General features: G+C 42.1%; 3 protein-coding genes, 1 long non-coding RNA gene and 1 pseudogene across 11 annotated transcripts in view; 3 read left to right on the top strand and 2 right to left on the bottom strand.

Moving 5' to 3' along the window:
• Positions 1 to 38,838, top strand: part of SLC38A6 (solute carrier family 38 member 6) — a 62,485-nt gene extending 23,647 nt beyond the window's left edge. For 5 of the 7 annotated variants that reach the window (XM_074393156.1, XM_074393158.1, XM_074393161.1 and 2 more), the window contains 12 exons: positions 518 to 570; positions 3,803 to 3,842; positions 16,061 to 16,139; positions 23,095 to 23,177; positions 23,662 to 23,720; positions 29,024 to 29,089; positions 29,326 to 29,379; positions 31,200 to 31,279; positions 31,995 to 32,095; positions 36,660 to 36,784; positions 37,890 to 38,240; positions 38,423 to 38,838. In XM_074393156.1, coding sequence (XP_074249257.1) covers positions 518 to 570; positions 3,803 to 3,842; positions 16,061 to 16,139; positions 23,095 to 23,177; positions 23,662 to 23,720; positions 29,024 to 29,089; positions 29,326 to 29,379; positions 31,200 to 31,279; positions 31,995 to 32,095; positions 36,660 to 36,784; positions 37,890 to 38,240; positions 38,423 to 38,503 — 1,172 coding nt within the window. In that variant the 3' untranslated portion in view covers positions 38,504 to 38,838. The remainder of the gene's footprint in view (positions 1 to 517; positions 571 to 3,802; positions 3,843 to 16,060; positions 16,140 to 23,094; positions 23,178 to 23,661; positions 23,721 to 29,023; positions 29,090 to 29,325; positions 29,380 to 31,199; positions 31,280 to 31,994; positions 32,096 to 36,659; positions 36,785 to 37,889; positions 38,241 to 38,422) is intronic. The other 2 variants (XM_074393157.1, XM_003924405.4) reach the window with 2 other exon arrangements.
• Positions 38,839 to 59,636: 20,798 nt separating this feature from the next.
• On the top strand, positions 59,637 to 136,545 carry LOC141583531 (uncharacterized). The gene is made up of 5 exons (XR_012516182.1): positions 59,637 to 66,311; positions 71,529 to 71,628; positions 113,146 to 114,048; positions 119,143 to 119,245; positions 136,206 to 136,545. It is a non-coding gene; the product is annotated as an uncharacterized LOC141583531 (long non-coding RNA).
• A 31,685-nt stretch (positions 136,546 to 168,230) lies between these two features.
• Positions 168,231 to 516,046, top strand: PRKCH (protein kinase C eta). 2 transcript variants are annotated; one of them, XM_074393154.1, is made up of 14 exons: positions 168,231 to 168,250; positions 346,407 to 346,470; positions 399,227 to 399,377; positions 401,859 to 401,893; positions 405,884 to 405,972; positions 407,466 to 407,595; positions 409,863 to 409,990; positions 413,404 to 413,547; positions 413,758 to 413,931; positions 442,266 to 442,420; positions 493,366 to 493,504; positions 494,188 to 494,376; positions 512,870 to 513,013; positions 514,751 to 515,090. In XM_074393154.1, the coding sequence occupies exons 3-14, from the start codon at positions 399,283 to 399,285 to the stop codon at positions 514,895 to 514,897; spliced, it is 1,569 nt and encodes a 522-aa protein (XP_074249255.1). In that variant the 5' UTR covers positions 168,231 to 168,250; positions 346,407 to 346,470; positions 399,227 to 399,282; the 3' UTR covers positions 514,898 to 515,090. The 2 variants fall into 2 exon arrangements, with proteins under 2 accessions (XP_074249255.1, XP_003924456.2); XM_003924407.4 differs by lacking the exon at positions 168,231 to 168,250 and adding an exon at positions 275,768 to 276,677 and having other exon boundaries at positions 514,751 to 516,046.
• On the bottom strand, positions 195,786 to 197,292 carry LOC101043831 (large ribosomal subunit protein uL3-like; annotated as a pseudogene).
• Positions 237,965 to 239,851, bottom strand: TMEM30B (transmembrane protein 30B). The gene has a single exon (XM_003945177.4). It carries the CDS (start codon positions 239,119 to 239,121, stop codon positions 238,060 to 238,062), a length of 1,062 nt encoding a protein of 353 aa, XP_003945226.3. The 5' UTR covers positions 239,122 to 239,851; the 3' UTR covers positions 237,965 to 238,059.
• Positions 516,047 to 576,716: the final 60,670 nt, after the last annotated feature.

Below are 576,716 nucleotides of genomic sequence, written 5' to 3'. Positions count from 1 at the left end.
CCAAAATTACATTAATCTGCATGTTGACATTGGTTACCTTATATCGATTAGAAGCTTTTTCTTAGTAAAAAGGGAAAATTATTAATATGTGCAGCTTAAGAGAGAGAATCTTTCAGAAATGAGATACATTAAAAAAACATAATAAAAGAGTCATTGGTGATTATTTTTTTTAAAAAGTAAAAACCATCACTACTGAGTAAAAAAGACATGTTCTACAGAGACATCTGAAAATTATAGGTATTGTGGTTTATATTTTGGAGTGAAAATTAAAGACTTGATGAAAATTAAGAAGACTTTTACATAAAATAGTCAATTAAGCCCAACCATGCTTTTTACTATTGCCTTTATTTGAGGATGTTAGGGAAAATTTTCTCATTTTGTGTTTAGTCCTGATTGGCCTGGATCATAAGAATTATACTGTACTTAGTTTGTAGTAGTGGAATTAATTTCCTTCTCTTTAAGACTTGATACATAAATCATTTTGTGTAAAAGTGAACATTGTAATTTCTCTTAACAGCTGTAACATCTTACGAAGATCTTGGACTCTTTGCATTCGGATTACCTGGAAAGGTAAATTTTTTTTTCTCCTCATTGTGTCCAAAACCCAAAGTGTCATTTTTCCTTTAGTTTCAAGTTAAAAGAGACAAGTGTATATAAGAGGAAGATAATAGAGGAATGAAAGGAAACTAAAGTGCGAAAAGAGAATGATGGGAGCAGGCAGAGAAAGAGAAGTCTTTGTTCCCTTCCTAAAAATGTATCAATACATTTAAGTGTTTGAATCTTTTAACATTTTTCATTCTAATAAAGGAGCGCAATGACTTGAATGATTTTAAAAGAGTAACAATGACCTAAGTTTTTCTTATTAAGTTTGATTGTGTATTCATAGGAGTAAACCCTCAAAAAGACAAGAGAAAAAAAGCAACATAGAATTCAAATTATAGCATGGCTATTCGCAAAACCAGTCATCAGAAGATATCACTTAAGAGTTGAACAGTGCTAAAAGATTATCTAGCTATCCTCTCATTTATAGGTGAGGAAATTAAGGGCCAGAGAAATTAAGGGCCCTATTTGTCAACTATTACATAAGCCAAGTACCACATCCTAGAGCTCTAGATCTACTGCTTTTCTTACTCAGAATAAGAGAAATAACAGTAGTATTTATTGGGCAGTCATTTACAATAGTTTAAAAGGTGGCAAAAAATAGTCATCTTCCACCAGTAATCAGGAGTTGAACATTGCTGTTAGTGCTATAGTGTAATTTTTAAAAATTTCTGAATACTTCTAAAATTCATATTCATTTTGGCTCCAAACAGGAATTATTTTGTTTGTAATTCTGTTGTTTGTGTTTTTATGTTTTTGACTGACAAATAAAAATTATTTATATTTATCATGGACAACGTGTCATTTTGAAATATGCAAACATTATGAAATGGCTAAATTGACCTAATTAATATTTATATTATTTCACATACTTATCATTTTTTGTTTTATTTTTATTCTAAAAGGATACTCTATTTGGAAGTGACTAACTTCTAAAAGTTAATCTGGAGGAAAAATATAGCTATGCAATGTAGTTACATTCCAATTAACTTTGTTTTTAAAGTACAGAAAGGAATGCTTAAATCATACTATATAACATCATGGCTTGGACCTTAGTAACCTGAAACTTGAACAAAACAGAGTATGTTACGTGAGGGTAGAGGGTTTTGTTAATTTTCCTTAGTAGCAATTTCTCTGTTCTAGAGGATTAGGATTGGTGTTAACAAGGGATAAATTTCTTCCATCTATTTTAAACAAAGAAGAAGAAAATTTTTTTATGAGAAAATTCCCCAATTAATTTAATATAACCTATAAACATAACTCTAAGTAGCATCACTGACATCACTGTCATTTCACGTTCATATTTCTTGCATTCCTTGTATAGCAGCAAAGTTTAAAGAGTAGGGACTGCTGAGTCTCTTTTTCCTAAAACTCTAAAGTAGTTGCATTGTCATTTTAATACATGCACCAAACAAGTTTGTAGTACGTAGGCACACTAGACAAAGCATACTCTGAATGAGGAGTTGTTTGGTTCCTTGTTTAAATTTTCTCCCCACTTCCACAGTTGGGTTGAAACTTAACTATTTCCTTCTATCCAGATATTACATGGATATGATATAGGATAATATTCTGATAAAGAAATTTTTTGAAATGTTTTGAACTTTTTAAGGAAGATTTATTTAAATTGTCTGTAAATTGGTATTATTCGCCAGACAATTATTTATTGCTCAAATACCTTGTACCATGTACTGTGCTGGGCATTAAAAATGTAAGTAGGCAGGCAGGTAGGTAGGTAGGTAGGTAGGTAGGTAGATATTCTGGCTTTCACGATATTAAATGCTTAAATTCAGCCAAAGAATGAAAGACTAATCATCAATAAGTTAATATTACTGTTTTTTGCAATATATTAATTGAAAAGAAAACCAAATTTCTTGTATACCTACTATTGACAGTAGGTATTATTTGTACTGAAGATAGTGTACAGAAGTTCAAAATCATCTTTTCACAAATTGATATTTTGGAACTAATTATTAAATAGGCTGAAATGCATAGTTTTTTCTGGAGAACGGTCAAGTGGCAATCACTTCTTCAAAGACACTTTGCCAAATTTTCATGTCAGTAGCCTCCCTCTGCAAACCTCAAAGTTCCTAGGTCCTAATAACTTAGATCATTTTCAGGATAGGCAAATGCTATACCATTGATAGAATTCCTAGCAAAGATGGGCATGAAGGATGACCAATTCAAGTAGAATTGAATGATGGTAGATCGCTAGTCAGCTCCAAGCATACGTTGGGAGTTCCAATCCATCAAGATCTGAGTGATTGAAAGGTCCAAATGGAAGCACAGTGTTTTAGTGTTTCCTAAATATAAGTATATCTGTTACCTTGAGTTTCCCAGGAATCTCATCAAAGATGATAAGCTGACAAAACCGCAGACCGAATTTAGTCCTCAGGCACATTTTATGTGGCTCAATTTTTTTTTTTAATTTTTAGCAGATTACCAGCTAAGCATCATGAAAGTATGAAAACATTTAATTTCTGGCTTTCTTTGAAAAATCAGAAGATCTGGCTACATTGGATACACATTGTTGCATGTTATCAACCAGCCAGAGCTGAGTAGCACCTGCCCCACTGAAGGGGGAGGAATTCTCCAATATAATACAGTTCTTGCCAACTCCTGTGTCTTATACTCAGCTTAATACACGTTACTGAGTTTGGAACATTTTCCCTTGTATTTTTGGGGTCTGAGAATATTTGGGCTCTAGACTTTCTTAATCCCTGGGACTGAGATGTTCAAAGGCTTGTTGTATGCCAAGCTGATATAATCAGAAAACTTATATTATTTCCTTTTAGGCAATATAGCATTGGCGCAGCACACCCCAGCCTGTCTTTTTCTGCTTATATTTAAGTAGTGTGGTAAAACCAGCGAGAAAGGGAAGGAGATACTATTCCTCACTTTCAGTTTTTATACTTTGATAATCATCGGTTACTAACTTTTAACACTTGTAACTATTTAAAAATCACTGCCAAAAAAAGATTTCAAAAAAATTTTTATAGTAACTATGGAACTATTAAAGACATAATTTTAATGTGATGATTATTAATTTTATGTATTACAAATGACTGGCAAATTTCTTTCCGTCTTCTTTTCACTTATGACTTCTGCATCTGTTTTTAAGTAAGAGTTACTGGATATTAACAAAATACTGATCCTTTAATATTTTTTCCCCTTTTGTCTTCTGAATATATTTGTTCTTTTACAGGTGATGGTAGCAGGCACCATAATAATTCAGAATATTGGAGGTAAGCAATTGAAAGTGCCCTGCTTATGCATAGGTGTGATGGCAATAATGTCCTTCGTTTGAATTGTTGTCTTATCTAGCTGAGAACCTCTGTAGACATAGATTTCTCCAGAAGCCCTGTGTATTGGCCTCATTACTCTGTTTTGTTGGTTTGTTTGTTTTTTGGATCCTTTTTAGCAACACTTGTGACAGCTTCTAAATTCAGTTCTAGCTAAACCTGATTGCAGTTGTGTTATTAGGTCTACAACACACCTCTAAAACATTGGCTTTCTGTGGTTGTGAAGGTAGAGTACAATCTGGGAAAAACTGTCCTGGTGATTTTAAAATATTTACCCTCTACTTTTGTTCTAATCACCCTACTGGCAGATACTGCTTTAGAAGGATTAATATTCCATTGGCTGTGAGTGATCAGGTATGGACAACAATGTCCTCTTATAACCAAGAATTTAAAATTACCAAGTGCTTTAAAACATAAATAAATCTGAGATAAATAAGAAGCATTCTCACATTTATCCTGTGTCTCATTTCTACTAATAACTGATTCTAGAAATGATCTCAATATTGAGAACTATGTAGAAATAAAACTACTGTTAATTATAGACAGTACTGAATAAATGTATTAAACATTTAAATCCAAAATATGGGTATCATGTGTGTCTGTGTTGTAAAGAAATTGCAGAGTGCTTAACAATATCTTAGTTTTCTTTTATCATTGATTGGAGTGCTAAACAAATGCTCTTAAAGGAAAATACACAGAAAAGGTTGACATGCACTTTGGATCTTATACAGGATTGTATAGTCAGAGGACATTCTAATCTTATTTTTTACATGTAATCGTTTAAAATTATTCAAAGGTGACAGTTTTAATAAAGTTCAGCCCTCATACTCAAGAGATCTGAGCTGTATCACTTTAAGTATTGTTCAATCAAATTCTATCTTTAATAGGTTTCTTGGTTAAGGAAAAATTAACATTCCATCAATAAGTTGTGCTGCCATTGTTTTGGAATCTTGAATATTCATGTGTTAATTCTTCGAATTTTCATGAAAACATGAATAAAAAGAATGCTTTCTTGCATGTCATACCACGTAATTTTCTCCTAACACACACTACTTCACACTTCACAGTAGAAGTCAAGAAAACCAGTCTCTTCATTTATGAATTTATTATAGTGTCATTGATTTTAAGATCTATTTTAGGATAATTTATTTAGCAAATAAGTATTACTTAACTGTGCACTGATAATTTTTCTGAATATGATGTATATTTTTGTAGTTTGAATCCCTCTTTATCCTCCGTGTATAGGTTCAAAGAACTATCACATTTTGTGACCCTTGCACAATGCCCACTGTTGTATTCTTCGTCTCTTTCACCTTGATTCCTTCCTTGTTCTCTGATCTTGTTTGTAACTGTTATTGGAGATGACTATACTGTTGCAGTAGCTGTTACTGGATTTATTTTAGCACTTGGGGGAAGTTCAGCAATTCTTAAAGGATTACTCAGCCCTAAACAAATGGATGTACTATGGGAAAAAGATAAGTGTGCCTTTCTGTCTCAGAGAGATTCAGTTTTATTTCAAACATGTTTTTAGCCATGAATTTTCTGTGAATTTCTGACAGTAGATGCTTTCCTAAAAGCTACATGGTCACTTACATATACTGTGGGTTTCTCTTCCTCATCAGTCAACTCTCTTGTTGCTCCAGGAGTACTAACCCAGGTCGCTAGCTTTTCCCTCTTCCCCGCTTATTCCTTTCTTTCTTCCTATTAATGTTCCTAGTAAATGTTATTTACTAAATGCATGCTATGTGCTAAGTACTAAGGATGTAAATAAATGAAGACATTAATTTGATTTATGGAGTATGGAAATATAGGAAATAAACTGGATCTTTGGTGAAAGACACATGAAACAAATATTGATCAAGGGCAATTCATGATCATTTTGCTTTTAAAGGCCTTCTATTTCCATTTCTTTCACTCATTCACCACGGGAATTTTATCTCATGAAAATTGAGAAGTACTTAAATGTTAAAAAGAATAAGAGAGTCAAGAAACATTCAGATATGATTTACTTACCCTGCAAATGATAGATATTTTTTATATATATCGCCCAGGTTGGAGTTCAGTGGTAAGATCTTGACTTGCTGCAACCTCCACCTCCCAGATTTAAATGATTTTCAAGCATCAACTACCTGAGTAGCTGGGACTTACAGGCATGCAACCCCACACCTGGCTAATTTTTTGTATTTTGGTAGAGGCTGGGTTTCACCATGTTTCCCAGGCTGGTCTCAAACTCCTGAGCTCAGGCAGTCCTCCTGCCTTGGCCTTCCAAAGTACTAAGATTGCAGGTGTGAGCCTCCATACCCAGCCTATTTCAATATATTTTTAACCTATTTTTACATAAATGAGATCAACTCTCCCCAATATTTTGAATTTTAAAATGTTTATATAATTCTAAACTAGAAATTATTCTATGATCTCTTTTAAAAATCATTTATATAGTATATTCAATTGTCTGTCTGAGGCAAAATCTTAGGCTTTTAAGCAGAACTTTAAAAACTATCCCATTCATCCAACCAATACTACTTAATGAGTTCCTCCCAGAAACTAGGAAAAGTTAAGAAAACAAATAAATGAAAACATGTAGTGTCTGTCCCCAAGGAGTTCAAAAATCCTCAACATTTAATCTTTTCACAATTTTCAAATATTTACTATATCATAGCAGAAGGAATAAAGGCCAACCGAGCAAGGTTTAAATTCAGGCTTCATTATGGGATAAATGTGAGCAAGCTGCTTATTCCTACTGCACACTGATCTCTTCTCTGTAAAATGACGATAATATCTATATTGAAGAGTTGTTTTAAAGTATCTCATAGAGTGCTTGACCTAAGTAGAATCTATTACATTATTTTTCAGTTTTAAATGACCACTGCAAAACTCAGATAATTTATACTAACAATAAGCATTCTATCTTTATAAAAAATGTTGTCTGAACTACATTATTTGCAGACAGGTACTTAAGTGTAAAATTCAGTCTGGTTTACACTTAATATAATCTTTTAAATATCCAGCGCATTTCCAATTAATAAAATAAAAATCCATTTTAATGAAGTAATATTTAATAAGTCATATTATTATGTAATTTTGTTATTGACTTAATATGATGAAATAGTATATATACTTACTTAATATAATGATAAAGTGTATTAAATATCCTCCCAAATAAGTATGTTGTTTATTCAGAAGAATACACGCACTAGAGGTTCCACAGATTCTGTATATATCAATCAAGAAACTTTTTAAAAGGCTAGGGTTCCTAGACTTTAACCTAAGAGGCTGCTCTAAAGGGTACTCCTAAGAACTGAGGTTTCCTTTTTCTTAGTGACAAAGAATATCATCCATGAATGCTTTTAGGGCAAGAGTTATTGGTTTGTTAAAGATAACCTAAGAAAAGGACAAATCATCTTTTGAACCAAGTATAACCCTCTCATTGAACTTTCCTGTATTAAAATATGTTAATATGCTAAAATAATTAATGTGCCTCCCAATATGCCTAATGTGAATTCAAATTTTGGGGTAAGAAGGGACCCTAAGCTCCCTGCTTCACACTCTACCTCCAGCAATTTAACAAAGAGGGAACTGAAGCCAAGAGAGTGAGTGAGGGATTTCCGCAAGACACATGGCTACCCAATGGCAGAGACTGGAGTAGACAGAATTCAAGGTACCTGACTTTCAATCCAGTGTTCTGCTCACAAGAGCAAGCTTCCAATTCTATTATAATAAAGAAATGATTTATTTACATCTGGCTAAGAAAAAAAGACTGAAAAACTCTGAAAATGTGTATTCAGTTATTACTGATTGGGCAGTTAATACACTTTTAACCAATGTGAAGAAAATCATGAGGACATCATTCTAAAAACTAAGTAAACATTACCAGCTTTTCTGAATTTAAGGGGCATTAAAAACTGCTGTAACTGCTCTAAATTACCTTTTTAAAAAACTTCTACAATAAGCAAGCAAGCAAACCAGCAAACTTAAGAGTTGGGAAAACTCATGATTTATCCACCACCAAAGCAAGAATACTGTATAGAATTCTGGCAATTGACCAAACAGCTCTGTTTGAATGTTTTCAGGGATAAGGAGCATTTTCAAAGGGTTGTAGGCCATCTGCATTATCACACAGCTTAGTTACCAGGTACTCCAAATGAGAAAACCCAAATCAGCTTCTCTGTAGATTTCTTTATATTAGCACCAGTTCTGCGCTCTGGAACAATACTTGAATTAGTCTAGTCTGTGTGTGTGTGTGTGTGTGTGTGTGTGTGTGTGTGTGTGTGTGTGTTCAGTCTTTCAAATATTTGAAGCTAGTGGCCAATCTAGCATTTCCCTTTTCTTGATAAATGTATCTAGAATATTGAAAGTACTTAGAAATAGATCATACCAATTACTTCAGCTGTATTCTGCTCAGGAAAAGTTTATCAATTCCCAGGTGTAATGTAGGTGCTGGGAGTACAAAGAGAAATGAGGCATAATCCTTGAGCCAAAGGAACTTAAAAATCTAACAATCTGGGGTACAGGAGCATATATAGAGAACTTAACAATCTGGGCTACAGGAGCATATAGAGAGAGAACTTAAATCTAGTAACAGCAAGTGCTGTATTATAGTCATCTCCAGTAACAGTTATAAACAAGATTAGAGAACAAGGAAGGAATCAAGGTAAAAGAAACATAGAATACAACAATGGGCATTATGCCAGAGTCACAAATTTGGATCTAAATTGCTGAACTGAACGGTCTTCATAAACTGTTAAACAACAGTTCAGTCTAACCTAAACAAAATATGTCTTTTTTTTCCCCCTAAGGTTAATCAGGCACCAAGTATTAGTCACAAGGCTCTAGTGTGGTCTAACAAATTGATTGGAAAAATCTGTCTTCAAATAAAATCTCTAAATTTTATAATGGAAAAAAATGCAGCACACTAAATTTAACACTCTTATTCTAAGATTATGGAAATCCTTCCTTTGGAAAATTGAGAACCATATAGTAAATTACTACTTAAAACCAATTCCTGATATCCTCCTAATACTAATGAATAAGAGGCTCGAAATTAGCTGGAGCCAGAGGTAACCCTCTGCTGCCATCTCCTCAGGTGCTAGAATAGCATTTGCTGAGAGCCACTGCTGCTGGGACCCAAAGTCCATAAAAGAGGTGTCTAGAAGTTTTAATATTTGATGCTCTTATAGGTGAGACAATTCAGGCTTAGAGAGTTTGAATCTGGTGGCCTAAATAAGGATAAAGGATTAAGAACTGCAGTAGAAAATAAGGCAAAGATATATATCTTTCTAGGGTTATGGGGAGCATTTTCCCCCATATATTTTAATTTTCATTTATGTACGTGTTCTGTAATATTTGAGTACAGATAGAACTTTAGTGGCATTTAGATATTTTGGGGGACCACCAGATTAAGACACATTGAATAGAATAAACCAGTTAGTATTCATGACTAAAAATGGTGTTGGTAAAACTGGCTAGCCATATGCAGAAAACTGAAACTAGACCTCTCCCTTACACCTTATACAAAAATTAACTCAAGATGGATTAAAGACTTAAACATAAGACCTAAAGCCATAAAAACCCTAGAAGAAAATCTAGGCAATATCATTCAGGACATAGGCATGGGCAAAGACTTCATGACCAAAACACCAAAAGCAATGGCAACAAAAGCCAAAATTGACCAATGGGATCTAATAAACTAAAGAGCTTCTGCATAGCAAAAGATACTATCATCAGAGTGAATAGGCAACCTATAGAATGGGAGAAAATTTTTGCAATCTATCCTTCTGACAAAGGGCTAATATCCAGAATCTCCAAAGAACCTAAACAGATTTACAAGAAAAAAAACCCATCAAAAAGTGAGTGAAGGATATCAGCACTTTTCAAAAGAAGACGTTTATGCAGCCAACAAACAGGAAAAAACATTCGTCATCACTAGTCATTAGGGAAATGCAAATCAAAACCACAGTGAGATACCATCTCATGCCAGTTAGAATGACAATCATTAAAAAGTCAGGAAACAATAGATGCTGGGGAGAATGTGGAGAAATAGAAACGCTTTTGCACTGTTGGTGGGAGTGTAAATTTGTTGAACCATTGTGGAAGACGGTGTGATGATTCCTCAAGGATCTAGAACCAGAAATACCATTTGACCCAGCAATCCCATTACTGTGTATATACCCAAAGGATTATAAATCATCCTGCTGTTAAGACACATGCTCACGTATGTTTATTGCAGCACTGTTCACAATAGCAAAGGCTTGGAACCAACCCAGATGCTCATCAGTGATAAACTGGATAAAGAAAATGTGGCCCATATATACCATGGAATACGATGTAGCCATAAGAAAGGATGAGTTCGTGTCCTTTGCAGGGACATAGATGAGGCTGGAAACTGTCATTCTCAGCAAACTGACACAAGAACAGAAAACAAAAGACCACATGTTCTCACCCGTAAGTGGGAGTTGAACAATGAGAGCACATGGACACAGGGAGGGGAACATCACACACCAGGGCCTGTTAGGGGATAGGGGCCTAGGGGAGGGATAGTATTAGGAGAAATACCTAATGTAGATGATAGGCTGATAGGTGCAGCAAACCACCATAGCACATGTATACCTATGTAACAAACCTGCACCTTCTGCACATGTACCCCAGAACTTTAATTTAAAAAAAAAAAAAAGAAAAGAAATATAGGTGGTTTTCACATAGTTCCTGTAACAGTGTTGTATTATGTGATTCTTTTTCTAAAAACTAAGGTAAGTAATTTTGGCATTCGCAACTCCTGAAGTAAACCATTCAATAGGCTAGAATATCACTAGAAATCAAACAGTAAATCCCAATCATCTTCTTAATCAGGCCAGAGAAAGTCCTATTAACTCTTACAAGCACTGATAATGGTGAAGTCAATTTATGTTATTTCTGGTTTCATATCTTGCCCAATTCAAAATGTGGAAAGATGAGTAGCTCCTAGGAGTATGTTATATTGTTTTTTTTTTTTGCTCTTACAGATATGAAGGATCACTATGAATGGCATATGCTTTCCTTGGTTCTTCAAAACTCCGGCTCTTTAAAGGAGATTAAAGATTTAGACACTACTACATATTGTGAAAGGAAAACCATAAGCATTAGTAGTCTTACTGAAACCTCCTGAAATTGCTAGAATGACCCAGATGTTTCAGTTTTTCATAGAATCCACAACCCTCACTCTTGCAGCCTTTATTAACACCTCAGTTTGGTAATCTGTGGACTCAGGTAACCTCATTTCTAAATCTCATAAAGAGAAAGATATAAGTAAGATCATTTTCAGTTGAGATCTGTAGCAATCTCAAATTCTCAATATTTAAAAAATTCACAATATATTATTAAATGCTAGAAACTATTTGGATTTACTTTCTTCCTGTATATTCATTCATGCATTTTATTTATTTACTTTTGGTGGGGTGGTAAAGTACTAAGAGTGTTTCAGAAGTCCAATTTCATATTGCCTCTTGGGAAACTAGGATTGGGCACGCAGATACACCGCCATCTGCTGGTCAATTTATCTGTAGTGAAACTACAGCTTTCTTGAGAGCAGTATTGTCTAGAAATTCTAGAAAGCACTGCCTTAGAATAGGAGAGGTATAGGAAATTTGGAGAGTCTTTTTCGCAAGTATTTCATTTGACAACATTTACTGGTAATGTTTCATGTTTTAAAGTTTTGAAAATAATATTTTAGTAATTTCTATTGAAAATTATAAAATTTTCAGAACAGTAGGTATTTTGGTCATTTTTAGTTGAAATTTAAGATCTTGATAAATGATAATAATGGGACCACCAAATTAATAAGACACATTGAATAGAATAAGAAAGTTAGTATCCATGACTAAAAACATGTTTGAAATAAAACTGTATCTCTCTGAGACAGAAGGGCAAACTTTTTTTCCCATAGTACATCCATTTGTTTAGGGCTGAGTAATCCTTTAAGAATTGCTGAACTTCCCCCAAGTGCTAAAAACCTAATTCTTTTTTAAAAATAGCTCTAAGTAATTCTATCCTCATACATGTATTTTAAGTGTTTAACAAAAAAGATATTTATCTTCATAAACTGTAGTGATTTTTTAGGCCCAAACTCAAATTAAGGATTTTTGTGTTTTTTTCTTTTAAGTTGTTATGCTTAATAACAACTTGAGAAACATTTTCAGAGTGCTGGGAAAAATGGTCCATAAGAATACACAGTTTGGAAGCACAAGCACTGATTTTTACTTTTTAGATTTCAGTGAAGTGTTAATACTTCAAATATGTGAGAATAGGAAACTCTCTCTTCAAAAGTATAATCATAACTGTAAATGCAGTACAGTCATAGCAGCAGATGCAATAGAATCTCATCGTGAAACTCCATGAATTTTGAACTCAACTTCACCAAACCAGCTCCAAAACTGAAATGGAATACATTGAAAATCTATCTCAAGATGATATGAAAATTCTAAGTGTTACTAAAGCTTCTTAATGTTCTGCGTGATAGAGATTCTTTTCCTTTGAAGTCAACTGTTAATCTCAGCATTCAGAAGTAGTTTGTTTAAATACTGATTAAAAAAAGAAAAATAATTCTGGTAGACTTTCTTTATTTGTCTTTGTTTTGGTTGTTTACTCTTTCACTTTGCTCCTGTTCTAGTTAATAGAACGAGTTTCTCAACTCAGACTGGCTGTTTCCACCATCACTAGCTTGGGCAAGTTACTTCTTTGTGCCTCCATATACTCTATGAAATAAGTAATATCTACCTCACAGGTTTGTGTAAAGATTAAGTGAGGAAATAACTTGTGTAGAATACTACCACAAGCATGCAGTAGGCATCTTTTTAACAAAGGTATTAGCTGTTTTCGAAGATCTTCTCCCAGAGCTCCTTCCCCATTTCTCTGTTTCTAACATCTCTCCTCTCAACTTCCCAGGCCCAACTCATGTGTTTCTCTTTATGGTTATATCAACCAATATTAACACCTTGCAACAGCTTGCTATTACCTGATCAGATTTTACCCCATTTTAGTCATTTTTTAATATAACTGTAGATTTTCCATGTTGCTTTTAAAGATTGCTTTCAACTTGTGTGTTTTAAGTTTGCAAATGTTTTATTTTCTTCCCAGAGAAGTTTCTGTTTGTTTGTTTTTTAGAGATGGGGTTTTACCATATTAGTCAGGCTGGTCTCGAACTCCTGACCTCAGGTGGTCCACCTGCCTAGGCCTCCCAAAGTGCTGGGTTTACAAGTGTGAGCCACCGCGCCCAGCTGAAGTTTCTGTTAAATGAGTTCTATTAGTTATATTTAAAATTAAGTAGAAAAGAATACCTATTTAGTTAATGTGGCAAAACTAAGCGATTTATAATGGCTGAATACCTGTCATCAAGTTATATCTTCTAGCACTGATTTTGACATTGGTGGTTTGGGGGCCACTTAACTATATGCATGGTTCTTGTGGATGACCCAGTTGCAGCATGGTGTGTCTTATTTTAGGAATCTGTACTGTGTTGATGTCACCCAAAGTTATTTACAAATTTTTGCTTATGACTGGTCTGTAAGATAAGTGCTTAAACACTTTCTTGTGCCATTTATAGAAGACATCAGACAAAAAGTGTGGCAGCCAGCTATTTGATCTAGTAAGCCGTTTAGTTAAAACAAAGGCTGTCAATCGTCTATCTTTTTGTCCTGTCAGTAGTATATCTTTATCTTTTTGTTTCTTTATCTTTTTGTTTCTTCTCTGTATTATGTATAATATAATATGTTAAAGTGCTAGGCCTTACATGAAAGTTTACTTGTGATTAAGAAAATCATTTTCACAGTGAATAGAATGGTGTTGTTCTTTGTTATACTGGCTTAATCTGTGTGGCTTTTCCCCGATAGTAGGTTCTGTGGTTGTGTAGCTCTTAAAATATATACTAACATGCTCTAGAAAAGAAGCAGGGTTTTTCATGTTTTATTATATTTGTATCTTGTACGTGAGGTCTTCTTTGAGAGAGAAACACATGTTTGGTGAGTTCATATTTCTTAAAATATACATGATTCTTCAGACCGGAATCTAATGAAATAGTACTCCCATTTGAAAACCAAAGAGTTAAGGCAAAACAGAGGATAAAAGTGATCAAATGATTAGCCAGGGGCTAACAGAAATTCTGGAAAGAATGACAGATATTATTATTAGGAAGAAATAGGATCTCATATTCACTGAAGCTTTCTACAGCTACAGGTCCAAAAGAAATATTAGAAAATTACTGAAAGAGATGAATGTCTGAAACTTTAGAAATGCATGTGGTGTTGGATTAATCCAAACAAGAAAGGAAGATGGGCAGATAATAAATTATGGGAAATGGTTTTCAAGGTATTTCTCTCTCTCTCTCTCTCTCTCTCTCTCTCTCTCTCTCTCTCTCTCTCTCTCTCTCCCCCCCTCTCTCCCTCTCCCTCTCCCCCCCCCCACCGTCTCTTTCTCTCTCTCTTTCTCGATATATTTAAGTACGTCTAGGCCAGTTTCAGAAAATTCAATTCATGATTTTCATCATTGCACCGTATGTGTGGAGTTCTTTGGAATCGGTAAAATAATATAAAAACTCCAAATTCTTACGTGGAGGAGGTTAATCTAAACCTTCCTTCTGTTCTGTGCCAAATTGATAACATTTCTCTTTATGAGAATATGGACAGTACAGAACACATTTTCACATACAATCAGTTGTAATACCCTATAATTAAAAGAGTTTGCAGAAATGTCTCAGTGGGTTTTAGTCAACAGCTATACTTCTGCTAGGGAAAAAGAAATCATTGTAAACTGAAAAAATATGTATATGGATATTTTCATCACAGGGAAGTGATTATTTAACTGTTCTAAATTTTACTTTGCTATAAATACATGTCATTTTACTAAAAAACAAATGAGACTATGTGTATGTTTGTGTATATCGTATTCTCTATCTCCATACAAATGTACACACAAACTAGTAGGTATCCTTTTTTTTCCCTGAAGTTAAATGGTTGCATAATGTTACAATCATGAAGTTCAGCTCCTTTCAAATAATGTTGATTGAGAAATACATTCTTCTTAAACTATTTGAGCCTTTTAATTAATTTTTCCTCAGATTTTTGCCATTGAAACTTGGCTTTCATTTTTGTTCTTAGTTTTTTTTGGTAAGTTTTGTAAGGAGAAAGTGAAATGTTTCCTGAAATATAAATAAGTAATAAAATTAATGTGAACACAAAGTACACTCTTTATTCTTCATGGACATTTTCTTTTTGGCCCATACACACGCACACAATCTCTCAGGGGGAAAGAGAATCTTACTCTGTTAAACTAAAGTTCTGACTCCAAATCATCTGAGTTTAGGCTTAAACTCAAGTATTTGCATATGAATTAGTTCTGTATTCTTTAACCGTATTAAAACTTTTTCTAGTATTTGATGGAAGGTTTATAGAATTTGGTTTTCATAGCTACATCACAATTAGGATCATTACTAAAGTCTATAAAAGCTAGTTATTTCTTGGACTCTGTTAGATTAAATGTGAGAAGTAATGCTAGCTTCAGGTTATGATTGCATAATACAGATAAGCCCTGTTAATAAAATGGAATAAAAGTTGAAAGTTTTGTCTTTTTAATGTACTTAATGGTTTCCACTGAACCTTCTGTAATCTTTTTAGAGAATATGTAATTCATTATATATTCTTTTTTGCCCTATAGTTGCATGTGTTCATAATGTGGGGCTGGGTAGTAGAGAGAGGGAAAGAAAGGGTCAAAGGGAATGAGACTTCTCTGTTGTGGTGAGGCATCTTTCTCTAGTAAGAAGGAACAGATAATCAAGTTACTAGCCATACCCATTAAACTTCTGTGTCTATGTCAGTTGTTGCTAGACTAACCTCTAATGCCTTAGATGGGGTGATAACGTGTTAGAGAGTTTTTGTAAAACTTCGTACAAAGTTTCATTTAAAAGTACCCTGTAATCAAGACCCTTTCTCTTACTAAATAGTTTGCTTTGGACTGGAAATGTAAACAGAAGATACTTAATGAACTTAACAATTATTCCTCTCTACAGTTACTTTATGTAAGTTAATCTTTCATATGTTTTCATAACTCTAATGAACATCTGTGTTCCTTGGTGGATTATTCTTTAAACGGTTTAAACTCATAGAATTCTAATAAGAACACTTTTTATTCTTTTGCAGCTATGTCATCTTATCTTTTAATTATTAAAACAGAGCTTCCTGCTGTTATTGCAGAATTTTTGACTGGAGACTCTAATAGGTAAGAAAACATATTTTACATTTTATCCATTCATTTATTAATTCAAAAAAATATTTATTAAGCTTTAGTGGCAAGCAAAATAAATGTAGTCCTTGCCCTCAAGATTCTTAAAAATTAGACGGAAGTGAAGCAGTAATAGAATAGAAACTACTCAGCCAATGTTTATTGATTACCCATATGAAAGCGCTGTTCTGTGAATCACCTGAAGCACTGGATGTCATCCTTGCATTCCTTGTGGGCTAAGGCAGGTCTGAGATTGAGATGCTCTTGAGGAGGAGTAAAGGATAAATTTCTGGGGATATGCAAGACTGGGGTTGGGGATGGGAGAAGGTTGATTATACTAACAGTACAGGTCTTAAACAAAGCGGGGAGTGAATGATATTGCTGTCATTTCTCAGCAAATCATAGTGATAGAAAACTGTGGCAGTTACAGCTATACCTGTGTGAGATTCCTATAATACGGCATGGCAAAAAAATGAATTATTTTAAAGGACTTCATTGTTTCATATCCTGTTTTTGAACAATATTATAAACAATACTAAACCACATTGTATCTCTTTTATTCTTCATTATTTAAAAAATGCATCTTAACACTTGACTCATCTCTTTATAGGGAAAAAACAAAATTAATTGTGCTTTTCTTTTCACTATGTAGAACAGGAACATTTTAGAAAAATGAACTTGAAAAGACAGGATAAATCATTTTAATTGCCATAAACTTATTTCACATAGTTAAGTTTCAAACCACAACACAAAACCTGTCAGACTGTTAGATTTGAATATTCAGTTGTTCTGCTTCAATAATCGAACTTGTTCTGGAATGCAAGGAAAGGTTTCAAAAATTAATTTTTAGCTTTGGCAATTCAGCTTTCATTAAATAATTCTACTTAGACAACTACAATTACATATTTATAAGAAAAGTTTAGATCTTAATAGAAATCATCAAGAAAATGTAGTTGAAAAGAGACAAGTAGAAGTCCGAAATAATTTTTCTTCATCAGAAGATATTGTTCCTTGTGTGATACTTTACAGTTAATGAGGTTTCCACATTCATTATCACATACTCAAAGCTACCTTATCTGCAGCTTATCTAGTCACGTTGTGATTTTATGCTTAGTTTGATAAACAATGCCTATAAGAAATAGCTATGTGAGGCAGGGCGCGGTGGCTCAAGCCTGTAATCCCAGCACTTTGGGAGGCCGAGGCGGGTGGATCACGAGGTCGAGAGATCGAGACCATCCTAGTCAACATGGTGAAACCCCGTCTCTACTAAAAATACAAAAAATTAGCTGGGCATGGTGGCTCGTGCCTGTAATCCCAGCTACTCAGGAGGCTGAGGCAGGAGAATTGCTTGAACCCAGGAGGTGGAGGTTGCGGTGAGCCGAGATCGCACCATTGCACTCCAGCCTGGGTAACAAGAGCAAAACTCCGTCTCCAAAAAAAAGAAAGAAATAGCTATGTGAAATTCATTTTTGTATCTGCTGTAAAAATAACTGAGGGCACCTTCTATTACTCAAATTCTATGTGAGAAATTTATATTTTAGGGTTAAGAACTCAAGACAATATGAAGTAGAATAAAGAGTGCTAGACTAAGAAAAAGGAGATGTGTGTTCTATCATTTCATATTCAGTAATCTCAGGAACTTAATTTAACTTATTTTGACTATGTAACTTACTTTGAGCCTTAGGTTTTTTATGTGGTATAAAGGGGGTGCCAATATTGCTTTCTTAATAAAGTTGCTGGGATGATCAATTAAGATATCTAGACACATAGCATATGTATAAACAAGAATATGTGTACACAAACTTATAGCACAGTATAAATGTGGACGATTAAGAAATTCTAATAATTACATATTAAAGGTGGTGTTTCCCTTTTTGCCCTGACTGCTGGGAAGCTCAGAGTCAAATGGACACATTTGAATTAATATGTCTGTGTTAATTCCAATAGTTGTCACTTGTGTTTTCTTTTTTCTTGGACCTGAATTTGGTGGCTTCTATTTATATTCTTTTATTGTTGTATGTCTGTGGGAAGCGGAGGGATGATAAATACATGTAATATTTTAGAAATAAAGTAGTATGTGGCAGAATTGGTATTGAAACTTAGGTCTTCTTTCTCTAAAAGTGATCTTTTTACCATAGCTTTATTTTAAATGATTAGCAAATAATTTACATTGTTGCATTGATTTTTTTTCTGTTTTTTTAAATAAAAATTAAAATGAACTTCCTTTTCACTCATATTAATAGAAAATTGATTAAAATATTATTTTTCCATGTTAGAAATAGATTTTTACAATCATATACTTCAAAATAATGTGGCCAGTTTGCATCATCTCTGTTACGATGTTTTAAAATTGTACATTTTTTTTAGCCTTATCTTGTTTTAAGTGTAATATATATTCATTTATTTTGGCTAATTATATTAACTGATTTGAATGCTGTTAAATCATTAGTCTTGAAAGCTTGATGCTATAAAGTAACTAAGAAACAAATATTATGATACTTGACTTTTACTATCTATAAAGAACAATTTTTTTTCTAGATAGACTTACATAGCAGTATTTCTTCTATGAGATCAATGTGATATTGATATGCTTTTATTTTAGGGTTTGATTTACAATAAATTTTAGTTAAGATCTTTCAGGTGTGCTAATTTTCTGGGTTATCTGTTAGTTTGATGTACCTTTGAAATATAAACCTTTATAAAGATATCAAAAAAACTGTGCATAATATTCTAATTTCAAAAATACTGTTAGAAGTCAGAAGCTGTAATACTTAATACTGAAGTTTCTTGATATATCTATATTTCATGGAATAACTTAACATTTTAAAAATCTATGGCTGTTAAAGTTGGAAGCTCTCTGTTAACATTTAATGATCTTGTCAGGGGAATATGATTGACACAATTAAGTTGTCTTGCATTTTAGTTACATAATTGATATGGGATGTGAGTAAGATCCTAATTCAGAACATATGATACTCTTGTTCCATTCCTTTCGAGAATGAAATTAAAGCGACGTATAAATAAATCTGGTTTTCATTAAAATTTGGGAAAAAAATCTGCATGCCAAAGCATTTGCAATACAGCTAAGGATTTATACTCTATATTTCATACTTGGAACATTTTTATCATACAGGATTAAATCCACAGATCAAACAAGTTCTCTAGGAAGTATAAAGGTTTTTACTCTAATTCTTTTGGCTTAAAGAGAATGTATATTTAGATCACAGTAGGAAAATAGGAGTTCTGTTCGATAATTCTTTATTCCCCCCTTAGGAAAACATTAAAGTTAGTACATTCTTCTAAAATACTTATTTACAAAAGAAATGTATTTAATATATACTTCTTGAGATTTCTTTTTACTAGTTTGTATTTCTCAGACAGCAGTTTTATTTTGTAAGTTTAATAATTTCTGTTCTTTGGAAAATATCCATTCCCAAACACAATTCATTTGTCTGTGATACACACAGGAAATCTAAACTAATTATACTGTGTATTACGGTATTGCCTTTATTGTTAATGAATGGTAAAGAAAAGCACTGTATTTACAATTGGCTTTATTAAGATGAATTATTAAGGATAAGAAATGCTTAACAATAACCAGTAGCCATGCCAAGGATAGAGAAATTACATTTTACGGTAAAATTCTTTTTATATTAAGAATTTAAAGTTCAGTCCTATGAAACGGAGAATGCAAAGCATGATCTTGAAATAAATGAGGTAGTACCTGAAAGTATTTCCATTCCACTGACACTAAGATCATCATCATCCTTTTGCTGATTTTACAGACATATGAAATGAAGCTCTTGAGTCAAAGGCTTTCTAAGGTCCTTCCAGCTCTAACATTCCATAACTGTGATTCTGAGTTACTGCTGGGAGGAGGTAAAGTTATCTTCAGGCCCACAGTTCAGTGCTTTGGTCAGTTATATGACTTCTATGGACATAAATGACTGTGATCTGAAATAGTATAAAGTAACTGGTGTTCAGAATTTCAAAAAGTGTGTCTTTATTCTTATGCAAGAGTAAAGAGTCCTGGTCCTGGGGATTAAGTGGTCCCTTTTGTACAACTTTAGCTTCATGACATTTTTTTTTCTTTTAAAGAGTGAAATTGGCTTATAATAATTTTTTGTTTTATTTCATTATGGTAAGAACACTTCACATGAAATCTGCACTCTCAACAGATTTTTAAGTGTATAATACAGTATTGTTATCTATGAGGGACAGCAAAACTAACAGATGGAATCTACTTTGGTGCTTCTTTGGGCATTTTTCCTCCTGGCACTGCAACTGTCTGGGTCTAATACTGGGTCCCAGAAGGGAAGACATTTCAGACATAGAACCCTGGGCCTTTTGCTAGCTTCAGAAATTTGGTTGCCAGGTGTTCCTCAATGAAATATCTTTTGAAGTTCCTGTTTTGATTCTTACCCAAGAGTGACTAGAAGATAAACATTTTGAGTATCATTTTTGTATTATTAATATGTGTACTCTTTTAGTACTTCCTACATACCAGGAATTGAGGAGCATATGCAAATGCAGAGAGCAAAGCTTCCCACTAATGCTACAAATACTTATGCATAGGTTATAGTTTCTAGCAGCTTCATTTCCTAATGACACAAATTAGGGTGGGGAAGGGAAAAGTGTCATCATGGTGCTGTTTCTGCTGCTTCTCATTCTCTTGTTTTGTTAAAGAGAAAGTTGCCAGCACCCACTAGTAACAATTTAAAGATGCAATGTCGAGTACTCCCTCATAAACCAGGGTGTAAAAGAACTTAAGTGAATCATAAAGCTTACGTTAGAAGCCATGGATTGAAATCCATGTAAAGGAAGACCTTTGCTTAATTTAACATGGCAGTGGGAGACTGACTATCTGGTAGAGAATGAAAAAGGGTGCATTATTGCAAAGTGGGAATTTTGAGATTATCTACCAAACAATTTGAAAAAGTCCTTGTTGGTCTTTGATGCCCCAAGCTCCCATTTTTGCATAACTTTTACTTTGTTGCTATTGTGCATGTGTATGTATGTATTTTTACACTTCAATGTAAAAATCTGACAGCTACATTAAAGAAAATTTAGAAAAGAAAGCAAAGAAAAATCATGCATAACATCCCTAACCTAGTCACTGTCCTTTTAATTATTTTGAATTTTTCCAAAAAGCTTTGAAAAATATAGTAATCATATTTATATCATCATTTTCCATTTTATTCTATTGTGTTTTTTCTTAAAGCCATGTAACATTCCATTGAGTATGCTGTTCTAAATATTTTCAAATGTTGGATATATAGAATATATATAGTTTTCCTTTAGCTTCTTAATATTATAATAATGTATCCAGCAGCTTCATGTACATAGAATTTTCTCTATTTTTTTTAGAGCAGATTGCCACTACATTTTTATTGCTCTTGCTACATATAATCATTGTTTTTCCAAGAGGTAGTACTAATTGGCAACATCACTAGCAATATATAAAGTCCAGTTGTGTCACATCTTTGAATATTTTTGTTTGCTAATTTTGCTAGATTAATAGCAACAATCTCATTTTTTTAAATTAGCACTGGTGATTGAATTTTCTTCTTGTCTGTTTACTAGTTGTATTTCTTTTCTTTCATGAATTGCTTCTCTTTTACATACAAATCTATTAAGGTCTTGGGGAATTAATTTTAACTTTTGAAAATGTCTCCATATTTATCTCACATTGAAAAATTGAAACCATATATATGCAAACAAGGAGAAAATAAAAATTGCTTATATTGCTATCACATAAAAATATCTACTTTTTGGTACTTTAAATTTATCCTTCTGGCTTCATATGTGTATCCAGTTTTGTTTTTTTCAATGAACAAATACAGAATCACTGTTAGCCTACCTTTTTCTTGTTCTGTATTCTAATGCCTTTATATGAAAATTTTAATATTTTACAATTGGTAATTCATGCCGTTTCCTGAAATTTGGAAAAATGTATATAGAAACTATATACATTTAGTTTCTGAAATGTCTGAAATGTCTTCTATACATATAGAAGAAAAGTGACCCATTATTTTACCACCCAGAGATAATGACTATCAATATATTTTAGTTCCTTTCCATTTTTAATACATCTGTGTTTTTTCTTAAAATTAGCGTTCTATACACACACATATGATGTTTGCTAAATATTCAGTATGTTGTTATTTCAAAATTATCATCGTCTTGGATGTTTGTTTTTAATTTTTATAATTTTAAGTGTTTTCAGTAAACAACTTTTTATAAAAGTCTTTGTTCTTCGAGAACAGAAAACCAAACACCGTATGTTCTCACCTGTAAGTGGGAGTTGAACAATGAGAACACATGGACAGTGGGAGGGGAACATCACACACCAGGGCCTGTTGGGGGATGGGGGGCAACGGGAAGGAGAGCATTAGGACAAATACCTAATACGTGTGGGGCTTAAAACCTAGATCATGGGTGGATAGGTGTGGCAAACCAGCATAGCACATGTATACCTACCTACGTAACAACCTGTACGTTCTGCACATGTACCCCGGAACTTAAAATACATTTTTTAAAACCCTTTATTCTTATTGTGTATTTTTAATAATCTTTTCTAAGTGTTAAAGTATATAATTGTTTGAAAATTCTTTATATCTATTGCCAAATTGCTTTCCAGATAGGTAATCTATATAGTTTGCTTTTTCACCAGCTTTTTGCATACCTCATCACTCCTCACTAATGTTGACTATTGTTTTATTTTTAAATATTTATTAAGTTGGTAGTTGGAAATAGCCTCTCTTTGTTTTTATACATTTCTAAATGTAAATTCATTAATAAGAATAATAGGATCCCACAAGAACATTTTAATGAAAGGAAGTGGACTTTTCCTAATGGCTGGTTGTAGTGGCTATTTGAGTGTGTGTGTGTGTGTGTGTACGTGTACAAACACTGGAGTCTCATGCCTAAAATAGAACATTTTTTCTAATAGATATTGGTGTCTTGATGGACAAACACTACTAATAATCGTATGTGTTGGCATTGTGTTCCCTCTTGCACTTCTTCCCAAAATAGGTAAGTCTTTATAGAAGAGCACATGATTTGTTTAGAAAAAGGAAAGAAGGGAGGGAGGGAAAGAGAGAAATATTAAGGGGCTTTAAAATTTCACAGTACCACATTTTTGGCAGAAGGATGGTGGTTGTGAATAATTTTAAACTTGGCCTTATTTTGTGTTGCTCAGCCTTCAGGCCTGCCTAGTTAACTTATTACTTGGTTTGCAGTAGTATTTTGTCTGCCCCACTAAAATAAAATCTTTACAGCAGAACATTAAAGAGAAGCCTTTCGTTACAGTGTACCATTAGTGGTAAGCCAGTTCCAATTCTGCTGTACAGAGCTGCATAAATGATCTGTGACAGATAGTTGGAATGTTGTTATTCTGAGCCCTAAGCCCCAGATACCAAGCACTGTAATAGGAAACATGCCCAAGATGTATAGCTTTAGTTGTACGTTAAGATCACTTTCCTTATAAATTGCTTTTTATTTTACTGTTATTTTACAGGCTTCCTTGGCTACACAAGTAGTTTATCATTTTTTTTTATGATGTTCTTTGCTCTTGTGGTAAGTTTAAAATATAATGCACTGCATATCTCCTCACTAAAATTGTAGTCATTGTGTTAATGTCTTTTTTACTTTTAGCTGTTTTGTATTGGGAAGGGTATCTCATTTTATTTCATTGTGTTATTAAAAGCACTTTTGTTCCATAAAATTATTTCCTTCATTGTATCTATTTTGAAGAGGCTTAGCTTAGCTAGAACAGCATTTCAAATTCAGTATTTCTGTGGTTAACTAGCAAGAAGAGCATGCCAATTCTGTTAAAATCTTAGATGGTGTGTAATTCTTTGTGTAGGTGTATAAATTTGTTTCTGTACAATATTATATGAAGAATCAGTTTGGCTCTAGTCTGTAAAATCTGTTTGATACTAGTCATCTTAATTTTGAAACTTTGTTCCATTAATGAAAAACACAGCTTCTGGGACTACACTGAGGAGATCTAGTAAGAACTGGGTTGCCTGTATTCCTCTTTTGTCTGGTCTATTCAGTATAGATAAATTCTCATAAAAACACTACTACAAATAAATATTTTTCTTCACATGTAGGCTATATTTCTTATTTTTTAATTAGCTCATTTTTATTATAATGTATAAAAAGTCAGATGGTACATTTAACTTACTTTGATATTTTAAAATAATATAAAGATAAAAGAATTTAAATTTGTTTTCTTCTAATCCTTCTAAAACATCTTAACATTCTAAAGATAGTAGCTTTGTGTTAAATTTTTAAGTCCTTTTTCTTTGTTTAGCAGTTTATTCCATAATCAGTATCTAAATGTCAAACCTTAAGTAGAATTAAGCATTTTTAACTTTTCAAGAATACACATGTCCAAATGAGTTTTTCATAGGCTTGATTCAGCTCTTTCTTGTTATTGAGAATGCACGAAAGAAAATAGCCACGTGTAAGAGCAGGACAGCACATCAGTAGTTAAGCCATATTATAGAGCCAGATTTCAAAGCTGTCAAAACAACCTACGGTGCATTTAACTTAGGCTAAGCTATCTTCTGAGACACAGGGATAAAATAACTTTAAATTATTTAAAAAAAGTGGAAATGACCCTGATTTTAGTATATGTAAGCCTTTGTCCTCTATTGAATGCTCTTAAAACTAAAAAAATTTAAGTGTTTGCATTTGATCATTTGTTCAATTTAACAATATTAAAATCATTCCTCCTCTTCTCTCCCCACTTGTCTGACTTACATCTTACAAATAAGTGAATTGAACATACACTTTATAGGCTCCATATTGAAGAGAAAAAAAAATTTTCATCATAATTTGATTGTTGAGAAGCATGGTTAGAAGTGGTCTACATATGCAAATGAATGTATGGATATTAAAGAGGATCAGTGTAGATAACATATTGAATTTTTCTCTCACAGATAATTGGCAATGCAATCATTGCATAGGTAGGAGTAATTTGGTTTTCATAGCCAATAGCTTAATGCAGGTGAAATGTATTGATGTGATATGTCTGCTGTAGTTTTGTTTCTGTCATGGCAGATACTCTTTAATAAAATGCAGATTTCTACTGTAGCAGTCATATGGAAATAATACCCATATTCTACATTTATTGTAATGCCTTATAAACCATCTGCTCAGATTTTTACCTGTGAGCACAGTTTAAATTTAATCTAAAATGGGGCAATGAAGGACACTTCTGTACACTTTTTTTTAAATGCTCTTTTTAATTGGCATATTTATTTTATTTTTTTATAATTTTATTTTTTGAAACAGTTTCACTTTGTCATCCAGCCTGGAGTGCAGTGACGCAATCTCAGCTCACTGTAACCTCCACCTCCCCACTTCAAGCAATTCTCCTGCCTCTACTTCCAAAGTAGCAGGGATTACAGGTACCAGCTAATGTTTTTGTTTGTTTTTGTATTTTTAGTAGAGATGGGTTTCACCATGTTGGCCAGGCAGGTCTCAAACTCCTGACCTCAAGTGATCCACTCACCTTGGCCTCCCAGAGTGCTGAGCCACTGTGCCCAGCCACCGTATTTATTTTAGATTCTCTGGGTGTTAGGTTTTGAAATACGTAGTGGTTAGGAAAAGGAAATTTATATATATTAACCCAGAATTTTGGAAGAATATCAATTTTTTATTTACTATTTTTGTCAATATGTGTTTGTAATTATTTATAGTATTTATATCACATTTTTTAAAAATCAGGTTAGAAATGATTATTTCCTTATACTCTTTGAAAAGTATAAATTAAAATCTATATTTTATCTGTTCTTCCAGATCTGTATTTTCATTTAAAAAATTTAACCTAAATTTTTGCCCCCTCTTAAATACTTTACAATTTTAAAAATATTTTATCAATGTCTCAGAATGATAGCAAAAAGATGGATTTATCTTTTTTGGTGAATTTACTTCTTCTGGTCCATTTTAGAACACAGATTGCCATTCTTTCTTAAAGTTCTATCATAAGTACAGATAAGTATTCTAAGCAACACTGGAATAAGTTGGTAATCCAATTAGACAACTTTTTTAAGAGACAGAGTCTCACTCTCTCCAGTCACCCAGACTGGAGTGCAGTGGCATGATTATAGCTCACTGCAGCATCAGACTCCTGTACCTAGGTGATTCTCCTACCTCAAGCTTCCTGAGCAGCTGGAACTATAGCCGCATGCCACCACACCTCGCTAATTTTAAAAAATATGTTTGTAGAGACAGAGTCTCATTATGTTGCCCAGGCTAGTGTTGAACTCCTGTATTCAAGTGATCCTCCCACCTTGGTCTCCCAAAGTGCTCGGGATTATAGGCGTGAGTCACTGCGCTGGCCTGAAATAGAGAATTACTTAAATGGATTTTAGTCAGAACCTTTCCTTCTACTCAGCACTACATTAGGCATTATAGCATGTGGGAATTTAACCTGGACACTAGTCTTAAGGATCTGTCAGTCTAGTACGGGAGATAAGTTTGATTTCTTAGCCAGGAGCGGTTGCACGTTCCTGTAATCTCACCTACTCTGGAGGCTGAGGCAGGAGAATCGCTTGAACCTGGAAGGCAGAGGTTGTGGTGAGCCGAGATTGCACCACTGCATTCCAGCTTGGGCGATAGGGTAAGACTCTGTCTCAAAAAAGAAGAGATTAATTTCTTTTCAAACATGGTGAACAATGTGTGCAATATAATTAAGTATTGCTATATTTGCTTCAGAATAAGAGTCTCGAGTTTCGAGGAGAGAAGGCTCACTGAGAGCTAGAGTTTTAAAGGAAATAAAACTTGAGCAAAGGGCTTAGCGCAGAGAGAAGGGAGGCCTTTTGTGCAAGTGAACAAATGTTTTTAATACTTAATCTCCTTTTTCCCTTTGTCTTTCCAACCCCGAGACTTATTTTTTTGCCAGCCTGAGCAAGGACTTTCTGCTAATCTTTCCTTTTTGTTTTTGGGTCTCATTTCACTCCCGTTCTGTACTTCTACTTTGTGAGACATTATCTCTGTCCACCCCATGTCACCATGCAGGCTTGTAGTTGGGATGGATCTTTGCAGAGAAATTAGCTGTAGTAACTGAATTGTCTATTAATATAAAATCAGGCTGCTACTTATTTTTTTCTAATTAATAAAATGATTATATTGCATTTTGGAGCATTGCTTTGAAATATTTTGATTTGAAAGCTTAAGAAGTAACAACTGATAAATGAGGTAGCTCACATGCAGAGTTTATCAGGGTACCTGGTGCACAGCAGTGCTCAGTAAATGGTTGTTTCTGCCAACACTACCACTGTTAATAAGGGGAAAATGTAAGAAACTGAATTTGGGCCGGCACATTGGCTCATGCCTGTAAACCCAGCACTTTGAGAGGGTGAGGCAGGCAGATCACTAGAGCCCAGGAGTTCGAGACCAGCCTGGGCAGCATAGCGAAACCTCGTCTCTACAAAAAACCACAAAAATTAGCTGGATGTGATGCCCACATGCCTGTAGTCCCAGCTACTTGGGAGGCTGAGGTGGAAGGATGGTTTGAGTCTGGGATGTGAAGGCTGCAGTGAGCCGAGATTGTGTTACTGCACTCCAGGCTGGGTGACAGAGTGAGACCCTGTCTAAAAACACAAGAAAAGAAACTGAATTTGGAGCAGTTTTACTGTGGCTGAAGAGAGACCTTATAACAAACTCACTTCTCTAGCTTCTCCCTTACCCCATCCTCATGGATTTTTTTTTTTTAAACCTGTCAAGAAAATGATGGTGAGATTATTGCTTTTGATTTTGTTATTTCCTTTTGGTAAGTTAACCATTTCATTTTATGTCATATTGAAAACTTAAGAAATGTCAAAGCAACTTGTCCAGTTTATATGATAATTTTTTTCTTGGTGAGTTTTTAAATTAAGAGTGATTATTTAGTTCACTCATTAACTTAATCCTAAAAGTATACATTTTCCTTAGATTTGTTTTATCAGTGTAGAAAATTTTGATTAAATTAGTCAAAATCCAAAACAGGTAAATACCAAGTAGTAATAGAAATGGTGTTTATGTATTGGTCTCCTACGAAGGACAAATTCTTTGTTCTTTCTTGCCCCTGCATGCACTGGGACTAAGCCTGGAGCAAACATTCACAGAGTAATTATGTGCCCTGAAACAACAGCAACAATGGTCATATTGACAGTGTCTCAACTATAGGTCTAAGAACAGGATGGCCACAATTAAGAGTAAAAACCTGAAACATTTTCATGGATGAATTGGAAACAGCACCCCTACGATTTCTTTTAATGTTTTTTGTTTAAATTTATTTTTACTGGCTGGAGGTCCCTAGCTATATGCTCTTATTCCAGCCAGCTTTCTCCACATTCGCCAGAAATAATACAAATATGTAAAAGTAAGGAAGGCAGCACTTAATACGTACATCAGAAATCCCTGAGCTCCTGCTGTATATAGCATCTCTACTTATTTCTTCCTGTGGCATTTCCGTAAACTGCTATTAAATGTTTCTCTAGTCACTACTGGTACCTGCTCCACAAATAACCGTATTCCTGTATGACTGTCACCGAAAACAAGGTGTTCCTATTTTGAGTTGCACTTAAAAAAAAAAAAACCTTGATGCTGTTGGAATTTTGAATCTTGACACAGAGTACCCTTAGTCTTTAATGTGGGAGATCTCTTAACACCCTGCGGTCCCCAACCCCATCCCTACCACAGGTGATCATGTTAAATGTTGATCCCATTCTAACTAGGAAAAGTCATAGAAGCAGAGACTCTTCTGTTAGCATCATATTTGATATGGTATTAGATTAATTGAAATGATACTGACCTATTTAAATTTATTTTCTTTTTAATCTTATAAGAAATGATCTGAGTGCTGATTTTGTTTACTTTTTTAGGTAATAATTAAAAAATGGTCCATCCCTTGTCCTCTGACATTAAATTATGTAGAGAAATGCTTCCAGGTAATAGCTTATATTTTCTTTTCAGTTTCTTCCTTTTTATTTCAAACTAAAAAGAAAAGAAAGACTAACAATTCTTTTCAGATTAATGAAAAAGTAATGGCTATGTTGCATTTAGAACTTTGTTTTGAAATATTTTGATTTGAAAGCCTAGTAATAATAAATTCATCATTTTTATTGATATATTTGAAATTTAATGGCTGTTGGTTTCTCTTTTTCCCCTCAATACTCTTAAACAGATTTCAAATGCTACAGATGATTGTAAACCAAAGCTCTTTCATTTCTCCAAAGAGGTGTGTAAGTTATTAACAGATACTTTTAGTTGATTTTTCACATTTCAAGTTTTAAGAGGTTTGTGTAACAGGGTCTCTTAGGTCTTTGTACCTGTAACTAATTAATTTTCATGAAAGTGCTAAGTATAGGATTGCCTACCAGAAGAATACTATTATTTAACACAGGGTGGCCCATTATGAAACAGCCACCTTTTTTTTTTTCCTGGCATGCCTTTAAATGGAGCCTGTTTTAAATGGGCCTCTGCCTAAAAGAACAGATTTACCGAATGTCTGGTCTGGCCAATAAGGTCCTCTGTGGATACAGACTTCCTGTTGCCCTCTGGACTTGTAAAGCTAAATAGCCAATTATATCAAAAACTCTTCCCCTGTGAGTAGAACCTTGGTCTGTAGCTAAACAGCCTCATCATTGGACTAGTGACTGAGCACTGCCAATACTTCTTCTGGCCAACATTCCAAAGTTGAAATTTATAATGCCAGGAGTAGAGACTAGAAGACCAAATCTTTTTGCCTTCTCTGAGTCATAGGATACTGGAAATGCCTGTAAGAGTCCCTGAGCATCAGCAGAGGAGACAAGAACTGTGACCTGGATGATCTCTGCTTTACCCTTCTAGAAGAGCTCAGTCTTCCCTGTTGCTGCAGGTTTCTTCGTCTATACTTTCTGACTCTGCTGAAATGCTATTTTGCATAGGTCCCAGATGATAGAGTCCCCTCTGCTCATGTACAACTCTATTAGTGTAAAATGTTAGTGTGGTTACTCCTCCATGTGGAATTTTCCTTTTTATCTCTAGTTTTTAAATGAGAAATATCTGGCCCCAGAAGGGAGATTACCACATTTTTTACATGGTAAAGACCTCCAGATGCCTTAAAGATCTAGGTAGGATAATTGACAAGCCAGGAAATTGAGCAAAATATGAAATAGAGAATTTGTGAATTAAATTCTTATTCCCCTAATTCAGCCTCAGCAAACACTACAGCTTCCTTTCTCTTAATATCTCTCAGATATATTAAGACTCTAGGCATTATGTCCCAAGACAGGTCTTCATTTCTGGAATTTCTTTTGTTTAAGAGCATAAAAGTTAGTGGAAATTTTTTTAGAGCAGAAAGGAGAAAATAGATCACCGTCATCTGTTTGGTAAAGATATTTTTTACTTAAATGGTAACTTGTTTTGCTTTACTCTGACTTTTAAGTATTCTAATAATAAAAACAAAATAAAACCTTATACTTGTATATTATGTTGGATCTCTTAAGAGTCTGTAGGTCTAGAATAAATGATATTCATTCCCACTGAAAGAGATCCTACTCAGAGATGCTGGCAATATTAAAATATAATTAATATTTTCAGTATTCCCTTGGATTGTGTTTATGAAAGCAGGTTCAAGAGCATTAACTACTAGTGCTGCTTAGGGTAATAAGATATGTATAAATTCTGCATACATTTAAAAGACTGAGAATAAAAAAAGAACATTTCTAAAATGTTATTTTTATCTTATTTGAATATTATTTATCTTTCGTAATTTTAAAAATCTTATCCAGATAATGTAGAAGTAGTGATTGTAGTAAAAGCAGCATGGTATAGGAAGGAAGACAAAAAATATTCTGGCTAGTACAGGCAAGCCAACTATCAAATAAAATATTTGTCGATGATCATAAGTGTTTTTCTCTTTCAGAAATTCTTATTTTAAAAAGAGATGACTCATAAAAGATGAAATAAATTTAATCAAATTGATTTTTTTTAAAGAACTGAGTTTGTTGTCAAATGAAATAATGGTTTCAGTAGAGAAGCATGTAATAATTTTGTCTTTTTGAAATTTTTTTTCAGAGTGCTTATGCCCTACCAACCATGGCTTTTTCATTTCTCTGCCATACCTCAGTATTACCCATATACTGTGAACTTCAAAGGTACTATAGAGTCCAGGAATATTTTAAATATATTGTGTATCTTTTTACCTCTAGGGCTTTCAGGTTGAATGTCATTCTCTTTTACTAATCCCTGTCTCTCATCAGTGGATTCTAAGTGTTAGTTTAAAACAAAACAACCAAGAATTAGTTCTGTTCAAGTTGAGAATGTTTCCTAAAAGTGTAATCTTTGAAGCTGGGCATGGTGGCTCATGCCTATAATCCCAACACTTTGGGAGGCCGAGATGGGTGGATCAGCTGACGCCAGGAGTTCAAGACCAGCCTGGCCAACATGATAAAGCCCCGTCTTTACTAAAAAATACAAAAAAATTGCCGGGTGTGGTATCGGGCGCCTGTAATCCCAGCTACTCATGAGGCTGAAGCAGGAGAATAGCTTGAACTGGGAGGTGGAATTCACAGTGAGCCAAGATCATGCTATTGCACTGCTGCCTGGGTGACAGCAAGACTGTCTCAAGAAGAATAAGGAGAAGAAGAATGAGGAGAAGAAGAAGAGTAATCTTTGTGTACTAATTTCAAATAATGAATTCTAGTATATACTGATGAAGTGGGCTTGAATGATTGAGGAATTCCCTTGACTAGCTTGGGAGATTAGGAATTCTCTTGACTAGTTTGGGAGATTAGGAATTCTCTTGACTAGCTTGCTGCTTTAGATCTCATTCACATCACAAATTCTACCTTTGCCGTTTTTCTCTTTTAGTCCTTCAAAGAAAAGAATGCAGAATGTTACCAATACAGCAATTGCTTTAGGTTTTCTCATTTATTTTATATCTGCACTCTTTGGGTACCTCACTTTTTATGGTAAGTATATTTTAAAATTATAGATGACAAAATAATAGTTATATAGACGGCCTCACACCAATGTATAGACTTTGTTTATACCTTTTATTACTAAGTTAATTCGTTCAGATCGCCAGATTACAATGCAGTACTGTGGTGCCTCTCGAGACCTAAAGAACTGGATTATCTTTCTTTTACGCAGGTAGTTCAGGTTTAAGATTAATAACTTCTTATGAAACTTTTCTTAACCACTTAAGGAAAACTTGAGGCTTAGGGGCATTGATTCTTCCTATAAGAAAAAATGTACAATTTTAATGATTTTGTTTTTCTTAAATTTTGAGTTCAGAATATTAGTCTAATTCAGAAATTTGGGGGTTTGGTGAGTCAGGCATTTTAATTGCAAAAGAGCGAGTTGAGAAAGGAAAGGGTTTTACACTGGACTATAGCCGTATACTTAGATGTCAGATGTCTCTGCCTTCAGACCTAATTATTACAGGATTCAGCAGATGTGCATTCTATGATGCCCCATGACCTTTCTCCTTAATTTTTTTTTTTACAGGTTCTTTCAAATTTATGCAACAAAAATAAAATCGTGTTTTATTTCTTTTGCAAAACTTACCTGCTTTGTATGTTGATTTTCTTTTTCCTCTTCTGATGAGAACCTCAGGAAAAAGTAAAGTTCCATGTACACCATCAGGAAAAGCATTATTTCCAGTGTGAGCATGGTGCCTTGCTAGAGACACTACAAAAAAAAATTAAAACAGATTGTCAAGGTTTTCTGATCATCATTAATAAAACAAAATTACTTAAATATATAAACTTTATTTTTGGATATTCGGTTTGTTAGTTTTAATACAGACTTGAACTCAGTAAGACTTTTCTGTGTGAATAAGATACTATAACAGGGTCTCTTTGGATTCAAAAATATTTTGTATAGCAGACTAGCTCTGTATTTCTTTTTATTAATATTGTCACCTGGCACAAACACTGTTACATTTACAGATCTTCAGCAATGAGAAAAAGTCCAAAAACACTGACCTCCTTCTTCTCCCTATAGATAAATAGAACTTTCTGGAAGAAACATCAGATGGCTTACCAATATCCAGGCTGACTGAGAAATAGTTATGTGAATCACCATTAGGTGCTTAGAAGCTGTATTAAATTGTAGCTGTATTAGATTGAAAAGGGATATGGAGGAGGGATGGAAGCTACTGCATTTATTGAGCTAACATTTAAGAAAGTGTTAGGTATTTTATATATACTGCGTAACTTAATCCTTATAACAACTCTGCAAGCTCAGTGTAGGTTCATTTAGATTGAGTAATTAGACCAGATATTGAAGCCAATTAATAATGGAATTGGGATTTGAATCCAGTTTTGTCTGTCTCCAAAGCCAATGCCTTTATTACTGTGCTGTCTCCTCAGAAATTATGCCATAGAAGCCAGATCCTTTATTCCAAGTTTCTGTTAAGGTGAACTTTTAGAAAAAGGTGACTCACTTCAGCTCTAGGCATCCATCTATGTATGTATCTATGTATAATCTATCTATCTAACATTATTGCTTGAACACAAAGGCTAAAGGTTTTCATCATGTAGATAGCATGTTTCTTAGACAGGGATTTGTCTAGTTATCAGGTAAAGCCATTATGTTGTCTCTGATGTAATCCCTTCTTCACCAATGCAGATTCTTCAGAGTATGCAAATTTTGTATAATGGAGAAATATTCATCTAAGAAAAATCACATGGTAGGTAGATATATGATTGATTGATAGGTAGAGGTAGGCAGGCAGGCAGGCAGGCAGACAGGTGGGTGGGTGGGTGGATGGATGGATGGATGGATGGATGGATGGATAGATGGATTGATGGATGGATTAGATCAGGCATCCCCAGACTTTTTACACAGGGGGCCAGTTCACTGTCCCTCAGACCGTTGGAGGGCTGCCACATACTGTGCTCCTCTCACTGACCACCAATGAAAGAGATGCCCCTTCCTGAAGTGCGGTGGGGGGCCGGATAAATGGCCTCAGGGGGCCGCATGCGGCCCGAGGGCTGTAGTTTGGGGATGCCTGGATTAGATAGATAGATGATTGATTGATTGAGTGACTGAATAAATGATACAAAAGTGAGTTTTCTCCAAAGACAGAAGAGGCAGATAATGATTTGCTATTGAATTGTGAATCATAACAAAGAAAAGCCTTTGATTATATCTTTCTATCAGGGTAACAGGAGCTTTGTGTCATAGGAAGAAATTGCTGATTGAACCTGAGGTCTTATCAAGGGCTAGCCTCAACTTAAGGCTTACAATTCATTTAATAGATGAGCAACTAAAGCCCAGAGAGGCGATGTGACCTGTCACAGAATTAAAGGCAGGTTTCCGGAATACTAATCCAGTGTTCTTTCTGCTACTTTGTGATAATCTTTGTAAACTTAATACCGTGTTTGACAATGTGTATTAAACAAGACAGCCTCCTGACTTCAATGGCATATATAACTTGCAGAGATCACCATTAGGTCCTTTCTGAGATTTGTAGAGATTTGTTTGAATCCAGGGAAGCATGCAGTACTCTATCCCTCACATATGTTATGGCTCAGTTAAGAACACAGAGTGACTGGCTCAGAAGAAGGGTTTTTATCCTGGGAAAGTAGACATATGACATCTATTTTGAATTTATAATAAATCTAGTTATTCAAGATTTAAGAGCTGCTTTGGATCCTTTTATCCACAACTCCCAAAGCTTAGTTACTTTCTAAATTTTGTCAGGTAAAAGGGACCTAGAAGTATGTACCTAGATTAATGATATTTGCTCTGATTACAGATGTGAAAGGAAGAGAAAAAGGTTCCTCTGGTGAGCCAGGCCAATGCCCAAATGTTGCTTAATAACCAGGCCATTTAAAAAGTCTACAAGGTTGTTAAGCCAGAAGTGTTAATAGCTCATTTTATGATTCAGAAAATGGAAATAAAATAGTTTACCATATTTCTCCGAAGACTCACAAGTATCTCACAGATTTGGAAATAGAATCCAGATTTCCTGGCTCTTCTCAGTCTCTTACTTAGTCCACATCCCACATTGTGTAAAGTATGTCTTTGATACTTTAGACAATTCATTTCTCTCTTGTTTCCATTATCACTAGTCTAGTTCAGATTCTCTTTACCTCTTAGTGATTGTAACAGTAGCTGTTAGGCCTGTTTGGGGTCTCTTTTCCTTCCAATCCGTACTCCTGCTTAGTTCAGATCATAACACCCTGTTCTTTGTAAGTCATTATTGCATTTCTGTGGCCTACCAGATTGAGTCCACACCTCATGCAGAACTGTATTATTAGGTCTGAAATGCATTTCCAGCCCTATAACCCACATCCTCTGTAGTACTTACTAGACCACTTATTTTCTCAGATGCACATTCCCTTTGCTTTCGCTTGCGCTGCTTCTTGCTTCCAGAGAATCTCTTCACCCACGTCTTTGAACATCAGTGCACACGCATTGGCTCATGTAATATGTATCTCTGTAGTAAGTCTGTAGGTCATAGTAACTCTATAGTTCAGTGTATTGCCATCTCCATTTTAAAGATGTAGGAACTGAGAGACTCAGAGAAGTTAAGTTGCTATTAACTGGTGGGATTTGAACCTTGTTCTGTGTCATCACAGTTTAGAATCTCCATAGCTCTTGTTTAGAACTCTCTTGCCACTTATATGTGTGTATACACTTTCTATCATATTTGTGTGTATTCATGTTATCGCTTAAGTTCCCCGAGAACAGAGTTATGTTTTCTTTTGTTTTTGATTACCCTCAAAGTATCCTTTCTAAAACATATGCTCCCAAATCAAAAAGCACCATTCTATGTGAAATACAAACTGATATTTTCCCGCAAAACACTGATACGCAGTGTTTCTGAGTCCCCTCACTCTTCTTACCCCTTGTTTGGGTTGAAGTGAGGGAGATGTTGTGAGAATGGAAAAACGCTGTGGAGCGAATCCTGTTGCTGACCGCCACACACTGGCCTACTAAGTAAGACATTTCCCTAACACCTCTTTTTGTTCTAAAACATGAATCCACAGGTAAAATGTAACATGCACCAAACTATGAGATTCTAGAAAACATTGTGGTATTGAGGTAAAGATACTGGCTTTAGCACCAAAAAGTAGTAGATGCATGGCTCTGCCCCTGTGTGTTATGTGATCTTAGGCAAATAATTTAACACTTTTGAACCTACCTACATATTAATGTTGTTATCATAGGGATCAAATTCAACAACACATGTGAAAGCACTTTATAAACAAACAGCAGAAATGTTCAAACTCTTAGATTATGGAAAAGTTCTAAAGAGATATTTCAATGTATGTATTCATTGTCATGTTATAATTTTAGAGGTTCTGCTGCTTCTGGTTTTTATTAAAAGAAAAAAGGTGATAGGTTTCAAGAAAATATTTAATTAATGTGTCTGTTTCATAGGATAGGGGAAAGGCCAGGATTTGGTCATGGGAATCTAAAATCTGTTATCATCCATTAGTGCAAAGGAAAACAATTTTGTTGCTATTGACATCTTAGTACTTTATAATGTGATCCTTCTTCTTCTTATTTTATTTACAGACAAAGTAGAGTCAGAATTACTAAAAGGTTATAGTAAATACTTACCACATGATGTTGTTGTTATGACTGTGAAGTTATGCATATTATTTGCTGTGCTTTTGACAGTCCCTCTAATCCACTTCCCTGTAAGTACTCTTAAATGATTTTTTTGTTGTTGTTGTTGCTTAGTATAGCTGCTTCCTAATAGGGAAACACTAATTCTTTGCAGAATAGAATGTTTAAGTCACACCTAGTCTTGTATATCTTATTCGCTTGTCAAGTAATTGATCAAAGACTTCATACTTGCATATGGCCCCATGAAAGCATAAAAATAACAGTGAGCCACTAAGCTAATTTGTGCTTTTTTAGATTTAGTTTATTTAGATTTACATTCTCCCACAGCATTGTTTCCAATTTAGAAACTATAGTTCTTTTAAAGTTTTTGGTATTTCCCCCCCTTTAATTCTGTTTTCAAAAAAATGTGCATGAAGAGGAAAAGTCAAGTCAACAAAAATAAGCTCCTTCTAGTTTATTGTAAATTTATTTTCACATAGGCATTCTAGTTCAGTCTTGGTCAAAACGTTTTATTTGCTCTAGAATTGTAATTTAAGGGGCAGAACGGATTTCTGAGAAAATGGGAACAAAGACTTTGGGTATAAATGCATCCGTATGGATTTTCTCTAATGCTGAGTTTTGTAAGAACTGGGGCTTCAAGCCTCCTCCCTGTGTGGGCTGCAGTGCCAAGATTACGGCAGGGACTGGATAAATTTTTGTGGGATGTGACTGCCTGCTGTCCCCTTAGCAGTGGGAAGTGTAATGAACTATTTTTTCGTATTTACAGTCTGTGAAACATATAAAATAAAATAGTAAGTGGTGTTTCTTTCCCATGCCATGATTTCTTTTTCTATTATAAATTATTTTTTTATCTGTTGAATTTAATGAAAATGATTCTTTGAGATTTTTTATATTTTTATTGCTGGTAATTTAAAAATTTATGCAACCTAAAAAATTGCATGTGAAAATTTTTTCTAGCATTTAAGCTAAATAATTTTTATGAAGCTTACATGGAAAGGTTTAGTGTATAAACAGTTTTTGTGTATATATACTTTATAATAATAGTTTATGCTGCATTTTTGGAATCTAAATGATGTAGGAGGCAAAAATATTATGGTTATTGTATATGTTTCTCTCAGCAAATATTTTGACTTTGACACTTCCTCTTTGCTAAATGTTTCTTTTTCTGTAATACAGGCCAGAAAAGCTGTAATGATGATGTTTTTCTCCAATTTTCCATTCTCATGGATTTGTCATTTTTTTATCACTCTGGCACTCAATATTATCATCGTTTTGCTTGCAATATATGTTCCTGACATTAGAAATGTATTTGGTATAGTTGGTAAGTTTTCTGTTTCAAAAAGTTCACATAATAAGATTGATAAAATTGTTACCCAGCCTCGTATCTGCATCCAGCAGTATCCTCTCTTTTTTTTTTCTCTCCGATTTGAAGGTGCCAGTACATCAACATGTTTGATTTTTATATTCCCAGGACTATTTTATCTTAAACTTAGCAGAGAGGATTTTCTTTCATGGAAAAAGTTTGGGGTAGGTTGTTTCTGTTTCCTTCTTTAAGACTTCTATTTTTAAGAAATACTTTGTCAGTTTATATTATTTTACCTACATCAAGAAAGTCAATATATTACAAAATATAAAATACATTATTGTGGAGTATAGAAGTTTAACAAATACGCTAATTGTATTGTTTATCTTTTTTCTTATTTCCACAGGCATTTATTTTGCTCATCTCTGGAATTTTGGTTGGGAATTTTAGTTTAGCATTCATCATTTTTGATTGGATTAATAAATAAAAGAAATATTCTCCTACCCCTTACAAAGAATAATATATCTCTATATGCAACAAGGAATTATTCTGGAAGACACCCTGGATGAAAAATAATATTTTAATAAAAATTCTTAACAGAAAAGCAGAACAAAATGGCAGTAGGTATGGGGAAGTAACTACAGCAGTTTTAATCAAAATAAGAAACAAACTCGAAATGCTCTTAAACATATTGGGTCATTTTTTTTTTTTTTCAAATTAATATTTTTAATGGTAGTTTTATGTTTGCAGAAATACTGAACAGAAAGTACAGAGTTCACATATACCTTTTTATGCCCAACATACAGTTTCCCGTATTATTAACTCTTGTGTTTGTGTGGTACTTTTGTTAAATTTTATGAGCCAACATTAGCTATTATTAACTAAAGTTCATAGTTTACCTTAGGGTTCATTCTTAGCAACCACTAGCAACCACTGATTTTTTTCTTTACTTTTATTTTAGGTTTGGGGGTACATGTAGAAGTTTATTACATAGGTAAACTTGTGTCATGGGAGTTTGTTACACAGATTATTTCATCACCCAAGTATTAAGCCCAGTACCCAATAATTATCTTTTCTGCTTCTCTCCCTCCTCCCACCCTCTATCCAGCACCCCAAGTTGTTTTTCCCTTTGTGTTCATAGGTTCTTATTTAGTTCTCACATGTAAGTGAAGACATTTAATATTTGGGTTTCTTTTCCTGTGTTAGTTTGCTAAGGATAATAGCCTCCACCTGTGTCCATGTTCCTGCAAAAGACATGATCTCATTCTTTTTTATGGTTGCATAGTATTCCGTGGTGTGTATGCACCACATTTTCTTTATCCAGTCCATCATTGATGGGCGTATAGGTTGATTCCATGTATTTGCTGTTGTGAGTAGTGCTACAGTGAACATTTGTGTGTATGTGTCTTTATGGTAGAATAATTTATGTTCTTTGGGGTATATACCCAGCAATGGTATTGCTGGGATGAATGGTAGTTTTGCTTTTAGCTCTTTGAAGAATCACCATACTGCTTTCCACAATTGTTGAACTAATTTACACTCCCACCAACAGTGTGTAAATGTTCCCTTTTGTCCACAACCTCACCAGCATCTATTATTTTTTGATTTTTAAATAATGGCTATTCTGACTGGTGTGAGATGATATCTCCTTGCAGTTTTGATTTGCATTTCTCTAATGATCAGTAATACTGAGCTTTTTTTTTTTTTTTATGTGCTTGTTGGGTGGCATGTGTGTCTTTTTTTGAGAAGTGTCTGTTCATGTCCTTTGCCCACTTTTTAATGGAATTGTTTGTTTTCTTCCTTGTAAATTTGTTTAAGTTCCTCATAGATGCTGGATATTAGACCGTTGTCAGATGTATAGTTTGCAGATATTTTTCTCCTATTCTGTAGGCTTTTTACTCTGATGATAGTTTTTTGTTGCTGTTGTTTTTTTGTTTTTGTTTTTTACTGTGCAGAAGCTCTTAAATTTGATTAGATCTCATCTGTCAGTTAATTTTTGCTTTTGTTGTGATTGCTTGGTGTCTTTGTCATGAACTGTTTGCCCATTCCTATATCCAGGATGGTATTGCCTTTGCTTGTCTTCCAGGGTTTTTATAGTTTTGGGTTTTACATTTAAGTCTTTAATCCGTCTTGAATTGATTTTTATATATGGTGTAAGGGAGGGGTCCAGCTTCAATCTTCAGCATACGGCTAGCTAGTTATTTTAGCACCATTTATTGAATAGTGAGTCTTTTCCCATTGCTTGTTTTTATAAGCTTTGTCGAAGATCAGATGGTTATAGGTGTGTGGCCTTATTTCTGGGCTCTTTATTCTGTTCCATTGGTCTATGTGCCTGTTTTTATACCAGTGTCATGCTGTTTTAGTTCTTGTAGTATAGTTTGAAGTGGGTTAATATGATGCCTCCAGCTTTGTTCTTTTTGCTTCAGATTGCCTTGGCTATTCAGGCCCTTTTTTGGTTTCATATGAATTTTGAAATAGTTATATATCGTTCTGTGAAGAATGTCATTGGTATTTTGATAGGAATAGCATTGAATCTGTAAATTGCTTTGGGAAATATGGCCATTTTAATGATATTGATTCTTCCTATCCATGAGCATGGAATGTTTTTCCATTTGTTTGTGTCTTCTCTGATTTCTTTAAGCAAGGTTTTAGCATTCTCATTGTAGAAATCTTTCACCTCCCTGGTTAGCTGTGTTTCCCAGGTATTTTATTCTTTTTGTGGCAGTTGTGAATGGGATTGCCTGATTTGGCTATGAGTTTGGCTATTGGTAGTATATAGGAATGCTAGTAATTTCTGTACATTGATTTTATGTCCTGAAACTTTGCTGAAGTTATCAGCTAAAAGAGCTTTTGGGCAGAGACTATGGGGTTTTCTACATATAAAATCATGTCATCTCCAAACAGATAGTTTGACTTCCTTCCTGTTTGGATGTCCTTTCTTTCTCTTGCCTGACTGCTCTGGCTAGGGCTTCCAGTGTATGTTCAATAGAAGTGGCAAGAGAGAGTATCCTCATCTTTTGCCAGTTTTCAAGCGAAATGCTTCTAGCTTTTGTCCATTCAATATAATGTTGGCCGTGGGTTTGTCATGGATGCCTGTTATGATTCTGAGATAAGTTCCTGCAATACCTAGTTTGTTGAGAGTTTTTAACATGAAGGAATGTTGAATTTTATTGAAAGCCTTTTCTGCATTTATTAAGATAATCGTGTAGTTTTTGTCTTTAGTTCTGTTTATGTGATGAATCACATTTATTGATTTGCATATGTTGAACCAACCTTGTATCCCATATAAACTGTACTTGATCATGGTGGATTAACTTTTAATGTGTTGTTGGATTAACTTTTAATGTGTTGTTGGATTCAGTTGGCATGTATTTTGTTGAGGATTTTTGCATCGATGTTAATCAAGAACATTGATCTGAAGTTTTCTTTTTTCATTGTGTCTCTGCCAGGCTTTGGTAACCAGGTGATGCTGGCCTCATAGAATGAGTTGGGGAGGAGTCCCTCCTCCTCAATGTTTTTGGAGTAGTTTCTGTAGGACTAGTACCCGCTCTTCTTTGTACATCTCCACTGATCATTTTACTGTCTCCATAGTTTTGTCTTTTCTAAAATGTCATATGCTTGCAATCATATAGTATGTATCATTTTCAGACTGGCTTCTTTCATTTAGCAATATGCAATTAAGTTTCTTCTATGTCTTGTTGTGGCTTGATAGCTCCTTAGTATTCCATTGTATGGATGTACCACTGTTTGTTTATCCATTCACCTGCTGAAAGACCTCTTGGTTGCTTCCAAGTTTTTACAGTTACAAATAAAGCTGCTCTAAGCATTCCTGTGCAGGTTTTTGTTTTTCATTTTTTCGTTTTTTTGAAATGGAGTCTCATTCTGTCACCCAAGCTGGAGTGCAGTGGCATGAACTTGGCTCACTACAACCTCCACCTCCCAGGTTCAAACGATTCTTGTGCCTCAGCCTCCAAAGTAGCTGGGATTACAGGTGCCCTCCACTACGACCGGCTAAATTTTATGTTTTTAGTAGAGACGGTATTTCACCATGTTGGCCATGCTGATCCCGAACTCCCACCCTCAGGTGATTTGCCCACCTCAGCCTCCCAAAGTACTGGGATCACAGGCGTGAGCCCTGTGCCTGACCCCTGCGCAGGATTTTATGTAGACATAATGTTTAGCTTATTTGGGTAAATACCATGAGCACAGTGGCTGCATTGCATAGAATATATTTCGTTTTATGAGAAATTGCCAAACTACCTTCCAAAATGGCTGTAACATTTTATATTCCAGACAGCAGTACAGCAGTTTCTGTTGTCTTACATCCTCACCAGCATTTGGTGGTGTCAGTGTTTTAGATTTTCACCATTCTAATTGGCATGCAGTGGTATCTCGTTGTTTTAGTTTGCAGTTCCCTATTATGATATGGGATCTTTTCATATGGATATTTGCCATCTGTTTTTGTTTTTTTTGTTTTTTTTATTTTTTTTTTTCTTTGATGGGGTATCTGTTTAACTTAACTGTCTTTTGCCTTTTTTTTTTTTTTTTTTTTTTTTTTTTTAAGGCAGTTCTTGCTATGTTGCCACAGCTAGATTTCAATTCCTGGGCTCAAGCAATTCTAGTGCCTCAGCATACTGAGTACTACTGAAACTGCGGGCATACACCACCATTTTTTAATTGTTTTCTCATTGTTGACTTTTAAGCATTCTTTGTATATTTTATATTTCTGTTCTTTTTTTTTTTTTGAGATGGAGTCTCACTTTCATCTCCCAGGCTGGAGTGCGGTGGTGTAATCTTGGCTCACTGCAACCTCTGCCTCCCCGGTTCAAGCAATTCTAGTACCTTAGCCTCCCTAGTAGCTGGAATTACAGGCGCATACCACCACGCCCAGCTAATTTTTGTATTTTTATTAGAGACAGGTTTCACCATGTTAGCAAGGCTGATTGCAAACTCCTGACCTCAAGTGATCACCCACCTCAGCCTCCCAAAGTGCTAAGATTACAGGCGTAAGCCACCATGCCTGGCCAATTTCTGTTCTTTGTATGTGTTTTGCAAAGATTTTTTTCCTCCATTTTGTGGCTTGCTGTTTTATTCTTTTAACAGTGTCTTTCAAAGAGCAGAAGTGTTTAAATGTTCTTAAATATATTGGTTCAATCCTTTGTTTATTTTAGGAAATCGGTATATTAAATTTATGTACACAATTGATTCTTAGCTGTGGGTTAATGTTGTCAGCATCAGTCACTAATAAGAGATTGTTCTACTTGGTGTTTTGCTCTGCCTCTAAATCCTATCTAAAAACTTTTATAATTTTCTACTACTGTTCATTATGAAATAGACCTGTGATGACTGGCTGTGTACTTGAAAGTCCTTTCTCTGAGTTTTCTTAGTTGGTCACTAAAACATGCAACATTCTGCTTGGCAAACAGGGACAAAATATTGATCATTTCTATAATATTTTGTTTGGAGTTCATAAATCATTGCAGCTTCTCATTGACATGGCTTATTTCTGGTTAGGAACCAGAAGTGAGGACTCTCCTCCCATGAGTATTCTACATAAAGGGCACATTGTTAGCAGCCTACCAAAGCCAGGGTGTATCAGTAAAAATGTAATCCTACCCCGGTACATATGTAAAGTAGAGAATTCCATGCAAAGTGCAATTTTCATATATGGAAATAAACACTTTTGCAGGTGCCCCTTTGTTTCTCACTTAGGAAATAAGCTGAAAAATTGACAAATGAGCTTCTCTTTTGAGAAGATCAGACATACTGATTTGGCAACTTGAGAACAGCATAGTGTAGTGGTAAAAGACCAAAGCTCTTGGGTTAGAAAGACTTGGATTCAAGTCTCAGTGAAAGGCACACTATGTAACCTCTATAAGCCTCCACTTTCACATCTGTAAAATGGAGTTAATGCCTATTATACAGTCATATTGATAGAATTAAATGTTATGTATAAATTAGGTGCAGACAAAAACAGACTCTTTTGATGGATTAAATGTTTATCCCCTTTGTCCATTCCCTTATCTGGACCAATGAAATAAATTTGCTTTCCACTAAGGACATGGAAACATATCTTGAATTTCTTCATCTTGCATGACAATTATCTTTAGAATCTTTCTCTAACCTTCACTCACAGGGGAACTGGCCCCAAGTGCACATTTTTAGTGCTTTCCCACAGTTTACTCCAGCTGTACTCTCCTACTAATAATGCTTTTCTGAAACTAGGTACTTAGCATGGTCCCAGGGTACAGCCAGACATGTCCTCCCACGTGGCTTCAGGTCAGCCAGAGCCAGTCAATCTGATAGCCTGCTACTTGTACCCTCTTTTTCTGTTTATGAAATTATGGATCCAAATACAGATAGGTATACAGCTGCTTAAATAAGTCTAACTCCAGTAATACCAAAATAACCCTAAATCTGCAACAGATGCAAAGATGCCCCTGGGGCAAATATTAACTGTGATGACAGCTGGGCATCAATTAATACATTTGTCACCTGCTCATGAGATAGGATCATGGGAGGTTTTGCAAAAGGACAGTCTGTTAAACAGTCTGCACAAAACAGTAGCAAGAAAAATTATTTGTTCAGGTATTCATTTTTATTTTCCTTTAATGCTCTGCCTTATCTAGTTGCCTGTTTTGAATCACAACTTTCTCTCTGCATTTAGATGAAGTTAATAAGATGGCTGGTGAGAGCAGTGCCCCCTTCAACCAGGATTACCAAAAAAAACCTTGTTCAAGTGCCCCTCAGAATTTTTCCTGGGAAATATGGGCCTTCTCATTATGGGCTTAATGTTCATAATTTATTAGGTAATAACTATTTAAAATAAAACTAAGTAAAGCAGAAAATATATACTTTTCTAACATTTGGAGACTTGTTTGCTAAATTAAAAGACGAAGTGCCAAGACTATAAATTATTTTCGTATGTTGAGGGTGAATGTTTAAATTGTACTTTTTTTTTTTTTTAAAACAGAATGTTTACTCATGAGCTTAGCATTTAAATGGTTAAAACAAGCCTTTGAAGTTAACACTCCATTAAGATGAATGGTGGTAATTCACACCTCTGCTGGTGCTATATTATTTCAGTCTGGCTGCAGAGAAAACAAGACAGCAGTAGGTTGATTTACTGTGTGAAGGCTCTTTAAACACCCAAGGTCTGGAAATCTTTGGGTGTGTGTGTGTGTGTGTGTGTGTGTGTGTGTGCCATCTAGAAGCAGGATCTGAAATTCAACACAATCTAGGTATAGAGTTGAGGTCTTGAAAGTACCATAGATTCTATATTATCCAGCAGTTCCATATCTGGCGTTTGATGGGTGGCAAGTTACTAGATCCACCCAACCTCTCTAGCTTTGTTTGCTCTTATACTGTAGTGTTTCTTCCTACCACAGCATTTTTGAAACTTCAGCTTAGTATGCTGGTAAATCCATCAGTGGAAAAGCAGAAATGAATCATCCATTTTCTGGTGAACTTTATATATGCCTTTAAATGGGCTATGAGCTAATCATTGGTCTTCATGTGCTCCTTTTTAAAATATGTTCATCTTTGCAAAATCTCCTGTTCTATATTTGCCTACATATAAAGCATCTACTTTGAAGAACTTTACAGTTTTTTTTCTCATATCCCTGGGGTAGTGAAGTAAGCAGAGATCAGTTGAAAAAGGCATTTCTTTCTCAATGTGTCCTTTATATTAGTACTATATTGTGTTTGGAATGTGTATTCCACCCATTGGTAGAAATGTTATAGCCATTTGACCCTGAAAGGATTCATTTTAGGGCCTGGGAATAAAGTTGTCTTAACACAAATGAAATAGCGAATACTGTATAAGATGTTAATGAGTTTGGAAGATCTCTCTTTAAGGTAAACGGATTTTTCTCTTCTCCCTTCTCTGTCCTGCATGTTTGCAGGCTCAGGTTACTGGATAATCTGTGGGTAGCTGGGTGTGGAGAGTATTTCCGCTCTGGCTGTCTGTAGTGCTGACACTGCCAGTACAGTATATACAGAGAGAAAATAGATGCTAGAAACAGAGGGACTCAAACTCAATTAATTTTAACCTGTTTTTCTTTTCGGCATGTGTTAGAATTAGAATTTCTCTGCAGCTGTGTTAGAATTAGCCCTATGTTAAACATACTTTGCTTCCTGCAGATTTTTCTGCCGGGATTTTTGGTGTCATAATTTTTGACCTTAGAACATTTTAGAACCTTTTTATTATATTGAGAAATTTGTGGGGTTTTTAAAATTCAAATACATAATTTATTCTTCTACTGGTAATCCTTCTGTATTTTTTCCATAAAGAGGTAGGAAAAGTAAAGAAAACAAAATTTTGATGGAGGATGAATAAAGATACTGTGAGCACACTTTCTTTATTGCAATCAGAATTCTTTCTGTTTCTCACCCTTCCTAAACAATCTGATAAATATGTTTACTGTCACGATAATCTGTTGTCCTGCTTTGCCAAGCTCTCAGTCAAGACGAGCAATTGAGGAATGGGAGTACTCATCTTGGCTGATGGCCAGGTGCACAGATAGGAATAAGAGATTTATTCACCTGTGGTAGAAAGTAAATGGGTAGAAAAGAAAATTGAGTTGCCAGGGAGAAAAAAAATACACAAAAACAGATGGATGAAAAGACATTGTAATATGGGGTGCTATAAAGAAAAAGACTTGCAGAGAAATGTTTCTCACTCGTTTGAATGTACAGTCATCCCTTGGGGGATTGGTTCCAGGATCTCCCTCATATATAAAAATCCACGCACATTCAAGTCCTGCTGCAGAACCACATATACAAAAAACCAACCCTGTGTATACATGCGCAGGTTTTGCATCCTGAAAATGCTATGTTTTTTATCTATATCTGATCTATGTTGATTTTTTAAAAATCAACTGTTAGTGAACCTGTGCAGTTGAAACCCACGCTGTTCAAAAGTCAAGATGGTATATATTTTATCTAGTTGGCATCAGTGGACAGATACACAAAACAAGCAAAAGGGCTGGCTAAATCATTCAGCAGATTCTCAGCATATACTGTGTCCTAGAGGTTGAACTAGTCCTAAGGTTACGAAGCTATGTAAGACATGCATACATACATCTTGCTTGAAAAAAGTTCACATACAACTTTGACTGAACATTTTCAGAACAACTTGATAAGTAAAACAGCTTAAATGAAAAATTATACATATATTTTTCATATAATTTTTTATATATATTTTTAAAGAAAATTTTGGAATCAAAATTACCTGTGTTCAAATCCCAGCTCTATCCCTTTCTAATTTTAGAAAAGTTACTATTCTCTGAACTTGCTGAAGGCTCAATATTTGAGTTTTCCCTCAACCAGAGGAAGTTCTCCTTCAAGTGAGATTACATGATATTTGGGGAAAACTCAAGTAAGCCGTTAAACGTTGAATATATGTACACTTTTATTACTTTACTGTCCCTCAAATCACATAGCTTCCAACCATACGTCTCTTCTCCCATCTCTGCTTCATTTAGTCAGCAGCCTGACCGGAAAATGGTATTCTAGAAATATCCTGACCAATGCATTTATTTTCACTACTGATGTCTTTTTCCCCAGAAAAGTAGTAAAATTATCCACATATTGTAGTTCTGTAGTAAATATTATCCACATATTTTGACTTTATATTAGCATTTTTAACAATAACATTACACTTTTGGCTTATAAAGTATGTGGTCAGAAAAGCTGCAGGCTTTTTTTAGGTGAATTATTCAGGTTCCTAGAACCCTGTACTTGCTCTATTGATTTACATTTTTAAATATAAGGGAATATATATGCACACACACGTATGAATAGGCACACAAATACATATATATGTATGTGTGTATCTGTTAACTGTATGTTAAATTTCATCCTGTTAGCTTCAGCTCCCCACTCAAGCAGATGAGACCTTTTTTTGAATCTTGATTATCGTGCCTCAGATAATCAATTTATCTGTGAATGGGATGAAAAAAAATAGAATTATCTTGATTCCCTGCTTTTGTGACATCTTTTATTATACTTCCATTTTTTTTATCCCATTCACAGATAAAAATGTTAAATGAGACATGACTAGAGGGCCCTGAAGCCCACCACTGTCAGTATTTCTCCTGAGTTATTATTAATCTACACCAGGTGTCCCCAAACTAAGGCCCCGCGGGCCGCATGCGGCCCCCTGAGGCCATTTATCCGGCCCCCCACCGCACTTCAGGAAGGGGCACCTCTTTCATTGGTGGTCAGTGAGGGGAGCACAGTATGTGGTGGCCCTCCAATGGTCTGAGGGACAGTGAACTGACCCCCTGTGTAAAAAGTTTGGGGACGCCTGATCTACACTTTCGGTGAAGTTGTTAACATTCCTGTAGTGTCTTCTAATCTGCATTTCCTCACTTCCTTAGAAGTGACCCCCAAATCATCGGGTACAGTCTAAACTCTCATCTGTTTTCTGTATTTCTAGTTGCTTCAGAGCATTTCTGCTTGGGGGTTCCACAGTCACTTTAAACTTCACACGTCCAAATCCGTTACTCACTACAGTTTGCTGATATCTGTCAGCAACCCCACTGTTTTCATCCAACATCCCAGCTGGCTTTCTTGCTTCCATTCCTGCTACCTGCAGTCCACTTTCACACTGCAAAGTAGTTGTTTAAAAATTGGAATCAGATTATGTTGCTACCCTGCTTAATTTCCTCCAAGAGCTTTCCATCTCACTTAGAATGAAATCCATGCCATGGCCTACAAGGCTCAATTTTGTCTGTACTTACTTATTTCTCTGATGTCAATCTATCTTTCTCTCATTCTCCAGCAACACTGGCCTTTCTGCCACTTGAACACAACCAAGCTTGCTCCCTCACACTCACTGTTTTCCCTAGTTAGAACATAGTTTTCAAAGACCTTTGCAAGCCTGGCTCCTTATTTAAGCCCAAGGTCAACTGTCACCCCCTCAGAGAGGTCTGCCCTGTCTGTCTTATGGTCATGACCATTTTATGGCCCCCAACACATGGTAGTGCTTTATAACTTTATCCTGTTATACAGGTCACTGCTGGAAATCTTGTTTATGTGTTGTCTATGTCCACTAGACTGGAAGTTTTGTAAGAACTGGGACTTAACTGGCTTATTTATAACCAAATCCTTAGAGCTTAGGACAGTGCCTGATACTTTGGAGTGGCGTAATACTTGTTGAATGAATGCATAAAGGAATCTAACAGACTATGTCCTTTTACTGTTTACCTCCAGTCTGTCACAATGTCATTTCTTCCTTTGAAATGCCTCCTATATTTGTTTTTATCCTGTCCCCAGCCTCCTGCCAGATTCCTGCCTAAATCCCAGGTTTCATCTCTTGTGCCTAAACTATTGCAGTGATTCTCAATTCAGGCTGCTCCTTGGCATCACTTGTGGAACTTGGCAAAAATTACCACATCCAGGTTCCACCCCAACCAATTAAATCCGAATCTCTGAGGGATACAACCAAGGCATTGATATACTTCTTAGAGCTTCTCAGATGACTCTAATGGGCAACTAGTGGATTGCTGTATCTGTCTCCTAGCAAATGTGTGTCTTCTAGTCCATTTTGTCTGTTATTGTTCTCTGGTCTTCTTGGAATCCTGCTTTCATAATATTACTCCCGTGCTTAGGAACCTATAATGGCTCACTACTACTCCCATCAGTCCCAAATAATGGCTCACTACCACCCCCATTAATCCCAAATTCCCTTGCCTCATCCACCAAGTTGTATTTCAGCCTTTTCTTACATATGTTCTACAATACCCTAAAACTACTTTTTCTGTCTGGCACTTGATTTGCCTTTTTTGTTTGCTTGTTTGTTTGTTTGTTTGTTTGGAGACAGAGTTTCACTCTTGTTACCCAGGCTGGAGTGCAATGGCACTATCTCGGCTCACCGCAACCTCCGCCTCCTGGGCTCAGGCAATTCTCCTGCCTCAGCCTCCTGAGTAGCTGGGATTACAGGCATGCGCCACCATGCCCAGCTAATTTTTTGTATTTTTAGTAGAGACGGGGTTTCACCATGTTGACCAGGATGGTCTCGATCTCTCGACCTCGTGATCCACCCGCCTCGGCCTCCCAAAGTGCTGGGATTACAGGCTTGAGCCACCGCGCCCAGCCTGATTTGCCTTTTATTACCCTCTTCTATATTGTTACTTCTCTCCCTACTCCCACTTCCAGGTACACACCCAGAATGTGACTTATTTTCCACCTGTCCAAATGCTTCCCATTCTTCAATATCTAGCTCAAATCCCAGCTCTGTAAAAACTGTATTCTCCACTCCAGCCTACCCCTTATTATCTATATGATTCTTTTAGTATACATTATTAGTACCTTGTAAGATTTTGTTCTATTTTTTTCATAAATTACTTTTGTAACTTTGTATTCAGTTTTTGAGTGGGTGATATGCACATGGTACAGATTTTAAATTTACAAAAATGCCCTCCCATCCAGTTCTGTCCCCGGCATCCTATTTTTCTCCATAGAAGCAACCACTTTTACAGCCTTCTGTATTCTTCCAAGTATATGCTATGCCTTTTTAGAGAGAGAGAAAGAATACACAGGCACAGGGAGAATACAAATGTTGGCATAAAACATGAAATCCTCTGCTCCTTTGACTTCTCTTCACTTAAGATTATGGCCTTTTTTTAGTGGTGCTGAAACAGAAAACACCTAAAATGAAATCTGCCCTCTTAGCAAACTTCCTATAAGTGTATGATATAGTATTGTTAATTATATGCACATTGTACAGCAGATATCTAAAACTTTTTCATCTAGCATGGCTAAAATTCTATGCGCAATTGAACAATGCCCTATTTCCCTGTCCCTGCAGCCCCTAGCAACTACCATTTTACTTTTTGCTGCTGTGAGTTTGGCTACTTTAGCCACCTTGTACCAAGGAATCATGTAGTATTTGTCCTTTTGCGACTGGCTTGTTTCATTTAGCATGTTGTCCTCAAGTGTTATGCATATTGTAGCACATGGAATAATTTTCTTTATTCTTTAAGGCTGAATAATATTCCATTGTATGTGTGTACCACAATTTCTTTGTCCATTAATCTGCCAGTAGACATTTAGGTTGTTTTCACCTCTCGGCTCTTGTGGATAATGCAGTGATGAACATGGGAGTGCAAATACCTCTTCCAAGATTCTGTTTTCAATTATCTTGTATAAATATCCAGAAGTCAGATTGCTGTATCATATGGTAGTTCTATTTAAAATTTTTTGAAGCCTCTCCATACTGGCTTCCCTGATGACTGCGCTATTTTATGTTTCTGTCAACAGTGCACAAGGGTTCCAATTTCTCTGTATCCTTGCCAGCATTTTTTGTTGTTGTTGTTATTTTGATAATGATCATTCTAACAGGTGTGAGACAATATCTCATTGTGGTTTTGTGTTTGCATTTCTGTGATAATTAGTGATGTTGAGCATCTTTTCATATAATGGTTTGTTGTTTGTATGTCTTTGGAGAAATGTCTTTCAGGTCCTTTGCCCTTTTTTTTTTTTTTTTTTTTTTTTTTTGAGACAGAGTTTCGCTCTTGTTACCCAGGCTGGAGTGCAATGGCGCGATCTCGGCTCACCGCAACCTCCGCCTCCTGGGCTCAGGCAATTCTCCTGCCTCAACCTCCTAAGTAGCTGGGATTACAGGCACGCGCCACCATGCCCAGCTAGTTTTTTGTATTTTTAGTAGAGACGGGGTTTCACCATGTTGACCAGGATGGTCTCGATCTCTCGACCTCGTGATCCACCCGCCTCGGCCTCCCAAAGTGCTGGGATTACAGGCTTGAGCCACCGCGCCCGGCCCCTTTGCCCTTTTAAACTTGATTTTTTTTGTTAGTTTGTTACTGAGTTGTAGTAGTTCTTTCTATAGTTTGTATATTAACCCCTTATCAGATATGTGGTTTGCAAATATTTTCTCTCTTCTTAAAGTTTTTACTCTGTTGATTTTTTCTTTTGCTTATGTTGGATGTTGTCCCACGTGTCTATTTTTGATTTAGCATTATGTTTTGGAGATTCTTTTGTTTATTAGTATACACAAAACTCCCTAAATATTTCAATAGCTGCATAGTATTCTGTTAATGCCTAGACCACAATTTAATTAACTAGTTTCCTATCAGTGCCTATTGAGGGATTTTTTTATTTTAAAATGTTGCTATTTTATGTAATGCTTCAAATGTTATCTTTGTATACATATGTCATTTAGCACATATATTAATTATCTATAGGGTATATTTTTATCCATTTAACTGGAATTCTGGCCTAAAGGGCATGTGCATTTCTAATTTTGGTAGGTATCACTACATTAACTTTCATTAAAGATTTTACTAACTGGGCACAGTGGCTCACGCCTGTAAGCACAGTATTTTGGGAGGCTGAGTTGAGTGGATCACTTGAGCCCAGAGGTTCAAGATTAACCTGGGCAACATGGCAAATCCTTGTCTCTACAAAAAATACAAAAATTAGCCAGATGTGGTGGCATGTGGCCGTAGTCCCACCTACTTGGGAGGCTAAGGTGGGAGGATCACCTGATTCCAGGGATGTTGAGGCTGCAGTGAGTTGTAATTGCTCCACTGCAGTCCAGCCTGGGTGACAGAGTGAAACCCTGTCTTAAAAAAAAAAAAAAAAAAAAAAAAAATTAAGATTTACTGATTTACATTCACAACAATAATATAGAAATTGCTCTTTCAGTTTTGTTGTTTAGCTTTTCACATTTAAATACTTTACCTCTCTGACTCAGTTGTAATTAACTCAAAGACAGGAACTATGACATGTACATATTAGCATGTCTCACAGCAATTAGTTCTCAGTAAATATTTGTTAAATCTTACTTCATTGTGTATTTAGGGAGTTTTCTCATGAGTGGTATTTCTGATGAGACCCATGTGAGAATTGTCCCCTTTGCGTGTGTGCTGTTCCCAGGAAACGTTGTGACTGTGTGTGATATTCTTAGGCGAGATGCTTAGTCTATTTTGTGTTACTGGCACCTGGGAAATCCAGTATCAAGATAGTAGTAGGTTCGGTGTCTGGTGAAGGCCCTGTGTCCACTCCCACTATGGCCTTTGAATGTTTCATCCTCTGGAGGGGAGGAATACTGTTCCTCAAATGACAGATAAGCAAAGTGAGAAAGCCCACTTCCAAAAGCACTTTTATTTTAATTATTTTTATTTTTAATTTTTGTGGGTACATAGTAGGTGTATATATTCATGGGGTACATGAGATGTTTTGATACAGACATGCAGTGTGAAACAATCACACCCTGGAGAATGGGGTATTCATTCCTTCAAGCATTTATCCTTTGTGTTACAAACAATCCAGTTATACTCTTTAGTTATTTTAAAATACACAATTAAGTAATTATTGGCTGTAGTCATCCTGTTATGCTATCAAATAGTAGGTCTTACTTATTTTTTCTATGCTTTGTACCCATTTACCATTTTCACCCCTCTCCTAGCCCCCCACTACCCTTGCCTGCCTCTGATCCTTATGCTCTGTATGTCCATGAGTTCAACTGTTTTGATTTTTAGATCCCACAAATAAGTGAGAACACTTGATGTTTGTCTTTCTATGTCTGATTTATTGCACTTAACCTAATGATCTCAAGTTCCATCCACGTTGTTGCAAATGAAAAGATCTCATTCATTTTATGGCTGAATAGCACTCTATTGTGTGTATGTTCCACATTTTGTTTATTCACTCATTTGTTCATGGACACTTAGCTTACTTCCAAATCTTGGTTACTGTCAACAATGCTGCAGCAAACATGGGAGTGCAGATAGCTCTTCACTCAGTATACCAATTCCCTTTCTTTTGGGTATATATCCAGCAGTGGGATTGCTGGACCATATGGTAGCTCTATTTTTATTTTTTTGAGTAGCCTCCAAACTGTTCTCCATAGTGGTTGTACTAATTTACATTCCCACCAACAGTGCACAAAGGTCCCCTTTTCTCCACATTTGTTATTTGCTATTGTCTGTATTTTTGATAAAAGCCATTTTAACTGGGGTGAGATGGTATCTCGCTGCAGTTCTGATCGGCATTCCTCTGGCGATCAGTGATGTCGAGCACCTTTTCACATGCCTGTTAGCCATTTGTTTGTCCTCTTTTGAGAAGTGTCTATTCAAATATTCTGCCCATTTTTTGATTGGATTATTATATTTTTTCCAACGTAATTGTTTAAGTTCCTTATATATTCTAGTTCTTAATCCCTTTTCATATGGGTACTCTGCGGATATTGTCTTCTGAAAGCACTTTTATTAAGATGTTAAACCTACTAATGAAGGTGGAGCCCGTGTGGCCTAATCACCTCTTAAAGGCTCCATCTCCCAATATGTCACATTGGCAATTAAATCTCAATATGAGTTTTGTGGGGAACAAACATTTAGCCCATAGCAGACACCATTCATTGCTATTGTTCTTCCAGGATCCTGTATTATCATTAACCCAGCAAGGCCAACTAATCATTGGATCTATTATCAAGTTTGGTTTGTTTGAATAATTCAGTATAAATTAGCTAAATGAAAAGGCTCTACTCTATAAGTTTTTGCCATCTTTTTATTATGAAAAATTGTAAACATGAATACAAGTTGAAATAATATGCCCACCACTGAAATTTAACATTTATTCATATTTATTTTGTAACTCACATATAAATTATATGTAAATATACAGCTGACTCTAGAACAACATGGGTTTTCTAACTGTGTGGGTCCACTTATATGGGGATTTTTTTCTGCTTCTGCCACCCCTGAGATAGCAAGACCAACCCTTCCCCTTTCTTCTACTTAGCCTCCTCCACATTAAGACAGTGGAATGAAGACCTTTATGATGATCTACTTTCACTTAATAGTAAATATGTTTTCTCTTCCTTATGATTTTTTAAATGACATTTTTGTTTCTCTAGCTTACTTTATTGTTAAAAAAAAATAGTATATAAGCATACAACATGTGTGTTAATCAACTTATTAGTAAGACTTCCAGCAGGCTATTAGCAGTTAAGTTTTGGCTGGGAGTCAAAAGTTGTACACATATTTTCAAGTGTGTCGTGGGTGGGCACCTCTGACCCTCACATTGTTCAGGGGTCAACTGCATATACAAATAAGTATATTTGCTGAATGATTTGCAAAGTAAGTTGCAAGTAAGTTACTGACATTCCATGAAGCAATAAGTGAAGTTGAAAATTATTTTTTGTAAATGTTACTATCTACCTTAGCTCAGGCTACTATAACAAAATGCCATAGATTGGATGGCTTAAACAACAGAAATTTATTTCTCATTGCTCTGGAGGCTGGGAAATCCAAGAGCATGGTGCTGGCTAGAAGTATTTTGGTCCTGATGAGGGCCTCTTCCTGGCTTGTAAATGGCTGCCTTCTTGTGTCCTCACATGGTAGAGAAAGAGTGATCTCTATTCCTCTTCCTATAAAGCCACTAATCCCATTATGAGGGCCCCACCCTTACCACTTAATCTAAGCCTGATTATCTCCCGAAGACTCCATCTTCAAGTACTTATGGGTTAGGGCTTCAATATGAATTGAGGGATTGGAGGAGACACAATTCTGTCCACAGAACTTTCCTGTGAACAAGCCTATTATTTTATTTCTTTCTGTCTTCCTTTCTTTTTTCCTTCCTTCCTTTCTTCCTTCTTTTTCTTTCTTCTTTCACAAACTTTGTTCCTTTCTTCAAACGGATAAGAAGCTGTTTGATGCAGCTGGCACCAGAACTTCTCTTAGTAAGGGAAATATTCTTAATCTCCTTTTTTTTGTTTTTGTTTTTTTTTTTAGGAAAATATATTGATAAGTCATTTTGGTATGAAAGGTGAGGTCTTATATGGTGGCACAGCAATGTGAGTGTATTAAATGCCTGCGAATTGTGTACTTTAAAGAGGTTCATTGTATGTTATGTGAATTTCACCTCAATCAAAAATTGTGACCCTGTGAAAATGGTTGGCAGGAGAAGAGGAAGTGAGAGAGAAAGCTAAACTACTCTGCATAAAAGAGATAATGTGAATTTGGGAACTGGAGAAAAGCAAAGGGAAAGAGGCAGAGAGTGCTAAGCCAGTGGTAGGAGTCTAGAGGAAAAGTGGCTGATGGGCATTTTTAGAACAGAAACTTTTAATATTCAGTTTTAATTTGCCTGTCTCTGTATCCTGAAACCAATAAAATCACGAGACAGAAAAATACTTTGTGTGAACAGAACTGTGTGTGTAAACCCTTTTTTTAGATTCACATGGGACAGAACAAATAAAGCCTTGTGTTATCCAGGTGATCCAGAAACCTCAAAAAGTGAAATTCAAAAGCAGAGATGGCCACCAAAAAAAAAAATATATAAGCCACTTGCTTCCTCCCAGAGTCCATGGGTACATCAGGAGGGTTGCGGGACAATTCTCATATTGAGGGATATGATTGAACCAACTTATCCTGACTCTCAAAGTGTATTGAACTTTCCTTGACATCTCATTGGCAATATGTTGTCATTTCATTGAGTTAAGGGCTCGTTATTGACTAGTCATCAATTGTACTTGTAGGGAAATGCCTCTTTTTAAAGACAAGAGACCAGACCTCTGCAGAGGTAGATCTTGGAGATTGGAGCAGCTCTCAGATGTCTAGCATTTCCCCTTAGGGTCATCTTGCCAGATTCTCTGTAACGGAAGTCTGGTAGTTCCAAAACCAGGCTCCAAGAATGTGCCTTTTTTCTACCTGGGGGGTGTGTGTGTGTGATCTGAGCCACTCAACTTCTACTTGGATGGTGGCATTAGGAATCAAAGGGAGTGGGGCCTCTAGGGAAGGGCACTCCCATGGAAAAAGAGTGGAGACTATCTTTATAATTCCCTGATTTTCTTACCCAGTTCTCCAATCTGCTAAATCTGAGAAAGTTTTGTATTTTAAATGAATGGAAGATCATTAATCTCATAAAATAATATGACACTAATGAGCAGGCACTGCTGCGTATGGACCAGGTTCTATGCCAAGCACATTCTCATATAATCTGAGGTAAGCACAGTTATATCCCCCGTTTAATAGATTAGAAATTAAAGTTTAGAGAGACTGTAAGGTTAAACGACTTGTTCAAGGTTATACATCCTTAAGATGCCATCCTAAGAATAGAAACTTAAGTTTTATTATAAAGGCTAAGTGCTTAATTACAGTTTTAGTAAAATGTATCAAACTGTTGGAGTTTTTTTCTACAAAAAGGTTCTGCTCACGATAGGTACATAGTCAATAGGACTGTGTTGAAGGCTGGTTTATTCATTTAAAATGTGGCACCTAAATCTGTTCTTTTGCAACAGCCAGACCATATTTTGACTGGCCTTGTGTCCTCCTGAGTCATGGTTCATTGCCAAAACAGCGTTTCTCCTTTGTTAAGTATTTCAGAGGAAATTCTGGACAAAGGAAAGGTATAGGGGCTTTTAAGTAGAGCAGGAATGTGTTCAGCTAGACTTTGAGAAAACTTGGAAGTCTTACAAAACAGTGTCAGAAATCCATTTCTGTATTCTGTGACTTTCTGCAAACACAATTTTTAAAAATCCAAATATAGCTTAGACCATCGGTAGTCTAATTCAGCGTTTCCCAGATTTGAGATTTCTTTTGGAACTTTAGAACATCAAATTGAATCTTGGGACATTCATAAAATTGCCAGCTTTTTATTTTACAAATTGATTGAGGACATTAAACTTGCTACCATCAATACAGAAAATTAAGAAAGGTTATAATAAAATACAGTCTTTTAAGTTCAACAAGTTTAGATTTGTGAAAAACTTGCTACATAGTCCTTTTTCTCATTGAAGACCAATGAAAACTTTCTTACAGACCAACACTTGGAAACTACCAGTCTAAATAACCAGTCTATATACAAAATTCAGTAAAGACTTCTTCACTTCTAATGCTCATTGACTTCAATTTTCATATATATGGAAAGAAGTAGACATAAAAACAGATCTTGACTATAGAATACATTCATGACTTAGTTGGCTCTTTCCCCAATCATTACTGATCTTAACCTTTGGGAGGGAAAAATATCTAAATAAGTTCTGGTTTACAAATTTGCAAAATTTTTGTCAATATTTCAGGATTTAGAAAAAAACTGACAGGGCATTTTTTACTATATAACTATCTAAGTTTAAGTGAATCATCAAAAGTCAGTAAGGATTATACCGTAAAATTTACATTGCACAGGGAAGCAAAATACTTGGAGGCTCTCCGTGTCTTTGTCTAAAGACTTGTCATTCATTTGCATTCAAATAAATTCTTTGCTTTCATTCATCCAGAATGGTTCTGAATTTATTAGCTCGCCAGACTACATAAAGAGAGTTGCATTCATGCATTTTAATTTCAATGTAAAATGGCTTTTCTCAATTTTTTTCTTCTTACTCAATTCTCGCAAAACATGTTTAATCACTCCCACACTCCATTGTCTAAACATTTCATAATGTTGTTACTTCTATAGTAAAACAAAAAGTAATTTGCTTTTAATAAATCAGGGAGCGATACGCTTGCAATCTAGAGCTTTATTCTGGTGAGAGAAAATTCTCAAATTCTATTTCCAGCCCCATTTATGAGAAGATGATTTTGCCTGTCACAAAGCATTGTTAGGTGTGTACAGTATTTGTTCTGTAGTTGGTAAACTACTGCAACTTACAGTCCAATGGAGATGACCTCTGTACAACAACTGGAATGGGAATACCCTGAAGGGCAGGCTGTGGCTGTTCCGTGTACCACGTGTACACTAGGCCATCCATGTGTGCTTGTTGAATGACAAATCTTGTTGAGTAATACAAACATTAAGCACTCTGCTGGATAAGCTCATAGAGATGGGGTTCACTGTCTTCTGGGTGAGTGGGGAAGACTTTGTGAAGAAAGCAACAGCTGAAGTAAAATTGAAGGATAACCAAAGTAGAAGTGAGAATGAAAGGAAGATACTCCTGTTTGGAAAGAAAATACTAACAAGATGTACAGGAAGACACACGGTATATTTTGGAGATGACAAGTAAAAATTTTGCCAGGAGCACAGATGTAATAGCAATTTGAGAAGTAAAGCTGAAGGGTAGGATCCTGATGTAGAGAATGCTGGGAGCCAGGCTGAGCTTGGAGTTTACGTCAGGTAGAAGTGGTAGAGAAAGATTAATTGCCTCTCTGCGTTGGATTCGTGCCATCATTATCTTCCAAAAGCTAAAAAGAAGCACTTTAGGCTTTCAAAGGCCAGTTATCTAAAAAACACACTTAATTTGTTCTTAAGTCAGCTCCAGAGCATATGAGGAACTTTTTCTGGAGTTTTGGAAAATTCCTCATGCACTGAGATCCTATTAAGACCTCTGGCATCTTTTTTATTTATTTATTTTTTTTTATTTTAAGACAGGGTCTTACTCTGTTGTCCAGGTTGGAGTGCAGTGGCGCAATCTCGGCTCACTGCAACCTCTGTCTCCTGGACTCAAGCAGTCCTCCCACCTCAGCCTCTGGAATAGCTGGGACTACAGGTGTGCGCCACCATTCCTGGCTAATTTTTTTACTTTGTGTAGAGACAGGGTTTCACCATGTTGCCCAGGCTAGTCTCAAACTTCTGAGCTCAAACTGTCCGCCCACTTCAGGCTCCCAAAGTTCTGGGATTATAGGTGTGAGCTTCCGCGCCGGGTCAAGACCTCTGGCATCTTAAGGGACTTCCTATGAGTTCTTCCCTCCAAACTTTTGCACAAGTTATTCATGTCGTTTTCTCTTTCCCCTCCAAAGTGCTGCTTCTCCCTCACATCTCCTCTGGAAGGACTTACCTGACTATGACTTAATTTAACTCTGCTCCATTACTCAGGAAACCTATACTCAACATTGATGCTACATTTAATTTCTCTAAATGATAAAATATACAAATTCTTGTATATTTGTATGCCTAACCACCTTGTGACAGCCTTTAGGAAAGATTCTACATCTGCCAGCTTTTTTGTATCCTCCATCCAGAACCTGTCTCCCATCCCTACTCCATCCACCCACCTCGGAGACATCATGGTACAGGGCAGTATATTCGGTTAGGACTGATGGTTTAAGAGTGTGCCCTGAACAATAAAGGATTTCTTTGAGGCTGAAATCCTATGGGATCCATGGAATATGGAGTTTCACCTCTCTTTGGCGCCTCCTTTCCCCAGCATGTGTAGAGCTTCTAGAACAGTCCCCAGCAAGAGAGAAGCACTTGGTACACCTCTTTGTTATCCTCACTGTCTCCCATCTCTGTGGGCCTGTTAGTGATGATCAGGATACAGGTTTCAACATGGCCAAGCTGTTAATCACCGGAGAATGGGCTCCATGAACAATAAGCATTAAAAGGCAACAACAACAAAAACCCTCTTAATTTTATGCAGGCTTAATTTTTTAAAGAACTTTTTTTGTAACTCACTTTTACTCCTCTTCATCTACTTTCTCGTATCTATGACTAAGAATGATAAGGACACCCACCCGCTATACACACCTAATTCCATTCCTCCAAATTTGATTTCGTGTTTTCTAGAGCCGGCGTGTAATGTGACCTATTGCTGGGAGAGGCCCAGCTGAGGGACTCTGTGATGCCAAATGGACAAAGGCATACTTTTATCTCCAGGTTCCAGCCTGGTGAAAATCATGGCACCTGAGGATTTGGAGCTGACTCTCTCCTTCGAGAGTTCTGCCTTCCAAAAATATATCTTAGGCTGCCTGTACCTGCATTCGATAGGTTTTGACTCTTACCAACTGCAGCTTCAGGCTGAACTTGAGTTCTACCCTCATGGATGCAAATCAAAACAGAGCTCAGAATCAAGTCTGGGAAGCAAGTAGAAGGGTTTGATTTGCATGGGGAGCTTTTGTCTCTGCGTGAAGGCAGCCAAATTCCCTGGGCTCCCCAGCCCTCCGGAAATATGTTTTACAGGACCCGGGGGCCCAGCCGGGTGGGTGTGATTTGAATGTTCTCTGCTACAGCTGCTGCTCCGGGCCCTGGTCACTGCTGTTGGGTTCGCTCCATTTTACTGCCTCAGAATCCCCCTGTGCATGTTAGTGGTTAATACAGCAGCCAGGAGACGCCAGACAGCTCTCGGCACCTGGTTCAAATTTAAGGCTCATTTACACATGATGTCACACACGCATTGTCAGCGCGAGGGAGGTCAGGATGGTTCATTTTGGGAAGGTTCACATTGTTGAGTCTTTACAACACTCACTGCTATTAATGCCTTAACCATCTGACTTGGATTTAGGTTTTCTGGCATGAGGTAATCCCAGGCACTAGATTTATATGCTGAAGGGGAAGCCAGCAATGGTGGCTAATCATGCTGGTTTGCAGATCCGCACCTCTGGAGCCTTGGGATGGAATTAGAGGGCCACATGGCAAGTAGCAAATCATGGGGGTTTTGAGCAGGAGGGGAATTAGCCAGATCTGGAAGCAGGGGCCATAGACGGGGCGTTGTCTGAGCCAGGAGGTTTGACTGAAGAATGGAAACCAAGGTAAATTGGACAAGGATCTGGGCCCAGAGACCACAGAAATTATTCTAGTTTTGACTAGTGCGTTGGGTCCTTGCTTGGCCTGTCCTCTTGCTCATCACCCGTAGAAATCCCAGGCCCATCTTCCCAGGACCAGTGTAAGTCTCATGTTCCATGAAGCCTTTCCTGACCACCCAGCCCACAGTAATTTCTCTCCTGAATCCCTAAGTACTTCTGTTACTGAGCACTTAATTTGTGCGACTAGCTCATTGTACCCTTACAATTCCATGGGGAAGGTATTATTATCTCCATTTTACAGATGATGTGACAGGTTCAGAGAGGTTAAATAATGTATCAGCATTATACTCTTAAGAGCTTGATGGAATCCTGATTCCAAGCTTAGGTACTGAACCATCGGGGTAGGCAGTCTACATCTGCTGTGGTACGTGGTATCAGTCACATGGGAGAGACAAACTGTGCCTCAGGAAGATGCCACATGGGAATGCACAGCAGTGCTGTAGAACCTTGTGTTTATGTGTCGTCCCTGGTGCCTGGCTGTAAATAACTGCAGGGCAGTGACCGTCACCTCTGCTTTTCTGCATCCCTGCACTTCCTGACACAGTGTCCCCCAAAGTATGCATCAATGGACAGATGAATATTAGCACCTCCCCACCACCCTCACCTAAAACATTGAAAACTTTGAGATCTTTGGATAACAACCCCTATCCCCTTCTGTTGTCTTCTGTCATGTGGCTGAAATAGTAAAACTGGTCTGTCTGTCACAGCTCCAGTGAGTTTCCTTACTCAGTGGAAATTTAGGGAATGTCTTTAATCCTGCTAACTGCTTTGACTTTTTTGCTTTTTAACTTGTACAGATATCTTTAATCCTGCTAACTGCTTTGACTTTTTTGCTTTTTAACTTGTCCCAAGACCTATTGCCATGATGGATCTCTGTAAATGGTCTTTCTTATTCCATGAGTCTCTGTTTTAGTCAAGTGAAAGGCACACTCCTTTTCACTGGCTACCTCTTGCTTAACCTCCAAGAGGAGTACACACTCCCAGAACCCTTTGCTGGGCTCTCATGCCAAGGTTAGGTGTCCCTTCAGTGTGCTTCTTCAGCACTCATTACCCCTTGGTAGTATTGTAGTTTAATTCCTGTTAGCTTGACTGAGCAGAGACTCGCCTGGAGATACCTGTAGGTGCCCTCCACGTTGTTCAGATGAAGAGCATAGAAGGGTGAGGCCCGCCCTCGGTTTCTACCCCTCTCCTCAAGGCCTTTCTAGTCACTATGCCACAGCGTGCTCATGGCTGTAGGGATCATGCCTCTGGGCCTCTGTCCATGCAGCTGCTCTGCCTGCACTCCAGGACAGGGGCCTTCTCTGCTGTCCATTGGAGCCCTGTGGAAGGGACTCCTGACCCTAGCCCTAGGAAAGTCATCTCTGAAGGCTGTTTTCTTATTAAAATGTCTCCTCAGAATGACCCTACAGACACAGTGTTTTTTCAGTGTCCTCTCACCTTTGAACATATCCAGGAATAACTGAAAAACCAGGCAATCAGATGCCCCTCTCATAAATCACAGTCACTTCAGAGCAGAACTTAGAGTTTGGTTTGCAAGCCACACGGAATAGTTTGAGCTTGCCCCTCTACCATTTCCTCCCATTCTGAGCCCGGAGGTTCACCTAGTGGACTGTGGCAATGGATTCCCTTGCCCCTGGCTTCCCATTGGGTTCAGCCAGAGAGCAGCCCCAGTGGGAGCTTAGACGGGGAGGAAAGTAAGGTCAGGGTGTCTGCTTCCCCCTCTCTGTTTGCCGGACCACTGTGGGCAGACTACACCCCAGGTGGCCGTCCCCATGTGTAGCCATGCTCGTGAGTTCTGGGTTCTGGAAACCTCCCCCTCCTCTTGCCCCTTCAGTCATAGGGTGGTAGCCCCCCTCTTTGCTATTAGCTGTTTTGCGTTGAATTGTGTCCAACCCCAAATTCATATGTTGAGACCCTAATCCCTAGGACCTCAGAATGCAACTGTACTTGGAGATAGGGTCTTTAAAGAAGTAACTAAGTTAAAATGAGGCTGTTAAGCTGTTCCCTAAATCAACGCGATTGGGGTTCCTGCAAGAAAAGGAAGAGATAGCAGGAAGACATGCACCCAAGTGAGGCCATGTGAGAACAAAGCAAGCAGGCAGCTGCTTACCAGCCAAGGCAAGAGGCCTCAGGAGAACCAGACCTGTCCACCCTTCGATCCTACTTCCCAACCTCCAGAACTGTGAGTAAATACATGCCTGGTTGTTCAAACCACCCAGTCTGTGGCATTTTGTTGTGGCAGTTATAGCAAACTAATACACTAGCTCAGCGGGTACTTCACTATCCCTTGGGGATTTCCCTAAATGTTACCTATTACAGTGTTTAAGTCCTTTTAGTAAGCTTTCCTTTTGGGATATCACCTGTTTCTTTTTGGGACCCTGATGGATATCCAGGCTCAGATGGCAACAGGAATATTTAGTTACAACAGCAAGAAAATCTGTCAATGGAAGTGGCTCCCTGCTACTGGTGTCCTCGCCCATCACAAGAACCCACCTGGGTACTCTAGTGCTACTCCAGGGTACTTCCTCTCCTTAGAAACTGAGTGACTTTGGACTGATCATTCCCTGTGAGCTTCAGTTTTCCTCTTCGTAAAGCACAGGTAACAAAAGCTGACTTTTTGGGGTACTGTGAGGCAACATGTTGGATGCCGATGTGAATTGACTGAGATAACCCAGCAAGGAAATAAGGTTGCTTTTCTATAGCAATATTTGTAAGCAATTTCACTGATAAATGTACACAAAGCCTTGATATCTGTGAAGGCAAAAGAATGGTGATGTTTACTAGGAAAGGCAGCTCTGAGAGTAGTATGGGAGAGGCTCTGCGATTTGCTCAGCAACTTTCTATGTCCTCCTCCCAAGCCTAGGAATCACTGCAAACTACAGTGCAGCAGAGACAGAGACCCATGAACCAACCTAATCTCAGTCAGGTTTTCATTCACTCTTCATTAAGAACTAGGTCGAGATATTTCAACTTTTACTTCACACTCTTCTGCCATAGAGGTCCCATACATACAACAGGTGAATGGAGCATCTCTTTGCCTTCTTTTTCCCTTTCGTTTGGGACTGAAGTGAAATCAGCTGGAGGCCAGAGCAGCTCAAACACTAAGGTATACAGTGTGCAGTAAGGTGAAATTGTGTCTTTTGGTTCCTAATTTTTATTTCCAATAAATGAAGCTTCTCAATCATGTTACTTTCACCTGCCCAAGCTAAAACACAATCTTCACTGTCCCCAAAGCTGCAAAGAGGGAGATCCTGACATAACATGTGGGGATGCTGCTAGGGTGTTCTTTGCCCTCTCTGTAAGCTAGACTCGCTAGTGGTCCTTCCCAGAGTGGGCCAGGAGACCCAGGCTTCTTCCTCAGTTGGACATCTGGCTTTCCACAAAGTCGAGTCTTCCCCTGGGAGGATGATGCCTCCGGGGTGATAGGAACACTTTTTATTAGCTCATTACTATCTCCATCGAATTCTATGCCAGGAGGCATTCTTGTGAATGTGAAAAGCTGTTGCGGAATAAAATGGCCTTGTGGGCGAGACAGGTGAAAAGAATAAAATCTCAGAATGTAAAGATCTAGGAAGAGTGTCACTTCAACTCTTAAAAAAAAAAAAAACTGCAAGTTTACTATTTATTTGGACCCTCAAAGAGCTGAGGTCACAGGGCCGCCAATTAGCCTGAAAATCTAAGGACCGGTGGGGGCCTATGAAGAAGCACGGGAAACTAGTGCTTGCTTGCCTGGGGCAGGTGTAACCAATAGAAGAACTCAGCAGGAGTAGGTAAAGATCTGGTGGAGAGTAAGTGAGGACTGGTGAGAGTATGGAGCCCCTGGGGAATGCGTATATAGAAGGAGTTTGTGCCTTCTTAGAGATTGTTCTCCGTGGACTCTACCAGGCACTGTATCCCACCAGAAGAGACTGGCCAAAGTCCTGAGAAAGAATCCCTCACAGTGCAGGTATGGGGGAAAGGGGAAATAGCTGCTGCAGAGGAGCACGAGCCCCAGCCTTTCTCCTTTCTAGAACAAAAGCCTTAATCTACAAGAGAAAGGGAAAATACTGTTTCCTTTAGACTACTTCCCTAAGTTTCCCTAGAAACTTAGGGAAGAATGAAAACAAAACAAAACAGAACACCCCTCTATCCTGAGGAAGGGACAGGAATACAGAAACAAAAACTAAGAATGTATTGCCAATAAATATACTCAAGAAGAAATGTTAAAAAAAAATTCATCAGGTGGGAGAAATGAGAAACAAAGCTAGAAATGCAAAACTAAAGATACAAAAATATGAAGAGCACTGGAAATTGATTAAATGAAGGTAAATTAAGATACATTTAAAATGTTTAAATGATCCTGAAAGATGAATGACTGTCAAGAGTAAAAATAGCACTGTATTCTATGTGTATAGGATTCGTAAAAGTAAAATGTATCATAATAATACAAAGGTTGGGAGGGACGAATTGAGAATAAACTATTGTAAGATCCTTACATTATGAATGAAGCAGTGTATTATTTGAACATAGATTCTGATCTTGGGTATTCTCAGCCTTTTTTGGCTGTTTTCTTCCCTTCGTTGTAGATTTATCCATCTGTGGTCTTTATCATTACCGTCTTTGTAATTAGGTTTCTGAGTGGACGTCCAACTTATTGATTCTCAGCGCCGAAATCTGAGCAACCCACTGCACCGACTAAATCAGCGGCGTTAAGACTGATGGTGCTTTTCTGACTTTGCACCAAGAACCGACGCTCGGAGGCGCCGACAAAACCGCCTCGCCGGTCACAAGAGTCGCGGTGGCGACCCGTGGGGCTCCTCCGCTGGGAATCTCCTGGTGCGTGAGCAACAAGAATTCATGTGAAGGTGTGGCGTCCTCTCGTTCTTTGCGTTTTCACTGGGAGCTACAATCCCGAGCTGCTAGTGATCAGCCATCTTGGATCTCTCTCTCTCAAATGTGTCTGTCCTGTTTATTTACTTAAACATATATACTGTCTACATTTTTCCATGTCCATAATGTTTCTCTATTTAGTAATCTATAATGATTGCCTAGCATTAACTTACAGGGATTTATTATAATCTCTTTAGCCAATCTCCCATGCCTGGACATTTAGGTTGCTTCTAACATTTATTAATAATAAACAATACTGCTGTGCATATTTATACATATACATCTTAAAGTTCTGGATGTAGAATCGCTATATCAAAGGGTATGCACATTTTTCAGGTTTTTGATTCATACTGCCAAATTTCTCACCCTCAAAAAAGTTATGCCAATTTATACTACCATCAATCATATGCCTGTATGACAATGTTGATTTCCATGCATACTACCAACATTGATTATTATCTTTGTGAAATTTTTGAATTATTACTCATTTTCAATGACTTTGCAAATATTTATTAGCTGTTTGTAATTCTTGCTTTGTGAGTGACTGCTGTTACCTTTTGTGCATAATTCTTTTGAGGGAAAGGAATATACTTTTCTATTTAATTTATAAAAGCTCCATTTATGTATATATATTTTTGAGATGGAGTCTTGCTCTGTCACCCAGGCTGGAGTGCAGTGGCACAATCTCAGCTCACTACAACCTCTGCTTCCCAGGTTCAAGTGATTCTCCTTTTATATTAAGGTATCTGTCCGTCTAACATCTATGGATCTACACATCATATATATTAAGTTATAACCGCCATGTATATTGCTATTTTCCCTCAATTTTTATTTATGTTTTTCTTTATTTCATTCTGGATTTTTCCCCCATTTGTATATAGTCTATTAACAATCCTTTATAGTTTCTGTCTTTGGCTGATGCTTCAAAATAATTTTCCCATCCCAAAATGGTAACAGTATTTATGTTTTTACTGATACTCTTATGATTTATTTTTGTCGAAAATAATCATATAAAACTAATTTAGATTAAACGTATGAGGTACTAGCTAACATTTTCTTCAAAGTTACTAAATTATTAAATACGTTTGAATTTGTGAACTCCGTATTTCTGAGCTTTTCTTTTCTTTTGAGACAGAGTCTTGCACTGTCACCCAGGCTGGAGTGCAGTGGTGTAATCTTGGCTCACTGCAACCTCTGCCTCCTGGGTTCAAGTAATTCTTCTGCCTCAGCCTCCCAAGTAGCTAAAATTACAGGCACCTGCCACCATGCCTGGCTAATTGTTTTGTATTTTTAGTAGAGACGGGGTTTCATTATGATGATCAGGCTGGTCTCCAACTCCTGACCTCGTCCACCACGCCAGGCCCTTCTGAACTTTTCTTTATGTCTCTTTCATCTATGCTAGGGCTAAATTGTTCAATTAATTAAACAGTTTTAAGAATTCAAAAGTTTTAATGTTTGATGAGAAATCTGCAGCCTTGGGGTAGAATGTTGTTGCTTATTAGTTGGTGCTGAGGGGTGAGGGGTGCACTTGGTCCTAGTGTACTCTCAGGCTTCGGCAGGCCCTGTCTGCCTGGATCTCAAGAGTGAGGCTTTCTCAGAAAGCCTGCCCCTCCTTCTCCTCCTGTGGGCTGTGATTGCAAAACCACCTCCAAGGCCAGCCTGCCTCTAAATCCCACCTGTTTTGTTTTGGTGTCATGAAATTCCAGCATTAGAGTGCAGAGAAATAGTTTTAGGACCTTAGAGGATGAAAACGTATGCAGTTTGTGTTGGAAGGACCAACATAATAACAAATGTGCAACCATCACTCCACTTACAAATTAAGGTCACAGATCTAGACAAAGTATTGTGTGAATTAAGTGAGTGAGTGAGTGAGTAGGGAGAGGGACTCTGTTAGGAACAGGGGAGCTGGAGGGGAAATGGCTGGATCTGGAACTGAGAGCACCTGGGTAGCTGAGAATGAGGACTCTAAATCTTCTGGGGACAAGGGGAGAGGTGCAGAAGCCCCACAGCCACCTCTGTGGTTGCCATGCTTCAATCTGGCAGCCAGAGAAAAGCCCAAACCAGGCCAGATGAGGCTCCACTCAAGGACTAGCTAGATTATGTGCTAGAGGGAAAAAAAGGGAAACTCCTCCAAGAGGAGCCAGTGATGATCACAGCTATTGATGTGTATTCCCACGGCCCTCGCAGCCATGCATCTCTTAAAATCAAGTGAAACAACCATTGATAATTCTGGAAAGAATTTTCTAGTAGGGGAAATAGAGAAAGGAAAAAAAAAAACCTGAAGAAAAAAAAAACAAAACCAAACCCTTCTTGATGTTTTCCACAGACTGCTTTAGAAAGAGAAAGACTGATGCAATCCAAAGACAATGATCCTTGGTTAACCCAGGACATTTCACAGACCCAGAACTCAGAAGGCACAGACACCCACATACAGGCCTCAGTTTTGACTTTTTAAATGCAACAATTTTTTGTAAATTCATATTTAATTTTCAACCAACTCCAGCACCTCATTAAGGAGGGGCCTGTTCTTTGCCAAACTCTTCCAAGGGAACCTGCTGGGTTTGAGTGTAGGTGTCAGCAAACATTTCCCAGTATGTTCTAATGGGGAAATATTTATTTTGTAACACTCCTTCCTAACCAAAAATACAATTATGTGACATGTTTTATATGACCAAGGGGATTTGGGCTAAGATTTTGTATCCATAATGTACCCTAATACTGAGAAACATCGTTTTTAAAGTATTTTTCTTTGGCATGGACAGGGGGCTGCACCCTGGAAAAATAGCACTTCATGGGAATTTCCCTTTAGCCCTGAGAAAGAGTTTGGGAACACATAAGAGTAGAGTATATTTGGTTTGGGATCTTAAATCCTGCAAGGTCTCTGAAAGAGGCAAATGGGTGTGAGAAAGAATTAGTTACTGCAAGTTTATTTCATAATGGCCTATAAAAACTATACATGTTCCATTTCTAAAGCTGCTATGCCCTTACTATAGCTATAGCTACTTTTTAAAACAAGAAAGACTTTCCACAAAGTCATTTCTGCTTTGGGTGGGATAACATTTAGAGCAAGGTATAAAGGACCTTTGCCAGAACAATTACCATTTAAGGCAAAGATCTTCAAGATTTTACTTGGAGCTTAAGGTCTTGGCTCAGCCCTGGCTCTGTGGAACACCACACACATCCAGTGACCATGGGAAAGCTGGCTCCATGCTGGGCTGGGCTGCAGCATTAGTACAAGTCTCATGCCCCAAAGGGTGAAATGTGACTATCTGCTAAGTGAAGGCTCTGTCAGGAGAAGCTGGAGGAATATGGCAACCACTCATTGAACCAAAATCCATGGAGTCCCAATCCTTTTTCATTGTTGCCTTTTTGCATTTAGAACATGTCCCTCTGGCCACCTCCAGGGAATGGGTGCCAGGACTCAGTGTGCCCAGCTCAAGGCTAAAGAGAGTTTATTAGCAGAAGTGTCACTGACATGATTTGGAACCACAGGAGAGGCAGAGATGTGTGATGGCTGAAAGCAGAACGTGGGCTAATGTTTAACAGACAGACTAGCCAGCCTACGGATTAATTAGTGTTCTGCTGGTAGTTCTGTTAGGAGGCATTATCATTCATCACTTAAAATAAGACCTTTTTTTTTTTGAGACAGAGCCTTGCTCTCTTGCCTAGACTGGAGTGCAGTGGTGCAATATTTGAGCTCACTGCAACCTCTGCCTCCTGGGTTCAAGCAATTCTCCTGCTTCTGCCTCCCAAGTAGCTGGGACTACAGGTGCCTGCCATCTTGCCCTGCCAATTTTTGTATTTTTAATAGAAATGGGAGTTTCACCATGTTGGCCAGGCTGGTCTTGAACTCCTGAACTCAGGTGATCGTCCCACCTCGGCTTCTCAAAGTGCTGGGATTACATGCCTGAGCTACCATGCCTGGACAAAATAAGACCTTTTATTGGAAGCCAATTGTTTTTATATGATAGTGACCCTAGGAAACTGGTCAGAGAGAAATAATTTATACATACTAGTGAAAATCAAACTCATCATACTAATGAAAATCAAACTACACAAACACAATAGGAAATATAGAAATGTAAGTTTAAACAAATGTTTATCTATTGACTCATAGTGCATTCAACATAGTCTTTTGTTTCAGGTGTGACTGGTAGAGGCATAATTATCTGCCACAATGCCAGCATCATCAGTTTAGGAAACTACCACCCTCCCCCAACATCCTGTTTTTCTCTTATAATCTCTTATGATTCCTTCATCCACCTATTCCTAAACCAATCATCAACTCCCAGTTATCACTGTGTTGGAGTAGTACTTTTTTTTAGCCTCCTGCCCAGTGTGTAAAAAGTAATATTTCATTTTACTTATCTAAATTTACCAATATCCAAGGTAGAAAGGACAAGTAATTTCACTAGTTTAGAATTTGAAACCAACTCTCCCGGTTAATCTTCTTTGTGTCTTTCACAATTTTACGGCTTTATAGCTTTTTCTTTCCCTTTAATTTTTTTTGTCTTTCCAGGAAAAACAGAAAAAGACCTTTATTTTTTCTTGCCTATATAAAAGCCATTGCATTTTCTTGACCATATGTTGCATTTCTCTGGATGTCCTCCAGCTCCAATTTGCCTTCCTAGCAAAAATATGTTTTTTAAAAAGCAGTTGAATAACATCAACATGGTTTATTATTTTTCCTACTTCATCAAACACCAGTTTGTTGTGCTAACAGCTGTTACTAAAGTCAAAAGTTAGTTAAGTTAATAAATAGTTTCAGAATAGAAGTGTCAAGAGAGACATAAACTACTAATTTGCCAATCCAGGCACACACACACAACTAATTTTGTATACACCCACCCACTCTCAGAATTATCCATAGCAGCCAGTGATCAGTAAATTGGTAAATTATTAGTGTATTGACACATACATGTATATAAATACCCAATAAGACTACCAAGTGTGCAAGTCAGTTATAGGTGTGATGTGGTTTGGCTGTGTCCCCACTCAAATCTCATCTCAAATTGTAATCCCCATGTATCAAGGGAGGGATCTGATGGGAGGTGATGGGATCATGGGGGTGGTTTCCCCCATGCTGCTCTCATGCTAGTGAGTGAGTTCTCATAAGATCTGATGGTTTTTTAAATTTGACACTCCTCTTTCTCTCTGTCTCAGTCTCTCTCCCTCTTTCTCACCTGCTGCCATGTAAGATGTACCTGCTTCCCCTTCTGCCATGATTGTAAGATTCCTGAGGCCTCCCAAGCCATGTGGAACTGTGAGTCAATTAAACCTCTTTTCTTTATAAATTACCCAGTCTTGGATATTGAGCAGTTTGAAAATGGACGAATACAAGGTGCCCACAATACTAGCTCTTTAAGCTAGAGAAAGCTCCCAAATGTCACCTGGACCGACCCGTTTTCCTAAATTTGGCAATACCTGAAATATCCAAATCAAACTGTTGTCTTTCTTGTAAACTCAAAATCCTTTTATTAAGTATCAACTGAGGCCAACATGTGTCACGCATCAGAGGCAGAAAGATCAATGGGACCTCATTCCAGCTATAAATCAGGGAGACACTTGGGTTGCTGAGACACTGGGTTATGGAGAGAATTAACAGGGTAATAACTGTGGCCTGCTTAGAAGAGGGCCAGGCACATAGTGTTGTTGTTATTTCAAAGAGTCTACTTTTTAATTTGCATGTGTTGTAATCAGGAGAAAATAGAGTATTTAGAAATACCTAATGAGAAGCACAACACCAGAGGTATGGATAAAGTACTGTGGGTGCACCCAGGAAGGAACCACTGGGCCTGCCTGTGGGAGTTAGGAGCAGTGTCAGAATGAAGATTAATTTGAGCATCGAAAGATGGAGGAGGTGAGGGAACAGCAAATACTAACTAGACCCATTCTTGCTTCATTTTGAGGCAATTTCTTCTTGTTCAGGATTTTGGAGCTGTAGAAAACCCTGATAAGAGATGCCCTGATAATAACCCATCATTTTTGAAGGACAGTAAATCTCTCATAATAAAACTTCCCTTCTAATTCATAACCTGTCCAGTTCCCTTTCTCTTTCCTTGGGGGATTTATTTTTGTGGATTTTTTTTTTCCTCTTTGCTTGGGGAAGAGGCAGACAGGAGGAGCCTTAGCAAAATGATCCAAATAATCACAATGTATCTTCGCTCAATGCCTCTCACCCCTACTCCCACCTCCAGTGGGTTTAGGTGGGTGGGCTCCTCCAGTGCTCACTGAACCTGGGCTCCCACTTTTCAGTGAAAAAAGAACTTATGAGCTCATCCTCACTGGGCTGTTCCAGGTTTATCATACAGGAGCTGCATCCTAAAATGCAAGCTTTCTGGGAGTGATGTTTTAATGCAGAGGTTTCTAGACCAGTAAAATTTCCCCCAGTTTTGGTAACCTCTGACAAAATGCTAACTTTTTATTTTGCTAAGTGAGAACATGAAAAAGAAAATACATTCCCACCTAATATTACCAATGCTTTAAAAAGAAAGCATATTTAAACAATAATAAAATAGTGGAAAAGGATTTCAGAATACAGTTTTTAAAATTGAATCTAATTGGCATATGAAAAATCTACTACCTTTATTCTGCTGCTGACCTGTGATGGTCATTTGGGAAGTGCTGCATTAACTCAAAGGGATGCATACCTAACAGTGGCAAGTCAGACACCAGCAGGGACAAACTGGGAACAAATCAAGGAAGAAGAAAGAAATTGTCTTGGTTTTCTGTGCATCCTTGGCATGGACGGGGTGCTGCCTCCAGGATCTCTGTGTGCTCTGTAGCTCAGGTTTCTCAGCCTCCAGCGCGTAACCATTGTCAGAACTGGGCCTTGGTCTCCAGGATGGATGGCCCAGATCATCCAAGTCAGGAATTGACCTGTATGAATCTGTTGTCTCCTTAATTTGTCATCCCCATTGTTTCAAAACATGAAGTCAAAACCCATGCCCAAGCCTTAAAGAGCACATTAGCCCTGAGTGCCTATTTAGGTTTAGAAACTTTGAATGCATCAGGTGATGTGCTTCAAATATTAGACTCTCAAGCAAGTGCTTTTCCCAAGGAAACTGTCACCTTTGAGGTACCTGGCATTTCAAGCCAACTTGGGACACATCAAGTGTCAATAAAGTTTGATAAATCATAGCAGCCATCCCAGCCTTCTATGGAAAGGGTCAAAGTGCCGCTAGCATTAGGAAATGAAATATGCAAAACCTGCATTTCTATTTTTGGTCATGGTCTGCAGCGTGGTTCCTAGAATAAATTGCCACTGCACAGCAGGATTCAAGGAAACAGTGCTGACAGCCTCACTCTCCTTGCACTGTGATGCACAGACAGAGATCAGCCGGCTGCTGACTTGTTTCCTGAATGAAAAATGGATTCCAGGTAGAAGAACTGTGGCTCCTGACCATTTCCTGGATCTTGCTCAAGAGAAATGTACACAAGTATTTATTTATAGCTGCTCAACTCCCTTTCAGACACACTCCAAATTTATTATTCCTGAAGTCGAATGAGTTGTAATCACTGAATATGGAAACATTGAGCAATTTCAAGGCAGGCTGGGGAGGAAACCTTTGTCATCAGACTCTCCTGCATTACATCCTGCCTGGCAGCGACTTAACAATTTCATTGTCTGTATTTTCACACTTGTGAAATGGGGAAATAGCACTTGTATTGCAGAATTATTGTGAAGATTGGAAAGAATAACCAATCATTGCAGGATGCAGAGTAGGCCCTCAATCAGTAGTTTTGCTTTTCACTGTTAAGACTTGTTTAGGGAGGGGCAGCGAGCTCCTTTAGCAGTTCAGGGTTTCCCTCCCACTCTGGGACAGGGTGGTAGGGGTGTGAGACTGGAAGCTGCTGAGAGAATATGGTCTCTTTCATTGTGCTTTATTTTCTCCGTTTGGCCTCATGGAGGTGCAGGGACAGGTGTCATCGAAGGGTGACTTGAGGAAGTAGGAGAGCAAATGGCTTCTCCCTGATTCTCAGAAGTCTAGGGTCCTCACCTGGCTCTTATCCACAATGCCTGTGCTATTGGTAATAGTTCACATGCACATGTCTCCTTTCAGTTAGGCTGAAAAAAAATCCTGCAGGCACGTACTCCAATGTGGGCTGCTTTGTATGTCTCCCTGGCAAGGTACACAGCAAATGTTGGTTGTTGCTTCTGGAGGCCAGGCCAGCACAAAGCAAACAGGGCTTGGGTGTGCTCAGGGACAGCTAAAGGGGTTGGATGACTAACTCCCTTCCTGTGACCATCGCTGCTTCTTGTTTACTCCATTGAAAAAGGGCATAGGGAGGTCAGTTGCCGCTGCTCATCTGTATCAAGGTCAAAGGCAGAGCCACCAAAAGTAATCTGCTCCTATTTTTGAAGCTTTCTTCTGTGGCCAGTATTGCACTTTGTAAACACTTGGTACTCAACAAATTCCAGCACACATATGGAAGCAATGGTGTCAACTAGCTGGCTTGAAAGTACTAAATACCCAGTGTTCAGAGCACTGACTCATGGAGAGGAAGAGTTTCCCTCAGCTTCTGACTGTGGGTGTGCAGCACAAGTCCGTGGCCACGCTCACACCCCTACTTAGCACCTGTCAATCTCCCGTCCTCTGTGAAACAGCCTGCGTTTCTCCCTGCTGGGCTCACCACTTCTCTGGGTTTCTTTCGGTGCTGTCTGTCCAAGTCTTTCTGCTGTTGGAAGTGTTTGGCCAGGCCCAGAAACAGTAGGAATGGGAAGTCAGCTCTAGCCATGACTACAAATAATGCACCTTTCCAGCAGCCTGTGGGTTTTCTTCTTACCAGTACAACAGTGAGTCTCATCTCAGAATCTCTGAGGCCTGGCCAGTGAGGCCCCTGTTCTTCCTCCCCTGGCAGAGTCCAGCTCTGATGATATCCCCACCCAAGGGGCAAACACCCATGTGATTTCAGTGGGTCAGAGGAATAGGAATGGAATGGAAGGGTAAGATCTTTTCTGCTGAAGCTCAAAGCACTGTGGATACAGGCCCACATGCGTAGCCTGAATCAGGGCACTGAGTTCACTCTGCTTAGTTTGCTTAAATGTTAGTTCATGGCAGCCATGGTTGCAAATAGGATCAAACTGCAATTTTTAATTCTGTGTAATGCTGCTATGAAAATGGGCTTAACTGCTTTTCAGTGTGGTCATTATGACTCTCTTAACTTCCCTTACTCATGAAACCTAGCATGAGTCATGGCTGGAGAATCTCACTCCACCCCACTGCCCCTACTGTCCCAAGAAGAAGAAAGGCTGGGTTCCTGGAGTTTCTCTTCCTGGCAGTAAACCTTCCTCCTCCCTGCAGGACTGTTATAACTGATCCATAGTTAGAACATCAGGGAGCCCATAACCAGGCAGGATGGGGGGTTCTCCTTACCAGCTTGCTTCCCGTGCAGCAGGGAAGCGGGTGTCTGCTGCAAATTTCCCCATGCAGGGGTGGGGAAGTGGGGATAGGAAGAACAGTGAAGCTGAACAGACATAAAAGGAGCTGTCCTGTGCCCAGACAACCCCAATAACATCTTCAGGCCCAACTAGGATCCTCCCTTCCCAAACTCGAGAGTATTTGTTCCCGGTGTTAGTAGGGCTTTTTTGATCGCAAAGGACAAAAACTCCTCACTTAGGCTGCTATGTTAGTTTGCTAGGGCTGCCTTAACAAAGCCCCACAGACTGGATGGCTCAAATATGGATATCTCACTGTTCTAGAGGCTGGAAGGCCAAGATCAACTTCAGGATTGATTCCTTCTGAGGCCTCTCTCCTCAGCCTGCAGAAGGCCGTCTTCTCTGCGTCTCCATGTGGTCCTCCACCTGCATATATCTAGGTCTTCCTCTTTTTTTTTTTTTTTTTTTGAGACGGAGTTTCGCTCTTGTTACCCAGGCTGGAGTGCAATGGCGCGATCTTGGCTCACCACAACCTCCGCCTCCTGGGCTCAGGCAATTCTCCTGCCTCAGCCTCCTGAGTAGCTGGGATTACAGGCACGTGCCACCATGCCCAGCTAATTTTTTGTATTTTTAGTAGAGACGGGGTTTCACCATGTTGACCAGGATGGTCTCGATCTCTCGACCTCGTGATCCACCTGCCTCAGCCTCCCAAAGTGCTGGGATTACAGGCTTGAGCCACCGCGCCCGACCCAGGTCTTCCTCTTTTTAAAAGTACACTACTCCTGTTGGATTAGGCTCCACCCTCATGACCTCGTTTAACCATAATTACCTCTTTAAAGACCCCGGCTCCACATAAGGTCACATTCTGAGGGACTGGGAGTTAGGACTTCAACATGCCAGTTTTCTGATGGGAGAACACAATTACTTGGTCTCCTAGAGCAAAAGCCTCTATTAAGGATACTGATCACCTGGAGCTGAGAAAGGCCAATTGGGGCAGCCCCAGACAGCTTTTCCTCTTTTCTCTGTCTCCACAGCTTTCCCATTCTCTCTGGATGAAGCCAGGTATTTCTGTTATATGCACTCCTAACACCCCTCTGCCTCCCTTATGGATTTACCACCTCTGTATTTAAATACTGTGTTGTGAAGTTACTTAGTTAATGTCCATCTTCTCAGTTAGATGAAAGCACCAGGACAGCCGGACCCGTCACTGCCTTCCTTGCCACAACCCCAGCACTTGGCCCAGGCTGGGCACATAAAAGATACTGAGTTCGTAGCTGCTGAATTGAAGGTCTCTCACTCTTGGTGCTTCTGCTCCCCTGCCTCCTTGCTGGCCAGTCAACCCCACAGTCACCTCAATCTACTTGGCCCACATTTCAGACAGTCACATCCCATGTGTTTCACTTCATATAGTTTATACCACAGGGGAGATATTTCTTTTTTTTTTTTTTACCCATCACTAGGTTCATGGCCAAAGCCCCTATAGCAAAAGGCAGATTAACAAGAGAAAAGCATACAAATGTATTTAATATAAGTTTTATGTGACACAGGAGCTTTCAGAAATAAAGAGCCAAAGAAGCAGGGCACCCTGTATATTTTTCTGCGTAAGTTTGATGAAGTGGACGGTCATGGAGAAGTGTGACTGGAGGACAAAAGGGTTTGATCAAGGCCTGTTTGTTCATATTCTCTGTGTCCCAGTGTCTGCAGAGATAGGGCATTCCTTTCCTTTGGATAAAAGGAGGACCCCTCTCAAAGTGTGGTCTTATGACCTTCTTCAAGGGAGAAAGGTAGGACAAAGTCCAATAGTGACTTCCGCCTCTGCCGTTTCCTCAAATGCCAAGGTGCCATACTTTAGTGTCGTGTGTCCTGACCCCCATCAGTACTGTAATTGACTTTAACTTAAATAACCGATTTTAGAAGGAAACCTTGTCTCTATTGTGGGTTTGACGTTCTGCTTCTATTTAAAAATTAAAAGTTGTTGAAACAATCACATAGCTATAAAAATACATGCTGGTGTAACCGCTGAAGTTACCTCCTGAGCTGCTTGTGGGCTGCCTGTCTTCAACAGGTCCTGGAGGGAGGCAGTCTACCTGGCTTAGCAAATGGTTTCTCCAGTAGCATTGAATAGAGTGCTCTTGGCTGCAAGTAGTGGGAATCCCACTGATGCCGATTTAAAAAATTAGAACTTTGGGAGGCTGAGGTAGGAGGATCAGTTGTACCCAGGAGTTCAAGAACAGCCTGGACAACATGGCAAAAACCCTATTGCTACCAAAAAAAAGTATATACATATATATATATATATATATATATATATATATATATATATATATTTAAAATATATATTTTATATTTAGTATGTTATATCTAATTATATTAATAGAATTAATTTAATTGATTATAATTTAATATTTAGCCTATTATATGTAATTAGAACATTGATTATCTTATAGAACTGAAATATTAGAATAGTGTGGTTTTGAGGGCTGCTTGTTTTAGAACCTAAATTAGCTTATCAAAGACTGACATTCTTTCTCCCTCTCATTTCTGTGAACCTCAGGGTTGGCTTCATCTTCTGAGTACTAGCAAGATGGCAGCAGTGGCAGTCATAGGCATCACATTGAGACACATTGTTCAAAGGAAGAAGACGGATTGTCATTCTGTTTTTCGAAAAGCACCTAGCAGACTTCTCTATACATTTCTCTCTTTCAAGTATTTATTTATTTATAGAGATGAGGTCTTGCTCCATCACCCAGGCCGGAGTGCAGTAGTGCAATCATAGCACAATGTAGCCTCGAACTCTGGGACACAAGCAGTCCTCCCCACTCTGTCTCCTCAGTAGATAGTTCTATAGGTATGCACCACCACACCTGGCTTATTTATTTTTTTATAGAGATGGGATCTTGCTCTGTTGTCCAGACTGGTCTTAAACTCCTAGCCTCAAGCAATCCTCTTACTTGGCCTCCCAAAATGTTGGGAATACAGGCATGAGCCACTGTACCTGGACTCCCTATAAATTTCTTTGGCCAGAATTGGGTCACACATTCACTCCTGAATTAGAAAGGGAAATGAAGTGAGTATGCAGCTTCTCTGGGGTGAAAACCACACTGGAGTGGAAGCTGCAATGCCCACCATGCACATCAGTGGCCAGCCTATGGGTAGGTTGTGATCAAGACAGGTGCCCTCTGCTGGTGCATTCTGGGGCTACCCCCAGCCCAAACCTGCTGAGGCCAAAGGCAGACGGCTTTGACCTTGCATGGCAGGTGCCAGGACTGACACATCTGTGCTCTCCTCGGGCAACAATTTCTGTGGCCCTCAAGCAATGCCTGGCCTCAGACTGAACCATCAGATTCCAAAATGATGCATTCTTCTCCCTGACCCCCACATGCTCTGGCTCACAGACAAGCAGAGCCAGCACCCCACCCCGGCATTGGCCCCTGAATCAAGGAAGAGAGACTCTGCCTGAGTCTGCTTTTGATGGGGCTTCGCCAGCCCTGGAGGGCTCATTTTCTCTGTCTCCTGCTAAATTCCCTGGCTGCTCCTCCGCTGTCAGTTTGCCAAGCCCCAAGTGTCTCCTGGCTCCGTCTGCAGCAGGAAATGGGCCTGACAATTGTTCTTCCAGAGATGGTGATTTTTCAATATGTATTTGCATGGATCCCACCCACACTTCATCTCCAAAACCCCTGCTTGTGTTGAGCTCTGATTTACTAAGCACGTACTACAAGCCTGGTTCTGTACTCAGCACTGCAGGTGGGGGGAGCAGGGAAGGCACGGGGGAAGCATCTGATGTGCTCTCTGCTTTTGACTTCATACTCCAGCCATAGTTGACGGCCACTCACTTGGAAGTGAGCATCCTAGTCAAGGTAGCTCTGGTGGACTACAGGGCACACATTAAAAAGGGTCCAGATTTTAAAAACTGTACTGTGTGGGTTCAGAGAAGGGCAAGGCTGACACAGGAAGTACATGTGCTGATTATTCTGTCTGTCCCCTACTCATCCCTGTGTCCACTCTTCCCTGCCTTGGGCCCTGGATGAACTGGCTGCAGACTGCAGCGACAGACCCTTTGCCCCAGCTTCCAGTGTCCTTGCTGGTGGAGCGCCTGGCAGCAGGTCTCAGAGCAGAAGGAACATGAGGCCAGAATTTATTTTCCCTGCTTCTCCCCTGTTTTGCTGTGATTCCAGCTTTGGCAAATTCCTCCAGAGCTCCAGCTCCAGCAGGGCATAGGGGAGCTGATGGCTTCCTGCTGTTGCTGGTCCCCGGATTCCCTGTTGGATTTCCTGAGCCTCCCTACTCTGGAAGCAGCCCCTTTTTTTCTTCAGAGTTCTCTTGAGGCTGCTTGGATGCTGACTGGCAGACCACGCTTAGGAAGTATTTCCTGCAGGAGCAGCACCCACAGCTGGGCTCCCAAGATGAGCTGAAGCTGGATAAGCAGAGAAGAGGAAAAAGGGCCTTCTAGGGGCAGCACAGCCCCAGCGATGGCCACTGAGAGATGACGTGAGCACCGGGAGACACTGCCTAGGCAGGGAGGGAAGGTGGAAAACAAGGCAGAGGCTTCCTGTGGAAGCCTCTGACTGCTAGACCAGGAAACTTGGCCTTCGTCCCGTAGGCTCCGGGGAGCTGCTGGAAGAGTTGCCTGGAGATAATAAAGCAAATGTTTAAATATATTTTTTTTGAGATGGAGTCTCACTCTGTCTCCCAGGCTGGAGTGCAGTGGTGCAATCTCAGCTCACTACAACCTCTGCCGCCCGGGTTCAAGTGACATTCCTGCCTCAGCCTCCTGAGTAGCTGGAGTTATAGGCACCTGCCACCACCCCTGGCTAATTTCTGTAGTTTTAGTAGAGATGGGGTTTCACCATCTTGACCAGTCTGGTCTTGATCTCCTGACCTCATGATCCACCAGCCTCAGCCTCCCAAAGTGCTGGGATTACAAGTGTGAGCCACTGTGCCCGGCCTTGACTCTGCTATTAATGGCTTTGTTTTGGTTTTTATTTCTACCTTTCCTTGTTATTGGTTTTATCATCATTAATAACAACAACTATTTATTTAATCCTTACTGTTAAGGGTTGAATTGGGCCTTTTTTCATTCATATGTTGAAGTCCTAACCCCCAGCCCATAAGAATGTGATCTTAACTGGAGATAGGGTCTTTAAAGAGTTAAAATGAGGATGGGCCCTAATCCAGTATGACTGGTGTCCTTGTAAGAAGGGGAAATTAGGACACGGAGACATACATAGAGGGAAAATTTGATGTGAAGGGAGAAGAAGACAGCTGCATCCACAAGTCAAGGAGAGGCCAGGAACAGATCCCGCCCTCCCAGCCCTCAGAAGGAAACAACTCCCCAGCAGCTTGATTTTGGACTCCGATTCTCCAGAACGGTGAGACAAGAAGTGTCTGCTGTTTAAGTCCGTGGCAGTTTCTTATGGCACCCCGAAGAAACTGACGTACTCATGGAGGAACCATCCTGCGCTGCGCAGTGCATCATCAGCTGTGTTCTCGCAGCGGCTGCACCTGTGGGCGATACTTCTGGCCTGTCTTCCTCTCAGCACACTCTCATTCTGGCCTCAGCACCGAGCACTCCGACACGTTCCCCTGGTTATTAACATACTTGTTTTCCGAATACCTGTCATGTGCTAAGCACTATTCTAGGTTCTGGGGAGACAAAACAGACAAACCCTTGTCACCCTGGAGCTGATGTTTGATGATTCTGTATTTGTTTCCTGTATCTGCCTCCACTTAAGGAAGAGTGGCTCGTGAGGGGAGCTGTGTCTGTTGCGCTCACCACAGTGGAACACCTGTAGAATGCCTGCTAAGGAAACCTGAGGTTAAAACCTTGACAGCCCCTGCCCATTTTAGTTGCAATCACATCTGAAGACCCCACTCATTTAAAAGACCCCTGGGCCTGTTGATGTGGGCAGCTGCCTTCCCAAGTGATAGTTGGTTCCAGGTCCTCTGGGCATGGTGTGAGGAACATGGCTTGGTGGCCCGTAAGGATGAAGGCGGCTGGTGTGATGGACTGCTGTCACTACCCTCCCTGCTCTATGTGCAGCCCTGAAATGTGCGCTTTCAACTGCACTCTCTGCTGGAGGCAGAAAAGCAAGGAAAGATGTTACCAGCTTTATGGAGGCCCAAGTTGTAGGACGTAGAAAGCAAGTTCTAGACGCCAAGAGAATCCTTCCACCCCGTTTTCTGGGAATTCTTCTCACAGACATTATTTCCCCATGCCATCCTCTCTCATTCCTCCCAAAGTCCTTAGACCCTTCCTGTCAGCCCCCTCCTCTGCCTCATCTATTCTCTGTGTGCCCTGACAGTGCAGCTCTATTTTCAGGTACCATGCCTTCTTTTGGGCCTTGTGATACTAAGCTTGGTCACCTTGACGGTGTAAATATACCTCAGTTATTCCAAGCCCTGCCAGACATGGGATTTCTCAGCCCACAACAACCAGGAGTGGAGAGAGCCGAAATGCTCACATAAATTAGTGGGGACACCCACCTCAGGGTGATGTGCTCTCTCCCCACACCCACATGCCAGATCCTGAAATTTGGACAGCCGGCCCTGCTGACCAGAGATCAGACACAAGTCCTCAGGATGCTCAAGTCTCTTTCTTTGCCATGAGAAACCATGTCCCAGTCAATAATATGGTCCCATGGGTAACAGTCATGTTCCTTCTGGCAAAGTATGTAAGTTTGTGACTGATTCATATCCTAATTTTTTAAACTAGAGTAGATTCTAGGATGCCCCATAATAATACCTCTCACACTCACTTTTATTCCGATTTGCTTTCGTGGGTGGGAAAGAAAGGGACAGGAGGCAGCTGTAGGTGAGGAATTGTCCGCAAGAGTCCACGGAAGTGTGTCACTCTTGTGACTGTCGTCATTTTGTGTGTTGCAGCAGAAAACACTGGGAACCAAACCTCCTTCAGGTTGTTAAGAGATGGACTTCTGGAAGGTACATTAACATAGTACTTTGGAAACCAGCTTGGAAAATGTGACACGTTGTCACTTTCATCTGCTAAGCAGCTTACAAACATCCTCCGCTCCTTCCCTCCACTCCCTCCAGCTTTGCTTTCAGCCCCACTGTCTGAATTTTCCAAGTGAGATCACAGACCCAGAGTGGGTTGGCTTCAGACTTTAGGAGGAGAGTGTCAAGGGCAGATGTGAGGTTGGGGACAGAAACCATCAGTCATCCAAAAAGTCTCCCATGTCACTTGATCTTTAGCAATACCAAAACCCAGCCCATCGTATGGGAACAAATTCCTCAATTACTCAGAGCTCCAGCATTGTTTGTGGGAGCAATTAGAGTAAGTGGTTCGGGAAAGACTCAGAAGCCTCCTGGCTGGTGGGGACGGGGTCTTTCCCTCCTGCATCTCTAAGAATGTAGGTGAGCTCAGGCCACTTTGCCAGAACAGAATTGGCCCCAGGGCCAGGGACCAGAGCTGCTTCCCTGATGGTTTAGAATGTGCACTCTGACAGGCAAAGCCCAAGTCAGGCTCATTCTCTTTTTTAGGGAGTATCAGCAACCCCTTCTAATTCTCTCTTCGGCAACTTTTGTTGCCATGACAATCTTAGGTTGGCCAACCTCCCCCCAGCAAAGCAGAAACTCTTTGGGAGACACTCTAGGATTTCTTTGCTAAGAACTCCAAATGTGTGGGCTTGGGCCCCCATCCCTGTGCCTGGTAGCTGCAGAGTTCACCGTCCCATTTTTATTTGTGTCTCTGCTGCCTGTCATTCGAGAGGCGTGATGAATGCCCTGGACCTCCCATGGTGGGGACCAGGAAGCGGAGGAGAGGGATGAACTGAGGTGGGAATGAAACGCAGGTTCGCAGGTTCGTAAATAAACAAGGGCAGAGTCAGGAGACCTGGGGCTTTGCTCCTGCCGCGGCTTTCCGGGCTTCTAACGAGGGGAGCTCCCGAGGCTCCCTCTGGAGTTGGCTGGGGGAGGCAGTTATTGTTTTTGGATTTCACTAAGATGAACTCCAGATGATTTTCCAAGGGCTGATTTCACAGCACATTTGCCCCATCTGAGCAATCACTCTCCGCAACAGTTGGATTTCCATTTGGCGTTTACTTCGTGTGCCTGGAATCAGGACTGTCTGCCTCCTTGGGGTCGAATCGTTTTATTTTCTTTGGGGCTTGGCCAAACCCTTTCCGCTGGCCTTGGTTCCATCTAGCCATTTCTATTTGTGTGCAGACAAGACCAGGCCAGGTTCACAGAGGTTTCCAGGATGCAGTGACAGTGCCCACTCCTGGAAGAATATAAAACGTTTCCAGGATGCAGTGACAGTGCCCACTCCTGGAAGAATATAAAACATGGGGAGGGAATCCACCAAACTGTTTTAATTTCACACAGACACTTAGCTACAATGGAGGGTGAAAGCCAGACCCATACTCAACTGGAGAAGCGCCATCTTCTCTGCCAGGGCACTTACCAAGTGGCCCAGCCCGGCCTCCGGTGGGTGTATGACAGCCCTTGTGAGGAGGGGCAGGTTGACAGGCAGTCTTGCACACAGCAGAGAAGTCCTAAGAGTTGCGAGGCGCGTGAGGTTGCAGTGCGGTGGGGATGGGGGCCTCAATGCTGCCCTGTTGAGCTGCTTTGGGGACAGAGTGCCTAAAACAGAATCAGCAGACTTTGCAATCAGAAACTCTGTGTCATTGTCCAGTGAGTTGCACCAGAGTCTCATGGTGTTTTTCTATTTCTGTGTCATAAATTTTTCAATATTTACTTTTGGAGTAGAGAGAAAACCACCCACCCCAGCAGCCTGAACAACATAGTGAGACCCTGTCTCTACGAAAATACAAAAAAAAAAAAAAAAAATTAGCTAGGCATGGTGGTGAGCGCCTGTAGTCCCAGCTACTCTGGAGGCTGAGGTGGGAGGATCGCTTGAGCCCAGGAGGTTGAGGCTGCTGTGAGCTGTGTTTGCGCCAGTGCACTCCACTGCACTGCACTGCTTACTGTTTGAGACAGAGCTTGACCTTGTCTCAAAAAAATTTTTTTAAAGAAACAAAAACCAGCTTGGATGTCACACTGCACACCATTGTATTACTCAAGGACAAAGATCCGTGCCTGGCCTTTGTGCACAGATCACGTTTAACCTCAGTGTCTAAAGTGTTCTTTGAGGTGGACGGCAGTGTGTTGCCTGTGATATGCACTGACCATGCCGTGCCTCGTGTTGCCCTGTCCTGGAGTGACTCCTCAGCCAGGATGTGTGCTCTCCACGGGGCTGCCCCCAACTCCCTGAGCGGGGCCCTGGGAGTCCTCCTGCTTCACACAGCAGAACCCCCAGCTGAGCCCCTTTCTCTGCCCTCATCTGACCTCACTCACATGGCTGAAGGGCCACTTGCTTCTGTTCCTTCGTGCCTTTCTCAGTGATAAGCATGGCGTCAGAGTTGCAGAGGGCAACTGTCATTCACTGGCCGGTTGAACACACTCCTTTATGGCAGCTCATGGTATCCCCTTCCTCTTCCTCCAGCCCCTTTGCAGCCATCTCTGTTGACCTTCCTCTCACTTCTCCAGGGCTATTCAAGACCTGAGGTCGATGCCCCAGCCGGGGGCATCCACCCTTTCAGAAGTATGAGCCCAGGCTCTGGAATTACCTGGATTTCAGGCCTGCCTGCCTCTGCCACTTATTACCTCTGTACCTATAGACATGTTTCTTAACCTCTCTGAACTTCAGTGTCCTCATCTGTAAAAACGAAGACAGAGGCCGGGCGCAGTGGCTCAAACCTGTAATCCCACCACTTTCAGAGGCCTAGGCAGGTGAATCACCTGAGGTCAGGAGTTCAAGACCAGCCTAGCTAACATGGTAAAATCCTGTCTCTACTAAAAATACAAAAACTAGCCAAGTGTTTTGGCATACACCTGTAATCCCAGTTACCTGGGAGGCTGAGGCAGGAGCATTGCTTGACCCTGGGAGGTGGAGGTTTCAGTGAGCTGAGATTGCACCATTGCACTCCAGTCTGGGTGACAAGAGTGAAACTCCATCTCAAAAAAGAAAAAATGAAGACAGCTAGTGGTTCTTTGAATTTTAAGTTGCATATGGAAGAATCCTGTTCTTAAAGTGCCTTGAACTTTTAGAGAAGTCTGAAAGAAGGAGCCCCTCACCACTGGGCTTTGTTTATTTTATAGTCAGCAAGCCTTAGGGACCCCTCACTGAAACTTTTTTCTTAGAGGCCTAGGATTTCATTGAAACCAAGAGGAACCTGCATCCAAACTGGATGCTAGAAGAAAAAGAGAAGTAAAGAAGCTGAAGAGTGTCAGACCCTTGGGGACTGAAGCACTTGAGCAGTTCCATTTGCTGGACTCCTCTGTGTCCCTGGACCATGGGGATTGGTTTTACCTCCTCAGTGAGTAAGCTGGCTGCTCCTGCCCTGACTGTGCACTTCGTTGTGTGTGCGGGAGGTCTCCTTGCTGTGAGGCTGCCTCCTGAGCCTGCGCCTGCTGCCTCCCTGTGTCTTGGCTTTCTTCCTCTACTCAGACCTTTTCATGAACATGGCTTGTTCTTCCCCTAAACTCCACTCCTCTGTTGGCCAGCACTTTTTATTCCAACTCAGTGCTCAAAATCCTAACTGTAAAACCCCAGGGAGATGATCTTAGGCAACTGAGGAAGAATCTTAGTTGACAGACTAACTTCAGGTCTCTCCCCTGCCTACTTCTCAGTATCTCAAGATCCTTAATTGGAAAAAGCAAATCAGGGTCTGCAAAGAGATTATTGCCTCAGAAGACTTGAAGAAAAAACTCGTGATTAGAATAGGTATCTGTGGGGCTGGGCACAAGTGGCTCTTGCCTATAATTCCAGCAGTCTGGGAGGCCGAGGCAGGCAGATCACCTGAGGTCAGGAGTTCCAGACTAGCCTGGTCAACATGGTAAAACCCCATCTCTACTAAAAATACAAAAATTAGCCAGGTGTGGTGGCAGGCGCCAGTAATCCCAGCTATTTGGGAGGCTGAGGCAAGAGAATCGCTTGAACCAGGAGGTGGGGGTTGCAGTGAGCCAAGACTGAGCCACTGCACTCTAGCCTGGGTGACAAGAGCAAAACTCTGCCTCAAAAAAAAAAAAAAAAAAAATAGGTGCGTGTTTTCTGCAAATGTGAGCACCACTACACTTTGGCATCATTTCCAAGCAAAAAGAATCCCTGTTGGAAATGTCCAGGTTGTTGCCTCCCAGGAGAACACAGCTGCTGAGGGATGGTCCAAGGCCAGTGGAAGGGCTCAGCAGGGATTACGAAATCCCAAATGCCAAGATCTTACGTGCAAACCATGCCCAATGCTGTAAACATTACTATGCACTACAAAAGGTTATTTGCTTGCATCCTACTAGGAAACATTAAGCATTACTAAACTTCTTTTAAAGTATTGTTTTACATTATAAAATATAATACAATGTAAAAAGATTTAGATGTTAAAAAATTATAATTAAATAAACTATGCAAAATGAATAAGAAATAATATGCATAAAGTTATATATATAACATTTATAATATTTTTATAAATAAGAGGTTGTCTGTTCCTCTAACATTATTTATTTATCATTCAGTTTTATTTTACTTTTGGAAAGAGGGGACAGATGGAGATGGCTGTGGGGACCTCTGTCAAGCCTGAGTTGGGTCACAGTCAAAAAAACTTTGAGGGCATCATTCAGAAAAATGAGCTTGCAAATAATTTTTCTCAATTTCCTCTCTTTTTCTTGAAAGATGGTTTGAAGATGAATGGCTGAGTAGAAAACATTTTCAGATCCCCACATAGGCAATGGCAGAAAAGCTCCAAGTGTGATATTACGAATGTGTATTGTCAACGAAGACAGAAATATTTGCATTGTCTACCCAAAAGCACAATGAGCACACGGGTCAATTGTACTTTCTTCTCTATGTATTATGTGCAGAATTTCCCTTCAACAAAAGAAGGGAGGAAAGAAAGCTGACCCTGCATCGTAGGCCTCTGCTCTATCATAAGGAGAGGAAAGATACTCAAAGACGAAAACCAGCGTGACATAGCATTTGACTTGCACGCCTTTAAGCGATACGCATAAACAGAGAAGCTCAAAGGAAGGCAGAGAAACCAGGATGCCATGGCTGATTACATCCTTCCAACAACTGCGACTGTTTCTCAGTTTGTAGGGAAATTCGTTCCCCTTCATGGACCCTGTTCTGGGACCTGCAGAATGCTCCAGGCTGCAACCTAGTCAGGAAGGTGTCCGATATGTGTTTGAGTTCCATCTTGGGGATCTCATGTGATCTCGGGTGTGTTAGTGAGTGGGCAGGGCCCCTGGCTCCCAGCACTAGCCTCAGTTACATGAAGAGTCTTGAGTCCATGGTGGGATCCGTGCCCACTGATTTCTCACCAACCCAGAGGCAGAAAGAGACTCCACAAGTGTATTGTATGGAATGGCAGTGTCTTGTATCCACACTGATTAGTTGTTTGAAAATTATAAAATCTGGATGGGTACAGTGGCTCACGGCTGTAATCCTAGTGCTTTGGGAGGCCGAGGTGGGAGGATCCCTTTAGACCAGGAGTTAGAGACCAGCCTCAACAACACGGTGAAACCGTCTCAACATGGCTAAACAAAAAAATTAGCCAGGTGTGGTGGTGCACACCTGTAGTCCCAGCTACTCAGGAGGCTGAGGTGGGAGGATAGCTTAAGCTCAAGAGCCCAAGGTTACCGTGAGCTATGATTGTGTCACTACACTCCAGCCTGGGAGACAGAGTGAGACTTTGACTCTTAAAAAAATTATAAAATCTGTGTTTGTTATATAAGAATTAGAAATTCTAAGCTGTATAAAAAGGAAAATATCACCATAATCCCACTACCAAGGAGTGCCAGGGAGTACTGGCACTGTTCCTCCAGTCCTGAGTCTGTATATGCCTATATGCCATTTTATACCCATGCTGGCTATCAACCAGAATTCCCTAGCCTCACACTGCTGGAGAGGCTCAACCCTGTTCCCTGCCCTCCAGAAAAAGTCTAAAGTCCTCCGCAAGGCTTCTGGAAATTCCATGGGGTCTTCAGCCCTTAGGATCACCCCTGCCCCCATGGATTTCTATAGCTAATTTCCTTTGTTGTTCTGTATTTCATGAACTTAGATAGATGGTACGTCTTTCCCTGGATTTCTACCCTAAATCATCTCCACCCACACAGATCATTTATTGATGAGGTGGACCTCACCGAAAATTTTAGGAGGGAGTGGAGTTGGAGTTGGAGTTAGTCTGAAGCCACAGTAGCAGCCAAAACATCAGGCATCTTTGCGTGCTCCAGGCAGCCACCAGGCAGAGTATCTGTGACTTCTTCACTCTGGGAGGCCTCAGACTCACACCTCCAGGCTTCCCGCTTGGTTCCATGCCCCTCCCCCAACCATCCCCACTACCACCGGCCCCCAAAGCATCTCTTATGTTGCTCTGCATGCCGGTCAACACTCCTCGCCTATGGTCTTCCTCCTAATGCAAGTAAGTGGCTTATAAAGGACTTTGTTTAAATAAGGACTGTTCTTGTAGCAACTGTTACAATAACAACATTCCTGAGATCATACTCTATATACATTCTTTATCCTGCCTTTTTAAATTGAGCATTACGTTTTTAGCACTTTCCCATATCATTAAATATTTAACAGCATTGGATTTCATCAAATAGATGCACCATTATTCATTTCACTGTTCCACTATTTTTAGATATTCTTTTCTTTGGGGAAATTTATAAAACAAATTATTAACCTGAGGAGTATGAATATTTCTAAGGTCCCATACTAATTGCCAAATTGTCCTCCAGAAAGGTTATGTGAATTCGCACACTCCCCAGCTGTAAATGAGAGTGTCAAGTGACTTTATTCTTTAAACAGTTTGCTAATTTGACATTAGCCGTGGAAGAGACTATTTTAGGGCAGTAAAGTATCTGGTCAGAGTCATAGCCACAGACAGCCTGGGGCTGGGAGGGAGCTTTTGGCCTTGGGGGACTCCAGGGCCCTGGGGCAGTCGATAAACCTCCCAGGACCTCTGGTGCTGATCCATATCCTGTCTCCCACTGGCTTCTGTGCTCAAAGCAAATTCTTCTCCCAAGCCCTGTGACTTTTCCTGGGGTAGCTCTCATTCCACCTCTATCACCAGGAAGGGCCCAGGGGCAATTACCCCTAGCTTGTCCTCAGCAGGTCTGGGTGGCTGTGGGCAAACTGGCCTTCTCCCTTGCTCAGTAGGGAACTAAGCTTCTGGACCCACGCAGACTCAATTCTCTCTCATTGTGTCAGAGGTGTTTGAACCAGAACAACTCCATCTTAAATAGGAGCTGAATAAAATAAGGTGAGACCTCTTGGGCTGTATTTCCAGACAGTTAAGACGTTCTAAGTTATAGGATGAGACAGGAGATCGCTACAAGCTACAGCTCATAAAGACCCTGCTGATAACACAGGTTGCAGTAAAGAAGCCAGCTACATCCCACCAAAACCAAGACGGCCGTGAGAGTGACCTCTGGTCGAGCTCACTGCTACACTCCCACCAGTACCATGACAGTTTACAAATGCCATGGCAACATCAGGAAGTTACCCTATATGGTCTAAAAAGGGAAGGCATGAATAATCTACCTCTTACTAGTATATCATCAAGACATAACCATAAAAATGGGCAACCAGCAGTCCTGGGGCTTTTCTGTTTATGGAGTAGCCATTCTTTTGCTTCTTTCTTAGTAAACTTGCTTTCACTTTACAGACTTGCCCTGAAGTCTTTCTTGCATGAGATCCAAGAACCCTCTCTTGGGGTCTGGCTTGGGACCCCTTTCCTGTAACAACTGGAGTTTGGAAGAGAGGAAGAGCCTCCATTTCCCCACCGCTCCATCCCTCCAGCAGAGAATATACGGTCTCCTTTCCACCTTCCTAAAGGCTACAGGAGCTCACACTAGCAGAGCCTCAGAGCACTACCCCTTCTCCTTTTCTGAAATGAGAGATGTCCAGGGAATCAGAGACATCTTTCCCCCTTTTCTCTGTTAGGACGTTGGTGAGTTCTGCTTTTCCTACTTTGTGAGCAAAGCACACATGTGCACAGCCAGCAAGCCAGATGATTTCTAAACAAACTAAAAATACTGCCTTATCTCAGAGGCCTGTGCTGAAGGAACTTGTTTAGGGTATCAGATGGACCTTTACAAATAGAAAATCCTTCCGTGTTACCTGCTCTTATACCCCATGGCTTCCTCCCCTGGAACAGAGCAAAGGACCTAAGGACCTGGGGGTGACTGGAGCAAGGGGCCATCAGAGTTTCATGATACTGTGTCTGATTTGTCCTCTTCTCTAGATTCTGGACAACTCCAGGGCAGATCCTGGAGTCTGAGCCCCAGTCCAGGGCCTGGCACATAGAAGGCGCCCCACAAGTGTTGGTGGTTGGTGAGAACACAGCAAAAGGGGAATTCCTTGGCTGGTACTGTGCAGGGGATTGAAGCCAGCTGCCTCAGGGTTACGATATCCCATTTCCCTGTCTGGGTAGGAGAAACCCAGGCACATGTACACACATGTCCACTCTGTTTTCCTCTCCCTCCCACCCTGAGTCCTTTCACAGTGTCCCTGGACTCGACCCTCCTTGGGACATCTGCTGGGGCACTTTGACTGCGGTAGAATGGAAGAAGATCAAGTGCTCTCCTGTTCCAGGTCAGGCACTTTGGATTTAACCTTGAGGCAGAGGCTCAGCTGCCCTGACAACCCGCAGCTCATTTCTACAGCAACACCTCCTGCAAAGGTAGCCCAGCACGTCCTTGGTCACCAGCTTCCTGCCGTGATAAAAATAGCTGAGGCCCCGCAGCTGCTGAATGATGAATTCTGGAAGGAGATGATTGATTCTCACAGCTGAGTCTCGGGGTCAGCGAGCGTTGTGCAAGTGGAGATGCCGGGGTGAAGGATGGGGGCTCTGCTATAGATAGAGCTGTTGACAGAGTGATCCTGGGCTTCTCCCCACCTGAGGGGAACACAAACTGAGCTAATTAAAAGGAACTGCAAAGGGCTGTTGGAAATCACGCGGACGCGTGCATCCTTTGCTTTCAGGCCATCTTTGACCTTTTTGGAATGTGCAGTCATTTCCCCTCCTTCCTTCTGGCACAAGATTCGAAGTGCGGAGAGAGTGTTCATTTCCAGGGAAGGCAATCAGGTGGTAAAGCGAGAGGAGTGCCCGCTTTCCCCAAAACAATGGTGAGGAACTGTCAGGGCTTATGAAACACCACAGGGACACCAATGTCAGGCAGCAGCTAACAGCCTGGAATTAAAATCTGCTCCCTGCTTGCTTAGGCTGAAGGAGTGCTCCTGCTGGCCTTGCCAGGGGACTAGCCTGTGATCTGCCATGGCTGCTCTATGATTAATCACAGTGATCTAAGGTTAACTGTGCACATGAAACTCCTGACCAGCTCCAGAGTAGCTTGGAAGCCAGTGCCCATGTCACAAAGCCATTGCAGTTGCACTGTGTACAAGTAAACAGCTGGGTCTGTGACATTGCACAGCTGGACTGGATCTGGGCAATTCAGAGATATCGCCATATGCATTTACTTTACAGTACATATTTTCTAGGCAATCTATCCCCCAGTGTTCTATAAAGTAATAAGAATAACGTTTCAGAGAAAGAGAGAGAGAAAAAAAGTCACTGGAGAATGGGGAAATTAAGAGGCAAATGAGAAAGGATATGTTTTCAGATGAGATTATTAAAAAGATGATGAGTTGATGAGGTGACCAAAGAGAAGATAATCCAGAGAACTGTTGCTCCTGAAGAGAAGACTCTGTGTTGTAATCAGAGCAGAGCGAAGCGGGGAAGGAGACCTGCTGCTTTTCCTGAAAGAGACGAAGTGGGGATCCTGCAGGGGAGTCTGGGTAAGGACAAGAGGCTTGAAACAAAGCGGACCCTTCCTTTGTCTTTACTGGAATCCTATGGAAGCCATGCCCTGTATGCCTGCACTCCTGTCTCTCTGTCCTTCGCTCATTATCTGCTCCTCTGAATTACATCTTAGCAGCTCCAAGCCCTTTCCTAAGTAGTTCCCCTCTCTCCCACCCACTAAGGTATCCTGGAGTCGCCTCTGCCTTCATCAGTGGCGTTGGGGATGCAGCATGTGTAACTGACTCCACGTGCACTGGTTATTCCTGACTGTAGATGGAGTTCATACAGCAGCTATCTGTATGCTGCCTCATTATGCAAAATTTAGGGTCAATGCAAAGGAGGGTCACAAGAGATGAAGGGTGTGGAAATGGAGTCAGATCAGGTTGGGTGAGGTAGGGGGCTGATACCATAATTAGTCTGGAAAAGAGAAGATTTCAGATAACCCTACAGGTTGTCTCCACGTCTGTTCCTCATCTTCGTAGGAGACACATGGAGACCGCTTCTCTTCACAACTCCTACTCTGTCCCACTGCAGGCGGTGTTGCACACATGTACGTGTGTGGACAACCGAGGCTGCACACCCAAGCTGCCTCTCCACACCCCATCAGACAACTGCCACTTGGCCACTGCTGGAACCTGGGGAGTGCACATCAGAAATGTGGGTAATCTTTCAGAGGACACACCTGGCAAGAGGCCACAGGCTGGGGTCATTGGACAGGGAACCCCCAGCCTGTTACCTGGAGCAAGTTCTAGAAGGAGCCTTGCTGGGTCCAGGAGGACACGTCTCCACGGCCCCACTCACTTGCCTTGCTCCTGGAGAGTGGTATGACCCAGGAAGGGCTAGAATGCAGCCCCCAAAATGTGGGGCCTGTGGAAGAGACCCCAGCTGCCAGGATCTAAGTCTGGTGCTGAGTATGACCTACTCAAGCCGTCCAAACTGGATGCCAAATCTCCTTCCTCTACATTCTGCCTCGTGAAAGCATCCCTTGTCTCCTGCAGGGGAACCCTGACAGCCTGGCCTCAACCCCTCACTTCTCCTCTTTCTCCACCTCCAACGTAGCATTCAGTCCTGCTGACTCCAATACCTTCAGGCCTCCAGAATCTTCCCTCTCTCTAGGCCCCTGGCTACTGCCCAGTGATAGTTCTTGCTGTGCCAGGACTGATTGCTTGGCCTCCTGAGTTGAACTCTTCTCCTCCTGTCTCCACACCACCAGTCCAGCAATCTCTCCCTGGGGTAAATATGACCTTACCTCCCCCTGTCCTGCCTAAAGCTCTTCAGGGGTTCCCTATGCCAATGGGATCAAGCCCAAGCTCCTGAGCCCAGCACACAAATCCCTTCATAGCCTGACCGCTGCCCCTGGCCTCTGACTCTCGAACCTTGTCAAATATTCTTACAGTTAATGCAACAAACATACCATTTCCCGCTGCTTTGCTCGCACTGCTCCCTCTCCCTGAAGGGCCTTTTCTCTCCTGTCTGCCTGGTTGATGTGAACTCACTTTCTCCCAAATGGAAACCTTCCCAGTGCTCCCTACTCTCCCTTTCCTTCCCAGGTAAAATTGATTATCTGTAAGCTGAACTGAAGTCTACATCATAGCAAATATTAATTGCTCACAAATCTGTGTGTGTGTGTGTGTGTGTGTGTTTTTTTTTTTTTTTTTTTTTTTAAACCAGACCATAGTCTCTCTCTGAGGCAGGGGTCACATTGTTATTGGCAGCCCTGTGCCTGACACAGGATCATGGAAATGGAAAGCGTGTGTCTCATCAATGCTGGTCGCCACAGATCTAATCCTACGTTGATAAGCACATGTCATTTTCTGTTTTTACCAGATGTTGTATGTGGCAGCACTTTCTAAACAATGGGCAGAAACTGATCACGAGTTCCAGGCATCCATGCCAGACAATGGGGGTCCATAAAAAGTGCTTGGCCTCGCTGAGAATCCTGGTGTCACCAGCAGCTGGAAAGGCACCCAGAGCCTGCCGCAGTTCCAGGCCTGTGGGCTTTGTGTCTCAGGTGTTAGGGTCATCTCAGGAGGAAAGGCCAGTTCCTCCAGCCACGTGGCTCTGCATCCCTTTCTCCCACCGGAGGAGCCAGCAGGGACTTCTGGTTCACCTTTGGAAGGGAGAGGGGGCAGAGAGGGCAGACAGGTATGAAACCTCCTCAGGTGTTCAGGGCCCAGTAGGCAGCTCTTCTACTCGTGACTCATCGAATGGGCAAGGATGCCCCAGGGATGCGACACAGCCCTGCTCTGCAAGGGCGCACACTCAGCGCAGAAGCCAGGGCAGTAAACAAATGGGACCAATATGAAAGACCTGCCAAGGGAGAGGCAAACGCCAAAGCGTTGGCACAGCCGGGAGGAGACTTCCGCCCATCTCCTTCCTTGCCTCACACAGGGGTCTCTGTCCCCCTGTTCTCTGCTCTTCTCTCTGCACAAACTGCCCACGCTGTACCGCACAGCGGGTTCCTTTTCATCCTCGGTGTCAGTGAAATGTCCTTTCCTAAGAGGATTCTGTCGCCCCCTCTACAGCAGCTTCTCTACTTTAAGCGGCATTATTTGCTCCCAGCTTCTTGTTTATTTCCTTCAAAACACGAATCAAACGAACCATCTTATTTATGTGTGTTGTGTCTCTAATCCACGGCTCCGTGAGGGCAGAGGCTGTATCCATCTTGTGTTCTCCTGTGTTGGCAGCATCCAGGACATAGCAGGGGCTTAATACTTGTTCAGTAAACACATGAAGGAAAGAAGGGCTCTTGTTGGTTCTCTGGTGGTGAGAGGTAGGGGAGATGTCACGGAAAGTTTCCAGAAGTCAGGACATTCAAGGAGGGCCCAGTAGCATTGTCAAGTGTTTACCAGATGGAAGAGGCATTGCAGGTGGGTGAGCAGGGATGTGATTCTGAGGGTGATGAGGGGTGGGGCTGGGGATACACATAGCCCACCTGGGGATGTAAAAGGGGACAGCTGGGGTCCCGTTTTTGGGGGATGGCCCCCTTCTTTGCTGGCTAGGACAATTAGGTAAATTATTAAAGGTCCACGTGGACACATCTACCCCTGGGGCATGCCCATCCAGGCTAAATAAAATCAGCACAAGCTGAACAATTAGAACTCAGAGAGCTACCTGAGGGACCTGACAAGGACAGCAAAGACATTCAAGTGACCTCAGATGATTCTGAAACCTGGGAAAAGGACTCTGCAAGCCCAGGCCATCTGATCATGAGATGCATCTCCTGACTGCCTCTGGCTGTTCACAAAGAGCTGGCCAAGGACATTCCGGCTATGCCAGGCCACCGGGCTAAGTTCCCAGGGATAGCAATCCACTGCCACTCTCCCCCATCACACCCAAGGGAAGCACACAAAATAGGCCTGCATCCATGGCCTGGCGGACACCTGCCCCTGGCCCTCTGGGACAGGGCACTGTGTCAGCTGCCAGCAAAACAACCAGCACCTTTGCAACGGGCCAGTGGGCAGGGCTGCCACTGGCAGAGCCCCCGTGATTTACGACACCCAGGCTCAGTGCACCATCAGGGAGCTTCCAGGTAGAATCTCCAACCTCACTGGGCAAGGGCTCTCCCCTCCAGTGATTTATGGAGCCAGAGTGAGCCAGTTGTTTTTTTCCCTTCCCCTCCTTCTCCCTCTTTCTCCCAGGACAAACGGGTTTCACATCACTGTGGGCACCCTGGTCTGTAATGACAAAGACAGAGAGGTCCCACTTGTCCCTCTGCCCCCTGCACCTGCTGTCAGGGGATGACGGTTATTGGTCAGCAGCCACATCCATTTCACCGGCACTGTTAGCTCTTCATGTGGTGCCTGGGCCACAGCACTGGCCACAGGGCTCTCTCAATGGCTATTCGGGTTGCCCAGATATATTGCTCACCTAGAATAGATCTGGCTCTAAACTACAAGGTCAAACTTTCCTTTTCTGACCTTCCATCCTTCTGTCCTCCCTCCCTCCTTTGTTCCATCCAAATCATCCATACATCTTGATTTCTTGGCATGAGACTCCAGGGGCTGGGGCTGCCTTCTATAGGAAGAGAACACTCATGAAGCAGCTGGTGCCCTGAGCCTGCTTTGTTTCTGTTGTACGATGAAGGGCCTTGAGCTTTTTCAAAGTCATGTCTTTGCTCCAAGAGGTCACAAATGAAAGAAGATGGCTGTCTGTCTCTCTGTCATTCTCAGGTGCCCTTGCACTGCTCTGGTGCTACATCAGGGCAGTGGTGTCCTCAGGGTGGGGGTCGGGGGGTAGGTAGCAAAGCCACAGCCAAGAGTGGGAGAAAGACTGAGAAACTCCTCCCAGCCTCACCAGCTTTGGGAGTCAGAGGAGGTCCTTGGCAAAGAGCCTTCACTCACTTACACCAGCAAAAAGCATTTGGGAATTTACCAGGAGAGGCTGCCATCTATGGAAAATCACAGACAAAATGCAACAACCAGTCACTCTGTGAACTCCAATCCCCTTTCCTCTGTTCTGCATGGGGAAGGGGGAAAAAGAGTGAGGAGCCAGTCAGGCACCAAGCCCACCCGCCCTCACCCACAGCAGCCCCTCCGCAATCCACTCAAGAGAACTGATGTAAGCCAGGCTGATTGCCTCAGCTCCAAATGCGGCAGCCAGCAGCAGGAGGACATGTCAGGTTTTTGGGATGCCAGGACTGCTTCTCCGAGGTCACCAGGCTGCTGCATGTGGCTTTGTCTTTCTGTTCTCTGGCGGCCTCATGGCCTTCTCTAGCCTGCCTGTGCGCAAAACTGTGCTGGAAACTATGGGATGTGTTGGGGCCCTGTTGGGTGTAGGTGAGGCACCATTTCAGCAGCTCCTGCTCTCAGGGTGATGGCATATTGTGGGTGATTAGTAATATATGCTAGCATTTTGGGGTACTCTCTGCCAGGTACTGTGCTAAGTACTTTACTTACATCATCTCATTGAACCCTCTCAGCAACCTGTCAGGAGCACATTATTGCCTGCTTTTTGCAGATGAGGAAACTGAGCTTTAGGAAGTTTAGATAATTATCCAAGATCACATACTAGTAATAGGGAGAGTCCAAAACTGGACACATGATTTCAATTCTCGTGTGCTTAGTAAGTTGTACAGCCTTCTATGAGAGTTATTGGGAATTCAGATATTTAAGGAGCACAAGGTAAGTCAAAATTCCAAACAACAGTTAAACCCAGGTTGTTTAGATAAAGCATCTTCCAGAATATGGGCTGAGACAAGGCGGAAACACACCAACCCTTTTCAATTCCTTGGATAACTCTAAGGCAGCTACCAGCTGCAAATGGTTTCTTCTGCTTATGAGAGGCTCAGAACACACCTCTTAGCCTCACCTGGATTTAAGTGGCTGGGATGAGGCCTTGTAGGGGGACCGCTATTCTGCCTATCATGCATAGGTTTTCTTGTTAGTCTACATGATAGCCACAAGAGGTATGTATTCTGATATGGCTTGGCCCTGTGTCCCTACCCCAATCTCATGTTGAATTGTAATCCCCACATGTGGAGCCAGAGAGGTAACTGGATCACGAGGGCCGTTTCCCCCATGCTGCTCTTGTGATAGCGAATTCTCTCGAGGTCTGATGCTTTTATAAGTGTTTGTGAGTTCCTCCTTTGCTCTTCTCTCTCCTGCTTCCTTGTGAAGAAGGTGCCTACTTCTCCCACCAAGATTGTAAGTTTTCTGAGGCCTCCCCAGCTGTGTGGAACTGTGAGTCAATTAAACGTCTTTTCTTTATAAATTACCCAGCCTCAGGGAAGTTCTTTACAGCAGTGTGAAAACAGATGAATACATATTCTTATTATTCCCATTTGGCAGATAAGGAAAGTGAGGCTTAGCTACTCGAGGGTGAAGGGGCTTAGATGGGAGGATCACCTGAGCCTGGGAGGTCAAAGCTGCAGTGAGTCATGATTGTGCCACTGCACTTTAGCCTGCATGGCAGAGTGAGACCCCGTCTCAAAGAAAAAAACAGAGAGAGAGAGAGAGAAAAAAAAAAGGAAGGAAGGAAGGAAGAGAGGAAGGGAAAAGATAAAAGAAAAGAAAGAAAAGAAAAAGAAAAGTGGGGCCTTCTGAATTTGCATGAATTGTGTAAGGTCATACAGCTTTTAAGTGTCAGAGCCAGGGTTTAGACACACATGGTTTGACTCTGGCATCCTGTACTGTTTCATTATATTTTCCATAAGATATTTACTACGCAATCCTTCTGTATCTTATTTTTTTAACCTCATAATATATTCCGATCATGTTCCTATGTGAATACACATCTGTCTACATTATCTTAATGGCTGCACAAATAATGGGGTAAGGATACAAAGGGTGAAGTCCAAATCTTTCTGCTTAATACTCACATGATCTTATTGCTTTATGCCTTCGTAAAATAAGGACAATAGGAATAATATGCATCACACATTGTTGAAAGACTTAAATAATGTGCATAAATACAATCTGGAAGTCAAAACAGACCAAAATCAAATCAAAATAGAAACTTCTGTGTACGTCATGGTGGTCACTGTTATCACTAACTAAATATAAATTTCAGGTTCAGGAGACTCCCCACAGATTGGAGTATTGCAGGTAATGGACCCACTGTTATGTGGATATGCTCAGCTTCTAGAAATTAAAGTGTCATTTGTGCCCTTATTTTATATGTTTTACTTTAATGTAGAGTTTGCATTTAAAAACCTGTTTATGGCTCCTCCTTTCCCATGGATTTCAGTATGTACCAGTTTCTGACTCTGGGACTCAGAGCCCTTCACAATTTGACCCACGCTTCCTTCTTAGCCTAAATACCCCAGCCCAACCCCACCAAAAGGTGAGCCATTCTGTTAGCCCATCCTCTACTTCCATGCTTCCATGTCTTCCCCTCCTGCTACTCTTCTCAAGATTACCTTCTCGCTTCTTCTCAGCTCAGCCCCTTCTCTGAGTCCCCTTCTTCCTTATGTTCCCATGCTGGGCCCGACTCATCATAGGCATTCTGCCAACACATACTGCCTGGGTGGGACCTGCCAGGGTCCCAAGGCAAAGCCTGCAGTCTTGGAAGCTCTCCTTCATGGTTTCCTCTTTCACTGAGGACACTGACTTCATAGAGCCTTGCCCTGGGATAGTTCATGTCTGAGCACATTTCTGACCTTATTTGAGAAAAGCCCCACAGCTTGAAATGGAGCCACCACTATTTTTGCCTTCCCTAGAATCCTCTGTGTTTTCTTCTCAGCTAAAGTATAAGTTCCAGCGGGGAGGGGTCACGAGCTGTGTGTGTTTGCATCCACTTCCCACTGACACCCACCATGGGCACACAGGTGGTGTGGATGGAGTCGAGGCTCCACAGATCATGGTACGATGGTTACTGGTTGGGTGGGTTGCAGCATATCACTAAGAAAGATACCACTACCTGCTCTACTCACCATCTCTCTAGGGCTCTTCGGCACTCAAAGAGAAAGACACCTGGCCATTGTTTTCAGTCCTTGAGCCAAAGAAAATAAAGCTACAGGCTATTGCTTAGGCTGCAAGGCTCTGATGCACCAGTGGCTCAGAACTAACTCATCGGAAGCCCTTCTGCTAGGGGATTGAAAGATAATGAAACATGTCAGACCAGGAGTTGTCAGACTTTTTCTGTAAAGGGCCAGATAACAAATATTTCAGGCTTTGTAGGTCATATGATCTCCATCACAACGACTCTGCTGCTATAGTGTGAGGGCAGCCACAAATATGACATAATCAGAGTGTGGCTGTGTTACAATAAAACTTTATTTACGAACACTGAAATTTGAATTTTGCATGATTTTAATATTACAAGATAATCTTCTGACTTTTTTTTTTTTAACTATTCAAAGCTATAAAAACCTTTCTTGGCTAATGTGCTGCAGTTTGCCAACTTCCGGATTAGACCACCAAAGGGGACATTTTATTTCCTTCATGGACGGGCTTCTCAGACAACTTGCCTCAGAGTCTCTGAGAGGTGGGGTCAAGGGCGGGGGAGAATGCCTGCTAAAAGTGCAGGTTCCTGGTTCCAACACCAGAACTATGGAACCAGATTTCCAGAACAGCCCAGGACACTGCCATCTTAGCAGACTCTCCTAGGTGACTGTGATGCCCACTAAGTGTGGAGAATCATTTTAGCTGAAAAGATCAAAAGCTTCTTAGAGAAGCTTTTTATTTTGGTAGAAAAATGTGGCCAGTTGGGCTTGGTGGTGTGTGCCTGTAGTCCCAGCTACTTGGGCAGCTGAGGTCGGAGGATCGCTTGAGCCCAGAAAATCAAGGCTGCAGTGAGCCATCATCGTGCCACTGCACTCCAGCCTGGATGACAGAGCCAAACCCTGTCTCAAAACAGAAACTACAGCAACAAAAATGAAAGAAAGAAAAATGAGGCCAATAACAAGACAGTGCTTCCTACCTGAGCAGGCTCTTTAGGATACTTTTGAGGGCACGTTGGGTTCTCCCATTTGTAAGTTGGCTTCCGTCTTCCTCAATCTCTGAATGCTGTGTTTCCAGAGAGAATGAGCAGAGAGCAACCCAAGCCTTTCTGGGGAGATGCTGTCTCCCCAAGAAAAAAAAAAAGAGTGCTCCCACCAAGAATTCTATTCTTGCTTGACTAAAGCCTCCCCTCCAAGAGAAAAAAGGGGAGACACATTGCTATGAGGATGGGGGAGAGGGAACATCTGATACTGTTCTGGGAGCTGCTTCTAGCAGGGACTCCTCTGCCCTCTGTGCCCGCCCTTTACCAATCACTGGTTGGCATTGGGTGGGGGGAGTCAGCACCTGTAACCTACTTTCCAAGGCCTGATGATTTCTGTCTCCTGTCAAAATGGGCAGAAAGGGTATGTGTGCTTGGAGAGGGGCAAGTGTGTGTATTCTTGTGTGTTAGAAGTGAGGGTCTGCAGAGTGCAATGTCTGTAACTAAGTGGGTATAAAAGCTACATATCCCTTCTCTCAGGCAGGGAACACATCAGGAATGCGGACACCATGGAGATGGGTGTATATGGGAGGCAGGGCTGTGAAGGGCACAGATGCTTTTTTTTTTAAGCCAGATTTTCTCTGTATTTAAAAACAATGCTCAGGAGACTTAAAAGTTCCAAAGACCTGAAGATATCAAGGTTCAATATACAGCTACAACGAGGTGCTGGTGATCAGTGACTGAGTCATGGGAGGCTCTGCAGTGCCTTGGGGACTTCTGTTCTTTCGTCTTGGCCTCATGGCTTTCTGCAGGTTCTTGTTGACTGTAACTTTACACAGGGCTGTCACTCCAGTAGGGGCAACAACAACAAACATACACCTATGGCTATCATTGTTAATCCAGTAGAGAAAACCAGAGTCAGAGGGGTCGTGTACAATGAAAACGATTTCCAGAGTCACAGTCGATAACCCTAAGCAGGTGACAAGCATATATTCAGAGCAAGACAAGCATCAGAACTTCTGTGTTCCTGGTAGTTCCATCCATGGATAAGCTTGGACACGTTGGTACATGATTTTTTTGCTGGCACAGCAGGTAGCTTTTTTGTCAAAAGAAGGTCAGGAATAGTCTCCCCTGTCTATTGCTCATTCTGAATGTCCTTACCATTTTTCTCCCTGGCTAAAAGAACCCCAGTCTTATTATGGCATCTAGCCTTAAGGAAGATGATCTTGTCACAGTGATATGCAGGTAAATGTTTGCCAACTGGCTTTTCAGGAGAAAAAACCTGCTAAGTAGTATTTGCCAATTCCTGTAAATAGTCCGATCATGGCCAATTTCAAGCTACCAACACAATGTCACTAAATGCAAGGCTAGGAGGAGAGGTGCACTATCAGCTTGCACAAGCTGGTGTGAGCTGGTTCCAAACCAACACTGCCCCACTGCCGCTAAGAGACAATAGTCAGTCATGGTGATCCTATCTGTATTAGTCTGTTTTCATGCTGCTGATAAAGATATACCCAACATGGGGCAATTTACAAAGGACAGAGGTTTGTTTAATTGGACTTACAGTTCCACATGACTGGGAAGGCCTCACAATCATGGCTAAAGGCAAGGAAGAGAAAGTCACATCTTACATGGATGGCAGCAGGTGAAGAGAAAGATTGTGCAGGGGAACTCCTCTGTTTAAAACCATCAGATCTCATGAGACTTACGATGACAAAAACAGCATGGGAAAGACTTGTCCCCATGATTCATTTACCTCTCATTGGATCCCTCCTACAACACATGGGAATTCAAGATGAAAGTTGGGTGGGACACACCTGAACCCTATCACCCTCTCACTGCCAGTCATTGGCCTATGAGCAGAAAATATTCTGGACTGGGACCACAACTGACCACATCATGAAGTACAGCACAGAGACAGGGAAAGGACTGGAGGCCTTGGGAATATGCTTGAGCTGCTGAAATAACCAGGTCTCGCAGCACTTTATATTAGGACTTCTGGTAACACGCATTCAGAAACATTCCAGATTGTTCAAGCTGGTGAAGTTGGGGTTTCTGTTACTTGCAGCAGAAAGCGCACTAATCACTCCGAAAGGAAGAAGCAAGCGTGTGTGTTACTGCTCTGCCATTAGTGCCTCACCATGGCCAGGAACAGAGCGGAACTCCAAGGACTCGGAGGCCATGGCCCAACAAGTCAGCCTTCCGTGGCTCATTATCTTCCCCTGCAGACCCTCCAAAGCCCATTTACCCTGTGAAGTGCCTCCGTTTTCTTTGTCACCTGTCTCCAGGGCTGCCAGCACGAGTGATGTAGGGCATTATCAAGGCTTCAGCAACAGCGTGTGTGGCTGGAATTTAAATGAATTTCATCAGCATGATTAAATACTTATTACATGAGTCAAACATACGGGCTTCATTAAGCTAGTGAACTCCCAGAAACCTCCTCTTCTGTTTATACAACCCATCTGGACTCTCAGATTACTTTAAAGAAATGGGATAATGGAGTTCGATATGACAGCCAGGTCATCTTTCAGCGTTCTGCTCTCAGAGGAAACTCATCTTCCATTGCTAACTCTGGCTTCCCTACAATTGGGTGCAGAGGTTTTTTCCATCTGCTTCTGGCTGCCGTGAAAGCCTGACATGATGCTGAAATTGAGACTTTAAAAGTAACTTGCCAGGACATGACAGACATACTTTTCTCATTGAAGCATGGAACATTGTCTAAAGTCATTTGCAAGCACAAACCTTGGGCTTTTACGAGGAGGGCACACCTTGAAAGCAAAATAAAGGGCAAGGTTTAATTAACTTACCGGGCCCTCTGTTAGTCGTTATTAGAAGCTCTTTATCAAATTAAAGGCCTGCTGGGAAGCCAGCTGAGTGCCGAGAAGCAGTGACATGCGTTAAGTGCCAAAGTGGGTTTTAATTGACTGTTTAAATGAAGGAAAGCTCCCTGCAGTGTGACAGACACACATCGTGGGGTGTGTGCCAACATGCACACACACACGCACACACACATGCACACGGAGCCCCGGGCAGTCTGGAAATCACAGGAACCACACTTTTGGAAAGCCGACATCCCCAAACATAACCACAGCCTACCAGGAAGGGAGCCCTGAAGCATGTGACATTCCAGGCTCAATAAATGCCATAGTTATTATTTCTGATATTAATAAGTAACAGAAATGTAGTAGTAAGGCATTTGAGTGCTGCCAAATTTACATTGTACATAGGCCAGCTGAACTGCCAAGTTCTCTTACTCTTGGATTGAGCTTGGGACTTTGTTTTGCCTTTTGTGTCATTAAGCCACTAACATGTAAAATGGGGACGTGAATACAACCCTATGAGAATGTTATAAGAGATTTACACAAAGCTCCTAGCAGTTCCCACCATGTACTGAAGGCCCAAAATGAATGGTAGTTATTTTCACCAAAGCATTTCCACTGTGCTCTTTAAAAAATCATTAGAGATTATTTATTCCTCACAGCTCCAGTTAGGGTGGGAGGCACTGCAGCGTGGTGTCTAAGAGCACAGTCTTTGGAGTCAGATTGATATGGACTTGTGTGCTGGCTCTACCATATCAGGGGGCCTTTCTGAGCCTCAGACTCCTTTTCTATAAAAATGGGATGCATTCTACAAAATGTGATATATCATACCTACTTCATAAAATGATGGAAAAATTATATGACCGTGCCTGAAAAGAACTTAGCACAATGTAGGCACGTAGTAGGTATGACCATCAATATGCCTCCTAGGGGAGTGAGGGAGTGTGTTCCCTGTTGAGAGATGGAGACGTGAAATTACAGAGCGGCTGTGTGACAGGCCCCAAGGACACTATGCCTTTTCTCATAGGTTGTGAGCAAAAGTTCATTGAGTCAGTCATGGGCGTGGGTGATGGGGTGGAATCTTAACAACAGAGGGCAGCAAGGACAGGGTTTTTAGGGATTGGGACACATTCAGGATATACAGAAGAGCTTCGCAGTCCGTCTTCTGTTGGTGATCACCTCTTCAGAAAGTTAGGGCTTCCCCATCATCTAAGTATGAACATATTTGATGCAGAATAACTCCATTATACAGCTAGGACAAGAGGCCAGGCCTCCAGTGTCATCTGTGGCTTATTTTACTGAGAAAGTTTCTTATTAGGGTGAGATTTTCACCTTGATCCTAGCTACACGGGAGGATGAAGCAGGAGAATTACTTGAACCCAGGAGGCAGAGGTTGTTGTGGTGAGCCACGGTCGTGCCATTGCACTCTGGCCTGGACAACAAGAGTGAAATTCTGTCTCAAACAATAAATAAATAAATAAAGTTCCCCTTCTTGTCTAGTACGATTATTTATTTTATTTTTTTTTTATTTTTGAGACGGAGTTTCGCTCTTGTTACCCAGGCTGGAGTGCAATGGCGCGATCTCGGCTCACCGCAACCTCCGCCTCCTGGGCTCAGGCAATTCTCCTGCCTCAGCCTCCTAAGTAGCTGGAATTACAGGCACGCGCCACCACGCCCAGCTAGTTTTTTGTAATTTTAGTAGAGACGGGGTTTCACCATGTTGACCAGGATGGTCTCGATCTCTCGACCTCGTGATCCACCCGCCTCGGCCTCCCAAAGTGCTGGGATTACAGGCTTGAGCCACCGCGCCCAGCCTCCCTTCTTGTCAAAGAATAAATTTGCTAATAACTTTCTGTTGAGCCCTAACCTATGTAGCTATTAGATACGTCTATAGGCATGTTGTATATTCTATGTCCTTGTACTTTAACCAAGATATCTGTGCTGGATGTGCTCACAGGCATGTACCAGCTCACGGCCTATTCCCTTTACGTGTTTTAAAAAGTTTTGAGTTGTTAGCCAATTGGGTTTTAGCTTAGGTTGTGAAGTCTGGCTCCAGCCAATGGAAATCAGACACAGCAGTAAGGACAACTCCAAATGCCTAAGAAATAAATATGTCTGATTTTTCTGTGTTCCTTGTACTCTCTTGGCAAAATGGCTCATGAGAGTACCCTTCCTGCAGTCCAGGAAGTAAAATTTGCTTGCTGACCAAAAAAAAAAAAAAAAAAAAAAAATTCCTGATGAGGAAAAAATTATTCCAAAACCACTGTTTTTTTAATTTCAAAAAGCATGTTTTGGGTTTTTTGTTTGTTTGTTTGTTTTAGAATTGTATTGGTACTCTGAGCTTGTTATTTTAAAAGAAGTTTTCAATTGAAGTTTTTATTATAAGATCAATATCACCCCGGTTTCTTTACAAGGATGATATGCAGCAGCCGCTGTAACTTTTGGCTTCCTGTCAGCATCATAATTTGGCGTAAAGTTATGGGAGGTAACAGAGAGAGAGGAGAAGGAGTCATGTGACAGGAGAGGGTGGTGGGATCTTTTGAAGAAGTTAGAATCCATAAAGAACCTCAGCCTACAGCTGCTGGCGAGGAACTTAAAATACAGGACTGTGGGTCCTTGGAGCCATTTTGAATTGGGGGATGTTTTCATAAAGGCTGCAAAAATAAACCTTCCTGGATGAAAGCATGAGGCTACGTGCATTTAAACCCACGCCCTCTGTTCCAATAACACCGCGAATCTGAGCTATCCCTGATGCACCAACAAGGAAGAGAATAAACTCCTTCATTTCCCGGCATCCTTGCTGGGGGCTTGGAGGGACAGCTCTGTCTCAATTTTCCAGCCTGGCAAGGCTTTGAACATGAAACAGAAGTGTCCCACGGCGCTTACAAAATGAGCCACAGCAGGCTGATGTCAGGGCATGGATTCATGGGCTGCCGGGGGGTTAATATCTCTTGCAATTCCAAGTAAGAAAAAAGCCTGCATTCTTCTTCATTCCTCCCGTTTCACACATCCTTGGCAGCTGGGTTTCCCAATGCTTCATTGAGGCCAACGTGCGTGAAGGAATGGATCAGCAGGAGCGGGCCATCAGGCGGCCATTTTAAGCCCTTGGCCTCCATCCCCACTCCCTGCGCTGGGGCGAGACAGACAGGCCTTTGTGTGCTTGGAGCCGGCTAAGCCAGGATGTGACTGCGAGCTGGAATCTGACCTTTCATGGGCTCCAGCACCTGTCAGAAAAACGAACAAGCTTGGGGTGTTTTTTCCGCTCCGGACTTAAATGCCAGTTTTGTGACTCCCTCACAATGGAACTGTGCCAAGGCAGTTGTGGTCAACTCCAGCTCTTTGGGGAGCAGACCTGAGACATAAGTGATGGACGGCCCTGCATTGCTGAGGCCTCGCCAGCTCTCGGCCCAGGATGAATGCAAGCCCAGGACTTCAGTGCTTGAGTTAGGAAAGTCAGAGCAGATCAAAACGGCCACATTACTCCGGCACCCTGTGGTGCGTGCGTGTGTGTGTGTGTGTGTGTGTGCGCACGTGTGTGCGCGCATTCAGCGGTGGAACAAAGACCCAGTCACGGTGACCCTGACATAGGTGGCTGCCCATCCATCAGGGGTGGGGTTATGGATCAGCCTTGGCACTGCCCCCCGCCACCTGTGACCCCATCTTGGCCTGCTGCGACAGTCTGATTATGAACATACTGTTCAATCTTGGGTTGGACCCTGCCACTTATAATCTGCAAGACCTCAGTCAAGTGACTTAAACTTTCTGAACCTCAACTTTCTCAGCGACGAAATGGGGATTTAAATGCCTTATTCCAATGGTGGTTGTGAATTAAATTAGATAATATATACAAAGCACCAAGCATCTTGTGTAAGCACCTTGGAGACAGTCAATAGCCACTCTTTCCTGGAACCCTGTTGCAGGGCAGGCTTAGGCTGGAGGGGAAATGGTGGTGTCAGTCACTATTGATATTCGACACACTGCTTTGATCATAGAAGGGGGCTAGCTCAGCCCATCATAGTTTCAGCTGTAGGAAGACAACTTTCCTCCTAAGGGTGGTCCCAGAATATGTGTTGTTCGGGGCTCCATAGTGGCCTGGCCTTTGGCCGGGCTTGGCTGTAGCTGCTTGAAGGGGCTGAGGGCCTTGGTGTGGACCTGTGGTTGGTGCAGTTCCCTGCACCCCAGGTAGGTTCAGAACCCTATAGGTGGAAGGATGCTAAAGCACGCCCATGCCTCAGCACAAGGAGCTTGTCCATTTAAGGTGAATATGGCCATGGCCCCTGCGTCCTTGGCCCCGGCGATCCTGCGTCTGCTCCTCATTTCACAGGGTAGTGGTCCAGGGTTAAGAAGTAGCAGCTGAACGGGAAGACAATGTCTACAGTACACAGGTGGCGGGCCCAGAGCTCGGGACACGCAGGAGATGTCAAAGAAAAAAATTACAAATCGAATCCTCATTCTCAAGCCTATTGATAATTTAAAAGATCATAAATACTGATCACATAAAATCTGATTTTAGGATCACATGGAGTATAAACAAACACAATTGTATTTTAGATGTGAAGTTTCTGTTTCTTTGACTTTACCACATCTTGTGAAAATGGCTGGATAGATTTTTACCAATTTTGAGGGGGTGACGAGGGTGACAGAAAATGTAGGCTCTGCCGTAGGAAACAGCTTGAAAGATAAGTAATCATCCACCGGAGGGAGTGAAACTGAAACCTAGTGACAGGTAGCTGTGCCTGGCAGGCAGGGAGGACTGGCCCTCGAACTAAGAGGCTGGGCCAATGTGAAAACAAATCAGGGTGGATGAACCCCACGTTGTAACGCGGTTGTTGATTTGCAACAAGCTGCTTCCGACAGAGCAACTCTGGGTAGTCAGCTGTAAAGTGAGGAAAACAGATTGATTTGTTTAACTGTTCTGAAGAATACAAACTAAACCAGTTAGTACACACAAATAGCCTATAATACTATAATGCCCATTACCTTTATTTAGTTTAATTTTCCTTCCTTCCCTCTCGCCTCCTTCTCCTTCCTCTTTCTTTTCTTCCTTCCTTTCTTTTTCTTTTCTTTCTCTTTCTCTCTTTCTCTTTCTGTTCCTTCTTTCTTTCCTCCTTTTTATTTTCTTTCTTTCTCTTTTTCTTTCTTCCTTCTTTTCTCTTCTTTCTGTAGAGATGGGGGTCTTACTACTCGTTTGGTGCAAAAGTAATTGTGGTTTTTGCCATTACTTTCAATGGCAAAACTGCAATTACTTTTGCACCAACCTAATATTTTACCCAGGCTGCTCTCAAACTCCTGAGCTAAAGTCATCCTCCCAAAGTGCTGTGTTTACAAGTGTGAGCCACTGCAGGCAGCCTAGTTTAATTTTTAAAAGATATTGTTACTTGTCTAGACTATACGTTTTGTAGCCATTTTGTTACTAGTGTCTGAAACACAGAGTCTGTAGTATGCCAGACTCTTCCCTTTTAACCAGGGAAGCTTCTGTTGCCACCATTTCACAGATGAGGCTCAAGGAGGTTGGGTAACTTGTCTAGCATCACCCAGCTAGTAAATGGCAGAGCCAGGGCATAAACCTGGGTCTGTTTATTCCAGAACCCGAATTCTTCACCAAACTGGGATGTTGCCTTTTCCTGCTGTTAATTAAAATGCCATTCATTTACTACAAAGATATTCAGAGGGTCAACATTTGATTTTGTTGACATAGAGTTACTTTAATCAATCAAATTGCACGCTGAAAATATATTACTCTGTAACTATCAAAAAGTCTGGGTTTTGAAAATTCAAATGAAACCTTTTTAAAGCTCTAAATTAGATTTTCACTGGTAAGCATGTTATCTGATCATGTTATTATTTGACGTTTGATAAATACTCACCGCTACTGTTTGGTGCTCAGTTGGGCAGTTAAAAGGTGGCTTGTTTCAGTCTTAATCTGAAATACATTAAGAAGGGTCACCCCAGCCGAGGCAGGCTTTGCTAAAGGTTTTTTGCATTGGTCACAGTTTTGACTTATAGATCAACAATTAGCTGCAGATGTCGACAGTAACAAGGAGTGTAGAAAGGGTCAGGAGAACACTTCATTCCCATTTGAGAGGAATTTAGAACTTAAAAAAATACTCTGCTAATTCTGAGCTGCCAACATATACACATTTATGCATGTATGTAACTCACTGGAAAAACAGTCAAATTTTGGAAAGTAGTAGACCATAGTTCTGTAGACTTTAAAATGCAATTCAATAAAAACTTGTTTTTTAAAAAATAAGCATTAACAAGAAGAATAACAAGAATCATTTTCACATTGCTTCCATCTCTGTAACTCAACAAACATGTAAGTTTCAAAAATTACAATGAATCATATAAAAATATTAACAGTCATAATGAGAAGCACGGCCATGTTCAGAGCAAAGGGCTGCGTGCTCCGTTTGTCTATTTTTGTGTTCATCTTCTCACTCACTCTCTGAGTGAGACTCTGTCATTTGCTCCCCTTAGAGGTAAAGAAAATGGAAGGTCATAGAGGGCAAGGTCAAGACCCAGCCACAGCTTGGGCACCTTACCTTGGCAGGCCATGCTTGGTGTGAGGCATCATGCCTGTCTCTCTGGAGGATCTACATTGGGAAAGACTAGAGCCACTTCTAGGAGGCATGGATTAAGAAAGGGCTGAGAGGCAGATACCACAACTGATGGGAGGAAGGATGCAGGGAAGTCCGAGGAGCCCACTGCAAAGGGACAGGAGGGAAGGGTTGCTTCGGGAGCTTGCCATCCTCCACAGGGCCACGAGCTGTGAGCTGTGGCCCATCATGTGAATCTGGGGCCAAGGCCTGTTTTTCATACGGCCCTCAAGCTGAGAATGTTTCTTTTGTGTTTTTAAAAAGTTTTCTATTTTTAAAATGTTTTAAAGTGTTTTGTATTTTTTAAGAGGCATGTATTTTGGCCAGGCACAGTGGCTCATGACGGTCGTCCCAGCACTTTGGGAGGCTGAGGTGGGAGGATTCCTTGAGGTCAAGAGTTCAAGACCAGATGTAGTGAGACACTGTCTCTAAAAATAAAAAATTGTATTTTCAAAAGGTGGAGGAGAAAGAGGAGGAGGAGGAGAAATGTGACAGAGGCCCACAAAGCCTGAATTATTTACTTTACTTTTTACAGAAAAAGTTTTTCAATCCCTGTTCTAGACCAGTGTTAATAACATTACAATTCTGCTGTACATGTAATTTACAATTTTCTAATACCTACATTAATAAAGTTAAAAATATATACTATTAGTATATTTTATTTAACGAAGAGTATCTAAAATATTATCATCCTAGCATGTAATCAACATAAAAATTACCAATGAAACAATAACATTCCATTTTTCATGCGAAGTCTTTGAAAGCTGATTAGCATTTGACACAACACATGAGTCTGGACAAACTACATTTCAAGTGCTCAACAGCCACATGCAGTAAGTGGCCAGCGTCTTGGACAATGCATACACAAGGTTCCTCAATGAATCAATGAATACACGAGATGTAGAGAGTGGGAAGACAGCCGGGCCTAGTCTCAGTCCTGCTGCCATGCTGGGCCGCATAACTCTTAGTTGTTGGGACCTGGCTTGTGCATTGTATGATGTTTAGCAATAACCCTGGACTCTACCCACCAGATGCTAGTAGCACCCCTACCCCAGCGTAATGACCAAAATGTCTCCAAACATTGCCAAATGTCCCCCGAGAGGCAAGAGCACCCTGTGTTGGGAACGTCTGGCCTACAGCATGAAAAAGCTGTGGGTGGGAGGATACCTGGAACTGCCCAGAAAATGTCCTCTGAGTCACGCAATTTGATGGAAGAAGGATAATTGAAGGAGAGTAATGAAAGCTTTAGTAGGAGAAGCTGAGGCTGAGGCCAGATCTCAGGCTAAAGCATTTGAAATTTATTCCCTAGGCAATGATAGCCATCAAAGAGTTTTGAGCAGGGGAATGAAATTAGCAAAGTTACAAATTAAAAACATTTTTTCTTCCATCTTTGAATAACTGGAGCCTTTCTCTTCTTTTACTGGCACAGATAGATTCTCCCCACCTTAAAGAAAAGCATCACTTAAAGAGCCAATGCCCCCACACCCTGTGTCTGGTGGGTGGTTTTTATTAAATTCCAGTAGAGGGATGGGTTTCCTAAGCAATCAGCCAGCCCCTTGGTGAGCAGGCTCCCTGCCACTTAGCTGACATTCCACCCTGCAGGAGCTGAGGAGAGAGGAAAATCAACATAGAGCAGGCAGAATGACTGTAGCTTATGCTGTTGGAATTTCCAGTGGGGCCACCTGATCACAGACAGGGCACAGGCACCAAAGCACAGAGATGGAGGGAGCCTGACCACAGCCTCAGGGGCTGGCCATTGCTACACTGTTTTATTTGTTAGTCCCTGACATCTAATGGCCAGGTTTCTAATTCCAGTGACAACGACCATAGTCATAAATTGGAATATGTGTAGGTTTTTATAGTTGATCATGTAATTTTGTGTACATTGTTTTGTTTAAGAGGGAGCATCAGCACACAACCTTGAAGGAGGTGCTTGCATTAGAGATGCATATTTGGAGACTTGTTATTGGGGTAGGGGGCTATGGGGCTGTTTGTCCAGCTCTCAGGGACATTCTCCTCTTTTGTCCTTTGAGATTCACTCTTTCTCCACCCTGTTCTGTGCCCCCGAGGCTGACCTCTTCGGGCTGCAGCAGCTGGGCTCTCTTGCCCTCTGGTTTCCTGCTGGGTTCAGCCAAAGGGAGGCACCATAGGAGATGAGAGGGCGGGGTTGAGTGAGGTTGGGGTATTTATTCTCCAACCCCTCCATGCTGGGCGGTGGGTTGGCAGGGGCCGCATCTCTACTGAAGACCACAGCTCCTATGATGACAGGTCTCACCAGATTCCCAAAACCACTTTCTCTTCCTGTGCTTTCAGGCCTGGGGATGGGAAGGCCCCAGTGCTGTCGTTAGCCCCAGGGCACTTCCTCATTTTTCATAGGCTTACCCACACCTCTGTAAATCATCTATTCAAAAACTCTCTTCTGAGTGTGCCATCTGCTCCTGCCAGAACCTGACTGACATTCCTGCTCAGGTTAGCTTCTACTTAGGAGAGGACGTATCTTTCTCAACCATCCCAACAAGCTATCAGGAAACTTTAAGCAAGGCTGAACTGAGTAGCTTGGCCTTTGAAGAGCCAGGAAAAGGTAGGCATGAATATTTTCTGACTTTTCCTGGGTTGCCAAATACGTGGTATATAAAAAACTTCAATCATAAACCCAAGAATCCACAAACCCAATTCTCATTCACGGAGGAATGTATGTAATGCTTAATTCAGTGTTTTTCTTTCTGGAATTTCTAACAATAATAAAGGAAAAAGAACTCAGGGAAAGTGTCAGAGAAAATCACATTGGTGTTTTCCCTTCCTCACGTGTAGATGGTTTCAAGGAATCCGAGTCCCAGCTTGAGCTACAATGTCTGAACCAGACCTGTCAGCTGTCAGCAGGCCAGCCCTGTAATTGAACATCAGCAAAGGGAAATGTGTACTCTCAGCTCCTCTCTGCTCTCAGCTTGGTTCTGCACCACCGGGAATAGGCCTGGAAGTCACATCACCTGCACTTCCTCGTGAAGTCTCACTGATTACAAAAAAGAACAAGCCCCTCTCTGGGTTTTGTCTCAGCCAGTTTAACCAGAGGAAATGATTTTGTGTTTAAACAGTGAGCATCAGGACACAACCTTGAAGGAGGTGCGTACGTTGGAGATGCATATTTGGAGACTTGTTATTGGGGTGGGGGACTATGGGGCTGTTTGTCTAATGCTGATTAGTGGGAAAAGGCGGGGTCTTTCTTAAGACCCTTCCCAGCTATTAATGAGCACACGTTTAGCTCTTGATAAAGCTGATTAAGGGCAGTAACAGCAGAGATGTTACTGGCAGCTACAGTACCTAAAAACTACATCAAAAGAGAAGAAAAGGCCAGGCACAGTGGCTCACGCCTGCAATCCCAGCGCTTTGGGAGGCCGAGGTGGGTGGATAACCTGAGGTTAGGATTTTTGAGACCAGCCTGGCCAACATAGTGAAACCCCATCTCTACTAAAAATACAAAAACTAGCCGGGCATCACAGTGCACCTGTAATCCCAGCTACTTGGGAGGCTGACAGGAGAACTGCTTGAACCTGGGGTTGCAGTGAGCCAAGATCACACAACTATACTCCAGCCTGGGCAACAGAACAAGACTCCATCTCAACAACAACAAAAACAACAACAACAAAGCGAAGAAGGGAGTTCTCAAGTCGTGCTAAGTGGAAGGAACTGAGCAGCCGAGACACTCAGCCTTTCAAGGTATGTAGGGAGTGGGGTATGGGTACATGCAGGATATCAGGCCTCCTATCTTGGCCCACTGGGTGGCTTGGGGCCAATTGCTTCAGTATTACAATCTCAGTTTCCCAGGAAAGGAGATACAAGGATTTTAAACACGATTCAGTTGAATGCTCTTAACTCTGACTCTATAGTAAAAAATCCCTTGGACAGCTTCTGAAAGGGGTACGGGGTAGTGGAGGGGTGAGAGGGAGGTGGGGATGGTTAATGGGTACAAAAAAATAACTAGTTAGAATGAATAAGGCCTAGTATTTGATAGCACAACAGGGTGACCATAGTCAATAATAATTTAATCATACACTTAAAAATAACTAAAAGAGGTCAGGCGTGGTAGCTCATGCCTATAATCCCAGGACTTTGGGAGGCCAAGGTGGGTGGATCACGAGGTCAGGAATTCAAGACCAGCCTGACAAACATAGTGAAACCCTGTCTCTACTAAAAATAAAAAAAAATTAGCCAGGTCTGGTGGTGGGCACCTGTAATCCCAGCTACTTGGGAGGTTGCAGCAGGAGAATCACTTGAACCTGGGAGGTAGAAGTTGCAGTGAGCCAAGATCAGGCCACTGTGCTCCAGCCTGGGCTGCAGTATGAGACTCCAACTCAAAAAAAAAAAAAAAAATTAAAGGAGTATAATTGGATTGTTTGTACACAAAGGATAAATGCTTGAGGGAATGGATACCCCATCTTCCACGATGTGATTATTACACATTGCATGCCTGTATCAAAACATCACATGTACCTTATAAATATATACAACTACTGTGTGCCCACAAAAATAAAAAACTAAAAAGTAAATGAAATTCCAGAAACTAGGCCACTATTAACAAAATGATAATAGCAATAATAATAAAAGAGACATGTGTGCCTTGCTCCATACCAGTTTGATTAGCATCGTGGGTATAAGACCTTGGCGTTGGTTTACACAGCTCTGTTAGCAGATACGGTACCACGCTTAGACTGACAAACAGGCCCCTGCACCGGGCCCCACGCCTCATCCTCGTGCCCCACTCCCCTGCTCTAAGTGCCTTTCTCCAGAAGTCCTTGTTTGGTATCCAGGACCAGACAAGACCAGCAGGATGTTCAAGTGGGGCGCTTGGCCCACATTTCTTCCCTTTTTTTGGGATACCCCGACGCTGTGCCACCCCCCTATTCTGGGTGTTGACAGTCAACCAGATGCTCCAGGGAGCTCCAGCACTTATGTTTATGGGGTTATCCTGGTTGGACTCCAGATTTAAGAGTGTTCCTGGAGCCTGGCAAGGATTTTTTTTTTTCATAGGATTGTTCAACACTGGGCAGCTAGGATGGTGCTGCCCTGCTGATTTGGGGTGACTTAGATATTTCTTATAGACAGAAGTTTTGCAAAAAATTTCTACCTAGTGTCCCACACAACCTGGGGGCAGTCCTAAATGAATATATACCAATCTGTTGACAATGTTCATTTCTGTCTAGGTGAAAGGCTTATGGATGATTTGGGTTTTATTCTTTATAATTTTTAAATTTAATTGGGAGGAGATGAGTTTATATGCTGGTAGAATTTCTTTTATGGATAAAAACTGTGTTAGTCCTCAAAACAATGAGATGAGTCATTTTATGCGTAAAAATTATCGAAACTCCAAACTAGAGGGAGCCGGTATGACAATGGAAGCTAAGATTCTTCACATAGTACAGTGAGAAGCTTGGGTTTGTGAGTGGGAAGTAAGAGATGCAGTTAGTTGAGGAAGGAGCACAGCGAGCCCAGGGCATCTGGAGGCCAGGGCTCTGGGACTGAGAATGCCTTGCTGGGGGCTGGGAGCTAGGGCTGCTGTTGTCTGCTATTCGCCACAAGCTTGTGGTCTGTTGCTGTGTGAATGTGACCCCTCTACTGCCTCAGCCTTCACTAATGTCAGTTCCATACACAGCTTTGGATTGTGGTTCTTTAGAGCAGGAAGAGATGGATATGACCAGATTGAAGGAGATTCCTCATGGAGGACAAGGGCACAGGCAGGCACCATGGATTCAGCTGAAATAGTAACTTGAAGCCTGGCATTACCAAAAGAGTTGGGCAAACCCTGCCATGATTACCTGGAGACCCTGAGAAGGATGGGTTCTCAATTTCCCATGAGTAGGTTGGAGGTACTACTAGCCATTAAATATGTAAGGGCAAAGCAATTCCAGGAAGAGGGATTACTAGGAATTTCAGAGTGTACATTTTTCCCAAAAATGTCTAAAAATAACACATATTGTTTCTAGAAGAAGGAAAAAATTGTAGTAAAAATGCACTTGACAAAAATCCCCAAATTTAAAAACATATTTCTTGGGAAGACTGTAGGGATATCGGAGTGCAAAATGGTACAGCTTCCGTGGAAGGGGCTTTGGCAAGATGTAGCAAAAACATGTCTACATTCCCCTCTTGACCTAGCAGGTCTACTTTCAGGGATCTATCCCAAAATACACTAGAAAATGTATGAAAAATTGTATGCAGAAAGCTATTCGCTGCAACCATCTGTAAAGCAAGGACTGGAACCCCTACACATCCATCAATGGGGAGCGAGTTGAATAAGCTGTGATACAGGCACATGGTGGAGTACTCTGCAACTGAAGCAAATAATGGGGATTCGGGTCTGCTCTCAGGAGGTAAATATTAGTAAATAAAAACAAAAATCAAGGTGGATAAAAAATATATATATTTTAGATAAGATGCCTGCCACTGTTTATCTAAGAATGGGAGTACAGTTGGCCTTCCTTATCTGTGGGTTTTGCATTCCTGCATTCAAACAACCGAGGAACAAAAATATTCAGGAAAAAAAAATGTTTGGTTGCAACTATATGAGACATGTATAGACTTTCTTCCCTTGTTATTCTGTAAACAACACAGTATGACAACTATTCACATAGCATTCACATTGTCTTACATTATAAGTAATCTAGAGATGATCTGAAGTACCTAGGAGGATGTGCATGGGTTACATGCCATTTGATATTGGGGACTTAAGCATCCTCCAATTTTGGTGTCTGGGGGTGGGGGCGGTCCTGGAACCAAACTTTCTCATAGAACCAAACTCCCTACCATAGAACAATCATACTGTATATGTATATATGTAAACACATATACCTACATATACAATGCTCTTATAGTTTTTTTAAAATAAAAAGAGAAACAGTCTTATTTTCTTTTATTTATTTATTTGAGACAAGTCTCACTTTGTCATCTCGGCTGGAGTGCAGTGACGCCATCCTTGCTCACTGCAACCTCCCAGGATCAAGTGATCCTCCCACCTCAGCCTCCCTGGTAGCTGAGACCACAGATGCATGGGAAAATTATCCACACTTGGATAATTTTTTGTACTTTTTTGCAGAAATGGGGTTTCACCATGTTTCCCAGGCTGGTCTCAAGCTCCGGAGCTTAACCAATCCACCTGCCTCAGCCTCCCAAAGGACTGGAATTACAGGCATAAGCCGCTGCACCCAGCCTGAGAATCCATTTTAAAATGTAGTTATTTTTATAAGAAGGATAAGAGTAGGATGGAAGAGACAGGGACAGATGCTAAATTTTTGTACAGTTGACTCTGGAACCATGTGAATATTTTATATAATTATAAAACAAAATCATCTGCATTGAAAATGGTTAAAACTATCACCATCACTTTTCAGCCCCAACTTTCTCATTTACCAAAGTTGCCTGCTGTGGGGAAGTTTTTAAAATTCGCTAGATCCTAATTTCTTTTTCTTTAAGATAATTATCCTACCTCATAGTGTTGATGTGAGGATCAAATTAAATAACATATCTCAGGCAATGAACACGGTAGCCATTATAAAAAGGATTTAATAAAGAGTAGTGGTGGCTTTAGTTAACATACTATTTCATAAGCTTGTATTATGCCAGACACTGTTCTAACCAACTTCCAAATGTTAATTCAGTCCATTCTCAAATGATCCTATGGGGCTGGGGCTAATACTACCCTATCTTACAAATGAGAAATGAGGAATGAGTAGGCATCTTGCCGAAAGCCTCTCAACTGTGCTGGAGTTGCTTGTCAAACCCATAGTTGTTGATCTTACTATTTTCAACCCCATATATTTTCTGAGTGAGGCTGTTCTTGGCCTGAACCTGCTACTCATGTCAGAATGGTCCTAAATTGTGTGGAGATCTGAGGCTCTGGGCTGGCAATGCCCACAAGTAGGTGAAGATGAGGCCCATAAATTCACTTGTCCCAGTGGTAGCCTTGGCATTATAACTTCGGTCTCCTGAGACGGAGTCATAGGAATGTTTGAACGCCACTCCACTGGACAGTTATGAGGCTCTGACAGGCTCCCCGGCAGGCTGGCCAGGCTGGCGGGACTGATTCCCACCACGCAGGTAGCTGCCCCCACACAGGAGACACGCTGCTTACTGAGGTAAGAAGCCCAACATCCGCTCCTTTCACATTTATGCAGGGCTCTGAGGGTTTGCAGATGCAGGGCAGGCATCCTGAACACGTGCATCCCATGGCACACTGTCCAAAGGACATGGTTTTAATGTGGGTCCCAGTCCACCCCCCCCCGAGACCTTACTCAGACCCCACCTCCTCCACTCAGTATCTCCATGTCATCGCAGGCAAACTCTGCTCTGCTCTTGATAAACACACATCTCGTGGTGCCACAGGTTGCTGCAATTGGAGCTCATGCCCTACTCTCTCAATTAGAATGTAAGCCTCTAGAGGGTAGGAGTTTTGCCTTTTAACTCCTGATATTCTCCCCAGCAGCATTTTTCAAATATAGACCCTGACCCAGTAGCAGTTCATGAAATTAGTTTAGTAGGTGTCACCAACATACAATTAAAATAATCAGAATGGAATAGAACAGAGTATCTAGTGTTATGAAATGCATGTATATGTCCCTCACCCACAAATGCATAGTTTGAAGCCCTAACTCCAAATGTAGCTCTTTTTGGAATAAGGAAGCAATTAAGATTAAATGAAGTCATAGGGGTGGGTCTGATAGGATTAGTATCCTTCTAAGAAGAGATACCAGAGAGCATGAGCACGCTCTCTCTCCAGCCCCTCTCGCTCACTCTCTCTCTCTCTCTCTCTCTCATATACAGACATGAAAAGAGTGAGAAGGTGGTTGTCTGCAAGCCACAAGAGAGCCCTCACCAGAAACCTACCCTGCAGGATCTGAATCTTGCACTTCCAGCCTACCGAACTGTAAGATAACACATTTCTCTTTAAGCCACCCACTCTATGATATTTTGTTATGGCAGCCTGAGCAAAATAATGTGCCTAGAGGAGAGTTGTTTAGTGAAATTTGTGTGTGTGTGTGTGTGTGTGTGTGTGTGTGTGAGAGAGAGAGAGAGAGAGAGAGAAAGAGAGAAAGAGAGAGAGAGAGGGAGAGCGAGCTGGGTTTTGAGTTTTGATATAAAAATGTGTTTCTTATTATTGATCATGATTCAGAAAGTTTGAGAGCAACTGTACTACCAGACTTTATGCAGAGTGAGCTCTTGATAAATAAATGTTTAATAACAGGGAGGTGGCCAGGCACAGTGGCTTACTCCTGTAATCCCAGCATTTTGGGAGGCCGAGGCAGGTGAATCATGAGGTCAGGAGTTCGAGACCAGCCTGACCAACATGGTGAAACCCCGTCTCTACTAAAAATACAAAAATTAGCTGGGCGTGGTAGCACTCACCTGTAGTCCCAGCTACTCAGGAGGATGAGGCAGAAAAATCACTTGAACCCAGGAGGCAGAGGTTGCAGTAAGCCGAGATCATGCCACTGCACCTCAGCCTGGGCAACAGAGAGAGACTCCATCCCCACCATGCCCCACCCTCCCCCAAAAAAACAGGGAGGAAAGAAAAAAGAGATTGAGAAAAGAGGAAAAGGAAGAGGCAGGGAGGAATGAGGAACAGAGAAAGGAATGACAGAAGGGCATTTGGACAATTTTCTGTCCTCAATATAAGCAGAAATCATGGGCCCTGCCAGGGATGATTTACATAATTTGGGAAAAATTTAGAAGAAACTGAGAAAGACAGAAGAAGAAAAAAAAAGACAGATAGGGAGTAACCAAAGAGTTCATGAACCAAAATCTCATAAATCAGTCCTGACATTTCATCATCTCATATTTTGACTCATTCTGGTTTCTGAGCCTTGGTATAGGAGTTTGCAATAAATTTTAATTTCCTGTTGGTTTGAGAAAATTCAAGACTGTGATATTTGAAAGTACTTTTAGGCCATCCAGCTCTTTCTTGCCAACTGGATTTCTTTTTGAATAAGTCTGATCTGATGGTGATTCAAGCATTGCTTTGTAGCCTGAGACTGAAATAACCAGGATAACACTGATAAGGGAAAAAGATCTTCCAGAAACCTTCTGGGCTTTTTTTGTTGTTGTTGTTTTTAAATCAGACTATCCATGAACTTAATATATTGATGCACACAGAAGAAATAATAACAGAGACAAATAGAGACATTTCTTAATGAGAGAGGAATAAATTCAGTAGGAAAATATAATAGTCCTAAACATGTATGAACCTCATAAGAGAACCTTAAAAAACATGAATCAAAACCTGATAGAATTGGAGCCAAGCTGAGAAAGCTCCCAATGGTCAAATTTGGAATAGCCTGAGCAACAAAATAAATAATGTGGTATTGGATTATATCATAAAGTATAAAATACATACCCTTAAATCAACATGAATATAAAAATGATAGAATAGATTAAAAAAAAAAGAGCCAAATCTCCTCATAGAAATATCCCAAATAATATATATTTTGGCCTTCCTCTGAGTGCGGCTGTGTTTAGTGACTTGCTTACAAAGAGTGAAGTATGGAAAGGAGAGAAAAAGTAACTTTACAGTGCAGAAACCTGACAAATGCTGCCTTGGCCTAGTAGTCAAGGTTAACTTCATCAGTGATGAGTCAGTGACAGCGTGTACCTTTGATATGATGTGATGAGAATGGCACTTCACCTCTGTGATCTTCCTTCCCCAAACCCATAGCATCAGTCTAGCCATTAGGAAAACATCAGACAAACCCACATTGAGGGACAGTGTACACAATACTGGACCAGAACTCCTCAAAACTGTCAAGGTCATTAAAAACAAGGGAAGTCTGGAGAAACTGTCATAGACAAGAAGAGGCTAAGGAGATTTAATGACTAAATTTTATGTAATATCCTGTTTTAGATCTTGGAACAAAAAAAGGATACCAAGAAAGAAATCATGACATCGAACAAACTGTAGCGTCTGGTTAAAAGCCCTGTTGGTTCCTTTGTGCAACAAATGAACTATAGTAATGTAAGATATTAACAGCAGGGAAACTGGGTTCAGTGCATGTGGCAACTCTATGTACTATCTTTGTAACTTTGCTGTAAACCCAAAACTATTCTAAAAATAAGAATAAAGAATCAGAACTAAAAGGAAAAAGACAAATATAGGAGATTTCAATATTTATCTCTCAATAAATTGGTAGAAGAAGTAGACAAAAATTAGTAAAAATATAGAAGCCTTGCACAACACTGTTAATCAATGGACCTAATGACATTTAGAGAACGTGCTATCCAACAACAGCAAAATACATATTCTTTTCAAGAGAATATTAATATCTACAAAGAAAGACCACATTCTAGGCTGTAAAACATGTCTCAATAAGTTTTAAAAGATTTAAATCATATACTATTATTCTCTGACCACAAAAATTAAGCTCTAAACAAAAAGATATTGGAAAATTCTCAAATATTTGGAAACATAGATGCTCACTTCTGGCCAGGGGCAGTGGCTCATGCCTGTAATACCAGCACTTTGGAAGGCTGAGATGGGAAGATTGCTTGAGCCCAGGAGTTTGAGACAGCTTGGGCAACATAGCAAAAACTCATGTCTACAAAAAATAAATAAAATAAACAAATTTCGTAATGAGCCAGGTGTGGTGGTATATGTCTGTGGTCTCAGCTACTCAGTAGGCTGAGGTGGGGAGATCACTTTAGCCCATAAGGTCGAGGCAACAGTGAGCTATGATCACACCACTGCCATCTAGCTTGGCTGACAGAGTGAGACCCTGTCTCAAAAACAAACAAACAAGAAACAAAACAAAAAACAAAAACTCCTCTCACTTCTGAATATTTCATGGATCCAAGGAGAAATTGTAAGGACAATTAGAAAGTATTTTTAAATGAATGGTAATGAAAACACAACGTATCAAAACTCACAAGTCAACCAGTACAATAATTGAAGAGAAATTTGTAATATTTAATGCATACATTAGAAAAGAGGGAAGATCTCACATCAGTGACCTCAGCTTCCTCCTTATGAAACTAGAAAAAGAAAAGCAAACCAAACCTCTAAAAAATAAAAATGAAGGAAATAATAAAAATGAGAGCATAAATAAGTGAAACAAAACGGAAGGAAAAGACAAATTAAAACTAAGAGCTGGTTCTTTGACAGAATTCATAAAATGGATCTACCTTTAGTGAGACTGATTTTTTAAAATAGAAGACCAAAATCACCAATATCTTGCATGAAAGAGAAAACAGCACTACCGATTCAACAGACGTTAAAGAAATACAAGGGGACTGGATGTAGTGGCTCACACCTGTAATCCCAGCCCTTTGGGAGGCCAAGGTGGGTGGATGGCCTCAGGCCAGGAGTTTGAGACCAGCCTGGCCAACATGGTGAAACCCCGTCTCTACTAAAAAAACAAAAAATTAGCTGGACATGGTGGTGCGTGCCTGTGATCCCAGCTACTCAGGAGGCTGCGGCAGGAGAATCACTTGAACCAGGAGGCGGAGGTTGAAGTGAGTTAAGATAGCTCTGCTGCAGCTACACTACAGTCTGGGCAACAGAGAGTGACCCTGTCTCAAATAAAAAAAAAAAAAAAAAAAAAAGGAAAGGAAAGAAAAGAAATTTAAGGGGAAACACCTCAATAAAAAGAATAGGCAAATGATTTGAACAAACACTTTACCAAAGGTGAGATATGGGTGGTTAAAAACAGAACAGAACAAAACAGAAACAGATCCCCCCTACCCCCCACCAAAAAGAAAAAAAAACAACTTACTACCGTTCATCATTAGGAAAAACAAATTAAAACCCCAATTAGATACAATTACACACCTGTTTAATAGCTTAAAGAGTTCTTTATATATTCTAGCTATAATCTTTTATAATATGTATGTTTTGTAAGTATTTTTCTCCAACTCTGTGGCTTACCTTTTCATTTTCTTAACAGTGATTTTTGAAGAGCTAAAGTTTATAATTTTAAAGAAGTCCAGTTAATTAATTTTTATCTTTCAATGTTTGTAATTTTTTGTATCCTGTATAAAAACATCTTTGTGTTAACCCGGTTCAATTTTTTAAACCATATTTTCTTCTAGAAGCTTTGTAGTTGAGCTCCTTCAGTTAGCTCTATTATCCATTTATGTAAATAAATTGTGTGTAAGGTATGAGATCAGGGTAAAGAATCATTTTATTTTCTTATGGACTTCTAGTGGCTTTTTAAGAAGACTTTCCTTTCCCCGTGGAATTCCATTGGCACCCTCACTGAAAATCAATTGACAATGCATGTGTGGATCTATTTCCAGACCTCCATTTGGTTCTGTGGATCTACCTGTCTATCCAGCACCATACTGCCCTAATTATGTAGCTTTATGGCAAATCTTAAAATCAGGCAGTGTAATTCCTCCAACTTTGTTCTTTTTCAAAATAATTTTGAGAATTTTCGTTCTTTTGCATGTTAATAAAAATGTTTAAATAACTATCAATTTCTACAAAAAATCTGTTAGAATATTGATTTGGATTGCATTGAGTCAATAGATTTGGGAAGAACTGAGATTTTAATATTGAGTTTTCTGACCCATAAATATGGACTATCTCTCTCTTAAGTCTTTCTTTAATTTTGGATGTTGCACACATTTTGTTAAATTTATATCTTAAGTATTTTCACCTTTTTAGATGCCGTTGTAAATGTTATATTTTAAATTCTCAAGTCCTAATTCTTTGTGACTGTTGTGGTTAATACTGAGTGTCAACTTGGATTGAAGGATGCAAAGTATTGTTCTTGGATGTGTCTGTGAAGGTGTTGCCAAAGGAGATTAATATTTGAGTTAGTGGACTGGGAAAGGCACATTCACCCTTAATCTGGGTGGGAACAATCTAATCAGCTGCCAGTATGGCCAGAATAAAAGCAGGCAGAAGGACGTGAAAACACTAGACTGGCTTAGCTTCCCAGCTTACATCTTTCTTTCATGCTGGACGCTTCTTGCCCTTGAACATCGGACTCCAAGTTCTTCAGCTTTGGGACTTGAACTGGCTTTCTTGTTCCTCAGCTTGCAGATGGCCTATTATGGGACCTTGTGATTGTGTTAAGCCAATATTCCTTAGTAAACTCCCCTTTATATATACATCTATTCTATTAGTTCTGTCCCTCTAGAGAAACTTAACACAGTGACTTAAAAGGATACAATTGATCTTTGTTTAATAAACTTGCATTCTTCAACTTTTCTAAGCTCACTTATTCATTCTTATAACTTTTTTGAGAATGCTTTAGGATTTTCCACATAGACAATCATGTTACCTGCAAATGAAGACAGTTTTACTCCCTCTTGTCCACTCACTATGCTTTCTCCACCTCCTGCCTCCACCCTACCCCCACCTCCACCCCATTCCCAGGATCTCCAGTACAGTGATGAATTTAAGTGGTAAGAGTAGTAAGACAGGACATAATCCTAGAGGAAAGCATTCAGTCTTTTACCACTAACTATAATGTTACCTGTAGGTCTTCCATATCTGACTTTTTATCAGAATGAAGAAATTCCCATCTATTCCTAGTTTGCTGAGTTTTATCATGGATGGGTATTGAATTTTGTCAAAAGATTTATGTGCTGCTATTGAGATAATTAGTCAATTTTAGTTTTTCAGTCTGTTAATATGATGAATTACACTAATCTTTTCAGCATATAACCAACCTTACATTCTGAGACAAATACCAACCACTTGGTCATGATATATTAACTTTTTAATATATTATTGGATTTGATTTGTTCAAATCTGTTAAATTTGGGTGGGGGGGGCTATGTCATGAGGGAAGCAGATTTTTGGTTTTCTTTTCCTGTAATGTCTTTGGTTTTAATATCAGGGTAAAGCTGGACTCATAAATGAATTGGGAAGTATTCCCAGTTGAATTGGTAATAGTTATACCTTAATGTTAAGTTCACCACTGAATCCATCAGCTTCGGGGATAAGTACATATCTAATTTCTTTAACTGATAATGAATTACTATCCATTTCTTTTTGAATGAATTTCAAATAACAAATGAGTAACAAATGGGCAAATGATTTGAACTGCCAGTTCACCAAAGAGGATATCCAAATGTTAAGTAAGGACATAAAAAATGCTCAACATCATTCATCATTAGGGAAACAGAAATTAAAGACACAGTGAAGTATCACTACACACATTAGAATGGCTTGAATTAAAAATGTTTATAATACTACACAATGGTGAGGACATGGAGCACCTGGAACTCTCTTACATTACTAATGGGAAATGTGAAATGGTGCAGTTCTTTGAAAAACAGTTTAAAAACTCTTATAAAATTTAATATACACTTATCATATGACCCAATAATTCAATTCTTAAATATTTACATTAGAGAAATAAAAACATGTATTCTCACAAAGCTATGTACATAAATGTTCATAGCAATTTCATCTACAGTAGCTAAAAGCTGAAAACAATTCAGATATCAAATTTGTTTATTAATGTATATACAAATTATAGTATTTCCTTATAATGGAATACTTCTCAATAACAAAAAGAAGTAAACTACTGATACATGCAATAACATGGTGAATCTTAAAGGCATTATACTAAATGAAAAAGAAGCCAAATATGGAAGAGTGTATGCTGTATGTTTCAACTTATATGAAATTCTAGGAAAAGCAAAGCTATAGTAACAAAAACCAGATTAGTCTTTGCCTGAGGCTGGAGATGATGAAATGAGATTAGCTACACAGAGTCATATGAATACATTTTTGAGTTTCAGAAATGTTCTATATCTTGATTGTGGTGGTGATTATACAACTGTATTCAGTCATCAAACTATACATTTTAAAATGGGTGAATTTTATTGTATACAAATTATAATTCAATAAAATTATAAATTTTCATCACTTTTTTTTTAAAGTAGGTTTGGGACTTTATTCCAGAGTGATAAGGCCCTACAAAGTCGCATGACATGATATTTTGTGTGGATGCAGGGAAATATGAAGAATTTGAGTGATTGAGATTAATGGAATTGGCCAGGCTCGGTAGCTGATGCCTGTAATCCCAGCACTTTGGGAGACCAAGGTGGGCAGATCATGAGGTCAGGAGTTCGAGATGAGCCTGCCCAACATGGTGAAACCCCGTCTCTACTAAAACTACAAAAATTAGCCGGGCGTGTTAGTGAGCACCTGTAGTCCTACCTACTTGGGAGGCTGAGGCAGGAGAATTGCTTGAACCTGGGAGGTGGAGGTTGCAGTGAGCTGAGATCCCACTCCAGCCTGGCATCAGAGTGAGAATCTGTCTCAAAAAAAAAAATTTTTTTTTTTTAAATGAAATCAGGTATAAAGGATTTGATGGATTTGATTATAATAGAACTTATCCGTTGTTGGAGCTAAAAAGAACTCCTTCAATAAATAATTTGTTACTTCATATCCACATTTATGTCCCCTTGTGTTCCCACCTTTGGCTGGTACTCTGATTTCATTGCATATTACCTCTTGAACTTAAGTCTAATGTTTTTGTGCTTGGATCTCTTGTAGTGACTAAGAGACTTTAAAAGTCAAGAATTTAAAAGTTTTGGTCATCTGGTCAATCTTTAGTGATCTTTTTTTAAACTCCTGGGTATTTGCAATGCCAGCATTCATATATTATTCTTTCTCAGTAGGAAAGCTGAATGATGAAAGACAAAAAAAAGTTAATAAGCTCTCAGGAAAAGCCATTTACGTATTTTATACACTTTCTCTTTAAATGTAACAAGCCATTCACATGATTACTACAATTTATGGAAAAATAAATTATTGTCATTGCAGACACTGTAGTCAATGAATAAAACCCTTCACTGTATTCCCCTGAGAGCGATATATGCTAGACCTGAGCTCTAGTAATGAGAAGATTGGTCCTGTGCCATAGAATCCCATGAGAAATTGAGATTGGAACCACAACACAGAGACCAGAAACTTTTCATACGTTTAAAGTTTCTTCTCTGGTTTGGTAGGAACAAAGTTTTGTATGCAAATCAAAAATACATTAAAAATATTCTCCTAAAAGCACAACTTCGTGGCCTTCTGTAAATGACAGAATAGGTCTGGTACAGAGGGGAGGGGTTATATTTTGCCAAGTTTAGAATTCATTCAATCTCTTCAGTCTAGGCGAATCCCACCAATAAGAACAGTTTGATGTTTAAATTTGTTAGAACTTCCTTGCTTTTAGTTCTGTAAAGATTTCTTGAAATGAAGTGGCATCTAGATATTGGTTTCATGAGTTGAATGCAAATGAATCAGAAATATATGGATACACCTTCCCTCAAATTTACCCAAAATTTCAATAAGGAAGTACTAGCCAAACATACTTTGAGTTGGGTTTAAATATCTGGCAAACCATTTCAAAACATTTGGGGAGCCGAGGCTGCAGTCCAAATGGAAATTTTTTTTTTTTTTCTGTTGAGTGTTTTGTTTAAATTTTACATGGGAAACAAAACACTTGAATTCATCTCCACAAATGTGAATCTTTTTTCATTATTTATACCTCACCTGTCACACTAACAGGATAGTTTTCAGAATTTTCTCCCCTGGAAATGAAATCAGTTTTCAGAGATGAGAGATTCTGTTGAGAGCTGAGACCAGTCCAAGTCTCCACTGGGCCAGTCTGCAAGTCTTCTTTTGATACCTGGTTCTTCTCTGCCGTCCCCAACCAGACCCTGTGTCCTCTAGCTGAGTTAGGAAACTCTGACATCCTTGTGAATGGATTCCATCTTGAATGTAGCAAATGGTTCCCTTTTCAGCTCCACTTATCCTTCATCTTCAATTTCTGTCCTGTCTCCAGACTCTGCTCCAACCCTGCTCCAGCTCTGGTTCTTTCTACTCTGGACCACCTCAGTAGGATATCTCCACTCTAATTCAGGCTTTTTGGGACAAACTGTTTCTCTCCCCTCATGCAGCTACCTGTGAAGGGAAGCCTCTTTCAGAGTCTGGACTGTTCTGGTCATGGGAGGGGGTGGAGGCCACTGAAGGACCTCAGTGAACTCAGTGAAGAAATCAATGAATGTAAGGCCAAGGTCTTAGGAGGAAAAATTCCTACTGGTTTGTGATGAATGGCTACAGAAACTTCCAGAGGCAGTTGTAAGTGGAAATAGGACAGGGAAAATTTGGTTTGGGGTGCCCTAGTTCAATGACATATCAGTTACTGGGATGAAAATCCCTGTGTGTCCAGCCAAGGGCAGACAGTGAAGGACAGTTACAAGGCAATGAATAGTCAATTAATGGGGTCTTCAAAAATGTTTTCTACTCTTTTCTTCTGATTCTCTTTGTTTTTGTTTGTTTTTTCTTAGACTCCTCTCATATTTATCTACTGGTTCTCTTTGTTTTTGTTTTGTTTTGTTTTTTTTTACTTAGACTCCTCATACTTATCTACTGGTTCTCTTTGTAATTTTGATAATTAGGACCTCAAAGGGGAAAAGTCAAGAAAAGAGATAAAACTCAAACTGATCAGCTATGCTACCTTTTGGGAGTTTAAAAGTTTGAGTTTATGTCTGAATCACTAGGTAAAATGGAAAGATTAATGACTAAGTAAACTGTGCATGTTGGAAGGACTGGTAACCTACCTCTTATCTTTCCTGCCTGACACTTCAATCAGAGGAGGACTACTGAATCAAAGGAATTTTTAAAAGACCAATTATTTGACATGAAAACAGAGGCCCAATTCTGAGACCAAGCCTACTGATTAGGAAACTGCTCATTCCTCACCTTGGATTTAGAGTGGTGGTTTCCAAATCTGGCTGCACATTAGATTCACCTGGGAAGCCTTAAAAAATAACAATGGCGGGTCCCAAACCCAACCCTGGGTGGAGTCCAGGCATCAGCATTTTAAAAAAACAACTCTCTGGGTGATTCGTAGATACAATCAGTTGAGAATCATTGGTTTAGATTGTGTTATTATATTGGTACAATCTGAGAAAATTAATGTTTGTCTTGTGGAGGTGTACTTACTTTAAGAGGTCAGCTAGTACAGAAATTGGGAATGGTGCAAAATAAACTTGAACTCGAGGAAACATATCCACCCTCATCCATGAAATTATAGATAGTCCTTCATGTTCTCATTGTCTCCCAAGCTAAAAGCATCAGTAAACACTCATATTCACCCTGCTAAAGCTTTCAGGGGAGGGATTCATTAACTGCAGCTCTCGGTAAGCATCCCAGGAATAAGATCTCTTCCCATGAGTACAGGTAGGTGTAGAGTTTTCCCAGGGAAAGGGATGTTGTTTTCTCTCTGGGAATGGGTTCTGGACCCATAAAAGGTAAATTTACCTCAGTTTCAGCCTTTGTCCCTCCTGTGCTGTAATTTCTTTCTGAAAGTATACCAACCCACCAGAAAAGAAATCTCTCTTTGCAGTTTGTGTGATGATAGTGTGGGTAAGCGGGTCTGTCTGCCTCCTTCTCTCCTGGAGAAAACGTGGACAGCCCATCTGGAGGATCACAGCTCTACAGAGGACCAGATGATAATCGGCTCCCACAGATAAACCAGCAGCTGAGGAGGCAGACAGTTCCTAGTCTGTGGAGAATCTCTGGAAAAAGATTTGTTCAAGAAGAAACAAATTTTCTGACCCCATCCTACAGTGTGTGCTGAAAAATCTTTTATAAATGGCTTTTAAAAAATTCCTGATTCATAGCCTTGGCCAATTTTCATGGAGTAAATATTCCTACTATTGCCAATTTCAGGCTACCGACCTGTAAGAGGTGTCACTGAAAGAGGAAGTGGGAAGAAATGTGCAAAATCAACTCTGGCAGGCTGCTAGGAGCAGACTCTAGAACATTCTTGTCCCCATGAGTGAAGGGTGCTGGCACCTTCAAGAAGGGAGGGAGGGGCCAGCAAATTAATAGAAGTACTGGCGTATTTTCCATAATTTTGTGGACTTTGTATGTTTTTTCTCTTTTTTTAACACAATCAACCAGCATTCAGCTATGATTCTTTCCAGTATGACCTCATGAACTCAGGCTAAAATAAGTCATTTATCAGAACCGAAATCTGTACTTGGATCCAAATAGGGAGAAAAGGCTGAGGGCTGCACCTTTCATAAAATAAGAACAATGAATTTTTTTTCAGGGTTTTTCCACATTATTCTAGTCACAAACAGGTTGAGATGGTCGATAACAGGTACCACTTACTGAGTACCTACGATGTACCAGGTCCGTGTATTAACTCATTTCATCTTTATAATTCACTTGGGAAGGTACTATTATTAGGAGTACTGTACCTTTTAAACAAATAAGAAGGGATTCACCACATCTATAATAATAACAATGTGAAATGTTAAAATAATTCACCATGGTGAATATTTTGAATGAAACTACACATTATTATAGACTGTTCAAAAGGCAATTGGATATGGTTAAAAATAGCTGACATTCACTGAGTGCTTACTATATACCTCATGTTTTCATGAACTCTCCATTGGATTTTTTATAGTGATCTATGAGTCAGGCGTTACTATGTTTATTTTACAGTTAAGAGAGGACAGAAAGTGACTTCATGACAGTCAGGTGATTTGTTGACGTCAGGGCCGAGAATCAAACCCAGGCAGCCTGGCAGCAAAGCTCACTCTTACATATAGGACTCCACTATTTTTCCAAGCAAGAACATCACTAGGCGATATGTTTTGGCTGTGTCCTCACCCAAATCTCATGTTGAATTGTGATAGTGAGTGTTGCAGGTGGGGCCTGGTGAGAGATGATTTGATCATAGAACTGGTTTCTAATGGTTTAGCACCATCCCTCTAGTGCTCTCTTGTGATAGCGTTCTCATGAGATCTGGTTGTTTGAAAGTGTGTAGCACCTTCTCCTTTGCTCTTTGATGGTCATCTGAATATGTACTTGCTTTTTGTTTACTTCCCCTTCACCTCTACCATGATTGTAAGTTTCCTGAGGTTCCCCAGAAGCATAAGCCTGTAGAGCCTGCAGAATCATGAGCCAATTAAACTTTTTTTTTTTTTTTTTTTTTTTTTTTTTTTTTTATGAATTACCCAGTCTCGGGTAGTTCTTTATAGCAATGCAAGAATGGACTAATACAATAGGCAAATCCCTGTCCTTCATTGCAGATGTCTGGCCTCATTTTAAAAGAATGTACTTCTTCCTTAAATGTATCTCCACAACCACCCTTCCCAACACACACACATAAACAGTGTACTATGGTTGGAATGTGTTATGTGTTGGAAACTTGGTTGCTACCATAGCAGAGTTACGAGGTGAGGCCTTTGATAGACAACTGGCAATGAATGGCTCAATGCCATCGTTGAATAAGTGGGTTAGTTTTCATGGGAGTGGGTTCCCGACAAGGTCAGTCCCCTTCTTCTCTTTGTCTCGTTGTAGGCTCACTTCTGTCTTCTACTCTTCCACCATGGGATGACTACTCTCACTAGATGCTAGCACCATGGTTCTAGATTTTCCAGCCTCCAGAATCATGAGCTGAATAAACTTATTTTCTTGACTCAGTCTGCGGAATTCTGTTACAGCAACAGAAAATGACTAAAACACAGTGTCTTTTCACTTTGGTTTTAGATACTGTTTAGCATTATGTTATTGAGGTCTGTGATTTAGAGCTGAAATATGCAAATGCTATCATGTCAGGAGATAAATTTGGAATAAAGTACAATTCTCCTAATTGCTAATCAAATTCAATGTTATCCCCCTGAAAACCGTTCCTAAGCCATGCACAATTCAGCTGAACTTAAAGGGTTAAAGGATGTCTGTCAGATTTCCGAGAATTCTGTTGATCTCAGCCTTTAGACTCTTTAGTACTAAAACGTTTTGTAAGTTTCTACTTCACTGAGTGACATAATTTACACCTTTCATTCTGGGGTTGTCTTTACTGAGCCACACAGTGGTGTTCTTATGTAGACAAAGCTACTGGAGTTTAGAAACAGGAAGAGCTAGAAACTTGCATTTTAAAGCTTACCCAGTGGGGTATTTCCTTAACTTTCCAAATTCTGACATGTGTTAGGCAGTCAGGAAAGAATAATAAAATTCCCCAGGAAAAGCGTTCCTTAAATGGCAGCCATTAAAATGTGGTTTTCTAGGTAGCTACGGGCCCGATTTCCATCCCATTCTTCTTACCTCATGCAGGGCTGGTTTCTGGTTGCTTTTGCAGACACAGACCTATGGAGTCCTGCAGGAGAGCCAAGCCTTCCCCAACAGCCCAACGATAGCTTAGAGGCTGTCCAGCACACCACTGAGTCTCCTCCTGACAGTGTGTGTCTGTGTCACACAAGAGCTATGCTAGCTTACAATGGCTGCTCTCACCTGAAACAGTGCCAGCTTCAGTGAAGTCCTGTCAGCTCAGTCAGCACCATCTGATGAGGGGAAGCCGGGAGGCACTTGTTCAATGGAAAGCAGACACTCAGAACCACAACAGAGATACAAGGTCTAGCAGGTAGCCTCAGGTAAGAAAGGACAAGATCAATAAAGTTGATGATTAAAAAAAGACAAGGGATTTCTGGAGTGTCCATCAAAAGTAGCTGCACAGGGTAGAGTTGTCAAGAAATTTGATTTGGCCCTGAGGGCCTGTAGGGGTGAAGAGGAGTTTGAGAGGTTCTGGTCCTGGGGCCCAGAGGGGAGTGGCAGATTTAATTTATGGGTTCACACCTGTAGCCTGTGGTCACCAAACCATGGCTGAGGGAGAGACGTGAGGGAAATAAAAGATCCAGATAGTAACATTCTCATATTTTTATATATTGCCTTACAGTACCGTCAGTTCTGCTGTAACATGATAGATGCATTCCTAAAACTCACTGCGTTATGCAAAATTACACAATAATAACCACAGGCCTTAGAGAAAAGAGCAGGTCAGGGGCACAATATCTAAATACTTTGTTGGTAATATAAAAAAGACGGAAACTTAATAAAAATGGTAGCACAGTTTTGTGCATGTTAAATAACAAAAAAATATGTTTGTTTGTTTTTTCAATTTTTTTTTTTTTTCTCAATAGAGACGGGGTTTCTCCATGTTGGCCAGGCTGGTCTCAAAACTCCTGACCTCAGGTGATCCACCCACCTCAGCCTCCCAAAGTGCTGGGATTACAGGCACGAGCCACCACTCCCGGCCCGAAAAAAATATGTTAATACTACAATAAATATGGCACTTTATCTTTAAAAAGACCTGAAATTTGCTATTGGAAGAAGGTGCTGAGAGGGCTGCTGCTTGTGTTATGATGAAGTGGTAGAAGGAAGATTACAAACATTTTTTATTTTTTGTAGCCTTCCATTTGAAGCATGCATTTATAATGAATATCTGTTTCATCAAAACTTTGATGAAGATTTGAAAATGTAGAGTTTTCTTCTTTAGTTAATTTCTGTACTCCTGCTGGAAATTCTTTTGCAGTTTTCTCATCCATACTTGGGGACTTCACCCAATAGCTGAAGTATTTGGAAATTGTGGTGATATTTGAAATCGCCAAATCAGCCCCTCATAGTACAAAAGGTGCCATTTCTGTAGAAGTTGACAATTTCCATTAAGGTCTTTGCATGTAGATAGTGGTTTCTCTTTGTGAAAGACGTTTTTTTTCACTGTTTGGTTTTCAGTTTCAACAATGCTCATCTTTCTGTCTCTTCTATGTCTTCATGCCATATTCTTCTTGATTTCCCAGCACTTGAACTTATTCCATCTACAGATATTTTTTTTTATTTCCATAGTCTGTTGCCTGAGAAATAGAACAAGTTCTCTTGATTCTCTCAAAATGCTTTTTGACTTCAATTTCCCTCTCAATATACAAAGCTTTACTTTCCCATGCCCTGCTTGAGATGCTTAGACATATTTAAAACATTAAATGAATTCTTTTTAATATAAAACAGTTCACAAATGTGAAAGAATAGGAAGACATAACTTCATAGGATAACTCAGTTGGTTGGGGTAAGTAGATTAGTTAGAATAACACATCTGCAAGGTAGTAGGGCAGATGGGTGGTGGCGTGTGTGCATGTGGCGTTTTGTGAATCCTGACAAGGCTCATTTCAGCTGGGTGCAGTCTTCTATGTTAATCTAGTTTTCTCTTGCAGATAAAATTGCTTGTGAGAAACTCAAATTATGTTCACATTGTCCCCTAATACATTAATTCAATCAGAACAAATTCATATTTTAAAAACAAGTGTTATAGCCAACTGTTTATTTACCTCTGTTCATGCATTTTCTCATTTGATCGCGATAATAATTCTAGGAGGTAGATAAGAAAGTTAACATTCCCATTGTACAGACAAAATAACTGAAGCTGAGGAAAATCCCATAGCTTGGAAATGAGTCTGGAAATAAAGAAGTTAAGATAAGCGTTCTGACTACATTTAAGTCCCTGATCCTGCTAGTTCCTAAAGCCAGTTCTACTCACTGTCTTCTGCAAGTTTGGGTTTGTGAGCCAGGGAACTTTCTTCTTTTGCTTAAAGTAGTTTGAGGTGTTTTGTCTGTTTGTTTGTTGTTTGTTTTTTTGAGATGGAGTTTCGCTCTTGTCACCCAGGCTGGAGTACAATGGCACTATCTTGGCTTGCTGCAATCTCTACCTCCCAGGTTCAAGCGATTCTCCTGCCTCAGCCTCCCAAGTTGCTGGGATCACAGGTGCCCACCACCACGCCCAGCTAATTTTTGTATTTTTACTAGATACCTGGTTTTACCATGTTGGCCAGGCTAGTCTTGAACTCCTGACCTCAGGTGATCCATCTGCCTCAGCCTCCCAAAGTGCTGAAATTACAGCCACTGCGTCTAGCTTCCAGGTGGGTTTTTTGAGTAATACAGAGCCTCAGTGGATACAGGGTTACCTGGGTAATGTGCAAATTTTCTACCTTTGACTTTCTGCCATGTTTTGATTTTTAAACCAACTCTCTTCAGGTAGAAGGCACTCTAAATTTCAAGGTTTGCCTTTGAAACAGGAGGATCTGTCTCTTCTGTGCTGTGCTGCAGGCATAGGATGAAGGAAAATTATGGGGTGGGTGGAGGGTGGGTGCTGGCAGAGAAAGTCCCTGGTCAGAGCAGCTGGGAACCTTCTTTTAGAGAGGATCGGCTAGGTTTGCACCCATTTAGACATGGCCTTTTCTGAAGATGGTGACCCTTCACTGTTCCTGTCACTGCCATTGCAATCTGTGTCATTAGCCTTGCTCACCGGCAGAACAGATGCTCTGGGTGTGGTGGATCCTCCTCTTTCCCCTAGACCTATGGTGTCCCGACTGCCCCCAGTCAAACCCAGCCCAGTGACCAGAAGGGATTCCAACACTGGGCTCAAGCATGACTACTCCTGCTGCTGCTATTCAGTGAGCACCCCTCCAGGTCCTGGGCCTCTGAGAAGCACTTCACATACTCATTCATTACTTTCAGCAGCACTTGTTGAGGGCCCATTATGTGCCGGGATGACTCTATTTTGTGTGCTTTATTTCGTTTGCTTCCTACAATTGGAATGCCCAAACAGACTGGCTCCAAGCTTACTCACTTACCCCTGTGAGTACTCACTCACTTACTTCCTGCTTCCTCTCATTCAAGGTTTCTAGATGCCCAGCCTTCCCCAATCCTACTTACTGGAGACCTGAAAAACTTGTATGACTTTCCCATGACCTGGATAACAATTTCTCAACTTGTTACTGCCTGTTATGTGTGGGTACGGATGTAGTTCCCTTCCACTTTGGTAGCATGTATGTGAGCGTCACCTTTGTGTATGTTTTGATGAGCTTTAGGCTCCCTTCCTCCCCCACCCCCTTCCTGTCTTTTTCTTTCTCTTATTTTCAGATTCATGCACTGGGACCTGCTCTACAAACTTGAGAGGAAAAGAGAAAGAACAAAGAAGGCAAAGCAATCTCAATACTGAAAGTTTTCTTTTTTTTTAACTTCATGAATAGGGCCTTTGAACTCACCAGCCAGAGCTCCTTCCTAACCTGTACCTTTCATGTCCTGTTTCCAGCTGGCGTGGAAAATATGAGGTGCCCTGGCCCTCAGCCTGTGCTGAAACCTCGCCATGGGTTGTGTCTCTCAGTTCTCCATCGACAGAGGCAGCCACAGCCACTGGAGCAGAGATGAGCCAGGCACTTCCTGCTGGGTGCCGAAGTCCATTGCAACGGTCACAGAACCGAGCTGGAAAGGGAAACAAGCTTGCATGAGCCTTCACCCAATGTAGCCAAGCACAGCCACAAGAAAGAAGGATGAGGAGAAATTCCTGCAGCCAATGGGCTTGGGGCAGGGGAGGAAGGGAGAGTCTCTGGGTATCGGTTTTGAGACTTTCTGCCTTGACTGTAACCCAGGTTCTCAGCAGAGGGGATGTGATTCATGGCCAAGAAATTCCCCATGGCCTTGGATGACATTTACATTGATTACTTCTGAGTCACATTGCTGGGAGAATATTTTTTTCTCACCAAAGGCAAACTGAAGGGAAAATGGCATGGATAGTGGTTTGGAGACAGCAGAGGAAATGGGGTCACTTGTGTTATTAGTAGGAGAGTTAAAGACATGCAAGAATGGAAAGAAAAACAAGGCAAAAAAGAAAGGATGTTAAGAGGTAGGAATCATCTCCAAGTGGAGTGAGGAGAACTGAGGTCTCAGGATTTGCAGTTTCATAACTCTGGGGATAAAGAGATGGGGGCAGCCCAAACAGACCCTGCCCTTTGTCTCTTTTAATGACAGAAACTTAGAATGTAAGAGTTGGGGCCATCACTCATGCATTTAATTCACAAGTATTTGTTGAGCACCTTCAGTGTACCAGATTCAAGGCACGGGCGATACAGTGGGGAACAACGTGAAGGCCTGCCCTGGTGGCATTTATCTCGGTGGAAGAGAAAGACAGCAAAGGAACGGCCGATCAAATGGTACATGTGAATTCAACCCTTTTGACTTATTAACAGAAATGCATCAGGTCCAGGATCATGGGAACACACACACTTTGCTGTTCCAGAGGGGAGGACATAGGAATGGAACTCGCCAATGGCACTGGACTTCAGCAGCTCAAAGGGGTGTCTTGGAGTGCTGACTCTCCCCTTCCCTGGAAGAAGAGACAGGGGTGTGGGCCTGCTGGGAAGGGGAAAACTCCCCCCTATTATTTGTGTTCTAAGCCTCATTCAAGGTTAGAAGCCTTCTTAATGTAAATGTAGATGTTAGTTAAACCATTAACTCCAGAAGTGTGTCTGAAAACAAGAAAGCAATGTCCCAAGTCCAGTGAGATTTTCATTTTTTTTTTTTTTTTTTCAGACAGGGTCTCACTTTGTTGACCAGGCTGGTCTCAAACTCCTGGCTTCAAACGATCCTCCCACCTTTGTCTCCCAAATTGCTGGGATTACAGGCATGAGCCACTGTGTCCAGCCTTCCAGTAGGATCTTAAACCACCAACGGAAAAACAAAACAAACGGAAAACACTTTTCACCAGATTAGCATCTCTTCTGCTTGACTTGGACTAATGAATTTCAGGCTGTTTCTTACAAAGCACCATTTGTGGCCAGTAGGCAGGAATTTGCGAAGCAAAGGAAAGCAATATTGAGGAGCAGAAAGAGCCAGGCATCGGGAATCAAAGATCTGAGTTCCCATCTGGGCTTGCCACTCAGTGGTCCCCGGAGGGAGTCCTACACGCTGGTTGGAGGGAAAGCAGAACATCAAGAGACCCAGGGAAGGGCTCACCCAGGATGGGAACGGGCACCGCCAGAGAGAGGGTGGGCACCGAGAAGTCGAGATCAACTAGACCAACATCATGAGCTGCAGTGAGCAGCTGGGACCCCAGCATCTCCCCAGACCTCCAAGAACCTAGAGTAAAGGACTGAGATGCTTCCAGAACCTGAGTGACCCGCCGGATTCAGGGACTGCTGGGAGGGTGCAGGGGTGTCCAATCTTTTGGCCTCGGTGGGCCACACTGGAAGAAGAATTGTCTTGGGCCACACATAAAATACACTAAAAATAGCAGATCAGCAAAAAATAAAGCCCTCAAAAAAATTAGAAACAAAAACATCTCATAATGTTTCAAGAAAGTTTGTGAGTTTGTGTCAGGCCGCAGGTTGGACAAGCTTGGTCTAGAGGAAGAGCGGAAGGCTGCCTGGCTACCCTGCTGCTGAGAGGAAGACAGATTTGCCTGACTGGTGCCTGTATTCTCTAAACCTAGGGCAGAACTCCCCATCACCCCTGGGCCACACGCCCTCCCTGGCCATCTGGCTGCTCTCTTGACCCTACCTTCTGGCCTGCCCTCCAAGGCCCTGTCCTCCCAACTGACCTCACAGGGACTGCTGCACAGCAGTTCATCCAGGACAGGCAGCCTCAGAGTGAAGTCTTTATTAAAGCCAGTAACAAAACATTATAAGAACGAGAGAAGGAGGGAGAGATAGAGAGAGAAAAAGAGATAGAAGGGGGGGGGAGAGAGGTGGTAAGGGAGGGAAGGAGGAGAAAAACATGAAAGAGAGAGGCAGCCACGCAAAGGCTTCAGCTAAAGGCTGGCTGAGGCTGAAGCCAGAGGAGCCAGCAGCGGGTGAGAGTGGGTAACACTAACCAAAGACCGAGCGGGAACCAGCCCAGCACTTCCTGATCATCTCAGGGACCACCAAGGTGCAGCTCCACCAGCCTCTCCCCAGCAACTCTCTTCTTAACTGCTATCATCCCCCTTGCTTAGTTTTCAAAGTTCTGCTCTTACTCCTCACATCCAAACCCCACTTCACAGCAGCCAGGAGGGAGCTCAGCTCAGATTCTGCCTCCTGTTCCCACACATTCCCAAGAAGCCTCATCCTGCTGGAGAGGACTCAGCTGCTCCTTCTAAAGTCCTCTTTTTTTTTTTTTTTTTTTTTTTTTTTTTAATTTATTGAGATGGAGTCTCACGCTATTGCCCAGCCTGGAGTGCAGTGGCACCATCTTGGCACACTGCAACCTCTGCCTCCTGGGTTCAAGCAATTCTCCTGCCTCAGCCTCCTGAGTAGCTGGGATTATAGGTGTGTGTCACCACATCCAGCTAATTTTTCTATTTTTAGTAGAGATGGGGTTTTACCATGTTGGCCAGGCTGGTCTTAATCTCCTGACCTCAGGTGATCTGCCTGCTTCAGCCTCTCAAAGTGTTGGGGTTTCAGCATGAGCCACTGCACTCCAACCCTGAGACCTCTTTGTATCCACCTGGCCCCAGGCCACCCACCAAAGCCAATCAAAGAAGTGACCAGATCAAAGCTTTGTCGGCTGCAGAGAATCTGATTTTGACTGTGTGTGTGTGGCGGAGGGAAATGGAGATGCTATACCTATAGCTCCAACAAAGGATTTGCATTTCATAGGTCAGGGGCTAAGAAGGGCCTCTTAGCTTGGTGGCCATCCAACAATATGAATTAAACCAGACCCAGCAGAATCTGTGATTGAGTAAATACCCATAATTCACTTCCGTATATGCCATGTGCTCTACAGTTCCTTACCAGGAAATGAGATAAACTACTATTATTGTTGTTACTGTTATTTTTTCTTGAAAAAGGAGTGGAGAATGTAATGTGCTGTTGGCCCAAATCAGTGAGGGGCGTTATGAGAGACATTCAGGATGAACCTCTGAGCTGATCATGTCTCTGGTTAAAGAAACAGAGAATTTGTATCCTGGCTGGCAGCCTGGTGATTGATGAATGACAGAGGGGAACGCCTAGGATGGAACTATCCTGGCAGAGGTGGTCTAGCCTTACCAGGGAACAGCAAAAGCCTGTTATTAACATGAATTGCATTTCTTTATCACCTTTGAATTAATTCTTTCATTTCAGAAATGATAGTAAAATAACAGAAAGCCAAAACAAAAATATTCCCAATCTCATCCTGAAATCAAATCAATGACAAGTATGCATAATATACATCAAATATAAAATTCTGTCCATGATGTTATTGAGAATACCAAGCATGCATGTGGTCGTGCCCAGACAGGTGACACCAGCAAAGCACTATGGATTTTCTCAGACTCGAACCCACCCATCCTATTCTCTGCCAAGTTTTCAGACACTTATCAAGATGCCGTGGCTTAGGAACCGTGGAGGAAACCCAAAGCTCAGCCAAACTCCATGTATTCTCATTCTTCCTCTCCCGCATGCCAGTCTACCCCTCTGAAACATTTCCAAGGTTCTCCGTGGGAGGTAGAGCTGCTCCATTGTGTCTTAGCCCCTTGAATTGATGGCAGTGAACAAATCAAGTTTATACGTTTGCCACCAAACAAATGGAGCTTCAATTGTGGTTTTTTGTACATGTGTATGCTTTTGCATTTCAATGAGTTCTTCCTTCCCTAACCAATCTGCTAAATGCAACATTTACAACCAGCCTTGCGGGCATTATTTGCCCTCCGACTGGGCCCTGATCACCTCAAATGAAGGCTGCCAGCTTCTCCTGCCAGAAGCAAGAGGCACTGGGAAAAATGGAAATTGGACAATAGTCTTATATACTCTCTGCTCTGCCATGGATGGCCTTCAACAGGAAACCAATCAACGGAATCAAAAGAACAGTTTCCTGTTAACATAGTGCAATGCCAAATCCATCAGACTTTATTGTTTCATGCCCTGTGCCAGTCATTGTCAACTATACTGTAAGTAATAACATATGACTGGAGTTGTGGTTTTAGTGGAAGATTCTTTTGCTTTTGGCACCGTGCACACACCTTCATATGCTTTATTGCCCTTTCCCAAACCTAGGGAGCTTTCTTTTCTTTTGAGATTTCTTTTCCCCTAAAGAACTATTTCCGGCTGTTTTGTTGCATACCAGTTCTTAAAACCCTAGCCAGCCGACTCCAGTTCTCCACAGTCTTTTCTTAAGCAACACTTTATATATATACGTATATATCTAATTATTATTATTATTATTACATCACATGGGACTAAAATAAACCCACTGTGTATTGGCTCTTCCACAATCCTGCTTTTCCTCTGAAAATGGTTTGTTCCCTAAGACTGGCTTTGGGAGAGAAAACCTCTCACATAATATTTTTCTTACTTTCCAGGCTGATCTTGAAGGTGATGATAGGTCATAAGCCGCAGCCTCTGCAAGGATGTTACAACCCCTGGAACAGGCAGAAAGTACATGTGTGCTTGGAATGCAACAAAAGGGAAACGTTTCTAGTGTGGTTTGGACTGGGCCTTGCATTTTTAACCCTTTACCCAAACCTAAAGAAAACACAACTCCGTTAGCGACTCAGGAGTTTTTTCCTAGAGTGACATGATTAAGGTGAGGGTGTGACTAGTTATCTGAGTCACTTTTTCAGACAATTTGGCTTAGTGGTTAAGAGCTTTGGTACCAGATAGAACGGGTTCAAATCCCAGCTCTCTCCCTTAACATCTGTATGACTCTGGGAAAGCTGAAAAACTTTCTGATGCTCACATTCCTCCTCTGTGAAACAGAGAGAACACTTTGTTCCGGGGTTGTCCTCAAGAATGTGAGTAAAGGATTGGGATTTTCCTTTCTGCTCTATTAAGGATGCCTTTAGCAGGCAGTGTACCTGGTGAGTGCTCAGTGAGTGGCATAATGATTGTGAGGCAAGCACTGACCCCTGCTCCAATCCTGCTGGTGTTCAAGGCCTTGACTCAAGTCACTTCTGGTTTTGTATGGTTTGGTCATGTGAACCAATAACCAAGGTGTTAGCAATGCATTTCTCGGTTCTCAGAAGATGGTATTAAGCCTCTGAGGCTAGGGCATTAGGATGTGATCATGTGAAAATGTGGAATTATCAGATACATGGCTACCTGGGAGAGGGAGTGGGGGATGGAGATGGAAAATAAGTGGTGAAAAGATCTTTATTTTTCTCCCCTTCCCTCATGGGCATGCGGGAACAACTGATCAGTGTGTGCGTGTGTCTGTGTGTGTGTGCATATGTGGTCTTTGTATTCCTTTCTCTTGTTGAGCCTAAAAAAACTTTCAGTACAGTGTCCCAGGAAGCCACTACCAATAGATAGAAGTTAACCTTTTATATGAAACTTTCTTTCCATCCCGTGTAAGACTGAGGCTTAGGTTCATTCCCTTTGTGTTTCAATAAAAGGTGTCTGTGCGTTCGTTTCTACTTGAAGCTAAAAGTCTTAAGTGCTTTTGTCTTCTGTACCCAGGTCTGTTGGCAGAAAACCTTGTATGACTTTCCCCAAGTCCATCTAAGAGAGAAGTGCTTGCTTGCCGTATTATCTTGGCTTCCTCCAACTACCAACCCCAGCCCCAAGGGCCATTTCACAAAAGAATTCCTCTCTTTGAGACTTAGTTTCCTTTTGGTGTGTCACAACGTTAGCTTGAGGATGAGAAGAAATCCCTGCAAAATAGAAAAGTTGAAGTCTACAGTCTGATTGGTTTGGATTGAGAGAAAGAGAACAAGTAATTACTTTGGGTATACAAGTTTAACCCAGAGAAGTTGTTGCCTTATTTGGGGTGGTGGAAGTGGTGGTAATGGTAGTACTGGTGACAGTGGAAACGGTGGTGATGATGGAGGTAGTGGTGGTGGTTGTAATAGCAATATTAACGGTAGTGATGTTGCTGGCGGTAGTGGCAGTGGTATTTTTGCTGGTAGTGCTGGTTGTGGTGGTGATGTTGTCGGTAGTGGTTGGTGGTGGTGGTAGTGGTGGTGGTGGTGACATTAAGCATACAGTACAGGGTAGTTTTTCTCACCACATCTTCCAAACCCGAGGCATCATCACCATCAGGTTCTATTGTTTCTGTTGTTTCTCACTGTAATGCACTTCAGCAAAATATGCCTTTAGAATATAAAGAACATGAGATAAAAACCCACACACATAGATTCACTAAATTTTCTCCTGCCCCTTGGTGAAGTAAAAATCACCTACCAAGTTGCCTATCCCTCTCCCTTACTTTCCAGGGGAGCATCTGATAGCTTTTTTTTTTTTTTCTCCTTCTCCTCCCAATTCCTTCTTTGTCACTCTGCTCCTCTTCCTTCCTTTTCCCTGTCTCCAAATTAAACTTAGCAGGGAGTCCTGAAGCAAATCATCATGTTACAAGCCTAAATGTGATAGCTTGTCATCTTTCATAATTTTTGACATAAACAAAACTGTCAGAATTCTCTGAGACCTGTCTTTGGTTCGGGGTGTTCTCTTTGAGGCCAGGGGATGAGAAAAAGGATGAGAAAAAGGACAGTTGCTCCAACATAATGAAAAGAATGTAATGAATGGAAGGTTGGAAATGGATCTCCAATTCCAGACTGGTATGCACTTGTCGACTGTAGCATTCGAATGGGCTATTGATTAAGGCTGTAAAATGTTTGCACAATTGTGGTTTATTTTATAAAGTAGAGATCCAGGGGCACTTCATTACCCAGATTCATTTTTTGTGTATTCCCCTCACCCCACCCCAATGCAATTTCCTTGAATACTTAGATTTGATAAGCAATTAAAAAATAACTGTCTGGCTTATTTCCTGAAGATTGGTGCTTTCCATGGACTGAGTTGCCGAAGACCAGGAGAGTGTGTTTTTATATGGAAGGTCACATCTATTCATCGGAGGCTGTTTATCTTTTTCTGGCCACTCATTTAGAGCAGCCACAGCTTTCTGAAGGAGCCACATGCACCACGCTCCAACAGCAGAGAAAGACTTGGTTCAGTGTGTGTAATGCTAGGGCCATGGTCTTGGTTTAGGGATACTTCAGAACTTTAATATTTTGGTAACCCATGCTCTATAAATCATTGAATTACATCAAGTCTATTTAAAACCCCTCTGGGCAGCTGTTTAAAATGCTGTCACCGCAGTAAGCGATGTCCTTGGAGTCACATGGCAGGTTGGGGCTGAGAAGGGGATGGGTTTTGTCTGTGTTTCTTTAACTCCAGTTAGGTTTACCCTCTGACTCTCCACTTCTGTGAATTGTCCCTCCATTTCCAGTTATTTTAAAGTCAGGATATGAAGGCCGCTTAGTCCATCGGGGTTAAGCCTTCCCATCAGATCAAATTCTTTTTCCTTGCATTCTTCTCTTCAAGCCATTTAGTGAAACAAGCACAAATTGTTAACTTCAGACTAATATGTTTAATAAGTGAAATCTGGACTGTTTCAGGAAGGCAGGCAGGCCAGCAGCCTGGAGGATTGGTTGCAGCTGAGGGCTCCTGTGGGCTTCTCCTGGGTCATCGCTGGGGGCTGAGACCACCTGTGTAGCACCTGTGGGCAAGAAAAGCCTAATTACCCCAGGGATCCCGGCCTTGCTGGCCTTGCTCTCTGGCCTCCAGATCTGCTCTGATTCTGACAGTGCAGGGGGTTTATCAGAGTTTAGGTCCAAGGGAGGGAGTGAGGCTGCCGGCTTTCTCTTCAGAACTCTGCATGCTTATCCGGGTTTCCTGCCTGCCTCTTGCTGCCGCTCCAGGCTCCTCCAAGAGAAGGACGCTGCTTCCGTCTGGTCCAACATCGTATCAGGGTATGAGTTAACTACATGTGTGCTCCAGCGCACAAAAAGAAATATGTAGCATCAGCAACCTTGTTCAGTTTTTCAATCAGAAAATAGAAATTAAGAATGGAATGTGCTACCTTAATTTTAGCAGATGTAAAACTGTAACCTTAACAAAAATCAAATTTTATTTTGAATTCCGAACTGGGTGTGGGGTGGAAAGAGGATATCCTTATCTTTTCAGAGCCTTGCCCCCCCCCCCCCCCCCCGTGGTCTTTATCCTTCTCCAGCAGTAGTGGATACTTAATAAATTTATCCAATCACTTCATGAATACTACAAATTAAAAGCAGGGAAGTCAAGATCTGAGTTACTGTCAGCATCCCACTAACTCGTTTATGACCTTGGACAGATAACGACAACCATTTTGAGTTTCAGGTTAATTTGTTGGGAGGATTAAGTGAGATGGTGCATGTTTTATATGTGTGGTCTCTATTAAGAAGGAATGGTTTAAAAAAAAAAAAGGAATGGTATATATCCTATACATCCAGCATCAAGTATGCTCCTCACTGGATATGCCCCCGGGGCACCCATAGCTGTCCTGTCTTGAGAGAGGGGCGCTGGCTTTTCCTCTGCCTTTGCCGGTTAAGGAAGCAGGGCAGAGGGGAGGGGAGGCGGCCCAGCTTCCCGTGCCTGTCGGGGCAGGGCTGGGCAGCTGCGGGCTACGAGGAAGGTGCAGGCTCAGCTGTCTGCACCCTCCCCCCACCCAGCCTGCAAACCTAGGAAGGCTGGCCCACGGCTCTCGGGCGGTTCCGGCTCCGCCTCGGGCTCCAGCTCCCACCGAGCGGCTCGTGCGGGAGGCCTCGTGGCTCCGCAGCCCAAGCTCTTCCTCCCCGAGCGCCTCCGGGCTCCGGGGCCCTGCTGCTGCTGGGACCTCATCACCTCCAGACGTTGCTGGGTTTTTTGTTTGTTCGTTTGTTTGTTTTGAGACGGAGTTTCGCTCTTGTTGCCCAGGCTGGAGTACAGTGGCACAATCTCGACCCACTGCAACCTCCGCCTCCCAGGTTCAAGCGATTTCTCCCGCCTCAGCCTCCAGAGCAACTGGGATTGCAGGCGCCCGCTCCCACGCCCGGCTAATTTTTGTATTTTTAATGGAGACAGGGTTTCACTATGTTGGTCAGGCTGGTCTCGAACTACCGACCTCAGATGATCCGCCCGCCTCGGCCTTCCAAAGTGCTGAGATTACAGGCGTGAGCCCCCGTGCCCAGTCCGTAGCTGTATTTGAACAGAAAAACCAACAGTACGTGAAACAAAAGGACGGCAGCCGAGGAGAATGGGATCGAAAGACGATCTGCTCCTTCGGAAGAAAACCAGGGGTGCGGCGGCGATTCGCAGGGCTCCCAGCGCCCCCGCGAGGCCCGGGCAGCGTCGGCGCTCCCTGCCTGGGGAGGCCCGCCGGTGTTTGGGAATCCCAGCGGGGTCCCCAGCTAGCCGGTCTCCCGGCACTGAGCTTACTGGGATTTCTCACTAGGTCACTGTTTGTTAAGAAAACAGTAACAGAAAGGAGGCAAAGCCCTTAATTTTCTTTTTGCAAAATTCTCAAGTTTAGGGCAAAGGCAAAGGAGAGGTGGAAGTGTGCCCCGGCTCTGTAAGACGTTCCCCTTCTCGGAGTTTTCTCTAGCCGAGGGCCTTTCCCCTGTTTGCCTGCCTCGAGATGCTTCCTTGATTGCTAAGAGACGACACTGGAAATGTTGCCCCTCTGGAGGGGGTTTCTGTTTCTTCCGGCGAGTGGAGAAGGCGCGTTGTCCTCCCTCCGCCGTCCCTCCCTCCTTCCCTTCCCTTCCTTCCTTCCTCCCTTTCTCTCTACCTTCCTACCTTCCTTTCTTTTTGGTTCAGTGTATGTTACTTGATTTTTTCTTTCTTTCTGATATTAACCACGCTTTTTAATCTGTTGCTTTCTTTTAGGAAGCTTGACTTTTTTCCCTCTCTCTCTCATCACTCGCAGTCAGCCAAAATGTAAAGTAAATGTTCAGAATTAATTTCTGATACGTGGGCAGAGTCCTCCTCCCGAGCCACACCAGTGAAACCACTGATACATTTTTATATAGTCTTTAATGGTACTATCAGTTTTCTACCTGATAGCCGTTGTTTCTTTCTCTCTCCCTTTCATTTTCTCCTTCCTTCTCTTTCTCTCTTTTCTTTTGTCTGGGACAGCACATGGACTTGTTGAAGCTCATCTTCATCAATTGCTAGCTTTGTGACCTTGGATAAATCATTTAGCCATTCTGTGCCTCCATTTCTTTATCTGCAAAACAGAGTTAATTATGTCTAACCTATAGGGTCACTGAGCTGATAAAATATATTGCATATCATAAGGTACTCTCCACATAGAAAACACTCGATGGGGACCATTATAATAATACGTTATGGTGCTGCTCTTCTGAATAAAACAAGTTTTTAAATCCTCACCCCCCTCCTCCACCCCCAACCCTTTAAGAAAAGTTTAGTTACCAGGTTCCAGGCTCTGGGCTCTTAGGTTAGGCAGGTCTTCACAGTCCTTTGACTTAAATATTCGTATCGTTGCCCCCAAAGGGAGTCCAGTAGTTGCTTCCCACCTGAACATGTGTGTCAACCTCCTAGTTTCTCTGCCTCTGCTCTTACCCTACTTTAGTCCATTCTCTAAACAGCAGTCAGTATGGTCTTTTAAAAGCAAAAATTCAAAAGAAAACAAGCAAACAAAAAACCCCCCAGGAATTCCAGATTATATCATTCCCTTTCTGGAAATCCTTCAGTGGTTTCTCCCTTGTACTTAATGTGAAATCTAAACTGTGTTCTCCAAGACGAATGCTTACCTGTGCGAGCCCACCCCAGCCTGTCTCCCACCAGCCTGCCCTTTGCTGTGTTTCTACTCTAGGACCACTTTCTCAGCAACCCCCCCCCCCCCACTCCTTTTTGTTTGTTTGTTTTTGAAATGGAGTCTCACTCTGTCGCCCAGGCTGTGCAGTGACACTGTCTCAGCTCACTGCAACCTCCGCCTCCTAGATTCCAGCAATTCTCCTGTCTCAGCCTCCTGAGTAGCTGAGATTATAGACGTGTACCACCACTTCCGGCTAATTTTTGTATATATATTTTTAGTAGAGACAGGGTTTCACCATATTGGCCAGGCTGTTCTCAAACTCCTGACCTTGTGATTCGCCCTCCTTGGCCTCCCAAAGTGCTGGGATTATAGGCATGAGCCACTGGCCCAGCTTTCCCACCTTTCAATTCTCTTGAAGGCAGGATACTCCCTCCCTTGAGGCTCTGCACTCACTGTTCTGGCCTAAAACTCTCTTCCCCTGACCAATGGACTCCCAGCTCACATGTCACTTCCTCAGAGATGCCATCCCACTACCTGGTCTAAAGTAGCACCCACACCTCACCCCCGGTTACCTGCTATTTACTTCATGTTCTTTCCATAGCACTGAAATTAATTATTCATTTATTGATCAAATGAATGAACCCACAATTTAAGGTGAAAAAAATATGGAAACAATCAGCTCAAACCAAAAGACCACAGAAACAAATGCAATAATAGTTTTCAATGAAAGGAGAGTTACAGGATTAAGTAATTTCTAAAAACAATGAAAAATACTATTATTAATAAGAAGTCGGATTTTGTGGCCTGTGCTCAGGACTTGGGTGAGTATAATTCTGCACAAAAGAGAGAAAATCTGACTTCTCCCAGCCTAAGGAGGTGGACAGATTTTCTTCAGGCAGCTTCAGTGAATGTGAGAGGAGGGAATGGGTTTGTTATTGTAGCTCTAACAACTTACACCGATTAAGTCTATTAAGGTAACCAGATTTTGCTCACCTGTTTTTTTTTCTCAGGCTCTACCTAAAGACCTGTTTTCTTGACTTAAAAGAAATTTTTGGCTTCTGTGGAGAAAATTCTAGGCCGGGTACAGTGGCTAAGGCCAGTAATCCCAGCGTTTTGGGAGGCTGAGGTGGGTGGATCAGTTGAGGCCAGGGGTTCGAGACCAGCCTGGCCAACACAGCAAAATCCCATCTCTACTAAAAATACAGAAGTTAGCTGAGTATGGTGGCACACCCCTGTAATCCCAGCTACTCAGGAGGCTGAGACAGGAGAATTGCTTGAACCTGGGAGCCAGAGGTTGCGGTGAGCTGAGATTGCACCACTGTGCTCCCGCCCTGTCTTTAAAAAAAAAAAAAAAAAAAATTGTAGAAACAACGTATACTAAGCAATTGAGTCAGAATTTTTCATGTCTCAGGTTACTCTTTCTGAATTGCCTGGGTTGTATTGTTTAGAGCCTTTGGCTTTGATGGCTTTGGGAGTTTGTTGAACTATTGCAGATTATGTATGCTTTTTCCTTGAGTAATTTGGTTTTGATCAAATCCCCAAATAAACTTTTTCCTAAGTGTTTTCCCCCTTAGTTTACAAGCTCATATGTATTCCAGAAGAATGTAACCCACATGGTTAGATTCATTTACACTAAGCTCATCCCAGGGTCACTGGCAGGGAGATGGATGTTCAAAGCATATGTAGAATAAGAAATTTTCCCTAAAACATTTTGTGTGTGTGTGTGTGTGTGTGTGTTCCTGAAATCATGACATATTGGCTCAGAACCCTAAGGAGGCAACTCCATTAGTTGGGTATTATTCTGACGTGTGCAATGGGAAGATTTTAAGCAGTAGATAATATAGCAATATATTATTCAAATTTAATTTTTAAAAAGTTATTTCTATTTTCCTGTTGTCTCTGGATTTTCCCTCTCTATTCAATTCCTGAGCAGATACTCTAAGGCTAGATTAAATTTCCTATGTGAAAAGCCAGGTCAGAAATATAAAATAACTGGCCATGTGATTTGGGGCAACTTAACCACTCTGAGCCTAGGTTCCTTCATCTGTTAAATAGAGATAAAGGTGTTCAATCTGAAAAGTTATTGCAAGAATTAGAGATGATGTAGGCAAATCTCCTATAATAACATTTGACCTCTATTAGAATTTTAGCAAGTAGTCAATGGTCTGAACTATGCAGTCTTAGTAACATTTTACAAAGTTTTATGCTATTATCACCAAAGTTGTTTACTGGGTATGTGTGTGTAGAGGAGTGTACAAGAAGGAACGGCTTCAGGGTGGCCAGGTGGTCAGCGTAGTGCCTTTGGTAGGGTGCTTTCAGAAGGGCTTCTTCAGGAGAAGCAGAGCTTTCTGACCTACATGTTCAGGCAACAAGACACTGCTGAGATTAACATCTGTACCACATGGTCAATTGGCCATTTGCCTAAGGCCAACCAAGTGTTGTTAAAGGGTCACAGTGGGTTTAGGGCCACACTTTGGAGGACCTTGTCATAAATAATGTCTGTTGGACTTCATGACTTTTGGGACTTCACCTTCCCTTCCTTTTTAAAATACTGGCTTTCGCAATACAGTTCTGTGATCAGAACAATCACTTCTAAAATTTGAAGAGAGTCTGTTTGTCCCTGCACGCATCTAAAATGTCTGTGCACTGAGCCACCATGAACATGAGGTATTTCTAGGTCCTAGGATCTGCAGACCACAGGTTACGTTTTTTGCTGTTAAGAGAGAGTATTTAGAGGGAATAGTTAAAGGCAAAGGAAGCCATCCTCGGCGATCATGGGAAAGATGGTGTCAGATGGCAGGGCAAACCACTGTGGTAACCTCCAGAAGTAATTATGGACATCTGGATTGATGAAAAAGAACTAAAGGATGGCAGGCATTCTGCATTTGGGACTAGATTTTCCCAAAGGAAGATAAATGGAAAAAACATGTTTGCCTTAACTGCTGACTCATGGTACAAAGTTTTAATTCAGAGACTTTAATTGAAAATGCAGCAAGAATGTAAAAGATTTACATTAAAAATATTTCAGTATATTGGCAAGACATTAATTACAAAACCAGATGGTCATGGTAGAAAAATCAACCAAGAGGCTTTTGTTTTTCTTTTGCTTTCTTAGCATGAAAAATTTTTACTTTGCAAATTTCAATCTTCTGTTAATTATAAACAACATCACCTTTCTATTAAAAGTAATGTAAAGAGCGATTGTTGTTTTAGAATATTTAAAAAAAAAACCCAGAAATCATCATGATCAAAACCTGGAATATGAAAGCATTCTTGTGATAAATGTTTCATGACCAAGACACTGGTTCTTTCTCCCCAGAGACTCGCCTAATGAGACCATATTTCTTGGCTCTTATTGACCATGACCACTGTCTCAGTCAGGGGTCATTTGTTTGCAGCAGAAGGTTGGAACAGAACAGACTGAAATCAGCTCAGAAAGGAAGGTTTATTGTAGGAATACAAGAGACTTTCACTCTCACAGAATCCATATTCAGGGGATATATTGGGCTAGAAAGCTCACCTGATAATACATCCCGTCCTGTTTCTTTAAGGTACAAAGTAGCTTCTTTCTGTCTTCCTCTGCGCATCTGCTGTAGGATAACCACATTGCTTTCCCAGGCTGCCTTTTCTGCTTTTCTGAAATTAGTGCTCTGAACAACTGGCCCACCATGGCTGTCTATTTGGGTTTAGATTTACCACTGTTCTCTTCATTTGCTATTTGACCCATCTGTCTTTTATCCCTCTTCCTCTCCTTTCTTTTCTCTTTTTCTCCTTCTGTCTTTTCTTAAATGAATTTAGTTTTTTCATTTCCTACTCTCTATTTGCTTGGTGATATTCATTCTTTAGTTATTCTTTTGCAGTTAACACAGAGATTATAAATATGCATCCTTGATTTATTGGAGTCTACTGTAAGTTAAGTAGCATTAATACTTCTAGGACAATGAAAGAATCTTCCAGCATTTAAGCCCATTGCTACAGTTTGAATATTTGAATATTTACATCCCCTTGGAAATCATATGTTGAAATCCTAATCTTCAAGGGGATGACATTTGGAGATGGGACCTTTAGGGGGAGATTAGGTCAGGGGGTGTAGCACCCACACAAAACATTATTTATTTATTTATTTATTTATTTATTTATTTAGAGATGGAGTTCTGCTCTTGTTGCCCAGGCTGGAGTACAATGGCATGATCTCGGCTCACTGCAACCTCTGCCTCCCAGGTTCAAGTGATTCTTCTGCTTCAGCCTCCTGAGTAGCTGGAATTACAGGTATGCACCACCGTGCCTGGCTAATTTTTGTATTTTTAGTAGAGATTGGGTTTCAACATGTTGGCCAGGCTGGTTTCGAATTCCTGACCCTCAGATGATCCACCTGCCTTGGCCTCCCAAAGTGCTGGGATGACAGGTGTGAGCCACGGTGCCCAGCCATCATTATCATTTTAAACAGTATATATTCATTATGTTTTACTTGCATATTTATCTTTTCCATTTCTCTACATTCCTCCGGGTATTACCATGTTTCCATTTAGGATCATTTTTCTTTTGCCTAAATAACTTCCTTTAGAATATCTTCTACATAGATATCTGCTATCAACACATTCTGTTCATATCTAAGAGCCTTTGTTTTGAACTCTAATCTGTGGTCTCTCAGTGAGTTTATCTTCTATTCGTGGTACTTTCTGTGCCCAAATTTATGCAAATAAATTGGTTTCCCGCCTTCAAAAATAGATTACTATATTTATGATAAGTTTTTATAGTGTATGGCTTAAAGATGTATCTTTTACCAAAAAAAAGAGGATTCAAAGTGCATTTTATAACTGAAGACCTATCACATGTTAGGTTTTGAAGGCCTACCGTATGTCAGGCAATGTGCACTGGGGCTGTAAAATCATATGAGGTATGTTCTTTGTAGATTTAAATGAACATATACTAGTGGAGAAGACAGACGAGTAAATGGTTACATTGAATGTGATAAGCTCCTTGACAGAATTATGCATAGTATATTTTAGGAACTGAAGGAAGAACATCCAAATTAGAATTAAGAACCAGGACATACATCCCAGGAAGACAACTTGAATTGAATTTTAAAGGAGTAAGAGTTGTTGAACACCTATGTATCAGTTAAGAGTTCGATGAGGACTTGCTTCCTAGCTTGAAGATGGCCACCTTCTTACTATGTTGTCACGTGAACTTTCCTCAGTGGGCATGGAGGAGAAAGAGAGAGAGAGTGAGAGCAGAGAGCATGCTTCTGGTGTCTCTTCTTATAAGGACACCAATCCTATAGGATCAAGGCCCCACCCTTATGACCACATTTAATCTCAATTACTTCTGTTGAAGCACACGGAGCGGGGTGGGGGTTAGGGCTTCAGTATGTAAATGTTGGGGGCATGGAAGCATTTAGTCCTTTATAGATAGATGGGTTTTATGAAAAAGACAGAAAAGCTATTTTTGTGCTGAAGTAGAAGAGGCAGTAAGAAGGGCAATATTAAAGATACGGGAGAGAGAGAACATGAGTTGATGAAATGATGGCCACAAAAAGCCAATGCATTAAATCCTTAAAATGGCCTATTTTAAAAAAGCCAAAGCATAGCCTTGGATCCCAGAGGGAAGGGAAAAGGAATTGGTGCCAGTGGAGACACCTATAGGTGTTCTGGGAGGAAATTCCCAGCCAGTGTTAGGAAGCAAAGCCGTGTGAGAATGTGGTAATGGTCAGGAGTAAGGGCCTTGCGGAGAAAGGTGGAAATGTGATTGCTGAAGAGACAGCTGCATCAAGAGACCATGGATTGAAAACAGCCCAGTTTTCCCCTTTGGATGATGATACCAGTTTAGGTAATTGCTTTACATGTTCTTTAAGGTTGTTAATCTGCTCTGCCATCACTATCATTTTGCAACAGCTCTCATCTGGAGACAGCACATTGAAACTTGAGTTTAAAATCCTACCTTTGAGTCCAGAAGTACAGGATAGTGAACAGTACAGTAGCACAGTACATTAAAACAAAAAGGAATGTTAGTTGACAGGACTATAGAAGTTGGTGCTGCTAAATGTCTTTTTGGCTGCATAAATACAATATATATACCAAAGAAGGTGAAAGCCCCTCTCCAATCTGTGTCTGTCGGGTGAATTCTGACCAGTACACATTGAGAACGCGGATAAACTGTGTTATAATTACACAGAACAACAGGCAGGACTCAGGCTTCTCTATGTGCCATGTGGACATAGACTCAGGGACATTTAAACTGGAGAAAAGAAGATTCAGCAATAATAGTCTATTTATCTTTTCTATTAAGTGCTATCACTTCAAAAGCTCTTTCACACCTGCTGGCTTATTGCATCCCTATGAGTTCTCTCAGACAGAGGGACGTTAGTGCCCAGACTTCACAGGCAGGGAGACTGGGACACCTAGAGGATACATACAGGAGACAGTTTGGGCAACTGACATTCAACTTGCTCCACTGTCTCATTCCCGACTTTCGTGACAAATGTTCTCTTTTCTGTCCTCCTCTCATAGCAGTCCTCCCGTCCTTCAGAGCCCGGCTTAAGTTCCTTCTGCAGAGGCTTCCTCTGCCTCATCATGCCCTCACTGATTTTTGTCTCCTTTGAAATTTGACAATGTTCAAAACAGTATAAATAAAAGAACATCTTTTGCCATGGAATGTAATACTTGCTTATATATTATTTTGTGGTGTTTGCTCTAGTTTCAGATGTGTTGGTCACCTCTCCCTACATATAGTGAGAGTTGGGGTTATATTTTATTCTTTCTTCTTATGTCTGTCCCACAGGGCTTACAGTGCTAAGCACCGAACAGGTATTTGGTATTACACTCTTTGCTCTGTAGGGGTATCTTAAGTCTGTTTTCTGTTGTTTATAATAGAAGAGCTAAATCTGGGTAATTTACAAGAAAAAGGAATTTGTTCCTTACAGTTACGAAGGCTGAGAAGTCCAAGGTTGAGGAGCCATGTCTGGTGAGGGCTTTCTGGCTGGTAAGTACCCTCTGCAGAGTCCGGAGGCAGAGCAGGGCATCACATGGTGAGGGGGCTGAGCGTGCTAACACGTACTCACATCTCTCTTTCTCTTCTTAGAGGGCCACCAGTTCCCCTCCCATGATAACCCATTAATCCATTGGTTCATTAATCCATGAATGGATTACCATTCATGAGAGCAGAGCTCTCATGACCGTATCACCTTCTAAAGGCCCATCTCTCAGTATTAGCATGTTGGGGATTAAGTTTCAACATGAGTTTTGGAGGGGAGAAACACTCAAACCAACACTGCATCTCTTTCCCAAGGCTGTTCACTACACACACTTGCTCGAAAAGGTGATCAGAAACAAAGGCCAGTCAGTGCCTCTACTTGTGAGGTGTGTAGAGATGTGAGAGACCCATTGAGAATTGTCTTCCAACTGTAGCTAATTCTCAAATCTTCTGTGTTAACATTTTAACAACTAATCAGAATTGCCAGTCAAATCCTTGACATTCTTCTGATCAATGGAGTAGGTCATCCAAACTGGAATCCCATCAGGTTTAAAGTAATTGTTTTGTTTGTAAAATGAATCCTGCAAATATTTTTATTTTTGTGAATTGATCCTTGGGAAAAAAAGTTATTCATGACTGGTCTGAAGCATCTATTGTCCATTTTAAGTTTTACTTCTGGACAACTAGTTTCTGAGACCTCATGTATTTAAAGGCAATGCTTTTGATTTTCTCAGCCATCTACTGGCTATTTATTTAACAGCAATCCCATTGAACTGAATACACTGTCCTTCATGATGTAGCCTCAGCCCTCTTCAATCTCATTCACCCATACATGCTCTGCCCCAGCCTAATTACTGGAAGCTCCCCAAACATGACCTGTTCTTCCATCCTCCATGCCTTGTGCGCGCTGTTCCCTCTGTTGGAAAGCCTGACTTGTCAAGCAAATGTCTAGTTGTCCTTCAAAACTAGACTTGCGCTTTACCTCTTCTGTGGAACCTTCCCTATGTCCCCTAAGTGGAATTATTGACCTCTTCCTTTGTGACCTTTGTTTATTTCTATGATAGTACATATTGTATTGTAATTATTTGTTTACATAATGATCTCCCTGTAGTTAGTGTGTGGGCAGAAATCATGTCTCTGTATTCCTAGTGCAAAGCATAGTAGATGTTCAAGAAACTTTTTTCTTTGAATGAATGAGTGCATTAGTCAGAATTCCTAGTTAGGAGTTATTGAAATAAATTCAAATGGTCTCAAGAAAAAGTAAAGGATTTGCTAAGTAGCTACAGGGGACAGATCAAAAGGCTGGAAGGCTGTGTTTAGAAAATGGGCAGGTGCCGGGCGCGGTGGCTCAAGCCTGTAATCCCAGCACTTTGGGAGGCCGAGGCGGGTGGATCACGAGGTCGAGAGATCGAGACCATCCTGGTCAACATGGTGAAACCCCGTCTCTACTAAAAGTGCAAAAAATTAGCTGGGCATGGTGGCACGTGCCTGTAATCCCAGCTACTCAGGAGGCTGAGGCAGGAGAATTGCCTGAGCCCAGGAGGCAGAGGTTGCGGTGAGCCGAGATCGCGCCATTGCACTCCAGCCTGGGCAACAAGAGCGAAACTCCGTCTCAAATAAATAAATAAATAAATAAATAAATAAATAAATAAATAAATAGAAAATGGGCAGGATGCAAAGGGAACTAAAGAGGCCAATCAGCAGAAATAAAGATTTCCATTACCATCTTATATTTGTGCATCATTCCCATGAGATCCTCAGGCTGGGGAGGGTGTTTTATTGACTGAGCCTGTGTCACTCGTGGACAAACTGGGATAAGGTTGACCTATCCCCTTTAACTTGCAAGGCTGAAGGATGGGGTTGGACACTACTTTCCACCAAGACTACACACAATGTGGGAAAAGCAATTATCTGAAAGGAAACTGGGATGTCATCAGTAAGGGAAAGAAATCTGTCTAACTCCAAAAACTGGCCAGTGTCTACTGCTAATAACTGAAACTCTCCAGAAAAAGAGACTATGATTTAAAAATCAATTTAATACTGGATGGTTTGATTACCAGCAAAATCAGCCATGACATTTAGCACCTTGCTTTTTTTTCCTTGATGAACTCAGAACCCTTGCATAGATTTAATAATGTGTTATGTACCCCCTGGGCGTCTGAGTTACTGACTTGAGCTGAATGATTGGACTCAATACAAATAAAAAGAGCTTGCAAACTTCGCCCATGGTTTTCCAGACATCAAGGAACTAAGCTCTTTTGCTCCCTGGAGAAGCTAAAAATTCTAAAATGAAGTGCCCTCTGCTCTGGTTTCTGCTTTTCAGCATTTCTCTTCTGTTTTTACATACTTTTGCTGCTTTAAAATTAAATCTAAGAAACTCATTCCATATTTTTCATCATCTGCTTTTGAGAGTGAATGTTATGGATTTATGGTTTGGGATTCTTTGATGTTAGAGCGGCAAACTATGCTTGCTTCACTTGTTTTGTTTAATTTTTTTTTTTTTTGCATTTATGAGGCTTTGATAATTTGATTTATTAAAATACCACAGTCAATGTAGGGGAACTGACACCATTTGCATTGTTGGAAAGTGTCATGAAACATCAGGCGCTAGTTCCCCATGGAGAGCTTACCTCTATTATTATATGCCCCCCTCCCCTTTGGTCTTCAGGAAAATTTGGCATTAAACTTAAGCTGCACCCAAAGAATATTCATTCCTAGAACATTTCAGTATTTTTAGATTGGATTCCATCCCCCAATGTTGATTTTGTATCTGCCAAGATGTACAGAATGATACATCTAAGCTAGTTATGATACACAAGTGAGTTTTTCTTATCAAGAAACAGAAATGTTCCTTTCTCTTACCCTCTAATAATTATATATCTGGTATATTAAAATCCGAATTTCATATTGTATCCCTTTAAATGTATTAGCGAGTACAGTTTGGAGCTTTACATTATGAATCCCTAAGGATGAGTAATGCCTAAAGGGAAAGATTGACCCTTTCTGCAAGTGGAAGGTATTTTTCTCTTTTCAGTTCTATAGGAGGTGACAGATGTGGACAGAGGGAGAGGAAACAGGATAAGTTTACCTAGAATGAAAATCTGGATAAGAAGAGTACCATAAGAGCTTAAAACCACAGAAAAAAATGTCAAGGTTGGAAAAGTCCCTAGACTCTTCTTTCATTATAAGTCCCTCTACCAGTCCACTGGGTTTCAGGAAAATGGAAACTCTCACATACTACTGTTTTAAGTGTGTGTGTGTGTGTGTGTGTGTGTGTGTGTGTGTGTGTAAGCATGTGTATGTGTGTGCGTGTATGTGTGTGCATGTGCATGCACATATCTGTGTGTTACAGGATATTGTAAGGATAGAGTAGGGAATCTTCCAGGTATCTGAGAAATAGAAAAAAGCCAGGTCACATGGGCATCAGGACTGGAAAGTCAGAAACCAATGGAATTCTATCTCTTTCTATTTGTCAGGGAGTATACAGTCTCTTTCTTCTCCTCAAAATTGACCATTCAGCTCACAGTGAAATATAGCCTTATTACAGTAGTCTCTCCTTGTTCAAGGCTTAATTTTTTTGTGGTTTTAGTTACCCATGATTAACCATGGTCTGAAAATATTATATACAATAAGATATTTTGAGAGAGACTATGTTTATACAACTTATATTACAGTATATTGTTATAATTGTTTTGTTTCATTATTGTTAATTTCTTACTGTGACTAATTTATAAATTAAACTTCATCGTTGGAATGTACATACAGGAAAAAACATAGTAAGTGTAGGATTCAATACTACCAGGGGTTTTGGGTATCCATTGAATGTCTTGAAACATATTTCCCATTTATAAGAGGGGACTAGAGTATGTTTTTTCACTCAACAAGAAAATAGAGAGACAATTAGAAAAGTCAGAAAATACAAAAAATTTCCTTTAAAAATGAAGGAAACTAATCTATGGATTATTTTGAACTGATGAAGTGTCAAGAGAAAGAATCCATTTAACCGTGGTACTTGGAATATTCTCCCAAGCATGATGCAAGTTTTATAACAAGAATTACACCACCTTCCTAATGAATTCATTCACATGACCTAATAATAATAATAATAATAATAATAATGAACTTTTATTGACATTTTATTATGTATCGGGCACGGTGCTAAGTGCTTTATAGATTTTAATCTTGAAACAATTATTTGAGGATAGGTATTATTATCTCTTTTTTTTTCCAGATTAAAAATTGAGGCATAGAGAGATTGAGTACCCCTACCAAGTCACGTGGCCCTTCAGTGGCAGAGCTATTCCAAACCACATGATTTGCCTCTACGATCTATTGCTTCTGGCTAAGCTATGTTATCCAGTCATCAATACTTTATGTTTACACCATCATTATTATAAATGCTTTTTGATTTTTAAAAGAATTATTCTATAAAGCATGTAAGACTTGATTATAATAAGAATACATACGTCAATGTTGATCACATAGAAATAGTAATATAAAGTTAGGGGAAACAGAGGGGAACAAAAGGAGAAGAACACGGACTTCCTCATATTTCCCAGGAAAAGATGTATTATTTAACATTACTCCGCCAAAAGAGCTGTATTTTTAAAGTTATAAAGTAGCCCATAGAACTACAAATAAAAACAGGTTAACAAAAGTTGGAAGGGGGGTTAATATATGTAGGTCAAATTTGTAATTTTTAAAAGCAGCATTCAAGAAATTCTTGAAGTTGATAAGCCAAGAAATAGTAAAACATGTCATTTGAATTATGTAGATGACTACTAGGAAAAAAAAAAAAAACTATAAACAAGTAAAAACCAGTTACCTACAAAAAGTGAGCCTGGGATGCTGATTATGGAGTGAGATTTTTACTCTTTCTTTTATTTCTCTCCATTTAAGTGATTATTTCCATGTGCACACATTACTTTTTATAATAAGAACCATGCCCATACTATTGACTTCAGTAAATCTACATCTAGGTTTCCATCCCAGAGAAATGCACATCACATACATCTAAGTGGCACCAAGTGAGATGAGGGGGTTCTTCCAAAGGCTGGAATCACGCCCCCCCCCCCAAGGGGGCTCTGGGAAAACATCGCCAGCCCCAGTCGTCTTGGGTTCTTTTGTACCTATCTGAATGTCCACCCATCCCAAGATTCAGCCCAGAGATGGGAGAAAACAAGGACACTTCTGAACTTTTCACTCACTCTTCTCTTTTACATAGTCCCAGGTGGGAGTTTTACTTCCTCTTCCGGTCTGTGTCTTACCATTTGAATCTCAGGGCGCAAAAAGCTTCAAGGTTTGGCCTTAATGGTAGATGGGGTACACGAAGGAAAAGTAGCTTACAGAAAAAGGCGCACGATTTTGGGAGGTATTTGAAAGGTATCTCCTTTACACATACAGATGCAGAAAAGAGTCTGTGAGGAGACAGGCTGCTTGAGGAACAGCTGGCACCTCCAGGGAGAGCAGTGGGGGAAGGGAGGGTGTATTCATGTAGGACACAGGGAACTGTGGAGTTTTTTGGTGCTATGGACATTTATTTAGTGCTTTTGTATGTTTTATCCCATTTAATCGTCACAATAACCGAGTGAATTTTTAGTTTTTATCTCCACTTAAAAAAATTAATAGATTATTTGTTGGTAGTTTCAGGCTTACAGAAGATTGTATGGGAAGTACAGAGAGTTCCTGTATACTTACCCTCACACGCTCCTCCCCAGTTTCTCCTGTTATTAACATTTTGCATCAGTGGCACATATTTATGATATTGATGAGCCAAAATACATTATTATGAACCAAAGTTCATGGTTTACACCAGGTTTCACTCTTGGTGCTATACATCCTATGGGTTTTGACAAATGCATAATGTTATGCATCCACCACAACAGTATCGTACAGAATAGTGTCACCACCCTAAGACTCCCTGCGCTCCACCTGTTCATCTCTTCCCCTAATTGATTGTTTAAAAATCTGTGATTGTCATGCTTGCCCTGCATGCATTTCCCTCATGCCCACAAAGTGAAACCTGGTCCACTGCACCTGTTCCTTGAGTTACTGACTCTGCTGCCTGTGATAATAGTAGCATGAGTGGTCTTCAAGCACCTCATATCCTGCCACTACCGCCACTTGTCAGGGGAAAACCCAGACAGGATGAGATCCACATTCCCAGCTGTCCCTGTCTTCCAAGGAAGAGAAACCCTAAACCAGAAGCTGAAGAGTGAAACCAGATATCCCAGGGAAGGGGCGGGGGGCGTCAGCTCCCCAGTGCTCTGTGAGAGAGGTGCCAAGCCAGAAGCCCAAAAGTGCTGGGAAAACCAGCCCAGGGAAGCAGATAATGCCAGGAAACATCTCAGGCATGGTGGAGGGGCTTGGGGGAACTCAGATGACAGGACTGAAGATCTGTGAGGATTTATGAGGCACTCAAAAATTGCAGAGTAATTATGAGCAGTAAGGAGCTCTCCTGCTTCCTGGAAAAAAATCAAAGCCTGACTCCCAAGGTTGGCATTGAGGGGATATCTTGTGGAGACAGCTCAGAGTGAGGTTGGGATATACTTTTCTAGCAACTGTTTTTTAAATATTGTTTTACCGTGACCTATGGTAAGAACATATTTCAGGTTGGGCACGGTGGCTCACATATGTAATCCCAGCACTTTAGGAGGCTGAGGAGGGAGAATCACTTGATCCCAGGAGGTCAAGGCTGCAGTAAACCATGTTTGCACCACTGCACTCCAGCCTCAGTGACAGAGATCCCATGTCAAAATAATAATATACTTCATATTGGCATCTAGTGCACACATGTGGTGCACACACAAATACCCATACACTCTCAGTATTAGCTGGGAGCTTGCTAGCAATGCTGGCAAAAATCAGAATCTGCATTTTAATAAGATTCCCAAGTAATTATGATGCATAGAAAAGTTTAAGAAACTGTTTCAGGGGGCTCCAGGCTAAAGATGAGTACATTATAATGTATTCAACTAATGTTAAATACATTAGTTAATCTCACTCTATGTTTCCTCTCTTGATGACCAGAGACTTTGTAAGTTGTCTAAATACTGTAGGTTAGGATTCTGTTTTCCATGCCTCAAAAAATCTCACCACATAATAACGAAAACTAATGACTTCATTGTATTGTCAAGCTGACCGTGTGCCAAGACCTATTCTAATGCCTCACTTGCATTAACTCTTAATCCTCGTAACAACTTTAGTGAGGTAAATTCCATTATTTTGCATCTTGTGTATGAGGAAATTGAGGCATAGAAAGTTTAAACAACTTTCCCAGGTCACATAACTGATAAGTGGAGAAATAAAAGCATAAAACTACAAAAGGGAAAGAGCAAGAACAGGAAGTGTATGAGGGTTAGAAAACGGTCAGCAGGCCAGGTGCAGTGGCTCATGCCTGTAATCCCAGCACTTTGGGAGGCCAAGACAGGAGGATTCCTTGAGCTCAGGAGTTAGAGATCAGTCTGGGCAACACAGGGAGAACACGACTCTACAAACATAACAAACAAAAATATCAGCCAGGCATGATGGCACATATCTGTGGTCTCAGCTACTCAGAAGGCTGAGATGGTAGAATCATTTGAACACCAAGGTCAAGGCTGCAGTAAGCTATGATCACACCACTGCACTCCAGCCTGGGCAACAGGGTGAGACACTATCTCAAGAAAAAAAAAAAAGAGAGAGAGAGAAAGAAAAGAAATAAATGGGGGTATAGGGCATCCTATCTAGAATTATAGAGGTTTCCAACAAAAGAACAAAAAACAGGTTTAAACGAATTATCTCTAGAGAATGAAACTAAGAAAGTTCTTCGATACTGTTTTATTTGTTAGCATGTGCTTTGTATTATTTTTAGGAAATTTTAATTCTAATTTAAGCTTAATATAGGTATTTTAAAAGTTCTGGGGTCTCCTTGGGACCAGCGCTTTAAAAGATAAGCAACACTCATGACCGACATCACCAACCCTGGGACAACAGTGAAGTCTAAGCACATGATCTTCAAGAGGAAACCAACTTGTCAATGAGCCTGGAGGTCCTCCTGCACCTGGAATAGTGACTTCCATGGCCAACAGTGACAGATGGGCTTTACTGAGTTTAAGGAGCCCGTGGGTTTCCTTATAGAGAACCCAAGGCCTTTGAGAGAGCCCTGGCCCTGCCCCAGTCTGCCAGTCAGGATTCTGACAGGAAACAGAAGTAGCTGAGATTCTGAAGTCAGTTCCACAAAGAGATGAGTTACTGAGGCATGGGTAGGGTAGACAAGCCACAGCGGGTGCTGAGCAACCAGGGACTGGCAACCTTGAAAGCCCCATGTCCACTCCTGGGCTTCCAGGGAGAAGGCAAGAAGCCCAGCGGGAGCTGCGCCTTGAGCGGCAGATGTGGTTGTTGCTTTACCTTGAATTCCTTTAGCCCACATCTGGGCTAGCCCCTGTGAGGTGAACGCTTCCCGCAGTGCTGACAGCTTCCCACCCAGGTGCCTCTCCTCTCTGCTTCCTTACCTGAGAGCTTTCCCTGGTTCCAGGGAGCTGGTTGGGCCCTGGTACTGGACAGAGCTAAAATGCAGGTAAAACGCCCCCAGAGGCAACAAACTAACTGGGAATGGTGGTTGGTGGTGAATACACAACATCCCTTGGTGGGGAGATTCTGAGGGGACTTCTGCACTGTTCCTCAGAGCCCAGTAGGACTGAGCCTCTGATGCCCACAGTGGCAACTGCTCATCAAAGTTCTGTCTTTTGGGTTTTCTTCCTTCTGTCTAATTTCTCCTTGTCCTCACATGCACTTCCTGGCATCACCTCTCCAGTGAATCACCTTCAGGCAAGCACTTTTCTCAGTATCCACTTTTGGGGAAAAGGTACCAAACAAAGACACCATGGAAAGGAGGCTGCCCATTAGAGGCTATAATTGGAGGGAGGGTGGAAGTGTTAAGATAGGAAGATCAAGTTCAGTTTATTGGTTTATTTCTATAGTTAAGATAGTTAGATCAAGTTCAGTTTATTAGTTTATTTCTATACATGCTGTAACAAATTATGACAAACTTGGTAACTTAGCTTAAAGCAACTGAATTTATCTTCTCAGAGTTCTAGAAGCCAGAAGTCTGAAATCAAGGTGTCATCCGGGCTGCAGTTCCTCTGAAGGCTCTAAGGAAGAAGGCTTCCTTGCCTTTTCCTAGCTTCTGGTGGCTGCCAGCAGCTCTTGGCTTGTGGCTGCATCACTCTAATCTCTGCCTCCATCTTCACATTGCCTCTGTGTGCTCTCTCCTCTTCTTACAGGGCACCACTCATTGGATTTAGGGCCCGCCCGAATTCACTATGACTTCTTTTTTTTAGACAGAGTCTAAAAATTGCTTGAACTCCCAGGTTCAAGCAATTCTCCTACCTCAGCCTCCTGAGTAGCTGGGACTACAGGTGTGCACCACCACGCCCAGCTAATTTTTGTATTTTTTAGTAGAGACGGGGTTTCACCATGTTGGCCTTGATGATCTTGATCTCTTGACCTCATGGTCCACCCACCTCAGCCTCCCAAAGTGCTGGGATTACAGGTGTGAGCCACTGCACCCAGCCGATTTCGTCTTAGCTAATTACTTCTGCAAAGACTCTATCTCCAAATAAGGTCACATTCTGAGGTTCTAGGTAGATATGAATTTTAGAGGACACTAATGAACCCACTATAGGAGGGGACATGGGGGAAGATAGGAAAGTACTCAGTCCATCCATCAATCTCTTTCAAGAGAACAAGCCCAATCATAAGCAAGAGAGCAAATGAGATTGGGATATGCAATATGCAGGGCCAGCATCCTGGGGTCCAGAGAAAGATGCAGGTGACCTGGAACCAGGAGGGGAGCAACAGGGAGTAACCTGCCTCTTCTTGCAAAGGCTTTATTTCTCCTGTGACAAAACCCAAAAGATGGTCTGACATACCCTAAAGGCCCATGAGACTCTGCATCTTCCTGGGGTAGCACTACTTGCCCACAATAGAAAGGGTGCTTATATGGCAGAGTGGGAGGGAGCAACAACTGCCCTGGCATCTGACGTCAGACTGGCTTTGCACCTGACCCTGTCCGAGATGAAGCATGCTGCTTTCCACTTCCTGTCTCTGCTCTGGTTTCTCCTTGTTTCCTTGTGCATGTCTGGACTGGCACACCCCAATCCATTCAGGAGACTCAATCCACTGGCACATGAGCTTCTGGACATGAACTCCCCTTTGGTTTCTGCTTTTGATGTTTTCTGCCCCTACCACCCAATTCCCTAGGCCCGGATTCTTAGCTGCACTTTTTAATTTTGCCTAACTCTTGAGTTCTTACAGCAGATAATGTCTTTGATTTACAAGTGATGAACATAAACCTCTTTTAAAATAATAATTACGGATCCACTAAGAGTTACTATTCATTGGGTGACTAATGTCTGCTAAGGGCTATGCTAAGTATTCTTTATCATATTACTTTATTCATGCATCTACATGATCTAATTTAATCCTCACTACACTTGAAAAAGTAGGCATTATCAATACAGAACAGGAAGGTGAGATGAAGCTATTTGTCCCAGGTCAGAGAGCTTGTTTAGTGGCAGAGCCAGAATTCAAACTCAGCAGTGACAGATTCTAAAGACATGCTCTTCCGTCTCATGTTTCTTCTCATGAAACTCTGCCTGGCCCAGCAGCAAGGGCAGCTCCAGCCTTTGATTTCTGTGTTGTCCTCAACCTGGCATGGAAATTAGTCAGGTAGAGAATAAACAAATACCAAATGTATGGCAGTTTGAATGTAAAATGGGGTTTACATTAGAAGCACGGAAACCAAGTGCAAATCAAATTGTGATTATGAAGTGAAAAATGATTTCTTTTGAAATGTCCCTTCTTTGAAATGTCACCTGGAGAGATGAGATGTTTGATTTATTCAGTATTTAATCATGAAGTATTTACTGAATTCTCTTTTTTAAAAGAATTACCTTTAAATACTGTCATCTCTTTCATTTATTTTTAAATTTTAAAACCATTTTTAAGTGCATGGTTCAGTAGTGGCATGTATTTATTATTTGATTCAGTAAATATTGACATTTTTCAGATTTGGGAAAGTTCTATAAGGGACAAAAGATTTGTAAGACAGTCTTCACATTCAGGCAGTTCTCAGTGACTTTGTAATAATTGTTTAATTTTGAAAGTGTGCTTAGCTTTTTGTAAGCAACTAAAAATTATTCAGCAACATGTCTGAGTAAATAAGATGAAAATCCAAGCTGGATATTACCATTTTCTATCAAAGATGAGATATAACCCCCAAGTTATGAGACTGAATTCCTTGACTAGTTATGGATATAATTTCAAATGTGAAAGTCTTAACACTCTCAATGATTCCCAAAGTCATAGAGACCCGAAGAGCACAAGTCTTTATGAGAACCAGGCATTTTCTATAGCTTAAATAAGGTTTCACACACATACGTACCCATATTTTAAAAAACAATGATTATTAAAATAATAATCTTAAAGCACTGTTGACTTTATAGCAGCCTATTGTTCATTAACAATACACAAAATTCAATTACCATTGCTATGGTCTGAATTGTGTCCCTACAGAGTTCATATGTTGAAGACCGAACCACAATATGATGGTGTTTGTATTGTGGCCTTTGGGAGATAATTAGGTCAATAGATGGGATTAGTGACTGCTATGGTTTGAATGTGTCCCCTAAAGTTCATATGTTGGAAACTTAATTCCCAGTGCAGCAGTGTTGAGAGGTGGGATCCTTAAGAGGTGATGAAATCATGTGTGCTCTGCCCTCATGAATGGATTAATGTCATTTTTTTCAAAGGAATGGCTTTGCTATTGAGAGAGTGGGTTTTTTTTATAAAAGCAAGTGTGGCCTCCTCTTGCTCTCTCACGCTCTCTTGCCCTTCCATCTTCTGCTATGGGATAATGTGGCCCAAAGGCCCTCCTCGTCAGATACCAGTGCCATGCTTTTGGACTTCCCAGCCTCAAAAACTGTAAGAAATACATTTCTATTCTTTATAAGTTACCCAGCCTGTGGTATTGTTACAGCAATACAAAACAGACTAAGACAGTACCATTATTTTTTAAAAAAAAAAAAAAAAACTCCCCATCCACCCGGGAAGAAGACCCTCACCAGGAACCTGACTATACTGGCACCAAAATCTTGGATTCCAGCCTCCAGAATAGTGAGAAATAAATGTTGTTGAAGTCACCCAGTCTATGCTATTTGATCGTAGCATCCAGAGCTGACTGAGACAACCTCCAAGAGTAACTGGCATGAAGCAATGAGTAGGAGCAAGCCTCATTTTAGGACACTGTAAGGATCTTCATACAACTTCAAATTACAGAATGTCAGACATAGACTGGACCATGGTGATCATATAATCCAGCAGTTTCCAAACTCAGGGTGCCATAAGCCTTTGTGTAAACTTTTCCTTTTTTCTTTTAGATGCAGGGGATTTGTTACATGGGTATATTGTGTAATGGTGGGGATTGGGCTTATACTGTATCCATCACCCAAATGTTGAACGTTGTACCCAACGGGTTATTTTTGAGCCCTCATCCCTCTCCTTTCCCCACTCCTTTCGGACTCCCTTGTCTGTTATATCCATCTTTATGTTCATGTGCACCCACTGTTTAGCACCCACTTATAAATGAGAACATGCAGTCTTTGATTTTGTGAGTTAGTTCACTGCAAATTTTTTAAATGCCTCTTGGACACAAGGACATACAGCTTGATGAGTAAAGCACATGTTGCATTCCAGCTTCCACCTGCCCCCTTGGTCACCAACTACCCACCAATACCTGTCAGCCTTGCCCCAGCTTTACCTGATGATACGAATTACCTAGGGCCCCAGTGCAAAATAATGATTTGCTGATCACTCACCTGAATATTTTGATTCAGTAGGTCTGAACTGTGACTTTGGGGTTCTGTACCTATCATGATAACCTTTATGATTTCATAACCAGACAAAATGAAAAACACTGATTTAGATCCAGTGCTTATTTTACAGATGAGGTCAAGGGGGATAAAGTGACTTTCCAAGTCCCATAATGAGTCATTAAACATCATTGGGCTGGGTGCGGTGGCTCAAGCCTGTAATCCCAGCACTTTGGGAGGCCGAGGCGGGTGGATCACAAGGTCGAGAGATCGAGACCAACCTGGTCAACATGGTGAAACCCCGTCTCTACTAAAAATACAAAAAAATTAGCTGGGCATGGTGGCGCATGCCTATAATCCCAGCTACTCAGGAGGCTGAGGCAGGAGAATTGCCTGAACCCAGGAGGCAGAGGTTGCGGTGAGCCGAGATCGCGCCATTGCACTCCAGCCTGGGTAACAAGAGCGAAACTCCGTCTCAAAAAAAAAAAAAAAAAAAAAATCATTGGAATAAATGTATAGGAGTTTCAAGTGATCACATTAAATAGGCCAAGTGTTTCTCTCTCTCTCTCTCTCTCTCTCTCTCTCTCTCTCTGTGTGTGTGTGTGTGTGTGTGTGTACTCCATATTGTCTGGTTTGAATTAGAGAAGCAGAGTTACTATGAATGATATGGAAGGAGGCATTGCATATAGGGATGAGACCATATGCAATTGTGGGAGTGAGAGGAGGAATCTAGCATTAACCCAAAAGTCCAAGTAAATGCCATGCTGCTGTCTCTACTGCTTGTGTTGGGGCAGCAGTTGGGAACGAAGGCTGAACATGGAAAAGGGCAAACTGAAACCCATGAGGACAAACTGGAACCCGTCTTTGTCTCTTAGCAGTTCCAGCCTTGATACTGCATTGCCCTGCAGAAGAAGCTGGTGGCCTTTGCCAGACAGTGGCCCTGATACATGGAGGAGCTGAAGGAAGAGCCCGAGGAGCTGTGGGTTGTGGTGATGGCCCCCTGTGTGAGGTAAGCTACAAGAGCACTGATAGCATGCATAGTGCTGCAGCGTTTGGCACCTGCACCAGCCTTCAGAGCCTCAACGTGGACACTCCTTCACTTCCTCAAACTTCTCTCACAACTATCCGTTTCCCGTAATCAAACAGAGAAGGGCGGTCACAGCCTGGCTGAATTAAGACAATACAAAACCACCATGTGTTCTTGCATAGCTTTTACTGGATTGAAAGTGCCAAGAAAGTTCTGTTCATTGTTACAATTCTACACATCTAGTAGGATGCTTTGCATATAGTAGGCACTCCATAAATACATTCCATTTGGATGAAATAATCCTAAATATTAGTCTTGTTGGTTTGCAGTCACACATGAGTAGGCAAGCCAAACACAGCTGTGCAGCCGTCGGAGAGCAGAAGTGATCTCTAATGACTGCAGCCCACTCTTCACTCCTTAATTGCTTCTCCATTGTGGCTCCTAAATTGCCAAGTGCCCGATGCATTTAATATCCCTCCACACTTAAGATTGCTTATGATCTGAAATTGTGTCAAGATTTGAACAAAAGTGGGAAATTAAGATCCACAGTAAAATCCCTTGAAACTGGGAGTGGAAAAAATGACAAAGAAAATAATCTGCCACAGCCCTAGCCAAGAGGGCAGTTATTATAACTGGAGAGGAGGGAGCGGGGCGATTCAGCCCAGGTGAAGAGGCCGCCAGCAGCCCCCATATTCACAGCACCAGAGATTTTTTTCCAAATCCCACTTCAAATCTCATAATCCCTGCGTCCGTAACTGCCGAGATGAAGTCATCCTCTCCTTCGTTTCAGACAGAGGCTTACCACTTCTGCTTGAGGGCACTGCTGTAGTCTAGCAAGCCTATGGCTCTCAGGCTGGCTTAGAAAATCCAATGGTACATGGAAAACACAATATAAAAAATTACGGTCATTTTTCCCTCGTTTATAAACAGATGTCATTAACTTTGGATCTAAGCAAGGGCATACCTGTTCTAGATAGCTTAAGGAATTGCAGAGTGTTTTTCAATATTGTCGAAGGGATGGACTTTCCTGTTGCAGAGAGGTTGTAACTATGGTATCGTTGGAAAGCTGAGAAGTATCGATTTTCAGAGATTTGTCACCCTAAAAAAACCTACAGAAAATGGAACAGAAAGTATAATCAGAGTAATACATAGACATGCTCATATCTGCGTAATGTCGATACTTGCTTATCTAAAATTCTCTGGTTCTCACAGGATTTTCAAGAAATAGGTTTTTCTTTTCTGTATTTCTTTATTCTGTCTTACGTCTGTCTTATATTGATATATGTACTTATCTTTCTGTACCTATGTGGTGATATAGTCATCTGGAAGCCCTGGTTAATGTAGAGGTAGTAAGTCATTCATTCATTAATTAGACATTTTATGAGCAACTACTATTTGGCAGGCACTGCACTAAGTGCTGAGTATACAAGGTACATAGTTGCAACTCCTCCTTGGATCTTACCAGTCTACTGGTGGGAACAGCCTTTTAAACAGATAAATTGCAATATGTGAAGAGCAAAGACAGCATTGAGTACTCCCTGAGCAGAGGAGGGAGCAACTCCCTGCATTGAGATGACGTTTTCCAGTTGTCTCAGAGAATCACGCTCATGCACACATTTCCTGGGCGGTAAAATATCCTTACAGATCACTTTGAGTTCAGTTTTTCAGAGTTGAGCTAATTCAGTGGAATGAGGAGTTGTCTTTCTCTGCAGAGGCCTACCCTTATGACAGGGAGAGACGGGTGGGTAGAGAAGAACACAGGGACAGGAAGGAGGCCTCGTCGCTTTGCCTGCTAAGGAACTAGCACATTTAAATTCCCTGCTTCTGTTAGTGAATTATTAGGTTGTTACAAATGTTGGATGTGTGTGTTTGTCTCCCTTTCCGAAACTCTTTCCTTACCCTCTCTTCTATCTCCCATTTTTAAAACGGGCAGAAGAAATCACAAAGGAGGAATAGTCTTGGTTTTTGTTTTTTTGGTGGATTAACCCATCACATTGTGACATTTGTCTGAGTCATTAGGAAATCCACATTCCAAGGTCTATAAAATCCCACCCATGCCTCAGCAGGGAGAGGAGAATTCAGAGTTGCCAAACTTCACACTCTCCCAATCCGTGCTGAGTCTAAATTTGGACCCAAATGCAAAGAACTGGGGTTCTGTACTCATTTATAGCTGGCAAAAGGCAACTGCCTAGTTTGTGAAAATGGACTTCATGGCCATCAAAAGCTGTTATGGTGTCGTCATGTGGTGATGAATTTAAATGAATCCAGAACATCCGGATCAAATTTCCTTTCAAACAAACAGGGTTATGAAAATTAGTGGGCAAAAATACCTTCTGGCCAAAGGCATTCTGGGTTATTCCTGAACCCCAACTGTCTGCAGCAATGGTTTAAGAAGGGGCCAAGCAGCTGCTCTGCTGCTTCTCCCGGCACCTGGGTCTATGGCAAATGAACCAGGAGCAAAACGGACTGACCATGTAACCCTCATTGTTGGAATTGAAAAACTGGAGAAACATATTCATTTAACAATGGTTTATCGAGCAGCTACTATAGGCCAACTATTATGCTATGATCTGGGGATACTACAGGAAACAAGCCAGACCCAGACCCTGCTCTCTGGGAACTTGTAGTTTAGAGACAACTTAGAGGTACACATTCAACAAGTTAGCATAAAATCCATATAAGCAGGAATTCTAGGAATTGTTTAGGCACACATTAGACAGCATAGAATATGATGGTTGGCATAGGTGCCATGGGAGTTCAAAGCAGCCCACATGAGTCACACTGTGGGCATGTGTACTCAGAGGGTGTTTCTGAGGAAGTGGCCTTTGTGCTGAAAGCTTGAGAATATCTGTTTAACCACTCTATTTCTCATCACCCATCTCAATGCCTTGAACCTGGCAGGCCCTTAAGAAATGTGTGTTAAGTGAATGGCTTTTCCAAACAATGTGGAGAGTTAGATGGGAGGGAGAGAGAGAGTGGAAGAAGTGAGGGGCCCATGCCAAACGTCAGGGTTAAGAGTTTGGTAATTGCTGGATCGTATGACCGTCAAGGTCCAGTCTATGTGTATCATTCTAAAATTTGAAACTGTATGAGGACCTTTTACAATGTCCTGAAATTATTAGGTTTGCCCCTACCTATTTCTTTGTGATAGTTACTCTTGGTGGTTTTCTGTGAGCCCAGAATGATAAAATACCATAGATGGGGTGACTTAAACAGCAGACATTTATTTCTCACCATTCTGGAGGCTGGCATCTAATATCTTGGCGCCAGCATAGTCAGGTTCCTGGTGAGGACCCACTTCCTGGGAGGTAGTTTTCTCCAGCCTCCTCTTCACCTCACCCTTCCCCATCTGACCCCTCTTTCTCTCCTGGTAGTGAGTTTTCTCCTCTATCTCACGTCCCGAGAAGTCATTGAAGTCATTGCAATGAGAGCCCAAGGTCACCTGGGTTTGCTAGATGGCTTCCTCGAATTCCTGCTTTCAATGCCTTTTTGGCCTGTGCAGATTTGTTACTTTCTTTTTGTCCAGCAAGTCATTTAAAAATCGTGGTTTAGCTCATATATGATGTGATGGTTCACTTCATCTGTCAGTTTGGTGAGGCTGTGGTGCCAAGTTCTTTGGTCACACAACAGTCTAGATGTTGTGAAGATTTTTTTTTTTTTTGAGATGTAATAAACGTTTACAGCCAGTAGACTTTAAGTAAAGGAGAGTACTCTTCATCATGTAGGTGGGTCTGAGTCACATCCAACTGACCGAAGGCCTTAGAGCAAAGACTGAGGCTTCCCAAGGAAGGAATTCTGCCTTAAGATTGCATCAGAGAAACCCTGCCTAAGTTTCCAGACTGCTGGCCTGCCCTATGGATTTCAGACTCAAGACTGCAACATCAACTCTTACATGAATTTCTAGTCTGCCAGCCAGCCCTCTAACCTTCACATTTGCCACCCACAGTTATGAGTCAATTCCTTAAAATAAATCTCTCACTTGACATATAAAAATATCCAATTGATCTGTTTCCTTAGAAAACCCTAAATAATACACATGCTTAATAAATATTTATATTTATTTGTTAAATAAACATACTTATGGTCACATAGGTATTTGATAAGTGCTTGCTGTTTACTTGTGTGACTTCCTGAAGCCTCTGTCCTGAGGTCTGCCTCCCTTTCAGAGCTTGCCATTTTTTGATAAAAGAGTACGACCCTGCTTCGGCTGTGTTCCACTTTCTATGTTGCAATAAAGCATTGGCAGATATTTAGACGTATCTGCCAAAGCTTTCTAAATATCTGCCAAAGAATGGGTTCCATTCTTTAACCTGTACTCAATTTTGCATAATATAGAAAACCCTTGTGCCAGTTGCAGAATTGAGACTGCTGCTTAGAACTGGTATGGGTTTTATGACACATCCAGGAGAAGCACCAGGACCTCTGGGATTCCACCATCTACTCTGCCCAAGGTTGCAGCATAAAAATTGTTAGCAAATTTTATACACTCTGCTTGCTGATAAAATGTGTGCGTTGGGGTTTGCAGCATTTCTGGGGCATTTCTCTCTACATTTATTTTATGATCCAGATCCTAGCCACCTTTTGCTATCAGGTTGGTGAAAAGCCTGGGGATAAAAAAATTTAAAACTTGGGGCCAAGCATGGTGGCTCATGCCTGTAATCCCAGCACTTTGGGAGGCCAAGGCGGTGGATCACCTAAGGTCGGGAGTTCAAGTCCAGCCTGGCCAATGTGGTGAAATCCCGCCTCTACTAAAATTACAGAAATTAGCTGGGTGTGGTGGTGCATGCCTGTAATCCCGGGTACTCGGGAGATGGAGGCACGAGAATCGCGTGAACTAGGGAGGCAGAGGTTGTAGTGAGCTGAGATTGGGCCACTGCATTCCAGCCTGGGGAACAGAGCAAGAGTCTGTCTAAAAAAAAAAAAAATTAAAAATGAGGAAAATCAAAGGTTGCCAAAGAAATAAGCAGCGGTAGAGAGAAGGACGGAGATGTTTGCAGAGCTTCTGAAGGATGGGGAGCTCAGCAAATTTCACCTCTACATTTCCAAGCTCACACTTCACGCTTACTTCACTCCCCTGGCAAGCCCTTCACAGCTTTCTAGGCTTAAGAGAAGCTGGCCGGCTGAAGGGCTGTTTCTTGAGGTGTTGTCATGTGGATGGTTTCGACTCAGCTCGAACATGACAGAAAGAGCTTTCAGTTACTTTGTGTAGCCTGGTGTAACAAAATTAAGGTAACTTTAAGAAATCATAATTATTCTAATATGGCGTTTCTTTACGAGACAGACTTGGAGCCAAGTCAGGAGACAACGTTATTCTGGCATTTAAAAATAGAAAACTGTGACCTACTGCGGAATATTATGGTCGGGGCTGTGTCTTTCTGGAACCCTTGATCTATACCTTAATCTGGAGGTAGCTAGATCGGCATATACATTTGTAAAAAGTCATCAAGCTCTACACTTTAGATTTGTACACTTTACTAAAAGCATGCTCTGTTTCAACTTTTAAAAAAGAGACAGACTGAGCATGGTGGCACACATCTGTAATGTTACCACTTTGGGAGACCAAGGCATAAGGATCATTTGAGCCAGGAGTTCAAGACCAGCCTGCGCAAGATGATGAGACTCTCCCATCTCTACAAAAGATTAAAAAATTAGCTTGCTGGGGTGGCACATGCCTGTAGTCCCAGCTACAGGGGAGGCTGAAGCAGGAGGCTCTCTTGGACTGGGGAGGTTGAGGCTGCAGTGGGAGGTTGAGGTTGCAGTGAGCCATGTTTGCACCACTACACACTAGTGTAGGTGATGGAGTGAGACCCTGTCTCAAAAAATAAATACGTAAAATAAAAGATAAAAATAAGAAACGAAAAAAGGAATTCATAGTGTAGAGGGCAGATTAGTGCCGAGTTCTTCTTCCGAGTCTCCACTTGCACTTAGAGGAGCAGCTCCTGCCTCCTTAGTCCAGCCTCCTCTACTTCCTGTTTCCACATCTTCCCAGCCTCTCCATATAATCACCTCAGCCCCAACAGGAACATCATCACTTTCTCCCTCCTCGCTAACTAATGGGAATGCCACCAGAACCTTCCTGATGTGTACCAGAAGCAGTTGGGGCCCAGCCAGGGAGGAAAGTTATTCTGGCATTTGAAAGAATGAAAACATTGTCCTGCGATACACAGATGTGCACTCAGCATCCGCAGGGCTGGCTCAGATGTCAGCCGAGATCTTTGATAAGCAACCTCTGCTCTTTGAAAACCCCTCTTCTACTTTTTAAAAGAACTCCTGTTCTTTTAAACTTCTATCAGGCTAGAACAGATATTGTAAATCTCATGCAAAGGCAAATACGGGGCCTGTCTTAGAACCATATGAAGATTGAGTTTTGATTTTATCTTCTGTTTATTTCTCTGGCAGAGCTGATGTTATGTTCATGGCCAATAGACATGGATGTGGAAATACTCGGACCCGGTGCGTTTCATTTCCCAGCATGCTTACCTTGACTTCGCTTTCATTCTGTTCTCTAGTTCAACCAAATTCATAGACGCATAATCTACTAGAAAATGAAGTTAAAACAAGCTGGATTCTCTCCAAAAAAAGCAAAACTTGAAATATTTCTTAAAGGGAGGGAAAATACATCTGCCCCACTCATTGCAATCTTCATCCCATGCTGTCGGCCTTTCTTCCCCCACCCCCCACCTCTCTCTCTCTCTCTCTCTCTCTCTCTCTCTCTCTCACATCACCTTTCAACCTACACCCTCTTCAACTGTGCTGTGCAGGTAAGCTTCTGGGAAGAAAGCAAACAAGAAACAGGAAGCATGGTTGAGCTACACCCTTTCTCACCTTATAGGTTTAGGTAAAACATCCTCCTTCCTTGTTGGGATAAGAAGCTTTGGTAAGGAAATGAATAAGCTTTGCTAAGTAAATGAACTAGATTTATGGGCACAAACATATGCATTTGTACATTCCACACTGGCCAGACTCACCAAAATAAAATGTTCTCCTGCCCCCCATATTTCAAGGGAAAAAAAGCTTAAGTGTAAGCAAACCATATACAGACAGAGAGTTTGGCAGCTTAAAAAAAGTCTTTAAAATTTTTAGTTGAACCTTGGCTTTTGTCTCTAAGCCCTCAGGGGAAAAATGTGAGCTTGTTTCCTCGTTGAAAAAGTATCATGGCATTTGACAGGCTGAATTCTTTGATCCTCAAATGTTTCGGTGATTTCTCCAGTGCTCCCTGGACGCTCTGTCCCTCTTCACCCCCCACCTAACAGAGGCTTTGTAACCCGATGCTCTATCAAGAGCTTTTCCACAGGAGCATCAAGAGATGTTCTTGCTTGATATTAAACCTGTCCCCTGACTGCCCTCCTTCCAAACACAGTCCCCTCCTGAGGCTTCCACGGCAAGGCTTGGCTGGCAGGAGAAGCTGGCCCAGCTGTTTTGAATTAGGGGCAATGGGAGGCTTCCTTGTAATATATGACTTAATCAGTGTCCCTGAAGTAAACAGTCCGAACTGTGGCTGGAAGTGACCCGACATTGGATTTCATCAACCTCCTTTGGCTCTGGAGCTGAGAATGAATTTGGATCTCTCATAGGTGTGTTACAGGATCTCATTAGCAGATAGATAGCTGTCCTTGGACCTCTGGAGAAATGAAGTATGTCATGTGGTAGTTGTGTATTATTAGGGTTGCCAGATAAAATTCAAGATGCCCAGTTAAATTTGAGTTTCATGTAAATAACAAGCAGTCTTTTAGTATAAATGTTGCAAATATTGAATGGCAACTACGTTGTAATTGATGCTTCAGAAGTGAAGGAGCCATTCCATTCTTTATATTACCTCCTTCCCATTGGGGCAAGGGGCATCGGCTCCTCCAAGTCTCTATCCGTAAGCCTGAGTCATTTTATTTCTATTTGTTCGTGATTTCTCTTTAACATCAGTTTTCTTTCACCTTGACCCTGGTGAGGAGTTAGCCTCATGAGTAAGCAGGGTGACAGCTGCCAGTGTGTGCCATCCTATAAGCCAGAAGCTGAATGCTTAAAATGTTGTCATTATATAGATTACTTTCTTCATATCTTAGAGTTTTATTAATCTACTAGTTGTGTTACCCATCACTAAATAAAAAATAGAAACATATAAAACATATAACATTTGAGTTGTTATAATTTTCCCTAACTGTAATCATTAAGAGCATTATATCAGGTTTTTCAGTTTTATAACAAAGCTTCTTTATAAATCTTATGTGCCATAGTTACTGTATAAGGCCTGCATGGAAAATGGCTCATAAGAAATGAGGTGAAGCTGGCAGAGTGGCTCTGGTATAATATTGAGAAATGAGTCAGAAGGCTCGAGGAAGCTGCAACGTTCAAATGAATTTAGTATGTAAGACTAGAGAAACTGCCACCTGACTACGTTCCTTGGGAGGCCTCTAGTATGTTCTTTTCACTGAGGGAGTAAGGAACGCATTGGTGCAGGGACCCAAGATCTTCCAGCTCAGTGGTTCGTGGTGGGAGATGCTGCCACAGTACTGGAGAAGCCCTGGGAAGGCAGACAGTCCTGAGACCTCAGCATCCCTGCTTTCTCCCAATCCAAACTGCTCCAACAACAAATTCCAATTCCTACCAAATGTACCATATTCCTGAAATGGTGGTGTGAGTGGTGAAGGCTCCTGATCACCTTCATCCAAGGACACTGCCTCTGTCAGGGAGCAGGGGTACACCCAAGAGAGACACTCTTTTGATCCCCTTGGCCAAAGCTGTAGCTATTGGACCAAATGAGAGGGAAAAACAACAGTTAGAAGCTTATTAGATTTGACAAAGGAAAGGAAGCCCCACATCATCCCTCATACTAGTTAGAAAGGACAGGGCATTTGAGGATTAAAGAAATTTCTCACACAACAGGAAATGGGGTGAGGCCTTACAAACAGAGACCAGAAGGATACGCTGGGGCAGTGAAAAACCAGGTAAGATTTGCAAGAGCCAACAAGAAGAAGACCAAGACAAAAAGTCACAGCACTGAACCTAAAGAACAATGAAGAGCTTAGCTAGGAAGGGCCAGGAGGATACGGTAAGAAACGGCAAGAGAGGAAAATGGTTAGCATGGTACAGAAGGCAGTCTGCTCACCTAGAAATTCAGCAGGAAAGAGTAGATCTAGCCACATCATCTACATGGGAGACAGAAGCAGAGTTAGCTAAAAATTAACATGACGATAAGAGAAAACGGGGAAAGGAAAGAGTAAAAGAAAAAGGCAGAAAACAAAACAGGCAAAGATACAGAATTTAAAGTTTAATTTTTATTTATTCCTGTTCTCACATTTTATTGTATTTCCCGGGCAGACAGCCCATGCTCTGGTAAGTCTCGGGGAAGGGGAGGGGTTGGCAGAATAATGTCACTGTAGGGATTTGAATCTTATTACTTGGTGCTGTTAGTGTTGGGCAGACATTTATAAAAATTACATGCTGTGGTGGCAGGTCATTTTAAAAAAAAATGAATCTGGAGCTGAAAATTTAGGACAAAGGTGAGGGTTTCAGATTAGTTTAAAAGAAATGAAAGAAAATGGGACAAGGCATTGAGAAAGCGGGGAGCCCATCAGCAGCGATTGGCTCAGACGGAGCTGGAGAGCCCACAAGTTGCCGAGAATGAGAAGAACCTAGTGTCCAGATCCCTGATGAGCCAGTTTACTTCCGCACCTTGTTTTTGGATGCTAGCTTCTCTAGGGATTTCCTATTAACATTGCGGGTCACAAGCGTAGACAAATCACTGAAATTGTGTTTGGATGGTGGATATATCTATTAGCTCTGCTTTTTCTTCTCTCTCATCTTTATCTCCCTTTTTCTTTCTTGGTGTGCTCTCATCTTCCGCTTGGGAAAATATTGAACATCTCCTTCCCTTCATGTGCCTCCTCCCCATTCTTTTCTCTCCTTTGCTCCTCTTTGTCACGAGAGTGATGGGGGACAGGGGTGTATTAAAGTGACACCTGTCCGAGAACTGCTACTGCCCACATTCTTCCTGCACAGATTCTGTAGCTGGCACTCCACTCCCCAGGGGTAGGACCTGGCTCCTCACTTAGAGAACCTCCCTAGCCCATGCATAGCGGTCTTCATAGCAGCTTCATAGATTCTTTGAAAGGGTGGCATCCCGCACCCAAGTCAGAGCCTCTGGACCCCCCAGCCTCACCCTTGTCTCCTTGGCCTATGGAGCATCTTCCCTTCCTCTTCCTTCCTGCTGCAGCTTTGGCAGATCATTTTCTAAAGCATTTGCCCAATGGGAGAAGGAAGGGCTTCAGGTGCATATTTCCCTAAGTGACTTTTTGCTAAAAGGCAGCCTGGGAGAATATTTATAATCCAAACGATCCACAGAGATTGCCATCCCCTGTGACCCTCATCACCTAAGAGTTCTCTGGAGTCTGAGATGAGGGGAGGTAGAAGGCAGCCCACGGTGCCCCCTCCCACACACTGCCTGGTCTTGCCCTTGTATCCAAAGAGTGCTGACGCCTGCCTTCTGAAAAACAGAGTCTGTAAGGTGATATTTCCCCCTTTCTAATCGCAGAAAAGTTGTCAGACTGGTTCTGAGCCTCCCAGAGGCACTGCTCTTTGTAGCACAATTTGATATGTGTTATTGTGTTTTAATCTTGAAATTAGTGCATCCAGGATCATTGAACATGATTTTCATAAGGAAATCTTTCAAAATGATTCTCGGTTGCTCAGTGTCTTACTTTAGTTCTGTTACCCTTAGTTGATAGTGTGCGTTTTTGTTATTTATTTGGTGTTGTACAGCTCAGAGAAGCATTTTCATTGGTAGTATCCTCATTTGCATCCCTCCATGTTTTTAAGAAAATAAATGGTATTTTACTTCAAAACCCCCTCATACACATGGACTTAGAAAGATACAGACTAGACTCATATTTCCTGTATTTAAAGTATTTTCACAAAAACACTGTTCTCTCTGGCTTATCAAACAAGCTAATGTGTCTCTTGAGAATTGTGTGTTCAGACCTGAACAACTCCATGAATTTTTTTGTATGTGAATCATTTGAGCCTTGAATGGTTCCTCATGGGGAGGTATGATTGCATAAAATATTCGACTTCTACCTGAAATGTATCATGAGGTAGTCTTTCAACAAAGACTGTTAGTTCTACAGTGGAGAACCAGTGTTTGAGAAAATAAACTGTGCATGGACAAAAAGCTTTCAGTTTCTTGCATATATTCTGTCTTCTCAGGAGACCAAAGAGCTCTCATGAACTCATGAAATTTGAACTTCGGAGATTCATCTAATTGATCTATTTCTGTTTCTACATTTTATTCCCAGTGGCCAGTTCCACACCCGTAACATTTAAGAGACTTGGAAAACCTGGGAGATATTTTCAGCCTGTCAGGATGCCCCTTTTTTCCCCTCTTCCTTTGCCTTTTAAAAGGAGCCATTGACTCTCACTCTTTAATTTCTGTACCAAGCAGCCCTTCTCTTAGTCTCTTCAGATCCTCCAAGGGGATTTAAATGATGAAATCCAATTCTCCATTAGCAAAGATATGTCACAGGCTTTTAGAAGTGGAACAGACTTGGAGGTCATTTAGTTTTACCCATTTGAACGGTTTCACCCCAGGAAAGGATCCAGGTAGAAGGAGAAGGAATCCCACAACACTGGGAAAGACTTCACACAGAAAAGATCATTTCCACTTTCAGACCCCAGACATCTTTCACCATCAACTTCATCAAATATCTGCCGTCAAAGGGACAAGAAGCAGGGATGGGACCTAAAGGTTTGACTTTCAGTTTGGGTTTAAAATGAAGTGACAGTGTTTCCCTATAATCAATTCCTTTAGCTTTTAGGCAGACTAAAATGTCTTTCCTTGGAGACCACAGCTGAGATGAGCACAGTTTCCACTGCCTGCAGCCCACAACCTCATCTTTGGCTCCTGCCTTGGCCCAAGGTCAGCTTCTCTCCAACGCGTGCCCTCCTCCCTGGGAGGACTCTGTTGCCAATCTGTGTTTTCTTTTCCCACACTCCATTATATGGCGTGGTATCTGCCTCTGCATTTATTTATTAGGACTCAGATCTGTAATATACAATGGTATCCTTCCTGTCTGATGCTGTATCTATGTAACAGAGAGAACGAGAGGCTCTGCTTGCCATGGAACTGTCATAGAAAGTAAGTACCCAGAGAGGAGGGGCCAGAGGCTTGCAAAAGAGCTAACCCTCAGGAGGCCCCTCAGAGCCAAATGGCTGTCTCAGAACTTTACCCTCACAATCCAGTGGTCCAGACAGCCAGCCATAAACAGCTCCTTGTGGGGGACTACATTTGCAACTGGCAACCTTATACCCATATGTCTGGCCCTCATTTAGTATACTAGCTCTATTTTTTAAAAATTAACATTTTGCCTAATAAGCCTCCTCTCTGTCACTGTTGCTCTCATTCAACATGTCCAAGCAGGCTACAGAGCCAGGGTGTATTTTTCTTTAAGCAGGTAATACAGTCACATGTTTCATAACTCAAAATGACATTTTAACAGTGTGCACTGGGAAGTCTCGCTGCCACCACTGACCCTGGGCACCCATGCCCACTCCCCCGTATGTAAGCACTTTTATACGTTTCTCATCTAGCCTTGCAGTGCGTCTTTTTATTTTTACTTTTCCACCTTTTTAAAAAATAATGTTTTTATTTTAGAATGTTTTTAGATTTACAGAAACATTGTAAAGACAGTAGAGGAAGTTCTCGTATGCCCTTATCCCATTTCCTCTCTTGTTATTGTCGTACATGGTCATGGTGCGTTTGTCATAACTGAGAAGGAAGCATTGACTGGTATGTTCTGTTAACTCCGTGCTAGTTTTACTTCACTAGCTTCCCCATGGCTGTCCTTTTTCTGGTCTAGGACTCCATCTGAGATCATGCATTGGTTGTCTTGTCTTCTTTGGCTCCTCTTGGCTGTGACAGTTTCTCAGACTTTGCTTGGTTTTGAGGACCTTGACAGGCCCGAGGACCGCTGTGTTGGATATTTTGTAGAACGTCCCTCAGTTGGGATTTGTCTGATGTTTTTCTCATGAGGAGACTGGGTTATGGATTTTGTAGGGGAGACCACAGAGGTATATTGCTCTTCCCATCACATCATATCCAGAGGTCCATGTGTCCACGTGACTTGTTATCCTTGATGTGAACCTTGATCACCTGGTCAAGGTAGTGTCTGCCAGCTTTCTCCATCATGAAGCTACTTCCCCCACCCTCTCTTTTCATAGTCCACTCTTAGGAGGCAAGTTTCTGAGGGCAGCTGCACTCAAGGGGGTCTACAGTGTTTCTTCATCTGTGTGTGGTAAATTGGCAGGGCCCAAAGGAATGCCCTGTGCTAAGACTGTTCCTCCAGTGGTACTTTCCTAGCAGAATCTTGCCTCCCAAAAAGACTCACACGTTGTCAGAAGTGGTTTGTGCACTTCCCAGGTTACTGGGCTTTTGCTCTATCGTTTTCATTATGTTTCCTACCTAATCCCTCTGTATCAAAAGCAGCTTTGGCTGGAGTGAGCACCATACCCTCTAGTCTACATTAGGACAATGCTCTTTCCATTAAGTTTCAGTGGCTTTGTGTTGGATTTTGTTTTGATCTGAGTTTTGAAAAAGAGTGTGTGGCTCACAGGCTGGTTATCTGGATACATCCACACAGGCTTACAATTAAACATGTCTGCTTTTTTCTTTCCTTTGCTTTGCTTTGCTTTGAGATGGAGTCTTGCTCTGTCGCCCAGACTAGAGTACAGTGGCTTAATCTCAGCTCACTGCAACCTCTGCTTCCCAAGTTCAAGAAATTCTCCTGCGTCAGCCTCCTGAGTAGCTGGGACGACAGGCATACACCACCATGCCCAGATAATTTTTTTTTATTTTGTAGTAGAGACAGGATTTTGCCATGTTGGCCAGGATGGTCTCCATCTCTTGACCTCATGATCTGCCTGCCTCGGCCTCCCAAAGTGCTGGGATTATAGGTGCAAGCCACCGCACTTGGCCAACATGTCCGTTTTTTAGTTCTAGGTCCGGAACTTTCTTTGGGGAAATAAGAATCTTTTAATCTATTTCTTTGTTACCACGGACTCCTGCGCTGTAGGCTTGGGAAATTCATTTTGCCTCCCAGAGTCTCAGAGTGGCCTTTGGCCAAGTGGAGATGAGCCACTTCTCTTGTGAGGCCCAGCTGCATTTCCTCCTCAGCACTCTATGCTGGACTGGACAGACCCAGGCAGGCAGCTCCTGATGGCAAATGTGGTGCTGTGAAGACACTGAGCGCAGAACTCCCACCCTGTCCTCTGTGAAGGGCTCACAGGCCATGCAGCATGGAGTGCATGGTAATATGCATAAGTTCTCCAAGGTTCTGGGAGAAATAGCTCCACCCACATATGAGCAAGTGTTGTCTGCTCTCTTGCTGCGGCAATAGCGCCAAATTTCTTCCATTTTGAGTCCGTTTATGAAAATAAGAGAGAAAACAACCTATTCTGATGAAAGTGTATAAACCTTCTTGGAAGACGTACTTTTTTTGGAGACAGGGTCTTGCTCTATTGTGCAGGCTGGAGTGCAGTGACATGACCTCAGCTCACTGCAGCCTCTGCCTCCCAGTCTCAAGCGATTCTCCAGCCTCATCCTCTCATATAGCTGGGACTACAGGCATGCTCCACCAACACTTGACTAATTTTTTATTTTTATAGAGCTGGGTTTTTGTCATGTTGCCCACACTAGGAAGTGATAAATATAATCTCAGGAGTGGGAATGTTTTTAATGAGAAGCAAAAATACCTAGGTCAACTGATACGGCTTGTAGAACTGACAAAATGAAAATTCGTTTTACTGAAATCTGGCAGCCCCTTCAAGAGTCTGCTGAAGAGTCACCTCAGTTATAGCACAGTCTTAACTGTAGACGAATCATACCAAGTTAAATTCACAGTACTCACTCATTCTTTCAACCAGTAAGCATTTATTGGCCTCCACTCTGAGCCAGGCACTGTGTTAGTTATTCATCCTAACGAGCATGAAAAATATTGTTGTAAGTGTCAGCACTACTTTCATGACTCATTAAAATCTTTTAAATGCATTTATCCAGAACCAAAATATACATTTTCAAGCCAAAGATTATATTATTCCTTGGCCACACCTTCCAGCAAGTCATCATTTCCCTAACACAGACTACCCTGGTCCCAGAGAAAGTCAGGAGAGGAAAGTATGTGTGGGATGTTGTGGGTCGATCACATGAAAAGAATCTGACAACTTGATGTGGGCTTGTGATATTTCAATTGGTTTATACCAGGCAGGGCTGACAGATAAATTTGTGTGGGGCAACTGTGTCCTACACCTTTTGCTTTCCTTAATCACAAAAATGTGGCAGAAAACTAGATACTGTGAATAGACTGTGGAATTATGTGGTTTCCACAAAGGATTGTATTTGGCAGGGGTTGGCAGACAATGGTCGTCTCTAAAGATGCTGAGTTCTCTTAATCATGAAGGCAAACATTTGAGCATTCAGTCATTCCTAACAAAGGCCTAAACATTATTATATCCAGGGTTTGTCTTGTCCTGTGTGCTGAGTGAGCCATTGGCTGATGACAGAAGAAGCTCCCCTACCCAAAAATGTTCTACCCACCACACTCTTCCACTTCCCATTACCACCATTTTTTGCTTTCCCTTCCCACTAACATATCTCTCTCAGATCTCCTTGGCTGCCACCCCTAGGCTTTTCTCAGTGAAAGTTCTAGTGTACAATACATCTCCTGAGATGGGTAATCCGTTGTCAGCCATTAACCACCTAAATTTGTTTACCAGATTAACTTAACCACTTTGCAAGGCCCTGAGAGAATAAGAACACAAGTGATTTATTGATTTTTGGTGGTGGAGAAGAAAAACCTAGAACAAAAGAATCTAAATAAATTGGCAATATAGAACCATGGTTAATCATGTGGTTCTGAAAGCCAGGCAGCTTTCCTTGCTTCCTCACTGCGTAATTTCCAAGAAGTTTCTTAACTTTTTCCTTCATTGGTACAATAGAAAATGATAATAATAAGAGTGCCTGCCTCATAAGATTGCAGTTGTGAGGGTTAAATGAGAACATTTTTAAGTTAGTACATAGGAATGCCCGGCATATATTAGGTTGGTGCAAAAGTAATCGCAGTTTTTGCCATTACTTTAAAATGGCAAAAACCACAACAATTTTTGCAGCAACCTAATAGTAAGTGCTTGATAAATGACATCTTGGAGAGAGACCTGAGCAGCCAGATGTTAGCATGAGAGCCCTAGGGATCTTAATCATGTGCAGAGGGTAGAGAAACATTCCTGGGTAAAATAGATTTGAAAACAAAGGCTCATAATTGTTTTGCTAGCAATTTGTTTCTACCCTAAGTGTGGCACCCACAAACTTTTCTTCTTAACACTCCCTAAATACCCTCCAGGTTTCCATCAACGATCAACAAAGGGATTGCTGCTCCGATTTCTGCAGGGAGTATCCATTTACATTGTCCCAAAGGAAGGAAGACTCTTAGGTTTTCTGAGTCATGGGTCAAATGTTGTCAAGTTTTTCATTCATTATACAGTAGAGAAGAGGCTAGGATCATGTCCACACTGGGTCACGACAGTAGCTTGGGTGACAAGTAGCTTGGCCATTGAATCCCCAGGAGAGAAGACATGCTGAGTCCAGTCATTTATACGAATACAAGGACAGAAACAAGGTTGAAAGTTGAAGTGTAGAAGACAGAGAGAAAAGCAATGTTTAAAGCCTAGACAGCATATTAACAGCAAGGGCTTAATGTGTTGGACTCTGTTTATAGGCGCTTTTTGCTGACAGCACAGAACCTGAGCCCTCCTCTCTCCTCATAGCAAGTTCCCTTCTGCTGTGTCAATAGAAACCACCTCTTCTCAATCCTTGGAGGATTGGCGATCAGAGCTTGTAATTGGTGTCTACAAAGGGAAACAGAAAAAGGAAGCACATCTTGAGGACTTACAATATTGGATAGAAGGTAAATCTATCACATCAGTCTGGTAGCAGCTCACAGTTGTATTTTAGCCTCCCAAGATTTTTTTTCCTAGTAGCAAATGAAAGGATAGATGAATAAGAGATCATCAAATCGTTTCTATATGTATTTTATTTTCCTAAGGAAAGCAGTTTTGGAAAGAGTTTTTTTCTCTTTTTAATCATTTTTCTAAAGTTATAAAATGTGTCAGTTACCGCGGCTCACGCCTGTAATCCTAGCACTTTGGGAGGCCAAGGCAGGAGGAATGCCCAAGCCCAGTAGTTCAAGACCAGCTGGGCGACATAGTGAGATATCATCTCTTTAAAATTTTTTTTATTTAAAAGATATATAAGTAAAATTATAAAATGACTTTAATTAGAGTATTGGGGCAGTGGCTGATGGGAATATAAATTCATTTCACCTTTCTGGAAAGCAATTTGAGAGTATGTAACAACAAGCCATCAAAATAGGCATATCCTCGACCCCATGGTATAAATTCCTACCAGAAATTCCACTGGTAGGAATTTATACTATGGGGACAGTAACATAAATATTTAAATAAGAGAACATTCTCATAGTAGAATTTATAACAACTCCCCAAATGGACATAATCTAAATACTCCAAAATAGGAGATGGGTTAAATATAATTCAGGGGAATGCCAAGCAGCCACTAAACACCTTCTTTAGAGAAGTTTTTAGTAGCATTTAAATATAAGGCAGCGTTTAAGATTCATTGAGGTTGGTGGGCAGGTGCTAAGTGTACTGTACAATGTGCTGCTGAACCTGGAGATAAATTGCAGGAAGGACTGACCTCTCAGGGTAAAACAGGCAAGAAGGCTTTTAGCTGCCTGAATAAAATTCTGCCAACGAGACCAATGCTAGCTATGGAATCTGCCTGCTATTATTTACCTGAGGCACCTGAATGAATGAGCAGATTTCTCATAATTTGTGTACTGAGCTCTGGTTACATAAGGCACTAGCTGTTTGAGTAAATGGCTGTTTTACCCTTTGCTGAATTGGAAGGAGGCTGTTTGATTAGAACAGTTTATATAACCGAAATCTGAGACTGAAGGGAAGATTTGGCGAGGACCGTTGATTGCATTGGAGGGTGGATTGGAAAGGAAACTTTTCCAGAGTGAGAGGCTCTTATTTTGAGGCACTGATGTGGAACAAATTGTCCCCGACACCCCACCTAACCACATTAACACACAGTGGGATCTAGCCCATGGACAGAAATGGGCTCTATTTCTTCTTCCAGGGGGAGAACAGGTCTGCTTCTTTCCAAGGATCAAGCCAGGTTAACACACATGTGCACAGAAGCCAGTCAGAATGCACCGATGAGGGCACGTGCTCCATCAACATCCCAACCCCCTCTGCTTTTTAAAGCTCAAAAACATTTTCAGAAAGGTTTTTTGGGGTGGGATTTTATTTTTGTAAGAATGGGTGTGTTTGTTGTCTTTTTTCCTCTTTAAAAACTTTCCTTCGCTTTTTCCTTCCTGAATTTTAATGGGCTTGAAAGTAGGAGTCTGCCAGGAATTTAACATTCAAAGAAGAAAGGTACAGGATCTTCCTCTCTCCAAAGCCAGCCTAGGGTGCATTTTTCAGGCCTTTCTCCCACACCCACTCAGCTTAAACCTTGGAGGCTGTGTGGGTGCCGGCCAAAGCCTCCTGCTTCCAACGCATATGCTTCCTGTTTTGTCTTTCACCTCATTTGGACCCTGGGATCGATTCAGTTCTCCTCTTTAGACTCTGTTATTTCAGTTTTTGGTCTCAATGTCACTTAATCAGGAAAATGCTAATTCCTCAGGAAGGAGAATAAAGTCATGACTCTCTTCTTAGCTTTCTATTAAAGTCTCCTAGGAGCCCCTCAGCAAGTAGCTCAACTCCTTACCTTGAATTTTCCATCTGTAAAGGGAAAAACTGTAATGTGTGTTAAGTCCTCAAATGCAGTAATACCTGAAAGCCATTTGGGAGCAACTTAGGTCGTGTCTCATTCTCTCAAAAGCTGTAGAGAATGTATCAGATCATTGAAATCACATGCATCTTAATACATACAAATCAAATGTGTTTCCATCTATATGTAGGAAAGAAGTGTTTATTCACAAACGCACACAAAAAGAGAAGCTGTATGCAAACTCTGACCACTGCTCCCCAGTACATACAGTGGTTTTCTGTGGGATCCCCTCTCACTTCAGCTGCTTGCTAGTCCCTGCCCTCATCAAGAAAGCCATCTTCCAGTTCAGCACTCTGCCCTCAGGAAGAATTTTGTTGTTCAAATATCATACCTGAGGAACTACAGTCTTCTTAAAATAGTCACAAAGGTGTGAGTCATTTAGTATGGTTGATCTTGGAGAGGAGAGGTGCTTATTTCTTCTACTCCAAGATGTCCTCTATTATAAGGTCCACCATCCATTAAATCTAGTAATAGCTTTGCTTTTCCTAGAGGAAGGGAAAACCACCACATTGATTATACTCATTAACAAGGAGATACATTCCAAGTTCAGGGACAGGAAAATGGACACTATCATTTAACTACTATGGTTCAGAAAGTGCAGATTCTGAAACAGATTGCCTGGATGAGATCTCTCCAACACTGAACACTAGCTGTGTGACCTGGGGTAAGTGACAACTTCTCTGTGCCTCATTTCTTCAACCACAAAGTCGGGATAATAGTATTTCTTTTGCAAGGTTATTGCAAGGACTAAATGATTCAATACACACAGGGTTACTGCAAAGACAAAACAGTTCAATACACAAAGTGCTTAGAACAGTGCTTGGTAACCAATCAATACGTATAAGAATTGCTAATCCAGATGAATCTTTATTTTCTTATTCCTGAAACTTGGCAGTGTGTGAAAGATATTTTTTTCTTACTCCAAACAAATCTGATGAAACGTGGACATCTTCTCTCCCCTCCCCACCAAAATTACAACTCTGTTTAGAACCACAAAAATGTTTCATGGGTGTGATGACGTTGAAAAAAAAACAGACTCCCCTTCTTCCTGCTATAGTCTCACCACACAGTCACACCACACTGCTAACACCAGAAGTGTTTCCCCACACACCAAGCAAGTAATCCTCCAGCCACACACCAGCTGGGTGTCTTCTGATTCAATTCAACCTGACACTCTCTACCTGGACACAGCATCAGATCACATAAGTTCAGGATCCCACAGGTTCAGTTCCCAAGACAGCCGCCTCCCCAATTGACCAACTTCAGATGCCAATCACAAGCCTCAGGTTGCTTCACGTGTGCTTCTGACCCCTCTGTTATAAATGAGGATTCCCACAATCTCCTCTTATTGTTGGATTAATTTGTTAGGCTGGCTCACAGAACACAGGGAAACACTTATGTTTATTAGTTTATTATAAAGGATATTTTATTGTATATTTTTGAGACCAAGTCTTGCTCTGTCACCCAGAGCTAGAGTGCAGTAGAATAATCTCAGCTCACTGCAACCTATGCCTCCTGAGTTCAAGCAATTCTTGTGCCTTACCCTCCTGAGTAGCTGGGATTATGGGCTTGCACCTCCACGCCCAGCTAATTGTTTATTTTTGGTAGAGACAGAGTTTCACCATGTTGACCAGGCTGGTCTCAAACTCCTGGGCTCAAGCGATCCACCCGCTTCAGCCTCCCAAAGTGGTGGGATTACAGGCATGACCCACTGTGCTTGGCTAGGATATTTTAAATGATACGAATGCACAGCCATATGGAGAGATACATAGGGTAAGGTCTGGAGGTATCCCTAATGCTGGAGCTTCTTTCCCCTTGCAGTTGGGGAATAAATCCCCAGTATGTCAAAGTATTCTTTTTCCCCTTCCTGGATGCTCCCCCTCCCACAAACCCAGTCCTTTTAGGTTTTTCTGAAAGCTTCATAACATAGACATAATTGAATAGATCATTGGCCATTGGTGATCAACTTAACTTTAAGCCTTCTCCCTTCTCCTGAGGTTAGGGGTGGAAATGAAAGTCCCAACCCTCTAATCATGCCTTGGTCTTCATGTGACCATACCCCACCCTGATACTACCCAGGGGGTGCCGACCATCAGTCTACTCATTAGCACAGAAAAAGACTTTGGCAATTCCAAGGATTTTTAAAGTTATATGCGCCAGGAGACAGAGACCAAATATATATTTCATAGTATCACTGTCCACTCCCACTCTTCAAACTCCGATCCCTTTCATCAAAAGAATATAAAAACTCAAAAGATACTGCCATATTACCAGTATCCCATTCAATTATTAACAGGTTGTCCAGTCCATCATATGGTATGAATATGTCTCCCAGGGTGAGGCCACTCAGGTTTGCAGACTTCTATTTGATCTTATCAGCCTCTAAAAGCCAGAGTGCCAGCCTGGGCAACACAGTGAGACCTTGTCTCTACAAATAATTTAAAAATTAGCTAAGTGTAGTAGTATACACCTGTAGTCCCTGCTACTCAGGAGACTGAGGCAGGAGGACTACTTCAATCCAAAAGGTTGAGCCTGCAATAAGCCATAATCAAGTCACTGTGCTCCACTCCGGGTGATAGAGTGAGAGCCTGTCTCAAAAAAAGGAAAAAGAAAAAAAAAAAAAGCCAGAGTGATCAGAGTGGTCTCAGCAAACATATAATTTTACCTTTTAGGGATCTGATATAATTGAGATAAGAGACAATGTCATCTCTTTCTCTGAGCCTCTCTCAAGGTATTAATACAATATTGGATGATATGATTTGGCTGTGTCTCCAACCAAATCTCATCTTGAATGGTAGTTCCCATAATCCTCACGTGTGGTGAGAGACAATTTAATCATGAGGGCAGTTACCCTCAGGCTGTTCTCATGATAGTGAATTAGTTATCATGAGATCTGCTGGTTTTATAAGGGGTTCGTCCCCCTTTTGCTTGGCACTTCTGCTGCCATGCCATGTGAAGAAGAGCATGTCTGTAAGTTTCATCATGATTATAAGTTTCCTGAGGCCTCCCCAGCCATGCCAAACTGAGTCAATTAAATTACTTGGTCTCAGGTATGTCTTTTTTAGCAGCATGAGAATGGACTAATACACTGGTTTTCCCTTACTCCATAACCCATTTATTTATTATTTTACCCTAGGCTACTATTTCTCTTTCTCTGCATTAACTCAAATGTTCCACCTTTGGAAGGAACATTATGCTGGTCTATACTATAGGCATAATAATAGTCTAGCAAATACCTCTCCCTCAGTCCATTCCTATTCAGAGAAGTTAATATTACTTAGGTGCAGAACTAGTGAGCTATTTTTACCACCAGGCAATACAGCTGTATTCACTGTTAACCCCAATTTTGCCAGATGGGATGAAGGCATAACCCACCCCTATTAGGTCCTTAGGAATTCTGACATAAGGTTTAAAAACATAGGTACCATGTCTTGCTTGGGAATCATCCCTGTTTCCGGTACTTGTTATGACAGCCCTGGTCCTGTGACTACTGACTGCATTAGGTAAGGGGGGAAAATCAAGATGATGTAGGGAAGAGAGAAAAACAAAGTACAGTCATTATACCAGTGTGCTGCTCCCTTGGTAAGAATTGCATAGTCATCCTGGCATCCCTCCTTACCCACTTTTCCCCATCTCCACCAGAAAACAGAGGAAACTCTAGTGGGGACAGTCCTTTAGTCCCACTCATGTTGAGCATGAGCACACACTCATGAAGGCATGCAAGCCAGCCCTGCATGCATTTATCTCTCCTATCTTAGACAACCAATATTTTATTTTCATGTTCCACTTCTCTATTCAACTATTACTCTGAGACAGATAACTCTCTGCCCATTGCTGTACAGTGTGTTCCTTGGTCTAAAGAAATGAAGGTCAGCTGTCCAAATTCATGCAATATCATCTGTTCTGTTTTTTTATAGCACTCTGAGCATTTGCATCTTCCACTCTGTAAGCAAAGCCAAATCCAGAGTCAGTGTCTATTTCTGTCAAGACCCATTCACAGCCCCTCAGGGCCACCAGCATCAGTCTCACTTGCCAGCTATGTTCAGGACCTTCCCACCAGGGATCTGCCACATGGCCATAGGCAGGCTCTGTCTCTTTTGCTGACAAACGGAACAGTCTTTATTGGCATTTTGTGTCCCAGAGGATGCAAGAGGAACATGTCTAGATTAGCTTGTCTCTGCACTGCTGCACAACTCCCATATCCATTCACATTAGGTACCCAAGTGGCCCCGTTAAGTAAGCACATGGGGATATCTACTTATTGATTCCAGACACCTTTAGAACCTGGAAGGAGTTCTTCTGATGAGCATTGAGATACCTACTTTAAGGCACCCATTAAATTTCCATAGTAATTTCCAAAGGACCACGCTCCATATGGGCATCCCTTTAATAGACCGGGTTTCCACTGCCCTCCTCTGCCATCAGGCCTTTGGTCACTGATCGTGAGTCCATAGAAACCCAAACCTAGAGGCTTTTAGCACTGTTCAGTTGTTTCCATTACCACTGGTAAAATGACATGCAAGTCAGCTCACCAAGCTAATTTGTTTTTACCTTCTTCAGTCAGAGAGTGGCATCATTCCCAATGGTGTGTTGTCCGTTCACCATGGAACTGCCACCACAAACCAAGTAGCTCTTTGTCAGTCAGGTGACTGCTGTCTCTATGGCATGTTCAAGCAACAGAGGAGTCCAGCAACTCCTCACACAGTTCCAGAGTCAGACCTAGGGGGAAAGTGGCTCCCTCCTTGTGAGAATCTCCTTGAATTCCTCAGGTAGCATGGCCCTGTGTAAAACTTTCCATTTTATCAGGAACTCTTCTGGGCACTGTTGTCCACATTAGAGTGATTTTCTAACACTCAAGACATCATGGGTATTTTGGGTTTCAGGATCATTTTATATGCTTTAGTCATAAGGGTACCTTACATTAATGTCCCATAGCAAGGCAAATGCCCCTCAAGTGGAAATTCTCTAGACCAAAGTCCTACTAGTTATTGGAAAAAGGTCCCAATCCAGACCCCAAGAGATGGTTCTTGGCGCTCATGCAAGAAAGAATTTGGGGCAAGTCCATAGAGTAAAGTGAAAGCAAGTTTATTAAAGTAAAGGAATAAAGAATGGCTGCTCCACAGGCAGATCAGCAGCATGGCTGCTTGACTGTGTATAGTAATAGCGATTTCTTGATCATATGCTAAACAAGGGGTGGATTATTCATGAGTATTCCTGGAAAGAGGTGGGCAATTCCCGGAACTGAGGGTTCTTCCCCTCAGGGTAACTTCCTGACATTGCCATGGCATTTGTAAATTGTCCTGGCACTGGCAGGAGTGTCTTTTAGCAGGCCAGTGCATTATAATTAAAATATATGTGTAAAATGAGCAGTGAGGATGACCAGAGGTCACTTTCATTGCTGTCTTGGTTGTGGTGGGTTTTGGCCAGCTTCTTTGCTACATCCTGTCTTATCAGAAGGGTCTTTGTGACCCGTATCTTGTGCTGACTTCCTATCTCATCCTATGACTAAGAATGCCTAACGACCTGGGAAGGCAGCCCGGTAGGTCTCAGCCTTATTCTTTACCCAGCCCCTATTCAAGATGGAGTCACTCTGGTTCAAATGCTTCACAGTTGTCACTGGGAGGTGCTTACTTTTGAGCCATAAGCCCTAGTCTATCTTCCATATAAGACTATCAAAGAATTTGCCCCTACTAGCACTTAAGCTTCTAATCTACACTGTGTGGGCTCAGGCAATTTTACTAGTTCCTAATTAACCTGCACAATTAATAGTGATTGAAGGGCAGATTTGCCCTTCTGTTTTACGGTACTAGGTATGGGAAACATTTCCCAGTCAGATACAATGTCCATCTCCAAAATACAGTCAGACAAAAGAGATGCAACCACTTTCCATAAAGCATGTTTAAATATACTAACTCTCCTATAAACTTTTATCTTTGTTAAAAGAAAAGCTTTTGACAAATTAAGTTTAATAAAGTCTAATCGAGCAAACAATGATTCACAAATTGGGCAATCCCAGGATGAGATTAGGTTCCGATGACTTCGGGGCTGACCACATGTGGTCAGATAACATGTATGGACAGAAAAAAGAAAGTGACATATAGCAAACAGGAGTGAGTGTAAACTAAAAATAAAATTCTAAGCACCCCCAGCTAGCTCAATGAATCCTTCTTCTTGGCCAAGGGTATTCCAAAGTTAAGAAGTTCAGACCATGGTAGGAAGTAGGGGTTGGACTTGCCTTGTGATACCCTCCTCTCTTTGGAATTCAGGCATAACTGACCAGCATTAATATTAAAACAGAGATATTAAGACTTTTTGTGGCAATTAGACACCAAATTCTCGTGGCTCATGCCTGTAATCCCAGCACTTTGGGAGGCTGAGGTGGGCGGATCACTTGAGGTCAGGAGTCCGAGACCAACCTGGCCAACATGGTGAAACCCTGTCTCTACTAAAAATACAAAAATTAGCTGGGCGTGGTGTTATCAGAGGCATGTGAATCAGAGCAACTCTATCTTAAATAGGACATAGGCAAAATAAGGTTGAAACCCACTGGGCTGCATTCCCAGACAGTTAAAGCATTCTAAGTCACAGGATGAGCTATGAGGTCGGCACAAGATACAGGTCATAAAAACCTTGCTGATAAAATAGGTTGCCATAAAGAAGCTGACTAAATCCCACCAAAACCAAGATGGCTGTGGGAGTGACCTCTGGTGTCCTTACTACTATATTCCCATTAACGCCATGACAGTTTACAAATGTCATGGCAATGTCAGGAAGTTACCCTGTATAGTCTAAAAAGTGTTGGCATGAATAATCCACTCTTTGTTTAGCATCAAGAAATAGCCATGATAATGGGCAGCCAGCAGCCCTTAGGGCTGCTGTCTATGGTGTAGCCATTCTTTTATTCCTCTACTTTCTTAACAAACTTGCTTTCACTTTACTCTGTGGGCTCGCCCTGACTTCTTTCTTGTGTGAAATCCAAGAACCCTTTTTTGGGGTCTGGATACAGACCCACTTCCTGTAACAGTGGCAAACACCTGTGGTCCCAGCTACTCATGAGGCTAAGGCAAGAGAATCACTTGAACCCAGGAGGTGGAGTTTGCTGTGAGCTAAGATCACGCCACTGCACTCCAGCCTGAGTGACAGAGCAAGATACAGTCTCAAAAAAAAAATTTTTTTTAAAGACACCAAATTCCAGCCTGACTAGTTCCAGCCTGACTAGTATAGCATCACATGACAGATAGCAGGTCCTAAAAGAAATCGAAGTATTTTACCCTAAAATATATATTTTGTAATGGCCTTGCAAAGCTGTCTGCATTCTGTAGAGAATTCCTTTCCCTTTCCAGGTCTTTTCCCTGATGGAGGAGAGAATTAAGTAAGAGTCTGACAGCTTTTTAAGCCTGATAAGAAACATCTACAATCTATTCTCTCTGAATCCTATTACCTGGATGCTTCAACTGCATAATAAAACCTTGGTCTTCACAACCACTCATCTTAACCTAGACACTCCCTTCTATGGATTCTAGGGCTTTAGATAAACTTTCAATCAGTTGCCAATCCGAAAATCTTTGAATCCACCTAGGACCCAGAAACCTGGAACTTTCTCCCCTAATCCCTACTCCCAGTGGTCTCCCCTTCCCTAACCCAACCAATGTACATCTTACATGTGTTGATTGGTGTCTCCCTAAAATGTAGAAAACCAAGCTGTAGCCCAACCATCTTGGGTACTTGGGGTCAGGCCCTCCTGAGGTATGTCCTTAACTGTGGCAAAATAAACTTCTAAACTGACTGAGACTTGTCTCAGATACTTTTTGGTTTACATGAGGTACAGAAGCAACTGTATTGGTTACAGCTTTCATTTGCCTTGTTTAAACAAGGCTTGAAGAGTTGGCTGCCTGTGATCAGCTGAGATTTCAGCAACGTGTTGCAAAGTAATAACAGTCTGTTTATACACTTGGTTAGGTTAGAGTTCACTGTGTATGGAGAAAACTTTATGCCAAACTTAAACCATGTAAGGAGGCAGCTTTAGACTAAATTAATTTAACATCTTAATTCTGTCAACTCTTACTTTCCTAACTATAGCCTCCCTTAGGACTTTACAGACATGCTTTGAAGTCACAGTACATTGGGTTCCTGTGTCAAGGAGCCCTGGAGATTCTCCACCCCTGACCATTTCACTCACTCTTGTGCAAAAGGCCTCTGGGTCCCTGAGGTTGAGCCAAGAGACCCCAGCCCTTTTGTCAATCTTGATCTTAATTAATCTGCCTGACTGTTGCTTTAGGCAATTTTAGATCATTTTTCTCATTATAATCTTTGCCTCCTGACTTTTCATATTTCTCCAAACTAGGGTAAATACAGCAAACTTCTTTGGAGCCCATTAATGTTACAGGGCCAGCTGGGGCTCCTGTTGGTCCATCCAACCTTAAGAGCTTTATTTTGACCCCATACATTTCCATTTTATTCACCTCATTTCTTGATAACCATATAAAGATTTCCACCCTGCTCAGACAAATCCCATGGCTCTCCTCTTTTTCCTCTTAGTTTCACCTTTATCAATGTTTTCTTTATTCACCTTCTTTCTTTTTCTTTTTATTGAGACTCCATCAGCTGCAAAGTTTGTTGCTGGTGTTAAGCTCCTTCTTCCTTTGCAATTTGGTCTTTCTTGAGTGGTCCTATGAATGCTTTCTTGTCCTCCGTAGTCTGGAAGCAGCCATGGCCAAATGTGAAAGCAGTGGCAATGAACTTAAGTCAGTCTTCTCCAGAGCTCGCCGTTTGATGTGCACCAGCAAGGACTTACGGAGGGTGAACCCTTACTTCTTCGTTCCCACCACACAGCCTTTCAGCGTGACAAAATCATTGGTCACTTCACCATAGTGGACAAAGCCACCCAGAGGGTTGCTGCTCTTGTCAGACAGGTCGTAGCTGGTGGAGGCATTGTTCTTGATCAGCTTGCCATCCTTGATAAGGTAGCCCTGGCCAATCGTATAGATCTTCTTGTTGATCTTAGTGAAATGATGGTAGCCTTTCTGCCCAGCACATGTCACAGAGAAGGACACATGGGCAGGGTGCCATGCCCCAATATAGGCCACCTTACTCAGGCTTCAGTGGGTCTTGCGGGGCAGCTTCTTTTTTTTTTTTTGAGACGGAGTTTCGCTCTTGTTACCCAGGCTGGAGTGCAATGGCGCGATCTCGGCTCACCGCAACCTCCGCCTCCTGGGTTCAGGCAATTCTCCTGTCTCAGCCTCCTGAGTAGCTGGGATTACAGGCACACGCCAACATGCCCAGCTAATTTTTTGTATTTTTAGTAGAGACGGGTTTCACTATGTTGACCAGGATGGTCTCGATCTCTCGACCTCGTGATCCACCCACCTCGGCCTCCCAAAGTGCTGGGATTACAGGCTTGAGCCACAGCGCCCGGCCTGCGGGGCAGCTTCTTGATGTGCCAACAACTGGTGACCCCTTTGTAGCCTTTGCTGTGGGTCATCCCAATGATGTTGATCATTTCATCCTGCCCAAACACTTGGTTCACAGGTACCTGCTGCTCCAGCCTCTCACAGGCCCAGTCCAGCTTCTCAGCCATGGTGCCTCCATCGGTTGGGCCACCTTCTGGCGCAGAGGAAGCAGGTGCATCTGAGTGTGGGCAGTGATGCGGATGACTTGGCAGTACTTCACACTGCTGAAGTCCTTCTCCCGCTGCTTCTTTCCATCCTCATCCTGCCATTTCTTGCAGTACTTCGTAAAGGTTTTCCTCTTAGATTTATGCCAATTCTTATAGAAATGCCTCTTGCACTCCTCGCTGACGTGCTCAGTAAAGATGGTCTTGAAGTTCTGGAGGCCTTGAGGGGTTTCCACGTAGCCCACAATGCCCACAACCACCGTGGGTGGCGTCTCCACAGTGGTCACAGCCTCTACCACCTCCTTCTTGTTCACCTTGGATTCTGGCCTGTGGACTTCCCGCATGTGGGATGTGGGTCATGCCAGCCTTGTATCCCAGGAAGGCTGTGAGGTGGACCGACTTGCTTGGAAGGGTCATCCTTAGGGAAGCTGTTCACCTTCCTATGATGCCTGCTGCCGTACCTCCGAGGCGCAAGCCAAGGGACCCGTGTCTGGGAGCGGAGAACTTTCTGTGAGACATCACGCTGTTAAAATTCGCCGGTAGTCACCTTATTTCTTAATAACCATTTAAAAATGTCCACCTTCCTGGAAAGTTCTTTGACTCTCTTCTCTATCTTTTTTATTCTCTTGTTAATTAACCTAATGTTTTCATTAGCATCTGTAAGACCCTTGAGGGAAGCTATGATAGCAAACTGGATAAAGCTTCCTGAACTTGCTTTTGGGTTTGCAAAATAGTAAGGTTCTATGAGGATCTACATTAAAGGAGCCCCCTTAATAACATTTACCATAACTCAGCAGGTGAATTTCCCAGTCATTATAAAGCTGGTCTCACAAGGTTTGCACATGAAGCATATCAGCTGCTGTAACTGGAGTGTTTCACTTAGCATTTCTAGGTGAAGTCAGGCAATCTCTCTCTTCAGAGTATCCAGTTCACCAGGCTGGCTATTCCGTCAGGAATCACCTCTGGCCCATCAGTGTTTCATAGTGAGATACGGATATTGCATCAACCCAGACATATTCTTCCACTCTGCAGCATTTAAAACCAAAGATACTCTCTCAATCTGTTTTAGTAAAGGTTCTTCAGGAAGCTGATGATACCAGTCTATAAAATGAAGCAATCCCTTCACACTATACCCTGTGGTTTCAGTAGCTTCTTTGTTTTGCCTTTTCCACACATTGACTACCTTCTTGGTAAACACAGGTCTTAGAGGTACTTTCTGTAGTCCTGGCATAACTTTTTTCCGGGAGATGGCTCTGAAGCTAAGGACTGAAGTTCTAACTCACTGAAATCTGCACTGGGCATAGCATCAAGGTCTGACACAGCACTGTCTTTTAATTTCATTTTAGCTATTACAGATAGCAATAACCACGGAACTGTATATTTTACTTTTTTGTTGTTTGTTATAAGTTTGCATCTCTTTAAGGATCCAGCAAACCAACTCCCCAGGGGTTGAACGCATCTTTAAATTCCACTGGTAACTTTTACCTTTAGTAATTGAGTGCAACACAGCTACTGCTTCATACCACGGTGATATGGCTCCAATGACTGGAGAAACACCATGGGTCCTTTGTCTCAAGCAATACAATTAACAACACAGACATACGTGGAGTGATTTTAAGGAGTGGAAAGTTTAATAGGCAAGAAAGAAGAAAGAAAGAAGAAAACAGCTCCCCCGCACAGAGGGAGGGAGGCTCCAAACAGAGAAACCCCACATGCCACAGAAAGCAGTTGGTTATATTGGGAGGCTGGAGGAGGTGGTATCTGAGTTGCACAGGGCTTGGGATTGGTTTAACCAGGTATGTCATTCATGTAGCCCTCAGAAAAAACGGACCCTCCCACTCTAGCCTTTTAATATGGAAATGCAGGTCACCACAATATCCCGCACATGTGGTGTTATCTGGAGGTGGCCATGACACCTGCCACAGGTGATGACGAGGAAAAGAGGGCAGGAACTGCCACATTGGATGGACCTGGTTTCTAGCTGCCAGCATTTGCATATCAATGCTTGTCAGTCTAGTTTTTTATGCTGTTTTCTGTTAGAAAGAAAATGGTTAAGGGGTTTCTTTTAATTAAAGGAAAATTCCACTGAGAACCTTCACCCTTTCTAGCTGCCTAAATATTATTTCTTAATAACTCCTGTTTTAATACGTGGCCACATGATCTCCCAAGAATCAAAAGTTTATCACCCTCCACCTGTTTGTCCTTTTTTACCCAAAATCACATGTTCTTGTGAACCAGAGGCCCATCTAGTAAATCCCACTTCTGACACCAAATCTGAGCCTATTAAAGAAAAACAAATTCAGTTTCTCCTACTATCTTCTCACAAGACAGAACATTTTTGTAACTAAATGTGTAAGGGTTTTTCCCCCACACACCAAGCGAGCATCAATTATACAGCTCTATTTCAATTTAATTCTGACACTATGTACCTGGAGGTGGTATTGGATTCCACAGTTTGAGAGCTAAGTCCTAGAAGACTGCCCTCTACTTCAGATGCCAGTTGCCAGTCTGGGTCTCTGGGATAAGTCAGGATTCCCACAACTCCCTCTTTGAATTCAATTAATTTGCTAAAGTGGGTCACAGAACTTAGGAAACAACTTACATTTTCTGGTTTATTATGAAGGATATTACAAAGGGCACAGATAAAGAACTGTCTAGGGTAAGATTATGTGAGGAAGGGGCACAGAACTTCCATGCCCTCTCTGGGTGCACCACCTTCCAGGACCCTCCACATGTCCAGCTATCCAGAAGCCCCCTGAACTCAGTCTTTTGGGAGGTTTTATGGAAGCCTCATTACATAGGTATGATTGATTAAATCATGGTCACTGGTAATAATTAAATTCATCCCCTCTCCACTTCCCAGAGGTTGTGAGATGGGCTGAAAGTCCCAACCCTCTACTCATGCCTTGGACTTCCCTGCAATCGGCCTCCATCTTGAAGCTACCTGGAGACTTCCAACCATTAGCCAACGCATTAGCATACAAAAAGACATTGCTTTGGAGATTTTAGGAGTTACAGGCTAGAAAATGAGATGAAAACCAAATATCTATTTTACTGCAGTGCAGTGGGTTTTCAGGGCTCTTTGAAATCTGCCCATATTCCTGATCTGCTTGCTAAAACCTACAGGGAGCCACTTTAGCAAGTGTGGAATGGGGTTCAGAGTCTAGGTTTTGGACTCAAGCTGACTATAGCTGTATGGCCATGGGCAAGTTCTGTGACCTCTTTAAGCCATGTCTCCTCATGTATAAAATGGGAGTAAGAACAGTATCTACTCTGTGGACTTAGCCCCTTGATAGAAGCATGTTTTATGAAATAAACTGTGTTAGGCACTTGGTACAAGAAAGTCAATCATTATTTGGGAATGGAGGGAGATTAACACATTGTTCCCAGAGCATTTCTAGCCACCCCCACATTACAAAATAATTAGGAATTGGCGATCTAGTACCAAAGTTCTAAAAAGCGTCCCCCATAATATGAATGAGGGGAAAGAAGAACAGCAGCAACAGCAACAAAAGTTAAACAAATGGGCCGAGTGCAGTGGCTCACGCCTGTAATCCCAGCGCTTTGGGAGGCTGAGTGGGGAGATCACGAGGTCAAGAGATGGAGACCATCCTGGCCAACATGGTGAAACCCCGTCTCTACTAAAAATACAAAAATAATTAGCTGGGCGTGGTGGTGTGAGCCTGTAGTCCCTGCTACTCAGGAGGCTGAGGCAGGAGAATCTCTTGAACTTGGGAGACAGAGGTTGCAGTGAGCTGAGATCAAGGCACTACACTCTAGCCTGGCGACTGAGCAAGACTCCATCTTAAAAAAAAAAAAAAAAAAAAAAAAAAAAAGTTAAACAAATGGTGAGGTAACATATTTCTAAATACTTAAAAAATTGTTACTTTACTAAAAGGGTCTAGGTAAATACTCTTAGAGTCACAATGGAGCAGGAAGAGTCCCGAATTTGCTCCTGGGAGCTGGATTTTAATCCAGACTTCCCATGCCTCACCAGCCTTAGAATGGTCATACCTTGGCTCAAAACTCTCCTCAACTGACACCAGTTTGGAACACCCAGAGCCTAGCACATTTTAAGAAAACTCTTCTAAATGGCCACAGGATATGACTTTTAGCAACAATGCTTATTTATACACTGCATATGTTTATTTTTTTTTTAAAGCCACTAAGAAACAACAAAATGTTAATTGTTGTTATCCCTGGGAGATAGGGTTATAGATTTAAATTTTCTTCTTTGTATTTTTCTGTACTTTCAGTACTTTGTTTTATAATAAACATGTATTGTCTAAATAATTCAACAATTAGACATTAGTCTACATGCCAGGCACTTCGCTAGGCATTGAGAATGTAGCATCCACTATTCCTGGTGCTTACAGTCTGGAAGGGAACAGGACATTGAATACATAGATACACAAATAATTAATTGCTTTCTCTACAGAGAAGTCCAGAAGACTATAAAATCAAGAGGGACTTTACCTGGTTCTGGGAAGACTTCTGAAAAAAAATGATTTTAAAGCTGAAATCTGGACAGGTGCAGTTCACTCCTGTCATCCCAGGTTGAGGTAGGTGAATCACTTGAGGCCCAGAATTCAAGACCAGCCTGGCCAATATGGCAAAATCCCATCTCTACTAAAAATACAAAAAAATTCGCCAGGTGTGATGGTGCGCACCTGTAGTCCCAGCTACTCTGGAGGCTGAGGTAGGAGAATCGCTTGAACTTGGGAGGCAGAGTTGCAATGAGTGAATATTGGAGCCACTTCACTCTAGCCTGGGCGACAGAGAAAGACTCTGTCAAAAAACAAAAAAGCTGAAATCTAAAGGAGGAAAGAAAGAGGAAGATATTCTATGAGGCATACGGTATATATAAGAAACCAAGAGCAAGCCAGAGTAGCTACAACTTGGGGAAAGAAGGGTGTTCAGATATGGTAAGACCAGAGCAAGCATGGCCTTATAGAGCTTATTGCTGTTTCTTGCATTTTATTTTAAGAGAAATTGAAAACCAAGTCTTTAAACAGAATATGGTAACAGAAAGTTGTGTCTATTTCATATTTTATTTTTAATTTCAAATCATTTGTTATCTGTAAGGAGTTTTTGCATTTGGATTTTTAAGGCCAATTCAATAGACTCATCCTATATATTGCATAAAAAGTGTTTTATAAAAAGCCTTTTTTCTTAAAACGTGAACTTCCTCTGGCCAGGCACGGTGGCTCCTGCCTATAATCCCAGGACTTTGGGAGGCCAAAGTGGAGGTTTGCCTGAGCCCAGGAGCTTGAGACCAGCCTGAGCAAGATGGCAAGACTTCATCTTGCTTTTTTTTTTTTTTTTTTTTAAAAAATACAGCAACACAAATGACACTTAAGCTTCCTCTATACTGGGATTTTGAAACCTGCACATCACTGCAGCCTGGCTCTCCCATCATCAGTTTGGGGCAACGGAGCATGCTGGAAAAGACAGGAGCACAGAGTAGAAGGCTGAGCAGCAAGACCCTCCCATGTACGCCAGGGAGTTGAGGCATGAGACCACCACATGAGCATTCCGTCATGAAATTTCATGTGCCATGGAAATGCAAAACAATTCGATTCCCAGACCAGCTGCGGTCAAAACACAGCTGGACAAATGACAACATCTAGAACCTGACAAATTGGGAGGGTTTTTTTTCACGGAGGGCAAAGCTGGGTCACTGTCATGCCGATTAACTGTAGTTCAGGCTTAGGGGATGATCTCAGAGACCCCCATCCTGAAATGGTATATGAGTAATCCTCACATGCCGATGTGAAGGTACATTTGTTACAATGCTTTTGAGTTTGCTTTACATTTTTATTTTAAACCTATCCTGCTCTATCGTCTTAGCAAATCACTGTATCAGAAGTAATTAGCCGTGTGGTTGCTAAATAACAGATGAGAGGTTTCCAGCAAATGCTCCTCTCCAGTGTTCCTAAATCTACTGGGCATGTCCTGACCACCAGGTGATTGGAATGGCAGAAGTAACTGCCAGAACATACCCCTGCTCCTGGAGAAGCTCAAGAGGTTTAGTGGGCTCTGGAGCCGCAGTAATGGGCATCTGGTAGTCAACTTTTTCCTGTAATGAGGAGTTATTAAATATTCACATCAGGAATTGAGACTTTAGTCTGCCCTCAACTGGTCTTCCAACCTGTTACCTATTATGCCTCACACTTTATATACCCCGGAATACAACAAGAAGAAACTTGTGAATGTTCTATAAAACCTGCTACTGACATCAGGGTGGGTCTTTGAGGCTTATGGTTATCCTAATAAAATGAAGGAATGTGTAACAGACTGTAGCCAGCAGACCACCAACTACTTTATTGTTTAAACACAAAAGCAAAACTTTGGTAAACCTACTGTACCTGAGCCACAGCGTGTGGCTGTTTCTTAACCCTTGAAGACTCTGTTATGTGCCCAACTTCGGATGACATCTGTATGTTTCTTGTTTCTCTCCATGTGATGAGTTTACTCAGTTACATGCTTAGACAAGAAATTCCTGTCGATGGAGTGGTTATGAATTACAGACTGGAGCTTGCAAATCAATTTGGAATTTTAAGAAAATAAAACTTAAACCAGATCTGAGAGGCCAGCTTCTCCACAGACAGCATAAGTGTGAGGCAAAAGAAGAGCCCGAGCAGACAGGCAGTCAGGTAGCCCTAGGATAGATGGGAAGGAGGTCTTCTGTGACCCCAGAATCCTCCCTCCTGATCTCTTCTTTTCTCTATTGCTACCCTCATGCTCAGGAATTCAGTATCCCACTCTTACGATGCAATTGTAGGGAAGGATCTATATCAGCAGAGGAATGGCAGAAAACTCAAAAGAGTTAAGTGCAGGGAATTAAGTGAAGGAGTTATTTCTTGAGATGTGGGCAGGTAATGGAAACCAATGAGGGACGGAAGAGTGCCCTTGGACTCTCACCAGCAGGGAGCTGTTCCTCCCCACCAAAGGAGCCAAGGGTGAAAGAGCCCTTCTAAGAGTCAAGTAGGCATTTTAATAAAGGAAGCTTGTGGGGCAGCCTGCAGTGCTCAGCCTCCTGGGCACAGAGTAGACCATAGAAAGACAGAGAACCCATCTGAAGGGGCAAACAGAAAATAACCAGCACAGAGTCTGGCATTAGATTATTCAACCTGTTACCATGTTCAGCTAATTAGTATCCAAAACCTAATAGGTGTGAAAGAAAAGTTAGGGATCATGCTAGCATTTTAGTTTTAATCCTTGCACTAAAAAGTTTCCAACCATCAGTGAGGATCTGGGAGTGGGGAAATAATGACCTATTTCTGTATCCCAATCACACCCAAAAGTTACTGCTCACTGGTCTTTTGAATGCTCAGTGATGTGAGCAAGAGCTTCCAGGTGAGACCTGATATAAGACCCTCTTTGGGAGAGTCTTTTGCCCTCCCAAAGTGCTGCTATTTATTGGACAAATATTGAGTCCAATGCAGTGTCCACTTGCAATATTTTGCATGTAAAAGAATTTTCTAGGCCACGTGTGGTGGTTTGTGCCTATAATCCCAGCACTTTGGGAGGCCAAGGTGGGTGGACCATCTGAGGTCAGGAATTCAAGACCAGGCTGACCAACATAGCAAAAACCGCATCTCTACTGAAAAAAAAAAAAAAATTAGCTGGTTGCGGTGGCATGTGCCTATAATGCCAGCTAGTCGGGAGGTTAAGGCAGGAGAATCACTTGAACCTGGGAGGCAGAGGATGCAGTGAGCCAAGATGGAGCCACTGCACTCCAGCCTGGGCGACAGAGTAGTACTTTGTATCAAAGAAAAAAAAACTAATTTTCTTATTGAGCTTGTTTAGTCATCATGAATCCGTGCCCCTCGTTTTGGTCCTGAACTTTTGACAAAGCCTTCCCCAAAATCTCTATTCTTCTGGTATTCCTCCCTTTGAATCACATCTCCCACAGAACCATCAGATTATTCTACCTAGAAAAATAAATCCCTGCTTAAAACGCTCCCCTGGCTCCCATTATCTATAGTGTCAAGTCCAGACCCCAAGAATGGACTCCCAGGTACCTCTGCAGCCTCACTTCTTCGCTACTCTCTGCCTTGCCCTTTAAATAACTACCATGTTGGCACTTTTATTTATGTGTGTATTAATTTTTTATTATCATTTTTAGAGAGGCACAGTCTCCCTATGTTTCACAGATTGGTGCTAAACTCCTAAGCTCAAGCAGTTCTCTCATTTCAGCCTCCCAAAGTGCTGGGATTACAGGTGTGAGCCACTGTACCTGGCCATGTCAGCACTTTTTCTCAGGTCTTTCCAGGACCATGAGACCCTCTTTGGCCCCCATTGTTGGCCTGCCTGTCTCCCAGGGGTTATTTTGAGAAGCAGCTCAGGAGTAACAACCCCAGGCTGCCATGCTGAGATGCTCTCTAGCCCTGACTGTTGTTCAACACAGAATTCTCCACATCACACTGAAATGCCTCATCGCCCACCTTCACTGGGAATACCGTAAAGCAAGAACTGTGTCCTGTTCATTGAATAATCAAGAATCCTCCCCAATACAGCATATGATAAGAGCTGGCATTCAAAAATACATGATGAACTAAACTAAATGATGACTTCCCAAAAAGAAGTGTTCCCTTAGAGCAAAGTTCCTTAGGACATTAGACTTTTTTTTTTTTTTAAACTCTGTAGGTATACAACCTATACAGGTATTTTATTATTGTCACTAGGTTTCTCTATATATTTTTGTTTTATTTTGTTTTGAGATGGAGTCTCACTGTGTTGCCCAGGCTGGAGTGCAGTGGTACAATCTCCGCTCACTGCAATCTCCACCTCCTCAGTTCAGGCGATTCTTCTGCCTCAGCCTCCTGAGTAGCTGGGATTACAGGCATGTGCCACCATGCCCAGCTAACTTTTATATTTTTAGTAGAGATGGGGTTTCATCATGTTGGTCAGGCTGGTCCTGAACTCCTGACCTTGGGCAATCTGCCCACCTCAGCCTCCCAAAGCATTGAGATTACAGGCATGAGCTACCGTGCTCAGCCTGATTTCTCTATGTTCTATGTATACCCCAGCCCTTTAAGAATTGGTTTAAATGAAAATCCAAGATGTTTTGAAAGCTGATTAATTAAATGATGTTTGGTAGAATGAATGAAAGGAATTGAACTGCTGGCTGGGCATGGTGGCTCACACCTGAAATCCCAACATTTTGTGAAGCTGAGGCAGATAGATCACCTGAGGTCAGGAGTTCGAGACCAGCCTGGCCAACATGGTGAAACCCCATCTCCACTAAAAATATGAAAATTAGCCAGCCATGGTGGCCTGTACCTGTAATCTCAGCTACTTAGGAGGCTGAGGCTGGAGAATCATTTGAACCCGGGAGGTAGAAGTTGCAGTGAGCAGAGATTGTGCCACTGCATTCCAGCCTGAGCGACAGAGTGAGACTCCATCTCAAAAAAAAAAAAAAAAGAAAAAGAAAAGAAAAGAAAAGAAGAAAGGAGTTGAACAGAAAAAATAAGCCATAGAGCTTCTGATTTATGGAGGCTTTAAAACACCCTGCAGTAGAAGAGGTAGAGTTACACAGTTACCTGAAGACAACAGCAGAGATCGTCTGGAAATACCAGCATTGATAGGCTGACCTCCATGTCCCTATGGGCCTTATCTTTCTGTAATTCTAAAATGGCTTTCGAATACAGGATACTCCGTCAACTTGGAGACATAATCATTCAGTGTCATTTCACAATTGTGCAGCTATAAGACTTCCTTGTACGGTCTGGGAGTGTGTTTCTAAGAAATGGGAGTGCTAAATGAAATGAGTCAAAAATTCTCATGAACTATATCCTCAGTTCTCATGAACTATATCTTCTAACAACATAATTTGTCACCTAAAATCAATATCCTCTAGACGTCTTTATCTTCTTGGTGTCTTTATCTTCTAGCGCTCCTGTCTGGGTGGGCTGAACCATATCTAGAATGCAACCTCATCCATTCAGCTGGAGCTCACCCACCTGGAGTTACCGGAAAACTTGCGTTTCACATTTGGCGTATTACCTCAGCCATCAAAATAATCTGGAGCTCGTTTATCCTTTGGAAAACTCTTTGCTGCAAGTCAAAAAGTCATTAGTCAGGAAAAGAATGTTAATGACAGAGAAACCAGAGCAGCATAAACAAAGCTGAGATGTTGGCTGCCAAACACTCAACCTGTGGAAGAGCAGATGGAGGGGACGCTCCTTGGCCCTCGGACTTCATACCAGCTTACCAACGCCGTAACGATCAACACCATCTGAGGGGGCCTGAACAAGGAAAGCTCTTGTGGTTAAAAGGGGCAAGGAGATGCTTCAGAAATTCCCACTCCTCTTGAAGAGTGTTCAGCGTGGTGAATGATCGAAATTAACAAAATTATCCCATAAAGCCCTCACTTCACCACTGCAATGCAAATATTTTCTTTTCTTTTTTCCCCTCAGAATGTAAAGTTAAAACCTCCCTGATTCAATGGTTTTATTTATTGGTTTATTTATTTATTTTGAGATAGTGTCCCACTCTGTTGCCCAGGCTGGAGTGCAGTGACTTGATCTCAGCTCACGGCAACCTCTGCCTCCTGGTTTCAAGCAATTCTCCTATCTCAGCCCCACAAGTAACTGGGATTACAGATGTTTACCACCACCCCTGGCTAATTTTTGTATTTTTAGTAGAGTCAGGGCTTTGTCATGTTTACCTGGCTGGTCTGAAACTCTTGACCTCAGGTGATCCACCTGCCTCAGCCTCCCAGAATGCTGGGATTATAGGAATGAGCCACTGTGCCTGGCCTCGATGGTTCAATTTATATGGGAAACTACCAACTGGAAGCCCTGGCATTATAAGTTTTGAGGAACTTCTAAACCATTCTCTATAGTGATTGTACTAATTAACATTCCCACCAACAGTGTATGAGAGTCTTATTTTTAATGTATCTTTTTCGATGCAGCTTCATCCTCACTTACTGAGTATGGTGTGGTCTAATTCTGAAGAAAAAAAAAAACACACACACTTATAAAACACCTATCCCCACTTACGTCTCCAGCTGAAGAAGCTTTAACAGGGACTGCAGCTTCATCTGTATAGTTGCTTCTCTAGCAATTATAGCTGGGATACAGCGCCGTTCTCCAGAAATGAGTGCTAGAGCCAGGGAGCAGGGGAGGACTCAGTCTGTCCAAGCTCAAGTTCTGAATGTAAAAAGGTGTCTGTTTTGTACGTACTCATTTTGGCAGCACATATACTTTAAAAAAAAATTGGAATGATACAGAGATTAGCATGGTTCTTGTACAAATATGACGTGCAAATTTGTAACTCAAGATCCCTCCCCCCAAAAAACTTGAAGTGTTGACATAAGTGTGAAGACCATGATAATCAGATATAGAGATTACCATTTCCTACACAAATGGCAATTTTTTTTTTAGACTGAGTCTCACTCTGTTGCCAGGCTGGAGTACAGTGGCTGGATCTCGGCTCACTAAAACCTCCACCTCCCGGGTTCAAGTGATTCTCCTGCCTCAGCCTCCTGAGTAGCTGAGACTATAGGTGCATGCCACCACACCCAGCTAATTTTTGTGTTTTTAGTAGAGACAGGTTTTTTGTTTTGTTTTGTTTTGTTTTGAGACAGAGTCTTGCTCTGTTGCAAGACGCCAGGCTAGAGTACAGTGGCACAATCTTGGCTCACTGCAATCTCTGCCTCCTGGGTTCAAGCAATTCTCATGCCTCAGCCTCCCTCGTAGCTGGGACTACAGACAGATGCCACCACACCCAGCTAATTTTTGTAGAGATTTTACTATGTTGGCCAGGATAGTCTTGATCTCTTGACATCATAACCCACCAACCTTGGCCTCCCAAAGTGCTGGGATTACAGGCGTGAGTCACTGTTCCCGGCCCACCAATGGCAATTTACCCAAATGTGTTGAAAACTTACGTCCACAAAAAAATTTGTACCTCTGGGTGCAGTGGCTCACACCTGTAATTCCAGCACTTCGGGAGGCTGAGACAGGCAGGTCATTTGAGGTCTGGACTTGGAGACCAGCCTGGCCAACATGGTGAAACCTCATCTCTACTAAAAATAAAAAATAAAAAAATTAGCTGGGCTTGCTGGCGGGTGCCTGTAATCCCAGCTACTGGGGAGACTGAGGCATGAGAATCACTTGAACTTGGGAGGCAGAGGTTGCAGTGAGCCAAACTCCAGCCTGGGCAATAAAGTGAGACTCAGTTTCAAATCAGTCAGTCAATCAATCAATCTGCACATGAATGTTGATAGCAGCTTTATTCGTAATTGCCAGAACTTGGAACAATGAAGATGCTCTTCAGCAGGTGAATAGATAAATAAACCATTGTACATTCAGACAATGGAATATCATCTAGGAATAAAAAGAAATGAGCTATTAAGCCATGAAAAGATGCACAGGAAACTTAAATGCACTTTACTGAGTGAAAGAAACCAATCTGAACAGGCTACATGCTGTATGATTCTAGCTATATGACATTCTGGAAAAGGCAAAACTATGGAGACAGTAAAAAGATCAGTGGTTGACAAAGGTTCGGGGGAGGAGGGGATGGGTAGGTGGACAACACAGGATTTTTAGGGCAGTGAAGCTACTCTGTATGATACTGCAATGGTAGATACATGTCATTATACAATTTGTCCAAACCCATAGAATGTATGACAAGAGTGAAACCTAAAGTAAACTACGGACCTCAGGTACCGACGTGCATTCATTGGTTGTATCAAATGTACCACTCTGGTGGGGGATGTCGATAGTGAGAGAGTCTATGTGCATGTGGGACAGGAGGTATATGGGAACTCTCCATACTTTCTGCTCAGTTTTGCTGTAAACCTAAAACTTCTCTAAAAAATAAAGTCATTTTAAAAAGTCTAGCATATTTTTTAAAAGATAAAAAGGAAGCAGAGTGAAAGTGGATCTTTTAAATATTTAATTTAAATATCAGTGTTCAGCCACTGAGAGGTTTAGAGTAGTCAAAAAGAGTTGTTTTATTTTTTAAATTCTTGTGGGTGCATAATAGGTATATGTATTTTTGTGGGTACATAATAGGTGTATATATTTTTAGGTTACTTGAGATACTTTGATACAGGCATGCAATGCATAATAACCACATCATGGAAAATGGCCATCCATCCTCTCAAGCATTTATCCTTTGTGTTATAAACAATCCAGTTAGACTCTTTTAGTTATTTTTAAATGTACATTAAATTGTTACTGACTATAGTCACTGTGTTGTGCCATCAAGTACTAGGTCTTGTTCATTCTTTCGAATTATTTTTTGTACTCATCACATCCCACTTACCCTCCGCTACCCTTCCCAGCCTCTGGTAACCATCCTCCTACTCTCTATCTCCATGAGTTCAATTGTTTGGATCTTTAGCTCCCACAAATGAGAGAGATCATAGGAAGTTTGTCTTTCTGTGCCTGGTGTATTTCACTTAACATAATGATCTCCAGTTCCATTCATGTTGTTGCAAATGGTAGGAGCTCATTCTTTCTGACGGTTGAACAGTGCTCCCTTGAGTATGTATGCCACGTTTTCTTTATCCTTTCATCTGTTGATGGAAACTTAGTTTGCCTCCAAATTTTGGCTATTGGGAACAGTGTTGCAACAAACATGGGAGTGCAGATATCTCTTTGACATACTGATTTCATTTCTTTCTTTTTTTTAATTGTATTTTAAGTTCTGGGGTACATGTGCAGATCGTGCAGGATCGTTATACTGAGTTCCTTTCTTTTCGGTACATACCCGGCAGTGGGATTGCTGGACCAGATAGTAGCTCTGTTTTTAGTTTTTTGAGGAACTTCTAAACCATTCTCTATAGTGATTGTACTAGTTAACATTCCCACCAACAGTGTATGAGGGTCTTATTTTTAATGTGTGTTTTTTGATGCAGCGTCATCTTCACCAGATTGTCTTCCTCAGTATGGAAAACCCACACTGCCTTCTTTGGTGTTATATCAGAACTTGGCCATGGGGCAGCATGATTCCTCCTTGGTCTGTCCTGTGGCTTCAGGAGGGAGGAAGGAAGACAGTGATTTTTTCCAGCGCACCTTGCCCATGCATTCAGGGATTTGAGATCTGGTCCCAATAGCCCACATGAACTTACTCTGAGTTTCTGACAGAGGAAGCCGCTAAAGTTAAGGACCAAATTCCACCCCTAGTGGACAATCACTTGAGCTGCACCAAGGGTTAGGTTACCATTGCTCTGCCAAGGTCAGAGCACTCACTGAGGCCAAGCTCAACTCTGTGATGAGATATCTGGCTGACAATGGCCTGGACAAATGGAAACAGAGGCAATGTGACTTCCCCTTTCCCTATTTGCCCAGTTTGAAAAATAATGACACACAAAAAGGAGACACATCGTATATGCCAGTTTAACAGCACAAGTAAAACTAATAATTTTGCAATAAGAGGTGACCGATTTATTCAAATTTAAGAAGTTTAAAGTACAGACTTGAAGCCTACTGTCCATACACAGTCATTATTAAAGTATACATTTCTCAAACATTGCAATCCTACCTCCAAAGCCACAGATTCTTCTCTCCTTAGTCCCTCAGGCCTGAAAGTCTTTGTCCTGTTTCTTCATTCTGCAGCCTCATAGTCCCGCCCCTGGTACTGAATGCACACGCACAAGCATATGGTGGGCAAGAGCGACCTCTGCTGGATGAATGATGGCAAACAAGCACTGCTGTGCACTCGCAGGAAAACAGAATACACATTTTTTACAGTGGTGCTTCTGGAAGAGAAGAAAAATTGTTTTTGTTTCAAAATCACCTTTTAAACTCTATGAGATTGAAAACCAACCCCATAAGATATGGTTTTTTAGGTTTCTAGAAACACCGTTTGTGGGCTGTGCCATTTCTACAGCACTTTGATACTTACGTTGAGCAATTTTGTAAGAGCTCCATATGTTCTGCACACAGGTTCTAAGAGCAGCTTCACAACCTAATAGCCAAACTGTTTCTTTTCTATCTAATTTCCTGCCAGCGTTCCACGTTACCTGTGCACAGGCAGGGATATGTGAGACATGATTCTCCTAGACCCGAAATCATAGGATGGACTTCAAGACTGAGTTTTCAGAACTCCTGGGAAAGGACATATGTTTGAGATAGGTCAACAGGGGTCAAAAACATTCAGGGAAAACTTGACACACCTTGCTGAACTTTTCCCCTCGGCTGCATGTTTTCAGAATCTTTAGGTCCTTCATTGCGGTGGGGGCCGGGAAGAGTGAGTACTTTTGAAAAAAGTTCCCTTGCACACAGCCTATACCCTGATGCATTAAAATATGCTCAACTTTGCAGTGTCCTCTGTACACGCTGAGTTTCAGGGCACGGCAAAGGCAGAGCTTGGTTGTTCAACTCTCTGCCTCTCATATAATGCCTAGCTATACTGGTTTCTAATCTGACTCTGCCTAATTAGGCAATGTTCTGCAAGTTTTCCAAATTTCCTAAGCCTCAGTTTCCTCCTCTGTAAAATTAAATTCCTTGTAGTGTCCACTGCAGTGTTACTAGGAGGGTTCAATGAGATCATATATGGCTAGTGCTTAGCATAGTGGTTGCTGGCCTATAGTAAATGCTCAGTGAACACAGGTATCATTATTAAAGAGAGGTAAACATGTACACAAATGTTTCCTTCCTTCCTTCCTTCCTTCTTTCTTTTTTCGACAAATATTTGTAGAGTTTCTTCTATGTCCAAAACTGTATGCAGGACACTGAGGACTTAGAAACTGAAAAACTTATGTTTCTATTCTCAGGATGCTTTCAGTCTCTCTGATGTTTTATCATCTGAATATAGATCAGTGATTCTAAAAGCTGTTTGTTAACATACCAGAATGGTCCTAGAAAAAAATTCTTCAAATCCTCAGGAAAATAAATAACATGCTTTTACCTGAAAAATTAATTTATGCCTTTCAAACCTTAAAAGACAGAAAAAGTCATGATAAAAATCATGCTAGGCTAGGCATAGTGGCTCATGCTTGTAATCTCAGAACTTTGGGAGGTCAAGGTGGGAGGACTGCTTGAGCCCAGGAGTTTGAGACCAGCCTGGGCAACATAGGATGACTTCCATCTCTACAAAAAAAAAAAAAAAAGAAAGAAAAAGTAGCCAGGTGTGGTGGTGTGAGCCTCCAGTCCCAGCTACTTGGGAGGCTGAGACAGGAGAATCACTTGAGCTCAGGAGGTAGAGGCTGCAGTGAGCTGTGATTGCACCACTGCACTCCAGCCTGGGTGACAGCCCTGTTTAGAAAAACAAAAGCAAAGACATACTGAAAGATTGGCAATCATAGATGTCAGTTTTTGAGAAGAAAGTTGTTGGTAGGCAAACCTTTAATTTTGGGCAAGAATAAAAGCAAGTTAATGTTAAGATTTCTCTGGCTGTTTGAACATTTCTTCCAAAGGACATGGTCAGACATCTCCAGGGAATTTCAAACCTCTTTTGTAGGGAGAATCTGGTCCTTTTGGTGTAGACTGGCATTCCCGAACCATCATCGGGGCAACACAGCTTCCTCCTTCATTCCTCCTCCACCAGCTCTGTACTGCTGTCTGCCAGGTGCTAGGAAGGGTGCTGATGCAGGTCCGCGAATAACCAAGACGATGTCCCCTGCCTGAGAGAGCTGCGTGGCTCCATCCTCACCCCAGTCCCACAGTCTCTCAAATGGACTCCTCAAGATTATGGCAGCCCTTCTTGCTGCGCTGATCAGCATTAGGGCTGGAGTTGTGAACCCAGAACAGCAAATTCAATTCCTCTCAAACCAGTTTAGCCCACTGGTTTGACCAAACCAGTTTCTCAACATTGTCCTTTAATCTCTCGGCAGGATTGAGGGAGTTTCTTTCTCTTCGGTAGGCAGGTCGTGGACCTCACTTAAACCAAGCAGCAAAGAGGTTAATTGACCGGGTTTGTGTTGTTATTTATATGCCATGTAAACACCCAGCTGGTCCTGGCCTTTACATTTGGCCATATCTCAGCAGGGATCACAGGATGAATTTGACACGTGTGAGACTCCCCAGAGAGGTGTTGAGATTGGGAACATGTTCTTTTGAAGTGTGTCTTCTGCTTCAATCTATTCTTTAGGCCAAATCCTAATAATCACACCTGTCTTCCTTACAAGGGTCCAAATGTAGATGAGGCAATTTTTCCTTTTTCTGTCCAAAGAAGAGATTATTATCTTCAAAAAAAGGCAGTCTTATAAGAGGCAGGTTCAAATACAGATTAAAATAATAATAATACTTAGCATTTCCACCCACCTTTCATCTACAGAGCTCAAAGTACTTGGCAAACATTAATTAATTCTCAAAACAGCCTTATGAGGTGAGTAGGGGTATTATCTTTATAATAATATATAAATACTGGCTGGTTCATGAAAGCAGCCACTTAAAAGGCACAATGCTGCAGGATTAGTTTCAAAAACAGTCTTCTCACCTGGTCTAGACTTAATAATTTTGGGTAACACATTTGGGAGTGCCAAATTTCCTAATAATATGATATCCTAGAGTGAACGTACATACCCTTTCAAAGTGATGTCTCTAGTGGTTTAAGGCAGTCTTATTTATTTGAAAGGACTTTTTACTGTTAAAAAATTCTAATTGTGGGTTGTTCACTCTAAATGATGTCAGTCTATACATGAAAGGATTCTAAACTGTCCTAGTGCATAAAGGTTAGTGGTGAGAGTCTGGGATTCTGTTTCCAGTGCATTTGCACTTTGAAGGGGTTGTGACAATTTCAAGGTTTTATGTTTTTACTCCTTGATTTAAATTTTGAGCATATCGCAAATCACAGTTCCATTACTTGTCGAAATGGGTACCAGCCGGAATTTCTGCCTCACCACCAGAGACAAAAAATACCAAGACCGAGTAAAAGCTGACCAGGAATGCATTAAATTGGCTCCCAAATGAATCATACAAAAAGATGGTCTATTTCCATTTGGTATCCTTTTCGTCCTTTGTCTCCTGTCATGACCTCCCTTAGCAAGTAGAATAGTGTTCCATTTTCCAGTTGCTAACCTGCATTCCCCAGAGGTGACTTCCGAGCACAGCACCGTCAGTGAAGCCCACCGCATGTGGGCTATGTTCTGCCATAGCTTTGGTGCCATCTGTTCTTGTTCTTCCTGAAGACAATGCTTGTCTATGCAAAATTGGACTGGCTTTTGGATACTGAAAAATTAATTCTTTGGGTTAGTAGAAATTATATTTTTTTCTATCCTTAAACTCGCTCTGCATCAAGAACTACTTTGCATCCAAGAAGACCTCAGTAAACATTAATTCAGGATTGTCTTTGTTTTGTTGAAATGTAAAAATATCCCCAGACTCTGGCTGAAACCATTGTTTATTGCCTTGGCTGGGAAAATCCTCTATTTTAAAATTGTATTTGTGGCTCTGACTTTTTTACTTATTGATCCTAGTATGTGAATTGGTTCACTTGATCATGAAAGAAAACATACCTACCACTTAACCGTGCGGTATTGATCCGCCAGATCTATCCACTTGCCTCTGTCAGTGGCTCCACTTAGCTGCCTCAAGAGAGAAAACCTGGCTTTGGTCTCATAGCTTTGGTTGAGCTGATGGTCTCCAATCTCCAAAATTGGATAAACCAGATTCCTTCACTGTGTTTATCTTGGCCCGCCATGTCTCTTTATGGAGAAAATGGTTCAAATAAAGTGCTTCCTCTGTGTATTTTGACAGGAAACACTACTAATATACTTTCCTTTTGTTGTGTGCCTTGCTCCTTTCTCCCAGTGTTGTTTAAATATTTTCAGTACAATGACATATTTATTAATCCACTATTCTCTGCATGGGGCATGAAATGATTGGTTCTTCTGTAAAGCCCTCTTAGGAAAGGTGGTTTCTCCAGTGAGAGTTAATAATATTACCAGTATTCATGTAAAAAAAATGCTGAATCTCTTAAAAATGGAACACATTTATCTAAAACAGCTGGTAAAGAAAGCACGCAGGCCCAGCCAGAGGCGGCGAGGTCAGAGGTCAGGGTTAACACCGATCTCGGTGGAACTTTGAAGCTGACATTTTATAGATTATATGTGTCTCAGTGCACAGTGGGCATGGCATATAAATTGGACTTAGAGGCCCCTATTTGTTCTCTGCATTTTTATGAGCCCACAGAGCTCTTCTTTGAAGCAGCATACATAGAAAATAAAAACTCATTTTAATGTTGTAGAACTATTTACAATAAATCACATTTACATCCTGCCTTTTCCCAAGTATAAGATCTCTCTCTCTCTCTCCCCCATCTCTCTCTCTCCCTCTCTCTCTCTCTCTCTCTCTCTCTCTCTCTCCCCTGTCTCTTTCTCTCTCTCTCTCTGTCACACACACACACACACACACATATTCACGGAGTCTATTTCCCAACCTGGGAAGCTTATTTTTCACCTTATAGTATTGTAAACCTAGCTTCACTTCTCTCCTTGCCTTGACTTAGGAATCAGATCATAGATGCTGCTACATTTAGTGCCACAAGGACACCTTTCACAAGTCATGTGAGGTGATTCAGCTAGAACAAGCATGCTTCTCTCCCAGAAAAATCCCCTGATACCATAAAATGCTTGCTATAGCTTGGCACTTCAGCACTAGAAGACAGCATCTGATTTCAAAGAGATTGAGTTCCACTCTGGAACTAATTATATCATTCGTTTTATGGATTTTTTTTTCTTTTAAGTTGCTAGGTGTTTTAACTGGAGGAGGCTGGCAACCGAGAGAGAAATGTACTGGCAGAGATTCTGCCATGGGCACTTTAGCCACCTAATTAATTTTCAATAAAAACTCGCAATAGTTAATTTGCTCTAGACCCCAATGTAAATCAAACTGAGACAAATAGGTTAAAATTAGAAATGTGTGATGGAAACCATGTTTATGGTCAAAATTACCTTTCACCCTGGAAATAACACAGATTGACAGGGAAGGAAAATGAGACCACACAGGCTTTTGTTCAAAGAGACTCTTAAGTGAATTATATATTTTATTAAGGGGAAACCTGGACCCAAAACCAAAGTACCCAGGATCTATGAAATCATGTTATTTTAATAAAAAGTATAGTTTTAAAAAAAGAGTTCCCTCAAAAATCACAAAATTAAGACATTACGTTCATTATACAAAGTTGTCTGGTACCCACTTTTACGTCTTTCCCGAGCTTAACGTGCTGTAGGGTGTAATAGTGAAAATACTATAAAGTTAATAAGTTCCTGGGCCTAAATTGGCAGACATACCCAACCAGCACCACATTCCTTCAGCTCCTATGTTTCAAAACACTACTTTCCAACATCAAATAACCATTTTTACTTTTATGAGAACACTGACATCGATTTTTTTATGATTTTATAATTATACTTCAATCCTCCAATTAAAATGCCCAGACAATATAGATATCTTTGGCCCAGTCTATTGGACAAATATTATTATTAAAGTTCCCTCCAGGACTTTAATATTTGCAAAATATTTTGTGGGCTTTAATCATTTTAAATTGCCTTACCACTGCCCATTTTCTCCATGCCTCTCTGGTATTGCTCAGGCAACCATTTCGTTTCAGCCCACAAACTACTCATGTAATGCAAGGTGAAAGAAGCTAATTTTTAATATATTGGAATGTTAGTCTCAGTGACTGTTAGCTCTTTCTTCAACCTTTGCTAAACATGGCAACTTAAACCACCCCTGGATTCTATTTTTATTTTACATTTGCCAAGTTCATGAAGTAAATTCCCTCTTTCCCACTCAATCTGTTTTTTCTTCCTGCCCCAAAGGAACGACGTTGTCACTGTGATGTCTCCTAATGCACTATAAATGCCGTGATGAATTGGAGGCAGGCTGGTTTCTTCTGAGTGGGAGTCCATTATCCTGTCAGAGTGTTCCTTTCCTGTAACTTAATTTTTATTGTAACAAATGACTAAGTACCAAAAAATGAAACAATGTGATGGGCCGATCAAAAGTGGCCTTCCTCTGATGGTGAGTGGAGTGAGTGACAATTGTTTGCAGCTGCTTTCCAGAGGGCTCTCTGATGACATTCACTACCCAAATTGGAGTTATCCAAAGCGTTTTCTGGGTGTTTATGGAAGCTCTTCATTCACATTGACTGACTAACAATACGAATATAAACACAGTGCTTTGCAAAAGAGGTCATGTTAAGCATAAGAGGGGAAGAGACAGATTCTCCAACCTGACTGCGCGTAAGAATCACCTGGAGATCTTGTTAAACTAAAATTCAGGTGCTCAGCTCCCATCAAAGGAGATGTTCATGTAGTCTGCTGAGGTGGGACATAGGAATAAGTATTTTAAACAAGCATCTCTGCTAAATCTGTTAAAGTAGTCATACAGATTACTCTGTGAGAAACACTAGCCCAGGGCTCTGGTCAATTAATCTTTTCAATAAAACTCCACTGCCCACTTGACCTTTTGTTTTATAACACGGCATTTTTTTCCCTGCATGGATTTTTATCTAGTGTAGTTCACTCAAATCCTAGTTCCAATTTGAATATGATCTGTTTACAATTGGTCCATTTTCTCCTCATTTGTTTTGCTGGTTAATAACCAATATACCTGAAAGATGAAAATCATCCCTGTTACAGATAATGTGAGAATATTAATCTGGAATTCACCAATCCCCAGAAATCCAATAAATTTGGTATGTAAGTGACCAGGCCTTTATCTGGACCAGAGGGTTCGCAGATTTCACCATATTCCCAAATGGGTCTGTGACCCAGAAAAATTAAGGACCAGTATCCTGAAAGTGAGTGAATTTGGCCTCATTAATATGAAACTTCCATGTCAAATAAATGGTTGCAATACCTAAATGGCATAACTGATTACATGTCTAAATAATACAACTGATATTAAGGTTCTAGCTTTACAGGTGATTAACGTTTTACAATAAAAGTGGAGCTAATTTCAACCCTTCTGAAATATTGGAATGTTGTTTGATATTTGAAGTTTAATATGCAGTATAGTTGCGTTGTTCCAGAAACACTGAAACTACTCTCCTAAGAAACATTTAGCAACAAAGGACAGAACCACTACATTTTACCTCTGTGGGTTCAAATGGAGTCTATTTTGGAGGCAGAGTGAAACTGAATAAATTCTAGAAGATCATGGAATCTCAGCATCAGTTTATCCATCTATTAAACATTTATTGAGGACCCATCAAGAAGAATAAAAACTATCATATGTTTATTGGAAGCTGAGGCGAGCAGATTTCTGAAATATCCCAGGTTCATCTAAACATATGCACACCTGTTAATTCTCATAGTGGCATTCCGTAGCCATTAAACTTTCAGTTGGAATAATTTCAGTAAATCAATTAACTTTAACAATCCATGTAATCTATAAGGACAAAAGGATGACTTTTTCTTTAAAAAAGATGTGACAGTTTGGAAGTCTGAGGCAGGCGGATCATGAGGTCAAGAGATCAAGACTATCCTGACCAACATGGTGAAACCCTGTCTCTACTAAAAAGTACAAAATTAGCCGGGCGTGGTGGTGCGCGCCTGTAGTCCCAGCTACTCAGGAGGCTGAGGCAGAAGAATCACTTGAACCCAGAGGCAGAGGTTGCAGTGAGCCAAGATTGCGCCACACTTCACTCCAGCCTGGTGTCAGAGCAAGACTCCGTCTCAAAAAAAAAAAGTTTGAACATTACTTAGTTAAAAGGCTGGATGAGGGTGGGAGATGACTGTTGGGGAAAGAAACAAAATAATAGGTTTGTGAGTAAAACCACAAATCCTTTAATCTATTGATTTCTACAGAAATAATGCTAGCTTTTGTGGATAATCATGAAACATGAAATGAAAGACATATCAAAGAAATATCAAATATTCTGGCCGTACCTAAACAACTTCTGGCAGGAAGACAAGATGTGCTTTAAGGGATCTCCAAGTATTTCATTTTAATCACAAACCTTGAGGTGTTAAAGGGGTTCATGAGGTCTCAACTCATTGTCAACTAATTATCTTTAAGTTGTTGTCAGCACATTCTAATTATTATGCTCCTGTCAGCTCCACCACTGGGGGTGCAAAATCCTAATCATTGCCAAAAACACCACCACCAACAACAACAACAACAAAAAACCCAAACAAACCAACAAACCCAGGCATGACTCACCTGGCTGCTGCTTAGTTTGCTAAACTAAACCACTGCCGCCACCAACACACACATGCACATGCAAAAAGCTTTTAGGAACTTTCATCTTTTTAAAAGGGCAAGGGAAAAAATCAATAAAGTGGTGGCCTGGCCAGCAGTAGAGGATAGTTGAAGCAGCATGGGTGGCTGAGCTGTATGAGAAACAGATGTAAGCTCTCTGGGAATTGGGCAGGCATTTCTCTTTACAGCCGAATCAACCAGCCAATGGAAGGCAATTAATGTCCCTACCATCGGTCACCCACCCATTCCCAAAAAGATTATTTGGTATGGCTGTTGAGGCCAAGAGCAGAAAGGGACATCCACTCAGCTGGAGAACATGTGATCTGGGCTCACACTTTACCCAAGTCGTATTCTTAAATGTGATTCATTTCAAGAACTGAATCAGCAGGGAAGGGCTCTCTTGCTGTTCTGACTTGGCACATTCTACTATCAGACAAATCTAAATTCATCTGTTGCCATTTACATCCACATGTTTCTTGGCCTAGGAATCCTTTTAGAATTGGTAAAAGACATGGACCTGACACACCAGGATTCTTGCTGGTGTGGGGTTAGAAGTCACAGAATTAAGGATTTGGAAGGATTCAACCCCTTTGGAAAACTGGCAGTTTCTCATAAAGACAAACAGGCATCTACCCTACAACTTAGTAATTCCAGTCCTAGGCATTACCTGAGAGAAATCAAAAAATACCTCCACAGAAATAATCATTTAAGAATATTCAGGGCAGCATTACTCATAATAGCTCCAAATTGGAAAGAACCCAGACATCCATCCACAGTAGGAAGGAAGGATAACCAAGTTGTATATTCATATAACAGAACACTACTCAGCAATAAGACGGAATGAACTACTGACGCACAACATGGTGGAGAATCTCAAAAGCATTGTGCTGATCAAAGGAAGCTGGATATAAAAGAATACAAGCCGTACGATTCATTTATACAAAGTCTACAAATGGGCAAAATTAATCTACGGTGAGAGATGTCAGAAGTTAGAAAGAAGTGGCCTTTGACAAGTGGATAATTGAGTGGGAAGGGGTGCAAAAAACTTTTTGGGGTGGTGGGAATAGTCTCTATCTTGTTTTGAATTATGGTTATGTTTGTGAATACAGCGGACAAAATGCATGGAGCTGAACACCTAAGATCTGTACATAGCATAGTATGTAAATTATGTCTCAAGATTTTTAAAAATGGAAAAGCTAAGGATTTTTTGAAACCCAGATGATGCAACAGAAAAAAAAATGAGGAAATAGGGAAAATGGGGGAAGTGGAAGATGCTAGGAAAAGCCAGATTAATTAAAGATGAGAATATACATGAATGTACATAGAAATATCTAGCCGTCTACCTAAGATTTTCTTAAGTGCTTACTAAGGGCCGAACATTGTACTAATCACTTTAATGTATATTATCTCATTTAATATTCTTTTTCTTTGACCCTCCAGTACGCAGGATTCACCATATTCCTTGGTTCATGACATGTTCTCATCATTGGTCCATTTGTGGCTAGTTTGCTAGTTTTAATTAGTTGACTAATTACTTTTATTCATTATATGGGTTCACAAGCCCACCGCTCCATCACAAACCAGCACCTTGACTATAACTGGTTATCTCCCTATTTGATCCTCTCTCCCTCCCATTCTCCCTCATGCCCTCTCATTCAAAGTATCATCACTCTGGACCTTGTGTTTATCATTCTTTTTCTTTTTTTGCATATGATTCTATTGCTGCTGTATGAACTCACAAACATATAGCTTTCAATGTTGTTTAGCTTTAACTTTATGAAAAAATGTGCTATATATAATCTTTGGGGATTTATTTTTTTCCTTTAATATTACATTGCTAAGATTCATCTATATTACTGTGTGTTTCTGTGTCATTTAGTCTTTATTACAACCCTGTAAAATTGATATTACTATCCATATTTATGGAATATAAAGTTGAGGCTCAGAGAAGTTGATTAATATACCTAAGGACACACAGCTAGGAAGGGGCAGAGGCAAGATTCAAAGCCGAAGCTCTTAACCAATATTAGACACTGCCTTCTCAACTCTATATTGCCACTTATCTATAGCCCTATCTCTATCCATACCTCTATGTATCTATATCCATTGCTGTCTCCAGGTAATGGAGTACAAAATAATCAGCCAACTTCATCTAATAACTTATGGGTTGTTATGCCTTGACAGAGAAATGTGAACACATGCCTATAACTTCAAGGGTCAAGTCCTCTAAAATTTAGAATATAAAAGCAGAATATAAACTAAGGAAAAGCATCTGAAGGCAGAGTTTGTGTGTGTGTGTGTGTGTGTGTGTGTGCATGCGCACACACATACTTTCTGGAGATTATCTTAGAATAACATCCTTCTTTTATTTAATCTCATATGCTAAAAAGGGCAAATGCACAGGCATTGTTTAACTGAGTCCTTGTTCTGCACCTTATAACTGTATACCAGAGACCATGGAAACTGGATCACCCTCTTAGGATACCATTACAGCCAAGCAGAATCTCATTAAAAATCAATTCCTCGGGTCCATAAAGCCAGTTTATTTTATCTTCCTGGAGTGCCTGCTGCTAGCAGTTACACAGTTCCATTGTGTGGCAGTCTTGTCTGTTAAGAACATTGCACAAAACGGCTATTTAAAGATTTTCCATTTTTATGTTAAACTTTATAATTTTACAGTAGTTTAAGTTTACAGGGTTTGCTTTTCAAGCTTAGGGTATCTTGTTACATGGGTTGGAAGTAGCATTGCCAGTCCTAGGGTCCCACTAATTAAATATTTGCCTTTATAAATTAGATGTTGTCCAATGCAAATGTGCAGATTTAATTGGGCAGCAGGGCTCCAGAGCTAAGAAAGCCTGATTCGGCCAATTTCAGCAATTTCTCATTCATTGCTGCTTTCTGATTGTCAAATTGTGCCTAGGGCCTTCACTACTAGTAACACGAAAATCAGCTAGGGAGTTTGCTCTTTGTAGTAACCTCAATTAAACGATCTCTAAATATCTTAGAAATCAATATCAGCCAAATGTTATAAATGGGGAGTTGAAAGCACATAGAGATTTAGTGACCTGTACAGGTCACCCTGAATGAACAATACAGGCAGAAGAAATTGGAGAGGCTACTCTGGCCCCATCTGGAATCTTTTAACTCTTTTGACCCCCTTCAGCGGGTTTAAGGGCTTGCTGATTTCAAAGATCAGTGACCTTCTTGGGATAGTGCTTGGTAGTGAAACAGAGAGGCTTGAATTCCTTGGATTTTGGCTACTGTGGTCCATGATGCAGTCTGAGTTGGTTTTTTAGAAGCGTCTGTGCTGTTACGAGGAGGGTAAGGAGGAATGGGGAATGGTGCGTTGGGCTGGGACTGAAGTAGGAAGATGTTGAAGATCACTACAAACACCCAGAGTTCCTTCTCTACCCCGCGTTAGGGACTGGCATAAGCATGTCATTAAATGTTTTCTTTAAAGGTTAGAAGTTGACATTGGAAGGAACCAAATCCAAAACAATCCTCAGCATAACCTTTTTCAAATTCTCAGTAAAAAATAACAGAGTTATCCTCTGTTATGAATCCTTGCAATTCTGACAATTGCATTTCTCCTCAAGAAACCATCCCAGGTGGGGGTGGTGGCTCATGTCTGTAATCCCAGCACTTTGGGAAGCCAAGGTGGGCAGATTGTGGAACCCAGGAGTTCAAGATCAGCTTGGACAACATATGGAAACCCTGTTTCTACAAAAAAATACAAAAACTAGCCGTGCATGGTGGTGCACACCTGTAGTCCCAGTTACTTGAGAAGCTGCGGTGGAAGGATCGCTTGAGCCTGGGCGGTGGAAGCTGCAGTGAACCAAGATCATGCCATTGCGCTCCAGCCTGTGTGACAGAGCACAAGTTTGTCTCAAAAAACAAAACCCAAAACTCTCACTTTACAGAGGAAGCACAGAACATTAAATGACTTTTCCAGGTCGCATACTTAGGGTATTGGCAGAAAACGGGCCATCACCCAGGATCACCACCTCCCAAGCCAGTGCTTGTCTCTCACTCCTTTGCCACTAAGGGCACCTTTAGTAAGCCCTATCCCAGATCATCTTTGAACTTAGAGTCATTTTAGTCTGGGCTTGAAAACATAAAACTGAAATGTTGCTACGTTAGTGTATAGTACTAATGTTTATTTGGGGTGAGACTGGGCTAGGAGAATAAGATCTAGAGAGAACTCCAAATAAGAGCCCCTGCCCAGGTACAGTGGCTCATACCTGTAACCTCAGCACTCTGGAAGGATGAGGCAGGAGGATCACTTGAGGTCAGGAGTTTGAGACCAGCCTAGCCAACATAGCAAAACCCCATCTCTACTAAAAATACAAAAATTAGCTGAGCATGGTCCTGTAATCCTAGCTAGTTGGGAGGCTGACGCAGGAGAATCACTTGAACCTGGGAGGTGGAGGTGGCAATGAGCTGAGATCACCCGCAAGAATGTGAGAAGGGATTCTCCAAAAGGGAGAAAGAGACTGCTGAAGCTTTTAGAAAAGATAAAAGGTCCCTGGCCGTGTGCAGTGGCTCATGCCTGTAATCCCGGCAATTTGGGAAGCTGAGGTGGGTGGATCACTTGAGGTCAGGGGTTCGAGACTAGCCTGACCAACATGGTGAAACCCTGTCTCTACTAAAAATATAAAAATTAGCCTTTTGTAGTGGTGCACGCCTATAGTCCCAGCTACTCAGGAGGCTGAGACAGGAGAATCACTTGAACCTGGGAGGCAAAGTTTGCAGTGAGCCGAGATTGTGCCACTGCACTCTAGCCTGGGCAACAGAGTAAGACTCCATCTCCAAAAACAAACAAACAAAAAATTGTAGGTCCAGAAGGTATGCAGTGATGGACAGCCCCTGAAGCTGCAAAAAGCAAGGAAGTAAGAACATTTTTGAAAGCAAGGAACTTCTGAAGGTGCATAAAAAGTAAAGTGCACAGCAGAGAGACAGAGGAAAAGCATTCTTGAGTCTCTGAATCAGTGGCTTGACTCAGCACTGAAACATGGATCTTGAGCAAAGACAGAGGGAAACTTGTTTTATGAAGGATCAGGAGAGGAATTGTCTCATAAGAACGTGTAACTAGAAATTGCTTTATATACTGGTTCATCTATATGCGTGCTATTGCACTTACTTGTGTATATTTTATGCTAATAGAGGCCCTAAAATTCTGTGTAGGCCCTAAGAATCCGTGTACACTAAAAAAAAAAAAAAAAAAAAAAAAAAAAATATGATTCCCTGAGCTTTGCTGAAACAGAGCCCAGGGAGGGAGATGAGAAGATGGGGATGGGCGATGGGGAACAAGAAACACAGTTTTTGAAGGAAAAGCAAAAACTTCATTCCTTGGGTGGGGTGGCAGAGGGTGGGGTTGAAGGGAGTCTTCAGCCACGCCAAGTCTAAATAGACTGGGAGGCTTTTATTTGGAACTCTCCTTTGGCAACGTTTTATCACAGCATGGTTTCCATTCTTGGCAGAGAAAAGGACCCGGGAGCTACAGAACTGGCTCAGTCTTCACTCTGACAATACGTTCACAATCATGGAAGACATCTTTTCCCTATAACTTTGAAAAACATGAAAGCAGATATCGGCTCTGAGTATGTCTGATAGTCTAACTTTATTTCCTGTCAACAGAAATAACTGTGATTTATATACGGTCATCAACCTCGCACGCTCACATGCAATTCAGACTGAGAAAGCACAGCGAGATGTAATTCTCAGAGCCGTGATGTATGCCTATCCAGCAAAGCTTCCCGGTCCAAGGAGACCTCAGGGGCTGAGAAAGAGTCTTTAATATTCTCACTCTTCTGACACTCTATCCCCAAGTGCATCCTTCCAGCGAGGTATATTACATGGGCTTCAGATGAGCTACATGTCGGCTTTGATCTCTGAGCCCCTCACGTACCCTTCTTGTGATCCTGAAGGTTCGCTGGACTGAATCCAGTAATTATAGTGAGATGCTGAAGGCCGAGGAGCTGATCCATGTTGGCATCTGGCACGTTGTTTTATTCTTTTAGTATTCGTTTACATCAGAGGAGTGAGAGCATTTTAAAATTCCATTTTCTTCCCAGAATGGATTGATAGTGCAGGCAGTGGAAGCTGAGTGACTATGACTTTTCAGTTAACGCCATCTTATGTCATCTGGTTTTGAATTCAAAAGCATTTTTTCCACTGTTCTGTTGTTATGCTGTATAATTTATTGAATTTAAAATGTCAACAGTTGTAAGATGCACCATTACTTTATGTACCAGTAAGAAAAAAAAAATGCTGCCAATTAAAATATTACCTAATAATTTTTTACGTTTAATTTTTTGCACTTTATCCTTATTAAAAGGGTTCTTTTATATTTGTTCAGGTAGATTTTTCTCATATCATGCTTCTGAAGAAAAGAAAAGAAAAAGATATTTAAAATAAACTAAGGTTTATTTTGGCGAAGATCTTCCTAAAATTCCTTCATGTTCAGAGTCCAACTCTTCAGAATCCCTTAGAGACAGAATCGTCGGTGCCTATATTATTGCACACAATGCGGTGTTTTGTTCCAAAATATGGTAATACGGCATAATGACAACTACATCCTGGCCATTGCCTGGCTGACAGTGAGTCTGTCTAAGTGCCAGCAATTGTAAAATGTCATGGATTGTGAGAAGGCAAGACTTTGAGATACATCCTGATTTTAGAAATGTTAAAATGTTGGGTGGGGGTGGGGGAGTGCAGCTTAGAGTGGAAGAAATATTTGTTTTGGTATTGAAGCATGGTACCTGATTCATTTACACTATTTATTTTAAAATAGTTTACAAAAATTTGTATTTCTTAGGTTCGATATCAACCTCAGAAAAGTATGAAAAGTTTAAATCATTCCTGCCTAAAGCTTTTTGCTTAGATTAAATGACTGTTTCAGTATAAGCAATTCATAGGATCCTAACTTGGCATACTTAATTTTGCTTCTAGAAAGACTCTGGAGGCTTTCTGCTTCAGAAAGAAGCAACTATGGTGAGTGTATCTGTCAGTCCATTAAGCTGTGAGTCAATTTCATATAGTTCCTGGGAAAGGCATCTGCCGATATTTATCAGTCTTCCACTTACAAAGAAAAATGTAGTTTCAAATATAAAAAGACATATTCTTCCTATTTGGCAAAGCCATTTGGTGGAAAGAAGAAAAGTGGCAGTCTCTTCTGTTTTTTGTGCCTAGGCTTATGACAAAGTCAATGACGTGTACTTTTCCAACATGAGAGCCAAGAATTTTTCTTTATTACATAGTTGTAAAACTAACACATTTATGAAAAAGGTTTTTTAGAGAAAAAAAGGAAATTTATAGTAACCACTAGAATTATATTGAAGAAAATATTATTTGAATAAAAATTAAATATATTTTTATCAGTTAATTGGAATGTATAGAAAGTCACAGAATTATCATAAAATTTATAAACATCCATACTGTGTTCACGCTCAGGAACTTTAATTAATCAATTAATTAATTAATTAATTTTGAGACGGAGTTTCGCTCTTGTTACCCAGGCTGGAGTGCAATGGCGCGATCTCGGCTCACCGCAACCTCCGCCTCCTGGGTTCAGGCAATTCTCCTGCCTCAGCCTCCTGAGTAGCTGGGATTACAGGCACGTGCCACCATGCCCAGCTAATTTTTTGTATTTTTAGTAGAGACGGGGTTTCACCATGTTGACCAGGATGGTCTCGATCTCTCGACCTCGTGATCCACCCGCCTCGGCCTCCCAAAGTGCTGGGATTACAAGCTTGAGCCACCGCGCCCGGCCTATTTTTATTTAACTTTTAAGTTCAGGGGTACTCGTGCAGATTTGTTACATAGGTAAACTTGCATCATGGGGGTTGGCTGTACAGATTATTTCATCCCCGGGTGTTCAGCCTACTATGCATTAGTTATTTTTCCTGACCCTCTCTCTCCTCCCACCCTCCTCCCTCTGGTAGGCCCCAGCATGTGTTGTTGCCCTCTGTGTGTCCATGCGTTCTCATCCTTAAGCTTTCACTTATAAGTAAGATCAAGCAGTATTTGGTTTTCTGAGGAGCTTTAATTTCCTATTTCACATGGACATACACAATCACCTAAGAGCAGATTTTTTTTTTTTCTGCCGTTTGCATTAGGCCCAAAGGTAATTAAATGCTGGTGATTCTGTCTATGTCCAGCGGAGGGCAGTAGTGCACACCTTTAGAAACGGGATTCTCATTACAGATTGGACAGGCATCAACCTGAGAAATGGTTCACTGCGTTCCGTGTTGCTGGAGTCAGGCTCTGGCCACAGGCCTTCGCAGGGGCAGCGAGGCCACGGTGAAATGACTTCAGGGGGCCAGATGGCAGAGTTGAATCCTTTTCTCAGTTCTGTAGAACCTCCTTCCCCAGCCCAGGGATTTCCAGCGCAGGAAAAATGCAAGACTCTTTATGACATGCAAGGGGCTGGCACTTGAGCCCACTGCTTGGCTGCTGAGTTTACCTTTGGTGGTAAATTTAAGGAAGTATGGCTAAAATGCTACTTATTCCCTTCCCAAGGTTTCTGTCTTGGGGTTAATTTTTACTTAGATTGCATGGCCTCCCGCTTTCGGCTCTGATGGGAGACAATGAGGTTGGCTGCAGTGGCTCACACCTGTAATCGCAGCATTTTGGGAAGCCAAGGCAGGAGGATCACTTGAGGGCAGGGGTTCGAGACCAGCTTGGCCAATAAAGTGAGACCCCTGTTTCCACAAAAATTTTTTAAAAAGAAAAAAGAAAGACAATGAGGAGATGTCACAGCTTTGGTGCTATGAGTATCCTGTGATACAAAAGCCATCTCTCCACGCCAGCACTGGCCAGAGTTTTGCTTCCTTGATACAATGTCTAGACTCACCGAAATTCCAAGGGGGCTTACCTGCAGAGGTGCCTGTGTTCTTTTGAACCTCCTATTAAAATGAAGTGCATTGGGCAGTCATCCACCTAATGACATTTTTGTTTTTCAACTTAAAGAAAACAAATTTTAAAATTTTCCAAGTTTCTTAATGAGGTCACAGATTCTTAGGAATGAATTATTCTAACCTTGTGGGTTACTTGAGGCTATAGAAGCACTGATGCGACACAGAAAAAAGTAGACTCTAAAGGCATCGTGATGCGATGGCTCACACCTGTGATTCCAGCACATAGGGTGATTGAGGTGGAAGGACTTCATAAGCCCAGGAGATGGAGGCTAGTGGGGCCCACATAGCAAGACCCTGTCTCTACAAAAAAAACTTAAAAATTAGCTGGGCGTGATGGCATGTGCCTGTAGTTCATGCTGCTCAGGAGGCTGGAGTGGGAGGATCACTTGGGCCCAGGAGGTCAAGGCTGCAGTGAGCTGTGATTGCAGCACTGCACTCCAGCCGGGGTGGCAGAGCAAGACTCTGTCTCAAAAAACAAAAACACAGACAAGTAAAGGTGTCATGAAGGTGTAACCTTAGACTCCCTGCCAACCTTTTCATCAGCACGGAGTAAATTGCCCAGACTGTTAGTAGTTTATCAGTGCTAAAGAGTATATATGATATATGTACAACTTAGGGAATAATAGCAAGATGGACACTGGTGTACCTACCTCCCACAGTATTACCAGTACTTTGATACACCTGTTTGCCCTCCCTGCCGCCATTCACCCCTTCTCTCCCAGGGGTAACCACTCTCCTAAATTGTCTCTATTCTGTTACGTTGGTCTACTTGTCTACCCTACACTAAAATCACCCTGTCCAAGTCACTAAAGCTTTCCAGTAAGTCTCCACTTCTGGCAGGTCAAGTGAAATCCCCCTCCACCTCCTCACACCTTTAACTCCCGTTCTTTTTCAGGACTGTCTTGACTGTTCTTATTCACAGATTTAGTCTTAACATTCATAATTAATTGTTATTTGCATGAAATCTGAAAGAAAATTAGAGGATGAGAAGTTGAGTGCTTTATCGAGCCTCTCAGTCGGCCAACCTGTTTTGAATTCTGGCTCTCCTTGCTACCTGTGCTGCCTTAGGCTAGTTATTGAACCTCTCCGAACTCCGCTTCCTCATCTGTGAAATGCGGTTAATGTTGGCACCTGCTTCATAGGATTGTGGTGAGGAATACAATGTGATAGGCAAAGCACTTAGAACATTGCCTGGAGAGTGGTCAACAAATGGCAGCGATTTGTGTTGTCACTGCTGACTTTGAATAGCCAGAGAGCTTCTGAAGTCACATTGCCCTCAGCTGGAATCCTGGCTGTCCCCAACCAGCTGCATAACATTGGACCAGTTTCTTTCTCTCTCCAAACCTCTGTTTCTGAATTTGCAAAATGAGGATAATATTAGGGTTGTTTAGAGATGACATGAGAAAACCAAGGGAAATCACTCATTGTGATGTCTGGTACACTGTACGTGCTCAACAGGATTTTAAGTAGATTTCTTTTTCTTTTTTTTTCCTTTCTTTCTTTCTTTCTTTTTTTTTTTTTCGAGGCGGAGTCTTTGTCAATCAGGCTAGAGTGCAGTGGCGCAGTCTCAACTCACTGCAACCTCCACTTCATGGGTTCAAGCAATTCTCCTGCCTCAGCCTCCTGAGTAGCTGGGACTACAGGCATGCGCCACCACACCTGGGTAATTTTTGTATTCTTAGTAAAGATGGGGTTTCACCATGTTGGCCAGGCTGGTCTTAATCTCCTGACCTCAGGTGATCTACCCTCCTTGGCCTCCCAAAGTGCTGGGATTATAGGCATGAGCCACCAAGCCCAGCCTGTAGATTTCATGTTTAAAGTGAATTGCACCTTAAGGTTAAAAATGGTTGGTACCATTGCTTTGGAGTATCTACAAAAAAAACTTGCTTGGGAGTCACTGGAAAAGAATGCTGTTAGTAACAAAAGTTTGTAAACTCATCTCTTGTGATCTTGCAACTTTTCTTTGTTTTCAACTATCGGAGGTGCAGGGAGGAGAAACTGTTTCTTACTCAGGGCGGGACTCCCTTTCCTGGGGATTTCATCTGGTTCCATGGCCTGCTTTACTGGCTGAGGGCAGACAATGCAAAGCCATGTCTTAACTTGTTTTCCAGAATCGGAGGAAAGTTTAACATAACAAAATTTTATAGCTCCTGCCCAGTAACATATATTACTTAAAAAAATAAAAATACCTTTCCCTTATCATGCATTATTCTTTTACATGTACATTTTTCCTGACGTATTGAAGTAATATTCCACGGTTTGCTATGACTTGGAGGTTTATGGCCCTTCTGTGGCAGATCAGACTAAACATAATTCATTCATAGCTACTTAGTGCTCAGGGAAATAAACCCCTGAACTTAAATAACTATGGTGTGACCTCTGTAAAATATTATTTACGGCTTTAAAACTGCTATTATGTAGATATCAAGATGTGCCAAATGTTATAAACCAAACACCAGCCAGCAAATGGGACAACTCCTGTTCCATTTATTTTTTCCATCCTTTGTGGATATTTCTCTGCAAATACTACTTTTGTTTAAATGGATTCTGGGGTAATTACCTGGCAGGGGAAAGCGATGTTCATTACATTTTATTATAGACTATTACAGTAAGTAAAAAATTCTCTTTCATAAAGAAGCACCACAAAATGTAAACATTCATTAACATACTGCCGTTTAATAGGAAAGATATTGATTACTTTTGAGCATAAAGTAACTATCCTCACTATCAGTGGACTAATGTAACCCATCTGCTATTCATTTCTGCAAATTAGTTTATGGAGGAAAACCTGATTGTACATTTAAGTTATCCAGATGGAAACTCTACACTGAGCATTTCCATGCTGTCAAGAATACATGTGCATTCTCCGCACTCTAAGGTTTTCAATGTTTAGAGTGCCATCTCTACATCTTACATTATTAGATGCATCTCTGCATCTAATAATTTCTGGAATTATTTCCTATGCATTCAACTATATTGTAGGAAATAAAATGTTCAGTAACAATAAAGTAATGGAGTCACTGGTTTACTAGCTGTCATTCAACACATGTTTGAGGATCCATCATGTGCTGCTTGTGGGACTTGGCACTGGCAATAAGAAAGATGAATGAGAAAAAGATTCTCAGCTCTCATAAAACAAGAAGCCTGAATATGGAGATAGATAAATGAATAATCAGCTTCTAGGCAACATGGCAAATGCTCTGAGAAAGAAATGGAATAAGTACCAAGAGATGAGTAGGCTAAGGACAAGGGATGGAAGAGGCAAAGAAGACTTGGAAGGAACTTCACAGAGGATGAAAACATGGAGTCAAGTCCTCAGGAAGAATGAATGCGCAGATTCTGGTGGTCACATGGAGGAACAAGACCAGCATGAGTAAAGACACAAAGGTTAGGGCCTCTTCAAGTCATTCAATATGGCTGGAATTTGGTGGGGTGTCAGAGGAAAAGTGGATGAAGACTTAGAATGAAGCCAACCATGAAGGCTTGTATGTCCTGCTGAGGACTTTACTTTCTCCTGTAGGCTGTGAGTGGACATGAGTGATTTTGCATTGAGGGGTAACATGATGGGACTTGTGTTTTGTGTAGCTCATTGTGGCTGTGATGTGGGGGATAAACTGGGGCCCAGGTAGGAGGCTCCTCCAACTTTCAGATGAGAAGTGGCAAAGCCCTGGGTCAGGGCGGTGATAAAGAGAGAATTGACTGAAAATGCATTTGGGATATAGAAGTAACAGGATCTGACAACTAGGTGGATGGAAACAGAAAGGGAGAAATCAAGGAGGCAGTTCAGGGGTCCTTGAGGAGATAGAGGAGTCATTTTCAGCATCTGTTGCTGTTCTTAGCAGGGTAGGTTTGGAGGAGTAGCCAGTGAAGTTAGTATGGCCCACACAGAAGTTATGGTACCTAGAGGGAGGGCATTCAGATGTGTTAAAGAGGATTTTGGGAAATGTGAGCTTGGAGAGAAGTTAGGGTTGGAGACAGAGATTATGCCACTTATATATGTGATGTTCAGTAATGTTTTAAAGGTTCATGAAAGTGAATATATGAGCTGATTGGCTCCTCTAAGTAAAACTTAAGACCACAATTGCGTTGTTTGAAAATTACATTGAAATAACAGATAAGTCTTCATCTTCAAGACCTGTAGGAAAAAAATGAAAAGAATAGAAGCAGTTTTACATGTTGTCACTTAGTATGAATAGGAAATGTTTCCGTTCCCATTTTGGATTCTTTAACAAAAATTGGAAATGTCTTTTACTTATTAAAATCATAACAAGAATTAATCAAGTCTTCCTTTGAAAATACTCATGGTCCATTTCAATGATTGTCACTGCCTCATCCAGAATTTATGTTTTCTTTTATTTTAGAACATTACTTAATTTTAAAGAGTTCTGTACAAAACCGAGCAAAATAGAAAGGAATATATTTCGACCTCATTGGTCTTGATTACTTTCTAAAACCTCATGCATTTTTGATGGATAAGATTAATGAGACCACATAGTGTTAAGCACCTTGGACTTTCAGAACAAAGGCCTTTTAGAAGAACAAAGTATCGTTATTAATGACACATCATCTACGGTTTTCATCAGTAATGTAAGGTTCCAGCCACTATAATGGGAACTTAGTTAAGAGCTCAATGTAGAGGGCCAGGCTATTAGCTAAGGTTCTTGACAGTAATACCTTTTGCTCCGAAGGAAAAAGATAAATCACACTCAAATTGATCAAAAAGACAAGCCAAGGGGTTCAAAAGGAGGTGAGCCACCATTCGCTTACCAAATTTCTCAAAGGCCTTGTCATCAGTGGCCCTGGTGGTGAGCGCTGCCCTAGTCATGGGTTTCCTTTGCTGCCAATCCCTTGCCTTCCAGGTATCCTGCTCCTCCAGAAAGATGCCTCATGCTTCAGACCTCATCTTTCCCTTTATTCTCCTCTCCTGTCTTCCAACAACTCCCAAAGTTCATGTTGGGTTTCATTGCCACAGGATTTTTCTCTGTCCTATGTGAACTTGGATAGCAAACTACATTAAATAAAGGAATGCTAGTGTGCTCCGGTAACCTAATTGACATGAGTACCACTAATGACGGCAATCTTAATGCAAGGTGGCAAAGCAGTGGGGAAGCATTTTTACTGAATATGTTTTGTTAGTGTATTCACTAATAACCAAGGAAATAATAGAAGATACCTGTGTACATAGCATTAACACTATTAGGAAAGTTGGCAAATTCCTGACAAACTGCTGCTCTTATGTAAGAATCTGTTTGGGACCTTAATGTACTTCAGGTTCATGAAGACCTTCTTAACAACTCTTTTAAAACTACTCTGTTTTGGTTGGAGGAGACTTAACAGACATTCTCTTGGGGAAAAAAATTAAAGTTAATTGTTTTTTTAATTGCAATTTAAAATCAGCCAGTTCTGTTTTAAGTAGAGAGAAAAAAAAATCTGGAACACAAAGAAATAAAAATAAAAGAAGAGGGAATTTACTTTTTTTTTTTTTTTTAAAGACAGTCTCACTCTGTCGCTCAGGCTGGAGTGCAGTTGTGTGATCTTAGCTTACTGCAACCTCCGCCTTGTGGGTTCAAGCGATTCTCCTGCCTCAGCCTCCCAAGTAGCTGGGACTGCAGGTGCCCACCACCACACCCCGCTATTTGTATTTTTAGTACAGGTGGAGTTTCACCATATTGGCCAGGGTGGTCTTGCTCCTGACCTCAAATGACCCATCTACCTTGCCTCCAAAAGTGCTGGGATTACAGGCATGAGCCACTGCTCCCAGCCAGGAATTTACTTCTTAATTACTTATATGCCCTTGGACTTCTTATATCCAAGGCTTATAGGGAATGAGTTGATGACCTTGCAGCTCTAGCAGCAACTCTGAGAGTTACGCAAGATTGTTGAGATCTCCAATGACAGAAAGAGGATGACAGACTTAAAGTAAGGTAGAAAGGGTTGTGGTTATTTATATATTATGAAGTGATATTTGCTCTAAAGGAAATTCCAGACTCTTAGTCTGTTTATGATTTTTAATAATTACATAGGCCAGGTACGGTGGCTCACACCCGTAATCCCAGCCCTTTGGGATGCCAAGGTTGGCAGATCATTTGAGGTCAGAAGTTCAAGACCAGCCTGACCACCATGGTGAAACCCCATCTCTATTAAAGTATAAAAAATTTAGCGGGTCATGGTGGTGCACACCTGTAATCCCAGCTACTTTGGAGGCTGAGACCCGAGAATCTCTTATACCGGGGAGGTGGAGGTTGCAGTGAGCTGAGGTCACACCACTGCACTTCAGCCTGGCTGGCAGAGTGAGACTCTATCTTAAAAAAAAAAAAAATATATATATATATATATATATATATACATACACACACACACACACACACGCACGCATATATAATAATTTTATAGTGAGCAAAATTGGTTAGTTGATTTGGTTGTGGAGATACCTGGAAAATATTTCTTGTCATATTATTGTTTTAATTTTTTTTTAACCATCTGAGGAAATACAGTGACATATTATTGTTTTAGAAACTCTCACCAACTACTTTACTTTCTCTTTTGTTTGTGCTTTTATTTGACAAAGTTAGGTCAAAGCTCATTTCCAGTCCAGTTGTTGAGGATCACTCTTTGCTATCTCACTTGCAGAAGATATCTCTAGCTAGGGAACATACCTGTAGCTAGGGCACCATGGGAATTCAGGCCAACAAGAAGGCTGAGACACCAGACAAAATGCCACAGCACAGGGATCATTGTAGGAAAATGTTTCACATTTCAGTTTTAAAATTTCTGCTGTTTTAAAGTCCAGAATACCCAGTAAGTAACTGCAATTTATAATTGAAGTAAAATGCAGAAGACTACTATCATCACATTCTTTAATAACTTTTGATACTACAAAAAAAATTAGTTGACATTTATTAAATGCAAAGCATATTTGAGTACTAACTAGTTTACATACATGTTGAGGTTGATAAAGTTCAAATTCTGTTTTCGGAAGTTAACAATGAGTTGAGTTCATTTTAACTGAGTGTTATCATAAAAGATGGTTTTCTTGCTGCAATATAAATCTACGATTAAGAAATTAGCAAAGTGGCTGGTGCTGTTTGTGCCTTTAAGATCATAGTTCAAAGAATTAAGCAAACTTGATAACAAAGGTAAAATAAACATAACCTTTATTCTTTCTCAGAAACCCAGAGAATAGGGCCTGGAGCCATATTCATTAATTTAAACAGAATCAGAATACCTTAACTTTCCTGATCTCATTTAAAATTTTATAGCAATGTATTGATCATTCTAAAAATAACAAAATACATGTTACTCTCAACTACATAGTAAAAAAATGTAGTAAATTCTGTTACCCAAAATAGAGGAGGGCTGGGCTAGTAAGTCGCTCAAACATTTGTAACAAATAAAAATTTCTCTATGTACATATAATGATCATATTTTCATAGCATAAAATCACCATACAAAATCTAATAATAAAATTATGTCGTGTTTAGGAGTTTGGAGGGCAATACATGGAATTAACAAAGTATTTTTTGGTATCTGTAAATAATGGGATAGAATCTCTTAAATTAGGACAGTCCCAGAAATTTTAAGGCAGATGTCAGTAACCTGCACACTGTCCATTGTTCAGAATTTTCAAAGAACTAGAATAAACTATGTAAACAATTCAATACGATTCAATATTACTTAACTGCTAAAAAAAAATACTTCAAGATCTTGCACTGCCTTAAGTGAATGAGTATAATGAAATGAGTAGTAACTGGAAAATGGCTGTAATAGCAGGCACTGAAGAATTCTGACAAATACCAAATAACTGTTTACTTTTAGCAAATAAACTGGTAAGATGATATCACAAAGGGCTTTTAAAAAAGTTCTTTTGCCATACAAGGTTTTTTTTTTTTTTTAAATAAAGCTATTGCTCCTTAGAATAACTTTAAACATATTGACTGATGTTAGTCAATCAACAAAATCAACTGAATGCTTTTAGTTGAGTTTTAATGTCATCTCAGATTCAAATAATCTTGATTCTAGTTTACATATAAGACTATATATGCCTTTTCCTTGATTGAAATATGATTACTAGAAATCAACAGATTTCATTTGAAAACATAAATTCTTTTTCCAGATCCAAGGAAAAAGATTTGAATGAAGCCCTTTCTAATCACACACACACACTCAGACACACACACACACACACACACACACACACACACACACACAATTAAATGACAAAGAAGAATGAGCTAGGAGACACAGATGTGACTTTAGGGAAATTACTTTTCCTCGAAGATCTCTTCCAGCTATCTGATTCTGCGTTAAAGCATTTCCTCTGAACTGTACAAACTGGCCTCACATTTTCGAGTTTCTGCACAGTACCTGGCTTTTATACTGAAATATCAAATGAATAACATAAATCCTGACTTACAAATCTGTATGCCAACTATTTTCCCCAGATAGTGATTTTTAAAAAATTCATTCAAGTCATCAAGAGCTTCCGACATTCAAGGCAGAGTGCCAGACCAAACCTGGAACATCATGGTTGTCACTGCCCCTGGGAACAAATTGCTATCTGAAAAAGTGAACTCAGGCCCAACCTGGTTCAGGGTCCTGAATCCCAAATTTGAGGGAAAATGGGAATCTCCAGAGGAGTTTGTTAAAACACAGCTTCAAGGGTGTCACCCCAGCCTTACTGTGTCTGAATCTCTAGTTGGTGTCTTCTAATCTAGCTGCATATTTAACAGGCATGTTCTCCCTCACGCCTCCACGTCTCTTCAGGTAATGTGTGGGCCTCACTCTTCATTCCAACCCACTCTCCCCCCAAAGAAAAGAACACCACTGTGCTGTAGTGACAAAAGCTCTGGACTCAAGAGTCAGGAGTCATTTGCCAGTTGCCTGATCTCAGTTATTTCACATTGCTAGGTGTCTCAATCTCTTTCTAATAGGGGTTGAACAGGAGTCTCCATAGGGATCCCTTCCACTCTCAGATTGAAGAACCTAACATGGCAACTCGGTGTCGTGAAGGAGGTGGGGAGAATTTGCAAGGATGTTTCACTCTGTAGTCAACATCCCTCCCCACAGCAAGACAGTCTAGCAAGCCCCACAAGGGCAAGGGGGTAATTCCCTTCTCTGGTCCCCTCATTCACAAATGGAGAAAAGCGAGGTGAGGTTGGAATCTGGCGAGGGGCGAGGGACGAGGGGGTGATGCCAAAAGAAGCTCGCAAGAGTTTTGGCAAGAAGCAGGAAGGGTCCCTGGAAAGCTGGAATCACTCCTCGGCGTCGTCGTCGTCGTCCTGGTCCTGGTAGCGAATGTAGACGACCAGCATGACAAAGCCGATGAGGATGCAGAGGGAGCCGACGACCAGGTACGCGATACCCAGGAAGGGGTTCTTGCCGCCCATCCACGAGATGCTGCTGAAGATGAGGAGCTTGTGGCCTTTGAACGCGCGCACCGGGTAGTTGTAGGTGATGTTGACGCGGTAGGCGCCCCGCGGCAGCCCGGCCGAGTAGTTGCCCTGGCGGATGCGCGCGTACAGCCTGCGGAACGTGGGCAGCGCCGCCGTGCGCATCCACACCACGAAGTCCTGGTTGATGAAGCCGGTGTTGTTGGGGTCGGGGCTGAGCTCGTAGACCGGCCGGCGCCAGTTGGGCGGAGGCGCAGTGCCTCGGAAGGCCAGCGCCAGGCTGCCGTTGACCAGCGGCGGGTTGCGGAACTTGACGTGGTAGTCTGTCCACCAGGCGATGCCGGAGCGGTCGAGCGGCACCTCGACGTAGGGCCCGCCGGGCCGGCGCTGGTGCCACAGCGAGAAGGAGTCGTTGAAGAGGCTGTTGGCGATGGCGCCGCAGGGCGCGATGGGCAGGCCGGCCGCGCTGCGCTGGTAGGGGGCGCACTCGTTGGCCGGGTGGCGCAGCGCGCTGGGCATCCCGCTCAGCTGCTCGTCGTCGCGGGACACGCCGTAGCGCCGGTTGTTCTGGTAGAAGTTGGTCAGCTCGTAGTAGAGGTAGACGGGGCCCTGGAAAAGCTCGGGCAGCGAGAAGTACCAGGCGCACGAGCAGGGGGGCGGCGGCGCCCGGCCCTCGCCGGCCGCGGCGCACACCGAGCAGTTGCCGGTGCCCTGGTCGCCGGTGTAGTCGTACTCCAGCTCCTTGATGCCGTTGGAGGAGTAGTAGAGGCCCAGGCCCAGGCCGATGAAGGCCAGGCCCGCGCAGAAGAAGAGCGGCAGCGCGATGCTGGCCGACAGCAGCGGCTGCCAGGCGGGGAGGCGCTGCTGCGTGAAGGCGGTGTTGTCGGGCTGGTGGGCGCCCCGGGCCGTGGCGCTCCAGGTCATGGCGGCCGCGCGGGGACCGAGGCGCGTGCTCACCGAGCGGGGCCCAGCCGCGGGGCGCCGCCCCCTCCGCGGCAAGCTAGCAGGGGCACTGCTCGCGGATCGGGTTTCCCGCCGGCTCAGGTGGGTTTTTGCCCGAGCTCCGCCTCGGCCTCCCGCACAGGTGAGTTTAGTTCCACGTCCCACGGGCAGTGCCCACACCCCCCAGTTCCGCCTCGGCCCAGGTGCGCTCCGCCCCCGCGGATCACCGGGAGCCGCACCTCGCCCGCCCTTTCCGAGGTGAGCTTGTGGGTGTTTTTTTTTTTTTTAACCTTATCTGGTAGACTCAGGCTCGCCTTTCCTCCCCGTCCGGGTCATCGGACTCCAGCTCCTCCTCTCCGAGGTGAGTGCCGGTCCCAGGCTGCCTCTGAGTGGCTCATACCTGGCTCAAGTATCACCTTCCTTTCCGCCTTCCAAGTGACTAGAGTTCCTGGGCCAGTCTTCCTAAATCAAAAGGCGTTCCGGCCTCCAGCAGAAATTTCTGCTGAGGGCTTGCACCGTGGTCCTGGAAGCTTGAGGATTTCAGATTGTTAATCCTGCTTTACTTGGGGGGGAAAGATGGCTCTAGACCATTTTGTCTTTTAGGTTAGCTTCAGAAACTCCTTTCGCTCAGCTTTCAGTCTCAAGTTGGAGTGTCCAGGGAATTACACTATGTTAGATCTGTTTCGAATTCAACGCCTCCGTTCAAATTTTAGCTTTTTTTTTTTTTTTTTTTTTTAAAGGGAAAATGATTTTCTGGCCAGATCACCCAGTCTGGCTTTATAACTAGGAAATGTGGAAAGTTCTCTAAAAATAAAATGATCCTTAAAAAGAATCAAAGACTGGAGAGGTTCAGAGCCTTTAAATAACTCTCTAGCTGGTGGAGAAGCCAAGAAAGGAGAAAAATGTGCTGGACTACATGTGATTTCTTTTTCTTTTCAGAATACTTGCCTGACTAGAGAAAGGTCCAATCCAAGGTCCCAGAAGACCTAGCTGCTATCCACAAAGACATCTGGAGTGTCTGACCTAAGGAAGTGAACTACAAGGGGTTTATAGGATTTATTATAAAAAGAACTCAAATTGGCTCCCTAAGTTGCCTGGGATTCTGGCTTTTTTGTTTGTTTGTTTGTTTTGTTTTGTTTTGTTTTTTTATCTTGGTTGGTATAGCATATACAAGGGAGTACTGGGACATTCTGATTTCTTACTAAGTCTTCTCTAGGTATTGTGTTCTTGCTTCTCTTCCAGCTCGTAAAATGCAAGTAATACAAATGTTTTCTCTATTACACTACATCTAGTATAATATATTGTATTCAGAAGTCATTCAAAACCCATTGAAACTTGGAAAGTTAAAATGCTTATTAAATTGAACAACAGGAATTTTGTTTGCATCTCCCAAGTGTTCAGCCCTATGCTAATTAGACAAAAAAGGATCCTTGACCTCAAGGCATTTGTAGTCTGATAGGGTACATATTAGGAGTAAGAAACAATCAAAATAGCCAATAGTAGTCATTAATCATAGCATGTAATTAAGTATCAAATTGCACTTTATAAGTCACACTAAAATTAAAAAGTAATACTGTTTTAAATAATGGAACATTGATTCCATTTTGTTGAATGAATGAAATGTGGAAACTAGGTATTAGAGAAGACTGAGGGAAATTCAAGTGACTTGAATTTAATTCCCTCACTTCTTATACCCCAAAACAGGAAGTTCCAAAATTCTCAACAAGTGCCCATAGTGTGATCCAGTCTTCCACTGTTTTTTTTTTTTTTTTCAATAAAAGAATAAACAGTTCTTCGTATCATTATGGTTGAGTTCCAACCACCCCTGTATCACTGAATCACTAGTCCACAACACTAGTATCTAGGAAGGAATTCAGTTTTCACAACTTTAGCAGATTTTGTTTGTTTGTTTGTTTGTTTGTTTTGAGAGAGAGGCATCTCCCTCTGTTGTCCAGGCTTGTCTCAAACTCTTGAGCTCAAGAGATCCTTCTGCCTCAGCCTCCCAAATTGTTGGGATTATAGGCATCATGCCAAGCCTATCTGGTAGATCTTATGCCTTTATCTAGCAGATCACCACACCCCTAAAAGTGCAAGCCCCATTCTTGAGCTCAGAGCCTTTCCTCCTTTTCTCCTCTCCTTGGATTATCTAAAGGTACTAGTTTATTCATTCCACTAATCAAGGTAACAGATTTTCAATGTCAAAAGAGAGTAAAGGCACTTTGAGAGGCCGAGGCAGGAGCATCACTTGAGCCCAGCAATTTGACACCAGCCTGGGCTATATAAGCGGAACTTGTCTCTACAAAAAATAAAAATAAATTAGCTGGGTGTGGTGGCATGTGCCTGAGGTCCCAGCTATTTGAGGCTAAGGTGGAAGGATAGCTTTAACCAGGGATGTCAAGGCTGCAGTGAGTTATGATTACACCACTGTACTCCAGACCTGACAACAAACAAGACCCTGTCTCAAAAAAAAAAAAGAAAAAAAAGGAAAAAGAAAAAAAGAGAGAATAAGGTTCTAAAGGAGAAAGATTGTTTTTAGAAATGTGTGGAAAGGGAAGGAGAAGAGAAAGGCAAGTGGTAACTGTCTAGAAGAGCATATATTCTAAAGGAAAGGCTTCTTTTAAAGATGGCAGAGAAGTGTTTATTCTGAGGGAAAAAGAAAATAGTTCAGATGAGGTCAAAGAGAGGGGTGGCAAGCTCACTGATGGTGCAAAGGCAGAAGCAGGCTGGAGATGCTGATCCACCCGTCAGAGCCACTGGTTTCAGAGAACAGATGCAGGATTATCCTACCTCTGAAATGGGAGGGCAGGGTGATAAAAATGCCCTCTGCGGAATGCAACTGGACATAAGGCTCCCACACCTCAGGCTGGGAGAAAGAAATGACTGAATGTGACCAGCATATGGTGGTTTTCAGGGCAGATGAATTAGAAAGGTAAAAATTCAAGATACTGCAGTCCTTGTGGAGGGGGGGTGGCTAAAGTGATGGGCATTAGTAGTTAATCTGAATGGTGAAAAAAATGATACCAAGCCTGTGGATCAAAAGAAAAAGAAAGTACCAGTAGATTGGCAGTCCTAATGATGTTAATTGGCAGGTGCCATGAAAGCTGGAAAGATAAAGTGCTTGTATGAGATGGGGTGTTAAAGATCTTGGAGGTGAAGCTGTACCAAGGTCCATATATACACTGTATTTCCCCTACCAGCTCCTAAGTTCCGAGAGGCAGAAGACTAATATACATTGTCATGTTCCTCAGAGTTTACTCTGTAGGGAGAGTTCAGATCTCATGCCTCACATTTTATTACACAGGTTATGATGTATTAAAGGACACTTGGATCATGTAAACTCTTTAGTAAAATAAGAAACAAGTTCACTCTAAACAATTCTTTTTTGTATCAGTATTATTCAGAGAACTCAAGAAAAGAAAAAAGTAATTTCTAGTCCAAATACTGCTAAAATCACTTCATTTTGGTGAAGTGTTGTGGCTCATGCCTATAATCCCAGCACTTTGGGAGGGCGAGGTGGGCGGATCACGAGGTCAGGAGTTTGAGACCAGCCAGGCCAACATAGTGAAACCCTGTCTCTACTAAAAATACAAAAAAATTAGCCGGGAATGGTGGCGTGCACCTGCAGTCCCAGCTAATCGGGAGGCGGAGGCAGGAGAATCGCTTGAATCCTGGAGGCAGAGGTTGTGGTGAGCCAAGATTGTGCCACTGCACTCCAGCCTGGGCAACAGAGCAAGACTTCATCTCAAAAAAAAAAAAAAAAATCCTTTTTTTTTTTTCATTTTATTTCCTGGATTTTATCCATGTAAATATTTAATTTTTAATTGGTTATAATTAAGATATATACACAATTATTCGAGTAATCAAATTCCTTTTGGAATGAGATGAAGAATGAAATAAAAATTTTCCAGGTTCCTTAATGGTGCCATTATTCATAGGTCTATCATATTTAACGATTGTTGAACATATAGGTTATATCCAGTTTTTCAATATTCCAAAGAATGTGATAATGGCCATCTTTTTTGCATATAACCGTTTTTCAAAACTTCGTGTCTCCTCTTTCCCCAACCTTTTCCTTCAGATTTTTTTCCTTAGGATAAATTTCTAAAAGTAGGAAAGGAAATTAAAGGTCAAACTCTTTAAAAATACTTTCTGCTGGAGTCATATTTACACGGCCACAACAATGTATATACTTTGCCAACAAAACCAAAAGCTAACCGCAGAATATGTTTAATCTATTGCTAATAAACTCTCAGATACTAGGAGAATAGTATAGTATAGGGGAAAGAATGCTGGCCTGAACTTAAGGAAGTTCAGATTCTACCCTAGAAGTTCATTAGGATATAATTATGTGACCTTGGTCAAATTGCTTAACTTTTCTGTTCTCATGATTAATAGCTAACATTTATTGAGTGCCTTCTGTGAGCCAGTGCTTTTAGTCACTGTGTAAGCACATTATATATGTTGTCCTGTCTAATTCATGCACAAATGGGGGCATTCGGTACAATTATCATACTCAATGAACTGATGCAAAACTAAGATTGAAGCCAGTGCAATGGAGGCTGCCCAAGTTCTCACAGTTGTAATGGGGAGATGAGCAATTCAAAGGTCAGCCTCATTCCAGCATCCTGCATCTTCAACCACACTACACTATAAGGCCTTGGCATATTTCCTCCTAAAAAAAACCCTCCAAAAATGTTAACTTTGAACCATTGTTGATTGTTGCAAATCTTCTCTTAACACCCCAAAGATAAGCAAATTGTTTCATTTACACAGTCCCAGGAACAGCTGAGTTGCTTGTATTTTTGTTTTCACAAAAGCTTTTGCTTTTGTTTAGCATGCTCATTTCTCTTGCTAAAATAAAAATAATTTCACTTGTCTGGCTGTTCTCAGTTTTTGCAGTTATTTCATTTAATTCATGACTATCTTATTGTAACAGAACCTGGGTCTTTAATTGGCCTTCCCTTATAGGGGTTTATACTGCTTAAGATTGTTGCCTATTACTCTGCCCATGGGGCAGCTTTTATTTAAAAAGAATCAAATTAAATTGCTTCATAAAATTACAGCATGTGCTCAGAAAAGTTTAAAAAAAAATTCAGTGTGCCTGGACTTCATATTTCATTAAGAACTGCATTCAGCAGACTTCCGGTTTCAAACGTTATGGAGTGGTACCCCCTAGTGGAAGATGCAGAGAAACTTTAGTTAACTAGCACTGGAAGCACCAGGGGCACGAAAGACAGAAGCGAATTGTCTCCACTCCTTCCTGTGGTGTGTTGGTTCTTTGTCACTAACTTACTGCAAAACAGTGGTCAAAGAGAGGGTGAACTATGAGCACAGTTGGGTGGGTTGAGTTGCAGGGGCCAGTATAAAGTGAAAAATGGGACTGAGATAGATAACAGTAGGTCTTCAACAGCAGAGGAATTAGGTGTGGGATGGCCAGATTAAAAGATAGTCGGCAGGGCACAGTGGCTCACACCTGTAATCCCAGCACTTTAGGGGGTCAAGGTGGGTGGATCACTTGAGGTCAGTCTGGCCAGTATGGCAAAACCCTGTCTACTAAAAATACAAAAATTAGCCAAGTGTGGTGGCACGTGCCTGTGATCCTAGCTTCTCAGGAAGTTGAGGCAAGAGAATCTCTTGAACCTGGGAAGCAGAGGTTGCAGTGAGCTGAGATCACACCACTGCACTTCAGCCTGGGCAACAGTGCAAGACTCCATCTAAAAAAAATAAAAAATGGATAGGGTTAGACTTGAATTATGTGGGTAGAGTTTGGCTGTAGAGGTTGTGCTTGGTGAGTTGGCAGGAGAGAGACCCCAGAATAGGCAGAAGACAAGTTAGGTGACAGAATTGAGACAGAGGGCAAGAAAGAGCTCTGTACTGGAAAGAAGAGAGGGGGTTGACTCAAAACTGAATTAGGGCTGTGCCCAGTGGCTCATGCCTGTAATCCCAGCACTTTAGGAGGCCAAAGTAGTCAGCTCACTTGAGGCCAGGAGTTTGAGACCAGCCTTGCCAAAATGGTGAGACTCCATCTGTACTAAAAATACAAAATTAGCCAGGCATAGTAGTGCATGCCTGTAATCCCAGCTACTCAGGAAGCCAAGGCATGAAAATTGCTTGAACCTGAGAGGTGGAGGTTGCAGTGAGCCGAGATCATGCCACTGTGCTCCAGCCTGGGCAGCAGAGTGAGATTCTGTCTCAAGAAAAAAAAAAAAAAACTGAATTGGACTGTCCAGTGTGGCCAGTGTGAGGGGCTTTATACCCAAGGTGAGGACTGGAAGAGGAAGGGGAGCACCATGACAGTGTCTGTGGAGCCAGCCAATCTTTTGAGGCTAGAAGCCACCTCCTCTGCCATCCTCTGTCCCCGATGTAGTGAAACTCATTGGTTTGGGAAAGGCTTCACCCTCCACATAGTGAGTATATCTATTTGAAACTTTAGGAACTTCCTATGTATTGGTAAATAAACATTTCAAAAATTGAAGAAAGTTATCAGATTTTAAAATTGAATAAATATCTGTTGCTACATCAGAGCAAAGCCATATGTTCTAATAGCCATGAACCAGGGAGGGAGGGCTGACATCCTCCAGAAAACCGAGATCCCCAACAAAGACATGCTTAGATGCCCTTCCTTGTGTGATACCAGCAATAAGCCAAATACGCATACTCCTTTTTTTCATTTTCCCTCCCAGAACCACCAGGAAAGAATTGTTTTTTAAAAAAATTAAATATTATTTGTTCGTAGAAGGAGAGTCTAGCTCTGTTGCCCAGGCTGGTCTTGAACTCCCGGGCTCAAGCGATCCTCCTGCCTCAGCCTCTCAAAGTGCTGGGATTACAGGCATGAACTGTGGTGCCCAGCCTGAATTAAACATACTTTCAATTCCATTACCTAGGTCACTGATTCAAATGCAAAAGCACCTTGGCCCAGCACCCTGGGAACCAACATTTGTTATGTGCGCCGATTAATACTGATTTGTTAATATTCAATCTGGAGATTGTATACCCATGGAGAGTTGCAGGAGCCCCTGACTTTTTCTCTGAATAGTAACTCTGAATTTGTAGTGGCTGTGTTTAAATTTTTAGTTTTCTTCCTGTCGGAAAAGTTTCGTGAAGATGGTTGCATGGTGTCAACTTCTAAGCCAAAGTTTGGGAATCTTAATGGAACCGAGACTGTAGATGATACCAGAAAGTTCACCCAGAGCAGGCTCTCACGTGATGATAGGAGCTCTGAGAGCCACTCACCTACTGCAGCTTGATATTCCATCTGGTGATTCTCTTTGACCTTAATCTGAAATTTCTGGGATGCAAGGAACAGAAATTTATTCAAGTCAGCTTTAGTAAAGAGGTTGTCGTTGTTCTGAGGTGAGGTATGTCACAGAAGGAAGAACTGAGGGAAGCAGATCAGATCTGGCTGTCACTGGACTGGAACATCATCAGGCAGCTCCCTTCTCTCTGCATTGTCTCTTGCCTCTGCTTCTCTCTGCAGCTCGGGCAAGCCATTTTCTTCAGCAAGGCTCTTGTTTTTGCACCTCCAAATCTTGGCTTCTATGGCTTTTGGTTGCCACAGCTTTGACGCTGGCACCAGTAATATATCACCTTACAGGTAATACAGGCATAAGCCACCACACTTTGCCCCACTTTTAAAACATGAGTGGATTAGCAAATGCCTTAATAAGAACATCTATAAACCCAAGTCACATGGAGAGGAAGGGGACCAGCATAATTTGGATCGAGATCCAAAGTGGACCAGGCCAGGGAACTAAGCATGTATTGAGGTGAACATAGTAACCATCTTCAGCATTCTTAAAAGACAAGGAGTAAGTTTTTTTCTGCATTACTCCAGAAAATGAACCTAGAATACATGAGAGTCATTACCAAGGAAACTGCCAAGGCCAGGTGTTGTGGCTCACACCTGTAATCCCAGCACTTTGGGAGGCTAAGGCAAAAGGATTGCTTGAGTGCAAAAGTTTGAGACCACCCTGGGCAACATGGCAAAACCCTGTCTCTACAAAAAATGCCAAAATTAGTTAGGCATGGTGGCATGTGCCTATGGTCCCAGCTACTCAGGAGGCTGAGGTGGGAGGATCACTTGGGTCCAGGAGGTGGAGGCTGCAGTGAGCCATGATCGTGCCACTGCACTCCAGCCTGGGTGACAGAAGGAGACCCTATTTCAAAAGTAAAGATTGAGGGTGGCTTTAAACTTCACAATAGAACAACATACAAAAATAAAATACTTCACAGTATAAGGGTGAAGGCAGAGGGACTATATTTTGTAAAACAGTATGGAGCTGAGTGAGAAGCTGGTTTGTGAAGCACCTGTCGTGAAATCCCGTGGCCTGGGTGGAGGTAGTCTGCAGGGCTGCCTCTTAGGTTTCCTAGTGGCCAAGAAGGGAAAGGATAAGCCATTCCATCTATGAGAGAAAAGAAGCCATTAGTTCAGAAGAACTTTAAAGGTTTCTGCCTCAAAGGAAAGAAAAAGTGTGGCTGGGCATGGTGGCTCACGCCTGTAATCCCAGCATTTTGGGAGGCTGAGGCAGGCAGATCACAAGGTCAGGAGTCTGAGACTATCCTAGGCAATATGGCGAAACCCTGTCTCTACTAAAATTACAAAAATTTGCTGGGTGTGGTGGTGTGCACCTGTAGTCCCAGCTACTCGGGAGGCTGAGGCAGGAGAATTGCTTGAACCTGGGAGGCGGAGGTTGCAGTGAGCGGAAATTGCGCCATTGCACTCCAGCCTGGTGACAGAGCAAGACTCTGTCTCAGGGAAAAAAAAAAAAAAAAAGAATAGGAAAAATGTTCTCCTTGGGATTCTCCCGGAGATGTTGTGAAATCAGGGGGGAAAATGACATGTCTAACAACATCCTTACAGTGAATGCCTCACTTAGTTCCTAGGATTGTTTCTTGTAACATCTGCCAGAGTGAGACAGAATGGTACTCCGTCAAGGCACAATTCAGAGGCCCCATGATCCAGTCTGGGTGTGCCATTCTGTGGGTCTCTGCCCTGATGTCTACGGATGGGTTAAAGGACCTAGCAGTGTTTCCAAGATGTCCTCTGAGGGGCAGCTTCCCAACATCCCATGGTCCTGTCCCTGGGCTTCTAAGAAAGACAAGGTTTGAACAAGGATTCTATGGTTTAAAAAGTTTGAAACCTACTGACCTAAAACAAATGAGTGCATTGCTGTCCTGCACATAATTCTCTGCAAATATTGCTCATTTTCCAAAGTTCAGTAATTAAGGAGCAGCAGTGAGTTACAAGATTAAACATCCTTCAGTTAATAGGGTTGCTAAAAAAAAAAAAAAAAAAAAAAAAGATTGCACATCCTGATAAATTCCTGGCACACAGAGCATCCATGTTGCCAATTAAATGCAGAGCCATATGTTTTAATAAGCCAGAAAGCTAGGAAGGGATTGACAACTTCTTATTAAAACTGAGGTACATAGCAAGGACATATGGTAGACAGAAGGCCACCACACCTCAGCTTGGAGGTGCGCTAAGAAAGGACCGTCTGCCTGTGCTCAGATTCTCCTTAAGAAATAATTTAGTGTTTGTTCTAACAAGACAATACACCGAGTATAGCCTCACTGATTTTAGCCTGAAAAAAATTTTAATTTCTTATAACCAAATGTCTATTTTGTGCATAAACAAATCTCAGTAAGTACCTTATGGAATATCTAGCTTTGTATACTGAGAAAAGTATATGCATACATTTAAAAATATATATAAATTAGAAAGTTGGTTTTGGATTTAGAGCAACTGGTCCTTCTTTGTGATAATAATGGCTAAGATCAATGATCTATTTATTAATGCCCTCTGGTTCTTGCACTGATGAAACAGAGAAAGGCCTCTGTATTCCTTGTAATTGGAATAAACACTGTATCTAAACCTCACTGTGGACTGTTACTCTTGACCTTGAAATACAGTGGTATTAAGTGCAGGTTATAAGCTTTTGTGACTGAGGGCGGGAGTGGGGATGGGGAATCAATACTGAGTTTGCGTATCTTGGGCTATAACTGATTTCAGTCCTCTGAGTCAAAGATTATGGAAAGGTCAATAAAAACTGCAAGCACTCTTATGTTTTTCTTATCAGACTGCTTCACAAAATTGATAAAGAATTTAATAATGATCAGTGGTGAAATAGCTGCGCCTCTAGAACCTTGTATAGAACATTGGCCCAAGAGTCCCAGAACTCACATTGTATTAATCAGGGAAGTGGCATGTATTTTGGATGATCCATGTAGTAAATTAGGAGGAGATTTTAAAAATTACCCTTGGGGAAAAATGTGATAGACCAAACTCTGGTCCAATCAATGAGGAAATTTTTCTCATTAAAAATACCACCAAGGGCTAGGCATGGTGGCTCATGCTTGTAATCCCAGCATTTTAGGAGGCTGGGATGGGAAGATCACTTGAGCCCAGGAGTTCAAGACCAGCCTGGGAAACATAAGGAAACCCTGTCTCTACAAAAAAAAAAAAAAAAAAAAAAAAAAAAAAAAAAAAAAAAAATTAATTAGTTGTGTGTGGTGTGCACAACTGTGGTCCTAGCTACTAGGAAGGCTGAGGTGGGAGGATTGCTTGAACGCAGGAGGTCATGGCTGTAGTGAGCTGTGATCCCACCACTGCACTCTAGCCTATGTAGTGAGACCCTGTCTCAAAAAAAGACAAAACAAAACCGCTAAGCTGGGTGCTGTGGCTTGCACCTGTAATCTCAGCTACTAAGGAGGCCGAGGCAGGAGTATCACTTGAGGCCAGGAGTTTGAGACAAGCCTGGGCAATGTTGTAAGACCCCTGTCTCTAAAACACAAATAGAATAATACCACCAAGAAGGGATCTTCCCAGGTGATGATTCAACCTTTGTTTTAAGAGTTCTGTGGGAATAGTGTGTATGCACCAAGGGCCCTATGTAATGTAGTGGCACATGATTAAAGAGTGAAAGTGGTAAGTTATAATATTACTTAAACATAAGCTAACCTTCATTAACCTCCAAAGAGGGCAACAAGAGAGGTCCAGGTGGATGTCAACTGTCTGTCAGGGCAAACCCCTAAAGTGCCTGATTGACTACAACTGCATCGACAGGTGGACCTTCCGTCTTCACAGAGGGGCTGTCAGCTGGTGCCAGAAGCAGCACCTGACTACCAGTAGGCCCTTTAACCTCATCTCAGAAGACCATGGCAGGGGCAACACACTAGAGCTTAGAAGCCAGGTGGGCTAGGCAGCAAGTGTGACAGAAACAAAGAACAGACTTCTGAAGCACTGGTCTTAGGTCTTCCAGAAGCAGAGAAAGAACTTCCCATTGTCCTCCCCCCTGAAGGTCCACACAGCCCACCTCTGGCTGACCCTACGTCCAAGTAGATGCGGAATCTTATCCCAGCACTAAAATGATGGCATTTCCTCTGCCCAGCTTGTACAAACAGAATACTCAACCAGAGACCGAATCACTCAGTTCCCAAAACACCTGAAGATTTTTAAAAAATTGTTAAAAATCAGAGCTCTTTATTAGAAGCAATTGGTGGCTGATAATAAATCTACTCTTAGAGTTTTGTTTATCTAGAGTTTTAAAATGTGCTACATAATGGAAGGTACTGCCAGCACCATCTCTGACCAATCTGCAAACTTAGAGCAGTCAGCTTCTGCTTGCAAACCGAAAAGTTAGTTTCCAAGACAGCACCTGTGGTCTGAACTTCAGTACTTCTCCAAGGAAAATCTTACCAGGAAATCTCTGCCTCAGAATCTGGCTGTTAACAGAGTGGATAGGCCGGGTGCTATGGCTCATGCCTGTAATCCCAGCACTTTGAGAGGCCAAGGCGGGTGGATCACGAGGTCAAGAGGTGAAGACCATCCTGGCCAACATGATGAAACCTCATCTCTACTAAAAATACAAAATAACCGGGCATGGTGGCACCCGCCTGTAGTCCCAGCTACTTGAGAGGCTGAGACAGGAGAATTGCTTGAATCTGGGAGGCAGAGGTTGCAGTGAGTCAAGATCACACCACTGTACTTCAGCTTGGCGACAGAGCAAGACTCCATCTCAGAAAAACAAAACAAACAAACAAAAACCAGAGTGGATAACCAAGCTCTTTAAAGGTAATATGTTTATATTGAGTCTTACACTTTACATGTTCCAGGGTGGCCATTTTCATTGCATATGTCATCCCACTAACCTGGCTACACTGATTTGTTTTTTGATGCCTGATGTTCAGGTCAGTCAAATTGCCTGCCTCTCTCAGGCAGTGTGCACCCCACCTCCAGAGATGTGAGATTTAGCAGAGACTCTAGTTAGACATTGTTTGAAGTTTTAGATTTTTGATTAAATTTTATGTTGATTTAGGATCATAATTCCCATTTATTAATATTGTTTATGTTCCGATTCTTTATATCTAGTATATTAGCCTTGTGTCACCCAAGCATGTGATCAATATATCCCTTCATCCAAGTCATGAATAAAAATCTTAACTTTGATGGTAGATTCATTGATGGAATATAAGATGAGCATTGAATATGTTGTTACAGACCTGTTTATTGTCATGTAAGATATCAATGTACATTGAAGACTGAATAAAAAGTCATTGAATATTATACATTTTAAAAATTCTTTTGCTGTTACAAATGTGTTTGAACATATATAAACATTAAAAAGTCCTGCAAAGAGATGCACCCTGCCCCCCCCCCCCCGGAAATCATATCAGTATGTATCTCTGAGTGGTCAGGCTACCGTAATTATTTGCCTTCTTTTTAATTCCTACACCTATGTTCTTTTGTTGTTGTTGTTGTTGTTGAGATAGTCTTGCTCTGTTGCCCAGGCTGGACTGCAGTGACGCCATCTTGGCTCACTGCAACCTGCCCCTCGCAGGTCCAAGCCATTCTCATGCTTCAGCCTCCTGAGTATCTGGGACATGCACCACCACTCCCAGCTAACTTATTGTAGTTTTAGTAGAGACAGGTTTTGCCATGTTGGCCAGGCTGGTCTCGAACTCTTGGCCTCAAGTGATCTGCCTCCCTCGGCCTCCCAAAGTGCTGCAATTACAGGTGTGAGCCACCATGCTTGTCTCCTGTACCGATCTTCTAAAAAATAATTTAATTGACAGGCAGTTGTTTTATAAACAAAGAACATGAAAAAGGAGTCTGTATTTAAAAAAATTTTTTTCAAAAGAAAAAATATAAAAGAAAGTCCTGTGGTCTCTAAAGAACTTCCAGGTCTGAAAGACTGGTTTCAGACTGCCATGTTGTACACAATTACTGAAAAAGATATTTAAAAACATCTCCCCTGGGGGAGTCACCAGGTGATACTGATGTTGTCAGTCCCTGGCCAGCTAAAGGACAGAGCCACATAACTTAGCTATTGACACACCCAACTCCTCTGCCTCTTACTAAATGTGGGACCTCAGGTTACTTGAATTTAAGAAAAGCATTTTTTTTTTCTCCTGAGCAGCAACAGGGAATATTAACATAAATCCTGAAGGATGGTAGTGAGGCTTAGTGGAGTAATGCCTAATCCACTGCCTGGCACACAGTAAAGCCAAATAAGCGATACGATGGTCTCCATAGCATCTAGCTCACTTCTCCACCTTATCCATAGGTCATTCTATACCACAGGTCTTCCCTCTCCCTTTGCAACATATTCTAGACCAAGAGGAAGTAAAGAAAGCAATGGCTTAGTATGCATGTTACTGCTGCTGCTAATTTGTGAAAATCATTGTTTCTAATGCTCTCCATACGAAGTGATAAACCCCTGATAAATAACTTAAAGTTTCACCCTTTTGTTTAAACCCCTTGCTTCTTTTCTTGTGGCTTTCCCATTATGGTGGAAACCCCCCTTACAATTCAGGTAAGCCTAGAAGTTCATTCAAGAAACATTTGCAGTTGTGCCTGAAGCAATCTGCTAGGGATTGATAGGATATTCATTCCCCAAAGAACTTGCAGCCAAGTGAAAAGACAAATCAGTCAAATACCAGTTTCCACATGGTAACATTTTAGAAGAATTTTTGTTTTTTTGAATATCCCACTTGCTGGGAGAGAGTAAAAGAGTAAAAACTTAATTTTTAAAATTCCTTTTTCAAGTAGAGCATGATATTTAAAAAGCAATTCTTACAGGTGAATTATCAGTTTTGTATAGAATATGGTCCAAACAACTTCAGAAGGGCTGAGACCAAAGAAGCTTAGTCTTGAAGAGGTCACAGAGCTGTGAGGCGTTGTCTGGGAGGCATTGTTCTTGGGGCAGCAAGCTTGGCAGCTCCTCAGGGGGATGGGCTAAGCTGATGCACAGCCCTGCTCCTCCTCTCCCTTCTCCGTGTGTGCTGTACCGCTTCCACACTTATGCCCCAGAGCTGGGTGGCAGTGTGAGCAATGGAAAATTACTTTGACCCCAGAGCTGAGCTGTGAAGTTCGTGCCACTGGGTGCATCTTTCCAAAATAAAACCAATGGATCTCAGCTCAGCTTCACTTTCTTTCTCTAAAGTCCAAGATACATTCAGTAGCCTCATAATCTCCTCAGTCTTGAAGGGCTGCAGGGAAAATGGTTAGAATAATTATTTTCCATGCTGAAGACTGGCCATTTGCTAAACTTGTAGACATCAATGTAATATCCTTGTATATATCTCTCTAACTTACAAGCTGCTTTAAAAAATTATCCTAGTTGAACAAATTATTTCATCTAAGGTATTGCTAATGATTTTGTTTCTGTGGGAATAGTGTATGTGCATGAGGAACGCTGTGTATTATAGTTTTAGATGATTGAAGAGTGAAAGTAGAAAGTTGCAAACTGCATGTAAGTTACGGTTTCGGGTATGTCTTGAATTATTTTAATTTAAAATGTGATCTGTAGTTATCTATGCACTATGATCATTTGTAACTTATATGATTGTACGCACGACAAAGACTAAGGCAAAGATAAAATTTTTATAGGCAAGAGGAGTTAACTATGCAGTTTGGAAGCTTGTAATGTATTAGATTTTACTATTTTTTAAATTATTATTTCAGTTCTGATTATTTCTTCCTCTTTTGGTTTATGGTTTGTGACCATTAGATGGCACTGTGCATCCCAAATATGGAAAGCACTTGAAATTCAAATACTAGGCTATGCAGAAGAAAGTAACATGATTAGTTAATATTTTCATGCTATGGTTTCAAAGAGGATAGAAACATTTTATTTTTCATATAAAATTTGCCAGTGTTATAGTTTATTAGGGAGAAATCTGGAATATAATTCCACAGTTGCTTATGAAACTTACCTTGCATACAGAAACTGTTCCTTTCTGTATGACACAAGAATAATGCCTCTCGAACTTAGACTGGGCTTGGGGCTCCTGAGTCGAATGAGAGAATACAGCTGCTCACCTCCACTTCAGAGCATTGTGCTGCTGATTTTTTAAGAATGTTGGTGAACTTGTATTTGCTGCAGTGGTCACCAATGTTTTGGGCACTAGGAATGGGTTTCATGGAAAACAATTTTTTCATGGAAGGGGTGGGGGATGGCTTCAGGATGAAACTATTCTACTTCAGATAATCAGATATTAAATTCTCGTAAGGAATATGCAACCTAGATCCCTTGAATGCGCATTTCACAATAGGGTTTGTGCTCCTATAAGCATGTAGTGCTGCCACTGATCTGCCGGGAGGTGAGGTTCAGGGGGTAATGCCTGCTCACCCACTGATCACCTCCTGCTGTGCGGCTGGGTTCCTAACACATGGGACTGTTACCTGTCCATGGCCTGGGGGTTGGGGACCCCTGGTCTAGTGTGTTCTCTCATTGGTAGGTCCTTATCACCAAAGCATTTCCTTACAAATAGGATGCAAATTCATTTACAAATTACAAATCATCTGAGGTGCTAGTCTTAGCCCTGGAAAAGAATAAAATTAATTGGCTTTCAATCCCAGGAGCTAGCTTTATTACTCTCATCTTTAATCAGCTAATGGAAGATGATGTTACTGACATTTCATCCCCAGACTTCATCCCCTACAGCACAGCCCTTGACACACCAACAGTCTCCTTGTTCCCCTTAATCTCCAGCCTTCTCTCCGGTTGTACACCCGCTTCACCCAGAGCTCTGCCCGAGGCCTCGTGCCCTCTCCTTCTACAGCTCCCCAGGGAGCAGTCTCACCTGTGCCCAGGACCCCAGTTCCTCGAGGGTGTTAACATTTCCTACTCTGTATCTTCAGTCTATGTAGCCACTTCTTCTGCTTGGATGTCTTCAGGCACTTCTAAACTTAACTCATCCAAAATGGTACTCACTATGCACAAGCTCAAACTTAGTGTTCCCTCTCTTGGGGAATGCCGCCATCATCAGTGACATGCGCCATGCAGAGGTCTGAGAGTCAGGCTCAACCCTCTCTTGCTCTCCTTCCTCATCTTGCCCAGGTATGAGGGGAGGAGCCAGGATTTGGAACCAGGAAATTCAGCTCCACATCAAAATCCCTTATCTACAACATGATAGAGAAAACAAATAGGATACAAATTCATTTACAAATGACAAATTATCTGAGGTGCTAGCCTTAACTCTAGGAATGTAAAACACATTTTCATTATTTTAATTGAGGATACTAGTATCTGTTTAATAAAACTTTGTCGTGTGCCCCTGTTTCAGTATGTAGATATCTGAGAGTAAGAAAGTAGTTTTTTTTTTTTGTTTGTTTGTTTTTTTTGGTTTTGGTTTTTACCAAAACTCTTCCTTCCTGATTTTTACTGTTACCAGTGGTGAATCTTTCTGGGTCTGCAGCACCTCAATTCTTGCTTTCTGGGAAGAAAGAATTTGACAGAGGTGCATAAAGCAGAGAGATAGTCCAAAGCAAGTTTTAGAGGAGGAGTGAAAGTTTTTGAAAAAGCTTTAGAGCAGGAATGAAAGGAAGTACACCTGGAAGATGGAAGAGAGCCAAGTGTGCACGGTTTTACCTGTTGACTTGGGGTTTTATATGTTGGCATGCTTCTGAAGGTCTGGAGTCCCTTCTCCATTGATTCTTCCCTTGAGATTGACTGAGATAAAAGCACTATGTTATGTGCAAAGATCACATAATGTAGGGTGAAGGAGAATAACTATATTTACACCATCAGAACGCAGTGTATAGGTGTTCTAAGGGAGATATATTCTGGGGGACATGGGTACAGGGAGGGGGAATTTAAATCCTCACGGTGGTTCCAGAAAGATTACACTGAAGAAGGGTCTGCTTGCGCAGTGGCCAGCCAGCACCTGGGAGGGGCTGCATGCCCAGTGTGTTTACTGGAGTTGTCAGTAAAATGTCCCTAGAAGGTCATATATACCAGTTAAACTCTGCCATGTTGCTTCTTAATGCATAGGCTTGAGCCCACTAGCACAGCTCCTGAGATCGTATTGGGAAGCTGCAGATCACAACTTTCAGGTTTTTTCTACTGGGAGACTGCCTTCTCCTGGTGCCACTTGTGACCGATGATTATTTTAGAGAAACAGTGTAACAACCACCTGAGCATCACCTGATGGTGGCCTGACATTCCTGGTGGGGCAGGAGGAGCCCTCTGCTGCCCTGCTCATACCTGACTAGCTATTTACTGTAACACTACCACAGCATCCTTGTCTCAGAACCTTGCAGTAAACTTGCAACCCTTTGCCTTTCAGGTTTTCAACTCCACTTTCATCTCCCATGACATTGTTTCTTAAGACAAGCAAACTCAGTTTAGCTTATACATGTTTCGATACACCCCACCTAACGTAAAATCAAACTAGAGTTCTGCAATTAGAACATAGCTACAAAAGTTGACAAACTGTATTGTTATTTGATATAAAAAAATGTGATCATAAACATGTGAATTATTATAAAGCCTATTTTAAAATAAACGTTTCAAAGGACAAGTAACATTTTTCATCAGTTTGGATACCATCTCACCTTTTGGGAGGTAATTAATTGCAAAGATCTTTTTCCCATATATAAGTTTTTCTTTCTCTTATCATCCAAAGCCTGTGAGTATATGTCCAAGGTCTCTTCTCTACTTCACTTTATCTCAGAATAGTTTTCCTTTATTTCTATTTTTCATTCAATGTTGAACTGGAGCATTTTTTGAGCATTTCATTTAATATCTGATATCTAATCTTTTTGTTTTGTTGTGTGTTTTACTTTTTTCTCCGGGGTTTTGGAATACTCCTGTATGTGTAACAGGAAAGGAATCAAATTTAAAGGGAAAATGTTTAAATTATGTTCTCAAGACCAGTAGTATATTTTGGCTGAAAGACTCTCCATATCATTCAACCACTTGATCAAACAGCATTTATTGAGCACCTGCTAAGCCTGGCAATATGACAGGCACTGGGAAAATGAGATAAAACCACAGTCTTATGTTCAAAGATCACATAATGTGGGGTAGAGGAGGATAAGTATATTTAGACCCTCAGAACACAGTATACAGGTGCTATAAGGGACAAGGGAATGGACAGGGAGAATGTAAATCCTCATTGATATAGGAGTTAAAAACAAATTATTTAGGCAGAGAGAGAGGGTAAGGAAGTCCTTGGTAAGGTTTTCCTTTTAATAAAAACCAGCCCCCAAATCATTTCTTTTCTAACAAAAAGTAGCCTGAAAAATCAAGCTGCAGACATAGATAAGTAAGCTGGAAGCTTGCAGGGGTGAATGCTGGCAGCTGTGACAATAGGAAAAGGCTACCTGAGGGCTAGGCATGCTCAGCATGGCAGCTCCATCTTCCCTTTTCTTCTTTTTTTAACTTTAAGTTCTGGGGTACATGTGCAGATCTTGCAAGATTGTTACATATGTATACACATGCCATGGTGGTTTGCTGCCTCCATCCCCCTGTTGCCTACATTAGGTTTTTCTCCTAATATTATCCCTCCCCAATCTCCCTTCCCCCTGCTATCCCTCAACAGACCCCAGTGTGTGATGTTCCCCTCGTGTCCATGTGTTCTCATTGTTCAATATTCACTTATGAGTAAGAATATGTGGTGTTTGATTTTCTGTTCTTGTGTCAGTCTCCTGAGAATGATGGTTTCCAGATTCATCCATGTTCCTGCAAAGGACCTGAACTCATCCTTTTTTATGGCTGCATGGTATTCCATGGTGTATATGTGCCACATTTTCTTTATCCAGTCTATCATTGATGGGTGTTTGAGTTGGTTCCAAGTCTTTGCTATTGTAAACAGTGCTGCATGAACAGACGTGTGCATGTATCTTTATAATAGAACGATTTATAATCCTTTGGGTATATATCCGGTAATGGGATTGCTGGATCAAATGCTATTTCTATTTCTAGATCCTTGAGGAATTGCCACACTGTCTTCCACAGTGGTTGAACTAATTTACACTCCCACCAACAGTGTAAAAGTGTTCCGATTTCTCCACATCCTCTCCAGCATCTGTTGTCTCCAGATTTTTTAATGATCACCATTCTAACTGGTGTGAGATGGTATCTCAGTGTATTTTTGATTTGCATTTCTCTAATGACCAGCGATGATGGGCATTTTTTTCACATGCTTGTTGGTTGCATAAATGTCTTCTTTTTAGAAGTGTCTGTTCATATCCTTTGCCCACTTTTTGATGGGATCGTGTGTTTTTTTCTTGTAAATCTGTTTTAGTTCTTTGTAGATTCTGGATATTAGCCCTTTGTCAGATGGGTAGCTTGCAAAAATTTTTTCCCATTCTGTTGGTTGCTGGTTCACTCTAATGATTGTTTCTTTTGCTGTGCAGGAGCTCTTAAGTTTAATTAGATCTCATTTGTCTATTTTGGCTTTTGTTGCCATTGCTTTTGGTGTTTTAGTCATGAAGTCCTTGCCTATGCCTAGGCCCTGAATGATATTGCCTGGTTTTCTTCCCTTTTCTTTGTCAACCACATAAACTGTGAAGGACAATATGGTGCCAGCTGGGTAGAAAATCCATTTGCATAATAAAAGACTAGGGTGGAGTGGTCAGCTTCTTCTCCTGTTATATAAACGTCACACCTAGTCCAACCAATCTTTGGGCCCTATGTAAATCAGACATCACCTCCTCAAGCCAGTCTATAAAAGTTATGTTCTTCATCACATGACCAGAAGACCCACTTAGGTGCCCCTCTCTCTCTGCAGGAGAGAGATGTTCTTTTCCTTTTCCTGTGCCTGTTAAACCTCCACCCTTAAACCCACTTCTTGTGTGTCCGTGTCCTCAATTTCCTGGCATAAGAGAATGAACCTCAGGTATTTACCCCAGACAATGACTCTACTTCATCATGGTGGTTCCAGAAAGATTACACTGAAGAAGCATCATAAGCTAAATCTGGAAGGATGAATCAGCACAGTCATTAATATCATCACTGAAAAAATATTATTGGGTTTGAACTTTGGAAATTTTATTCAGAAGGAAAAGAAACGTTTTTCAAATAAAGTTATAGGATAATTTTTGCATATGTCTTACCTAAGATATCTCATGGAACTTTTTACTTCAATTATATTTGAGACTTAAAATGTCAGAGTGTTTCACATTTTGTGTTCATGTCATAGTTTTTGGCATGCAGCTTATGCTCAATTAAGGTAAAATGGGCATACAGTGAAATGTACACATCTGTTCAGGCACTGTGACCCATGCCTGTAATCCCAACATTTTGGGAGGCTAAGGTTGGATGATTGTTTGAGCCCAGGAGTTGGAGACGAGCCTGATCAACATGATGAGGCCCTCTCTTTACAAAAAATACAAAAATTAGCTGGGTGGGGGTGGTAGTGTGTGCCTGTAGTCCTAGCTACTGAGGAGACTGAGGTAGGAGTATCACTTGAATCTGGGAGTTCAGGACTGCAGTAAGCTGTGATTGTGCCTTTGTACTTCAGCCTTGGTGACAGAGTGAGATCCTGTCTCAAAAAAAAAAGTACGTCTCTTAAGGGCAAAATTTTGTGGATTTACCAAATGATACACCCTTGTAACTACCACAAAAAGTTTATGATATGGAATTTTTAAAATCATTCCTGAGAGTTCTCTTATGTTCTCTTTCAGTTGACATTCTACATAGGCAACCACTGATCTGGTTTCTATCACCATGGAGTTTTCCCTATTCTATTTCTTTAACAAAGACAGGGCTATTCAGATTTTCTATTTCTTCTTGTGTCAGATTTTTATATGTTATGTTTTTCAAGAAATGTGTCCAATTTATCTAAGTTGTTGAATTTATTGGCATAATGTTAAGCACAAATATTTCCTTATTATTCTATTAATAGATATATGATCTGTGGCATAACATGTAAGCATATACTTACCATAAATCCTGCCTCAAGCAAATTATAGGCTGTGAGGCACATAGCATTCTTGCCTTTCCCAGAGGGGCCCACCTAAGTTGTTTTACATATTCTTTCTGAAGAAGTATACCTATGCTTTCCTTATGGCATATTAGCCCTAGGTCGGTGGGGGAGGTAAAAGTGTGGGGATCCACCATCTTATCTCGTGGCTGCCACCGACATGGCTTCTGTTCATAAGTTCCTATTAAATGTTTCTTTCTGAAAAAAATGTATCAGCCTCTTCCTTCAACATCTCAGCTACCTTAATTTGGGGGGTGGGTAGGTTTGCATAGAGCTGTTCTCTGTGAAACATCTACAAATTTTGATTTTTAAAATTATTATTCAGGTTAAACTATTTCCTAGATTTACTGTGATTTCTTTTTTAACTCATCAGTTATTTAGAACTGTATCGTGTGATTTCCAAATATTTGGGAGTTTTAAGATACCTTATTGTTATTGATTTCTAATTTCATTCTGTTATGTTTAGAGAGCATATTCTGTATTTTTCAATCCTGTGAAATTTATTAAGCCACATTTTATATTTCAGAATGAGACCTATCTTGGTAATCATTCCATGTGCACTTGAAAATTGTGTTTATTCTGCAGATGCCAGGTGAAGTATTCTTTACATATCAATTAGGTTAAGTTGGTTGACAGTGTTCAAATGATTTAGATTCATATATTTATGTCTAGTTCTATCAATTACAGATATGTGAATTAAAAATGTTCAACTATGATGATAGATTTGTGTATCTGTTCCTTCAGTGTTTTTTTTTTTTTTTTTTTTTTTTTGAGACACAGTCTCACTCTGTCACCCAGGCTGGAGTGCAGTGGCACAATCACAGCTCACTGCAGGCTTGACCTCTTGGGATCAAATGATCCTCCTGCCCCAGCCTCTTGAGCACCTGAGACTACAGATGCCCACCACCATGCCCACCTAATTTTATAATTTTTTTTGTAGAGATAGGATGTCACTATGTTGCCCAGGCTGGTCTCAAAATCCTGGGCTTAAGGATTCCTCTCACCTTGGCCTCCCAAAATTCTGGGATTACAGGCATGAGCCACTGTGCTGGGCCTGTTCCTTTAATTTTCATATCTTGCTTCTTATACTTGAAGCTTTTTAATCACATAAACATTTATATTTTTTATATCTTCATGATGAAATGACCATTTTCATTAAGGAATGTCACTCTTCAACTTTGATAATTCTTTTTGACTTGAAGTTTGTTTTGTATACTAATAGTATATCAGTACCAGGTTTCTTAGATTTGCTTGACCTATATTTTCCCTTCCTTTTATTTTCAACCTATCTGGATCTTTCAAATGCATTGCATCTCATGCAAAAGCACTTACTTGAATCTTGCTTTTTATTTATCCTTGCAGCCTTTTTCTTTTCTTTGGATTGTTTAGTTCATTTATATTTAATGTAATTATTGATATGGTAGGATTTAAGTCTATCACCTTGCTATTTGTTTTCTGCTTGTCTCTTGTTTTTTATTTCCTCCTTCATGGCTTTATTTTGGTTTATATAACATTTTTAGTATTCTATTCTAAGTCATCTATTGATTTTAAAGTTATATATCTGTATATTTTTATTTTTTCATGGATGCTCTGGGGATGCTCCAACTAAATGTTCTTTAGTAGTGACAATGTTCTGTTTCTTTCCAATATGGTAGACACTGGCTACATGTGACTATTGATACCTTGAAATATGGCTAGTACCACTGAAGGCTCAAGTTTAAATTTTACTTATTTTAAATTAATTTAAGTTTAAATTTAGTCACTTGTGGCTAGTGACTACCATAGTAGTCGGCACAACCTTGACAGTCTATTTAGAGTTAATATTGTGCTACTTCATGTGAAATGTAAGAATCTTACAATAGTACAATTTTGTCAACTCCATCCTTTTTTTCTTTCCCCAAAAGCATTGCTGAAAATAAAACACACAAAAACACAAAACCCCCTGTCCCTTTTTGTTTTTGTTGTCTTATATTTTACTTCTACACAAGTCAAGAGTCCTACAATATATTTGTCTTTAACAGTCTGTTGTTTTAAAAAAAAATAAGAAGAAAAAAGTTCCTTATATTTACACATCTACTTACCATTTCTGGTGCTATTTATTACTTTCTGTGGTTTAGATTTCCCTCTACTATCATTTTCCATCATTCCACAAAATTCTTCTGTTAGAATTTCATATAGTTTACAATGAATCCTCCCAGCATCTGTTAATCAAAAAATGTCTATTTTGTTTCTGTTTTTGAAAAATGTTAGAATTCTGACCAGGTGTGGTGGCTCACACTTGTAATGCCAGCACTTTGGAAGGCCAAGGCAGGAGGATTGCTTGAGCTCAGGAGTTCAAGAACAGTTTGGGCAAGGTAGTTGAGACCCCATCTCTACAAAAAAAGAAAAAAAAATTAGTTGGACATAGTGGTGTATATTTGTAGTTCCAGCTAATTGGAAGGCTGAGGTGAGAGGATCACTTGAGCTTAGGAGGTTGAGGCTACAGTGAGCTATGATTGTGTTATTTCACTCCAGCCTAGGTGACTGAGCCAGACACAATCTCGGAAAAAAAAAAAAAAAAGCTGGGTGATCTATTCTTTCATTACTTTAATGACATCATTCCATTTCTTTTGGCCTCCATTGTTTCTAGTGAAGTCAACTGTGATTCATAGATTTGTTTCCTTTATGTCATTGACTTTTTCCCTCTATTTCAACATTTATTCCATATTTTTGGTTTTTAACCTTTCACTACAGTGTAACTGGTGTGTTTTCTTTCTCTATCTTATTTTTTGTATTTGTTCTGCTTGGAGTTCATTGATTCTTCAATTTGCAGGCTGATGTTTTCCACCAAATTAGAAAAATTTCAGCCAATTAAAAAAAAATTCACTCTACCTATTTTCTCTTTCCTTTCTATTAGTGAGACTCTAATTATTATTATTTTTTTATTTTAGTGATGGGGTCTCGCTCTGTTGCCCAGGCTGTAGCACAGTGGTACAATCAGAACTCACTGCAGCCTTAACCTCAAGGCTCAAGTGATCCTCTCACTTCAACCCCCACAAGAAGCTAGGACTATAGGTATGTACCACCATGCCCAGCTATTTTTTCTTTTTTTGGTAGAGATGGGGGCCTTCCTATGTTGCTCAGGCTGGTCTTAAACTCGGGCTTAAGTGATCTTCCGGCCTCAGCCTCCCAAAGTGCTGGAATTATAGGTGTGAGCCACCACACTCAGGCTTGCCACTCCAATTATATATATACTGACTACTTAGGGTTATTCCAGAGTTCATTGAGGCTGTTTATGTATTTTTTCCAATCTTTTTCTTCCTGTTATTACATTATATAATTTCTATTGATCTCTCTTAGAGATAATTGACTCATCCTTTTGCCATCTCCAAACTGCTCCAACCATTGAATAAATTTTACATTTCAGACATTTGCTTTTTATTTCTTTTTTTTTTTTTTTTTGAGATGGAGTCTCACTTTGCTACCAGGCTGGAGTGCAGTGGCATGATGTCAGCTCATTGCAACCTCTGCCTCCTGGGTTCAAGCTATTCTTCTGTCTCAGCCTCCTGAGTAGCTGGAATTACAGGCACGCATCACCACACCCAGCTAATTTTTATATTTTCAGTAGAGATGGGGTTTCATCATCTTGGCCAGGATAGTGTCAATCTCTAGACCTCGTGATCTATCTGCCTCAGCCTCCCAAGTGCTGGGATTACAGGCGTGAGACACTGCACCCAGCTGCTTTTTATTTCTAACATATCCATTTGGTTTATTTCTTTGCCAATCCTTCTCATCCATTCAATCATATATTCATCTTTTCCCATGAATCCTTACATATATTTATAATAGCTGTTTCAAAGGCTTCATCTGCTAATTCCAACATTTGGGTTATCTTGGATTCTGCTTCTATTGACCATGTCTTATTTTGATTATCAGTCACATATTCCTGCTTCTTTATATGTGTAATATTTTTAACCTACTGTTGAATATTGCCATAAAGGAGTTACAGAGAGTCTGGATTATGTTATCTTCTTTTAAATGGTATTGAGGTTTATTCTATCAGCCTATTAAACTACTGAAAAATCCCCTTAATCTTGCTATGCTTTGTTTTGTTTATTATTATTATTATTATTATTATTTATTCTATGTCAGTTTTATCCTTAGTCCTGAGACATGGCCCTTTGTCTGGGGCATGGTATTTACTCTAAGGTGTGGCCTCTTTAGAATTTCACTTGAATTCATGAAGAGCGTATTAAGATCCTCCCTTTAGACTGGGATAATATTCCAGTGTTTGGAGTACTGCAAAGCCAGTGATATCTTGGCCAGTTCCCTTGTTCATAGCAACCATTCTCTTCTAGGCCTCTTTAAATCCCATCCTGCACATGGGCTACACAGGAACCCTTGTGAAATCTTCTTTGTTCTCTTCTTCTGCACACACCTTTCTTTCTGGTATCCTGTCTTACAAATTTCAGAGATGAGAACCACTCGAAACTTTTATCTAGATCTCTGCAGCTCAGCAAGACTTCCGTATTTCCTTGGATTCCACTTCCTTTTAGTGTAGCTGGTGTCCCCAGACAGAAAGCTGAAGAGGATGTGCAGATCACTTTGTGTTTCCTTTCTCTCAAGGATCACTGCCCTGCAATGTTTGTTGTTAAATGCCTGGAATCAGTTATCTTGGATATTTCTAGGTGTTTCTAGTGGGAGGTTGTATCTGGCATTAGCTACTATCTATGGCCAGAAGTGGATGTCCTTGTATGTATGTTTTGGTGTGTTTTCTACAACTATAAAATGTGTAATCACATCTTTCCTTTTTAAATTTGAAGATCTGTCTTTCATTACTGTATCAGGCCACTACTCTTCACAATTATAAGTATTCTTAATCTAACCTCAATAACCATTAGTTTATTGAAGTTCCTTTAAGTGATTATAATTAACATTTCTAAATTATGATGATTAATAATTAATATGAAATATATATCAGTAAGACTCATTGCTTTTACCAAACATTGAAAATACATTTTTAAAGAGTTTAACACAAAATTTGGGTGTAGAACAAAGTGTATTCTAATATGCTTCTATTTTTTAAAGTGAGATACAATAAAATTTCAAGACAATAAAATTATACAAACCTTGTTCACTGGTACAAGATTTAACTTGTAATTTTCTTAAAAACAACAGGGCTGGGTACAGTGGCTCATGCCTGCAATCCCAGCACTTTGGGAAGCTGAGGCAGGAAAATCACCTGAGGCTAGGAGTACAAAACCAGCCTGGAAAGTATAGCAAGACTCCACTTCTATTATACAAACAATAACAATAAATAACTTTTTTTTCCCTGCTGGTTGTAATTTCACTGGGACATCAAAGAAAATGCTGGAAACAAACTTGACACAGACATTCAATTTTTTTTTTTTTTTTTGTAGAGATGGCGACCTCACTACATTGCCCAGGCTTGTCTTGAACTTCTGGCTTAAGTGATCCTCATGCCTTTGTCTCCCAGAGTGCTGGGATTATAGGCATGAGCTATTATGTCTGGCCCCAGGCAATTTGAATTTTAAAATGTGTAACAATTATCCCCTAAATATACTGCATTGAGTCTCTGATTGCTATTACATAAATGGACCAAAACTAAGAAACACAGCTTGTGCATTAACATGAAAATATAGATGCTAGAATGATATCATTGCCTGCCATCAGTTATCTAAAACTGTGTCCAAGTTTTTAAAGTCATTTCCTAACTAATGTTAACAAGCACAGGTGTTTCCTGATTTCAGTTGCTTGGACTCTTAACATGAGTAACTCAGGGAAATGTGTAAAATTCCTTTGTTAACTTCCTTTCTCCTGTATCAAGGCCAAGTTTCATCTTAGTATTCAACGTGGTTTCTGTATTATCACACCCATTGTACCCATGCGCTTATCATCTTCCTTAATTTTTCTTACACTCACCAGAGCACTTTTGTCTTTCTTGCTACTTGTGTTATTTTTCAAGTGTTCCTCCATGCGTGTGTGTATGCACCTGTGTGTATTTTATTTATTTATTTTTTGAGACAGAGTCTTGCTCCATTGCCCAGGCTGGGGTGCAGAGGTACAAACATGGTTTACTGCAACCTCGAACTGCTGAACTCAAGTGATCCTCTCACCTCAGCCTCCCGAGGAGCTGGAACTACAGGTATGTGCCACCACACTGGTCCTATTTTTTATTTTTATTTTTGTAGAGACAGGGTCTCACTATGTTGCCCAGGCTGGTCTCAAACTCCTGGCCTCAAGTAATCCCCCTGCTTCAGCCTCCCACAGTGCCGGGATTACAGGAATGAGCCACCACGTCTAGCCTCCTTCATATTTAGAGCTCAGTTTAAGTTATTATATTTAGATTAAAAGAATGTGTCAAAAATTCTGCCTTTGAGCCAGGTAACATGTCTCATGCCTGTAATCATAGCACTTTCGGGGGCCAAGGTGGGAGGATCACTTGATATCAGGAGTTCAAGACCAGCCTGGGCAACATAGTGAGACCCTTCCTCTACAGAAAAATACAAAATTAGCTGGGTGTGGTGGTGCAAGCCTGTAGTTTCAGCTCTCTGGGAAATAAGGTGGGAGGATAACTTGAGCCTGGGAGGTCAAGGCTACATTGAGCTGTGATCGTGCCAGTGTACTCCAACCTGGGTGACAAGAGTGAGACTCTATCTCAAAAACAATTACCTCTGATTTGAAGGTTCTCTGCAAGTGGCAGGGTTGAGCCCCCTGCATAGTCATGGATCTGTGTCAGGGGGCAAAGGATGAGGCAAATGAAAAGGGATCTGTGGCAGGCAGCAAGGACGAGGCAAATGGAAGGGAAAGTGAGTAGCAGGATGAGGCAGAACTGACAACATTAATATAATGTGGCAGGGCTTTGCAATGTGCTTTAAATTCAGTTTCTCATTTAATTATGTGCAATTTTATGATTAGTCCAAGGCCATCTATCAATTTTGGGAGGATCCAAACCAAAGTCTTTGAATGCTGTTGTCTTCTATGCCTAGAGTTCTTAAACTTGAGTGCAGAAAAATCACCGAATTTGTCAAATATTGTCAAATGCCAATATTTGGGCTATCTGACTCCCATGGCACACCAAAAGGTCATGGATGGAAGATCTGAATTGCCTTGCTATTACCTACTGGCTTCTGAACTAAAATTATGTTGACTACTGTATTAGTCCATCTTCATACTGTTATAAAGAACTGTCTGAGACTGGGAAATTTATAAAGAAAAGAGGTTTAATTTACTCACAGTTTCACATGGCTGAGGAGGCCTCAGGAAACTTACAATCATGGCAGAAGGGGAAGCAGGCACATCTTACATGGTGGCAGGCAAGAGAGAGTGCAAAGGGGAAAGAGCCCCTTATAAACCATCAGATCTCATGAGAACTCACTATCACGAGGATAGCATGGAGGAAACCGCCCCCCATTATCCAATCACCTCCCTCCCTCAACACATAGGGATTACAGTTCAAGATGAGATTTGGGTGGGGACACAAAGCCAAACCATATCATTCCATCCCTGGCACCTCCCAATCTCATATCTTTTCACATTTCAAAACCAGTCATGCCTTCCCAACAGTTCTCCACAATTACTGACTGGATGGCCGCCAAGTATACCAGAGAATACCATCAAGAACTAGAGAAAACACAGTAAAGGGTGAAGAGAACCATGCTATTTAGTCATTTTCCTTTCACAGGTTTCTTACCCAAGCCATACAGTTTAATAACTTGGTTATGACTTGTTGTTAATAACTATTTGGCTTATTAATGGACCAGAACCAAATGAGAAAAGTTAATGGAACAACCTGACCATTAGCTATATTAATAACAGATTTATAGAAAAATGATTACTATTTTAAACCATATTCACATGCTTCTATCACTAAGTCTTTTTTAAAATGTCAAAAAAAATAGTACGTTCTGCATTCAGAATTAAAGAATTTTAAACCATTTTATTTTGAGACAGGGTTTTGCTCTGTCACCCAGGATGGAATGCAGTAGTGTAATCATGGTCGTGGATCAGCCTCAACCTCCTAGGCTCAAGCAATCTGTATTAGTCTGTTCTCATGTTGCTGATAAAGACATACCTGAGACTGGGAAATTTACAAGAGAAAGAGGTTTAAATTTACTGACAGTTCCATGTGGCTGAGGAGGCCTCACAATCACGGTGGAAGGCAAGGAGAAGCAAGTCACATCTTACGTGGATGGTGGCAGGCAAAGAGAGCTTGTGCAGGGAAACTCCCCCTTCTATAACCATCAGATCACATGAGAACCTCTCACTATCATGAGAACAGCATGGGAAAGACCTGTCCCCATGATTCAACCACCTCCCACTTGGTCCCTCCTACAACATGTGGGAATTCAAGATGATATTTGGGTGGGGACACAGCCAAACCACATGACAATGCTTCTGTTTTAGCCTCGTGAGTAGCTGGGACCATAGGCATGCACTACCATGCCCAGCTAATTTTTTAAATTTCTTGTAGAGACAGGTTCTCGACATGTTGCCCAGGCTTAAATTATTTTAGTTTGGGAAGATATTTTTGCTTAATTTGGTGACATGCTAGTTTTACATGTTAGAAGTAGATCAGAAGAAATGTTTGCAGTGGCTAAATGTAGTTAGATTTGGCTCCCTTAAATAATTTATCTCTTTTTTATTGTGCATGAAGTCTTTTTTATTGTATATGAATTTTTTTTATTGTACATGAACCTACAAAACTATAATTGGGCTATTGTGAATCTGTTTCTTAATAGAATGGCAGCAAAGTTTTCCAGGGTTCCACACTATTGCTAGAAAGGCACTTCGGTAATATAAAGGATTTCAAATGAAACTATTCTAATATAGGTAAATTCAAGTAGGTGAGATGTCCAAAAATAAATTATCCATAGGAGAGATCTGTATTTATTCTGTTTACATAGGTAAAATATTTAACCTCACTAGATTTTCCTGTTAGAAAGCAGTGGCAGAAATGTTTCATGAAGTCATTGCTCTTGATCACCGGGCTGTCTGGGCAGTTGTCAGTACAAAGTGTTACTAACTTGATTGCTTTTTATGGGAGGATTACTTTTATTTGTGCTTTTCTGTTCTGATCTCAATCCCTGGAATCTCTCTTACTTAAGTGGGCTTCTGAGGCAAATAGTAATTGAAGGCCCTTCTTTTGGGGAAACCCGAGGAAGGGCGAGAAGCACTGCCTGTCTCCTGGATCTGCCTGCCTTCTTAGGACTTTTCCCTTTTGGGCTTCCTTCCCTTTATTCTCTCCCTCATCATGAGCTGTGCAGCCACTGACACCCTAACAGACTAGCTGTCAGGACCCTTTGGCTAGCTGAAGTCCTCACCCTCTGATCTCATCCCTCTGTAACACCCCACCCTCACTTTGACTGTTTCTTCCTTCAAGTCATTGAAGATCTTTCCTTTATCCATCATGGAGTCCAGAAACTTCACAATGATGTGTCTAGTTATGGGTCTTTTTTTACTCATTGTGCCTAAACTGCATCATTTTCAATATGAGACCAATGTTTTTCTTTCATTCTGAGAAATGTTACTATATCTTTGAAATCTCTTACCTTTTCTGTTCTTTTTGTCCTATGAGGAGGACATTGTGGCCCCACTTATTTAGATGTACCTTTGCCTACTCAGAAATTGATATAGACAGGCACTTCTAGGATCCTTGCCCTGCAAACCACTATCTCCTGCTTGCTGAGAGTCTCAATCTTCTTCCCCTTTGTTCTCAGTATGTAGTAGTGGTAGTTTTCAATCCTACTGTGCATTAGAATCATGCTGGGATGGAGCTTATGTATGTCTTTCTAAAAACTGGTTAAGTCTCAGCTCTACCATGTATTAGCTATGTGATCCAATTCACTTAACCTTTCAACCCTTGGTTTCCTTATTTGTGAAATAGAGATAATGACAACACTTCATTTGGTTGTCATGAGGATCAAATGAATAATGTTTGTCAAGTGCCTTCAGGTGGATGCTCAGGAAATTATAATACAGAGGTCAAGGTAACAGCTGAAGTCAAGGTAACACATGCCTGGCAAGGTATCAAATGCCTTATGTGAATTATTTTATCTTCAGAGTCCTTTAAAGTAAGTACGTTTATTATTTGTACAATGCTCTAAAAATTGTTTTTGTTTACCTGTGTTGCATTTCTTTCTTTGTCCTTTGGTATACATATTTTTTGTACTTCATAGCATATTTATATTTCTTACTCTAGTTTTCAAATGTTATTTACTGTTTTTTTCTATGCTGTTTTCATGTATAATTTTAGTAATTACCATAATATTCCATTAAGTCACTATTCCGTAATTTACTCAGCCATTCCACTATGGTTGAACTGGTTCTTCAAGCATAGAACTCATTTTACTTTGAAGCTTTTGATGTACACTGTCAAACTGCCCTTCAAAGCCTGTGCCATTTTATAGTAATATGGGGTCACATTTGACCTGGCTGTGTTATTCTCTAAATTCTCTAATTCTATTAAATGGAATTGGAGTTATGTGAAATGTTCCTTAAGAAATTTAAAAAATGGCAGTGATTCAATCAAGCAACCAATTAATTTAAAAAGCATTTCAATAATATGTTAGGAATTATATATAGAGAAGTCTAAAGTTATACTGTTAAGACAAGAAACAGTAACAGTGATCATGGAATAACACCCTCTAGTTTACAAAGGACCTATAATACAGCTATATCTGTACTGCAATAGTTGCTGTAATGTATCACATACAAGACACTAGCAATCAGAGTGATCCCACCTGTGTAGAGAGAGAAAACCTCTTCCTCCCCCGCTTTCAGGGTCAGAACCAGCTCTGGATAAAAGTTGTTACATAGGAGAAATTGATATTGGCAAACAGTTCCTTCTTACAAAGACCCTGTACAATGTGTGGCTTCCTACCTGACCTCATGTCACATAACATAGGATGGAGATCATCAGAGTTTTCCTGGAGATTAATTTGGAGATGCTGATAGGAAAGATACTTGTTCTGCTGGGGCTATTAGCTGGGAATGTGGGAAGTTGGGGCTGTTGACGACCATCTTCCCTGGCTGTATTTAGGAAGCCAGTTGCAGGAAGAGAAAATGAGGAACAGGGAGAGGGGAGCAAAACCAACAGGTGATGAGAGGGGGAAGGAAGAACAGAAAAAGTACTCCAGCGAGAGAGTGAGAAAGTAGCTTGATAAATACCATGGTAACCTGCATTTTGCCTGTAGCCTTTTGGGGTTTAAATACTTCACATCAAATGTGTGACTTCAATCAGGCGATGTTGGGCAGCAGGCTGAGAGCCACAACATAGCTGTTTCTTTTTAAGTAAAGCCCATGCTCTTGCTATGTCTTGGATGTTATTCTCTCCTGCAATCTCAGAACCCTATGATCTCTTTCCTTGGTGTTGCTTACTCATTCTAAACAAGCCCCTTTTTCTAGTGATTCCATCTTCTTCCTCAGTTCTCACTCTATGTCCGATTCCAGCCAAACCTCTTGAAACGGTGTCTACATTCACTCTCTCACATCCTTTTCACCTCAACCTACCCAACAGGCTTCCACTCACACCCCACTCCTGAAACTGTTGAAAGATTACTAAGGACCTGTCCACACGGTATTCTTTTTAAATTTATTTTTATATTGTGTAGACACGGGGTCTCACTTTGTTGCCCAGGCTGGTCTTGTACTCCTGGGCTCAAGTGATCCTCTTGCCTCAACCTCCCAAAGAGCTGGGACTACAGGTGTGAGCCATGGCGCCTACCCCATGTGGCATTCTTTAGTCCTTGCCTACTCTTGGCGTCATTTGACCTAGCTGTCGATTCCTTCCTGCTTGAAAATGTTTTGGTGTTTTCCATAATACATGGACACCACATCTTCCTGACTGCTGCTTTTCTCTTACCTCCCTGGCTGCTGCCTCTTAACCTGCGTGCCTGCTTCTCCTCCACCCACAAATGTTGGAGTTGCTGGAGGGCTCTGTCCTTGATCCTCTTCTCAAGTTACATTTTCTTCCTATCTTCCCATAACAGAGTCTGATCCACGATTCTAGCTTTAATTACTATCTGTATACTGATGGTTCCCAAATTTGTCTTTAGCTAAGAGACTGCCCTCTGAGTGTCACAACCACATACGCAATTCCCCACTTCAGATTTCTGCTTAAATGTATCAAGATATATCAAACTTGACAGGCTTTGAATTGAACTCTTCATCCTCCCCTCCCACTCCCAACTCTTCACCCCTGCCCCAATCTCCTCTTGCCATGTTTATCTCTTTTTTAAAGACAGCATCTCACTGTCACCCAGGCTGGAGTGCAGTAGCATGATGACGGGTCACTACAGCCTCAACCTCCCAGGCTCAAGTGATCCTCCTGCTTCAGCTCCTGAGTAGCTGGGACTACAGGCACTTGCCACCACACCTGGCAAATTTTTTAACTTTTCTGTAGAGACAAGGCCTCACTATGTTGCCCAGGCTAATCTTTAGGTTCAAGTGATCCTCCTGCCTTGGTTTTCCCTGGAACCATAGGCATGTGCCCTGGCTAATTTAAATTTTTTTTTTTTTTTTTTTTTTTTTTTTTTTTTTTTTTTTTTAAGAGATGAGGGTCTCCCTATGTTGCACAGGCTGGTCTTAAACTCCTGGGCTTAAGCCATCCCCCTGCCTTGTCCTCCCAAAGTGCTGGTATTACAGGTGAGCCATCGCACTTGGCTCATGCCCTGTTTCTTAATTCTCTAATAGCTCCCCAGTCCACACAGTTGCTCAAGCCAGATTCTGCAAGTCAGAATACTGTCCTCTTCCTCATTCCCTTCAATCTTTCACCAAGACCTATCAATTCTACTTCCAAAACACTGCTTGAATTCATCTACTTATCTTCATCTCTATCACCACCTCCTGAGTCTTAGCCACCATCTTCTCACCTCTGGACTTTGGCACCAGCCTCATAATTGGTCTCCCCACACTCATGCTGTTTCTTCTAGGCCACTCCCCAGAGAGCTATTTGATTTTATTTAAAAAAATATAATGGGACTACAGGCATGTTCTACCACATCCAGCTAATTTTTTTAGTTTTTATTTTTTGTAGAGACAGTCTTGCCATGTTGCCCAGGCTGGGGCTCGAACTCCTGGGCTCAAGCAGTACTCCTGCCTTGTCCTCCCAAAGTGTTGGCTTTATAGGTGTGAGCCACCTTTCTCATCCCCATGAGATTTAAAACACAAATCTCATCTTTCCCTGGCTCTGCTTAACAGCCTTCAGAGGCACCCAGTTGCCCACAGATAATGTCCAAAGACTTTCCTATGATCTACCAGTCTGGTCATTGTGACCACCTTTGCAAACTCATTTCAGCCACTCTCCCCCTCACCTTCCTCAGCTCCAGCCACATAGAGTCCTCTCTGTTCCCAAACAGGCCAAACCATCTGTTTTCTCATGAGCTCTAAATGAACTGGTGTCTCTGCTATTTGCTTCTTCAAAGAACCCTTCCCTGGCCACCCATCCAGTTATAATGCATCACCCCTTGGCACCGTGGGCTTTTCCTTCACTGCACCCTCCACATATATCGTCTGGAATTTGTTGTTTTTTCTCCTTGTGGTACTGTTAGCCCCAGGAGGGCTGGCACTATTGTTGTTTGACCCACTGCTCTGTCACCATTGCCAGTCCCAGTGCCTGATAGGTACTGACTGATAGGGTAAAGATGGAATGTCTGGTGTCCTCACATCCCAGTCCCAGAGCAGCTGTGTGGCCACCTGCCATTTGGGGACTGTTTTCTTTTTTTAAATGTTAACTTCAATTTTAAAAAATCTTTTAAAGTCTACACACCATGATTCTTTATGGGGACTGTTTTCTTTTAGCGCCAAAGTCCAAGAGCAGCAAATCCTTTAGTGGCTCTTAAAGCTAGAGCCTTTTCTCTTTGGAGAAAAGGGTGACAGAGTTGACCCACATGGTAGATGTGACCTCTTCCCCTGGAGCACTAAAGCCAGACAGGAGCCCCCTGGACATTTGGGAGCATGCTTTAACAAATCCTGCCTAAAGCTAAGGTGTCATTAGAATGACATGTTGCATCTCTGCCTTGTTCTCTACAGAAGCTTTGGTGTTTTTAAGACAGGCCCTCTCCCCCCTGGCCCATTGTCCTTATTTGTTTTCATTCTGTATAGTACAGTTAACAGGTGAGGCCTCATTGCACTCATGGAAAATCGTTGAGAACCTAATCAATTAGAAAGCTCTGAATAGGGTCTTAAACGAGGGGGCTAGAAAGATGAAGCTGGGGCCAGGCATGGGAGCTTATGCCTTTAATCTTAACACTTTAGGAGGCGGGGGCTGGAGGATCACTTAAGGCTAGGAGCTGGAGGTTATAGTGAGCCATGACCACACCACTGTACTGCAGCCTGGGCGACAAAGTAAAACGCAGTCTCTAAAACATAAAAGAAAGAAAAAGAAAGGAGCGAAGGAAGGAAGAAAGGAAAGAATGAAAGAAAGCCGAACCAGCTCCAAGGGAGCCAGTGTGGCAAGACAGAATGTCACCAAGTATCTTAAGAGTGGCCTAGGCTTTATGGGAAACAAAATGGTTGTGGCTGGCCCTCGGGAAGCGCGCTTTGCTGCATTGCAGAGTAGTCCACAAGGCCCTCCCTCCCAGGAGACAAAATCTGCAGGGACCACGGGGTGGGAAGCATCAGAAGGCTGCCCTCTCTGACTGCAAATACAAGCTGGAGTCTTCGTAGAAGAGGCTATTTCTTCCGCGCGTGTGTTGGGGACAGCCTGTGTGTGTGTGTATGAACATTTTCTGCCCTTGCTGTGCAGGGCAGGGCGGACCAGGAACCACCAGCAGAGGAAGAGACTTACTACCTCTTGGCCATGTCTGTCTCCAGAAGAACCGACCTTTCCTGCTCTTTGTGCAACCAGGCACACCTTCCGAGGAAGGAGGTGAACAGGATTTCCACCATTACTACTGCCCTATTAAAACACACACATACACACAACTGTGTAATTAGCCTCTGTAGGAAAGGCGCACAAACAGGATGCATTCAAGCTGACCCCGGGATGAGCCATCTCTGTAGATTAGGAAAAAGAATCTCCCCGCCGTGTGCCCACCTCCGGCCAGGGCCTCTTGGGGACGGTCCTGCAGGGTTACCAGCCCACCGGGGAGGCTGGGAGAGAGGGGCGGGCGACTAGTCTACGCGCGGGTTCCTGGCTGGAACGCGTCCTCCGCACCCTCCCAACCTTCCATCTCTCCCCAGTCCAGTCTCCTACGCCCCAGGTGTTTGCTGAGGCCGAGCGACGAACCCTTTCCTTTTTGGCCTGCGCCCGGGGTGGCCCCTAACCTGCAGCGCACGGCCAAACCCGGCGCTACAAGGACGGCGCACAGGGCGGCGCAAGCGGGCACTGGGCTCCACGGGGGCGTGCGCGGGGATCCACCCACCGCAGGGCCGGGACGCGGGCTGCGCGCCACTCCCCCCGGGTCCGGAGGGCGCGGGAGCGGGCGCAGGGGTTCTGTGAACTTGGAACCTTGGCGGCGCGAGGTTCTCGCCTGGGATGAGGCAGCGGCAGCTGCTTCCTGGTTTGCAGTTCGCCGAGTGGGGGAGAGCGTGAGCCTGCGGAGGCGGGGGCAGGAGGAGAAGCAGGAGGAGGCGGGGGAAGAGACGCTTGGGGCTGGAGCTCACCGGACGGGTCGCTCAGGCTCTCCGGAGAGAGGAGCTGCCCGGCCCTGGAGAAGGGGCGAGTCCCGCGCGAGTCCCCGGGAGGCGCCGCGCGCTCGGAAGGGACGGTCGGGCTTCCCCTGCCCGCTGACGGCTCGGCGGCGGGCTCCCCTCCTTTCCACCTCGGGAGGGAGGGAAGGAGGGGAGGGAAAAGTCCCACAGAGGAGGCAGAATGGCCGGTCGAGGGGCGCTTGGGCGCTGTCTTTCCCCAGAGCTGCCCGGGCTCCTGCAGCTGCCCCGAGGGCTGGCCTGAGCTCGGACGCCCCGCTCTCCCGCTGCGAACCAGTGCGGCCCCCCGGGCCTGGGGCAGCGGCGCCGGCATGTCGTCTGGAACCATGAAGTTCAATGGCTATTTGAGGGTCCGCATCGGCGAGGCGGTGGGGCTGCAGCCCACCCGCTGGTCCCTGCGCCACTCGCTCTTCAAGAAGGGCCACCAGCTGCTGGACCCCTACCTGACGGTGAGCGTGGACCAGGTGCGCGTGGGCCAGACCAGCACCAAGCAAAAGACCAACAAACCCACGTACAACGAGGAGTTTTGCGCCAACGTCACCGACGGCGGCCACCTCGAGTTGGCCGTCTTCCACGAGACGCCCCTGGGCTACGACCACTTCGTGGCCAACTGCACCCTGCAGTTCCAGGAGCTGCTGCGCACGACCGGCGCCTCGGACACCTTCGAGGGCTGGGTGAGTAGCGGTGACCCCTTCCCTTTGTGTCTGCCCAACCCCGGTTCTCTTCTGTTTTTCAAAACTCACCCGGGTCCCGCTTTCCCATCGCTCCGTGGCTGAGGGAATTCCCTCCAGACTTTGGTCCTCGCCCAGGTGGCCGCGGCCCTAGTGACGCGACCGCGGTGGGTGTGTGCAGGCGCAGGTGTGTCTCCAGGAAGCTGGCCTGAACACTATCCCCTTTCGGGATGGCGGCTCGGCCTAAAGGGAAGTCGGGCAGGGGTCCAGGGCGGTCACCCCTTCCGCCCAGTCTTTGGGCATGAAGCTCCAACTTTCAGCACGCGAGTGATACGAAAGTAATTTGATTTAGGCAAAGTGCTTCAAGCGCTACTTAGGAGAAAGCCGTACATTCTCGCGAGTATTATTCATACTGTGTATGGATACATGTTGGTTCAGCCGCGCAGACGTGCACACATGTTTCGGCTTGCACATCCCGGAGGTACACCGGCAGGGATCTGAGCGCCTGGGGTCTGCACGTTGGCAGTGTTATTATTTAGCAGTTTTCCAAGGAGATGAGATTTACATGTACTTGCAGGTAACTCAGTCCGAGGTGGGAGTCCTGCAGTATGGATTCTGCTGCTATTGGTCTGAGAAGAGGCTGCAAGGACTCTTTAGGAGGTTGTTGACTGCCCTCCCTTCCCCCATCACCTGCCCGTGTTCCTGGGTATTGACGTGTAGCTACCCGCAGCTTCCCACTTGCCTCTGCTTTTCACATAGTTCCCATGAGGCAAAATTTCTGCTGTAAATAAATTAAAACTTCTAGAGCACTCTACACAGTGCGAACATGCTTTTGCTGCCTAATCCTCACACTGTCTTTGTGATGCCGGTGTTATCATTTCCACTTTGAGATGATGGAATGTTAATTATAATAAAGTGGTCTGGTTTAGCAAAATGGAGTATTTTACATAAAGACTCTTCAGGAGTTTAATGGTTTAGGTTCTGGAGGGAGTCAGTTTTGAACCCAATATCAGTATTGAAAATCTGCTTGAAATTTACACGTGGTGAAATCAGATGGTTGGTGATGAAGGCTCATTTAGGTATTTATTTTATGCTTTGTGGAATTGGTAATTTTATCGTATATTCTCTAAAATTAAAGATGTCTTATGGAGCTATTCCTTTCTTTTAAATAGAAGTACAAAACCATAATGACTGTTTAACCTTAATTGTCAAATTATATTGAGTTAATTTGTCTTCAGCCTAATTTACTTTGTGGCACTTAGAAGTGGAGACTAGAGGAATTGCTAAAATACAGTTAGATGTTTACATTTATCCTGTGAATTTCTGGATATGAAATAAAAGTGAGTTTAGACATCCAAGTGGATTTGTTGAGTTCTATTAGTGCCTGATTAGGAGTTACGTTGAGCAAAGCTCAAGAGGAACTAGGTTCTGAAGTATGGTGGTGCAGCTTGGCCAATGGCCATGAGAAGCATCCCTTCCCTGAGAAGGCCAAGACTTGTCCTTCTCAAATGTAATCTACCCACTTGAATTACCCAGGGACCTTAAAAAAATTCCCTCTTTTAAAGACTCTGGATAGGAATCTCTGGCTGTGGGACCTCATCATCTTTACTTTTAGGCTTCCCAGGTGATTTCAGAGTGCAGTCAAGGTAGAGAACCTGTGACCTACATGAAGACCAAAAGATGAGGAGTTCTTGGTGTCTAAGAAGCATGAGTATAGGAAGATCCAGTTACCTGACTAGGTGGCATGTATAGAGCTACTTATTGTTCCACTGGATAAATAAAAGATTCAATGTAAATGAGATTTCAATATTTATAATGTTCTGAAATAATTGCACTTAGATGTGTAATATAACCCACTAGTGGTGCTTTGGAAAATCCAAGTGTTTGGTTGGCGGATAAGTTCAGCATTTAAATGACCTTGAGATGACATTTAAATGATGCTTTGTTATGCATTTTTATACATCAGAGGGCAGAGCTTTTTCTGTTTTGTTTTGTTTTTTAAGGTTTTGGGAAATAATGATTTGTCATGCATTTGTATACATTAGAGGGTAGATTTTTGTTTGTTTTTTGAAAAGGTTTTGGGTATTTTGGGATTGTGAGGATAGGGTAGAAAGGATGAGCAGAGTGTTGTTCCTTTTTTGTTTTCTTTTAAAGAAAATCTGGTTAAGAAAATATTTGGAAATATATGGAATGCATGTTTGTTTTTAAATAATTATGCTTTATAGTTTCAAAAATGCTTGAAAAAAATAGAGATGAAGTCTTGCTATCTTTTTGACCAGGCTGGTCTTGAATTCCTGGTCACAAGCCATCCTCCTACTTCGACCTCCCAAAGTGCTGGGATTACAGGTGTGAGCCACTGCACCTGGCCCAAAGGTGCTTTTGGAATTCAAGATTACATAAATAGTTATTTATCTTTAGTATGTTAAATTGATATTTATTCAGTTACATATGGAATAATTGAATTTACTCCAAAATAAATTTCTGTGTTGCAAGTGGAACTACAGATTGCTGACTTAAAAACAAAACAGAAACTCTTTCTCGAAGTGGCAGGTTCGAAAAACTCCCCCAAACCTAGTGACTTAGTTTTTGCTAGATCATGAGAAGCTCTCAGCTGTAGGTTATGGGTGAGAGAATTCAATATGGTTAAGATCTCAATTCTTCCCAAACTATTCAATAGATTGAATGTAATCTCAATCGAAATCTTTCTAAGTTTGTTGTAGTAATTGACAGACTGACTTTGAAATTTATATGGCAATGTAAAGTGCTGAGACCAGTCTAAGAATAGTTTTGAAAAAGAACAAGTTGGAGGACTTATCCTATCTGATTTCAAGGCTAACTGTAACATGACCATAATCAAGATAATGTGGTATTGGAGTAAAGAGAGTCATACAGATCAGTGGAATGCCTAGAAGAGAGTCTAGAAATAGAGCCACATGTAGAGGATCCACCAATTTCTGATAAAGCTGCCAAGAAAGCAACTCAGTTGGAGAAATGATAATCTTTTCAACTAATGGTGCTTGAACAACTGGATAGCCACATGTAGAAATGTGAGCCTGGGCACTCACTTTACATCATACAAAGACATTAATTCAAAATGGATTATAGACCTAAATGTAAGAGTTTAACTGTGAAACTTCTATAAGAAAGCAAGAAAATTTTAGTGACCTCGGGTTCAGCAAAAATTTTTTAGATAGTATACAAAAGGCACCAACTATAGAAAAATCAGTAAGTTGGACTTTATCAAAATGAAAAACTATTGCTTCCCAGAGGATGTTTAAGAAAATGAAAACCCGAGCCACAAATGGGAGAAACTAACTGCAACATGTAAATGAAAGACGTGTAACATGAATATACAAAAGAACTCTAACAGCACAATAATAATAAGAAAAATACCTAATTTAAAAATCCAACAAAGGACTTGTAACTTGTCAAATATTTGAATAGGCCCTCACCTTCATGCCAAATAGCACATTAAAAGATGCTCAAATCATGTCATTAAGGAAATGCAGATTAAAACCAAAATGAGATCTCAATATGCTCCCACTAGAAAGACTAAAATTAAGAAGACTGACCATACCAATCGTTGGTGAGGAAGTGGAGCACCTGGAACTCTCATATGCGACTGTGAAGAATGTAAAATGGGTACAATCATGTTGAAAAATAGTTTGACAGTTTCTTAAGCTATCAAACATATGCCTACCATATAGCCTACTCTTTAGTCTTTACTAAGAGAAATGAAACCATTCATACAAAGGCTTGTCCATGAATGTTCATAGCATCTTTATTTGTAATAACCACCAAATTGGAAACAACTCAAATGTCAATCAACAGATGTATGTTTAAACAGTTGTGGCTTATCCATACAGTGCAATATTACTCAGCAATAAAAAGATGAGCACATGTAACAACAGAAATCAATCTCAGAATGATTACGCTGAATGAAAGAAGTTAAGCAAAATTTCACTTATGCAAAATTCTAGAAATGAAAAGGAGTCTATAGCAACAGGAAGCAGATCAGTGGTTGCCTAAAAGTGGGGAGTGGAGGTGAGGGAGGGGTAGATTACAAAGGATGCAGAAACTTTTAGGAGAGATGAATATATTTATTATTCTGATTGTGGCAATGGTTTCACAGCTACATACATATGTCAAAGCTTATCAAATAGTTCACTTTAAGTATGTGTATGTCACTATATGACAATTATACCCGAATAAAGCTGTGGGGAAAAAAACCAGTAAGGACTTATCCATATTTTACTGAAGATGTTAAGTAAGATGCTCGTAAATGACAGAATTTCAGTTGAGCCAAGTCTGACTCTTGAAAACTACATTTCCTCTTTAGTGCAGAAAATATTTATGAGAGTAGAAGCATAGAAAAAATGAAATCACAATAAAACCAATTGGTTTCTGATTTTTGGACATGGTCTCATTTTCTAAATTATCACTGTCAGTTTTTCTCTGCTGCTTCTAGGACATGTTCATTTTGCATAATTTCTCTGGCTTCCAAAAACGGAAGAATTGCCTCTGTTAAAACCCTATTTTCTTCTTTCGTGTACTTGCTCTTGATTTGCTGACCTTCAAAATGGGGACCAACATCTAATGCTTAATGCAGAGGGCTGGGGACGTGAGGAGGCAGGAGGAGCTGGAGGCTGCGTCACGGAAAGACCTTGGCGCCCCCTCAGGAAGGAAGGACCGGCTTGGCAGGATCCCAGGCTGCTTTCCTGGTTCAACCCTCTCGAAGACATTGTGTTCTCTGCAGCCCCGGAGGGCTGCTTTCTTCAGTTTCTCAGTGAGGTACCTGTTTTGTAATCAATCCTGTCAGGTGAGGTAGCCAGGTTACTACTGGACAGTCCTGGGTTATCTTTTCTCTTCCTTCCTGGATCCAGGTGTCTGAATTTATAACACCAGAATTCTTCCAGATTGTCTATCTAGTGGTCCATTTTGTGCTCAGTAGTACAGTTATTTATTCTCATGATTTATTTTTTTTCTGAACCAATTGGAAGGAGTGTCTAACACTGACTGGTCAATCCACAGTGTGTTAGGGAAAAAGACATATTTTAGAATCTTGAGGGAATTTTGTTTCTGTGTACGTGAATTGTATTGGCTATGTAGGGTCTTCAGTTCCGTTGTAAGAATAATTTTGCTGCAGTGGGACCGGCTGCTGCTTATCACGAACAGGTTGTGGCTCAGCTGTTTTCCCCCTTGGAGAGCATTATTATCTTGTTGTCGTTCATTGCATTCATTGCTCTCTGAGATCGTTTTGTTAATCAGTTTGCTTATTATATTGACCTCCTTTAGATTAGAAATGGCTTGAGAGCAAGGACCCACCTTTCTTATTCACTGTCCTAACCCTGGCACAATGCCTCAGACATAGTAAGCATTAAATATTTGTTAAATGAAATTTTATGTGACTGGGGGACAAGTAAAGTATAAGTATTTTGGGAGCATCTTTCCCTCTTTCTAAAATAAATAAGTGAAAATAGTTGAGGAGTGACCAGATGAACAGTATTCCTCTATTAAATCAATCAGTGACATCCAAATGTGTGCTTGAAAGACTTGGCCTGACTGCTCTGTTTTTTGAATATGGTAATGGATTGAAAACCTTGTGTGTGGAAAAATTCCTTGCTCTTACGTCATTTTAAAAGACTGTGATTTTTAAATTGTAAGACGTTGTAGCGTTTTTTACTTGTAATTTTCACGCCCAAAATGTTAAAGTCAGGGCAGAACCAAGACATCAGCATTTAAGAGGTTGTACCTCAGCCTTGGAGAGGAATGAGGTTGGTGGGTGGATCATGAATCATTTCATCTTATGCAACTCTTAGTGAAGTTTTGGTATCTAGCAAGTGTTTAGAATGGTGATTAGTGGTGATGGTAAAAGTGTGGTGCATTTTTATGAGAAGAGTAGCATTTGTATAGAATAATAGAGGTGCCTGGGATTCTTGGTAGTCCTTTTTTATCTAATTAAACAACTGGAGCCAGGTGCTATGCCTCACCTCTGTGATCCCAGCACTTTGGGAGGCCAAGGTGATAGGCTCCTTTGGGCCCATGAGTTTGATATCAGCCTAGGTAATATAGTGAGAACTCCATCTCCACAAAAATAAAATAAAATTAGCCAGGCATGGTAGCACATGCCTGTAGTCCTAGCTACTCCAGAGGCTGAGGTGGGAGGATCACTTGAGCCTAGGAAGTTGAGGCTACAGTGAGCCATGATCATGCCACTGCATTCTAGCTTAAATCACAGAGCAAAACCCTGTCTCAATTAAAAAATAAAAAGCTAAAAAAAAATCAACTAGATTGTGTTCCCCTTTTGTATTGACTTCTTAGCTCCACTTTATTAGAATGTGATAAAAATGAGACCTGAGTAGAAACTCAGTCCCTGTCCATTGTTTTCCACTCCTATCACTACGGTACCCAAAATAGTCTTTCTGAATTGCCAAGCCAATAGTCAATTCTTTAATTAAAACTCTTCTGTGATTCTCTACTGCTCTTAGATAAAGTCCAGAGTCTTTTTTTTTTTTTTTTTTTTTTAGACAGAATCTCTCTCTGTTGTCCAGGCTGGAGTGCAGTGGCACGATCTCAGCTCACTGCAACCTTTTCCTCCCAGGTTCAAGTGATTCTCCTGTGTCAGCCTCTCAGGAGCTGAGATTACAGGCACGCACCACCGTGCCTGGCTAATTTTTATATTTTTGGTAGAGACAGGGATTTGCCATGTTGGCCAGGCTGGTCTCGAACTCTTGATCTTAGGTGATCTGCCCACCTCAGCTTCCCAAAGTGCTGGGATTATAGGCATGAAGCCACTGTACCCAGCCAAAGTCCAGAGTCTTTAAAGTGGTATAGGATGTTCTCCAAGATCTGGCCCCTGTTTTCCTCTTAAGTCTTTTCTCTTACCTTTCCCCAAATCCATACCCTGTGCTTGGGTCACAATGAGCATCTTTCAGTTCCTCAAAAGGAGGAACGCTTTACTAATTCTTACTTGTGCTTCCGGTCTCATTGTAGTCAACAATTACCCAGACAGCTGTCCCAGATGTGCCCGGGGCCAGATGAGGACCAGTCTGGGTTTGGTCCTCCTCCTCATTGTTCCCTCAGTATCCTGAGATCTCCTTTACTGCTGTCTCCTCCATCCTGAAAGAACAGATGTATGAATGGATTGGCCTCTAACGGAAGCATGTGACCCTGGTCATAGAGAGTTTGGGGTGCAGTTGTTTGGGTGATTGACTAAGATTCATCTGCTTGGCTCTTGTGGTAGTGACTCTGACAGACTATTACGTGTTTCTATTTGAAATGCCAAGCCCTAGATGAGCATCCGTCCACTACTGAGCATGTACTAAGTACCAGGCATTGTGCTCTGTCCTGTAAAGTCAAGTGGACAGGACACAATGGCCCTTCCTTCATAGGTCTTGTAATTCCAAGGGGGAGGTAGATTAGGGTAAAAAACAAACGAAAGAAACTAGGGAATTACAGAAGCACTCAGAGGCAGGTAAGCCCCTGGTCTGGGGAGGTCAGAAACATCTTCCTGGAGGAAAAACAAAGAGCTGACTTTTAAGGATCCAGCATAGAGAGCCAGAGCCTGCTTCAGTTAAATGACTGTGAACAATCTTTCCTCAAAAGAAGAAAAGGAACTTCTGACCTGGTAATTTCCCAGAGAAACATCATAGATGCCCTTTTGAAAGGTAAATGTTCCTGACCTACAGAAATGTTTCCATCTTTGGAAAGTTTGGGAGGAAACTGTTTCCATGCTTGTGAACAGATGAACTGCAGAAGAACTTTTGACTCCCAGAGGCAGAAAGCAGGAACACTATATTTGAACCATCAAATACCTTAAGTTTTGTATAGATTGTAAAATAATCATAGATGTTGAAGCATCTTATTCAGAACAACAACAAAAAGACTGATAGCTCTTAGGCCTGCAGAGAGCCTGTAGGTATATTCATTTAGCACAGATGTTTTTAACATTGAAACTGAAGGCATTTGGTGCTGTGGTGCTCCAGTTTGCCACAGACCCCAACACTCCCTATTATGAAGCCAACCCTCTTGACTCATTACTTGCTTGGACCTGGGACATTTTTTATTTTGTTTGACACTATAGCTCAAGCCTTTGTTTCCAGATTGTGGGAACCAAAGTTCCAGCCAAAGCATTACTGTTATCCTTAACAGGGGTGTCCAATCTTTTGGCTTTTCTGGGCCACATTGGAGGAAGAATTGTCTTGGGCCACACCCAAAATACACTAACACTAACGACAGCCGATGTGCTTAAAAAAATCCTCAGAAAAATCTCATAATGTTTTAAGAAAGTTTATGAATGTGTGTTGGGCTGCATTTAAAGTTGTCCTGAGCCACATACGGCCTATGGGCTGTGGGTTGAACAAGCTTGCCCTAGCTTGTGAGAAGTGTGATAAACACACTTTTAATGTCTATTCATATCTATTTATATCTACAAAAATATACTTAGATTTGTTTAGATATGTAATAATTTATTAATTTATAAAAGACATTAGTTTAGATGTATATTTAGATGTTTACTTACATAAATATTTGTGTCCTAGTATTTCAGAGAAAGCTAGCTTATGAGTAAATACCTTTACTGCAAATTAGTATTATATTAACTATTCCATTAGAAAAAGACAAACTCTGCCAGGGTGGTGTGGTGGTATGCACCTGTAGGCCCATCTACTGGGGAGGCTGAGGCAAGAGGATTGCTTCAGTCTAGGAGTTGAAGGCTGCAGGCTGCAGTGAGAGCTATGATTGAGCTGCTGCTGTTTAGCTTGGGCAACAGAGTGAGACCCTGTCTCAAAAAAGGAAAAAACAAAAACAAACCCCTCTTTTTATTTCAGTATACAACTCCCAGCAATATGGGAATGCTGCACTTTAATGGGAGTGAGAAGAACTGGGTTCGAGCTGTGACCTTAGGCAAGCCTCTACTTATCAGGGTCTCCTTTCCCTGTTATATTGTGAGGGGCTGCACTAAACCATCTCTAAAGACTTTTACATCTCTAAAGCCTCTGCTTCCATGTATTAGGCAATTACATAATTTCTTCCCTTTCGGAGTAATTGGTTTGGTTTTAAGCTGTCAAAATGAATTATATCTTATCAAAGTTAGTAACTCCTAAGAATGAAATTAGTCCAAATCTAAATTACTCAGGGTTGGAGAGGATTTAGCTCACGTCTAAGTGTCTTGTATAGCATTGCTAGTGATGTTGGTATTTTCTTGGTTTAGAATCAGGCTTAAGGAAATACATTTCAAGCCACGCAGTTGTATTTCTGGATTTAACGCACTCCTTGTTCTATGGGATGGTTGTAAGTTATGGCCCTGTTATGTCAAGTCAGAGAGAAACTGAGAATCCCACTGTTTTGCTAGAAGCCATTCCCACTAGTATGGCAATTACAGCATTATAGTCCCAAAGTGTCTGTAGCCACCAGTCTATGTATCCACCCAGGGTGATGACAAATACTATAAATCACTGTAGGGCAGACATTTTAATGAGATGGAGGAATGAGCCCAAGGGTATTGGCTATAGTAGTGTTTAAGTGCTATGCTAAAGAATTTTATGAGACAAGTAATTTTTGTTGAGAATCATGGTCCTATCTGGAGAGATTTATCAAGATTATTATGTTAGTGTGTTTCTCTAGCACTAGTGAATTAGAGCAGTATCTGTCAAAGCACATAGGACTTTGTAGTGGAAAGCCTGTTTAATAGGAAGCTTACCAGCAATGTTTTATTACTACTGCCTTCCCCAAAGTTCCTTTGATTCCATATAAGTTTTACCCTTGCACATCTTTGACCTCATAGGGAGAGAAATGCTTAAAAGGTTACCAAAGATGTTTAGTTTGTGCTTGTGGTAAAAAATTAAGAAATTTGCCAGAGCATAAAACTGTAGTCAGCATGAGCCCGGTCATAATTACATTAATAAAGTAAGTCATATGGGGTCAGAGTGAGCATACTCTATACCTGTTCCTGTATTTCCAATTTCAGACCTAGCCTCTGCTCTCCAGGCACTTAAACAAAAATCGCAAAGCTGCCTATTTATTTGTAAGTCACATTTGTTCCTTGTTCTTGCATATCTCTGTCTCTCCACCTCTTGTGTTGCAAGCACTTAAATATGATCCAGTGCCCTCTTTCCTTACAATGAGCTTTGGTTTTTACGTCTGTGATATTGGAGGGTTGGGCCCTCTGAGCTCTGTGGTCCTTCCGGTATTAGAGTTTTGTGGTTCTGGTAATGGTTCCATTAGACAATGGAAATTCTGCTCCCTTCTGAAATATCTTCAGGAGACTTCTGATGTTCAGATTTGTTCTGGGCTCTGAAATTATTTTGGGAAGCATATGCAAAAGTCATGTGTGTATTAGCCTAATTCCCTAAACAGAATACATTTATTTATTTTCAAGCTGTGGGCCCCTTAGATGCTTTAATATAGATTACTATTGTTTTATTATGGTATGGAAGAGTTGAGAGCAGATTCCATCTAAAGCAGTGGTTTTGAAACTGTCGTTGAGCCCTAGACCCTTTTAGTTATGATGAAAGCTGCAGACCATTTCTAGAAAAATGGACATATGTGCATATTGATGATTCTGGGAACCATGTCATCAGATTAGTAGCCCCCCTAAAGCCTTTCTTAAACCTAAAGGACACAAAGAAACCTGTTGACAAGGTTCAAATACAAGGCTTTTATTAATTCCTAACATTCAGGGTGTGGTTTTAGAGTTTTCCTTTGTATTTGAGGACATTTTAACTTCAATTAATTATAGAAAAGAGTTACTTAGTAGAAAATAGGAGCTAGGGACTATACATTTTAGAGAAAAAGATGTTCGTAAAAATGTGTTCTCACTTATGGCTCCTGGTGAAATATACTAGATGATGACCCATTTTAGAACCTATTTGGTTTTGTTATTTAGGTATTTTCAAAAGCCTCTATTTTTTGAAAGGGTTTCTTTGAGGTTTGCACTAGATGAAAACTTAAAAAAAACAAAACTAGGACAGTTTGAGTGACCCTGGCTTGATATCTTTTGTTAATGTAAACTTTTCCCTTGTAAAAAGAAATAGGATTTATTTTTTTCATACACTTTTTCTTGAAACATTTACCCTCTTTTTGAGCTGCAGTGGGCATTATGGTGCTCTGCTGTGGTAGTCCAAGACAAAATGATGAGATTGGTGAGGACTGCCTGATCCTCTTACCCTTTGAGCTACATTCTCCCATGGCCTGGCTCCCCATGACCCAACAGGTTTTCTGGGCCTCTCTGCAATTCCAGTTCGTTCGGCTAGCATCTTACAGACAACCTGATGTTGGTGGAAATTGAGCTGAATGGAGATTGTCCAGAGAGCAGCCCCCTAGCTAAAGGTAAAGTGAGAATCCAGCTTTCTAGACTTCAGACCAAGATTCTTTCCTGACTCCACCTCCGTGTGTGGTGGAGACAGCAGGGGAACCATCCAGTGAATCATTCATAGGTGTTTATTCACTACCTACTGTGTGCCTGACCCTGTTTTAGGTGTTACAGGTAGGGCAGAGAACCCCAGATCCAGCATCTCGGCTCTCCAGAGCTGCTGCCCTAGCACAAGCAGGCAAACGCACGATGGAGAAAATGAGAAATGCTGGGTAGGTGCCGAGAAGGGAGGCAAAGCAGTGTGACATGATCCGGTGCGACGAGGGGCTGCTGTGTCTGGAGTGGTCAGAGAACACTGCGCAGAAAGGGTGACAATTCGGCTGAGAGATCTGAGTGACAAGAAGCACGCAGCCCTGTGAAGATTAGAGAAAGAGCATTCCGAGCAGAGGCAACAAAGGCCCTGGGGTGGGAACAAGCTTGCCAGGTGGAAAAACAATGGAGGATGGTAGAAAGAGGGTCGGTTTCGTGTCAGCGAGCTCGGGCACTATTCCAGGTCTGCCGCTTCCCAGGAGCGTGAAGGATGAGCAAGTCCCTCCATCTCTGACGATTAGTTTTCTCTTCTGGAAAATGGTGCTAACGTTTACGACCTCATGGGCTTGGTATGAAGATTAGATATACTACATTAAACATGCCTAGCACACGACAGGCACTGGAGAAATGCTGGCTTTGGTTGCTTTTTAAATTAATTAATTAATTAATTGTATTTTTTAGAGACAAACTCACTCTATGTTGCCCAGGCTGGTCTTGAACTCCTGGGCTCAGGCTATCCTGCTTCAGCCTCCCAAAATGCTGGGATTATAGGTGAGAGCCGCCACTCCTCGCCTGGTTGCTTTTTAAAAAATTTTAATCTTTAAAAAAATTATTTATTTATTTTTTCTAATCCTGGTAGATGAAGCTTTGGTTGCTTTTAATTTCCCAAGGAAATGAATATTCTGAAAAGAGCCTTCTGAAAAGAGTCATACTGGCTGAGGAAAGACACACACAGGATTGCATCTTAGAAAACAGGGGTGGTGGTGTGAAAGTTTCTTATGGGTGGGGTAGGGTATAGTCTTGTTGGTGCCCACAGTTGACATCATAGAAGCATCTAGTTATCTCTGCCCCCTTCAGCAACATGTTTTCTAAGGAGAGAATGGGGAAAGGAAACAAAGAGTCTGAAGTTTATCCCAGATTTTTCAGTTTCTGAAAAGTGTATTTGTTTTCTATGGACTCATAAATATTAATGGAAAGTTTCAATAATTTAGATGGCCAGGATAATTGCATTGCAGTGATATAACTGATAGGGCCCCAAATTGTTTTTATTCGTTACATAAATATAGACAAAACTATACATTTAGGACTGAGAATTAATAAACATACTACTGCCAGTAATCGTAAAGGAAATAAAACCTCAACCACTGTAAAACAAAACAAAACAAAACAAAAACTAAAGATAATTGATTCTTGCTTACTTCTGAAAACTCATTTACTTTTTTGATGATAATTTTGTGGATTAACTCTGGATAATTTTGCCTATTTTGAATAGTTTCAGATAATGCCTATTTTGGCATCTCCCTGAAATTTCTGACTGTGCCTTCAACATTTATTTGGTCTGTTTAATGTAAGAAGACACATTAACATTTGCCTAAGTCACATTAATTAGGATGCAGAATCTATAATTATGGACTAATAATATAGAAATACTGGCTTTGAGTAATATTTATTGGACAACTACCATAATTATCAGTGCATCATAGTGTGATAGTTGGGTGTCAGCCAGATTGGGGTTCAGCTATTCCTTCTGCCTCTTATTAGCAGGGATAATTTAACCCCTGCAAGCCTCAGTTTTCTCATCGACAACACAGTACCTGCCTTTCAGGGTTACTTCAGAACACAGTGAAGACTTACGTAAACTATCTACACAGGCATGACACACACTACCACAGAGAAATGATTGTCGATGTCACCACCACCACCACCCTACCCTCAGCACTTCAGTATGAAGTTATGGGCCCAGCCCTGTTCTGAAGATAACTTTGAAAGCAGTAAGACATTTATTTACATAGGATTTTAGAGTTAGAAGGGATTTCTGAGTGCACCTTTCTCGTTGTTTTTGCTTTTTATGTAGGCTTCTGGAACATAAATCAGTAGGAGATGTCTACTTACTGGTGGAGGAGAAGATGGCTTCCTTATCCTGGCATCATAGGGATTGGGGGTAAAGTCTGTACGTAGGTCCTCTCTGAAAGATCTTGCAAGGAATATGGGAAAATGAAGCTGGAATTATTATAGTTGCAATGTTGGCCAAAGTTGGTTCATGGAAAACCTTGAAATGAAGTCTGTTGGTTCCTTATTCAATATTGGACAGTAGAGGGTCTGAGTTAGAACCAGCAAAACAGAAAGAATTCAAGTTGCAATATTTAACTGTAAAGGACAAAAACAGGCCTTTGAAAAGCTGAAGTGAGTGCTTTTATTGCTGTAATTAAGGGAAATAATGGTAAACAGCCTCTTTCCATTGGCATTAAAATGTATTTTCCTTGATTCGTTTGAATATCCAATTCAAGTTGGTGGATATGAATTGTTCTGTCATGTTTCAAGGAGGAAAACTCCAGTTTTAAAAGTACATCATTTGGGCAGGCTGTGGTGGCTCATGCCTGTAATCCCAGCACTATGGGAGGCTAAGTTGGGCGGATCGCTTGAGGTCTGTTGTTTGAGACTAGCCTAGCCAACATGGTGAAACCCCATCTCTACTGAAAATACAAAAATTAGCTGGGCTTGGTGGTACACACCTGTAATTCCAGCTACTTGGGAGGCTGAGGCATGAGGATCGCTTGAACCCAAGAGGTGAGGTGGAGGTTGCAGCGAGTCGAGATTGTGCACTCCAGCCTGGGTTATGGAGTGACAATCTGTCTCCAAAAAAAAAGTGCGTAATTTGAATGTGGATTTATAGATATAATCAAGGACACCAACAATTTTATTTTAATTATATACATATTTTTAGACAGGGTCTCACTGTGTCCCCCAGGTTGGAATGCAGTGACGTGAATATGAGTCACTGCAACCTCCTGGGCTCAAGTGGTCCTCCTGCCTCAGCCACCTGAGGAATTGGGACCACAGGCATGTGCCACCAAGGCCAGCTAATATTTTAATTTTTTGTAGAGACAGAGTCTTTCCGTGTTGCTCAGGCTGAACAGTTTTGATTTGGCTTGTGGAAAATATGAAGTACTTTTTTTCCTAAGTGGAGTCAAACAAAAAAAAATTTTCTTTTTAACAGACATGGGGTCTTACTCTGTTGTCCAGGCTGAAGTAAAGTGGTACAATCTTAACTCACTGTAACCTTGACCTCCTGGGCTCAAGTGATCCTCTTGCCTCAGCCACCTGAGTAGTTGGGACTACAGGAGTGCCACGGTTGGCTAATTAGAAAACTTTTGTTCTTGTAGAGATAGGGTCTCACTATGTTGCTCAGGCTGCTCTCAAACTCCTGCTTCAAGTAATGCCACCCTTCATGGCCTCCCCAAATGCTGGGATTACAAGCATGAGCCACCATGTCCCACCTGGGGACTCATTTTGATGGTGATCATTTCTACTTTTATTTGTTTACTGGATACTTGTTCTGAGACCAAGATCTTTTACAGTTGATTTGAAGCTAAAGGTTTCTGAACTGTATATATGTATTTTTCAGAACAGAAGTTTCCTTTGCTTCGTGGTACAGCATAACAGTGTTTGCATTTGATGTTCAGCATAGCCTTGGTTTTGGTTGTTCAGAAGCCTTTGTTAGCTCTCTGGCTATGACAAGAATATATTGTTTTTAAGTCTCCTTGCTGGGCCTCCGCGCCTTCTTGTCATGCACATCCTGTACCTGGGTTGTGGTTGTATTGATTTGCTGGTGCGTTGCTGTTGCAAATGTCTGGAGTGAATGAGAATGTGTTTGTGGGTGTCGGCCCTCACTTTGACCACTGACATGCTACTTTCAGCCCCAAAGTACTGCCATCTGCATGAACATTAAGAACCCCCAGCTTCTCCCCACCACCTGGCAAAGTGTCCTGCACATGCTTGAAATTCAGGAAATGTTTGTAGAAAGAAAATGTTCCTGATTCTCTGTCTTGAGTCTGAATCATGATTCAAACACTGCCATCTATACTACTTTTGCTAAAAGGTTTCCCTTTAAAAATTCGTATTTCAGATATAGACATTAATCCTTTTTTGGTGTATGTGAGTTCAAGAGCAGCCTCAGGAGTAGTTTAGAGAGGATGAATATGCCAGTATGGTTTTTATTCCCTTGATTACCGAAATAAGTAATAAAGGTGTGTGAAAAGATGAGCTGAATCCCAGGTTCTTCAAACAAAATGTTAACTTTTGTTTGAGTGGTAAAAGATGAATTTCAAAATAGGAAAAAGTGAGAGTCAGAAACCACCATCCAGCACACGCTATGTCAGGAACGTGTTAATGACAGCCTATCCTTGGTACGAACAGGGCACCAGCAAGGGGCGTCAACAAAGTCAAGGTACAACTGTGACCTTGAAGCGACAGTTGCCATCTAAATTCATTTTCTTTAAACCGTCCTTTTCTGGCAAAGTAAGTGACTCCTGAAGTTGCCTCATTAGAGCTCCAATACGCATTTTTCTCTCTGAACTGTGTCTGATGGGTGTTGACCCCTTCTGTTGTCATTTGGTCCTATAGGACCAAACTTGTGTATATAGAATTTTATTTTAAAATGGGAAAAGTCATGATCCTGAAAAATCGTTCCTGCCAAGATCTTAAATGAGTGTTCCCGTTAATATTATTGCCATTAGTATTTTGAAGTCAAATTCCATAGTGACAGCTCACTGCTCGAATGATGCTTGTGTTAAAAGGAAGAAACAGAGATTGGAAGAGATGCTAGTGAGACCTCTCCACCACTCTGCCTTTTAGGCCCTCATCCACTTCCTACTCCTCCATCCCCTAGACTTGAGCAGGTCCCCTTACTTTTCTTCTGCTTGAGCCATTGTTTAGAAAGATCTCAGAGTCTCAGGATGAGCTGACCTCCTGTCCAGGCCCAGCCCTCTACCTGCTTTGCCTGGGTCCTCTCTGTGTTCTCCCTGGATTAGGCTTTCCCTCTCTGTGTCTTCATCCTCTCCTGTCTTTCTGACACCTTCATTTAATTTTAACTTTGTTTTTTTTTTTTAATAAAATTAAAGTTAAGATTGCGGTGAGCTGAGATTGTGCCACTGCACTGCACTCCAGCCTGGGTCTCACTCTGTCACTCAGGCTGGAGTGCAGTGGCACAGTCTCAGCTCACTGCCACCTTAAACTCCTAGGCTCAAGCCATCCTCCCACCCCCAGCTCCTGAGTAGCTGGGATTACAGGCATGTGCCAGCATGCCCCCAGCTGATTTTTTAATTTTTTGTAGAGGCAGGGTTCACTGTGTGGCCCAGGCTGGTCTCAAATGGCTGGACTTAAGCGATCCTCTTGCCTTGGCCTCCCAAAGTGCTGGGATTACAGGCATGAGCCACTGTGCCTGGTGAAACCTTCATCTTAAAAACATACCCAAATCTCTCTGAACACTCAGCCTCTTAGTCATCTGTTGGCCTTGCCCATTTTCCTTTTGAGGTGGGCGCAGTGTTTTCCCTTCCCTTCTCAGCCTGTTCCCCGACGGCTGTCTGTGAATGCCCTTCCCTTCTCAGCCTGTTCCCCGACGGCTGTCTGTGAATGCCCTTCCCTTCTCAGCCTGTTCCCCGACGGCTGTCTGTGAATGCCCTTCCATTCTCAGCCTGTTCCCCGACGGCTGTCTGTGAATGCCCTTCCCTGCCCTGTTCGTTGTTGTTTCTGGTGCCCATCCCAGGAGACTGCACTGGCAAAGTCCGGTCAGTTCTTTGTCTTGTTGGCAGCTACCTTCTCCTTCAGATTCATTGCTCCCCTCTTTCTGTGTTTTTGCAATGCTTACTGAGGTTTTGGCTTTTTTTTTTTTAAGGTTTCTTTTTGTATCTCCTCATCCCTCAACTTCCTTAAATATGGGTGTTGGGGGAGGGTGGTTTTGTCTTTACCTTGTTTTCTTTCTCACGGCTTATGGTCTTATTAACTTTTAGGTCTCAGCCATATTGCCCATATGCCAAGGACTTCCACAGCTCCGTCTCCTGTTTTCCCCACTGAGTCCAACTACCGCTTCTGGAACTGCGGCAGGCTTAGGACAAAGCATTTTCTTCTCCGTCTCCTTTAATCCTCACAGTAGACTGTGAGAGAGGAGGAGCACGGGAGCACGTGCACTTCCCACTGAGGAAACTGCGGCTTAGGCAGGCCTGATATCAGGTCCCAGGTCCTGTGTCTAATATGCTTGCTGGACAGACCTGCTTGGACGTCCTTTAGGCATCTCCAAGTCAACATGTCCACAATTAAATATCCCGTCGTTCCCCCTGGCCTGCTCCTCCTCTTTTCCCAGTCAGAACTGGTCTCACCATTGTTCTGTCACCTGGGCACCATTGTAGACTTTTCTTTCCCCTTCACCTCTTTCCCCGCCTCAGTTGATTGCCAAGTCATGCCAGGTTGGCTTGGTAAATACTTCCTGAGTCAATTTCTTTCCCCATAATTACCACACTTGTTTATATCATACATGAGGATTATTGATTATTGTGATGGCCTTGAAACTGGTTTCCATGAATCTAGCTGTATTCCCTCAAATCCATCCTCCATAAACTGCCTGGATGAGCAGTCGAAAACTCAGCCCTAACCTCCCTCCTGCTAGAAGTCATTTGAAGGCTTCCTGTTCCCTGTCAAGTTCACGCTCCTGGAGAAGGTTCCCCGTTGGCTGGCCCTTGCCTGCCTTCCCCATTCCATCTTCCACCTCTCCTTCCTCCCCAGCTTATGAGCTAAGTACAAATGGGCAGACTAGGTTTTCTTGCCTCTGCTCCTGTTGAATTCACCTCATTTACAATGTAAGTCTTAGAGGAGGAAGGTATTCTTTTGTAATTTGTACAGAAGGACTTGTATAACATTGGGAAAGATAGAGGTGAAGAAGTTGTATAGAAAAAAATATGTCACCCTCTACAATACTACAAAGACATCCATAAATGGGCCTGAGCATGTCACATGCGCATGTTGGCACACCCTTCCATGTTTCACCTCACAGCATTCACTGAGCACCTGCTGTGGCCAGAGACCACAGTAGATGCTGGGGGTGAAAAGCTCAAGGAGCTCTCCCTGTGGTGGGGGAGACAGCAGAGACCCACAATTTCATCATAGGGTATTTGAGTTTCAAAATAGAAATGTGTACAGGATAGTAAGGGATTGTGAGCCTGAGTATTCTGGGAAGACTTCATGGAGGAGGTAACGTGCAAGGTCAGTCTTCAGGGACAGTCAGTAGTAACCAAGTTGAATGTAATGTAAATTCCCTTTCTCCTTTTTTCTCTTGGGTATTTGTATTTTTCCCATGGAATTTTACCTGTACAGGTCATTTTACACTGGACTAACAATGCTAAAGTGCTTTTTAAAAGCAAACTGTGCCTGGTTTAGCACACTGGTAGGAACTTTCTTCGTGAGGTCAGAGGCTTTGTCTTGGTTCCCGTTGTATTGCCAGTGCATGGCCCCTGGTAGGTGCTGAGTAAATGTGGTTGAATTGGATGTCTTGAGGTGAGGCATAAGAAAGTTTCTCCTCCTCCCCCTGAAGGTGGCAAAGATTAAGGTGTGACAGTTGAGACTTGCATGGGGGTGACCTTGTGAGGTCCTAAGCCCGGTGACTTGCCTCTGCAGTGTAACTGGGCTCTCTCATGGGAAGGGCAGAGCTTTTTCTAGATGGCCAACTCTGTGTCCTGAACAGGAGTGCCAAACTCATTTGGAGGGGAAAGGAGTACCCTTTTATAACCTCAACTACTAATTAAATTCAAGCAGAAGGATGGCGAAGGTGGAGCTAACATGTTTATTAGCATATAATACCATCAACCTAACTCATATAAATGTAGATTATCTTGGTTTGTCTTTTCCTGGCTGTAGACAAGGCTTGGACAGCTGCCCTGGATTGTGAGTGAGTCAGTGAGCAGCTGCTTAAAGATCTGAAAAATCCTAGAATAGGTCATCTCTGTAGGCTTTATCCTTTAATTAATTATGGATTTTCATCTCCATATATCTGAAGTTAATGACTGACTTGGTTCGGATTCTGAATTGCCGGCTCAAACCTGCCATTCCACTGGACTTCATCACTATGTTCTATGCGTGTGAAGCCTTTGTTTTTTCAGAGACCCATTTCCATCAGCGGGTTTGCGCTGTAAGTGTTTCCACAGGAACTCTGCCCTTTGCCAGTGTCACCGTTGTGGCTGTGCAGCAGAACCCACAGGGTGGAGGTGTTTTAGCCATCATTGAAAATGCAGCAGATCTGAACATCTCTTGCTGCAAATTTTCCAGTGTGTTCTGGTCTACCTTGGTATCTTAAAACCAGGCTCGCTGACTATCACATGAGAACTGACAGTGGGGTGTCTTCAATGACCTGTTGAAGACCAGCATCTAGAAAGGCTGTCCTTAGTGTTTCTCTCTACCAGCTGACATTAGACAGAGCCATGTAGAAACTGCTCTTAGGGTCTGAGAACTGTGTTGCCTCATTCTAAAGATAGCCAAGGAAGTATCACCTCTGGAGAAGGAATTTTTGTCTCTTTTCAGTTTCTCCATGGATCAGATATTGTTTTGAATGGGGTGGTTTTACTGACTTCTTGCCTTTGCTTTTATCTGACGGCTCACAGGGTGGCCTGGAGTATAACTGATGCTTAACTGGACTTGACTTTCAAGGCCTGATTGGCGATTCCAGTGTAGCAGCTGCCTGAGTCATCTAGTTTTGGGATTGATAAATCAAAGGACTTGCTTGGGGCTAGTGTCCTGTCTGGAGAATGGACTTGATGTAAGTTCAGTTAAGAAATTGATGGATTTCTTAACTTGGGTTATAACCCAAGTAAGAGATTTTCCAAAAGAATGCCCCTTTAGAGAAATAGTGACCAGCTCATTCACTCAAAAAAAAAAAAAAAAAAAAAAAAAGACCTGAGACTGGATAGAAAAGACTTGAGGCTGATTTCTCTTATAGAACTATAAAAGGACTAGACTCTATAAGGAAACGAGGGTCTTCCATTTTATTGGGGATGTTTTCATTTGTTCTGGAGCTGTGATAGAACCAGGACTAGAGAATGCAGGATACCATGACAGATTCCTTCATTCAGCACTTTTAAACATAAAATATAGATCTAATGTGCCACTGTAAGACCTGGCCTTTTTGTAATGAAGTAATATTTTGAGTCATAATTCATTGCACAACAGCCTGTGACACACTGTGAAAGAGTAAAATTGGCTTAAAAATTATAAGTACAAAGACATTTCAGAAGAGTTTTATGCATAACTTCGTTAGACTGAAATGAGTGGAATTACATTTGGCACCAGGAAATGGATCTGGATTATTTGGAACAAATGTTTTCCGGGTTTGAATCTTCTATGTGGAAGTACAGTCTGACCTCTTAGCCTTTTCCCTGGTCCCGGAACCTGCCAGTCACTCCTTAAGCCCTGTGCCTCCAGAATTTCATCTTTATGCTTTGTAGGACCTGTGTTTGGTAATGGCGGCTCTTTTGGATGATGACTTCCTCGATGGTGAAACTTCCAGTAATCCCTGCTCATCATCCTGAAATGATATCAGTATATCATCAGAATGCTATGGAGCTTGGCATTTGAGGGACACAGCTTGCTTGAGTGCTTGGGAAAGAAGAGGTTTAGCTTGGTTTCAGGCCAGTGATGAACCCAGTGAGCTCTGCAAGTTCCCTGAGCTCTGAGCATTCTGACGTCATGCACTTCTGCTGCCAGAGGTGCTGCTTCATGACACTGGATGCATAAGAAGAAAGGAAAATAAAACACCTAGCACCACCATAAGAAGAAAGGAAAATAAAACACCAGGAAGTAGAAATGCCAGACAGTGACTGGCATTTCTCAGCCACACTAGTACGAAAGTGTCCTGTGGTATGAACAGAGACAGGCTGGGGGGTCCATTGTGTGCCAGGTGTTTCCATGAAAATAAGCTGTTAAGTGCCAGGTGTAGCATGCTCCGAACAGGGATTTGGGGTGAAATTTAATCTTTGTGGTGATTTGTTGAATGAAATGCCTAATGGCCTAATGTGCCTCAGTAACTTAAGAGAAAAAGAGCCACAAGCAAGGCAGTGGAGAGAGCTGGATGGTTGCCTTGTGAACACACCTGTTCTTTTCAGGCCTCTGGAGCCAGCTCTGGGATGATCGATCCAGCAGCCCCAGGTACACCCAGGGTGCCACTAGGGTCTGTATTCAGCAGGCTTGCCTGTGGCTGAGAGTGGCGGAGTGGTCCCTTGCACTGATGAATCCTGACCCTGCCAATCTTTGCTTGGGTAATGGCTGTTGTGTGCTATTTCTAGAAGTTCCTCCCAATGGCTGCTCTGTGACCTGTTTTTGCCAGATCCAGATTGCTAGCCCCTTAAAGCTTGAAGAACCTTAAAGGTCATCTGGAACAAAAGATTAATTTTTTTTAACCCGGTGGCCCTCTGAGTTCCCAGTTGATTGAGGCTGGTCTTGAATGTGCCCTGCTTTACTTGCTAGTTTTCCAGTTTCTACTTTGGGAGAATGACCTTATCAGTAGGCTTGCCACGAGGGCTTCTTTCTGTTCCTTTCACAGCACTAGGCTGTATACTCATTTACCCTCAGTTCCCTTTTCTGGTATATTTCCTAACAAATTATTTCCCTCTTTCCACTATTTTTAGGGGTAACAAGTCTAACATATTTGTATATAAATGGCTCTCCCTTCTCAAACCCTTTTCTAGCAAGCATGTTCTGGGAGGACAGTGTCTTACCGGATCATCTGTCACCGTAATCCCTCTGAGCCTAGAAAGAGCAGATTGTTGTCAAGTCTTCCGTCAGCATCTTCATGTTTGTACGCATACTTAGTTTTCCAGACTACGTAGGTTTTAGACGTCAAGTGAAAAGAAAATACACTGTTATGCAGCAATAGGAAACAAAACAACTACATCAAAATGGCATTTTTTTCTCTGTCCAGAGGCTTTCACTTTCAATATTTGTATATGGAGACTGGGCTGACAGCCACAGCAGTCGTTTCATGGTGGCTGGAATAACTGTGAACTGTGCATTAACTTGTCCCCTCTGTCTTAGAGTTCTGCTGCAGTGTTGGAGCGGGGAGGGCGAGCAGAGGAGTGATGGATAGAGTAGCAGGTGGGATAATGTACAATAGGAGATACACAGTAAGGATCAATTAGGTGTCCGGCTAAGTACTTCATGTGCATTAACTTAATCCTCAGAATACTTTCGAGATATTCAGATTCTCTTATTATCCTCCTCTTTGTGAGGCAACCGAGATACAAAGAGGTTAAGATACGTGCCGCAAATAAGTGACAAAGGCTGGGCACGGTGGTCTAGCTCTTTGGGAGGCCAAGGCAGGAGGATTGCTTGAGCCCAGGAGTTTGAGACCAGCCTGGACAACATAGCAAGACCCTGTCTCTATTTTTTTTTTGAAGTGGTGGAGCTAAGAGTTTGAGCACCTGCATGGAACCACTAAGGTAGGCTGTGTTACCCCTGCCTTAGGTGGTTGATATGAGGAAAAATTAAAAAATTTCAGATGGTCTCTTGGGTATTTGCCTTTTAAGACTATATGCCTTTTAATTCTGATATCAAGTGATAGAGAAATAATTAAAGGTTAGAGTTGATAGGGCCCTGAGTAGGAGGGACACTTTACACGTGTTGTATGCATATCTGCAGCAGATGACAGCTCCCCAAAGTGATATGCCTGCCTTGTTCAAGAAAGCTTGTTAGGGTGGCACCAATTTTTCTTAGCAAGTTAATGAAGTATCAAATGATCACATAATACGAATTTGAATGATCTTTGGGATATATCTCCCCTTAAACATTGTGCTGGCTACACTATCCATTTTTGTAACACCTTTGATTTTATCATCTTTCCTCCTAACAGTGAATTCCTAGGTAAAATTACAACTGAATTTATCAGCACAAGCAGGCTGCATCGTGTTGTGTGTTCTGCAAACAGTAACTTGAGGTAATGTGTAATTTCCCAGTTCTTAAGGCTGTGGCCTACACCAATGACCTTATTTTCCCTTTTAATTTTTTTCAAAGTTACCTGTTAATTTGCCAAGAAGTTTAACATTTTATTGGAGCAATTATTATGTGTCAAGTGTTATGCTACACATGGGATGTACAGAAATAGAAAGATAGGTTCCCTGTCTTCAAGGAGCTTATCTTACAGGGAAAACAGATACATAAACACTTTTAGGGCACAGAGATCTTCATCTGTGTGTGTGTACTATGGCACTAATGCAGAATTCTGACAAGAATAAAGCTTTCATAACCAAAGCAGGCATGAGCAAATGTTTCACATCTCTCTGCCTGTGCTTCAAGAGTCCATTCTGTTTAATGTGGGCTTGATTTAAAGTTTACCTGCAGTCCTGGACTTCAACCAAACAGCCATTATAGTAATGAACGTTTAAATGAGTTATTTTTCCAAAGCATCATAGTTTTTCACGACCATCTTTTCATTCCCTCATTAGCTAATGATGTTGACGGCCTCACAAACATTGTTTAGGAATGGCTTAGGAATTTTACGATAAATTTACTTCGGCTCATCTGCTGCCTCTTGCTTTATAATCTCTTCACTGGAGATTCAGTTGTTTGAGTCCCTTCGAAGTTGCATGTGGATGGGTGGGAACTGGTGGGGAAAGAAATCCAGTATAGATATTCCTAAGACTATGATGTGAAAATTCAGGAGAGACTGTCATAACTCTGCTTATTTAAGGTGGTTTGGATTGTGCCAAGCTAAGGGAGGGAATAGTGATTGAATTACTTTTTTAATAATGCAATTAATTTTTATTTAATTGTTTTCCCTGGAGTTGTGGGGATGAGGTATTGCAGTTTAAAGCAGTTTTGTTATGCTGATAATTTTTTTCTGATTATCTTAAGGCTCCATGGACAGTGTCATCCTGGGTCTATTCGTCCTTCCTTCCTCCTTTACCTGCCTTCATCTGCTTTCTCTGGGCGTGGGTACCCATATCCAGGTGTGGTCTGCTGGGGTAACTCCTGCCTTACTGGACTTAACAGTGGTGTTTCTGGGCCTAAGGTAGTTGGAACATCTGTAGTTCATTTCCAAATCCCAATTTTGTGGAGGTTTGTGTTCTAGCTTCGACTCAATTGCTCCTAAGTAGAGGCCAGTGTTAACTAGAGGCCATGAGAGGCAAGACACCTGACGTAGGCCCATTGGAGGTGCTGGGTCCTATTCATTAGAATTTGGCTCATAATGCTGCTCTCTTTTTTACACACCTAAAGTCTAATATAACTAGTAATGAACCTCGTTAATAATTTGTATTGGCAGAGCTGAAGTGTCACACATTAAAACTATTTTACACCATGAGCATTGACTTCATTCAATCAGTCAGGGAGGGTGCAACCACATTTGCCAAAATCAAAAGGAAGAGAGGACCCAGAGTTTTCAGAGAACAGAATTAAACAGCACTTTAACGAGCTCGGTGGAGGCAGTGGGGAAAGGAAATAGGCCCAGGGAGGAGAGTATCTCACTGGTTTCTCCAAGCTGGTTCATCTGGGTGCCAAGAGAGCTGTGGAAACCCACAGAGGAATGCCCTGGTTCCTTTCCATCCTTCTATCTGATAAAGGTTTACATCAATTTATTTGAAGGTCAGCCTTCCAGTTTTATCAGCACCAATCTCCTTGTACATTCTCCCAAATGTACAAACTCCAAGCAGATGAATACAGTTGGTGTTTTCTGGGGAGGGTGCTTCTCCCTGTGGTCTGTCACAGCCAGAGAGCAGGGGGCCAGAGAGAGGACTACTGATTGCCCACATGTTCCAGGCGAGTCATCAGTGGTGCATTCATTTTTAAAATGCTCTGAGGGTGTGTGGCCATGAAGTGGATTTTGAATGAATAGAAGGAAAACGTTTGTGGATGAAAAACATGAGCCATTTGAACCGTGTTGGCATCTGGAGAGATAGGTGGTCTGAGAAAACTGACAAAGTTTGCTTGGGGAAACAAAAGCTTTGCCTCCACCTCTAACGTTTGGGCTGGAATGAAATAAGCCATTTTTCTGTTTAGACGTGTGAAGATGGAGGGAAGCTTCTTTAGTTCTTTATTGACGGTGAAAAGACAGAACTTTTGTTATTTGCATTCTTAATTTTAGTTAGCCACGCTGAGCTGGGGTGTACACCCACCTTGGTAGGTAACTTCTGTGACCTTTTCCTCTTCCTTCTCTCCTGTCACAGTCACCAAAAGCCACTAAGGGTAGCCATTCATTAATATCACCTTTATTAGGCATCCTCCAGGCTTCGTTAAGGTCTCCGTCCGTCTTCCTTCATAGCCACTGGCACTCTGCCTTGCAGCACTTGGCACGTAATTATTTATATTCAGGGAGTCAGTCACCCTCCTAGACTATAAGCACCATGAGGGCAGTGGCCGCAGCCCACCAGCAGCCTCTGCTTCCAGCACAGCACTTGGGCCCACGGTAGACACTCCCTTGGTATTCGTTGTACTTGTCAGTGTCTGTTGTCTGACTGACACAGAAGGGTTCCCTGCTAGAGCAGGGGTTCGGGTTAAATGGCATCATCCAGAGAATTCGAGAAAATGATGGTGGCTATCTGTTTATGCTCTTAAGTATGCAGTTGAGACCTCTAAGTAGATGTTTATTTGCTTGGCTGTGTCCAGGGTGCATGTGTTCATTCTGTTTTCTTTCATACGCATTTTCTGCTTTGCCCCACACACAGTAATTCTCAGAAGCAAGTAGGTCATTGTTTCCAGTTCAGTTGAGATCACTTTACGGCCACATCTGGGACTTGATGACAGATCTTCCACTCTCTTATGCTCCCTACGTCATATTTATTGAGTACCTGCTATATGCCAATCCTTAATATTTGTTATTCTAGTTTATCTCCCATTAGTCCTGTTTAGGTAGATATTGTTATCCCCATTTTACAGATGAGGAAATAGAGATTAGGTAATTTCTAGGAACATACAACCAATAAGAGAAAGGAAGAGTCTGAGTTCAAACCCAGTTCTTTGGTGCTAGGGGTACAGCTGCTGCCTGCAGAGTATGCCAGATGGCACCTTTTTGACTCTTCTGGTAGGGAATGGGGAGAAATGCTTGTCACCTTAGAAATGTTGGTATGCGGCCACGTGCAGTGGCTCATGCCTGTAATCCCAGCACTTTGGGAGGCTGAGGCAGGTGGATCATGAGGTCGGGAGTTTGAGACCAGCCTGGCCAACATGGTGAAACCTTGTCTCTACTAAAAATACAAAAATTAGCCAGGCGTGGTGGCACATGTAATCGCAGTTACTCAGGAGGCTGAGTCAAGAGAATCACTTGAAGCTGGGAGGCGGAGGTTGCAGTGAGTTGAGATTGTGCCACTGCACTCCAGCCTGGGTGACAGAGCAAGACTCTATCTCAAAAAAAAAAAAAAAGGAAAGAAAGAAAGAAATTCTGGTATGCCCAAGTCTGTGTTCACTCTTCTGTTCATGGTTGTTATACAAAAGCTGTATTTAGCAAGTACTCCATGGCAAGTTATACCAGCACTGTGCTTGGTATAACTTGGATATGCAGATGAATGAGACAGCCATACAGAGAAGCATGTCAAGAGTATGTTTTAAATGCCCCAAGGAAGGTTTATGGAAGGTGCTGCAGGAATGTAGAGCTGGGAAAATAACACTAATCATCATTTATATAGTGCTTGATAGGCTGTTCTTGCTTTTATATTTGCTCCCATTGTGTTCTCTTTCTCTCCTGTCCTCCATGTCTCCTCCGCTATCGAGGGCTGAGGTTGAGACAGCGACCTGTCCAAAGCCTGCTGACCACTGGACCCCCGAGGAACACCAGCATGTGCCCTTGCCCCACCTGTTTTTTTTTTTTTTTTTTTTTTTTTTGTATACGAACAGTATACAAAACATAGAGAACTGACAGATGTTTAGATCTATGGGCTTTTATAGAAAATAAGAATGACTTTTCTCTGTCAGGTCAGTGCTTATGCTTTGTCTGCTTGCTCCATGCTGCTCTAGAGACCGAAACATCTCATTGCTTCTCAGAATCATTTCTGAAACTGAGGCTAGAAACTACAACAGAGACTCTCTCCTCACCTCTTTACCAACACTGCTTGTCTCTTAAAGTCGCTGAAAGAATGTTCCCCCTCCCCCATGAGGGGCAATAGCACTTCATATCTGTCTATTCCAGGAAGCTGGAGTGCTTTACAATGTGTTACCCAGCATCTTGGGGGCGGGATTGGTGCATGTAGGTGCTTACTCTGCCAGCGCCTTAAAAGACCTCTTAGCTTAGCCCTTCATGTAACCCAGACTAATAATAAAAATTCCCCAATAACTTTGCTGTTGTAGATCTTACAGTGCTCAGAGACTGGCCCTTTAATATCCATGGTTGGCAAACATTTCTGTTGAGGGATTGTAGGTTATTTTGACTCTCCTTGTAAGAGCCAGTCTGTCTTATGTGGCTTCAGTCAAGGAAACGGGTAGTGGCCGCTTCTTCTTTATGGCATCCTTTTGATGAAGCACCAATTACTTTACTTTGCGTGTTAGGATCCCAGGATCTATGGATTTTTAATCTATCTATCATTTCATATAATGCAAGCAGAGCTCATTTAGGAAATTGCAGAAGTTTCATAAAAATATACTCTACTGACCAGTGATGATGAGCATTTTTTCATATGCTTGTTTGGCCTCATGTATGTCTTCTTTTGTAAAATGTCTGTTCATGTCCTTTGCCCACTTTTGAATGGGCTTTTTTCTTGTAAATCTGTTTTAATTCTTTGTAAATTCTGGATATCAGCCCTTTGTCAGATGGGTAGACTGCAAAATTTTTTCCCATTCTATTGGTTGCCAATTCACTCTAATGTCTGTTTCTTTTGCCATGTAGAAGCTGTGGAGTTTGATTAGGTCCCATTTGTCTATTTTGGCTTTTGTTGCCAATGCTTTTGGTGATTTAGTCCTGAAGTCCTTGCCTACACCTATGTCCTGAATGGTTTTGCCTAGATTTTCTTCTAGGGTTTTTATGGTGTTAGGTCTTAAGTTTAAGTCTTTAATCCATCTGGAGTTAATTTTAGTGTAAGCTGTCAGGAAGGGGTCCAGTTTCTGCTTTCTGCACATGGCTAGCCAGTTTTCCCAACACCATTTATTAAACAGGAAATCCTTTCCCCATTGCTTGTTTTTGTCAGGTTTGTCAAAGATCGGATGGTTGTAGATGTGTGGTGTTGCCTCCGAGGCCTCTGTTCTGTTCCATTGGTCTGTGTCTCTGTTTTGGTACATCATCACTGGTCATTAGAGAAATGCAAATTAAAACTACATTGAGATACCATCTCACGCCAGTTAGAATGGCGATCATTAAAAAATCTGGAGACAATAGATGCTGGAGAGGATGTGGAGAAATAGGAACACTTTTACACTGTTGGTGGGAGTGTAAATTAGTTCAACCACTGTGGAAGACAGTGTGGTGATTCCTCAAGGACCTAGAAATAGAAATTCCATTTGATCCAGCAATTCCATTACTGAATATAGATCCAAAGGATTATAAATTGTTCTACTATAAGGACACATGCACACGAATGTTCATTGCAGCAGTGTTTACAATAGCAAAGACCTGGAACCAACTCAAATGTCCATCAATGATAGACTGAACAGGGAAAATGTGGCACATATACACCATGGAATATTATGCAGCCATCAAAAACGATGAGTTCATGTCCTTTGTAGGGACATGGGTGAACCTGGAAGCCATCATTCTCAGCAAACTGACACAAGAACAGAAAATCAAACACCGCATGTTCTCACTCATAGGTGGGTGTTGAACAATGAGAACACATGGACACAGGGAGGGGAGCATTACACACTGGGGTCTGTTGGGGGGAAGTAGGGGAGGGACAGCGGGGGGTGGGGAGTTATGGGGGGATAGCATGGGGAGAAATGCCAGATATAGGTGAAGGGGAGGAAGGCAGCAAATCACGCTGCCATGTGTGTACCTATGGAATGATCTTGCATGTTCTTCACATGTACCCCAAAACCTAAAATGCAATTAAAATAAATAAATTAATTTTAAAAAATAAAAATCAAAGCTGATACTTAAAAAAAAAAGATACTCTACTAAAAAGCTTTAAGAAAGCTATTGATTCCCAAAAATAATTGATTGGGCTGTAGCATCAGGTGTGCTGATACAGGACCATATCGTTGTGATTTAATTCTGCTGTCTTTGTGAGGGGGTGGAGGTCACAGGATTCTGGAAGAATGTGTTTATAAGTCTTCCTTCTCCCAGATGGCACTTCCAGCTCAGGTCCTGCAGAGTTGCATTCTGCCACCCTTCCTGGAGCCTGAGAGATGGGCAAGCAGTGCAGGTGGTATTGCCATGAGGTGGCATGTCAAGGAGGCGGACAGGAAAAGGCAGACTGATTTTTGGTAGCATTAGTCTTTCTTCTCTTCTCTGCTTTTCTGTATTCTGAGTTTTAGGATTTGGATGCATGTGTACATTTAAGATTTGTTCGGAATACATGAAAGTACACCTTGCTTGTTGGAAGGACATATGTGATGGAACTAAGTGGTGCTTGGAGGTGCGGTGAGGATTGGAGAGATTCTGGGGGCACATGTTGGGTGTTGGTGGTTTTCCAGTTGGCATCATAGCGTCATGTTCTCTTCTCCAATATAGGTTTAGCTCTTTGGGGCCCAAAAAGACAAAATTAGTCAGGAAAGTGACGTGCACTTGGCCTGCTGTGGCTTCTATTGACGAAAATGTGACCCAAATTTGAATATCCAACTTCAATTCTTAGTAATTGGCAATGGCTCCTTGTACCTTTCCTGTCTATAAAACTATAAAATGCTGCTGTTAACTTTGAAGGCTGCTACTTACAAGGCCGGGTGAACAGACTTTTATATTAACAGCTCAGGCTAACCCTGGGAAGCATCTGTGCTCCCTTACAGAGAAGTTGCTTTCACATTTTTCACATTCAACCTAGGTGACCCTCACCATCGGGAGTGTGGATTCTCAGAGTAGCTGCACAAAGGGGTGGGAACTTGAACGCCAGGGTTCTAGTCCCAGGTCAGCTCTAACTGCTGTGTGAACTCAAGGAGCTCATCCAACGAGATGATCTTTGGACAAAAGATTCAGGACACTAATCACTAAGGTCTTCGTCACCTCTGAATTCTGTGATCTCTACTCATAGATTTCCTCCCTAATAATTTTTGTGGGTCTGCTTTTTGAACTATTTCCCTTATTTATCCTTTCCATAAAATCAGGGTTCTTCTCATTCTTTTGTCCTTTTCCCCATCACCCACATCCACATGGCTGTTAAAGAACACAGTGAATTGTTATAGAAAGATGTCCCAGATACAGACCGGGCGCAGTGGCTCATTCCTGTAATCCCAGCATTTTGGGAGGCCAAGGCAGGTAGATCACTTGAGGTCAGGAGTTCAAGACCAGCCTGACCAATATGGTGAAACCCTGTCTCTACTAAAAACACAAAAAATTAGCTGAGCATGGTGGTGTGCATTTGTAGTCCCAGCTACTCAGGAGGCTGAGATAGGAGAACTACTGGAACCCGGGAGGCAGAGATTGCAGTAAGCCGAGATTGACAGAGGGAGACCCCATCTCAAAAAAAAGATGTCCCAGATATATTGTTGAGTGAAAAAATGTACTAACAGAGAGGCATGTCTGATATGATCTATTTCTGAAATGAGAAAGATAAATATTAGTATGAATTTGCATCTTTAATTTGAAGCAGTTTAAGTCAGAGGTGTCTCTGAATTCAGGATTTTTTCAGTTTTACATAGGACATTGTATTAAATGTATTTACTATTAAATGACACCTCCAATGGAAGCTGGGGTGGCACCTGTAATCAAAAACATTAATACTTCTATGGCAAAACGTGGATAGTCACACCAAGTGGGATAAATAAAGATTACACATTGCCTCATGTCAGTTTAGGTATAATTTTGACAACAAATGTTATAAAATTTGTTTGAGTTTTGAAGCTTTTTGAATATTGGGATTGTGGATAAGAGATTGTGGGCCTGTATAGCCAAAGGGGGAAAAATCTGGAAAATACAGGATCGAACATTTAGCAATACTTTTCTCGAGTAGAGAGGTGGGGTGGGATTATGGGTGACTTTCATTTCCTAAGTTATATTCTTTTCCTAGTAAGCATTTATAATTTTACAATCAGAAAAAATAATTAGAGATACATATGAGATATAAAGATTTATATAAAGTAGCTGGAAACATTTAACCAATCTATAGCTGTTTGAGATTTGTTTATATTAGGACAATTGAGACTTGTTTTCTCAATTTTTCAAACTTTTGTGATGTCATTATATTTCATATGCACTTAAAATTTTTTCTAGATGATAGTGGTAGGAAAAACAAAAAGGAATATATGATAGTAATTAAAATGTCAGTGTAGGAAAATAAGGCTCTTGGAGTACCCACAGGAAATCAGGAGCCACTTCCTCCCGGATGCTTTATGTAGCACATTATACTGACCTATTAAATAATATGAATCAGGCTGGGCATGGTGGCTCTTACCTGTAACCCCAGCACTTTGGGAGGCCAAGGTGGGAGGGTCACATGAGGCCAGGAGTTTGGGACCAGCATGGGCAACATAGCAAGACCCTATCTCTACAAAAAAAAAAAAAAAAGTAAAAGTTAGCCAGGCATGGTGGCACATGACTGTGGTCCTAGTTACATGGGACACTGAAACAGGAGGACTGCTTGAGCCCAGGAGTTTGAGGTTGCAGTGGGCCATGATTGCACTGCTGCACTCCAGTAGGGGCAATGGAGTGAGACCCTACCTCTGAAAATAATAATAAGAGGAAGAATCACATGGATGAAGCAAATGATGAGAACCAAAATGTAATGTATGGGAGATCACTTTATGAAGATGTAAGGCTATACAATAATCTAAGGTATTTTTGAAGTAACATTGCAATTCTTAAGAGGACCAAAATTGCATGATATGTCTTAATAGGCTTTGTCTGAAAATTGGCTGGAATAATTGGTTCAAAACAGAAGACACTTGGAATTTCATATATGGAATATGGATAAGATGGTTGGTATTTGCTCAATTTTATCAGTCAGTACAAAATTATCTATATTCTTTTTAATTTTCATACTTTTCCATATTTCTTTTTTTTTTTTTCAATTGTACTTTAGGTTCTGGGGTACATGTGCAGATCACGCAGGGTTGTTGCATAGGTACATGCATGGCAAGGTGGCTTGCTGCCTTCATCCCCCCATCATCTATATCTGGCATTTCTCCCCATGTTATCCCTCCCCACCCTCCCCAACCCCAGCTGTCCTTCCGCTAGCCCCGCCAACTGACCCCAGTGTGTGATGCTCCCCTCCCTGTGTCCACATGTTCTCATTGTTCAACACCTGCCTATGAGTGAGAGCATGCGGCGTTTGATTTTCTGTTCTTGTGTCAGTTTGCTGAGAATGATGGTTTCCAGATTCATCCATGTTCCTACAAAGGACACAAATTCATCATAGTATTCCATGGTGTATATGTGCCACATTTTCTTTGTCTGGTCTATCATTGCTGGGCATTTGGGTTGGTTCCAGGTCTTTGCTGTTGTTAACAGTGCTGCAATGAACATACATGTGCATGTGCCTTTATAATAGAATGATTTATAATCCTTTGGATATATACCCAATAATGGGATTGCTGGGTCAAATGGAATTTGTATTTCCAAATCCTTGAGGAATTGCCACACTGTCTTCCACAACGGTTGAACTAATTTACACTCCCACCAACAGTGTAAAAGTGTTCCTATTTCTCCACATCCTCTCCAGCATCTGTTGTCTCCAGATTTTTTAATGATCACCATTCTAACTGGAGTAAGATGATATCTCAATGTAGTTTTGATTTGCATTTCTCTAGTGACCAGTGATGAGCGTTTTTTCATATGTTGTTGGCCTCATATATGTCTTCTTTTGAAAAGTGTGTCTTCATATCCTTCGCCCACTTTTGAATGGGTTTATTTTTTTCTTATAAATCTGTTTTAGTTCTTTGTAGAATCTAGACATTAGCCCTTTGTCAGATGGGTAGACTGCACTTTTCCACATTTCTAATCCCAATATACTCATTTGTTACCTTTTCCCACTTAATTGTATAATTGCAGTTTCTGTATTGCTTATAATAGCTGCATAATATTTCAGTTACTGTTTTACATAATTTGCCATCTTCTTCTTGCTGTTTCTATTTGTGTGTGTGTGTGTGTGTGTGTGTGTGTGTTACAAATAACACCTCCGTACCCATAGCTCTTCCTTTTTCTTTTTCCTCCCCCACCTTGTTTTCTTAGGAAATATTTTTCTGAATACATAAGGAACTTAAAGTTTATTTTATAAGCATTTATTCAGCATCTACTGTGTACAGAGCCCTGGAGATACAAAGATGAATTTTGAACCTGTACACAAGCTGTGTCCATTTCCTGGACTCTCTTCCTTCGTCTCCCTTCACTTGGCGCATTCTCCATTTAAATTCCACTTTGCCAATGATGCCTTTAGGTGTTCCCCAGAGTATTTTAGGCTTTTCTATACTTTTTGTTCCCATTTAATCACAGTTGTACATTCTGTGTACATCTCAGAATTACTAAATTACTAAATTACTAAACAGTAAACTCAGAGAACAGGTCTTATGTCTGATTTGTTTTCCTTGGTACCCTCAATACCTAGGACATGTCTGGCATATACCAGGCGGACAAATTCAAACGAGTACTTGCATAAATGAATTAGATAGATAAATGTTTGAATATGATTCTTGCTTTGAGAAATTTAGATTAGAACTGAAAAATGGATTCAGTGGGTAATTTCAATGATGTGTTTTATAGAGAATAGAAAGTAAACTTTTTCCTAGCTATTATCTTTTCCTCCTTTGCAGTGAATGCCCTGGGAGAGGATTGAGTTCCAACATGTCATTTAATGAATGTCTTACTTTTGCCCATACTCTGCAGTAGAAATGGGCTCATCTTGGCTTCTTTTCTGCGAAAACCATTGCTTTTCTATGCAAATGCTACTGTACTTCTCATTGCACTGAACATCATTATCATTCACCTTTGTCATGTTTTTTGAACATCTTGGGTACCTCTGTTTTTTTTCTTATTATTTAAAAAATCCTGTTTCTTCAGTGCCCTCTTTTTCATGATCTTATCTGATAGCCATACCTATTCTGCTGTTTATGATCTTTTAAAAACTGTTAGCTCTTTGAGGGAAGGGATAGTGTGATCTTTTGTTAGGAGACTTTAAAAGATCCACTTTCTTATATTTTAGTGTATCCCTTGGGTCAAAAGGAGGATTTTTTTTTAAAAGGATGATCATCAAATAAATATTTAAATAATTTGACCAAAACTTATCTTCTTACCTTTTTACTAAAAATATACACTGAATGATTTTAAGGGAAGGTTTTGTAGTCTGAGGTATGGAAATGTCTTGATTACTGTTGCCCTGACTTTATTGGTTGATTCATGGGTGGCTTCGGAACTCATTTTTTGGAATGTTACTATACAGGGCCAACATTGTTAGTATTGCTACATCATGATTTGTTTTTTTGCTACTTCCACATTCTAGCCAACCCGGAAGATGTCCACCAAAACACCTGTATGAATTTAGAAGTGTCACTTGCAAGAGATACAGCAACGTCAGGCCTGTGAGACTCAAGTGAAGTCTCCTTCCACAATAGAGCTTCTTATACTTGGTAGAAACTGGCAAGTGACTCAGCAGGAGTGGAAGCCTGGAAAACAGCCTGCCGAGGAGGGTAGTTTTTCTGGTAACACATCGCCACCCCTTTGAAGCATCCAGAGAACCGGAAGAGCAGGAACTGCCCGTCAGACTGAGCGCTTGGCATTCTTTCATGGAAAGATGACAACTCATCTAGGGTGAAAGAGGAAGTGGAGGGGGTGGCAGGGAACAGGAGGGTGACCTTACATTTCCATTGTTTTGCAGGCTGCCTGGTCCAGTGCAGTGGGTTGTTTAGGGCTTGGGAGGAATTGGAATCATATACTTCTATTGTTACTGTCCCAAGTGGATGTCCTGTGCTGTGTTGCCAAGGAGGGGAGCTTGTACCCATTTAATCCTTGTGTTCCTTCATAATCCAGATGGTTTGTGATCCCTAATATTTCTTTCACACTTAGCTCTGGAATCTACTGGTTAGAATCCTAGTATCATTTTAAGAACTGGGATTTTCCTATGCCAAATTTCTGTGAAATCTGAGAGCCAACAGGCTGATATATTTTCTCCAGGCTATCTCTGGCTTTGACAATGACATATTTTGAATGTCAGTTGATTTTTGTCTCAGTTTATTGGCCTAAGTAGTAAGAATCCAGGGATTTAACTGAAGCAGTAGTGTTATTTTGTTAATTTAATAAGTTTTGTCTTGGGAGACCTTTGGGGGAAAAGGTTATCTTGTTTAGTTTTTTTCTTATAGGGAATTTTGTTTTGTTTTGTTTTTGAGATGGAGTCTCCTTCTGTCACCCAGGCTGGAGTATGCTGGTGCGATCTCAGCTTACTGCAACCTCTGCCTCCCGGGTTCAAACAATTCTCCTGCCTCAGCCTTCTTGAGTAGCTGGGATTACAGGCACCTACCACAACACCTGGCTAATTTTTTTATTTTTAGTAGAGACGGGGTTTCGTCATGTTGGCTAGGCTGGTCTCAAACTCCTGACTTCAGGTGATCCTCCCGCCTCAGCCTCCCAAAGTGCTGGGATTATAGGTATGAGCCACCATGCCCAGCCTTGTTTAGTTCTTTCTTATTATGGTTATAACCCTCCCAAGAGTAAAATGAAGACTTCAGTGGACAACCAGTTGTGAGTGCGCTTTCTAGAGAATGGTGGGTCATTGGAACCCTAGTCGGTACTCCCAATTCTGTGGCATATTTGCACGTCTGCCATCTTTGGTCAGCAGCCCTCCAGGACTGCCTTCTTCACACCTGTGCCTGAACTTCCATGCTGTACTGGGCAGGTTGGTGCTGCCCATTTCTCCCATGCTGTTGAACAATTACTCCATGCAGTTCTTCTTCTTACGGTCTCTCCACCTGCCTCACTCTTAACACGTGATTTTATATTCGACTTTACTAAGCAACTTGAAACTTCCTAGAATGAGCTCCTCCTTTTCCTGCCCTTTGGAGTCACAGTTATCTTCATCTGGTTTTCTCTGGGGGTTTTCCATCCGCTCCTGCGTCCTTCTAGACCTTGCTCTATTAGTCATTGTCCCGCCCTCTCTTTCTCATTTTCAGCCATGTTTCTTTACTGTCTCCTCCTTGGCTGTCAGATGTTCTCAGTGTTTCCCATTTTTCTATTTCTCATACCTACTAATGACTTACCTACTTGTCAACTCCAGTGGACATGCTATAGTCCTTATCTTTCTGGAGCTCCTTGTTGTATTCAACCCAGTTTATCCACTCTCTTCTCTTGAAGAGTCTTTGGCTTCTGCAATGGTCCATGCTTCTGTTCTCTTGCTACCTCTGTGTCTTATATCTCCTTGGTGGACTTCTTTTCCTTTGCCCACCTGTTAATGTTGGAGTTTAGTTCTGGGAATCTTGCTCTTCTCATATATACTCTGGCTTCGACACTTCATCTGCTCTCTGGGTTTTCATCACCTGTGTACCAGTGATCTCCATGTCTCTGCCTTGCACTCTCTAGTGACCAGGTTCTGCTGGTAGTCATGTGTGTATCTGAAAGGCTCCTTAAACTTTCCTGGAGCTGGATGCACAACCATTTCTCCCAAACCTCCCCTTATTTCCGTATTTAGACCACCATGTTATATGTGGTGGTTAAGACTGGGACTCTGGAATCAGATCTGGATTTGAATTTGGGCTCTGATACTTCCTGGATGTTTGATCTCGAATAAGTCACTTAATTCCCTGAATCTCAGCATCTTTCTTTTTAAAATGGGGAAAAATAGTCTTCATCTCAGAAATTATTGTGTGGTAGACCATAATGCATTTGTACAGTGCCTGGCACAATATAAGACGGGAATCAATGTTAGCTGCCGCTGTTCTCAGTTTCCCTCATCCCCTGAGACATCCAAGCCAGAAACCTGGGGGCCATTCTTAATGCCTTTTTCCTTTAGATCCTTAATGCCTGTTTTCTTAATACGTGATACCTTAATGCTTCATTGTTAACATGTGATTTTATATCCGACTTTACTAAGCAACTTGAAACTTCCTAGAATGAGCTCCTCCATTCCCTGCCCTTTGGAGTCACAGTTATCTTCATCTGGTTTTCTCCAGGGGTTTTCCATCCGCTCCTGCGTCCTTCTAGACCTTGCTCTATTTATCATTGTCCCTCCCTTGTACCCAGCCAGTCACAAGTGTAGGTGATTTCTAATTATTGTTTACTTCTTCCTTCTGGACATTCATGAGTTTTCCTCTCTTGATTCCCATTACTACTCCCTGCGCGAGGCTTTTATCCTGCTTTCGAAGATGAAGCCACAGTCTCCCGCCTTCTTTATGTTCCTGCGATCCTTCATCCAGTGTCTAACAGGGTTTCCACCCTGGTTGAAGCCTTCTCATGATGCTCCATTATATGCAAATCAAAGGCCAAGCTCCTTAACATGATATTGCTGGCTGTCCTCCTCGCCCTTCGTGGCATTTGAGCCTCCCTCTCACCCCTGCCTGACTCCGCCTCATCCTTGAGCAACACTGTCTTGCTGTGTTCCCTGAGCATGCTGAGTTCTTTAGGCTCTTTCCCACCTTTGTTAGCCACACTGTTTGGAATGCCCCCTTCCCTGCTTTTGCCTTAGTAACTCCTTCTCATCCTAAGGACTCAGCTCAGGTGTCACCTCCTCCAGGAAGCCTTCCCTGACCCTTCCAGCATAGGTTAAGTAATCTTCCATAGAGTCCTGTCATTCTCTATGCCCATGATGCTCTTACCACGTTGGCTCATAATCTATTTATGTGTCTTTCCTCCCTTCCTCAGTCTTGAATGGCAGAAACTATGTGTCATTCCACTTCATATTTTCATGCCTAGTTGGATGCTTGACATATAATAAGTGCTCAAGAAATGCTTGTTCATTGAATGACTGAATTCAAGGACCAGTAGCTCTCTGGATGACTCTGGTTTCCTGTTTCTGTGGCCCACAATGCTCTGGGGAAGGGCTAGATATCACAGGTTCAAACCATAGCTAGGGCAGCCACCCTTGAAGTAGACACCCTAATACCCTTCCCACTGAGTCCCTGGTCCTACATCCTGGAGTGAGGCTGTCAACTTGAAGTGTCAGAGTGTGTCTGAAAATTATTCCTGAGAAAAAGAAAATATTTCACGTTGCAAGCCTCATTCTAATATTATTTTTCTTAGAGAATACTTTCATATCTTAGAAGTTATGGTAATGTTAACACTTCCCTGATGGGAGATACTGCAGGTATACGTTTTTCTGAGGAGTTGTCACACCATGGTAGAACTGTTTTCCATAGATCTGGAGATAGGGAACATGTATACTGTGAGAGAGAACTTCTTCGAGATGTAAAATAGACTGACCTACTTTAGAGGCTGCCTGTATACTAATTTTCTATTTTAAAAGGATGATGGCCAAACACTGAAAAGCTCAGGACGTTTTAGAACTGTGCTGCCCAATATGGTGGCCACTAGCCATATGTGGTTACTCACGTTTAAACTGAATTAAAATAAGATGAGATGGAAAATTCAGGTCATCAGTTATATTAGCCACATGTAACTGATGACTAGTGGCTACCCACCATATGTAGAACATTTATATTATTGGAGACTATTCTACTGGACAGTGCTGTTTTAGGATGTAGAAGTCCTGATGGATAATATCAAAGCCACCTTACCACGGACAGAGTTTTACAGAGCTATGAAATAGTTCTTACTGGAAATGCCAGATACTTACTGTATCATTTTGTATCATGTATGTGGCATTCTGTCACCTTATCACTAGAGCATGCCCATATCTTTAGGGACAATAGCATTCAGACACCAAATAATGTTATATTGTTTGTCTGGAAATGTTTTCTTATACAACTCAAAGGGGAAGAGAGGAATATATCATGAGTAAATGGTATTAGTTTTCTCTGCAACACATTATTATAAAAACTCGCAGAGGAAGAAGTTGGGTGCGGTGGCTCAGACCTATAATCCCAGCCCTTTGGGAGGGTGAGGCGAGTGGATCACTTCAGGTCAGGAGATCGAGACCAGCCTACCCAGCATGGTGAAACCTCATCTCTACTAAAAATACAAAAATGAGATGGGTGTGGTGGCAGGTGCCTGTAATCCCAGCTACTCAGGAGGCTGAGGCATGAGAATCACTTGAACCCTCCTGGAGGCGGAGGTTGCAGAGAGCCAAGATCATGCCACTGCACTCCAGCCCGGGTGTCAGAGCAAGACTCCGTTTCAAAAAAAAAAAAAAAAAAGAAAAAGAAAAAAGAAAAAAAAAACTTGAAGAGTCTAAAATGTATTCTGGAACTAAATATTTACATTTCTTAAAGCCATATGTGTTTTCTTTGGATGAAAGGGTAACAAGTGATTTGTAGTGTTGGATAATATAAAAACACTTTAGGCCGGGCGCGGTGGCTCAAGCCTGTAATCCCAGCACTTTGGGAGGCTGAGGCGGGTGGATCACGAGGTCGAGAGATCAAGACCATCCTGGTCAACATGGTGAAACCCCGTCTCTACTAAAAATACAAAAAACTAGCTGGGCGTGGTGGTGCGTGCCTGTAATCCCAGCTACTCAGGAGGCTGAGGCAGGAGAATTGCCTGAACCCAGGAGGCGGAGGTTGCGGTGAGCCGAGATCGCGCCATTGCACTCCAGCCTGGGTAACAAGAGCGAAACTCCGTCTCAAAAAAAAAAAAAAAAAAAAAAAAACACTTTAAAAAGTTAAAATTGAATGAAAGGCAGGATCTTCTACTTTCTTTTATTTTTCTCCCTAGTTACTCAACCCACTTGGCTTCTATGAGCCTGAGGAATTAAAGAAGTAAACAGAGGTTTAGTTCAACTTGTTACCACACCAGGAAGTTCTAGCTATCTGGTAATACCAGAATCTTTCGCATGGAGCAGCTACTTTTTACACTTGGATACCAGTACCCTAGGTGGTGCGAGGGACTGGAAGGATTGTTCAGGTCAGGGGTGATGGACCTCTGTGGTCCCTCTCACATACACTGTTCATTACCTACGGTGGCTACGCACAGAAAGTAGGGTGTGAATCATTCCATGATTGATAACCCCATGGACTACAGGTGACTCCCACCTGGTTGGCTTTGGGAACCCAGTTCGGAGGCTGCAGCAGGTGGGATCTTTTCTGGATTATGGAGAACTGTTCGATTTCATATCAGTGGGTTCTTCCCTCAGCCTTGTTCAGATCAGTGCCTGAGTAAGTTCTAATATTTTAACCTTTTATGAGGGAAGAGATTGAGGATGAGGGTGGAGCATGTGACTCCTATTTTCACCATCCTGTTTCTCTCTCTTCATATGGTACCCTCTTACTGAGGAACAGAATAGAGGACCTATAAGTTGGGGTATGGTGTGGAAAAGTTTGTGAGAACAAACTTTGTGAGAACGAACTTTGTGAGAACAAACTAAAGAACACAGGGTGTTTATCATAGGTAATTATCACAGTGTTGTTAGAGTGTAGGCAGAGCAGCTTCCTAACCAACATTACAAGTTTATTTTGCTAGTGAAACCTTTTACTTACTAATGAAGCATTAGAATTTCAGAGAATTAATTGTTTATGAACGTCGTTCATGGTCTTTCGGAAACTTTCAACTCTGTTTAGTTACAATGAGGCTCATTTTATAGCCTTTATTGTCCTCTTCTGAGAAGAGGTAGTATAGGTAGTGATAGGAACATCGGTTTGGGAGCAGAAAGAGTGGGAATAGAAACCGATGCCTGATGCTTGGACAAATTGATTAAACTTCTGAACCTCAATTTCTTAACCTGTAAAATGAGAATAATAATGCTTACCTTACAGGCAAGGGGACAGTCTCCATGTGTGGAATAAACAAAGGAAGATAAGCTGATGCATTTTCAGAAAGACCTTTAAAAATTAATAGAAATGCCATATTCCTTCATCTTATTTATGATTACGTTTGGTTTATTTAAATTTTACCATGCATATCTACTTAATGGTATCAAACTGTAAGGAGGAAGGGTTCTCGGTAAAATCAGTGAGACAGTCTCAGAGCCTGTGCTGTTGGAGAATTAATTTAAAAAATTAATTAAATCTGGTCAAAAGATCTGTATTAATAGCAGATTCCTTTTTAAGACTAATTGCTTCATTATCTAAAAGGAAACAAGCTAAGTGCAGTGGCCCATGCCTGTAATCCAAACACTTTGGGAGGCTAAGGCGGGAGGATTGCTTGAGCTCTGGAGTTTGAGACCAGCCTGGTTAACACAGCGATACTTCATCTCTATTTTTTATATTGAAAAAATAGCTAGGCATGGTGGCGCGTACCTCTAATCCTAGCTACTTGGGAGGCAGAGGAGGGCGAATAGTTTTGAGCCCAGGAATTTGAGGTTATAGTGAGCCAAGATTACACCACTGCACTCCAGCCTGGGCCACAGAGTGAGATCTTGTCTTCAACAACAACAACAGCAACAACAACGACAACAACAACAACAAAGGAAACAAGGGAAATGGGGAGACTAGGAAGTTCAAAGGATTATTTATTAGCAAACAACAAAACCCTGGATTATTTGAACATTTTGCTGTTTCGAGTAATATTATTTACTGATTACTGTCCAGTCTGGGAAATAACAAATCCATCATCCAAAGAATTTTTGAGGCTAGATCACTCAGTTTTGACTGTTCACATACATTATCACATATTTGTAAAAGTCAGGTTTCATGTGACTCTGACACAGAGGAGGTAGAATAATCAAATGTTCCTCTCTAGAACACTATGCAGTGATCGTAAGGAAAGGAAATAAAAGTTCCCTTTTCCCTAATGCTTGTGTTACTCAGGCCAGCACTGCTGAAGATGCGTGTTCTGTTGAAGCTTTGTAATGTGTAGACGACCCTCTTTGCATCTGAGGCTGGGTTAATCCCCAGAGGTACAAAGAGAAGTCAAGGATGGCATCTGCCTTGGAGATGAGGTTATCTGGAAGGGCATGTGGACATTGGCACAGGGGATGCCGGTATCAAATGACGGGTGTTATAACAGGGAGCTGGGAGATCATAGAAAACAGCCTCTTCCCCCACGTGAGAAGAAGAGAGGTTAGGGCAAGACTTCCTGGGGAAGTTGCCTAGATTAAGTCTTGAACAATGGGTAGGACTTAGATGATGAATGGGTAACAGAGAAGGAGAAAGGCATTGTAGGCTAAGGGAACAACATGATTGTCAGTACATTAAACAGTCCGTGTGTGCTTGTAAGGGCAAACTTTTCCATGTCAATCGCATTTAAAGCATGAGGGTTGGAGTCAAGGACTATAAAGGTGTAGCTGGGGACCCAGCCATGAAGAGCCATGTATACTCTATGAGGGCTTAGAGCATATTCTTCTAGCTGATGGGGGACTGTTGAAAACTTTTAAGCAGGGGTGTAAATGATCAGATTTGCCTGGTTTGCTATGGCAGCTTGTTGAGTCATAGATTTAGGGGTGGATGGCAGGAACCTATCATGACAGGCTTAATGTGAGAGGATGAATCTATGTAAGAAAGCAGTGAAAGTCAGGGCTGAGAAGAGAAGATGGGTTTGAGAAGTACACAAAATTTGGAGTTGATATGCTTTTGATCAGCTGGTTATGGGGAGTGGATTGAAGAGATCGGAATGACTTTTGAAGTTATGGTGCCATTATGGACCTGGGGAATGTAGGAAGAAGAATGGGTATGTAGGGGTCAAGGTAACATACTGATTTGCAAAAGTGTCCATATGGCAATTGAACGTGAGTCTGACATTCTGGGAAGATGGTGGCTGGAGATAGGAATCTGGGAGACAGAATGGGGTTGGGAACTTGAAGAGAATGGAGACTGTTTGGAATATCCCAGGCACTGAAGGAAATGGGAGATGAGGTGATTGAGGAATTGAAACTTGGAAATGACTGAAGCCTTGTTCTACCACTTATGCCTTACCTTGTGCCTCAGTTTCCCAATCTGTATAAGACAGTGATGATATGTTACCTCCCAGACTGTCAGAAGATGAGACAGTGATTGCTAGAGGTGGTAGCTGTGGTAGTCACAGCCATGTGAGTAGGCTGCTGCCCAAGGAGAACTCCAAGGATGATGAAGGCAACGGGCAGGGGATGGAGTCCAACGGAACATCAGACAGAAGTGGAGGGAGGGAAGAGGACATTTCTAGAAAAGAGTCAGAATAATGAGTCTGGAGGTAGAATCTATGGTGTCACAGAACCCGGGGCGGGGGACAGTTTTATTTTTAATAAAAACATTTTCATATATGTAAAAATATGTAAATATATACAATTTTATATATATATAAATTGGCCAGGCTGGTTTTGAACTCCTGTCCTCAAGTGATCCTCCTGCCTCAGCCTCCCGAAGTGCTGGGATTACAGGTGTGAACTACCACACCTGGCCTGGAGACACTTTTAAGAGGTTTATTATAGCTGAGATAGCTAACCCAAGTCACCGTTAGTATTTAATGAAGCGGGAAGAGAGGTAGATTGGGGTTGGGAACTTGAAGAGAATGGAGACTGTTTGGAATATCCCAGTCATTGAAGAAAATGGGAGATGAGGTGATTGAGGAAAGTAAAAGAAATATGAAGAGATGCCAAGTCTCAGCTGAGATTAGAAACTGAATTTACAGTGGCCTAAGTGTATGTGTCTCCCCAGCCTTTGTGTCAGAGGCAGCAGATGATGAGACTGGTCCAGGATGGAGTTTTACCAGTCAGATGTGGCAGATAATGTGTGAGGATGTATGTATGTGTGTGCAGGGAGTGCTTTTAAGAATAGGAATGGCTGGGTGTGGTGGTTCATACCTGTAATCCCAGCACTTTGGGAGGCTGTGGCTGGTGGATTGCTCGAGCTTCAAGAGTTGAAGAGACTAGCCTGGGCAACATGGTGAAACCCCATCTGTACCAAAAAATACAAAAAATTAGGCAGGTATGGTGGTGCATGCCTGTAGTCCTAGATACTAGGGAGGCTGAAGAGGAGGATCACCTAGGCCCAGGGAGGTCAAGGCTGCATAAGCTGTGATTGCACCACTGTGCTCCAGCCTGGGCAACAGGGTAAGACCCTGTCTGAAAAAAATTTAAAAATAAAAATAAGGAATAGGAAGGAGTGTGGCCAGGAGGGGCCTCAGAGGATGAAAGGAAGCAGTTCATAGACCCAGATGGCTCTATATGTTTAAAAAGCAGATGTAGCTAGATAGGGAAAATGTGGTACATATACACCATGGAATATTACGCAGCCATCAAAAACGATGAGTTCACGTCCTTTGTAGGGACATGGATGAACCTGGAAACCATCATTCTCAGCAAACTGACATAAGAGCAGAAAATCAAACACTGTATATTCTCACTCATAGGCGGGTGTTGAACAATGAGAACATATGGACACAGGGAGGGGAGCACTACACACTGGGGTCCGTTGGGGGGAAATGGGGGAGGGGCGGGGGGGTGGGGAGGTGGGAAGAGATAGCATGGGGAGAAATGACAGATACAGGTGAGGGGACGGAAGGCAGCAAACCACACTGCTATGTGTGTACCTATGCAACAATCTTGCATGTTCATCACATGTACCCCAAAACCTAAAATGCAATAAAAAATAATAAAAAAAAAAAGCAGATATAATAGGAGACATGCAGGAGGCTGTAGGGTGATGTAGGCTCCAAGATAGAGTTTGAGGGAGTGGCTGTGGGAATGGCTGGGAGAAGTGGCCTGGCAGTGAAGGCCAGTGAGGTAGAGGATAGCCCACAGGGAAACCTTTGTAGAAATGGAACTTTTATTCCACGTGTAAGATTCACACTGAATTATAGCATTGGATGTGTAGAATAAGAAACTTTTTTTGGGTATTTAAGAACACGGTAAGTAGGTGTGTGTTCTAAATGTTTTGGGCCTATATACAGGGGCATGTATAGGATAGTATATCTGAGGATGCTGTTGGAATTCTATTGTCATTTAAGATGTGGTAAAAAGTCCAACTTTGTATCTCTTTAAGGGAAAGTTTTGACAATGAATATAACTTATGATAATACTTTATTTATACTTTTCAAAGTCATTTCATAATGTTTGCTATTCAGTTTAATTTAGTGACTCTGGGTAACCTATTTAAAGTTAATTTTCAGTTTGTTAGTTTCTATAGACAGTGTAGGAGAGAATATGCATTTCACATAAATCACTGGATAAGAGAATGGATTATTAGCAAGAACTGAAATCTAAAATAAATTTAAGCAGTTTCTACTGCTGAGGAAAGCAATCGATTTATGCTGAATTGTATGTACTTTTTACGCATTCCCATCTAAAATTTCACATTCAAATTTATATTTCGTATTTGATTTTTTTTAAAAAACTGCAGGCATCTGTGTCTTCTAAGGTGAGAATAAACATTAAAACATATCACACTAGCGTGTATTTTCTATGTACCAAGTGGTTTGAGGACATAATTCTTGCCCCTAGAGAGCTTCACATTTAGCTGAAGAAACAAGACATAAACACAGGAAAAGTTAGATAATTACGCAGGGTTTAAATAGCAAGGCATGACATGACTAATGGAGAGGTACATTGTTTAGGCAGTAATTCCTATAGGAGTTCAGAAGAAAGAGGTCATTTGAGGCTGTGACAGCAAAGGAAGGGTGTAAATACTTAAAAAGAAAAAAGAGTAAAAGCTTGTGTAGAGGAACTGAAACCTGGGTTTGACTGAAGCCCTACTTATACCTTACTTTGTGCCTCAGTTTCCCAATCTGTACAAGACAATGATGATGTGTTACCTCCCAGACTGTCAGCAGATTAGGTGGTATTTGCAAAAAAACTCTTTGCAAATAAGGCCTGGTCCCTCTGTAATGTGTAGACATTAAAAATTGCACACTCTTTGAAAGTATTTGTAAATTTAGGTTACTAGGGTATAATTTCTGTGGTTCAAGTTTACCAAGTAAGATTTTAAAAATTAACATATTGCCAAAAGTTTTCTTCTTTTTCCCAGTAAGGAGAGATTTGTAAGACACTGAAAAAATTTTAAGCAAATTACTACTTTGGCAAAATTGCTTTTGTGGCCAGGCATCCTTTTCTGTTTTTTTTTATTTATTTGAGCAAAGATAATGATTGATAAGGAAATAAAACTGGAGAGGAGCCAGATCCAAACTTAGGAGGAAAACATTTTGTCACTTCACCTGTTAACCTGACCACCTTATGGAAGTTCAGTGGAGGTTGCAAGTTGGCTCATGACCACTTTGGGTGAACCCAGCCTGACGCTCAGCATTTTAGACACGATAGTATCAGAGTTCACAGGTTTCCTGGGTATAAGGAAATGGATGTCTGTCATTTCAACTGTACTGTTAATTGCTTTGGGAATATGAATGGTATTCATTAGGCAAGGAAGCTTGTACCCAGCTTTGTAATTAATGTGAAACCTTTCATACAACCAATGGCTCTTCAGCATCTCTTTACTTCATATTTATTTGTATACTTAGGCTTGCTTCAGTGACCAGAGACTTTGAGGCATTCAGGACTCTGGATGAGTCTTATTATAATGGTAATGAAATTTGGACCCTAGATCTTCAGCCCTCCCTAGCCTTAAATCCACTGAGAGGAGCTCTCTGCTTAGCAAGGTAGCTCCTTCTGCTGGCTTCTTCCCTTCTCTAAGATAGCAGTAAGATGCACTAAACATGAGATTTCTAAAACAAATATTTGGATGAGTAGGAAAATCTGTTTTTCTAAATATGTCCACTTTTCTATATATTCCATTGCTTCTGGAAGTGGTGATCCAGGGGTTATATGCAGGACTTTTTCTTATTTTGGCAGACTGGAGACCCAAAGCTCAGAGAAGGCAGAAAGTGTGGTTCAGGAAAAGAGGAGAGGGACAGGCAGATGAGGAAAATATGAGCCACCATCACAGAGTAAGGGTAGAGTCAGCTGGTAATTCTCAAAGGGATGTGCATCTGCCCCTAACCCAATCTAAACGCCTGACTCAGTGTCCTCAGAGGACACAAACACTGGAAAACAAGTATGAGATAATGCTACTCAGGTATTGCGTGTGTGTGTGTGTGTGTGTGTGTGTGTGTGTGTGTGTATGTGTGTTGGAGGTCAGCCCTGACGTAACTGCCATGGAGGTCACCATGGGTGAGGTTAATGTGGGTGAGGTTACAGTGCAAGAGGCACAACTCAGCTGTCTCTTGGTACTGTTCTCGTCGCATGGTTTCCCTATTTTCAGCACCCAGTAGGCAGGTGCTCAATAAATGTTTGTTGGAAGAATGGGTGCTGGGGCCAATCTCTGGCATCTGTTTTACGTTCTGTGACCTGGAATCATTCTAAAAGGAAAGAGACTGCCCAGAGTGGATTAGTGTCCTGCTTGTGCCTTTCTTAGTAACAACTACAGTGAATATGTTCCCCAGGCTCTTAATTTGGAGAGCTCTTGATCTGGGGATGAAGCTTAATATGAGGGCCTTGGAGGAACTTCCAAGTATATGAGAGCCTCACGAAATGGGATGCAAAGTTAGGAATTTCTAAGGAGAAAGTCAGAGGAGCCTATGACTCCTGGCAGACTGCTAAGCCCTTCCTTAACCAAGGTTCATCCTCCCATGTTGCCTGCTGGGCTGTACAGCAGTCTCTAGTTCCTCCATCTGCTGTAGATTTCTGACACTCGCAGGCTATCTTTCACCTCTTCTCTGGCTATTACCAGTACTTCCCCATTATCCTTAGGCATGAAGAAAAAGAGAAGCATGTCCTCAAGATGATCTTGCCTTTGAGCCTTGTATGTTTCCCAACAGGGAAAAGGCCCTGGACTGCCATGTCTTCCCCTCTGGCTGCTTCATGCTAAGTCTTCTGCCTAGTATTTGACACAAGGAGACTCCTCCAGACTGAATTGCAAAGGGAGGCTTTACGGACAGAACAGACTCTGTGGAGTTGCTCCTCAGTAGGCCAGGGGTCAGCAGATTTCATGCTATGTGCCTTAGGCCATGTGAGTGATCCTCCTGTAGATATTTCCCACCAGTGAAAACAGAGCTGGCACCGGTCACTTCCTCTCTTACAGACTGTGGAGCTAAAATGGGCTGATAGTTGGAGTGTGCTGTGAAAAGTCTGAATGTTTTTGCAAATTTAATTTTACTTTTTGAATTTGAAGTAGAAAGATGTTTGATCGTAGATGGCGACTTTTCCCTTCTAAAATCATTTACAATTTTTGCAGCTTTTGAAAATAACATTTAATTATAGGCACTCAAAGTGCAGTTGACAACAATTGGTGTTTTGGGGGAATCGTTTGAAGGATGTTCATTCATGCATGTACTTTTTTCATTATTCACTTACTCAGAAATGTGTGAAAGTCTAATATGTGCCATGCACTGGGAAACAGTGATCCTGCTGCCCATATTTCCTTTCTACACCCAAGCTGTGTACTTGGTCATGTGGTTTGGAGCTTTGTAAGTCTGCTTTACCCTCCTTGCCCTGAAGACCGTTATTAGAACTTGGTGTGCAACACACACCATTGGGTGATTTTTGGGACGCTTTTGAACAGGTTTGTAACGACTTTCAGTGTGTGCTGTGTGAAGAGCCACTGAAGCAGTGGCTCTCAAGGTGTAGCTGGCATCAGCATCACCAGATGGGTTTGTTAAAACAGCTCACTGGACCCCCATGCCCAGATACTCTGATTCAATCCCTGACTGCATTTCTAACAAGTTCCCAGGGGGCACTTGTGCTGCTGGTCTTGGGGTCACACTTTGAAAACCTCTGCATTAGAGACATTTCTTTAGACCTAAGGGCTTTGAAGTCTCTCTTCTCCTTAGAAATTGGTATGGTTTCATCAGGGTTAACGTGAAGCTTGTTTGTGAATCTGGTTTTCTTTTTGTTTCCTTTGCTTCAGAAATTCAGATTCTAATTTGTATCTCAACTTTAAGAAAATTTTAAGTTTACATCTTAACTTTGCCCCAGCCTTGATTTCCTATTTTATTTTCCCCATTCTGATTTTACATGTTTATACAATATAACTTCCTGTATACTGACTGTTTTGTGGAATGTAGTATATATTGATAAATATGATTGCAGTCAATATTCTTTTCTTGGGCATTTGTCTTTCGAATCAACTCTAAAATATTATATGTTTTGACTGTTTAATGCATTATGGGAGTGGTTTCCCTAGAATAATTAGATTATTAATAGCAACTAAGCAAAGGACTGGAAAGAAAAAATTGGGAAAGACGTGACAGAAAGTTCTTGGTAAAAAACTGAACTTTATTTGTAAACTATTAATGCATAGATAATATTGCAGGCAGTAATACATATGCATATATCTGTATTTTCATATATGTTGATATATGTATGTATGTGTGTATTCTTTTTCTTTTCATTTCTTTTTGAGATGGAGTCTTGCTCTGTTGCCCAGGTTGGATTGTGGTGGCATGAGCTCCGCCTTCGAGGTTCAAGAGGTTCTCCTGTCTCAGCCACCCAAGTAGTTGGGATCATAGGCGCCCACCACCACATCTGGCTAATTTTTGTATTTGTAGTAGAGACAGGGTTTCACCATGTTGGTTAGGCTGGCCTTGAACTCCTGACCACAAGTAATGTGCCCTCCTTGGCTTCCCAAAGTGTCGGGATTACAGGCTTGAGCCATTGTGCCTGGCAATGTGTGTTCTTTTAAAAACTGAAAACTGTAGTACATAAGCATAAACAATATACTTTCTTTGGTTGCTGGAGAAAAAGAGAAGGGATGGGGTGGTGGTGAGAACAGTGAAGGCAGACTACAGTGGTTGCCCAACTTTATTGGAGTCACCTGGAGTTTGTTAAGAGCGATGCTGGTTTGCTAGGCCTGGGGGTGGGGGCTGTGTTTGTAATAAGTGTATCAGGAGACTCTGGCCCAGGGAAGCTGGGAGAAGTTTAGCACTGGGGAGAAAAATGAAAGGCCCAATTTGTATTAAAACTGCTCCAAATCTTTATATTTACTTTTGGATAAGGAGTTCCTGTTCAGATTTTCTGCAACTTTTCTTGAAATCAGAGAGTGTAATGGGCATGATGTATCATTCATATTACTCAGTCTTAGCTCCAAAAAGTACTCATTATGTTAGATGTTCATTGGAAGTAGTTTGTAGCTGATTTCTCTCTTTCTTTCTCTCACTCTTTTCTGTCTGTATTTCTCTCTTCTAGTTCTGTTTTTAATTTGAGAGAAGACACTTTACCAATAGCTTGTCCGAAAACAATTTGCAGATAGAAGTACTCATAGAAAACTCTTGGGGTTCTCACTGTGGGTCTTCTCCAGGGGTGTGGATATCACCAAACACTGCAATATGGAAACTGGCTCAGAGCGGGATGTGCTGTGACACTGGCCATCTGGAGACAGTTGGGACAGGGGATGACTGAACATTGACATGGGAATGTTACACACACAATTTAGATAGGCTTTTATATGCATGTATGCTATCTAAATGACCTGTCACCATTGATGTGAACCTTGATTGTGTGGCTAAAATTATGTTTGTCAGGTTTCTCCCATAAAGTTCTATATGTATCCATCTGTATCTATGTTATCTATATTAAGTTGAACATGAGTTCATGCTGTTTTCAATTCCAATATAGCATTACAGGGATAATTCTAGGCTTTCCCCCTTGTCTGCAGACTCCTGCTCTAACAGTGAAAAACTGGTTCCTACCATCCACCATCCATTTACTTACATCTATAAGTGTTTTCAGAATTGCTAACCTGTACCCCTTATAAGAAAGAACTTTAATGGCTAGAGTTCAGTGATTATGTGAAATTCATGATGTGAAATTTGGTTTTGCCCTCTAGAGATCTAGAGTCTCTACTCATTTCTCAAGGTGCTTAAGCTAGCACCTTTCCCCTCACTTCTTCAGTGAGGTTATTTCATGCATTTTGATACAGTTGTTTCTCATGGCACAGTCTGAATTCCACATTTCACCCCAGGATCTCTTGATACCCTAATTTTTAAAAATTGCATATACTGAAGTTCAATGTGCTATAAAGTTCTATGGGATTTGACAAATGCTTAGTGTTCACTATCTACCATTGTAAGTCACAGATAAAATTTCACTGCCCCCCAAAAAATTCCCTAATGGGCTTCAACTCACCATTGGGTTTAACAGTCCTGCGGGGAGTCCTGCCAACCAGTTGCATCTAAAACCAGTCTGGTTTTAATTTTACCTGATGTTCAGAAAATGCTCTTAGTCTGTCACCTGGCTGAAGAACTAGTTAGGTTGTAGCTGTAGCTGCGAATCTGGTTCCCAAAAAGTGGCTGTATTAGTCCATTCTCACACTGGTATAAAGAACTACCTGAGACTCAGTAATTTATGAAGAAATTACTGAGTCTCAGGTAGTTCTTTATACCAGTGTGGACTCACAGTTCCACAGGCTGTACAGAAGCATGACTGGAAAGCGTCAGGAAACTTAGAATCATGGTGGAAGGCAAAGGGGAAGCACCAGCATGGTGGAGCAGAGAGAAAGGGGGAAGTGCTACACACTTTCAACCAACCAGATCTCATGAGAACTCACTATCATGAGAATAGCAAGGGGGAAGTCTGCCCCCACAATCAAATCACCTCTCAGCCAGTCCCTCCCCTGACAGGTGGAGATTACAATTTGAAATGAATGAGGACACAGAGCCAGACCATATCATTCTGCCCCTGGCCCCTCCCAAATCTCATGTCCTTCTCAACCAATCATGCCTTCCTAACAATCCCTCAAAGCCTTTGTTTTTGTTTTTGTTTTCAAGACAGAGCATCAGTCCATCACCCAGGCTGGTGTGCAGTGGCATGGTCTTGGCTCACTGAAACCTCTGCCTCCCAGGTTCAAGGAGTTATTATGCCTCAGCCTCTTGGGTAGCTGGGACTATAGGCATGAACCACCATGCCCAGCTAAGTTTTTGGATTTTTGGTAGAGGTGGGGTTTTGTCATGTTGGCTAGGCTGGTTTTGAACTCCTGACCTCAAGTGCCCCACTCACCTTGGCCTCCCAAAGTGTTGGGATTACAGGCATGAGTCACCATGCTTGGCATCTCCCCTAAAGTCTTAACTCATTCCAGCATTAATGAGTCCACAGTTCAAAGTCTCATCTGAGACAAAGGCAAGTCCCTTCCACCTATGAGCTTGTAAAATCAAAAACAAGTTAGTTACTTCCAAGATGCAATGGGGGCACAGGCATTGGGTAAATGCTTCCATTGCAAAAGGGAGAAATTGGCCAAAACAATAGGTCTGCAGGTCCCATGCAAGTCCTAAACCCAGAAGGGCAGTCATTAAATCTTAAAGCTCCAAAATAATCTCCTTTGACTCTATGTCTCAAACTCAGGGCATGTCAATGCAAGGGGTGGGCTCCCAAGGTCTTGGGTGGCTCCACCCCTGTGCCTCTGCAGGATACAGCCCCTGTGGCTGCTTTCATGGGCTAGCATTTAGTGCCTGGCTTTTCCAGGTGCAAGGTGCAAGCTGGGGTCTGGAGGATATGGTTGTCCTCCCATAGCTCCACTAGGCAGTGCCCCACTGGGGACCCTGTGTATGGGTTCCAACCCCACATTTCTCCTTTGCACTGCCCTGGTAGAGGTTCTCCATGAGGGCTCCATCCCTGCAGCAGACTTCTTCCTGGACATCCAGACATTTCCATACCTCTTCTGGAATCTAGTTGGAGGTTCCCAAACTTGATCTCTTGCTTTCTGTACACCCATAGACTGGACAGGGAAAATGTGGCACATATACACCATGAAATATTATGCAGCCATCAAAAATGATGAGTTTGTGTCCTTTGTAAGGACATGAAGGAACCTGGGAACCATCATTCTCAGCAAACTGACACAAGAGCAGAAAATCAAACACCACATGTTCTCACTCAAAGGTGAGTGTTGAACAATGAGAACACATGGACACAGGGAGGGGAGCACTACACACTGGGGTCTGTTGGGGGGAAGTAGGGGAGGGACAGTGGGGAGTGGGGAATTGGGGAGAGATAGCATGGGGAGAAATGCCAGATATAGGTGAAGGGGAGGAAGGCAGCAAATCACACTGCTATGTGTGTACCTATGCAACTATCTTGCATGTTTTTCACATGTACCCCAAAACTTAAAATGCAATAAAACAAAAAAAAAGAAAATGGGTTTTTCTTTTCTACTGCATGGTTGAACTGAAAATTTTTCAAATTTTTATGCAGTGCTTCCCTAAATGTAAGTTCCAATTTCAGACAATCTCTTTTCACTCACATGAGCATACAGTTTCAGAAACAGCCAGGTCACATCTTAAATGCTTTGCTGCTTAGAAATTTCTTCCTCCAGATACCCTCATCTCTCTCAAGTTCAAAGTTCCACAGATCTCTAGGGCAGGGGCAAAATGCCACCAGTCTCTTTGCTAAAGCACAGGAATAGTGACCTTTACTCCAGTTCCCAATAAGTTTCTCAGTTTCCATCTGAGACCACCTCAGCTTGGACTTCATTGTCCATATCACTATCAGCATTTTGATCTCAACCATTCCACAAGTCACTAGGAAGTTCCAAACTTTCCCATATCTCCCTGTCTTCTTCTGAGCTCTCCAAGCTGTTCCAACCTCTGCCTGATGCCCAATTCAAAAGTTGCTTCCATACTTTTCAGGTATCTTTATAGGTGTACCCTACTCTTGGTACCAACTTTCTGTATTAGTCCATTGTCACCCTGTTACACAGAACTACCTGAAACTGGGTAATTTATGAAGAAAATAGGTTTATTTGACTCACAGTTCTGCAGGCTGTACAGAAGAATGGCTGGGAGGTGAAGGAGAAGCAAGCACATCTTACCATGGCAGAGTTGGAGAGAGAGAGAGTGAAAGGAGAAGTGGCACACACTTTTGAACAACCACATGTCATGAGAACTCACTCACTATCACGAGAACAGCAAGGGGGAAATTTACTCCCATGATTCAGTCACATCCCAGCAGGCCCCTCCCTAACATGTGGGGATTACAAATTCAAGATGAGATTTGGGTGGGAACACAGAGCCAAACCATACCACAAGCAAAGTTGATTTCATAAGAAGTGAGAGAATGAGACAGGTGAACATTTTGAAAGCTTGTATGGCAAATAGTAATTAGCCAGGTTTATGAAAAACTCAGCTACTTGGGAGGCTGAGGCAGGATAATCACTTGAACCCAGGAGGAGGAGGTTACAGTGAGCCAAGGTCATGCCACTGTACTCCAGCCTGGGCAACAAGAGTGAAACTCTGTCTCAAAAACAAAACAAAACAAAACAAAAAACCCTCATAAATACATTAGGATTTTATTCCCAGTGTGGTGGGTATGGTACTCAAGGTCTTTAATCGAATTTTAATAATCTAAACCTAGTTCAGTCCTCAGATGACTGTGCAATATATCAGGGATAATGCCACTATACTTTTCCTTACTCAGAAGGTAGTTGTGAAAGTCTGCTCAGGGTGCCCAGGGTAGATGTAGTTCCTTTCCCAGCACTCTTCTTTCTCTTTTGCTGGTTCTGCTTTCTCTCATTCTCTAAACATGGCTTTGGCCCTTGACTCTTTGCTCTTTGAACTGTTCAATTGCTCCTTGGGGGGTCAGTCAACTCTCTTGTTGTTCAGTTACTCTTGTGTGGATGACTCTACCTACAGCCCAGCCCTTTATTTTAAGTTTCAGCTCCCATGTATCTTTTTGTCAAACATTTCTACCTGAATGTCTCCCTACAAATCAGTATTTTTAAAAACCAGAGTTATCCCAAACCAACTGACCCTCTAGATTGCCTTACTTCTTGCAGGTTTACTCTTACAGTCTTCCAAATACTAGAGGCCCCTTTGGCCTTTTCATCATCCCTAATCTTTAGCCACCAAGTCCTGCTGAGCTTCTTTTGTAATACTTCTCTCCTGCTTCTTCCACTGCACACCTGTACCATTGAGATCGTCTCTTAATTCTGCCCAGCACCTCCAGCCCAGTCTCCATCCCTCTAGCTTGTCCTCCAATCTGTTCTTCTACGACTGTTGCAAGTCGGTTTTTTGAAATAAAATTTCAGTTATTAACTTGGCACCCAAAACCTTTTGTCCAACTTGCATTTCTAGCTTTACTTTCTAATTCACTTAAATGAGATACAGTTTAATTAAGCCACATATACCTTGCTGCTTCTGTGCTGTTTTCCACATCTCTCTCTTTCCCCATCCTGGCAGGGTCAATTCTAGAGGTGGAATTAAATTTGCAGGTGAAAGATATGGGGACATGGATGGGCTTTAGCTTAGTATAAGGATGCCCTTCCAACAGAACTGTTAATGATGGGGTGGGTATCATGGAAGAAGTCTGCCTGTCAGCTCCCAGGTCATCTTCCTGTCATCTCCCCTTTAAAAACCTCATCTTCCACGTCTGCACATTTGGCTTTTCTCTTTTGAAACTGCTTTTTCCCATGTCCCATGATGCTAAACTTGGGGACTCCTCCAACCTCTCAGATTGCATTTTCTCTGGTTCTTTCCTTCACTCCTTACATGGATTTGCTTTTTCTTTTCTTTTCCTGTGCTCTTTCTTGAAAAGTTTCACAGCTCTTAGTCTTAGCGTTTACCATTTGAGAAAGACGCCCGAATGATAACCCCAGCCCTATGTTTAACTACACAATTTGTCTTTATTTCCAACTTCTTGCCAGATATTTCTATTTGGGTACTTTTGTGTCCAAATTTAAACTCATTTCCTTCCCTTTAAAACACGTTCTTTCCCTGAGTTCCCTGGCTGATTAATGGCAACAGAGATTGGCAGATCTTTCTGTAAAGGGCCAGAGAGTAATATTTTTGTCTTTGTGGGCCATAAGGTCTCGATCACAACTACTCTTCTTGTAGATAATATGTAAGTAAAGGAGTGTGACTGTGTTTCTGTAAAACTTACAAAAATAGGCAGCAGCTGGCATCGGCCTTTGGGGTACAGTTTGCTGACCCTGATCTAGGATAGGCCCCAAACTTCATACTCCTTTGGCCTTTCCACTGCTTTTGTTTGCTCTCTTCACATGATTATTAATTTTCACTGATTTCACCCTTAGGAGGTGGTTCATACTTCTAGACCATAGCTGTCTTTCAATTCATTGATGTAGTTCCTTTCGCATGTTAATCTCTGTCATTTTCCATAATCAAAAACCTCTATTGACTCCCTTTGGCCTGCAACCTAAGGTTACGATTCTCTGGGTGTAGCTCTTTCTACGTTTTGCCTCCACCCTTCTCTCTTACTCTTATATGGACATTCCTCCAATGATACTGATCAAGTCTGTGTTCTGATGTTGTTCCATCTCTTCTCACAAGGCGCTCCTGACTCAGAATGGTCTTATCTCCCACTAAATGAAACTTGCCTTCAGGCTCAGGCCTCAGCTCAGGGTCCCACTTCTGAGGTAAAGCTTTGCCCCTAGCCCAGTGATTGCTCCTCCTACAGCTTTTTTTTTTTTGAGACAGGATCTCTCTGTGTCACTCAGGCTGGAATGAAGTGGTATGATCACTGTAGCCTCCAACTCCAGGGCTCAGGTGATCATCCTGCTTCAGCCTCCCAAGCATCTGGGACTACAAGCATGTACCATCCCATCTGGCTAATTTAAAAATATTTTTTTATAGAGTTGAGGTCTTATTAGGCTGTTCTGGAGCTCTGGCCTCAAGTGATCTTCCTATCTTGGCCTCCCAAAGTATTGCAGTTACAGGTGTGAGCCACCTCACCCAGCACTGAATAGTGCTTTTGATGTTGCCACTGTCCTATTCATTTGAGACCGCACTGGGTTGTAATTTTTATCTTGTTGACGTTCCTCCCTCGCCAACTGAGTTTTCAGAAGCTGCTAAGGACGGCCCAGTACGTGCTCAGATGTCATAGGTAATGGTCATACATCAAACTCTTTGTCTTTCCTCCAGTTCTGCTCATTCCCTTGGAGTCCCTGTCTCAGTTAATGGCACCAAGGATCATCATCCACTCATGGACTCTGACTCCTTCTCTTTCACCTTCACGCTACCTACATCAGTTACAAAAAGTCCAGCTGCTGCTCCCTCCTATGTCTTTCTCCTATCTGCCCCCTCCTCTCCATCCCCTCTGCTGCTGACTTAGCTCAGGTCACCACTGTCTTTCATGCAGACCATTGGAGTAGCCTTTGAACATGAATTCCCACCACCAGCTTCTCCTGCCTTGTAATCCCAACAGCCCTGTTAGGGATCTGACATGTAGGTATAATCTTGTAACTTTGCTGATTAAAACCCCTCAGTGGCTCCCCACTGCCCTGGGATGAGGACCAGCCTGCCAGCATGTTATGAGGCCATTATTGATTAGATCCACTTTCCTCTGCAGCCCTATTTCTGACTTGTCTGATTTACACAGCTTACCTTTTATCATCTGTAACCCTTGATACACCCTCTGTGCATTTGTGCATTCCTCCCTTCTGTGTGGATGCCTCCCCTCCCCAGGTCCACCTGGAAAACCTTCACCTGAATTTCTAGGCATTGTACAAATGTCCCGTCTTTTGTGGAGCTTTCGTTTCCTTCCCTCCAGAAGACCAAGAGGAGTAAAGGTGTTATCAAAGAATAACTGTTGGGATAGAGACATAGGCCCGATCTATTTTCTAATGCCCCCTCAGATTCAGAGTCTTCCAAAGTTGGCCTGGAGACTGAGCAGGGAATAATTAAGCAAACAAGTCTGTGAAACACCTTGAAATGCTTATGTATGCTAAATATGTAGTTTCGACTTCTTGTTTTGGTTTTGCTGGAGCGTTTGCCTTTTTCCTCCATTACAATGGATGAGGAGAATCAACAATGGAGAATTCTTCTAGGTTTGTTTATATCTTGTTTTTTAACCTGACATCTGCAGTTTGTTAAGGTATTTTTCCTTTCTTGTGGGGGTTCCCCTGCAAAGAAGGAGGCTCTCTGTGGGGCCGACAACCACTCTCTCTAGGCAACCCAGAGAAGTGTGAAAGAAAGAAGTGGGCTGTGAGGCTGCAGGGAGTATATTCCCCATCTCCAGCCAGGGTCACACTTGTCACTTCTGTTTAGTACCTCTTCCTAGTAAAGACAGTATATGCTCCCCTTCTGGAAGGGTCTACTTAGCAGAAATGAGAAGGGGCAAGCTCATGTGGAAAGTTCCTTTTTGAAGGTTCTTTGATGTAGGGGACGCACAATTACGTTGCGTGGATTCCCTTTCTTACTCCAGGGTCTCCTTTGCCATGAGGTCCTTAGGGACACCTTATTGGAGGAGAAGAAAAGTACCTTCTTAATTCTTTTTTGTTTTGTTTTGTTTTGTTGTATGATGGGGTTTCACTTTGTCACCCGGGCTGGAGTGCAGTGGTGCAATCATGGCTCACTCCAGCTTGACCTCTCAGGCTCAAGTGATCTTCCCACCTCAGCCTCCCAAGTAGCTGAACTACAAGTGCATGCCACCACACCTGGCTTTTTTTTTTTTTTTTTTTTTTTTTTGTAGTGATGAGGTCTTCCTGTGTTGCCCAGGCTGATCTTGAACTCCTGGACTCAAGTGATCCCTCCTGCCTTGGCCTCCCAAAGTGTTGGGATTTCAGGCATGAGTCACGGCAGCCAACCCCTTCTTAGTTCTGGTGAGCCGAGTCTTGCCTGGCAGCCTGGTGCTATTCCAAGAGTCCTCTCCTGGTTTCCAGAGGACATTTGACTTCTTCAGGAGAACTCAGCCCACTCCTTTGGGTCCTTTAGGAGCACCAGAAGCTCTGGACCTGATGGGCTGGGCTTGGTCTCTTCAGAGCCTCTGTCCTCATTCACAGAGGAGGTATCAGGTAGGCCTTCCAGCACAGAATTACATTATCTGGGAATTTAAGTAGGAGGAATTGCAGTGGAGTGTTTTGAAGAGTCTAAGGCATCCTTCACTTAATTTACGTTTTTGATTCTTCAGATATTGGATTCAAAGATTGAGACACACACAAAACACCATAGCACACATGAGACCATTTCTTCACTTAGCTGCCTACTTGTTAGAGAAAAAATCATTTCGCTCTCAGAGGTATCCAACTTGACTATTCGTGATTTTTTATTACGGGCAGAAAAAGCTTGAAAAATTAATTCTAATGTAAAAAAGTTTCACTTTTGCCAGAAGATAGCACTTCTTGTACTAGAACCTGGGGGTAATGGGATCTGAGTTGAAATAATTCTAGGTTTAAATTTATAGCAACTGTGTGGATATGTTCAGCTGGGAGGAAGGAATAATTATTGTGAGCTGTAAGGATATATTTTAGAGTTTCTTTCATAGTCTTCAGATATCTACTTGCTCTTTAAAGTTCAGAAAATGTTTAGGACTTGGAACCTTCGAATATTAGATAGAAAAGGATTTACAGGCTTAGTCTACTCTGTCTTTGAGATGCAGAAGCCAGGTGACCTCCCCTGGTGGCTGGTAGGCAATGTCAGAGTTGTGATCATGGCCTGGGGCCCTTTTCCCACCTCCCCTCTGACCTCACATAGGATCCAGATTGAGCAGGGTAAAGAATGGACCAATGCTTTAATCACTAAAGTAATGACTGTTTTCCTTCATTTGAAAGCAGTCAGATTTGATAAGCCCTACTTTTCTCTTCAGTTTTTGCCATCGTCGTTTTCTGGAAGTTTTTAATCTGTGATACCACTTAGTATGCTTTTAACACGTAACACCTAGTCTGATTGTTATAGAATAGAGATGAAAGTAGAAGATTAGCAGGGACGTAGTATTTGCTTCGTGCAACTTCTTTTCCTTTAAAATCCTTCCCACATCAGGGGACGCGTTGTGTGTCTGCAGCATGTGACACTGACTCAGACTCTCCAGGCATCTGACTAATGGCACCTAAACTGCCTGCTGCATTTTCCCTGCCTGCCCCAGCACAGACTTGCTTAGCAGCTCCTGCCTCAGGCCCCCCATGGACAGCCATCCAGTGGCACATCAGACTGGTGCCACTCCCAGTGACCTTGGCAGTGAGGAGTTGAGGCAGGAGCAGCCTCAGGTGCTAATGGCACGAGTCTTGCTTGGGATCCCAGGAGAATGAGTGATGTGATGACTTCATGTGCCAGAAGCCAGGGCAGACAGGCTTCAGGCAGAGAGAAGACAACAGACAGACCTCAAGCAGATGCAGTCAGAGCAGCCTCAAGGGAAGTTGGTGCGGCACCAGCGTGGGATCTTCCCAGCATCTGAATGTTGGCTTGACCTTCACTGTTTGTGTGACCTCACCCAATTCAGTAACCTCATGGAGCCTCTGGTTTTCCAGCTGTGCAATGGTGTTGGTAATACTCAACTTTACAAGTGGTGAAGGTGAGAGATAATGTAGGTGAAGCACTTAGCAGTTGTCCAAGCTCAAAACATAGCTGTTGTTTTTATTATAGGAACACAGCCTCAGCCAGGCACAGTGGCTCACACCAGTCATTTTAGCACTTTGGGAGGCCAAGGCAGTTAGATTGCTTGAGCGCAGGAGTTCAAGATCAGCCTGGGAAATGTAATGAGACCCATCTCTACAAAAAATACAAAATATAGCTGGACATGATGGTGTGCACCCATAATCCCAGCTACATGGGAGACTGAGCTGGGAGGTTGGCTTGAGCCCAGGGAACACAGGTTTCAGTGAGCTGGGATTGTGCTACTACACTCCAGCTTGGGTAACAGAGCCAGACTCTGTCTCAAAAAAAATCCCAAAAAGCAAAAACAAAAACAACCCAACACAACCTTATTTTTCTTGTTAGGTTATTTGTAGAATTTTTTTTTTTCTTTAGGAATTTGAAATTGGTTAGAATTTTTTTTTTCTTTTTAGGAATTTGAATGCTCATTTTTAAGCCTGACAATTTCAGGTGGAAGAGAATCATGAAATGCTTTATTATGTTTTTAGGTTCCTTTGTTATTTATCCCTAGAGTAAGACTTGGGAAAGCTGTAGAAAAGAGCCATCCAGCAAAGAATTTCAATTTTGTCAACAGAAGTTTGCTCAAAGCTTATAGAGTCTAGATGAGCCTTCTACCTTTGCCCCAAAAAACTGGTTTTTTTTTCTTTTAATATGCTAGATCCCTCTGCTTATCCCAGGCTGAAATGAATATTATGTAGCTAGAAGTTTCCTGTCTGTGATCAATTCTAATGGCTTTTGTGAAGGGAAATGGTTGTAAATTATTACCAGTTAATTAAATGAGTGTTTCTCTTGAGTCCTGTGTGCAGGCTTTTATCCAAGTCTGTTTAGAATCATGGAACATTAGAGCTAGAACATTTTTAGACAGCTCTTGTTTCATGGACAAGGAGACTCAACCAGGGATATAAGTACTTACCCAGCTCCTGCAAAGCAATGCCAAGGAAAAGCAAACTTTGGCTGAGGATGTCGGAGTGGCTGTGCTGGGGATCTGGCCAGTACATCAAGCTAACAGAGTATAATTTCTAAGCAGTGAGCCCTTGTCATCCGTATGTCACCAGTATTCCTTGGAGCCATCTTGAAGTGCTTTTATTTTTTACAAAGTGCTATCATGTAGGACTATTCTGTAGTAAATATTACCATTCCTATTTTTATAGGTGAGGAAATCGGGTGGTCAGATGACCTTATTTAGCTCTTAGATTAACTCAACAGATATGTATTGAGTGTTTACTTGGTTCAAGGAACTCTGCTAGGCCCCTTGGGAATGTAGTGTCAGATCCTGCTGGAATGGAGGTTATAGACTTACTGCAAGTGATGAGATATGTGTATGAAAATTTAAGTAATTGTTCAAGATAATAGGTAACTTTTAAGATAATAATAGTTGAGATGTGAATTTTGAGACCAGAAGGATCAATGTGAATACCAAGTCCTGGCACCAGTTTCTTCCTTCTGCTCCTGAAGCTGCGTCATCTTCTGTGCTCAGTGACCCATTCAACCTGCAGCCCTAGGAGCTCCTGTGGGGAATCTTGAGGACCTGGCAATTGTCCCGACCCTGGGAATCATTCAGTAAAGGTTTGAATGAATGAATGGATAGGTGCGGTGAAAAGGAACAGGCTTTCCAAGCAGAGAACACGGCATGTGCAAAGGTGTGGCTGAATGATAGAGCCAGGAGACGGGCCTGGCTAGGAGAGCAGGTTTTAAAAAGGGATGATTTTTTCTTCTTTTTATATTTTAACTTTCCAAAGTGATAATGGAAGGAAGAGAATTTTGAAAACGAAGTTTGGATAGATGAGTGAGGAGGCAGCAAAAGGGGAGCCCAGGTGGAGCAGGGTGTGTTATTCTGAAGACACTGGGAAGCCAGTGGAGGCTTTGGAGGGGAAGCGGATGAGAGTAGCACTTTAGAAAAGGCTGGTGGTTTTTGATGGTGTGTCCCATGACTACAGGAGAAAGGATGAGGGAGGAGTCCTGCAGTGACAGGGATCCTAGAGTGATGGAAGGAACGAAGGGCAGAACAGACGGTCACAGTGCCTTGAGTCAGCCTGTCTCCAGGATCTTAAGCCTGGGAACCCAGAAGAATGTGGTTCTAGTGATTCAGTGATGACCACTGGAAGCTTTAGGAGGAAACATGGGATTGGAGCCCTTTAAAGCTGGAATCAGTCCCTTAGAGAGAATCTAGCTTAGGCTTCCCAGATGGTGGTTTGTGGGCTGCCTATATCAAAGTCACTCATAGAACTTAAAACAGCACATGCCTAGACCCCATTCCCTTGCCCCAGAAAATTCAAAATCAGTAGATCACCTGTGGGGCCTGGGAATCTATATATTGAATCCCTCCCTGTGATTTGGTGGTAAAAGAGGTTGAATGGCCTTCCTGGTGTCACAGACTGGTCAGGGAAGAGCACCAGGACCCAGGTCTTCTCTGGCATTGCTATTAGCCACAAGGTGGGAGATAGGGGATAAGTTCAGACGGGGAGTGTAGTGTCTGAGGCCACAGGGATTCACGTGAGTTCAACAGTGATGGCTCTCTGAGGAAGAGGTTACTTGGCACGAGAACTCAGTGGGTAGATGGCTCTGAGGACGCACATTGGGAACCATTTAGCCAAGAAATGCTTTCCCAAGTGGCTGCTGTGAACCAGACACGGGGATGATCTTCGGGGACTCAGAGTGTAGAACAGAATAGTAGAAACAACATAATGAACTCTAAAGGCTGAAGCTGTTGTTTATATTTTGTTCTCTGAGCTGTTTTGAGTTAATTTAGGTGTAAGTTACAACGTATGGGTTGAGATTCATTATTTTGGGGATGGATATCCAATTGTTCTAGCACCATTTGTTGACACTGAGTTTTTATACTTTTGTTCATTTGTCTGCTTGTGTATAAGAATCACATTTTTTAAAAGACCAGTGTTTTCAGAGTTTCAACAAGGGCCCAGGAGTTGTTCTTCTTACCAAGAGAAGTGATCTGTAGGGCAGGGGGTTAGTGTATTTACTGCTCCTTGAATAACTGTTTTACAGTAAGAATACTAAGTGCATTCATTTCTATATGAGGCTGCCCTAGACTGACCTCAGCTCTGTTCTCTTGGACACTATGTCAGTGCATTTAGCTGATGACATAGCTAGCCTGAGGCCTTGATTTGGGGATCCATAAAACTGAGAAGGGGAGTGAATGAACTGAATTTGGGATCCAGTGAACTCTGCGACCTGGAACAACAAGCCAAAATAGTGCAGAACAAAAAAATGAAGCACTTAGGTTTTCGTGAAGGTTTTGAGCCTACCCGTTGCACAAGCACAGGGTGTGGGAAGCAAAGCCTTATAGCACATAGAAAAGATGCAGAGGTTTTAGATGATTGCAAGCTCAGCCTGGGTCACTGAGGCTTCTTAGAGCACCCATGCAGTCTCACTCCATCGGTAACGGGCAGTGTCACTGTCAAGATCAACGTTAGTGATAATCTCACTCTCACTTCAGAAGGTCAGGTCACACGCTCAGGTTGATTTTACCCTTTAATGGGGGTGTGGATAAATTGGGGCATGAAATGACCAGAATGGTGAAGGAAGAGAAAATCATATTCTACATAAAGTTCCTGGAAGAGTTTGGGATACCCAGATCTATTTTATTTACTGATTTGTTCCACAAACCATTTTTGTCCCCTTATATGCAAGGTGGGGTCTTCAGGGACAGGACATAATGACTATAACATGATGTGGGTTCAGCAGTGATCTCCATAACAGTTGTGCAGTTGCCCGCCTGTCTAAAAGAGGTTTGGGAAGGTCCCCCTATACAGGTGGGTCCCAAATTGATGGACACGTAGGAGTCTGACAAGTTAAAAAAAGGAAGAAAGGGTTTCCAGCCAGAAATATCACATGCCCCAAATCACCGGGCAATAAGCTACAGATGGGTAATGCGTAATTTTCATAATTTTGACTATGTTCACCAGTATGCTGCTTGATTCAGAATATGTTTGCTTGCTCTCTTAGAATAAATGAAATAACATGCCTTGCTGGAGAGTGTACAAGAATTAAGAGATGGGGATACAGGTTGTATGCAGCTGGAGTGGTGGGAAGAGCTTAGGCTGAAAGGTAGGAGGGGTATAGTGTCTAGGGTTATGTGTTGGGCAAAAGAATTTGAACCTTAACGTGGAAAGGAAACACGTATGGTTTCTAATTAAGGAAGCCACATGGCCAGATTTTAATTTTTGAAACTTGTCACTGGCAGCAGCTGGAGGATGGTCGTCTGGAGATAGAAGCCAACTAGAAGTCCATTAAGGGAGGCCAGATGAGCCATGGCAGCAGGACTGGAGCAGGAGTGGATTTAGGAGATACTTAGAGAGCGGGCTTGTTGGGATCTGATGGCGATTGCATGTCCATGCTGAGGAGCTGGGCTTCTGGTGTGGACTGCTGGGTAAACACAGGGCTCAGGAATGAGAGGATGGCCAGGTAAGGGTGGTGTCCTAGAAGCAAGGAACGAGAGATTCATGAAGAGGAAGCTGTCAAGATCAGATGGAGCAGATAGATCAACTGAGATGAGGACAGACACATCTTTATATCTGAAGCAGGATGTGATAAGAGTTGCCGGAGCTGTTTCGGAGCTGGTGGGCCACAGGAAGGCAGACTGCAGGAGATGGCATGAATGTTAGAGGGTATAGAGGGATGTGATAATCGTTGTCAAATATTTGACATATTCTCTTTGGCTGACAATTTGGATATGTTTGTTGAGTGCAAGTGATAGAAACCTCTACTCAAACTAAGACCAAAGGAATTTATAGGCTAAAATAACAAAAAAATCTCAAAGAATCAAGCAGGGCTTGATCTAAGGGTTTAAATGATGTCATGAAGAGCTGGTCTCTTTCCGTCCCTCACCTCCCTTTCTTCGTTCGCGTCATTGTGCAGCTCAGTGAGGGGACCACACAAGTGCCAGACACTCCCAAGTTTGTGTCCTTCCAGATTGAAGTTTAGCAGAAGCAAGATCTTGTCCCTTCCTTGTAGATCGAGGATTCCTAGTTGGACCTACTTGGATTTTTGTGCCCAAACCTGAACCAGTAGGTGCTGAGGGTAGGGAGTTGTAGTTATACTGATAGCCAGATGGAAGGAATGTGCCTGCTCCAGGCCAGCTGTGCAGAGTTCAGTGCTCTGATCTGCTCAGCCTGGTCACATGTCTACTCTGGTGCTAGGGGCAGAATCCCAGATGAGCCATCTGGACTACATGTGAGGGAGGGGTGGTTCTCAAATAAAGCTCAAGTGTTATTCCCAGAAGGTGGAATGGATATTCTAGCTAGAGACAGTGTCCACTGGAGCTGTGGAGGACAAAACTAAGGTAAATGAGTGGAAATTATTATCTTGATGCATTTGTGTTCATAGAGAAAGATCTGTCTGTGATGTACAGGAATGAAATAGGCCAGCTGTTAAAGTAGTGACTTGGCTGTACAACTACCACGCATAAATGATAACAGCCCATTACCAGTGGATAGAAAGAATGGATAACCTTGAAAGCCATGTTTTTCAAACTGTTTCTCTGTGACACAGTAAGGAATACATCTTCACATTAAAACCCAGTGCACCCTCTTATATGTATACAAAACTACACACAAAAGTTACATGAAACAGTGCTTTTCCTTACTACCTGTGACATGTTTATATTTTCTGTTCTGTTTTGATTCTACTTAAAAATCCCTATTGTGGGCTGGGTGTGGTGGCTCACACCTGTAATCCCAGCACTTTGGGAGGCTGAGGTGGACGGATCACCTGAGGTCAGAAATTTGAGACCAGCCTGGTCAACACAGTGAAACCCCGTCTCTACTAAAATTACGAAAATTAACTGGGTGTGGTGGTGCGTGTCTGTAGTCCCAACTATGTGGGAAGCTGAGATAGGAGAATCATTTGAACCCCAGAGGTGTTCCAGCCCGGGTGACAGAGGAGACTCACTCTCAAAAAAAAAAAAAAAAATCCCCATTGCGTGCAACCCACTAAATTGCTTTCATGTCTCTCTAAAAAGTTCCAACCTGCGGTTTGTAACACCCTGTTCTAAGGTCCAGTGTCTCACTACATCGGCCCTAGATGGACAACACTTTAAGACTGTGTTTAAATCTGGCTTTTCCACCACGATGGGTGGCATGGGTCAAAAATGTGGAAGGAAACCTGTTCTACTGGTGAGAGCTCCTGCTTCAAAGTGGTGGAGTCTCCTGCTGTCTGTCAGAGGAGCTCCTGAGCCATCTTAAGGTGGAAAGGCCTTTGTGGGCCCTCAGGGAAGTATTGAAGGGAGTTTACGGGCTGGTTGTGGGCTGCAGGAGGCGGCCAGGCAGTAACTCCGCCTGTGCCAGCAGTAGTTCATGTTGTGAGGTCGAATGTATGTGTATGTACGTATTCTCTGGCAGGCCTTTGTATTGAAGGTGAGGGAGTGGCTTTTTAAAATTACGTATTTTTGACTTGAAACAAGTCAAGGCAGAGAGTGGAGACAATTAGAGGTTGATATCCTGTTTAGTCATCTCTCTGGAGAGCTCTATTTTCGGAGCTATTCTATAAAGGTTCACAAATGGTGTTAAGATAGTTTAAGAGGATATTGTTAAAAGTAGTCATGATGCAAGTAGCTGATTTGAACAGGGAGGTGATTTATAGTGTGGTAACCACGTTGATAACAGGTTTTATGCAGAGAAAGAGAGGGTTGTAAGAATAGGTTGTTATACAGATAAAGCTTTCTGAATTGGAACAAAGCAGGCATCTTTTATTTTGGAAAAGTATACAGTCAGGGTGTGGTGGTGACCTAGGGTAAGTCCAGTGCATTCAGGGGGCTTTTGTCATGGGTAGATACAATTTTTTTAAAAAAGAAAATAATACTGTTAAGAATCTTTGAGATCAGCTGGACATGGTGGCTCTCAACTGTAATCCCAGCACTCTGGGAGGCTGAGGCAGTGGTGTTGCCTGGTCTCAAGAGTTTGAGACCAGCCTGGGAAACATGATGAAACCCCCTGTCTAAGTCAGGCATGTTAGCATGTGCCTGTGGTCCCAGCTACTTGGGAGACTGAGGCAGGAAGATCACTTGAGCACAGGAGGTAGAGGCTACAATGAGCTGTCAATCCAGCCTGGGTGGCAGAGGGAGACCCTGTCTCAAAAGAAAAAAAAAAAAAAAAAAAAAGAATCTTTGAGATCATGTGTGGAGGCTATGTTAGAAACGCTAGGTCGATGCCAGGCGCAGTGGCTCATGCCTGTCATCGCAGTGCTCTGGGAGGCTGAGGTGGAAGGATTGCTTGAGCCTAAGAGTTTGAGACTAGCCTGGGCAACATAGCGAGATCTTGTCTCTACATACATACATACTTCCATACAGATATTCATATATACATAAGCAAGCAAGCTGGGCATGGTGTCACATCCTATAGTGGTAGCTACTTGGGAGGCTAAGGCAGGAGGATCACTTGAGGCCAGGAGTTCAAGGCTGCAGTAAACTATGATTGTGCCACAGCACTCCAGCCTGGGAGCCAGTGAGACCCTGTCTCAAAAAAAGAAAAGAAAAGAAAAAAAAAAAGAAATGCTAATTAATGATGTCATAGACTTTTCAAATTGGAAGAGTAAGGCTCAGCATGGTAAAGGACCTTGCCCAGTGTCCCGAACCAGCTGTGGCAGAATCAGACTAGAGTTCATGTCCTGGTCTAGTAGGGGGCTCTTTCTACTGTACCATGTGACTTATTTGCAGTTTATTTAAATTTACCTGTTTGACCAAAAATGATCATCTGTGTCTCTACTCAAGCTTCTCTATAGGTCTAGCTTCTCTTCAGATGACAGGTCAAAGGCAGAAATGGAGCCACAGCCAAAAAAAAAAAAAAAAGAGAGAGAGAGAAATAAGATAAAAATGGAGCCACAGGCTGAATCTGAAAAGATTTATTTAAGAACAATTGTAAATTCATGTATTTGAGTCCACAAGGGACTCATAATGCAAGGCCTAGAGGTGTTCATGAATAATGAGGTTAGCATCCGGTAGGAAGAGGGGAGTCTGCCCACCTAAGCTAGTGGTGATCAGAAGAGAGCTGGAGGGTGCTGTTCATCCTGGGGGCCATGCTGCATGGGGTCTTTAGGAAACTGGAGTATATGCAGAAGATGAGACCACATGAGAAGACTTCAAGGTGCATGTCTTGATATTTCAGCTAATAGGTAATTTCAGGTTATGTTGATACTCGCATGACTAGTCAAGAGTAGCAGCCCAGCACTGTGACTCGTGCCTGTAATCCCAACACTGTTGGAGGCTGAGGCGGGCAGATCACTTGAGGTCAGGAGTTTGAGATGAGCCTGGCCAACATGGTGAAACTCCATCTATGCTAAAAAATACAAAAACTAGCCAGGTGTGATGGCACACTCCTATTATCCCAACTACTCAGGAGGCTGAGGCAGAAAATTGCGTGAACCCAGGAGGTGGAGGTTGCAGTGAGCTGAGATCATGCCATTGCACTCCAGCCTCAACAACAAAGCAAAACTCCCTCTCAAACAAACAAAAAGAGTAGTGAATGCAAGGCTCCTAAACTTCCTTCCCCAGTGCTTCCTTAAGATTGCCTAGACTTCGGTAGAAATATACAGCAGAGACTCTTTATACTATTTACTCCATAAAACTAAAAATTTGCAGTTGACCAAGCTACATGTGTTCATTACCTTGTATCTTCATTATTTCTCTATGTCATATTCTTGCCATGTGGCTTAGTAAAACGCTGCTCTTATAAGCCATATGCATGAGATATGGAGGTCTCAAAAACAATCACCAAGTATATGGAGTGCCATTCTATATTATGAATATAGAATGGGGGAGAATAAAATTCAGAAACAATGTGAGAGAATAAAATGGGGGAGAATAAAATTCAAGAGGAAGGAAACTGAAAAAAATGCAGTTTCTTTTAGATTTGCCTTTCAATCTTTACAGTTTTTTGAGGTTTTACTTGTTTCCCTGCCCCTCTACTGTTTAATGAAAGACTTAGATTTATTTGATTTGTGGCTGTGATTTACACATTAGGCCTTTCTGTGATGAATTGTTTAAGGCCCACAAAAAGTATTTTTATACTAAAATATAATATATAATTTTTTTTTCTCTTTCTAGGTGGATCTTGAGCCAGAAGGGAAAGTATTTGTGGTAATAACCCTTACAGGGAGTTTCACTGAAGGTAAGAATGAGTTTTGGGTGGTTTCCAGAATACATGTAGTCTCAGTTTATACTCAGTAGGAATTTCTATCATGGAAATTATTAAAAAGAGCATGTTGTAAGAGATGCTTAAAAGAATCACTTTCTTAAGTTGGGCTGGCTAGTGTTTTGTTGCCCAGTGGTCTGTTGGTTTAGGTTGCCAAATTAAATATATTTGTTTAATCTGGCAATCTCACATTTCATTTAACACAGTCACCAAGGTTTTGTTTTTATCCAGTGTCATTGTAGCTGAATGGTTTTTGCCTCTTTTTGGTTCATGACTATGGAACTCTACTTTAGATCTTTGGTTTTGTGCCAACATTTAGTTTGCCCGTGAACGTCTACAAAAGAAATTTAGGGATCCAGTTATGTTCTTCGTAATCTCTGTCTCATTCGTGACCTGTAAGGGATTCCGATCCTATCTCTGGCTACCATACTCCCTATACCCTCATCCAATATATTTTTTAAATGGAGGTAAAATTTATATGGGGCTGAAATGAAAGATCAGAAGTAAACAATTTGAATTTTGACAGATGCATATAACTGCGTAACCAACAGCCCAGTCCAAGATACAGGACATTTCTGTTATTGTGAACATTTCCCTGTACCCTTTTTAATCCCCTGCTCGCAAAGGCAATACATAAAGTGCTTTGTTTCACCATAGGTTAGTTTTACCTATGCTAGAAGTTCATTTAGGTGGAAATATACAGTATGTTCTCTTTTGTGTCTGGTTTCTTTCACTCAGCGTACTTTCAAGAAGATTCATATCATTGTCTGTATCAGTATTTTTTTCACTTTGTTTCTGAGTAAAATCGCATTATATAAATGTAGCACCTATTTGTTTACCCATTCTCCTCTTGGTGGACTTTTGGGGTTTTTTCTGTTCTTGTCTATTATGAACAGTGGTTTTATCAACCCTCTTACACATAAATTTTTCTTGATATAACACTTTCATTTATCTTGATTGATTACATAGGAGTGGAATTGCATGTAAAACGTAGGTGTATGTTAAACCAAATGGTTTCCAAAGTGGTTTTATTGCGCTCCTACCAACATTGTATGAGAGTTCCAATTACTCTGTATCTTTTTGCTTTGCTTGGTATCTTTTATGTACAGAGAAAAATGAGTCTGTTTCTAGCCTAGTCAAATAAAATGAATGTAGTATTATGGAACATTGTTGATAAAACATTGCCATTATGCACATAGAACATGGATCAACCATGGTAGAAAGAAACACAGCAGTGAGAAAAGAGGCCAGAAGGAGGAGTGGGTAAGATTCTGAATGAGTGGAATCACCTCTCTGCATTAAGTTATAAGGGACCGGTGAAGTAAGGTGATGCATGTTAGACCAGGTCTGACTGTGCCATAATCATTACATGACTTTTTTAGAGCCATGCCAACTCTGTAGGACTAAATGCTTACCAAATACATCTGGTTGTTCTCATTGTACTTATTTCTTAGTTTCAGTGATAAGAAGAATGAAATAGTAAGTCATACTGGGGGTGAGTTCTTACTAGGTCATTGCAATTGTTTCTTTCAGAGCTGACCTTGGGTAAAATTGTGAGATAAGTTTGTCTTTGGCACTTCCACCTTTGCTTTAAGCTAGTCCTTTCTGCCTACAGTTGTCTCTTACTGCAGTAGGAAGTCCAGTGGTCCCTGTCCAGAAAGAGTTGCTGATAAGGAAGACAGTGAATTCATAGGCTAATTCACACTAAAGTGATAGAGATTGATGTCTTAGTCCTCTGCTCCTCTTAGGTGTGTTTGCATATTTTAAAAGATGCTGGAAGAGCTGCTTTATCCATGAGAAATAGACTTCTAATGCTGACATTTTAACGTTGAAATCTATGGGTGGGATATATTTTAGGAACTCCAGATCTGTTCTCTGTGTCTCTGTGGGTGCATTGTTTTTCCAGTTTGGCTCCTAGACTGGGGCTCAGCTTGAGCTTGCTTGTTGCTGCTGCCTTTAAAACACCGCTCCCTTGTCACAAGCAGAGGATGTGATGGCTCCCTTTCTGTTTGTGTTAAGTAAGAAGGAAATGGAGCCCCCCTCCCCTCCCATGTACCTGTCACAGCTGTGGCAGAAACCTGGGCCTGGCATTGTGAGCATGTCCCTAGCTTGGCCTTGCTCCTGGAAGTCACCTTAGATTATGCCCAGCCATAATATGACAGGTTGGCTGTCGAATATTAGGAGCTCTGGTTCCCATCTTGGATACTGAAAGCCTTCGTGGAAAAGCAGTGTAGGGTCAGGCCTGCCCAGTGTGTTTTGGACTATGAAAAGGGCATTGTCCAGGCATCCTGGAGGCATTGTCAAAGCTCAGGAAATGTTGGCTGATCCTCAGTCTGTCTCACAGGATTGTCTTGAAAGTCAGATGATATAATAGATAGGGAAGTGCTTTGCAAACTGTAAAGTACAATGTGAAGGTTTGTTAATGGGGTTTTAATTTCCATGTTCCTATTGTCATAGCAAGGAGATCCCAGTCATTTCTCCCATCCCTGTCCTGGTACCATCTTGTATACTCAGCAGGTTTGTTTTATCTTAACATTGACTTTATTTTAGACCAGGCATGGTGTCTCATGCCTGTAATCCCAGCACTCTGGGAGGCTGAGGCAGGCAGATCACTTGAGCTCAGGAGTGTGAGACCAGCGTGGGCAACATGGTGAAATACCGTCTCTACAAAAAAATACAGAAATTAACCAGATGTGGTGGTGCACACCTTGTAGCCTCAGCTACTCGGGAGGCCGAGGTGGGAGGATTGCCTGAGCCTGGGAGGTAGAGGTTGCAATAAGTTGAGATTGTGCCACCGCATTCCAACTTGGGTGACAGAGTGAGACCTTGTCTCAGAAAAGAAGAAGACTTGACTTTATATAAGAAGACTCAAGAATTTCTTGGATAATGACTGGCATAATGTTGGCTTATCTCCATGCCTGTTTTCATGATCAGGAGGTTCTGCTTATGGAGGTTCTGCGATAAGCTCACATTCTATAATCTCCAAGCTCTCCTTTAAAAAAAAATTACTTAAATTGAGCTGTGGTCTATGATATACGGGACTGGTATTGGGGCTACTGACTGCTACTTAACTTGTTCGCTCTCATTTTTTCATCTTTCATTAATTATACTGAATTAGCTCAGGCAAACATTTTTGTTAAATGTAAGACATGACTGAGAAATGACATGAGAAAAATATGCTGGGTGCAGACCTATAATCATGTCATAGATGCTGTAGAGATAAAGATGAACAAGACATAGACACTCTCACAGGAGCTCATAGGAGGGAAGGCAGATACATATTATGTGTGCACTGCAGGGAGCCAGGTCCCATGGCAGGAATAAGTCCAATGAGCATGGGACTATGTAATCAATTTGGCTAGAAGGATTTAGAGAAAGCTTGTCAGGGGAGGTGATGTTTAAAGCAAGTCTGAATGATAAATAGGACGATGCCTAGAGGGGAACAGAGTTCAAGATGGGGAGACAGTTTGTACAAGAAGCGAAAAGGAGTGTGGAGGTGCTAAATGTGGGGGCTATGGAGGAGCTGAAGATGGGGATGTGGGATGGTGGGATGTGGCCAGAAATTTGGGAGGGCTTATGTGTGGGCTTTCTCAGGACAGGCCGAGTTTGTTAGTTACACCAGAATAATTATACAACAGTGTCACCGTTCACTTTCAAAAGGGTGATAGGTCAGACAACAAATTGCACGTTCACACCACTTTTAGGCTAGTAGAAACGATGGGGTACCAGTGAAAGGTTTTAAGCAGAGATCTGATTTGGTGGCAGTAAGTTCAAGGGTGGGAAAGGGGTGTTAAGAGTAGATTTAAGGTGTGGAGAACCATTAAAGAGACTCGAAAGGTTGTCTCAGGGCAAGATTATTAGGGCCTGAATTAAGTTGGAATATGTAGGGGTGGAGAGGAGTTTTGAGAGTTTTGAGAGTCTGTGTAGTAACATCAGTGGAATTGGCAATCCATTGGATGTGAGGATGAAGAAAAAGGAGTCTCAGATGATGCTCAGTTGGTGCCTCAGAGTCATCTACTGGGGTAGAAACTGGGGGAAGATGATTAATTCCGCTTTGGACAAGTGGAGTTTGGGGTGCTTGTGGGAAATCTAAGTTGTGATGTCTAGGAGAAATTGGAAATAAGATTCCAGAGTTTGGAAAGATGCCTGGGCCTGAGATGTAGCTCCAGGTGCCAGGTGGAAGACAGGCACATGGATAAAGAGGGAGCTCTGTGGAGCATTAGCATTTAAGGACTTTGGCTCATAGATTATAATTTATCAAACCAACCAAAACTATGTTGAAGGTTTACTTACCGAACACCCATTTTGCTAATATATTACTTGTTCATTAGTATCTGAGTGCTTACTGTATGCCAGGGACTGTTTCACCAGATGGTTTACTATCTTCCAAATTGGCACCAAAATGTTTGATAATGGAGTTTGAAGAGAGAATGGAACACAAAAAACTGAAAAGTAATGTTTGGATTGGTGGTAATAGTGGCTTCTTCAAAGTTTGATGACACAGTATACTGTGTACAGGTGTATGCTTAATGCTGGGGTAAAAAGAACAGATGAAACTACCCAATACCTACAGGGAGGGGTCTTCATTGAACTTAGATGATCAAGAAAAACTCTTTTACAATCGTTGCTTTGTGGAAGTCTGACAGATCTCAATGTGTAACGTTATCAATGGGATCAGAAACCCCTCCCTGTTGTTCATCTTGTTAAAGGTGTTGTCACTCTCCATCATGTGCAGAATTCCCCTAGGTACTGAGGCAGAAGTAAAAATGATTTATTATTTTGAAAAATCTGCCTAATGTCAATCTTTATTCCATTCTAACTAAGTCTTTCTGGAGCTAAGAACTGGATCTGAAGTCTGATCAAATTGAAATTATTGTAGTGATGAAACAGCCCTGGATTTTTAACGTAGCCTTTAGATGCTGACATTGTGGCCATGTATGTGATTGTCACTATGCTGGATTAGTTTTTAACTGGAAGAGCAGAGTGGCAAAAAAAAAAAAAAAAAGAAAAAGAAAAAAAGAAAAAATAGATTGAAACAATGTAAACAGATGAAAATGCGTTAAATGAAATTCATAACTGCTTTAATTGGAAGAGAAATAACAGAAAGAAAAGTATGACATCATTCTGTGTGAGAACAAAAAGACGTAGCTGGATTATTATGCTATTAAGAAATATGGTGTAAGATTTTATGATTCAAAGGGAACATAATTTGCAGTAAATGAAGTTTGCTTGGAATCATGGAAACTCAAACTTAAATGGTTGGCCCACAAAGCAACAACCAGACATGATGTGTCTCCTGATGGAAGCCCACACAACATCATGATCTTGCCAAGAAGTTGAGGTAGTCTTGCCAAAAAAATCAAGCCTGAGTCCAGCCAGGCTTCCAGATCCAACTACCAGTTTAGTGGAAATACAGGGGACAGAGGAGCATTTTAAATTACACCATGGGATGTAATCAGCAAAATCTAGACTGTGGAAAAATTTTACAAGAAAAGAGATTTGATTTCTTCTACCACACATTGGAAGAAAAAAGTAAAGGAAAGAGAATCAAAATAACAAGAGAGAGACCTATTAATCATTTGCAATATATGGACCACCTTTTATCCCAATTCAAAGACAAATTATAAAAGAAACATTAACTCCCAGGAGGCAGGTGAAAAAATGGAAACAGTGCTTGGATCTGTGATGACATTTTGGAATTGTTGATGTTATTTAGGTGTGATTGTGGTATTGTGGTTGCTTAAAACAAAAAGAACATTCATTAGAAATACACTTAAAAGTATTTACTGATGATATGATACCACATCTGGGATTTACTTCAGAATAATGCAGAGCTAGGCAAAGGGGATGGGATAGAGTTGAAACTGATTAGCCATGAGTTGTTTACTGAAGCTGGGTGATGGTTATATGTTGCATGTGGTTTGTTATACCATTCCACTTTTGTGTGTGTTTGAAATTTTCATTAATAAGCTAAAAAGTAAAATAAAATGACAAATTTCAAGAATATCTGCTTTTTGAAAACCAGAATCTGGGTTATGACATCAAAACGGTGCTTGAACTTGAACATGTTACCTGTTTTCATTTACAAATTAAAGCTGGAGGATTTTTAAGTGTATATATTTTATCCATAATTCTCAATTTTTATGTATTATGAAAAGGTAAGTTAAAAATTTTAGATGACTAAAGTGCAGTGCTGCAGAAAGATTTTTTAAAGTGCCAAATAAATAATAAGCTGTGAGTCAAAAACTGCAGGTAGGAAGGTGTGAGTAAGAGAATTCCTTTTGTTCCATCATAAAGTTCTCACTCACAATGAATGACAAGTAGATCATCTCCTACTGACACTTACGTAACATTTTGCACTTGCAAAGTTTAATTTTAACATAGTTTCCTAAAAGAATAAAGTAAATCAGAAGTATTAATCGTAGAAATATCTTTATAAAGATAGTAAGACAAGAGTTCTTAGTGTACATGTTACTTCCCCAGAGTTCCCAAAGCAAACACAAAGGTATTCTAATTTATACCAGTTTTGGGGGAAGAAAAACTTCCTCAAAAGCAAAACCCTGACAAAGAACCTGCTATTTGTGAATTCGAAGCTTCTTTAGAAAAAGAGGCCCTTCACTTCTGCTAAAACCTTGACTTGTTCCCTTATTAGAGACATTTAATATATAGCTTGGAACGGATATACATTTCTCCTGGGCAGACGATGGGAAGGCACTTGAATTTTGGCATCTGCTTTTTCTTTCTACTAAGGTAGTGCACAGTGGTGCAGAATAAGAGTCTGATCTTTTCTTTTTGTACCACTGCCTAGGTTTTTAGCTCACGTTTCTTGTGTCAAACCCACTGATTTACAAATAATTATGTTCTCTGCTAAATCATTGTGGCACATGGACCAACAGGCAGATGAAGCATGTGTTACTGCTTTGAAGCTGCAGCCCACAGTTACCCACTGTGTCTAACACTTCTGAGGCATGTCACGTTTCAAGAGAAAAAATGGATCTCTGCTGGTAGTTGATTTACAGCATCCCTTTCTCGGGTTTCAAGCCTGGTGACAATTTGTTGATTTAATTTTTTAAAAATTTAACTTAAAAAAGTTTATTCTTTTGGCACATTAGCCTGAAGAATGAGTGACCACTTTAGTTTGTGTGTGTGTGTGTGTTTGCTGGTTTGAGCAGTTGTGGCTATCAGGCTGAAGACAGGAAAGGAGAGAAAGAAAGGAATCACGGGAATAGAGAAGAGGAACTGGAAAGGGACAAATGATGTTTTTAAAGAATTGAGACTAATTATCCCATGTCACAAGAGGCTCATTCCTCTTCTCCATAATATCCAGCTCATTTGTTGAATGCCTTCTTAGGACCAGACATTGGAGTAGTCTTGCAATTTAGCAAATAGCAATGGGAGCCCTCATTTTATTTTGTTTTCTGTAGAGGATAGTCTTTTACCTAGTAATTGAGTACCTCTACGTGTTCATACCATGCTATACATTATTTCATTTTCTCTCTATAACAAATATCTGAGGCTGGTGTAATTCTCAGTATGCAAATGGAAACCAGACTCAGAGATGCTAATTTGCTATGGTCTTTCCTAGATATTAAGTGGCAGAGCCCAGATACAAGCTCAGATTGCAGTGCTGAGATCCAAGATTTTTCTGTAATATCCAGCTATTTAGAGGACTGTGGGGTGCAGCATTTTAGTTTTTTTTTTTTTTTCTTTATTTCATCTTAGAGGAAAACTGTCCTCAGGGTAGTATAATCCCACCCTCCAGAGAGTCTTGTCTTTTGGGATAATGTCCTTTTGCAAGGCTTCCCTTGGGTTCCTCCTAAAACCTGAGGGCCAACATTCACCCAGGAAAGGTGCAGCATTCTCCTACATCAGGCATGAATGGGCCAGAAAACTCTAGGCAGATTGAGTTTAAGATTTGCTCAAGTTTTGCTGTCAGTAGGTTCTCTTAATGTACATCTTAAGTTAGAACTCAGAAGATAAATATACAATCAGTGATTTCAGCATAGGGTGGTATGATAGCTATATTTGCCTGTTTATACCCCAGTCATCATTGGCTTCACTGTACCTACTTCTCTTGTTTTGCCTGACTATGAATGAAAAAAACTAAGTGGTGGCTTTGTTGGAAATTTTCAAATTCGTTCTCAAAGTGAGAGCCTGCAGATTTCTGAGAGTTCCAGACATATTTTCAGGAAGTCTTCAGTTCAAAACTTTTTTCCTTATGATACGAAGATGTGATTCATCCCTTTCCCCCCAACTGTTTGGCATTTGCCCCAATGGTGCAAAAGAGAAATGGTGGGTAAAACCATGGCACCAAACTATAAAGTCATCATTGTATTCTTGATGGTCACTTGCAGGAGGAAAAAAGCTATTTTCACTTAAGAATATGTTTGATGGAACAGTAAACATTTTTCATGTTATTAAAGCTCAACCCTTGACTATGTATCTTTGTAACATTCTGTGTGACAAAATGGGAAATATGCTAAAAGCATTTCTGCTTCATACTGAAATACCATCGTGTCTCAAGGAAAAGCACTTGTGTGATTAAGTTGTTAGCTGAGCTAGCCACTTTTTGCATGGGACACCATTTTTAATTTGAAAAAAATGACAGACAAACCATACTATGGTACTTGCAAATTTGTCAAACATTTTCTAAAAAACAAATGAACTGAGCCTGTTACTTCAAGGAAAACAACTGCAAGTATTTGGTGCCAGTGATAAAAATCAGAGCCTTCAAACCATAATTAAAATTTTGGAAAGTTTATATCCACCATTGCAAGCTTAACAACTTCCCAGTACTTAGTCTTTTCTCATGAGCTTGTTGTTATTAACAGTTGTAATTTTTTAAAATTGTGTTATGAGATATGTGAGCATTTAGAAGATGACTTCCAATGATTCAGTGAACACATATTTTCACATGGCCAATATGAGATGTTATAAAATAATGTATGGGTCAAGCATCCCTTGAAAGTGTAAGGTAGACTAATTGATTTTAATGTAAAAGTGGGAAAAGTTCATTGATACAGTTTTATATTGCAACCAACTTTTGGGAAACTACTACTTGTTTAATGTTATGTAGTATTAGGAATATCTGCAATTATCCAAAAAATCTATTAAAATATATATCTTACAATTACTTTGTCCGAGGCTGGACTGTATTCATGTATTTCAGCTAGAACATTGCAATGGATTGACTACAGAAGCAGGTATAACAATCTAGCTGTCTTTTAAGTCAGACATTAAAGAGATTTGCAAATTGTAAAATAAATGCCACTCTTTTCATCTGTGCGGGGATGTTTGAAAATGTAGTTATCTTTTATTAAAATGTTTATACTAACGTAATGGAATTGTTATTATTTTTAGTAAATGAATAAATATGTTTAAATGTCTCCATTTAAATTCCTAATTTGACAAATATCAATAGAACCCATACAAACCAAAACTCTTTGAGTCCTAATATTTTTTGAGACTATAAAGGAGTCCTCAGACCAAAATATTTTATAATTTCTAGGTTAATCTTTTTAAATGTTCTTTCAAAAGCCCAGTGCTTCAAATTTTAATGACGACAGGGAGAAGGAACTGACACATATTTGTGTATGTTATAATCAGAAAAAAAAAATGTACAATTAGGTGATACAGTGACAGAATTAGTTGTCATTTTTTTTTGAAACTATCATTCTTTTTGTTTTTTATTATTTTTACTGGGCAAGGTACTTTCTCAGCCAGTTTTTGTTATAAGCCTGTCCTCATAAAAATAAGGTCAGGAAGTGAGACCAAAACAACTCAGAAGCTTGTGGTGGTTTCTAGCTTTAGAGCTACCTCTTACAGATAGCTTCATGCTAAACCTTTGCTTGATTTGAGCAGAAAAAGGCCATCACAATGCTTCTGAGCAAGTGGTCAGTGCTGTAAGCACTAAAAACTGAACCTCAAAACCAGCTCAAAATCTATGGACAGAATCTCAGGAGACACATTTCTATGGCACTCCCTGACTGACTAACATTCTCCTTTTGTAGACAAAAGTTTCAAGGTTCTGGAAGAACAGAGGCTGACTCATTTGTTAGGTTTTTTTTAAGCTTCATTCTTTTTTCCTTGAAATTATAGTGATGTGGTATTCTCTTCATGGAACTGAGGTTTGGGTAAAACAAGAACGATTTAATTTTTTGATAGAAAAGTTAATTGCTCCGGGGTCTGTTTTCATTATACTACCATCTTATTTCCAGCAATCCCTTATCTCTCCACTCTTTTGTTTCAAATGAACAAGACAGTAGAGTTTCTGTTTTGCAGGCCTCTTGCTTTGGTAACCCTTTTCCTAAGCTTTCCCTAGTAACACCCTGTGTCAGTGGACAGGTGGGAGGTAGGAAGACCTGTTTCTTCTCTTCTCCCATGAAACTTGTCTTCAGCATCACTCTTTCATCCTGGTGACTTGAGATTTCTGTTTGGCTCTCAAGTCAGCAGTGGATGACCCGCTGCATGAAATTCATGAAATTGTAGGGGAGTATGGGGCATGGACAGCAGTGGCCTGAGATTGCAGACACATTCTTTGTATATGTCAGAGGCTGCCTTAGATTTTGTAAGTGGAAACTTAGTTCTCATAGGATTTTGAAGAAAATCAGTTGCTACCTCTAGGAATTTTCATTTGTTTACAAAATGTACTGGATCAAGCAATACTTGTATGTTATCACCACTTAGGTTTAGTGGATCCATCCATCCATCCATCTATCCATCCATCCATCCATCCATCCACTCAGCCACCCACCTACCCACCCACCCACCCACAGAGTGTTTATGTAGAAAACTATATAATGGATGTATATATTAATGCATGTGTGTATTTGTGTACTTTCTAGTGACACTGGTTTATTCTCACAGAACTCAAAATTTGGTGTGTATGTGGAGACATAAACAATTAGAAAGCTTAACATAATATGTACCTCCACAGGTGGTGCATGCTATGGAGAAAATAAGACAGAGTAAGGGGACAGAAATGGAGCTTATGTGTATGCTGTTTTGTTCAAATCAGGTGGCCAGGGAAGGCCCCTCTGATGAGGTGTCACTTGAGCCAGAGGTCTGAAGAAAGGGAGGAAGCGGACCTTGAATCTGTCTGTTGGGAGAGGGAAAAGGAAGTACAAAAACCGTAAGGATTGCAGCATGGAGAGGAGTGTAGCTGGGCCTTGAGGTCAGGGGAGGTGCCCACATGGTTGTTGGCACAACTTTGGTACCCACTAATGTTACTTCTCTTTTCAAGAGCAGACCCTTGTTACTTAAGTGATACTCACTTTCATTTGGTGCTGGCTTACCGTTTGGCTCACTGGGCATATCTTTCCCCTTAGGGGCTTGAAGAGCACAGCATCACATCTATTTATGACTTGCACCATTCCAAATTCATGATAACAACTTTCTCCAGTTTTGTGAATTCCATCGTGGTTTCTTTTTGTTCCAAGCTAAATTGGGAGCCAACTCCCAGCTTAATAAGCATTAAGAGTTCAAATTAACTGTCTGGAAATCTGTAACAAGTCCATGCACTGCTAAATATAATTAGCTGTAGTTCGGTTCTAGTTACGGATTATTAAGAAATTACTCTTATTTGAGCACCTCACCCATCTAAAATATAGTCAGAAAATTTCGGCACAGCTGGAATTTTTTTTTTTTTTTTTGAGACAAAGTCTCACTCTTGTCACCCAGGCTGCAGTGCAGTGGCACGATCTCAGCTCACTGCAACCTCTTTCAGGTTCAACTGATTCTCCTGCCTCAGTCTCCTGAGTAGCTGGAATTACAGGCATATAGCACCATGCCTGGTTAATTTTTGGATTTTTAGTAGAGATGGAATTTCACCATGTTTGCCAGGCTGGTCTCAAACTCCCGACCTCCAGTGATCCACATGCCTTGGCCTCCCCGAGTGCTGGCAATACAGATGTGAGCCACCATGCCTGGCCAAATCTTCTGTTCTTGAGCGAGTTGTGAACTATCATTTGTTGAGGAGTTTTAATAAATGTTAGTGATACATCTCTACTAAATAACTGGAGATGTAAGTAGGTTGGAGCTCAGTCTGGGTACCTCGTAGGGACTTAATATGTAACTTTTGGAAGGTTATTTCTTATTGAATTTTGATGATGATTCTTGTTTCATGTAAATGTGGATGCTTCCATTATATGAATCCTAAGATTTGGGATTTACCAAGTACTGAAAGCAGAAGCTTCAAATAATATGAAATGCCAAGAGGATCTGTTTTAAAGCAATGAAATTACTTGAGAATTTTGAAAAATATAGATTCTCAGGACCCAGTCTGAATGAGAATCTCTAGGGAAGAGGCCAAGAAAACAGAATTTAGATAAGTACCTTGGCTGATTCTAATGTTCGGAGACCCCTGTTGTGTCCTAAATTATGCCTAACTTGATTAACGTAAAGTTTTGGTGGTTGAGAGATATGCTAGTTGAAAAACACACACATGGAGAAGAAATGTATAGGGGAATGTATTGCTTAGGTGTAGTCTTTTAAGAGCTGACAAAAACCCCAAATGTGTTCTTTTAAGAACCTTTTAAACTGCTATGACGAGGGTCAGGTTACAGTTTTTGCATTGTTAGGGGGGCAAATGAGACTCAAAGGCTACAGGCCTTGTTAATGTCTGCAGACACTCAGTGCTAATGTGGAGACTCAAGCCAGGCTTGAAAGCGATAAAATCAGGATGGGAATGTTGGCTTTACCGCCCCTCAACTGTTAGACTGGAGACAAGTTACAGACATTTCCTTTTTCCTGGGGTAACTGAGACCGGGAAAAGGCAATTGAAAGTAGTTCCAGTTAAAATGGGAGCCACAATTTTTTCATAGTATATACCTTTAAAAAGGTTTGATTAATATTCTGTTTTTTAAAATGGCAACAAAAATTGTGAAAGAAAATTTGATTCATCTTATATTTATCAGTGTTTGGGTTCCAGTGACACCTGCGTGCTAATTCTTAGAACCAAGAACGGATCACATAACTCAGTATGTGTTTCTCTGACTGATTTGAAAGCTTGATAACAGCTTCCACTTCATGCTGACTTTCTCAGCATTGTCCTGAACAGGGTTATTTTTGCAGAAAGATTTGAAGATTTCCTCAGTTTTTCTAGTAGACAGGCATGGCTCCATCAGTGTTGGTCTCCTCTTTGTTGGTGATGGACCTGACATCCCAGATTTACTTTGTCAGGGGTTTGCTGTGATTGGAGCAGTGAATCAGTCAGTTTCATGACTTCCTGCATCCACTACAAGATCTCACTTTTTGATCTGGGGCTGATTTTTATAGCACAGTTTGAATTATGGGATGTATTTGCTACACAGCAAGACAGAACAAAGCCATTACGTGGTGGGCAGGAATAGGGTAGTTTTAAGCAGGGAGATGTTAGCGAAGGGAGTGATTTAAAAGTGGTTATTCTGTTCATCAGAGACTATTCTGATGCTCTGACCATTTAGTTTACCTATCTAAATCTTAGTATTATGGGGATTTTAGTAGCTAATTCTCAGATGATGAGTTCAGGTGTCTCTGTAAAATGAATAATGTATTTATTATGAAAGGGATAGTAACTCATATATAAGTCCAAATACCCTACCATTCTAAAGGCAGGAATGCATGTCTGATACCACCATCTTATCTAATGGCTCCTTGGGATCCACCCAGGCACAGGAGACCATAACAACGCTTGGAGGGGTTCTAACCTAGGACTTCAGAAAGAATCCATTGACAAAACGGAAGCTTAACTCTGGGAGGAAACCATGTTGATTTTGTTAAACATATTAAGGAATGACAATTCCGTAAGGCTCTGATGTTCCCTTCCAGCCTCTCCTCCTGTTGAGGACCTGGTGGGGACACTCAGCCAGGGTGTGGAAGGAACAGCTTCAGGGCCCTGCTCACATGTGTCTGGGAGCTGTCACATCTTTTCCATGCCGCTTCCTCGGGTGTTACACATCCTCATTTGAGATATTTAATTCCTACGTTCTTGGTCTTCACCTCTGTGAATGCTTGAAGGTGACACTTAAGTACAGACTTTATGGAGCCTTTTGCCTGATCTGCAGAATACTGACTGCATGCTGGCTGTGTTTGTTTGTCTGTGCCTCTGTCTTTCTCTAACCAGGGACTTCAGACTACCCGTGGGCTGAAATCAGCCTGTAGACCAGTTTTGCTTTGTGTGCAGCATAGAAGAATGCGTTGAGGTTTTCTAACTTGAACTCCTTAGATGGGGCAGGGTTCTCCAGTGCCCTACATCCCCTGTTGTCTGAATTTCCCGACTTCACACCTCTATGCCTCCTTCTCTGGCCTCAGTTTGCAATCCTGAATCTGAGCATTTGTCCTATATATTTATTGGGCAGTGTGCAGTGGCCTTGGGGGGACTTTGAAACATGATTTAGTGAGAAGGATCACTTCTTTACTGGAGTCAAAACTGAAAATACGTTCCCTTCATGGAATACTGTAAAGGCGCCTCTCTTGAACTGTTCAGCATCTCATCCTATTCAGCAGCACTCCCACTCTGGGTATTGGGTAGTATAGGGTCTCACTGTTTTGGGAGTTTTTGGGGGCATGGTGGGGAAAGAAATCTCTTCATTTTTTTTTTTTCAATTTGTTTGGATCAGAAGTTTAGCCTGCTTTCAGATAATAGGTTTACTTTTAGCGATGCCTACAGTTCCCTGAATGCCCCCAAAAAGTTAACTTCTTGTGTCAATGTTAATCCTTACAGTTAAAATTTCCTGGGAATTGCTATTAAGGATCTCTAGCTGTGCTGGAGATAGTGGGGTGGGTGGGCGAAGATCATCAGCTTTGGATCCGACGGACCTGGTTCTGCAGCCTGTTCTTCCTAGCTGCATGACCTTAAGCAATGGTTGCCTTATGTGTAAAACAAGGGGCTAATGATACCTACTCTCAGAGTTGCTGTGAAGGTTACATGAGCTTATGCACACAAGCACACACCCACAAAGTGTTGTATTAGGATCTGATGCAAACTATGTTCGCACCTGCTTGGGAAGGAAATCCGTGCCCCATTTACTTCCACGTACTTGGTGGTGAATCATCCATGTTTCATACATAGGGAAACTATGTTCCCTGTGTGTTAGGATTTGATGTAAACTATGTTTCCGCCCACTTTGGAAGGGAATCAGTGCCCCAGTTACTTCCGTGTACTTGGTAGTGAATCATCTAAAAGACACTGGTAAAATGTGATTACAGAAGCCCCCTTTCTCAGCCATTGCTTCAAATCTTAGACAGCTATTCAACATCATGGGATAGAAGTCATATTCTAGGAGGGTGTCATGTACATACTGGTCTGTGTTTCTAGGTGTTTTTGGTAGGAGCTATTGTCTGTAAAGCTGTGGATAAGAGGATTCCAGGGCCGGGTCGGGAAGGTGTGCTCTGTGCTGCTTTGCCAGTTTCCTGCTCACTGGGCCACAGGAAATATGTTGTCTGATTTCTTAATCTGCCCACCAGAGCCAGTGTCATACCTTTTCCCAAGCCACTGCTTCAGGGACCAGCTAATGGATGCCACCACATTGCCTCTCCTGGCAATGTGGGCGTAGACAGCCCTGTTCATGGGCATGTTCACTGCCGCGAGTACTCCATGGGAATGCTGGTAGATAACAGAAAAGGAATCGGGGGTGCTACTCTCCCGTGTAGCATGACCCAGCCATAGGCCCAAGGAATTGCTTTTTAGGGTATGTTTGAAACCCATCCCCTACTCTGGGTGATTCTTTTAGTACAAATATAGAAATGCAATGAGAACCTTCTCCCTGTAGTTCTGTTAAGATAAATGAGTTGTAGTGGCTCAGACCTGTAATCCCAATAGGTTGGGAGGCCAAGGCAGGAGGATTGCTTGTACTCAGGAGTTCAAGACCACCCTGGGCAACGTAGTGAGATGCCAGCATCTCTACCCCACCGTGCGCACACACACAGACACACACACACACAAAATCTAGGCATGGTGGTATGCGCCTGTATTCCCTGTTACTTGAGAGGCAGGAGGATTGCTTGAGACCAGAGTTTAGAGGCTGCAGTGAGCCATAATTGTGCCACTGTGCTCCAGCTTGAGTTACAGTGAGACCCTGTCTAAAAAAGAAAAGAATGAGTTAATATTTATAAGGTGTTTCTAGGTCCTAGGAAAAAGGAATGTTTTAAAAGCAGATTGTATATGCTACTTGTTATTCATTTCTTATCTCTAGAGATTGAATGGTAAGTGCCAGGACCAGCATTGTACATTGTCAGGCTGCATTAGCCCCTGTTGTCTGCCTTTTCCTCCTGTTACTAGGAGCTTGTTAGGTTTGGCCACTAGCCTGATGACCTGATCAAGTGCTGCCTATCAATTTGGAGTGGCTGTAGTTGTTTATTTTGTTATTTATTCGCTAATAAATGGAGTTGGTTCACCATGTATTTTTATGGCATTTGGCCTTTGTGCTTTTACAGCATTTGACCTTTTCCCCAGATATTTGCCTTAAATTTATTAGATTATCTTCTCAATTATAAGTTAGAGTGTGTGTTGACTTTTATGATTTTAATTTCACAGGCTTGTTGTCTTTGAATGGCCAGATGGCATCTCTTGAGTCTGTGAGGAGGTTTTGTTTGCTTGTTAGGTTGTTTCAGTTAGGACCTCACCACTACCCCGCTCTTAAAAATGCTGCTATGTTAAATCATTTTAAATTCAGTTTTTGATTATTAATTAAAATATCTCTTGTGCGGTTTGAAGGTGAAATTACAATTTTGTTGCATGTGAAGTGGGAGCATGTGTTGGCAAACAGTTGATAAACATGAGTGGATTTGGGTTAATCTTTTTACTCTGCTCCATGCGGCCTGCCTGTAGGGTAATGTAAATCCAATGGGCTGATGCTAGGCTTAGCTGCTTCTGGGTAGTCTGACAGGTTTCATCCTGTTAAAGGCTCTTTTTCTCTAGGCCCTAGATTCTAGGGGAATTGGGGGTGATCCTGGTGAATGTAACTACATATTTGCTTCTTGCTTCCAGCACCAGTTATGGCCCACGGAGTGAGGCAGAGAGCACTGGTATGGCTAAATTACTCCTGCAGTCACCAGCATATTATTGGATGTTCTTTCCCCTCTCCCAGAGCTTCCCTTTTCTTCAAATTTCAAAGATAAGCATCACCTGTAGCCAATGCACCTGCCCTCTATCCCTGTTGTGGTAGCTACACATAAACATAGCTATCACCACCAGGTCCCTTGGGTGGTCACATTTCTTACTGTTCTGATCTTGCATCATCAACACTGACCAATGTGCCTGGCTAATTCCAAACCATGTGAATGGCTGTATCCTTTGGGCTCGTGAAGCCTGCCAGGAAAAGCTGTGCACAGATGAGTTTTGAAAATGAGGATAATTGCAAAGGAACAGAAAATATGAAATATCATGGATGCTATATTTTCTTTAGGCCTTCAGTCATTTGGATGTCAGGACTTCCAAGCCTAGGTATCCAGTGGGCCTCTAGGGAAGTGCATCAGAACTCAGCAAGGACTGAGCCCCAGTGACTTCCAAGAGACCATCCCATGCAACAGAGGGTATCTTCACCATGCAAAGGTTTGAGCCACCTCAGAGGCCACCACCTTCATGCCCATCCTTTACATGAATCTTTGGTTCATGTCCCTTGTCCTCCTCAGTGTTCAAGATAGGAATGGTGTCAATGGATGATTATGGCAGGATGTAGAGTAACTCTTCACATAAAACAATGGACAGGGCAGGCAGTTAACACTTAAGGCCCTTGTTCCAGTCAGCCACACATGTATTTATTAGGCCTTAAACTCATGGGATAGTTATTGGATTTTTCAGTTTAAAACCTATAGGGAGACTTTATTTTTGGCCAAGATGCTGAAACAAGTATCAGATTTATCTTCCCACATGAAAAAAATATGTGGACAAAATAAATAAAACAATGATTTGTAAGACACTAGATACATCAGACAACAAAGGCCAGTGATTCCTGAGAGATAGGAAACAAGTTAGGTGAGACCTATGAGGCTTTTCAAACTGCCTTAAAAGAGTTTTCAAGCCATAGTACAGGAAAAGGGAAGCATGTGGAACCCAACAGACTCCCTGATTTGAGGGCATGGATCTGAGAGTCCAGAGAGACTAAGGCCACTAAGGATCATGGGATACAGTACCAGAGAAGAGGCAGGTGCACAAGAGGTAACCCTGGAGATTTACAAAGTTATCCCAACTTTGAGTAGTCAACTGATAACTGATCAGTGTAAAGAAGCTGCCTGAGTCTGGGGAAAGAACCATTCAAAAGGAGCAAAGATAACTGTTTCTGGTGTTCACATAGGGCCAGGAATGATGCTTCTGCCTACCAACCAGACTGGAAAACTTCAAGAGTCATGGAGCGTGGGGTAGAGTACATAGAAGGGCCTTGCACATCCTAGTCAGGAATAACTAGCCCAACTGAGCATAGTTCTAGTCTACCTAACAAATCTAAAAAGCAAGATCTGAACAAATAGGGTCGAACTATTTCTAAGTAATAGTTAACTGTGTCCCAGATCAAAGCTGATTTTATAGAAAAACAAAACTGTCAATAGGAAAAAATCACAACGTCTGGCATCTGACCAAAAATTACCGGACATACAAAGAAGCAAGAAAATACAACCCATAATGAAAGCAAATCAATCAAAACAGACCCAGAACTAACACAGATGTTACAATTAGCAGATAAGGACATTTAAACAGTTATATATATATATATATATATATATATATATATATATATATATATATTCCATATGTTAAAGTTAAACTTAAAAATTAAAAATTTTTAAAAAGACAAGTAGAAAAATGAAAATAGAACAAACAAAAAAGACCCAAATTGGATCTCAAACATGGGTTGCTTTTCTATGACTCCATCTTTATGTTACTTCAACCAAACCCATATGACTTGAACCCGACCTCTGCTAATTTATCTGAACCATAAGCTCCTCCTTATCTACTCAGTGCTGTCTCTAGCCCAGACTGTGGGGTCATCCCTGCAGTGCTAACTCAGTGATGCACAGGGGTCACTTGACCCTTTATTATTCCTTCATGCCTGCTGTGCCAGTGCCTGACCTGAGCAATCATCTCACAGATGATTGGATGGTGCTGCTGGACCCATGGCATATAAATTCTTGGTATTAAGCAGCTATTTGGCAAAAATTGAAGCATGCTTCTTGTGTTGGTTTCTCAGCAATTCCAAAACTTTTACACATGAAAGCCCCTTCCCACTTTTTTCCCACTCACATTCTGTTTCTCTTACTCTGCTGAGAAAATCCTGCAAGATCTGCCATCTTTATGTGCCTGCTGTCCCTCAGTGTGGCCATCTCTTTTCTTCCTTTCTCCTGGCTGCCAGGGAACCTCTCTTCCTACAGAAGCTGCACCTTTTCCTGGGTGGATCCATCCTCCTCTGGCCTCTTAACACAGTCTTGCATGTTCATTTACCTGGTCTGACCACACTTTGTTCAGTCCCTTGCTCTCCTTTGGTTGCTTCTCCTGTGGTGATTTAGAAAGAAAAAGATTCTTCACCTGATTGTAGTATCCTCAGCCACCATCGTGTTTCCCCCGTTTACAGCCAACTTTCTTGACAAACGTTCTGTATCTGCATCTCACCAGCTTTCTACTCAGCGCCTGCTTCTCTCTTGCCCAGACACTTCCTAATTACAAAATGTACGTCTCCTTTCTCTGCAGTCTTTTTTGTGACCATGCTGCTGCTTTTGGTTCTATTTCATGTTCTCCCTTTGGAGGCCTCAAACAACAGCTACAAACCCGTGGCCTCTATTCTGAATGGTGGTCCTCAACACCCCCAGCTCCTTCTCCCATTCCCTTCAGTGATGACTCAACCTTCATTCTTTTCAAGCTCCCCACCGTGTACCCTGGGCCTTTATTCTAAGCAGGTGGCTTAGATTCTACTTGATCAGGAAAATTGCATCAAGTGTGACTTCCCTCAACTACACCCTGCTTCTGACTTTATCTGCATTCCCACCCATCCTCAGTCCTTAGCCTCTGTTCCAGAGAATAATTGTCCTTGATTTTGCTAAAGGTCTGTGCTTCCTCACAAACTCTGCTTCCCGTTCTTTAACTTCTCCATTTTCTTCTCTATCCTTTTCTTTTTCTGATCTGTAAACATGGCCATGCCTCCTCCTAAAAATCTTTTCAGCATTCCCCTGTGTACTTTCTAATTCATCTCCTCTTTGTCGTTCAGATGTGTTAGCGTACAGCCTACATAATAATTCTTCCCTTCATTCCCTTCTGTTTTCTCCTCCAGCCGCTGCTTAAGCTCTCTGGCTTCCCTCACCACTGTTCTGCTCAAGTAGAGCTTGATAAGGTCACTCAGGGCATCTATATTACCAAATCCAGTAAGCAGTTTCTAGCCCCCATCTTACTGGATGTTATATTTGACAGTGTTCATCACTCTTCCACCTCAGAGCCCACACTTTTTGACTTTTACATCTCTGAATTCTGCGGGTCATCCCGTTGCTCCCTGACTCTTCCTTTCTCATATCTTTGGTCTTCTCTACCACTCTCTGTGGTCTGTATCCTTGGGGATCCATCTTCAGCCTGCTGCTGTCCCCACTCACATCTCTGGTGGTCTGTTTCAGTCAGGGATTTCACTCTGCCCCCTCCATCTGTATCTGCAGCCCAGATCTCTTGCCTGAGTTCCAGCTTCCTCTGTCCAGTCATGTGCTGAACACTCCCAACGGGCTTCATTTAGTTTAGGTTTTTTTTTTTTTTTTTTTTTTTTTAAGTTGGAGTTTTACTCTGTTGCCCAGGCTGGAGTGCAGTGGCACGACTTTGGCTCATTGCAGCCTCTGCCTCCCAGGTTCAAGCAACTTCCTGCCTCAGCCTCCTGAGTAGCTGGTATTACAGGTGCCCACCCCACGCCCAGCTAATTTTTGTATTTTTAGTAGAAACGAGGTTTCACCAGATGGTCAGGCTGTTCTCAAACTCCTGATCGAGTGATCGGCCCACCTTGGCCTCTTGAAGTGCTGAGATTATAGGCATGAGCTACTGTGCCCAGCTTGGGCTTCATTTAATCTTTTTTTTTTTTTTTTTTTTTTTTTGAGGCGGAGTCTCGCTTGTCACCCAGCCTGGAGTACAGTGACGTGACCTTAGCTCACTGCCACCTCTGCCTGCCAGGTTCAAGCAGTTCTCTTGCCTCGGTCTCCCAAGTAGCTGGAACTACAGGTGTGCGGCACCATGTCTGGCTAATTTTTTGTGTATTTAGTAGAGATGAGGTTTCACAATGCTGGCCAGGCTAGTCTTGAACTCCTGACTTCCTGATCTGCCCACCTCGGCCTCCCAAAGTGCTGGGATTATAGGTGTGAGCCACCGTGTCCCATTTAATCTTTCAGTTAGCAAACATGCATCTTCTCTCCCCACACTCTTGAATATGAAATGTTGAATATAGTGAATAAAAGCATCCCCTTCTGCCAAGCACCATGCTGCTCTGATTCTGCTTCTATCCCTTTGTCTTTCTTCTGTTTCCTTCATGGGCTTCTGTTCTCCAATATCTTAGAAGTGGGCACCCATCCTCATAGGGGCTTTCATCTGCAGGGACACTGTCTGTGGTTACCTTCCAGCTCCATTTTTCCTGTGAGCTGTGGGTCCCTGCTATCTTTCAAAATCCTTTGGCTCAGACCCCAGTCATCATTTTCCTCCCATATCAGCACTCTTCACTCCATTTCTGTCATTGCCTTCTTCTGAACACCAAAGCATGAACTCATACATTTTCCCCACCTACACATTTTGTCTTTTCTACTGACTTAAAAGCAATTTGAAGGGCGTGTGCTATTGTGTACCTCTGTACCTCTCCATCCCCAACGTGGTGATATGTGAGAGTATAAAGTGAGGCAAAGAGAAGAAGTTCCTGTCATTTCCCATTTTAACAAGAGCTGCAGAGGGTCCGCCTACACCCCCACCACCCACAGCAACTGTGACATGAAGCGATCACTTCAGAGGGGGTATGTGTGGAAGAGGTTTCACCCCCACTTCCATTTCCTGAGGAGAGTGAGGAAGAGGGTTAGCCATTGAAGGATGAAGATATGTAATCAATGTAATGACGACTTGTGTGTGGGAATGTTTACAGGAATTTTTGACAGCAATACTATGTGGAATCTTCCTTTCCCTTTGGGTAGTGGATCCCTTAATGCCATATTCATCTGGTTCCACAACTTTCCTGCCACCTTCAGTTTTTTAAAAACTTGTGGGCTGGGCACCGTGGCTCAAACCTGTAATCCCAGCTATTTGGGAGGCTGAGGCAGGAGCATCGCTTGAACCAGGGAGTTGGAGGTTGCGTGAGCCGAGATCATGCCACTGCACTCCAGCTTGGTGACAGAGTGAGACTCTGTCTCCAACAACAACAACAACAACAACAAGTTGTGAAAAAATACACGTAACATAAAAATTTACCTTCTTAACCATTTGTAAGTGTATATTCCAGTGGTATTAGGTACACTCACATTGTTGTAAAACCACCACCCCCATCCATCTCCAGAATTCTTTTCATATTGCACAACTGAAACTCTATACCCACTGAATACTAATTCTCCATTCACCCTTCCTCCAGCCCTTGGCAACCACCATTCTGCTTTCTTTCTCTATAGATTTGGCTACTCTAAGTATCTCCTATAAGTGGAATCATACAGTATATATCCTTTTGTGATTGTCCTGTTTTACTTTGCATAATGTCTTCAAGCTTCATCTATACTGTAGCATGTGTAAAAATTCCCTGTCCCTGCCTCTTTTTTCTTCCTTTTTTTTTTTTTTTTTTTTTGAGACAAGGTATCATTGTCACCCTGACTGGTGCAGTGGCATGATCTTGGCTCACTGTAACCTCTGCCCCACGCCCCACCCCACCAGACTCAATCCATCCTCCCATCCAGCTTCCTGAGTAGCTGGGACTACAGCATGCACCACCATGCCCAACTAATTTTTATATTTTTTATAGAGACCAATTTCACTATTTGCCCAGGCTAGTCTTGAACTCCTGGGCTCAAGTGATCCACCAGCCTCTGCTTCCCAAAGTGCTGGGATTACAGGTGTGAGCCACCACCTAGTCAATTTCTTCCCTTTTTATGGCTGAATAATATTCCATCGTTAGTATAGATCACATGTTGTTTGTTTATTCTTCCAAAAGGGGTGCTTAGGTTACTCACCTTCAGTTTTAAAACAATCTCTTTTTAGTATTTAAGATTGGATCTTGTTTGTGTTGAAAACTTAGTCTCAAACTCAGTTGAGATCTCCTTGGCATATAGCTCCCAGCTTGGCTCAGCTGCTGGACATGAAGAAGATGACGAGGCCTTGTCCTGAGATACAACACCTGCTAACCGCTTCTCAGCTCTCCCTCCTCTCTCTTTCCTCTCCCCTCCCCTGCTTCTCTCTCCTCTCCCTTTCCCCCTCCCCCAAGAGTGATAGTAAGTAAACTCACATTGTGGTGAAATCCATTGGAGCCTCCTGCCCTTAGCTTTCTGTTGGGGAGGGAATGGTCTGTCAGCCAAAACACTGCATGCCCTCTAAGGCCAACACCGACTTCCTTTCTCAGACTTATTCTGACTTTCAGGAAGTGGTCCAGAGTAGTGGAAGGGCTTAGTGTCCTGTCTCCAGGAAGCCCTGATGGGAAGAAGCTCTCAGAACTTAGACTGTGGGGTACTTTGTGCCTTTGTCCTCAGCAAAAATTCTGGGACAACAGGAAAATTGCCACCCAACATCATTTCAACACACAAAAAAATGAAAGGGGACCTAGATTGAGATGATATTTATAAGGGCTATACATAGGGTCCCTGAAATTCTGTCTTCCTCTCTTCATCCCTTTTTCAGTATCCTCCATACTTGAAAAGGAGGGGTTGGGGTCCAGTATAGGATGGGGTTTTAAAGTCCCTTTATTAATCACAGAATGTGACGCCATTCTTTCCAGAGGTGAGACTGCTCCTTAAGGATAGATGTTTTTGAAACGGCTTCCTTGCTGTTGTCTGGACTCGACTGCTTTACCAAATAGAGCCACCATGACTTTCCCTCTTTTTTGAATCCGCATTATCGGTCTACCTGAAAGCGCCTGATTTCTAGGGCTGTTACTGCAGCACAGCAGAGGCTGCTCTTTAAATGGCCTGGCTTAGTGGTTTCTAACCCTTTTGATTATGAAAGCCACTGCTAAGTTTCCCAGAGCCTCACATAAGTGTTAGACTTTGGGTCTCTTTTGACTAGTCATATACTGAATAACAAAAATTGGTAAATGGTGAAGCCTTTATTGGGCTTATTTTTAATTTATGAAACTGTATCAGCACTTGTGGATATGTTAGACTTCTTTATCAGTTGAAGACAGTGCTTGGTGCAGTGTAGATTTGTGGTGCCTTCTGAGGAGTCCTCCCTCTGTCCTTGAAGTCCTAGACTCACAGCTTGGTAATGGTCCCAATAGACGGTTCCTTTAAACAAAGAAAGAAGAGCCTGTAGTGTGAATGAATCTCTATCTTACAAGACTTAAGAGTCTAAATGAAAACATCTAGGTTGAAAGTGTTTGTGTTCGCAGAGCATTTTTGTATGAGGATTTTTTTGGTGGATGTTTTCAGGGACTGATGAGGAAGCCACACGAGGGTTATTTCTCTGCTGGAAGGGTAGAGGCCAGGTCATCTGACCCACTGATTAAACTTGAAAAGGGAGAGTGTGTCTTTTGTCACCTCAAAGGCCAGCTGTTTATTGAATTTCTCCACCCTGCAATTGTTTTACGTATAGAATAGTTCCTGGAGAAAGATCCTACATCGGCACAGGTCTATCCTGTTCTGTGGCTGTGTTTACTAAAGTGAGTTCTGCACTTACATTCACATACTGCAAACTGCACGTACGATGTAAGTGTACTTGTTTATAGAGTTTTACCAAAACCATATTAGACTGTACTCTGAAGCATGTTTTGCATCCAACAAGTCAAGCTCATTCCTTCAGTATTAAGTCCCTCTTGGACCGGGCTCTAGCCTGTGTCCTGGTGATAAGGAGGTGAATGTCACAGAATTCCTATTTTCAATAAACTCAGAGTCTGGAGAGGAAAACGATCATCAAAATAAATTTTAGCATGACATGTAATGATGAATATACAGAAGAGCTTGAGAGTCTCCAGGAAGAAGGCCTGGCGACCTCTGGATGGAGAATGGGGATGGAAGATGAAGCAGTCTTAGAGAGATGTATCATGTGGCTCTGTCTGTATACCTGGAAACGTTAGCCTAAGCATGGGGTGGGTGCTGGTTTCTTTTGCTGAGAAGTGTCTCAGAGAACCTCAGAGTAGTGGAAGACCTTTGTGATAGATTGGCCAGCCGTTTTCATTCCCCTGATCCCTCAGCATCAAAAAGTGCCAGTTGGACTCTGGGCTTTGCATTGGAATTAGTAAATAGGTAGTTCCTGAGAGTCATTGAAAAACCTCTCATAGTCTGTCCCATGAGAGCAAGGATGTTAATTCTGAAGCCTGGGCCATTTTCCATCCTGGGAATTATATTCTGCTCCTTCCTAAATTCCCATTGTGGTTTCAAATGAAGAAGCCATTGTTCACTTTCCTTCCTAAAAGAAGCAATATATTTAACTTCTGGCTCTTTGCCTGACTGATGGCGAGCTGATCTCTCTGAAGCCAACACCCGTGGCTTCCTATCAAGAGAAACACTCTGCCTCCATCTGATTTTCCCCTCGGGTTGAAGTTATTTAGATCCTACACCCGCTCAGTAGGAGGCTTGCCTGCCGTTATGTCCTGCTAGGTGGTGACAGAGCCCTTGATTCCCTCCCCGTGTTTAATAGAAATGAAGACAGAGTCTTCGCACTTGAGGGCAGCTAGTTGTTCTCCCAAAGACTATTATAGGAATTTGAAAGCAAATGTCTCCTATGAAAAATCTATGCTATTTTAGGACTTTGAAGCACAGCACAAAAGGGTATCACTTTGTTGAGTAGTTTGGGTCCAGGCAGGTGTCCTAGAGCAGAAGTTTTCACTTATTTTTAAGCAACAAAATGCTTTCTTTCCCAAATGAAATCTCCTACAGAATTCAAATACTGAAGGGTTTCTCAGCCCTGGCATGCTTGGTAATTTGGGCCAGAGAATTTTTATTGTGGAAGCTGTTGTGTGTATTGTAAGATGTTTAGCAGCATCCCTGGCTTCTACTCTCTAGATGACATAAGCAGCACCCCACACCCTCTAGATGTGACAACAAAAATGTCTCCAGACATTGCAAAATGTCCACTGGGGAACAAGATCACCTCCAGTTGAGAATCAATGCAATACAGTCTAGAAAACAGACTTTTCTTCTCTTTTATGTGTGTGTTTTTTTAATGTTTATTTTTTGAGACAGAGTCTCTCTCTGTCACCCAGGCTGGAGTGCAGTGGCACGATCTCAGCTCACTGCAACCTCCACCTCCTTGATTCAAGCAATTCTCCTGCCTTAGCCTCCCGAGTAGCTGGGACTACAGGTGCACGCCGCCACACCCAGCTAATTTTTTGTATTTTGGCAGAGATAGGTTTTCACCATGGTGCTCAGGCTGGTTGCAATCTCCCGAGTTCAGATAATCTGCCTGCCTTGGCTTCCCAAAGTGCTGGGATTATAGGCATGCACCACTGTGCCCGGCCAAAAACAGACTTTTAAAAATGAAAGAACCCATGTTTTGGCAGTGGATTAAGTTTCTTCTTCAGAACTCTGCTAAGGGTCCCTGACTGGCAGTGTTTGAGACCTGGTGGGGTGTTCTGGGCTACATAGATCCACTATCGTAGAGGGATAAGTTGTCATTTTTAAAACCTGGGACATAGAGAACTTGTTATAGAAAAGGAAAAGAGATAAAATTAGACAAATCCATGAGTACTTTGAACCCACATGTACACTAAACATTTCTGTCTATGTATCTCCTCCTTACATTGTATACTTGGATATGTAGCATAAGGGAAAAGAGTCTGCGGGTGGTATCCGCCTTACTCCTTATGTGTTGGGGGTTTGGCTACCACAGTTTGCCCTGTTTTGCCAGAGATGCCAGCTGAAAGCCTGTGACTCACAGCCCAGTGATGCAGTCACCCTCACTGCACAAAAACACTCAGCTTCCGTGGGACTCAGAGGCACTGGCCCTGCTCATGGGCATTCCATGGTGAGTGGGCCAGCACCTGAAGCCTCTTTCAACCAGACTGGCTGGTTGGAGCTTGGACCATGGTTGTTTCAAGGTGGATTTCTGTCCTTCTGCCCTTTGTATTAAGTGGGTCATGTGTGCCTCTGTACGTGTGTGTGTGTGTGTGTGTGTGTGTGTGTGTGTGTATACACGTGTCTATGTCTGCTCTTCTCCTTTCAGAAGCCCAGGGCCACTCTGAGCATTGGTTGTGTGGAGGATGCTGGGAGCTTAGCGCATGCTACTCCTACTTTTTCGTCCCTAACTTAGGATGATGAAAGTGTTGTTGGAGCCTGTACCACAGAAAATGTGCCTCCTTTATGTAGGCATCAGTATAAACAAGAACAATACCACTACGTGAGTCACCCTCACCTGCGGGGAGACGTGCTGGCTCAGGGAGGGAATTTGCTGCCAGCGGGTCTCAGCTTCAGTCTGTCTCCCTAACAGACTCATCCTAACTCATTCAGCTGCTCAAGTGCAGTGTGAATCAGTGGGTAGCTTGTGTCTAGCTAAAGGACTCTCTCCATGTTTTGTTTGTTTGGCTGCTTGTGAAGATCTCGGGGCACATACATCCGTGTTTTATTTTCCCAAAAGATCACACAACCGCTACAGTTATCCTTGGAAACAAATTGAGTAAGCACAACTCATTTGATCTATCTGCAGATCTCCAGCCCTTCTAAGAAACTCACTTCGAGAAATGTTTCAGGAGTCCTGTAGAGGTTTACTTAGAATTCCTAGAAGAGGCTAAGCATCAGTTGCAATATCCCTCTGTCACCCTCCTCTTACCCAGAGCCACTGCCATGGGCTAGATGAGTGGGTAGCTTGCTCAGGAACTTGGGTAAGGGACCTGAAGCTTCCCGCCCACTCTGGCCCTAGATGGGCTATAAGAATAAAACAAACCCTTGCTAAAGATTTGAAATTAGTTTGATTTATGTAAATCTCTGGTGTGAATTATTGCTATTCGATAAGTGCACAGAGCATTGAACTGAAAACAGCCTCAACACAGGTTACCACTGCTAATATTACTTTATAGTAGCCATTATCTAGTAGTGCTTTCATCAGTGACCCCAGGTATATAATTGGTTGATTTTGCAAGAAGAGTGGAGTTCCCAGGATGCTTTTCGTCCCCCATGGTTCCCTTTTAAGTGACTGTATCTCCTGAGTTCTCTGCACTTTTGCCACCATTTGTTGTCAATATATTCAGCCAGTTTCAGGCAATGTTCATAGGGCTGTGAAAACTAAACACTATAAAGTAGAATGGACTTCATAGCTAGGAGCTGCAGAAAATATTCCTACATGCATAGATACCTTTTATATTGTACAAATTGCTCTTACGTGCGTGTCCTTGCATAATCATCACAAGTCAGCCTTGTGACCTAGGCTCTCTCTTGGCCTTATCTTGAAAGAATTTATGGAATCTGATAATATCGCAGCCGTGTAGGAAAACTTTTCAGTGCCTTCCTATGATCTGTGAAGGCCTATACTCCTCCTTCCCATCCTGGGCTGGTATTGACCTGTTTTTTAAATCGCATCTCCTATTGGACCTTCGTATTCATTGTAGTTCTAGCAATAATTTCCTACTTGTAGATACCTGAATGTGGGAAGCTGTTTTCTACTTCTCCTTACTAATTTATGGAAACACCAATTCACCCATTTAGTCATTCACTGTTACTTACATGCTAGGCACTGGTAACATTCCCTAACCCCCTGGTCTAAGCAGACAGAGGTGATGCTATGTGATAAGAGCTTTAGTCTTGGTGCTAGGGGAGCTGTAAGGAGGGCACCTAGCTTTTACTTGAAGGGACTGGGGAGGCTTCTCTGATAAGGCAACTCCTAAGTAAGTCATTTTAGTGGGAGGTGGATGGGAGAGTTAGGAGAGGAGCAGAAGAAAGAGATTAGGGCAGGTGTGGACCCCTGGTTAGATAGGCATGGATGAGTGATAAGGTCTTGGTAGTGGGTAGTGCCAGATGCAGGTGTATAGTTTTAAGGACTTTGCCCTAAGGCCTGAAGGCAGCCATTCAGTGCTTTTGTTTTTTGTTTTTTTGAGACAGGATCTCACTCTGTCACCCAGGCTGGAGTGCAGTGACACAATTGTGGCTCACTGCAACCTGGAACTCCTGGGCTCAAGTGATCCTCCAACCCCAACTTCATGAGTAGCTGGGGCTATCGGCCCGTATTACCATGCCTAGCTAAACTTTCTGTTTTTTGTTTTGTTTTTTTTTTGTTTTTATTTTTTGTTTTTTTTTTTTAAAGATAGGGTCTCTCTATGTTGCCCAGGCTGGCCTCAAACTCCTGACCTCAAGTGATCCTCTCTTTCTGCCCTGGCCTTCCAAAGTGCTGTGATTATAGGCGTGAGTCACTCACAGTGCCTGGCCAATTAAATGCTTTTTAAGTAGGAGTATAACAGGGTGCAAATTACTGCAAAGCACCTTTCTAAAATATATCAGTTTCCCTCATTCTCCCTCTAGAATTCTGCTGCTTAAGCTTTAGGTTCCATTCAGGCATCACTGTCTCTGCATGTGCTCCAGATTCCCCAGGCACCCCATCGGGTTCCCTCAGTCCCACAGCACTCTGGACATGCATACTGGAGATAAAGCAACAATAGCTTTTGTATTTTAACTGCCTGGTTATGTATCCTTCCTCCTAGACCACTGGTTCTCAGGGTTTAAAAGTGTGGATTCTTGGGTCCCGCCCCAGATATTCTTATTTGTTTTGGGAGAGTCTAGGCATCCCCCCGCCTTTTTTTTTTTTTAACAAGCAGAAGCATTGCAGCAGACTAATCTTATTGAGGGCCTGGTTTATACATGATGTGTGTGTGCATGCAGGCATGCACACACATACCCACATACTTTATCTCATTGACGCGTATGTCTGTATTTCTTTTATTTTTATTTATTTTATTTTCTTTATTTCCTTTGATCCTGTCATTCAAATATCCATCTTTCTTGAGAGTGCCTGGTATAAATTTGCTATGCCATATTTGATTGAATGAATCATGTTGCCCACATATATATGTGAAGATGTGTTGGAGCCTAAGTTAAAGTTCATAGTTGATTCTGAGGCCAGGACCTCTCACAGCATCACTCCTACACCACAGTTGCTATGTTGCAGTGGCCTTTGAGAAGCAGGCAGTCCCACTGAACCACAGTATTCTAGACACTCAGAAATGGGGACAAAAGATCTTTAACTTGCATTTTATAATTTTCGGTAGCACATCAGTATAATCTGCAAAGATACACTAATAGGCTGGATATCGGACACTCATTATGACAGACCATGGAGGATACAAAACTGTAAAATCTAGCTCTGATCTCCAAGACATTTTTGGTCTACTTGAGGGTAAAAGGCAAAAAGACATAGGCAGTTGAATGGCTGTAACAGATCATGAAGGTTACCTGGAGTATTGTGCACAGAAGGGCAATAGAACAATGCGGTGACTGAGTAAGAAAGTTAGAGCATGCCATTAGCTGGAGTGGTCTGCAGGTACCTTTGGATGAGGAAGCACTGTTATGAGGTTTGGCTTTAGAAAAATGAGAAGTCATTCCAAGTGGGAGGAGTGATATGAGTGGAGTCCTGGCAGGAGATGGAGCATGAATGGTGAGGGCATCAGTTTGACAGGAACATAGGTTGGTTTGTGTAGGGGAATGATGGTTGATACCTAGAAACGAGTGCTGGTTCAGGATTGGGAGGGCCTTAAATGATAGGTGAGACTATAGTACGGTTGGGGATGTGTGACACATTCAGCAATGTAAAAGTCTGTTGTCCTCAACCCCAGATCCATTCACCTTATTAATTAAGGTAGTGAATTTTTAAATATAAGATAGTAACTGATATGGCTAGGCTTTGTGTTCCTACCCAAATCTCTTCTTAAATTGTAATCCCCAGGGATTGAGGGAGAGACTTGATAGGAGGTGATTGGATCATGGGGGCAGTTTTTCCCATGCTGATCTGATGGTTTCATAAGGGACTCTTCCCCCTTCACTTCTCCCACATACTCTCTCTCTCTCACCTGCTGTCATGTAACACACATCTACTTCCCCTTATGCCATGATTGTGTTTCCTGAGGCCTCACTAGCCATGCAGAACTGTGAGTCAATTAAACCTCTTTTCTTTATAAATTACCCATTTTCAATATGTCTTTATAGCAGTGTGAGAACAGACTAATACTGTAAATTGGTACTGATAGAGTGAGGTACTGAATTCTCATATTCCAAAAATATGGAAGCAACTTTAGAGCTGGATAACAGGCAGAGGTTGGAACCATTTGGAGCACTCAGAAGAAGACAGGAAGCTGTGGGAAAGCTGGGAACTCCCTAGAGACTTGTTGAATGGCTTTGACCCAAATGCTGATAGTGATATGGATAATGAAGTCCAGGCAGAAATAGTTTCAGATGGACATGAGGAACTTCTTGGGTACTGGAGTAAAGGTGACTCCTGCTATGCTTTAGTAAAGAGACTGGCAGCATGTTACCCACTAGAGATCTGTGGAACTTTGAACTTGAGAGAAATGATCTGAAATTGGAACTTATTTTTAAAAGGGAAGCAGAGCATAGGAGTTTGGAAAATTTGCAGCCTGACAATGCAGTAGAAAAGCAAAACCCATTTTCTGGGAGAGAAATTCAAGCCAGCTGCAGAAATTTGCATAAGTAACGAGGAGCCAAATGTTAATCACCAAGACAATGGGGAAAATGTTCCTAGGGCATGTGAAGGACCTTTGCAGCAGCCCCTCCTATCACAGGCCTGGAGGCCTGGAAGGGAAAAATGGTTTCAAGGGGTGGGCCCAGGGCCCTGCTGCTCTGTGCAGCCTCAGAATTTGGTGCCCTATTTCCCAGCCACTCCAGTCATGGCTAAAATGGGTAAATGTTTTAAAAGTCAGCTCAGCTGTTGCTTCAGAGGGTGCAAGCCCCAACCATTGGTGGTTTCCATGTGGTGTTGGGCCTGCAGGTCCACAGAAGTCAAGAATTGAGGTTTGGGAGCCTCAACCTAGATTTCAGAGGATGTATGGAAACACCTGGATGTCCAGGCAGAAGTCTGCTGCAAGGGTGAAGTCCTCATAGAGAACCTCTGCTAGGACAGTGCAAAGGGAAAATGTGGGGTTGGAGCCCCCACACAGAGTCCCCACTGGAAGACTGCCTAGTGGAGCTGTGAGAAGAGGGCCACCATCCTCCAGACCCCAGCAGATCAACTGAAAGCTTGTACCGGGCACCTGAAAAAGTCACACTCAATGCCAGCCTGTGAAAGCAGCTGGGAAGAGGATATACCCTGCAGAGCCACAGTGGTGGAGCTGCCCAAGGCCGTGGGAGCCCAACCCTTGTATCAGCATGACCTGGGTGTGAGACATGGAGTCAAAGGAGATCATTTTGGAACTTTAAGATTTGATGACTGCCCCACTGGACTTTTGACTTGCATGGAACCTGTAACCCCTTTGTTTTGACCAATTTCTCCCATTTGGAATGGGTGTTCTTATCCAATGCCTGTACCACCATTGTATCTTGGAAGGAACTAACTTGATTTTGATTTTACAGGCTTATAGGTGGAAGAAACTTGCCTTGTCTCAGATGAGATGTTGGACTGTGAACTTTTGAGTTAACACTGAAATGAGTTAAGACTTTGGCAGCCTATTGGGAAGGCATGATTGGTTTTGAAATGTGAAAAGATATGAGATTTAGGAAGGGCTAGTGCTGGAATCATATAGTTAGGCTTTGCGTCCCCACCCAAATTTCAGCTTGAATTGTAATGCCCAAGTGTTGAGTAGAGACCTGGTGAGAGGTGATTGGATCATGGGGTTGGGGGTGGTTTTTCTCATGCCGTTCTCATGATAGTGAGCGAGTTTTTACGAGATCTGATAGTTTTTTAAAGGGCTCTTCCCCCTTCACTTCTCCCACACACTCTCTGTCTTTTCTGTGGCCATGTGAGGCATGCCTGTTTCCCCTTCTGCCATGATTGTAAGTTTCTTGAGGCCTCCCCAGCCATGGGGAACTGTGAATCAATGAAACCTCTTTTCTTTATAAATTACCCAGCAGTGTGAGAACAGATTAATACAATAACTATATTCTCTTCTTTCTGGAGAGCCCCAGCTGTACATGACTTCCAGGTCAGTGGGAAACAGTCCAAGGTACAACCTGGAACAGTTTCATTTGGCTTTTTCATGCAGAGGAACATTTACATGTCCCTGCTTGTTCCTTCTACCCATGGCCTACACACACTGCCAAGCTGTTACATTCCCCGTTGTGCAATGTGTTTGCCATCACCTTCAATGAAAACAATTTTTAAATGTCAGAATTATTTTCTTAGTTATTAATCCCAAACACAGACACCAGAAACATGATCCAGAATAAAGCTTTCAGTTCACGTTGACCTTGTCATTGCTGAAGCAAGACTCAGCTTTTTCACAAATATGGACAAAACTCGGTAGGAATGTTTTAATCACAAATAACACTTCCTAATAATTCTTTGATCTAGTGTAATTTCTCTTTAGTCTTGGATGGTAATTTTGCCCCAGGGAAGTCCAAGGGGTCTTATGTGAAGACTTCTGTTTTGTTTAGCATTTGCCACAAATACTGGGAGGAGAAAGTTTTCTGTAATTCATACAGCTTTACGTTAGAAGGCTACAGCTTATTTTAAATAGTTTCTGTTCAAAAAATTTTCACCTCTAATTATAGTGTGAAATGCCTTGTCCTTGTGTTGACAGAGAAATTTTCTCATACAACTACAAGAAAATGTGGAAAGTTTTGTCTGAGGAAATTCAACTCTTTTGTCTCTCATGATTTACTGCTTCAGGAATGCAGTTTACCAAAGTGGATTAGAAACTGTTTATAATGGGGAAATACGTGCACTCATTGAAAGTAGTTGTCGACAAAAAGAATCAAACTCTGTAAAATATTTAAAGAGGTTTATTCTGAGCCAAATATGAGTGACCATGGCCCAAGGCACAGTCTCAAGAGATTCTAAGAACATGTGCCCAGGGTGGTTGGGTTACAGCAGGCATCCCCAAACTACAGCCCGTGGGCCGCATGCGGCCCCCTGAGGCCATTTATTCAGCCCTCCGCCGCACTTCAGGAAGGGGCACCTCTTTCATTGGTGGTCAGTGAGAGGAGCACAGTATGTGGCGGCCCTCCAATGATCTGAGGGACAGTGAACTAGCTCCTCTGTGTAAAAAGTTTGGGGACACCTGGGTTACAGTTTGATTTTATACATTTCAAAGGGATATAAGACATCAATCAATACACGTGAGGTATACATTGGTTCGGTCTGGAAAGGCAGGACAACTTGAAGCAAGGGGTGGGGAGTTGTGTGGGGGAGGGTGCTTACAGTTATAGGTGGATTCAAAGATTTTCTTATTGGCAATTGGTTGAAAGAGGTAAATTAGTATCTGGAGACTTAGAATTAATAGAAAGGAGTGTCTGGGTTAAGCTAAGGGGTTGTGGAGACTGAGATTCTTTTTTTTTTTTTTTTTTTTTTTTTTTTGAGACGGAGTTTCGCTCTTGTTACCCAGGCTGGAGTGCAATGGCGCGATCTCGGCTCACCGCAACCTCCACCTCGTGGGTTCAGGCAATTCTCCTGCCTCAGCCTCCTGAGTAGCTGGGATTATAGGCATGTGCCACCATGCCCAGCTAATTTTTTGTATTTTTAGTAGAGACGGGGTTTCACCATGTTGACCAGGTTGGTCTCGATCTCTCGACCTTGTGATCCACCCGCCTCGGCCTCCCAAAGTGCTGGGATTACAGGCTTGAGCCACCGCGCCCGGCCTGAGATTCTTAATATGTAGATGAAGTCTCAGAGGTGTCAGCCCTTAGAAACAATAGATGGCAAAAGTTTCCTATATAGACCTAGGAAAGATGCTAGACTCAACAGTTATCTCTTTAGGATTGGGCCTGGAGGGGGAAAGATCTAGTTATGTTAATAGAGATTCTTTCAGATGCAAATTTTTCTCCACAAAAGATGGCTTTGTGGGAGTCATTTCAGAATATGGCAAATAAACATATTTTGGGATAAAATATTTTGATTTTCTTCAAATTTTGATTGGTTGTTTTGTTTGTTTTTGAGACAGGGTCTCACTCTGTCTCCCAGGCTGGAGTGCAGTGGCATGATCACGGCTCACTGCAGCTTCAACCTCCTGGGCTTAAGTGAGGTGATCCTCCTGCCTGAGCTGCCCAAGTATCTGGGACTACAGGCATGTACCATCATATCCACTAATTTATTTATTTTATTATTATTTTTTTGAGACAGAGTCTTGCTTTGTCACCAGGCTGGAGTGCAGTGGCATGATCTCAGCTCACTGTAACCTCCACCTTCCAGGTTCAAGCGATTCTCCTTTCTCAGCCTTCCAAGTAGCTGTGATAGGCATACACCACCACACCCAAGTAATTTTTGTATTTTTACTAGAGACAGGGTTTCACCATGTTGGCCAGGATGGCTTTGATCTCTTCACCTCGTGATCTGCCCACCTCAGCCTCCCAAAGAGCTGGGATTACAGGCGTGAGCCTCTGCACCTGGCCTACCCACGAATTTTTGTAGAGACAGAATCTTATCATGTTACCCAGGCTAGTCTCAAACTCCTGGGCTCAAGTGATCCACCTGCCTTAGCCTCCCGGAGTGCTGTAATTACACCCATGAGCCACTGCACCCAGGTGTTACCTTCTTTATCTATTATGTGATGCTAGCCAGGTGTCGTGGCTCACATCTATAATCCTAGCACTCTGGGATACTGAGGCAGGTGGATTGCTTAAGACCAGGAATTGGAGACCAACCTGAGCAACATGGTGAAACCTCGTCTCCACACACACACAAAATATATATATATCACGTGATGCTATACCAGAGGCAGGTTGAGTTGGTATTTTTGTAGAGACAGGATTTCACCATGTTACCCAGGTTAGTCTCAAACTCCTGGGATCAAGCAATCTACCTGCCTCAGCCTCCCAAAGTGCTAGGGTTGTAGGTGCTCTGCACTCTAGCCTGGGAGGCGGAGTCAGACGCTGTCTCAAAAACAAAACAAAACAAAGAAACAAGAAAATTAATACTAAAATAGAGATCCTAAAACCGACAGAACAGACCCTTCGTAACAATAAGGATCTGTTCTGTCGGTTTTAGGATCTCTATTTTAGTGTTAATGCTGATCAGTTGAGTCTAAACTCCAAAAGGGAGAGGATATAATGAGGCATGTCTGACTCCCTTTTTGCGTCATGGCCTTAACTAGTTTTTCAGGTTTTTGTTTTTTAATCTACTTCACTGAGAAGGGGTCCATTCAGTCAGTAGGGGAGCTTAAAATTTTATTTTTGATTTACAAAGTGAAGAGGCTTTCCTCTTTAAGTCCTCACCCTATAACCAGTCTATACCAGATGCTGAGGATAGCTTAAACTTGCTTATTGTCTGATTTGAGGTTGGAGTGGTTTGTTGTAGGCCTGCCCTTATCAAGATAGGTTTTTTGGTAATTGACCCACTTTACTTCTATGTCTGAGTAAAGCTTTAACCTGGCCCTTGAACACCAAAAGTGCTTTAGTGGGAGCTCTTGTCTTGGGAAAATGAAACGTGTCTGTGTTTGTCAGTCACAGAAAGCATTCCCCACTGGTTTGATTCTGAAATTCAGTCATTGCCTATAGAAGTTAAAAACAATTTGTTTTTCTGTGGCTAGCTTTTACCCTGTGTCTTTAAAATACCTTTTCTGGAGGAGAGGTGGAGCAAGATTTGAGGAACTATTGTTTTTTCTTTTTTTGCTTAGATGGTTTAAAGAATTCTGCATGCCATAGTTGACATTCCACCATTATCCTGTGTTCCGCATTCAAGGCCAAAGGTTAAAAATAAGTTCTTAAAGGAAGCAAAATTAAAGCAAGAGGGAATTATCTCTTAATCGTTTTAGAGACTTCTACCATTTTACATGAGTTTCTGCTGGTCTGGAGAATAGAAGGAAGCATGAAAGGTTTCATTCCTTGCAAATCAAGTGAAACTGGCTCCTACCCTCTTCTTCAATACAAATATGAAACTGAGAAAAAGTAGACTGGAAGACCAGAAAGGGCACAGATTTTTGTACTCTTTTCATCAGGATTGCTATGTTCATATTATGGAACCAGTTTGTAAGCTTTGGGTAACAACTTAAATAGAAACCTATAGAACTGAGGCAACCTGTTTCTCAAAGACAGATGGTGAACAAATGTTTATAAATGCTGTCAGAGAGCATGTGCTTGCCCACTGTTTTTTGTCTTTGCAATCAAAGAAGGATTTGAGGAATTTCTTTTAAAAATCAATCTCTACAATAACCGAGTACATGACTTTGAAATAATGGAGAATAGTCACACCCATTGTTTTCAGGGCCTCAGGGAATCCTAGAATGCCTGTCCTGTGGACTGTGCAGTAGTTGGCTAGTTACAGTAGCAGTTGCTAAGATCACATCTGCTTCAGTTAATAAAGAACTTGACAATGAAACTAACAAGACTCATTCTGAAGAGGCCAGGAAAATAAAATAAAAACCCGTATTTACTAGGAATTGTAAATAGAGAGGAAGCAGAAACAATGTGATTTGAATTATCTTATTAAAATTTAAAAATATTAAAATTTAGTTTATCTTACTGAGCTAGAGATGGTATAAAAATTTGCAGAAATGTGATTTTTGTCTATCTGCTAGCCAGAATAATGCTATATACATTTTGTAGGTTTTATTCTTCTACTCCCATCTTCCAATATGTATATAGAAAAAGTAGATATGATCCCTAATCTTTCTAAAACCTTTTTTTATTTTGAGATGGAGTTTCGCTCTTGTTACCCAGGCTGGAGTGCAATGATGCGATCTTGGCTCACCGCAACCTCCGCCTCCTGGGTTCAGGCAATTCTCCTGCCTCAGCCTCCTGAGTAGCTGGGATTACAGGCACACACCACCATGCCCAGCTAATTTTTTGTATTTTTAGTAGAGACGGGGTTTTACCATGTTGACCAGGATGGTCTCGATCTCTTGACCCCGTGATCCACCCGCCTTGGCCTCCCAAAGTGCTGAGATTACAGGCGTGAGCCACCACGCCCAGCCTTCTAAAACTTTCTTTACCTTTAGTCTACACATACATAGTCTTGGGCAAAGAGTTCTCAGGTAAGTTCCATGGGATCAAGAGTAGAGGCATATGTTGTTTTTCACAACAGGAAAAACAGCGACTGTGTCTCCTTAAATAAACAGCTATACAAGAAAGTCATGATTCAAATGAAAGACAGTCTTTCATTTTGAAAATGAGCAAAAGATTTGAACAGACATTTCTCAAAAGAAATATGAATGAGCAATACACACATAAAAACATGCTCAGCAATTTTAGGCTTTAGGGAAATGCAAATTAAGACCACAATGAGATACTACTAGAAAGGCTAAAATGAAAAAGACCAACAACACTGTCAGTGAGATTATGGAGCACTAGAACTTTTTGTATTTTTAATGGGAGTTCAAAATGGTACAACCACTTTGAAAAATGGTCTGGCAGTTTCTTACAGAACTAAACAGACCATTACCTTGTGACCCAGCAGTTCTTATCTTAGGCATTCACCCAAGAGAAATGAATCATATCTCCATGAATAGAAAGCAGATGCCAGCCATGGTATGATTTTTGAGCAGCTGGTAGAATAAGAGAATAGGGACTGTATCTGAACTTGCTGCTAGAGTAGTTAGGCAGATAAGAGCAGGGCAGGAGAGGCCCCCTCTTCCCACAGGAATGTCAGGCAACCATCAGGTAATGGTCAGGCGGTTGTTAAACTGTATCTCTAACATACTATCATAGCTGGCACCAGGGAAAGGAAGGCTCCTGGTAGATAGAAAACATCTCAAGTAGGTAATCAGTAGCTTCCTTTTTTTAAATTTTTTTGAGACAGGAGTCTGGCTTTGTTGCCCAGGTTGGGGTGCAGTGGCACAATGTTGGCTCACTCAACCTCTGCCTCTCAGGTTCAAGCAATTCTCCTGCCTCAGCCACCGGAGTAGGTTGGACTACAGGTACCTGCCACCACGCCCAGCTAATTTTTTTGGATTTTTAGTGGAGACAAGGTTTCACCATGTTAGCCAGGATGGTCTCCATCTCCTGACCTCATGATCTGCCCACCTTGGCCTCCCAAAGTGCTGGGATTGCAGTTTGAGCCACCATGGGCCAATCAGCAGCTTCCTCATATGATTTCAGGAGTTGGATGAGTGGCCTTAAACATGCACGCTAAGAGGCAAAATGTTGGCATTTAACTGGTATATGACCTTCCTTTAGGACTCAATTGGTAGGGGAAAAATGCCTCAAATGAGCATGTGTAGAACTTCAGTGAACACCCTGCACATGCCATCCCTCCCGAGTGCTGGCAGGCCACTGCACATGCAGACAGCCCACCCCAAGGAAAAATCAAGTGAGGAGAGACACAGACCTCAGCACCATGCCAATTGTGTGAAAATCCCAAGTCAAGGGTCGGACAGCGTTCTTGTATCTCTCAAGTTGCCCACTTGGCCCTCTTCCACGTGTACTTTGCTTCCTTTCATTCCTGTTTGCGAGCATTTTTAATAAACATTCACTCTTGTTCTAAAACTTGCCTTGGTCTCTCACTCTACCTTATCCTGTCTGGCCAAATTCTTTCCTCCAAGGAAGCAAGAATCGAGTTGCTGTAGACCCATATAGATTCGCTGCTGCTAATGCTGTCATGTGGATTTTATTTTAGAGTGTTCTAGAATGTATGCTTAGAGAAGGGAATGTAATCCTAGACACCACTCAGCTCTGCAACAATATAGCTCTGCAATAATGAGTAAATGCCGTAGGTTTATTTTAAAGCTCTGCTACTGAATATATACAAATATAAGACTGTTATATTTTCCTGGAAAATCTTTTATTATACGATCACTTCTTTTTTATTTCTAGTAATTTTCTTTCTCTTACAGTGTATTTTATCTGATTTCAATGTGGCTGCATTGCATTTCTTTTGGTTAATATTGCCTTGCTTTGGATCTTCTTTCATTCATTTACCTTCTACTCTTTCTACCTGTGTCTTAGATTTGTGCCTTATGAACAACACGTGGTTAGATTTTGATTTCCTTTTTTTTTTTTTTTTTTTTTTGAGATGGAGTCTTGCTCTGTCACCCAGGCTGGAGTGCCTGGTGCCATCTCAGCTCACTGCAACCTCTGCCTCCTGGGTTCAAGTGATTCTCCTGCCTCAGTCTACTAAGTACCTGAGACTACAGGCACACACTACCATGCCTGGCTCATTTTTGTAATTTTAGTAGAGACGGGGTTTCACCATGTTGGCCAGGATGATCTTGATCTCTTGACCTCGCGATCTGCCTGCCTTGGCCTCCCAAAGTGCTGGGATTACAGGCGTGAACTACTGCACTTGGCCTGGATTTCCTATTTTTAAAAGTTTATTGAGATTCTCCCTCTACCACTGTCTCTACCAATTCCATTTTTTCCCACCTCTATTGGTTTGGAAGATAGAATCTCTCTCTCTCTCTTTTCTTGAAGTGATCATACTTGGAATTTTAACTGTCTATGTAACAAAGTCTAAAGTTAGCTACCACTTTTTCCTTGTACTGCGCAACCTAAGGATGTTAGAATGTTTTTACCTCCAATCACTTTCCTCCTGGCTTATGTGCAATTCTTTGGTATTTTTTATGTATTTTTGTTTTTCTTTTGAAGCTCCATTAACTAGACATTATTATTTATTTCAACATTCTTTGTTTATATTTACCTACATGTTTATAATTTTTTTAACATACCATTTTCTTGTATAACTCAGACCTTCCCTGGAGGAACATTTCCCTCTTTCTTCAAGTACATTCTTTAAATTTATTTAGTGAAAGTATTTGGTAGTGAACTATCTCAGTTTTCTTTATTTTGCCCTCATTCTGGAAAGCTAGTTTCTTGTTTTATTTTTTTAATAGACACAGGTTCTTGCTTTGTTGCCCAGGCTGGTCTTAAACTGCTGGCTTCAAGCAGTCCTCCTGCCTCAACTTTCCAAAGTGCTGGGATTACAGGCATGAGCCACTGCGTCCAGCGTTTCACTGGGAGCAGGGACTCTTAAGAGCTAGAAGGAACTTCACCGATTATTTGACTCAGCCTTTTCAATGTCCAGAAAAGCCTTCCACCATGCTTAGAAAGAATATATGACTTCCAAGGTCCCTGCTGGTAATGATTTCTTAGACTGATACTGAAGATACCCCCTTGTCCTGGTTCCTTTCTTCCCAAAGCTAGGATCCTCAACATCTGTCACATTACCCTGTGGGAACCCTATCAGAGAAGTTGGTTTTCTGGTTGTTCCCCAACATAATTTCTCTGGGCTGTGTCATTCCTCAAGGTAGAGTGTCCTCTCCCAACTTCTCTACTTACCTTAGTTTAAGTACTACTCTTCTGTCAGGGAGCCTTTCCTGACTACCCCAGCCTATGGGGGTCTTTCCCTGTTCCTCACCCTGTAGATGGCGCTTAGCTTGAGTGCTTGATGCTTTTTATCTCTTTAGAACTTATTTCTCCAACTGGAATGCAGTGCATCTGAGTCAGTGGTCTTGATCACACACCCATCTGTGAACAATTTTTGAGCATGGACTCCAAATATATTTCATTATAAATGTTATATTTATATAGTACCATTATAAACACCATAAAATATACACATTTTTTTTTTTTTTTGAGGCAGAGTTTCGCCCTTGTTACCCAGGCTGGAGTGCAATGGCGCGATCTCGGCTCACCGCAACCTCCGCCTCCTGGGCTCAGGCAATTCTCCTGCCTCAGCCTCCTGAGTAGCTGGGATTACAGGCACGTGCCACCATGCCCAGCTAATTTTTTGCACTTTTAGTAGAGACGGGGTTTCACCATGTTGACCAGGATGGTCTCGATCTCTCGACCTCGTGATCCACCCGCCTCGGCCTCCCAAAGTGCTGGGATTACAGGCTTGAGCCACCGCGCCCGGCTACACAACATTTTAATGAAGAAGGTGAGAAACAAGTGGAAGATCTAGTAGTTCTTTGTGCAGCCCCGCCTAGTGATCTGAGAACCTTGGAGTACTCTTCCCTGTCCTGCTTGGTGGTGTCAGCTCTAGTAAATAGTAGACAAATTCTGTAAGTGCTGTATTGGAGGTTGATGACATGGATGTCAAGGTGATTAGGTCAGAAGGTGAATATCAAGAATTCCTTGAATTTTATTTTCTCTTAACTCTGGGCATTGGTGCATAATGTTTACTCTTCTGGCAACACTCTTCCCCATTTTTCCTGCTTCAGATCCCTTTGCCTTGTTCTGAAACCTTCACTAGCTCATAGTTTTATCCTGCCCTTCCACACTCCCATGGAAACTTTTACTGCACGTAGTGATAGCCATGCACAGTGTAGCTCCAGCATTAGACAGATGTTCAGTTGAAGGCATTACTGTATCTTGTTCACCATTATACCCCTACATCCCACCAGTATTCCCAACTTAGTCAGCATTCAAAAACTGTCAATTTAAGAAGCATATGATGGAGAGGGAAGGATTGGTTAGGTGTCCTTACAGCCTATATTGAGATCATGGTCATAGCAAAAGATGACCTGCCACTTGATGCACAAAATGGGGCAAAATACCTGATTTCCCCAGAAGTGGCTTGTGAATTGCATATCAACCTAGGGTTGAGAGGTCTGTTGCTTCTTGTTTTTCAGTGGGAACCCTCACAGTTTGTTGAACTGTAGCGTATTTAGACTGGGTGGCTGCTAGATTATGATAGCCCTCTGAATTAAAATGGAAATATCCAGACTTAATGTTAATATGGTGTATTGGGCTGGTACCAAAATTTCCAGAAGATGCAGGCATTGTTCATGGTTTTCACCCAGCTATTTCAAATATTCTTGTATATATACCTTTACTTTCCTTAGAAAATTACGAACACTTAGAGGTAACACTGGATTATTACAGTAATAGAGAAAAAACTCTTTGAATGAATTTTAAGAAAAGAGAATTCCTTTGTCCTTGACTAGTAGAATGTTCTCTTTCTGGTAGCAAAGGGGCAACACTGGATCATAGAGGAGGGAATTTATTGCAAATCCAAAAATCTGCTTTTATTAGAGGTTTCAATCCCCATCACTACCAAACCTATGTTTATACTGTTTTAAAAACAAAGTTAATTTTTTTCATCTAAGTTTTATTTTGTTCCTGTTTAATTTAAGGCATAATAGAATTCTGAAAAAAACAAGTAAAACCATCCTAGCAGCCAGGATAATATGCTTCTAAGTTGTTAGCTTCTGACAAGGAGTAATGACATAAGGTAAATGATATTTGATTAAAGCAGCTGTCTTCATGATCATGGCTCACTGAAGCCTTGAAATCCTGGGCTCCAGTGATACTTCTGCCTCAGTCATCTGAGTAGCTGGAACTACAGTTGCGTTCTCCCATGCCTGGCTGATTTTCTGAAACAGTTTTGTAAAGATGGGATCTTGCTGTGTTGCCCAGGCTGGTCTTAGACTCCTGGTCTCAAGCAATTCTCCACCTCAACCTCCCAAAGCCTGTGATGGCAGGTATGAGCCACCATGCTTGGCATTTTAATTTTTTAATTATTATTTTTAATAATCTTTCTTTTCCCTTTTTTTTTCCTTTCTGAGACAAGGTCCTATTGTGTCACCTAGGCTGAAGAGCAGTGGCATGATCACGGCTTATTGCCATCTTGATTGCCCAGGCTCAAGCGATTCTCCTATTTCAGCCTCCCAAGTAGCTGGGACCACAGGCATGTGCCATCAGACCTGGCTGACTTTTTATTATTTGCAGAGACGAGGTCTCACCGTGTTGCCCAGACTGGTTTTGTACTCCTGGCCTCAAGTGATCTTCCCACCTCAGCATCCTAAAGTCCTAAGATGATAGGTGTAAGCCACCATGACCCCCTTTTCCTTTTTCTTTTTTTCCGCTTTATTTCTTCTAAAAAAAGGTGGGGAGGTACATGTACAGAATATGCAGGTTACATAGGTATACGTGTGCCGTGATGTTTTGCTGCATCTATTGACCTGTCCTCTTAAGTTCCCGCCCCTGATTCCCCCCCCCCCGCTCTTTAAGGAAAAACAAACAAACAAACAAAAAAACTATCAAAAAAAGGTGGCCAAGGTTCAAAGCTCTCACCTTGGTTTAGTGACCAAAGGTGATTAATCTTTGGTGTTGGATTTTGAATTAGTCTGTTTACAGTGAGCAACAGTACCGCAGTTTTAAAAATCATGTTGAATCAGAAACACAGGAAAGGCAGCAGAGCTTTCGTTCCGCCATGTACTTAGAAATGACTCAGCAGCATGCTCCTCATGGCTAATATCCTTTAAGATATTTTCAAAATCATGATACCAGAACTTGAGAGCTTAAAAGGACTTTAGAAGGCTACCAGTGGATAAGAGAGAAAAAAATATCAAAAGGGAAATGGAATAAGCCAAACGAAAGGACAGGATTCTTTTAGTTCTCAGCAGGAAACACATGTTTATCTGAAAAAGATTTTGGTTGGACGGGTTGTTTGTATAAGAATCTTTTTTGTGAGGAAGGAAGACCAACCTGGGCTTGGAGGCTGGAGTGGGGGTAGAGAGAACAGTTGCTGAGCTTCAAGTAAATGGGAAAAATACACAGATTTTTAAACAGAGGAGCACTGCTTTCACCGGGATCATATGATTGTGCTATCAGCTTACTTTTAAGTTGTGCTGTATACATACTTTATGAAATATGATTAAATGCTAACTTTAATATTAGTGGCTACAAGAACAGAAACAGTAACTTTTACAAAGATATGGAAAGATGTTCTGGGTGAAAAGTAGTTGACTGTGCAACACATGGAGTATGACACACATCATTAAGACTCTAGCTATAGAGTATATATTTGGCATGTCACCAGGATTTTCAGTGATTATTGATGTAATAAGATTTATGATTTTTAAAAAGAAACTCTTCATGATAGTTTTCTGTACCACTTACATTTTCCATAGTCATCATTACATTGTCTCTATAAAGAAGGACAACAATAAATCAAAAAGAGAGATCTTACATGGTGTCTGCGTCCTGACAGCTGAGACCACGTCATAGCTACGTGTTCCCTTACATTGCACTTACATTACATTTAAAAGATTATCAGGAGGACAGAGGCTCATGAATGAGACATGTTCTCTCCAGTTAAATTTAGTAATGAAGAATCTGAAAACAATTTCCAGGTAATTTAAAAATGTTTATATTTTCAAGTATATAAAACCAGGATAGATAATCTCATTTAAGCTTGCAGTTGACAATAATACCATTTTGAGATGTTTTTCAGATAGGATGACAGAGTCATAGTGGCCTTGCACCTCCATATTATCCAACCCAAATGTGATGGAACAGAAACACTTTTTCTCATCATCCTGACAAGTGGTGATGATCCATTGAGGAATGTGTAATTTTCATGTATTAAAAAATAAAGAAGTTCTGACCTACTATTAGTGAAAAGATAAAAACAAAACACCAAAAAGGAAGAATGGAGAAGTGGCAGCTAAAAGCCTATTTACAGATGACATCAATAGAGGAAAATGAAATATTTGTAGAATCACAGCAAGAGAATAGGAATTCTGAACATTTTTGCAGAAGGGAATTATAGAATTCTTGCAATTGGTAATAGGACAGGAGGGAATTTCCATTATTATATGTGCAGAAAGGAGTAGACACAGTGATAGTTGAAGACTATTATTGTAAACATTTTCAACTTCTCTTCACCTTGAAGAAGCCTACAGAAAGCATATATGGCATAGCTGGGCACAGGGGTTCATGCCTGTAATCCTAGCACTTTGTGAGGCCAAAGGGAGATCACCTGAGCCCAGGAGTTTGAGACCAGCTGGGGCAACATAGTGAGACCCCAACTCTACTTGTGATTTTTTAAAGGTATATATGGCAGTAAAATTTCAATGAGAAATCAGGACCAGGATAAGTGTAAATACATTACTACAGCAGATGCTATGGATGCCCCACCCGTGTTTCCTCTTATCCCACAAAAGCAAGCTGGAAATGCTGGAAAATTAATACCCTCCCTCCCTTGAAGCAGCCAACAGCCAGTGATGAATGGGAGCCAGAGGATAAATAACCCAACTTCCTCACCCACTGAGGGTGTTCTACCAGGTCCTTGAAATTCCTGACAGGAATTGAGCCTTGGTTGCCCACCGTGGAAACCTGCTCAGTAATATACTTACTGTTGGTTTCCTTCCTTTCCCTGTCTCACTTCTGTAATCCCCTGGTGCATCTGGGGATTCCTTCCTGAATAAACTGCTAGTTACTTAAGTCCCTGTCTTGAACTGTGCTCCTGGGGGAATCCCAAGGAGGACAGGTGTAGACAGAGTACAAAAGGTATTTTAAAATGGCAGCAAGGCCAGGCATGGTGGCTCATGCCTGTTATCCCAGCACTTTGGGAGGCTAAGGTGGGCGGATGACCCGAGGTCAGGAGTTCAAGACCGTCTGGCCAACATGGTGAAACCTCGTCTCTACTAAAAATGCAAAAATTAGCCAGCAATCCTCTTGCCTCAGCCTCCTGAGTAGCTGGGATGAGGGATGATAGGCACCTGCCACCACGCCTGGCTAATTTTAAACACAAAAACCTTTTGTTGCAGTCTTTGTCACAGGTGCTGGCACAGAATTCCTGGTACCTTCTCCCTGATCTAATTCACCAAGTTCTCCTTCCTCTTTTCCAAAGATTACTAATCTGGAAGTTTTCTTTAGTTAGTCAGAGGACTAGACCTCCAACTCCTGTGATTTCTTCACTCAGTGCCCATGTCACTGTCACCCAGTGCTGGTGTGTGCTTGTTGTAAATACTCATTTCAATTAGGCATTGGCTTAACACATGTTCTGATCTCTGTTTATGTCGTTACTGTCTCAAGGATTATATAAGCATTCTTTATGCATCATTTTTTTTTTTGCAGGTAGTTGCTTATTCAGTTTTTTTGATGATGTTAAGCAAAATTCTCTTGCTACCTTACCTCATTATCTTCCTGGGATATGTTTTACAGACATAAACCATATAGTATTTTCTGGTTCTTTCTTGATGAGGTTTTTCTGTTTGTTTTTCTCACAGTTGTTTCCTCCCATGTGTACAAATGATAAAACAAATATCTCAGGAAGAAGAAAGAAGACATTTGATAGTTCTACAATAGTCAACAGAGTCTGGTGTCCTTAATTCTGTCATTGGCTGCTTGACCTCGCTTAACCTTCCTGTTAGTTTCTGTTTCCTCACTGGAAAATTTATTACTTTCCAGAGATACCAGGAGAACTGGTGTTAATAAAGGGCACAGTGCAGGGTGCGCGGAAGATTCTAGTGTCGGTTCTAGCACAAGCCATCTAAATGTGTCTCGGACACATTAATTTCTCTAGGCCTCAATTTCCTGGGTATTCATTCTTCCTCTAGACAATTAGACAATTGAATTGAAAGTCCTTTCTATCAGCCAGGTGTGGTGGCTCATACCTGTAATCTCAGCAGTTTGGGAGGCCCAAACAGGAGAATCACTTGAGCCTAGGAGTTCCAGACCAGCCTGAACAACATAGCAAGACCCTGTCTCTTAAACAAAAAAATTTCTTTCTGACCGGGCACGGTGGCTCAAGCCTGTAATCCCAGCACTTTGGGAAGACGAGGCAGGCGGATCACGAGGTCAAGAGATCGAGACCATCCTGGCCAACATGGTGAAACCCCGTCTCTACTAAAAATACAAAAATTAGCTGGGCGTGGTGGTGTGCGCCTGTAGTCCCAGCTACTTGGGAGGCTGAGGCAGAAGAATTGCTTGAACCCAGGAGACGGAGGTTGCAGTGAGCCGAGATTGTGCCACTGCACTCCAGCCTGGTGCCTGGTGAAAGAGTGAGACGCTGTCTAAAAAAAAAAAAAACAAATTCTTTCTATTCCTAGAACTCTATGGTCATGTGAAGTAAGGGTTTTCACAGTTACGCTAGGTAAGTTACTACCTGTCGGGTACTTTTCTAATTATGCTGTATGTATTAACTTATCAAGTCCTCAAATGGCCCTATGCGGAACACACTCTTTATGTTCTGTAGCTGAGGAAACTGAAGCATAGGATGTTAAACAACTTGCTTAAGGCCACTGAACTCATAAGGGCAGAAGCAGTCTTCACACCCCAGGCTCTGGATTCCGCAGCCTCAGCCACCAAATTCTATTATCTGTCGTCATATAGAAAGCTGTTCTGTCCTCTCAGTGCAATACCTTAAGGGTAAGCCACAGGTCTTGGTAAACCACACTGCTTTTGCTATTAGGCAAATTAAACTTGAGTTACATCGTATTTTACACCGCATCAAAGTTATATTCTCTGTGCATTTTATGCCAGTAATTCCGGAAACTAAAAAGTTCCATGCCGGAAATTCTCCCTGATTTAATTTGCTTACAGTCATTTTAAAAATGAGGAGGTGTGATCCATGCTTTTGCCCCATGTTGGAATGTTTTAGAAGTACTTTCAAATATATACTTCTGCTGCTGAAATATAAAACCATAAATTCAGGCAGATAGAACAAAAGACCAAAGAGGGTGAAGTATTTACTGCTTTTAAGATAAAATTAAAACAGTTTACGGAATCACAGCAAGAGAATAGGAATGCTCAGAGACATAGCCTCCTCCACAGAAGCCTCGCGTGACCAACGCAAGCTTTAGTCCAGCGCAACTTTTTGCAAATGAAAACTTGCCCTGGGGTTGTCTGGTGACTCCTGGTCACTTGTGCTTTCTAAAGTTCTCAAAACAAGCATGGAATGACAGTCCAGTTTTATGACATATAATTTTAGTTCAGAAGAGATGAGTTTTTAGTTTAAAATAGTTCAACTTCATTATATTTGATATAATTACTCTGCACTCTGTGGATGGGTGGTTTTTCAAGACCCACTCCGGAGAGACAGATCAGGACTCCAGGTCTGCACCCCTCTGGAGAATGGAATGTGAATTTTCGTGCTGGGGCACAGAGCCAGCTTCTTATTTATTTAGAACCATTGGGCACCTAAGGAGCCAAACAGAAGTTATGATGCAAGTTTTGGCTGCAAAGCATGTTAGGGTTGCCTGACGTGTCTAACTAAAATATGATCTGAGAGATTTCTCAAAGCCCTCGTTGATTTAAGCACCATAGGGTTCAATGGGTTTTTTTGCTTTTTGTTTGTCAGTCCTTTTAACTCAGTCCTAAGTCAACAGAAGGCGGTGCAAACAATGAGGAAGTTCCCTCTGCGTTCCGATGGTGAAGTGGGGTTGGAGTCTGTGGGCAGGGGAAGAGTGCAGTAGGAGGGCTGTTTCCTCTTGTTCATGGCAGCAATCTAGAACATGGTGACAGTGAAAGCTATCGGAAGCCATGGGGGCCCCAGTTTTCTTTATGTGACCAAATGTCTTGCAAAGCCCCAAGTGTATGTGTACGTGCATGAGTGTGTAGGTTTGTTTTCTAAACAAAGAGGCACATGTGATAAAGTATATAAAAGGGAAGAGTGATGTTTGTCCATGTCCCTGTATGAAAGTGCTTGGGAAGTGCCTGGGGCAGGAGCGAAAGCGACAGGGCACCAGGTCGTGAGAGAAGAGATTGAGGTGCGCTCTCAGGCTGCTGTGGGAACAGATGGGTAGCATGTCACTTGACTTTAGGATTTGGGGGAGGTTGCTCAGGCTCTGAGGCAGATAGGTTAATTTCACTATTAATGGTTGGATGAAAAGAGGGAAGGGCAGTTTAGGAAGGTCAAAAGGCAGGAGCGAAGGCGGCAAGAAATGATTGGCATGGTGGATAGCTACAAGAAGCTTTTTCTTAAATCCTCCTCTAGTTATAAAGAATCAACTAGGAAATTTGTAGGTCATGCAACTGCCGTGACAATAGCTGTTAAAAAAAAAGATTCAATTCATGAAATATTAAACATGCAAGTGAACTGGCATTTTAACCAACTTTTGTAGTAGTAAGGGATTAAATAAGTAAATTCTTGGTAATCAGATCCCCAGGGAGAACTTAATTTGCATCTAGGAATGATAAGTGTTTACTATTAATAATTCAATACGAGTTTTGCTTTGGCCGGTATTAAGCTGGGTCTCAGGCTGGTGATAACAGAGGCTAGATAGTGTTACAGTTAGTCTAATTTTGTCATCTGCCAGCAAAGGCATGTTAAAATCTGTTCACTTTGTGGTTTCCAAATGACTTCTAGAAGTGTCATGCATGGAAGAGGGCAGTATAGTGTAGTAACTTCTGTTCTTATGCAGTCCTTCGAAGCTGTCAGGATTATTGGTCATGACATTATTCCCACAGGGCTGACGACAGGGGCATCTTCATCTTCTCGAGACATATGGGAAACCTAAGAAGGAAAGTCATTAGGCTGTTTGCCAAAGATTACACATATGTCCAAACAAAACTGAGGCAGGTGTAATTTTAACTGTGCTGGAACCTCTGAAGGTATTAGTGTGTTAGCCAAATTTATTTTGATATTTCTGCATTTCACTCTTTGAGATCTGTTGTGTAGACTCTAATTTCTTTGACAGGTATTGTCACATTGGTCTCCAAGAAAATTATCAATGAAATAACTATATATTTTTCTTTCTTTTCCTTTTATTTTATTTATTTTATTGGAGAGAGGGTCTTGTCCTGTTGCGCAGCTGGAGTGCAGTGGTGCAATCATGGCTTATGGTAGTCTCAACCTCCTGCGCTCAAATGATCCTCCTTAGTAGCTGAGACCATAGGTACACATCCAGCTATATTCTTTTTTTTTTTCTTTTTTTTTTTTTTTTTTTTGTAAAGAAGGAGTTTCACTATGTTGCACAGACTGGTTTCCAACTCTTAGGTTCAAGTAATCTTCCACTTCCGCCTCCCAAAATTTTGGAATTAAAGATGTGAGCCACTGCGCTTGCCCTAAATAACTACATTTTTAAAAATGCTGCGATGTGCGTAGCTTTGTGCTAAGCTGTTTGAATGTGTTACCTGATTCAGTCCTTGGAAAAACCCCAAGAGGAAGAGTTCACCTAGTTTCTAGATGGGATCCCTGAGGCTTAGCAAGAAAAAGAGAGCTGGTGTGGTGGGGCCAGGACCGGAGCCCAGTTTATACGCCAACCAACAGGACGGGGTGCCTGTTCCACCTCACGCTTGTTAAAACGGACACTTGAGCAATGTTTTTAAGTATTTGCCAACTTACGAAGCAAAAATGAGACTTAGCTTCTGGTTCTTCTGTGTCCGTCTTGGTTATACATCTTGACTGGACATCTTAGCATGGTTATTGGCTGTTTGCACTTAGAGTTTTAGGAATTGCCTCTTCACATCCTCTGGCCTATTTTTGCTGGATGGTTCATCTTTTTTTCTTACTGAGTTCTATGTATTATAAATAGTAACCCTTTGCTATGTGTTACAAGTCCTCCCTCCCCTCATTTTCTTTCTTTCAACTTTCTGCTCTGTATTTTTAGTCAACTAGAACTTTAACTTTCTTAAATTGCAAATGTGTGAACTTTTGATGGCTTTTGAGTTTTTTTATCGCTTTTAAAAAAAAGTTTTTTAAGAGACAGGGCCTCACTATCTTATTCAGGGTGGTCTTGAACTCCTGGGCTCGAGCAGTCCTCCTGCCTCAGCCTCCCAAGCTGTTGGTATCACAAATAGGAGTTTTATTATCCTTATCTTGTCCTCGGAGTATAATTTTTTGTGTGTTTTCTTCTTGTTCTATAATTTCCTTTTTAACAGGTATCTGAGATTATCTCTGAAATCTTCTGTCTCTTCTGGGGTTTGAAATTTTTTAGCAAATTATTCTTTCGTGATTTTAAAAATTTTCTTTGTTTCAGTGATTAAAGAATTATCGAGGAATTAAGCTATATTGTATCAATCACAAGTCTCTGCAGACACTAGAAAAAGTCTAGTATAATTATTTGGAAGACATAATTATGCAGTTTTAAGAGTCCTCAGATTAAAGGCACTGTTTTAAAAGCGTGAGGTTAGAACCTAGTCCAGGTTAATTTCTACCTATTCCAGGTTAACAGAGGTAGTCTTGTACCAATGGCTTTTGGACAGAGCTCTCATAGTCTGTGCGGTGGTCAATTCCCCCATTTAGTTTGCAAGGATACCAGAATTAAAGGAGAGTAATGAGAAATGCTTACAGCCCATAGATGGACCTGAGGTCCCAATCAGCCAGACTGGAGCTAGAAGACCATGCTGATGTCACATGCCACCCTGTCAGAACCCTGGGAAACCTGTGGTCTGTGCTGCAAGAGATTGCCCCATGATAGCCAGTTATAACCAGGCAATAGGCATCTCAGGGGTTTGCATAGGTCTAACCTTAAAAAGCCACGTGGCTGGGTGCGGTGACACACACTTGCAATCCCAGCACTTTGGGATGCCAAGGCAGGAGGATCACCTGAACCTGGGAGTTGGAGACCAGCTGTGGCATCATAGTGAGACCCCCATGTCTCCAAAATAATTTTTTTTAAAATTAGCTGGGTACGGTGGTGTGTGCCTATAGCCTCGGCACCTCAGGATGCTGAGGTAGGAGCATGACTTGGGCCTGAGAGTTTGAGGCTGCAGTAAGTTGTGATTGAGCCACTGCACTTTAGCCTTAGATCCTGTCTCAAGAAAAAAAAAAAAAAATGGAGTCCTATTAGGAAACCACAGTGATTTCGGGGGGGTGTTTTAGATCTTGAAGGAAAAAATAATAATTTGGGGAGTACTTGAACTATCAAACTTTCTCATCTATCTATTAGGTGCATTAGATTCCTGACATCTTTTTCTTTTTTTCCTTTCTTTTAATATATAGCTACTCTCCAGAGAGACCGGATCTTCAAACATTTTACCAGGAAGCGCCAAAGGGCAATGCGAAGACGAGTCCACCAGATCAATGGACACAAGTTCATGGCCACGTATCTGAGGCAGCCCACCTACTGCTCTCACTGCAGGGAGTTTATCTGGTAAGGGGCTCCCTGACTTCTCCTCGGAAATTCTCTCTAATAGGCTTCCTCTGGTTATGCACGACTTCAGCAGAATGTATGATTATTTAAGAATTCTTTTGGGATCTGATTTTAGCCTTTTATTCTAATATGTTGACCCAATAATTTAAATCTCCATTGCAAAACAAAACAAAAAAAACCAAACCAAAACAAAAAAAACTAAATAGTTTACGGGTCCAAATTTTAGATATTATTTCTTTTTAAAATCATCTTGATAAAGATGCTAATGAATCATGAACGGGTCAAAAAACATAAATCAGAGAAAAAAACCTAGTGAATCAATAAATAGACAATCAATAAATTGGATAATCAGCCCCTAAGGACCAAAGAATAATTAACAGTATTGCTTGAAGAAGGCATGAATCACATGATGACCTATGGAAATTAATAGTTGCGAGAAAACTAAACACAAAGTAGTTTTCAGCCTCTTGGTATGTAGCAGAAGATAATAGCCTTCAGTGATCATATACTATAATCTAATCCCAGACAATTAGGAAATAAGATAATTAAACATTGAGAAATGTAGAGATTTGGGACTATAGCTTACTAGACATACAACTGAAGCTTAAGTCTCAGTGGCAAATGTAAAATAAATTTAATCAATAGCTAGTTATCTTTAGTTAGTGATAAATTAAGCATACTTATTTGGGAAGAGAAGAAAAAAGTATGCCCTCACGTACCCATCTCAGGAGAAAACACAGTTTAGTAGCACGAAAGCAGATCTATATTTTTGTTGTCAACATTGATCATTTTGTTTAATGAAGGCAGAAACCCTTGGATCAGAGAAGTTTCTGAGTATTGATCAATTAATTACTTTGTATTTTGCTTTCTGTGATACTTTGGATTTTATATCTTCAATAGTCAGAACCTAGGGCTAGTTAGTATTTCTGACATTTTTAATCAAGAAACAAGTTTTGAGACCCTAAGTTGTAGATATGAAGCCAGCAAATGTGTCATAACATTTATTGTCTTTAGAAAAAAAATCTATTACATTTTTTTGGGGGAAAAAAATGAGCAGCCCTAGCGTCTTTGAGCCCACGTTTCCTCTTTGCAGCAGGCTGCACACTACTTGGCCACAGCCCCACCTCTCTGCGGTTCGCTGGTTTGACCTAAGAGTGCCTGCCTGTTGCAGTGTATTTCATGTCACACCTTTCCACTTCTCTCTTTTATATGACCTGCCAGGCCCCTGTAGGCATTAGTGGTGACGGCCCCTGACCTGAACTAACAATCGTAATGGAAACTTATTTGATCATTTCACTGACTTTTTTTCCACCAAAGAAACATAAACTGCACCCAACCAGCCTTAAACCCCGCCCCCACACACCCACACAGCCTCATATTCTCTCTCTCTCTCTCTCTCTCTCTCTCTCACACACACACACACACACACACACACACACTTAAAATATTAGGTGCATGTATTACATATATATGATTAAGAGCTTGGACTCTGACTTCCAGTCTCATCATCAACTGAGTGTGTGACTTGGTCAAGTTGTATAGCCTATCAATATCTCTTCATTTGCAAAATAGACAACAATTTTATTTTACTTGTGTAATAAACTTTTATATAGTATTTAAAGTGCCATGCCCTATTCTGAGCGTTTTATATTACAACATTTAATCTTCATTAGAGCCCTGTGTAGTAGGCACTGCTATCATTAGTCCCTCTTATGGATGAGGAAACTGTGGCTCAAAGCCTCAGTCCATCTGGCTTCGGAGTGTGTGCTCTTACCCATGTTATTTTGAATGCTGCCTCCCATGGCTTTTTGTGAGGATTAAAAGAAATAGTATATATCAGCTGCTTGGCCCAGTGCCTGGCACATCCTATGGGCTTAGTTACTGTGGTCTTTGTTCATGAGAATGAGAATACTCCTAACATTACCATCACCCATAGAAGATATTCGGGAGAGGCAGAGATGGAAGTGGTGGGCCTGAAGGGCATATTGTGGTGGCGCCTCGGCCCACCTGTGGACTCCAGGGATGATGTGGACACCAGGGACAAGGCCGGGTCCCCTGGGTCAGGCAGCTGCAGTAGACTCCTCTGTGCGCTTCCACAGTGTATCTGTGTCTGTTTACTTCAGCATCTGAACATCTTTATGTGAGAGAGAACAAGGCGGGAACTCTTTAGGCCAAGGCTGAACCCCACATACAGATGAGAATTTATTGCCACTGAGGACTCAGAAATTGCCGGGGACATAGATGGAACGGGAATTGTCGTTACCCACCCATTTATATCGTAACGGCACATTCTAATCCATCACATGGTTTTCTTTGTGTCTCATAGTAACAAACAGTGGGTCACAAAGCACATCATCTTTGCATCTTCCCTGACATTGTGTTTTCATAAAGGAGGAGAGGATAAAATTTGTTTTCCTTAAGGACTGTAAGAGGGTTATTGCTGAAATACTTGACTGATGGTAGTTTTCTTCTCTTCAACAGGGGAGTATTTGGCAAACAGGGTTATCAATGCCAAGGTAAGAAAACATTTTAAAAATGATGTGTCATCTTGTTCCTATCTTTAAAAATGATTAGACCAAGAGAAAACAGGATATCTTTCCTTAATGTTGTTATAAATAACTCTCTGTAGGTCAAAGGAAGCCCTCATGTAGTTACGACTCTTTAGTTTGGTTAGATCTTGGCCATATTTTAGACAATGTAGAGGAGATGTTTTCACTTCTAAAGCCAGGATACCTAATAAAGTTTCATTGTTTAAAGTTTTGTCTCTGCAGTAACATAAGAGTACTAAAAGGTAATGTGATTATCTGAACTTACTCTTAAATTTTGAAGATAAACTTTTGTTTTTTACAATCCAATGGATACTAGATAGGGTTGCTGTTTTCTCTTTTTTCCCTGCTCAGGAAATATAAGCTATTATCCAAATTGTTTCTTGAAACTTTATGATTTCAAAAAAAAGTGAGAAATGTTCAAAGTTGTCAGTGATCGTGATCTTTTAAGTTACTATGTTACGTTTGTTTTTCACAATCTGAGACAAAAACCAATTTACTAGTGTTCTAGCAGAACTGGAATGAAATACAACAGCAGGAATGGAAGAAGAGCCCTCAGTTAGGTAGTTTAACCTGGCTGATGAGGCTTGCCTGTATTCTGGGCCCTCCTTAACCTTTGGCAAGAGTATCATCACATAGTTTATTACACGTAGGACCCGTTTCACTCTATGGATGATTGATAAAACAGTACCATGTATCCTAGAACGGTAGCCTACATGTGGATAAGCAAATCTTGCCTTCTCTTCTGGAAGAGGTGAGGTAACATATTACTTCCCTTGGATGGACTGAATAAGACATACTCTTGAATCTAACTTTGACTTTACTGTGTATGAACAATTCCATTGAACTTTCAAAGTTAGGAAAAAATATATAATCATTATGACAGCAATATTGACCTGCATGCTATTAATCTCAGTCCCAAGTGAGGAGATAGTTCACAAGCCAGAATCAATATCACTTTGTGTCCTGGGCCTGCGAGCACAGGATTTTGTACTGAAGTCCTTGGTAGCTCACCAAGATGAGTTGAGAAGCTCTGGATAGACAAGACGACAGTTTTTAGTTTAAAACATGAGATTTCTGATACATCTCTATTGGTATTTTATTTCTTTTTCTCTTTGGCCTATAGTGCCTGGATATTTGATGGCCTGATTTTCAGTGCGTCACATGCTATTTAAAGAGTAGGAAAGACTGTTAGTTAGGAGACATGCAGTCACCACTTTGTTAATGTCTCCCTAAGGCATATAAAACCAAATGCCTAGTTGGAGAGAGGTATTCCATTCTAACACTGATCAAAAGCAAACTGGCATAGGTATTTCAGACAAAGCAGACGTCAGAACAAAGAAAATTATCAGGAATAAAGAGGGGGCAGTAATAAAGGGGTCAGTTTTCCAAGAATACATAACAGTTTTCATTTAAGTTTTGTTTTATTTAAAGACCAGTATAGAGGTGGAGGTTGCAGTGAGCCAAGATCATGCCACTGCACTCCAACCTGGGCAACAGAGTGAGACTTCATCTCAAAAAAAAAAAAAAAGACCAGTGTAATAGTACATAACAATTTTTAACATGTATGTATGTTAAAACAGGCATCAAATACATGAGACAAACTGATAGAACCACAAGGAGAAATAAACAAATCCACCCCTGCAGTTGGAGACTTCAGTATCTCAGTAATTGATAGACCCAGCAGGCAGAAAATCAGTAGGGATATAGTTGGTCTAAACAGCATTATCACAACTAGGTAAAATTGGCATTTTTAGAATACTCTATCCAACAACTGCAGTTTTCACATTCTTCTCAGGCTCACAAGGAACATTTACCAACATAGACCACATTCTGGGCCATGAAACGTACCTTAACAACTTTAAAATAAGAGAAACAGTACCTTCTTAGACCACAATGGAATTAAACTAGAAATCAATAACAGAAAGATAACTGGAAAGCCCCCAAATATTTGAAGGTTGAATATCGCATTCTAAGTAACACGTGGGTCAAAGAAGAAGACTCAAGAGAACATAAAATGTATTTTGAGCCAAGTGAAAATGAAAATGTAACTTATAAAAATATGTATTATACAGCAAAAGCAGTGCTCAGATGGGAATATATAGCATTGAATGCATGCAATAGGAAAGAAGAAAGATCTAAAATCATGAATTGAAATTTCCATCTTAGGAAGCTAGAGAAGGAAGAGAAATTTAAGCCTCAAGCAGAGATAAGAAAAGAAATAATACAATCAAAACAGAAATCAGTGAAGTTGAAAATAGGAAAACAACAAAAAAAAGAATCCATGAAATCCAATGCTGATTCTTTGAAAAGATTAATAAAATTGATAAGCCCTTACTAAGCTAACCAGAAAAAAACCAATACCTCAAAAAATAAAGTCATTCTGTGTGAAGGATGGTTTTGAGATCGCCTCATATAAAAAGACCAGTTCTCTGGGCACTTTTTCTTTCTTTCTTTTCTTTTCCTTTCTTTCTCTCCTCTCTCTCTCTCTCTCTCTCTCTCTCTCTCTCTCTCTCTCTCTCTCTCTCTCTCTCTCTCTCTTTCTGTTTGTTTTGAGACAAACTTTTGCTCTGTTGCCCAGGCTGGAGTACAGTGGCACAATCTCGGCTCACTGCAACCTCCGCATCCCAGATTCAAGTGATTCTCCTGCCTCAGCCTCCCAAGTAGCTGAGACTTCAGGCGCCTGACATCATGCCCAGCTAATTTTTGTATTTTTAAGTAGAGATGGGGTTTCACCATGTTGGTTAGGCTGGTCTTGAACTCCTGACCTCAAGTGATACACCCACCTCAGCCTCCCAAAGTGCTAGGATTACAGGCGTGAGCCACCGCGCTCAGCTCTCTGGGCACTTGCAATTTGGTTCTCCTGAGAATTGAATCTGATGAAAGCTAGATGTGTTTTAAGGTATAATACTGTTTGCTGACATGTCACGGTCTTTGTGTAGTGAATCCGGAGACCTTCCACATGTCTTGAAGGATCTTAAGAGGATGTATATTTTTATCCTGCTTCACTGCATGTGTTTATCCTTTGATGACAAGCTCCATTATCTGCACTATGCCACTTATCTAGATGAGAATGAAAAAAATGTTGTTCAGAAAGTTCTAACTATTTCAGCAGTTGATTAAGCCATTCAACAAACATGTATTGAATGCCTCCTCTGCTGAAGGCATCATGCAGGGAATTCTGCGGGCATTGCAAGGCTGAGTGGAAGGCCTGAAATGAAGGGGCAGGCTCAGGGTTGTGGGAGATGAGAGGAGGGCAAGTAGTCTCAATCTAGAAGGGCAGGTAGGGGTAGAGTATTTTCATGGAAGAGACATTTTTTGAGTTACATCTTGTCCTAAACTTAAGATTTAATTGGTTGATAGGCAAAAAGGCTATCCCAGGGAGAGGAAAGGGCATCAGTAGTCTGTTGGTAAGGGGGGGTGAGGGGGGACGAAGGGGGGCAGTGCAGATGTGCTCCAGGAAGAGCAACCCATGTAGTTTTTACTGGAACAAGTAGATCCCATAGAAGAAAGGTGACAGGAAGCTTGGGGCAGCCTCTGGAGGTCCTGGAACCTGGGTGGGAAATTTGAACTCTGTTGATTGGCAGTGAATTACCATGGAAAGTTTTCGATTATGGGGGCAGGACCTCTGTTGATTGGCAGTGAATTACCATGGAAAGTTTTCGATTATGGGGGCAGGACTAGAGTGTTGGAAGAGTCCTCTGGTGGTGGGTGCAGGATGGAATAAAGTCAGGAAGGAAGAAATAAGCCCAGGACTTGATAATGGATAGTTTGAGCCTGAGCAAAGGTCTGCGTTAGCATGGCGGCAAAGGCAATAGGAAGGATGGGCGCACCAGCTGCCGTCACGCGGGCCAGACAGGTCCCGTCGTGCTGGCACGGTGCAGCCCTGATTGACTCCGCTGTAACCGGCTGGGCTGTGACCTTCTGATAAATGTATAATTGCTGGATTTAATTTCCTAGTGTGCACCTGTGTCGTCCATAAACGCTGCCATCATCTAATTGTTACAGCCTGTACTTGCCAAAACAATATTAACAAAGTGGATTCAAAGGTAAGATATCAGTTTGCTGATTAAGTGTGTGTGTGTATTGTTTGTGCTGTGTGCTGCTCCCTCCCTCCTTTCCTTCCCTTTTTCCTTCTCCCCGCCCCCCAACCTCTGCTTTCCTCCTTCTGCCACTTCCCTTCCACACTCTTTAAAGCCAAAGGTGATATTGGAAGAGAAACTTTTTTTTTTTCTTATAGCATTTGTGTTTCTGTACTTACATAGCATCATCTGTCCTTGTGAGGACTCCATTAGTGGTTGTCTGGGTGTAAGCTATATGGATTGGTTCTACTCATTCGGAGAGACTTTTGGCAGGTAAAAGGAGCCCTGAACTTGACATCTGACAGCTTGGATTTGAATGCTGAATCCAGCTTCTGTTAGCCATCTTCTCTATGAGGCAAGACAAGGCCCACAAACTCTCTTTGCCTCTGTCTTAAAACAGGATCAGTGCTTCCTCACACAGTTTTTATAAGTTAAACAAGATAGAATTGGTGTGACACATATGTTAATAACTGTAAATTATGTTTTCTAAGTAAAAAGATTGCTGGCTCTCTCCAGCCTCTTAAGAAATTTCAGGGAAGATGTGTGTGTGTGTGTGTGTGTGTGCATGTGTGTGTGTGGGTAAAAGCCTCAACATCATTCTTGCCACTCATATCGCATTCATCTGCGATAGGCATACATTTTAGTGGAGGTGAAAGCAGATGTAGTGTTGCTGACACTTAGCAGTAGATTTGCAGATGCATTGAGAGAATGACTCTGGAACACAGTGGTTCTTTACAGTACACATATAGGATTGCTTAAGAGGTATAAACCGTAGCTTTTCCAAGAAAGAGGCCAGAAAACTTTCAAGAGGAGTAATGATTGCCCTACCCCTTTTCATGCATGGATCTGTTGTTAGAGTATCAAATTGTGGTGTGGACTGCAGAGCACATGCCTAGTGGAATTATTTGCTGGAAACTGAGATTTAACTCAGATTGTCAGATTGCAAATGCCAGGCAAAGAAAGACTAGAAGGGATGAACAAGTAGTCACTTTAACGTCACTTTGGAATAAACTTCTTCTGTGATAGCCTCTGAGTCTCTTTTATTTTTTCTCCTGTGACACAATGTCTATAAGAACTTATAGTGATAGCAAGTATATGTAGTTTGTAAAAGACCCATTTAATCCTGAAGTTTAAAGGTTCTGGGACATAGATGGGGGCGTTAGGGGATTGGCAAGGAGAGAAATATGGGCTGAATATGAAAGACAAAGTGAAAATCTTAGTTTCTATTTCTCAAAATGGGTAATCATCTAATGTGTCTCTCATGTTTCTGTCTTGTCCTGTTCATTAGAAAATGTGCTTAGTCTGGTTAGTAAGACCTGAGTACTGAACCAGGGCTGAGTACAGTAAAATAATATACCTAGCATAGTAACACTTTGCATTCGATGGGCTCCTATTACAGTTTTTACAAAAGACGTTGGTATGAAATTTTAGCTCGTGTCCCTTTGTTTCCTTTTTTATAGATTGCAGAGCAGAGATTCGGGATCAACATCCCACACAAGTTCAGCATCCACAACTACAAAGTGCCAACGTTCTGCGATCACTGTGGCTCACTGCTCTGGGGAATAATGCGACAAGGACTTCAGTGTAAAAGTGAGACGCGGAGGTGCTGGGTACCCGCCTCTTCATGGGAACACTGCACCACAAGCTTTCAGAATTCTGTGGGCTCAGAATCTGTCCTAGAACTGATGGTTTTAGATATGTTGTAAATGAACATCTTAGTTATTTTAAACTTACATGTTGCTTGTGAGGCATGGAAAGAGAACTACATCTAATGCCCACATTTTCTAACCATAGGACATTAAATGTTACATCCTGTGATCCAGCTCGCTAGCTGTCAAGTAGAGGCTAGATGCTGTACTTTAATTGGTGTTTGGAAGAGAAAAAGATGGGATCTTGGTCAGAAATAGAAGATGGTTAAGGCAGGTGAGACACTAAAAAGAAAAAATAAACAAAAATTTAAAAGAAATGGAAGATAGGAGGAGATGAGATGGCCAAATGAGAAGGTTGAATTAAGAGTTAAGAACTGGCAGGAGAATAGATCTGATGACCTCACCAGAAATAAGCAGGAATTCAGCATAGAAAGAGCTGCGCTGGGTCTTCTGAAGGAAGCCTGTGATAGAGATTGGAGACACGGGTAGAATGAAGGAAGCCAAAGCCTTGGTTGTGAGCTTGCATCTCACCAGCCATGCCCAGTGGAGAGAGTTTGGAGCTGTGGACCTAGCAAAGGCTCAGAGGGGGTGAGAGCTGATCCCTGACCTGTTAGGAGTTAGGGAGCTGTTGGCCGTGAGCCATCTTGCATAGAAATGTAATGATCTGACTGCCGTGGTGTGCACCTGAAGCCTTCCTTATCAGACACACCCTGAGCCGCAAGTTGAGGAGAGCAATGGGGAGGTAGAATTGGCATGCGTGCAAACAGACAACTTCCATTGCCTGCCTGCACTTATGAAGCCTGCTTCTGTCAATAAAAAGGGGCCAGTCGCTTGTCTTTAAGAAGGGCACATTCTTCTATCTCTGTAGAACACCATTTAATATTTTTTTCTGATAAAACCAAAACAGTAGCCAGATCATGGATAACTTGTAGGGCATTGGTCCAGGTGCAGCTTGATCTTACCTTGATGGTCTCACCTGGGTGTGGGTTCCTAGTGGGAAGTTCCTTCCTGCTTTGCATGGTTGCTGCTGATGTGCAGAGCCATACATGGGGCCTGGCCTGTCTGCATTATCCTCGTCCCTGGTGGCCTGAGGGTAGCACACCTGCAGCGATCTAGCTCCTGTGATTTTTGCTTTTATGGTCACATGGTGGTTTTGAAAGGCTTCTGAAGGCTCGTGTGTCTTACACCTGTCTTCCTGAGAGACGTGGGTTTCCCATGAAGCTAATGAAGCATAAGTCTCAGGGCTCCTCTCTCTCAAGGGCATCTTCCAAAGCTCTCTACTTGATTTGGTGTTCTTTTTCTTAAAGAGGGTCTCCTAAACTACATAAATTCAGGCCCCACAAAACCTGGATCTGTGTGTGCTTCCAAGATGGACTGACTCCGTAAAACAGGAATGTGTTGCTTGTAGCTTCAGTTTCACCTCCCATCAGCAGGGCCTATGTCGAAAAACTGTCTCAGAATTTGCTGTAGCTGATGACACCTCAGATCCTTCATGGTCCCAAGGCAGCTTCCTGTGCCCCAGGAGCTCAGCCGCTTTGCTCGCCTCTTCAACTGCCATTCGCACTCTGACCTTCAAATGTTTTAAGAGTTGCCTTTCCCCCTCATGAAGCAGTTAGAACCACAGGCTGCAAATGCTGAGAACCACAGCCTCACCGGATGCCCATCTCTGTGCTGCGAGGGCTGCCCAACCACAACAGTACTCAGAAAGAAAGCTGCATAGAGAGGTTTTTCTTGTAGCAACACCATTTTCATCCTGTTTGAACAGTGATCTACATGTGGCATTTAGACTGCTACCTTTTATTTCACTATTGAGAGACAGAAAGAAAGTAATACAGTTCACATGATTCTTTGTTATTTAATTGCCTGTGAATTGCCACTATGATAAATGTTTTAATCTTTATATTAGATCACACTAAGTCAGCAAAGCCTGTTTCATGTGATTGAGATGAATGGGTTTCATCAAATCATGGTGAAAAAAATGTATTTGAAATCTATTATTCTTTAGTATGGCGGGCTGCTTCTGCAGAAAATGGAAATAGATAAAACATTAGGAACAGTTATTAGTGTGAGCTTAATTTTATGAGAAAATGATATTGTTCGACTGGCAGAAGTCCTCTGTCATAATCTTTCAGGCTCTTAAAGTTTATTGCAGCTCGTGCTGACCTGGTTCCTTTCTGAACATGGATTCTGTTTTCCTCTTCCCTCTAGTGTGTAAAATGAATGTACACATTCGATGTCAAGCGAACGTGGCCCCTAACTGTGGGGTAAATGCGGTGGAGCTCGCCAAGACCCTGGCGGGGATGGGTCTTCAACCCGGCAATATTTCTCCAACCTCGGTGAGACTTGGCTTTTCTTCCATGTATCGTAATTTAGAAGTTGTTCAGATATGGTGAGCCCAAATGAGAGCATGTGGCCTCATCAAAGTTCCTAATCTCAGCAAATACAGTAAACAGGTTTATTGCCTTTTGCTGTCACCCAGGCTGGAGTGCAGTGGCACAATTATGGTTCAAGGCTCAAGGGATCCTCCTACCTCAGCCTCTCGAGTAGCTGGGACTGCAGGTGTGCACCACTTTATCAGGCTAATTTTTTATGTTTTTTTTTTTCTTTTTGTAGAGATGGGGTCTCACTTTGTTGTGCAGGCTGGTCTCAAACTCCTGGGCTTGAGTGATCCTCCCACTTTGGTCTCCCAAAGTGTTAGGATTACACAGGTGTGAGCCACTGTGTCTGGCTGAAATCACATTTTTCATAGCAATTTGTTTTATAAATAAGATTCTATGTACCGTTATATGACTAGAAATAATGAGCGTGGGAAACAAATAATAAACAGAAAGCAGAAGGACTTTTTTTCTTTCTTTTCTCTATTTACTTTTTGAGACAGAGTCTCACTCTGTTACCCAGGCTGGAGCACAGTAGTGTGGTCTTGGCTCACCGCAACCTCCACCTTCCAGGTTCAAGCAATTCTCCTGCCTCAGCCTCCCAGTTAGCTGGGATTACCCGCACCCACCACCATGCCCAGCTAACTTTTGTATTTTTAGTAGAAATAAGGTTTCTCTATGTTGGCCAAGCTGGTTTTGAACATCTGATCTCATGTGATCTGCCCACCTCAGCCTCCCAAAGTGCTGGTATTACAGGCGTTAGCTGCGACGCCCGGCCTTTCTTTTCTTTTTAAAAGTCAGTTTTCTGTCAGTGTGGTCTGATGAAAGCCTAAAACCCAGGGTCCTGGGTTATGCTCTTGGCTGGGGACCAGGCAGGACAGGTTACCAGTAACTGTGGGCCTCAGCTTCCTCACCCCTAAAGGAGTTCAACTCAAAGATCTCCGAGGCTCTGCACAGCCCTGGAATCCAGCAGTTCTGCGGTTTTTGTTTATGATTGTGAATTTATCTTTTACATTCGGCAGCAGACGGGAGTCCCTCCCTCTGCACTCTCAGGAGTGGGTGAAGTTGTGTCAGTTGCAGTGCGCATGTTTTTGTCAGCGCTCTCCCTGAATGACCTCCACCTGCTGTCATCCAGTAGTGCCTTGGCTGCTTCCCAAGCCCATGGCTTACTGCTGCCTTCCTGGTCAGCGTCTGCAGAGCCGGGAAACAGCCATGGCCATGGGTGTAAGATCTGAATGGTGCAGCTTGGTGCTCAGTTCAGGAAAATGATCAACTTAACTAATCTGTAGGTACTGAGGGAGGGAAGTACAATCACTGTGTGGTTCTTGGTATCCTGAAAATGTCAGCACTAGCCACCTCATTTCCTTTTTACTGAAGGGCTCCTGCCTGGTAGATCAGGGACCTTCATTGACAATGTGTCTTTTGGTTTCAGAAAAGCACTGGGAAAGTCTATCCGGTCAGTCTGTCTTGTGGGTGGGCAGGCAGGAAGCCAGTATTGTGAGGGGATTGCTAATGCAGGGGCAGTTGTTCCTGAAGAGCAGAGATGAAAGATGTTAGCCTGAACCAGGGCTTCTAAGATAAGGCCATGCAGTACCATCTTTAGGAATGGACAGTGCTCTTGTCATTTGAATCAAGTATCCTTAATACCGTGATATCCAGCACCTGGCTGGATGTTAGGCTTTTGCTCTGTTGTCTAGTGGTAGCATATCTTATAAATATCTCAAGGTGGGCCAGCTGCAAAAGTCACCTTGCCTTTAGTTAGCAACATCCTCACGTACTCAGTGGGATGGGACTGGAAGGCCAACTGAGGCATCCACACTTACTTTCCATTCATTGTGTTGAAACTGGAACTGTTGTCATGCTGGTGGGAGTGTAGATTGGTCAGTCTTTGTAGAGGGCAAGTTGGCTGTGTATCAGAAGTCTTCAAAATTAGCCCTTTGGCACAAAGAATTCCATTTGCAGGAAGTTATATTAAGAAAATGGATGGCCGGGCGCGGTGGCTCAAGCCTGTAATCCCAGCACTTTGGGAGGCCGAGGCGGGTGGATCACAAGGTCGAGAGATCGAGACCATCCTGGTCAACATGGTGAAACACCGTCTCTACTAAAAATACAAAAAAATTAGCTGGGCATGGTGGCACGTGCCTGTAATCCCAGCTACTCAGGAGGCTGAGGCAGGAGAATTGCCTGAGCCCGGGAGGCGGAGGTTGCGGTGAGCCGAGATCGCGCCATTGCACTCCAGCCTGGGTAACAAGAGCGAAACTCCGTCTCAAAAAAAAAAAAAAAAAAAAAGAAAATGGATGATGATAATGATAACACAGCTTAAGTTTATTGAATATGCCAGGTGCCAATCTAAGTGCATTATATGCATTTGCTCATTTAGGCCTCCTAATGACTCAGGTGGCAGATGCTTTAACCTTCTCTTTGTTAGAAGAGGAAACTGAGGCAGGGAGAGGCTGGGTGGGTAATTGCTCAGGGTCCCAGGTTAGGTTGCAGAGCTGTTATTGGAATCCAGGCAGCTTGCTTGAGAGCTAGACTCTGAATTACTCTGTTTTGAAGATTTGCGTGAAGTGTATTCACTATGGTGTTATTCATTATGGTGAACAATGGGAGATGCCCCATATTGCTAATGGCAGGGGAATAAATACATTGTGAGATACCCATGAAATGAATATTGAAGAACCGTTAGAACTCATGTTCTTGAAAGATATGCCCATGACAGATTTGTAAATACAAATGTGTGTTATGAAACAATAACTTGATTACATTTTTTAAAATTATACAAGTATAAAAACGTGTGTGTGTTATTTATGCATAGATTATAGATCTCTTTGGCAGGGTACTGGTGAGATTTTAGGTATTTAAAATTTTATCCTTCGTGATTTCAATCGTGGTTCTAATAGTCACACTGGACTTTTATTTCTCCTATATAATTTGAAATATTTATTTAGAATACGTTGCTTTGTGTCCTGATGCTCTTGAATCTCTGAGCAGACATGAAAACTGCTCTCTGTAAAAAGTGGACACTAGGTGGCGCTCGTGGGGTCGGACCTGCCTGTGGAAAGCCACCGCAGAAGACATCTGAGGGACCGCACAAGGCATTGGTGTTTCCATGTACTTCCACTGAGCGCAAACTGTAACTCCATAGCTTAGATGTATTTTTAATCGACATTTTACATAAAGCAGTAAGCACAGATACAGAAGCTGATACTGAGGGAGTTTCGAGTGGCAGAACCAAGCATCTGTCAAGCTCAATTAATCTTTCTCCCACCTTATACTGGGGGTGAGACTGCTCTCAGCCGGTGAGGTCTTCGTCATGCATGGGTGCACCATGCTCCTGCTGCGATTTCTGACTTAATGTGTTTTTACTCTTTCAGAAACTCATTTCCAGATCAACCCTAAGACGACAGGGAAAGGAGAACAGCAAAGAAGGAAATGGGATTGGGGTTAATTCTTCCAACCAACTTGGTATCGACAACTTTGAGTTCATCCGAGTGCTGGGGAAGGGAAGTTTTGGGAAGGTGAGTTTTGGCTTTAATTATTTGGGTTGAAGTAAGTGTGGTCTGTGTATGGGTTGTGTGTGTGTGTGTGTGTGTGTGTGTGTGTGTGTGTGTGTGTACGTGTACATGCTTACATTTTGCACACACCATTCTCTTTCTCCCCCTTATGTGCACACATCCTGAGACCCCCAAGAGGACTCACTCATGCTCCCTCCTTGTGCTTCGCCATAGGTGATGCTTGCAAGAATAAAAGAAACAGGAGACCTCTATGCTGTGAAGGTGCTGAAGAAGGACGTGATTCTGCAGGATGATGACGTGGAATGTACGATGACCGAGAAAAGAATCTTGTCTCTGGCCCGCAATCATCCCTTCCTCACTCAGTTGTTCTGCTGCTTTCAGACCCCTGTAAGTATGCATTGCATTCACTGCGCCAACAGCCTCTTTTCTTAAAGAGCTGAGACAATAAGGTACTGGAGATTTCATAAAGTTGAGTATCAGAAATTTTTGGAGGATGGGCTCCCAAGGCAGGGCCATACAGAGGTATTGGTGACTTCTGACAACCTCTGGAGGAAAAATAGAAGCTAGTGAATTCACCTTTTCCTTTGTGCTGTCCTGGGGAAGGAGGACCGAGAGGGTTGTGTGTCCCAGGATTGAAAAGGTCGTCATCCATAAATCTTCTCTAGGTGAAGTGAAGGTGAGTGAAGGTTACAGAAATCTAAGAATAGAGACAATGCCATGGGCAGATTATCTTGATGAATTTGCCTCTGACTCTGCTTCTAAATGCTGGGCTGGTTCTGACCTGGGCACAGGAGTTTAGAAGAGGGGTCTGAGAGGGCCCAGAGCGGTGCCTTGACTTGGAACATCCCAGGGCATTGCTTCTGGCCTGAATAATGACCCTTTGCCTGATACCGTGGACTGGTCCTAGGATTCGAATCTGTCTGCCTTATAATGATGTGGCATTTAGGAATGCTTCTGGCTGCCGTTAATGGAATACTTGACCAGCAGTGGTTTAAACAATGAATAGAAAGGTTGGGTTTGGTTCATGAGTGCAAACTTTTTTCTTGTTATTTCACATAATGAGAAGTCTGGTGGTAACAGTGCTATGGTTGGATTTGCTGCTTAGTGACACTGGCCGTGTCTTTCCAGGGTGTTTGCTGCAGCCCTAGATGCCACACCTTGACATGACGGGCTCTAAAGCAGAAAGCACAAGGGCAGGGGCCGAAGGCCTGCAGGGCCAGCCTCCTTTTCTCAGGAAGGGAAGATCTTTCCTAGACGTGGGTCAACTGCCTTGTATGTCCGTTCTCACATTGCTACCAAGAACTACCTGAGACTGGGTAATTTATGAAGAAAAAAGGTTTAATTGACTCTGAGTTCCGCAGGCAATACAGGAGGCATGGCTGGGGAGGCCTCGGGAAACTTCCAATCATAGCAGAAGGGTGAAGGAGAAGCAAGCAGGGCTTCATAGGGCAGCAGGAGAGAACGCAGAGGGGAAGTGCTGCACGCTTTCAAACAACCAGATCTCTGAGGCTTCACTATCACGAGAACAGCAAGGGGGAATTACCCTGCTGTTCTGCCTCATGCTCCAGCCATCTCCCACCAGGCTCTTTCCCCAACATTAGAGATTACAATTCAACATGAGATTTGGGTGGGGACCCAGAGCCAAACCATACGTACCCTTAGCAAGCGAGGCTGGGAGAGCAACTCTCAGGCCATGATAAGCTGGCAGAGCACGACTGGCTCACACCAACCTTGATTCAGCCCCTGGAGCAGGGCATTCTGCTTCTGTTTAGAATTGGGCTCAAAATTGGGCTTCTGGAGTCAATGAAGAGGGGAAAATGCCCCTGGAGAAGGCACCTAGACGGTCTGCCCCAGATGTGTTAGGATCTTGCTGTCCAAAGGCATTCTGGGAGAGTGCATTCTGGGCATGTTCCTGGCCTGTGACACCATCAAGGAAGTAGGGGATTCCAGGGGAGCAGGACAGGGGCATCTGACCCAGTCGGGGAGGCTGGCAATCTCTCTCTATGGAAGGTAGAGCCATGCTGGTACCAGACGAGTTAGAATTAGGCAGAGAATGAAGGGGAGTGTGTCATACAGGGTCAACAGCACACGATGGGTCTGGTGGTGAGACAGAGCATCAGGTGCGAAGCAGGCTTAGCACATGCAGCATATCGAGGTTGAGCAGGGGCCTGGTGAGAACTGAGACAGCCAAGGCCTAGGCCATGAAGAGCCTGGCAGGCTGCATTAAGGGATTTGGGTTTAGTCCTGAGAGCAATGGACAGTCATGGAAGAAGCTGAAGCAGAAGAATGGCTTATCAGATTGTATATTTTAATTATGAGAATCAAATTTCTTGCAATAGGGAATATAAGCATCCTCCAAATACTCACATCCTTTCGCCGAAAGAAACAATCACTGCTCATTTTATTTCTAGCCTTTGAATTTTCTGCACATAAAAGCATATATGTACAGCACACACAGGCATACATATTTATCTTAAAAACACAAACAATAGTGTACTTTGGCCATGATTCTATATTTTTAAAATTTAATTAATCTATTTTTTGACACAGAGTCTCGCTCTGTCACCCAGGCTGGAGTGCAGTGCTGGTTATGGCTCACTGCATCCTCAACCTTTCAGGCTAAAGCTATCCTCCTGCCTCAGCCCCGTCAGAAGCTGGGACTTACAGGCACATGCCAGCACACCTGGCTAATTTTTGTATTTTTTGTAGAGATGCGGTTTTGCCATATTTCCCAGGCTGGTCTCCAACTCCTGGGCTCAAGCAATCCACCCACCTCAGTCTCTCAAAGTTCTGGTATTACAGGCATGAGCCACTGTACCTGGCCACTTTATTATTTTTTTAAGACATAATATTAATAGTGTATATTGGAAATTGTTTTGTATTTCTGTATACCATGCTGCCTCATTTTTAATGGCTGTATAGTACTCCCTTTTAGAACACAATGTAATTAAACTTGTCCTCCTCTGTTGCTATCTATGTAGTGTGTTCCTAGTCTTGTATTTCAGTCATTGTTGCAGTGAGTCCCCTTGTACTTTTGTCTTTGTGTGCTTTGCTGGTATTTCTGTATGACATATTATGAGTAATAGTATCGCTTGGTCAAAGGATGTATGCATTTCACATTTTGATTGAGTCCAACTGCCCCTCTTCCCCATTGTGGTTAAAGATAGCGAACATTTTATTGCCCATGTGCCACACATTGTTCTAAGTGCTTTATGTCTCTTATCTCATTTAATCCTTACAGTAACCCTATGAAATAAGTCGTTATTATCACCCATTTCACACGTGAGAAAACTTAGGTACGAAGAAGCTTAGTTCCTAAGTAGCAGAGGGGGTTTGAAGCCAGGCAGTCTGACAGCAGAGTCCATGCAGGCTCTTCCCTCCTTGCTGAGCTGCATCTCTAAATTCACATTCCCAAAGCTTGAGTGGGAAGGCCCATTTCCCCCACCTTCCCATCAAGGGATGGTAGGTGTCATTTTGATCATCTGAGAGATTAGAAAAATGGTATATTTGAAGTTCCAACTTGCGTTCCTCTAACTGTGAGTGAAGCGAGGCGTTTTCCTATGTTTAAGGGTCACTTGTATTCAAATCTTTGTTGGGAAGGACGCACATGCAGCCTGGAGAATGGGTGGAGCGCAGAAGGTCTGGGAGCTGGGGACAGGAGGGCGCACTGAGGCAGATACACCGCGTGGACCCCCATGCCACCCCAGCGTTATCAGGAGAACGAAAACGGGAGGCAGCTAATGGTGTTGTGGGCCTCAGCTCCCCTGCACTCCTCCCCCCCACCACCCCCCCACTCCTCATCAGTCCTCAGTGGCTCCTGATGGCCCTGGAGCCCGTCCTCCCCCTGGCCCCATCCTCTGCTTACCCTCTGCTGGGTTGGTCCTTGGTTCCTGCGGAGCTCCGGTTCTCCCTGCCCCACACTGCTCCCTGGAGTAGCCTCGAAACAAAACCCTTTGCTGGGCACTTTGCCGATGTAAAGCCCTTCCCCTGCCCTCGGCCCTTTTTTGGGCTGTTTTCTTGGAATAGAGGAGTGGAGTCACAACTCCAGGCTTGAGAGGGATAGCTGGTCGCTGACACTGGTTGCGCCAGGGGGTCCAGCTTTCTGAACACCACCATGAACACCGCAAGTCAAGCCACAGAGCCAGGTGACTGCTCAGATCTCCTTCCTATGGCCTGAGCCAAAGATTACATGGTTTCTACGATATTAGGTTAGATTATCTTCACCAGGTGGTGACCTTTGAGTCAAGCAGTCAACTGGTATTTAGTGAGCTTAGCCTGGTCTTCAGCAGCAGTGGCTCCAACTTACTACTGCTGAAGCAAATACAGAAATATTACATACTTTACCGCAGGGGAATTTGATGTGTAAAAGGAAATTCTGGTGATTCTGTATAAGCAAAGATTTCAACAATTACATCATGTGATGGTAGAGTAAAATGAGAAATTAACCTGGAACAGATTGGGAACCCAAGCAATATAGCATATGCAATCATAATGTTCCAGGAAAATATATAAATTATGCAATATACCAAAATTTTAGAGGCCACATGGGATTCCCAGTGTTTAACGGCTGAAGCCTCTGTTAGCATCGGTCTTTTTCTAGTGAAGTTTTATGTTTGACCACAAGGTGGCAGTCATTACTGCAAAGTTATTTTTATTTCTCCACCAGAGAAACCAAACACATGGAACTGCCATTGTGGTTTAAGATGTGTGTATTGTAGTAGGTGTCTCCAAAGCAAAGGATAAAGGTAATATTCCCCTGCTTGAGGCTAAATGATAAAGAATAGTGGGAACCCACTTAAAAGGAGCACGTGAGGCTGGGCGCGGCCAGCACTTTGGGAGGCCACAGTGTGCTGATCACTTGAGCCTAGGAGTTCGAGACCAGCGTGGCCAACATAGTGAAACCCCATCTACTAAAAATACAAAAATTAGCATGGTGTGGTGGTGCATGCCTGCAATTCCACCTACTCCAGAGGCTGAGACAGGAGGACCACTGGAATCCTGGAGGCAGAGGTTGCAGTGAGCTGAGATCATGCCACTGCACTCTGGCCTGGATGACAGAGCAAGACTTTGTCTCAAAAAAGAAGAAGAAAATAATAAGCAGCAAGTGAATTTTTCTCATAGAGGTATAGAAGTTTAATTTTGCTTTGGTCTATGCCTTCTTTGAGGCTTGCAAGGTATCGGACTCCACAATACACATAACATTTGCTCACTGTGCATTCATCTGTCAGAAGTCCTCAGTGACAATCCCCATTTACTTACGTAGTTAAAACTGTGAGCCCCCATTTATTTACATGGTTAAAACTGTGAAGAACAGAAAATGTTACTTGCTATGAGAAATTTCAGCAGACAGATGATTACTTTTTAGCTGCCTAGTGTTGTAGGCCCTGGCTTCTCAAGTGAGATGCTAATCAGTGTGTAATGCTGAACTGTAACAGTCTCCCCTGGAGAATTTAGGAGTGAGACGAGGTGTTGAAGCCATGCTATGTGCAAAGCATTTCATTTTGAGGGCCTTGGTAAAAATGGCACTCCCCTCATGCAGCCCTGTGGAATCAGTCTGAAGCCCAGAGCAGGGCAGGAACTAGCCGAGGATCCCTTAGACTGTAAGTGGCAGAGACAAGGTTCAAGTTTAGGTCAGGCTGACTCTGACTCCATATGTTGTCTTATTCCGCATTTAGTTGGTTGATTCAGCCTCGGCTTAAGTACCTCCTATTGGCCCCCGTCCAGCCTGGCAATATGGCAATGGCATTGCCCTTGGGAACAGAAAACCTGAGCTGTTTTAGCTTTGTTTTCTGCCATCCCCATGACTTGAATCTGTCCTAAAATTCCTTGGAGCCTTAAAGTTCTCATCATTAAAATGAAAACAGGATTGCTGTGAGGGTCAAATGAGAGAAGGCGGAATATTTCTCACACTGTGAAGTGCTGCTCAAAAGTGAGTCAATTCAATTGTGATGACCCCCTCCCTCCTCGCACCAAAGAAAAAAGTCCCACTCCAGGGCTTCCCAATGGCCAGGCCAGACACCCACACACCCACATGGAGGGGACAGCACAGACTGAGAAGCTAAGTATTTTATAGGTCTTTTTGTTCTTGGTGAAAAAGAAATAGTAAGCAAATTTCAAATAGTAGCTTATTTATCAAGGTTGCTGCAAAGGTTTATGAACCCATAAATTATTTCCCCTATTTTTTTATACTCATATAGACTGGTTACAAGTATATAAATTGGCATCCTCATATGTTGATGATAGCATTGCAAATCCTAACAGTTTATGACTAATTTGATAACCTGTACTAAAACTCATAAAATGTTTACTCTTGGATCTGTTTTTCTGATAACCTAGCCAGCAAAAGTAAAGAATAAAATGTTATTCATACAGATATTTAATTTTCAGTGCTTTGTTTATATACACATTTTTTGGGGTCAACAACTCTCCAAATCCCTCAGCCTCTGGTAACCACGATTCCATTCTGTTTCTATGAGTTTGACTTTTTTTGATTCCACATATCAGTGAGATGAAGCGGCATTTGTCTTTCTGTGCCTGGCTTATTTCGCATCATACAATGTCCTCCAGGTTGGTCCATGTTGCGAATGACAGGATTTCCTTCTTTTTACAAGCTGAACAATATTCTCTTGTGTGTATATCCCACTGTTTCTTTGTCCATCCATCCATTGGTGAACACTTAGGTTGATTCCATGCCTTGGTATTGTGAGTAGTGCCGCAGTGAACCTAAGAGTGCAGGCTTCTCTTCGACATGCTGATTTCTTTGGATATAGACCCAGCATTGGAATTGCTGGATCATATGGGAGTTCTATTTTAAGTTTTTGAGGCACCTCCATACCGTGTTCCGAATGGCTGTACTCATTTACATTCCCACCCACAGTGTACGAGGGTTCCCTTTTCTCCCCATCCTTGTCAACACCTGCTATTTTTCATCTTTTCAATGATAGCCGTTCTGACAGGTATGAGATAATATCTCATTGTGGCTTTAATCTGCACATCCCTGATGATTAGTGATGTTGACCATTTTTTTCTATATCTGTTGGCCATTTTTTTTTTTTACCTTTTATTTATTTATATTTTACTTTAAGTTCTGGGATACATGTGCTGAAGGTGCGGGTTTGTTACGTAGGTGTACATGTGCCATGTTGGTTTGCTGCACCTGTCAACCCGTCTTCTAGGTTTTAAGCCCCAAATGCATTAGGTATTGTCCTAATGCTCTCCTTCCCCTTTTCCCCACCTCCCCAACAGGCTCTGGTGTGTGATGTTCCCCTCCTTGTGTCCATGTGTTCTCATTGTTCAACTTGTGAGTGAGAAAATGTGGTGTTTGGTTTTCTGTTCTTGTGTCAGTTTGCTGTGAATGATGGTTTCCAGCTTCATTCATGTCCCTGCAAAGGACACGAACTCATCCTTTTTTATGGCTGCGTAGTATTCCATGGTTTATATGTACCACATTTTCTTTATCCATTCTATCATTGATGGGCATTTGGGTTGGTTCCAAATCTTTGGTATTGTAAATAGTGCTGCAGCAAACATACATCTGCATGTGTCTTTATTAGTAGAATGATTTATAATCCTTTGGGCATATACCCCAAAATGGGATTGCTGGGTCAAATGGTATTTCTGGTTCCACATCCTTAAGGAATCACCACGTGGTCCTCCACAATGGTTGAACTAATTTACACTCCCGCCACTGTGGGCCATTTATATGTCTTCTTTTGGGAAATTCAAATCCACTAACCACTTTAAAATTGGGCTGTTTCTTACTAGTGAGTTGCTTGAGTTTCCTCTATATTTGGAGATTAACTCCTTATCCAGATGTGTGTTTTGCAAATATTTTCTCCCATTCCACAGGTTGTCCCTTTCCTCTGCTGATTGCAGAAGCTTTGCAGAAGCTTTTTAGTTTGATATAATTCTGTTTGTCTATTTTTGCTTTTGTTGCCTGTTCAACTTTTGAGGTCATATTTTAAAAAGTTATTGCCTGTATCACAGATTTCTTCCCCAGATTGTCATTGCTAATTTTACAGTTTTAGGTCTTACATTTAAGTCTTTAGTCCATTTTTCAGTGATTTTTTTTAGTGTGATGTGAGATGAGAGTCTATATTTATTCTTTGCATGTAGATATCGTTTTTTCAAACCATTTATTGAAGAGATGGTCCTTTCTTTGTTGTGTGTTCTTGGCATCTTTGTTGATAATTAATTGATTGTAAAGGTTTGGGTTTATTTCTGAGCTCCGTGTTCTGTCCCATTAGTCTGTGTGTCTGTTTTTGTGTCAGTACCATAGTGTTTTGATTACTGTAGCTTTGTAGTAGATTTTCAAATCAGCAGTATAATCCAGCTTTGTTTTCGTCATGACTGCTTCAGAGTTTTGAATTATTTATAATAGGGAAATATTAGAAACAACTTCAGCATTTAGCAGTGGGGGTATACTTCAATAATATACTATTTGATGAGAATTTTCAGCCAGTCAAGAGATAATTTTATGTTAGGTAAACTGTCAGGCACTGTCGTAAGCACTTAACACATATTGCTTATTGCACATGATTCCTATAACAGCCTTATAAGATAGGTACAATTGTTATCTTCATTACGCCAAATGGAAAAGTGAGACATTGAGGAGTTAAGTCATTTGCCTAAAACTGTCACAGAAAATGGTAAAAATAGGAGGTTAGAATCTAGGAAATAATACAGAGCTTATCATGACGAACAGCCTCCATCCATGTCAGGTTCTGCACAAGATAGTGAATTGGCAAACCTGTTCTCCTCCCCACGCCCAAAAAAGACTGCCAGGAAATTATGCTAAGAAGCTATCCGGGACTGGATTAAGGTAGTGGAATTATGAATGACTTTTTCCAATTTACCAAATTTGGTAATAAAGTTACATTTCTTTAACAATGGGGGTAGGAGGAATAAACCACTATTAAGTCAGGGACCAGCCCCCTGGTCCCTCAGGACCTGGGGTACAGCCTAGTACAGGCTGCCTCCTTGACTCTTTTCTGGCAAAATTCACTTCACACTCCTTTTATCTGAATCAGTTAGGGTTGGGTCAGCAGCTGAGTCCCCTGGAATTGATGTCCTGGAATCCGGGTCCCCCATCCCCCAACCCGGGCTCCCAGGGGCCTCCCCTTCAGTTCTCCTCCTGGAGAGAGAGGAACAAAGACTAGGAGGTGGCGGGTGGAGGGTGGCAGTCGCAGGGAGGGGGAGTGTCAAAGTAAATATTGCCCAGAGACTGCAGGCTTTGTTCGGAGACCCAGTTTATGGAAGCAAAGGTTTGCATTTGGAAAACAGAAGACACTTTGCGGCCAGTGCCCAAAACGGCCTCTCACTAGCAGGCCTGGGCCTGGGTGAGAGGGCCGAGTCAAGTACCCCTCACTGTTTTGGGAGTGACTTAAGTTTGTGTTCAGGATCCACTGCTTTCAGGTGGGCCACAGGACGCTCAGATGCCCGGCGCTTTTGCCTCCTCCCGCTCCTCTCCCTGCTGGGAGTCCTCAAAGTGTCAGCCTGCAAGGGTGGGGTTCCTGGCAGGGCCATAGCTTTCCATAAGAAGCCACCTCTCAAATCTTGTCCAAGAATGCTGAAATCCTGGTTTTGAAGGTCAGAGTATCTTGGAATCTTGTGAAATAAATGCCACCGCTGCATACGTGCTGGTGCAGAACGGTCTCGACCTGTTCAGTGTACCTCGCAGCGTGAGTGCAAGGGAACGTTCTCTCCTTTGTATTACTTCCTCCAGTGTTGTTATGTTAAATATTAGTGAAGAAGTGGGAGAGGCAGAGAGCAGCCAGGCAGCCAGGCAGTCATGTGGCCCTGGAATTAATCTTTCAGGATTCCCCCAGGCAGGGAACTGCACTGTGACCTTCAGCACAAGAGCTCTGAGTTCTAATTCCGGCTTAGCTGACCCACTTGTCTTTAAGAAGGTCCCCTGCCTTTTATTTTGAGATAAGCCTCTCCTCCCAAATGTGTGTTCCTTATTCCTGGACTTTAGGGAGTGCCCCTCCGGCTGGCTTCAACATGTGGGGACATCGCGGGGCTGCAGCCCGCCCTGTCCTGATGCTGCCCCGCACCTCCAGCTCGCCTTTCCTTTCCCGAAGGCTCACTGAGCATCTGGGTGAGCCCCGCCAGCCACTGGACGGGGGAGGAGGAGGCATGCTCGGCCCCTGCAGTGGCATTACGGCTTGTGCTCTGTGTTGCCGTGACACCCAGTGCAAGGGGACAGAGGGTTAGATGAGGAGAAGGGAAAGTATAGCAGAAAGGCTGGGAGACTTTCCCCTTCACAGGCATGAGGATTCTGAAGAAGCCTCTGCTCATGCCTCGGGGTAGTTGGTTGCTGCCTGGGGCCTGAATGGTGCCTGCTTTGCAGAAGGGGATGGGCAAAGAAGGAAAGGGCAGTTCATTGAAACCCTCGCATATGTCCTAGGTGCTCATATTCATTACCAATGTCTATGAAACTAAACTGCACATTGGTATTCCATGAATATCCATTAACAAAATACCTCATTTAATACCCAACGCATCCAGGAAGGAGTATCAGCCTCATTTTAAAGGCCTAAAAACTGAGATCCAGAGAAGTTAACCTGCCCCACACCACACCGCAGGCAAGAGTCAGTGCATGGATTCCTGACCTGACTGTCCCTCGAAATAATATACAAGCCGTTTCCATTATATCACAAAGAGAAGTTTGGAGTCTCTTGGCTAGGCATAGTGACTCACACATGTAATCCCAACATTTTGGGAGGCCAAGACAGGCAGATCACCTGAGGTCAGGAGTTTGAGACCAGCCTGACTAACATGGAAAAACCCTGTCTCTACTAAAAATACAAAATTAGGCGCGATGGCACATGCCTGTAATCCCAGCTACTGTGGAGGCTGAGGCAGGAGAATCACTTGAACCAGGGAGGCAGAGGTTACACTGAGCCGAGATTGCGCCATTGCACTCCAGCCTAGGCAACATGAGCAAAACTCCGTCTCAAAAAAAAAAAAACAAGTTTTGAATCTCTAATATGTACAGCTGTGAATAGTGTCATTAGACAGGAATAGATGCAGTTTTCCAAAACAGGTAGTTTTTGGCCTTTTATAAAACACCTAAGGATGTTTCCTCTGATCCGTTTGGAAGTAGGTTTCCGCCTTTCCCTGAGCAGTGACTGCTACAAATACAATCGGGCTGCTGCGGGTCATTGGCTGCAATTTGCCTTTGGTGCCGATCAAAATAGAAAATGAGCCAGAACATGGTGTTTTCCGCCTCTGCGTGTTCCTACCTTATTAATAGTGTTCCATCTTTCTTTTAGGTTATTAACTGTGGATTTATTTCCATAGTCAGATTGCAGCTGACTCAGGCCAACATAGGTTGGACCCACCTCCTTCTCTGCTGAAGATTCTCTGGAGATAAAATGTGCCATAGGCCCTCTCTAGGATCTGGATTTTGGGGGGATTATTTGGGACCTTTGCTTCTGTCCTCTCAGGCTACCAGGCTTTCTGACTTTCTGTTGCTAAATAGGGCCAGAATGAATGGGAATCAGAGAACCTGAAGTTCCAGCTGTGTCTTTGGCTCTGTCGCTTTGGATGGGACTGCCAAGATTTTTGTTGTGACTAAAGGATTTGAAACAGTCAGCCTGTCTTTTCAGTTTGAGGTTGTTCCGTTGTAACTGGTCTTGTTGTTGGTAGCTGTAATTATCATTGACCACCGAGAGGCTGAGTGGACTGCCACCTCCGTGTCTCATAAGATGGTACGTGGAATTTTGTGTAATTACTTTTGATGTAACCGAAACACAACCAAGGTCACACTTTGCCCGTGTCTCATGATGACTGAAAGCTTTTGGGGTGGTGACTGCTCGGTTATGGTTTTCCTGGAAACCGTAAACTTGGAACCCTTAAAACCTGCCAAGTCATAGATACCCTGGCTTCAGTGGGGCCCTTTATTAAGCACTGAGTGCCAGGATGACTCAAAGGGTGCAAATGAGATGGGTGTTCTGCCAGGCGGTTTAGTGGCAAATCAGTCAGTCCAGGATCACACTGACTGAATGCTAGGCAAAAGAAACAGTTCTTTTATTGGTTTTCATTTTCTGCAGAGATGGAGGTCTTGCTATGTTGTCCACATTGGTCTTGAACTCCTACCTCGAACAGTCCTAATGCCTTGGCCTCCCAAAGTGTTGGGATTACAGGCATGAGCCACCGTGCCTGGCTAGAAACGGTTCTTTGAAAACTCATTCTAGTTGGGAAGAAAAGACTAATACACATGAAAGAAAAGTGTACAGTAGATAGCATGTAGTAAATATAGTCCTTATGCTACAAAAGGAAATGTAGTTGAAAATGAACGTTGGGTTCTAGGGGAAACACTTAAGTATGTGCCAGCCTTTGCTTAGAAGTACAACCTGAATGGCTGTGAGACTAAAGCCAACTAACAGCTTTAAGCAGAGCCTCAGGTGTGGGCTGCAGCTGGTTCCCTAGGAAATTGGGTTGTCTCCTGCTGTGACCAACTGGGACTGCCAGGCAGGACCTTAAGCAGCTGCTAAGGGGCTGCCGCCCCACCCTGAAGACAGAATCATGCAGTCTGCAAACCTGGCTGCTTTGGATCAAAATCATACCCTGGAATATGTGCTACTTTTTAAATACTTGGGTTTTCCTTAATTACTTAATCTCTGCTGAGAACCAGCTGCATCCATCTCTTTTAGGTCCAGAATGATCCACAGCGTCTCATGAGCAGAAACAGCCCTGTCAGCATAAAGTGAGCAGACTCAGCGTGTGGAGAGTTGTTCACTGGCAGCTTAGGAGGGAAGGTGTTCATTCATTCAGCAGATACACGTGGAGCGCCTGCGAGGTGGAGGGCTTGGCTTCAAGCCTTGAGGACACAGCAGTGAGCAAACAGAAAGGAGTCCCTGCCCTCATGAAGCCCACATTCTTTGGGAAGCTGATAAAGCTGAAGCTCAGGCACAGGCTGTTCATCATGTAGATTCAGCTGATGACCCTCCATGGCAGGCTGTTCCCGGTGGCAGTTCCTGGAGTTTCATTTCGGACAGGCTCAGAGCAGTCATCTGCTTGGAAGAGTCTGGGGAACTTGTCTGAAGCTGCATTTGCGTATCAGGCTACTCCCTTGTATTTTTTGTAGTCTGCTGTGAGATTATTGGGGGGAGGGGTAGCTCAAGTCTGTGGTACTGTCTCTGGTTAGTGGTCGGTTCTGGGTCACTATAGGGGTTGGGAGGTTTAAAGCAAGAGGCAGAAGGGCAAGAGTGGCCGCCCCAGTGGGCTGCCTTTGCTCCCATCGCCACTTGCATGATCTTTCTCATCGTGCTGGCTGGACTAGTCTGTTCACTGGCAGCCCCTGCATCAGGCTGTGAGGACGCCCTGCCTGCCTCCTGTCTCCACCCCTGTATTAATCTATGTGCCATCAAGAGCGACTGACTCTTTCTTTTCAAGGTTCCTTTTCCTGCCTTCCCTGTAAGCTAATACCTTGGCTGGTCTCACCAGCAGACCCTCCCCTTTCTGCTGCAAGGCTTTGGCATGCCCTCTGTCTTCTTTGGGGCCACCCAGGGAGTTCCTGTTTCCTTTCTGTGGGAGGCTTCCAATTCTTAGTTACAGCAAAAGAGCCTGTATTTCTGAGCTCACTCGTACCCACTCCTGGTCTGGAATGATTTATAGCTTAGGTGTTACAAAGGGAGTCCTGGAACTCTTCCTAGAATCTCTTAATTCCATTCTTGTGGTATATGACGTTCTAAACATTAACATGATGTAATATGTAACTCCCAACAGAAACGAAAGAGGAGAGAGCCCTGCCAGCCACGTTCCTCCCTCCTCTCCATATACGTCCTTCCATTTCTGTGCAGTGAACCCCGGGAAGCCTTTGTCAGTCAGCTTTCTTGTTCTTCTGGCTCCTCACTCCCCAGGGACCACCAAGCCACAGACTCCACGGTTTTCTCTGAGGGCGTGCAAAGTGGAAACTAACCCGCGCCTGCAGCAAGCCCAGACCTTCTACAGTCACGTCTCCCGGTGGTGAAAGGCCGTTCACGATGAGTTGGACACAACCAAGGAAAATAGGGAATGAATATGGCAGAGCTCCTCTCTGGCTGCTGCACTCCTCTTCTGGCTCTGTCCAGAAGGAGGCTGATGGCAGCAGATCTGGTGAGGATGCTGGGCCTGTGGCCCATGAACCTACCTCTCCCAAGGCAGCAATCATGGGTGTGGGGTCAAGAAAACACTAAGAAGGTGGACCTGATAGGACTTTTTAAGGAGTGGCCAGGGTTCTCGCCAGCTGGAAGCCTGGAGAGATGGAAGAGCATGAGCTCAGTTTGGGGAAATTCAGTGATAAGACTGGTTTATAGTTTCTCTTCTGGAAGCCCATAGATATAGGACCTGCTCATTCATTTGATTTGTGCCTCTTACTTGGGCTTTAGGGCAGATCTGTGGCCAATCACAATGAAAACACCTGCCCAGTTAGCAGGCCCATCCATCAGAGACGTCTGCATTAAACAGGCTAAAAAATGATCTTTATCACCAGTTGTAAGTGACTGAAAAAAAAAAGTGCCCTTCCACGTTGCTCAGAACTTTGCCCCCACCTACTTGATCCTCACCAACAGGTCAGATAGTTTTAATAATCTATTGGCTGGTAAATTTATATCCTTTGCAATTAAAAAAAATCACTGATTTGCATAGCAGTATGCCATCTGCCTACTTTGCGTGTCGGGGGTGGGGGCTGTCCTGTGTGTTGTGGATGTTTAGCAGCAACCTGGCTTCAGCTTGCTAAATACCAGCAGCACCTCTCCATTTATAACAATCAGACATGTCTCCAGACTGCCAAATGTTCCCCGGGGGGAGGAGTCTCTCCTGGTTGAAAACCACTGCTTTATATGACGGTCAGGTGATTGTCCTTGATATGAAAAGTCAAGTGGGTTACACGATCGCTTTTCTTTTTATAGAGGCCAAAGCCAAGTGTGTCAGACCTTCTTTATGAAAATACAAGTGTTATCATTTTTTTTCTGAGTTTGTAGAAAGGCAGAGTTCCTGTTGGGGGCTCATTACAGCTGTCGGTGCCTACACTGACAGTGGCACTGTCAGGGACGGATAACCCCTGAGCTCAGGGAGATAGCGGAAGCGTGCAGGGTCTGTTTAATATGAGTGAGGGCTGGCATGCCTCTGGCCACTCTCAACAGTGAAGGCTGCTGCTGCTCAATAAGTCATGATTATCAGAGCCTGGAGGCATCTAGGGAGCAAAAGATTAGCTGACCGAGCATATATCTAAAACTGTTTATTTTTAGGCTGGGCGCAGTGGCTCAAGCCTGTAATCCCAGCACTTTGGGAGGCCGAGGCAGGTGGATCACGAGGTCGAGAGATCGAGACCATCCTGGTCAACCTGGTGAAACCCCGTCTCTACTAAAAATACAAAAAATTAGCTGGGCATGGTGGCACGTGCCTGTAATCCCAGCTACTCAGGAGGCTGAGGCAGGAGAATTGCCTTAACCCAGGAGGCAGAGGTTGCGGTGAGCCGAGATCGCGCCATTGCACTCCAGCCTGGGTAACAAGAGCGAAACTCCGTCTCAAAAAAAAAAAAAAAAAAAAACTGTTTATTTTTAAAAAGCAAGCAGTAGAAATACTGCAGCTTGTCTTGTTTTAGCATTTATTAATTACACTTTCACTTTACCAGCAAGGCACTAAACCATCCTCCCCACCCTGAACTTCTTTGTGAGTCAGAGTCCCATCCTGCATGTAGTACCTGTGGCTGAATTGTACAAACAGATAATCCGAGTTTTAAACAACATTTCCCAACCAGCATGGAAAAACGTGCTGTTGGTAATATGAGCGTGCTTTGAAGGAGGGCAACTTGCTGGCTTTTTTTCTTTTGTTTCCCATACATGAAAATGGCATTTCAACTTGAAATGTGGATACCTTTCCAGAAGATTGCTTGAACCCGGAAGGTTGAGCTGGGATAGTGCCAGTCTGTCCCAGCCTTGATGACAAAGTGAACTGGGATTGTGCCAGTCTGTCCAAGCCTTGATGACAAAGTGAGACCTTGTCTCAATTTTTTAAAAACCCACAAAAAAGACAACAAAACAAAAAGTAGACAACTTAAATGCTGTCTTAACGCTGAATGGTCTCTAAATATTAAAGTAAACCCTAGCCAACAGACATATTAGCTGTTTCTGTAACATAATGAATGGTACAAGTATACTTATCTTGCATTTTAAGTTCAATTCTATAAATGTTTATGGAGCATACATTGTGTACCAGGATGAAGACACAAGAACAAAATGTGGACCTGCCCTTTAATTGCTTACAGTCAAAGGTCATAATAACACCATGTGATAAAGAGAAGAAAGTCATGATTGATCCTTGTGGAGGTTGGAAGGACTTTCCAGAGGAGGGGCTGTTTGAGCTGTGTTTTGAAGAAGAATAGGCACCCTGTAGTCACAAGAGGAGGGCATGGCCTCCCAGACAGAGGTAACAGCAGTGCAAAGGCACAGAGGCTTCAAGTCGTAGGACACGCCCAGAAAACCCCCAATGATTAGATGAGTCAGATTTGTAAGAGAGGAAATGTGGGGGGTGGTGGTGATGAAGAAACAAAGTCATAATGGGTCTGATGTCCTCTGCTGAGGAGCTTAGAAGGAAACATTTAGGGGAAGGGAGCCAGCAAAATCTTTAAGTCAGGGAGGAAGATTTGCTTGTTAGAAGGCTCTGTCTGGCTGCTGTCTACAGAAGGAGGCTAGTGGCAGCAGGTCTCATGAGGATGCTGGGCCTGTGGCCTGGGGACTTGCCTGCCCCGAGGCAGCGATCATGGGTGTAGAGGCAAGGAAACACTAAGGAGGTAGACATGATAGGCATTAAGTGGGAGTGGCCAGGGCTCAGGCCAGGAGAGAATGGAATAGCATGAGTTCAGTTTGGGGAAAATTCAGTGGTAAGATGCTCGTTTGTCAGAAACACAGCTGAGATGGGAGATTAGTTTGCTGTCATCAGTGTCCTCTTGGTCAGCGGAAACTGTAACATAAAATCTCCTGGTAGATGTGTATAGAGAGAGAAGAGAGGAGACTTGAAGAGGGAATTCTAAGGGTTACAGATGAGTGGAAAAAAGTCAGAAGAAGAATCAGAAGGAAGTGGTTTCATAGTAGGATAAATCACGTGCTGAAAGGAAGTCAGTTCGCTAACAGACTGAGTTCTGTTAGACATGGCATGAGGTTCTTGGTGTCACCGTCTTAGTGTCTGCTCTTATCTTTGGGGTTGTAAGAGCCCATCTAAACTCCATTTACCTAACTGAAGCTTCCCTTCAAAGTGGACACAATGTGCTCTCTCCTGTATAAACCTTTTAAGCTGTTTCTGATGACTGTTCCTTGTCTTGTTAGAGCTCTGCCTCTTTTAATCTAGCCTCCATACCTTTAGAGTCAGGTCTGCAACTTTCTTCCTCAATGGACAGTGGAGATCAGTATGTAACCCAGATCACAAAAATGGCTTGGGAAGGGATTGCAGACACATCATTTGCTTGAACAGATTTTGTTCCCCAGCCACAGGACCAGAAAAGAGCTTGCCATGACTACTCTGGAAGAATCAATCTCAAAACAGCATGTAGAAGGCACATTCCACATGGAAACTTCATCCTGGGCATCAGCGGTGCAGCCCAGGGGGAGGAAATGAATCCTCAGCCAGTGGATTCCCAGGCATCACCTTGAGGCAGATATGGCATATTCTTGGCCATATTCTCTAGTTCTCTAACTGGGTAAAGTGTCTAATCAACTATAACCCAAAATTCTTCCCACATGGCAAAAGTGTTGAATTCGTACATAGATCAGAGGGAGAAATGAAATTTTGGTTAAGAGTTTACAGTTTTGGGAACTCTGTCGTGAAAGATGATCTAAATAAATGAAATGGTATTTTTAGTCTTTATCCTATAGAAACTATACATAGCCCTATACAAACTAAGTCCATAAATATCCCATTTGATGCTTAAACCAAAATCTTCATAAAGAGAATTGCACTATGCGAAATAATGACTTAAAGAATTCCTATTGTGGAAGCTTTTGTCATGTTGCTAAACCTTTTTTAAAAAGTAGATAATCACCCAAGATACCTTCTTTGTGACTCTTAAGTTTTAGTGTATTTCAAATATGGGTAGTTTTGACTAGAAGCTATTGTTCAATGGTTCTTCTCAACCACTAGGGGGTGCTCTTAATGTTAGCGATGTCTTCTGAATGATTGACCAATCAATTAAAACATCATGCCCAGTTAGCAATCCTCTCCACTCAGAGATGCCTGCTTTACCAGGCTAAAAAAAAAAAAAAGGTCTTTAGCATGGTATAGATACTCTAAAAACCATGTTCTCTTATTTTCATTAACTTAATTAGAAGTCAAGCTAATTGTAGGACATCATAGAATTGGCATTGGGAATAGTATGCAACTGTTAAAAATATCATGGTCTTGATGACTAATTATATCAGGAAATAATATGCAATATAAATGAAAAGAGACATGTATATCTTTTGCTTTTTCTTTTCTGTTTTTAAAACATGCTGTAGAATGTTAGGATAATTAGGACACAAAGGAAAACTTAAATCTAGTTAACATTATGTTGAAAATTTCCTATTTGCCCTGAAATCTCTAGTTCCTTGGAATCTAAAAGCTTGAGACTTATATATATCTGGTTGTCAGGATTAGGGGTGATTTTATTTTCATTTTCTTAATTTTCTCCTCAATTTTCTATGTATTTACTGTGTAATTACGATTGAACTATAGATGTGTAACTACTTTTATAAGTGGAAAAATCAAAGCTTTAGAAAGGAAAATATAGCACCAGCCGACCAGATTCTCCTAGTTACCTCTTCCACAAACTATTTTAACTATGGGCAAGGTACTTCATTTCTTCACACTTTGCTTCTGTAAAATAGTTGGGTAAAACTAATCTTGGCTGTAAGTTCCAACTCTTCTAAAGTTCCAGTTTAAATTTTACCAGGATACAAAAATGGTGCCTGTTATGTTCATTCCTGCAGCATTTATTAACCCTCACAATTGGTCAGGCACCGTGCTAGGTGCTATTAAAGATATGTCACTTAGCATCTAGGCTCTGCCTTCAAGGGTCTCAGGTCCCCTACAGAAAACAAGACCAGGTGCACAGATCCAGCCCAACCCTACACAATGATACTGGAGAGCTGTCTGTGGACTGGAAATGCCAACCGAGTTTCCATCAGGAAGGGAGGACTTGTGCTCTGACTCTGCTCTACCCCGTCATAAGCTACTGCTTATTTATACTTTAAAGAACATCCTGGCCTGGATGTTTCACAGTGTGTGTAGCTGCAAGCTAGATTTCCTTTGTTTCCCTAGTCGGCTGTATATATACCAGTAAGCCTTGTCGAGTTTCATCATGAGAGATGGCTATAATGCATTCAGATTACCAGGAAAACACTTGGTCTCTGAAAAGAGCTGTGTCCCTCCAGGTTTGAAATGCAAGGTCCTAAGGGTTTGTTATATTCAGGACATATTTCACCTTCCCAAAGTCTAGTCTGTGAGTTCAGACAGGATGTATCTTGCCTAGGGGCTTGACACAGGGGTTGCAGGGTGATTGAATTAACTTCTGACATCTTCTGGGCTGTGCAAAATGAGAAGTTCAAAAAAAAAAAAAGAAGCCATTAGACTCCTCGTTGTTTCTTCCTTGAAGCCTTTGTAATCTTTCTTAATGTGGTTAAATTCAAGTTGTTTCCAGTTCAGAGATGGTGCAATCAGATTTCCTCATGAGGGTGCTTTTCTACTGTGACCTCTTTGACGTCAGTAACTATTTCCTGTTGATTTGAACTCCCTACTTACCCTGTAGATGACTTTGTCCAAAAAAATAATAAAGCAGCGGTACTTAGGAGAAGTTCAACACAGTGCTATCTGTTACGGAGACTTCCTTCTCCTTTCCCACAGCCGTCTGTAGCACTCTGCAGCTTTTCGTACAGCATGGTCTTGTTATTCATATAGAAATACTCAAAGGCAATTCTTAGAACTTGGGTACCTAAGTATAGGTGCGGCTCCCAGCTTCACATTGCCTTAAGCAATAGCTACATTTTTCATAACTTTTTTACATGTTATGTCCATCTTTGCCTCATTTCTAAAAGCTGGTCTGCATCCTCACCGTAATTCAGAGCATGGTAACTATTTCCTACTGCCCTGCTTTCCAGAATGATACATCTTCAAATGCAATCTTTAAATCATAGAGACAACAGATTTTTGCTTTAAGTGTAGAAAAATATTTTGCAATCTGGTTCTAATATTGAATCAATTTTATAGGAGAGTCTACTATTAAAAGTCTTGCTTACCATAATATGTTTGCAAGGAGGGCATTTGCTTTGCAATAATAATTATTAGTATAAAGTCCTTAAAATAGAATATATGAATTACCAATCAGTGTTAGAAGATTAGAAAACGTATCAGAACTGAAACCTTGGTTAGTATGTTTTGGTTATCAAATCTAGTTTTTTTTTTTCTTTTTTCTTTTTTTTTCTTCTTTCTAAGGGTTTAGAAAAGCACCAAATCTAGTTTTATAACCCCACGTTCAGCAAGCATTTCCCAGGAAAAAAAGTCCTTATCTGGTCAAGGCCATTACCATATAGCATCAGGAAATGTCTCTGTGGCCTAGCAGCTGGGCTAGGACTCCTTCCACCTCCTTCCACCCACTGTGCCCTTGTCCCACACTGAGGGTTGGGAAAGCTGCTGCAGCTGCTGTTTCGGCTGTTTCATTCCTGTCCACTTGCGAGTGTGTGTGCACCTCCGCCAGTCTGGGAGGTCCATGAGGGAGGCATCACCTCTAGACCCAGAGCACACAGCTCTCTGCCACAGGTGTTGCAGCCACAGCCAAGGGGCCTTCCTATGCCTAGTGCAGCAGTACCTTTGGAGTCTTGGGAGCAGACACCCATGGGGGCTGAACCTGCAGTGGATGTACTAATGATAATGAGGATAATAGTTGCTAATATTTCTTGAGCTCTTCATTTATGGTATGCCAGACACTATTTGAAGCCCTCAGCTTAGGTCATTTGATCCTCACAAACCTGTGAGTTGGGTTGTCTTCTTATCCCCATTTTTCAGATGTGAGTTTTGTGAGAGATAAGCTAAATACAGCACAGCAGGAACTGCTCTTAGACCTCAAGCATCCTGGCCCCAGAGCCCGAGTGTCACCTCTGCCCTGGGCTTCCTCTTAGTCGTACCAGGGACTTGGGCATTGGGCACAAAATCTCCTCTTGATATAATGTAGTGGTACCAATAGTTTCTATTGAGGTTTTTTTTTCTGGGCCTGGCACTGTGTGAGGCATTTGGCTTCTGGTTTAATCTTTACATGATCACTTTAGTTATAGGTGTTATTATCCCAGATTTATAAAGAAATAGGGAAACTTCTTACCCCTTAAAAATTGGCGTGTGTGCCAAGCATGGTGGCTCACACCTGTAATCTCAGCACTTTGGGAGGCCGAGGTAGGATTGCTTGAGCCTAGGAGTTCAAGACCAGCCTGTGCAACACAGAGATATCCTGTCTAAACCAAAAATTTAAAAATTAGCCAGATGTGGTGGTACACACTTGTTGTCCCAGCTGCATAGGAGGCTGAGGTTGGAAGGATCACTTAAGCCCACAAGTTCAAGGCTGCAGTGAGCTATGATCCTGCCACTGCCCTCCAGCCTGGGTGACAGAGTGAGACTCTGTCTCAAAAAGAAAAAGAGAAATTGTCTGTATTTTAGCTGAAATTCTCCTGGTAGCAGAAAACTTACTTTAGGTATTAAGAAAATTTAAGGCTATGCAAAAAAACAAGAGAGAACTGAAAATAAAGATTCGGAGGTACAACAAATGTCTCATGCAACCCAAGGGCAGAAATTGGCCAGGTCTTTTAACTGATCTGAAACTGGAAAGACATGAGAAACCCTGGCAGTTTTTCTCTTGGCTCACTCACCCTCCCTGATCTCTTGTCTCTGCCTCATTCTGTGTTTCTGCATCATTCTTCTTCATCCATCCATCTCGTTTTTCTCCACTCTCTTCTACCCATGTTTACATTGCAAAAGCAGCCTCCGTTCCTTAACCCATGTTTCCTCAGTTCCTGCACACAGCCCAGACTAAATTAAAGGCTTTTTATCTCAGTTTCAGTTTCTGGAAAAGAGACTCTGGGCAAGCCCAGCTTGGTCTAACTGGTTGTACACAGATGCTCAGCATTTCCCACGTGGCTGGGCTGGGGTATGGGTAAGTGCTGAGGAAGCATCACCATGAGCTGAACAGATGCCTCCAAAGATGTTTGCCCCAGTGACCCTACCGGATCTTGCCCGCCGTCTACGCTCGCTCACCAGTCACTTTCCTTAGGTAGCATCATCTTGTCACTTGTGCCATCTGGCATAGCCCTTTCATCCACCCAGGTGTTATGTCTCTAACTCTTGTTGGTACAATTGCCCATCAGCTTTAACTCCTAAAGAACAACCCTTAATGAGAGGTCCCTGGGGAGTGCACCCTACTTAGACTCACCACCGTGATTAGTTCAGTGGATATTTTTAGCCTTTTGGGTCTGGGGAAGGAATTGTTCGGAACTGAAAGCCAGGGCAGAGAGTGGACCCAGACTGCAACAGGTCAGTGGCAATCAGAGCAAGTGACGACAGGAATTCTATTATTACCGGGCAGCAGCTCCTTGGCCTCCCACACCTGTAACTCACACCAGGTGTGGGACAAAGGGATTTCTGAGTGGCTTTCATTCCCGAAGGTGTTCCTCACCCCATGTTAATGACTTGGTTTGTCGTTGGCTGAATCAGGGACAAAAGAGAGGAGCAGGGAGAGACAAAGGGCTTAGCCTGTTGCCCATGCCCAAGCTGGAGTGCAGTGGCACAATCTTGGTTCACTGCAACCTCTGCCTCCCAGGTTTAAGCAATTCTTCTGCCTCAGCCTCCTGAGTAGCTGGGACTGCAGGCACATGCCCCTCCCCCCCCAAAAAAAAATAGAACTGAGGTTAAACCGATCTCCTGGCCCTGAGATTTCCTACCACACAGGTCAGGGCAGACTACCTGACAGAAGCCAGAAGCTGGAAGCTTCAGGTAAAGCTGTACAGATGTGCAGGCTCCGTTTCTAGGAAATTGGACTTTAGAAGAACTGAAATGGCTCTCTGCACAGGTTTAAATACGCAAACAGTCATCTTTGCCATCTCTGTCTAGAGTGGGATTTGGCAGACTCCTCTCTGCCATAGGAGTGACTCACAACAACCATAATCCGTCTTCCAGTACCTGCCTAATGCAGGATTTCCAAAAAATGCTTCACCTAGTTGCTCCACAGTTGAATTTGTGAAGCATGATTTGGTGTTTGTCGAGTCATTAGTGATATTAATTCTTAAATAGCACAGAGTGAGTAGAGCGGCAGGTGAGAGGTTATCTTCTGCCTCCCTTCAGAACTTCACATGCAGGTCTTTGCTCTGTAAAGGGCATTCATTAAATGTGAAATGTTTTACTCCTTTGGGATTAATTCCAAAGGAGTACAATTTTGGTGGAGTGATTTGCTTTTGTAGCTGATTTTTTTTATTCTGTGTGGCAAGTTCCAACATAACTGGAGTCTTTTTCAAGCGAAGCTTCATAGCTACACCTGTTTTACCCCAGGCACTGGGCTTACAATTCTAGTAAAGGCCAGCAGTGATTGGTCATGTTTATTAATGGCAGCTGAGACCCTGTACTTCTCATTTGTGGGTGACCTGAGATGGAGTGAAACAAAGCACCCCTAAGTAGCTTTTTGCTTTTTCTGCATTTCATTTTGAAAGTAGCAGTACAGTTACAGCGAAGCCTCACACCCACTCCAGTGCTTGACAACCTGCCTGCCTTTGCAGCCCCCCGCCCACTGCTGCCTGCCAGACATCTTACACTTCAGTTGCACATTCTCCCTGACACCTCCCGCCTCAGTCCCTACAGCAGCCTGCTTGCATACCCTCATCCTTCAAGGCTGGGGAAGTGGCTCCTCTGAGAAGCTTCCCCCAAACGCCACCTGCCAAATTCCACCTCCACCTCCGGGCTGCTCAGATGCCCTGCTCGGTGTCACCATGACACCTGTGCCCCTCCACTGCACTTACCACACTGTGGTGATGTGCTCTGTCTGCGTGTCCATGAGCTTCCTGGGAGCAGCAGTGTGGAGTCATGTTAGTTTTAGGAAACTGGGTTCTTACCCAGGGCCTGGCATACCATGTGTGTTTAGTAAGCATTTATTCTTGTTCAGAACCTTAAAGGAACCACAGAAGATCTCTGCAAGCTGTAGTAGATGCTGTAAAGCCTGCACACCAGGCTCTGAATAGAGCCACTGTGGGACCCAAACCAGAGCCAGCTGATTCTCATTGTGGACACCATTCAAACAAGCCTGATGGCCTGGTTACTTCAGGCAACAGAAAGGCCATTATGGGACATGGGTGGTTACTCATGTCCCTTCTTAATACAGGGCAGCAGGGATACAGCAGTTTCTCTTTCTGTAGCTGTTTCCCAACTCCCACTGCCTGAACAGGTGCTCTCTCAAAGAGCCTCACAACGGTGTCTTTCCCATGTCTGGCCTTCCATCTTTCAGATGAAAATAGGAAAAACGTGGAGGAAGCACATGTGCCTTTAGTTTGCTTCTAATTACAAGAGTAATACACACTCATCATAGACACCTTGAAAGATACTGAAAAGTACAAGAAAGAACTTCTGACATTCTATAGCTAGCTTTTGTGTCCTTTCTGTGCATATATCTGCGTTTTTGGCTATAACTGAAATCATTCTGCACATTCACATTTATGATCTTTTTTTGAACTAATACTTCTGCGTGAGAGCACAAGCGTCGGCAGTTCAGCAGCGGCAGTCACAACTGCACCCTTGCCTGAAGGGACCTGAGGACACGCTTGATACAATTTTATTTCTTTGTATTAAGAAATACAAAGAATACATCCCACCACCACCTGATGATGTGTGGATCTTCTTTTCTTTTCTTTCTTTTTCTTTTTTTCTTTTTTGACAGAGTCTCCCTCTGTCTCCCAGGCTGCAGTGCATGGCGAGATCTTGGGTCATTGCATCTTCCGCTTCCCAGGTTCAAGCAACTTTTCTGCCTCAGCCTCCCCGAGCACCTGGGATTACAGGCGCCCACCACCATGCCCATTTTTTTGTATTTTTAGTAGAGATGGGGTTTCACCATGTTGACTAGGCTGATTTTTGAACTCTTGACCTCAAGTGATATGCCTGCCTCAGCCTCCCAAAGTGCTAGGATTATAAGCATGAGCCACTGTGCCCGGCCTGGATTTTCTTTTCTAAACAGTAGAGTCTTTTTTTTTTTTTTTGTCATTTATATTCTTCTCTTCAAAAGTAATCTTGGAGAAATTGCTGCCAAATCTTTCCCCCTCTGCACTGAACATTTTAAAATGGGGTGAACAGAGAAGTGCAGGTAAACGGAAGGTTTCCTCACAGCCAAAACGTTTTGCTTGTTGATAACCATGCCTTTGTTTTTATACCTAGTGACATTATTTGAGGTCTTTGATAGGATGCACCAGTGCTCTGCATTAAGTCGTCGTCATGTCTCAGCTGGCCGGTGTCTCCTTCCGCCTGCTTCAAGAGTTGCTCATAGCCTGAGGGTTGTGAATTACACTCTGTGTTCCAGGTGGTGCCAGACAGGAGGTTAGAAATGAGACTCTGAATGAAAAGAAACAGGTACAGCAGAACCCATCTTTCTGGAGTGCTAAAGCTTGTGGTCCCTCACTGTGTAGCAGGGTGAATCTCCCAGAGTCTGTGCTTTATCTGAGAATCTGCCTCAAGGGCTGTGGATGGGGCTGGGATAGAGAAGCAAGACTAGAGGGCAGGATTTTCTCCCCCCAGATCTGGAATTTAGTCCACAGTCTGGCTTGTTAGACTTTAGGCCTTTCGATACCTGCTGCCTTAGAAACTCTTGCCAAGAGCGCCATGTACAGCAGCCTAAGGAACTTCCCCACTGACCCAGTTCCCGTAGCCAGGTGTTCAGAGCAACTGGAATTCATATGACTCCCAGTCAGATCCACCAGGAGAATGAACTGGCTGGTTAACGAAAACATGTAAGACTGACCTCCTTGCCCAGAGGTGGTTCAGGGTGGCATTTCGCCCTAGTCTTCCTCAGGCCCTCTGTGGCCATCCCTCCAAATGGACAGACACAGGGCATAAAAACTCCCTATGCAGATGTTGCTTTCTGGGGTGTCTCCAGCGTGTGTGTATCTTCTGCCCACCCCGTTGCTAACCTGCTAATTCCACCTTAATCCTTCCCACTTAGAAAATACAGGACAGCCATTGCTCATCAAAGCTTGTCCCACCCAATTCTGCCTCTCCCCTTGTCAGTCACCCGCAAATGAAGGCCAGCAGCTTAGTCAGATGGCTTGTTGTATTTACGTAGTTTGCCTGTTGGGTTACTTTGGCCAACTTGAAGAGTTGTGTTGCTGGTGGTGGTTTTGTTTTGTGAATCTTGCCATTCCTTCTTCACTGTTAAATTCTCGCTTCTCTTTTAGGCATTAAAATCGGGCATAGGAAGTCATAAGCTGTGCTGCCTTCGGATAGGGATCTGCCTGGTTACACCAGGGATGCAATGGGAGCTGAGAAGGAGCACATAGCGCTCTCTGCCTATTGTTCAGCTGTGAATGTGTGGAAACACCCTGTGCAAAGCCGGTGGCACTTACAACCACAAATAAAGACAGGTTCAAGGCTAGGGGTGGTAGCTCACACCTGTAATCCCAGCACTGTGTGAGGGTTGCTTGAGCTCAGGAGTTTAAGACCAGCTTGGGCAATATAGTGAGACCCCATCTCTACTAAAAATAAAAATAAAAATTAGCCGGCCTGGTGGCACATACCTATAGTACCAATTACTCAGGAGGCTGAGGCAGGAGGATTGCTTGAACCCTGGATGTAAAGCTGCAGTAAGCCAAGATTGCACCACTGCACATCAGCCTGTGTGACAGAATGAGACCCTGTACTCCCCCAAAATAAAGATAGGTTCTGCGTATCTGCATCCTTTGGTAAAATACGAATTTTCTCACAAAATGATCTCCAGTCCCACAAAATGAAATCATGAGTTGATGGCACTCATCCTATGGGCCTTGGCTAATGTTTCACTTGTTGAGAGACATCACTTGACCCCCAGGCAGGGGACCAGATGTCATACTTCCTCCACTTTTTCTTCACAGGATTTACCAGAATTTGTCAATGTCGATTTGCTTGTGTCACTTTTTTTTTTTTTTTTTTTTAATAAAGTGCCTCTCACACCAAACTCTGTATGGGGAGAGGCTGTTTCTGTTCTAATTTCTTTTGGGTCCTGGCTCTGAACTCAGCACCAGCTAATCAGGTATTTCATAAATCTTACAGGAGGGAGTGAGGAAACCCATTGATCTTAGAGGTGATGGAAGCAAAATGTTTCACACTTAGATAAATCCTGGATCACTTTTTAAATGAGACCTACCCATTTCCTTCATGAAGCAGTTGTCATTTCCATACCACTTTGTTCACGCCACTTGCATAGTTCTTAGTACACTGCATAGTGACTTTTAAGAGTCCACTTTACCTGCTAGGTTGAGAGTCACTGCAGGGGGAGAAGGCATCCCGCTCATTTTTGCATTCCCACTCCTAACTCAATCTTTTGATGGACTGAGGGGAATTTCCAGTGTGGATGCTACTATGAGGCTGTCATTTGACTTCTTTTTTTGGAGGAAGGAGTCTTATTCCTGTCACCCAGGTGGGAGTGCAATGGCACAATCACAGCTCATTGTAGCCTTTACTTCCGAGGGCTCAGATGATCCTCCTGCCTCCTTTTTTGATTTTTTTGGTGGAGACAAAGTCTCACTATGTTGCCCAGGCTGGTCTTGAATCCCTGGGCTCAAGTGGTCCACCCACATATGCCTCCCAAATTGCTAGGATTACAGGTGTGAGCCACCGCACCTGGCCTCCACTTCTGTTTGGCTGACTTGTCTAAAGGGGTGTCCTTTTTCTGTGATTGTTCTCTGCCCACTTGTGAGAAAGAATTAGAGCACCTACTAGGTGTCCTTTACTTTGGGTAATTAACCCCATGTGTTCCAGATGAAAGGCATTTACCTTTCAATTTACATTCCCTTTCTAGGTACATGACCTTTAAAGTACAGAGCTGGAGCTCTAACCAAAGATTTCTGATGCCTTTTGTACTTTTGATTTCATGTAGAAATTCAATGCTGTGTGAAATGAACTACAGGAGGTCCAGGTGCTGCTCTGCTTGGGGCATCTAATTCCACCAGACCGGTTGTGCTGGTCAGGATGTTTCCTGGAATGCATCCACTTCACAGTCTCTTGTCTCTGTGCCACAGCCCTAGGCAATATGATGCTGCTGGAGCTCTGGGTTGAGGCCAGGAGTTCAAGACAGCTGGCTGACATCGCAAGACCCTGTCTTATAAAAAAAATAAAAAATAAGAAAGAAAAGAAATAAAACAATAAAAAAGAAAAAGAGTGTATATGGCAATTAGGTTATATGATTTAAAGAGTAAGGACACTGACAGCAGAAAAAACAGGAAAATTTCAGAATAAAAATTGACTAACATCCACGATTACACTTCTCACTGTCCCCGACCTTCTCTCTGACTAAAGTTTCATTTGATAACTGCTGAGTTCTGAGATTTAACAACATCAGGTAGATTTTGAGCCCATTCAAAGTATGGTATGTTATGATGAAAAGACTGTATGACACAAAAAGAAGAATCAAATAATATTTGGGAGGGGCTACACACGGAGGGTACTCATGGTGGTGCATGCTAACATCACATTGGGCCCTCTCTTGTGTTTGCATCCAGGATCGTCTGTTTTTCGTGATGGAGTTTGTGAATGGGGGTGACTTGATGTTCCACATTCAGAAGTCTCGTCGTTTTGATGAAGCCCGAGCTCGCTTCTATGCTGCAGAAATCATTTCAGCTCTCATGTTCCTACATGATAAAGGAATCATCTATAGGTGAGTTTGGTTACTGCCCTCTCTCCTAATCCGCTGCCTCCCCCTCTCCTGGCATGACTCATTCTTCCACTTCTCATGATAATCAATTGAAATCTTTTTTTGGAATTAAGTTTGCAAAAGTTCTCTTTTTTTCTTTTTCTGGCAGGGTCTCACTCTGCAGCCCACACTGGAGTGCAGTGGCCTAATCATGGCTCACTGCAGCCTTGACCTCCCAGGCTCAAGCAGTTTTCCCACCTTGGCCTCCCAAGTAGATAGCTGGGACTACAGGCACTTAACCACTACACCTGGCTAATTTTAAAATTTTTTATAGAGGCAGGGGCTTTGCTCTGTTGTCCAGGCCTCACAAACGTTCTAAGGATCCATTAGGATAAATGAATAACAGTAATACACACTGCCTCCAAACTAAAATTTGCCCCATTTGATATTCATAAAATAGGCCTGAGGGGGTGCAGAAGAGACTATTTATTCATGAATTGCTTCAGCCAGGGTTTGCTAAGGGCCTGTCATAGCCAAGCCCTGCAAGGGGCTAAACACATTGTTGTTCTCTTTTTTCCATTTTAACATTTGAAGTGAATCCCTTAACCATGATTCTATTCCATTTTAAGAATCCACACCTTGGCCGGACATGGTGGCTCACGCCTATAATCCCCCAGCTCTTTGGGAGGCTGAGGCAGGCAGATCACCTGAGGTCAGGAGTTCAAGACCAGTCTAACCAACATGACGAAATACAAAAATATTAGCCGGACATGGTGGTGCACACCTGTAGTCCCAGCTACTTGGGAGGCTGAGGCTGGAGAATCACTTGAACCTGGGAGGCGGAGGCTGCAGTGAGCCAAGATCTCACCACTGCACTCTAGCCTGGGCAACAGAGCATGTCTCAAAAAAACAAATTGTTTGTCATTCTCCCCTATTTATGGCCAGATGAGGTGGCTCATGCCTGTGATCCCAATACTTTGGGAGGTCGAGGCAGGCGGATCATCTGAGGTCGGGAGTTCCAGACCAGCTTGACCAAGATGGAGAAACCCCGTCTTTACTAAAAATATAAAATTAGCTGTGCATGGTGGTACATGCCTGTAATTGCAGCTACTCGGGAGACTGAGGCAGGAGAATTGCGTGAACCCGGGAGGCGGAGGTTGTAGTTAGCCGAGATTGCGCCACTGGACTCCAGCCTGAGTGACAGAGCGAAACTCCATCTCAAAAAAATAAAGAATCCACACCTTAAATAAAGAGTGTGACTAACTTGCTCTAAGTTGCTGTAACAAGTATGACAGTCATGTGGAGAATGGCTCACCAGGCAGGAGCTGGAAGGTAAGCTGCTGACGAGCAGTGTCCTGCATGAGAGTACCCTTCTTGTGTAGCCCCTCCCAAATATTATTTGATTCTTCATTTTGTGACATACAGTCTTTTCATCATAACATACCATACTTTGAATGGGCTCAAAATCTACCTGATGTTGTTAAATCTCAGAACTCAGCAGTTATCAAATGAAACTTTAGTCAGAGAGAAGGTCGGGGACAGTGAGAAGTGTAATCGTGGATGTTAGTCAATTTTTATTCTGAAATTTTCCTGTTTTTTCTGCTGTCAGTGTCCTTACTCTTTAAATCATATAACCTAATTGCCATATATACTCTTTTTCTCTTTTTTATTGTTTTATTTCTTTTCTTTCTTGTTTTTTGTTTTTTGGTTTTTTTTTCTTAAGACAGGGTCTTGCGATGTCAGCCAGCTGTCTTGAACTCCCGGCCTCAAGCAGTCCTCCCACCTTGGCCTCCTAAAGTGCTAGGATTACAGGCATGAGCCACCACACCTGGCTCACATAAACTCTTTTTCTCTTGAGTTGCAATTGTTGCTTTCCTTAGAGAAAAATTTTCCTGTATTAGGGGCATGAATGCCAAAGGAGTTCCTGATTGAAGTTTGCTATTTATTAACCTCGTTAAATGCTGTTTCTTTTATAAACTCATGACAGCATTGACATCATTATTACAGTATAAGAGCTTTAAAACCAGTGAATATTATTAAATGCCATGGGAGTCAACATAGGAAGAGAACAAATAGTAAGACTCGTAAAGAGAATGCAGTAGGACTGGGTGGTGCCAGAGAGAAGTGGGAACGCAAGCACTGCCTAGCAGGTATGGCGGGCACCACAGAGACGTTTCCTCTAATTAATTCTCAGTGCAGATCCCCCGGACCTCAACTACATATAGCGCATTTATCACAGCCTCACGGCACTGTGCAGGAGAGAAGAGGGTGCAGAGCCGGGAACCAGCCTGGATAACGGCAGTGGGAGCCCCCTGTTTGAACGCAGTCCGGGATCTGCGTTAAGTCGCGGGGCTGCTGCAGGTTGATTAGGCAGCCTGTGTTTTGAGCTTTCTCTACCAAGCTGTGGTGATTAGATCTCAGGATTTTTTTCCCCGCTTTCCACTTTCTTCCTGGTGTATGATTTGCGGAGGTTTTTGGTATGATGTCTGATAATGAAGGGGGTTAAGTGTCCTCCTGGTGCTGTCAGACTCCAGGCAATGAGTTCCATTTTTGTTCTTCTCTCCATAGCTAATCCAGCCGTCTCTTCTCTATTTGCCCCAAAGAGAATGTTTCCACATGTAGTTTTTAAGAGTAATGACTTCCCTACTTGACAGGGACTTCTGTTGCAAATCAAAATAATATTAACAACAAAAGCTAAACTGAACAGTTGGGCTGGGTGGGGTGATTCACACCTCTAATCCCAGCACTTTGGAAGTTCTGACGGGGGAGGATCGCTTCAGCCCAGATGTTTGAGGCCAGCCTGGGCAACATAAAGAGACCCCTGTCTCTACAAATCTATCTATCTATCTATCTATCTATCTATCTATCTATCTATCTATATGGATTAGCCAGGCATGGGGACATGCACCTGTGGTCCTAGCTGTTTGGAGGCTGAGGTGGGAGGATTGCTTGAGCCCAGGAGGTTGAGGCTGCAGTGAGCTGTAACTGTGCCACTGTATTCCAGCCTGGGTAACAGAACGAGATCCTGTCAGTCAATCAATACATCAATAAAACGAGCACTTGTTATAGGACTGGCACTTCACTTGCATTCATCTGTTAATTCTTCTAACAATATTATTATGTAACAATAACAGTATCCACATTGTTCAGATGAATAATTAGATTGTCTAAAGGCTTAATCACCTGACTACTAACTGGTAGTGAAGTCAGAATTCAAACCATGATTCTAACCATTGGACTACACTGTCTCCTCAGGAGAGACTTGAGGATTTCGAGTACCACTACAGAATCAGCTTCTTATTCCTTTTTGGTGCTAGGAGCACTTCAATTCCTGAAAATAAGGTGGAGTGAGCAAAAGCAATACAGTCTTATCTCAAGATTTCTTGACTCCTCAGAGGCTTTGAGTTGGGCTGAGCAGCACGCTTGCTTTCCTACATTGAATGTTACTGCCCCACAGTCTGCTTGTCTCATTCATCTCAAAATACGGTGGACAGACACTAACTTGATGTGGTTTCTGGTGAAGTAGTGTCAACCCCGTCTTGACAAGTTGTATTTCTATTCATGGTGTCTGTGGTTCGATTCTGAGAATTGATTTTAATTTACTCTTGGACTTGAATCCTATGTTCAAGCTCTAACTGATATGGCTGACTTTGAAGGGAGCACATTTAATTAGGATAGATTCAAATGCTATTTTTATCCCATGGACTTATTTCACAGGATAATTTGATTCCATTCAGTGTACTGGCTGGGAGCAGAGTCTTAAGGATAAGACTTTGAAAGCCAAGTCCTTGGAATTCACACACAGTAAAGGGCACATTTGGGTCACAGAGGGTGTGGATTTGATACAAGGGCCCAGTGAGAAACTTGCAAGTATCAGACAGCCTCGTTTATCACACATATCCCAGAATGCCCTTTGTCAGTGCTAAAATAATCTCCCCAGAAGATGCCTCTGACCTATCCAAATAGAGCTGTTGTTTGTCTGTTTTGGGTTCTTTGAGGGAGTGGAGGGGAGGGAGAGAGGTGTTTATTTTCCAGCAGGTTACAAAGATGAAACCATGTGCAAGTCACTGTTAAAGAAGACTTCAGAAGGTAGTACTTTAGGCTCTTCTAACATGAATTTCTTCTTAGCTGCCTATGCCTTTGAGAGAGGACTTGGGCCAGTTACATTTGCATGCATTCCAGCTTGTGTGCTGACCCTGATTCTCAGATGTGTTCCCTTTTATTTTGTGGAGGAACAGAAGACCAGTTCCTGGGAGATTCCGCAAGGGAAGGGCCTGCCCCTCTGCCTTTGATTGGAGGGTCTGGAACCTGCCAAGGGCCAGAAACCAAGAAGTGTAGGCTGGCAAGGAGGCAGTCATCAAGTCAGTTCTGCCAAAGGGGGAAAAAAAAGACTATTGATTCTTTTGTCCTGGGCTTCTTGGCCAATGGGAAGGCCAGAAAGTGCTCATGAATAATTTACACATGGTGTTGACTTTTTTCCAGAGTCAAGCCCTACAGAAAAGTCAGGGAAACAAAGGGGCATGCAACCCATTGACCAGACAGCTTTCAGCATGTTTCATCAACTGTATTGAAGGGGAAACTCAGCTGTCATTGACATTTCAGCCCCACACTCCTAAAGCAGCCAGCACACATGTGATCTGCTGTTTTTGACGACGTGTGGAATACTGTATCTGAAATATGTTGGGTGAGGAAGAGTTTGTAGAAGGGCACTGTTTAAATTTCACTTCCCCCTCACCGTGTCACACTTGACACACAGCACTTTCCAGCACATGCTTTTCAGCTCATGAGTCTGACGGCTTTGTGCCTTATGCAGCGCTCACCATGCTGGGTGCATGGTAATTAGTGCGTACCCCTAAAGCTCCAAAGGCTTCCCATGATATTTTGCCATCGCATTTTGCAGACGTGGCCCACGGAGGAAGATTTTGCCCCACAGAGGCTGGCCACCAACCCTGACATGCCGCCTTCTACTCTCATGATTACGTGACACATTCACTTTTCAACTTTTAACTGTTGACTTCTCCTCAAATTGAGAAAAAAATGTCTACTTAATTTGACTTTTTTAAAAATTCAGAATTTGGAAAGAGTAGCAATCTCACTCCAAGATTAAACCCTGTTAAGCTGATCTCTGAACATAGTTGTTGGATTTATGTGAATGTACTAATCGCCACCATTATCTAGCTCTTGTTTCTCAAGGATCATGAGGGTCCACAGGTGCCTTGCTGACTCCGGATGACTCAGCTGGGCATAGCCTTGCTTGGCAAGCGTTCTCCTCTGTGAGCATTACTTCCTTGTCTAAGAATTCACAAGTGCTCCATTTCCAAATGACTTTGTGTGTTGGGGCCAGGCACAGTGGCCTAGGCCTTTAATTCCAGCACTTTGTGAGGCCGAGGTGGGCAGATCACTTGAGTCCAGGAGTTCAAGACCAGCCTGGGCAACACAGGGAGACCCTGTCTCTATAAAAAATACAAAAATTAGGTGGACATGGTGGTGCACACCTGTGTAGTCCCAACTACTTGGGAGGCTAAGATTAGAGTATCACTTGAGCCGGGTGGTGTAGATTGCAGTGAGCCAGAGTTGCGCCACTGCACTCCAGCCTAGGTGAGAGAGTGAGACCCTGCCTCAAAACAAAACAAAACAAAAATTATGTTGCATCAGTGATGGATTTTACATGCCTGAGTTACTGTGTTCTCTCTCTCTCTCTCTCTCTCTCTCTCTCTCTCTCTCTCTCTCTCTCTCTGCGGTTCTTCCCCTCTGGAAAACCGTGGCAATCTCTCTCCAATTCCCACCTCCTGGAACTTCTCTTACTCCTCAGTATTTCTTCCCAGCAGACTTTGAGTCCCCCAGATGTCTTTCATTTGAGTCTGGAATTTGGGGCTCTTACTGTCACCTCACTGCTATTAGAATTCAGTTCTGTACTTACGTTCATTCTATTCATTCTAGTGAGAAAAATCTTAGATAAAGATGAAAGTTAAATTTAAGAGCCCTGTTTTCCCTTTGTCATCTGCTAGCATTGTTCCTTCTGCTGCAAGAAGTATGTCTCTTCTTTCTTAATCTGCATACTGCAGAGACTGCTACAAATTGTCATTTGCTGTTTCCATAGTCCTTGTTTATTCAGTACATGCCAGTCGTGGGAATGCTCACTACATTAGTAACTTTCACATCAGACTTTGGCTGTGAGCCCTCACCTGGGACTGATACTGGCACTCTGAGCTTTTCAGTCATGTGTTTGTCTCCTCCCTTACTTGGCTTGTCATGCCTTGCTGTGCCATGTGGCCTCATTCAGTGACCGCTCTTCGACTCTCACCGGAAAGTGACCACTGTTCCTGACGCCCAAGATCCTTCTTCAAGGATATGATGGAGACCTCAGAGCTTTTCAGCTTATTAGAGTCGATCAGCATTTCCCTCAAATGAAGTCTTCCCTTTTCCCGTAGTGAAACCCATTGGCCACTGTTCTTCTCCCTTGCATGTTCTCTGGAGATCTTTTAACAAGTATTTGTTGAGCATCAACTCTGTGCCAAGGCTATGGATGTAATGATGAGCAAAAACATAAATACTCTCCAGTGCAGGGTATGATCCGGTGATGGAGAAAGATGTCAGTCAAATGATTATACCAATAAAAAATTGCAACCATGACCAGTGTTATGAAGGGGAGAAATACAATGCAATGAATGAGAAGCTAGAATAGGGTGATTCCATCCAGTTAGGGAAAGATGGAAGATTTTCATAAGGAAGTAACTCTTGAGCTGAGATCACAGTAAAGAGGGAAGTAAGGAGCACTTGAGACAGAAGAAACAGCAAATGCAGATAGACGCCCAGTAATAGGAAGGAGCGTGGCAAGGTCAGGGGTTTTAGAGCAGGCCAGCCTCACCGGAGTCTAGGAGGTGTATCTTACCTCCCTTGGCATTTTATTATCCTAAAGTGTTCAGTCAGCTGATGACTTCAAGATTTTATTAGCCACTCCTTGTAAATAATTTATGTAAAGGTTAGGTAAGGCCAGTCATGTTGCCAGTCCCTGGAGGAGCCATCTATTCACAGTGAGTTCCCTGTGTCCAGGTCTGTGCATTTATACTCAACAATGGGTTTATAAAATATGAGAGCCAGATGAGACCTCAAAGGTGGCTAAGGGTCAAGTTCTCTTTTACAGAAGAGGGACTTCAGGTCGGAAACATCCAAAAATTGTTTCTCATAGTGGATATTCTCTTCGGATAACTCATCTGCTATTTGTTTTCCATCTTCAGGAATATAAAAATATGGCTAGAAAATTTTGTTTTGGTCTTCAACTTACAGCTGACATGAAGAGCAAATCAAGATATTTTGAGGTATTCAACCCTGTTTACTCCATTGCAGTGAGGAAAATCCAGTCAAGATCAGAACATATTTCCTGAGCTGCCACTCAGTACCAGACGATGCATTAGGAGGTAGAGATACAAGATGAGTAGATGCGATGTCTGCCCTTTGAGGCACTTTTGTGGGGTGAGAGAGATGGCCGTTAATAAGTCATGGCAGCTGGGTTCCAAAATTGGAGTATGCCCAAGGTATTTTGGGAGCAGAGAGAATGGCCATTTGCCCTAAGATGGATGTTCAGGCAAACTTCCTGGAGGAGGTGTTGCCTGAGCTGAGTGTGGAGAGTTAAAAGCTGAACAAAGATAAGAAGGGTGTTTAGGTGAGTTTGAGCAAAGCAGAAAAGTGTAAAAGTGTGTGGTGGAAGTGTAGTTAAAGTGAAAACAGCGGAATTTTGGTAACACTAGGGCCTAAAGTTCGAGACATGGGACAGGGAAGGCTAGAGAAGGCAGCAGAAATGAAGTATTAAGCATTGAATGTTCTTGAGATGTTTGAATTCTGGGTCACTTAGGACTTGGCACCATTACCCATCACAGGAAATGTAAAAATGACGGTGGCTTCAGCCAGATAGAAACACAGTGCTCTCTCATGTGAAAAACCTGGAGAAGGTAGTCCAGCCCCACCGTGGAAGCTCCGTGGAGTCATTTGCGACCCAGATTTCTGTGCTTTCTGTTCTGCTATAGACAGGATCACCTCCTTGTCTAAATGTTTGCTGAAGATCTAGGAATCATCTCTCGATTCCAGTTCCAGGTAGTAAGAAGGGCCAGAGGGCACTCCCCCTAACTGAATCAACTCCCTTTAAGAAGCCTCCTGGAATTCCACACAATACTTATCATGGAATTGGCCAGAACTTGACCGTAGGGCTGCACCATCTCCAGTGAAGGCTAGGGAATATAGTATTACAAGTGGTCATGTTCCAGCTACAAATCAGAGTTCCATTATTAAGAAGGGAGATAATCATTATTATCTGATAGAAAACTTGCAGTGTCAGACACAAATTCCATGCCAAGGAGTCTGGGCTTTATGGGGCAGGTAACCTTTGAAGAATTCTCAGCAGGATTAATGACGTGGTTGGGCTTATATTTTACATTTATATGTGGGCAGGGGCCAAGGCATGTGCATGGTAGGTAGTGGCCAGGTTGCAGGGGAGAAGTTCATTTTGAGGCAGTTGCAATGTTCCAGGTAACAAAATAATGAGGACCTGAACTAAGATAGTGATGGTAGGGCTGATGAGAAAGGCATAAGAGATAATAGCAAGTGAAGCTGATAGGACTTGGTATTTGGGTGGATTCAGGGTGAAAAAGAAACCCAAAATCATTTCCAGGTGTTTTGCTAGAAGGCTGAGTGGATGGCAGTATCATTAGCTAGGAGAGATCATGTGCCTGGGAAGAGGTCTAGGCAAAAGAGGAAGAGGAGTTTTAGAAAGGTTGGATGGCAGGTACCAGAGACATATTCCAGTGGAGGTGCTCTGTTGGCAGGGGGATAGGAGTCTGAAGCTCAGTGAAGAGGATGGGCTGAAATTAAATATTTGGAAGTCATCAGGACATAGCTGTTAGTTCTGACCACGAGACTGGATGAGATCACCCAACAGGAGTGCCTTAAATGGAACAGTGCGAGTCACGGACCGAACCCTGGGGAGCCAGACTCCATTAGAAATCTGCCTACATTTGGCTCCAGGGTTATAAAAACAATTGATATGTTGCATCATTTAGAGTGAGTATCCCCAAAGTGCAAGCCTATTAAAAATACAATTCCACAGAAGTACAGAAAAAGATCACTTACTTTAAAATCTGTTTGTGATGCTGCATATATTCTTCCTACTGAAAGAATGCTGGACATGGTTTTCAGAAGCCCTGCATGCTAGACCCAGCCTGGTCCTGGGGATGTGGACAGGTTGGCGCATCTGTACGATGGGAGTGCTATTGACAAAGCTTCCAAGCAGGGTGCTTGTAAAACTCAAATCAGATGGAAGTGGAAATGTGAATGCTTTTTGGAACATGCTGTGTCAAAATAAGAGGTTATCTTTGCATACATGCTGTCAGCTGATTTGGATTTTCTTCGAACCATAGGCATACGTAGCAATTATCCTCAAGACACTGCCTGAATAACAGGTAATTCTTCATAGAAATTGCAGTTTTAACTTGTAAAAATCAACCTTTTGAAGACCAGTCTCTTTATAATAAACTAACTCTGGTCATGCTTTTCTTTGAAACCAAATCATTTTTTTTTGTATTTCCACAATATTTTGAAATTACCAGTGATTGATATACCTACCACCTACTTACCATAAACCCTTGAGATAATTTTTCTTAGGAAGTCCTAGGGCATATGTGACAGGTTGTACAACCTGAAGACTATGCCGGGCATTTGGTTTCAATTTCAACGGTTTCTAATGTTTGCGGGAAGCAGTTGACCTCATTTTGAGTTTACCCCTTCTAGTATTAAAGCAGATGTTTGGTGGTTAATTTGAGAGGAGATTCAAGAACCTTTTCAGATCGTTAGTGGGGTGAACATCCTGGGGTGTAATCCCAGTAATGCAGTTTCTCAAAGGACCCAACTTCGTAACAGATAGAAATTTAAGCCCTGGAACGCCTTGATCGTTTTTCTGTACTTGAACCAGAATGCTGATCCCGGCGTACCTCATCAAGGTTTGGCCTTTTCATCAGCAAAGGCTCTGGTTATTTGGAACTAATTGATAAATGTGTTAGTGGCTTTCACCAGCTAATGAAATCAGGCCACCAGTTTTGTTCTTCTTTCCACCAAATTAACCAAGTAACTAATTGCTTCATTGTAATTACAGACAATCTTGGATTTATTTGCTGAGCAAGAAAAATATAGTTATTTAATCTTTATGTACTAGATGAACACAACCTTTTGTAAAAAGTGATTGAATTGTACAGTTCAACAAATGTTTATGAAAAGCCTACCCAGCGCAAAGCTTTGTCAGGCTCTTGGGAGTAAAAGAAGAATAAAGACAGGTCCTGCCCTCAAGCTCGGGGCATTTGTTCTTTCCATTAACAAATACTTTTTTGTTGTTATTGGGCACTCACCATGTGCCAGATACTCCTGTGAGCTCTGGAAAAATACAAGAAATAAAACAGACAAAACCCCCTCCTCTCAGGGAGCTTAACTTCTAGCACAAGGAGTCAGGCAAAATATAGAAAGAAGGCAAAAGTTGGGCAAAAGAAGGAAATATATTGAATGTTAGGGGGATTCATTATATGGATATAAAGCTTGGTAAGAGCAATATAAAATTCAAGAACAAAGATTTACTGTTTTATGTAGAGATTTGAAAAGCTCCTCTGATAGGGGACATTTGAGCAGATGAGCAGAGACCTAAGGATGGGTGGAGGCAGCTCCATGTGAATATCTGGGAGAAGAGCATTCCAGGTCAAGTCCTTGGAGGGAGGGTGTGCAGTGGGGTCAAGGAGCAACAGAGGGATCAGTGGGCTGGAGCTGATGAACTCGAGTGTCATGGGGGTCGAGAGCCCAAGCGATTTTGCTTTGTTTCTACAATACAGAATGCTAACCACATGTCTGGAGCATTTGTCCAGTAAGGATAGGCTCCTCTGTTTAATTGCAGCTTCTGTATAACAACTGTACACCGTAAGTGGCATTATCCTTATTTTGCAGACAAAGAAAGGTTAAGTGACATTATCCTATATTTGAGGCTGTCGGAAGTGAAAGGACTTGTTCAGGGTCACACAGTATGTGGTGGAGTTACAATGCCACCTCCGTGATATCCTTTTGAATCCATGCAAGTGCTAAGTTCCCTCACCCATCAGGCCTTTCCACAGGCATTGGCCTCTGCCTAGAATTTTCCCCCATCTCTTTGCCAAGCTTCCAGCTACTAATCCTTGCAGTGTCGGCTTAGTTATCACCTCCTCTGAGAAGCCTTTCCTGGACTCCCCTGCCCTCTAGATTCCATCTAGGTTAAGGTACCTCTGCTCCCATGGCATCCTATAGAACCCTTCCCTTAGCGTGTGCCGTAGGCTATGCCCCTCAGCATATGGGCTCATGAGGGCAGGGACTGTGGCTGTCCAAGCCTAGCCCCTAGGACAATGACAGGAATGTTAGGTGTTCTTAGTGTTCATGGTATTGACCAAAGCTTCAAATTCTACACTTCTATTCTAAGATGACAGGTCAGGACTGAGAATATGTTATGGTTGCTGCCATTTATTGAGCACCTACTATGAGCAAGGCTCTATTCTGAGCTCTTTATATCAACCCACCTATTCCTGACAGTGCTATGACATGGCACTCAGATTGGGAAGAGCTGCCCATTCATTGTCTTATTCTGGCCCCAAACCATGATTTTCTCCGAACTCAAAGCAGTCTTTTTTAAATAAATGAAAGCCTTCTGAAAAGTTTCTCTGATCAACTGAGAAGGATGTTTACACATCTGTAGTGGTGATGCATTTACATCCTCATATGTATTTAATTGGATCCGTCTTTGATTCTTTCCTTAGAACAGTTTCCGGGAAAGGCACACATATTAACAACTTTTTTTTTTCGCTTTCTGATTTTTTTTTTTAATTGTAATTTAAGCTCTGGGGTACATGTGTGCATCCCGCAGGGTTGTTGCATAGGTACACACGTGCCATGGTGGTTTGCAGTCTCCGTCCCTCCCATCACCTACATCAGGCATTTCTCCCAGTGTTTTCCCTCTCGAGCCTCCCTGCCCCCTACTGTTCCTTCCCTAGCCCCCACTCCCCAACCTACCCCAGTGTTCGATGTTCCCCTCCCTATGCCCATGTGTTCCCCTCCCTATGCCCATTGTTCTCATTGTTCAACACCCGCCTATGAGTGAGAACATACGGTGTTTGGTTTTCTGTTCTTGTGTCAGTTTGCTGAGAATGACAGTTTCCAGATTCATCCATGTCCCTACAAAGGACACAGACTGGTCATTTTTTATGGTTACATAGTATTCCATGGTATATATATGCCACATTTTCTTTGTCCAGTCTATCATTGATGGGCATTTGGGCTGTTTCCAAGTCTTTTCTATTGTAAACAGTGCCACAATGAACACACATGTGCATGTGTCTTTATAGTAGAAGGACTTATAATCCTTTGGGTATATACCCAGTAATGGGATTGCTGGGTCAAATGGAATTTCTGTTTCTAAATCCTTGAGGAATTGCCAGATTGTCTTCCACAATGACTGAACTAATTTACACTCCCACCAAGGTGTGAAAGTGTTCCTATTTCTCCACATCCTCTCCAGCATCTGTTGTTTCCAGATTTTTAAATGAACGTCATTCTAAATGGTGTGAGATGGTATCTCAGTGTGGTTTTGATTTGTATTTCTCTAATGACCAGTGATGATAAGCATTTTTTCATATGTTTGTTGGCCACATAAATGTCTTCTTTTGAAAAGTTTCTGTTCATACCCTTTGCCCACTTTTTGATGGGATTGTGTGTTTTTCTCTTGTAAATCTGCTTTAGTTCTTTGTAGATTCTGGATAGTAGCCCTTTGTCAGATGGGTAGATTGCAAAAATTTTTTCCCATTCTGTTGGTTGCCAGTTCACTCTAATGATTGTTTCTTTTGCTGTGCAGAAACCCTTAAGTTTAATTAGATCTCATTTGTCTATTTTGGCTTTTGTTGCCATTGCTTTTGGTGTTTTAGTCATGAAGTCCTTGCCTATGCCTATGTCCTGAATGGTATTGCCTAGGTTTTCTTCTAGGGTTTTTATGGTGTTAGGTCTTATTTTTAAATCTTTAATCCATTTGGAGTTAATTTTAGTGTAAGGTGTAAGGAAGGGATCCAGTTTAAGCTTTCTGCACATGGCTAGCCAGTTTTCCCAACACCATTTATTGCACAGGGAATCCTTTCCCCATTGCCTGTTTTTGTCAGAGATCAGATGGTTGTAGTTGTGTGGCATTGCTTCCAGGACCTCTGTTCTGTTCCATTGGTCTCTATCTCTGTTTTGGTACCAGTATAATGCTGTTTTGATTACTGTAAGCCTTAAATTACAATTTGAAGTCTGATAGCATGATGCCTCCAGCTTTGTTCTTTTTGCTTAGGATTGTCTTGGTTATATGGGCTCTCTTTTGGTTCCATAAGAAGTTTAAAGTGGTTTTTTCCAGTTCTGTGATGAAGGTCTATGATAGCTTGATGGGGATAGCATTGAATCTATAAATTACTTTGGGCAGTATGAACATTTTCATATTGATTCTTCCTAACCATGAGCATGGGATGTTTTTCCATATTGTGTCCTCTCTTATTTCCTTGAGCAGTGGTTTGTAGTTCTCCTTGAAGAGGTCTTTTACATCCTTTGTTAGTTGTATTCCTAGGTATTTTATTCTCTTTATAGCAATCATGAATGAGAGTTCACTCATGATTTGGCTCTGTTTATCTTTTATTGGTGTATAGGAATGCTTGTGATTTCTGCATATTGATTTTGTATCCTGGGAATTTGCTAAAGTTGCTTATCAGTTTAAGGAGGTTTTGGGCTGAGATGATGAGGACTTCTAAATATACAATCATGTCATCTGCAAATAGAGACAATTTGACTTCCTCTTTTCCTAATTGAATACCCGTTATTTCTTTTTCTTACCTAATAGCTCTGGCTAGAACTTCCAATACTGTATTGAGGAGGAGTGGTGAGAGAGGGCATCCTTGTCTAGTGCCAGTTTTCAGAAAGAATGCTTCCAGGTTTTGCCTCTTCAATATGATATTGGCTGTGGGTTTGTCGTGAATAGCTTTTATTATTTTGAGATACATTCCATCAATACCTGTTTATTGAGGGGTTTTCGCATAAATAGCTGTTGAATTTTGTCAAAGGCCTTCTCTGCATCTATTGAAATAATCGTGGTTTTTGTTTTTGGTTCTGTTTACGTGATGGATTACGTTTATAGACTTGTATATATTGAAACAGCCTTGCATCCCCGGATGAAGCCTACTTGATCATGATGGATAAGCTTTTTGATGCGCTGTTGCATTGGGTTTGCCAGTATTTTATTCAAGATTTTTGCATCGGTGTTCATCGTGGATATTGACCTGAAGTTTTCTTTTTTAGTTGTGTCTCTGCCAGGTTTTGGTATAAGGATGATGTTGGTCTCATAAAATGAGTTAGGGAGGAGTGCCTCTTTTTGTATTGTTTGGAATAATTTCAGAAGGAATGGTATCAGCTCCTCCTTGTATATCTGGTAGAATTCAGCTGTGAACCCATGTGGACCCGGACTTTTTTTGGTTGGTAGGCTATTAATTGCTGCCTCAACTTCAGACCTTGTTATTGGTCTATTCAGGGTTTCAACTTCTTCCTATTTTAGTCTTGGGAGGGTAAAGTGTCCAGGAATTTATCCATTTCTTCCAGATTTACTGGTTTATGTGAATAGAGCTGTTTGTAGTATTCTCTGATGGTAGTTTGTATTTCTGTGGAATCAATGGTGATCTCCCCTTTATCTTTTTTTTATTGCATCTATTTGGTTCTTCTCTCTTTTCTTTTTTATTAGTGTGGCTAGTGGTCTATTTAGTTGATCTTTTCAAAAAACCAGCTTTTGGATTTACTGATTTTTTGAAGGGTTTTTGTGTCTCTATCTCCTTGTGCATGGCTAGCCAGTTTTCCCAACACCATTTATTGAACAGGGAATCCTTTCCCCATTGCCGGTTTTTGTCAGTTTTGTCAAAGATCAGATGGTTGTAGATGTGTGATGTCAATTCCGGGACCTCTGTTCTGTTCCATTGGTCTATATCTCTGTTTTGGTACCAGTGCCATGCTGTTTTGATAACTGTAGGCTTGTAGTATAATTTGAAGTCTGGTAGCATGATGCCTCCAGCTTTGTTCTTTTTGCTTAGGATTATCTTGGCTGTTCTGCTCTGATCTTAGTTATTTCTTCTCTTCTGTTTGCTTTTGAGTTTTTTTAATCTTGCTCCTCTAGCTCTTTCCATTTTGATGATAGCGTGTCGATTTTAGATCTTCCTCACTTCTCATGTGGACATTTATTACTATAAATTTCCCTCAAGACACTACTTTAAATTCATCCCATAGATTCTGGTACATTTTGTCTTTGTTCTCATTGGTTTCAAAGGACATTTTTGTTTCTGCCTTCATTTCATTGTTTATCCATTTGTCATTCAGGAGCAAATTGTTTAGTTTCCATGTAGTTGTACAATTTTGAGTGAGTTCCCTGATCCTGAGTTCTAATTTCATTGTGCTGTGGTCTGAGAGACTGTTTGTTATGATTTCTGTTCTTTTGCATTTGCTGAGGAGTGATTTACTTCCAATTATGTGGTCAATTTTACAGTAAATATGATGCGATGCTGAGAAGAATGTATATTCTATGGATTTGGGGTGGAGAGTTTTGTAGATGTCTATTAGGTCCGGTTGGTCCAGATCTGTATTCAAGTCCTCAGTATCCTTCTTGATTTTCTGTCTCGTTGATTTGTCTAACATTGACAGTGGAGTGTTAAAGTGTCCCGCTATTATTGTGCAGCAGTCTAAGTCCCTTTCTAGGTCATTAAGAATTTGCTTTCTGTATCTGGGTGCTCCTTTATTGGGTGCGTATATATTTAGGATAGTTAGCTCTTCTTGCTGCATTGATCCTTTTACTATTATGTAATGTCCTTCCTTGTTTCTTTTGATCTTTGTTGGTTTAAAGTCCATTTTATCAGAGACTAGGATTGCAAACCCTGCTTTCTTTTTTTGCTCTCCATTTGCTTGGTAAATCTTCTTTCATCCCTTTATTTTGAGTCTATGTTTGTCTTTGCACATGAAATGGGACTCCTAAATACAGCACACTGATAGGTCTTAACTTTTTATCCAATTTGCCAGTCTGTGTCTTTTGATCGGGGCATTTAGGCCATTTACATTTAACATTAATATTGTTATGTTTTAATTTGATCCTGCCATTTTGATGCTAGCTGGTTGTTTTGCCCACTAATTGACACAGTTTCTTCATTGTGTTGATGCTCTTTACCATTTGGTACATTTTTGGAGTGGCTGGTACTGGTTGTTCCTTTCTATGTTAAGTGCTTCCTTCAGGAGCTCTTGTAGGGCAGGTCTGGTGTCGATGAAATCTGTCGGCAATTGTCTGTCCTTAAAGGATTTTATTTCTCCTTCACTTATAAAGCTTAGTTTGGCTGGATATGAAATTCTGGGTTTAAAGTTCTTTTCTTTAAGGATGTTGAAAATTGGCCCGCACTCTCTTCTGGCATGTAGGATTTCTGTGGAGAAATCTGCTGAGTCTGATGGACTTCCCTTTGTGGGTGACCTGACCTTTCTCTTGGGCTGCTCTTAGCATTTTTTTCTTCGTTTCAACACTGGTGACTCTGACGATTATGTGCCTTGGGGTTCCTCTTCTTGAGGAGTATCTTTGTGGTGTTCTCTATATTTCCTGTATTTGGATGTTGGCCTGCCTTGCTAGATTGGAGAAGTTCTCCTGGATAATATCCTCAAGAGTGTTTTCTAGTTTATATTCCTTCTTCCCATCACATTCAGGTACACCGATCAAGTGTAGGTTAGGTCTTTTCACATAATCCCATATTTTTTTGAGGCCTTGTTCATTTCTTTTCACTCTTTTTTTGTCTAATCTTGCCTTCTTGTTTTATTTCACTGAGTTATCTTCAACCTCTAATATCCTTTCTTCTGCTTGATTGATTCAGCTATTGAAACTTGTGTATGCTTCGTGACATTCTCGTGCTGTGTTTTTCAGCTCCATCAAGTCATTTATGTTCTTCTCTAAGCTAGTTATTCTATTAGCATTTTGTCTACCCTTTTTTCAAGGTTTTTAGTTTCTTTGCATTGGGTTAGAACATGTTCCTTTAGCTCAGAGAAGTTTGTTATTACCCGCCTTCTGAAGCCTGCTTTTGTCAGTTTGTCAAACTCATTCCCCATCCTGTTTTGCTCTCTTGCTGGTGAGGAGTTGTGGTCCCTTTGTGGAGAGGTGTTCTGGTCTTTGATAATTTCATCCTTTTTGCACTGGCACTGGTTTCTTCCCATCTTTGTGAATTTATCTACCTTTGATCTTTGAAGGTGGTGATTTCAGATGAGATCTCTGAGTGAACGTCCTTTCTGTTGACGTTGAAGCTATTTCTCTGGTTTGAGCCTTTTTTTTTTTTTTTTTTTTTTTTTGGTTATGCAGTTGTCAGGAAGCCATTTGACAAGGCAGTCTGTCGCTCGTCTTCCTGCAGAGGCACTGCTGGGCTGCCTTGGCTCAGCGTGGCTGCTGGGTAGTCTTCCTCTGGGTTTTGTTTACACAGGTGAGGTTAGACCCACCTTCCCAATGGTGGCTTCTTTCCTCCCACCAAGCTCGATCATCCCGGGTAGATGTGCTGGCTGCAAAACTCTAGCGAGAGGACTTCAGTTTGCTGGACTTTGTGGGGGTGGGACCTGCCAAGCTATGTCACCTGTTTCCCTGCTTTCAACTCTCCCTCTTTCTGGGGGATGGGTAGTTCCTTCAGGAAAGCGTTCTCAGTGTTAGCCAAAACTTCTGCCCAGGTCTGTGCCAACAACTGGTGGCACCAGGAAGGCCAGAGCTGTCTCTCAGATCTGTGTTGATAGCTTGTGCTTTTCAGCCTGGCAGCATTCTCCTGTGCTGTGAGTTGCAGAGGGCATGGGAAAGCACAATATCTGGACCGGAATGCCGAGGGGGTATGATCCCTGATCCTCCAGGCCAGCTGCACTTCCCAGGTGGGGCAGCGCCCTGCCCTGCTTCAGTTAGCCCACTTTGGGTTACTCCTGCCCTGCTTTGGTTCACCCTTTTTGGGCTATTCTCACTGTCCGACCAGTCCCATTGAAATGAACCTGGTACCTCATTTGAGAATGTGGAGATCACTCGCCTTCTGGGTATCTCTCTCTCTGGGAACTGCTCTCTAGAGTTGTTTCTGTTCAGCCATCTTGGCAGACCTCTACATATTAACAACTTTTAGGGATGGCATTGTGGATAAGAGCTGGGGCTCCTAAGTAAAATGGACCCGGGTGTTTCCAGTCTTGGTTCTGCCACTTCTCAGTTGTGGGCTCTTGGGCAGGTTACTTTACCTCTCTAAGCCTCAGTTTCTTCAATGATAAAATGGAAGTCCTGGAAATACTCACTTGAGGGATTTGTTAGAATTGAGTTGTAATTCTTAATTCTGGTGTGGGGGTGCATGTAAAGCCTTTAGCCTAGGGCCTGATATGTAGTACACGCTCAGTACTGTTCACTTTGTAAACTTTCTGCCTGCTACCACTTTTAGAAAAAACATCAAATACATGTTCCAGTGATGGGTACTGGTGCTGTCTTTCTAGTTCCCCTTACATAGATCTTAAGTGCACAATGGGATAAATTTTGATATAGGTACACATTGTGTAATCAGTACTCCAAATACTATGCAGAACATTTCTGTCATCCTTGAAAGTTTCTGGGTGCTCCTTTCAGTTAGTCTCCAAACACCCCGAGAGACACCCAGTTATTCTGTGTTGATATTGTAGGGTGTGGATGTCCACATTGAAACTATTGAGTGTCCTGAAAGTAGAATTGCTTCTTAGGAGTGTTCTTTTCAGTATAAGAGGATGGTTTCTATATATAGACTACGTGAGTGTAATGGCAGTTGTGAACAAGAGACTACCCAAAAAAAGATCTCATCTCATCAGTCAGGTTTACTCTTTGTGGAGAAAAATAGTTACAGGAAGATAAATACCAGCACATCAACACTGGTGGTCTGAGGTAATATAGGTGATTTTTATTTTCTTTTTGATGGTTTTCAGATGTTCTGTATGGAGCAAGTGTTGTCTTTTTATCATTTAAAAAAATGCTGTTTTATTTATTTATTTATTTAGAGACAGAGTCTTGCTCTGTTATCCAGGCTGGAGTGCAGTGGCTTGATCTTAGCTCACTGCAACCTCCGCCTCCCGGGCTCAAGTGATTCTCCAGCCTCAGCCTCCCAAGTAGCAAGGATTGCAGGTGTGCACCACCACACTCAGCTAATTTTTGCATTTTTAGTAGAGATGGGGTTTTACCATGTTGGCCAGGCTGGTCTCAAATTTCTGACCTCTAGTGATCCACCTGCCTGGGCTTAGCAAAGTGAAGGGGTTACAGGTGTGAGCTACCACAACTGGCCAAAAATGCTGTTTTATAAGTGATCTCATGATGTCAGAAATTGGTAGCCTGCTGCTTTATCAGTTAAGTTCTATCAAGTTCCAGCCTCATGCTGTGGGCACTCCTTGTCTGTGAAACCCAGTTCTACAGAAGTTTCAAAGGCATCATCTTAGTTTGTTCAGGCTGCCATAATAAATAGCGTGGACCGGATTCCTTGAACCAAACTGTATTAGTCACTGCTCTGAAGACTGGAAATTTGAAAATCTGGGTGCTGGCCAATTTGGTTCCTCATGAGGGCTCTCTTCCTGGCTTTAATGTAGCTGCCATTTTGCTGTGTTTTCATGTGGTGAGGGGCTGGAGAGAGCACAAGCTTTCTGGTGTCTCTTCTTATAAGGTCAGAAATTCCATCATGAGACCCCACCTTTGTGGCCTCACCTAGCCCCAGTTATCCCCAAAGGCTCTACCTCCCAATGCTATCACATTAGAGCTTAGGACTTAACATATGAATTCTGGCAGGACACAAAACATTCAGTTCATCACAGTCATTCATTCATACCCGTGTTCAGTGTTTTCAGTGTTTTCTGTTACATTAAGCAAAGTGTTTTGCAGCTACTTGGTTTGATAGTGCAAAATCTACCTGGAAATGATTTCAGCCCTACGGAAAACAGCACCTGCTACAGTAGAACACACAGTAGAAGGGCACAAGCGAACAGCCAGGGATTAGATCGAGCCTTGTCATGCTTTTGGCTCGTTAAGCCACGCCTGTTAGTCTTGGAGTTCTATTTTGAGGTGTGTTGAGGCCAAAGCCTTCTTAGGAGAAGGTACTTCTCCTAGTACTTAAGCCTGGCAGAAGAAAAAGCTGAGTGCACCGCGGTTTTAGAGTGTACCTTTTGATAAATAGCCTGTTGCATGCCCCTGAAAGGGGAAGTTTTTCCTTTGTCTTGCAAATGTCAAATTGGACTTTTCTGTAAACTTCCTAAGTAGAATTATAAAGTGGTACAAGTGCCTGTTGCTCTTTGGTGAAAATGCTCACACATGATGAATTTTTCAGTTCAGTTGCAAAGAGAAGTTAGTGAAAGCTGACAGGCAAACTACCACGACCCTGGAGAACAATGTCCTGGGGGTGTCGGTCGTGCTAGGTGTGTGGCTGCTGCAGCAATGGGAAGGCAGCGCTTTGACTGTCTGACCTCTCACCTCTCGCTCCTCCCTTGGCACTGCTCCTCTGACCTCCCGGGTAGCCATTAAGCCTGAGCTTGTGTGTACAGAGTTGTTGTTCTACCCTGTTCCTGGCACTTCCGTCAAAATTTGCTGCGTTCCACTGACAAAATTCTAGAATCTCAAGGTTGAAATGGAGTTCAAAGTTATAAACCCCTCTTCTTTCAAAGCGTGAATATCTAACATCTGCTAAGCAGTCATTTTTTCTATACTTAAACACCTCCAAGCAAAGAGGAACTTACGTCCTCCACTTTGAGGGATCTATGGCTTTTGGAGAAATTCGCCTTTGTGTTGACTCAAACAGTGTTTCCCAGTAGCTTCAGTTCACTGGTCCTGGACCACCTATAAGGGGTAGACTTAAAAAAAAAAAAAAAAAAAAAAAAAAAAAGAAGCAAAAGCTGTGGAGACATGTGAAGGCAGTCCGGGTCTCCCAATCTAGTTTACCTGTCAACAAGAGAAACACTATTAGCCTGATAGTTGCTCATTCTGGTTATCTCTGTAGGGTTACCAATTTCTCAGCAATCCGTAAACCATTCATGTCACTGCACATTCTAGATACTTGCAGCAATATCCAGTTGACTTGTCACATTCTTCTCTTATGAAACCAGAACTATCTTAACTAGCAGTTGGCTAACTAAACTGAGTTGTGGTGTTATAGCTCATGTTACTTCTCTTGTTTAAGATTTGGTCTCGGTCTTCTTTGGAAACAGAGTCTGTCTCTGCTGCCCAGACTGGAGTGTAGTAGTATGATCACCGCTCGCTGCAGTCTGGACCTCCTGTTCTCAAAAAATCCTCCCACCTCAGCCTCCCAGGTATCTGGGTCTACAAGTGTGTGCCAGCATACCCAGCTCATTTTTGTAGTATTTTTAGAGATGGGGTCTCGCTATGTTGCCTAGGCTGGTCTCGAACTCCTGGGCTCAAGCAACCCTCCCACTGTGTCCTCCCAAAGTGCTGGGATTACGCGTGAGCCACCATGCCCATCCTTGGTCTTTAATTGGATATTGTTGTGGCTGACTACAGAGTAGCAAGCATGGTGGACAGTTAATTGGTGTGATGACCTCAGAAAAGGGTGTTTAAAGTTTCCTTTTGTGAGGATCTCAGGAATTTAATCGCTGCATACATTTGAGAGTACAGCTTCGGCCTCTATGTGCACATGAAAACAGAGAAGGTAGTCCTAAATCCCAGAACTAGGGATCTCTGTGCACAGCCCTCTCTGCAAAGGTGGATATTTGCCTCTCAAGTCAATCTGTGACTTGCTCAAGGGTGAATTACCAAAGATGAAACACAGGCTGAGCACAGGGGTGGGGATGGGGGAGACAAGGAAATCACTTTTGGATATGTCAAAGTAGAGGTACCTATAGAGCTCCTTCAAATGGCCCATCTCAAAGTTGAAAATGCCAGGCTAATGTTTAAGACTGTAGCCACAGACTCTAGGTTGATTGCATGGAAGAGTGTGAAAATGAGACAATATTGGCTTACAGTTAAAAACAAGGCTTTGAAGTCAAACTTAGATTTAAAACTTAAGTGTACTATAATTCTGTGATATTGGACAAACTCCTTAATTCTCTAAGTCTCAGCTTCCTAATCTACATGAGGATAGCAGTACTATCTACTCCACAGGGTTACTGTGAAAATTAATTCATATAGCTTGTTTCTTCCAATATTTAGAAAGATGACATCAGCAAATTCTCCATTTACATTATCAGTTGTTAAAAAGAAAAGTGATCCAGGGAAGGAAATTAAACAATGAATTTACTTGGAACACAGAACCAATAAGGAAATTGTTGAATAAATTACTGTTATACCCATACTGTAGAATATAATGCAACAATTAAAACAAAGAATAAATTAGATCTACATGTATTAACCTGGATGGTTTGTTCCTGATAGACAAGTAAATGAAGAAAAGATATTAAAGAGAAGTGTGTGCTTAGTTTAATCCCATTTTAAAAAATGGTAGCAAAAGCCATCTGTGCATAGACATGTATGTGGGGAAAGTTGTAGAACAGAAACAGAAGTTTGAGATGGGGTGAGTGGTTATTAATTTTTTATTATGTATCTTATATTGTCTCACTGATTGTGGTGAGAATGTGTTAACTTTTTTTTATTTTTTAGGATAAATTTTTTAAAAAGAAAGAAGCTAAAGGACTGAAGGGTGGATGGTGGAAGAAGAGAAATCAGGCAGCGAGATGTGAGAGGCAGTAGGTGGACAGGGAGGAGACGCATCCAGGGTAGTACAGCATTAAACACCAAGGGTCTCATCCTTTCCTCATTTGTCATGGCTACAGAAGGGCTGGCATCTTGAACTCTTCTCATTCATTTGTTATCCCTCAATTTCTGGCACGGGACATGGCAATATTTCTTTTTTCTTGTCTTCATTTCTGTTTTATTTCTAGCAACTGAGCCAACATTTGTCTGCAAGAATTCATGGTGGGGAGATAAGTGATGAGATGGGTAGAAACAGGGTATCTTTTATTGACTAAAGAGCAATGTCACTTTAATTTAATTTTAAAATGTAAATTAATGCATATACATAAAAAGGACATTTTTAGCTGTTCTAAAATGATTACAGTGAATGCTAAATCCTCTTCATACCCTTGTCCCCAGCCTCTCAATTCCTTTTCCTCAAGACATGTCCTTATATGTCCTTCCAGAAATGGTCTATGCATATGCAAGCTCTGCATTTGAATGATTCCTGTTGAAAAACAAATGGTGGTATATTATCTACTTGAAGAACAGAGATTTTTTGCCTAAGTCTTTAAAGAAATAAAATCTAAACTCTTAAAAGAAGGTCGTAGGTAGGCAATCTTTTCTTTCATCAGAATGTTCTGTGGGTGAGAGTCCAAGTCCGTAAATAATTCTGCCACCTCTTCTTGGAGAAACTGCTAGCGTTTTTCAAATCATGCTACAGGCTTATAAACATTTATTGCAGTTGCTAGCTACAAAGAAAGATTTCCTTCCAGCACTACTGCTCCTGGTAGAGCAGTTGCATCAGTCATTATTTATAACTGGATTCAAGAGCAGCAGCACAGGCTGGATGCGGTGGCTCCCGACTGTAATCCCAGCACCTTGGGAGGCCGAAGCGGGCAGATCACCTGAGGTCAGGAGTTTAAGATTAGCCTGCCCAACGTGGTGAAACTCCATCTCTACTAAAAATACAAAAATTAGCTGGGCATGGTATAATCTCAGCTACCGGGAGGCTGAGGCAGGAGAATTGCTGGAACCCAGGAGGTGGAAGTTGCAGTGAGCCAAGATCATGCTACTACACTCCAGCCCCGGTGACAAGAGTGAAACTCTGTCACACACACACACACACACACACACACGCACACACACACACAAAGAGTAACAGCACATACTTCTACTGTGGTTATAGAGTGCCTTCTGTTGTGCTGAAGTGGATTGCTTATTCACCAGGGAGTTCTCAAACACCTTTCTCTATAGGCACTGGCCCAAATACTGACAAGGGAAAGAAAATTAAAAATGAGCTCCTGTCCTTTAAGAACAGATGGGAGCAGCCCCAAATCTTGCAAATGAAGCAAGAGGGGGTATTCTGTCTTTAATCAGAGCAGGCTGCCTCTCCCAAGTTCGCCCAGTGAGGATTTTAACACTGCTTTGACAAAGCAATAGGATGGAGCAGCAGAGCAAGGCAGGTGACACTGAGTCATGGAACTCACCCTTTCCAGCCCTTTCTGGGGGACTCTTGGCTCTTGGGTTGATTCTTGAAGGGAAGGAATGAATGAAGGAGAGGAAGGGAGTCAGGCTTTTTTTTTTTTTTTTTTTTGACTCCTACACAGAGGATGGAATTAAGAAAAATACGCTGTGGCAGTGAAATTAACTTATAAAGCTGAGGAGGGAAATTTTGACAAAAGCAAACCCAAAATCTGAATACAGTGGGGCTGTCCATTTTATTGCTGCACCAAGGAGCAGGATAGATACTATTTTGGCCTAAAGAACACTGAAGTTTTATTTTCTTATTTGCAAACAGACAGGTTCAAACCCGTCAGAGCCATGACTGAGTTTTCTTGTGACTGATTTGTATGTGTGTTAGTGGTTTTTTTTTTTTTTTTTTTTTCCTGTAAGAATCTGGTTGAGTAATTCAGACGGTTAAAAAACAACACAACAGAAATAAGTGAGAAAAGTTAACTGAGGTCTGCCCCATATGCCGGGAAGGTACCCACAAACTGGCAGAATCTGTGCAGTCTTTGTCTGTTTCTGCCTATGCAAATATTAAGCCATGCTCAACAGAGCTTAAGTGTTGTATCTGTTCAACTGCCATTTAAGAAATAGGACTCTGTTCTCTGCAGCTTATTCCTTGGGGTTTCAAAATGTAAAATATGAAGTGTGTATAATCACAGGCCAGGTGCCCAGCATTTCTTGGCATTTCAGCTTTGGCAGCAGGAATGGGAAAAACTGAAGGTTTTATGGCCAGGAAGGCTGAGTGTAATCTTTGTGCTATGGCACTAGCAGAGGAAGTGAATCTGTTACAAAGCACTTTACCTCTGAAGCATGTCTCAGGGGCAGCTGTGCTTTGTGCCATATATTCTGTTTTCATAAAAAGAAAGAGGTAGAGTCGAAGACTTACCATGCAGAGTATTTTCACAGTATTTCACTTGATATATCATCCAGGGAAAGTGACCTATGTTATATTTTGTATTTTAAGAGTTAACTCTAGAATCAGAAACTAACCAGAAGGCCAGGTATGGTAGCTCATGCCTGTAATCCTGGTACTTTGGGAGGCCAAGGTGAGTAGATCATGAGATCAGGAGTTCAAGACCAACCTGGCCAAGATGGTGGAACCCCATCTCTATTAAAAATACAAAAAAATTAGCTGAGCATGGTGGTGGTGCCTATAATCTCAGCTACTCGAGAGGCTAAGGCAGAGAATTGCTTGAACCTGGGAGGCGGAGGTTGCAGTGAGCTGAGATCCTACCATTGCACTCCAGCCTGGGCGACAGAGTGAGACTCCATCTCAAAAAAAAAAAAAAAAACTTACCAGAGAAGCTCAAGATACTTTACTTTGCAAGAATTACTTCTCAGGATAAAAACTCATCAGAGTTCAAGGTAAGTAGAGTTCAGTAAACAACACACTCTAAATGGAAGCGTGTTGTTTTTATTCAAAAAATTATTTTAACTTTGAATGAGCTTAGATTAACTTACCTGGTGTAGAGGTTGCTCAGACCCCGTGTCATCAATTGCCCAGAAAAGTCCCAATTTGCTCCCATAATCCCCTTTCATGACCCTTTTTACTCTCAGAGGCCCATTTTGTTTATTGGGTTTTTTTAAGACAGAGACTCGCTCTATTCTCCAGGCTGGAATGCAGTGGTGCAATCTCAGCTCACTGCAACCTCTGCCTTCTGGGTTCAAGCAATTCTCCTTCCTCAGCCTGCCAAGTAGCTGGGATTTCAGGGGCCCACCTCCATGCTTGGCTAATTTTTGTGCTTTTAGTAGAGATGGGGTTTCACCATCCTGACCAGGCTGGTCTTGAACTCCTGACCTGAAGTCATGTCGCCTTGGCCTCCCAAAGTGCTGGGATTATAGGCGTGAGCCACTGCGCCTGGCCGTCTGAGTCCCATTTTGGATGACAACTGCATGGTCATCCTATGAAGAGGCGCCTGCATTTCTACTTTTTTTTTTTTTCTTTAAGATGGTAGAACCAAACAGAAAAGCGTGTTTTTACAAATTGAGAGGGCTCCTTCTGTAGGAGGGAAATTTCTCCAGCATTTTCTTTTCATGGAGTATTCTCTTCTAGTTCATAAATTGGAAATTTGATAACTAAAGCATTAAGAACAGACTTTTTTTTTTTTTTTAACATCAGTCACTACCTTAGTTTTAAAGACACATTGGGGGAAATTGCCTTTCCCTTATGTCCCTTGTTTTTGTTCCTTTATATGAGACTTTAATATATTTACATGAGGTATAAATTTGTCTGTAATCATAACTTTACAGGTCCATATTCATTTATTCATCCGTCCATCCATTCAGTCATTTATTTACTCATTCAACAAATGTTCATTGAGACCTGTTTTTTGCCTGGGGACATAACAGTGACCTAACTAGGCTTGCTCCCTACCCACAGGAAGCAGACATTCTAGCGTAAGCACATAAACAAGTAAAAGTAATTACCAGTTGTGAGAGTTACATGAAAGGAAATAAGTGAGCTTTTATTTGTGGTTATGTCATAGAGCTGAGGGAAGTGAAGAGACAGATACCTCTCTCCACTTCTTTCATCACTGAATGTCTAAAGTGTTTCCTACTCCATTTGGACTACTGTGACAGAATACTATAGATTGGGTGGCTTGTCAACAACAGAAAATTATTTCTCACTGCTGTAGAGGCTGGAAAGTGCAAAATCAAGGTGCCAGCAGATTTGGTGTCAGGTGAGGGCCTACTTCCTGGTTCATGGATAGCTGCCTTCTCACTGTGTCTTTACATGGAGGAAGCAGTGAGGGAGCTCACTAGGATTGCTTTATTTTTATTTATTTATTTATTTGTTTGTTTGTTTATTTATTTATTGAGACAGAATTTCACTCTTGTTGCCCAGGCTGGAGTGCAATGTTGCGATCTTGGCTTGCTGCAGCCTCTGCCTCCTAGGTTCAAGCGATTCTTCAGCCTCAGTCTCCCCAGTAGCTGGGATTACAGGCATGCACCACTACCCCCAGCAAGTTTTGTATTTTTAGTAGTGATGGGGTTTTTCCATGTTAGTCAGGCTGGTCTCTTATCTCCTGACCTCATGATCCACCCGCCTCAGCCTCCCAAAGTGCTGGGATTACAGGCATGGGCCACCACGCTGCCGGATTTCTTTTCTAAGGGCACTAATTCCATTCACAAGGGCTCTACTTTCATGACCTAACCACCTCCCAAAGGACCCACCTCCAAATACAGTCACATTGAGGGTCAAGTTTCAACATACCAATTTTGGGGATACAGAAACATTCAGACTATAGCAGCATTTTATCTGGGGTTTCAAACTCAAATACCTTCAGAGTGGAGGCCAATGTCAACACTCCTGTCTCAGAGTTCTAACCAGAGGGGACTTGCATATCCGCTCAGCTAAACCTCAGTTAAGAAAGGTGAGGAACCCAGGGGCACACCCGCAGGAGATGTCCCCACGTTGCATTTGACTCTGGCCACGTATTCACTTCCTCCAGCATCCCCAGGTATACTTCAGTTCCACATCAACACCTGCCAGGCCTGGTTCAGTCTTACATTTCAATAGGTCCCCTTGTGAGAGCAGCATTAGAATTTTACTACCACAGTGAGTTTTTCCACTTCTCTTTGGAAACATCGAGCTGTTCCTACGCAGTTTGGAAGACAGAAATACTGTGCTCAGGGCAGTCTACTGGAAAATCTGAGTGCTTGGGAAAATGTCAGGAATACTCTCTTTTGTCATGGAATTTCTCCATACTGTGGCGATGCTTTGGTGTGAGTCAGCAGGAGGAACTTGGGTCCCCTACGCAGGCCACACATCAGTGGGGCTGTGCGTCTCAGCGCTGACTGAAGACAGGGGCGTGGGTAAGTGGTGTCCTGGCCAGTCCAGGGATGGGGGCTAGTTCTTGTGTGCAGTGCTGGCCCTCCGGACCAAATGTGAATCCCCCGCACTCTCGCATGAGTCCCTCTGGAAAGCTCATCTTCCCTTCTTGAGCCAGCCCCTCTCCCTGCCACTCTTACAGGAAGTTTCTCTTCAGACTTCCATGAAGGATAGAAGCAGCCCTAAAGGAACTGTCCTGGGGTCTTTATTCTTAGGCTACCAAGAAAAAAAAAAAAGAAACCCTAAGAAGCAGGGACCTGGCTGCCTGATCTTCCCTGTGGTCACACAGTGGCTCTTCCTGAACAGGCCTTTAATGAAATGGTGTGGGACAGTAAGAAAGTTCCTGCAGGCAGGGGCCATCTGTGAAGTCTCTTCTAAGGCATTGGGGTCTTCAAATGAAATCACCACAGACTGTTTTCTTTGAAGGTGAATGCGCCTGTCTAATCCCTAAATTTCCCTGCTAAAATCTTCTTCCCTTGGATACCAAAAGCACAACTGACAAAAGCAAAAATACGTGAGTGGGATTACATCAAACTAAAAGGCTGCTGCATAGGACAGGAAGCACTTGACAAAATGAAAAGGCCACCTCAGGAAGAGAAACTGTTTGCAGATCTGATAAGGGGTCAGTATCCAAAGCATATAAGCAACTTTTACAACCCAATAGCAAAAAACAAAACAACAAGTAATTAAAATAAAACGAACAAAAGACCTGAATAGACATTTCTCCAAAGAAGATATGCACATGGCCAATGGGTCTATGAGAAGGTGCTCAGCATCACTAACCATCTGGGAAATGCAAATCAAAACCACAATGAAATATCACCTCATACGTGTTAGGATGGTTATCAGAAAACCAGAGGCCAAGCGTTGGCACGGGTGTGAAGAAAAGGGACCCCTATGCACTGTTGGTGGAAATGTAAATTGGTGCAGCCATTAAGTAAAAAAAAATATGGAGGTTCCTCAAAAAAATTAAAGCTAGAACTGTCATATGACCCAGCAATCCCACTCCTGGATATATAACCAAAGAATTTGGAATCTGGATCTAAGAGATGTCTGCATTCTCATGATTATTGCAGTGTTATTCACAATAGCCAAAATATGGAAACAATCTAAATGTCCTTCTGCAGACAATAAAGAAAATTTGCTATGGAATATTATTCAGCCTTAAAAAGAAGGAAATCCTGTCATTTCAGACAGTGTGGATGGGCCTGGAGGAGATTATGCCAAGGAAAATAAGGTAGACCCAGAAAGACAAATACTACATGATCTCTCTTACATATGGAATCTCAAATAGTCAAATTCATAGAAGCAGAGAGTAGAATGATGGTTGCCAAGGGTGGCTGGGGGTCAGAGAAATGGGAAGATGCTGATCAAAGGGTACAAAATTTCAGTTATGCGAGATCAATAACTTCTGGAAATCTGCTGTACAACATAGGGCCTATGATTAACAATACTGTATTGTATACTTTAAATTTTGGTAGGAGAGTATATCTTAAGTGCCTTTTATCACCAAGAAAAAAACACAAAGGAGACAGGAGAAGGCCTTTGAAGATGATGTATATGTTTATTACACTGACTCTAGTGATAATTTTACAGGTATACACCTCTCCAAACAGATCACGTTGTATACATTAAACACCTACAGCTTTTTGTTTGTCAGTTATTCCCTAATAAAGCAGTTATTTAAAAAAAAATCTCCAACTTTTAACAGGACAATTAACATGGCAATTGACATGATAAAAGCTACTGTATTTCTTTGATTCAAAAACACCCCAGGTCACAAAATGCCCATGATTGCTGATTTGATTAAAACAACTGTGCCAGCAGCTGGCAAATTTTTTTGGCCATTAGTTTTAAGGAACATCCCTGTTTCAGAAGCATTAAAGGGAAGGAGCGGCACGGATCATAGAATTGAAGCGATGCAGGGATTAGAGTTGTGTTCCCCTCTAGGTAGTGACAGAGGAATGATTTCCTCGCTAGGCACAGGGATAGAGGGTGGCTTTGTTAACAGTATTATTAAGGCCATCTTACAGACAGCAAAAGGAAAACAAGACAGAGCCTTGATAGTAAAATGATCAGTTAAATTTTAAAGCGCGTTTTCTTTGTATGTTGGGGTCAGTCTTCTGCAGGAGGAGGATGTATGAAGTGCAGTGGTATGTGCAGACACCAGCGTTTTCCACTGCGTCAGAAAAGCAGTCAGCCTACCCCTCCCCAGTTTCCATCTGAGTATCTTTGTGTTTCTCATCATTTCTTTCCCAGAAACTGGGGGATCTGGTCTCAGATAAGAGGAGTAGGTTGGATGTCCAAATATCACATATGGTAAAGATGAAAAACATGGATAAGATGGTTGAGTTTATCTTGCGTATGAGGCCATGTGTTGTAAATGGTCTTTCTTTGCTAACTTTCTTGACTCTGTAGATGTATCTTGAAGAGTAAAGCATGAAGACACTGTTTGACTCAGTCGGAACCTACAGTCAAGTTTTTTCCTGTTATTTTCTCAAGGCAATGCTACCAAGTAGATTTGTATGCATCCCATTGGTCCTCACTTGATTCCCATCCATGTTCTTACCTTCCCCAAGGTGACTGTTATTCTGATGCATGTTCAGATTCCTGTAATGCATCATTAGCATTGGGTGCTGGGTCTGGAGAGCTGTGCGGAGGCAGAAGTGGACTCCAGAAAGAGGCCCCTGAATCCTGCCATTGCCTCTCCAGGGTGCCAGGGTTTGCAGTTTCCAGGAGTTGCGTTTGATGCAGATTGTAAATTACAACATAAATACGTATCTGTGTCTTAAATGACTTTTTTAGTTTGGACAGTGCCCTTCACCCTATGACTGGCGTACTGAAACACGCTTGTTAGCCCTTCTTTGGCTGGCACTTTGAAAATACACAGGGTCAGAGACCATCATTAAGTCATCCATAGGCTTTGTTTGACCATGAAGACTTCTCCACTATTAAGTTACCAGGTTCAACAGGTCCTGGGCACCTGCTTTTTGCTGTCTTTGCGTCTGAAGGTCAAAAGATAGATCAGGAACTTTGCTCTTAGGATTTAGTCTCCTGGGAGTTCCAAACACACATAAAGGGACGATGTAAGATATGGTACCATAAATGCTTAGAGTAAAATGCAAACACAATACAATGAGAGCACAGAAAAGGCAACTATGAATGTTGGCTTAGTGTGGTGGCTCATGCCTGTAATCCCAGTACTTTGGGAGGCCAAGTTGGGTAGATCCTTTGAGGTCGGGAGTTCGAGACCAGCCTGGCCAACATGGTGACACCCTGTCTCTACTAAAAATACAAAAAAAATAGCCAGGCATGGTGGTGGGCACCTGTAATCCCAGCTACTTGGGAGGCTGAGGCAGGAGTATCCCTTGAATCTGTTGCAGTAAGCCAAAATCACATCGCTGCACTCCAGCCTGGGTGAGCAAGGCTTCATCAAACAAATAGACACAGCTATGAATGCTGATGGAGAGGTTTGGTGGCAGCTTTGAAGAGATGACACTAGAGTCTGATGTGCAAGTTTTCTGTTAACAGTGAAATAGGGAAGTCCATGCAAGGTAGACATAACAACAAGGACAGAGGCATGAAGGCAGAATAGCGTCCTGTGCTAAGGAATCATGAGGACTTGGTATGACCAGAGGACCAGAGCCTGGGAAGACGCAGGGCAGAGGTGGCAGTGCGGGTAGATGAGGGTAAGAACCTGGGAGGTTTTGAATGTTGGGCTAGGGAAGTGTAGGCTTTATTTGCCTTTCAATAGAAGCCATCAGAGGTTTTTTGAGAAAGAGACGAACAGGAAATACATGCAGTGTGTCAGAGTACAGAGGAATGAGCCTGGAAGCCGGGAGTTCAAGTAGAAGGACTTCTTATGGGTCAGGTAAGAAATAGTCACAGCTTGGGGCAAGACAGTAATGGTGGGAAGAGAAAGGAAAAGAGAAGGAGCGATTTACATTGAAGGGAGTCCTATGAAGTGGATGGGGACCAACGAATAGGTGTTAAAGTGACTCCAGAATTTCCCATGAAGGAGCTTTTAACTGAATAGGGACAGCAATGACATAAAGTTTATTTATTTTTTTTTTCGTGGTGGTTACTGGTTGTCCATTATTTGTGTTTGAAGGGTTAAATACTCTGATAGTTTTGCCCATAAAGCAATTAGAGATGGAGGTCTGGCTCTCCAGAGAGAGGTGTCAGGATAGGGATTTAGATTTGGGAGCCATCTGTCTGGGGGAATACTTGAACCTGTAGGATTCAACCGCACAGGTAGAGAGACAAGCAGGGTAATTGTGCACGGCTGGGCAGATCGGGCCCTGAACAGCCTGCGGGAGTGCCAGCGCATTGTAGCCGTCACAGATTCGTGTAATAACCGTGGATTTTCTGGCAGATGGCAGTTAGATGTCCTGAGAAAGGAGCATCTTTTTCTAATTTGCACAGAGGTACCATATGGTGTGTAGCAGGAATGCTGGAAGAAAACCTAGGCAAGAGCCAAGAACAGAACCTTAGTGAGCCATCTACCCAATCAGGGAGGGTGGAGGAGGAAGAGCCTCTGGAGGAGACACTCAGGAGTAGCAAGAGACTTAGGTAGGATTTCAGTGTTTAGTGGCCTCGGATTTGCCTGATAATAGAATCAGCACGTGGTGAACTCTCAACTTACTTTGGTTTAATGACTCAAGTAGAGCCTCTGCTCATATTAGCCATCAGTTCTTCCTTTTCACATAGATAGTGAGTTTTCCGTGACACAAGCCAGTGGGATAATTAACTGTATCCATGTCGAATTGTGAAACCTGGAGCTCTGCTCCTGAGAGCCAGTGCCTGGCAGGTGACCATGGTCCTGGGTGAATGCCCGCTGCAGAGCCTCCTCTAGAAGGCCCGCTGTAGAACCTGCCAGGGGGCTCCTAGGAGGGCAAAGGGTACCCTTCCAGGCCACTCACCTATCACACCTGGCTCCAGCCAGCTACGGGTCAGACTAGGGCAGACCCCACCCAGAACTGCCAGAGCCTCTCAGATGGTTCCAGGTCCTCACCCCTGAGGGCCTGGCAGGATGAATGAAGCTCCTTGCCTCCTGAATCACATAAGAAAGAAAAGGTATCCCCAGAGCCATAGCTTGGAGGCTTGGCTTCTTTATGGCAAAAACTACAAAGGCACACAGCCTCCCTGATGTGTGCCAATAAGATGGCATAAATGCTTCTTGTGGAAGAGAAAGCTTGTGCCCCACCTTGGCACATGATCCTCTGCCCACACAGACTTGTCATTGCTGCTTCCTGGCGCTTGTGACCTCCTTTGCATCAGTGGAAAGTTACAGGAGAGATAGCACCACCTTCCTAGTCAGGGATGTGTCACACAACCCAAATCAAAAATCTCAAGTTTACTTCTGTGTCAACAGGATCCCGGCTCTGTAGGCAGATAGAACATTGTATGGAAAGGCCGTAAAACTCAGAAATGGCACTTTTTATCTGAGTGGATAGAACTCTAGCTTATGTATTACCTAGACGAGTCAGTTGAAATATTCTACTTTCAAATAGTTCATATTTTTCAGATCTTGAATTTTGGTAATTTTTTTTTTTCATCAGTTGATTGCTTCTTAATTTGAGAAATAGAGTTCATTTTCTAATGGGAAAATGTATCACTTGTTGTGTCTCTGGTGCTTGCTTGTGTTTTACAAACTCCAAGTGAGCATAGGCTGTCTGGCTCTGGGGATCAGAAGCACTCAGGGAGCTCTGGGGACAGGATTTCATATACTACATCCTGAAACTGGGTGGATGATCACATGACTTTTTTTTTTTTTTTTTTTTTTTTTTTTTTTTTAAGTAGGGCTCAGAAGCAGAGAGGGAAAGAGAATTTTTCCACAGCCTCAGAGGGAAAATCCCGGAAAATCCAGGAGTAGAACTCACGAGGCTGAGGTTCTGGAACTGTGTTTCCAGACTGCCTTCTCTGTGTTTACAGAGGGAACCAGCCGATTCCTGGTAAAAAAAAAAAAAAAAAAAAAAAATTGACTTACTGACTTTCAAAAATAAATGAGTTTCATATGATGGGATTTGCATTCTTTGATTTGGGCTTAAAGAATTTTCTGAGCTTTTAAATGGGTTTCCTATGTAATAGTCCATCTTTTCTGACTTTGGAGTTTTCTATAAAATGCCTTTTTTAAAAAACCCAAAGCATCAAATGAGCTTTTCAGCTTGATGAAGAACTTAGGAAATTTCATCCTTCCTTTTCTTCCTGGACTGACCTTTTAATTTTATGCAAGATGTACAGGAGTAATTTGTCTTGTCTGGTTTGTAAGGATTTTTAATCACCATCCACACACATAGTCACTGGCTGTTGTAACTACAAGCCCAGTTTTCTTTGTTTTCTGGGTTTTTTAATAACTGTGTTTGTACATTTATTTGGAGACAGAGTCTTGTTCTGTCACCCAGGCTGGAGTGCAGTGTCATGATCATATCCTCAAACTCTTGGGTTCATATGATCCACCCACCTCAGGCTCCTAAGTAGGTGGGACTACAGGTACACACCACCACACCCAGCTAGTTTAAAAACTTTCTTTTATAGAGACAGAGTCTCCCTGTGTTACCCAGACTGACACCTATAGTAACAATAGGACCAGATTGAGAGCTGGAAAATGAGCAGCCCAATGGGATTGGTAGCAGAAAAGATTTACCCCCAGATGCAGAAAGCAGTTCTCACCATTGCTTCCTCAGTTCCTCAGCATCCACCATGCACAGAACTTTACACTTTACAGTCAAGGGGATTGTGGATAAAGGGAATGCAACCAAAGTTTAAGGTGAGAAACTCTGGGCTTGTTCAGTTCAGTTAGTACTTAATTGGCCACCCAGCCTTGTGCCAGCTACCTTGTTCTGGGGTTAGAGAGCTGAAATAGGCATGGAGAAGACCTGCCGGGAAACCAAGAATTACAGTCAGTGCAGGAAATGCTATCGTTAGAAGCAGGCACCAAACAGCGTTGGAGCACAGAGGAGAGACACCAGACTTGGCCTAGGAAGGGACACACAGGCTGTGGAGTTAGAGAAGCTTCAGTTGAGAGTGATGAAGTCAGCCCAGGAGAGAAATGGGAAGAAAGGGTGCTAGCCCGAGCTCCCCATTTATCTGTGGTGGTAAACCAATGTGTTTTGTTTTTTCTCCATTTAGGGCCAATACTTTTTTATAAAATAGAAAAATGAAATTGCAAAATACATAAAAAATGGAAACCCTTGTTTTTCTTATTAGATTCAGCAGATGTATACTGTCATATAGTATGACAGTATGATAGTTTGTCATACTGTCAAATAGTTATAAAAGTTTCTAAAAACTCTGTATCTCTACTTTTACCTCACCATGGGTCAGCCCCAATTTGTAGATGAGCAGCAGTTGGTGGACCACACTTTGAGTAGCACTGCACTGGGCAGAGAAGGAAATATGTGAAGACACAGTGATTGTCTGCTATGAGAAATGTGGAGGAAATATCGTTGTGTGCCGTCCCATCATTTTACAGATGAGGAAACCGAGGCCCAGAAAGGTGCCAGACCTAAGGCCAGACTCTGTTTTCTAACTCAAGACAGTTTTCTTCTTGCCCTTTGACTAATCCTCCTCAACAGCCACCAGATAGCACCAGTATTCCAGCATGCCTGCCCCGCTTCCCCCATGCCTACTGCCTCTGAAGAAAGGGAATAATCTGTGTCCATAAGCAAGTGCCAGGGACACCAGCCTAGAGCCCAACCTGGCTGACCCATCTGCTCACAGTCCCTGTCTAAATGACAGAAGCCACTCCAAGAGTTCACTGTGTCCTGTAGTAGCCAGTTAAATTCATGTAAATCCTGTTTGGGCAGTCAATGGAATTTTTAATATTCTTCTCCTTAAAAAAAAAAAAAATGAACAAAGGTTTATCTCATCTGTAAGCCAAACATGAGCAGGCAGTCACCAAGTGGGGCAAATTGGTATCTCCTGGAATCAGTTTGGTTCTAGACTGGTCTTGAAGGATTGACGCCTGGTCCGGGGTAGACTTGAGAGCCACAGAGTGTACTGTCCCGGTCTTAGGTCATCCCCAAGACGGGATCTCCGCAGGCAATAGCAGCTTCACGTTGGAAGGTCCCTGATGTCCCAGATGAGTGCCAGCATCCCAGCACAAACCAGAAATCCACCCAGCTCCTGACTAGTCCTGCCACATCCTCCCTAATCCTTCCAGCAAAACCCAATGGTCGGGGAGGGATTTGCGGTTCAGATTAGCAGCCATTTATCGTGGGCCTGCTGTTTTGCAAAGCACGGTATCAGGCACCGACAGGAACCCCAAAATATAAACATATAGAAGTGAATGCAATGAGTCACCTCTCATCATGGAGATTGCATTTTAGCTGGAGAAATAAGTCATGTAATAACAGCCCAAGGCTGGATTTTGAAATTTGTTCTCTCTGCCCACTTCCTTTGGTCTCCACGACCAAGAAATGCAAACACCAGTGCAGTGGCATTGATAGAAATTCTTAAATGTGAACATGGCACTTGGATTTGATTGCTTATTTGTGAAAATACATGATAAAAATATTCATAGATTCAAACACATTAAAAAGATTCCTTCGTTTATCACATAATTGTTTATAACAGTGAAATTTTTTTTTAAAACATCTGCAGGTGGCCTGGCATGATCTGAGTTTTATCACACCACTGACTGTGTTAAGCCAGCGTCTGCTGTTGGGTAGAGGTCCTAAGCAATTAGACTGGGAAAGGGTGAAGAACATGGACTGGCTGTACAGTTGAATTTTATTTGATTGCATGGTGAAGTACAGAAAATGTTTCACTTCCCGGAAATTTTGTGTTTTATTTCTGGAGATCTGAAATTCTCCAGAATGGAAATAAAGTTCTCCAGCCGCAGCGGTGGTGTGGATCACAACAGGAGTCAGAGACTTCATCCTCCTTCCACTTATTCCACCTGCAGAACCAGTCACCGCTGGTGAACTCAGTGGCTTCTGACCGTCTAGGATGAACTGAATGAACCTCAACTTAAACCACCAGCTTTTTGTCATGGTACCAAACTGGGCAGCTGATACTGAACGGAGAGATTAATTCCTGTGTCTTAATGTGTCAGAATTTGGTCTTAGCAGAGATGGTTGAGGTAGACGAAAGTGTTGTGGTGAGTGGGGTTTAACCAGTTCTGGAGGCATTTTGCTCATTGCCCAAGGTACTGGTGCCAGACCATGACACTCTATGACCCGTCTGGCTTTGGTTCTAGGCTCTATTACCCAGAGAGCAGTTTATAAGCCAGATATGTCACTTAATAATAGGTCTACCTGCCCAAAACACAGGAGCTTACAGTAGTTATCTAGAATTTGTAAAGCTCATATCTAGAATTTATCTATCTAGAATTCACAGAGCTAGTAGTTATCTAGAATTACAAAGTTTTTATTCTTTATTAATATCGATTCTTACAAAAACCGTGGCAATAGATCATGTAGATATTATCTTTCTTGTTGCTGAACAAATAATAGCTAAGGGCTCTATAGCACTTAATACATTCCAGGCACTATTCTAAGCTATTCACATTAAATAACTCATAATTTCTATGAGGCAGGAACAGTTGTTATCTACATTTTCTGATGATAGGAAATAAGCCCAGAGTGGTTAAGTAACTTTTCCAAGGTCACACAGCTAGTAAAACTAAAACTAAACTCAGCTAATCAGGCTCCAAAGTCTGTGTCCACAGCCTCACAATATGCTGCCCACTGGAATCAGACAGACAGATGAGATGTTGGATGACCTCCCCAAGATCACTTGGGGATAGGGGAAGGAGGCAGATTGAGGGCGGCAACCGTAAGAGCATGGTTGGGAAGTTACCTTTGGCTCATCTCTCTATATGGCACAGGGCTCCAGACTGAAATTGCCACTATTTATTGGGTCAAGATTAGTCCAGCATTTAGGCAAGAAGAATGTTAGTCCAGTCATCTGCTGCTTTTGCTAGCATGTTTGGTGGTGACACTTTCTAAGCTAAAAATAATACACATAGGCTAAAAAATAAATTTTCCCTGATTTTTGAATTCAACTTACTTTTAAGAGCTCAGGAAGTTATAATGACTCACACTTGCACATTTAATAATAACTTTTATTAAGAATTCTATGACACAAAATTAGAAACATTCTTCAGACAATGCTTCCACATGTAAGTACTTAGCTATCTAAAGAAAACAACTAAATGACTATTTGGGAAAACTGGGCTCTTTGGTTGTAAAACCAAGTGCTGGGGACAGAGTGAACACTCAAGAAGTATCGTGAGTTCTCCCAAGGGAAATTTCTTAGGGAAAAATGTGATGTCTTTTGCACATGTTACTATGATGTGAGTCCAGAATTGGTAGGAAATCAGTCATTCCCTGAACTTTACTGTGTGTGTTGCCATCTTGTGTCCAGTCCATGACTGATATTCTAGAGATGATATGAGAAATATTCCAGACCTGACCTTAGAGTTTGTAGTCCAATTGGGAGAAGCAAAGCTTTTTATGCAAAACATAATTAGAGAACCAAGTAAGGCCATCTATAATCTCAAAGTAAAATGTGACATATGTTTGTAATTCCAAGAGCCCGTGAGTGGTTCTGAACTACAAGTGTCCTCTTGGGTGTTCCAGAGGTTTCTGTTTAGTTGGCTCAGGTTTAATCTCTCATGGGGATAGCAGGGAACCAGATGAGACCTGCTGAAGCGGCCACAGTTCGGATTCCAGTGGGCAGGCTGCATCCTCTCTGATACCGCAGAAGGCATTCTTCATGCTGGCAACGGTTCATGTTTAGCCAATTGCCTAAAGCAGCCTGCACATCCCTCCTGAGGCTGGTCCCGTAAATTCTCCTCTTTCCTGTCATAAAGCGTTCCTCATCACCACCTCCCTTTTCACACTTTATATGAGGCTGTGCATTGGGACAGCAAATGGCTGCACCTTTCACTGCTTGCTTTTCCCAAGTCGAAGAAAAGTTCCAACCCTGGCAAAGCAAGGACATTGCTATTTTCTGACAATCGAATGTCTTAAGGGAACTGGCCTCAGTGCTGATAGGGTCTATGTTCCTCTAGTAAGAGTAGTGCTGTTTCCATTAGAGGGGACTGGGATGGGTAGACAGGCTAAGATGTCTCATGACTCTTTGCTCTATGTATTTGTATTGACAGCTCAGATGTCTGGCTTACCTTCCTGAGGATGGGAGCCATAGTGTTATCCATTTAATAATAGCCAGTGCTGATAATGGCTTGCATTTATCTAGCACTGTGTGCTGTTGGAATGGTTAAGAGTTTCACTCTGTGAACTCGTTTGTTGGCCTTGGTGCCATGTGTTCAACATAAAGCTAGCAGGACCCGACTGTCCTTGCCCATCCTCATTCTGTGCCACAGCCATCCCTGGTTGTGATTAAGATGTTAACATTAAAGAGGAAACTGAGTTCTGCTTCCTCCTCATTCAAAATTGTTCTGTCATCTTCATGCACATGGCCTGCAGGCAGCCAGCCAGTAAGGGGTCCTTCATACCGATCCTGCTCCTGGCTGGAGGCTCTCAGAATCTGCCATGGTTCTTTGATCCTGTTTGTCCTGCCCTCGAGTGACTGGCTGTCAGAAAACCTTCATTTCCTTGTTGGGTTCTGCCACCAGGAAGCAGAGCTGACCCCGTGGTTTCTATGAGTCAGCTGCACCTGGCTGTGTGCACCAGGGAAGAGATTTGGCTTGTTGGCTGCTTTATTCCCCTTGCACTGTCAGGTCCAAGTGTGCCGTTGGCCCCAGCATCCAGTCTGTGTTATCAGAGCAAGGCTGTATGTTCAGGAAATCCTTAGCCACCAAGGGTCTATCGTCTCCTGGTGTCTGCCTGAAGTCCTCTGGCCTCCCTGCTTTTCATCACTGAGTGTGTCTATAAGCTGACCCGCTGCCAGCTATCGTGTGTGAGCATTTGGCAAGGAAAGTCCCTGAGAGAGGTTTTCTTGGCAACCGTAAAATAAAAGTACTGTAAGGAGCTGCTAAATAAATTTGCACCGCTTCAGCCAGGGAATTTCAGCTCTCCTGGGTGGGATGGTGATAGGGGATGTGGAATGAGAAAAATAATTATGAGGCTCAGCTGTCAGCTTGATGGCTCATTTATTTGATGGTCCTAAGGAGATGTATGATCGGTACACTGTGGAGGTTTATCAAACTCATTTCCTCTTCTATTTGTCCAGAGAGTCAGCGGATGGTGGTTTTGGGGACATACTTTTTCTACTATGAGATAAAGTGAGGGGAAATCTCCCGGTCCCTTTGCTCAAGTTAAGTTAGTCCTGTGTATCTGCAGTGGTGATTGCCGAAAGCAGCCTGCACATCCCTCCTGAGTTTGGTCCCATAAATTTTACCTAGGAACATACTGCCTACATGTCAAGGGCATCAAGCACCCAGAACAGGATGGAGACCAACACTTAGTCTATGGAGATTCGTTTGTGAGTATGTTACCTGTTTGTTTGTTAGTTCATTGTTTTTTGAGATAGGATCTTGGTCTGTTGCCCATGCTGGAGTGCAGTGTCACAATCATGGCTCTGTGCAGCCTCCAACCCCTGGGCTCAAGCAATCCTCTCACCTCAGCCTCTCAAGTAGCAAAACCTACAGGAGTGTGTCGCCACACCAGGCTAAGTTTTTTAAAAAAAATTTTTGTATAGCTAGGCACAATGGCTCACACCTGCAATCCCAGCACTTTGGAAGGCTGAGGAGGAAGGATCAGTTGAGCCCAAGAGTTTGGGACCAGCCTGGACAACATAGCAATACCCCATCTCTACAAAAAATTAAAAAATTAGCTGGGTGTGGTGGTGTGTGCCTGGAGTGCCAGCTGCTTGGAGGCTGAAGGGGGAAGGTCAGTTGAGCCCACGAGATTGAGGCTGCAGGAAGCTATGATCACGCTGCTGCACTCCAGCCTGGGCAACAGAATGAGACAATGAATGAATGAATGAATACAATTTTTGAAGAGACAGGATCTCGCTATGTTGCCCAAGATGGTCCCAATCTCCTGGGATCAAGCAATCCTCCCACCCTGGCCCTATTTTGAAGAGGGTGAAATAACCACACTCAAATAGGAGTCATTTTTATCATTTCTCATTTCAAGTAGCTACTGGGAGTAGCTATGAGGGGGTAGTGGGGAAGAGCCTTGGCAACACTCTCTGGGCTGGAAATTGTTTTACTGACTTTCTTTTTTACCAAATGAATTATTTTGCATTCAGCCTCATAATGATGAATGTTCACGTCTCGTATACATGTTCTTCAGCAGATATTCCAATAGGTCAGCCTCAGGAACACCAGGTTAAGTGTCTGTGAGGAGAAATGGTGTAGGGACCTCATTTAGTAATTAGGAATGCTGCTGCTTTTAGTAGGAAATTCATTTTCATATTTAAGTTCGTTCAGAATTCAGGGACACATTGTGGGGCTATTGAAAATATAAGTGCTATCCATGACAATCATAGACACTTAGTAGACCTTAAGTAATTTCTGTGGTTTAAAAAAAAAATTAGCTGACAGCAACAAGTTCAATTCTGAGACTACAAATGTGCAGGTTCTCTAAGAAAGTAAGATGCTACTTTCCAACATTCCCTTGGAGCCTGGGTCCCAAAAGAAATCCTTTCCACTCAGACAAATGGGTCCTTTTCCCTGCACATCTTTCTTGAGAATTTTGGCCTTAAATCGTAGAGAAACAAACAAACAAAAGGATTAAAGCTAGAATATGTAAACACATTTTAATGACTTTTTCCTGGTTAACAAAGTAATACATGATTCCTGTAGGAAATTTAGAAAATCCCAAACAGAAAATAAAAATCACTCATAAACATATCACCCAGACACAGACTTTTATGTTTTTCCTTGTCTCCTCTTCCCTCCTGTCTTTCCTCCATTTCTTTATCCCTCTCCACCACAATTGTAACAAAATTAAGAGAATATCAGAAATATAATTTCATATCCTGTTCTTTCACTTAGAATTGTATCAGCCTATCGGTAAGTTATGAAATCCAGAAGCTATGAAGGAAAGATTGATAATTTGACTATATCAAAACAAAACTTTAACCAGGCAATATGTACAAGCAATACAACCAATATAACAAATTATTACTATTCCATGATATGAGCTTCTTTAAAAAAATCATCAAAAAGATAAACAACTCAAGTTTTAAAATGGGTAAACCATGTGACTAGGCAAGAAAAAATACAAATGGCCATTAACCGTATATTCTTCTTAAAGCTTAATTGCACTAGTAGTCAAGAAATGAAGTTGAAACAATGAGCTCGTTTTTCACTGGCAGTTTGGCAGGAATTATAAGGATGATTCCGTCTAGCCTGAACAAGGAGCCAAAAACTGGAACTTCTGTGTGCTACTGGTGGGAATATAAATTGACGCAAACTTTTTGGAGGACAGGTTCTCCACATCTGTTTAAATTTTAAATATTTATCCCCTTTGATGCAGCATTTCCACTTCTAAAAAATTTATCCTAAATAAACACCCCTACAAGTGTGCAAATCATGTTCATTATTTCATTGTTTGAAGCTACAAAAAATTTAAAACAAATGTTTATGTAGAGGAACTGGTTAAATTGTGGTACATTTTCGTAATGGAAATTGTACGTAATTGTTATAGAGAATGAGCCAGCTGCATAGGAGGCATAAATATGTCCAAGACAATTTTCAAGTGAGAAAAGTGTGTTATATATAATATTGTGTTGTGTAGCATTGAGAAGAAAAGATTGGAAGACTTTGAACCCATCATTTTCTCTATACTTTTTTCAGGAATTATGAATTTTATGTAATGAAAATATTACCTTTATAATCAAACCATTTTCAAATAACGTTTTAAAATTATATTATACACATTTCCTTATTTTTTAGTCCTTCTTAAAATTTTGGCAGCTTTCATAAAATTCTGTCATAGAAATACTATGATTTATTTAGCCATTCCATGATTGATACACAATTTAGCTTGTTTTCAAATTAGATGAGATGCAGCAACCAATGTCTTTGTAAAATAAGATTCTTAAGTTTATACTCACAAGAGTATCACATCACATAGCAGAGACTGAGAATTTAACCTGAAAAGAATTTATTGGGTGATTCTGAATGTGCAAGATTGATGTTTTCTAATCTTTTTATTTTGTTTATTTTTTTTTTTTAACATAGACTCTCACTCTGTCACCCAGGCTGGAGTACAGTGGTGTGATCACAGCTCACTGCAGGCTTTACCTCCTAGGCTCAAGTGATCCTCCTGCTTCAGCCTCCCAAAGTGCTGGGATTCAGGCGTAAACCACTGTGCCCAGCATTAATCTTTTTAAAGCTTACCTGGACCCACATGGAGGCAGAAGATTTGGGCTCCACTCTCTGACCACACAGCTCTGCTACCCTATTCTGAGTATAATTTGTCACTAGTTTTTTTGTAGTCTCAGTGTAAAAAAGTCCAGGGATCTTGGCCTCAGGAGATCCTCTTCGCGAGGCTCGGTCCCAGGCTCTCTCCTCTTTCCATTCCTTCTCCCAGAGTGAACTCATCCACACGCAGGTAATGACTCTCAAAATTATAGCTTCGATCCAGCCTTCCCTTGACTTCTAGCCATGTGTATCCAGTTGCCTATTAAGTATCTCCACTTGTATGTCTAAAAAAAGTAGCTCAACCTGTCCACAATAAATTCTGTGATCCAGAACCTGCTGATGCCTCCTTCTCTTTATCCCCTACATCCTTCCATTACTAAATCCCACTGCTTTTTACCAATAGTTCTGGATACATCTGATTCTCTTTACCTTTCCGCCCTCCCTATACCAGTCCACCATCATGTATCTCCTGGATACTCTAGTAGCTTCCCATATGATCTCCTGTTCACTCTCAGCCCCTCTGATCTGTTCTTCATGTAGTAGCTGGCGTCTTGTAAAACAGAAAATCTAATGCCATCCTTCTCCTGAGTCAGACTTTTCTATGAGCTAAAGACTGAAATCCTCCCTGGTGCCTGCTTTATCTGGTCCCTACTATCTCCTGTCTCCTTCACGCTCCCCCCTCTCCCGACCCAGGACTCCAGCTACACTAGTCTTCATTTCTTGACTGAACCCCTTCACCTCTGTTCCTTCCACCTGAAATTCTTTTACCCTCACTTTTCCTCCTTTCTGTCTCTCCACTTGGTTAATAATCTTCTCAGCTCAATTCAAATGTCACTTTGCTGGGAAATCTTCCTCCAGTGCTAGGTCAGGCCTTCCCATGATCTATTCCCAAGTTTTCTCCTCATTGCATTCATCACAGCTGATAATTGTAAATTTAGTTGTGTAATGATCTGTGTGCCTCTCCCACCAGACATTAACCCCCTTGTGGATAGAGATGGTGCCCTTTCTGCTTACTATTGTATCCCGAGATCTTGGCGTATGGCCAGGCTCATGGATGATGCTCAAAGAATTGTTGGGTGGGTGAAGGGATGGATAGCTCATGTCAGGTGATGCATGAATGGTACTACTGTCTAACTCACAGTGAAACCAAATTTTAGAATTTTGCTATTCAGTGACTTTTCAAAGGTCTTTTACCAATTTCATACAATCAGTCTCGCTTTGAAAAAAATTTGAGTAGAAACCCAGACACACAAAACACAAGCCAGTCCTGAGAGTTTTATTTTGAAATAAAGATCATAATACACAAGCCAGTCCTAAGAGTTTTATTCTGAAATAAAGATCATAATACACAAGCCAGTCCTAAGAGCTTTATTCTGAAATAAAGATCATAATCCACATTCCCTCTCTTGGCAGATGCCCCCTTTTCACACTTACCTACATGCTACTTCCTCCTCCTCAGGGGAAGGTGGCACATGATCTGCACATTTGACCACTTGAGAGATTTGCTGTACACTCCCTTATTCCTGTATCCTCAAGTACTGTGTAAAATCTATTGAACTCTTTCTTTATGCAAAGCAAAACAAAACAAAACAGAACCTTTGCTTTGCAGTATTTTGGTTATAAATTTCTTAGTAATATTCATAAAACATCCCTCTATCATAGTGCCATCTTAAGATATTTATTTATTCTCTCAGATGGTTCTTGTTTCAATTAGTGAAGTTCTTTCGGGAAACAATCTATCAGGAGGACTGACCAGTGACACCACTACATAGAAGGGATTGGGCCTGGTGTAGTAAGTCACAAGCCCGGGCCTTGGAGGTGAGCAGAAGTGAATTTGAGTCCTGATTTAACCCCTGTCTAACTGTATGATCTTGGAATACAGCCTACTTCATAGAGTTATTTTGAGAATAAAATAATATACATGGATAAAGCACTTAACGTTTGATTAACATTCAGTGTATGTTAGCCACTGACGACACTGTTATTCTTACTATTCGCAAAAGCTTTTTTCCAGGTTTCCTGGACAGACGGACACATACCACACCCAAATGAGCAATAGACAAATGGCAGGATACTGACAATCATAAATTGTGTATTTTATGATAACTGGTATCAAAGTTGTACTTTATTCAAGAATTATCTCTTAGATTCAGACATTAAAATGTTTACAAATGAGACAGTTCATGTCTTGGATTTGCTTCAAAATAATAATAATCTGATAAAAGATGGATCAGGGAGGGAGGGAGTCGACGTAGAGAGGGAGCGTGCTGGGGTGTTCACTGGCAGCTGCCGAGGCTGTGTGATCGGCATGGGAGTTGTGTCATTCTCTGTGCTTTTGTCTATTTTTATAAATTCCCATGATACAAGTTGAAAAATATGTTTAAAATAGTTAATATAAATAGCCTCCTAGATTCATTTGTGTTCAAGGAGCCAGCTCTCAACTCACTTTCCTTTCTTTTGGAAGAGTAACTGATTCTAGTGATCTAAGCAGTAAGACTGGTCAATCTGTTTTATTACTCTCAGGATAGCTTATGGTGGAAACAAAATAAATCCAATTTCTGAATCTCCTTTGTCTTCAACCACTTGGGAATTCTCTCTGAAACTACTGTGGGCATTTTAAGTAACCCTGATTACCCAGCAAGAACAATGTAGCTTTCAGGCAAGCACAGAGGATAAAATAACTCTTTCTACCCTTCTATGCTTGCCTGACAAAAGCTGTACCTATTAAATACCGGTGCTCAATGAGCTAATGAATGGCGAGCTGGTAATTGTGTTTTTGGCATTTCAGTATTTGAGCTTCTGCCCTGTATGAACTTGTAATTTTCATTGTATAGTCTTGTTAAGTTTAGCTGCTGAGTTATACGTTGGCACAGGAAGCTGAAACACTCCTAAGCCAAAAACTGACCTCTGCATATTTCAAACTAAAGTCAGGAGGCTTAGAGTGACTTCTTTTGCTTTAAAAAAAAAAAAAAAAAAAAAAAAAGGCATGATTTCCCTTTAGAGTGGAAGCTGACCATGACTGTAAATGGCTCTGTAATCTTTGGGTTTGAGTCACCCTCTCCATGTTCTGCTCTTGCGTTTGGATGCAAGCCAGCACAAGGATAACTGTTCTGCTTGGTCCTCGTTGTTTAATAATTGCCCCTTCTAAACCACTTTCCTTTCTCCAGCTTCACCAAGGGGAAGAATTTAAATGTTGATTTCAGATTTCTTCTCTTCCCTCTGGAGTCTGTCTCTAACGGGTAAAACATGTAGCTTTTTATAAGTTTAAGTACTTTGGAGCAAAGTTTATGGAGTGCTCTTTTGTCCCCTAAAAATAAGACAGGCTCCGAGATGGCCAGGACAGCTCCACTGGGGTCCATCTGAAATGCTTGTTTTCCTTTTGGTCAGAACCTCCTGCGAAGTCCGTGCTGGAGCTGCTAAGAAGGAAGACAGGTGCACAGAGCCTTCGGGAATACAGTGCAGGGTGTGCTGTCATAGAAGTATAAACTTGGGCACCCTAGGAGCAAAGTTGATATTGCTTTCACTGTCTGGGGACATCAGGACAGACTTCATAGAGAAGATGTGAGATACTTGGGCTGAGGGCAGAATTGGTAGCCTAGAATTACATTGTATTCTTAATTGAACCCTCTTGGGATCCCAATTTGCGTGATCTGTCTTGTTAATAGCACCTGGTGTGAGAACAGTCATGGTGTTGCCTTTACGGCTCATACAGTTCTGAGCAGTCATCCCCAAACTATGGCCCGCGGGCCACATGCGGCCCCCTGAGGCCATTTATCCGGCCCCCCCGCCGCACTTCAGGAAGGGGCACCTCTTTCATTGGTGGTCAGTGAGAGGAGCACAGTATGTGGCGGCCCTCCAACGGTCTGAGGGACAGTGAACTGGCCCCCTGTGTAAAAAGTTTGGAGATGCCTGGTTCTGAGAATGCCTAAAATTAGACTGAAAACAGGATTAAGGTGTATAACCTGCCTTTGTGGCCTTGGGCATCCTGTGACCAGGATGAGTCACATCCTTGTGTTGCCCAGTTGTGTCTTCTGAGAGCTGCATTCCAAGACTCCCCCATGCAGAGCTGATTGTCATAATTGACTGACAAAACTGATGGCCCAGAACTTTCTCTCTCCGCACGATTCCTGCTGCCCGTGATAGCAGCTGAGTAATAAGCAGTCAGGCCTCTTACCTGGGACATTAGTCACAAGCTCTTAAGCAACTGTGGATCAACTCTTGAGACCGTTGTGGGTTTCTGTTAGCGCTTGTTCTGTTGCCCAAGAAGATCCTTTCCAAGACCTCAGCAGGCATAATGGCTTTGGGAAAATGCAGAAACTCAGTGACCTTGTTTGGAAATGGGAGTGAGAGTGTTCTGGGCTCAGGTCCACACAGGCCTGGCCTGTCAGGCTAGGACACAGCGTTGATAAAGCTGGGCTCACGGGCTTTGTCCCCTGGGCCGTGCTCTCTCCTGGGGCTGCAGACTAGTGTATCTAACCTCAGCCAGGTGCCTCGCTATCGTATGCTGTGGGCCCAGAGGAGCCAGGCAGCCAGGCCTTATAGCGCTTCCCAAGTCAGAAAAACTTGTGGAAGAACAACTGAGAGTGGTGGCCTCCCTCACTGGACAGGATTATCCTCACCCCTGCCCCCGACCCATGCTGCTCTGATTGCAGCCTCCCATAGGTTAAATTGGCTGTGTTCTTACTGTGTGTGTGTGTGTGTGGTGGGCCCAGGGGAGGAAGCAGCTTCCACACTTCAGCCCACCGAAAACTGTCACTTATATGGGATGTGGGATTCTGCATGGAGAAAGGCTGATTTGAAGTCAGGGCTGGGTTTGGGTTAGAGACATAGAAAGCTTGCTTCACTGAAGTGGATGCACGGGTGCTCAGCATGCCTTCGCCTTCTGCCCCTGACACCCGGGGAAGCTGCTGCTCAGAGCAGAGAAGTCTGTTCTGTGTTCCATTGATCTGTGCCATGAAAGCTTTGCTGCTTTAACCACACTTACTGGGGATTCCTGAAATACTGGACTTGGTTTCTATTCCTGGCGTTTTCTAGTGGCCACTCTTTGTAAGACCTCCATGGCCAGGCTATATCAACTCACAGGACATGGTGTGGAAACCAGTCACGCCAGTTCTGTCATCACCCACCTCCTCCAAGCCAGCAACGTGATCCAGGCTGGACAGAGACCAGCCTTTTTCCCTGGGCCATGCAGGCCAACAGACCTTGATTCTCACACTGAAGCAGGAAAATAGAACCCTGACGCAACTCACAGTGAATGCGACATTCCAGAAAGAGCAGTCAGCTGCAGCTACTGTGAAGATGCCACAGCAAGGAGGAGCGAAAAGCGAGGAGCAAGGGGTTGGCGGTGGGGAGCTCCAGGCGGCCCAAGGCCATGGCAGCCTCCCACAATAGCAGTTAACCACAAAGCTCCAGGCCACCTAGCATCCCCCGCATGACCTGCAGCCTCTTCATCACTGATCAGCCCATGTGGGTTGCCTCTGAGCATATTGTTCCTTTAAAAATCAAAGTGTAATTGTCTCACCCAAAAGGTCAAGCTGCAGCTCTGTCCCGTCTAGACTGTGCCTGTGAGGCTGGCAATGCCACCCTCCCTCTATAACAGTGCCCTGGGCTATCGGTGGCGACAAGAGAACCAGGTGCCTGTGCTGAGAAGCAGACTGTTGTAGGAGAGCACTGCCTTTTATTTACAGACAGCTTTATCAGTACGCGGCCACGTTCCTGACCAACCTTGAGGACGCTTTACCAAACAATCCTACTGCTGAATATTCACTTCCTTCACTTGAATTTGCTCTTAGTGATTGGAGAAGGGATGGAAAATGCTTTGGACTGGAGTCTCCATAATCTGCTAGGCTTCTTGTGCACCTGGGATACCCACAAACAAATCCTGTTCTCACTCTGGGTTTCCTTTTCCTAGTTAACATCTCCATGAACCTACTGGCTTTCGGACAGAAACCCAGGAGCCATCATTTCTGCTGCTTCTCTCTGTCCATTTCTAAGTGGTTATCAAGCCTTATTACTGATTTTGCTTTCACTGAAGCCCTGCATCCTTTCCCCTAACTGACTCTTTATTTTCCATTCCATTCATCACCTTCTTGGTTCAGATCTTAACATCTCTTCCCTGGACGGTTTCAGCCTCCTCACAGCGATCTTTTCTTGTCTAGCCAAGAATTTGTTACTCCCTTAATTAGGGAGAGTCAGTAAGTTCCTTTTGCCTGATATCTAAAAATCAAAATTCCATAGTGTGGCACTCAGGACCCTTCATGGTTTGAAGGACTTAACTTTCCTCTGTAGCCCTGAGATTTTTTCATGGCCCCAGCGCTCCTGCGTCCTCTGCTGCCTGCCCCTCAGCCTCCTCCACCATACCCAGGGTTCTCTGAGCCCACCTGCACAACACACCACTGGGCTTGCTGCTGTGCCCCCGCTCCATCCGCCTGCCCATGGCGGCCTTCTCACTCCCCCTTCCCTGCTTAGGAGACTCTAACTCATGCTTTCAGACCCAGCTCAATTTCTGCTTCTGCTGTGAGGCCACCTCTTTCTCCTCCCACTGGAAGGAATTGTTCTGTCTTCTGTTTCTGCCATAGCACTTGGTTCATACCTTCATCATGCCATGAGGACCATACAGCAATTGGTGTGTTTCCTTTCCCTGTGTATCCTGTCCATAAATGTGTGTGTATCTGTCTATATATAAAATATATATATCTGTTTCACACACACACAAGACAAACAAACAAAAAACCCAAGTATTTCTTTCTTCTCTTTTGTTTTTTGAGACAGGCTGTCACCCTGTCACCCAGGCTGCAGTGCAGCAGTGCACTCTCAGCTCACTGTAGCCTCAACCTCCTGGGCTCAAACGATCCTCCCACTTCAGCCTCCCAAGTAGGTGGGATGACATGCCTCACTGGTTTTTGTTTTGTATTTTCTGTAGAGATGGGACTTCACCAAGTTGCCCAGGCTAGTCTCAAACTCCTGAGCTCGAGCAATCTGACTGCCTCAGCCTCCCAAAGTGTTGGGATTTCAGGCGCCCAGCTGACAAGTATTTCTTAAGTATGCTATGCCAGGAATAACGGTGAACCGCATAAACACAATCCCTGCCATCATGGAGCTTCTAGCCTAGCATATATTTGTCTCCCATTATACTGTGAGTCCCTTGCAGATGAAGATTAGCTGTGCTCCTAGTGCCATTCACCACCACCAGCACACAGTGGCCACCTCCCCTGTGGGTGTTCACTCTGACTGTAATGGGTAGAGATGAGTGCTAGAGTGGAGGATGGGGGAGAGCCTGAGTACAAGGTCAGTGGAAAGGCCAGAAAAGCCACATTCTGCCCTCAGTTTTTAAAGGCCAGCCTTCGTTTTCCTGTGGTTAGCCCATTCTTGTGGACCCATCATCTTGGAGCCATGAGGCGAGTTCTGAGACTTGATCTAAATTCATCCAGATAGCACAGAGAAGTTTGTTCCTTTTGAAGTGTGTGCAGGAAGCTCACATGGCTGCACGTGGCCACTGTGGTCTGAGTGCCCATCCTGAGAGGTGGATGGTTCGGGGTTTGGCTGCCCTATCTCGTGCTACTCTTTGTATCTTTCAGAGATCTGAAACTGGACAACGTCCTGTTGGACCACGAGGGTCACTGTAAACTGGCAGACTTTGGAATGTGCAAGGAAGGGATTTGCAATGGTGTCACCACGGCCACATTCTGTGGCACGCCAGACTATATCGCTCCAGAGGTGAGTGCAGCTGCTTGATACAGCTCTGAAATCTGAGCTCTCTGGTAACTCTGACCAGAAGTGCCACTGGCTGCTTTTATGTGCTGCAGCTTTCTGGGCAGCGTTGAAAGCCGACACCTCCAGACTCATTTATGGCTCACTGGGTGAATGATGGCTGAAAATGGCCTAAGTCCCTCTAATAAGAATTTGAGTTTAAAAAAAACTGTTTTTGTAAACTTCGCAGTTGCTTTGGGCTTTAGCCCTAAATGAAGACAAAGTATGTGCCACTCATGTCTATTTATTTTCCTCTTCGTCTCTACTTAGTGATTTAATTCCAGCCTCATTTAGCAGAACTAAAGAAAGGCTCTTGAATCCTTGAAATCTTCCCATATGAGTGAATGAACCAGTCTCCCTTTTTTTCCACACATATCTTTCCAGAACCCTTCTGTCTGAGATCTGCACAAGCCCATCACTGTGACCCAATCAGGCCATAAATGTTTGCTCACTTAGATGAGAAAGCATCTCTGAGTTGACTTCAGGGAAAACAGATCACTCTGTCAAAATGGAATGAAATATGCATGCCAGCACAGGAGACTTTTTAAAAAAAATCTGATCTTTCCTAATGCACAATTTCCCTAGTTATGAAGAACACATTTGTTAATCTGATATATGAAGCACCTTCTCACGCTGCCCCTTTTGCACAGATCCTCCAAGAAATGCTGTATGGGCCTGCAGTAGACTGGTGGGCAATGGGCGTGTTGCTCTATGAGATGCTCTGTGGTCATGCGCCTTTTGAGGCAGAGAACGAAGATGACCTCTTTGAGGCCATACTGAACGACGAGGTGGTCTACCCTACCTGGCTCCACGAAGATGCCACAGGGATCCTAAAATCTGTAAGTTTGGCTTACCCAGCCAGCTTCTGATCTATTGCAAACCAGCTTGTTCTATGTGCCTCTTGCGTCTTTTCAATACCTCCCACCAGTAAACCATCAGCTGTAACTAAAATTTGTCTTCTAATCTAAAGAATCAAAGAACTGGAGTTTTCTCAAGCTGTTACTCTCTCTTATGCAATAGACCCTGTCTTATGCAGTAGTTATTTTGGGGCCAATTTCGATAGCCCTTGATAACTTCGTTTGCCAAATAACAAGTATTTCTAGCACTTCATCACTTTAACTGAAGGGAGGTGATGTTTCCCCTTCATACAGTCAAGCTACGCCAGAGTTTTGGGTCAAGTGAATGCTATTCCCAGCCTGTTATTGTATCAATTGTGTTTCTGTTGGCCTGTCCAAGGAGCAGGATGAAGGGGCCTTTCTCTTAGGGCTGGGAGAGGAGAAAGGAGGTTTTCCAGACCTCTGCAGATCTCTTTTGCCTCCATGTCATCCTTATGCAAGCCAGATGCCATGCCCAGGCTGCCCGGCAATGTTGTAATGGGTCACGTTGAGAAAGTCTTTTTGTGTGTGCATTTAAGGCACTGTGCTGGATGCCTTCTTTTGAATTGAGGAAAAAATATGGATTGGACACCTTTATGTTGAAAATAAAGTACATGTAATTTGGGTCAGTTCTGTAACCACATTAGTTGAGTTCCAAAATAATGTATTTTCACCTACTATATGCAGAGGATTTACAAAGACAAATAATCAGTTTTTCGAGGAGGGAGAAATCAGAACAATCTGTATTCTGTTGGATAGTATCTATGGCATAAGAACTACTATCTTTAAGTTACACCCTTCCAGTAATTTTAGACAAAACTAAATACGAGAAATATTTGCTATCTTGTTGAATGGCTTGTTTGTCTTTAGAAACCTCTAGTCCTATAATCAGTGCCATTTCAAGGACATTTTGTATGTGGGTCACTGTGCACTGGGCTGAAGGCTTGACTGTCCCTGAGAATTCTCCACAATACTAAAAGGGAAATAATCACAGAAATCCTTCTGAGGCAAACATTACCAAAGTGAATCATAACTCGTAACTCGATTCTCAAGCTGAGGTGCCAGCGCCCTCCTGAAACTGAGAAAGCACTAATCCCACAGAAATAAAAGCACAGTACTTTGGGATTCTACCAGATATCTCCTATCTCACATGTTTTTTGTAAGAACAACTCATTTGTTATATTAGAAATTTTAGACCGAGGAAATCATAACTATGGGCTTTTATAATTTTATGGGAAAAAAAGAGTCATAGAGAAGGACTTGTCTTCGTGCATTTGTGCTGTGAAGTTTCTTAACTTCCTGAAGGGAAATGTACTCACCTAGGTTGGCTGCAGCCAGTTTTGATACCATAAACTGCGATAACACAGCCTCACCCGTGCTGCAGACGGAGGCGGACTTTGCATGATCACCTTCCTACTTCCACGCCCAGAACCTGGTGTTTTGAGATTCCCACAGCATGCCAGCCTTCATCATACTAATGGTTTTCCATGCTGCACATATTTAATTCAATTACTGTACCTTATTTAGTAGTTTTAATATTTAGAGGAAGGACCCCAGAGTTCGTAATTCTTTATGGCTTGAAATGAAAATACTATTTCAAGCCATAAAGAAATGCCTGTGGTCAGAATTGGTGTATAAAGGTCACTAGGTTTGATACCATGAAGAGTAGGAAATAAAAGTCAATTCATGCCTCAGGAAATTTTTATGTTCTCTAATATAAGTGCTGGATTAGCAATCCAGATCAGTGTTTCTCTGATAAATACCCTATACCTTTTGAATCCAGGTCTAGTAGTACTCTTAAGAGGTCACATCACCATTCGAGTTGGACATTCCTTATTCTTTGTCTTTACATTTTTAGAAGTCTTCAGCCTCATTCTAGTGTTTCAGAGTCCTCTTGAGAGAGTTCTTTCCAACTAAATCTGAAACCAGGTATCATCCCTTTATCCTAGAACCTAGGACAAGTACTAGCAAGGTTAAGATTCATATGGAATTTTTAAGACTGTTTCTTTTTAACCAGATCAGCTCAATTACTTCAAGCTATCTCTTTTATGTAAATATGAATATTTTTTGTAACAAGCACATATTTTTGTCCAGTAATCGCCTCCATGGTCTCTCCTCCGAGACGAAACAGCCTCTGGTGCCTAAGGAGACTCGCATCCAGTGGACACTGAGGTGTTCTTTCTCCTTGAAGGCTCACTTTCGGGAAGCTACGAGTCCCTTCACTTCTCTTTATTTCAGCTCCATTCTCATGCCAGCTGCTCTGCTGGATGGAGGCAGCAGCGCGATTGTTACATACCATGTGTCTAGCACTCACTTTCCTGAAGGACACTCGATGTTCTCTCTGGGTGTCTCCCACATAGGAAGGAGCAGGGGCTCTGGGCTCACAGTGCCAGGCCTGCCTCCCAGCCCTGTCACCTTCCAGTTGAGTGACCTTGGTGAACCTCTGTGCCTCTCTGAATCTCAGTGTCCTTGCTTGTAAAATACAGGTAGTAAAATCCATACCATAGGGTGATTATTCGGATTACGTGGAAATAACATAGGTAAACTTCCTGGTCACATAGTAAGCATTCCGTTTCTTCCTCCTTCAAGGCATATACCTTCAATGTAATTTTCTGAAAAACACTTGAATGTTGTCAGATAAAATTACTTAAAAAAATTCACTAAGAGGATTTCTGGGGATTTTTTTTTTTTTTTTTTTTTTTTTTTTGCACATTTTACTCTCTAGGCCTAAAAACAAGAAGCTTAAGTGGTATAGATGAGAACATTCAGCTAGGCTTTGCAGGGGACTAACACATTTAAATAGAAATGTGATCAAAGAGAAGAAAGAGTGTTCAGAGCACTCAAGACTTGAGGAGAAACAGTGAGGAGGGAAAGGCATCGGAATGGTGTTGGTTAAGAACCTGCCTCCAGAGCAGAGCTGTTTGGGGCAGATCTTGGCTCCTTGACTATAGGCTGTGTGACCTTAGGCAAATGGCATAATTCTTGCATGTCTCAGTTTTCTCTCCATTTCCTTGGGCAAATGGCATAATTCTTGCATGCCTCAGTAGGTGGGGTATCCAACCTATAGGTCTACTGTGTGGTTGGCACGAGATAATGTGTGGGTGCCTGAAGCAGTGTTTGGAACAGGGTGCGTGCCCAGGAAGTATCCTGTACTGTTACCGCCGCAAGCTGCTTGCATGAAATGATTTTTTTTTAGACTCTGCCCTTATCTCTGAAAAAGTATTACTTTGTCATATCAGGAAGGAGGGTTCAAGAGAGCAAGGTGTGCTATACAAACCACTCAGGTTGCTTTCTGGCTGTAATTACAATTCAATTTAATTAGGCAGATATAATTATTTTACTGCCGGAAGAAAACTTAGAGATCGTCCATTCCAACCCCCTCACTTTTTAGATGAGGAAACCATGAGGCGCTGAGAAATTGTGACTCATCAAAGGCCTTTTGACATGTTACATAAATCAATTGGGGTCTTTGTGCACTGCTGATGAGGATGAAAATGGTGTGGATAATGGTATGGTGGGAGGTTCTTCAAAAAATTAAACAGAATTACCATATGATCTAGCACTTCTACTTCAAGAAATTTGCCCAAAAGAATTGAAAGTGGGAACGCTAATAGATAATTGGACACCCATGTTCATAGCAGCATTACTTACAATAGCTCAAGAGTGGAAGCAACCCACGTGTCCCTCAACAGATGAACAGATACATAAGATGTGGTACATGCACTCTGAACAAGCATTCATTTGGTTGCACAGGGCCAGATCAAGGTATACTTTACCAATATTGACTTTACCAATATTGACTTGACGCCTTCTTCCAGAATTTTATGACCACCTAAGATGAGGCATTCTGGGAGCTTGGTGACTTCAAGAGTTCCTATTGTGAACAATTGAATCCATTGGATGGTGTTTTGCATCATTCTAAAAACAGTAGAGAAATCATAAGTGCTAAGTTTTGAACTGTAATTATTTGTCTTTGCCCTTAATTTTATAGAGCTTTGTGACCATGAAAAGCATAAACACAGAGCTGGAAATAGTTGAAAAATATTTTGTCCAAATCTCTGGTTTATAGATAGGAAACTGAGGTCCAGAGAGCTGAAGGGACTTTACATATTAGAATGGAAAGAACACACCCCAGACCTCATTTGACTTCTGCCGCTGGTTTTCAGTCTGTAAAGGTGTGATAATAACACCCACAGTACCCACTTCAAATAAGGCAATATACATGAAAGCATTTTCCAAGTGGAATGCACAATGCAAGAATAAGTGATTAGTATTGCTAACTTTTGAGTAGTAATTTCACAACACACTTAGAGGTGTCATTATCCTCATCTTCTCCTTGAACAATTCAACAATATCATCAAGATCATTAAGTGCTTAATTTCACACAAGGCTATGGTAGGCATTTATTCCTAAGGAAATTGTATTCTTGTTTTTCCAGGAGCTTTTAAATCTTGACCAAAGACACGTAGGTGGGGTATAAATGGCCAAATAGATATTGATCTGTTTATTTATGTAATAGGCTTATATCAGTGCATACATGCATAGCAGGCATGGGTTCTACAATGCTCAGATGCTGTGCAAGGTGCCAGGGATCCAGTGATGAGCAATGAAAACATGATCCTGCTCTTGTGGAATTTACAGTCCATTGGGGTGGGGAAGGAGAAAGAAACTTTAAAGAGCAATTATACATTAACTATGTATTTACAATTTAATGAGAAAAGTAAATATCCAAGGTTCTTTGAAAGCGTTTAGCAGGCAGATCTAACCTGATCTGGGCCACCAAAGGAGGCCTTCTGGAGAGATGACATTTAGTAAGGGCTGGAGAGAAAGTAGTCTTGAAAGTCAGAAAGGAGCAGTGCATTTGAGTAGCTCAATGGCAGGCTGGCTGGAGTGGAATAAGCAAAGGGGTGGGGCGAGGGGAACTGCAGGGGAGGAGGCTGAGGAAACAGTGAGAGCCCAAAGAACGTCCTTGGCCACACGCAGGAGTCTGGACTATCCAAAGTGCCAGCGTAAGTCTTTGAAGAATTCCAAGCAAGCATGAGTGATACAATCACTACTTCATGTGTAAAAGATCACCCTGGCTATTGTATAAAGAGTGGATCAATAGACTGAAGTATTTACAGATGAAATGATTTCTGGGATTTCTTTCAAAATAATCCAGGAGTTGTGGGGAGGAACAGATGAAACAAGATTGGGTGTGTGTCAGTAACCATCAAGGCTGCGTGATGAGTACATGAGGGTCTGTATTACTGTCGTCTAAAATGTCCACAATGGAAAAGTTTTTAAAACCCACTGTATAAATGAATACCTTATACAAACAAGCTCAGCATGTGTGTATGAAGAAACGTTTCTAGCCTGTATAGAAAAAGTGATCTCCATCTTCACAAATGAAGGGAAATAGTTTACAACACAAATATACAGAAAGAGCAAATGATGTGAGCCACATACAAGCTCTTGCCTGTGGATCTGGCCACATCTCTTAAATCCAAGTGACAGTCTCAGGTTCCTGGCCCGGGAGTCTGTGTCACCCTGATGATTTTTTTGCCACAGACAAAATTAAGCAGTGGTTTTAGCACAACTCATTTCTTGAGTGCCACTGAAGAGTTTCTATGCCTTCTCAAGATGTGTCCTTCATCCCCCAGGGTAGTAACAAAGTGTACCCCAAAGAAGCATTTTTAACAGAAAAGAGACCCAGGAAGGAGAGAACCCTCATTGTTGGACTTTGCCCCATGCTACCTTCTTGGTGCCCTGGGAGATCTTTTCTCACCCGGCTGGATCTGCCCTTTCCCACAGAGAGGCAGTAAAAGCTGAGATCTCCAAGCCAGCCTTTCTCAATGCCTCTCTTTAGTATCTTAGTGTGGGGGCCATCTTTCTATGGCTTCCTGAGATCAAGATTTTCTGATGATCTCTCTTTGGGACTGTATGTTCCGAATTGTTCCTACAATTGGTGTCTACTGGATATTTTGCCTGCCTTTTTTTTTTTTTTTCCTTTAAGAGAGAAAGCTTGTTGAATTCCCTGTGGCCTTTTTAAATGGAAGGTATTATTATTATTCTGTATCTGGGGAAACTGTTCAGACACCTGTTTACGTTACATACCACAGAGATACAAATGCTAAAGACCTCAAGGCTTCATCCAACATGATGTCAGCGAGTGCCTACATGCAGGGTTGGGGAGGGTGGGTCCTGTCCGGCATTCCTCTAAAAGTATGCAATTGGCAAGGCAGGCTCCAGCATTTTCTGACCCCTAATATAACATTACTGTCCCCAGGGGCCCTCCCTGTCATCACCTTTACCACTGCCCTCTCCACCCACAACACCCCCAAGGTTGTGGGCTTGTGAATTCTTTGTGTATAGCTGTTCAAACATTTCACATAGACGTGGGTAGTAGACAAAGGACTTGCTTGTGAGAACATTTCCCATGGCACTCAGAATCAGTGGATGCAGGAGTAGAGCACGCACACCAGTGTTTAGCCCAGGATTTCTACTTGAAAAGAAATTTCCAAATCATTAACCAGTAATCTCACATCTAACAGTAACTTTATGTGCACCCAAATAAGCACACTGGAAAGACTGTTTTTCTTGCTTCCGTTTCTGGCTTTCTCATCTTTGCTTCTGATGTTTCTGTTCAATACTTAACATGTATGTGCCCTAAAAGCAGCCTCACCTGCGACTCGCAGAGAATGGAGTATTCAGACTGGCAGGATCCTCAGAAGTTAACACAAAAAAGGCCTAGGACAACACACACATTTGTGTAAAGAAAAAAATAAAAGGCATTCCAGCTGTTATTTCTTATTTTTATTTTTTGTATTTGGTTTGGGAATATATACTACCTGTTTTCTAGTGTCACCATGTCATCAGGTATCTTAGGCTGGCACTAAATTATCCCAAAATGCTGATAACAGTGAAACAAAAGAAAGTCTATTGTCTATTGTTTGCTTAGGGCTTCTGAGGTTCCACTAAGTTTTGCCCTCGTCTAGGTTCAGAAAGGCTTGGGGAAGTCCCAGGCAAATCCAGAGCTGAGGAAGCTGATGCCTTGTCTCAGAGGTTAGTGCTCCTTTGCTAATCATCTCCAGCGAGAAATCACGTGGCTCAGGGTCTACTCAGGTGAAGTCAGCAGGCTTGTCTTTGAGCTCACACAGGTGGCTGGGGTAAATCAGTGCTGAAAGGAGCTGGGTGCATTCTCCCGAGTCACCTTTGTTGACTCTGGAAGTACTGTAAGCTTGGCATCAGAAGGAGATTATAAAGTGCTTTTGTTCCTAAGCTTCGTAGAAATTAAAGTGTGTATGCGTGTGGGTTTCTCTGTCATCCAGCCTCTCAGATTCCATCATCGAAGCATTGTCTGCAGGAATCCTACTTGCCTCTGGGCACAAAGGAGGGAGAACGAAAGTGAATTCGGGGACCCTCTTGTAGCCCTGAGTGTGTCCCATGTGTGTCACCAGGCAGTGAATTCCAGGAGCATTGACTGTCTTCCTCTCCATTTCCCTACTCCCCTCCTGGGAGAGGCTGGAATGCTCAAGGAAGCCACCAAAGGTGGTCAGCCAGGAGAAGGCTGGGGAAGAGGAGGGCAAAATGGGACCTGAGTAACACAGAGGGTCCAACCCAGATCATTAGGACTGATTTTTCAAACACTGTTATGGGGAAATCCAAAAGAAAGTAATCAAAAGATCCTTTATTAAGAGGAGTGGTTAACATGCAACCTGCAGTCTGTCGCCAAGACTGGAATGCCTGCATGAGGAAAGGAAGCTGCCCCACAGGCCTCTTAGAAACCCCTAGTGAGGTTAACACCTTTCGGAAAATGAACCATTTGCTCACAGATCAAGGCTGGTGTCTGCAGGAAACAGAAAAACACTGCCCTTCCCAGAGATTCTGTATTTGGGTCTTTTAAAATAATATAATTTTATTAAAGTTCTTGTTCTCTACTTCTTCTTTTTCCCTCATTAGATTGTAAGTTTCCTAAGGTTGGAGGTCCTAACATTTTATTTGTAAATAGCAGTGTGAAGGGTTTTTTTTTTTTTCCTTTACTTTTTAAGAGTACTCATGCTACGTCTCATTTATGTCCGTCTCTGCCAGGAAGATAAAGATGTCAAAGCTTTTGTAAAATGGCCATGGAAACTTCCTGTGTGGAGATTTGTTAACCAGTGTCTGTGGGTCAGAAAAGCTTTTTGTTTCAAGTTAGAAAAACTGGAAACAAAAGTAGTTGACTCTGTTGGTTTTTGTTTGTTTGTTTTTTTGTCTTTACCAACTATCAAAGGTCAATAATTTGGGGCCGTTGATCATTAGATTTGGTTTGGATGTCAAAGATAATGCATACCCAGGATAAAGAAGGGTGGCTGGGTGACGTGGCTCACACCTGCAATCCTAGCACTTTGGGAGGCCGAGACAGGCAGATCATGAGGTCAAGAGATGGAGACTGTCCTGGCCAACACAGTGAAACCCTGTCTCTACTAAAAATACAAAAATCAGCTGGGTGTGGTTGCACGCGCCTGTAGTCCCAGCTACTCAGCAGGCTGAGGCAGGAGAATCATTTGAACCCGGGAGGCAGAGGTTGCCGTGAGCCAAGATCATGCCACTGCACTCCAGCCTGGTGACAGAGGAAGACTCCATCTAAAAAAAAAATAAATAAAATAAAAAATAAATAAAAAAAAAACGGATACTGGCCTCAGTTTCATCAGAGGAGAATAAAGGACACTGTATAGTCCCCACTGAAGAATCTTTTTTTTTTTTTTTTTTTTTTTTTTTTTTTTGAGACGGAGTTTCACTCTTGTTACCCAGGCTGGAGTGCAATGGCGCGATCTCGGCTCACCGCAACCTCCGCCTCCTGGGCTCAGGCAATTCTCCTGCCTCAGCCTCCCGAGTAGCTGGGATTACAGGCACGCGCCACCATGCCCAGCTAATTTTTTGTATTTTTAGTAGAGACGGGGTTTCACCATGTTGACCGGGATGGTCTCGATCTCTTGACCTCGTGATCCACCCGCCTCGGCCTCCCAAAGTGCTGGGCTTACAGGCGTGAGCCACAGCGCCCGGCCCGAAGAATCTTTATTTAGCGCTCACTCGTCTTCAGTAGCTACAGTTGGGAAATCATGCCTGGAAAAAATAGTTAGTATAGCTTGGGCATGTAGAGTAGCAGCAGCTTTTTCTTAACCCTGGGAAGTCATTGGAGAGCAGTGAAGTCCGCCCCGTCGGTCAGAGCTGCTTGGGACTGGTTTGTCAGGAATAAAGGCATGTTGTCTAGCAACAGGCATTGGCGCAGCTGCATGCCCTTGGGTTTCCATCCCTGAGACTCGCCTCTAACCTTTACCTACGTTTATCCAACAGTGTCCCATGAGCTGCGTGAAGACACAGGGAAGCAATAGTGATCATAAAACACAGGAAAGGCGGGTGTTGGGAGCCTTGGAAAGGAATTGAGTATGTGCTCATGAAAGGCTGCCGAATTCCAGTCACAGACAGTATGAAAAACACAGCCAGCAAACCCACCACGGATTTGAGCACTGTCCCTGTCCCGCTACAGGAATGGTACAGGGCATTTACCATCATGAGTTTCATTAGGAGAAAATAAGGTACACTGTGTAGTGTGTCTCTGGAGATATCTTACAGAATATTCTGATACTGGTCGGTTATAACCTGCCAGATAAGGCACCGACCCACCGGCCTTCTCAAATACACCCACATGCCCACTTCCTCCATCACTGGCTCAGGGAGATCAGCTAGAGCAAGTTTATTTCACTTTATTTTTTTCTAAAGAAAAGCCCATCTCAGACTCAAGGAAAACAGAGCATCCGTAGCTGAAAGAAGCACAGTCTTCAAAATGCCAGCTTTTTTTTTTCCTCCCAGAGTTTTTAGTAATAAATGCAAAAAGAGAAGAAAGAAAAGAGTCCCTTGACATAGGCACAGACTGTGGAGGCTGCTGGTGTGTCCACCCACCTGATGCTGGACAAGCCAGTCCAGCTCTGCTGCAGGTGTTTTTAGTGACACACTCCTGTTCCTGCCAGGAAGCCCTCTCATCACTTAATCGTATTGAGTATTACAACTATATTATGTGTTCTCATTTTTCTTATAATATACTTAAATATGTTTCCTTTAACTTCCACTCCCTGAACTTACTTCTCCCTGAACTTATTTCTCGTCTAATCCCTCTTCTGGCTGACAAATCTTCGAGTATTTGAAAATATTAAGTTTCCTTCTGTCTTTTCTTCTCCAGCATAAAGACGCTCAGTAGTTTGAAATAAAACCAGGTGGTCAGGCTGAAGAATGCCTCAGGTTTTTTCCAGGCCTGTGACTTTTCTCTCCCTTCTCTTAGCACCTGCACTGTGTGTACTTCTCAGCCCTTCTGCCTCCATATAATCAGAAGAAAAAGAATGTCACATGAGCCAGCAAGGAAGTACAACATAAGGAAACACACAGAGTGCTGTGAATTCTCATCAGGTGAAGTCCTGAGTATCGTTTAATAGGAGAAAATAAAGCCAACTGTGTAGTGTGATCTCCTCACCTGTCAGTCCAAGTATCTTAACCCAGAATCCAAATAAGAAGATTGGTGGCCTCAAGAGGAGATCTAGCCTCGTGACTGAGAGCAGAGACCTGAGTTCAAATCCTGACTCTAGCACTCCCAAACTGTGTGGCAGGTGACAGATGGGTCTGCTTCTCAGTTTCCTAATCTTTAAAATGGAAATAATAACCACAGTTGCCGTGAGGATTATATACAATGAATTTGGAACACTTAATACCTAGTGCAACAAAAGAGTATGCAGCATACATAAACAGTAGTAATGCCTACCACCTGTTAAGCTGTGACTTGTATGAAACTGTATCATTCTCTACTCTCTGTACTCCTGCAGCTGCCACCTTCTCAAACTGGTGTGCACGTTGCTAGTTCCAGCCCTGCCCAACACATTGTATCCAGATCCAATCTGAGCGGGCTAGAGCACCTCACCTTCTCTTGGCTTGTCCAGTGTTCCATAGCAGCACCATTCTGTATAAGAACCTGGACTTGGGAAGATTACAGTTTGTTTCCCCAGAGTGATTCTGGAAATCTATTGTCTGTCCTTTTCACCCTTCCAAGCCCCATCCCACTTCCACTCCCAGTGGACTGTCATCAGCCCCATCTTACGTTTAAATGTCTGCTCTGCCTTCTCCTATCAGTGCCAGGTCCAAGCCTGGTGTCTCTCCCATACTGTGCAGCCGCATCCCTGCATGACCACTGCTTGGAGCTGGAGGGTTCTGCTAGCCCGGGGTGTCTCCCCAACAGCTGGCAGGAGGGGTATGAAAGGAGAAGATTGGTCTTCATAACTGGATCGGAGTCTGCATGCGCCAGCAGCATCCTTCATATGGACATGTGCCTGCAACACGCATGCATGGCGTGCTTCTCATCAGCCCCAGGCGGCCATTAGGCTCTATGCCTATGGCAAGGTTGGGTGTCATGGCTGTGAACCATACTCTGTTCTGTGTCCTGTGCTTTTTCTCTGCTCTTTCTCCCCAGGACTCTCTTTAGAGCCATAAAATGCCTTCTCCCCATTTAGGAACATCGCTCTGGAATATTGGCAGGAAGGTTCTGTGGCATGGTTTTCTTCCCTTCTAACTTGCCAGCATTAGCTGCTAACTCTGTCTCTGCCCTTTAAGGTCTGAAATTGAATGAAAGTAGAAGGTCATTTTGTTTGCCCAACAGCCAAATCCAACCATTAGGTAGAAAAGACAGTATTCTCTGGCTCCTGGAAGAAAATCTTATTAGACTAATTACTTTATTTATATAACTTGTTCTCTTCCTATGAAATCAAACAGATTTTGAAAGAAGAAAAAATACTTGTAGCCATTATTTACATTTTAGTGAATTTCAAAGTACGTTTGGGCCCAGTTATCTCAAGACTCGTTATGACACAGGGTTAGTTTAAACTCCGTAATCTGGAACATCCAACAACTCAAAATTGAAGCTGCCTCATGTGTAGCACAAAATGTGATAAGCACTGTACCTGACACCAGATTTGCAAAGACATCCCTCCACTGCACCCTTCTTGCTGCATTTAGTATGTCTGTTCTGTTGTTAATGTAGCTACAATTACATGTTAAAACCTATTGTTTGTAGGCCTAGTGGCTCACACACCTGTAATCCCAGCACTTTGGGAAGCTGAGGCGGGCAGATCACTTGAGGTCAGGAGTTCAAAATCATCCTGGCCAACATGGTGAAACCCTGTGTCTACTAAAAATACAAAAATTAGCTGGGCGTGGTGGCACACACCTGTAATCCCAGCTACTCGGGAGGCTGAGGCAGGAGAATCACTTGAACCCGGGAGGGGGAGGTTGCAGTGAATCGAGATTGTGCACCATTGCACTCCTATTTTTTGTATTCTCATTTTAAGGTTGTCTTAGAAAAGGTTTGCTGTCAAAAAAAAAGAACTTTTCCAAACAGGGTTTGCTAGCATGTGCCTATAATCCCAGCTACTTGGGACGGAAGAGGATTACTTGAGCTTAAGAGTTTGAGACCAGCCTGAACAACGTAGCAAGTTCCTGTCTCAAAAAAAATCAAGAAATAGAAAAATTGTTTTCCAAAGACCGTTCCTCCCACTGCACTGCTGGAGCCTAGGAAAGTGAAGGCAGGAAGAGATCTTGTTCTCTCTTTCCTGGCTATAGAGGAACAGGGAGAGCCAGATGAGCCTCAGGGTCAAGGCTGACCTCAGAGTTTAGTCTCTCAGCAGCTTTCTATCTGTGCCCTTGCCTTTAAGTAGAGCAGGATGGACCTACAAGTGTGGGTCCCATTAGGGACATAAGCAAATGAAGGCAGTTTTCTACAAAAGAATGATGCTGTCACTGTTGACAGCAGTGGGAACAGAGTGTTTAGGGAGAGTCCTGTGCCCAGCCTAGGAGAGCAACAAGATACTCACTAATACTATCATTTCTTGAGAGCTTTCTTTGTGCCAGGCACTTTATGTTGATTCTCTCATTGACTCATCATAACTTTGTGAAATATAGGAAAATCTTCATTTTAGAGTTGAGAAATCTAAGGCCCAGAGAAGTTAAGAAATCTGTCCAAGGTCACACAGCAACTCAGTGGTGGAAGAATTATGCAAACACAGGTAGTCATGCTCCAGAGCCTGACTAGTCCTCCATGTCAGAGAAGATACTAGTTCTTTCAGCCTTCCCTGGCTTGCAGAAGGCCTCCCGGACATTCCTCTATAAACCTGGTCCAAATCCCTTACGCGTCCCCTTAGAGCTACCCTCAGGAGGGAACATGCCTGCTTGCTTTCCCCTGCAGTCACACCTCCTCTGAAGTCTGGGAAAGAAAACTGTTAAGTGTCTCATTTTCAGGGCCAGGTGTGCCTCTGATTCCTTGAGTATCCTCTAGTTCAGTTCCACTGAATGAGGACCTCAGCAGGAGGGGGACACAAAGTGAATCCCCGAGTTCTTTTTTTTTTTTTTTTTTTTTTTTGAGACGGAGTTTCGCTCTTGTTACCCAGGCTGGAGTGCAATGGCGCGATCTCGGCTCACCGCAACCTCCGCCTCCTGGGTTCAGGCAATTCTCCTGCCTCAGCCTCCTGAGTAGCTGGGATTATAGGCGCACACCACCATGCCCAGCTAATTTTTTGTATTTTTAGTAGAGACGGGGTTTCACCATGTTGACCAGGATGGTCTCGATCTCTTGACCTCGTGATCCACCCGCCTCGGCCTCCCAAAGTGCTGGGATTACAGGCTTGAGCCACCACGCCCAGCCTCCGAGTTCTTGACCCTTCTCTTTCCCCTGCTCTCCAGTCACTTTTGAGACTTACATTTGGGGTAGAATCCAGATTTTCCACCCTGCTCCCCTCACTCACTCTCTGCAGCTTGTAAAGTGCTTTTCTTGGCCCTAGAAAACATTCTGCTTCCTTTAGTAAATGTGTGCAGAATATTTCATGAAGTCACATTATTTTCCTCTTTGGCCGACTTTCCCTCTTGGACCTCAGTCAGGGAGAAGGTCAGCTGAGGTGAGGCAAGTTTTCAGTGTGACCTTAGATGTGGATGGAAGTGATGGCTCTGAGCAGCACAGTTGTTAACTTACTGCCATTTGGGTCCCCTTGGGGACATAAGCAAGTAATGGAAGTTTTCTGCAAAAAGATTGTGCTGTCACCATTCACAGCAGTGGGAACAGAGTGTTTAGGGAGAGTCCCCTGCAAAGCCTGAGGATGGCAAGCTACTCACCTCCAACTGCATACCTGCACCGATGTGAACTGTGAAAGATTTCAGGCCTGGGACTAATGTTAAGTGTTCCCTTAACTCCTCATCTCCACATCACTGGAGGCGGGTAATGGTAGCACGGCCACCCACCCACTGCCACAACAAACAAATCTACCCTGTTAGCACCACCCCAGACCCTCCTCCTCCGAGTTCTGGTTTCCGTGTTATGGGATTCATCATCTGGCCTCTTCTTGAGCTCCTCCAGCTGCCATCCTGGCTGCTTTTCACGATGCCAGGGGTCAGGAGCCATGAAAGTTGGTGAGTGATGCCAGCCAGGTGGGAGGCAATAGGGAGTGGTGGGGCATGTGGCCAACTGGGGATCTGACGCCCCATGGAAAGTAGCAGCCCCTGCTCAACTCCAGGCCATTTCTAGGAAAGAGGAGTGCAGGCCCAGTGTTCCTGAATATCTCATGTTCCACGACAAGTTGGAAAACCTGACTTTTTATGTGATGTGACATTTCCTAGTGTTTAAATGTTTGAGAAGTAATTAAAATTATTTCAGAACACACCATGTAGACCAAATAAAATGGGTCTGAGGCCTAGGGCTGGTCTCAGTTATAGTCTGTCCCTGTCCCTTTCCACAATCTAACCTACCCTCCCAGCTTCAGCAGTCGCTCAAACGTCAATGTCTCTGAGTGTTAGATGGCCAGTCCTGGCCTGCACCCCAGATTTACCCTAGAATCCATCTGCACATGGGTGCCCACACACCTCCAGAGCACAGCCGAGCCCATCAGCTTCCCAGATTTGGCAGACTGTGAGCTGGTTTTGTCTTTGCTCCACCAACTAAACTACCACTACTACTGACACCGCTGTTAACACTGATACCACAAAGAATCATCTGTTGCTCCTCTTTTGCTCCCTGTTTCTGTGACTCAATACCACTGCCCCATCAGGCAGCCAGGGAGGACCCTGGGACCTTGAACTCTGCTCATTCCCTTCTGTTCCAGATGGTTGGTGGCTTGTGTTCATTCATCCACGACCCTCTAGAGCGTGCTTCCAACTCTTCCTTCTGATCAGCTAGAAACTCTCCTAGTTGCTGAACTTGTCATGTGTTCTCAGCTATTGTCTCAGCCCCTAACTGTTCACAGGTGCTGCCTCTCCATTGAAGATGTATTCATCACACTGTGGCTAGAGTCTTCCCCTCAATTCCTTGTAGCTGTCATCAGTCGCCTCTGAGGGATCCCACCAGCCGCTCCCACGGGTCCTCAGCCATCGCGGCATGCCGGCTGTGCCAGGCACTTGTAGTCCTCTGCGTTTGTGCCAGCTGTGTCTTCAGGCACATTTTCTTCCTTCGTGACTACTATGTTAATTCTATTTGTCCTACCTCTAGTCAAATGCCACCTCTTCCATGAGGCTGTCACCGGCCTTCCCACCACCAGCCCCAGTGTTATTTGCCCGTCCCTCTTCCAGGCTTTCACAGCACTTGGTCTAAGTCTCTTGTCATTTCATCCAGCTGTGTATTATGAAGTTTGCTTGATTCTTCCCCATTCCTTGATCAGCTCCTGGGTGGAGAGACACTGACTTTATCATCTGCAAATTCCTCACAAAACCCCTAGTGTGTGCTGCCTCACATATAGTAGACACACTAAAAACCTTTGTAAATTGAATCAAAGTTTGGTATTTTTTTTGTTTTGTTTTGTTTTGTAAGTCAAAGATGGCTGCATCTGAAGGGCTCAGGCCAAGGTATTAAAAATAAAAACGAAACTTCTTGGTTATTCAAAAGGATCTAGCATAACCCCAAGAGGCTAAGTATCAAGCTATTGAAAGGATTATTCTGCCTGTCCAACTCCAAGGGGGCCGTTTTTAGAGGAGAGACAGCCGTGCCTGGTCTGCTTGTCCTCAGGCAAGGCCTCTTCCACGGTGCCCCCATGGAAGCTTGCATTCAGTGCCAGGGGCAGGGAGAAATGGGCAAGCCTCTTAGACACTGGGGCTTCAGCCACTCTGGCATATAGAGTCCTGCACTGTTCGTCTTGCCCAGAAGAACAAGCTGTACCCACCCATTCACAGGATGTCCTCTGCTCACATCATTGGCAGGCCTGGGAAATTCCCACAAGCCATCTGCCTGTGTTGTGCTGTCCTTGTCTCCTGAGTTTTTTGGGTATTGTTTTTTTTTTGTTAATCAGCTCTTAGAATAGCAACTGCTCTTCCATCAGGAATGGTATCCCATTGACTTTCCTAAGGTGAGAATCTCCTCATTTCTTTTCTGTAAGCATTTCCCCGCTTCCTGCTGGCATTGCACAGGCTTACTCGGTGAGAGTCCAAGCAGTGCGAACTCCTAGCTCTTACAGAACTGAGTTACTTATAAAATACATATCTCCTAAATCCCCAGCAGCCACGGTAAGTGCCTCAGTGGCAGCTGCTCTGATTGGTCCAGTACAGCTCTGAATGCTGCTTTTACTTTTGGGTCCTGTCTCCAACCCAGAACCACCTGTGGCCTTTAATCCCGGTTCCTAGGAGAGAGGAGAAGCGATTAAAACCCTTTCAGTATATTCATGTATGAGCTGCCCTTTGAAGCTTTTTTGAAAGCATTTTGCAAGGTAAAATCGCATCAGGTCGCTTAGGAACTTTTGCAGGCTCCTTCTTCAACATTCTCATTTTCATTGGAATCAACTTGACACATCTGGACACCTGGCATGGCAGGGTGGCCACCTCCAAACACCGTCTTTCCATGTCTTCACCTTCAACAAGTTGTTCTCTGTAAATTCAGCTCCAAAAGAATTTCTATAAACACAATATCGCTTTTGTCTTATTCACAAATGAAATTTGGGAAGAGGTACAGTGTTTGGGGATTGTCATAGGTCTACTTATAGATAACTTAATTTCAAACAACAAAAAAAAAACTTTGTATCCAAGGCAGTTTTCTTTTGATATGGGAAGTTACATCAGCTTAAGTGTCTTTGAAACTGAGACCCACACTCTGGCCATGAAAAGTGAATTATCCTGTACTAGCCCTTGCTCAGGAAGTGATCAGAACACCTTTCTTGGCTCTTTTGTGAAAGTGGATTTAACCTAGCATATGTTTTTTTAAATTAGACTTTAAGTTCTGGGGTACATGTGCAGAACATGCAGGTTTGTTACATGGGTATACATGTGCCATGGTAGTTTGCTGCACCCATCAATCCATCATATACGTTAGGTATTTCTCCTAATGCTATCCCTCCCCTAATCCCCCACCCCTCAACAGGCTCCAGTGTGTGATGTTCCCTTCCCTGTGTCCATGTGTTCTCATTGTTCAGCTCCCATTTATGAGTGAGAACATATGGTGTTTGGTTTTCTGTCCCTGTGTTAGTTTGCTAAGAATGATGGTTTCCAGCTTCATCCATATTCCCGCAAAGAACATGAACTCATCCTTTTTTACAGCTGCATAATATTCCATGGTGTATATGTGCCACATTTTCTTTATCCAGTCTATCACTAATGGGCATTTGGGTTGATTCCAAGTCTTTGCTATTGTGAATAGTTAGCCCAGCATATTTTGATAGGAGCCCAGCACTAAGGAAGTTTCCCAACTGATGGAAATATAAAGACTTTATATGCACACATTGCTTAGCTGTGTGGCAGTGTTCATTTTAGTTTTTGGTCTATGGAGCAATGGATTCTCAGTCAGCAGTGAACCTACTTCAGAACAGCGATGGTGGGGGGAACATCTTGAAGAAAAGCCTTTCATCCAGAGCTATGATACCTTCACTGCATAAGGAAAGTGGCCAAGTTTGTATTTTCTAGAGCCAGGACACAGACCTTTTCAGTATGTCACCTTTGCTGCTGCTTCACACAGATCTTCAAAAATAACGACTCTCACTCTTCTTTCTGTGGTCTCATCAGAAAGTGGGAATCCTGGCCAGCTGGTCAGGTCGCTCAGAAAAATGGCACCGCTGTTGCTGAAAGTAGCCCCATTCATAAGATGTCTGCTGCCCACAACTGCAGCGTTGAAGAAAGGCACACTGTTATAAAGAGCCTCTTTTCTTTAAAGAGGAAAGAAAAATACATGGTGTTTACAGAAAAGAAAACTGGACCCTCCTGCTTTCTTTTTGTGGCCATGTCTGAAATGGAAGTGGGAAAAGCCATAAATCCACACAGGCAATCGCTCCTTTAAGGCATGATTCATACTGACTGTGCTGCCTGTGATGGAAAACCCAGCTAGTTAAGCAAGACCTGCCAGAAAGTCTCGCACAGCTTCTCTACCATGGCTGATTCCTGCTGTCTTGTGACATGCTGGTTGAATATGAATGAATGATTGACACTTTCTCTCTCTCTCACTCAGTTCATGACCAAGAACCCCACCATGCGCTTGGGCAGCCTGACTCAGGGAGGCGAGCACGCCATCTTGAGACATCCTTTTTTTAAGGAAATTGACTGGGCCCAGCTGAACCATCGCCAACTGGAACCACCTTTCAGACCCAGAATCGTAAGTGTCCCAGGCTGTCACAGAGACTTTCCTTTCATCAGATGTCACAGCATTCCACCAAAGTCCATGGACCATGGAACAGCTGGATAGCCCCTCTGGTGACAGACCAGAAATTCAGCCGGACACTGCTCAGGGCAGCCTCCGTGGGGGGAGGCTGGGCTCCTTGTTCATGGGACAACATGTCTTCATGTGCCCAGGTTAATTCTCATGAAGTTTCACTCTCATTTACACAAGCTCCAATTTCCCTTAAACCAAATTAAAATCTTACAGGGTTTAAGAGGCCTGAAACTTTCCAGGTTTCCCGAAAAGAATTTGGCTAATTGAGAAAGTCAATGTTCTAGCCAATTTCCTCATGCTCCTTAGGGGACTTTTTGTGCCTTTTCTAAGCCCCTGAGAACGCAGAGAGGGTGTGAGATGTTGCTCACTTCACTGAGCCTGGCCTTTTGGCTTGGAGTGCCTGGGTCTGTAATAGCTGCTGCAGTACAGAGCCCAGGCCAGGCTTCCTTTGACAAAAGAAATACTGGGAGCTCTAGGAGCTCCTCTCCGAGCTCTGCAGCTGAGGTGCTGGCCTTCCTGAGGGTCCCGCTTGTGGTCTGAAAGCTGAGTTCGTGCTCATCTGTGGGTCAAGAGCTCCGCAGTGGGAAGGTAGAGAAGCCAGGCTAGTGATAGATCAAGAATGATGGGGAGGGCTGGCGTGGTGGCTCACACCTGTAATCCCAGCACTTAGGAAGGCCAAGACAAGACTGGCCAACATAGCAAAACCCCGTCTCTACTAAAAATACCAAAAGAGAAAAAAAAAAAAAGCCTTGTGTGGTAATGCACGCCTCTAATCCCTGCTAATTGCTTGAACTAGGAGGTAGAGATTATAGTGGGCCGAGAATTGCGCCATGCACTCCAGCCTGGGCAATCGAGTGAGACTTTGTCTCAAAAAACAAAAAGTGATAGGGAGAGAAACAACATTGATTCAGATAAGAACAGTGAGAGGTATAACACTCACTTAGAAATGATCTTTGCAGCATTCGTTTATAAAGATACCCAACTTTTAAAAACATACAATTTTTAAAACACAATCACTAACAGCCTACTAGACTGTTGGACACCAGGCACCTGGAGGTAAAGCCGTTGCTGCCATGGGCAGCCCCCTACCAGCTGCCCTGGGATTAGGGAGCCCATGGCCTTCAGAGGCTGGAGCCTATGTAGTCCTAACTGCACAGCTGGTCCAGCAGCGAGTAACGCATCTGCCTAGAGGGCAAAATGACAGACAGTTGTTCCCTAAGCTCAGCACTTCCAAGAAGTCTTTTGGAAACATTTCTTCAAATGTATAGAACTCTGTGCAAAAAATAGGTAGGACAAATGTGAACCTACCTAACCTCTGTTGACAAATACACACCCTCCGTGAGGCCTGCTGGGAAGTGCCGCCTTGGTGAAATCAGAATAAAGGGTGAGTGAGCCAGCTGCTTTTGGATGACCAAATTAATTCTTAGCCTCCCATTATAGCTGGCCTGCTCAGCAAGATTTTCGTGGGATTAAGGAATTGGTGGTTGCCAAATGCCATCATAATGCAAATGCAGTGGAACTGCTGTAAAGCACGGTCTAATCATAATGGTAACTGTAAATAATGCTACTGAACAAGCCACAGAGCACGCCTCTGATCTCACTGGAATGGGCTAAGTCCCATGCAAGCTGAATAAGCCTCAGGTGCACAAAGTCTGACCCGTGTTTCCCTTTTTTTGGCAGAAATCCCGAGAAGATGTCAGTAATTTCGACCCCGACTTCATAAAGGAAGAGCCAGTTTTAACTCCAATTGATGAGGGACATCTTCCAATGATTAACCAGGATGAGTTTAGAAACTTTTCCTATGTGTCTCCAGAATTGCAGCCATAGCCTTTTGGGGAGTGAGAGAGAGAGCACGAGAACCCAAAGGGAATAGAGATTTACCAGGCATTTCCTCTGTGGGAACTTCCCAGCATCAATCAGCCTTAGAACAAGAACCTTACCTTCCAGGAGCGAGTGGAGAACTCTGTGAAGGAGGGAACTTTAAGATACCAACTATTTCGAGTCCAGAGGGAGCCATGGCACTAGAAATAGTTGGTACTGAAATGAGATTTTATGAAGTATACTGTTCAACCTGTGAGCATCTGTGGCTATGGGCTTGGGATGTTAACAGGACCCAAAAGGAGGGAATGTGTGAAGAATAAGTAGATCTGAGGAATTCTGAGCCAAACAGGCTTCTTAATTCAAGAGACAAACCAAGACTTACTCTTGACTGTGCTGTACTCTTCTGTAAGCCAATGAACCCCAACTCCTGGCGGTCTACAAGAAGTCTCTTATTGCTAATGAAGAATTTAAAGATCTTTTTAAGGAAATGAAGGGCTTTCCAAATAGAATGATTTACTCTGAAGAAACAAAAAATGTTATCGCTGAAACTCACAACCTAAAGCCCAGTCTTGAAAATATGTTGTGCATCATGACAACGGCTTCAGCTTCTTCTCTTTTCCTTACTTTCTTTAATAGATATTTATTAAGTGTCCAGTGAAAAGGTGCCACAATACCCGGTATTGTAAACAACAGGCTTGCATTCATGACGCTTTCACTCATTCTGGAGTCTGCTGATTTACTGAATGGTGTTTGCATTCTGTGAAATGCTTCTCCACATTGCGTATGTCCCACTTTTGTCTGCACATAACTCTTTCTTCACAAGAAGGGTCACTGCCACAACAGCACAGTCAGTGGGCAAACTACAGTGCTTGCTGCCTGCCTACCTGGGGAATCTGGTTATGTCTGTATCACTGTGTGCTCATCACTGAAGAATTGCAGGCCACTCATGTCGGTGGCCAGATTTACGGCTTATAAACATTAGCAGTTTATTTATGTTTTAAGATGCAAAGATGTGTGTTTGATATTTACTTTAATAATTAGAAATGGATCTTGTAAACAGGGCATATATCAAAGATGACCTTATAATATGTACCCAAATATACAGTTCAAGACTTTTGTCTGACTGGGAATAAATGCATTTTGTAGCAAAAGGGAGATTTTGTCTAGAATGATTTGTCTCCTTCCCACTAAGACTGTCAATTTCCAATCAAAATAAAACCTCTAGCGGAATGGGTAGAACTCAACTTAACAGAAAAGTCCTGAGAAGAGAGGTTGATGTAAGCTGTGATTCTCTGAAGTAGATGTGGCCTGTCTCTTACTGACCAAAACTTCTTCTGTCCTGAATGAGGGTGATGACTGCTAAGCATAGCGGTAAAGACTAACCCTCAAGATCTCAGGGGCTAGACATCATAAATGTGTATTTCTCATTCACATAGAGTAGCATGTAAGTTCAACAATCCTCCTCCATCTTACAACTATACTGTCTGGAAAATGTAGCTGTGCAAAGCCTCCAGAGCAAGGAAGAGACATGGAGGGGGTGCCAGCTGCCTCTCTACCACTCCTAGGAGGGACACACTTCACCTCTTCTCACACTGACTGGCCAAAACATGGCTTCCCTCTAACTACAGATGGGATAGGGGAATTACAGAGCAGCTGAGGAGTAGCTGGCTAGTACTGACAGTCTCTTCTCTCATAGGTTCTTTTTCTGCTTTCCAATGTGAACACTCACTTTTCAATGAATAGAGTAGCTAGGAGCTTCCCTTTTCATTTGTGTCACACTTAGCACTCATAGTCATTCTCACCCACATCATGCCACTAGATCTTCAGGACATGCCCACTGTGTCCACTGATGACAGTGTGAGTATTGCAGCACATATTACAAATGGGAAGAGAGGCTCAGAGAAGTTGAGTTCATTGGTCTCCCGAAGGGTTCAGGCTTGGCAACGAGTATATCCAGGTCTAGGGTCTAAATCTTTGATGCTGTGGTCTGGGAAAGGGAGGGATCATTCTGACTTTGGGACTTTTTTGGCCTTCATAGCTCCTCTACTTTGGGTCTTCTATTGTTCTGTGGGATTGATAGGCTTTTTGGTATGGTTAACTCCACTCCAGTAAAGAACCATGAAAAATAAAGCTTGCCTCCTGTTTCATTCACAAAACTCATTATCATAGCCACACAGAGCTGAAACACTGTCTTCGGTAAGTCTGTGATCACTCCGCAACTTCCTTCTTCACAATTGATTCTCAAGCCCACCATCTGGGTTCCCAAGTTTGGGTTGAGTCCATTCTTTTGAGGCTATTTGTTCCATGCCTATCAGGTTATTCAATAGCTAATGATGTTGCTAAGGTGAGATTTCTAGAACTTCTTCCTCAATCCTCTTTTATATCTGAAAAGAGAGAAGATATACCGAGTATTTACCTAAAGCTCAAAAGAGTCTTCAATTCCTGGAATTCTACTTCACGTCTTTCTTCAGTTCTGCTAGATCTGGCATCCCCTTCCAAGGGATCACAAGGCCGCTTTGCCCATACTTCCTGGAGAAGGCTGGCACAGAGTGGGCAGCGGGCCACTCAGGCAGCTGGGGCAGAGTCCAGTGGGGCTGCTGGCTTCCCTCAGCTCAATGGGCAGCATGGAGGTCACCCTGTGACCTTTTACTCCCTCAGGACCATCTTAAGACATCCTCAGCCTTTATCATCCCACTGTCCTTCCCACCCAGTCCTCATCCCACACCCATTTGCTCCTACTCTCTCAAGCTATTCCACACTGACCTACTTAAATTAGACACGTGGCCCTGAGTGTTTCAAAGGACAACTTCAAGCCTTTGCTTTGGGATGTGAATCAGCCTTTGACTGCAAAAGGTGTTTTCACTCAATGGCTAACATGTTGCATGTTTATTGCATGTGAATCCCTGTTCTAAATACTTTAGATGTATTTACTTCTTCTGTACCCCATGAGGTGGGTACTCTCAGTTTCATTGTACAGATGGGGGAAAGTGAAGTACAAAGAGATTAAGCCACTTATCTAATGTCACACGACTAAAGCAGTGGGGTCAGGATTTGGATTAAGCAGTTTAACTCCAGGGTCCCTACTTTTACCCCAGTTCAGTGAGGTTCTTCTATGAAAACCAATTTCATTTTTCCACCTTTGTGGGGTTGACAAGATGCACCAAGATAAACTGCCAGCGGGGCAGGGCGGTGTTAGCCTTTCCCTGGGTAGAACAATCCATCAGTAGTGAGACTGTATGATTTGCATATCAAAGAGCTAGAGCTGCTAACCCCAGTTCTTGGAACTGGGGCAGGCAAGGGTGATGAAATCAGGACTTCAAACTCCTTGAGAAAGGGAAAGAGGAAATAGTCTGGTTCTCTCTGAATCCCGTGACCCCATCTGAACCCCTAGGGTAACTTCTGAGCCTTGGTGGAGTTTCCAGTCCTTTCTCCCTTCCTAGAGGAGCCACTTCTTGTTTCAGTAACTCCTTGTCACCCACCCTGCTGGCTCATGCAGCAGCATCAGGTGTGCAGCCTGGAGCCTACTTGGCAGCTGCGTGTTTACAGCTACGGAGCTGAGCTGGTGTAACTTGGCAGCAAAGAAAAGAGCAAAAATAGGCCGGGCACGGTGGCTCATGCCTGTAAGCTCAGTACTTTGGGAGGCTGAGGTGGGTGGATCACTTAAGGTCAGGATCTCAAGACCAGCTTGGCCAACATGGTGAAAGCTCGTCTCTACTAAAAAGTTAGCCAGGTGTGGTGGTAGGCACCTGGAATCCCAACTACTCAGGAGGCTGAGGCAGGAGAATAGTTTGAACCCTGGAGGTGGAGGCTACAGTGAGCTGAGATCATGCCACTGCACTCTAGCCTGGGTGACAGAGGGAGACTCTGTCTCAAGAAAAAGAAAAAAATTAAAGCATCCCATCTGTCATTTATTGATCTTAATTGAACTCTGACTTCAGATAATCTACCCACTTCGGCCTCCCAAAGTGCTGGGATTAGAGGCGTGAGCCACCACACTCAGATCTTAATTGAATGCACATTGCCTTGAAAATATTCCAGCCATGGATTTGGCCATCTCACATGCTAACATGATAAAGCTGTTCATTATTCCCAAGTTTGGTCATCCTGGTTGCTTAATCTGGCAATGCTGACTTAAAATGACCAGACATTCCACAGTGATTGCCCCTGGCTCAGGGTCACACTGGGCCCTGTAACTTCTCATTTTACGTCATCCAAGGATAAGACTCCATTACAACTGTAGTATATGTTTGTGATGAAAATGAGCCCCATGGTGAGATGTTCCTCTGAATTGAGTTGCAAGTTGGACAGAGCTGGCCAGAGTGCAGCTGTAAAGGAGCTTGTAGTCTCCCTTTATTCCTGCGTTGAATTAGAACCAAAGCTAAGGGAGCCACCCTGGGCTTCATCCCATCCCCGCCGCTTCACCTCCACTGCCCTGTCAACTGTTCTTCCCCTCCTCCTGCCTCCTCGCTCTTTACTCCCCAATGTAGTAAATCCCTCTGCACTCTCTCTCCCTGTACCACTTGATTCTTAGAGCCAAACTGTTACATAGCCAGTTTTCCAACCACCAAGATGGCATAAACTTTTGATTTGCATATTTATTTTATAGGCCCTTTTAGAGCACAGAAGTGGCAGTCACCTTTCCCATGTGTTTCCATGATTTTGGCATCACCCTGTGCCAGCAGCACAGAGTGCCTAGGAGAGCCCCCCTACCTTATGTGCCCATGCAGTCTAGGAGGCAAGATGTGGCATGGGTAAGAGCCCTGGCTGGTAAGAGTAGGGGGCAGCCCTGGAATCCACTCTTACTCTGTGTTCTTAAGAAAGGGTAGTTCCTAGGCCGGGCTCAGTGGCTCAAGCCTGTAATCCCAGCACTTTGGGAGGCCGAGGCGGGTGGATCACAAGGTCAAGAGATCGAGACCATCCTGGTCAACATGGTGAAACCCTATCTCTACTAAAATACAAAAAATTAGCTGGGCATGGTGGTGTGTGCCTGTAATCCTAGCTACTCAGGAGGCTGAGGCAGGAGAATTGCCTGAACCCAGGAGGCGGAGGTTGCGGTGAGCCGAGATCAGGCCATTGCACTCCAGCCTGGGTAACAAGAGCGAAACTCCGTCTCAAAAAAAAAAAAAAGAAAAAAAAAAAAAGAAAGCGCAGTTCCTTCCCCAATTTCCAATTTCAACTTTCTCATTTGTGAAATGGGAGTGAGAATAGTGCCTGCCTGCCTTGTGTTAATACTGCAGGGATTAACTATGATAATATATGTCAAGCTTTTGCTGTAGGGCTGGGGGACAGAAATGCTCAATCGATGTTGGCTTTTATTATCATCAGCTCTCCCACAAAGGGCTGTGGAAGGTTGCTTGTGATGTCCATCTGAAAATGGACCGAGTTGGTCACTCGTGTTCTCCATGACACCCATCCCTTTGGATGCTGACACCATGCCAGCTCCAATTTGGAGGGATTTCACTTTTCTAACTAACTGGCTGCAGAACCTCCTCAGGAGACCTTATCAAATCTTCTCCTAGGATGTTCTGAGCTCCAACTGGTATACAGAATCAGTCTTAAGTTTCAGATTCTGCTGCTTACCCTACAAAGAGGCCATGAAATATCCACAATTTTCCTAAATGGCTTTTCTCACCAGTCTCAGGAATTATTTTGTCCTGCCAGATTTAACACAAAGCTACATTTTATTCGCTTCTGACCGAATAACACAAAGACCACACCCAGCATTGGTATTGCCGGTCGCCCTCTGGTTACTCACCATACCTGTGGGCCAGTTCAGAGAAGAAAGGACATGTGTCAGGATGTTTAGTAGAGCCTGGCACACCTAAGAGTTTGAAGCCAATAGGAGAGCCAAGAACCAAAGGCATTTTCTTCCTAGATTAAGGTATCTGTGAAGAAGGTTTCTAGTAAAACAAGAGTCTCCATAGTCCTGTGTATTCTTATTGGAAAAGGCCTCAGCATTCCTATCCCCATGTGCCAGCCCTTCCAGATCACCCAGGGCTGCCTTTCTCATGCCACCAAGGCAGTTCTTACCCACAGAGGCGTCATTCTTCCGAGGGCTTAGACCACAGAAGAATTTAGGCTAGACAAAGTGAAGATTGTGTAGGCACCGAGTGTGGTGAGACATGCAAGTGGATTGCAGAGGGTGAGACAGGAATCTTCTTTGGAGACATTTCAAATTAGAAACCAGGATAGTCTCGTAGTCATTTGACCTGACAGAGCCAGGAATAACCTAGATGATCTCCTGAGTTCCTATAGCCTTGTACTCTTGGCTAAAAGGGGGCAGGGGGATATGGTCAGTTGGTCTTCCCTGATAGATGCCAACCCCGTGCTACTCCCACCACATAGAAAACCTCTATCATTTGAATTTTATCCCTGTCCATCTCTGTGCAAACCGCATGCTCTAGCACACCTATGGACCTTCTCTGCATGCTGTCTCAATCCCGGGATTCCCTTTAGGCTCACAAAGATCACTCGTCCCTCAAGTCACATAGTTGACACTGTCTCATACCTGATTGCCTTTCACATGCATGCATGTTAGTCAGGATAGGCTAGGTTATGCTGCAGGGACAAACACTGATCATAATCTCAGTGGTATGAAATGGCAGTAATACAAACCGTAACAGCAACTGTTATTTTTTACTCATTCAAAATGTTCATCGAGGGTAAGCTAAGGATCCGATTCATGTTAATCACTCAGGGACCCAGGCTATCAGAGCCCAGCCACCACCTCTCATCACTGCTATTCACTGGAGGAGAAAGTGCCTCACCAGCACTGAAATGCTCTGGCTTGCAAGTACTATACACCATTCTCCTCTGGACTTGCTGGCTAGAATTATTCACACGGCCTCACCTATCTGTGCTCAGGAGGCAGAGAGCTGGAAATAGTTAGGAAACTAAAGTAATGACCACCACATTAGCTTTTCACATATTGGAAGGTGGTTTTGCTGTCCACTTGCCTTTTGTCCAGCGGCTCACCCCAGTGACCTCCTCACTTCTGCTCCTTCATCACTCAGTTAGTCCGCGCTCCTCTGAGTATGACCCGGCTTTGTGTCTCTCTGCAGTGGTGTCTAGAGCTGAGTTCAGTTTCCTAGGCACAGCCTAACCACGGCAAAACTCAGTGGGACTCATCCTTCCTCACATCTGAGACATCACACTCATAACCCTAGAGGCTAAGATTGCATTTTTTTTTTTTTTTTTTTTTTTTGGCAGCCACAGCACCCTGTTTTATATTCACTAGATTCTAAGCTCAAGAATTGTAGGGACTATGACGTCCTTGCTCATTGTTCTGGCCCTATCACTTGGAAAAAGTTCTAGTAAAGCCTAATATTTGTTAGATGACTAAATATATTGAATTTATTGTCTTTGCCTCTGCCTAATTTTTATTCATGGTGTCGAGACCTATTGACTCCTTCTCATCCTGATATAATGAACTTTTTCAGACTCAAGTACAGTTCATGTTTATTTCTTCCATTTGTTCTGGCATGCAGCTATCAAAGAGTGTGTGTCCGACACCCAGCTCTGATTTTATCATTCGACATCATACATGGCTTAAGCACTTACAGTATGCCAGGTGTCAAGGATACAGTTATAAAGAAGACAGACCACAGGGCTGCCTCACCATGGGGTTAATTTGGGCAAACAATATAACATGTTTTGATTAGAATGCAAATTCCATGAATGCAGGGATCTTGGGGTGTCTTTTTCACTCTAGTTTTTTTCAGCAACCACAATATGCCTGAAATATAATAGATGCTCAATAAATACTAGTTTAATGAATAAATGAATCTCTAAACTCATGTGCTCTTCTATATTAGAATCTTCTGGGAGGGCATGAGTAGCTTGAAAACATGTAGCCCTTTGTCCCATTGTTTGATTTTTGTGTTTAGTCATAATGTTGAAGGTGTGAAATCTCAAATAAGATTAATGTAAGACTTGAAATTTTTCTGTTAATCCAAGGAGAGCAGGGGTTACGCAAGGTTGCAGAACCACTATTCCAGATTGATACTAATCTATGAATTGCCACATTCTCGGTACCATTGTTTCTTGAATCCAGGTTGGCCAGAAGGAAACAGGGTAAGATTTTGTCATGTATGCTGATGAAGTTCAGCTATGCAAAAATGATCACCTATCCTTGATCAACCAGTCCAGGAAGCATCTAAGAAGAAAATGAGATTCGACTCACAAGACCTGTTCTTTATGAACCCATGCGTAGCTCTAATGATCAACACCACTCCCAGTGCTCATTACTGCTGAAATAATTGTTCTGCAATTCTGCCTATTCTCACTGAATGCTTTGTATAATCCCTTTATCTACTTTGGGCTACAATTCATTTTCATCAATGAGTATTATGCTTGTGTCATCTCAAAAATCATTCTCCTTGAGAAAAAAAAAAAAAAAAAACAACAGAACAGAGTTGAGGAATCCTGCTTTCTCTTTCATCTACAAATGCTGTATTACCAGAAGGGAGCTTATATTTCTTGTGAACTTCTTGTACTGATTTTAACTTTAGAAAGCTTTTCTGTTTTCCATTTTATTACTGCCGTTTCATGCCACTGAGATGATGATCAGTGTTTGTCCGTGTGGTATAACCTAGCCTATCCTGACTAGTATGCATGCCATTGTCACAGAATAGTGTGACATGGCAAAGGCCCCATAAAACTGCGTACCTCAACCATACCTTGACTTTCTGTTGAAACTACTCTCTATAACCCTGATGTGACAGGCAAGCAGTCCAAACCCATGCCATCTTGGCCCCTACAACTTGTAATAAGTAACTAAGGTCTGTAATTTCCACCCTACTCAGGCAATGTGTAAACTAACGCTTATCTTGACTTCTGTGAACTACTTAAGTAACAATCGGAATATCTAGAGCCCCTCACCCTCACCCCCGCCCAGGAGGTGGTTTACAGAATGTCCATAGTCCACTGGCCCTCGGAATGTCCAAAGCCCCTCGCCCCCACCACTGCCCAGGAGGTGGTTTACAGGCATAAAAGATCTTGACACCCTCCTTTCAGGGCCACGGTTTGGAGAGACGCAAGTCCTCTGTGGCTGCCGGCAATAAAGACCCTGCAGTTTGGCATACTTTTGCCTTGGTGTTGACTTTCTGTGCTCACTCTGGTCAACGTTAGCATAAAAATGAACATTTCCACCAAGGTCCCTAAATATGTAATAGACTTCCTTCAGAGAGAAGATCACTGGACGTCGTCAGTCTACAATTCTCGGTGGGGATGATGGATCTGAACTGGAGGGCTTTCCCAACCCTGAGAGGCTAGCGTACCATAGTGTGGAAAGGGCTTAGCAAGCACACTATTATTGTGGTGTTTGCCCTAGGGGGCCCACTGGGGCAGGACTGAGTTGGCTCACTATCATGTTTCCACTGGCCACATGCCCAGGCCCCTGCTGCTCTCACTGTCCCACACAGTCATGAATCTGTGCACAGCATTGCTGGGGGCTCAGCAGTGTGTACAAAAGGCACAGCAGCTCAGATGGCAATGAGATCAAACAAACGGCAAGGGCTTTCTCAGCCCACTTTCATGCAGAATGATAAGTAGTTCTCTGGGACTCCTGCTTGTATCATTAGCATCCTGGAGGCATTAGGAAACCTCTGAAGTTCACCCCTACTGATTTGTTCCCCATTATCCTTATTCTGTCTTCTAGGAACTAGAGCTAAGCACCTTTTCTAACAATGCAGAATGCCAGCGTAAAGATCTGCTCTGGGGAGGTGTGTGTTCAGAGAAAGCTCTGGTAGGGGGATGAAGGAAGACATGTTTTTAGCATCAAAGACCAGGTTTGAGCCTGGCATGGTGGCTCACACCTGTAATCCAAGCACTTTGGGAGGCCAAGGCAGGCGGATTACCTGAGGTCGGGAGTTAAAGACAAGCCTGACCAACATGGAGAAACCCCATCTCTACCAAAACTACAAAATTAGCTGGGCATCATGGTGCAGGCCTGCAATCCCAGCTGCTTGGGAGGCTGAGGCAGGAGAATCACTTGAACCTGGGAGGTGTAGGTTGCGTTGAGCTGAGCTCGCACCATTGTACTCCAGCCTGGGCAACAAGAGTGAAAGTCCATCTCAAAAAAAAAAAAAAAAAAAAAAGACCAGGTTTGAGCACTTGTCCCATTTTCCAGTGGTTGGCTGGAACTCGATCACGCTGGTTCATGAAAGCTGATTGCACACATCTCTTTCAAGTTAGTGCTCAGAGAGCTTACAATGGTAGCTTAAAATTAGTTATTGTGTGACTGTTTATACCATGGAAATTGATAAGTGCTAAAAGTCAGGACTCTTTTTTTTTTTTTTGAAACTGGATCTCGCTCTGTTGCCCAGGCTGGAGTGCAGTGGTGTGAGCGTAGCTTAATGTAGCCTCAAAGTCCTGGATTTCCTGGACTCAAGTGATCCTCCCACCTCAGCCTCCCGAGTAGCTAGGACTACAGGCTCCTGCGCCATGCGTGGCTAAATTTTTTTTTTTCTTTTACTTTTGTAGAGATAAGGTATTGCTATCAACCCAGGCTAGTCTTGAGCTATTGGCCTCAAGTGATCCTCCTTACCTGGGCCTCCCAAAGTGCTGGGATTACAAGCATGAGCCACTGCAACTGGCCAGGACATTTATTAGTTTTATTAGGACTTTTATTAGTTTTATTATTTAGGCATCTTACCAGCACAACTTTGCAAATAGGGAAATAGTGAGAAAATCATGGTCTTTAGAACCAGGCAGGACCAGGTTCACCCTGACTCTGCTCAGCTGTTGTCATTGAAGGGGGTGCAGAGATACTGAAACTTCCGCGAATCTTAGTTTCCTTGTCTGTAAATTAATAACTAAAACTAAAATATTAACACCCTCAAAGCGTAGTGTGAGGATCAAATGAGATAATGTCCACAGACTGCTAACTAAATTAAGTTCCTCCCTTTGGAGCGCATAGACAACAACTTCCAGGGAGAAGAAAACGCCCCTGAATTGCAGCTTTTTTGCTTTTAGCTGCGGAAAACATTCCCAGGAGCTTCGCACCCTCGCATCCTCATACCCATAATTGGCCAGATTAGCATCACGTGACCATCCCTAACGCCAATCACTTGGCAAGGGAATAATGAGAGCCAAGCCACAGCTCCCGAGGGAGCCCTGGAGCCCCTGTTGGCATTACTGGAAGTTTTAAAGCCCCCTAGACTGTTCCAACGCGCAGTCAGAGTACAGAACCAGTGCTGAGAATCTAAGTCTCAGACAAAACCTTAGCCCCCTGGGGCTGGAGAGAGGTTGATTCTCCCCCGAAGGACAAGGGATAGAGAACCAAGTCAGAGATCCGGGAGTGTGGGATGGGGGAGGAAGGATCACTGTTTACCAGGTAATCACCAGTGCCCACTCAGTCTCCTTGCCCAGCTCCTGGACAATCTTGTGGCGAAGAGCTCAGTGGGAAAAAACCAAAAGCATTGAAAATGGTTATTCTTAGAGATAAGGTGTGTAACTGTTGGAAAACAGAAATAAAGTCTTGAATTAAGCTTTGAGAAATGGTTCTATAATAAGGAGTGGGAGGGGGAGAGTTTACAAAGCTTTCGCAACTTATCTGAGCGGGCAAGACATGGCCTGCAGTATTTCCTGAGGAGGACTGCTTGCCCTGTCCGTTCTGCAGCTCCTGTTACAGGACTGAGTTAAGCCCTGTGAACACCATGTGCTTATTGTAGACAAACCCTGCCACAAAGCCACAGGCACCGCAAACTCTGTTAGGTCTGTATCTCTTCGAATATTAGGACCCTAACTGGTATTCTAGCAACTTACTTCCTGAGGTTCAGAGCTGCCTCCTGGATTCAGAGAGCCTGTCAACAGCATCTACTGAGTATAGAACATGGACTGTGAGAAATAGGGACTTTGGAATCAGGAGACATGGATTTGAAACTTGATGCATTCATCCTGGGCCGGCTGCTAAACACTCCCAATCTCTTCCTCTATTAAATGATGATACAATAACGTTACCCACCTCATAAGATTATGATGAAGATAAAAAAGGATAACTTGCCTTGGGGCATTGGCTCACACCCATAATCCCAGCACTTTGGGAGGCCCAGGCACAAGATTGAATTAGACAAAGAATTTGACATCAGCCTAGTTAACATAGTGAAACTTCATCTCTTCAGGAAATAGAAAAATTGGTCAGGGATGGTGGTGTTTACCTGTAGTACTAGCTGCTCAGGAGGCTGAAGTGGGAGGATCACTTAAGCCCAGGATTTTGAGGCTGCAGTGAACTATGATAGCACCATTGCACTCCAGCCTGGGCAACAGGGCAAGTCTGTTTCTTAAAAAATAAAAATAGAAAGAGAATAACTTGTGAACTCTTAATTCTCAACACAAATTATATTTGGTTGAGACATCATTATTTCCCCATTTAAAGGCCCCATAGCCATCAGTCAAGGAAGAGAGAAGAAGTCACTTTCCAGTTCATCCTGGAGCGGGTGAAGTTCAGACACTGCTTCTAAGAGCAGGCTCTCCTCTCTCCACTCCCTCTGCCTTATTCCCCAATCACCCTTAACCTCCTTTGATTCCATTTGCCAGGAAGGGGTGAGGAAAGTGGAATTAAGGATTTTACTTGTTTGTATTTCCCATCACAGTCTGTCTCAGAGGCAGAACACCAAAGTCTAGAATTTCTCCCCGGTCCTTTCTACACAGCCACCGGTGCCACCCATAAAGATTTCCATTCCAAGTGAAAGCCACTGCACTTCAAAAGCAGCAGAGATGGGTTTTCCTTCATGTCCCCTGTACAAGAGGGAGAGAACCAGACACCAGCGTCAAACAGAGGCACTTCCAAAATAGTGCCTTATTTCTGAAAAAACAAGCAAAAAAAAAAAAAAAAAAAAATCCAGATGGATTTGGTCCGGAACATGGTAGTTTTCTGTCTCAGAAAGCTGGGGAGGACCAGAGAAAGCGTCTTTGTGAAATGCAGAGACAAAGCAAACTCAAGGCTCTGCTTTTTCCCAGCTGACCATCGTCAGGGGAATCAGGTCAGGCCTTCCCCTCCCAGTTGACTTGGAGCCACACTGTGGCTCCCACATTACTCCAGGGCCAGCGCGGCAAATGCATGGCCTTGGCTGAGGAAGCACAGGGACCCTGGCGGTGACTGGATCCCATGTCCCAGGAGAGATAGCAAGACAGCTTGGAAACACTGTGTCTGGAATCTCGTGCTTGGCTGCTCAGGAATGCATGATCTGGGCGGCTTTCTGGTTGGACTTACGGGAAGGTCTGATGAAAGCAGAGCAGGAATGTTGTAACAGGCCTAGATTATCTTGGAAAAATACTCTTTGTCTGCCAGCCCGGAACTGTCATTCCAGGAAGCTACTGGTGGTGAATCAGCAGCCTTCCCTCTACTTGTGGCTCCAGGAAGCACGTCCAGGGCCTCTCCCACCTCCTCTCCAGGGAGAGAAATGCCCACCAGACACATGCAAGCTTTTCTGGAAGGGACTGGTGACAGGGAGTCAGTCCATGGCAGATTCTCCATCCACCCCCGACCAACACACAGGGAGGTGGAAAAGGGAGGAGTGACCCCTAAGCCTCAGACACAGGCTTTTGATATAGAAAATCATACATAGTTTCCAAGTGTCTTGTCTGGAGTTCACAACAATAAAACTAGGTAGAAATAGCTACATGCTGGTTGGCATGGGTTACATCTGCCTCAACATCACATCTATCTCTTACCTTCAGAACCAGCCTGGGGCTGAGAAACTCACAGGTGGTTGTCGGTTGGCTCTGAGCTAGTGGCTATTTGGGCATAAGGCCATTTGTACTCAAGGTCAAGGGGCAGCCTCAGTAGGTCATTAGGTAGCTGGCAGAGTCTTGAGAAAAGGTAGGGAACCATTACGCCAGCTGTCCATTCCCTGCCTGGGCCCTCTGGTGCCTCTGCCTGGGTGGAGAGTCCCTGCTTTCTGCTTTTTCATTGGCCAATCTCTGGCCTCCTCCTGAGGTTGCTGCTGTCCCTGGAAGAGCTTTAGGCTAGTGGACATAGCAGTTATGCCTCAATTTCCTTATAGCTACATGGAGCTAGTTAAACAGTGGACGGATTGGAGAGTGGATTGTTTCAGATTCGCTCCTGGATTTTCACCCCTACTTGAGAGAGAGCTAAATGTCCTTTCTTCTCTCTTTTGCTCTCTCTCTCTCTCTCTCTCTGTGTGTGTATGTGTGTGTGTGTGTCTGATTCACCTCTGTGCGGTTACATTTAAACACCAGTTTAGAGCTCAGTGACCCACATTCAGCCTTAGTGACTATGAAAGTAAGTCCATGCTCACTGATGACTCAGGAGAACTGTAGCCTTGAAAGATGAGCTGAGTCAATGAATGTGAGCTGTGGAGTTTTGACCACTCCCCCTCTCCCAATCCTTGTGCAATGTACCCACTCCCTTAGCTTTCTCTGAGTGTCAGTGTCCTTGGCGTTCCAGGGCTTGTGTGAGTAAATGGAAGAATCGAGGGAGAGGTGGGTGAGATCGCCACAACCACCCTCTGCGACTCTTCATCCTCAAGGCTTTTAGGATAGGAGCCCCCAGGCTTCATGGGAGGCAGGCACCTGAGCAGCCTGCAGCGATGTGAACAGGGAAGCTGAGAGGAGGGTGTTGGGACAGGAGCCAGCTCTAAGCAACTTCCTCCTACAGGTGATGGTTTTGGCTTCACCTGTTGGCCAGGGCCCTTCAGAGAGAGAGAGAATTTATATGCTACTGTGAAACTTCTAGATAAACTCTAAGTCAGCGTAGATGAAGGTAGAGGGAAGAGAAGGACCTCCCAAGGACCAGCCCCTGGAGTTTGTTTCCTGCCCTTAGAAACAATGTCACCCTCATTCCTCTCCTTTCTTTACCTGCCTTTGCTCAGTTTCCATCACTGTCTCTGTCATTTTTGGTTGTTTATGATTAGTCCAGTGGTTCCCATCAGCCACACCAGGAAACTTGTTAGAAGTAAAAATTCTCAGACTCCATCCCAGACCTACTGAGTCAGCAACCCTGGGGTGGGGCCAGCAAATCTGTGTTTTAACTAGTCCACCAGCTGATTCTAATGCCTGCTCAAGTCTGGGAACCCTGCTCTCACCTCTCTCCCCAGTCAGGCTACAGCCTCCTAGAATACTGATTTGAGAGGACTTAGTGTAGTCCTGGGCACCCGAGGACTCAGCTCGGCACAGAAACTGTACCAGGAAAGTAGAGAGAAGATTCAAGGAGGCAGTCTGGTCACGATCAGAGTTTGAACCCAAGGGTTAGAACCTGGTTCTCATTGGGTGACCCTGGCCAAGTCACTTACTTCTCAGACTCTCTGGGTCCTCCTCAGTAAAGTAGGTGGAAGAACCGGGTCTCTGGGGTTTGGGTAGTTCTCAGGTCTGGAAGTCTGAATCTGGCACAGGGCCTGCCTTGTTGTTGCCTCCTGTGTGTGCTGACTCTGCCCAGCCCCAGGGGAAGAGTCAGCTCGCAGGGGAGGAAGAATGAGGCCGGCCCTGTGCCTCTCCTGGTCCTCAGGCAGTTATTGTTTGTGAATGTGTGATATGGAGAAGGAGAGAGATCTGACTCTAGAAATGCAGTCGAAACATAGGAGGAGAAGCCAGAGCCTGCAACAGAAATGAGGTCTGTCCTTTGAGTGTTTGCCCCAGGCAGGTTGAAGGCGGAGTTCCTCTGTCAGGAGCTGAATTGAACTGGGAGATGGAGCTCGGAGCTGCCAGGTGTCACAATAGCCAATTAAGGCAACAAACCCAAAACAAGAGTCAAGCTTTTAATCATGTCTTGCAATGGGATAAGCAAGTATCTGAAACCAGAGAAAGTGTGGACTCTCCCTGTTCCATTTCCCCCATGCAACACACAGGAATGTCGGATTGGGGTGGTCTCATTGCTGACAGAGCCCTAAACAAAAGGCTCTGGGAGTTTTATGGACTCTGGGGCTGAGGACAAGGGAGGGGGAAGACTAGGAGTGGAAGTACTAGGTTCTGAGTCATTGTGGGGAAAAGTGGCTTCAAGGTTTCTCTTCCTTCCCTGCCCCACCCAAAGGATGCCTCTGCAGAGGTGCCAAAAGAATACCTCTGCCCAAGGCTTTTGATAAAGAAACCAGGGATGAAGACTCAGGGGCTAGGAATGCAAATATGTGGCGACCGTGACCAACCAGAGAGACCTGAGACCTTGATAGTCCCTCCAGAGACTGCCATGAATGGGCTGTGCCTGTGCCCCAAGTCTGGGTAGGGACCAGCTTTCCCTGAGTTTGTGGGCAGGCCTGAAACATCACACACAGGTTTTTAACCAGGAGGCCCAGGGAGATGCTATGTGGCCCCTTCTCCCAGCTATCTCTTCTGAGCCACTCTTTCCAGCTGTCAGGCAAGTATCAGGGCACCTACCTCTGCACAGAGGGGCAGTGACTTTCCTCACGCGGACACTTTTCATCCAGATGTCTATGCTCAAAGCTCTTGGTTCCTGCAGTTTAAGCCATGGGTATCTCTGAGAAATAATTGAGAGGACTAAGTACAAACACCCATCAAACCTTTACATTGTTGGCACGTATAGGATTCTGTTAGGTCAAGCGGTGCCCTCCTTATCCCTTTTCTGAGGATGATTATGTGTTAATTGCTACAGATCAGAACAGTCTTCCTGCACGTTGTCCGGGGCTGTGGAAAAAAAGTTGAATATTTCAGTGCAAGTTCTATTGACACTAAAGCTAACATTGAATCACTCTTATCCCTTATCCCAGCCTATACTATTTTTTTTTTTTTTTTTTTTTTTTTTTTTTTTTTGAGACAAGGTCTTACTCTGTCACCCAGGCTAGATGCAGTGGCGTAATCTAGACTCACTGCAACCTCAGCCTCCTGGGTTCAAGTGATTCTCCCACCTCAGCCTCCCAAGTAGCTGGGACTACAGGCATGCACCACCATATCCGGCTAATTTTTGTATTTTTTGGTAGAGACAGAGTTTCACCATGTTGGCCAGGCTGGTCTTAAACTCCTAACCTCAAGTGATCCACCTGCCTCAACCTCCCAAAATGCTGGATTACAGGCATGAGCCACTGTGCCTGGCCTAGCCTATACTATTTTCTACTATATTAGATACTTAGATGTCCTGTCTTTTCTATCAGATTTTAAGCTTCCTGAGGACAAAGATGATGTCTTATATGAATGTATGGCACCCAGAGTATTTTGCCCTCAAATACATACTGCTCGGATAAGCTTTCAGGATACCCATGAAACCGTCTCTTCTAGTGTAGTCTGGAAATAACCTAAGTCTTGTGTTTATTTACTTTTATGCATAACTGTGTCTTATCTTCCCTGGAAGATTGTAAATATATTCATGTTTAAGGCATCACAGTAGCTGGCTCATCATTAGCTGTCAACAAATAAATACTTCACAATTAGATTTCTGGGAACAGTCTTCACCAAGAGACAGAAAGTTAACTGGAACTAAAATTTTAATCCCCTCAAACTCCAAGAAGACCTGTTTTCTAGGCATGATCCAACTATTTCTGAGGACAGCAAACTAACAGGATCACCCCCCACCACCCTTTGCTTCAATTTGCCCTAGTACTCAGACTTAATTGTTGGAGACATGGGTTTCTGTATAAAGCAGTTGGAGATTGTTATTATTCATCAGGGTCACCATTTGAAATTGGCCAGTGCAATCATCCCTACTTGACCATAATCAAAGTGCGGCTGAGAAAGGAGTGTTTGTTTCAACAAGCCAGAGAGTTGGTCTTCTGCCTTCTCAATGGACAATTTATATAATTTATAAAGAGATAGAGGCACCTTCCATCTAAGCATGCACAGCCCACCCCACCATCCCAGTACATTCTTCTCTTTCCTTACATTTACCCATCCCACCTGCTCCTCCTGCTTTTTTGAAGGCAAGTGAATGGGTCCCAGGCTTACGGCTCAGTTGAACTGAGCTTGTTCTGTCTTCTCTGGTGATTTCTCTGTCTTATGGCCAGGAGCCAGATTCTGAGTCTGTTCAACTATGTAGTGGAAAAGTCACCAGAGAAATTCCAGTTCAGCATTTCTCTAGGGATCAGAGGTTCTGGCTGCTCAGCCAAATTACCTGTAGAAGAATTTTAATAATATGGCTTCCTGGAACTTACCCTGAAACATTCTGATTCAGTTAGTCTGGGGTGAAGCTCATTTGGGTATATTTTTCTAAAACTTTATGGATGATTCGATGCATGGGCAAGTTTGGACACTGGATAAATTTTAAGCTCTTTGAGATCAGGAAACACATAAATCTCCCATTCTGTAGCCCACAATGACTAACTCAGCACCTGGCACACAGCAACACTTTAGAAATTGTTATTGAGTAAATGAGCAAAGGATGGTTGAAAATAGGGTGATGGATTGGGAGTACAGTCAGCCTAGCATCTTTTTTCTTTTTTTGAAATGGAGTTAACCTCTTGTTGCCCAGGCTGGAGTACAATGGCATGATCTCGGCTCACTGCAACCTCCGCCTCCTGGATTCAAGTGATTCTCATGCCTCAGCCTCCTGAGTAGCTGGGATTACAGGTGCCTGCCACCACACCTGACTAATTTTTTGTATTTTTAGTAGGGACAGGATTTCACCATGTTGGCCAGGCTGGTTGCGAGCTCCTGACCCCAGGTGATCCACCTGCCTTGGCCTCCCAAAGTACTGGGGTTATAGACATAAGCCACCGAGCTTGGCCAACCTAGCATCTTTTAAAATAATTTTTAAATTGACATAATAATTGTACACATTCATGGGGTGCATAGTGATGTTTTGATACATATCATGTACAGTGGTCAGATCAGGGTAATTGACATATCCATCATCTCAAACATTTATCATCTCTGTGTTGGAAACGTTTGATATCCTCCTTCTAGCTATCTGGAATTATGTATTGTTAACTATAATCATCCCAGAGTGGTATAGAATAGTACAGCTTATTCTTCCTAGCTAGCTGTAATTGTGTTTACTTTGACAAACCTCTCCTTATTCATCCCTTCTCCTTTCCCTTCCCAGCCGCCAGTGTCCTCTGTTCTACTGTTTACTTCTATGAGATCAACTATTTTTTTAGCTTCCACATGTGAGTAAGAACATACAGTGTTCAACTTTTTCTTCCTGGTTATTTCATTCAACATAATGTCCCTGCATTCTGCTTGTGTTGCTGCAAAGATAGGATTTTATTCTTTTTTATGCTGAATCATATTCCATTGTTTTAAACACACACACACACACACACACACATACACACACACACACACACACACACACGTCTTCTTTATCCATTCATTTGTTGCTGGACACCTGGTCAACCTAGCATCTTACCTAAAGGCTAGGCAAGAGTCAAGGGAAGCAGGTCAAACCAGTCACAATGGGGCCAGGGATAGGAATAAGGCAGCAGTGTGGGAGTGGAAATAAAAGAAAACGTAGGTAATTTGATCTCCAAATGGGAGAACATGGCCTCTGTCCTTGAAAATGCTGCTACTATCAGTGATACTGCCGCTTGCTGCCCCAGGGCTGGGACTTTTACAGGACTTCTGCTCTCCAGCCCCGTCTAAGAAAGCAAATTGGCTTGGTCACTTCCCTGATTAAAGCTTCCAAGGCCCTGCATTACTCTCAGGATGAAGTCAAGGCTCTTTTCTCTGCCGAGTCCTGGCTCCTCCCCAGCCCATCATCTCTCTGTGCCCACTGGCCACCCTGCCTTCCCGCAGATCCTGCTGCCTGCTGTGTTCTCTCACCGGCCGATGTCCTCTCTGCCTACAATGTTCATTCCTCGCCCCCACGTCTCCTTGCAAAGCCCATACGACCATTAAATTACAGCCCAAAAACATCCGCTTCTCTTTTCCCCGGAGGGGCTGCTAGTTCCCTGAGGGTAGGGGTCAGTCTGTTGTGTCCAAAGCCTAACCAGAAGATGCTCCCATGTTTGTTGAATGAACAGAAGTTGGGACGGGAAACCAACAGACAGGACTAGGGTTTGTTTCTGTTCCTGTAACACTGGATTGATTCTGCAGAGACGCAACAAGCCCACTGATTTAGATCTATAGAGGATGGGGTAAGGGCTGGGGTGGGAGTTTTGCTAAGAAGAAAAGTAGGTGAAAGTGGGAGATTCCAAAACAGACTAGAGAGAAGGCAACGTGCCATGCCCAATCTGCCGCTAGGGTAAAGGCCAGCTACCTGGTCACACTCGGCCAAGGCAGGCTGTCGAGCTGGTTCCAACCCTGAGCAAAGCCAGGCAGCCGCCCAGGCGGGTGAAGGCTGCAGATTGTGCTCAGGCGTGACGCTGGAGTGCAGGCGGGAGGGGCGCCCGGGTGCATGGGTGCAGCGCTCTCCCGCCCGCGGTCAGGCGCACCGCGGGAACCCGTCAGGTGCACTGCGCGGGGCGGGGCGGGGCAGGGCGTGCGCCCTCAGGCTGGTGCCAGGAGCAGGGGATTCATTCGCCTGCTTGACGCGCTGATGCCTTGATTTGGTCTGACAAGTGGAGGCTGCTTTGAGAAGCGGCCTGGATTTTTGACATTCAGCAAGCTAGAAATAACCAGCCGGACTCCTGGCGCTCTGGCTGCAAATGTCTTGCCCTTTCCAGGCAACTGCCAGATTGAAGGGGCTTTTCCCCATGTAGACCTGTGTTCTGTGTGCTTGGAGGCCTGGGTTCCAGTCCAGGCTCAGCTTCTGACTTCCTACTTAGGGAGGAATCACTGAATTTACTGCAGCGCAGCTTCTGCTGGTAAAACGGGCTGTTGCTAGCTCAGCCTCTACTGCCTCTGGTAGAAAATGATTCCAAGTGTCTGCCTTGTCCATCCTATTCCTGTGGCTGAACTTGTCCATTCTAATCCTGTGGCTGAACTTGATGTCTGCTGCTTCTAGAAGCCTAGTGCTCCAAATTTCCGCTCTGGGAGGGACTTGTGGATGATCCTGGTTGGAAATGGGGCTGATTAACCTTTTGTGTATCATTGACTCTATGAAAATCTGTTCAAACCTAGGGGCTCTCATCCTAGGCAAATTAACACACCAGCCAAATATAGCTTACAAGTGCAGAGAGTCGCTGGTTTGAACCACAGAACCCTGGTTTAACAATTGAAATCTGGTCAATTGCTCCTCTTCCTTGACGGCTGAACCAAGCCTGCAGGATTTTCCCCACCTTCCAATCCTCATACATGTGGACACTCTCTTTTCCTGTTTTCTCCCTTCAACCATCTTCCTCACCATCCCCCATGCTAGGGCACGTTCAAGAGTGAAATTGTCTTATAAATATCTGTAGAAGGAATGGTATATCCTGTAGCAGAAAAGGGAAAAAATAAAAAAATAAACCCCCCACCCCTGGCAAGGCATGTGCAGAACTCTTCCTGCTGCTTCTCTCCCACAAGCCTGGGGTGTGGGTAAAAAAAGTGGGAGGTGAAGCTGCTGCAGCGAAGTACCCCCTTCAGGATCTTCAGTACCCTTCAGAATCAGCACTGTCATCACTATCACATAAACTACAACTCCAACATCAACCAGCAGCCGCCTGGCTGGCAGCAGGAAGAGCCAATGCCATTTTGCACAGTGGCTTGTTTACTCAAGGTATTGCCTGGCAAATGGGCTTCTTGTGCAATGGGGAACCACAGGGAGGGGTCTTTTAAATGTACCTGAAAGAAACAGCTCTAACAATGGGTGATTCAAGAGGCTAGTAATTGACACTCACTCTTACTACATTGTTTTGATAAAACGACATAGCCAACTAGGGATACGAAGGCAGTAAGTAAAAAAGCTAACCTCTTGGCCGGGTGCGGTGGCTCACACCCATAATCCCAGCACTTTGGGAGGCGAGGCAGGTGAATCACGAGGTCAACAGATCGAGACCATCCTGGCCAACAAGATGAAACCCCATCTCTACTAAAAATACAAAAAAAAAAATAGCTGGGCGTGGTGGCACGTGCCTGTAGTCCCAGCTACTGGGGAGGCTGAGGCAGGAGAATTGCTCGAACCCAGGAGGCGGAGGTTGCAGTGAGCCGAGGTCGTGCTGCTGCACTCCAGCCTGGGGCCTGGTTATGGAGTCAGATTCTGTCTCAAAAAAGAAAGAAAGAAAGAAAGAAAAGCTAACCTCTTGCTACTCAAATTGTGGATGAAACCAGGAATATTCCATCACCAAAAGCTTGATGGAAAGGCAGGCTCTGTCCCAGACCTATTGAAAGATCTGCATTTTAACACTATTGGGAGAGGATCCACATACAACTTAAAGTTTCAGAGACCTAATCCAAATTTTTCTGATGATGATCGTTAGAGTCCCAGTCACTCCCGTCTTTCCCCTGGGATAACCACAACATATAGACCAGATTCCTCTAAGTTCTGCTCATAAGAACCCACAAGCCAGACACTCCCTCACTCAACTAGAGACCTCACCCGCCTGTTTGCAGAGTCACCCACCTTGGGCTACTTCTTTTCTATTATTTTATCTTCTAGGAAGACCAAGGTCTCCTGTTTGGAGATGAAAATGACAAAGGAGAACCTCCTGAACAGAATCCAGTTTGCCTTTAGCTTTAGCCATCACTCTGACCTCAGTGCTGCTGGACTCAGTTCTAACTATCAAATGCTTTAGGGGAAATGAGAGGAGGAGAAGTCCCTGGAGTTACCCATGTGCACAGCCTGGCACTGTTTTCACTTGCCTTTGGAAATGAAGGTGCAGAAACCATGGGAGGTAAGGAGGTCACAGACTAGTGACTTCCAGAGTGGGACAGAGGGGAAAAGATGGAAGAGAAGTGCAGAAAAACACTCAGGAAAAGACAGGCCAGAGTGATGCCTGCTGAGACAAGGCACTGATCTCCCAGGACTTCCCTTCCTGCCTTTTTTCTACAAATACTTAGGGTTTTGTGGTTTAGGAAAAGAGATGCTTAGCAAGCTTATAGAAAATGTAATGTGGGCACTTTGTTGCTGTCCTGGCTTTTAAAGAACTCAAAAGCAGATCAGCTTCAAGGTGTTAGCTACTCTGTTTGCAGCCTTAGAAAGACATCCTTGATCTTTTATTGTTCTGCTTTTGCTCAGAGCTGGAAACTCTCTCTGGGGAAATGGCTTGCCTTGAAAGAGATGCTATTGTAGCTGAAAGTGTTTTAGCATCACTTCCAAACTCTGGTTCCTTGTGGGAAGTAACTGCTGCTGTGGTTTGTATGCCCTGCGCCTTTTATTGCCTCTTTACCTAAAAGGACACACCTGGTTAAAACTCAGTAGAACTTGTGTTTCCATGGAGATTGATTGAGATGACAGGAAAAATAAGCGTAAGCAAAACTGCACAGTACAAGTTATAAGATTCAGGTTGTAGAACAAAGTGATTACTACTTAGAATCCTGGATTAGCAAGAGAATCAGAAAGATGCTGAGATTACCTGTTATCACCATCCACGTGAAAAGCAAAATAAAACTTTTCCCCCCATCACCTAGATATTGGGCAGTTTATTATAGATGCTACAAAGGGATTTATTAGATTTTCCCAAAATGGTTAATTAGAGGCATCCCAAATTACAACTCCTTTAGCACAACTCACAGCTCCAGGCATCCTACTTACTATTTGCCCAGCTACTGACAGCTTAGCTCTCTGCCCCAATCCAACATTTTTTCCTAGTATGCTCAAACTTTTCTTCTCCAAGAAGACTTCTAAATGATCCCAGTTCATAGGGATCTCGTCTTTAATGCAGGGGAAGTTCTCTGTTCAGAAAGTCTGCCATACCATCACATTCTTCTTTATTTGTAACCCTGTAATTCTTCTCCAGTTTTTTTATTCTTGCCTATCTATGCAGATAGATGAGTAGCCTTCAATAGTCTGCCTCTTCTGTTATTTTACAGCCTCCTACTATATACAGTAGGTGCTTTACTTATGTCAGCTGGGTTGACATAGACAGCAGGCTCTAAGTGGAAAGTTCTTGGCTCATCCATCTGAAACCAATGACCTCTTGGGCAGACTGAGAAACGATTAGGACTGTTGACTCTGGGACATCCTTGGATCTGTATGAATGTTGTTTTTAAAAGCAGGGGTTTTGTCTCCAGTGCGTTGAGGAGATAAAACCCCATCATCAGCATATTTCTTTAGGATATTTCTGTGTTAGATCTCACTGCCAAGCCAGAGTCCCCACACACAGACTTTCACTTTTCCCTGTGCAATTCCCAGCAATAGGCAGAAGTGAGGCAAGTAGTAGAATATGTTCAAATTGGTGTCTCGCTGTGGCGGGAGCTCCAGCTTTGTCTTCGCTTCTCTGCGTCCTCTGCTACCAGAGGCCCAGGCTTTGCGGCCCTGTGACCTGCACGTGCACGGAGATCCACAGCTAAGACGCCCGGACCCCCGGAAGCCTAGAAATGGTATCACTAAGAAAATATCTGGGCTGGGACCAGGTGCGGTGGCTCACGCCTGTAATCCCAGCACCTTGGGAGGCCAAGGTTGGCGGATAACAAGGTCAACAGAGCGAGACCAACATGGTGAAACCCCGTCTCCTGAAACTGATAAGCAACTCCAGCAAAGTCTCAGGATACAAAATCAATGTGCAAAAATCACAAACATAACGATACACCAATAACAGACTTAAAGAGAGCCAAATCAAGAAAGAACTGCCATTCACAATTGCTACAAAGAGAATAAAATACCTAGGAATACAACTAACAAGGAACATAAAGGACCTCTTCAAGGTGAACTACAAACCACTGCTCAACGAAATAAGAGAGGACACAAACAGATGGAGAAACATTCCATGTTCATGGTTATGAAGAATCAATATCATGAGAATGGCCATACTGCCCAAAGTAATTTACAGATTCAACGATATCCCCATCAAGGTACCAATGATCTTCCTCACTGGAAAAAAACACTTTAAACTTCATATGGAACCAAACACCTTAAACTTCATATAGAACCAAAAGAGAGCCCGCATAGCAAAGTCAATTCTAAGCAAAGAGAATAAAGCTGGAGGCATCACACTACCAGACTTCAAACTATACTACAAGGCTACAGTAATCAAAACAGCATGGTACTGGTACCAAAAGAGACATACAGACCAATGGAACAGAACAGAGGCCTCGGAGGCAACACAACATATTCAAAACCATCCGATCTTTGACAAACCTAACAAAAACAAGCAATGGGGAAAGGATTCCCTGTTTAATAAATGATGTTGGGAAAACTGGCTAGCCATGTGCAGGAAGCAGAAACTGGACCCCTTCCTGACACCTTACACTAAAATTAACTCCAGATGGATTAAAGACTTAAACCTAAGACCAAACACCATAAAAATCCTAGAAGAAAATCTAGGCAAAACCATTCAGGACACAGGCGTAGGCAAGGACTTCATGACCAAAACACCAAAAGCATTGGCAACAAAAGCCAAAATAGACAAATGGGACCTAATCAAACTCCATAGCTTCTGCATGGGAAAAGAAACAGTCATTAGAGTGAATCGGCAACCAACAGAATGGGAAAAATTTTTTTCAGTCTACCCATCTGACAAAGGGCTGATATCCAGAATTTACAAAGAACTAAAACAGATTTACAAGAAAAAAACAAACGAGCCTATTCAAAAGTGGGCAAAGGGGACTGGGTGCAGTGGCCCACGCCTGTAATCCCAGCACTTTGGGAGGCCGAGGCGGGTGGATCACGAGGTCAAGAGATTAAGACCATCCTGGTCAACATGGTGAAACCCAGTCTCTACTAAAAATACAAAAATTAGCCAGGCATCGTGGCATATGCCTGTAATCCCAGCTACTAGGGAGACTGTGGCAGGAGAATCGCTTGAACCCAGGAGGCGGAGGGTGCAGTGAGCGGAGATCATATCATTGTACTTCAGCATGGGCAACAAAAGCAAAACTCTGACTCAAAAAAAAAAAAAAATCCCTGAGAACTTCTCAATATTACTTAATTCAAAATTATTTTACTTCAAAAACAAGAAAAAAATAAAGACTTTCAGGCCAGGTGTGGTGGCTCATGCCTGTAATCCAAGCATTTTGGAGGCCGAGGCGGGCGGATCACCTGAGGTCGGGAGTTCAAGACCACTCTAACCAACATGTTGAAACCCTGTCTTAAATAAATAAATAAATAAAGACTTTCTGGCTGGTGCCCTTTTCAGCCTTAGTCCACTCTCACCCAGGTGAAAAATAAATTAAAATAAGGACTTTCGAAAAAAAAAAAAAAGAATATGTTCAAATTATGGACTATTCTTAATAAAAGAAACCAGGACAGCTTGGGGGCTGGCTCATTTCTTCTCAAATTCCCCTGGTGTTCTGAACCAAATGTCTGAAGAGAATAGATTTGTTTTATTCACAGTATTAATGCTTCTCAAAAGGAGTTGTTTGTGTGGCTGGAGTATCCGTAGTCATTGACCAATAAGGCTTGTAGGTATGAATCAGAGTATTCTGGACTTCCAGAGTAGAGCTGCCAGCTACTACTTTATATCACCTTCATCCTTACAGAATCACTGAGACCGTTCATTCATTCACAAGCAGTTGGGTCTGCTACCTGCCAGGCACTTGTGGTAGGCATTAGAGATACAATGACAAGTGAAACAGACACTGCATGTAATCCTCTGGGAGAGACTGGGAATTAATTCAATAAATAAAAGTAAGTATATAATTATCAATTGTGATAAAGGCCCTGAAGCAAAAGAATAGGATGTTCTGCAAGAATATTACAAGAGGCTTTATCTGATCTAATGTGTATGGGGAGGGGAAGCCTCAGGGAAGGCTTCTCAGAGGAAGTGGCATGAGGAAGTGACATTTGAGCTGAGCATTGAAAGAATAAAAATTAAAAAGTAAAGAGGGGGCCGGGTGCAGTGGCTCACACCTGTAATCCTAGCACTTTGGGAGGCCAAGGCGGGGAGATTACTTGAGGTCAGGAGTTCGAAACCATCCTGGCCAACATGGTAAAAACCCATTTATATTAAAAACACAGAAAAATTAGCTGAGCATTGTGGCAGGTGCCTGTAATCCCAGCTACTTGGAAGGCTGAGGCAGGAGAATTGGAGAATTGCTTGAACCCAGGAGGCAGAGATTGCACTGATCCAGGATCACACCACTGCACTCCACCATAGGTGACAGAATGAGACTGCATTTCAGAAAAAAAAAAAAAAAAGTAAAGAGGGGTTAGAGAATGCTTGAGATACAAAGAGCTAGTTCATTGGAGGAACTGAAGTGAAATCCATGTGGCTGTATTAAAGGGAACAAAGAAAACCAGGATATAACAAGGTAAGCAGGGGCTGGATCACCGGCACACACAGTGTGAAGGACTTAGGCTTTTATTTTGGAATGGTGGAAAGCCATTTTAAACAGAGGATGAGAACTTTAAATTTATGTGTCCAGAAGTTTGCTCAGATGAGACAAGCGATAAACAAAAACATCATTACTCAGGTCTCATTCAACTCTCCCGTTGTATATTCTAGTAAACCACCCATGTTCTGCTTTCATCGCTCTGAGCCAAAATGAGTTATACCTCCCCAGGCCCACTGAAAATCCCAGAGAGCTTACTGAATGGTGTGGGGGACCTGGTAAAACTCACTGTTCAGGCATTTGAATCTGGGCCACTTTTTTACCATCAGCATTTTGCCTCCACTCCCAAGGAATAAATCCTTAAAATTATAACCTTTGAGCCCCCATGCCCAGGCAGGCTTGCTTCTCTTGGATCACAGCAATCATGGTTTTGACTGTGAATTGCCGATCCCAAATTAAATGATTAACCCAAGGTTGATGAGCTAGTCAGCTGCCACACCAAGGACAGATTTTCAGTTCCCTGATCTTAAGGCAGATGCACTCAGGAATGCTGTCTGAGGCTTAGAAAAAGAAAGTGTTCCATGTTCCCCAAACATGTAAACCTATTCTTTGATATTCATGTTTATTCTATGACTCAGAAGTTTCCAGGATTATATTCTGGGGTGATCAGAAACTTACTTTGAGTGGGAAATGATTCCTTACTTGAAAAGTGTTTTTAGCCAAGTTCATTCTTCTGTAAATGTAAGCATCCTTTGAGGATGATGCTGGCTTTCTTGTGGGCTGCCCCACCTTGCTATTTCCTGAAGCTATTGGAACAGGCATATGAATAAGCCCAGGGTTGCCAAAAAGACGCCTAAATCCTTAACAGGTTTTGATCTGAAAAGGAGCAGTCTGTTCACTTGATTTGCTTCACGAATTTTGCAATATTGGCAGGTTGTGTCAGGGCCTTTCCCAGCCCTCTCTGCAAAAATGAGAACCAGGGTTATTCATTCTTCTGTATTGTAAAGGAATTCCAGGAGTGCTCAGACAAGCCACTGGAAAAAAATCTGGTGTTATTTGACAACTTCTGAGCATGGATGTTTCAGGCCCCGGTAATGCCATGGAAATAGGAATGAACTTTGTGCCAGAGGTAGTATTCTACCTGCATCTGATGAGGTGAAAAGGCATGCTGGGTTTTAGGGGTGGCTCCCCAGAAGAGAGGCAACTTGAAAAATCAGACCTACATGCCCAGCTTTGTCCTTGCAGGCAAAGCTCCTCCTTCAACCCACTTCTCACTCTATGAGCTGATCTGTCCTGACAGCTGCCAAATTAGTCCTCTTATTCCTGGAGCTAGCTTTGGCACTCTCACGAATGTTTCTTTCAAAGTCCACTATTCTTTTAGAACATTGCTCAGCCTTACTTCAGGAGTTAAATAAACTGCCTTAAATTTTTTTGTAGAAAGGGGCAGTTTCAACCAACAAATAGGTTCCAAAGAATATGTAAATGTATAGTTCTAGAAGTTACCCACCAAATTCAAATCTGCATTTGGATATAAATGATCTATAAACAATTCTGAAGAACACACATGCCAGAAGCAACTCCATGATGCTTGTTACCATCTTTCTGTAATTTTTCAAATTTTGTTTTATTTTAAAGTGACAAATAACCATTGTATATATTTATAGTATACAATGTGATGTTTGGATACATGTATGCATTATGAAATAATCATATCATCCTCTTAATGAATCCATCACATTAGTTTCTTGTGGTAAAAACATTAGAATGCATTCTTTTAGCAATTTTGAAATATACATTGTTATTAATTATAGTCACCTTGCTGTGCAATTTTCTTTCTGATCCACGCATCATTGCAATATCTTTTCTGTTTAATTTCTCCAAATTGGACCAGTCCCTCTGTTTGGGTCCAAGACCATGTTGGCCAAAAAGCAGAATCTGAATCCAGTCTAGAGTCCGATGGGAATAAAAGGATGTGCCCCTCCCTCAGTTACTGATTGATCATCCCCTCTGTCACCAACTTATGCAGTGGCCCTGGACAAACCACCTGACTGCTCTGTCCTCACTTCCTTTGTTGGCAGGAAAAGGATAACACTGCTCTTAAGCACTCACAGAGTTCTTGTCAAACATTCTTACGTGCAGTACGTGGGTGAACTTTGCAAAGTTTAAAAATAGTATAGAAGTATAATCACGTTATTATGTGAAAGAGTGTTCTCCAACCCATTCTCTCTAGTCTTCCTGGAAGACAAACAAACAGAAGTGCCAAACTAAGCATTTGTGATGGCAGGCCTAATGTATGTCTTGTCCAGAGTGAAGAAAGCTGGCACTACCATGAGACCCATCCATGGGACCCTCAGAATACACGCACCCTGCATCTCTGCCTGTGTTTGCTTCTCTGCACTGTCTCCATGGCCTGTACCTCAGGTTGGGGTCAGGGGAAAAGTCAGTATCAGTTCCTGGAGGCATAGTCTGTTGAATATTCACATAAATTCCACCAAAAATTTTAGCCTAGCTGCCAGTTTTTAGAGGGTTTGAAAAATAGTTTTGCGTGTGCGCTGACTCTCACAGTCTTTCTTACACTGAAAATTACTGGGGACAGAAACCAGTCCCTGCCATTCTTTTTTCATGATGCAGTGACTTCCAGACAGTGTTGTCACCAACTAACTGGCACGCCTGGGCTGTGGTTCTCCATTTCTCTGGACCTCATTTTTCTAAGTTGGAGGTATTCAAATAACGTTCAGTGTAATGCTTTGGTATAGGTATTATTATTATTATTATTATTATTATTATTATGTTGCATTGTGGGTTTCTGTATAAAGTTTGAGCTAATAGAAAAAGTTTAAACACTGCTGCCTTCAGCACTAACCTTCTAATGCTCCAAAAATTATGCCAGAACCCCCACTGATTGCTGTATGAGATATTTATTTTCATCTAGTCCAGATTTTTCTTCTTTTTCCTTCAAAGCTAATAAATATGGAGGAATCGTGGTTAGAAAGAGGTCATGGTACTGATGTCTGGTAGATTAGGGATTCTCGACTTGATCCATCCAGTCTGTAAAGATTATCTGTAGGAAGTGACAATAGGAGTTTGGTCAGGTTAAATAGGAACCAGGACTGGAAACTGTATAGCATGGCCATCTCCCTAGAGAGAACAGGCACAGCATAGAAAATTGCAGGTAACTCCTGAGCCTCTGTACTAGCCAATAATGAAATGTGTAGGATTGGTCATATGTTCTGTTTTCTGAAGTAATCTTAATTAAAATAGACAGACCAACATAAATGAAGAGATGGACAATTCATTAGAAATCTAAACTGTGCTGTCTTCTAAAAGTGCCGTAAATGCTTAGTCTTCTGGCTGTCAATAAGCTGTGAGTGCCATTGACCTAAATGTTGCTGTGTCTTTGCCAAGTAACAATGGACCAAGACTGTAAGTCTGATGGGCCAGGGAGAATGGCATCGCAGAGGAGGCCCCCCAAGAGGATCTGCTGCAAAATGGGTAAGGTCCTCAAGATCCACCCGGCCAACCCTACTCTGCCCACCATTGTCTCCTGCGAAATCGGGAACATCATGCATCTAGAATCCATGTTCTCTTCTTCTATCTCCAGCAATTATTCCCTACCATGCAATCCTCCCAAGGCCCCCTGTCTAAAACCCTCTCCAAACTCAAAAAAGGTTTGTCTTGCAACAGAGAGATCTTGTGAACACGTTGGAACTGGTAGATTTTTCTGAACCTATCCTTAAAGCTCTTCTCGAAACCACATGTTGATCCTCTGTCTCTCTTCTCATCTCTCTCTGGTTCTCCCTCCACCCTCACTCTTCCTCTTTGGTGACACCATAATGTTTGTCCCTGTGTCTGCTCTCATCCTTCATCACAGAGTCTAGCTACATAATGCTAAGCGCCTGGAAACAATCTCTCAGTAATATGTTGACACTTCAGCAGTCTTCTGAAGTCAAGAGGCAGATTTCTCAGCAAACATTTAAAAGGAGATTGAGTGTCTCTGTTTTGAATTATGGCACATGGAGAGAAAAGTCAAAACAGAGTATTATAACAGGCTTAGCGAAATCCCAGGACTGAAGCTCCTTAAATATGCTTTTATGACCTAGTTGGAATATGGCACAAGTTGTCTTTTTGGTTCATTTATTTAAAACAATTGTGTGACATCATTGTTTAGTCCCTGGCCTGTGTTTATCCCCAAGGCAATTGCTAATGAATGGTGCTGGCAACTGTAGGATGCTGTTTTATATACAACAGGTATCATGGTCAACTCTGCTAATTTGGAGAATATACAGTTTTCTCACACGACAGATTTTGTTTAATCAGTGAGAGAGACCCTTCAGAAGGGTATCCTGTTAAAGGCCAGAACTATTTAGATTTTAAAGTAAAAAAATTTTTAGATTTAAATACATCTTACAGATTTTTTAACTTTTTGTTTTGAAGTAAATTTCAAAGTTATAAAAAAGTTACAAAATTGGTGTAAGAAAAAGTCCCATATACCCTTCACCCAGATTCTCCGTTTCTGGGATAACTTTGACCACATTCACTTTACTTCTCTCTGGATATGGTCACCATCATTATCATCATCATCTGATCCATTTCAGAATAAGTTTCAGACATCACATGCCTTTATTCCTAAATATTTTGTGTATATTCTCTAAGAACACAGACATTCTGTTACTACAAAGTATAAGTATCAAAATCAGGAAATGTAATATAATACTTTTATTTAATCTACAGGTCTTGTTCAAATTTTGTTAGTTACCTCAAAAATATTCTTAACAGCATTTTCTTTTTCTGGACCAACTCTCGCAGGTTGTGATATGGGGAACTTTCACTGTCACTTACTTCTAAATATTTTATCATTTCTATTGTGAATTCCTCTTTAACCCATGGTTTAGAAGGTTTCCTTTTACTAGTTTCCAAACATGTTATAATTATTATTTTTAACTTCATTTTTTATTTCAAATTTCATTATAATTAAAAAGCAATGGTCTCTATGACAGTTCTTTCACTCTTGTGGAGACTTCTTTTGTGATTTTAATAGGTGGCAATATTATGTAAAAATGTATTTGAATCTACTGTTGGGTATAAGAACATTTTTCTATGTATCTAGTAGATTTGTTGTTGTTTAAACCTTTCCAATTCTTGCTAAATTTTCATTTTACTTAATCTTGGTAACCTACACTACAATTGGAGATTTGGTGATTTCTGCTAGTTCTCTCAGCTTTGGCTTTGTGGTTTTCAGAGTTATGCTATTAACTGCACACAAGTTCATGAATATTACTTCTCAGTGGATTACTGCTTCTATTATTATGTAGTGCTTGTTGCCTTAATTATATTTAGCCTGATATAAATATTGATATACCAGGTTCTTCTTTATTTTTATTTGCATGGTACCCCTTTTCTTATTTCTTTACATTCAGTCTTTCTCTTTGGTTTTGTTTTCATTGTATATCTTATAAGAAGCACATATGGCTGGTTTTTTAAAAAAACAAATTGATACTATTTACAAAGATTAATATAATCTTCTTATATTTGTCTTATTTGAAATTATGCCTTCTTATTTGGGATTTTCTCCTCACCATAATTTTTTCTTGCTTTGTAAAGAAAATTTTTTTCTTGCATTTTCTGCTTTCCACTGAATTAATGAAGTTTCCATATGTAGTATTTTAATAAATATAAATTTGTTAATTTCAGTGATTTCCCCCTAATTTTTAAAATACCTATACTTACTCATAAACTTTTAAGTCTAGAGTTATTCGTTTTCTGTCCTCTTTGATAGTACATATGCCTCAGAGATTGAACATAATGTTGCTGTGTAGAGCTTTAATTTCACCCTTTCTTAAATGCAAAAAGTTATTAAACATATGGTCAACATGTATGCCCTTATGGCCAATAATTAATTAAGCTAACTTGATTAATTTAATAATTAATTAACAATTAAATGTTACCACTTTTTACATGCATCATTATTTCTTATATTTCATGCCTTAGATTCCCTTTGCTTCCTAGTAAATAAAATCCTCTAATATTTCTTTTAGGGAGTTCCAACTCTATTACTAGTGATAAGAAATCTGTTGTCAGTGCACTTATGACTTCTTTGTAAACAATGTGATTCTCTCTGGAGATTTCTCAGCGCTTTAATGTTGATGCCCCGCAGTTGTACTTCAGTGTGTGCGGTAGATGTGGGTTTTCCTTATTTATGCAGCCTGAGTCCCCAGAGTGCTCCTTCAGTCCAAGGACTTTTCTCATTTTTCATTATGGGAGTCTCTCTTCAAATATTGTTCTTCCTTATTTTCTTCTTCAGAAATCCTATTCAGCACATATTGCAGTATTCAAATTATGTTCCTTATTTTGTTTCATATTTTTAAATCTCTCTGTATCTTTGACCATGGAAGGATAATTCCTCAGTACTCTTTTCCAATTCATTCATTCCCTGTGTAATTGCTGTGAGTCTAGAGTTTGTTCTGACTATTGAACGTCTAAACAACTATAATTTTGATTTCGAAGATTTCAAATTGTGGATTTTCATATTTATACAGTATTATTTAATTTCAGCCTATTTGTGTTTCATAACTTGCTCTTAAAAAAAAAAAAAAAGAAAAAGAAAAGGAAGCCTGGAGTTTGGAGAGAGGTCTGAGTTGAAGATTTAAATTGGAAGTAGGAAGTAGATAATATTTAAAGCCATGACCATAGATAAGATCACCAAAGGAGTGGATATGGATAAAGAACTGACAACTGAATCCATGTGTCCTCCAACATTAAGAGTTTGGGATGAGGCCGGGCGCGGTGGCTCAAGCCTGTAATCCCAGCACTTTGGGAGGCCGAGGCGGGTGGATCACGAGGTCAAAAGATCGAGACCATCCTGATCAACATGGTGAAACCCCGTCTCAACTAAAAATACAAAAAATTAGCTGGGCATGGTGGCGCGTGCCTGTAATCCCAGCTACTCAGGAGGCTGAGGCAGGAGAATTGCCTGAACCCAGGAGGCGGAGGTTGCGGTGAGCCGAGATCGCGCCATTGCACTCCAGCCTGGGTAACAAGAGCGAAACTCCGTCTCAAAAAAAAAAAAAAAACGGTGGCTCAAGCCTGTAATCCCAGCACTTTGGGAGGCCGAGGCGGGTGGATCACAAGGTCAAGAGATCGAGACCATCTTGGTCAACATGGTGAAACCCCGTCTCTACTAAAAATACAAAAAAAAATAGCTGGGCATGGTGGTGCGTGCCTGTAATCCCAGCTACTCAGGAGGCTGAGGCAGGAGAATTGCCTGAACCCAGGAGGCGGAGGTTGCGGTGAGCCGAGATCGCGCCATTGCACTCCAGCCTGGGTAACAAGAGCGAAACTCCGTCTCAAAAAAAAAAAAAAAAAAAAAAAAAAAAGAGTTTGGGATGAAAAAGAAGAACCATTAAAAGGAAAACTAAAAAAGGGGGCTAGTGAGGTACCGGGAAACCAGGAACGCGTTACGTATCCTCATGCAGAAAGGAAGAAAATCTGAGGGAATCAGCTATCAGATTCTGCTTAGTAAAATACGAACTGAGAACTGACCTTTGCTTTTAACAGTCAGGTGGGAGAGAATGCCTGGCTGGTGTGATAATACTTGACAATGATCTTTAAGCTTTTTTTCCGTGAGCTGGCAAAAGTGGGGGCTATCCACTCCCACAACCTTTGGCTCCGAGTGGTAATTGGCGTTCATACTCTGCCTCAGGTGGATCTTTTTAAATCCGCTTCACTTTGCAGAGACTAAACTCCCACCGACTCCCCCATTTTTAATCTTGGAACACATGAGATTTCTGGTTTGTAGAGATGTTTATCCACGAGCTGGCAATACCATTTTTTATTTTCTATTTTCTCTCTTATTACTATAAGAGCACCAAAATTAAAGCATAAATTTGAAAAGCCATGTGAATTGACTGGAAATTTCTTACATTCTTCAAACATCTGAATATTTCAGATGGTGTGTTGGTTAACTATTGCTGCAGAACAAACAACCCTATAAGTCAGTGGCTTAAAACAGCAGTTACTTATTTAGCTTACGATTCTGCATATCAGAAACTTAGGGTGGATCAGCTGCACATTCTTCTGGTCTCCTGGGCCCTTTCATGCATCCATGGTCAGCTACAAGCCAGCTAAGGACCCCTGCTCTGAGGATTAACTGGCTGCTGGCTGAGGCCACAGGGGTTACAGGGTTGACTTGGCTGTTTGGTCCTTCACTGTCTAGCAGGCTAGCTTAAGCTTGTTTACATGGTACATAGTGGGCAGACTTCTGAGAGAGATAACAGAAAAATCCCAAGGCCTCTTAAGGCCTGGCCTTTGGAATGGCACGTCAGTCCTGCTTCCATGTATTGACTGAAGCTGATATCATGGTCAGCCCACATTCAAGGGGTAGAGAATTACTCTTTGATGAGAGGAGCTAGAAAACCACATTGCAAAGGGGCATGGATGCAATGAAGAGAATGATTTTGGACATTTCTGCAAACGATGAATGAAATGGAATTAACTTGTTATGGGATAAATTTAAATTAGATTGAAGGAGAAAAGATGTCAACTCTAAAGCACATTTGTAATTTTTGAGCATTGCATGTACAGAGGGCAGCTTTTAAGACCAGGCCCAGCTGGAGCAGAGGTTCTGCATCAGACTCAGGACCAGTTCAGTGTTGTCTGCCATTAAGGTATGTGCTGGGAGCCACGGGAGATCACAAGGAATTCCTTCCTGCCTTACAAGAGGGTATTACTTGAACAGGGAATTCAGGCCAAGCCTCCAGCTCTACAGTGAGGCAGAATAGTAAGTGTTATGAGATGACTGGTTAAGGGTAAATCTTTGGAAGGAGGTGGACTTCAAGCATAGGCTGAGAGGAAGAAACCATGGAAGATTACAGACTCCAAAGGGTCAAAGATGACAGACACTGGTTGCACTTTGGCCAGCATCCTTTCTTACTTGTTGGAGAGGCCAAAAGGCTGAGCAATGATGCATCAATTCTCAGGAGACAAAAGGGAAAAGAACCAAGTTTTCCCAACTGATTTTTTTTTCCTTAGCTAAACCAAGAGGAATTTATTGCTTTTAACTGAAAGAACACTTGTATCAACAGGAATTCCTCACACTTTAGCAAAGATGGGTCCTAGCTTGTGGTAGTTTGGGCAGATTTTTAGAGTCTTACCAATATACCCCCTTCACACCCTGGCAGTCCAGCTATTGATGTTCTTGGTGCCCAGACCAAACGGGGCCATAAAGAGAGCACAAAGGCAGGTGTTTGGAAGGTATGATGACCTGTGGGGTTTTAGTCCTGACTCCAGCAATATCAAAAGTTTCTTTTTATTTTATAGATTATGTAAAACGGAAGGCTGCTAATCAAAATGTCCTGTGGCTACATTTCCATTTGTCTAACCCACCCAGTGATTTTTTAATACTATCAAAACTTGGGTAGGATTTCTACTTCCAAAAGTTATTGGCTGCATTCTGGCTAATTCTTAGATTGAAGACAGGAACTAGGGCCTGAAAACCACAACCCCCAAGGGAGCCAGTTCTGTTCAAGGCATTGCTTCCAAATCAGAGACTCTTCACCAAGCCTTTTTTCTCCTTGGAGACTAATGGAGCAGCATTAATCTGGCACAGATAAGCATTCCAATAATGCTCAACATTTCCAAGAGTGGAGAGAGATGACGCAGAGATTAGTCAATCATCTCAATAGAAGAATTAGCAAACATATTGGCAAATGGGATATTTTTTTTTTTTTTTTTTTTTTTTTGAGGCAAAGTCTCACTCTGTCACCCAGGGTGGAGTGCAGTGGCGTGATCATGGCTCACTGCAGCCTCAATCTTCTGGGCTCAGGCGATCCTTCCACTTCAATTTCCCAAGTAGCTGGGACTGCAGGTGTGTGCCACCACAACCGGTGAATTTTTTGTATTTTTAGTAGAGACAGGATCTCACTATGTTGCTCAGGCTGATCTTAAACTCCTAGATTCAGGTGATCCTTCCACCTCAGCCTCTCAAAGTGCTGGGATAGAGGTATGAGCCACCACACCCAGCCAGGAAATATTTAATAATTGTGTTGTTCATACATCTATACCAGAAATGAATTCAATCAAATACTGCATTATGAGCATGTATTTGTGTTACATGATTCTATTCCAGACTCAAGAAACAGCAAAGAGAAGGAAACAAAAATATTTGAGTGCTACCCTTTGCCTGCAATTATGCTTTATTTTGTTCATTCACCATGTCTAATCAATTCCCCTGTCCTTTCATTTCTGGTTTTTTAATACTTTTGGGATTCAATCCTTTCTCCCCATCCCCACTGCCTTAATTCACAACCTCCATCATCTTTCAGAAGATTTATTATAATAGCCTTCTGTTATGGGCTGAATTATATCCCCTTTACAACCTCCCCACACCTCAGAATATGACTGTTTTGGGAGACGGGGCCTTTAAATGGGTAATTAAGGCAAAATGGGGTCATATGGCTGGGCCCTAATCCGATATGACTGATGTTCTTATAAGAAGAGAGTAGGACACAGAGGCACACAGAGAGAAGACCATGTGAAGACAGGGAGAAGCCGGCCTGCTGCAAACCTAGGAAGGAGTCCTCAGAATGAAACCAACCCTTGTGACACATTGATCTTAGACATCCAGCCTCCAGGATTGTGAGGCAATCCATTTCTATTGTTCAAGCTCCAGTCTGTGGCACTGAGTCATGGCAGCCTCTCAAAATAACACAGCCTTCTGCCTGGGCTCTATGCTTCCAGCCTTGTTCCTCTCAAGCTGGTACTTCTAAAAGTGGACTTGTCTACCTCAGTCATTAGTCTGACCTTGTCACTTGCTGTTTAAAACCCCTCAGTGGCACCCCTCCTCTCTCAGCAGTGTTTCCCGCAGTAAGTTTACTGGAACATTAGTTATGTAAGACCCCCCTCAGTTACGTAAGTTTGGGAACTCCACAGGTCTCCAACTTGAGGGGTCACTGCATATTTGCATATCAAAGACTCCCGAGAAGTTTTGCAGTCAGAAAACCCAGTTAACTTTGTTTCACCCAGTGTTTGCCAAACTCATTTTTCTTGGTGTCATCCACATTACCTCTACTGCAACGTGTGTTCTGTAGCACAAACCAGGAAATGGTGCTCTATGCAATTAAGTCCACATGCTCGACTTGTCATGCGAAACGAGGGTCACCAGATTTAGCAAACGAGAATACAGGATCCCCAGTTAAATTTGAATTTCAGGTAAATGTAAAAATGATTTGTTGTTTATCTGAAATTCAGATAACAAATTCAACTGGGTGTCCCGTTTTTTATCTGGCAACCCTGTGCAGAACCCTTCGTGACTCCTAGTGAATAGACTAAACCAAAATGTATTTGATAAGAATTGTTTTCCCTATTTAACACAATAGAAAAAGATAAAGTTAAATTGATTCTTGGCTTTCAATGGGATTCTTTCACCCATTGTTCACTTAAATGGGAACATTTAAGTCCACCCTTGTTCACTTAAAGCAGTGGCTCCTCATCCTGGCTATGCATTAGAATTATCTGAGGAGCATTTAAAAATGTCCATACCCCATCCATAACCGATTAACTTAGAATTGGGGGTTACCGAATGAGGAGTTAGAAAGGCAGGGCAGAGAGAGTGAGGCAAGGCAGGTGTATAGCATGCAAATTTAAGGGGGTGCCCACTCTCAGGAGCCAACCCTGGGCTTGCACAACCCTGAGAGTGAGAACCTCCTTAAATCTTGTGCCCTATACACCTTCTGACCTCACCCTAATCAGGCCCTATTTAAAGACGTAGTTAAGCCAGCGCACCTGTAGTCCCTACTATGAGGAAGACAGGATTGCTTGAGTCCAAGAATTTGAATCCAGCCTAGACAACATAAGGAGGCCCATCTCTAAAAGAAAAAAAAATAAGTTAAAGAAAAAGATGCAGGTAGGTACAGGGTTGTACAGAAGAGATTGCATGGGATTTCTGAGCAGTCCTGGGTCCCAGCTCTGTTTAGAAGGAAAATCGACCTTTCCCAGCAAGGAACATTAGCTCCAGCTCATAAGCATGAGTCAGGACATGCTTCACCAGGCCAAGTTTTCCTAAAATGTAATCTTACAGCGGGGCTCTGCTCTCCTCTAGAAGACCACTCCTAAAAAGTTTAAATGCTTGGATTCCTCATTCTTTTACAGTTCTGGTGACTGAGTAGCTTCTAGTCACTGGCTTCCTATAGATTCTGTTTCACACTCAAGCATGGTTTTAAATTTCCATAAAATGTAATGAAAGTATAGGCTTCACCCTTCTCTCCAAAGTTTTATAGACTCTCACCCCCACCTCCCTCCTCCCTCTCTGCCTTCTGCCCTTTTCTTGCTGGCGATTTTCTGCCCCATTACTGGCAGCCTGGTCAGAAAGGCACCTCGTTAATCCACCCACTGGGACAGTGTGCCCAGAACAGCCACGGCCAGCCTTGCTTGGGAGGGCAAGTCTCTGAACAGTCTCTTCCTTCACCAGCCTCTGAGTTCTGTGATGTCATCAGCATTCTGCCCCTGGCTGGCGGCCAGATCCTTAACTACTGATTCCCAGATCTCTCCAAGTTGTAAAATTCTAGGAAAAGAAACTGTACTTTTCCAGTGCTAAAAAAGGATGGGAATGGTTGGGTGGAAGCTCCCAGCCCGGCTAAAATTAACTTCCTTCTTTTGTGACAATTGAATGATTTTCAATGATGTTCTTCCTATAATAGGATTCAAAAAGTTTCCTCAGAGGAAAATTTAGAAGAGAAAAATACAAGAGAAAGGGTCCTCTCAGGCAGGGTTTATAGCAATATCCTTGCAATATGAAGCTCATGAAATTATATGGGTGTATTTCACTTAGCTTAATAGACACGTCCCTGTAAAGTTTCATATAAATGGAATGTTTAAAAAATTAAATCACTGTAAATGCACAAGGAAAGATTGCTAAATAAAGCCTGGGGTGACTCACTTTATAAAATGAATTATCTTTATGTAATGTACATTATCCTCCCACACACATACATTGATTTTTATATATATATAATTTTGAATTTTTCAAAGGCTGCATTCTCATAAGGTAGGGGCGCCTCTTATAATGACAAGTGGTCTGAGGTCACAGCGTTCTCAGACTCTGAAGCTGAACTTTTTATAACGTTCTCTGGGAAGTAGGTAGCTGCCAGCGTTCTGTGGGGACTTTTAAGCTCTTATGCTGACCCAGAATCCTCCTGGCCTATCCTTAGAGTGATGTGGACTCTGAAGCACCCAGGGAAATTGTCGATGACTGGACAGTGAAGAAGCGATGGTAGATGTGCTGAGGCTAGCAGTTGCCAAGTGCAACATGATAAGCAGTGTGGTGTAGCAGTTAGAAGCATGAGTTCTGTGGCCAGAAGACTATGGCCTTGCCTCTGTCCTCTAGCTGGGTGAGTCTCTGAGCCTCAGTATCCTCATCTGTGGAATGGGGATGATTTTAACAGGACCTACATCAGGTTATTGCTAGGACTAAATGAAGAAGAGGACCTGGCACATAGGAAGAGCTCAAAAGCTTGCTAGCTACTTTTAACTTGCTTGGACATGCTCTATTAGAGTAGGAAGGAAACTATAACGAGAAAAGCAAACCAAAGATGCTACTGTCTACCGAGTGCTGCTCCATGCCAGATACATGCTGAATTCATTCATTCAATCCTTACGTCACACACACGGTCATTAATATTATCCCTGCTTCCCAGAGAAGAAAACTACAGTTTAGAGAGGATAAGCAATTATTCTAACGCCACACAGCAGATAAGGCGCAAAGCAGATTACTTGAGGCCAGTCCTGTGTGCTCTTTTCACTCTGTCTCAAGCCTGAGAAGACCAGAGCTTAAAGGTGACTTTTCAAAGATGAAGGCCTCAGACCTGGAGGGTATTTAGATTTGGAATTAAAATGGTTCAGGAAGTGACATAAAGAAAGGAGGAGAGAGAAATTTATTCAACAAAGATTGACTGAGAGTCTCAAGTGTGCAGGTTCCAGATAACAAAGGGAAAGAAGGCCCCATCCTTGGCCTCAGGTCTAGTTGGGGTGGATCATGTAAAATTACAAGAAACCCCAGCCAGTTGCTAGGATTTGGGTATGAAGACTGTGCTATTGGATTCTTAAGCAAAAAATGACTAACTCTGAGGAAGACTTCAAAGGAGAGGTGACATTTGAAGGCTTTGCAAGTATTATCTTATTTAAATCCCTAGTATTTGGTGAGATGGGCAATATTTTCGCTCTGGGGTAAGGACAGCTGATTTGCCCACCCAGTATTTAAAAGCCACTTTTTAACTTTACATGGCGAGGCAGTGTGGGCGGCTGAAAAGTCTCTATTTTCTGGTTTCCCTGGCAGCCAGCCATGGCCTGTAAGATGGAAGCAGAGATCACTGGGTCAGACTTCAAAAAAAACTTCTTAAAGGGGTATAGGCTGCTTACATGGAGTTTCTTGCTCTTTCCTGTTCTTCCTGATTCTTGCCTGAAATGAAGACAAGATGGCGAAGGCTCCAGCACCAATCTGTGACCTTGAGAAAGGCAAAGGGAGTCTGGTCCCTGGTGACTGTGACTTGCTGTAGCAACCTTCAACTGCCTAGCTCCAGACTTGCTTGTTTAAATGAAAGAAAAATAAGCTATCTTACTTAAGCCTGTGTTATTTTTGGCAATTGTTATTAGCATCTGACCCAATCCCTGACTGGCATAAGCCCCTGAGGCCATTAGGCAGAGGTGCTGGGTCCTCACTACCCTGCACTGTTGGTACAAGCCTGTGGTTCTAATGTACCCAAAGAGCCTGGAGTGTTTCCTGAAATTCCAGTTCCTTTTTGGTCAACTATTCAGGCCCTGGCATCAGACACACAGCCTGGTACTCAGTGGCACTCAATAATGCGTGTTGAAAGAATACAATGAATAACTGCCCCTCAAACATTTCCTCAAGGAGCTGTTTTTCTGCAGGGTTTAGAATGATCCCTTCTCAGATTTCCACAAGCATCAGTACGAAGCTTGTGGGAAATCCAAAGTGCTTTGAGATATTAAAAAAGTAAAGAATAAATGGGAAATGATAAAAACTTAAACAAAGAAGATATATATAAAGCCCCATTTAATTAAGCAGTATGTTTTAAATGGTGAAGTAAAATTGTGTATTTTTGTAGATATTAAAAATATAGTTAAATGAAAATAAAATAGTTGCTGTCCCAAATCCCTTTTAACTCTTTCTGTACATAAAAATCATATAATTATATGAGTAAAAATATGAGCTTATGGTGTGTATATTATTTTGCAACCTTTGGTTTTTTTCACTTAGCATCCTTTCTTGGGCATTTCCCCACATCTGTGCATTTAGATTAACCTTGTTCTCTGTAAGATAGAAAAGCATCCTTTATCCGAATACCCTCCTTTCATAAAAATTTGTTTGGATGTAATTTTAACCTTGCTCTCTAAAGAGTCATCAGGTGTTTACCTGAAGAGGTTGATGAGAAGGACATCGTAACCCCTAACTAAAGTGAGCTGGGCCCTGGAGTAGTCAGACAAGCTAGATGTCTAGAATGAGAAATAAACATATCCCAGGATCAAGGTTTTGTGGCTAGAAAGCCATGAAGCTCAGAGTTAGGAACAAACAACTTGGGCCCATCAAGATAGTGGAGGAGCTTCTAGAATCCCTGAAAATTCCTGCCAGCTGCAGGCATTGATCACCAGAGAAGCAGGTATCACTCCCCAGCCCTGTAGGAGACAGTTTCTTGACTGATCTTCTCAAAGGGCACTGAGTTTCCAGAGTGCTGAGCACTGGCTATTCAGCTTCTGGGTACTGAGGAGGAAGTAATCAAAAACCTGGGGATGAAGAAAGAACCTCTGCCCTGGGGAAGTTAAGGCTCTAGGTGTGGAGATGAATTATGTGAACCCCACTCCCACCACAGCCAAACCTCATAAATCACCCCAGTCAGCTAGCTACCATCACAGGAGCAGCTTTTGTAAATGTGGAGAGCAGCTGCTATCAGCTTGGGCAGCCTTTGGGGAAAAGGTGAGCAAATCATCAAGCAGGGCTTTAAAAGTGGTCACAGGCCAGAGGCCAGAGCCCCTCTGGTGCAGATGCTCAGACCTGTGAGAGAGTTGCAGGCTGTGGGGTGGCGTGGGGGTGATAGGCGGTGGGGGGGTGGAATCAACAAGATTAGCTCAGGCAGGGAGAAGAGAGGGAATGTAAGCAGCACAGGAAATGGGGCGGGGAAAGAGTGGACTTGGGAGGGGGCTTTCGAACCTGTGTTGAGGAGATTGACTAGGATAGATCAGCAATGGGGAACAGCTGTGGCTTGGGCCGACGTACCTCTGAGGCCAGCCAGGCAGACCATAGCTGCACCTGCGGGGCCCCTTCCTGCCCTGCACCTGTAAGGAAGCAGCTTCACCAGAAACCTTACCAGCCTCTGTCTTGTGCCAGTTAGGTAATGTGCACCCGGATGCATCCGGTATTATTGTTTCATTAGCAAAGCAGTTCAGGATTCTCAAGCTGACCAGTGGGCCCAACTAGGATTTCTCCCTCACAGATGGCAAAACAGTCGGGCCTGCCTTCCAGTCCACTTTGTCAATGTTCTCTCGCTAGAGAACTGAAGTCAGACAATGTTGGGTTTATGGACTAGTTGCAATGAGGGCTAACACATAGATAGCATGGGGAGCCATGGGGCATATCAGTAAAAGGATGTGATAAAAGACTTCTTGTAGGATTTGGGCTTGGATTAGGTGATACTGGTGAGGATTCAGGGAAACGGGAGATTGCTCTGGATTGGATGTTATCAGGAAGCAGAGGTAAGTCTAGGACTGCATATCTTAATAATTCTTACCTAGAAGGCAGAAGGAATGAGATGAGGCTAAAGGTATATTAATAAAGAAGCAGAAATCAGTCATATTAGCCAGGAAAGGAGCATCTTTGGTCATTCTTGTGGTTTGGACAATGTTCTCATTTTTGTCTGGGTCTAGACATGATTATGGAGTCATCTTGTTTTCTTTTGCTCCATTACAGTAACAGAGTGGCTGTATTTGATGTTGATGTTCTATGGAAATTACGATCAACAGGAGTACACCATGGCCCAGAGGTGAGTGCCAGGCTTGTGTCTAAAGACAGCCAGGAATCCTGCCGAGAAAAGATTCTGGGGGTTCTCAGTGTTCCTATCTAAGCAGAAACTCCTCTTGTAGGGCTAGAGGCATGCTGGAAGAAAGCAGGTGCTCTTGTGGAAGGCTGCCTCAGATCTGTTCATCCATTCAGCAAATATGTTTTGAATGGGAAACATACTCAGGCACTTGGGACAGAGCGGTGACATGGATAGATCTCATGGGTATATATTTTAGTGAGGGACACAGACAATATGAGTGAACAACACTAGGGCCTGTTGGGGGTAGAGTGGGAGAGGGAGAGTATTAGAAAGGATGGCTAATGCATGCTGGGCTTAATACCTAGGTGATGGGTTGACAGGTGCAGTAAACCATGATAGCACATGTTTACCTATGTCACAAACCTGAACATCCTGCACCTGTACACCAGAACTAAAAATGTAAAAATACATATATATATATCAAAATAAAGTCATGGGTAGTACTGGGCATTACAAAGAAAACAAAAGTAGTTGTCTGAGAATGACTATGGCACTCTTTGGGGAGATGGTCAGGTAGATGCTCTCTGAGGAGGTGATCAGAAGTTTCCCTGTGGATTCTAAGGTGACACAAGCGACAGGAAGAAGGCAGGGACATCTGCCATGTGGTGACTGAGGGAGAAATGGGCTGAGATGGTGCTATGGAGGTGGACTGTGTTAGGGAGCTTAGGGTTTACTCTCCATGCCCTAGGAGGCCACCGGAAGACTTTAGCAAGAACAGCAGGCCCCACATCTCTCTGGGAGACAGCAGAGGCTTGCAGCATACTGGCCTCTCAGCATCCCAAGGCCTATCCCTGACCTGCCCCGGCCCCTCCCTCCAGGCCTGGGGTTTGGAGTCTACTGGAAGTTGTCTGATCATCTCTGTCCCCGTTAAGGTCAGTCATTGTTCAGAATGGTGTATCAGTTCCCTATTTCTGCTGTAACAAATTACCACAACTCAGTAGCTTAAAGCAACACAAATTTATGATCTTATAGTTCTGGAACTCAGAAACCTAGCATAAAGATGTCTGTGGGGCCTTATGCCTTCTGGAAGCTATAGGAAGTACCTGTTTCCTTGTCTTTCCTAGCTCCTAGAGGCCACCTCCATCCCTTGGCTTGTGGTTCCTTCCTCCACCTTCCACCTTCAAAGCTGGCGGCATAGCGTCTTCAAAGCTCACCCACTGTCCCTCCAAACATGACCCCTGATTCCATCATCATAGCTCATTCTCTGACTCTGACCCACCTGCCTCTCTCTTATAAACCCCTGTGATTACATCAAGCCCACCCAGATAATTCAGGATAATCTCCTTATCTCAAAGTTCCTAGATTAGCCACATCTTCAGTATCTGTTTTGCCATAAGGTAACATAGTCACAGGGTTTGGGGGTTAGGATTTGGATATCTTTGGGGAGCCATTCTGTCTACCACAGGTAGTCAGTCACCTAGACAGCAGAGAACTGAATTTATCTCAAACCATTCTACTAATGAGATGTGCCATTTTGCCACTGGAAACCTACTCACTTATCTGTAAAAATAAGATGAGTCCTTGCCCCACCTACCTCAGGAAGTTATGCTAGCACATGAATTAACACATTTGGAAAAACAGAAATGCCATAAAATATAAGGAATAAGTATGATATGTTATGGAGCCTGTCAAACATAGGTACCAAGGGCATGTTATATATTAACATAAAACACTAAAATTGAAAGAGCCAGGTTTGAGTCCTGCTGAATCACTTGAAGCCGGGAGGTGGAGGTTGCAGTGAGCCTAGATTGTGCCACTGCACTCCAGCCTGGTGACAGAGACTCCTTCTCAAAAAACAAACGAACAAACAAGCAAACTTGCTGTGTGACCTTAGACAAGTAACTTAAAAAGTCTTTGGGTTTTGTGTGTAAAATTTGGAAAATGCCATCTTCTCACAATAGTATTGTGAAGTTAAAATCAAGTAACATAGGCTGGGGTGCTGTGTGAAATGCTACACAAACGTTCTTTACTAAATATTTCATAGGCAGGTGCACAAATACTTTCCTAGCAAGATGCTTAATGAATCCAAGTAACGGTGGTACTTATCAAACCAATGCCAGCCGGTTTGGAATCTCCACTTTACACAGTTAATGAGAAATAAAAAGAAGATAGTCAACGGGAGTCTCTCCCATTCCCTCTCCCCTCAGCTACTGAGGGTCACAGAGCAGCAGGAAGAGCCAGCAGCATCTAAAATGGTTGGTCAGAAAAATGCAGAGTATACCTACTGAGAACACAGAATCTTCCGGCAACAAAGAGGTTTAGATTGAGGCAGACTTTCTCCAGAAGAACCATCTGTGGTCATATTTAAGACATTCAAATAAGTTGCCTGCTGACAGCCTTGTGTATTCAGTGCCTATCATGTAACTTGAGCAGAAATGGGCAGGAAATATGTGCCTTCTGAGTGTGAGCTATAGATACACAGATATATTAATTTATTCAGCATACCATTTTTGAGCACCTAGCAATGTGATAGAGACTCTCCTGGTTCTGGGACACAACAGTAGGTAAAGACAGAAAACCTCCCTGCCCTCATGGAGCTTAATGTCTGGCTGAGGAAATGAACATAAATCAAAGTATCCACAAATGAAAGTAAAATTATAACTCTTCAAGGGCAAGGTTCACTGTGCTATGAAGCTTGCTACAGGGCTTAGAACTTGGCCTCTGAGAGGTGACAATTCAGCTGAGATCTGTCGGCTGAGCATGTGTATTAAGAGGGAAGTGGAGGAGGGAAGAGCTTTACAGGCTGAGGGACCAGCATATGCAAAGGTAAAGAGGAAGCATGGAATGTTTGAAGATCTCAGAGAAGCCCAGTATGTCTGGATCTGGACTAGAGTAATGGGGACAGCGGTCAAGATATAGACTGGAGAGATGGGCAGGGAAGGGTCCATCTGGCTACAAGGGTCATTATGTGGGCAGGTACAGTGGCTGACAAAGTCAGGACGTAAGGTTTTGTTTTGATTTTAATGCTCCTAGAAGAATCTTATCATTGCATGTTTCTAACTGGAAAAACCCTTATATATGTAACAATTAATCAACTTAAATTCTCACCTGGGTAAGAAGCACATTAAGTCGCCGTGTGGGTAAATGAAGGGTGCCCAGGTTGGTCTTACGTGTCCATACCTGGCATTGCAAAGACTGGCCCCAAGATGGGATGCAAAGACCAAACCAGGTCATGAGGGTACTGATGGCAATTCTTGCCTCACTCTTGTGCTTTTCCAAGGATTTTACCTACATGAGCACATTGGACTCCTGCAAGATATCTGTGAAATAGAAAGAATGTAGTAGTTGTGAGGAGATGCCCAATGACTTGCCCCAGCGCCGAGAGTGACAGAGGGAAACCTTGAATTCATATTCACTGTTTCTAGATAAAAGTGGTTCTCCCCACAGACCGCAATTGAGTCACCTACATTCTTTATTTCCCTCTCTCTCTCTCTCTCTCTCTCTCTCTCTCTCTCTCTCTCTCTCTCTCTCTCATCTCTTTAAAATAATAGAACTTAGAATCATCAAACTCAAATGGGACTTTAAACATCACTCAACTTTCTCTCCTTTGGAAATTGCAAAGTTTAAATATTTTGAGAAGCAATAATATTTTCCTGAAAAAGATTAAAAGTGACTTCTCTCTTTCCACTAAAGAAAGAGAGAAGTCATTATTCTGGTTCTTTCTAGTGACTCATTTTTGGCTCTTGGCGCCTGTGCTGTCATGGAAAAGACTCTTCCTGTAATTCACAGTGACCTTAGAAGGCAGGTCCCTTTACCTCAGATACTCTCTGTTTCTCCCTGTAAAACAAAAATGTAAAATAACTACAATCAGTGATGACAAGTTCATCTTACATCATAACCCAGCACGCGCACACGCACACACACACACACACACACACACACACACACACGAGAGAGAGAGAGAGAGAGAGAGAAAGAGAGTATTGAAACAAAAGTTCCAAGAATCTGCACTTATTCTTACTAGTACAATGTATGCCATTTTTATTCTATTCTGGTCTGGTCATTTCAGTTTATTCTTTGAAACAGCTCTTAGAAATCCAGTAAATAAATTTTACTACCCACTAAATTCTGAAGTCCTCGGGTTGACAAGCACTAGTCTGGATAATCTCTGAGGCACCCTCCAACCCTGCTTCTCTGACATCCCCTGGGGCTGCCCAGAGTCTCCTGGAGGCCTCTTTCCAGCAAGGCAGGTCCCCTTCTGCAGCTGCAAGAGTGACCTGGAGACACTCTTTATCAGTCCTTGGGCCTCACCAACCTGTACTATTGGTCTTAGGGCAATTTGTCCCTGCAAGTGTAAACAAAACACTGAACTCAACCTTCTGATCACAGCCAAAATTAGGTGGAGAAAGATCCACATTCAGAGTCAAACTGCAGAGTCTGAGAGCTTGGCCAGTCTCTGCAAGAATCCCACCCACACACATCTCACCCATGTACATAGACCACACATGGTAATCCATACCTACTCACCACACATGCCACATACACACATGTACAGCTCCCTCAACATTCACACATAACACACAGTTATCCACACCTAAATACCCACACTCAATGCCTATGCTATGTGTACATACATACACACAGATACTTTACACATACACACATTTATATATGTGTACCCACACACATACACATACACACTCACCATACACTACACACATACCACACATGCATACACAACTCCTGAGAATCCCCACAACTCCTTTCGTATAAAGCAAGAAATCATATAATTTGAAAGCGAATGAGTCGGAAGGAAATAGTTTTGTTTTTTTGAGACGGAGTCTCATTCTGTCACCCAGGCTGGAGTGCAATGGTGTGATCTTGGCTCACTGCAACCTCTGCCTCCCAGGTTCAAGCGATTCTCTTGCCTCAGCCTCCCAAGTAGCTAGGATTACAGGCACCTGCCACCATGCCTGGATAATTTTTGTATTTTTAGTAGAGACAGGGTTTCACCATGTTGGCCAGACTGGTCTTGAACTCCTGACCTCAGGTGGTCCACTTGCCTCGGCCTCCCGAAGTGCTGGGATTATAGGTGTGAGCCACTGTACCCAGCCAGAGGGAAATAATTTAAAGTTAATCCATACAATCTCTTCACTGTTCACTCACTAGCGCAGAGTTGGAAAGAGGATTTTCAACAGTTGGAACAATTTGCATAAAACTATGCTGGCAATGCACTGAAGGACTTTGCTTTAAAAATTGTGTTTTTAAAAACATTCTAATAGTATATTGCTACTCTGGTATTTCAATGATAGTTTTTTTCAAATTAAATTTTCATTTTATGAGTAATTATTTTTTCTATTATCTTGTTCATTTGCTGATTTATAATAGTGTAAGACTTTATGCTTATACTTTTATAAACATACACGTTTGCTTCATGTTTTGGAACAGGTTTGTAATATGTGCTATAAATGTGTGCTCTTGTAAAGTACTGTATATATCATTTTCCTGAAGCTTTAAAGTTTATGAATTCTGAATGTTTACAACTATAATAACAGTATCAATCCAAGCATTTCAGTATTAAGTCAAGTAAATCCCCAAATCCTGGTATTATTTGGCCTTGAAAAGTACTATTTCCCACGCTCCCATGATGATCCTGAAGTTGCTTTCTGCACCCAGAACAGTGCTTGCTATTCTGAAACGCTCTCAGGAAAGGTCTGATGAAAGAATGAGTGAAAGGGAAGAAAGAGAGGCAGAGAAGAATGGGGGGAGAAGAAAAAGAGAAAAAGGTAAAGAAAGAAAAGGAAGGAATGAGATTAGAGGTGACTGGATAAACAGAGTGAGATAGACAGAAAGACAGCTATAGGCTGCTTACGACTTGGATGTGTTTTTGCTGTGGAAAGTGGAGACCAAAGACCATGTCAGATCTTGTTCAAAATATTATTGCTGGAACCCACCTCGTGAAGTGGCAACTTCATGGGGCAGTCACTGGAAAATTCAGCTTTCCATCTGCAATACGGAAAGCAAATCTTGCCGAGGCATTTGACAGACACAGATGTTTAGTCTTAAACATTATTCCCATGGTCACTTTACTATGGTAACAAGAACTGTGTCATGGAAATATTTGCATCATTCATCTGCAATTGTTTTCTTTTCATCTCTAAGTCTCAGTCATGAGCTTTGGAAGGAGGGTTATGGTTTTATTGTTTCTCCTAATGATAAAAATAATACATGCTCATTATTTTTGAATAATTAGAAAATAACAGTAAGCATGAGCAGAAAGTAAATTAATAATGCCTATTATTCCAAACATCCAGAGATGATAGTTATTAACATTTGGTTTTCATAAGATGTGTGTATATATGATTATACTGTATATTCCATTACATAATCTCTTGTTTCACTTAACATATTGAAGACATCACTGTCCATCTTTTAAAATTATTGCATAGCTTTCTGTTCCCTTCTGACAAATCTTTAGGTCTGTCAGTGTTTTCTTATGACAAATGGCGTGCTAAAGAACATTCTTATACAGGCATTTTTATGCCCTTATCCAGCTATTTCTTTAGGATAAATTCTTAGGTGTGAGCATTTAAATGTGAGTATATCTATTTTAAAATACTGTTTAAATTTGCTAAATTGCCCTCCAGAAAGCGTGAATCAGATGACATTCCCTTTAAAGTGTTTGAAGGTACCTATTATCTCATGCCTTCATCAGCACTAGTTATTATCATTCTTTTAAACCTTTTTCAATTTTATAAGTTAAAAGGCATTTTCATTTTTATTTTTATTGGCATTTTCATGGTACTGGTGAAGTGAAAAGTCTTTCATGTTGGCCATTTGCATTTCTCCTTTTTTGTGTAACTCGTCTGACCATGTTTTAACTGTATTTTACCTTTTTATTGATTTCCAAGAGTTCATCATAATTCAACATTGTTAACCTTTTGCTGTCATATATGTTATGAATTTTTTTCAGTTTTTCATAACTTATGGCATGTAGTTTAGACACATAGAAGTTTTAAGTGGCCAGTATTCAATGATTTTCTTATTGTTTCTTCTTATTAAATCATGCTTAGAAAGGTATTCCTAATTCCAAAATGATGTAATTTTTTACCTATATGCTTTTATCTTTTGTTTTCTACATTTATATTTTTAAGCCATTTGGAATTTATTAGATGTGTGGAGTGAGGTAGGGAATCTAACTTTTTCCTGTTAACAAGTTGTCCCAATAACCTTTGGACTGAGTAGTCCACATAGTCTTTCTAATGATTTGAAATGCCTTCTTTGCCATATTCTAAATTTTTATAGATCCTTGGGCTCTTCTGTCACTTATCTTTTTACTTGCCTGAAGCCCTGAAGTCATGTATGTTAGTCTTTTAGAGCTATCTATTATTTTGACTATGCAGATTGAAAGTGCTCATTCCAATGTATGACTGCCACTTTTAATAGGAAGAGCAATGCCAATTTATTTACTTTGGAGATGTGGTAGAGGAGGGAATTTCCTCCTCACCCCACCACATCCTAGAGTTTCAGATGTGGAGAGACCTAAACATCTTCTATTTTAATCTCCTAATTTCACAGAAGAGTTCCAAAAGTATAAATTGATTCGTTCAATGTTAACATAGCTAGCAGAGCTGAGACTAAGCCAAGACTATACCCAGAACTAATTAGTAGAGAGTTGAGACTAGAACAAAGGTATATTACCTAAAACAGTAGTGGAGGAAGATGGTCACAGTGAGAGTTTGTCAAAGACAGCAAACACAGGGTTAATAAAAGGATGGTCCTCTCTGTTCTAGATCTCCAGCATCTGACTTCTTTAAGGGAAGATGAGCAGATTCTGGAGCACCCATTTAAGAGGGGGGTTAAATGTACAGGAGCCCTTTGATGTTAACTGACTGAGTCCTCAGAAAACTCATAAAAAGGAAACAGCACAGGCACACTGAATAGCACACAAGTGCACATGTGCTTCAGTAGTGGTAGCTTACCCAACATTAAGCTTTCAAAGGGAAGTTTCAGACATTTCTCAGTAGTATCCCTATCACCCTGGTTGGCTCTATTAAGGTCATTTAGGTTAGACATTAGCAAACACAGACAGCTGAGAGGCAGGAAATGTGTGGCTCTGTAAGCAAAGCAGAGGAGAAAAGCTTTTTATAGCCAAGGCATGGGAGGAAGCCCTGATAATCGGAGAAGGGCTGGGTGTTTTCTTTTCTCTATTGGGAAAACTCTCCAACTATGTTCTTTAAAAAGCATCCAGGCTCTCTCTCATCTTTCCCACTTCATGGAAAGTCATTTGCTAGCAAACAACCTTCCATCCGAGGGCACTGAAGTTTTAAAAATATGTTTAGTTTCCTAAAGATATTTTGCAGTTTAATTCCTTTTTATTAGAAAATATCATCACATGGCTTAAAATTCAGATGTATAAAAGGATATGTAATAAGGAAACTTCCTTCCATCCATAGCCCTCAGTGACCAAGTTCCCTATCCTGTGGAAAACAAGGTTCTAGATTCGTATGTACCCATCCAGAGTTATTTAGACAAATTAAGATATATAAGTACATACACATATTCTTTTGTGAATTTTTTTACAGAAATGGTAGCATACTATACACACAATTCTGCACCTTGATATTTTTACTTCACAGCTCAGTAATGTTCTCTGTTCGTACATACAGAACTAACTCTTAACTTCTTTGCTATCACTGCACTATGCTATTGCATGAATAAAGCATACCTTATTTAACCAGTTGCCCTAGAGATGGACCTTCATGTTGTTCCAAATTTTGCTATTATAAACAATGCTACAATTACTATTTTATACATCGCAAATTTATATCAGTAATAAAGTCCTAGAATGGGAAATGCTGGATACAAGGATATGAGCCTTTGCAATGTTGTCAGAAATTGCTACATTTTCCCTCTTAGAGATTCTACGAATTTAAAGCCCTCTCAGTAATAATATGGAAAGCACCTATTTTTCACAACTTTGCTGATGTAGTGTGTTACCAGCTTTTTTATTTAACCTTTGTTACCTTAATGTGTTAGGTAAATAATAGTATCTCAGTATAGCTTTCATTTGCATTTCTTGTATTACGAGTGAGACTCAGAATCTATTCATAGAATTTGAAGGTAATTTGTATTTCTGTAAAGTGTTTGTACTCTTAGTCTTTTTTATTTAGCATGTTATTATTATTATTATTGTTTTTGAAATGGAGTCTTACTCTGTCACCCAGGCTGGAGTGCAGTGGCACAATCTCGGCTCACTACAATCTCCGCCTCCCAGTTCAAGCAATTCCCCTGCCTCAGCCTCCCAAATAGCTGTGATTACAGGTTCCTGCTCCACACCTGGCTAATTTTTGTATTTTTAGTAGGGACAGGGTTTCACCATGTTGGCCAGGGTAGTCCCGAACTACTGACCTCGTGATCTGCCAGCCTCGGCCTCCCAAAGTGCTGGGATTACAGATTTGAGCCACCGTACCTGGCCTGGTCTTTTTCTTATTGCTTCATAAGGACTCCATATACACGAAGAAGATTAGTGATTTATCTGTGACTTTAGTTGCACCTATTCTCCCAAGTTTTTTTTATCTTCAACTTTACTATTAGAATTTTTTTCTTTTCTTTTTTTTTTTTTTTTTTTTTTTCTTTTTGCCTGTAATCCCAACCCTCTGGGAGGCCAAGGCAGAAGGATCTCTTGAGCCCAGGAGTTTAAAGCTAACCAGGGCAACATAGTTAGATTTCATCCCTACAAAAAAATTTTTAAAAGCCAGGTGTGGTGACGTGGACCTGTAGTACTAGCTACTCAGGAGACTGAGGTAAGAGGATTGTTCGAGCCCAAAATTTCTTGAAGTTACAGTGAGCTATGATCGTACCATTGCACTCCAGCTTGGGTGACTGAACCACAACTTGTCAAATAAATAAGTAAAGAAGGCTTCTGTGTTTTCCGTTAGGACTTTCTTAGTCTAAGATTATTAAAAATACATATCCTGTGGCTTCCTTTTTACTCACTAAGGGTTTTGTTTTGTGCTTTTTGTTGTTTTTTTTTTTTTTTTTTTTTTTGAAACTCGCTCTAGATGACATCTAGGCTGGAGTGCAATGGCTCAATCTTGGCTCACCACAGCCTTCGTCTCCCTGGTCAAGCAATTCTCATCTTTCAGCCTCCTGAATAGCTGGGACTACAGGCAGGTGCCACCATGCCCAGCTAATTTTTATGTTTTTAGTAGAGATAGGATTTCGCCATGTTGGCCAAGCTGGTCTCAAACTCCTGACCTCAAGTGATCTACCTGCCTTGATCTCCCAAAGTGCTAGGATTACAGGCATGAGCCACTGTGCCCAGCCAGGTTTATTTTTAAATATTTAATCTATCTGAAATTTATCCTGATTTAAGGTTTTAGGTTCTGATAAAATTTTATTTTTTTTTCCAGTTAGCTAACCAGTTACTTCCAACACTATTTATTAAATAAATTTTATTTTCCCTACTAATTTGAAATACTATCTGTATACTATCTATATTTTAAGGTATTTGCATATTATAACTTATAGTGAAACTTTTTCCCCCTTTTTTTTTTTTTTGTTTTGAGACGGAGTTTCGCTCTTGTTACCCAGGCTGGAGTGCAATGGCACGATCTCGGCTCACCGCAACCTCCGCCTCCTGGGTTCAGGCAATTCTCCTGCCTCAGCCTCCTGAGTAGCTGGGATTACAGGCACGCGCCACCATGCCCAGCTAATTTTTTGTATTTTTAGTAGAGACGGGGTTTCACCATGTTGACCAGGATGGTCTCGATCTCCTGACCTCGTGATCCACCCGCCTCGGTCTCCCAAAGTGCTGGGATTACAGGCTTGAGCCACCGCGCCCGGCCACTTTTTCCCCTTCTAACATCTGTTTCCAAAATCTTTACATATCTTACAATGATTATATATAAGTCTCTTACATTCCCTGGAAAATCATGTTTTTATGATTTTCTTCCCTCTCCGTTGCTTGTAAAATGTTATCCCCCGCAGGCCAGTGCCCCCTCTAAACTTCTCTCCCATTCTTAGCATCAGCATTTCTGCTTTCTCAGACATTACCCCTGCTTGTACAATCACTTGTGACTCTTCTTTCTCTTTAAGAAGAGATTGCAAATTACCCCCGTCCAGATGGGCAAACATAAATGGCTATCAGTGTGAGATTAGAGTTTCCAGGCTCTTAGCAGAGGAGCCAGGATTATCCACACAGGGTGGCTGGCCAAGCCCAGTGACTGGAGATTTGCAAGAAAGGATGTGTAGAACAGTGATGAAATCTGAGTCTTAAGTTACACTAATAACGATAAGCATGAAGGAGGAGCTAGAGGAGAAACTAAAGGCAAAGTATGGAAAGAATGAAAGATGAAGAATACAGAACCTCTGAAGAGATTGCAAAAACAAAAAAAAAAAAACAAAAAAAAACAGATAATACAGAAAGATCAGGGAGGTTTCGGATAAGAAAAACACCACTGGATTTGGTGACAGGGAGATCACTGGTGCTCCTTACAGCAGATCACTTGCTGTATTCCTATCCCTCTACCCTTCCGGTTACAGTTACTTCCTCTTCTGGGTAGATGGATTTGCTGTCAGCACACCAGCACCCTCAACTAGAAGAATTAGAAAAGCCAAATGAAATGCAGAAATTACCTGTTTGAGGGAAGGTGAGAGCTGTGGAGGCAAGGAATACTGAAAGGGCTAATGCACTGGAGAGAGAAACTTGAGCAGAATGAGCTGGCTTCTGCAGCTGCTTTTACCAGCAGGGCATTTTGCAGGAGGCTGAGAACCCAGTACAAAGGCTGGCAAAAGACTGCTCCAGACAGAGAAAATACATTTTGAAAGGACCTCAAACAAGTCAGCCTGTTTTCACCTGAGGACTTTTGCTACATACTGGATTTCTTCAGAGCAGGGATTCTAAAGTGCAAGTGGAAAACCTGCCTCTAAAAAGCAGAGTGCAGTTTTTCAGCATTCTTGTAAGACTAAGATTAGAGTTTAGTCTGGCTGGGGGAGGGGTCATGCAGAATACAATAGGATCTCTGTTGAAAATCTAGGAGGTCAGAGATGAACCTGTGGAAAGCTGAGACTTACGAGAGCTGTAATTCAGCCTTGACTCAGCAAATCACTAATTGGATTAACATGATCAGCCACCACTCTGTACAGCAGGGGGAGAGCATTCCCTCTCTGAAAGGAGCTATCATCTGAGTCTCTGCAACTTTGTGTAGATAATGTCTGCCATGCCGTTAAAATGTAGGAGGTACAACAAAAGACAGGCTCATATAACTGAAAAACCAAGAGAAAGGAGACAGTAGAAACAACAGGTGATCCAGCTGATCAGTGACTGAAAATTGCCTACCATTTTATGTTAAAGAGGAAAAGATGAACAACACTGATGAAAAGATAAAGTCAATTGTTACCTCTTCTAGGGAGCTTTCTTTGGTTTTCCCTTTCTAGAAATCGTCTTTATATTATATATATATAAATTATATATATCCTCCTCCATATTATCCTGAAAAGATATCTATACTTCTTAATTGCATGTACCACTGTAGAAAGTAGTATCTTGAGGTGGCTAAAAGCATGGAGGTTTTAAACTCACCTTGGGTTAAAATTCAAGACCAGCCACTTGTTAACTTTATGACCTTAGATAAGTTATCTGAGCCTCAATTTCCTTATCTTTAAAATGGAGTTGTGGTGGAGCACACACCTGTAATCCCAGCACTTTGGAAGCCCAAGGTGGGTGGATCACGAGGTCAGGAGTTTGAGACCAGCCTGGCCAACATGGTAAAACCGCATCTCTACTAGAAATACAAAAATTAGCCAGGCATGGTGGTGCATACCTGTAGTCCCAGTTACTCGGGAGGCTGAGGCAAGTGAATTGCTTGAACCTGGGAGGTAGAGGTTGCAGTGAGCCGAGATTGCACTATTGCACTCCAGCCTGGGTGACGGAGAGAGACTCTTTAAAAAAAAAAAATGGAGCTTTAAAAAAAATGGAGCATTAAAATAGTTCATTGGGAAGCCATTAAGCTGAAGTGGCCTCAGCACCTTGGGTTCCTGGATAAGCAGACTGAAATCCAACTCTGTGTAAAAGGTAAAATGAAATCTAAGATTAGCCAATCAGAACCACCAACTAAACTCTCACTAAGGACTTTCCACTGGAGTGATCTAAGTAAGGCTATTGCTTCATTTTAAGCAAATATTTTATTTGCCTTGCTTCTGCATTCACCCTATAAAAAGGCCTTCCCTTTATGCTCTTCATTGGCGCCCCAAACCACCTGCGACTTAGAACTGCTCAATTTGTGAGCCCTGACTGATCAAATTAACTCTTTAATATTTAATGTGCCTAAGTTTGTCTTTTTACAGAGTCAATATATTGCTTTCCTCATAAGGTTGTTATGAAGAATTCAAGTATGTTCATATGATGTTCAGTTGCAGTAAAAATGCATTTAATTTTTGTCTTCTCTAGTATTCCTCAAAAACTCCATCTGCTCAGTAGTACAGAAACAACTTTAATTTTTGTCCAATCCACCTGTTTTATACTGATGTAATACTTTTAATATTTCTATAGGGATATAAGATCTTTGGAGGAAAATCTTAAGTCTTCAAGATGGACTTCGCTTCTTTCCTCCAAGATGATACCTGGGTGTATGAGGGAAGGTCTATGGGTCAGTGACCCTGTGGCCACAGGAGAGAGGTGGGATTCCTAAATCCATTCAGTGTCCTCTGCAGCCTTTCTCATCTCTGCTGTGCAGTAGCTAGACAATTCTCCTCCTTGGCCTGGGAGGCAAGGATTTGTACTTTGTACACTGGTCTCTTTGGGCTCAATGGACAGATGCCACTAGATTCTAGAGCCCTGGCTACTTGCCCCTAGTCCCATAGACAGTCTCTCCTTTCATGGCAGCTTCAGGCTTCTGCTGGACCATCAACCTTTTCAACACCTTCCAGGGATTTGAAAGAACTACCACTGCTTCAGGACAGTTACCCTCACCATGTACTTTCCTATCTCCTGTTGTCCTTTATAACACTTTACTAAATTCATAACTTTTGTTTTTTTGTATGAGAACATTAATTTGATGTTTTCTCCCATACAGCATTGCAGTCTTGGTGGTGCTAGGAATCCTGTCCAGTTTTGTTCATTATTGTGTTCCCAGTGCTTAGATCAATCAATACTGCCAAATAAGTAGATGAGAAAATCTTAACTTCAGGGCCCTGATATTTCAGAACACAGATGATCTTGCCTTAAATCTTTTCCCATCCGTATCAGGAACCTTCTTAGTTTTCTGCCCAACACCATTCTATCTGTGTTCTTTCCTATCAGAAGATTGTGTTTTGTTGGCAAAATGTCCAGCCCAGGGAAACTTTATAAATCATGAATTTGCCTAAACGAATCATGGCAATCCTGTTCCCTTCACCAACAATAGATCAGAATAGTTATGCCATGTTGTTCCATCTAATGAGCTAGAAAGAAAAGTTGAGGGGTGGCAATTTTTGTCCTTGATGGAAAAAAAGAACATAAGTAGAGCTCTCTTCAGTCTTCTCTGCTCTCAACCCCTCACTTTTTAAATGTGGTGGAACAAGGATGTTGTGTTTGGAGCTATAGTAGCCATCTTGCAACCTGAGAGAAAGACCTGAAGAAATGCCAAATGATCTCATGAGCTCCTGTACCTGTTATGTGAGATTATGCATGCCTTTGTCATCTAGGTTACTGGTATTTGAGCTTTATATTGCCAGGAGTCATTTTTTTTCTGATACCCTTTGGAACAAATCCAATTTTACATGCATTTTATGACCTAAAACTGGGCTGCAGATCATTAATTCTGTTTTTACTTTCATATAAGTTATAGTCTATGCTCAGACAGCCTCATTAACATCCTGGGCTACATGTCAGATGTGGCTTTAGGTGCATCTCTGATGCACTCTGAACAATGACAATCTAAATGGTCACACCTGGTGACCAGACAGTTACAGATCAAGGGAATGGGATGAGAAGGCAGAACTGTAGAGACAGAGTAGTGAGGGCTGAAGCCAGGAAAGCAAAGAGAAGCCAAGAGGGTGTCAGAACTCAAGGAAAACAAGACTGGGGGTGGAGGGAAGGTCCAAGCAAATCGTCATCAATAGAGAGGTCCAGAAAAAAATGGGAGAGGAAAAATTTAAGAAATAATCTGACAATGCACAGACTTTTTGGAGAATATTTTAATTCCAATAATAGACATAAGCAAAGACTTGAATAAATAGAATGATATGCTGATTGTGTGGGATAATTTAACATTTTAGGAACATCAGTTCTTCCTGAACTGAAGCTGTAGATATAATGTAATTCAAGTAAAATGCCCACTCTAAGTCTTGGGACTTTGAAAACCAAATTTAAAATTCATATGAAGAATAAACATCTACAGACAGCTAAGTTTGAAAATGTAGGCAAAAAGGAAATTTGCCTTGCTAGATGTTAAGGCACATCACAAAGCCATGATTAAGAAAAGGGGGAAAAAGTTGACCAAGAGAACAGAATAGAGAACCCAGAAATAGACCCAGCTATAGAGGAGAACATGTTATATGATAGAGGGGGCATTGCAAATCACTACAGAAGCGATAGATTAAGTAGTACATGGTGCTGGGAAAATTGATTCCATTCAGCCATACAATGGATTAAAGGCCCAAACATTTAATATAAAACTTTGTAGTCATAGAAAATAATATGCATGAATATCTCTGTGACTTTCGAGTAGAGACTTTTTTTTTTTATTGTTGTACTTTAAGTTCTAGGGTACATGTGCAGAACATGCAGGCAGGTTTGTTACATAGGCATACACGTGCCATAGTGCTTGGTTGCATCCATCACCCTGTCATCTGCATTAGGTATTTCTCCTATTCTCCCCTAGCCCCCCACCCCCTGACAGGCCCCAGTGTGTAATGTTCCCCTCCCTGTGCCCATGTGCTCTCATTGTTCAACTCCCACTTATGAGTGGGAACATGTGGTGTTTGGTTTTCTGTTCTTGTGTTGGTTTGCTGAGAATGATGGTTTCTAGCTTCATCCATGTCCCTGAAAAGGACATGAACTCATCCTTTTTTATGGCTGCATAGTATTCCATGGTGTATATGTACCACATTTTCTTTCTCCAGTCTATCACTGATGGGCATTTAAGTTGGTTCCAAGTCTTTGCTATTGTGAACAGTGCTGCAATAAACATACCTGTGCATGTGTCTTTATAATACAATGATTTATAATTCTGGGTATATACCCAGTAATGGGATCGCTGGGTAAAATGGCATTTCTAGTTCTAGATCCTTGAGGAATTACCACACTGTCTTTGAGTGGAGACATTTCTTAAGACCCAAAGTACAGACCATAAGGAGGAGAAAAAAAAAACCAATGGATTTGTCTACAAAACAAAATCAAAGATTTATTTTACAAATACCACAGACAAAGCCAACAGGTAAACATAAAGAAGATGCTATTGACATCCCAAACCAAAGGATCTAGATCTAGGAAATCCTGCAAAACAGTAATAAAAAGGAAAAACAACAGGAAAGAGGCAAAATATTCAAGAGGACACTTCTTAATGGCCAATAAGTATATGCAGAGATGTTGAACATTACTAACAATCAGAGAAATAAAAACTAAAACATCAATGAGAGGCTGGGCACAGTGGCTCGCGCCTGTAATCCCAGCACTTTGGGAGGCCTAGGTGGCGGGAGATCACCTGAGGTCAGGAGTTCAAGACCAGTCTGGCCAACGTGGTGAAAACCTGTATCTACTAAAAATACAAAAAAATTAGTGGGTGTGGTAGCATATGCCTGTAGTCCCAGCTACTCGAGAGGCAGAGGTTGCAGTGAGCCAAGATCGCGCCACTGCACTCCAGACTGGACAACAGAATGAGCCTTAGTCTCAAAAAAAAAAAAAAAAAAAAAAAATCAATGAGAGATCACTTTACAGAAAGTTGGATAAAACCAAGTATAGCAAAGACACACTGCTAGTCGGGTGGAAATGAATGAAACCATCCTGCAGAGCAATCTAGGCTTCCCCAGAGAAATCAAGGATGCAGTCTTGGCCCTGATTATGTGCCCAAGAAAACACTAATGTGCAGATCAGAAGAATACATGTAAAGGTGTCCATCATGGGGTGTGTGTGCGTGCACACGCGTGTGTGTGTGTACAAGGACTGATGTTTATTCATAAAGCAATGGTTTAGTTAAACATAAACAAACACAAGATGGGCCACTATTCAAGCCAGAAGTGGGAAAGGAGATTTACCTATAGCAGTATGGATGGGTCACCAAAGCATACTGATGATGGCAGTGGTGCATGAACTGAATGATTTACTCTGTTCTACTGAGATCCAAATTAAATAAAATATTAATACATAGAGCCAATGGTCAAAGAACTTCAGTGGCTCTGAAATTTTTACGTGCATGAGAGTCATCTGAGATATCTATTAAAAGAACAAATTTGAGGGTCCCCACACAGAAATTCTGAACCTGCACTTTAAACATGCATCCTAGGTGATTCTCCTATACGTGGACCACAGGCTGCACATGGAGATGCCTTCAGCTAGGCAAAATCAAGCTACCAGGAGAGTGATCGGAAATGGGTAGCAAGGGAAATGACAGTAGAACATCTGCCCAGCACCAGTAGCAAGGAAATGACGCTGAAGCAGCTGGCCCTGTCAG

Source organism: Saimiri boliviensis, chromosome 2 (genome assembly GCF_048565385.1).
Source record: "Saimiri boliviensis isolate mSaiBol1 chromosome 2, mSaiBol1.pri, whole genome shotgun sequence".
NCBI classification, from domain to species: domain Eukaryota; kingdom Metazoa; phylum Chordata; class Mammalia; order Primates; family Cebidae; genus Saimiri; species Saimiri boliviensis.
Note: the sequence above shows the minus strand (reverse complement) of the source record. Positions and strands in the feature narration are given on the sequence as shown.

Coding starts and splice junctions, on each gene's coding strand:
- TMEM30B (XM_003945177.4), bottom strand. CDS start 239,121: ATGACCTGGAGCGCCACGGCCCGGGGCGCCCACCAGCCCGACAACACC.
- PRKCH (XM_003924407.4), top strand. CDS start 276,315: ATGTCGTCTGGAACCATGAAGTTCAATGGCTATTTGAGGGTCCGCATC. Junction 276,678..346,406: donor CGGACACCTTCGAGGGCTGG/GTGAGTAGCGGT, acceptor TTCTCTTTCTAG/GTGGATCTTGAGCCAGAAGG. Junction 442,421..493,365: donor GATAAAGGAATCATCTATAG/GTGAGTTTGGTT, acceptor TGTATCTTTCAG/AGATCTGAAACTGGACAACG.